This window comes from Apus apus, chromosome 4 (assembly GCF_020740795.1).
Source record: "Apus apus isolate bApuApu2 chromosome 4, bApuApu2.pri.cur, whole genome shotgun sequence".
Lineage (NCBI taxonomy): Eukaryota > Metazoa > Chordata > Aves > Apodiformes > Apodidae > Apus > Apus apus.
In genome coordinates, this window is record NC_067285.1 from 11,078,837 (window position 1) to 11,655,552 (window position 576,716).

Below are 576,716 nucleotides of genomic sequence, written 5' to 3' on the forward strand. Positions count from 1 at the left end.
TCCTAGCAGTGCAGTCTCTGTCACAGGCCAGCTGTGGTGTTGCTGGTGGCAGCGTGTGAGTCCCTCGGTAGGATTCCCATGAGTGAGGTAGAAATGTGCAGACAGGGATGGTGAGGAGGGTTTGGAGGGTTCAGTTATTGCTGTGAAGCACAAACACACACACCCATGGTTACTTGATGAAACAGCCCTTTAGCAGTAGTTCAGGTGAATTCCTCCCAGAGGATTTTTTGGAACATATGTATTTTTATTTGCAAATGTCCTGTTTCAAAGTTGTTATGTCAAAGTGAATTTCTGTTTGATGTTCTAGGTCAGGTATCACAAGCTCTAGCCTTTTGTGTAAGTTAAAATAGTCTGCGATATATTACAGATACTACAAAATTCTGATTTCTCAGAATTGAGTCTTTCTCTTGAATGTCTGATACACTGAAAAAACCAACAAGACACAAACAAAAAAACCCCAGCCTCTCAAGATTTTACTTTTTTTATCCTGATCTTGTACAGGAATTATATTTACAATCTTAAATTCTTTATGGCAAGAAGACTCATTGCTTATGGCTATACTTGGAGTGCTAGTAACCTCTGTTTCTACCTAAAATAGTTTTAATCTAAGCAGTATCAGTTGGGTCATGCATTGGTTCTTCTTTAAAAATAAGGTTAAATTATGAAAAAAAGAAGATACATAGTCAGAATCTAAGCAGAACTCTGAATACTAAGACAAAGATTACTTGTCTCCCACAAGAGTCCAGTACTTTAAAAATGTCCTACTAACAAATAGGAAACATTAAAAAAAACTTCCAAAGAAATCCTTACACATCAAGACAACTTTAAAATGTTCTTTTTCTTTCTTTCAACGTTTCTCACCTCAGTAGGAGAGTAAGCTTTCTTGTTGCAGTCTTAAGCAAATATTGTAAATGTTTGGAGGCTCAAATGACTAGAATAGCAGTGATACCATCATTAACAGTAATGACAGAAAAGTGTCAGAGTTGCAACTTCTTATGCTTTTTAATTGGCCCTGCAATTGTATTGTCAAAACATTTACCCAAGGGTGTGATTAATAATAATAGGCGACAGCTTCAAATATCCTCAAACATATTAGAAAATATCAGCACTCAGATACAATCTTTAAAAGCACATCTTAAGCTGCTTTCACAAGCTCACTATGACAAGAATAAACATGAGATAAAATTTGGAATTAAAACACTTGCTTATTTTCATCAGGGTTCATTTTTTTATCCTTTAAGCCGCACAGAGACAGAATGTTTATGTACACATTGATACTTATCTGAGGATCACCAAACATTTTGCTTGCAGTTTTCCTGAGTTCTTTAATTCAGTCCCCAACACAGGCATGACATTGAGAAGCAAAGTCATCTGATGGTGTGTTAATGATATACAGCCCATCAGAATTTTTGAAAAATAAAAATAAAACCTCCTAACCCCTAAGTAAAATTGAGTAAAAGCATGAGATATCTTGCACGTCTGAGCCACAAACTTCCTTTGCAACCAAACAGAAAGCAAGCTTTGTGTCTCCATGTGTTAATTTCTTTTATCTTTCACTTGTGTGGTGCATGGAGATTAATTTGTCTTTTATCTGTTTTTGGTTTGCAATCACTCTGTGGACCATCATCTCTTCTCCAAAGGAAGCAGAGTTGTTCACAGCCCTAGGAAGAGGCATATGAATTTAGTGACTGTGGGCTTGGCTTAAAAAAGGATTCAGGAAACTTTTTGTTGTGCCATTTGCAAATCCTGTAGTACCAGGCAAAGCAGGACACGTCGTACAGACACCCGTGGCCACAAGGTGCTTTTCAGTGCCTTCAACTTTATATGGTGGGACTAGGAGATAAAAAGAAAAGGGAAGAGGACATCCAGTGTCACATCAGCTCAAGGGAATAAAAAACAATTCCTGATCTTTATCCAGGATTTTTTTTACTGATTCCTTATGATCAAAATCTCTACCTGTTTCCCCTGGAGAATTTTTAAGGCTTTCATCTCTTATTATTAAAGTAAACTTATTATTGTCCAACTTTTGTAGAACCTTGATCTGCATCAGATTATTTAAACCAAGGAACAACATACTTTTGGAAGTGATAATGACTAAGTCAGGGGAAAAAAAAAACACCATGGTTTTTGGACTCAGTAAAGTTAAAACAGTTGGTTCTCAGACACCAGGAGTATTGCTGTGACAGCTGTGTTGCTGGCAAGAAGAAGGCCTGTGTTTGATCCAAAAATGACTGAAAGGATCCCAGATCCAAGCTCTCCATTTGTGTTATTTTTAATTGGGATGGCTCACAGGAATAAGGACCATGCAAAAGTCATGAGCTTCCTTGAAAAAAGACAACTGAAATCTCCTTCCTTATAGAGCCCTTGGGCAGCATTTCACTTAAGTTAACAATCAGTGAATAAGTAGTCATGCATAAAGTCAGGGCTTCTCTGATCACAAAGCAGTAAGAAATTACAAGAAATGAGTTACTAATTATACCATCTGGAATATTCTCTTAGACCTCAATGCAAATTTTTTAATGTTTCATTGGTGAGGGTTCTCCTCCCACCCTGCCCCTTCCCAATTATATTCCAAGGTGCAAAATGTCTGAGACCTCAGGAAAAAGTCTTACATGTTTCAAAATAAGTATCTGGGGACAGTTTCCTGTTGACACAAATTTCCCCTTTTTTCTGCCTCTTTACTCAGAGTCTTTAATTGCAACAAAGTATTGCTCACTTCAGCCCATCTAGAAAGAAAGAGAGAGAAAGAGAGAAAGAGAGAAAGACAGATAGAAAGCGAGAAAGCGAGAAATCGAGAAAGCGAGAAAGAAAGCAAGAAAGCAAGAAAGCAAGAAAGCAAGAAAGCAAGCAAGCAAGCAAGCAAGCAAGCAAGAAAGAAAGAAAGAAAGAGGAAGAAATGAAGGAAGGAAGGGGAGTGTATGGTGGTGGTGAAGGGGCTGAAATGATGCTGAGCCATAAAATGCTGCATCTAACATCCTCCTCCTGCTTATTCTGCAGTTTGATTATGTGAACATCCTGTTCCTCTTTCTAATCTCACTAAACTGTGTCTCTCATTGATTTCCCATGGCAGCAAAGTCAACACATGCTGTGGAAAAGACTTATTCCCTTTTATATATTGTTTTAATTTTGCTGCCAGTCATTTTCATTGACCGTTGCTTTTGGATTGCAAGGCTAAAAGAGGCAGAGCATGCAATATTCTGGGTTGTAAATCACTTGTGTATTTACTACTCACCCCCCCCCTCCCTTTTTCTGCCTCTCTATTTTTTTTCTCTAGGAAAAGTTGGTGGGACATTGAGTATGCGGATGACACCATCCCCCTCTGTTGGAATGACACTGCAGCGGCACCGCGGCTCACAGAGCCCTTCACGGAAAGGTCCTTGCTTGTTCCACCAAAGCACCCATGGCTGGGAAGAAGCTACCTGGCTGCAGCAGTGTACGCAGCATGCTGAGCCCCAGCCATATAAATCCACTGGGTGAATGTTGTTACCTTGAACACATTATTTCAGGAGATGGATATCTGAGAGATGAAAAACAGCATCAAGATGCAAGAGGTGAAAATGAACTTTTGGATATTACAGAAATTAGGGAGGAAGAATAAACATCTCTCTAGCTGAGAGGCCTGGATGAGAATCTATCAGGCAGCTGCATTATCAATCTTATTATATTAAGCATAAGTGTAAACACTGAAAAATTCATGAAGCAGAATGAAACAGTAAAGCCTAGTTAAAACCCAGAGCTCCAGTTTGATATATGCACTGCTGACAGGATAAAGTGAAAGGAGAGAAGGAGAAAGAACAAGGGCAGTTTTACATGCTCTTTCCTTTACAGGTTTTTTTAAGATGATTTGCATTCATGAAGTTCAAATGCTTGAAAGTGGATCAGTGCGTGTTGCATAGGGCACATCTCAGTGATTTACCCCTGGAGGTTCCTGTCCCTCCCCTCTCGGTCCCAAGGAGCGTTCCCTTCAGTCAGACTGTTCAAAGGTACAGATGAGGGCTAGAGTTGCCAAAAGCTAAGAATATGAGGAGTTTAGAACTTAAAAAAGGGAGTCACACTTTAACATCTGGCTGGGAATCCTTTTGGGAATGAGTTTCATGTTTCATACCATCGTGCATATATCCTGTCTACATGTAATGGGCATCATATGGATGTTAGAACATGAGGGCTATTGTATTGGTGATACATTGATCATACTGCCAGTGGGCTGCTGTAGGTAGGTCTAGCCACTTGTGTGTGTGGGAACATATGTGTGCACAAAGTTTCAATTTCTCTTCAGTTTCATTCAGCACATTTGCTATTGAGGTTTGATAACAAAATCAGATAAAACATCCCACTCTGAGGATGTGCAGGCAACACCAATAAAAGGGAGAAGGATCTGAGCTTTGAGTCCATAAGTACAAAGAAAGTAGGCAAATGCTCATAGGGCCTTTTCATACTGAGACTTCAAAGAAGGCTTCTGCACACAAAAAGGTAGGTGGGAAAGAAGGGAAAAGTAAAAAGAGAGAACCAACAAAAGAAGTTAATTGTGGAAGAAGACAACTCACTGATTAAAATTTATGGAAACACCAATTAATAAACCAGTTAGATATTATGTATACAGAGAACGAGGACAAATGGAACTTGTATTGGAAGTTATTTGTGCCAAAGAAGCACTAGATGCTTTGCTTATTCCTTTTATTTATGAAATAAAAGGAATAAGTACTTGTACACATACAAGGATTATTTCCTTGGGTTTGGAGGGTGGTCTTCCTTCAAAGAACCAGACCTTTCCTTTTCTCATTTTCCTTCCTCCAGTCTTGCTTTATCTTTGCTATCTCCCTCAAGGCCCAGGTGGACACAGCATGGCAACCTGTCCCCCTTGTTTTAGGTGGAGAGAAGGAAACCTCCGGAGGACTCTTCTCTGCCTCTTCTGTTCCATCAAACAGAGCTTGATCTGGGCTGTATGAATGAGCAGGGAGATGTCCTCCTGCCAGGGCTTTGTTTAGGCTCCCAAATGTTGGAGTGAAGAGAATTGGGGAAATCTAGTCCTCAGAAATCTACTTGAGTCATTCCATCCTTGTTCTCTAAATCCTCTGTAAATACATAGTACTGAGAACTATAATCCTCCTGAAGCACTACAATGTTCACTTGTCTTCCGTATCTGTGCTGGCCAAAGAGGGCATTCTACACTCAAATAAAAATGCCTTCCTTCTCCCTTGAATGCAAGAGTAGGAGATGAGGCAAAGAAGATATTGCTGCATGTAGGGAAACACAACAGGCTTTTTTGCCTGGAGACAAAGAATAATTTTTACCTTTTTGCCCAATAAAACTGTAATGCAAGAGTTTGAAGTCTATATTTAAGGCATTTAGTGACGTGGGTGTTGTGCTTTCCCATTAACTGACATAGGATTTGTGGCATTTGGTTTAAAATTACTAGGTTTGAAGCATGATGTGAGATACTGAGGCTTTACACTTATCTTTCTCACCTATCCTAAACTGAAAATTTTGGCTATATTTAATGTTTTGCCCTTGCGCAGTGGAAGGGACTTGTGAGACAGCCAATCAATCAGTCTCAGAGAACCTGTTGGGCAAGGATGTCTCGATATATACAAAACTAAAGTTTAATCCAAAACTGGAGGTAATCAGAGGTCAAGCCTTGAGAACAAAGTCAACAACAAAAGCTCTAAAACCAAACCAAAGAAGAAAACCAGTAGCTAGTTTCTGATGATAGCCTAGTAAGTCTTAACAAGTATGTACATGTGAATAAATGCAGACATACATGGATATGAACACACATGCACAGACAAGCACACTTGGTTTGAATAAACTGATTTAGTCCCCTCACAAAATAACTTGCCTCAAAGCCACAGTTTACAACTACCCAAAGCTGACTAAGTCCCTGACAGAAATACCATTACTTTAAGACCAATACTGATGCCAATTGATATTTTGTCTTTATATGTGGCATCATGAAGACACGAAACCATTCAGGGGATTCATCTGAGTTTTCCATCAGGTGTGCTTGTGTTGCATGACTAAGCCCTAAATTCATCTACATGGTGAGAAGTAGCTATAATCTGTAGTGACTAAATAAGCAGGAGGTAAGCTTCATGATCTGAACTTAATCTAGTCTAAAGAGTCAGCAATACTGGTACCCTTTAATGTTATTTAATAACATGAGGACTTCTGCTGTATATGGGGCTCACCTTAAAGCTCTATACTGGCTCTGAAAATACCGTGCATGTTTTCCACGTAAGACATGAAATCTATTTGTACGTTATGATATCTTTATTTGCAACTCACCGAGAAACCCACTGATTTCAAGGCTGCAAATCTGAAGTAATTGTCTCCTTAATACAGTTGACATTTGCAGACCTTTCTCAGCTCTCATTTGGCTGAGGGATAATGTTATTTTAAAGGGTTAAAAACTTAATTTAATCTCTTTTTAAATTGTTCCAAGTAATAGGACCTTCTCTGCTGATTATTTTTAGTTATTGCTTTGACTACATGGTGTACATCCAGCCTCCAACTGCATTATAGACAGGAGCATCTCTGTTGTTCTCAGCCTTCTTTCTATCCTTTATTTGGTATTGTGCACCTCCAGTAAATCATTCGGGTTGTTCAAAGGGACAGCCAGTGACTTCATATCAAGGCACTTTGCTAGATTCAACATGGGAGCTTTCATTTTTACCTACATTATTTAAAAACAGCTTGTCATTGCGAAAGCCCCATGATGAGAATAATATGTTATTTTATGCTTAAGGATTGTTACACAGTTTTCTGTCCACATTTTTACACCCTGATCTAGTCCTTGCACACACACATGCACTCACAGATATGCACATTTAATTGGTGTTTACAGGCATCAGAACAAATAAGTCAAAGGGAAGGTTTCAGGCTCCTTGAGAGTCATGATTCACAATGGCAATGTGCTCAGCTGGGGTCAGCCATCCCTCAGGCTGCAAAGGCTGGTGAATCAAGAACTCGCTGACCCAGACCCTATCCAGCTATAGGGAGAAGGGGCACATCCCTGAACTGATTCAAGGAACAAGAATATATTCCAATGAATTATGCTTTTTGTGAGAGATTTGAAAATCTTATACTGTCTCCAAGCTGAGATTTAGAAAAGGGAGAACTTACCGGTTTGGTCATCTCCCAGTTTCTTTTTTTTTCAATCTGATAGTCCTCTGGGATGCTTTCATTTTTGCTAATATGAATACTTTTTAGCTAACCGTTCTCTAAGAAATTTCCTTACTCTTCCAAAATCCTTGAGAAGGTGTATGTTCTGGAAATAATGTCACACTCTGTCTCCAGGCTCAGTTTTACAGCATGCAGAGTCATATACAGAATAATTGATGTTTTTCCCAAGTAACATGATAAGAGTCATGACCCTCCCAGTGACTTCTGCCTCCAGACTTGTCATGGTAAGCAACTTAAATTGAAGTCACCAACAGCAAAATTGACTGCAGGATTTTGTTGTTCTTGCTTATTTCTATAAAATGTTGAGGAAAAAAAAATATTTTATTTGCCCCCTTGTGAGTTACTAAATGTTTTTACAGTTCTGAACTCCTCTTCTCTTCCCCCACAAAATAAATAGGAACATGACTGATACATTGCAAAAAGTTTGGAAAAACAAGGTTTTACGCCATTTTGAACAGTAACAAAGCAAATCCTTCAGTCCTGCCAAATTCCGAATCATCCAATCGGTTCTGGTTTTGCTTGGGCTAGATCACCAATTATAGGGAGATAATGTGAGAGAAATTACCTAGCTACTGGGCCTGGTTTTCCATTAGCCTTCAAATTACAAACATTCTGATTTAGTAGCAGTTTATATTCACTTTTTGGGGGTGTAAAATTGCAGTCCTGCTGGCTCAAAGGAAGATTAATTCATATCAGCCAAGAATCTAGCTCTTAATGTACTTAGTTCAATGAGATGATCTTTTAGTAATGAGTGAATTGATTCTGATAATAACAGAGTCAACGCAAATCGCAAAGGAAGCTCTTAAAGCCAAGCTTAGTAAGATTCTGAAAAAGGATTGGACATTTATGTGGATAATAAGTTTATCTGTAGTCAGTCTTTCTGTTAACCTCCACCATGCCAAACGTACCCTTCTGTAGATATTGAGAGTTTGACCCTACTCTGATTTTCAGTAAAAGGAGCTTCTGGTGTGAGATCTTGAGTATGATTCGGGCTCCTATAGTTTCACCACCATTCCAAGGGGATGTCTACAGTGTCTGTGAGCATGATGAAGTCACCAAGCATAGCTGACCTTTTAGAAATGACCAGCTCAGGTAGTGAGAAGTCACCTCTGTGCTCTAGACCCCTTTGAATTTGGGTAATTGCACTTTTCTCACTAGACCCCACGGATGTGTATGAAAGGAATCATGTTTTTCACTCTAGCTAGGACTTTGTTACAAGTTGCTGATGTTTCAAGAGGAGCTCAGGGACTCCCACTGTGTTCCTGGAGACACCTGTATCTGCCACAGGACTGGGTTTAAAGTCATTTAGGCATGAATGCACTGAGCCTAAGCTCTGTGGGAGAAAGCCAGAAAGGGTAGAATGTAGAATGCATGTAGAATGCAGATGGTACAAGGTGTGTTGTGACAGAGGTTAACACACATTCTGTGAAGTCCCTGTGGAGGCTGGTTTGGTTATTGAATTTATATGCTGGGCTACATCCCAGTCTGTTATTATCTTCTTGTTTGAGCAGGCATAAATTCCTCAAAAAGTAATTGTGATTTTTTGCATTTGACAAATAACTCCTGTGTACCTGCTATTTTTCTCTCCTTCTGTTCATATTTTTCTTACAGTGATGCCCATCCTTTTCTTCCCAACATTACCATGTTGACAAGTACTAATGTTTAAGTTCAGACAGAAATCACTATGGAACTGCAGCAGTCCACCCTTTCATTTTAACAATGATCTGGGAGAACAAGATTGCAGGAGGACCTTAATTTCCCTTGTTAGAGCTGTAGCATTTGGAGCCGATGAAGTTCACAGTAAACTTGGCATAAATCAACCTTACCTGATATATTATCTATCAAGGCAATATAATGAACATCTGGCAGGAATTGCAATCTGTATGCAGTGTTAAACTGCTGAGGTGCTGTGCATTGTGCTTGCTGAGCTCATCCACAAAAAAGTAGAGTCAGGCTTTCATTGAACTTGTCTTCACACACATCAAGTACGGAGACACAGGCTGCTCGTGGGCCCAAAGGACTGTGCAGAGCATACAGTGAAACACAGTACTTCAGCCTGCCATGTTGCAAGGCAGCTCATACCTTTTGCTGAGTCTTTTGGAAAAGGAAGGTCTATGCTGAAGTGAGGTCACAAAGAGGATCCACCTTTACAATCTGCCAGTGAGCTACTGTGACAACTGATGACACTTGGGAAGATATTTCCTTCTGACTCCAAAACATGTAACATGATTGACAGGTGAGCCTGGATTCATGACCCTGGGTTAGGGTGCTGAGACACTGAAACAAATTGCCCAGGGAAGTTGTGGATGCCCTGTACCTGAAAGTGTTCAAGGCTAGGTTGGATGGAGCTTCAAGGAACCTGGTCTAGTGGTTGGTGACCCTGCCTATGGCAGGGGGCTTGAAACAAGATGGTCTCTAAGGTCCCTTCCAACCCAAACCATTCTGTAACTCTATGATACATAGTGTTTTGACACCCAATGCTACACTGTCCATGATAGAGGATTTGCAAGGTAGATAAAGTCTTCAGTAAAAAATGTACAGCCACTCTAGCTTCCTGTTGGCTTGCAAACAGATGGATGAATTTTGTATGAACAATTTAAGATTGTGAAAATTTACTGTACCAGATGAAAACAAAGGAAGTACTTTCAGGGTAAAAAGTGGTAAGAGTAATGGACCCACTGCTTAAGAGATGGGTAACTGTCACCTCTTTCTGAAGGATCCTGAAGAGAAGAGGAAAGTGAATGTTAGTCAAAGCAGACACTTAGAATAATTAGATTCTCTCTTAGGTGACTGTTGGAACAGAAAGCAATCAGTGACCAGCAGCCCACAGCAGCAATCTGTAACAGATTAAGGCACTGGGAGGAAATGTTTCCTGCCAAAATGAATAGGGCATGTGAACAGACAGGACAACTACTCTGAATTCAGGTAGACAACAAGACTCTGTCTTACAAATGTGTGTGAGGTTTCTGGCTTTGTTTTCAATTCCTGATTAAAATGACCTAGACCTGAACAGTACCCAGACATCATGTTAGCAAGCAGTGTTGTAATCTGGATAGACAGGGTGTCTTGGCTTTTTATTTCATTGCCTGTAAAGCACCTGAGTAGCAGCATGAGCAACTCAACTGAAAATGTCCTAGTGAAGGAAAAGTTCCTACACTTAATGAACCAGTTCATGAGATATCCCTCTCTCCTCTTGCCAGGGATCAGGTTTCTCTTTAGTATTCAGTCTAATCTTACACAGATTCCAGCCTTTCCTTTCCAAGACACACTCATATATCTGTTCTGTCAAATATGAGATGCGTGGAGCTTTAAAGCATGGATTTTAAGGACTTTGTTTTCTTGGACCGAATAGGCTTAAGGATTTTCATGAGAACTGGAGAACTGAAACTGCCTTTGTCATGGAAGTATCCAATATTATCTGCTCTTGATTAACAGCAGGGTGGAAGGAGTTTATTTCTTCTTCTTCAAGTGTTTCTCCCTTGTAATGCATCTTACTCATGTCATTTTAGGGTGTGAGGCACATTGCCAGATTTCTGGAGTTTGAAAGAAAGAAGTCTGAGGTTTGCTTTCATTTGCCAAAGGCTGCCTACCACTGATCTAATAGAAATCAGATATGTGATGGGGTTTATACAGCTCCAATTTGTCTCGTTTGAAGACAAATCAGGATACAGCTGGGAAGAAAATGAGATGCAGGGAATTGTGATTTCCTTGGGGGAGGTGCCTGGAGAAGAGTTCAGCTTCAGGTGAAGGCACCTTGCCAAAAAGAGACTTTGGCTTCCAAGATGGGGCAGAAAAGGGTCCCCTTCCCACCTCAGAGCTTGGGGAATAGTTTGTAGACCAGAAACCAACCTCTGGTTTAAGAAAGGCTGAATGTGCTTGTTGGACCATTTCACAGACACACAGAAAAGAGGACCATTGCCAGGCTGTGTTGCCCATGGGCAGCCCTCCTCCAAATGACCTTCTCATCACACAGTTTGCACTGCTGAAAAGCCATTTTCCCCGCAGTTGCTGAATCACCAGCTCAGTTTAGCAGAAGAGCTCTCTTCCTTAGCATAAAGGGCCCCGTGGCAATTTAAGTTCATGTCCTGAATGGAATTTTTATCCCTCTTGTTTGTCAGTTTTTAAATAGATAATGTTGTGTCTCACATTTAAATTTTGGTAAACTGAGAGGTGGAATGTGTGTAAGCGTGGGTTTATACACAAGACTATAGGAGGCAGAACAATGTGCTCTATTATGCCAAGCATGTGTGACCAAATTGTATCTCTTCCAAAGACATTTCTTAGATGCAGGGAATTCCAGAGACTGACTCACAACAGCCTTTCACAAGACAGATTTCTCCCCCCACCATGCCTTATTCAACCCACAGCTACATAAACTCACATCCTATTCTCAGAGCAGCCTCTATTTCCTTATGACACAAAGGAATTTATCCTCTTTAGAGCTAGGTGATTAAAGGGGAAAATAAAACGTAATTGTTCTGAAGTGTTCTCAGCCTCTGATATTCAGTTGCAAGATCAGGGAAAATACAATTACTTTAGGTAATGGATGGATATGGAAAACAGGCAGATCTACAGACTCATTTTGTTGGTGGTCACTAATCAGTTTTGTAAGCTGATTTGTCCCCAAAGTCCCTCAATGAATGGCTCACTGAGGACCACTCTTCACTACAAAGGTCTGGTTAGTATATTTATAGTGAAAAAGATCTGGTAGTAGAGATACAACTTGTATAGCCAAAATAGTTCTTTTTTTCTGGTAGTAAAACCACTTCCCCACGCAACATAAGCTCTTCTGACAAAAGGGCTCTTTTGCTAAAATGAGTTGCATGTGCACAGGGAATTCTGACACTCAAACTGCACAAAGTTGAATCATCCTGTTTTGACTATGAATGAATGGGGCATCTTTCGGTGTCAGTGCAGGGGAATCCCAGTGGTATTTGTTATGCAGGAAAGTTCACCTGTGAAGTTAAAGCATAATTTAAAAAAAAACTCCTTGATTTGAGTGGAATGTAATGACTCCTGCTTCCAGTTTCAGAAAAAATATTTTCTTATTCCTTTAAGGTATGTTTGGCAACCAGAGTGAAATCAGTTTCATAATCTCAATATTTTACTTCTCTTTTGTTTGAACCAGTAGATCTCACACTGATGGCAGTGTCCTGTTGTCCAAGAGTGGTGTCACTAACTAGTTGCCTCTGGTCTCCTCTATGCTGCCTGTGCAAATTTCCCCATGAGTGTCCTAAGGGAATTCTGCTCCTGAATTTGAGGGAATTATGGAACCATACTATGGGTGAATCACATTGCCTCCATCAAACCACTTGCTTACATTTTCACAGAATCACAGAATTATAGAACATTCAAAGAATTCTGCCCTCAGAATTTTTCCAGCCAAATAGAAATTCAAGCAAGTTCCACCTAATTTAAATCTTCCTCTATGGAGCATTCACCAGTGAATGGTGGCAGAAAGGCTGAAGTAGATCCATTTCTGGGTCCAAAGAGGAGTCCATGCCTTGACCTTGACTTGGACCAAAGCCCAATCCAGTTGGCAAGTTCTGTGAGGGGATCTGGTCTTTTGGGTGGGTGAGACAAAAGGTGACCAGCAGGATGCTTCTGTCACTGGGTACAGAAGAAGCTGTTTCTTAACCACAGTGGATAAACAAAAGTCATGTAAACCTTAGGTCATGGGCTCTGAGGCTGCCAAGGAGACAGCTCTTACCGACCTGGTGAGACTGCCAGGATACTGAAGCAGCTGGGAACAGAGCCAAGCTCTTCGGAGTCATAGCCCAAAACATGCTTCTTCCCTCTGCCAATTGTAACACTCATAAACATCAAACAGCTGCTGAACGAGGCACCTTGTACAGAAAAAAAACAAGGTAGATACTTAGCCAATGCAGAGCTGTTACTGGTGAAGTCAGTCCTTCGTGTTTTATAATGTTCACATCACAGTTATTCTGCGATATTATGTCTGTATTAAAACCTTATTTAGTGTCATAGCTGTGTAGCACCAACGCTGGGTTTCTGCAGGTTGTAGCACGAGGACTCTAGGATATTTATACCTGCAGTATGTTGAGGCAATGGAGTACATTAAATTCCAACTCAGTGGAGATATATTATGCTAGAATGAACACTGCCTACAGTACAGTAACTCACAGAGATAAGAGGAAAGATGCTACTGGTACAGAAATTTGGATTTTGTAGTTCAGGATTGTAACTGATACAGCAGGTGGCTTAATCAGAAGGCTTAGTTGTGTGACTGCTGAAGGTCATTTTTGCTTAGGATAGATATGGTTTCTTGGGTTGTGGAATAGCCGATCCAAGCTGGTGATGTTTGACTCAAGATGTGTAAACAATTCAGCTGTTTTCATGGTAAATATTTGCTAGAATATAGAAAACAATATTTGTTTTGTTCATGCTTATTTGTGTTTGCTTTCTAGTAAATGACTGGGAGGTGAGAACATGTATAAAATCAATGAATTTTAAACAAACATCAAATAATACATGTCCCTTAGCTTCTTAATTCTGGAATATAAGAAACTGAAACCTAGGAGGGATTTTTCTAGACCCAGGGAGCAGTGAAAATTCCATGCAATTTGTTACAAAACATACAGAGCTAATCTTTGTGTGTCAAATGATGCAGTTTGATAACATTAAGAAAGCAAATATTTATTCCTCTTCAGTCACAGGCCGCATAAAGACAACCTCCTTCTTAGTGTTTTGCCATTACTTTCCTTTAGTTTAGGAAAAAACAGAGCAAGGAAAGAAAGGCTTCTTTGAAAGCCGAAAGAATGTCCATGACTTCTAGATAAATATCGAATGAATTTTCATTTCCTTTCCAGAAACAAGAGTCACCCACCATTTCTGTACCACGGTCACCTCTGTCTGTATCTCCAGCATCAGACATGAGTTATGCTTCATTTGTCTATTGCTACTGTCAATGGAGAGGCTCTCATGGACTTCAAAGGAGCTTTGTAAATGACTAGAATACAGGTTTAGAAGGACCTGTGCTACATTCTAACTACTTACACTTATTTGCGTTTATATATATTTGCTATACTGAGAGATCTCATTCAAAATAGCTCATTGGCAAGTGCTCATCTCATAGCAAGGTCCCCTGTGACTACTACCCTGACAGAAACTTGCAGCAAATAGCACCAGTTTCTTTAAAAGTCCTCATCTCCCACCTCCTTGCCAGCCTCTGCTGCTATGAACAGAAAAACACAAAGTAACAGGCTTTGAGTAAGATTGAAAAAGAGGAAAAAATATGCTGCCAGCAGGCAAAATACTGTTGACATTTTTAATAATAATGAAACATAAGACCACAGTAGGGCAAAACTGAAATCCATTTTGCATGTCAAAGAATTGGTAGCTTTTAATTTGTTTGGGATATTTTATTAGGTTTCTATTTCTATGGAGTAAGTTCAAGGTTATGAAAAGTCTTGGTAGGAGTAAGTGTTCATCAGGCTTTGAGACAAAAGAGAAGAAAGCAGATCAATGTCTTCCAACTCAGTTTTAGTTGATGAAGTATTTTGTGAAAAATATTTTTCTTCCCCTTCAATTTGGCTTTCAATTCATATTTCAGAAAATAAGATGGGACAGTATAACAAGCAACATTGCTACAGTTTGTTTTTTTAGGGATTTATATCTCACTTTTATTCCAAACTTGTTGAATTTGTGTAAACAGTTCCCAGAGGCCATGCTTAACCCATGAGGGTTAAATGTTTGCAGTTGTTTCTTGTTTTCCTTTGAACAACCTGATTTCAGTCAAATCTGTACAAAAGCAGCTTCATTTGGACTCTTGATATGAAAATGAGTGATGATGGAACTTCAAAAGCTTCTGAAAAGCCATGATAATCCTCTGAATTATGAGAGGTTTATGAAGGGATTTCATGTGGTTTCTCATGATGCACCCATGGATTGGAAGGATAGGAATAAATGAGCCCTGGGGAAGTGGAGATGAGGCAGTCTCCAGGCATAGCACTTGCTTTCCCTGTATGGACAAACCTCTTGATGAGGCTCAAGCTGGGCCTCAGTCCAATGGCAGAGAGGGCATGGGGTATTTCTGGGGAACCACATCGGGCCACTCAGTGTGAACAGGGTGCAAGAAGTGTCCCAGTTTTGGCCCGCTGGACCTCTTGCCTCTGCAGTGTTTATCCACTAGAGGTCTGTGTGTGCCCTTGAGAGGCTCTATATACAGCTGAGCAAGTCTTGCCAAACAACCCTTTCCCATCATTTTTGGAGGGAAAAATCAGTTCAGCAACAATGCACAGGTTTTTTGGGTGCAATTCCACACCAGTATTCATGAGCAGTTCAGTTCAAAACATCTCCCCATCTTCTGTAATTATTTCTTTTGATATTTTTAAAGGAAAAGAAACGAGATTTTTTTTTTTTTTTTCTCTGAACCTCCAGGATCACTGAATGACAATGGATTTGCTTTTACTTGAGAAAAAAACCCACAAATTGTTTCAATTTTTCAGAGTATAAAGAGAACATTTAATAGTGGGAGCTTTCAAACAAAATGGTTTGTAACCCCCAGATTTCCTCCATTTCAATTTTGTTTCAGTTTCACTTGAATATTAAAATGAAACAAAACAATCAATCTCCTGCCTTCCCCAAGATAAAAATAAATAAGTACAAAAATCCAAGTAGTTTGGGTGTGAGGAAACATTTTTTGTCTGCTTTATTTTCACTTGTGATCTGAAAAGGCTTTATTTGCTCAGATCCAATCTTGACAACATGTAGTGCCTTGCTAAACAAAAGAGATCAAATCAGAGCTCAAGCTGTGTTGAAATGCACGTTTCTCTTCACGTTTGATTTATAGGACTACCTGCCATTAAATACAGCCTTTTCTGTGTAGGGCAAGTTGGTGCAGCCCAAAGATTAACTATGCCTTAACCCACACTGGATACTTTGCTCCTCTGTATCTGGTGCCCATTGGTCCATGGAAAACTAAAGGTTAATCACAGCTTGTAGAAGTGAGAGCATCCTCAGGCAGCTCCAGATTTGTATGGCTGGTCCTGTGCAACAGCCTCACAGACCAAGGAAATTTAAATGACAAATTTAGACTGTTTTCACCCTTTGAACTCATGCTGTGTCAGTGTGCATTCAGCAGAAATTTATGAAGTTTTTACTTTAAAATGAGATAAGAGTGCAAAATTTACACTGATGTAACTCCAGAAACATTCGTCAAGGAACAAATTAATCTTCTGGCTGTTTTTGTATGTCTAATCTAGGAAGAAAATTGACTGCAGCTAGGCTTGATGTTTTGGAAACATCTGTCTGTTCATTTAAATAGCATCCACACCAAAAGACACAGAAATGCTGTGTTTATTTCTTTATGTATTTATTTAGTTATTTAAAAAAAAAAATCTGTTTGTGTGTTTTTTAAAGGAGAAATACCTGATCTCAGGAGAATGATAAGCATGAGACAACAGCTAATTGCAAAGTGCAATAAATCTTCCAAAGAAATTCCCATTCTCAGTTCTGCTCTCTGTTAGGCTGGCTTCAATGAAGAGTGTAACTACTGAGTAACAGAGTCACTTCATTAGCCCTATTAGAAATCAGAACGGAATATGACCCAGTAGCTAAACAGAGAAATATTGACATTTCCTTTATGATCCAAGGGAAATAATTTGAAAAGTAAGGCTTTGTGATAGAGATAATTTTTATATAAAGGTCAAAAATGCTACTACTGAAATTCTTGACCACTGAAGCTTCTGAAGTAACGCAACTGTAATATTTTGTGTTTAAGAATAGAACCTATGATTAATAAGGAAGTATCTTGAAAAATTAATTCTCAAAGTGTGAGTGATGGTGGTAGAGATTTTCTGGTTTCCCTGAAGAGCTGAGTGATCAATGAAACAAAATTAATCTCTTGTTACCCAGCGTAAATCCTAAAATGGACTAGCCCAGAATAACTCACCCATCTTAAGTGTTGGAAAGCTGAAGAGATGCTAGTCTGAGAGCAGGTAATCAGAGCAGAGATTTAATCTCTGTTCAAATCACTGAAAGTTTTGTTATATCAAAGGCAGGAACAACATTTTAATGTTCCTACAACCTCCAGAGATGGAATTATTTGCAGAAAATAAGCAAGTGGTTTTGAATAATGAATACATTCAAGAAACTAATGATACTTAGTGGAACTAAGGTTTCATCCATAGCATTCTTGGGCAGATTTGTGGCATCAGTATGTGAAGATCAGTTGATGTTATTCTGAATTTATTAGACACAATGGTCTTCACATCTTTTCTTTTAGTAAAGAAGTTTTAAAAACAGCAATTAAAGATTTTAATAAAAAAAAGAAAAAAACATCCCCCAAAACCTGTGTAATTCTCACTTAAGGAGTTTGATTTTATTGGGATTTTATCACACTGGGTTGTAATTAAAGAGGTAAAAGCAAATAAATTTAAATAAAGAAAATGGAGCAGATAACAAGGTGCAGCTTGGTTTTAGTCTGTTCATTGGAAATTACAGGGAAAGATTAATATCAAACAGCCCTGTGTGTAGCAGAGTAGAGCAGGCATGTATCTTTTGATGTTCCCATATTATTTTTTTAAAACATAGGGTTGTTTTTTTTACAGAAAAAAATGGCAATCACCTCTTCGTACAGCTTGAAGACACAAATGAATGCTTCCCACTTGCTTTCTTTCCACACATCCAAAAATAGATACAAGGAGATCTTAGGTTTTCCACAGTGCAAGTCAAGTCTGGGGAAGCCACTCAGCAGATGGACATGATTTTGTGTTTGGGTAGAAAGAAACATCGTGGCTACACCTTGGAGTCACACAGGGGAACCCTCACTCCCCCCTGACATGACATCACTTGAAAAAAGTCAGAACCAGTTTCTGATATCAGAACTGTTGGAAGAAACAAAATTATTTTAATCTGGGCTTCCCTGCCCAGGGAAATAAAAGTGATAAAAAAAAGTGATAAAAGTGATAAAAGTGAAATACTCATAGGTCTGGATGCTGGTGATGGACTATAGAGCAGTACTCATGACGACTTTACACCTACATGAGCAAACAGAAGGTAAAAGCAATGATTACACTTGCAGAAAGACACACAGATACACAGTGCTGCAAAAGAAAGCACAGCTTCACTGTGCAAAAGGAAAATCATTAGCTGAACTATTTGAAGGAGAAGGAATAGAAAGAAGAATGAGAAAGAAAACTGAGAGTTTTTTTAATGTTAGGAATTGACAAATCAGGAAAAACAATGACTCTAGCTAAAACCTGATCCTAGTTTAATGTGAAGGGAAGCAGTTAATTTTTTTCAAAGCAATTTATAGTTAACATTGAAAAAGGGAAACAGATGGCAATCAATAACCCCAGGAAATTGTGATGTGCAGAAAAAGTAACAGGAGGCTACAAATATTAGAGAAAAATCCATGCTTGTAAGTCATACAGACTTCTTCTCTTTCAGTTATATTAGGAACTAAAATCCCTTCAAAATATATTCTCATTGGTAAAGAGAAATAATGATACCCTTTTTGGTGCAGAGAAAGCAGAATATTTTCAAGGACTACTTTTGTCCTGTAGCTGGAAAAATGCAGGTGATGAACTTATCACACAAAGATGAAGAACTTTCTAATACATGAATAAAATGCGGATGTCAGGCAATTTGTGGGAATATTTTCTGTATGATAACAGACTCTTAAGAAGTTACACATATATATATGTCCACCTGATCTTAGTGTGTAATTAACTTCAGCTGACTGGATGAACTTCAGAAGGCAAAGCCAGTGCTAATGTTGGACTGATATTAAAAAAAGGAAAAAAAAGACAAATAAGATTAACTGGTAGCGACTGTTAGATGAAATAGCAGGAACAGTTGCTAGTCTGCTTAGCTAACCTGGTATGGCTCTGAGGTACACTGGTGGAAGGGCAATAAACACCAAAAAGACTGGGATAAAATTAGCCACAATTAAAGAAGTTAATTGATAATTTTTAGGGAATTATATGGTTTTATTATAGGAAATAATTATGTAGCGAAACAATCAGGGAATAAAATCTAACATTCTCCTGTGTAAGCGAGAGGAACAGAAGTACTTGCAAGAGGTAACATGGTCTGATAAGAGAAAAGCCCCTTCATTACCACAGTCAAAGGTTGAGCAACAACCAAAGTTGACAGATTTGCAGAAAAATTTAGAGAAGGAGGCAAAGCATGTTTTATTTAGACAGGGATACTAATGCTTACAAATAATGAAGGCTGTGATGAGTGCACCAGCGGCTACATCTGTAAATCTGCAGTAATTTTTTTTCTAAAAAAAATATCAGAAAAGCTTCAGGTTTGGGTGCTGCAAGAATTCAGGCAAGATGCAGCTGATGAAAAACTCTCTCTGCTCGTTGGTGTGTGTGTGTGAGCAGCTGGAAATTTGGTTGTGCTTTTTATAAACTGCTTTCAGAAAGAGAAAAAAAACGGGAGGTATTAAGAACCTCTTCTGCCTGGAGGAGAGATGCACCACATGCCATGGTAATGGTTGTTAACCACTGGAACCGAGTACAAGGAAAGGGATAGAGACAAAGTCTCTTCAGATTTTATCATACAGGCTGAAAGCTTTTTTAGGAGACAAGCTTTAATCTCAGACAAAGAATGCTTAATCAAATACAAGTTATTTGACTCAGGGCTGGATAATTGGGTGGCCTGAGATATTTCAGTAAGAAAGCAGAGCGATTGCTTTTGATCTTACCCTTGTGAATCTGTAAGTTAAATTCTGTGTCACTCTTGTTACAGTTTCAGCCACTTAAACTAAAACCAGCAACACACATTTTATTCCAAATTAATTTCCAGTAAAGGCTCATCTTGTTTTGAAAACTTCACAAAATAAAACTAGCCGGGAACTTCTTCCTTTTCCCAGAAGCTAGCAGATCTCCACTTCATGTCCAGCTTTTAGCTTCAACCAATCTGATTGTAAACTTCTTGTCACTAGCCCTTGTTATGCTATCCTTCAACTAGAAAAAAAATTCTTGTTTATCCAGAATTATTCCCTGTGCTTCTCTGAAAGTATTTTGCCACATTTTATACTCCCCTTTTTCACAAATTAGTGCATATTAATGGCCATTTAAATTAAAAAATAAGACTTCTAAATGGGAGGAAGCATTTTGATTGAATAGGGGTAATAAAAATAATTTAAGTGGATGCATACCAGGATTGAAGATAAGGTGAAGTAAGCAGATTTATTGATGTATCGAAAGCTTTGCACTGTGGGAAAATCTATTGTTTAGCAAAAAGCAAGAACAGGACTTTGAAATGGGCTAATTTCATCCCCACTGGAGTAAGCAGCAGAACTCCCACATAAATGAAAGGAGCAGCGCTGGGGCAGCATCCATCACAGCTTTATATTTCAGCCTAAAATGCTGTTTTCAATTTTGCACTTGCTTGGTGTCTTGTGTTTTCATTTATAGCAATGCAAACAGAGTGCAGTATAGGTATAAAACAACATTAGGTCAGGTTTTTCCACTCATTTATATTAGCTGTAGCATCTGATAGCCTATTTGTATTAGTTTTACATAGCATAAATGAGCATGTTTATGCAGTAGAAACTGCAGAGGTGCTCCCATTACACTTTTATTTCCTCTTCAGGAGAGTCTTAGCTTTATTCTTAATATCATCCAGGTATGCTGAATTTTTCCCTTCTTGTGCTTTGCTATAGAAACTATACAGTGTAATGGTTTCTACACTCTGTTGGTATAAAACAAAGTAATTGACTATGCATCCCAGACTCTTCATGTCTCATGACATTACATCACCTCTGCTCCCCTTGTTGGGTCCAGAAGAATCATGATTTAGTCACATTATTGGAATTAGCTTCTTTGTGGCCTCCAATATTTAGTGTATTTCTACATTTAGTGTGAGGGTGCTAAGACACTGGAACAGGTTGGCCATGGAAGTTGTGGATGACCCTCCCTTGAAGTGTTCAAGGCCAGGCTGGACGGGTCTTTGAGAAACCTGGTCTGGTGGGAGGTGCAGGGGGTTTGGAACAACATGATCTTTAAGGTCCTTTCCTACCCAAACCGTTCTCTGATTCCTTCCAGATACTTAGTATATATTTAAAAGATAATGAGTGAAAACAGTTGTGTGCAATGTGTTACCCTGAAATAACTCCCCCGCTCTCATGGCCCACCCATCAGCTTGCTAGAAGCTTGAACAGTTCCTTAAGAATGATGAATAGTGTGAAAATTTGCCATATTCCTTTCTGCCAGATGCTCTGAAAAGCCTGTTAAAGGTCTATAAAACAAGCAAACCAAGTTCAGTTACGCTCCGCACTTTTCTGGCACTACTGCTAGCACAAAAATTGATGGATTGTGCTTTGTGCTGGTTTAAATCTAGGCTGCTCACCTGCAAAACACTGCTTTCTTGTACTTTTTTGTTGTCCTTAGCAACATACTGGTGAGAGTTTTTCCTGGTACAGGGATTTCTCTGTAGTCCTTGCAGTTGCTTGCCTCTTCTCTCCTGTGTGAGGAGAAAAACTCATTACAAGATACACTCATTGCCTTAGAGGCATGTCCCCCAGCTGCTGACCAGAGTCCTGCTGCTCCTCTGTCATCTCCCTTCAGAAAACTGAAACATGGCTCCTCCTTCACAGCACGGCGCTGTACATGTAGGAAGAAGGGGTTCTGATAGCCCCCTCAATATTCACCTGGAACCCTTGTTTGCTGCAGTAATGTACAGCATTTGTGGCAATAATGCTGAGGAATGCAAGTGAATAGCTTGGAGCAAAGGTTCAACCTGATCTTGGTATAAAGTTAAGTCTTGCTGTGGTGGTTTGTAGAAAAAAGAAGCAAATATGGTAATTTTTTGTCAGGGAGGAATGTAAAGTATGCATTTGTCTTAGCTATAATTACTATAAGAAGAAAGGCTTGTAACCATGTTGAAAATTTTGAAGACAAATTATTTTCAGGAAGGATATAATATAGAATCATTAAACCTAAAAATGGTTTGGGCTAGTGCGAAGTAAATGGGAAAGCAAAGGTGAATCCTGCCACAGAGGGGCAGACATTAAGGAGACAAAATCTTTACATCACCGCTGAAGGATGAGCGAGCATTCCAGAGAGATGATGGCATAGTGGGGGTCTAGCCACCAGCAAATGTGAGAAAGCCAAGGCAGAGGGGAACCAAATAACTTCTGGTGAATGAAAGGAGTGAAAGCTGGCAGACAAAGAAAGGAAGAATCCAGTAAATTAATCATAGACAAACAAGCAAAGTAAAGAGAGAGAAGAGGATTGAATAAGGGTAAGAAATATGAGGGAGTAGAAGAGCACAAAAATAAATGTGATGCAGGTGTCATTTTAGTCTGTAAGAGAGCTAGCTGGGGTGTTCAAGTTTCAGATATTGATGGTGTAATATAAGGCAGGCAAATGGCTGAGTCTCAGGAAGCAAAGCTGCAGGTTTGGTGACAGAAAAGATATTAAGAGCTTGTGAGGGCCTCAGCAGTCCCGAGGAAGCACAGGAGAGCAGTGACCCAGGTCTAAGAGAAAGGAAACTTCAAAATTTAAAAGGTAATAAACAGCCTTTGGGAAAGAGAAAAGATGCTGGAGATTACAAAGAGCCACAGTGCTTCTGCAAGCAAAATGTGAGCATATGGTGAAGGCGTAAACAAGATATTGAGCAAGATTAACCAACATGAGCAAGTGTCGCTTCCAAGAGACATGCCATGTTCCTCAGAGCAGAAAACCCTAGAGGCATTTTGCATGTCTGGGAAAATGTCTTGCATGTGCTTGGCTGTACAAATAGTCCTCCAGAAAAATATGCAGCTCTTCCCCAGGGAAGTGTTCCTACTGTAAGGTAAAAGACAGTTTTGCCCTGCTCCCTGTTTTGGCTGTGAACGGCTGCATGCAGCTCTAATACAGCTACAGATGGATTAATTGATATCTCCACCTTAGTTACCACAGCCAGACGCTTTTCTCTTTGTGATTCTGCTGCTGCAGGCTGCTGGTTGCGGTTGTTTTCTTCACAGCCTCTTCCCAGGTGGTCAGCAAACTGCTGGTGGTGGCTGACGGATGGAGCCTTCACTGGGGAAAACACTAATGGCTCCAGAAGAGAAGTGTATCTGATGTGGAAGAGGTGCCTTTGGTTTAGGGATAAGACTGATGGCTGGCCTCAAGCAGAGAGTTTAACTCATCCTTAATGGGGTGTCCAGCCAGCCTGTGCAGATTCCTTCAAAGTCTTTGAAAGAAAGTAAAACAAAAAGTGAAAGGACATGGCCAATGATCAAAATGCCAAACACAAAACCCACTGTTGAGAGCAGTCACTGTCACTCCCAGTCCTCACAAAATTATGCCTCTGCCCATATACAGGCATGCCAGGATTGTCATAGTCCATGGAAAGATAGTACTTCAAATAAGGGAGTGTTCCAGCACTGTTTCATTTCCCTTCCATAGCCTGAGGGAGCCTAAAGGATGGTGAAATGCTTCCCAAGGGGGTCAGCAGCTTTTTGAAGATAGGAAGTAAAATGATGCAACTTCAGCAGGTGTTTTAAAAATGGAAGACCATTATGTTAGTTGTGTTGGTACATGGACCTATTGGCTGCCCAAGTATATTAGGTCATCTGTTGGAAAATAAACATTTCAACAGCAGAGTTCAGTCAACTGTCTCTCTGGTTTACTTGGTCTTTGTCACTTGCACAGGAATGTAAAAATCAGAAAATTATGAAGAGTTTTGGTTGATACAAATCTGATTGTATGTCTCTAATTTCCATTAACTTTCCCAAGAATTCAGGGTTTTTCAGGAAGTTACCTGCAGTGACTAGGGATATCTTCATGCTGTTAGTTAAGCAGAAGATTGAGTTCTGTCAAGACCAATCCATACTTTAAGCCTCTGGCACAATTTCTGCTTGAAATGGGAAATGCTATTACAGTCTAGGGTTTAAGGTAAAAAATACTCCTGCTCTACCTGTTCTAGTTCTTCCAGTGCTTTTGTCCTGTTGAGAAATGGAGGATGAGAAAAGCAGCGTGAGTTCTTTGGGGCTCCTACAAGACATTTCATAATGCCATCTCCTGAGGAAGCAGCTTGATGGACATTGGTTCTGGGGGCTTTGCTAGGTCATTTGTTCCCAGCTCTTCCACGTCACTCTGCTAAGATCAGTTTTATGGGAAAGCCTTATTCGAGGTAGCCAGTGGGACTAAACAGTCCTTCTCTCTGGGAGTTTGTGTATGAAGTTGAGCTTAACATGTACTAAATTCAGTAACAAAAATAACTATACCTATTCTATAGAGAAAAGCATAATAAATATATAATTATGCACATAACATATAGATAAAATAAAAAATAACTGTAAGAAATAGTGACAACATTCCCTGTTACCCCCTCAGACACTCCAGTCACCACTGAGCTGCATTCTGCTCCCAAAAAATAGAGCTGGCTCTCAGCAATGGGTACTTGCTGATTGGTAAAAGGAGATTTTGTTTTTCTCTAGATACTCTGAGGAGTACACCAAAGAAATTAGATATTGATATCTGAACAAAAACTTTGTAAAAAAAAAAAGCAAAAAGAAAAAAGCAGGGCAATTATCCAGGATAAATATGCAAATATGCCATACACTCGTGCAAAAGTAGGAGAAGACCCATCTCATCAGAACTTCACACTCTCAATTACGGCAGAAGCTAAAAGTACTTGAAGTATGAATCAAATGGATAAGGGATTGGGTCATTGGTGCTTGTGATGAGAGACTGGTGTTACAGAAATCCTCCATCTAGATCAAAATGACATTATGATTTGTGCTTTCTTTCTGGTGGTCTATTCAGTAAATTTTAACTAAATACAGAAAAAATACCCCACACTTCCAGCTGTCTCATGCTTTGGACTTGTCCCCATGCCTGTGAAGACATCAAAGACAGAATTATTTAAATGCAGCTTTTTTCTGGGCATGGATTGGGAGAGGGCAGTTTCTTTATGTATTTTTGTAGTTAGGGATTCCTGAACTGGGGAGGATTGCATTGATTTTCTCAGAAACTTGAACATAAGGTTAGTGCCTCATCCTGCTTAGTAAATTTGATTCTCCTCAGTGGTCAGTCTCCTGGTAACTGATGAAGACCCAGTTCATCACTCATTTTAGATAATTTCACATTCACAGTTAAAGATAAAATTTAGAATAGTTATCACCTAGTAAAAGACATTTCTCAGCATCACAAGAAGACTTCTATCTAATAAAATACTAGGCCATTGTAACTTCTAGATTATTATTATTATTTTTTGCAATATATAGCTGATATCAAATTCTGGACATGTTCATGTCTTACATCTCTCTTTTTTTCAAAGCCCAGATGATGAGACAGACCAAGCTGTAAAGTTAGAGATTGGATCAGAATACTTTGGAGGAATAGTACAGCAGATACTCTGCTTCCAGCCTTAATCAACATCCTCAGAGGTTCAGCAGATAGTATGAAACTAGGGCTTATATCTGCATCTTTCAGGAGGCTGTCCTAGTTCTGGCCTCTCTCTGCTGTGAGCATCCTTAAAAGATACATCAAACAGAACAACATCAGTTCAAACAACTTTGCTTGTAACTGCAACGAATCTGAAATGTAATGATAAAAGATTTATTAATGTCGTGCAAGGCAGAATGTCCTCGTGTTAGCAGAGACAGTGAATCACTGAGTGAGCAGGTTGTCAAAAAGAAATCAGCATAGTAATTGGGATAGCATTCTTAACCTAGTTGCAAAGGAGGTTAAATCATCATCTAAGCAGGACTTTGGATCATGACAAGGACACAAATAAAGCAGTAGTAATCTATACCACACTTCCCTTTCTGCCACTGCAATGGATTAAGATGTGTGGCTCAGGCTGAGACAGTCATTGGTACCTCCCTTGTATCTTCAGCTACAGTGAGTCCAATGGACTCTAGCCAATAAGTGCTGACAAAACAATTTTCCATGGGGAGAGACAAGCCTTGTTGTTTATTCTTGTGGAGATGCTGGTACAGGAACAGTGAAAATTATGACTGAGAAAATGTATTGTCATGCTTTTATAGTGTGCATAAACACACAGACTGTATTTGGTTTGCGTGGCAAGGTTTTGGTAGCAGGGGAACGACAGTGGTGGCTTCTGGAGAAGCTGCTAGAAGCTTCTTCCCCCATATTCGATAGAGCCAATGCCAAGCTGGACCTACTGCTGGACAAGTCTGAGCCCATCAGCCACAGTGGTAGTGTCTCTGTGATAATGAATTTTAAGGGGGACAAGTTACTGCACAACAGCAATAGTAGCCAAAGGGAGGAGTGAGAATATGTGAGAGAAGCAACTGCAGACAGCAAGGATTGTGAAGGAGAAGGGCGGGGAGGAGGTGCTCCAGGTGCTGGAGCAGAAATATCTCTGCTGCTGTGGTGAAGACTGTGGTGAAGCAGGTCTACTGGCAGGACTTGTGACCCCATGGGGGACCCACGCTGGAGCAGTTCATGAAGAACTGCAGCCCATGGGAAGGACTCACATTGGAGAAGTTCATGAAGGACTTTAATGGGAGCAACCTGCTGGAACAGGGGAACAGTGTGAGGAGTCCTCCCCCTGAGGAGGAAAGGAGCAGCAGAAAATAACGTGATGAGCTGACTGCAGCCCCATTTCACTGTTTTAGACTTGAGTAATTTCCATGGTCTGGCATTTGACCTTTTTCTGCCTGATGCTGCCTCCACTCTGATGTATTGTTAGACTTCAAGAACACATCTTCTCACTATCTCCCAAGTTCTCACTTTCTTCTAGATTCCCCTGAGATTTTCCTCCCAATTTGGAAGATCATTATTGTTGTTCACCAGGCTCATTTAGGAACTGGTGGTGAAGTGATTTTGTTGGACTTCAAAATTTATCCCAAAACTCTTTTGTCTCAATGGCCAAAATACACAGTATTAGGCCACTGATGAACTGAATTTACTATTTTTGAAGCTGACCTTACTTGTGCTTTCTTTGCCTTTACTACACTCAACTCTGATAGGCCAATACTCAGACACTTCTGCCTGCTAGTGTGAACCATTGAAAATGCTTCATTTATTTGTACAGCACAGACTTTTGGGTCTGAATAAAAGCTTCTACTGACATTGTCTCTGCAGCTATAGTGCCATTGGGCTATAAATGAAAGCTCCTCACATGCTGATGTTCAGCCTTCTCTGAATGTCAGATGGCATGGTAACACAGCAGGTGTTCTGGTTTTGGATTCAAAGAGATCTAAGAAACACAACAGCAAAAATTAAGAAACTACCCACCACAACAAAAAGCAGCAGCAAATATAAGTATTTCAGGGTGCTCTTTGGTTAAGTCCAATTTAACAAAAAGGAAACATTTCCTCAGTTATTATTTTTACATGACAGAAAAATATGTACAAAAATTCCCAGTGATGAATATCTACTGAAGAAGTTTGCAGACACTAACTTTCCAAAGTCAGGCTCCCAACCTGTTACTCAAATACGTTCCATTTATAGTGAAGTAACATACAATAGGTTGCTTCTTACAATAGGCAAGAATAAATAAATTCATCCTTTATCACTAATGGCATGGAGTGTTAGATGGCCAGCTCAAAGATCATCTGTGCACATGCCATGGATAAGGATGGTCCACAAAAGTGTAGCTCAACCTTACTCTAGAAAGGCTGTTGCCAATATAGCTGAGACAGGTCCTGGTATAAAACGTTTGCATGGTCCTTGTTTAATTCCTTATTAACACCTTATCCTGGTATTGTTCCAGATTTGCATCTGAGTACTTTGTAGTCCATCTGACTGGTGGCCCAGACACTTGCATGTACAGGTGTGCCATTCCATGGATTAAACAAGGAATGGATGAGATGGCTGGAGAATGGCTATGCAGAAGCATATAATGTGATAGTGTATGAGTGTACCTGTACCTATTGACTGCAATGGAGAAGAATGGGCCTAACACCTGTGCCCACCACCTGGGAAAATGCTGATTAAGTTCAGTGATCCTTTCTGGGCCTTGGCTTTCTCACTTAGCCTGCCCTCATATATGTTATTATAAAGACATAGCTTCCAGTCCATGCAGAAAGCAAAACTGTTGGAAATCAACAATGGTTGTTTTGTTGTTTGGGTTTTTTTAAATTTCACATCTGGAATAAAATAAAATGTGTATTTTCCCCCCTGAGGAAATGTCCTCACCCCTTTTAGTCCCTGCTGGTTCCTCCTCCTTCTTGTCTTTGCCTGTGTGTGGCAGATTTGTTGATAACGTATTGATTAGGGAGAAAAAGTGGTTTCAGACTTTTCCTGAAGATGCCCTCCCTAATGTTCTCCTCCACACTTTTACCAGTCAAACAGTAGGACTTTTCCCAATGGCAGTCAGATGTTATCCAAGATGGGTGATTTATACAGCTGGCAAAACTCTTCATATCTTAATCAATATCTTAAAGTGTGAGCATCTATCATTCAGAAGACAGATGAAATATTGTCCTGAATTCTTGCAGATATTTAAGACTCAAAAATATCTATGTGCAGAAGTTAGTGCTGTGCATTAATTCTTGCTCTGACTGTGAAGAAGATTCAGAATATGATATGCTGTTCTCTCAGGTTCTTCCTCCAGGGTCAATTATGTACAACAACATTCTTCTTCCTGTCCTAAAATGTTGCTGCATCTGCTCTGAACAATTAAAACCACCATCATGTCACTGCTCCTAGATATAGATGCATTTCATTAGTGGAGGGATAATACTGCATATGGCCATTGTTTTATAGGGGGTTTGAGATCTAGATTGCTCAGTAGAGATTATAAAGAGTGGCAACACAAAGGTTTATTACTCTCTAAGACTTTTTGGGGAAAAAAACAAGTCCACTGTTCCTCTAGCTGGGAACCCAGGGAAATGATGGATGCCTCAGTACCACCACTACTGGAGTAAATCGTAGCTTAGAGAACCCATCTTGCTTTTTCTTTTTTGAAAAATAGGATAATGCCTATTATTCAAATTTCCTGTCTCATCCTGAGTTGTGCTTTGCTATTGAACCCTTTGGAATAATAATAGAAAATGGACTAAAATAGAAAATAATGTAGAATCCCATAATGGCACTAACTAGCAATAACCTCTATAACCAGCCGTCACAGGCGCTGAAACCTTTTTAATTGCTAACAAGAAGAAATAGCTTTGTCCTTGTGAATCAATGAAATACTCATGCAGGGTGTCTGCTGTAGGTTATTTCATGTACTCGAGAAGAAAAGGATGAGAGAAGAATGAAAATTGAATGCAGATGGAAAATGTGTTTTCTGATTTTGAAATATAATTGCCTGACCATCTTCTTTTATTTAGACAAAACCACTTATAAGCAGAATTCCCATCACTGAGATGTTGTTTTTGCCAGCTGGACAACTGCTCATTGCAGAGGCACCTTCTTCACATTGCGTTTCAAACCCTTTCAGTGAAGGCTGAAGTGTTTTGCTCTCTTGTTTGGGAGTTTTTCTGAAAGATTTTCTGATAAAAAAGCACCCAAATAGCCCACCAAAGGAAAAAGCCCTAACCCCCAAATACCCCATGCATCCCAATCTTTAACTTTCAGCTCTATAGACAAATACAGCCTGTCAGAAGATATAAAGGTTTGATGAAGAGCAGCAATGGAGAGCACATTTTTAAAGGGTTCATTAAACCTAATAGGCAACATTAATTTTTACCTACAGATGGTGTGAGCTGGAGGTATTTGTGAGTTGGAGGAAAAAGATGTGAGTGGTTCAAAAGAAGCTGAATTTATGTTAGTGAGTATCTGTGCAATCCTAACTGCAAGTCCTTAATGACTCTTGGGTATTGTAAAAATTAACCTTAGAGCTAATCTCAAGAGGGGCAGAGTTGATCAGATTCTAAATAAATTACAGGCAATTTGCTTGTCTAAAAAATGTCTGGCAGAAGTTTTAGTTGTAAACTTATTCATGCATTAATTTAATTAATTTTATGGCATTGAATTATTTCTATACTATTATATTGAATTATTATAATTACAGTAAATATTTAAATTTTCTGAATGTCTTCAGTGATGACAGAAGGATTGAAGTGCTAATGAAATTTTCAATATTATTAGGCTGAAATACCTTAAAAATGTTGGTTAGGGGAGAAAGTTTGGGCCCAATTCAGTATCCAGACCAGTTAGACTCCAGTTTCCAGTTACTGGCCAGACAAGTGGAAAAACCCAGGGCCCAGTTAAAATATTCTCTGCTACTAATCAACAACTTCTACAGATCATTAAGAAATCTTTACATCTGGATTTCCCAGAACAAAGAATCTAAAGTTTCAAGTCTTTTCAAATAATAATGATATTAATAATCATCATCATCCAGTCACACAGATTAGGTTGTGAAAAAAGGAACTTTTGCACCAGATGTAACATCTTTACACTTAGGATGCAAATAGAAAGGCATTTCGAAAACATAGCTTTTTACATAGAATCATAGAATCATGTTATAGAATCATTGAATTGTTTGGATTGGAAGGGACCTCAAGGATCATCTAGATCCAATATAATTTTACCTCTTTTTCTTAGTGAACTCCTTATGTGTGGATTTGATGTATAATCTAAAGAGTGAAGAGATTTAATAGGGCAGCAGTTATTTAGCTTGTTACTGATCAATTAATACCCTCCAAAGCAACAGTACTGTGCCCTGAGGCATCCAACATTGGGCAAGAACATGGGAGAAATTTGGGGTCTCTTTGTGTCCGAGTCCATAGCCTGCTGTGTATCAATTTTTCTCTCCTGTCTTGTTTATATAAATGCCAGTATTTACTTATATAAACTTACACACAATTGAGAAAGGAAATATTTCTCAGGATCTGCTTGTGTAATGTCTGTAATCCCAAACACCTTACCTTTTCTTGGGGTCTTTAGGTGATAATATTCCAATTTTAGGACTGTCAGAATGGTCAGACTGTATTCCTGAAGTTGCTGCTCTCGGAAAGGGGCTGAAGCTTTCTTTCCCAGCTTAATGGATTGAACTGTCTCTCAACCTTTTATATGATGTATCATTGCTAGCACTGTCTCCAAGACACTAATAAAAAGAAGACTCAATAGTATTGGCATGAAAAAGTGAAAACTATTAATAAAGAAAAGCAAGTCCATCATACTCATCAGATTTAAGTATAAGGGGAAGAATATAGCATATGTGTGTGATGTGGCTTGGGAATTATATTACAAGGCCAATCAATTTTCTTGCAGAGTTTTTGTTGTTGCTGTTGTTAGTGAGTAATTAATATAAATAATGCTGACTGTATTTAAATATTGAGGATACCAGGCAAAATAGGGTAGAAGATGGCAAGCAGATGGATCATTTAATTTATTCCCCAATTACAGCTGACATGTTTGGTATAGAAATCAGTGAGTCATCTATTATTTTTATGGTCCATTTTACAGCTGTGTTTATTGTTATAATAAATAAATACATTATCTCATTAGGCTGGTATTGTAAAAAGCTTGTAAAATAACAAACAACCACCTCTTTCAGCTCTTCCCCCTCCCCCTCCATATCAAAATATTACAGCCAAAGAGGAAGGCTGTGTTTATACCTTATTAAGATCAAGGTAGATCTCACTTAGCTTGTAAAGGTACAGATTATCCTGTGAAACCAGCTCTCTCAAGTCAAGGTAAATAAATCTGATTCTTTTTAGCTGAGGTAATTGGGAGAGTCCTGCTCTATCTTTTAGCTGTTTGACAGAGAAGAAAACATACCACTTGCCCTTGCTCTTTAGGCAGTAAATGTACTTTTCAAATAAATGTCAGATTGGCAATAAAGTTCGTTGTGTTTAAGTTTCAGACTATCCCATAAAATGGCAATTTGATGGCAAAAAACAGCTACAGTATTCAAAATTCAGAAGTTGTTTTTCTGAGACTGGCAATGGGAAGGACTTGTCCCATTCAGTGAGATCCAGGTGGGAGTGGGCACAGCCCACCCTGGCACAGCTGGCTTTGGGGTGCTACAGCAGCAGGGACCTCCTTGCTCTTCTCTATGCCAGAAACAAGGAATGTGCACACAGTAAGTCTGACTCTCCAAGCCTAGTGACAAGAACCTATCTCAACTCAAACTGTTCCCAAATCCGCAATCCTGTGGCAGAATAAATGGCTGGTGTTAAGCACTTCTTTCCCAAGGGGCCAGAATGAATTCTTTTGTGTCCTGTTGAGAGGCATTTTGCAGACCAGCATTCAGAGGGGTCTGGGGCTTTTGTGGACCTTCTCCATACTCCTGTTACTGGGTGGTGACCTCCTCCCACATTATAAATCTTTGGACAGGTTGCACCCAGGTGGACTGACATCTTCTACAGATGAGATCCTCAGTGTTAACCAGGGAGGTGGCACAGGGAATGTGCCAGCTGATGCCCAGAACCAGAATCAATAGTTCTCAGGGAGGTGTCAGTTGTCCCCGATCCAACGCAACAACAGACCTTGCTATGGCAACTTTACTAACTGTTTCACTGATCCTAAGCTCTGCAATCATGTAATCTGCCCAAGAAATACTGGCATCTCAAATGGGCTGGGCTTGTTTTCTGGGTGGAGTAAGATTACAGGTAAAAATTATCTACAGACATAATTTCTCACTGTTTATGTCCATTTACTTGGCCCTTTTTATTCTCTGTTGCGTTCCTTATGACAACAACAATAATAAAATAAACATTTCTTAGCTTTCATTATTTAAAAAGAAGATCATTCAGTCTCTGATCTTCCTTCTAGAAGATAGATATCCAGGCAGTGATTATTTTCAAATAAAGTTGGGGTGACTCTTTCTTAATTCTAATCTCCTTTTATTATAGAAACATAAATATACCAAATGTTGTACACAGACATTAACAAGGGTGGGGAACTTTTCTGCTGCATGAGAAACAGTTGTTCCAGAACAAGATTTTTTTGTTTAGGAGCTCATGAAATTTCAGCATTACAAGTTTCAAAAGCAACTGTGCCCTTCTGGTTACACAGCAGAAGAGTTAAGGCCGAGCTCTACTTTTTGTGGCTATCGTGAATATCCAGCCTTTGTGTTGGTGATTTTATGTGGGTTAACAAATCAAAAGCTATATTATCAATTGTTATGTTGGGAATGTTCATCTGAGGACAGCGGTTTAGTCACTTGAAGAAAATCAATGGCAGCACTATTCTTCAAAAGGCTTTTTTTTTTTTTTTTCCATGGTGTGCTTAACTGAGACTGGGGGAAGATGTCTCTGAGCTGTCCCAACAGGAACCACAGGTTAAATGACCTGCCCAAGGCCACCAAAAGAGCCAATCCCTGGGTTTGAGACCCAGGTCACAGCTCCTGCTCTGCTCAGACATCCCCTCCAGGGATAATGAAAAGCAGTTGAGAAGAGAAGGGGTTTGTCAGCTGTTGTATTTCAGCCTAGAAACAAGATACCCCCTCATCACCTCTCCCATTCCCTACAGACATGACTCTTCAGGATGAAGCAGGCTGATATATATGCTATTTGTGTTTTCACATTACATTTAAAGAGGCAACAAGAACTTGAACTTTGGCAGAGAGGTCACTTACCTGGGGAAAAAAAGAAGAAAAAAAATGGTTAAGAAAGGCTGTTTTAAGCAGTATTAGTTCCTGGTTGCATAGCACACTCATCAGCTTAATCCCCTGAAGTGTCACAAGAACAGATTTTTTCCAGCAAGTAGAGGAACAGCATGTACAAGCAATTTCACATTATGTTCCTTCCTGATGGATCCATGGTCTCGGCCTCTTAGGTCTGCTGCTCATATACATCAAGCTTCTCATCTGATGTATTATGTCTATCACTGAACTCTAGTCCAAGGGGGATTTCTTGTGGAAGAAGGAATACATTTTTAGGAGATATAAAGGAGCTGGGTTATAATTTTAAAAATACTTTTCTAGAGCTCAGTCAGAAGAATATTGAGGGAAGTAACACAGGACAAATTTTGAGCCACTGGTCTTTGACATCAACATGTTTGTAGTGCATATAAAACTTCATCACTCCAGATGAGAGCCTTATCAAAAGAAGGGTAGGAATGTTTCTCCATGAAAAAAAAAAATATAAAAAATGTCATGTTGCTGTAATGATGTTATATCCACACCATGCTTATTCAAAGGGAGGATGCAGGTATACTGAATTATACCCACCTGGTGTGGTTTGGGTAAAGAAAACAGACCTGTGACTCACGAAGTAAATAAAATCTGAATTTGTTACTGTATGAGCAAATATCTCAACTTTACTATGTTACCCTGCACTCTGCTGGAGGGTTATTACCCATTCTGTTATCTGTGGCTACCTCCTGCTTGGCCCTATTGCTACTCACAGCTTAACATTTCTCCACATAGTTGTTTTCCCTCTGTTGTTTCTAGCTATAATTAGAACACAGATTTATGAAAGCACTTTTCCCTATTTGATTGTAAGATGTGGATGAGGACTTGATGCTTCTCTTAATCAATACCCCTATCTGAAGCTGCTTCCACAAGCTTTTAAGGAATTGCTGGCTCAGGACAATGTGGTTGTCCCCAGAGATGTGCAAACAGGCGGAGGAGCAACTAGAGAGCTGCTGCAGCTGTGCAGGTGCTTCTCCGCTACGCAGCAAGAATGTGGAGTGAGCAGCCTGGCTTTGAGAGGACTCAAGCACAATGAGGCAACTCTTCAGCCTATGCTATAATTTTTGAGGCAGCAGGAATGTGCATCCAGACACCTTGCTGTTGTCCATGCTGCACTGGATATCAGGATACCTGGGCCAACATGCTACTTCCCAGTACTAAAAGAGGCCAGAAATAATTTGGGTTTTATTTTAAATTATGTTAAATGCTGTGAGTCAGAGTAGCAAAATAAAATCTGTTTTTCCTGTGCAGTCAAAAGTTTTCAGGCAGTTTTGGAAAAATATGAAAGTAATGCACTTGTAGAGCTACACTGTGGAGTTGTGTATTACTCAGTCTTCCATCTGAGAGCCTTTGTCCTCTCTCCTTTAAAATATTATTTTATTCAATCAAGTCACATATCTGTGGGTGGGAAAAATTAGCTTATTGAGCATGGGGTAATGAAAAGGTTAGCATATAATTTGCAAGGATTCAAGAGGGTGTTTTAATAGTGACTCCTTTATATTTGATTCTGGTGCTCACTAGATCTGCTGAGGCTCCAGAAGAAAGCTTACGTGAAAGACAGATTCAAGTTCTCAGGGCTGGAAACCAAATAAGCTAAGAAGCCATGAACAGTGGACTCTGAGTCCACTATTTCTTGGATCTACTCTTCACCGAGCATTGGCAAGGGGAAGATTCCTGGGTGCGTAGACCAGCAAGGGCTGCAGGTTTTGCTAAGATTTTGCATACAAGGAGAGAGCTGGCGAAACTTCTTGCAACTATGCAACTTTGTTTTATTATCAGTGACACTTAATTCCCTCAACTCCATGTCATTCAGTGAAAGGCTGATGGCTGGACCTTGTTTTGTCTCAAAAAGCTGGGGAGCTGAGTAAGAGCTGGCTTTCCATTCCATTGAGATGAATGCAACAAAATTAGATAGATAAAAAGATGTGTGCATCAGTCTGTCTTATTCTTATCTCCCATGAGAGGGATTAGATTCAAAAGCCTAGTCTTTCTAGTGCTACACCTTCATTTAGAAAGAGCAGACCTTTGTCCCTTCCCTCCTGGGAGCTGCCACTTGGTATTTCATATCTGTTGCCTGTCATTACACAGGGCATCTCTGCGTTCAGGCAAATTGTTCTCCTGCTCATCTGCCAGAATCCAGAGGCAAAGGCCACACAGGGCAGAGAGATGCTGAGCTCCGTTACTAGTCTAAGGAGGGAGCAGATCTGCTCTGCTCAGCCATGCTGTGCAATGTTTTGTTGTCAGTCTCAAGCCCTGTGAACCTTTCAGGGATTAAAATGGATGAGATTCTCTGCTGCCACCAGGCTCTTCAGAGTACACGATTTTCCTGAGCTGCAGTCACTCAGAGCGGGAATTACAGTTAGAAGGTCAGAAGGCTGTTAAGAAAAGAAAGTCTGTATTGCTGCTTTCCATTATTTGAAGTCTAAAACTGATACTGAGCACCTATAGGTTTGATGAGGCTTTCCTGAACCCCAGCAACAATACAGATCATTGAATTAATCCGATGAATATTTTTTTATTGATGTATATGAGAAGAAAGGGATCTTCCAGTGCTTTTTGACATAGTTGTTGTGGGGAACTATTTATTTAAGAGGCTTATGGTAAGAGCCAGTGTGATGTTATTCACAGGCTCACTCTGCACCATGCTGATCAGTCAAGATAAAAACAAACTTGTCTGATTAATTTTCCTACTGGTATTAATAAACCAGCTGCACTATCTCTGTTTGAGATTCATTTGCATCACAAAGAAATTATTTTATCTCAGCCTATATAATTTCAAGTGATGTTGGTGGCTCTTAGACACTCACTGTCCAAATTATTGTCCAGGACTTAAATTTTGCAGAAGAATGAGCTCCAGCCTCATTCACGTCAGTGTTATCTGCCTTAGTATCACTGTTTGTGTTGTTTTTTTTTGTTTTTTTTCTTTTAGTTCATGCAGTCTAGATTTGCTTCAAATGAAAGAAATGGTGGACACCATGCTAATTTTTAGCCTGCTGAACTTACATTGAAGAAGAGAAGTGAGGTCCTCTAATAGACACTATAATTATGGATGGAAAGGGGCTATAAGACTTGCCTGCAGAGCCATCTCAACCCCTGCTTTAAAAACCCCGTGATGAGGCAACTGAAAAATATGCAGAAAAATCATAAAACCATAGAAGAACTTTTAACAGTGAATTTATGAGCAATTGTTGCCTTGCACCTGGAAGCCCCAAAGGTTCAATTTTTCCTTTTCTTTGATGTATTCAATGTGTACATCTTGTCCTTTTCTGGTCTGTGGCCTCAGGAGTAATTTTGTACAAGTGATTTACGCTTTAAGTGAAGGAGGATTTCTCTTCAGAAATTTTGAACCCAGCTTCCTTTCAGTTTATTGTGTTCCCTGTGTACTGATTCAGGGAGAGAAATGAGGAAAAGGTGACGGAGAGGAGAAGCTCAGGTACCGACAGCTCTGCTGAAAGAGAAAGCTAGAGAGTGGCATCTCAGGTGGGAAAGAAATTTATAGCTGAGAAAATGGTGAGCAGGAAAAAAAAAAAAAAGGCAGCCTGCTCTGCATTATTTGAATGAGTGTTCCTCGCTCCTTCTTTCTATATGCTTCGGAAACCGACAAAATGGGAGCATTTTTCCAATCTGAAATCAGTCTGGTTGCCCTCACTCTGGTCCTTTCAACATTTTTTTTCCTAGATGTGAGGTTACCCAAAGTGAATGATGGATTTCCAAAAAGACACGCATAGAACATCCATTGCATGTTTGATTTCTACAGAAATTAGTCATGTGAGCAAAAGCTCATGTAATGTCTCTCTCCTAATTTATTTCAGACAGCCAGATACATCTGCATTCTTTCATCTCGTCCTCTTTTCTGGCCTTCAGGCCTGTTGAGACAGCAACTATTTTCTTTGTCAGCATTCACCAGACCCTGACTCCAGGCAATTTCTGTAAATAGTTTTCCAGTACTACTGCACTAATTTTGTATGCTTCAGAGCCTATTTGTAAGTAATTTAATGATATATATGTAATTTTTCTAACCAGGGATTATGATGTTCTCTTCCTGGTTAAATGATGGTCAGAACTTGCTGCCATCTTGACATATTTGAGATATGTTTGTTTCCACTAGCTTGTAATTTCTATGCTTTTGAGAGAGAGTCTTTTGTTTAAGAGCATCAGCAAAGCGAGAGAGATTATGCAGGAGAAAGCACTTTTCTCATAATATGGGTCAGCGAGCTTTAGGTCTTTGGAAAAAAACAGGTATTATTCTCTATTCAACCAGTGGGATTTGTGCCAAGATGCCCAAGTGCCAGCTGAGCTAACAAGGATGAGAGCTAACAAACTCATTTCACACAAGCAGAGAGTAAAAATAAACATTACACCAATACCAGGTCAACAGGAACTGATGACCAACATCTCTGAGCACGTCTTTGGGCAGAGAAACCTGGGCCATGGCAGACAGGGAGTCTGAGCTTTGCCACCACAGCAGAAAAGCAGTTCCTATTTCTGCTTGCAATTTCATACCTATCTCTGCTCTAAATAAACTCCGTTCCTTTAGATTGTTTTTAGTGTTTTCATACAAGTAGCACTAAACAGATGCACCCTTTTGTTCATGGTTGTAGGTGGTTTATAAATGTTACAATGTTTTTATCTGTTCATTAATGTGGGGTGAAATGTCAGCATTTTCCACCAGCAGTCTTTTATGCTGAAAATAGCATAAAGTGTATTCCCCCAACCTCCACATGTAAAATACAAAACCTGCCATCTTTTATTGCCTATCAGAGAAAATACTGGGGGGTGGGGTGGTGCTTTTGGGTTTTTTTGGGTTGTACATTTTTCACTGCTAAATAATTTTCTGGTTTCAGAACTCCATTTTTTGTATGCAAATGGAAAGGGTTTTCTTCCTTTGACACCTTGATATCACATAACTCAGCACTTCAAGATCAGAACTCTTAGTCAGAAGTGTAATTAAAATGAGAATCACAGTACAACGGTCATAAGGACATCAGGGGATAGCTGCCTAGCATTACAGCAAGCGTTATGATTAACTTCAGACATTTGGCCCAATTCAATACTTACATACTGCAAGCTACTAAGATTCCAGCGAATTTTGAGAGATGTTTTCTTCTCTTCTGCTCTAAAGCCTATAGTGAGAAGCTGCTTTGTTTTATTTGCATTTTCATCTAGACTGGAAGAGTGCCTGTTGGATAGCATAGAAACTGCAGTGATTAAAAAGACCCAGTGACTGAACCAAAATCCAAGCCCTGACAGGCATAAGTCTCCCTTCAAAGACTTCCAATGACCCAGAACTAAAGTATTGTCTGAAAAACTTGTGCTCAGAACATTAAAGAATCTAATCTTAGCCTACATTTTGTAGAAAGAAACCAAGCACTAAAGAAAGAAAGAAACTTCTAAATTTGAAGCTCACACAAACAAAATAACAAAAGGAGATTCTGCAAGCAATTTTTTCTTTGTGGAACCAGAAGAATTTCTCACAGTCTAGACAGTGCCTAATAGAAATACCCCAGGGTTCCCACCCAGCCTTCCTGAGTGTTCTGAAACACACCTTCACCCCTAGCTCAACCTGCACTAGAAAACAAACTGGCTCCACTTGCTTCTTATTTATAGGTTTTCTGGCTGTATTAACTCTCTTCAGCTGGCCCCAATGAGTAAATAATTTCTTCTTCCCAGGCTGGCTTTTGTAATAAAAGGAGCAGCTGCTCAGTCTTACAAGCCTAGTAACTTCATTCTTACCAAGCTGCTGTATGCTATGTCTATCCAAAACAGTATGTATCATTTGGGCTGTTTCTTGTGTTTATGTTTTATTGTTATTTTCTGGCTCTTGGTATAGAAAACTTGTGGGTGCTTCTGGGCAAGGAGCTTATGGTGGAATTAGAGGTAACTTGGAGCTTTGTGAGAAGATGGGACAGTGTTTGGAGGAGATATCTGGGTTGTGGTCGTGCTTGGGAGCTGTGAGGAGAGAACAGGTTTGAAAATGCCTTGTATGTGAGTATGGTAGCAGGAATGTGGATGTAAAGTGGACTTCAGACCTTATCCTATTTTTGAGGAGAAAAATTTGGTTTCATGGAGCAATCTTGGTCCAACTGGTTTGATTTTCCCTCTGGTCCCTGCAGCCACCTTTGCTATTCTAATAGCAGCAGGGACCTGTAACACACATGATTAGAAGGAGCATTTGTTGTGTATGAGTCTGCCAACTGCTTTCTCAGCCTGAGCTCAGAACATTGCACACCAAGCTGGGGCTGCTGCTGGCTGAATATATAAAAGTTGAGCTTCTAGCCACTGTAACCTTTGTGATTGTCTATTGTGTTAGCTCAGATAGTACCACGGATCATGCTGTGTATTACTCTGATTTTATTAAAAAAATAAATAATGAAATGCTAAATGAAAGAAAAATGAGGGGGATTATCATGACTCCAGGTTAAACATGAACAGTAGCATCCAGAGACCTCCTTTTTAAAGAAAATCTCTCCTTTTTTGAAACATTTACAAGAAAAGGGGGAAATGCCCTACCAGGAAAATTGTCTTTAAATGCTTTGTACCTATCGGGCATTAGGAGCTCTCCAAGCAACAGAGGCCTTGTTCTTATGCTAATGGTAACTGAAATAAAGGCAGAGGGAGGGAATACGCTACATGGTCTGCTAAATAGTCTGGGTTGGTTTGGAATAAATATCTATTATTTATTGAAAGATTTCTGCTGGCTAGTAGCAACTCTTTAAAGGAAATATTTGTTTTTCTTTGTTATAATGATAATCATTACTAAATGCAGGAGTGCTGTGTAAGGTGAAAGATTTTGTTTATTTCATTTTCCTGCCTTGCTTTTTGTTGCTTCCATCCCTCTCCAGGAACATAAATAATGATAATAACAAATACAGGAAAACCCTCAGGTAACTAATAAATGAAATGCAGGAGATGTATTCTTATAAATTAGAGTACAAATGGCACACTGGTAAAATTAAGAAAAAATGTGTGCATCCTGGGCTCCTGTGAGCTGGAGGGGAAGGCTTAGGAGGGGAAGGCTTAGGAGATTTGATTTCAGAGCACTGCCCAGAGAAAGAACTGCAAAGGAAAGCTCTGTTTTCATCAAGAACATAAGAAAAAAAAAATTCTAAACCTGATTACAAGACTGTAACTTTGACCCCTGTTTTAGTTTCAATACTCTTAGAAACAGAATAAATACAGTGTGTTTCAACTTGAAATCTCTAGCATGGCTAAGAAGGGGTGTAATCTAGGTGCAAAAGTCATAAAATATTTTGGTGGGAGCCAACACCATCCTCTACAGCACCAGAATGAGAGAACAAGAGAAATGGAGAGAAAGAAAATATTTTTTTTCCTAAATATAGACAAAAACCTGGGGACTTGCTCAATGTTTAAACTTGTGTGCAACAAAGAACTTTAGCCAACACTGAAGAGACTATGGACCTCTTGAACTAGTGCCATGGTGCAAGCAACTTCATTTGGGGCCTGCAGGGAAGGATGAGATGTTAGCTTTTTGCCTTCTGACTTTTTATCTAGGATGTTTTGGGGGTTGGACTAGATGATCTTTCGAGGTCCCTTTCAACCCCTAAGATTCTATGATTCAGATTCTATGAAGATTCTATGTTTTATCAAAGGAGTTGTTTTTTTTTTAATGTAAGGGAGAGTCACAGTGCTCACTGGACTGGATTTTGCAGCTTGTTACAATAACCTGTGTGTTCTGTGCTGCACCAGCTCTAAGCATGGGTACATAGACAGCAGCCTTGTGCAGCACATTGCTATGGGTAGCAAAATAGCCAGACTCATACACTGAAGAAGAGTACAAAATAACAGAGTATTGGTCATTTGTGTTTGTTTGAGGGGGGGAAAAAAGGTGCATTTTGTTTGGTCCTATGCTCAAAACCTAGGGGAACATGATGACCAGTGTCCTTGGAAAAGTGTGGTGTTGGGAGACTGAGGTATAGAAGAGAAGTCCATCTTCACTTGTATTTTTAACCACTGCAGTGCCCAAAAATGCACCTTAGTATCTATTACTAAAGTTAATGAAGCGTTTCTATGGATTCTTTAATATTTGTCATAAGATCATTGCCAGGAGTGGTTACAGCTGCAAATTTAATGGTCTGCTTCTGTATCCTAATGCAAATGCTGAAAGCCTGTGGAGCAGGTGAGCTCATCATTTATCTGCAGAAAAGTTCACTTGCAGCTGGTGTACTTTTATCCCCTGAACAGTTTTACAAGTGTTCCTGAAATACTCAAAACATTTTCTATCCAGTATGCTTTTCTGTTGTGTTATTTAGATACCAGATTCATGCCAGTGGACTTCTCTTAGGTGACTATTTGCTTTTTGTTCTCTGTACCTGGTGTGAGACATTCAAGGAGTTCATTAGAGGAAAATGCCAGGTAATTTTCTTAAGCTTAAATACTCCTGGGCCCAGTAATATTTTATCTGGATATGAACTGAGGAGTCAGAATATGAGATGGACTTGGATAGGTAAACAGGATTTTGAAAGCTTTCCTGAGCCATCTGAATTTTTAAGGCTCATCTATTCACTGGAGTAAGGTCCTTAAATCCCTTCTGAGAATATCAGATCAAGCAGTGCATTTTAGAAGCACAAGAGCATACAACAGGCAGGACTGTCAGCCTGTCCCAGTGAGTGCCTCAGCTCTTTCCTCCCTACTCTGTAAGAAGAGCTGTAAATGAGCAGTGCTTGTTTGAAAAGGGATAGGAAATATGCAGAGAAAGGAAGGCTCTTTTCTGAAACATGCTGTGAATGGGAAGGACACTTGTATAAGCCTTTGGAAAGGAATGGGTTATGTTGAACAACCAGAGTCAATATGTCTGTTGCTTGCTTTGCTGTTCCCACATCTAGCTCTCAAGATGTAAATTCTTTGTGTCTGTTGTCAGCAGAACCCAGTTTGAACCCAGTTTGTTTGAACCCGGCTGAAATATTGTAAAGTTTTCAAAACAAGTTCTGTATTTTATCTTGATAAAAGACATTTTCCCAGCCTCACAAGTTCAGAAATAGCCTTTTCCTGCTTAAAGCCATATGCTGCTGACAGCCCTACCTGATTATGGGATTCTCTTTCTACCACCACTTTTTTGGAAACAAAAGGCAATTTCCCTGACTGAAGTGAAAAAATAGGTTATTTTCCCCATTAACAAAGAGAATACTTTGGCTGTAAAGCTAAAATAAATGAAAACCAATGTCTGATCTACACTCAGCATGGGTTTCTACTTCAGGCATGGGTAAGATGGCTTTGCATTGAATTCTGATGAAGTTGACAATAGAATAATTTAAACATTTGTACTTTTTCCAGTGCTTTTAAATGTGTAAGCAGTAGAGTGAACTTCCTGGGAGCTGATCTTTTCCTGTAAGTGAGCTGAAATGCAGTCAGCTCCTGTCCTTTCAGCAAAGTGAAGAGAAAATCCTGGTATCTGGATATGGATCACAGCCTTTATATTGACAGTGCTGGCTACATATCTATTTAGGGAGAGGTTTACTTCCCCTCTGTCTTCTGCCTACACAATGCAAACTGTGGATGCCTGTTCAGAATGGCGGTAATTCTCTTCTGTCTCTTGTTGTCTCTATTACTTTGCTCTTCTAGGGTCTAAAGAGGAAATAAAACAATGAAAAAGCCTTTTCTCAGTATTTCTGAATTAGGGGAAATAGGGAAACATCTGCAGTTCTTGCAGTAAAGCCTGGCCCTCTTCATTTTTCAGATCACCAGAACCTTGACTGTGTCAAATTTCCAGATCGATTGCTACTAGGTTTCATCCAAACAAATCAGGCAAGTCCATCTAGTAGGGCATCATGAGAGCTAAAGATTTGGTTTCTCTCTGCATTTGGGGAAAGCAGAAACACTTCATTTTTGTGAAATGGAAGCATTTCTCCAAGTGTTTTGTTTTGATCTGATGGGAAATGTAATTTGCCTATATTATATTGCATTTGAAAAGAAGCAATTTGTCTTACTGATGCAAAATATTTTGACTGCCTCAGAATGAAATGCTTCAGTAATTTTTCACTGAAAGCTTCAACAAAAGGAATGTGCTCCTGCCAGCTCCTCACACTGAGCAGGTGTTTTGTCCAGGGAAACTCTGTCAGGACAATTTCTCAGTGTGAACTTCCAGGGCAGATCTCTCGAGTGCTCACAAAACAACTGTATCTTCTCCAGATCAGAGGCTGCTTCCTCTTGATGCTTAAAAATGCTTTTGTATGCAGTGTAAATCTTGACCTTCATCCTTCCAGGGTGGGAGGAAGAAGTAAGAGTTGAAGAAAATTTATTTTGTCAATACTTCATTTGGAATTTTGGACTAGGAATAATCTCACTTGAAAATCAGTGAGTTTTGGGTCACTATCCATGCTTCTGGAGGTGCTCCACCAAATCATCAGCTACCTTGCCTGCAACGTTTGTGTTACAAAACTATTGCATGAAAGATCTACTTTCTCACTACTGTGAGTGAGAAATAACTCCTTTGTGAAAAGAGGTGGGGGGGGAGACAATGTCTAAACCTCTCCAGGTGGAAAATAATTCTAAATTGAATTTTACAAGTCACTGTGGTTTTATTAACACTGATAAAATAAAGAGAGGGAGAGAAGAATTTCAAAATCAATCTTACTTTAGTGGAGACTGCTCAGTGACTTGCATAAAACCAAATTAATCTTGTTTGGGAATAACAGGAAGTACATAATAGAAAATAAGGGTAAGATTGATCCTGAAGTTAGACAGCTTTGTTGCCAGGCTGCTTATACACAAAAGAGGGAAAAAATATTCAGCTCATCTCTGATAAATTATTAATCTATTTTTTTTACAATATTGTTACTGTTTGTGGCTATAAGAAAAAGATCAAAGTGAGTACTCAGCAGCACAGGCTTGGTGCAAAAATCTTCTACAGTAGGAATAAATGTGATTATTTTCATTAGTGTGTTATCTGTGTGGCAAAAAGTTGGATTTCTGGTTTCCAAACCAAGATTTGTCCACAAAATGTCCTTGGCACAATTGGAAATCATCCGTTTGTTTTCAGTTGATTGGAAAGAAGCTGGGGTCTGGCTTTTTATAATCAAGAATTACAGCCTGCAACACAATGATGATTGTCTTGGCACCAAGTGAGCATCTACATCTCTGGAGTCAGACACACGCAACCTATGGGTCCCTTGTGCCTTTCAGAGGAGTCTGGTGGTGCCGGTGTCTGCACTGCTCTCTCCCAAGGGCTAGGCAAAGAACTGGTGTGCCAAGACATAAATTAAACCCTTGCAAATTTCATTAGAAAAATGGTGCCGATTGGGTATGAAACAGGTTTTTGTGAGCAGTGGGCTACAGTCTCCTCTGGATTTCAGCCTCTCAGGTGGGTTCTCTTATGCCTGTGAAAGGGATATACTTTTCCCCAGAGGAGGCATTTTTCCACATCTCAACTCTGTCTGTGCTACTGGTGGGGATGCAACATTTTGCTGAGTTCTCCTGGCTTAGTTGGGTTGAGAAAGATCCCTGTTCCAATAAGATGTTAAGAAGGCAGACCAGTCCATGCCTACAGCACAAGTCAGTGTAATTGTATAAAATTAATCTTGACAGCAAACTGAGGAAATGTGAGAACTTCTGCTTGTTTAAGAGTGGAAATATAAAATTTAGGCAGTGGATGGACATATGTAATTATTAATGTTTGAAGAACATGTTTTAGTTTAACTTAGAGATGAATGGTCTTAAATATTTTTCATCTCTCTGCTTCTTCCTCTCTCTGCTCCCCTGAAAAGCTTCTAGAAAAAGATTATATTTTCTGATTTCCCTCTGGATTCTTATCTGCATTTCTGTCCTTGCCCCCTTTCAGAGACCTAATAAAAGTTATTCTCTTCTGTAAAAAAAAAAAAAGGCAAAAAGCTGTATTATTCATTTTAATGCAAGCACTGATAGTATTTTTCATGTTTGAGGCAACTGAATCCTGTGTCATTGCAAAGCTCTGTTTCTCTTTTGGCATGGGAAGTTGTTCTGTGAAGTTGTTTTGCTGCCTGGGAGCTCTGTTGACAGCTACTCTTCTCAGGTACTGACTCTGATGAAGAGTTAATCTTTCTCCTTCTCTCCTGTTCAATATTTCCCCCTGCTTGATGGACAGATTGGCTCTTGAGATTTGTAATGAACAGTGGCACCTTTCAGCTCTAGGTGACCAGTATTGGATCTGGCTTGCATTGGGAATAACTCCAGAGAGACTACACATAGTCTTTACCCTGTGACAGTTCTTGGGTGACATCTGGGATACGACTCCAATTTTTAATAACCACATCTTGAAACTTGACCTTGCAGCTGATAGTAATCTCCATTGACATACTCAGCCAAGAAGCTGGGAATCAGAGATGGAGATGGAATTACCCTTTGCCTTGGGAGGAGGTGGCTCCAAAGCCTCCATGAAATGCAGTGACACATAAAGTGACACAGTGGAACTTCACAGACTGCCAGGTGGACAGTGGGCAGCTGTCACCAGTGTGTGCCTTTGAACTGCCATGTGCTAGAGGGGCCATGAGGTGCCAGGCTTGTAAGGCATCAACCACAGGAAGGTGGCTCTGTCTCTGCAGTGTTCTGGCATGCAAGAAGCAAACTTACATAGTTTCAGTAAAGCAATGGGTTGGATTTACAGAAAAAACTATTATTATAGGCCATCAGAAGTACCTAGTCTCAAATATATATATATTTGTCATGCACTTCACCCCTCTTACAAACCAGTGTATATGATTTCTTTGAAACCTTTGAAAGGTTTCAACCAATTCTGGCTCAAAGAGGCATCAGGCTTTCAGATGTCTGTAACTTCTGAGTGTTCTTTTGTTTAGCTGTCAGAGAAACCATGTAACTGTTTGAAACAATGTGAGAAATCCCTTTGCCTAGGAGTGACAATGGCATCATATTCCATCTCTTATCTTGCAGTTCTCTGAAAGGTTGCAGTGTAGTGATTTACAAAAATTGTCATTTTGTCATTTTTCATATTAATTGTTCTACTGTGTATTTCAGTCTTGAATTATGTGACTTCTGGCTTTTGATTGATTTTCTTCTCTTTTTGCACCAAGTCAGTTGTGGGGATTTAATTACCACTGACTTGTAATTGCTGTTTCTTTAACTTGAAGAGTTTAATTGTTATATCAACAGTTAATTTAGTTATAAAGTGTAAGACACAACATATCAGATGCTGATCTGGCTTTACTCAAAATATTTTTGTTCTTTTGAAAGTGACTACACTTTTTTCCTGCCTGATTTCCTTTTAGTTCCTTCTTGATACAACTTATCAAGTTGTATCTCTTTTATTTACCTATGTCTTCCACCAGACTCAGAGTTTGTAAGTCTCTTTCTTGTCCCATAACCAGACCACTTGGGAATCTTTTTTTGCTACTCCATTGCTTGTGTCAAACAAAGCTGATTTCTTGTTCTTGCCTACTAAATTGTACTGATATATATTAACATTTCAAAGAGAACACTAAAAATTCTTAGAGCTAAAGCTCTTAACTAAGATTTCCGAGGCAGCCATGATTGTTTGGTTTCTTTTATTAAAAAATCTGAACAACCGTAAACCAAATATCCTGTGTTTAGCTTCTGAAAAATTGGTCTCTTTTTATGTACTTTTTCTGGTTCAGTGTGTGAAAACCTTGTTCTTACAATCACCAGCTACTTTTAAATCCTCAAGAGTGTTTTCTTAGCTTTTCTGTGATGCTTAAACTATTCCTCCAGTATACCAAAAGGTCTGCCATTCTTATTATGGCTATGAAATACTTTTTGTGCCTGCAGACAGGCCATTAATAGAACTGTGGCTAGTCTCTGATCCTGAATGATATATTTTGTGCAGTCTTTCAGCAACTGCAATATTGCTTGTACACCCCTGTCATTTAAGAGAAGACACATTGGTGCAGAAGTGATGCATGAGCAAAAGTTACTTAAAAAGACAAAATAGAAGCTTGCTCATTAGCAAATGCCATGTGGTGTGGTTATGGTTCAATGAAAAAGCCCTTTTAAATCAATCTCTGATTCTTTTTTGCCAATTTCTGATCTCAAAACCGCTGCTGGATTGCAACTTTATCATGTTGGAAGGACATAGCGTTGTGCCATAAACTATGTCTAAATATGCATTAAAGAGTTACACATTCCCAAGTGCCTGAGCCAAATGAGAGTTGTTATTGATTCTGGTTTACATTCTAAATAGATTTGAATCATCATTCCTTTCAAATGTAGGACTGGGGAAAGCCTGTCGCAATTACGAAGTGAAATGCAGTTGTTGAGCCTTGCTCATGTGCTGAGATGGATGCATCTGGCAGAGCAGAGGGAGGGGGATTTGGGAATGAGGGGTGTGGGGGTGAGCCTGGGCAATGACCCCTGGTGTGGCTGTTGGGAGGAACTGGAGGGTGCTGGAGGTGGTAAACCAAACAGTGGGTGACACAGGGAAGCAGGTGAGGTGCTGGGACTGGTGAGTCAGATAGAGGTGCCTGCTGAGCCTCAGATCTTTCTCCATGACAAATAGTTTAATCTCTCTGGGTGGGATTTGTCTCATCTAACTTTAATGATCAAAAGTAACTGCTGAGCTACCCATGGATTTTTTGTTATGCATGTATTGAAGGGAGATGTACACCAAAAGAAAGCCAGGACAAGTAGCAGAAAGTTGTCCTGTCAGGTTATAGTGCTGGAGATAAAAGCAATAGCTGAGCTGAGACTCTCTGACATCTGTGGGTGGCTCCACATTTATTTTCATAGATTTTTGGGGGTGGGACTGAAGGTCTTCAGCTCTAGGCACTCTCCTGTGCTTAGGAAATGGATATTTATCCATGAGACAAACCTGTCCAGGCAGAGCTTTCTTTAGCCACCTTAAATTAACTCTTTAGGTCCATTTCTGTAATATCTCTTCTATCCCCTGCATTGCCTTGGTGGCTCAAAGGGTAGAGGGTGGTACCTGGAGGTTAGTTTCTCAGCAGTATTTGTGGCAGTTAGCAAAGAATGTCTTGGGCTGTCATTTTGGAAAAAAGCCTTATTTGCTTCTTGTCTAGCCTAGCTGGAGCGATTAGATGAGCTGCCCTCCGAGACCACACTAAATGCCAAGCCAGACCTGAGAGCTAGCCTGAAGCACCTCTCTGGACAATGAAGCCTCGGGCTTGTTGACTGGTAGGGCAGCAAACTGCCAAGGTTGGAAGCAAGCTGCCAAGCTTGGACACACTTTGAAGTGTGATAATGAGTGCCATGATATACCTGTCAAATCTTGAGGTATAAACCCCAGTATTTACATAAAAAATGAACCACACATGAAAGCTAGTGGCAAGTTATTCCTCTGTGGTACTGAGCATATAGGAGTGTGTGTGCATATATGCCTCTATGGGTGTTCTTACATAATTTATATATGTGTGTTTCTGTCTGGAAAGTGAGCTTTCACTCAGGTAGACCAAGTTCTGGCTCAGAGAACTAGGACAAATTTTCCAAGTAAATTTGAATTACTAAGCCTTTTCTCTGGCAAATTTTTATATTTCTAAAGGTGAGTGAAACATTCTGCACTAAGTCTCATTTTATGGAGAAAAAAAGGTGACAACGCAAAACCCTGTATTTGTCAAGGCTGAAAATTGCTTGGAAACATTTTATCCACAAGGGGTTTTGCACATTGGAGAAGTGTGGGAACAGTAAGAGGGAGAAACAAAACAGATGCATTTCTAATTTGAAGAGAATGTTTTGGCAAAGACTTCTGAAAGGTTTTACCTTCAGTGCAGAACTAGAAGACTCTTAAACATAAAAAAAGTCCCTTTGACATAGACTGGTTATCCTGCAATGATACAGAGGTTTTAGCCTACTGGTGCATTTTCAGGTAACACATTGTATTTCCAAATACTCTGATCAATCTTGCTTGCTATTCAGTAGTTGAAGATTGCTGCAGATTAAGTTTATATGCTGTGATATGGTGCTAGAAAGAGATGTGTTCTTCACAACAAGTACTGGAAGGATTGTTGCCATGTTCAGCAACACCAGATAACGTAGAAGCAGCTTGAGATTAACACAACTATATTCTAGCATGGTCTGCAATTTCTCAGCTATCTTTAGTTCATGGAATGATGTTTTGGGATCCTGATATACTTTCAAACCTGAAGCAAACACATTATGATTTTTTGTTTGGCCTTTGTTTGTGAACCAATATAAAGCAGAGTTGCTGCAGTACCCAGGGGGTCTTGTTGTTCTGAGTTCATGAGAAGCCAAGGCAAAATTTCCCCATTGAGACCTCTGGGGGTTAAGGACCCACTACTGGTTTGCAGGGTCATTTGTTGTGAATGTGGACTGGATGTGAGGGTGGGACACTTGGGAGAGACCTGCAGGGATGGACCATTAGAAAAGCAAACAAGACAAGCGCGAAGCTGGCAAAGTGCCTTCCTGAATGCATGTGGCTGCTTGTTTCTGTTTCTGCCTTTAGCATTTCAACAAAATCTAAATTGGAAACATTTATCTCTTGTGTTTATGGCTTTCACCAAGGTTTCCTAAATATCTGTGTGGGAGGTAGAGGAGATAATTTTTCAACAATATTTTGTAATGATAGTTATTCCCTCCAGTTCTTCTAAGCGGAGAAATAATTTTTCATCTCTATGCTCTTCTCTGTATTATACCAGGGATGAGTATTAAAAAAACCCAAACAAACACCCAAACACCTCTCTTATTGAGGAAAAACAAATAAGACCTTTGCTAGTTCAACATTTAAAGTGTTGCAGTGTACTGAAATAAAAAATGAGTAATATATCAGTAGGGGAAGACTGTTTGTCAAAAAGTACTGTATTTATGACTATGGTGGTGGATTTGTCTCACTTATAATCCAGCTGACATACTGATTAGACCTTTTAAAAAAGGAATAACATTGGCTGCCACTGAAAAGTTCTTTGAACTTATTTGGAAGAGAAATGGGGAAGGCACTGAGAGGCTTTCTAATGGCATATGAAAAGGATATGACCCCTTTCTACCTTTGCTTGCAATTCCATCAAAGTGTTGAAAGTCAGGGTGAAGCTGAAGTTAGGCAGAGTGAAGCTGGTTCTCTACTCAGCTGGAGATCCTGTCCCATTACAGTTACTCTATAATTAATAATACGGAGACCCCAATAATGTGTGATAAAGTCAACAAGCTGGATACTTTCACAAGGTTTTTTTTGGAGTGGTTGGTGTTTCCAAAGGATGCTTTCCATTGAATATGAATGACTTATAAACATTTAGCACAGATTTATGTACCCCCAATTAGACTCTTGTTTGACATTGGATCTCTTTCTATGTGCTTGGGAACAACTCACTGTACTACTTAATTCTTTGGAATTGGTAGCAAAACAGGTAGGGGGTGTGAGGTGAGACAAAGTCATCTGCCTAAGATACTAAATCCATCTAAATAGCATTAATTTTATCTATGTGAAATGGAAAACCTTGTACTTAAGGGCAATAGCTCCCTAACTGCCCAAGCCAGAGAATATCTGCACAGGAATGTTCAGCCCCAGGGGACTTAAAAGCTGAGAAGGAAGGTCAGCTCTGTGGCACCTAAGTTGAGAAAAGTGATCCAGAAATCCTCATCTCTTAGTGTATGTAGTGCTATGGCTTGTGTTTGTGGAAGAGATGAAGGGAAATAGCCTTGTCCCTCATTCCCTTTTCTCATCAGCCTTTCTCATTCCCTCCAAGACATTGCCAAAATGTAACCGAGCCAGACTGCAGGAGAAGACTGTAATGAGCTGCCTGTGCCACTTAACCTGTCCTCATGTGCTGTGAAAGTAATATTGACTTCACTGTGCCTCATTGTAAGCAAAATATTCCATGATTATGGGCCTAATTCCAACCTGATACCAGTCATAATAAGAACAGCCAAGGTCAGGTCTTAATTTAGGCTAAGACCTGCAGCCTGCTGGGAGAAACAATGTCAATGATCTTCATAGTCATCTGCAGAGTGCAGCAAAAGGAGGGCTGACCAGCCCTGAGGGAGAGGCCAATGTGTGGGATAGTATCTGCTGTTGGGGACAACATTGTTCCCTGCAGGCTTTATACTCCTTTTTCCCTAAGATGTCAAGAAATGCATGCAAGTCCAGCTTTGAGTTTCTTCTTTGCACACTTCATGGAAGCCCTGTCCTTCTCATGGCAAGTACAGCTCATTCATAGAGTGGCAAATTGAATTTTCAAGTTTCTGAGAATCTTTGAGCCAGCTCTGGGTGCAGTAAGAAAGCTAGTCAAAATCCTATTGACATTACTTTGGATGTTTGATAACTTGTGCTGTGGTAAGTGCTTAAACCTTGATGCTCTATAGATCTAGGCTTAAACTGATACCTTGTGTGACATTAATAGCAAGGTTCTATCTGTTAAATTGTTGACCAGTTGTGGGGCTGTCAAAGCCCACAGTATGGGAAAATTGCTGCCTGACAAATAGAAAAAGCTAAAGAAAGTAGAAGCTAAACAACTCAAGAGCTCTTGAAATCATCAGATTTGCTTGGTAGATATCTGGTGAAGATAAGGCTTTTTTATGGACAAGAAATTACTTTGTCAAAAATCCATAATTTGGGTAGAGACTAATGGAGTGGCTGGATGGAAAATAAAACCCTAATACTAATATAAGAAAGCCCTCTTTGGCAACATAATTATTGCTTATTCCCTTGATTACATCTGGAAATGTACGGCTCTAAGCCCATACCAACCATCTTTTCAGGTAGCTGGACGTTGATTGTCCCCAGCCACTCCCTAGTTCTATCAATGTGTTTTGGAAATGATTTTTCATGTTTTGCTTGGGTGAGGACATTGCAACTAGAGACAAAGACACAGGTATTGGCAAGAGGGTGACCTGTTCTGGTGGCTAACATGATCACTGTTACTCTAACCAGTGTCCCTTCTGGCTTCCATCAAGAAAGGCCACATGCTCCTTTGCAAGTGAAACAGCAGCCTCCCCTAGATCTCAAATTTGTCCATTAAAGACAGAGCAGAGATGGCACCTGTTCTGTCTTCCTTTAAATCTTTGCCTTCACAACTGGCCTGTTGTGAAGATACTGGCCTCAAGTTTAAGTTCAGAATCAGCAGAAAATGGCCATTTTCCATTTGCAGGGAGGCACAATGAATGATTGGAATAGGTATAAAAATCACTTTCTGCTTTATGATGTGTGGATTAATGAAAGTATTAAACATTCTAGATGATAGATAGGGAAATTATTTCCACTGTATCTTGAAATAAATAAAACCATGCTGTCTTAAATTTAAGAGGCTTAAAACTTTGCAAGCTCATCGTAAGTGCATGGGCAACAAAAAGGGGCAAGTTCATAACCATTTCTGTGTCACCCTAATTTTTTAACATTAATCATTTTTCTGCTCCATTACTATTAGTGCTTCCCATAAGCTTTGAGAAACTAATTTATTCAGAAAAGAAGAGTAAATATGGGTCAGGCTAATATGCTTTTATGGGCTGTGCTGGGATTTTCCCTTTTTATTGCCATTTTGTGCTATTAATTTTATATCCTTGACATTGTTGTCATCATTGCTCATGTCTCATGGCATGAAAAGGATTATTGTGCTTGGAGGTTCAAGCTGGAAGTGAAACAGGATGAAATTCAAATGTAGTTCAGTTGGACAGTATAGGTGCTACGATGGGACTGTTTCTGGCTTCACCAATGGAGCAGTGTAGCTTTTTGCTGTTTGTGTATGTGGCTGTGATTGTGTTTGTAGCTTTGTGTGAATGTGTTTGCACCAGAATATGTGCAACCAAGTGGATACCCATAGATGAGTGTGTGGTCTCTTGTGTAGTTGTATGTTTGCTTGTAAACATTGTTGTCCTGTGAATGTATGATCCTCACTGTCTCTATATACTTTGCTAGTGTTTGCATGGAGGTACAGTTTTATGTATTTTGATACAAAAAATATGTGAATGCAAATGAGAGAATGATGTTCTGTGTGGAGTGACCCATGCATACTCTGTGCAAAAAAGTTTGCTTGAGCATGGTAATTGCCATTAGAAGTTCACACAATACTGAGTAGAACCAGATCATAAACCATTTCATCTTGAGGAACATCTGGAAAATGAAAGTCAATGGTCGGTTTATTATATGGTGTCTGTCTTGCAGTCTTGAAAACTCAGTTGGAAATAGGTTGTTCTTAGCCTGATGTTCTGGATAATGACTGGTAGATTGTTCCCATTAATGGCATTTTTGTAGAAAATAGCAGGTGGTTAAAAAAGTTAGTAATGTGGGAATGTCATGGTTCCAGTGGACAGCAGTAGAGTAGGACAGCAGGACAAAGGGAGAGGAACAAGAAACCAAGGTTTCTCCAGTGAAAGTGATAACTGCATTTGATTTTCCATGAAACTGTTCCTTCTCTGGCTCCTTCCTGCCTTGCACAAAACTTGTGTAATTTTCTGATGCTCTAACAAATCAGCCTGTCTATCCTTCTAGAAAACAAGAAGCCTCTTCACCTCACATAAACCCAGACTCAGAATCATAACTTTATTATTCAAAGTACTAGTTATGAAAAACTGCAGAATCATCTTCTGGACTATGTGTTCTCCTTGTGCTGCTGGCTCTTGTGACTTGATAACACAAGAAACAACTGCAGTCAAAGTAGAAAACTAGCTTTAGCTCTCAAGTCCCATATTCTTAACATGTACCACAGAATTTCACCTAACAAATCTTGTCATGCCTGCATAATTAGCAATGAAATGATGAAGTGGAACTACAGTGGTGCCTTTAAGATACCTAGAATGACAAAAGGACTTTAAGCTGTGCCAAATCTGCCATCTCTCTGGGTGTCCTGCATACAGAAGGTTATCAAGGAGAAAACTCTTCAGCTCTGTCTTCTCCCTCCTAAAATATAATTTCCTGCTGAAGTTCACTACCTGGCAGCGGTGTAACATGACTGTGCTTTGAAATTCAGATCCATCAGAACCACATCAGTAATGTCAAAGTTAATGCACTCGAATGAGATGATTTTTCAGGTGATGAACATCCCATTTCTGATCAAACTTCAGCTATTGTTTTAGCAGAATTGGTTAATGTTTCTTGTTCTTTGCTATATGCATTTTATTGCACTGGGCAAAACCATTAGGATATTACATAGTAGTGATGCCTGAAAAATGCTAAAGTAAACATTACAGTAGTGTGCCAAATCTTATGCTCTCTTGCCCCTCATTAACAGTAACTTTCCAGTTGACCTGACTTCCCCATGTGCTGGATCCTGTCCTGTAGCTGTTACTCCTCATAGTGGAGATTTTGGTTGATTTTTCTTAAGTTATTTTTGTCTAATGCTTTTCAGAGTCTTACCAGTAATTAATATAGGTTCTCTGCTCAGCTTGTCTATCACAGGGCAAGCAGATTCTCAGTCTGGCCCTGCTTACCCAGTTACATTAGCCTTCATTACTTTAGTGATGAGAGATCTCTTGAAGAAGCCACATGAAGTTTAAGCAGATTATAGCATCCAAGGCTGCAGTACCTATTGAATGCCATGGGAATAACTGAAGGTGTTGGCTTGATTAAATAATTATACATGACATACTACTCGAGTGTTCTAAAAAATGTTTATTTTCTTTTTACTACTTTAGATTTTCAAATAAAGTGAGGCTCTATCCTTCAAACTTGGTATATCTAAAACTTTTCACAGGCAGAGTTGGTATTAATTTAGGTGATCATCCACTTAAAAGAAACATGAGCTGCAGTGGTAAGTGAGTACAGTGTGAATTTATATGGAGAAATCTGTGTAATAGCACCTCTGAGAAGGCACAGCAGTGGGAGAGCAGCAAAGCAGGGCTAGAAGCTGTCATGCTAACCTGTGAAGTACCAGTCATCAAGGAAGGGTGATGAGGCTGCAAATTATTTGGTGAAGAGGCAATACCTTCACAAAACCTCCTGCAAGAAAGAAAATGTCAGTGAGCTTATGGTAAAGTTTGTGTTATAAAAAGACCTCTATATAAAACCCATTCTACTCCATGCCAAATTCAAAATTAGGAAAATATTTTTTCAGTTAAATCAAAATTTGATTAATATAAGTCATGTATAACCAAACAACTCAGTTCTAACAGAACTGAAATTCTCCAGTTATCTGTTCAGGATTTAGAAACAAAATGAAAGGATATTTAGAAGAATGACATTCAAAACAAGAGAAAGATATGGTGTTTAAAAACCAAAACACAAAAAATGAGCATTTGGAATAATTCAGCATGTACTTAAAGCATAAAATTATCATACACTTGTAACATGCTTCAGTTGTGTTGCATCTGACATTTTGACCAAAAATGGTTTCAGAGTGATGTTTGAGCCATCTCCAGGTATCAACACAGCAAGTATTTTTCAGAAAGGTCAGTTAAATTGACTTTGATGCAGGAGACATCCTGTTGTTGTTTCGCCTCAACTTAATTTGTAACTGAAACTGAGAGCAGCAGCCACTGACTTGAGGTGTGTTCTTGTACTGCCAAGTTGAGCCCAAATAAGCAGAAGTTTGTTCCCTGCTCATATCACATCAGAGGATCACAAGAAACTTTTTAAGTGCTGCAACAATCCCTTCTCTCTTTACTTATGCAGAAAGCAATTTTATTTCCCTTTATATGACACCATGTGCTCAGAATCAGCCCAACCTAGCTATATTTTATGAAGATGCTCTCTTCTGCACATTGGTCAGTAATTTTTTTCCCCTTGGCTGTCATTTCTGACTGGCCATTTGTTATGGGTCTTGAGCAAAATTTCTTCTGCCCAGTACATGTGTGAGCTATATATCTGCAATCTTGCTGGAGAATGACTTAGAGTGAAAATGAACCTTTTATATACTGTGCTTTGAGCCCAGGCTAAAATTATTTATGAGGCTATGCTACTTTCTTCTGAGTACATTTGTTCTCAGACAGGGATGTCCATACTTTCCCAACTGTGGGTCACATTTACAGTTTTCCAGGCACCTTCAGGCTATATATGATATTGAGAAATGAGATCAGATAACAGACAGCTTGTTTTCTGAACCCAGGAGATGCCACATAGACAATGCTAGCTCTTGATCTGTTTAGGAGCACAAGGGATGGCATGGGAGGGCATGTGTTGTACAGACTACGCTCTCAGTTCCTCAGTGGAGCTGATCCTAATCAACTGCTTCAATGGATTTTTGGATCCCAGTGCCTTCTCATGGAGATTAGGGGAAACTAGAAGGAAGCTAATAACTTGTATCTAAGGTAACCAGGCTCTAAGTTTCCAAGAGTGGGAACTTGAGTTCAAATTCTACTGAGTCTTATAGTTTGTGTTGGGACTAACATCTGAAAGTACTGGATAAGACCTCTTAAGCCTCTAACCATTTCTTATGTTTATCCTCTATAATGTGGACCTCCTCTTCATTACTTACTTTCTCCTTTGTTTTCCATTTTTTTTAACAGAACTCAGGTGCAACAAAGGGGAAATTCCCATTTGGGATTCACCAGTGACTGTCACAGATCACTGACATTTACCCAGGGAGATGTCAAGTGGTGTAATTGAGGTGGAAGAATTAACTATAAATTTATTGAGGTTAACTTGTAAAATTAGCCCGATTTGCAATTTATGGCCCTTGACCACCATGAATTGGCCTGTGTAGAAAAAAATCTTGCTGCCAGCATAAGTGTAACTTTGCACTAATGTGAAAGGCTTCTTCTTTTCACCTTGCTCCAGCATGTTCATGCACTGCCTTCTTCCTGTTCCAGGTGAAATCCAACCCTCTTTGGATCATTCTTTATTTACCTGGCTTTGCTCAAATCTTCCAAGGATGTTAAGCTTGGATTTAATATCATCATGCCTAGGACTTGATTTTGAACATTTAGGATAGACACCTTTGTAACTAAACACCAGGGACATTGCTTAACTGCAAGCCTAGACAATTTCTCTACAGTTAAAATGAAAATAGAAGTACAGGTGTTGACATAGGCTGTTATGAGCAACTAAATTCTTTGACACTTTGACAGGTCACTTAGTCACAGATGCAGATGAATGTAATTACACCCAGGAAGAGATTGCTGAAGTTGTCCTATTGATATGCATGCTGGAGTACTGCTAAGATGGGTTCCTTTTTCATTTCCCCTTGAAAAAAATATTCCCCTAGGGATTTATATACCTTGAGTCAACTTGTCAGCCATTATAAAAGGGATGCCATGGAATATCTAATGTGAATGAGGCTTAGTTAAGTGTAGGAAGAAGGGGAGAATGTTTTGCTTTTGAAAATAAATTAGAAAATGTTTTCTCTCTCCTCCATTCACAACTGTGCTGTCCCATAGCTACAAGCAGGAGGCCAAGGTCCTGAAATGAGGTGCTGATGGGGTCTGGCAGTAAATGTTGGACAGAATTCTCATGTACAGCTCCTCCTATGCTAGACCTACATGTGTACAGCACAGGCACAGCTAGAGATCTGTGTGTGACTAAATACAGCAGCTCATCCCTTTTTGCTCTGGGAGCCTTGCTTTAGTATCATAGCCAAAACAGAGGTCATATGAGCCTTGCTGAAACAGAGCACTGCTTCTTATTTTATAAACACTGCTGAAGGTGTAGGAAGAAGAATGTGCTAGAAGCAAGAGACTGGTGACCTGTAGGTCCACAGTGGGTGAGTGGCAGCTCAGAGGGGCAATGAAGGGGCTGGGAAAAGCACAGCTGAAATAGGAGACAATGAGCTGGGCCTGGGGGCAACATTTGGTATGAAAATGAATTGCTACATTTGTGCTCATTGGTGTCTTTCAAGGTGTTGTCCCATTGTTGAATACAGCCTCCCTTTATTAATCCCATTAGGGTTTAGCTGGATAACATCAACTGCCCATTCCCTATCCTCCAAAATCACTGAATTTAATACATATGACACTTGTAAAGAAGGAAATTAAAATAGTCCATCTCATTTCTGGATTTCTGTAATTCTATTAGTCATTACCAAAGGTAATATACTGGAGTGAATAGTCCACCAACCAAGGGCAATGGAATAAAAATCATGCTGATCCTGACTGGAGTAGCCTTTGACTGGCCTGATATGAAGAAGACTGATTCTTCTAAAGTGCTAAAATAGGTTAATAATATCTATTTTTCAGCAATGGGAATTGAATTCACTGAATTTGGTCTTAAGATGATGTGATTGCAGGTAAAAATAATAATTAAAAAGAAAATGTCTTTCCTTTTTCTAACTTTGGGCTCTGTTAAAGTACTGTAAGATCCAATCCTGCAGGGTGCTTGGTAGTTCTCATTAACGGTGCTTGTTACTCTTTACTAAATCAGAAGTCCCATTGGGCTTTTTCAGTTGAGCCTGTTCTGTGATTCTCTGCTTGTAATTGCTGTTATAAAGAAGAATCAGCATATTGAAATGCGCTCAAGCCCACTTGTCAGCCTCTGAAGCAAAATGAAAAGGCAATAAATTCTGATTAAAACTCTGACTTGATGCTCAGACCTGAACTCTTTAATGCTGATGAAAACATTGATTGGCATGATGGGGTGTGATGTTCACTCTGGAAGTGTGAGCACTGCAGGGTGACCTGGTAACACTCAGGCCAAGCCCTGCTCTGGGATGCAAGATGGTCTGATGCTCTTAACTGAGGCTGTTTAATTTTTCATGGGTTTAGAACCAAAATGTGGCAGCTGGAGAACTACTGTGGAGATGGTGGCAGACCTGCAGCAATGCTGAGGGTGGAGGAACACAGAACTTCTTCCCTCCTCCTCTTTCACAAATTATTCTGGTGCAAAGCAATCCAAACAAAACCTTCCCAAACAACAACAACAACAAAACCCACCAAAACCCACAACAAACCCAAAATTCCCCATCTTGCAACAATAACAGGCTGTTAAGTGGGACCAGTCTGTGAGTGGTTAGTTTTTGATGGTTTGCTTTCTAGCACCCTTCTTGAGAGATCAGGATTTTAAAGGTCTGTGAAAGCTTGGGCTTTTGCAGGTGAAGATTAAGGGCAGAAAAATAATGCAGTGGGTTTTTTGTATGTGTTTCCAGATGCAGTGACTTGTCATTTGGGAATTTCCTGAACCAGAGATGACAACTGTGCTCATCATCCTGTATAGATTTTTCTTCTCTGAATTTAAAGCTGTGTAACACTTTGGCATGTTCAGTAGCCTGCAGAAAGGAGTTCCCCAGTTTAACTATGAACTACACAACAAAGTCTTGGCTGTTCTGAACCCATTCCCTGGAAATTTCATGTGATGCCCTCTAATTCTTGTATTAGGAGAGACAGAAACAAATCATTCTTTATTTTGCTCTGTGTGCTTATGAAAATTTCCTTCACTCTGGTAATTCTAAAGCATTCATTTTTGAGCACTATTTGAGGCTGATAAGAAATCACTAGAGGAATAATATTTAAAATATATATTTACCATATCAACCAAGTAAAACTTTTTCCTTGAAGTTTTCTATCTTGGAATCAATGAATTATAGCTAGATTGTGGTAACAAAGGTAAAAATAAATACAGAGATAAATAGATCAATAGTAATAAATCCTCCTCCACCACCATCACCCTCCCCTTCTGTGCTGCATGTCTAGTTTTCAGCAGCTGTTATTATCTTTTCTTGCTCTCTAGAATAAATTTGATAAATTCTGCTGTAATTTTGTGCAGTTGCAGCTCTGGGTTTTTTGTCTATTAGTTATTGATGAACTCGTGTTTAAAAATTCTATGTGAACCAATTTTTCTGCTTTTAAAATACTAGATCTTATTAAACAAAAGAGAGCTATTAAGTAAATCAGAACAGCAGACTTATCTTGGTGTTGAGTGAGGTACTGGTCATTCCCTTTTGAAAAGGATATGACTGACTTAGAGGGGATTCAGAAAAGGCCGAGCAAAATATCAAGCATTGGAGAAGACCTTGAAGAGTCATGAGAAAAATCTAATCATTTAAAAAATAAAGAGAAGCCAAGATGAAAGATGAGTAATCCAGAAAAGATAGATAGGATTCTCTTATGGCATGGCCATTCAATTCAGTTAGGAGGCGGAAAATTAAAAACTTATTGAAAGAAATACTTTTTTTCATGGCATGTAATTAGACTTTTAAACTCATTGCCACAGGAAATTATTGAAGTCTAGATAATATGAAGCCTCAAGAAATGGGTTGGCCACCTGTATGAAAAATAATGGTGCTGAATGCTAAAAACATTAGTAAAGAGATATGACTCTGGGTGATTCATATCTTAAACCAGTCTTTCATGCCATATTTGTCTGCATGAAAGATTGGGATGAGCTCTAGCTTAGATAAAGAGGGGAAGATCGTATTTATTTGCTGTGGGCTCTTACATGTTCTCATCAGCTGAGCTAGTGGAGCTATGCTGGTGTTGTGCCACCAGATTAAGGGTGTCTTGCCTCTTTCTTCTTGAAGATGCTGAGTTCACCCATGTGTGACCAGCCTTCCAATAGCCTCTTGCTTATCAGGTCTGCAAATCCCCCTTTCCTTCTTGTATATCCAGGAAGCCTTTCAAGATCCTCTTGAGTCCTGAATGTTTATTAATTCATGGCTATTCACATGGGAGACATAGGATCTCTGATCTAACTAACCAGTCTATCATTACAGACACATTTCTGTTGCAATACTTTGGTTTCCAGTACAGCAGAGCTCCCAAATACATTTAATAATAATCTTGTGAGAAGTCTATGCAAATCAGGAAAATATTAAAGGACCAGCTACATTTTAGTGTATTTAAATCTAGTCCACTTCAGCTTTGACAAATTTCTATTAAGCAAGCACTGATAAGTCTCCAACGTTAAGTACATGTTTATAATCTACTGAAGTGGATTGAGATCAATAGGTTTGAGGAATGTGCTTAAAATGAAGAGTATACTTAAGTGTTTGTAGAGTCAAGACCCTGGTAAAGAGCTCATCAAAGGTTTTCCTAGATGCAAAGTTTCACTGATATAAATTCGAAAGAGTTGAAATTGATTGGATCAAACTCCTCTGGAAGTTTGGTTAAATGCATTTGATAAAAAGGTAGGTTTGCAAGTAGAGACGCAAATTTTGCTAAAGTTAGTCAGAATTAGAGAGACTGCCATTCTTCCAGGTCTCCTTGTCCCTATGCTGAAGGTTGCTGCTCTCAGTCAGAGAGGTAAAACATACATGTCCCTGTCCCTCTACTGCTGTGCTTTAAATGCTCCTTGATTAAATTGTCTAGCAAAGTAATTTTGTTCTAAAATCTCAAATTAGGAACAGAAGCAAGTGAGAGACGTCTAAGTTCCCTTTTGATCTTCCTGAATTAGTGGACAGTAACCTCTGGCATTGAGACAGGAAAACAGCCAGGGAGTCAGAATATCTTTGTCTGCTCCTGTTGTTTGTGTCAATATATGTGCTAGAAGTGGTAAATAAATGGAAATAAATCACTCAGTTGAGAGTGTCTTCCTGCAGAAGTGTTTAAGGAAGGGTTACATCAGTGTAACAGGGTCAGCAGTCTACAAGTCCCCCAAGTCTCCCAAACTTTCACCTGCAAGACTGGGCTGGGGAAAGAAAATCACTAGTTTAATATGCCTTATTGAGTGCAGGTTTGTTAGACAAACTGTAAAACTGTGTACATGCTCTCAGCTCACAGCATCCATGGTGCAAATTGTGTTAAACTCAGGATCCACTGGAGAGCCATGTAATGGAAACACTCTCAAGGTTTAATAAAAAAACCATAAAGCCTTTAAACCCCTGCTTGCCTGCACACAGAGCACAAGTGTCTTTAACATTCTTCTGAATAGGCACCACATTTACAATATGTTGCTCATGTCAAAAGACTTCAGAAATTAGACTGCCATTCTACAAATCTGTACCTTGGATATTTGTGACTGCCATGGCTTTCTATTCTAAGTAAAGTTGTAGTGTCTATTATTCACTGTATTTCAGTCCTCATTCCCATTCTCATGCCTTTTCTCCTCCTTTTGAAACTTTTATGTACATGAAAATAGATCCTTAAAAATACCTTGGTATGCTTTCTTTCCACTGTAGCTTGTGGCAACACAATCTAGTTCAAGTTGACTGACTTTTTTTAGGTCTTTGATTCTGGGGGAAAATAAGAACTTTTTTTCATTATTGCCAGTATGGGATCATCACATGTTTGAGTTCAATCCATTGCCTAGGAAACTCATACACAGATGGTCAATAGTTCATGCAAGGAAGCAGCAGACCATGTAAACAAGCCTTTGGATTCAGGCATTATTATTACCACAGTAGCTTAGTAATAAAGCTAAACCCTTGGAGAAATTTCTCATTGCTGTTGCTGGCATTCAAGCCTAGTTTAATCTAGGATTTTTTAAAAAATCTAGAATAAATTAAATTGCTGGAAGTTTTCTATTTAATTTTATGTACATATATATGAATGCATGTTTGTGAGTGCATACATTCAATTGTAGAAGACAATCAGCATTTGTCTGATCAGACTATCTCAGTCATTTTCTAAATCTTTGTCACTGTCATTTTCTATAAATTCTAAGACTATATGAAATTTGGTCCTAAAAAGCATGCATGCTATAAAGTGCAAGCAAGAGGAGATCAATGTAGTATGTAGGAGAGGAGGTAAGACCAGACATAGGTAATAGTACTGCTGCAGTGGTGGAGTGGGACTTGATCTCCAGAGGTCCCTTCCAATCCCTGTGATTCAGTTAATCAGAATGAAACTGTCCTTTCAGGAGACAGATTGTTTTATTTTTATTTTGTGTTTAGTTTTGTCCACTGCTGATCTAGCACAAGTTTCACTACTGGATTTTAAATCTCTGGATGCTGTGCACTACTGTTTGGCCCAGCAGTGACTGCTTCATGGGTTTGCAGTCTCTTTTTTTATTTTACAAAAAAATTCCTTTAGAAAGATCCCCTCAAAGTCCCAAAGAACAGCAGCATTGCTCTTACTCTTACTGGTATCTGGCAGTCAAAGACTGTATCTGATAAGAATTCATCAAGTTGCCCCCTCATTTTTCACCCAAATAAAGAAATGCAGCCACACTGCCTGCACAAGCTGTCAGGATTCGGAAAGGAGAACATCAAACTTGATAGGAAGGCAAGACAGAAAAATGCACTGGTATTGGATAGCAACTTCATTCACTGTAAGCAGATCTTGGCCATGGTCTTTGAGGAAGGAAGGAGTCAGCTGGGTCCTGGTGAGTTGAGTGGAAATCCTCTTGAGGCAGGTGTTTCTGCTCAGGCCTGTGAGAGGAGGTGGAGGGGTGAAGGGCTGCTCCTGCAGGTCAGACTTTGTACTGGACTCACTTTGGAGGGATAGAAGGTAGGAAGAATAGTGACTTCAGTGCAGCTGCATTTCTGCTCCCTTTCTGCTTCCCAGCTTGAGTTAGCAAGCGAACAAAATAAGCAGTGCTAATAGTACTCTGCAAAGAGCAATAGGTTGTTCTGCTCTGCAGTCTGCCTAAAATTCTCCATGTCAGTGACAAACTTGAGATGCCCTGCTACTTACCTCTCACTTTTTAAGTTGTAACGTGGAGAAATGAGAAAATGCATAACCACAAACACTCTTGGACTCTCTGATGGCTCAGGAACTACATTAGAAACTGCTGAGTTCCCTGAAAATCATGCTTTCACACTACCTCAGGAGACTACCCATCTCGCTGCACACATGCATCTCTTATCAGACCTCAGTGTATGCACTGCCCATTGCAAGATCAGTGGAGGCAGGATGTGGGTATGTGAAGTTGCTAGCTGGCATGTTCTCAGCAATTCAGAGGTGGTGCTTCTATAAATGGTATGATATCAAACCTCATTTCAGGAGTCTGTGGATATTAAGATCTTCCAAGAGATCAAAAAATGGTCTGGATGCATTGATAAAGCAGAAATCCACTGTGGGAAATAAATCAAAGACCTCAATTCTCATTCTGGAAAGCCCTGATCCACAGATTTCTGGATCTGGAAGAGTGTTTCTTAGGGGCTATACTTTCTGCTTGCCTTCTCAGTTATCTGCTGTTGGCTGGAGCTGGGCACAGGACTCCAAACTAAAAAGTCTTTTTTTGCTGTTCTAGTGTGATTTTCTTAAACACTGAAGAGAACCAGGAGGGCTGACTCTGCTCCTAGTGAACTGTAGTTAGCATTGAATAAACACTGATCAACCCCAGCTGAGAGCAAGTGCTGGTATGGATTAAATGTACTCTGCCTATAGAACAAGTTGGCAGTTTTATATCTCTCACACAACCAAGGTCATCCTGTATCTTAAAACACTTTGTGTTTGCTGTGGCATTTCAGCTACAGACTACTTGTGTGCATCGTGTTTCTGAAAGGTGATGGGCTCTAGGGCAGTGGGTGGAACGTGACAAGTTGCATCTTCATCCTTGAAGCGATGAATAAATCAATAGTTATGGCTGTGTGTGAAAACACCATTATCTCATTAAAAGTTGAGTTGTAGCTTGTGTGTTTTGCTGCAGCTGTTCCTTCACTGGTTTGGAAGTCATATTCTCAAACTGGGTGCAGTGGGTCAGTCCTTTTGTCTGAGCAACACATGATTTCTTTTCCTATTTTCCTCCTGCAATGTCCCCTTCAACACAAGGATTTGTATCTGAACATGCTAACGGCAGCTTTAAAAATCCATATTTGCCAAGAAAAGAGAGAGTGCTAACACTTAGAAAAGTGAGAGGGTGAATCTTCAGTGAAGATACAGTCAATAAGGAGACTCACAGTGACCTGAGCATAGGTCAAGCTGACCTATGTGAGAATAGAGAGAAAAGAATGAAAGGAAAACAAGTTAGAGGAAAAGACAGCACTAAAAAGTATGAGCTTCAGTCATTAGTTGTAGTACTGTCAGTTTCTAAAGTGCCTAAGCAATACTTTGCCTTTCCCTGCCTCCTTTGCTAGGATGTAAAAGCACAGGAGATAATTAGCCTGCATGCTAGTCTTGCAGTAAACAGATTGTTTTCCTGAACAAGGAAACTTAGTCAAGGATCAGGAAAATGTGCTGTCATGGGACAAGTGGTAAAGCATGCCTGGAGAACAAAGGTCATGTGGACCTGTGGCTGTGTTTGGTTCATTACTGTTACAATGCCTTTTATCTCTCTGAGCACAACACTTTGGATGGAGGTCACGATTCACTGCTTTATGTCATAATAGGAGCTCTGCATACAGATATGTAGAGCAATAGACATGGTTAAGAGATAATTCAACAATTTCTGTCCTTCACTACCCAGTAGCCTTTGTCACTCTTGGCTTTATGTATTTCAGGCTGGTGCACTTCTTATTGTGGATCCTGAAAGAATTTGGATGAACTGTAGTGTAGATGCAAGAATATGATACTTAATTTTTACATTTGCCATGTTAAAGGTGGGAACTGTACAAAGCATAGAGTGGGGGAAGGAGTTTCTCATGATTTAGGGATATTAATGGGGATAATTCATGAGGATTTTCCTTGCTCTGGAGAGAGATGGCAAGGTATCAACAGTTAGGATACATAGGAATGTCATACTCAATTTCCTGAAATTACACTTTGAAGTTGTGTTTAGAAAATGAATTAATACTAGAAAAGCACTGATATCCTTGGACAAAGGGCAACAGAACACCACAGTGTTATTATTAAACTGTTGTAGAAATTCTCTCTTTGGCTTTGACTGAATTATTGCAGTGAGTTTCCTTGGTGATGTGATGTAGAATTTACTGGAGTGTTTGTGCTGTATATTTGAAAATGACACTATCTTTATTAAACAATTTGTGATTCTTGACTCTTCTGTGCTGCAAACCAGCTTTGCCCATGATTCTTATCAAGGGTCCTGAGCCAGTAAAACAGAGACTGGTCAGATATCCACTATGAGACATCTAAGCTAAGGGAAGGCTGAGGGCAAAAAATACATGCCTTGCTTGAGGGAAGTGCAATAATAACAGAAGGATAACAAATGGGGCTGAAGTCTCAACTGCTCATTAAATTGTTGCCTATTGATAATAAAGGAAAGAGTGAAGCTTCTTGTCATCTTGTCATTTTCTCCCTCAAACTAAGAATATAAAGTTCAGGGTAAAGAGACCTCTACATCAGTCATCAGCGTAGAGCTGGCTTTGTTGCAACTACATGAAAGCTGTCACCAATGACTGTTCATTTATCTGAGTCAAATGAGTTAATGGTTCTAGTCTAGTTTTTCGTAGGTTTCTGCATCATAATGAAACTCAATGCTAATTGCTGTTCCTGACAGCAGTCTCCCAAGAGAGTCTTTAGGAAGTAAGCAGGCCATGGAGGTCAGATCTGATGGGTTTGCACACCTACAGATCAGTAACAGGGCTTGCTGCTCAAAAGCTGCCAGTCTGGCATTGAATACAATGAGTACTAGGGATGAATATTGTGGTTTGAATTTCTCTCATGCCTGAAATGTTAGAGTGCTCAGATTAAAGGTACCTTGCTTGTGAAGCATTAGGGCTCTGTTCTGATGTAGCAGGATGGTAACATGCTTCACAACTCAACTCTGGCCTGCAGCAACATTGATTTTTATCACCTAGGGTGTAGGAAGACCCTTATATCTGGAGTGACTGAAATGCAGCAGCTTTGCTCTCCAATAGTGAGTTTTACTGGTGTTGCGTTTTTGGTAACCTGTGAGGTCTGATGAAGGAGCTACATGACTGAAAGCTTGTGTGTGTTCTCCAAGTACATGCTCATCTCAAAAAAGAAATTACATCTTCGTAAGAATATAATCACTCCCTTGTCAAATTAAATTGAGTAAATTTTCTTCCCCTAAATTGAGTTTGATTTTTGTAATGACTGTTTAGTCCTACAAATATTGGTATAATGAGAATATAGATACACTTTAATTGAATGTGGATCCTCTCCTTGGTATCCCAACTTTATTATATATCCCAGTGGATCCTAAATAGGAAGCTCTGGTTTCCTTAAATCAAAATGGTTTCTTGTTTGTCACCTCATCAAGAAAAAGCCAGGAGCCTGATTAATCACTGTGCTCTAGGCCTCTTTCACAAAGACAAGAGAAACTCTGATAAGACATCAACAGGTGTGTTAAATATTAATATTTGTGCATCACTGATAATTTGTAGGGTCTCATTCAGGGTTAGGGGGAATAGAACAATATGTAATGGAAAGTAAAAGTATTATACAGTATAAATCTATATTTAATGATGAAACTTAAATTATTCCCGTATTTAAGTAAGCCAATTCTGTCTTACCAATCAGACAATCTCTAATCTTGGGTACTGAAAATCTTCAATATTCAACTAAAGAAGAAACAAATTTACTCTGGAAATGCTGGGAGGTCTTAAAATGTAACAGTATGTTACTTTGTTTCTCCCTAAGCCTCCCTTTACCACCTGAAAATTAATGTTATAATACAGTGCTTAAATTCACACTGGTACCCAGCAGGCCAGACCATAGCAATTGGTTGAACCTTACGTCTGTAAAACCAACAGTATTGATTTAACAGCCTTTCCATGATGGGCTGGACCCTCTCCCTTCGATCCTCAGTCTGTGAAATTACTGAGGTGTTAGAGGCAGACTGGCACAATCCATATAAGTGCAGGTAAGGGCAGAGTGTGAGCTGAAACATGATAGTTTGCTAGTGATTTGCTTATTATCTACATCTTCCTAGCCTTTCAAGAAATGTAAGCCTTGAAGGAAGGAAAGAAAACAGCTGGATGAGTTGAGGACAAGGAAAAACCCAAGGCATGTTAGATGAAGTTGAAAACTAGGTCAGAAGAGACAGAAATTTATTTCTTTTTACTTTCCTATACATGTTATCATAATAGATCAATTATTTCTAACCCACTTATTGTGACTTTAGGAATAAATACTTGATACTGAGACTTGCTCAGTACTTTGCCTCTGGTCTGAGATCTGCTGAATCCCATTAAAAAGCCCTGCTCTGGATCAGGCTTTGCAGCAGGAGCTGAGGCTGCTCCCAGCCCAAAGCCCAGTTTCTTACTTTCTCCAAGAAAGTAAACTGGACCAGTTCTGTGTCCTCCAACAGAGAGAATTGGTATGAAAGAGCAATAGGAAAAGCAACTGATTCAACTTCAAATAAGTGTGGGGTTTTTTTTTCCCTGTTGAGTTCTCCCTGTGGATTATTTGAGGTTTTTTCCTTGTAATGAGCACTTGTGAAGATTACAAATGCCAAGATCTGCAATGTACCCTGTGCATCTACTCCATCTAATCACAAGCCATGTACAGTTAGAGAGCAAAGCTACAGCTGCTAATCCCTTCAGACTTCCAGATGAATTGAAATGCTTGGCTGGTACATACCCAGGTCACGGGTTCATCTCATTCACAGGAAAAGGGGAGTGCTGTCTGCAGACAAACCACGAGTTGCACATTTGAGCCAGGCCAGATCTATTAATCCTTTTCTTCCAGGTAATTAAGTCATGGTGAATTGTTTCAGAGCCTAGTGAACTCCATGCAAAACGTACTTTCAGTTTCAGAGGTCCAGAGCCATGATGGGCCTTGCCCATGTTTATACCCAGGAGACAGCAAAATATCTTCTAGGAGCTAAATAAAAAGCAGACCAAGAATTACTGAAAATATTTTGGTTTAATTTGTATTAATTCTCAGTTCTAATTAAGTTTTCAGATCAGGCTCTGCCTCTTGTTATCTCATGAAATTGGCTCTTTTAACACCAATGTTGTATGAGACATGACATCAGTTAAATATGGCTGGATTGCACTGACTTGATCTTGCACATCTATGTATTCTGTGCATAATCCTGAGACATTTGTTAATTTTTTTCTTGTAGAGATATCTACTTATACATTCTGTCACTTAATACGTATGGATGTGTACAGTCTGCTTATGATAACTTAAAACTGCTGATTTCATATCCAACCATAAAGTGCATTTAAATGATGAACAAGTTGAGGAAGCTGTATTCCTTTTTTTTTTTTCTTCCTACTCCTTATCCCCAGAAGAAAGTATGAAAGGAAAAATATGTGCATTTTTGAGTAGGAGAAAAAAGGACTGATCTCAGGAGACTTTCTCCTCAGATTCTGTGATGAGTAATGCTCCTGTCAGTTATTGGGTTATCCAGAACAAGCTGGAAAAAAATGCTTAATTTTAGCTTCATTTGCTTTTTGGATTGATGTCGTTTCTACTCCTGTGAAAATAGGTATTCCCTGTGGAAATGAAGAGCTCTCAACTGGATGGCAAATCAATGCCAATTAAGATCACAGTAATGATTAAAGACTTCGCACCCTGGGTCTTCATTTGAGATTTTATTCATACTTTTGAAGTGATATATTCAAGCAGTTGTGAAGTTTCCCCACATTATTAGCTATGGAATGTTTAGTGTAAGTCACGATGTGCTAAAATAAGTAATTTTCTTTCTTATGTTTGTGGTTTCATAGCATAGTAGTGTAGGACTGTAGTGACTTGGTTGATTGATATCCCAACCTTACAAATGTTCCTGAAGAAGGTAGAATGTACCACCCTTGTTAAGTGTTGTTTTTCTAATTTTATTTTTTATTAATTACTTGATAGTTATATGGCTCTTTCTTCAGTAAAATCCCTCTCACAGGATTAGAGGTCTGTGAGATGTAAAACCTAAATTGATGGGCAGTGTGGATTTATGTCTTGTATTTAAACAACAACAAAGTCTTTAAAGCAGGTTAATTAGCTATGATCCTTCTCTGCCCTATGAGAATCACATGCCAATTCAGTCCACTTCTTTTAGGTATCAGTTATAGAAGGTATTGCCCTTTGGAAATCAGTTGTCTCTCCTTTGCAGAGAAAGGAAACTTGGATGCCAGGCTAAGAAGTTGGATGCATAATTTTTATGTGGCTTTATACAGTGTGTGAATCCTACCTTTGGTGTGTTTAAGAATCTTGTATCTCTTCTCTAAAGAGCTGTAAGAGTGGCTACCTTAGTTTAAATAATTGTGTGTCTTTTTCTGCTGAATTCCACTGCTTTGGCCAATACTGTTGGGTGGATTTTCCAGTGATTTACCACAGAAGCCATTGTACTCCAGGTGTCGAATAACTAGATTAGGTCTGAAAATTCTAAATCTAACAGACAGGTAGTCACAGGACAAGAGACTATTCCTTGGAATAGTATGGACTGATTTGAGTCTGCAAAAATTATTGTGTAGGTATTATTTCCTTCTTTATTTGATTCCAAATTGCTTCAACGTGCTTAGTGAAAAGGCTCTGCTGTTGCTGGTGTACCTGGATACAGCAGGATGTTTTTCTTGGGAGCTGGTGAGTGTCACAATAGACAGATAAGGGCCTAATTTCCTTTCACAGTTGGTGGGGTTTTATGCCCTTACATGCCCACTGTCTTAAAATGGTTTCTCTTGTTGCTAGGAAGCTCTACAGTCAAGCACAAACATTGCATTAAAAGTGCTTCCTTTTTGTAGTGGCTGAAAAACATCTTATGTGAGGATATTATACAGATAACTAAAAAAAAAAAAAATACTGAAAAATAAAATGCTTCAGAGGGATACTCTGGAAAGGCTTTTTCAACATCTTTTTACAACTCTGTCTCAAGCCCTTTGTAAAACTCAGCCACAATGCAAATAGAATTACATGGGTGAGATTTAAGAAAAAAGAAACTGAAAAAAGTTGTTACCTGTTAGAGGTATAATAGGAAAGAAAAAAACAAGCAACCAACCCAGTAAGTTAATTTTGCCCTCTGTTAGGGGGCTTGGTATTTGCATTATTCAGTTCAATCTGGAATGTAGACTATGTTGTAAATTTATTTAAAATCAATGAGCCTGTGAGCTCACATTCCTCTACGAATATCTTATGTGCCTAAATTTATGGGTTGATCCCATACATGTATTGGATTATTTGGTCAAAGTGTCATTCTGATTTCAAAAGGAAGGAAAGAAACCTAAGTGTTTACCTTCGGAAAGGTAAGGAGATGTCAGCTGAACCCTTCTGGCTTGGTGTTCTCTGCACTTTCACTCTCCCGTTACATCATTTCCAAATCCGTGCTTTCTTTCTGCTAATGTAGCTGGGGAATGGCTGACCAAGAGATGTGGGAGCTGAGACCTTCATGTCTAGGTTAAGGATTTCTGTGACCCGAATATGAAAAATTGTGTCACAAGAAGAATATTGAGCTATGTAAAACTGAGCAAGTGGTTTCAGCCCTTGCCTACATTGCAGATGTCTGTCGGAAACAGCCACCATTTCTGACACTTACTGTAGAAACCTCCAAGAGAGCCCAGCATGGGGAAAGAGAATAAATTGCTTCCTCACTTGTAGAAGTGTTCCCTAAATTTCAGCATTAAGAAGTGGATGGGGAGGCATCATAGGAGAGTCTTTCCTGCTCCTCTCTATGTTAAGGTTAAAAGGTAACTTGATCGCATTCTCTTAAGTATCTCCATTGGGGAAATCTAGTATATAAGGCAGAGGTGGGAGAGGGCTCATTAATTTTAGGCAAAGTAATAATGGTAGCTGGAAATAGAAATTAATTAAAAATGAAAGCAAGGTCTTTTCTTATTTCTGATTTATTTATTTTCTTAACAACATAGATAATTAACAACCTCAGCTGACTGCTCGGAGGAAAAGGAAGGTTTTCCATTGCTTTCAGTCTTTAAAATGCAGTGAGATTTCTTTCTAAGATGGGAATTTTAACCACTCCAGAAGTTATTGAGCTGTGTAGAGGAACTTGTAGGTGAAGTGTTGTCATTATATATTATCAAGACTTTGAGGCTGCAGAATCACCATGGGTCTTTTTGGTCTTAAAAATGTTTATGAACAGCTGTGTACACTGTAACCTTTCAAAGACATTTTGTTGAATGGTCAGGCTTTTATGATATTTTACCTGCATGTTTCTGCATACATGTACACTTCTTTCAGGCTATTTGTGCAGTGTTTTTAAGCTTAGTTTTAACTGTACCATAAACTACACCCTCCTTAACACCGCTGCTGGAAATGAGCAAGATAGCGGGAAAAACACAGACTGTGGCTCTCATCGTATTTCATCCTCAGGCCTCTCTCTGAGACTGTTTGAATTTCTTCCTAACAGACAGCAGTGTGTCTTAAATCCATATATTTTCAGGAATAAAGTATTCAAGTCTCTGGGGCTTTTCATAGCCTATTTTTATTTTCCTTGTAATTGCTATACTTTCCCGGTGTTGTCCTCTCCCAGTATGTCTACAAGCTCTTTCGATGTCTTTGTCTCTAATTCATGGGCTCTTATCACCAGCCTTAATCTAAGGCAGACCTAATTGATGTCGTTCCGCACTAATCACCTACCTTTGCCTGATATCTGTAGGTGAAGGACCTGCCCTGGTGCAGAGGATGAGCAGAGCAAGGAGCTTGCTAGGGCTGGAAAAGGGAGATGAGACAAAACAAGGGATATGTTTGGTACCCATATTAGGAATCAACACAGTTTCATAATGAATTTTCCTGTGTTTGTCATCCCTGCAGCCTTTCATTAGGAGGATGACAGTTGAGATTTTTGCATCTGCTCTTTCCATGCTACCCCTTGCAGTAGGTTGCTCGAGGAAAGATCTCTGACTTTAATCACTGAAGCACTGAGTTATGAGTGGGATGGACTGTTTCTGGCAAGGCAAGGAAGGGAAGAGAATTAAAGAAAAGCTTTCTGTGTCTACAGCTTGTCAGCTTAGCACTAATACAGGTGCTCCTGAACTCTTCTTCACTTTATTGATTTATTTGTATATATGGTACTTTATGATGAAGGAATACTGTCCACCTTTTTCTCCTGAAATATGGCTGCTTCTGCATTGGAACATGATGGATGCTTAGCACCAACCAGATAACATGATATTTCAGAAGCAGAGGAAAGTAAAAACAGCAGATTTGGCTGAGGTATATGGAAAACTAAGGAAGCAGAAACATTGTGACACTATTTGTGGAGCCTATCTAAACATCACATAGACAGGGTAACATCATGTGGCCCAAGAGATTTGTATATGCCTAGCTTGGAGGAGTACCAATCTAGGCTTTTTAGTCACACTCTTCAAGATTTTGATATTCTGAATTTAGATGGAAAAATTCTTCTTTCAGAAAGGTTGATGGGAGAACCCACCAGGCTGTGCTGACAACCAGCTTGCCTGCCAGTGCTGTCCCTTAGCAGCTGCTGGGGAACTATAATAAATGTGAAGGAACAATAGGATTTTTTCTTGCTGGACAGGACTTATTGATGAGTCTTCTGTCATCTGCTTTGTCCCAAAGAATTAAGAGTTGAAAAAAGTGATGGCTCTATGTAGATAGAAGCTTCTATCTTTCATCAGAGAAGATAGTGATAAGACAAGGGGTAATGGTTTTAAACTGAGAGAGGGGGGATTTAGGTTAGATATTGGGAAGAAATTCTTCACTATAAGGGTGGTGAGGAACTAGAATGTGTTGTCCAGGGAGGTTTTTGATGCCCCATCCCTGGAGGTTTTTAAGGCCAGGTGGGATGAGGTTTTGTGCAACCTGGTCTAGTGGTGAGGTTCCCTGCTCGTGGCAGGGGGGTTGGAACTTGATCTTTGAGATCCCTTCCAACCTTAATGATTCTATGATTGTAGTTGACACTTACACACATGCAGGCACACAGCGTGGCTTCACTCAGGATAAAGAAGCACTGAGAGTCTGCTTTGTACACTTCAATTTTCCCTGCCTTTGCAAGCATTAAGTACCAAGGGAGGTCTCATGTAAACTGGAGACAGAGAAATTATTATCTGTTTATCTTGCTTTCTTTTCAGAGGGGTACAATGAAATCAGCAGAACTCTCCGCACTGCCTCCTCCTTCCTTCCTTGCAAATAAACCTTGTTTTAGAAAAATTAGAAGGCATTGTAGAAAAAAGAAGGTGACCCTAAGTCTTGGATCTGTTTCCTTCATTAGCAGCAAATTGGCATATAGTGATTACTACTTCTAGTGTCAGTGCTGGAGCATTTAACTAGTCAGAAGGGTTTACAGATGCCAAAAGAGAAAGCCAGTAATGCATATAATATATTTCTGGAATCATAAATAGCTGAGACAAGGGCTGGTTATTGCTTAGTTCAATATTGTTGTTTAATAGCAACTCTAAATACACTCTGCTGGGTTAAATATTGTACTATTAACTCTGGAGATAATGATCTTCCTAGATTGAATGAGGGACAATCATATTATAGTGTGATGCATTTCTTGGAGCTCCCCATATGTGAGCAGGGTAATTGAGGGGACTAGCAATTCTGTAAGCCATCCTGAGGGTCAAATTCTCTCATTGTGCAAAGCTGCCCATTCCTAGAGAGGGCAGAAGGACCTACTATATGAATACAAAAGCATTAGATCACCCTCCTTTGTATATTTGCAAAGCACCCATTGACACAGCATCCCAGTCTGTGGATATTATCAGTCTCTAACCAATTATAAGGTATCTGTTCCCCAGCAGCAACTTCAAAAGTAAGAATTTGTCCAGGCTTTTCCCTCATAATTTCTTGTAAGTAACTGAACAAAGAAATGAGTTGTCTTCACGTTGATCTTTTTCTCTCTCTCTTGTCTGAACTAAAAGAAGTATGAAAAAAAAAAAAAGCAAGCCTCAGCAGGGAAAGGAGCCCTATTTCTAAAAGAGCAGAAACATGCCTAGGAAGTGTTCTATCCTTAAACCCAGCTGAATAGTTCAATGACAGTACAGATCACATAGGCAGTTTTTATGATATTTCAGGAATACATCTTTAGCTGGCCAAACAAAGAGGAATCCAGAGGATGAAAGAAATGTCCAGTTTACCTTTGCTTGCAACAGCCTATTTGCTTTACTTATATGGTACATTTGATATTAGACAGTCCCTCCTTTTCTGTTTCTCATGTTTTCGTTCCTGTCTTGTTCAGTGCTGTATTCAAATACTTAATGTAAAGGATTCTAAGTTATTGAAGGAAGTAAATGTATTCATATATGAGTGTGTATGTGTACACATATAAAGTTCTAGTAACAGGGCCAAAGGTTATGTAGACCTTTCTGTTCCCTGCTGAAATTTAACCCTTTTCTCTCATTACCCTGCTGCTTTAAATTCAGAACCTTTGGAGAGCAGCCTGATGTTGCCTAAACCCAGGCTAAAATATAGGCTACCAAAGGCTGGCATCAGCAGTCAGGAGTTACACCTCAGTTCTGTTCTTTCTCCTCAAAACGACCATTTTAATTTGCATGATGGAACAATCCAAAAAGGACTATACACTGTTGTTTAAACCTTAATTTATACTAATTTATCTGCAGAATGACCTCTGCAAGATTCATGGTCCAAAATGAGTTGTTTCTTTGCTATCTTTGCAATGATTTATGAATTCTTATGGAACTTCTATTGTTCCTATAATACAATTTTTCAATTTTATAGTTTTTAGATTTGTCTTGATTTCTGAATTGAAGAATGTCTCTTGGTCTGGGATTTTAGTTTCTTCTACTGAAGTACTAATATACAGTAATAGAAAGCAAAATAATAATAGAAATAAAGCACAATCTTTCACTATCCCTTGATTGTGACTTTTTGAGGAAAAAGTGAAACTAGCCAGATCATTGGAGATTATATTAGTTTGCTCTAATTCAAGAACTGAGTCATCTTTGTGTCTTCTTTGCTTCGAAATGTTTTCCCTCAGAAAAATCTATCCTTTTCCCCCAAAAGCAGCAAGGGACAAAAATTCCTTCCATGTGTTAATGTAGTCCATAGGAGACCAGCTAGATATACTCTAAACCACTTACATACCTTTTTTCTTTGCATAAAAAAGAATTGTTCTTTCTTGAATGACTAATGTAACATAATATACAAGATCATAACATGAAATGGCATCAACCATCCTCATAACACATAAAAAAGAAATTGTGGCAAGCTACTGAAATTGCCATAGAATGAATGCTCCTTTTTATTAATCACATAACCATTTATGCTGAAAGAAGTGTCTTCCTACCAAAACTGACATCATAAGGTAACATGCCAGACTGTTTTCTTAAGTTTTTGACCAGAAATAAAACATCACTTTTTTTTTTTTGTTAATGTCTTAGCTGCAGGATTCTTTAATTATCATGCTTGAGGAAACCTTAGCCTGCCTGTCTCTATAAAGTGACAAGTGGGAAACTGGAAAAAACTGAGCTGTGAGGAAGCATAAGTGAAAAGTTCCCAATAACTGGGTTAAAATAAATGTGCATGGAAAGAGGAGGGCACAACTATGAATCAGGTGTTCATATGCTATGAGCTGATGCAGTGTCACCAAGAGCAAATACCAACAGTAGCACAAACTGGCAGGTTTACCTTCAGACCAGGATGCATCTGCAACATGTAATATGGAAAACCAATGATACGTTCTCAAGCCATTTGAAGACAAAAATAGAGTAAATGGAGTCAGAGCTGTGTCTATTTGTTGGTGGAGTAGTCAGTTGACTAATAAGGCCAAAAATTCCAGTAAGGGCAATTAAAGATATGTCTTTTCATGTGGAGAAGAGCATTTGTTCTAATGTATTTAGTACTAGAAGAAAAAAAGATATTCTGAGCAGCTGTACTTCCATTGGTCTGATTCCAAAGGTTTAGAGCATATTTGGAGGGAAAGAACGAGTAAAGGCCCAAATTTAAATTGAAATAAATTTAAATAGAAACATACAACCTAAGCTTGCTGAAAGTTGGTCATACTAAGCAAACTTCATTTTTTTTTCCTGTAAAATAAACATTCCTCCATACTGGGAAAAAGCATATCCTCTAGTTTTCTTTCTTTAGTAAAGCATTTGATTTAAGATTACAAGAAAATTTGAGTTAAAAAGAAGATAGGGTTGAAAAATGAGGGAAGAACTAGATAAAAGAGCATATTAAATGGGAAAGGGTTGGACTTTTGAAGTAGGCTCCTAGCCAAGTTATCTAAGGACTGTTCTTAGACTTGGTTTTATGTAATATTTTCATTAGGGACCTTGGTGATGTAGGAATTTGCTGATGAAATCTGCTGATGATACAAAATCTGAAGATAGCAGCACAGAGGAGCATTGGGATATTATTCAAATGAACTCAATGACCTTCAAGAGGGAGCAATGGAAACAGAATTAAATTCAAGCTAACAAAGGGCAAGTTCATATACTTTGGGACTAATAAAAACATTTTTCTCATTTAGGCTGGGAAATCTGCAGTGGAAGTGACAGAGAGGAAGAGAACGAAATGGATTAGTTGAGCATAGGATGACTATGAGTGCTCATCTTGCAGTACATCAGAAAAGACAAATAGGACCCTTCAGCCAATCAAGGTAAGTAATCTGCATTCATCTTTTAAGGTTGAAAATAATAGGAGAGCATGTAGTGAGGTGTAAAGCATTGCAAAGTATGAGAAATTCAGCTGCACAAACACAAAATGGAGACTATCAGCTTCCTCAACAGTACTTCTAGGAAGAATACGATATGGGGTTATAGAACAGGGCTCTACAATAGAAGCTCTGGGGAAAAAAAACAAACACCAACATATTCTCATCATGAACAGCAGCTTGATGCAGAAACATGTAGGATAGCCACACATTTTCCTCTGGCTCTTTGAGGGCTTCAGATTATACAAAAAACATTGTAGAATAGTTGAAATGGAAGTAGACCTCTGGAGGTGATGTCCTGTATTAAGTTTTCAGTACCAGATACTAAGAATCATGCAGTGGGAGCAAGTTCTGGAGGAGACCTGCCCAACAGATGAAGTGAGAAAAGACTGTGAAAAAAAGGTTCAAAATTTAGATTTGTTTTGTCTGGAAATGAAGAAACTGAAGGAGAAGAGTTATTAAAGATTTTAAAAATGAATTGGTTGTTATAAAACTGATTATTGCTCTGTTGATGTATATATATTGATTGTTGTCCACAGACTATTTGACAAGAAGTAGTTGGCTGAAATACGAGGGCAGATTAGAGATGTATATTAAGCTACAAATTAAGAATATATTGTTAGACAAATATATTTCCAAGGTACTCAAGGTAAACCACATCCTGCTTCAAAGTAGGAAAGAAGGGCTTCTACCCAGAGAACTTGAGGATTCAGAGTAATTTACAAAAATGAAGGATATGACCAAAAAAGTAATGAGACTGACAAATATACTGAAAATGTTATATGACCTTGGGAAATTGGGATGTTTTCAGTGCTTTCAAGTGCAATGGGATTTGCAAAGCCTGGCAGGGACTCTCTGATCGTGAATAATTTCATTGTTTTTGTTGTTGGTTTTTTTTTCTCTCCTGGAAAACAGTGTGTCCTTTCTGTTGTTCATTAGGTAGGCACCTCAGTGGTCTAATGCATGAAACAAACATGCAGAGAGAGATGAAGTGTAAAAATCTATTTCCAAAGCCAGGGAGTATCTCATTGATTATCAAGTACTGTGTGTTTGGTAAATTAGGATGAAATACAGCTGCCAAGAGTTCAGGAAGGATAATAGTCTGATGAGATCAACAGAAATTCCCACCTTAAGTGACTCTGTTTCTAATAACTTGGTCTTCCAGTCTGCTGTAAATCTTGGGGATGATGCTGCATCCTTGGCAAAAGCCAAGGAAATGAAAACACCATGCACAAGCAATATATGCCTTCCTAGTTCACTGAAGTCTTACACTATTACAAAAGACTCCATAACTTAAAGAAAATGCCCCTGTTTTGATTGCTTGCTTTGTTCTTGGAGGACCAGTCTTCCCTAGAAATCTGTTACAAATTCATCACATCTAACTGCATAGGGAAAAAGACATTTAAAAAAGCACTTTTTCCACCAGGGGAAATTCCTTTTTAACTTAGGAGAGACAAGTTAACAGGTATGACAGCCAACTGTGGATGAGGAATTCTATTTGTGGCATCTTTCTTGTGGCAGACTTTTTTTCTGATGTGTCTAGAAGCTGTTTGATGATTAACTTGGGGCAGATGACTAACTCCCACAGGCTGCTTCCAACACCTCCATCTGCTTTTGCAGGTGATGGTGCGAAGGACTATTTTTTTCCCTGCTCTTTCATGTTTCTCCTGTGAGGATCTATATTTGATATGTACAGTGCTTAATTCACTTGGGAAATTTGTACAGTAACTCAAATCACCCCTGAGCTTACAACAGCTGGTGTTGCTCTGGCAGTGCCTGCTCCTCTGGTGACTGCAGCACTGTGGCACACACAGCCAGAGAGAGGAGATCTGGCCGCATACAGATTAGGTTTTCTTCCATTTTTTCTGCAAGCTTCTGAGGGGAAAGTGCATGTCAGTGTTCACACAAATATTTAAAGTTGGTTGGTTCAGATCCCCCTCTAGGAATATGTCAGGACATACGGAGCAGGGAGGGATGGTGAATGCGATGCCTTGTGGAGTGACTCCCAAACAACACAACTGGGCTTCCAGACCAGCCAGCACGTGCTGATGACTCCAGAAGGTGACCTAATGGTTGTTGTTTGGGAAGGAGCTGGTGAATGATGGATTTGAAAGTGGATCTCCCATCTGTTCTCGATTCATCTTCCACTGGAGCTAAAGAATGAGAATGAGCAGCCAGGCAAAAGCTGCATCCAGCTGTCTGGGGATCGTGTCACCAAGCCAGAAGGCAGTCATTTAACTTTCCTCTCTCGTAAGACCAGTATACACTGGCAGAAATTTATTGTTTCTTCATTACTAAGGATTTACTGGATGCTTTTTTGGAGGGAAGGCAATATTTCCTGCTTTGTAACTGTGACCTTTCCTTTCTGCGTATTTTTTAGCCAGCTATATTTTTCTTGTATGAAATAAATGTGTGGAGCATTATAGAGAAGTCCCAATGGAGGATTAATAAGGGTTGTCCTGCATGGTGAGGAATACTTAGTTGTGTCAAAATCTTCATATGGAATAATTTCTTAGGGCTGTGATACAGCACTGAATGTCTACAGAAAATCACCAGATTGAATTGAGGGTGAGGGAGGGTTAGAAATTTTAGGGAAAAAATAGACCAGTTCCTTAATGATTAAATCAGTGATACTTGCTTAGAGATAATGGCACTTTATCCACAGAAGTTCTGACCCCAGCAACAGCAGCCAGGGACCGAGTCCTGTGGGAACACGGACTCCAGGATGACATAGAGCAGGTACCAAAGACCAGCCTGTTTCAAGCAATTTGAGCACTTCTTATTTTGCCAAGGGGCAAATCTGCTCTAGAATAGTTCTAATTACTCTCCTGTCTCTCTGGTTGCAACTGAATGATGTGAGGGTTTTATCCTGTAAATCTCTTTTTAGTCTGTAAAAGTCAGGCATTTATTTTCAAAACAGCTGTGTCTTTTTCTGATAGAGAGACATCTGTTCTTGTTATTGTATCAGTCTAACACATTCATGATTACTTTTTCCACCACCTCCTATGCTATGTTATCTTCTTTCCTCATGAGAGGAGCAGGAGGGAAGGCTTCTTTGATCTTTGGAACCTATGAAGTTAAGGATGCTACATGCATGTTGGCTGCCTGAATTAGGTGAAAATACAAAATACCATTTTATGAAACTCTTTAAAATAATAACTTTATTCCCTGGAAGCAAACAGGCTCCCTACAACATTTAGAGAAGTAGGCCAGGAAAAAAAGTCTAAACGAAACACAAAAAGTGAACTACTTACTTATTGGAAAATTGTGCTCACAAAATACCTGATATGGTTCCCAATCAAATTGGAAGGCTGTGGTACATCGGGTGCACAGGGAGCTGCCTTAGGACTGATGCTAATAATTATTATTAAAATTAATAATTATTCTATTAGCATCTTGTGTGATGTAGGCAGCATTGTTTACTGATGGGATGGAACCTGAAAAGTCTGCAGATGCCACAGACACTGAGAAGAATTCAAAATGAACTTTACAAACCAAAGGAACCCTGTGCAAGAAAAAAATCTGATTCAGTGAGAGCAAATACAAAGTATCACAGAGCAGTCCAGGATTACTTGGCTCAGCAGACCTTCTGCAGAAGTGGATCTAAAGCTTCTACAAGGTTACAAAATAGCAAGCACCAGGAATACCAACCCAGTGCAGAAACCCCAGAGAGCTTTTACCTAAATGTTAAGGAAGGAGTGTTGTGAGTGAGATGCAGTAAGAATCCTCAGCTGCAATGCTTCCTTTCCTTATGGGTTCCACACTTTGAGAAAAATGAGGGAGAACTGAAAACAGTTTTGTGCATAGTCATAGACATGACCCCAGCATCTTAAAAGGCCAGAGATATGGATTATGGAAACTTCACTGAGGTTTGTAAAGAAGAGGTTAGAAAACAATGTCAGAACAGGTTTAAATAGAGTCATTTTCCAATACGGTTGAGGAACAGACCAACTGATATCTCAAAGTCACATTGCAGCCCTGCTGCCTCCCGGTGAACGATTTTCTAGTGTTTGGGTATTTTTTGTATTGTAACTTGAATTTTTGCTACCTTAAAAAAAAAAATCAGGATTAACTTTTTTGTACCTGAATTTAGAGTTACAAAATGGTGACTTTCTGTGAATGAAAATTAGCTAACAATCCTAAAACTTATTTTGAGCTGAAAACTGGAAGAAAACTACACAGTGTATTAGAAAGTATCTGTACCATTGATGGAATTACACAGCATGGGAGTGCCCCGTACCCTAACTTCAGGAATTAATATGTCAAACCTCATCCAATGTGTATCATGTTACTTATAGAACAGTAATACCAAGAAAATGAAGAAAAATCATGGCACTAAACCACAAGGAATTGTAGAAACCAGTTTTGAATGAAACCTCTTGGCCACAGAGTAAGGGAAGTCCAGTAGGATACACCATGACCCTTAGATGAACAAACTCAGCCGTGCACTAAAAGGTGTGAAGTGGCCTGTCTCTCTGCTTGCCTTCATGGAGGCATCCATTCAGGCTTTGCATTTAGAGCAGTACTTGCAAGTGGAACTGCTGTAGTGCAGACTACCAGCCACACCCCAAAGCTGCTTCAAATATTCAGCATAGTCTTAGCTTTTGGAGCTTCCTAATGTCTTACTGTGCCGTTGAAGACGAGAAATTATTTTCCAACCTGTTGCTTGAACCTCCATTTTTTATTTAATAACCTTTTTACTGTCTATAGCTGTTCTTCCTGCCTTCATCTGTTGAAGCTCAGTAGAGTTGTGATGCTGAGACAATTTTGTGCCAGCCAATGCAGGAATCACTTCATTCCTTTCATTACCAACACAGCAGTCTCTGTTTTTCAGACGTGGTGCCAAAAGAGAAATGTACTCCACTACTTAGGTATCCTGCAGCACCAAGATAAATTATTCAAAATCCATGTTCTTGGGCTTTAAAGACTGCAGATAGTGGGGATTTTGGAAATTAGATTGAGATAGTTAAGTGTTGCAAATTTCCTCTTGAGTGGCTGTGGCTAGATATGGCTGCTTAAAGGATTCTTTGGCAAATTGATTGCATTTCCTAGTGGGATTTGTGCTGGGAATAAGTAAATTTCTATAATAAACTACTGATTCTTCATACTGCAGTCTTCATAGCCTGCCTTTCAACTAAATGCACATGTGTATAAAGATTTCTGTGCATTTAAAACCAAGTAAGGCATCAAACTGGAATGAAAACCCTACACCTGAAAAAAAAAATTCCTTCAATATATTTTTACTTCACTTTGTAAATTTGTGAATTTTGTTAGTGCTGTGGCCTATTTAATGCTAACTATGTGTCAATCAAATGCAGAGCTGACTTGTTGGTCGGTGGGAGTGCTCTGGAAATAAGAGGTAGCACCTTGGAACATCTTGCATTTAAAGAGTGATGTTCCCTCAGCCTTCCAAAAGTGTCTAATTTCCTTTTAAACTGATTCTGTCACAAATCCAAACAGCTCTCTTGTTTCAAACAGAAGCGGAATTGGGAAAACCAGCCTGAAGGGAAGGGAAGAAACTCCCCAGTCTAGACAATGAAAGATCTTGAGGCATTATATTTATGTTTAAGTTGATAGACAAACTTCCAGAATACTGATGGATTTGGCTGCAGTTTTGGTGTGCATTTCAGGATGGGTTGGTTTTTTTTGGTTTGTTTTGTGTTTTTTTTGCTTTGTGTCGCCTTTGGAAGACTTTGACAGTTTATATGCACCCTAATAAAAAGAAATTGAAAATCTGGTTGGTTTTTTTTTTTCCTGAAATGATTGTTTTTATAGAAGGAGATGGTATCAGGCATAGGGCTGGGGAATCTCCACAGTTACAGCTTTGAGTCTTAATAACTTCTGACATAAATAGAACTGACTGTGAGAAACACTTCCAGAGTTTGCATGTTGTACACAATTGATGATGCACAACATTGTGACTGCACCACTGTTCTTTCTAAAATAACTTTCTTTACAGCTCTTTGAGTTTTAGCCGAGTGATGCCAGCACTCGGGGTGTTCAGTGCTTGCCAATGTAAGAATTATCTGTGAGCTCATTAGTGCTAGCTCTTTTAACATCTTGCTCTTGAACTGTCAGCTGCTACAGGATCTGATCTTTTTTTCTTGACAAAGTTGTAATAAATAAATACCTCCTACCCCCAGCAAATATGTACTTAAACTTGATAACTGCAATATTCCATAGAAATGTTTGGTCTTTCACTTGTTTGCTTTTCTTGTTCTCCATTGTCTCAAAATATTAATTTAACCTAGAAATTTAACTTATAGAAACACTTTCCTAGGTGCATTTCCACTTTGGAGAAGTGAATGTTACTTTCTTCTCCTTTCAGAAAATGAAGCATCGGTTTTCAGTTACAACACTGCTCTGGTCACATGCACCAGCTGGTGCGGAAACTTTCAAGCTTAAACCAAAATAAAGCAAGGAACAGGGACTGCTCTGACAGCTCAGAGCCCAGGAACAAGGTTGGGATTAAGTCCTGATCTTGGTAAACAAAGTTGCCATTTCTGATGGGAGCAGGATCAAGATGGAAAATAAAGTTTTTTTGATCCCATTGGAAAGGGATATAACTTACAAAGATGGGAACTTAATTCTCCTCTGTCTTATCTCCACTGACTTTGGGTGGAGAGGCAGGCTTTGTCTTGCTTTTGCCTCTGAGTGCTTTTGGCTCATTCTAAGCCCCTCCATGTAACCACAATACTTCTGTTTCACCAAATGGTCTATTACATTAGTAGAAGAAACTACTCCTTTCTCATTAACTTAATACTGCACTCAATTAAGCACAAAGTGCTTGGAGCTTACACACACATATATATATAATCGGCCTGAGAAACCTGATCACACAACATTTTCTATTTGGTTTTCATTGGCTGAGGCATTTTGAAAGGCAGGGAATTGTGAGTTGCTACTATTCTCTCATGGTGATGATTTAGGACCCAGGTAGCAGAGCTCAGGATTCTGTCTGCAGTGAAATAAATTTCCAATTCTTCTGGTAAACTTTTATTTGGGAAATTGTAGGAGAACAGCCTCCTCTGCACAGAGGTTGCAGCCAAGAGAGAAGAATTTAAGCAAGCAAAGGAATATCTCAGTTCACTGTCTGAGCCGCCTGGCAAGGTGACACTTCAGGCCTTGTGCAAAGTCCACTGTGCAAAGACCACATTGCATTACAGGCTCAACCAACCTGGAAATGTTCAGGCTTCATGTAATTTCTTTGAAAGACGGGAATAACGTAGCTCGATGATGGCAAGTTCAAAAGCAGATGGCTGTTCTTATTCAGAGGATCAACTGATTTCTATGGAGTGTGATGGAACCTTCTTCTGTCCTGTGTATGGTTATGAGGATATTGAAGCAGATGAATGGTACTGCCTAGTAAGCAGAAATGGACTGAAAGCTGAGGTTCAAATACCTGAGACAACCTATGACCTGTTGTATACCCAGGTGAGTCACCAGCCCATCTTCCTTTTGCACAAGATGGTTTGAGGTGGGTGCATCTTTGTCCAGTTAATGCTGTTTGAAAATGAATTCCTGAACTTCATGTTGCAAGCAAGGTGTCATTAGAAGGTAGAATTTGTGTTGACACATCGAGCTGGCAACCCAGTGTGCTCTGGGAACAGTACTCCAGCTTCTAGTGCCAAAGAGGTGGTGAAAGAATTCTTGAAACTCAGATGACCAGTGGTGGAAGAGGAGCAGCAGGTGCCAGAAAAAAAGAAGAAAGAAACAATAGCATCAACAATTTTTTAATGGCAGTACTTTTTGTTCAGCAATTAATGCTGCAAGTACTGCCCAACTGGCATGGACAGTCAGAAAGTCACAAATAAAATTCTTTACAAATTAAACTCAATTTAGCCCAAGTTTCTGCACCCACTTACAGCCACAGGAATTGCTCCAATGTGCAAATAGCTTCCTTCTATTTTTAATGGGGCAGATTTGATCAGCATGTCTGCTCTTGAAGGACAGTTATTAAGGCTGGCCTCCCCATCCCAGTGAACCTGTAATTTCACAAATAACACCTATTGCAGCTTTATCTTAGGGAAGAAAAAAAAAAAAGAGAAAGATAAAGGAGCTGGAAGAGGTCAGGGAAGTGTTTCTTATGAAACAAAGATTTTGGGACAAATTTTCAGCAACTGAAGAACAATGAAGCAGTCAAGGAATGGCACCCTTCCTGATTGTGCCTTTTTCCTTCACTGAGAAAATTGGTGCTATGGTTTGTCCAGACTGTAGACAATTACTCCAAAAATGGTGCTCAAGCGTTGGTGAGGAGCACTTGAATTTGTCAGAAGAGATGATTCTCCATCCTTGGATAATTTTGGGTTATCTAGTTGTTTCTTCAGATGGGAAATCAAACTAAGTTGGCTTTACTGAAATGCTTGTTAATGCAAAGCTCTGTCTTGATGGCCTAAGGTGGAAAAAATGAATGTCTAGCAAATTAATTTCTCCCACCTTCGTCCAGCTGGAAGGGAGAACTGCTCAAACAGACCTTTGAGTGGAAGGTTTTTCCTTTCTTTTGTTCTTTTACCATGTCTTCTCCCTATCACCACTCTCTTGGAGGACTAAGAGAATACAGCTGCTGGAGACACAGGAGAAGCATCTCTGAACCTGATCTTGCCTGTCTAAGCAAGGTGAGAGATAAGAGTTTGGACACTCTGCATTGATATCTTTGCTCTTCACATCTGTGTTCACAATAGTTTTTGATGAAAATAACGTCATGCCCCTTCAGTAGTGATATTATATCTTGAAGTAACTGGGATTAAATTATGCAACAGCTTGGATGTTTTTCTTTCCTTAGTTCCCCCTCTTTTTCCCTGCTGTTTGGACTGCCTTAACCCCCCAAACCTGCATGGCTTCTATTCTGAAGCTGTCTTGAACTCAGACAACTCGGCTCTTACGTGGAGCTTGCTTGTGGTCATGCAAACCTATTTTTGCTTCCCTTGTGATCTTGCATACATTATACACTCCATTTCATGGTTATAATTTGTGCCCGTGTGTTGTTGTCACACTGCCTAGGTGACTAAGGCTCATTAGAGTTGTGTTATGTGTTTGAAATCACCCTAACTGGCTAAAAAAGATCTCAAAACACGTCTAGTTGCCAGTGCTACTATAACATGGCCTGTTCCTCTGGTGTCTCACTCAGCCTGATGGACATATCCTAACCTCCAAGGCAATTTTTGCTGAAACTCACAAAGTATCTGTAAAGTAAGGCATTGCCCCAGAAAAGTATAAAATCAGGACCAGAAGAGACTTCTACGTCTCTTAATGCTGTCCCCTGGTTTCACAGGCAGCCATAAAATTTAATTTCTTTCATCAACTTACCACTGTTTTTCATCCTGAAAGTAGTCTGGCCTTTCTGGGAGACTCAAAAGGGATTTGCAACAGCAAAGTGTATCCAGAACATTTGATGATAGTGACCACAAAAGCTTTAGAAATCCTCAGCCTGTGTGCTGTTTGGCTTTGCTCCTGTTTGAATGCAGCTGGAAATCTTGCCATTCAAATAAATAATATTACAGCTTTAGGGGGAAAAATCCCCAATTTTTCAAAAACTTTCCATCATTACTCTCTTCTCCCAAACATACAATATCAATAGTTGGTCTGTTGTTTGTTTTTTTTTTTCCAGTGGATGCTTGCACCCTTTGACTTCTATGGAAAGACCTCCAAAATACAAAACTCAGCTTTTGCTTGGAGCAACTTTTTTGGGTTGAGAAATAAAATGGAACATGGAGATGTTGACAAAATAACAACATGGTTATTAACAGTGTTGCCATCACAAATTCTCTGCATGAGCAAGCTGCTGTAGTCTGCTGTTTACAGGATATTCAGTGAACAAAACCCTGAGGTTATTCCCAATGTGCATTTTTAAAAAAACATCACCAGAATCTGGAGTAGCCACTAGCTGGAGGCAGTGCCATGACATACAGTTTCATTCTCCATGATGTTTCTTTTTCTTTTTGAGTTGTTCCATCCTTGTTTTATATCTTAGCATAGATGATTACTCCTGATTTTGTGCTGCTCCCCCTTTTGGTCTAGTTTTACTTGAAAGAAGAATGTTTTGTTTTTGAAAGTGTAGATTTAGTTTTGAATATCTTGGAAGCTTGTTTCATGCCTATGATGCTGGGAAGGGACCGGGAAGTTATATGTGCTACATGAGAGTTAAGGAATGCATAGACATCATTTAACCATCAGCATCCATCTTCCAGGCAGTTGATCCAGCCACAGTTTTAGATGTACACAACATTTGTGCTGAGTCAGGCCTGAACACAAGAGAGATCCCATAGCTTGTTCTGTGAATATGAAAGTTACAGATGGGTTAAAGGGATGCTTTTAGCTATTCCCTCATCTCTCCATGCCTAAAGGAAGTAGCATATGGAAGAATCTGCTGTGTCAGTGTCAAGCTGTTAGTGGAGTTATGAATTTTGGGTGCTTTTTGCCTTTTTAACTCATAAGATGATTGTATTGCCTAATTATTTAATTTTGATAAGGAATCAAATCCCAGGAACCTTACAGCCCGAGACAATAGGCAAAAGGAAATTGGTCCTTTAATTTGCTGCCCTTCAATTTTCAGATAGAAGAAGGGGAAAATTCAGCTCTGAGTTACCTGAGGGGAGCCCTTGAACTAGTCTGCATGAAAATTTCCTGCTTTGCTCAGAAATGCTCAGAAGAAATACTAGAACAGCCCAAAAATGTAGGTGTTTGTATGAATACTTAGTTCCAGTTTGGTCACATCCACTCCCTTGGCGGACCTCAGAGATACCCTCTAGCCAGGAAGCTTTACTATTCAGATCTCCCTTTGGCAATGTGTGGCCTTATCAGTGAGAAAGGCAACTCTGAAGAAGCTGAGGCTATTCAGGACACTGCTGTGACTGAGGATGTTTGACAAACCTGCTTTTGATATATGGTTGCTCATAACACGAAGGCTTATAAAGATGCCCCTTTCCTCCCTCTCTCCTTTTCTACCCACACACTGAGGGCTGCTGCCAAGCCTCAGATGGTATACCCCATAAATACATTTAAGGCTTTCCTTCTTTAGGTTTGGAGGGGGGGGTGTTGTTGCAGTTTTTTGTTGTTATTTTTCTTCATTTTTTTTTTCCAAGTGGAAAGACAACAAGCACTGGAATCTCTTCTGATAATTAGATCTTGGGAGCCAGCCCATCTGTTTCTGTTTATATGCTACCCAAAAAAGGTCTGGTTTAGCAGCACTAACCGCCAGCAAGGTCCAGAAGTCCTTTTCAGTAATTACGTATTTTTGGTCTTTAGAAAACACATTAAGTAGCCAGCTGACCCTAGTGGAATACCATTTTACAGAGGAGATCTGTGCTAGCAGTAATTGGCCAGCTGGAAATTTCCCTTGGGCAAGTTTAAAACACATCTTCTTTATCTACAATGGAAAAGAAGTTTGTCCTATTAGCCTCCCAGACATAACGATGTTCTTTAGCTTCACAGAGAACTTTGAAAACATTCCCATTAGAGAAAGCTCTGCTTTTTAATATGGGAGGGCTCAATATGTTTAGTAATTATTACACAGAGCCCATTTGCAGAAAGACAGGAATTCTGTGGCTTGAGAGTTTGTGTATTTCTCAGCCAGATCTGCCATTTGCTGTCACATCTCTAGACTCTTTGCAGCATTTTACTAATTAAAATACTGGGTCTGACTCTCCACTCCATTACCAGCCTTTATAGAGGTGAAACTTCATTTAGCATTACAAATAGGTATATCTGTTGCCTCCTGGAGGAGGGGGTGAAGCACAGGGGGGTTGTGGCTGAGAAGTCAAACATTGCTAAGGAAAATTTTGGATGGGAATAATATTTAAAAAAAAAAAAATTAAACAGAAGATGAAGTAAAAATAATTTCCTCATCAGCTACAAGTCACCTCAAAGATAAATTATAATACCAGAAGTGAAACCACGTTACTCTAATTTTCAGCATCAGATTTTAATGAAGAGTTTTCTTTTCCTTTAGTATTGTCACTATTATTTTCTAGGGGGATATATGGAATCAAACGTGATTGATTTCAGGTAGGAAAGCAAGCAGATGGGCAGATGAACTTCTGAGTGACAAAGGTATTTTTTATTTTTCTTTCTATTGTTATTAAGAACAATAATTACAAGAAGGCATAATTCAGCCTCCTTTATGATATGATATTTCAGCAGACTTGTCCCTAAAGTGAGTATTATGTAAGTTTTCCACTGAGTGTCCGCAGCTATTTACCTTTTGATCCCTCTTTTTTGTGCCAACAATGAAACTCACGTTTCCTCCACTATCAATAAGTCCATGTATGAGATAGACTGTCCACTGCCACTGGCAGACAGATGTAGGGAAGCCTGCTAGGACAGGGGGTGCTCCTGCTGATCTGCAACTTCACTCACATCACTGATCTGAATGCAGGCTGGGGTCTGCCCTGGTGGAGGGGAAGGATGGAGGTGCAGGTCTGAATGCTGAGAACCTGCCCTGTTTGATTTTCTTACACTGGCTGGCAGACGAACAAAACCTTTCAGTCCTGATGCTGTTGACTCTTCAAATGCCTGTGGGATGAGGGCTGCTCTGGCACTGCCTCAAGAACTAGTTTTTGTTGGTCGTTGTCATCTCATCAATTTCATATAGACTAATACCTCTAACAAACCTAGCCCATTAAAACTTACGAGGCACTCATGAACTCATCTTCCTGGTGGCAACAGCACACATTTTCCCTAAGCATCTCTGAAAGAACTGACCCATCTATGGGGTATTTCCAAAAAACTTCCTGCTGCTATTTGATGACTGACCCTCTATTGTTTATGCTCCTTGGTAGGATGAAGACAAGACAAAATAATTATTTGCTGGTGAGATATTAGTTTGGAAAAGTCATTTGAAAGAGGACAGACAAACGTTTTGTTTGGGTGGGGTGGTTTTTTTTATGACTTAAGGTGGTAGAAATCTTTTACTGGAGAAACGTGCCTGTGATTTGTTGTAACAGAACATCTTGCTCTGAATTTTTATTTTTTTTTTCTGATGCATTTTTCCTTGCTCAAATCTTATCCTGACCTGTCATCACCTATGTGTTGACAACATGGTCAACAAATTTTTCATGCAATATTAAATGTTTCATCTATCTGCCTCTTTTTTATTTTTGCTTTTGAAATAAAACTTTTTGCTTTTAATTTTTCAGAAAAAAACCTTTCTTCTGCTATATTTCTCCACTTAATAAAAAATATTGAAATATTTTTATCATGCTTTGCTTCAGGACTGAAATTATCCTGGACTAAAAAGATTCAGGATTTGCCCACACACTTAGAGAGACAAACACTTATGACAAGATCGGAATTTTCAAGAGAACATGTTGGAGAAGCTGTTCACTGGCATATAGTGTGCTGCTAGAAGGGTGGGTCTGTAGAGGCAAACGGTGTGTAGATCTCTCAGGTATTTCAGGGAGTTGATACTTCGGATCAACTTTAATGTTGTCCCATGAGCTGGAAGCCTATGAGCAGCTGGACTAAATGCTAAAGGAGTCTAATCACATGCTCCAAGGCATGTGGTGGTGTAATCTGAAATTCTATAAATGGGGCTGATCAGGGCATTAGATCTGTTTTAACAGGATCCTGCAGATGCAGTCTGAGATGTAGCTTCTAGTGACAGACCACTGCTGTGGACAGTCTTCCCTTATATTTTACTGCCTTAAAATGTTCTCCATTGCCGACTTTGATCTTTCAGTTATGCAGAGCTTGGCAATAAAGGATGCCCTGTCATACTTTCATGATGATCTTACATTGTCACACAGAAAAGAAAAAAAATACCATTTATTTGTATTAATAGCAACTATTGACTGTGCAATGGTAACTGCAATGTGAACTACTATGAAAGAAGGGATATCCATTATGGTAATTATTTAGAAAACTCCAGTATGATGGAAGCTGTTGTCAAATAAGTGTAAAGGCAAGTTGAGAGTGTTTTAACTTGCTATTTTTAATCTAAATATGTGTAATTTCAAGATCTTAGAGACCAAAAATCATACCATTAAATTCCAGAAACATAAATTGTTTTGTCAAGTGATTAGTGGAACTGACAATTTGACAGTTTTTTGTAAATGCTGACATGACGTGTACATGCTTAAGTGGTTTTACTCTGCAGGAAGTACATTAACTCAGGCTCTTTTTAGCCCCACAAATTGTCATTCTAGGGAGATGGTTTATTAAATTTACCTGAACATGAAATTAAAATGTGATTGATGTCTTCTTATTTGATGTATGTGTAATCTTGTGATACTAGTGAGAGCTGTGTGTTTTGAACGTTATGTATAATGAGAATTCGGTCGCAATTAAATTAAATAGAGGATGAGGAAGCAGTCTATACAGTAGGTATTTCATGACTAGTTAGCTCTTGTAGCCTCAGAAATTAACTTCGGAGATTGATCTGAGATATCTCTAGCTATTAAAATTGAACTGTCTTTAGGGAGAATTAAAGAAAGCTTATCCTTGGAGAGTGGTTTCTGAAGACATTGACTTTCTGCCATTTCTTCAGTGAAGTCTCTTACATCTGCAGTACAGCCTTATGCTTTTATGACTCCAAATGTCTACTAGAAAAAAATTTTGATTAGAGCTTACCAGATCCTTCTAATTTTATGGAGATATTAGCAATACTAGCCTGATGATATCCAGGATCAAGGCTAAAGATGGGCAGTAAAGTTTAGCTCTAATGAAGTAAAACTACAGGTTCATCTCAGAATGAATCCTTATTTCAGTACTTAAACACATGTCCCTTTCATTTCATTGATGGCTGAGAAGAGTCACGACTCAGTTCTGTTGCAGACATTTACAGATCAAAGTCTTACAGATAAATCTTCTAGAAAAAGGGTTTAAGTTTCAATGTAAGGGACAGAAATTAAGGAATCAATGATTTGCACAACTTCTTAAAATATTTAACGCAAAAAACTTTGTGTAATGCAGTGTTCTGGCTGAAAACATGAAGAAATCCAAGACAATTTAAAATCATAGTTCCCATAGTTACTGTAACTCACCTAGCAGTCCAGTTAGGCAGTCCTTGATAAAGGTGCATCTGCCTGTGTCTAATTTGGGGTTTTGGAGTTAGGCATGCTGACTCCTCAGTAGGAGAAAGGTAGATAGATAACTTTGGATTTTAGTTGTCCATACACTTCTAAAAAAAGCAGAAAGTGACCTAGCAAAATTGTATTATAAATGTAAAATTCCATCATCACCTGGACACATTTTTGCCAGAAAAAAAAAAAAAGCTTCTAATTTCAATTGAAGGAATTTCATCATTTGCAAGAGTTTGGAAAGGAACCCAGGGACGCCGTGGTGATTTGCATGCTGCGAGCGAGCTCATGCTGTGGGCATCTTCTTCTAGTCTGTCTTTGCAAAGCACAAACATCGTTTCTCTGGGGCAAGCTGATAACACAAGAATGAATGAACACCAGTTAACATTTCCCTGCCTGAGATCAGAGAAAGCTATCATTCAAAACCTAACTAACTGCAGCAGTACTGGAAGAAAAGAATTAACTGTTAGATGTGTGTGTCTTCGGCAAGAGAGTCTTCTGGGCCTCCGGAGGCAAAATAAATCTTTCTATCCTGATGTCAGTCTCTGAAAGTCTCTGAAATGTGGTGGTCTAGGTGGTTCAGGGAAAATGGAATCTTGTATATTTGACAGCATAATTATTATGCTCTGTCAGATTTATACAGCTCTTTCATAAGAAACACTTAATACTTCATACGGATATTACTTTTCGCATCAAATATCACTCTGGAAAAAGTTAATAATTTAGGAACTGTTATATTAAAAAAAAAGCTAATTCAACAGATGCATCCGATACCATCATCAGATGTTGCATGAAGGGCACTAAAACTTTTCCCTTTTCCCTTGAAGTAAACCTGGTGTTTATGCCAAACTCTCCCAAGCTTGATAAACCTGGTTTTCAAACAGTAGTTTAAAGCTGCACTACAGAGGATAGATGGTTGTCCCCCTTCTGTATCATTCTGTCCCAAGATTCATGGCCAATTTACTCTCTTTATACTTCCTTTGCCCTGCTGTATCTCTGACCTCATTAGAAAAAAAACCTATTCCATTTATCCTTCTCTTCAAGGTTTGATTTTCAGGTTTATCTCCATTTCATTGGCACCAAAAATCACCTATAATGTGTATCACACTTTTGATATAAATAAACCTGTGATCTAGTTCTTAAAAACAGAAGTGTGGGCTTCACTGTGAACATGACAAAGTTTCACTGGTTTGAAGAGAGTATTTTCCTGATTTAGTAACAACAAATAATTCAGGATACATAGTAATAAAGAAAGACTTGAGTGGAAAATAATTAAAATCCTTACAGATACAATTAATTTGGATGTTTTTTTTCATGCTTAAATAAATGCTGGGTGGAAGCCTTGATGGGACTCCTTCCTTAGAGGCAAATATAAATTAAGATGCATATGCTTTACTATGCATATACACGTGCACATGTATTGACTTAAGCAGAAACGTATATACATGTAACATGCATGTACATGAGCTTCTTTTTGCCTCGTTTACCAGTCATCCTGAAGAAAACAAAGTGCTGTGAAGCCTTGCAGATTTGGAGGGAATAAATATCCAATGAGTAGTGGTGTAGGACATCACTTAGGCTCAAATCTCAGTCTGTGAAGTCATCTGGATAAGACTGAGTTAACAGAAGATAGTTTCTGAAATGCCTTCCATGGGAGCTTAAATACTTCATCCTTGCCGTAGCAAATGTTCTTACTCCATCAGGGACATCATTGCCAACTTAGCCTCATTGATTGTCAAGGGAAAGAACCGTAACACCATTTCATTTTTCAATAGTCTATGGAAGAGTACAACAGAGCCACTGCAGCACATTAAATGGAATTAAGGGATGCATGTAACATTGTTCTACAGTGGTTCCTGAGACATTCTGTGTCTTCTGACTTCTGAGTCTTCTGTGTCTGTGTCTTCTGCTTTGCACAGGAGATGAAAGATTAATGCAATACAGAAGCTGTGCTGTTGTCTAGCTCAGGCTGAATGCCACCAATAGACAAATGGACAAATTGAATAAGCTTGGGGTTGGGACTTGTTTTTAATTGTTGCTGCTTTTGAAAATCTAAGTGCTTTGTGTAACAGGCTTGTTTTTCTGCATATTTGTCTCTTTGAATCTCAGGAGGAAGTAATGTAAATTGCACATCACAAAAGATTAGGACAGATAGCGGTGGGAAGTAGGAGGTTTTGATAGACAAGGCTTCCTTAGAGGCACATATGAAAGTGTTTCTCCCCATTTACCAGGTAGGGTGTTTAGACACTGTCATAGTATTACCTTACTTGCTTCTTGAAGTTATGTATGACTCAAATTTTGTTGTTGTTGCTTTTTTTTTTTTTTTGTTTTGTTTTCCAGGTTTCCTCAGTTGGTAAAATAATCGAATAAAATACCTAAAACTTGTAGGGGTATGAAGAACCTCTCTGGAAACAGCTCGCTTAATTTAGAAGTAGGAAATAACTTAGAAGAAGGATCTTACCTGTCTGTGGTAAGTGAGGTGACGTTCACGCTTCTGTTTGCAGTTAGCACAGAAAACAGCAAGGAAAGCTGAACTTTGGTAGCTGCTGATCTGTAAGCACAGTTCTATGTTCTTTGGGAACTCTCGTTTCAGGTGAACTGAAACTGAAGGAAAGAGGCATGTTGTCAGCTCGTACAGGCAGTATCTGCCATTACAGCTGTGTGCAAACATACTAGTCCTTAATGATGAATGACAAGCCTGCCTTTAAACTACACTGACCTCCCGTCCACACCACGGTGGCCTCTGCTGGTTTAGGCCCTTCCAGTGACACACTGGATCTTTCAGCATGTTGCACTGCATTTCTCATTGCATTGCACCACTCCAATTACAAAAAAGCCAGTAGAATCTGGCTCTGTACAATCAGAAGCATCTGGGAAGACCCAAAATGCAACTCCCTAGAGAAAATTGCTTGCCTGAGTTGGAGTTGAGGGAGACAACACTGACCTTGGTGCATATCCCTCCAAAGATATGGGGTCATCAAATATATAGATTTGCATCAAATATAAGCAGTAAGAAGTAGATGATCTTCCAGAGCTATGAGACACGTTTACCAAGCGACTAAGCAGTGTATCACCTCTTGAAATATGTGGTCTAGTGAGCTTCTTGAGGATATTTGGCCCACACAGAAAACATTCAGTCACCCTAATCTTCAGGAATCGATGAAAATGCCTGTCAACATGTTGAGGAAAACTGCAGAGTGAATGGAGCCCATCCTTCTGCCTTGGTTGGACAGAATAATGCTATTAAGAAGAGTCAGAGAGGCAAGTGCTGATGCCAATAAAGGGTCTTTGCCTTTGAATCCTAAGGTGAGGTACATCTTTACTAAGTGATGTTTTGCTTTATCAGGCCACGGGTTAAATACAAGTCACTGGTAATTAAGATATTTTTATAAATACACAATATTTATTGCTATGCGGACAACTCTATTAATATCCTGTTATGACAAACTGAAATGCTTGTCTAACACTTGCTGTGTATATCTGGTCTAAACATGTAATTAGTTTGCTTCTGTTTCTTGATCATGCAATTCACAAATGAGACAAAGGATTAAGAAAATGCTGTTATTCTGGGAATCAAAGCTTTCACCTCTTCTTTCATCCTCTCTCCTAAACCAGAAGCAGGTATATAAAGGTTTAATGTTGCTTCATAGACACAGTTTCTAACACAAAGAAAGCACATGTTGTGCTGATTAAAAAAAATAATAAAAAATGAGATCTGGAGCACAGTTGAACCATCAATGTATTTCAAGTAAAGAAACACCAGTTTCTACAGCTGGTGGTACCCATACATGTCACAGAGACAATACACTGCTGGAGTGTCTCTGTTGTCACGAATGACTGCCTGGGGTTGCTCTTTCAGGGAGGAAGAAAGAATAGAAGTAATAGGCAGCAGTCAAAGTGGGGACTCCTTATTAAAGGATGGGCATTTCTGGACATGAAGTGCATCTTTTTGCTGTGAAAATCCCCCTTTTAATTGGATGGCAAAGCAAATACTTAGCTGGCATCCAGCTACACTGGTAGAAATAGAAAATAAATAATTTACAACATCTGGAAGACACGGAATAAGTGAGCTTTTGGAATATTGTAGAAAAATCCTTTTTTCTCTCTCTTCTTTGGCATAACAGTTTGAGTTTATACTACAACCTTACATATTTTCATATATTTATTATGATTGTCTGTATTATAAACCTGCAAGGGGACTCAAGGATTTGGCTGTATTTGAACTGGATTCATACTAATAGAGAAGGTGAGATAGCACTTTTTGTTGTCTGCTTCTAACATCTGAGCATACAAAAACACTGTTGTATTTCAGCCCACTGCATTCTTACCTTGTTGTAACACAGATTTGGGTTGTGGTGGTCTGCTTACACATTACCTTCAAGTGATGAAGCAAATTCAGGTTGTATTTCTCTGGAAAACCAAAATGGGTGGTTGCACTTAGACTAATACCACAAAGCTGAAGCTGGGAACTTAAGATGCAATAGTTTCTTGGCTTGCAAAAGTGTGAGCAGCTTCTGTGGTTCCTTAAATACAGCTTGCTGAGAGCTGGTGCAGTAGCACAGACAGGCATAGCTATTGATTTTAGCTTTTTGATTTTCCTCTTTTGTTTTCCCCCTTGGGTTCAATAGCTTCTTTGAATCTACTCAGGGACAATGTGACTTCATGGAGAAAGGGAACAAGCCAAACCAAAAGAAAACATGAAGTACTCTGGAGATCAGTGCAGAGCTCCCTAGGGTTTCATTAACTAAGTAAATGACTTGCATGCCAGCAGCCAAAAGGTACATTCTCAAGTCAGAGATTATGCCAAAAAAGAAGAAAAAAAAAAAAAAAGAAGAAGAAAAAAAGAAGAAAACAAAAACCAAAACCACACAGGAATTAATAACTGAAACAGGCAGATGAAAAACCGAATTCTAGGCTAACTCCATTGGCTGCAAGTTTGGAAAGCAGATTAATATAGATAACAGCAGAATAAAAAGATGCAGCTATGTAGAAAAGAAGGTGTATTTCAGAAGAGAAGATGTTGGAAACTGCATACTGAAAAGGGAAGAGACTTGGGAGTTTAAATGAAGGTAAAAAATAAAGTACAAAAATAAAAAGCCACACTGTGCTCAGGTGCATTTCAGGATAGCATAAGTATTCTAAGTAGTCCTGCAAGAGAAATGCGGTATAAATCAAAGGAGATAGTGTTATTGCTAGAAGGCTTGGGGATTGAAGACCTTGCTCACAGCAGAGTGTTAAGATTTGGTGACTAAAATTGAGAAAATATGTAATCGCTGTTGAAGGGAAAGCAGTACTGAGCAATCACAGATTAGTCCTGATTTCCAAGATTCAACCACACTAGAAAGAGTAAGAAAAGTCACAGACTTATTTCTCCCTGCTAAAGATAAAAAAGACCTCCATGGGGACCTACAGATTTCTGATATAATCACCAAAGAAGCCTGAGAAAGTGTGATCCAATTACATTATTTAAATAACCTGCAAGTGGGAACATTTGGTCAGATGTGTGCAGGAAGGGAAATTAGAGAGAAAGCCTTGGATTTCAAAATTAAATTGGCAAAATCAGGAAATTAAGTTTTGATGATGTGTTGGGTCTGTCTGGTAGGGCTTTGTTAGTAGGGGAGGGCCCACAGGGATGGCATCTGTGAGAAGCTGCTGAAAGCTCCTCTGGCTCCAAAGACAGACCCACCTCTGGCCAAGGCAGAGCCCACCAGTGAAGGTGATAACCCCTTTGCAATGAACATATTTAAGAAGAGGAAAAGGAAACTGTTAAAAGACCTTCAGGGGAGAGGAGAGGGAGAGGTGAGAGTAATACCTGAGTAGAGATGCCAAGATCAGTGAGGAAGAAGGGGGAGGAGGTGCTGGAGCAGAGATGCAGCCCATGAAGAAGCATGGTGGAAAAGATGTGGACCTGCAGCCCATGAAGGATCATGATGGAGCAGATGTGGATCTGCTGTCCATGGAAGACTCTGTTCCAGGGGAGGTGTCTGTGTCCGCAGCACGCTGTGACTCTGTGGGAAGCCAGCGCTGGAGCAGGGTGTTCCTGAGGGACTGCACCTCATAGGAGGGACTCACGTTGAAGGAGTTTGTGAAGAACTCCATCCCCATGGGGGGGACCCCATGCTGAAGCAGGGGAAGGGTGTGAGGAGTCCTCTCCCCTGAGGAGGGAGGAGCAGCAGAAAACAATGTGTGACAAACTGACCGCAGCCCCCACTCCCTGTGCCCCTGTGCCGCTGCAGGGGAGAAGGGAGAGAAATGGGAGGCAAAGTAACTTGGATCTGGGAAGAAGGAAGGGATTAAGACAGGCATTTTTTAGGATCTGGTTTTGTTTCTCATTGTCCTGCTCTGATCTGGTTGGTGACAAATAAAATGTCTTTCTTTTTCTCAAGTTGAGTCTGTGTTGCCCATGAACACAACTGGTGAGGGAACCCTCCCTGTCCTTGTCTCCACCCATGAGGTTGGTGGTTTTGATTTTTTTCTTCTCCCCATCAACATTGTAAAACAGCCATTAAATGCAAAGACATCATGTCTGTCATTCTACCTGAAAATTGTTAAAAGCTGGGAGCTTATAAAACCAGAATATTGTTCTTATATTATTTTCTTATACCCTGTTACAACGACCAGGTTGTTATTGGAAACACAACACTGTGCAAGAGGATCTTCTGATGCAATACAGATGCTCTTGTGCTATACGTGTTGTATACAGAGAATATTCCTGATGATTTTTAAGTCCAAGGTGGTGAGTTTTTAGTTTTTTCCACAGCTCTAATCATGCCCTAAAATGCCAGCTGGTGCTAAGTATAATGACACTTTTAGCATCTTTCTATTTTGCACAGTTAAAGAAACAGCTATGCTGTAGGAGATCTTTTTGTATGCTGCTTTAACATAAAATGTATGAGCTTTGTAAACACTTGGGTGGAAATAAATATGCAAAAGGGAATTTGTTATAAGATTCTGTGTAGTTCTGCAGAAGTTAATGACAACTTACCTGCTTTAAGCTGATGTGGATTGCATTTGTGGTGGTTTTGGTGCAAAAGGAAAAGGTATTCTGATAAGGAAGGAATGGTGGGAGGGATCCAATAATACATGTGAGGAGGCTAAATTTCATTAAGCTAATTTTAACTTAGGAGGCTGGTTAATGGACAAAAGCTTATCCTTAATGGTATTCTGGGCTGATTTGCCTTTTTTAATTCATGAGTGACTGAGGGAGAGTAAGGAGCTATGTTCCTAGGCTACAATGGGCTTACGGCTGTCTTCAACCCCATGACATGGACTTGTCTTCGGCGTACATGCAGCGGCCATAGAGACGCTGATGCTGGTGGGCCTCTCAGGTCCATGTGAAATACCTGACCCCTTAAAAGCCAGTATCTTTGATGATTTCTCTTGGGGAGTGGCTAGGAAAGCACCAATGAGGGGAACTGATCCAGATCTACCACTTTTGCTGGTGCCAATCTCTTTTCCAGCTCAGGTTGCTTTGAAACCAGCCCTCACACACTCTAAATGTGACCTGAATGAACCCGCTCATCACTTGCTGTATTATTCTGCATTTGGAATGCGTTGTCATGAATTTGGCACTACTTTTTACTTCATGTGACAAGTTTCCCCTTCAGTAGTCTTTACAAGTAACTTTAAAGAAGTAGGTTCTAGTGAATATTTACTATCAGCAGTCAGAACATGAAACTTCTCCAAGCTTTGCAGTGTGTTTCTTGGTGCATCCAAATTCCCCACCTACCTAAATGCTCCTTGAAAATCAGGACATGCTTTAAGGTGAAAATGTAAGGAAAGCAATATTTTATTTTGCACATAACTGTTCATATCCATGTGCAAGTAATTTCATTGTTAACCAGTCCTGGTGATTCTTTCCCCAAGGATACAGCACCTCTAATTTTTGAAATTTTAATATATTTTCTCTCTCTCTTTGCATGTGGGTGTGTGTGTGTGTATGGACATCTATAGCTTGGTACAAGTGCAGAGGGAGTGGAAGATGGAAAAGTAATCTAGAAGAAGCTGTGAGGTCATGAAGGACCTGGTGAGAAGTGACTGGTGTCATCTGTTGTTGTTGTTCCAAGCAGCCACAGCATAAGTGACTTCTGCTTCTTTCAAAAAAATTCCTCTTATCCCATCTGTTGGCCATATGGGTGAAAAACATGGTTTTCAGCATGCCCACACCTACTCACTGGCCAACAATCTGTCCTGGCCTAAACACTGTTGCTTACTGTGCCATAGCAAATTGTTCTTCTTAGGAACAACCAAAGGATTCTCTGCCTGTGAAGTGGGTTTTAGGAAAAATCTGAGAAAAATGAACATATGCATCAATCTATTTTGAGCCAGTGGGATTCTTCAGCTTGCCTTGCTGCTCTTTCAGGGGACAGAGAAAGGAATTGTGTTGGATTTTCAGCCAACTGGATCAATTGACAGAGTTTTCTGAAAAGTGTCTCTGCAAATACTTAGCATAAACTAGACTGCCCGTATTCCAAGTTAGAAGAAACAAAAAAATGGGTCATAGCTTAGAATCCATCTCATATTTTACATTGGAGCCATATACATTGATGTAGTGCACTGGAGAGGTTGCTTTTAAGTGGGAATTGCCTTTGTGTTTACTTGAAGTCTTTTGATACACACTGATACAGTACTGATGCCCTCAGAGTGGTTTTCTTCCTGATTGAGCCAAAGTTAAAGCCCACGTTTGAGCACTCTCAGAAGCCCCCTGAATGCCAGGTGGATCCATGCCCTCCATCAGTCAGCTCTCTACATATGTACACTGCACACCTGGGAAAAGCAACTGGCAGAAACCTCACTGCAATAAGCACAATACAGACAATTACCCCTAATTGTAATGGATTTCAGCAAATTAAACTCTGGTCTTTCTTTCCATTTCAGCAGGCAGAACACATACCCACTGAGACTGGGGCTTTCTGGAAACATGTGTGGCAATTCACATGGCACTGAGACAACAACCAAAATCCCTAACTGTGTGCCTAATGAAGGAATCTGAAGATCTGCTCCAAATGGTACTGAAGTACTAGGGGAAAAGCATTTTAAAAACTTCTCACTGTCTTGGTTGTGTTTTGCTTTTGAGGTTTGGATCTTGACCTAATTTAGTAGTGGCACACTTCTTTCCTGAATATCAACTAAAGCTTTTCACAGCTAATATTCTTTACTTGTTCCCTTCAATCCAGAGAAAGAGTGTATTCCCATTTACAGGGGAAAAGTTTGCACTCTCCTCATAGTGACTTTCTATAGTCATCTATGGGTATAATGTTTTTAAGTAAGTTGTTCACACAATATGACAATGTTGTGGTGGCCTTCAGAAACATAATTTTTAGTTTAGGACTCAGTAAATAATTCTATTCTTTATATTGTGTAAATCAGTGGGAGAATGATTTCTAATGTCCCGTGCATTCAAAAGAAACAAGGACTGAGAGAAGAGTCTAAAATCTAAAAATTTGATTATTCTTGGAACATGAACAACACAGCTTAAATGTGAGTTTTGGAGCCCAGAAAAAGCATGACTGTAATGCTGTTAGCTTGCTTCAAAAGCTGTGGGAATCAAGAAAGACTTCCAAGATGAAAAGCGGTTAACGAGGAACAAGCTTCTTCAGCTGATGCCCATTTTGAGAGTCTGAGTCTACTAATTCTCTCCCTTTCTTCAGCTGTTTCTAGCTGTGTTTTGGAGTGTGTTTTCTTGCTGCATCCATTAGGTAAGCTGCTGCTTTTTTTAAGAGAAAGAAAAGCAAAGTATGTATCACCTTAGATTTTGCAGTATGCTCCTTATGTCAAAAATTAAATATGGAGGCAAGATCTGGAAGGCCCTGGATAGTAAGTAGTCTGAATCATTCATTAATCTCTTAAGCAGAGATGCAAACTGCAGGTGCCTGAATCCAGCAAGAGTTGCACTCATGTATACTCTAAAGACAACTTTAAGTGCCTATAAAATGTTAATGTTCCATACCAAGGAAGTATGGTATAATATATGAAATGGAATAACACTTTGGTGACTGTAGTTATCTCTGGGTTTCAAGTGATAGTTTTTACAGTGTTGCATGAAAATTCTTGTGTGATTAGGAGTAAATCTTGCTGTTGGAAGCAATTATTTGCCTGTGTGCATGAAGCTCTTTTTCTTGCTCCTTTTCAGGATGTGCAGAAGTCTGTCTTGCCACGACAAAGAGAATGCTGCTTATCTGCAGTATTTCCCATAAAACCAGAGTCCCTGTTTGCTTCCAGTCATCTTCCAGCACTGTGGAGGTAGGTCAATACTTTGGATATGCCTGAGGCTTTCTCTTAGGCAGCAAGGTACCTTGAAAATCGTAGCTATGAAAAGTGGGTGAATGAAAAATGTTCTCGGGTAGCAGAGCAAACCTGCATAATATTTCCTTTCTAATGACTTTCTGGGAGCTGTATCTTGGGAGAGTTCCTCTGGCATTTCTTTGTCTACCCATAGCAGAGCAGATTGTCCTGAAAGCTCAATTTACAACCAAGCAAGAGAAGGAGGAACATGGGCAACACCACACCCTGGTGTTGTCACTTAGTCTGGATTTTTGTATCAAAAATCACCAGGCTACTTTTTCTAAGAAAAAAGTTCTACTTGTTGGAGTCCTAATGAGAGTCTGTAGGCTGCCATGACTGCATTGAGAGGTCATAGTAAAATCTGGGATGTGATTGTTGGTTTCAAAAGGAGATGAACCCAAAATCCATTTCATGAGGTACAGGAGCTCTGCCCAAAAGTAATTTTTAGTGCTCTGGTTGTGCTGCAGACTGGTGTCCTCTTCACAAAAGAGAAAATGTTTTTATGTTGTTAACTAACATGAAGAACATATTTCCTTTAGGTAGGACATAAGTTTTTATTGCTGTTACTCCCTTATGCACAAACAATATTGGGAAGGAAAAAAAAATCCCATCATAATACAGAAGATTTATTAAACCGGGGCTATTTGCTTACAGACTGATGCTGAAAATAGAAAAGGCCTTGTTCCCTCAGATAAACTGGTTCTGAGACATATCTTTTATTAAAACTTAACACCCACACAATCTCCTCTTGCAGTGGTGTAAGGAAAAAAGAAAAAAAACAAAACAAACAAAAATAAGAATTTATTTGAAGTGAAAGTAACCCTGAGTTGCACACTAGTTTATCATATTGAGAGGAGGACTTTCATGGTAGAAGAATCAATTTGTTAATCTTTGATTAACAGCCCTTAGGTTTTCTTTGCAGTCATGTGTCCTAGGATGTTCTAATGTGGCTGAGATGCTCTTTGTGGGTATACTGAGATATTTCCATTAATCATATATAATCCCCAACTAAGAAAACATGAAAAGTCTGTGAGTGTCCTGCTGAAGCACCTGGAAGCAGGAGTCTTGGCATTGCTACCTCTGAGAGTTGTGGCTCTTAATAGGAAGAATAAGTGGCTTAGTGATCTGAACAGTGGGAGATCTTCTCAGTTCTCTTCTTAATCCTGCCACTTCTGCATGACCCTGAGCAAACCTGGGTTTTTTTGGTTGTTGTTTGTTTTTTTTTCCTTCCCCTCCATTGCATCTCTTGTGTGTCTGGTTTCTTCTGCCTCCCAAATTCTCTGGAGACTAAAAATGGAGTGTTTTGTAAAGCACTTCTCTTACTTTATTCAGCTGCTCTTTTCTGCCAATTTTTTGTCTGATGATTAGTTAAAAAGCATTTGTTCTTTGTTTAGAAAGTCTTCGCATGATGGAAGCTGTGGGCCAGCAGCAGAGATACCCTATGGCTGTTTTTGGAGAAAGATTTGGAATTTTTGAGTCCACTTTCACTCTTTATAGCTGAACTGGTTAGCATCTAGAATGGGTTGTACAGGTGGCAGTTGATGTGATCCAGGTCTGTAGGTGACCTTATGCCTTTCTGCCCCTAAAAGCTTATCAAAGTTGGAGGCAACTGTTCTATACACTTCAGGGGCTTTCCAAATCTGTACCCAAGCTACCTAATGGAAACCTAACGTAAGTTACTACATGATCTTGTCTTCCCAAATTCTGGATGGTTTCTGCTCAGGTTGCACGGGGCTAACTATTAGAGTTACCTTTCTAGTGAACCAGATTCTGCAGGGTCCTGCAGGATGGCAGAGGTGTCACCCAGAAATGTGTGTCAGAGTGGCATCTACAGAGTGCAGAGGGTGAGGCTAAGAGCTGTCCACCTGTTTGGGGAATGCCTGGGACACACTGTGCCTTTGCTTAGGAGATGAGAAGGACCACAGCATTTGCAAAGGGAGAAGGTCAGCAATGAGAGTCAGCTCATATTTGTCCTCTTTGTGTTTGAAGAATGCCCTGCAACAATGCCACTGTATTGCTATTTCATGGATGAACAGAAATTCAGTCTGTAGTTTCCCTTTGCCCTCCCTTTCCTCAAAAGCTGCGTCCTCACCCTCCAATTTCAGCTTTTCTGTTTCCCCAGCTCACTAAGTGCTTTGGGAATTGTATGTGAGTCAATGAAGGTTAACAGGATCATATTCTCAGTTGGTGTCAAGCAGTATTGCTGCATCATCACTGAAGAAGTGGTACCAATGTAGGCATATTCCATTGTATTTCTCCTGAGAACTAGCATCAGTAACGGTTTGTGCTCATTAAACAGTGTCTTTCTGACTTTGCTTTTCACTGCTCCTGTAGAAATACATGAGTTTAAAAGTTCAGTCACTGTAAAACAGTATGTGTAGGGCAGTGGTTCACTGAATGGTAAATTATCTGGCTTGTTGCAGGAATGCACATGTAAATCACTGATGAGAAACACCATTTTAAAACTGTTACCAAGTCTTCCACATTCTGGATTGGAAACATTGTTAACTGAGGAAGTATTTTTCCTTGGCATTTTGTAAGCTGGCCCTAAAGACGTCAAGAGAGGGAGGCAAGCGGGTGTTGATGACTTTCATAACAATGAGGCATTTTAGCTCTGGGACAATTTTTGATGAACGTGGCTGGTTCTTTGCCATTCCAGGCTTCATATGAATAGGTTTTGCTAATGGGTAGGACAGACAGTTCCTTGCTTGGAGACCTCAGCTGCTAAGTCATTGTGGTGGGAGGCAACGGTATCCAGTTTGCTACAGACTGAAGGCAGGGGATGAGAGTTCAGCAAAGAAAAATGAAGGAAGGGCCAGACTGATTTTCTGTTATTATCTCACTCTGAGTAGCCAAGTGATCTTTTCTTCTGGCTCAGCCATTATAGGAGCATTTGTTTTCTCTTAAAGCCTCTTACAGAGAGTCCCACACTGTTCTATACAACTTGATCTCCCCACGGTACAAGCCAGTCAGGTAGAGCTGTCCTCTCACATGTGCCCTATCTAGTTCCTTGGTAGATCTAGTGTGCGAACCGATGTTCGTACTTTTGCTTCCTTCTTGCCATGGAGAAGTGTCAGTTTCTCCTAAGAGTTCTGTTAAAATTCAAGAGTCCTTGGCTAAGAGCAGTTAGTGGGATAACCCTCAGTTCAACCAGTGCCTCTATGTGATCGAAGTGGCATTTGAACGGGATGACAGAGGTAGGCAAAGTTCAATGTACAGGGTATTGTGAATTCTGGGTAGAAATCACATTTGCTTTTCTTGTCCTTCCCCCACCCCTGGCATTTCTGAGCACACCTTTTCCAGACCTCGAAACAGAAAGGTATCTGACCAGAAGATGGATGAAAGCTTTCTCTAGGAGTCAGTCTGAATTGTGCCCTGCAGCCCTCTTGCATGAGGATGTCACACTGTACCTCTCCCATGCATAACAGGACAATTCTGAGCTTTTAATTAGGTGAACTATTTTTGTTTTGCCATTTCAAGTATTGGATGATGTAATGTTGCTTATCCATTTGTATCCTTTGCATTGCTGGGTTTCTGTTGCACCCAGGTTTCCAGGTTTAGTTTTTAGTTTCCTGAGTTGATTTTTGGTTTGTTTTTTTGTAGTATGACTCTCTCTCTCTCTCTGCCTGTCATGATATTTCAGTTATTCATAATCACTACTATAACACATGACATCTTGTCTACCTGGATTCTTTTGCCATTCCTCATGCTATATGTGCCTAAATCTTTCTAGATGTTGATGTGGCACAAGATCTGACAGCATCACTAACCTTTCAGAGCGACAGAGCCTTCCTTGTTCCCATGATCCTTTCTAAATTCAGACAAACTTAGGAAATTATCTTCCACCTATCTTCACAACTAATTGCTGTGAATGCCTAATGGTTATTTTGACTCAGCTGCAGATTAAAAGCTAAACATAATCATGATATTTGAGGTGCAATTGTTTACTTGCCTTGAAGCAAAACCTTACCAGCCTTTCTTTTGAGATGGGGACTGAGTGTCTTGTAGTGTTCATGGCAGGTATATGCTTTCCAACTAAGAAAATAGGCGACAGGCTCCTTCTTATAGTCACGTGCTTCCCAGTTCTAGTGGCACCTATCTGAAAACAGTGTCCAGGAAGCCTAGAAACAGATGATGACAGGAAAAAAAAAAAAAGTCACAACTGATTTTTAGATACCACTCTACTATCAGGATAGCATGGCAATGGTGAGTCTTTATGTGCTTAAGTGTGTTGTGCTGTAGCCACCAGGTCTCTTGCAGGCAGAGATTCACAGGAGAAGTGCCCTGAAGTTGAAAGAATTGTGCTTGAGCTAAACAGCTCTGAGTGAAAGCCCTGGGGTGATGTGGGAATGTGACAGCAAACACCAAATATACTGTATTGAAGGTCTAACCCCAGCACTTCTCCTTTTGCCTGGCTCACCCTTTTTAAGGTGCCTGACTGAATACTTTTGGTTTGTGTAGTAGACAGTACTTATTTTATTTATTTCTTCTTCACTTATGGCACTTAAAAAAAAAAAAAAAAAAGTGACTGGGTAAGGTGGAAGTGCCTCAGGGGAAGGAAACATCCATCCCTTGAGGAGCTGAAAGGTGTTCAAAGACTGTGTGACAGGGTAGGAAGAGAGTCCTTCCCCCCCCCTCAAGCAGCTGCAGACCCAGAAAAGCTTCATGGCAGCAAGAAGAAAAGGGCACAGACACACAGACAAGTGTCTGTGGTTACAGAAAGAGAAACCTCCCAGGGAGCAGACAGGGCTTCTACAAGTTTATTGCAACCCAGAGAGCTAATGAGCAGGCAGCCACCACACCAGCTTTGACCTGCCCTCCAGTGTGTGAAACCTTCCAAGCTGTAAAACTTTGTAACACTCCTTTCTTATCAAATCACTTTGAATTGCCACTTCTTTATAACATTAATTGCTCCCATAAAACCTGATTTCTTCGTTTAAAAGCATTAAGGAGAACTTGTGAGGAAAAGAATGAGGTACATTGGCTGGTTGATAGGATGCTCCATGGCTCCACGCAGTACTGAAAGAGTCTTGGATAGGGGCAGTGAAAGGGAAGAGGAGCTAAACGTTTCACAGGAGGGCTGCAGAAGGCACCTGTGAGCTGTGGCTGTGTGGGCAAACCATGGGTTCCTGCTGCAGTCATGGGGAATCAGAGAAGTTGTTCAGAAACTTTCTCACATGGTTGACTTCTGGTTGTTTTTCTTAAAATATGAATCATAACATCACTTTTGAGATAGGTATCAGTCCCTGCAAATAACATCAAGAGGGTCTAAATCATACACAGTCCTGTCTGTCTTCAGATTCAGGTGATTTTTATTCAGTTAGAGATAGTAGGGAGGAAGTGGAGGGACAGAGTATTAAGATTTTGGCATGAATTTGGATCGTCTGTCTCTAGTTGCCAACAGTGTGTTGTCATAGATGCTACTTTATCACTTCTATAAGACAAAACAAGGACAGGTCTACTTTCCTCCGCCTCCTCTTCCCTTAATTTTCAGCAACAGTTGTTTTGCTTGAATCCTGCTCCCATTTTTATCACAGTGAAGTGTCCTACCTCCTTCTGGCTAATTGGTGCTCTAGCAGCAAGAGATCATGTGCAGAGGCAGCAGAATTCTCTGCCTGTTCAGCATCTGTAGTCTGCTCACACATGTAATTTCAAGATGAAGTTTAAATGTTCTGAAGTTGAGTCTAGTTAGTAATTGGTTGAAATATGCACAGGGATATTAAAGTTTCTGTAGTTTCAAGGTTTAACTTAAAGTTGCAGGCCTCTTAGAAACAATCATGAGGAATATGCTTAAAGTCCCTTAAAAAGGTATGTTAAAATTTCAAGGTTGATAACTGTTGATACATTACTGAGACAAACACAATCCTCTTTGAGAGGCTGTTTTCTAAATGAAGTGTTATATAGTGCCAGCTTAAAAAATACATGTATTCACACTGTCCAGAAACATTCCCTTTTACTGTAGGCTCAATAATTGCTTTTTATCAATTTTACTGTGTAATGTGCTCTTAGTACCCTGCAGATATAGAGGACTAATCAGGGATGCCACCACAGCAATTTCCTTCTTTTCTTTGTGAAACTGCTTCTTCCTGGGCCCCCAGGCTGGATATTGTATGCAAGAAAAACTGGGGAATCCAGGATTTCTGTCTGAAATACTATTTCACTTCTGATCTGTAACTCCCTTACCTACACCCATAGTGTACTGAGATCTCCCAGGAACATCCTTTCAACCCCCTGTCACCTTTTCTCCTGTTAATGGGGAAGGAGCCATGACAGGGGACAAAGCAGATTTGAAAGCTATGCTTGTGGGAATGGTTTATAGACAAGAAGATGGATGTAATCTAATCACCCCACAATGAATTCCTGCCTGCTTCATGCTGTATTGTTCTAATGCTGTCCTCTCTCATTCATTCCCACTATCACCCAGGGCATCCCTTTCCCCTTCTCCTGCTCTCCCTGTTTCTGAAACCCCTATCTGCATTTAGTAAATAAAGAGTGAAATGAGTTCTCATCCACGTGACTGATGCTTCAGGTCTGAGATGAGAAAGTCTCTGTTGACAATGCAGTGCCCAATTTAAAGCAATATCACCTGTCAGTTTGATAAAAGGCATGGAGAAAATATCCCGTCTCGGCCAAAGCGGCAAAAAAGTGACATCTAAAATAAATGCTAACTTCAGAAAAAAAAATATACAGAAACAAATGGCTAGGAATTGTTTTTATGGTTCTATTCACGGGGGGCTAGTCCTCAAAACATAAATTACTGCTTATTTGTGACTCTAACATAACAGCCAGGAACGGAGCTTGCAGACCAGCAAAGATGCAATCCTGTTTGTGGTGCTTTTTTATCAAAGCCATTGAAATGTGAGTGTGAAAGGTGCCTTTGCAGACCCCTGGACTCAGCTGCCTCAACCCTCTCATCTCTCTGCAAGGAAAAGAGTCAGTGTATTCACCTTTCGTCCTTGCCCTCCTGAACTTTTCCTCATCTTTCAGGCTATAGAAACATAAGGAGTATCCTGCTTGTTTGTTTTTTAAATAAGCATTGTGCTTGATTTTTCAGTTTTTGCTTCACTGCATGTCAAGCTGCAGCAGAGCTGCTTCAAAGAGAGCAGATATGGCTCTGGAGTTGCTGCTGTTGGTTTATGAACACCCTTATCACCTTCGGTGGTAGATTATGATACAAAAGACTTTACTACACGAAGGCAGTTCGTTACTGCATTTGAAGAGGATCTGGTCACCACTATCCATAAATGATTGATATCTCATTCCTACAGTTTGGAGGGTTTTCCATCCAGATGGTCTGCAGCCCTTCCCCAGGCAGCAAAGCTGCAAGAATCTTGTTTGTGGATGGCAAAATGGGGGTAAATGCTGGTGAAGATTATGTTGCATAGCAGGATGCCCATTGTGGAGGTGACTCTCCTGGTCTGGGCCCATCTGACCTGTCCGTTTAGCTAGAGTATCTGGCCAGAACAAAATAAGAACAAACCCACAAAAAGATTCTGGGAGTTGACAGCTCCAGCAGGTCACCACTACTTGGCCTTGTCTTGCCCAGACTGCTGCAATGGAAGACAAAATATCTGAGATACCGAAAAAAGTATGTGGTGTTTTGCAGTATTTGAAATCATCAAGGGAGATTGTCATCTCCCTTGAGCTGATTAAGAAAAAATATTGCAACAGCTATGTGGAAGAGGTACTAATTGGAAAATGAGTCAGTGAATTTCATCCTACCAGATGACCAAGAAGTTTCTAACTGAGAATGGTAAAGGATTGAATGGGCAAGAAATCCCATGTATGTACCCTCTAAAGAGGGGATAATTAAACTTAGAGCAAGCCCAAACTTATTGGCAAGGCTGTGTTTTGGTTTCAGGCATCAAAATAATTCTTATTACTATTTTGTTAGATATTGGACTAAGGGACATCTAGAAGCTTTTAACAATATGAAATAGTTTGGAAACTGGACAGAAAACCTAATTATTTTTTTGATAACGTCTTCAGCAGTATTTTGTAGTCTGGAAATAGTCAAGTTCTGTACAAACATTTGAGTATCTGTAAAATAAAATTACTACCAAACCCTGTGGGAATTTTTCCAAGAATATGGACATGTAAAGTTAAGTATATTTTGCCCTCACAGAGTGGAAAAATTAATATATTTCCTCTTCAGTAAGGATGTTGTAATGGAACAATTCCCCTGTGGTTTTGAGGTGGACTTTGGAGTCATCGGTGAAGAATCTTTCCCCAAAATATTTAGCATAGGATTTGCATTTGGCCCAGGTTATTTTAAGAACAGCAGCAATATTCAGCTTATTAACTTTATGGACACTATCAAAAGCTTATATTTTGCTGTCTTTCTGTATTCAAAAACCTGGTTTTCCGTCATCCTTTTGCCTGAGTGTAAAGGTTATCAGTTTATAGTGGTAGTTTGATCCTTCAGGTAGTTCAGTGCAGAATTATCTAAAAGTTCAGACATGGTGCTAGGTGTAAACCGCCAAACCCTGGTTTGTGACTTCCAGTAATTCTTAATCTGGATTTGCTGATGTTGCAAGCCGGTACTGGGGGGCTCCTGGCTGTCAGGATACTTTTGTGACTCCCCCTCCTGATGTGGAGGGGTTTGTGAATAAGACTGAGGGTCACATGTGGCGCTGCCTCTCACGAGGAACGGCCACTGGGGGACCGTATTTCAGGGTGGTAGTTAGAAAGCACCCCCACCCCACCACGCTCAGAAATTGCCTCTAAAGCCAAGGTTTACTCCACAAACTAATTGGTTTATTAAGGGTTAACACAAACCGAGGGAAGATATTTAGGAACGAGCCTCGGGGAGGAGGGAAGGGCCCACCTGACTGCCAGGGGCACAGGATGGCTTGTCGCCCGTCCTTTCTGTCCCGTACCACATCTGTTGTTTTGGGTTCAGTTGTCCTTGAGAAGCAAGTCTGTTTTAGTTCGTTAGCTGGGGATAATCAGGAGAGGCCTTTGCTGGCTTAAAAGGCATTTTCTTTAGACTGATGTGGGGAAGAAAAGAACAGTTTCCCACAGCCGTCAGTTGTGCTGTGCTAATTGCCATTGCAGAACCTGTTCTAGATTTCACTGAAATCAGCAGAAGTCTTCTGAAGGCAAAGAGCTTTGAATCAGATCCTTGCTGTAGATTAATTTACATCAAACATTTTAGTTCAGCTTTAGTGCCTAACCTGTTTTCACATTTGCCTCCAAATGGATCATGTGCTTTCTGTTTTCATTCCCCAAAAGTCAGGATTTATCCAGCAAGCAAGGACAAATTTTTGCTGTTCAGAAAGTGTGGCAGCCTGAGGTTGTGGCAACCTGAGGAGCTGAAAATCTCATGCTGGAGAACACTGTTAAGACATCTGTGACATGCTGGACATCGTATCAAGGAGCAGTAAAGCCCATATTAAGGTAAATAACCCCTGTGAAGACAAAATGAAAGTCATGTAGCTCGTGGTAATGCCTCACAAAGTGAGTTCCCTGGTTTGGGGAGGGATGTGTGGATCCTGTGAATCACGGGGAAGTGTTAAATACATTCATGGCTGTGTCACCCTCAGGGTTTAAGGTTTGCTCCAAAACCAGTTTGAATCTGATTTCAGAGGAAGACTTTACTTAGTCTGTAATGCACTGTGATATCCAGCAGGTAGAAGTCATTGAGGAAAATTGCTTCCTGTGATGATATATGATTCATTCAGTCACATCTCTGAGCTATTTAGGGGAAATTATCCATGGAATTGTATCATTAGTTTAAAAGCTGCCTCAATTGTTTTTCTATCAGGATAGTTTTAAGCTATGCAAGAGTATTAGTTGGAAAAACATACTTGAAAAGTAGTCTAACTCATTCCATATTGCTCAAATCTGGTTTCCAGGTAATATTTTCCTCTTCATTTATAACCAACCTATGAGGGGTGTAGAGCAGAGTTCTATCTGAGATGGCCAGTGACTTTCTCTGTGAGTACAGCTGCCCTCTGTTAATCAGGTACTCAACTTTCATGGGCTTAAACTTCAGCCACTGGTCTTGTCTGCCCTTCTACATCAAAAGAAACACAGCTTTGAAAACTTCCAACCACAGTCCTAACAGCAAAATCCATGAAATAACAAAGTGCTAACAAAGGAAAGACCCTGTTCACATGAATCACTAATGTGAGCTGTTTCCAGGGGAGTTTGTTTAATCAGAATTCTCTAGAGAGATTGAGAAAGGAAATTTAGACTAAAATGATGAAATTACTAAAACTAGAGATACCGAACAACAGATATGATTGTTGGAGCATTGATGAGTTGGGAGTTGGTAGAAATACTGAGTTAGAAAACAAATGAAACTTTATCCTAGAGAAAATTTCTGTACATCAAAGAGAAAAACTGAATAATAATGGTAAATAGCAATGTGACCTGAAGACTGAAGGAAAGACAATGCAGGCAGACATGAAGGCATGAGGGGAATTCCCAGGTGACCTTTGGTGAGTCACTTTAGCTTCTAGCAATAAAAGCATGGCCATTGTTGCTTAGCTGGGGTATAAAGCAAAAAAATTAATGGGCTTGAAGGGTATGAGACAGTACGTGTACTTACACAGAAAGTAACTTCTGTTTTTAGCTCCAGCCTATTCACTGAACCTTTCATGACTGTCATTCTTCCCTTGAAATTTGGATGCATGTTAAAATAACATAGCCAAGGTTTGTGCCCTGGGATGGATGACCTGGACTGACAGCTGCAATCAGAGCAGGCAGACTGAGGTGGCAGAATTTGCATGCTTGGTTAATAAGAGTGATCTTGAGGCCTGTGGCAGGACCTGTAGCCTTAGCATTGCAAAAATGTTGTGTAATAACTGCTGTAAGGGCAGATATTAAGAGAGATCCAGATATTTCATCCATAGTAAAGCAGGATTTAACTGTTCTTGGGATAGGCCAGCTGCGCTTGCTTGCTTCTTTATGTACAATCCTTCTTGACAAGCCTCAGTGGTTTCAGGTAAACAGAAATAATTCCAGCATTTCTAGTCCTAAAATTACTTTCACTTTGAATTGTAAATTAGATTTTTCCAACCAAATTGATAAGGGTAATCCAAAGTGGTGTGATGTACACCCAGCAGAAAGATGTAGTTACATGTACCATAAGCCACGTTTATCAGCAAGCAAGAAACAGAACTTTTGAGGTTTGCTTGGCCTCGCTTGCTTTCCGGCAGAGGCAAGATAAGACACTGTCATGCACTACTGGCAAGATGAATGCTGCTTGAATGAAGTCTGTGATAGAACAGCAGCACTGATGTATGGAGTTTGAAACACACTATGAGCAAGTTGCTCTGCTCCAAGAAGCATTTTCTTGTGCCTTTTTAATTTTTCAGCAAAAGATACTCAGTAATAGAAATGTGTTCTTCTCACCCTTAAAGAATTGTATGCCATTAGACCACGAAAGACAGACTCTCTTAAAAATTTATGCAGGCTCAGGGGAAGGACTTGCAAGACAGTGGTTTATTTTCTGTGAGGAATCTGGAAATGGACCATTAGCATTTTCCTTCTTTCTGCCCTCTAATGTGATCCCTCAGCGTTTAGGAGGAGGATCTAAAAAAGCATTGATCTTATAGGAAATGTCTTTCTGAAATTGGTGCCATCAATCAGAGAAATATCCAATGACAAAACATTTGAAAACATTAAATTTATATGACCCAAAGGGCACATTTCTAGACTTGTACACAGAGTCAGATCTCCAGAGCTAACTCCAAGGTGTGCCTCAAACCACTGTAAGGTGCCAAGAAAATATTTCCATGTAAATAGTACCAAGAATTTGTTGGAATCTAGACAGACCCTGAGACTAGAAAATGTAGAATATATTTTACTAAAGAGCTTCTCCAAATCTCTGGATTTGTTTGTGTTTGAGTTAAATCCGGTGTTTTTAACTTAGGATCTTTTCTGAATGCATGGATGGGACACTAATGCTGTCTGTTCAAAGTTTGGATTTTGCGCAGCTGGGAAGGAAATACATCCAGGATATCTCCTTCCCTAGGCTTCCTTCTCTCCTGTTGCCAATTAGCATTCCAGTAACCTTATGTGGCACTCAGTGCCCTAAGCAAGTACATTGTATCATTTTAGATGTCCTAGCACATCCTACCTGACTTCCAACTGCCAGAACACATGTCTAGCAGGTGAGAAAAATCATACCTGGCAGCTCTGTTCATGCTCGGCACGTGGTGTTTGTGCCACTGACTCCCAACTGCTTTCTCAGTGCTGTTGGAATTAAATCCTCTCCCCCCCCACATATACAAGACTTAGACATCCCAATAAAAGCTCAGTTCCCTCTCCCCATAGCTGGTGGTGTTGGTCCATAAATAGCAAGCTGTTACAAGGAAAGGAGTCCTGCCTATGGACAGAAAGATATTACAAACACTAAATCAGAATGTCCCTGAAATAGATGCTCTGAATAAAACCAGCAAAAAATGTCAAGATATACTCAGATCTCTATAACCTGACTGTTACCAATCGCATCAGAACTCAGTTCCATTCATTCAGGCTTTTTGGCAGCCTTGGGAAATTTCAGCAGAATAGGAAAGCCCAGAGAGAAAGCACCAAAGCATAAAGCATATTTTAGTGGAGCACATCTCAAAGAGAAGGAGATGAAATTTCTGCGTAGCTAAAGTGGGGGGGGGGGGGTTAGTCTTTGCAACCATAAAATGTTATCAGAGGACAAACAATCATGCACTATATTAATGCTCTTTGTTGTGTTCCCTGCAAATCAAACTTATATGTGTTTTGTGCTCCATCCTGGTCACTGATGTAAAAAAAATCAATGGAAAACAATCTGTAGAAAGAACAGTCTGCAAGACAGCCATTCTTCAAGCTTCTTGTTGGGAGAGGCTTTGGGGAAGGCTGACTATTCCCCATGGGCTGCTTGTAAGCTCACTGAAAAATAAAGTACTGTGAGCCTAATTAATATAAATTTTATGTACTAGTAATAATTATCCATTGTAGATTTTACCTCTAAAACACACAATACATTATTTCTGTGTTAAAATAAAAAAGCTCTTTTTCTGCCTTAGTACCATTAAGTAGTGATGTGCCTGGTGATCTTGAATACAAGGACATTTGGCACCTGGTATTGATGGAGAACAAATCCCATCATCTGTCCATGGTTTGTAATTATCTCTTTTCAATTATTTTCCTGACTGCATGACTTTGTGAAAAATTATCCACCTGCAGCTCAAAAATAAAATTTCCATTTCATCCTCCTTAAGTAAAATACTCCACAAGAGATTAGGACTTAACCTCAGCTGGGGTACCTTGGCATTAAGAAGTGTGTGCTTTGCACATCTGCATACTTTGCTGCATCTCAAAAGACCCAAATGTAAACCATAATTATACCTATTCAGAGAGAAAAAATATCCAGCATGAACATTACTGTTTATTAGAAAAGATGGATGTCTGATTCAGAAATAAGCATAATATGAGCCTGAAATTGAAGCCAATGTATTTCTAATAGTCATACCTTTCCATGTTGTGAAATCGGCATAGGAGTCTTTCATACTTATTGTAAATCTTAATTGGGTTATTTTAAATAACTACAGAGTTCATGCTATACTTTCTAAGTGACACTTACTCAATGTTCAGTCATGGTGGCAGTTTGGGATAAGAGAATGGCTTCTGAAAAATGGGGTAGCTCACATGAAAGACATTACCATAGGAAAAGTAACTCTGAGAAGTGCTTGACAGAGTGTGGATGACTTATACATTTGGAAGATGCAAGATATATAGTGACAGACTTGGCAGGACCCAAGGAAAAACGTGATAAGTGAACACCAAATACCCAGAGATGCTACAAGTGTTGAGTGATAGCAACATTTCAGCATAATCCTTCTCAGGAATGGTGTCATATCTTCTGATATATACTGAGCTGGTGTCTGGCTTTGCTCTATACCACAGAAAATATGCAGACAATAAGAGAAAATATTAGTTTGTTTGCATGCATGTGTGACACAGAGAGAGCAAGAAAGGGAATACAAACCAGTGACCCTTAATAGATGGAGTCAGAAGCAATCAACTTCACATCACAATATTAACTGAACGTCAGAAGCTTTTCAGAGTGGAAACACTGTTGGAAGTGCCCCTTTAGCTCAAATTTTTGAGCTTCATAAATAGGATAATTTCAGCATCACACCAATATCTTCTCAAAGTTCCTGTGAATCATGATATGAAACACAAAGGAAAAGTTCCTAGACAATGGTGGCTTTGTTCCAGGATGTCTCTATCTGGAGAATTTACAAATATCAACCTCATTTAATAGAGATAGAATCACATTATGTATTGGGTTGGAAGGGACCTATACGTTTCATCTACTGCAACCCCCTGACAGTAAGTAGGACATCTTCAACTAGATCAGATTGCTAGAGATACTGGGGTTTTTATGTTTGGGTTTTTTTTAGTTTTTGCTTATTCTTTTCTTTTTTTGGTATCACTGCAATTCAGAGATTTCACCCCCAAACCTTGAGGAAACAAGTTGTCTATGGGCCACATTTACTTACCCAGTATTACAACTATTTTGGAGTAAAAGTGAAATGTTTAATATTTCTTATACACTATATAAGTCTGTAAATGTATAAATGTTTGTGCAGTCCTTCTAGTTCCATTTCAGTTTCTCCCTTTCCTAGGATCTGACACTCTTGCATTTCCAAACCTGCCAATATGTTTGGTTTTAGACTTTTTTTTTTTTTTTTTTAACCATAGATGTTGTTGTGTAAACTATTTGAAATCCTGGGATAGGCAAAGCAGAACAAAATGGCATCACTAGCTCTTCTCACTCTGAGTTTTGCAGAGCTAAATGGGCCTCTCTAGCCCTTTCTCATCAGAACCACCTTCAATTCTGGAAAAGTGCTGCTGTGGGACCAACTGGGTACCACTGAAGTATTTTTCTAATGGAAAAGTTTTCTGTGAGTAAATGGGGATCTGATTAAGCTGTTATATTTCACAGGCAAGTCTTGATTGCACACAACTTCTGTGCTTCATTTCCAAGAGGTTCAGGAGTAGTGCTGCAGCTTCACAACACAATAACATACTATTCAGCACAGTCCAATCCAAACGCAAACACTTTAACAGAGGTATTGTGATATTACCTAGAAGTTTGAAAATTCTGCTTTCTGGAAAAGCTGAAAACTTCAACCTTTTGGTCAACTTTAGGAATAACCCAAAGAATTGAAATTCTGAGTTTTAATAAATTGTAACATGGGTGGATAAATAGCATGCTGAGATTAAGTGACGTTCCAGTGCCTTTTGAGTTTATCTAAAATCTGTTACTAATTCAACACTGAATTTTAGAATAATAGAAATTGCCATTTGGACTGCAGGGAGCTACAGCTAGGTTTATGATGCTTGTCTTTAAAAAAATGTAAAAGAAAAAAATTGATATATGATTTACCACAGGTCAGACTGACACCTATTATGGTTGTCAGTTTATTAGATCATTTGGAACTGCAAGAACCTGGGAGCCATATCAAAATCTGATGAATATTTAAGGAATCCCAGCAGCACTCTTAGCTCTCTTGCTACTCTTGTGTTTGGCTCAGTTACTGCTTACAATTATTACTAGTGATTGCTCCATGGGGGGAAGAGGAATCAATGCAAAAAGAGGTCGGAGAACTGAGAAAAGAGCTTATGATCTTGCTTTGTTGTATGTGATGGTGTTTTGATCCTGCACACCAGTTAATTTTTGGCTGGATTTTTGGCAGAGCTGTGGATTCTCTGGGCTGGTTTTGATGATGTTAGAGAGCTCCTTTTTCCCTTGCTTCAGTGTATTTTCTGTGCTTGAAGCTGAACGGATTCAGAGAGAGGCAAAGGGCTTTTCCCTGTGTTAGTGTCTGTTCAGTGAGGATCTTCTGGAGGTGTCTGGAAGGCTTTTTCTCCTTACTTGGACTGCAGACTCAAGACAGATAAAACTTTTGCATTGAAGACATTCTGTGCTTCTTCCAAGGCCAAGGTCCTGAGCTCCCAATATACCTCATTTTTGGACCCAAGAATGCTTTTGATTTCAGTGACTCCTATCCAAATTGAGATCTGCCCTGAATATACATTGTCTCTCCATACATGACATGCATGGTGTCCATGGGAAGGAAGTTCACATATGGATATCAGAAAGGAGCCAGAACTATCTTCCACCAGCCCCCCTGCCTGGAGCATCAGGGGGCTACACTCTCAGTGTGTGTCCAAGTTTACTTTTTTTATTTAGACAGAGCTATGATTTCTCAAAATTAATCCTTGGAAATTTTTTAATAAACCTACTTTCAATAATCCTTCTATTAATTTTAAATGGAATCAAGTCATGATCACATGCATCACAGTTTTGTTATTCAATGGCTGCATCTGTAATCTACAAACACCTCAGCTTTCTGTAAGCTATAAAGATCTCAAAGTTTAGCAGTATTTACATTATAGAACCTGTTCTTCCTCCACATTGGAGCTGGACTACTCTCTCCAGAGACTTGCTAAATGCTCTGTGCAATATCAAGAAGCTTCTGGCCAGAGGGTGTTCTTTTTAACACTCAGATCATAAAGTGCCTATTAAAATGATATTAAAGCTAAAGAAAATCTATCCAAAGCCTCAAATAAGCATTGGATAAGGCCCATACTAGAGAATATGCTATATAAGCATGCTCATAAATCATTAGTATTAAGATAGGATCTATCACTAATAAGTAAAGTTCAAGGACAGCTTTTATCTTGTTAAATTATCCAAATATCGTTGTCTATTAGCATAGCATTTACAATGTAAGAATGGCTGTTTTTTTCACTCTTCTTGGTAATGACACATTATGCAGAATAAAAAGCCTTAGCAACTGTTGTAAGATGCTATAACAATACTGGAATTATTCTTCGGGGGAGGCTGTTGTATTAAGCAGCAAGTAATTAATGGTAAATTGCACTGGAAATTCTTGGAAAAAAGACAAATTACATAGGCACTTGTACTCATACCCAGCAAGTCCCATGTAATTAACAATATTAAGATAAATATGAGAGGAATTATTAATGATGAGATTAACTTCACATTGTGGTGCTTAAAGATGTATTTCATTTCTGCATGTGGTAGGAATTGAGAGTTAGTTGTAATTGCTAAAAATATCTGACATTATTTCTTAATGGAAATTCTCTGCAGAACTATTGATTATTATGCAATCCCTGACACTTGTGTTGTGACACTGAACTAGAGTCACGAGATCAGTTTTGCTGGGTGAAATGAGGGGTATTTTGTTGAAGCTGCGGCTGCTTGAGAATATGAAACACTCATTCTAGATAATGTGGGTCAGCAGCTCAGTGAGCATCAAGCTGCAGTGGCCAGGTAATGTATTATAAATTGCTAGCAGAGAAGGGGGCTGACCCACTTAGCTCTATATTCAGTACAAGTTCATGAGTTAACTCACCATTAAAAAACAGGACTAAACAGGGAATTTCCAGAAAAGAAAAGGCAGGATGTAACAACAAAGGACAAGTATTTCAAAGGGGAAATGAAGAAGGGTAGCATACCGAGATGAAATTTCAAGGGCAAGAGATGGAAGCAGCAGAACAATTTCCTCATTTGAATTTGTCTTCAGCAGTGGTAGTACTTGCTCTGGTGCATTTTGTTCTGTGTGTCTGGGAACTTTTAGACATAGGAGGAAATCTGCAGATTATTCTTGAGTATAGAAAACCCATTTCCAATTTCTAGCTCTTGTTCAGTTTCTTTGTGCCTCAGTTTTCCCACCTACACCAATTAATAGCTTGTCTTTTTTCAGACATTTCTAAGTATGTTGACAATAAGGTACATGGTTTTATTCCTGTTTCCAAGCAGAATCATATCTGCTGATATTAGCTGAAGGGCTGTTGCCTCAAGGGAAATTTCATGTCTCTCAAGTCACTAAGACCATTTCTTTTGTGACCTTTCTGACCCCTGATTTTTCTGCCTCCCTAAGGATCTGCTGGAACCCCGTTTAATTCTGGGATCTGACCATCTATTACAGTAGACCTCACCTAGAAGCATTTTTTTTTTTTTCAGCTTTTAATTTGAAGATGAATGGGACATCACTTTGATGCCAACTGAGAGCATTTTGCTTGGTAAAACTGTCATCACGAAGAAGGGGAATTGTGCCTGCTTTAGCACAAGGGCATAGAGGGAGTGTTTATAAATCATGTCTCATTTGACCTCAATGGCATGGACATAGGAACAATCACCAGAGCTGCTAGGTTAATTAGTCAACGCCCTCAGAAATGCAAAGTCTTAATGGCATCAGGTGCCTTTCACCTTTCCTGTAGGTCCTAGTTTGAATCCAGTTCAAATCAGGAGAGACGGAAGGATGCAAGTGTCTTCTGTTTGCTTTGTTCAGTAGTGGCAAGAACTGGTGACCTCAGCTGAGCTTTCGTTAGACACCTACAGGTTTGATATCTGAGTAGTAATTAGCCATCTCAGTGACCAGTCTTGGGCTGAATGTGTGTAGAAACACAGATACTAGAGGTAGTCCCTTCAGGTCATGCTGGAGGGACACTGGTCCATGATTGACTGGACACTTCAGGTGTCACAGTGGGCTCTGTACCTGCTTTCATTTTCCATTGCTTGATCTCGTGCGTGTTCCCTCTCTGAGGGAAAGGGGTGTCAAGTAGACTGGCATCTCTCATGAGAACCCGACTGCACTCTAAGCCATTCAGCTTATTTTCGAGACATAAGAATAATAGAAAATTGTTCATCTTTTGTATTAAATTTTCCTTTGATTATATATTTTTCCAGTAAATATAAAGACACTTTGGTGCCTTTTTCAAGGTAAAATAATTGCCTCCTGAATGTAGAGGTGCCAGCCTGTGTGTGTATCCGTGGATTTTTAAAACTTTGCTCTGGGTTCTGTATTTTTCTGATATATCTGTGCAGTGCCTGGCACAAAAGAATGCTGCTCTTGGTTAGGGTTCCCAAATTGGTCCTTGAAGGGAACGTGAAAGTACTTATCATCATTTAATGCAATGTTATGTATTTTCATGTGTGTACACTGCACATCTGACAAACTACACTGCTTTATTAGGATCTGAAAAGTCTTCATGGAACCTGAGCCAAGGCAGACACAGAGTTAGGGAACTATTAGAAGGAAGTGTGAAGACCATGGGAGACAAGAGGAAGCAAAATTATTAGACAAGAGGAGGCATAATTATTAGACAAGAGAGGACCTTTGGGATACATTCCCCCTTATTATTCCCTTATAGTACTGAATTACATTGTTTAAACCTATAACTCGAAGGTTATAGGGAGGCATGCATGCTCCTTGACACTGTATAATACCATGTTTCACCTGTTTAATACGGTAACAGGATGATTTTTCAGCTCTCTCTGGTGGTTCTATCTCACCTTTCTTTGCTGCCCAAGTTGGTGCTCTGTTTTCTGTTAGACTGGGGGATTTCCATGGATATTTTTAGTTTGTAATGTGCCCGACTACACAAAAAAAATGGAAGAATTTGGAAACCCACATATAAATGACCCCTAAATTCTTTTGGGATCTCAAAAGGTTTTAAGGGTTAAAAGCCTTAAGGAAATGCAGAATTATTTATGTATGACCAACACAGTATGCTGAGCTCCTGAATGCTTACATCCCTCAAGCCTGTCTCGATGTCCTCATCGGTAATAATGACTGAGAAGACACAGAGAATAATGATTTTTTTACAGTGTCCAGAAAAGTGCTGCTTTAGCAACTGTAACTTCTGCTTTAAAAAACGATGTCATCAATGCAAAGGGCAGCTCTATATTTTTCTGTGACTACAGCAGTACCATTACTGTCCCAAAAAATGACAGAGGAATGGATTTACTGTTTTAAGGGCTCCTCAATAAGTCATTGGTTTCAGTGCAGAAGTGTTTGCCTAATTTATTGAGGAAGCAATCAGTCACCAGAAAATACATCCCATACATTAAATAAGCCTTTGGGTCTCTGCTCAACTCAAGCAAATGACCCGACAGGTCTCCGTAAGGGTAGCCCAGAATGTCAGTCTCTGACATTAGGTGGGGTTTTTTTTGGTTAGTGGCTTCAGAAGCAGCATGGAAATGTTAGTGTGAGGAAGATATAAGCCTTGAGAGACATCTGAGGGCACCTTTCACAGAGAAACGGGTATGATTGGTGTGTCTGTTGTGGAGAGGACAAGGAGTTTTGGGTTTACATTGCAGAGAGATCCAGATTGGGCTTTTCCTAACAGGAAGGATCACTATGTTTTGGAAATATATTATATGAGTATAGCAAGTATAGTTTAGTCACTCACTGGAAGTTTTAAGAGCAGGCAGAGTGTGGTATACCTGAAGGTCATTGTTGTATCCTGAGACATGTATCACTATGCCAAACTTCTTACTCACCTTAAAAGAAACATCCAGAGAGGAGGAGGTTGTTGAGATTTAGAAAGATGAAGCTGAAGTCTCACAGTGGAGTCATCCCAGCCTTTGTGGCCCCAGGCCACTTGTTCAGATGACGAAGTGAGGGCAGTCAGCCCCATACCCCTTTTCTCTATGAGATGGCACCTCCCACTGTAGTGAATCCACAGTTAAGGCCTCACGGTGTATCCTATGATCCCTGTAAAACTTGTTACCAAAGTTTGTCCTAACTGGCATTCAGGCCTTCTTTGCAGATCAATCTCCTCACTGTCAGCATTTCTCCATCCTTTCACTTACCATAGGTGGCAGTGCCAGGAATCAGAATTGGTCTGCATCCTTTCAAACATTTTCTGAAGGGCAGGATTTGGGTATAAATACTAGACAGTGAATTTAACCACAGGAGAGGAAGGAAAGTTAATGCACACTGACCTTATCCTGCTCTGTTGTTCTTTCCAAGTGATATATCAGACCATCAGACACATGCAATCCTTGCCTCTGGTTTGAGGGGAGTAAACACAACAGCTTTTAGCAAGTCACTGGTGCAGAGAGCTTGCTGCCAATCCCACAGCATGGTCAAGAACAAACATATTTTACTGTAAACAAAACAGGTCTACACTGATAATTTTGTAGGTGACCTCTGCTCTTAAAAGAGCTGTTTACTTCTCATTCAAAAAAAACCTAACTGCAGCAGAATAAATAAATGGTTAAATAGCTTTATAAGCTATAATAACAGTCTAATGAAAACATTTCCAAAGTTGAGCACTACTGGTTCATATGTGTCTTTTTGATTGGGTGTCCTGAATTTGTGATCTAAAGGATAATAGTAGAAGAGGAAAGAATGGAGTAATAGATATTCATTATTGCCAACTTAACTTACTTCACTTCACTGATTTTGGTATTTTTTCAACAGCCATCCTTGAAATATTGTTATGACTAACATCAACTTTCATTTAAAAGAAAAGTTGAGTTTGACCCCTCACAGTCACAATGAAAAGTGAATGTGTGATGTGTGAGCTGTGAGTAAAGAGATACAAAGCATGGTTTTGTTTTTTTTTATTTAAAAAAAAAAAGAACCACAACAAGCTACTAAACTGCAAAATGTATTTTTCTTTAACTTTCCTTCTTTTAAATTTGTGTCATGATTTTGAGACACATGATCCCTTATTGCTGAAATCATTAGATTAAAAATACTGTGTATGTCAGCAGGTGAAGAGGTATCACTTCTAATGGTCAGGTCAGTTCTGCAGGGGTGTTGTCATACTATTGATTTCTTTTGAAGTCTGCATCTTTACTACTGACTTTCCTAGCAGTGGAGATATTTCCTGTATTTTTTTTGTACCAGTCCTGCTGGGATTTAGAGCTGAAGCAGGAGCCCTTGCTCTTTCTATTTGTATTGCAATTGCTGTATAGCAGCTATATAACTGGTTGAACAGTCTCTGTAAAAAAAATGGAAAACAGGACACTTTTAAACTGAAAATTCCATTTTCAATTAAATGCTACATTCATGTCAGAAAATTTGTCTGCTAAATTGGGAGAGAAATGTAGCCTCTTGGTCGAAACATTTAAAGTTCAAAGTTTTAAACAGCTAAACCAAGAAACTGTTGCTGTGAGAGCAGAGCCTGAAACCCATCTTTGTCTTCTCTGCAGTGCATCTTCACCACTTGCAGCATCTCCAGTAAATGCTCCTGCTCTCATGAGCACTTGATAGATCATTTCCCTTCCAGAGAAGCACTAATAGTGCATCATAGAAAATGTATTATCCTCAAAATGCTTAATTTATGAAGGCATTTGAGACATTTCAGCTACGAGTCCCATGAGGTACCATGAAAGAGCTCTATGTCCTTCCTAGTAGTTTTTGTAATGGTTCCACTGTGTACACTAATCCTTCCAAGGAGCTGTCTTCAGTCCTGGGATTTTCTTTCTCATTCTGTTGATCTGACAAAGTTATTTTTTAAACTTCCTTGACATATTGTAAACCTTATCTACTCATTCAAGCTTTAGCTGGAGGCCAAGAGTTTAAGAAGATTGAATTTAGTTTTGCAGGTGTGCAGGGATTTATTTGGGCTGATTCTTAGTCACTTTTGTGTCCTGTTAATTGAAGTTTTATCATTCTTGTACATGAATCTGGAGGAGATCTGCATTGGATCCATTTTTATGGCATGAAAAATAAATAAATCGACATAAACAGACCCTGAGGGACAGTTCATCCCTTTCAGCACTCGAGACTTCTGCTAAAAATGGCGAGGGTTCTTCAGGGGTCACTAGTTGTTCCAGAGGTCTGGTGGAGATCCAGGGAGAGACTTCACCTTGCCAGATACATCAGGTGTTAGTTTGCCCCTGGGAACGTCTCTTTTGTATATGAAGCTACTTGCACTATTTGACATTTTCAAGTGCCTTATCTGGGTGTGCAGAAGCAGATCTGTGAGGTGGAGTCTCTGAACATTTTTGTTGGAAATACCAAGGTGTCATTTCATGGCTTCTCATGATGGACTCTTCTTTGTGGGACTACTTTAGAGGAACTGGTATTTACTTTCCCTTTTTTTAATAAAGAAATTTAGGTGATACAAGAGTACAAAGTTGGTTAGAGAGCACATGCTCTGCAGTATTATAATTTTCTCCTTCATGGTAGCAATGGCAGAAATGGTGTTACAAAACTATGAGTTTGCCATAGCCAGACAGTTTAATTAGCAAGACTTTGATCTCAATCTACTAACTATAAAAGATTCAGGTATCTATAAATATGGTTTTAAAAAAAATTCAACAACTGATGCTGATAGAAGCAAGTGTCTGCTAGACAAAGTCCCTGTCCTCCTAAATGATATTCAGTTCATGTCATGCATCTAAGTAAGAGTTAAGATACCTCTCAAGTATTTTAAGTCCAACGAGATCATTGCAATTGATTATTTATGCTCTCAGTAAGCATATGTATTTCAGTAAGCTCACCACATCCTTTTCAGAAATATTTTAGACAGTTCCTGCTTATTATGACTTATTTTTACTATTAATAAACTGTTTATAGTGTGGGGGGTCAGTAGGATCTTAGCATGGACCTTTTCCCCAAAAGCTTTTCTTAAGGGATCATTCATTGTGTGTATGTACTGTTACTTAGGTTTGGTTTAAGTTAATATTAAACTCTACATCTCTTTAACTTTTTAACATTCAGCTGAGAAAGGTATTCCTCACAGATTTTGCAGGTGAGTGGGGATTATATTTCCACTGCATATTTTCTCAATTTTCAACTCTATTTTTTCTGTTTTATTTACTGGAACGTATTTGTCTAGTCAAATTCTAGACTGGGTATGGAAATCTCTTGCTGAATCCCCAGAGAGCTGATTGGTGTGAAGATGCTTTCATTTGAATAAATACCATGTGTAAAAAAAAAAAAAAAAAAAAAAGATTTCAGTAGAAATTTCCCTGTTGTGATTCTAGTTCGTATGACCCACATAGCCTCATATTGTACATATTGTGAATATCTGTGAGAATTTTTACAAAAATACCCTTCATTTGAATGGATGGGGGGCTCCCACCCATTGTGTTGAGGGCTCATCATTTTTTGATCTATGTCTCTTTTTCTTTTAACTTGTTTTTGTCTCCTGTTTTCACTCCTTAAGTTAATTCCTTTTTTTTTTCCCCATGTAGATTGAGCCTCTTTATGAATTTCTATTTCTTTAACATTCCTTCCTTCCCCTCTGAGTTACTTGTTTCCTTTTTAGTTTTTTATTGCTGCTGGGGGCTAAAGTTATAAATTAGTCAGCTTGTTCTGCTGTTCTGCCTAAAAAAACCAAAACCTCTCACTTCCTGGACAACATGCAATTCTTGAGCTTGCCTGCCTATCTTTTAGCTTAGTCTTTTTTTATTATTATTTTTTCATTATTATAGTCCTGGAGTCTTGTTCTGTTACTACAGTGTCCTCTCCTTGTTCAGTGGCAATGCCTGCCTTCCTCTGACCTCCCCAATTTCCCTGCTTCCTTTCACATCTGGGCTGCACGAGACATAAAAGAGCAGGATGTCTATTGTTAGGGATTGCAAAGAGATGATCAACCCCAGGGCCATCTCTTCAACAGCCATACAGACAGCAATATCTTCTCCACATTTCCAGGGTCGCTAGCTATAATTTGGAAGTCTGGTTTCTCATTTAAAACCCCAAGCCCCTGCAGAATGGTACCTGTAGTAAATCAGATGCTCACTTGCTTTAATGAAGCATAAATAAGAGCAGACAGTCAGTTAAAAACAACACGGGACATGGAATGGGTATGAACAACGAGGGACCATCTGAGCAGGAGGTCAGACCACCTGAAAGTTTATTGCAGCTGTAGATTGACTGAGCCCTTGATCATGTCCTTAATGGACATTTTCCTGGTGAATCACCACACAGTAAGTTTGTTTTCACAATGGCTATTAGTGAGACTTTTATAAATGCTTTTGCAATTAGGGGCAACAGGTCAGTGCTCAGCTCCTGAGTCTTACATAGATACCTCATAGGGTGCTCAGAAATAATTTAAAAAGTTGTATGCCTTAATTCTGTAAAATGCAATGGCAATAACTTTTTTGCTGACCTTGATCATTTTGATTGTGAAGCTTAGGACCTGTCTGATTGAACAGCACCTCTTGGGACAGAAGCTGAACAAAACCTTGAAGCCAAAACCCCAAAGCCTCTTATGGTTTCTGACTTCATAGTGAGATGAATCAAAACCTCTAGTTCTACACTAGAGGTTTTCATGTTCTGCAGCTTAAATGTAACTCAAATGGAGATACTAACCTTGTAATTGAGACTCACTTGGAGTCCTCGTGCCATAAGTAACTTCACAGATGTACATAAGAAAATACTGGGGAATGAGGACTTGAGAGCAAATGTGAAAAATTTAAGCCCAGGATGCAATAGCCATCAAGCAATTTTGTACACTTACAATTCAAAGATACATCTCTATCCCTGTTTCTTATGAAGAAACATAATTGTCCACATGTACTTCTATACCTCTGCTTGCCTCCTAAGGACAGACACTGGCGATACATTAATAAAAATACCCTCAGTCCAGAAGCAATAAGGAAACTGAAACTGAAAGAAGAGATCATTGCACATCACAAGAACGTGTTGAAATTCATCAACCCAGAAGTTATACAACTTGCAAAAGGAATGGATATGAATTACAAGGGGTCAGCCTCTCCCTAATATAAACAGGTTTGAGAGTGTCAGGAGCACTTCTAATATCAAGAGACGCTTGTTTCCAAAACTGTACCTAGCACTAGGTAGCTGTCTGGTTGTCACAACTGTAAGAGCGAACTGAAGAACAAAAGTGTGAAGTGCAATTTTAGGTGCAGCCTGGGAAACTGATGGAGCTGCTGAATGTAGGCAGTCTGGTGTTCTTTCATATTCCACTTTATCTGACCTAGCTTCTTCTCCAGAATCACAGCTGCATTTCATTCATCAAAGTGCAGCAGAGGTACAGGGTGGAGATTGTTTCAACCAAGCCTTCAGCAAAAGATCTCTATTCTCTCCAACATCAGGGAATAAAAAAATATTTTAGAATTCCCAATTTTTATTGAGGATAAGTATATATCTACCCATGACTCCTCATTTTATATGCAGAAAAAAAAGGTATCCATTCACTGTAGTTGTCCCAGCCAGTAGTTATTAGGACATCAGCCTGCCTCTTTGTCTACTGGTTTTTAGAAAATCAATCTTTTTCTTGCCAATATCTAGGACAAAATTTTAGTATTTCTGAAATAATCACCAAGCCTTTGTATGAGAAGATCTGAACTCATGCAGAAATACATTCTCTTTCACACATGTATGTAACCTACTGACAGTGTGTGTAAGACCTACTCTGGTATTACCAGTTCTTTTAATACCAGGCTCAATATCTGGCTTTGACTGTTGTGCTTCTAGATTTTGAGGTTGTTAGTTCCAATTTTTTTTCATGCTATACAAGATTTGTGCACACACATTTCTCTTTGCATACATGTAGGTAACTTTTTCTTTGGTATATAGCATCCAAGAGAATAAAGAATATGTTGTATATAGGCATATGCCCTCCTTTTACATATATGCATAGACAAGCACAGCCCCAGACACATACACTCTCCTATAGTTCATGTGTTTCAGAAAAAAATCTTTGTGCCATTCACTACTCTCTGGTACCTCTTGATATTTTTTTAGCCTTCTGAAAAATATGAGATCCTCAAAAGCCTAAAGTCTCAGGTAAAAAGGGTAGAGATATAAGTTTTTCTTTTAAGATAATAATAAACAGCAGAAGGGATTGGAGCAACGTAGAATGAGTATTTCTTATTTCTTTATCTCTTGTTTTCTTTGCAAGACTCATTCGAAATGGAACCACTGATGAGTAAATTAACATGGGTAGAAATGGATTTTAAAATAGATAAAATATAAATTTGAAGTTAACAACCTAAGGATTGGCCAAATCCACAGAGGTTACTGAAATAAACATCAAAAGACACATTTCAGGACAGCTAGTGCTAGGAATTAAAGACGGAATTTGCTATTGATTCTGGGCTGCCTTTTGTGGCAGTCCCATTATGGCTCATCTGAGAAAACAGAAGGGAGGAGGTTTTGGAAAGGGATTGCTGGCTGAGTAGGGAATCCTGTAAAAGTTGCACTGTGCTTTTTTGGTAGCAGCCTTTAATCTCACCTCATCCCCTTCTATCTCAGTAAATGGAGAAACAATCTTCTAAAGGTCGTCATGCTGGCCAGGCTGATCAAGAACAGACTGAAGAAACAACATATGAAGGAGGGAAAAGATCAAAGGTGCATTGTTTTGGCACAAAATGAAGATATTAAGAAAAAAACCCTAATTAAACACAAAGAGAATAAAAAAGGCTGGACTGTGTAATTATCCATACTCCAGTACTGAGAACTTCGGTCACAAATGTAAAATTTCATTTATGAACCCAGCTCTGGTTTGATGGGTATTACACAAGTCTAGTAAGAGTGTTTACAAGCTGAAATTATGAAAATCACTAATTATAATCAGTTTAGGAAGGCTCAAATTGGCAACATTGACTTTGTCAAGAATATCATCTTCTGTGCCGTTGACAGCTTTGAGAACAATTCTTCTGCATTTAGTGATTGTGTTAAAATACTCAAATAACAAGATGGACATCGTTGCTGCTATCAGCTAACAATCACCAAAACACAAGAGAACAATGTAAACGCTTCTTTGAAGACAGCCCTCTGTAAAGCATATAGGGTGGAAATTGCTGTGAGGAACTGGCATATTCAAAGTTTCTTACTGATAGTACTAAACTATCCTTTGTAGTGCAAAGCAATTATGTTACATCCAACACTGGAGGATTCTGTGATATACTTTATACTCACAGTCAAAGCTAAACTGATCCAAGTGAGATGTGCATGATTATGTTTTCACTGCAAACAGAATAATTCAAAATAATTTATATTTATAGCTCATGCTTTAAAAAGGTCAGATTCTCAGACACAGAAACAATTATGAGCTAAGTGTGCAGGGAGACAGCATTAAAATGGAAAAAATGGAAAAAATAATTGGGACTTGTTTATGAACATTTTAGTAAATGCCAAAAAGTCCCAATTGCACTTTGAGGAAAACATTATGTTCCTTAAAAAAACCCACTCAACTCTTCTTCGAATAAAGAGGGAAACAGCCAAATCTCAATGTGTATAAATATATATACATACATACATACATATATATAAGGAACAAATGGAATGAAAAAGACACCTGTAGAAATTTTTAGTCAATAGATGTAAAGGTAAAACTAATGTTGTTATATTTTTCTTAAGTATGTAAAAAAACATGAGGAACCTAACAATAGCATTGTTATCTTACTGCTACTTCCCAATAATACTGAAAAAAGTTCATTAAGGTATTCTGTTCCAGGTCTCAGAGTTAATGAATATTAACATCAGATACCACAATGAAGAAATAATTTCAAGTAAAAAATAAAAAATCAAGGGTAGTGGGAAACAGAACTTTTAAAATCAGCAGATGCAGATAGCTTGCAAATAAGAAAAGCAATGGCCAGTGACCATCAATATTGAGGTAGAGCATATCCCAGAGAACTTGAATATAATCACCACAATACCAATATTTGAAAAAGAAAATAGGATAATTTAGATAATTACAAGATTTTTGTCCCACCATGAGTTCTGGACAAAATAAAGGTATGTCTGAGACATGACTAGTAGTAAAAGAAGTAACAAGGGGGAAATAAAAAATGCCAATCAACTTGTTTTTAAAAAGAGTCTTGTTCAACTGCATTGATACTATTTTCCAAAATGAAATTTTCTATCTGCTTTATCATTGTAATATTGTTGACATAATAGACTTCTCTGAGACATTTAGAGTGATACTCACATGTTCTATTGATTTATAAGCTGTAGTGATACAAAATCAATGGGGCACACGTTGAATGCATCAAAAACTTGTTAAACCATGGATTTCAAAATCTAATTACAAAAGGAGAATTTTGGTCAAATGTCTGTGTTTCCCAGAAGTATCTGCTCAGACCTGCACTAATTGACAAATATATCAACAACTTGGAAATAGAAATTAGAACATAATTATGGATTAAGTCTATAAATAACATAGAGCTTGAGGGAGAATGGAAAAGAGCAGATTGCTGAGTGATCTGGCAGTTTGAAGCTATCAAGCAAATAGTATGTGCTTCAGCTGAGCCAAATTTAAGTTTATATGTCTGAAAAATAAAAATACAGAGTATGCACATAGCATGGAAGACTTTTGAAGGCCGTGGCAGAAAAGAAGTCATGGGGTTCATAACCTTTATGCTCACTGACCGTGGTTCAAAAACCTAGTGTAATCTTTGAATGTTTACATGTGAGAGAACTCAGTAGGTTAAATTATCTCTGTATTTGGCACTGGTGAGATTGCTGCTGGAATACTACTTGGTTCTGGTGTCTAAACTTCAGATGGATATTGATGAATTGGAATGAATTCAGAGAAGAGCCACATGAATGCTTACAGGCTTGGGAAAGATGTCTTGTTGTGAAAGGCTCAAGCAACTCTATTTAGTTATTAAAGAAGGCTTAGAAGGTGACCTGATTACAGTCTAGCTATATCTGCAGGGAAAAGAGAAAGGGCAGAGGAATATATTTGATAAAGCTCTGTGGTGTAGCAAACAAAGGTGAAACTATGACTGATAGTCCAAACAAGACAAATTCCAACTGAAATTGAAGTGCAAGTTTGGATAGTGGGCAAACTAACCACTGGAACAACTTGCTAAGGATTGCAGTAGGTTTCCTTCATGAGAAGTTTTAAATGCAATGTTAGACTTGTCAAAACTAAAAAAAAAAATAAATTAAAAAAAGCACTCTGGGTCATGGATTTGGAATCAAAATGAATATCATGAAGACCTGTGCCTTTTGTAACATGTCATGCTAGACACACACTGGGGTCCTTTCTGCCCTTAAAAAAAAAAAAAAAAAAGAAAAGATAAATCTCTTTCTCCATACTGACTTCAAGGGATGAAAATGAGCCAGAATATAAAGTAAAACCCTCTAGCAGAGACTTCCATTAATTTCTGGAATGGTCTCCTAAGGGGAGAGGTGGGAGTGAGATTTACTAGTTTATTTGAAAAGACGGTGGTAAATAAAAAGGAAGAAATATCTCAATATTGAGACAGCAACCAGGGTAATAAACTCAGGTATCTTTTCTTACTCTGTTTTTTATACTGTTGAGCATTAACTGAGCTACAGCTGGAAGTAAACCAGAGTGTCTTCAAAATCTGCTTCATTCCCCAAAGCTATCAGTCCTAAATGTTGTCTGTCCTGTTGGGAGAAAGGAAGCCCATGGGTGGAGTTGGCTTAGAGCAGCCATGGAAGATGTGAGGACACTGAGGATGTTTTTCTGTCCTATGTGGTCTGGGAGTTTCAAATCTCCATCTTGTTATCCTTCTGGTAATTCTTCACCTCCCAACCTGTTCCTTTTATCCTCTTTTCCATGTGCTGCCTCTCTTCCTTTCTGAGGACAATCTTTTAGGGGAACATTAAAGCAAGATATCTGGTTTAGCCTGGTAGAACAATGTCTGAAGCATTGCTCTCAGTATGTATCTCAATAGGTAAACATTATGGAGGAAGAGAGGAAATTTCAGTTAAAAGTAAATATTCATGCAAAAAGAAATTGATATAAATTTTCTACAGTCAGCTTTCTGCAGAATCTAGAAGAGGGAAAAGCCTGAATAGAATCATAGTTTGAAGATAGATCTTCATATTTTTATTAAGTGATTACCTGCAGTATCAAAGAACTGGTGTGGCTGAGATTCTTTCAGGTTGCTCATTTCTGGGAAACATACTTTCACTTCTAACTTTTTGCTATATATTTCTCTACTTTGGGAGGTCTCTAGTGTCAGTGTATTTCCTACACAGTATAAATCCAGAAGTCTAATGCTGTCTGTTGTGTTTAGAAACTCACTGCTCTCACATTCATGACATGCAAGCATCTGTCGCTCAAGCCCACTCATAAATCTAAAGTCACTAATAGGACTTCTGCATGTTCCTATTTATCATGGAGCAGAATGGTGACCCTGGACATAGAAGCAAATGGCAACAGTTATGAGGTTGCAGCCTATAAAGTAATATTCTAGTGTTCCAGAAAGCTGAAATTTCAAAATGTACCTTCCTGTACCCTACATGTTAAAGACAGTCCTTTGCAGTGAGAGGAAAATTAATTTCTCTGAAAAATGAATAAGAAACAAACATGTCGCTTTTCCCAAACCCAGTTTATAACCACAAAACCTGAAAACATGTTCAGTTTTTATGATCTCTGCAATATAAGTTGCCAGACCTTTAGTTTTCTGACTGCTTGTTTTTCTATTGGAGAATGAAAAAAAAGAGCAAAATTATTTGTTAGACTAAAAGGCCACTTTTTCTTAAAAAAAAAAAAAAAAGTTCTTATAATTCATGTTCAGGCTGTGACAGTTGTTGTCTGAATTTTTAGAGTTTCCAAGTGTTCTTGGCTCCCTCCAAAAACAATGGGACATATGTAAGTAGGATCTTTGGATTTTACCTGGCACTGAGATTTCCTGAATGAAAGTTACTAAGGAAGTGCCAAGCAGTATTTGCTGTAAGTCACAGAGTGGTGTTCTTTAACCCTGATCTGAGCTTGCTGAGCTCTGCTGGCTTGTGCTCTAGGGGAAGCTACAGTGTTTTTAGTTCTGCAGCTATTTGACTGATGCTACAATATTAGTTTGCTATTGACAAGGTTTAATTGTAAGCTCAGGGCTTGCTGCATTAACATCATTCTGAGCACAAGAAAAGTGCTCACCATAGCTGTCTACATCATGGGCTAATGCCAGCTCTCCTATCCCCAGCTAAAAACCCATGGTCTTTGTGAACAGCAAGCAAACATAAATAACACTGAGTAATACCTTGAGGGGAGAAAAAAAAGGGAAGCCTTATGGTCTTTACATGTGTGAATGTTGTTTTGTTTTGTTTTTCCTTTCAAAGCATGTTTAAGTCACTTCATTGTGGCAGATCACTAGGTCACCTTGTTCAGTAGACCCCAGCATTAGGATTGGATTTGGCTCCAGCTGGGAATTAGTATAACTCAATACCCATCAGACAGTGGTGACACTTAGGTGTGGTCTTGAATATTTTTCAATCTGCTTCCTGGTGAGAAGTGAGGATTTAGATATCAACAAGCCTGCCATGGCCTGGGAACATGTCTGGTTTCAGACTCCCTGTCCAGGAGCTCTGTTCTGTTGGAATGTACTGGCTTTGCTGTGCAGCAACTCAGAAGCTTCTACCCTGTGAAGTTAAAATTTAGATCATTTTGGTGAGGGTGAATCTCCTCAGGGAGTAGGATATTGCAATGTGCAGAGCAGCAATGCCAAAATATTTTAAAATTCTGAGCTTTAGCCAATTACTTTTCAAGGTCAGGGTGTTCTCAACTTGCTCTACGTATCTCTGCAGCAAGCGCATCTCTGACTCATCAAAATCTTCCCAAAGCCAAATTGATTTATTTTTTCTCACTTTCTTTCACTGTGACCATGGACTCAAAGAGAAAATATTATTTCCCCTCCCAGCAGGCAGCTTATGATGGCTGCATGGCAGCACCATGGTTTGCAAGGTGACTTTCCTCTAAGATGGCTTTTCTCCACAACACCAGGGACCAGCTTTGCAGAACTTCCTCAGGGCACCCAGGACAGTTAGAGCAGAGCCAGGAAGGATTTCCTCTGATCACCCACCTCAGGTCTCATGCTGCTAAGCATTTTGTGTAATGCACATCTATCCTGAATCTTGCCCTTCATGTCCTGGCACTTCTGATGTTTTGGGGATAGATCTAAATGTAGCCCTCTCAGCCTTAAATCCTCATAATTTCTGGAGTTATACAGTGAAAATCTGACAGCTTCTGGTAAGGCATATCATATTTTACCACCCTTCTTACTGCAAAGAAAAGGAAATTAAGGCATTGATGATATCAGAGTTCACCAAAGTGTGCACCCTTCTCTTCATTCTTTTTCACAGGCTATCCCACCAGTCTCCTCGGTAATAGAGGTCCATCTCTGAAGATTAGTTGTGCTTCCAAAAATAAATAAAATTATGTCTTTTTGGTATTACGTTTGACTTTTCAGAAGTTATTCTGTGGTTCAGTGCCCTAAACATGCTTAGGGGCAGGTTCCTACCACAAAGCTTAGAGTCACATACATAAGAAATATGTCTCAGTATGAGCCTGGTTCCAAGGATGTGAGACACTTTCAAAGCTTGCATTACATTTACATTCATATTTTAAATACCCCAAAGTGTTGGTTTGCTAAATGTCCATGCACTATAAATAATATAAAGGACTATCTGCTTAATCATGCACAATTCTATTTTTAGTTCAGGAAACCTTATGTTTCTATTTTTCTGATTATGCCAGCACTGATCACAAATCCGTTTCACAATACACTAAAAATGGTACTGTGCTCCAGTTTCTGGACAGTTAGAAAAAACTCACAACATTAATGACTCAGAGACTAAAGTATGGGAAAGATTATAGAGGTAAGGATGGGAAGATAAGGATAATAACGATGGGAACAATCATGGAGATAAAATTTTGCTGGTAGACCTAAAAATCAAGTCCCTTCCAAACAAAAGTGAAGAGCACTTGGTGAGAGAAATATGTCCTTTTCCATCTGTTTTCCAGGTGGCAGATTGATAGATATTTTCACCCGTCAGCTGTAAATCTAAAGTCATATACTAGGGCATACTCATAAAAAAAAAATCACTTAAAAAGAAAATAATAATAATCCTATTTGCTGGATAATTAACAGTGAGCAATATAATTCTGTGCTTTATAGTTGCATTGAAATCCTTTATCTCATAGCAGTATGGACAGAAAATATATTTTAATTAAACAACTATGCATGTCTTTTGTATTAGGTGGAAATGTTTTAATAGATGTTTCAGTTATCCATTTATTGATCTTAATGTATTTTTAATATGCAGGCACGAGTCTCTGCTAACTGAGATATATCTGCTTTCCCTAGTTGAGTTCTAGAAATTAAAAATAATTCTTTCTCCCTTCCAGTAAGTAGTGTATGGTGGGCTTCTGTCTTGTGAGCAGTATCTGCCATGAGCTGCCTTTCAATTTATGAGATTAATCTGGGCTCACAAAGGGAGATCTGAATGTGAGTAGCAGAAAATTTAGCTGTAGACTGCAGGAGAAACAAGATCAGAGAGAAATGTTGACCTAGGTTTTTTTGCGCTTTCATGCGCTATTTGAGCCCTACTTTTGGCAGAGAGAAGTCCAAAGTGGAAAACAGTCTGTTTTGAAGAAAGGGTTTTTCTCTACTTCTGTTCCCAAAGGAGATTTCCCAAAGATTTTTAAAGAAAAGGGAAAAAATAATTCATTAACCTTTGAGAATTTGGGTTGCACCTCCTTTATTGTGGTCTCTATAATAGGCTATAATCCTCTGTAGGATCTCTAAAGATTTGTCTGATGATCCTTACTTGGGAAAGGTGACATGTTATGTTTGGGCTGTTTTGAATAACATAACACTTTTCAGTGTTTGTGATTACACATACCTAATTTAGATAGTCAGATGTGGGAGGATTTGATTCTCAGCCATTCCACCTGTACTTTGTCTGTCTGTAGGGCCTCACTGATTCCTGATTGTAAATGCTTTGTGCCCCAGAAATTCCACAGGGATGATGGCCTCTGGTCCAAAATACAGTGTCTGTGAAACACTGACCATCTACTTGCTACAAGCATCTCTCGTCACTTACAAAAGCATCACAAAATAATTAATGAGTTTTCTCCTAGCCTTCTGATCTAGATGGGAGTGATATGCACTGAATTCTTCATTCTTTTTCAATGTGGATGTTTTGGTCGTTTGAGCACTGGGATAAAAAGGCAATTTCATTCTGCCATGATCTGGCTTGCTCCTGAAGTTATCTTTACATTTTACGTCTTGTTCTCTTTGTTGATCTCTGGAAACTACAGTCCTTGGTTTGTAGTGTCTTCAGATAACGGGCTCTGTGAAAGGGTAGTGGGTTGATTGTGGCTATTTCCCATGCTTGAGTTCTCAAAGGAAGTATCCTTTCTCCTGGTGAAACTGCAACCTGATGGTGTTGAAATATCTTTTAAAAATCATCTTTGACAGTAAGGGTAAGGATGTATTTCCAAGCGTCCCAAAATGGGACACTAACAATGAAAACAAAAATGTGATGACATTTGATGCACAAAGGCAAATCACAATAGGAAAACCATCCAAAGAAGGTATTGACTTATTCACACAGGAGACAGGAATCACAAGGAACAGTGACAGCAGAGAAGCTAGTGACAGGAGGATAGCTGTGTGTCTTCCACTTTCACCTTGGCAGACAGTGAGCAGTGAGTGGAGCCAATGAGGAAATGAAGGCAGTTGTAGGTGCAAATGACAAACTCAATATCAGATAATATATTGGAGATGTTAGAAGTGTTTGAGCATGAAGCTGGAGGGTGGTGAAAGACATGAAATGTCCTTTGAACAGCAAAACAATCAACACAGTAGTAACTATGACAGATTTTTAAGTGTAGTGTGTTTACTTAAGTAGATCAAGATATTGTTTCTTGTTTTTATTTTTGCCCCCTTCTCTTCCTGTTCCAGAATAATGAGGACAAAAAATTGGTGGGAAAATACTTTTCATTAAAGAGAAAAGAGATGTCCCTTGTGTAATATCTTTCACCTGCTCATTTCCAGCCTGGTGGTTGCTGTCAAGTATTTTTGGTCTCCAGTCATGCATCTTTAAACACGGAGTGATTCATCAGGAGAGCAGTGTATCTGCAACCACCCTCTGTCCTGAATTAATCCTCAGGGTAACCATCATGCCACTGGGAACCTTGAGTCCACTGTTAGAGGGTATCACCACCCCTAGAGGGGCTCCAAGGAAATAAGAGAGATCTTCCATTTGCAACCCAGAGTACTTCCACTCAGGAAGTTGAGGAAAACAATGTATTTTTCACTGCCATCAACTCCATACTGTTAAGTTGATGCACCTGTCATCTATCCTAGCAGTAGTATGCTGCTGCTGGTTTTCTTTCCTAAGCCTGACATCTCCTAGTTCATATCAGTTTCAGTTGCATGATGATTATTATTACAGGGCAGAGTTTATCCTTCCCCATGCTGGTATTTTATGAAGCATTGACACGCTTTGCTACCTCAGCGCAGGACTGGCTCGTGAGGCAGAGAGGTAATATCCTCATTTATACTTACATGAAGCTGGGGATCCATTTCTCTTCACAGAAATATGCCAGCGGGGTGTAAAAAGCATAATTTTCCTACCCAGTATAAAAATGACCTTTCATTCTTCTCTGAACTTGGGGTTCTGGATGCAGAATACAAGAGTATGTTCTGGCAAACTGAAAAAAAAACGAAACAACTAAGAACTTGCCCTCAGCTCATACTAGGGAGAATAAGAGCTAGTGCCCCTTACATAATTAGTTGACCCACAGGTGCAAGGCACAAGGTGGGAGCACCAATACATGCCTCTATAAAATAGACTGTTTTATTAGCCAGCTGTCATAGTAGTGGTCATAAAGATGCTTACAGAAGAGAAACAGCATGTTGCACTTGGTAATACACTAAATTAAGAACTGAGAAATATGCAGCTCATTCCTAGCTCTCCCAATTTGTGTGGCTTTGGCAATTTTGCTTCCTTTCTTGTAACCTTTGTCTGTCCATCTCAGCAAGTTCCTTTGTAATCTTCAAGTCACCAAGCACAAGACAAACAATATGAAATTGCATTGATGAACTCCACATTCTGCTATGATATACTTAATAATGCAATTGAAAGAGTAATCATGTCTTTGTGTTAATCCTGTTGTAAGAAAAACCTGTAGTCTTCCACAACAGAATGTATGGGCTATTAACTTCTTACTATACCAGTATTTTGACAGCAGGCTGTGCAGCAGTAACAAATAGATATATTTATCATCATTTTGTGATTAGTTTTCCCAAACTTAATAAAAACAAAGTATTTGCATAAGCAGAGGTGTAAGTTTTAAAACTATAAAACTTCCAGATCTATAAAAATGTCCTGTTTATAACAGAATACTTCCAGGGCACTTACTCCTTTATTATGTAAGTATTATAAAGATGGCATGATACAATGTCTGTATATAGTGGTGGAAGCATTTGTGTGTATATTGTGCATACACAGAGCACCCCAGTACATTTCTAAGGATGCCAACATTGCTGTCAGCTCTCCAGCAGTTAGCTAGAGAGGGGACCCTCAAAACTGGGGCAGTGATTCACACAGAGAAGGCAGCAGGAGCAGCAAAATTCCAAGATTCAGCTTGTTATTAAAAAATAAAATAAAAAAAATGCAGACTGAGGAAAGACGAGAAAGATTCAGAAAGAGCTCAAGAGTACAGAGACACCAGTCAGAGAGATCCAGCCTGTTGCTGCATCATCATTCATAGAGGGAGCTGGTGGGTGTCTTCAGCTGAAGCTGTATCCAGATGAAGGGGTGGGTGTCAATAAGGGAAACACCTTTGCTGTGCTGTGTGGATTTAGGCATGTTAGCTGGTGCTGGAGTAAACCTCTGAAGAAGGACACTCCAGGTAGAGAAGAAGAGCTTTTCTGTGAGGAGGTCTAAAATGGAGATAGGAACTCACTTGTTGTGGAGAATAATCTTAAAGTAAGACTAGGAGGAGTAGGAGGTAACCAATGAGGGACAAGAAGTGTCTTCTTCCAGTGACAGGCACCTTACTGCTTTCAGAAGAATCTCTTCGGGGAGGGCTTTATGGCATCCTGGAATACTCACTAGGTCATTAAAGAATAGGCAGGAATTACAGTATGTATGATTTTGGGAAATGGATGTGTACAGACAGGCTGAGACTGAAGGTGGCAAAGATTTATTAACAGAGTTCTGCATCAGTACAAGTGTTGATTACTGGGAATGAGAGTGGTACTTTGGAAAGGATTTATACTTTGGTGACACACATACTTGGTTTTCTTTGGTGACACAAGTAGCTTCCATCCTCTGTCCCTTAGGGCCCCTGCCAATCTGGTTGTTTTTCAATTGAACTAGTTTTCCATTCTGGTTCTCCACCTGGCCTCACGAGTTCTCATGCTGGCACCATGGAAAGTGCACAGCAAGTGTAAGGGCAAGCAGACAGGCATGGAGAAGGAATACCAAAAGGTGCTGAAGCATTGCTGACACCAGCTTCCAGCCACTGTCCGATGAGAGATTTAAATGATCTCTTTTAGTACAGTCAGAACCTGCCAGAAGGGTTCTCTGTTTCTGTACGACTTAAAAAGCTGCCCTTGCCCAGGATAGGAAGGAATCTTTATGAGCTCTCCAGAGTTAAAACAAATAATTAGAACTGAGGACCCTTTGCCTTGTGAAGAGTTATGGACTTGTTTTTTATTTTGACAATACTAGGAATGTCATCCTCTGTATTTTGAATATCAGTTGTTCATTCTGAGTTCATCCTAACATCATTGTCACTTTTGCCAGCACCTCCTTACCTTTGAGAGAGTGCTAGAAACCAAACTGCCTACTGCTAGCACTTCTTCCAGACCAGTCTCCTTCTCCTGAATAGGAAATTAATGTCTGTATTTTTCTTTCCAAGACAAATGTGTGTCAAACTGCCAACCTAAGAAAGAAGTCCATCAAATTCTCACTGAAATCCATGCCTCTGCAGTTAATGATGTTTGAAAGAATGTCACCTTGCTAGAACTGGCACTGTGTTGACATTTTCCTTTCTAATGGGAATGGGTGGCATTCTAATCTAAGAACCTCTATAATTTCCTTAGCTGTCATCCCAAATAGTCTTTTTCAAACGCTATGATCAATGTGAACCTCCTGTCTGCAATAAAGGAAGTTCTGAACTCAGGACTGGCAACTAGAGTGGATGAGCAAGAAATCACAAAGCACTGAAACAAACATAAAGGAAAAGCCTGTCTACTGTGCTGCAGTAATCTATGGCATGGGTGGTCTTTTCTAATTACTAACTAACACAGAAGCTTGTTTATGGATGGACTGGAGATAGCAAATGCTTGCTGCCAATGCCTTAGCAATTGTAAAACTAATTATACCCCTCCCTAAATGCATATAATTAACAGGAAGTATCTTCTCAGCCTTTTATTCATCTGTTTATCATTTTGGAAACAACTGGTTTATCTGGGCATGGGCACATCTGAGCAGGAAAAACAGGCAATAATTACAGAAATCACAGATGTTCCAAACAGTCTGCACCAGGGGAATTTCTCCCTGGAAGTCTGCAGAGGTTTTGCCCCTATTTTTTACAGCATCTGTTAGAACAGTTGGGTTTCCCAGGCATAATGCCCATTGTAATGTCTCTGAAAGCGTTATGAACCTGGAACAGGATTCAGTTCCATATTAAGAGACATTAATTTAGATGTCTGCATATCTAGATGTTCACTGGGTGCCTCTGCAGTAGGTGGAGATGTAGTCACTGCGGCGAACGGAGTCAAGAGAGCTGTTCAGACGACTGAACGTAGGTACAAACTTCAGAGGGAGCTGAGCACCTTTCCATACTCAACAGATGTTATTGAATAGATCCTCATCAACTCTAATGGAAATATAAGCTCTTGGCTCATGTGCCAACCCAGTTCTGCTGGAAGCAGAGCCGTATGGGATGTTAGGGTATTCAAGACAGCCATATGCAGCTGGTACAAATCCAGACCTGCACCATCCTGCAGCAAGTAGCAGCAGCAGTCCAGGCAGGATAGCACAGTGCAGCTAAAAGGACTCTACTTGGTACCAAATTCCACCTCTAATCTGAAACTAAATATCCCATCTAGGGCTTTAGCATCATGCCTTTGTAATGGTACTTGGCTAAAAACACTTGAAATTACATTGATCTAAATATCTACACTCTATATGTCTGCATCTTAAGATGGACATCCTCTGCTCCCTCTAGAGTCCATGCACAGAAGGGGCACTTTGAGAATATGTTTTATACATCCTACTCTGAAGGAGTATTATTTTAAAATGAAATAAATCATGATCTGGAGAACCTGTTTCTCTCCAGGGTTTAGAAACAGATTCAGTTTGAAACCCAAGTAGATTTTCATCACACCAATTTAATGAAGCATTTATAACTATACCCAGTGCCTAAATTCCCATTAAATCACTAGTGCTCTTCTAAATGCAGTCAGTCTGGCATGATCCAACAGCTCATCCACAAATTAGGAGAGTTATCCACTCAGGGTGCAGCAAATAATTTCCCAGACTCCAGGGGTGATCCTGAGCAGGTCTCATTGGTTATAAAGAAAGGAAGAAGTCTCTCACATTGTACAAACTGTGCTGAGCTATGAATTTTTTTACACATCTTCTTGAGCAACTAATTTCCACTCACATCACAGGAAGTTTTAATGCTCTTAAGCAGGTAATGCTTTCTACTATGCAGAGCTGAAGGTTTCCTCTCCAATCTCTGTCATTAACCACCAAATTGCAGTGGCTTAGAAAATGAATCCCTTAACTTTAAGAAGACACTATGGTTTACATCCAGCATGAGGAAAACCTTCAGGTCCCTGCCTATCCAGTGAAATATGGATGCTTTTCTTTTCTGGTTTGTGTTCTGTTTATGTTTTGTTTGTTTGTTATTTGTTTTGTTTGGGTTTTGGGCATTTTTTAGGATCCAAACAGTCCTTGGAATCAGAGGCTTCAAACAGGCATCAAATAGAAAAATAACAGTTCTTCAAAATTCCAGTCAAAACACTCAGATTGCAAGAGATTTCTACTGTACATTTTCTTGTGGAGAAAAACAAACATTTGTTGCAACATTTCTTGTTGTTAATCAGGGCTGAGCAGGTTAAACGATTATGTTTGCATTCCAAAGAGTAATGCATGTTTGAGTAGGTCATTACAAGACACTCATATTGAAGCATAGGTAGGATATTGTTGCAGAGGGAGGGATATCAGTGCCACTTGTGAACCTACAGAAATATGCTGCTGGATTTCTCATGTAGTTTTTGGATTGCATGGAGGGTTTCCCAGCTTGTTGGGCAGGCCACTTGCACCCAACTGGGTTCAACAAACATAAAACCTTGAAGTGAGAAACTGCATAGGATAGCTTCAGGAGTGGCTCTAATGTGCTTGCAGTTGCAAGAGTCTGTGGAGAATGCTCTGAGGTCAGAGAGTTAATAAAGAAGTAGTCTGTCCCCCCACTGCTTTTGCCTCTGGGGAACAAAGGTCTAAACCAGCCCAGATGTATGGCCATGGAGGAGCAGAAGATGCTTGATCACTGTTTGCCATGTAGAAGCTCTGAGAAAGGAGCAAGACTTGTTTGGAAAGTTGTCCAACAGTACACTGGGGACAAAGACAGCACATTAAAAACCACTGGCATTCTTGGAAAGGAAAAAAATAACTGGGTTTGTTTTGTTATGTTTTGTTTTTTTTAAAAGCTTACTACTTGCCCTAAGAAAAGATCTGATGCTTTCAGCTGACACCTTCATCTCTAAAAATGCATTCTGATTGGTGACATGTACCTGGACAGTTTGCTCTGAAAAGCAGGAAGTATTATGAGCAATAGTAAATTGCAATCATGATCCCTGCAAATTGACAGTGACTCAGAATGCATTGGGTGGCCTTCAGTGAGAGGTACCAATTCCATCCAACCCTGGAGAGACTGTTGTGTCATCTTTTCCTATGCTGCTAATTTAGATTAAATGCTTTTTATTGTTGGTTGTCAGCTTTGACTGATTGAACAGTAAAGTTACATTTCATTTCCCCTCTTTCATTATGACACTTGGTGAGGAAAAAATACAAATGAAATCACATGTTTAATTGGAACATAGAAATATTTTTTTTTTGGCTCTGGTTTCAAGAACAAGCATAGAGGGCTGTTGAAAAGCACGGCTTAGGTTAGAGATTGTGTCAGTGTAAATTCTCTAATTGCTTGTTCTTTCTGTCTGTGGTGACTGGTTCAGACAGAAGTTGTTATTCATTGCCAGTTTATCACTTTCTAAGATTCTCTAAATATCTGCAGAAAAAAAACCCAGTCCTATTCCTGCAAACAGACTTTTCCCCACTGCCTCAACTTCAGTTCTCTCTCTGGAATAATTTCCCTCTTCTGTATAATCTTAATCTCACTCTGAGTGACCTACCCACAGAGAAGGGAAGAAAGCCTGAGAAAGAGAGCAGGTTTAAGAAGTCAGTACACGTGCAGATTTAATTGGATACAAGGAAGAATGTCAGTCCTGGAAGCTGATCAATCCATCAGCACTGACAATACCCTCATGGTCTTTTATAAAGGATGAAAAATGGACAGCACAGGAATGTCCTTTCTAGGCTTTTTCTATCTGAGCAGGGGAACAGTTTCACTCTTCTCTCCTGGACTTCAAAATGTAATTTTGGTAGACGTTGTAATGCTGAAGGACACCAGTGGAGTTTGATCTGGTCAGTCACAGACTCCTGGATGCTTCAGGGAGCTGAGTTCATTGGAAAAGTCAGTTTCTTGAAGTAATAAAGGAGCTTCAGACTCTGGAACCACTGTCCATAGCACTGGACTTTAGGTGAGTCAGAATAAATGAATTGCAGTGAGGTGTGTCTTCTGCAGAAAGTGCAGAAAATATTTCAGGTCTGCAGGCTGTAGAGCTTGGGAAAACAGGAAAGATAAGGAGAAGACTAGCAAAGGGATAATAAGAGGAAATCTGGGGGAGATGTTGGTGGTGTAAAAACCATAAACTGGCAGGTTTTCTGATTTCTGGCAGTGATTTTTTTTTTTTACCAAGAACACTACTTACTTTATTTTATTGCTATACTGCTCAGGAAAAATAGAGCCTGGGTACATGTTTTTTAAAATAAAAGAGTCTACACTGAAGAGAATACCAATCTCGTATCATTTTTGCTTTTATTTTTCTCTCAGTGCAAATGAACCTCCAGCACACCAGATAATGGATAATAGTTCAGAACATAAGGAAAATAGATCTTCAGTATTGAGCAGATTCATTCACAATAAAGCTGTTTTTTCAAGATGCCAGATGCCTTCAAAAGGAGCCCATCCCCTGATCTTCTTGAAGTACTTGAGGCCAGGATTAATATCTATGCTGATCTAACCCAAGTGTTCCTAAATCCCATATTTAATTGTACTTTTTTTTTAAAGAAGAAGGTATTGTTATCTCATTTTCAAAAAAACACCAAACATTGTGTGCCTGACAACAGTGCCTGACTAGATTTGGACAGTCCTGCAATGGAGACACTGCTAATCATTGCCTACTCTGCAGTCTTTGAGAGGCCTTGCTTTAGCAGCCACTAGATATACCTGAAATGCTAATTTAGCAGATTTCCTCATTTCACGGTAACCTACTTTCTGTTAACTGTTTCCATTTGTTTCCTGTTTCCCTGAAATAAATTTAGTGCTGGTAAACATTGCTGTAAGAGACAACATGGCAAAATGTAGATGTCTTTTGTGTCTAAGCACATGAGAGGCTCTGCTAATCATACAGGGTTGTGCAGTAATTGTATAAATGGTTGAAAGGGCAGGCTTAGGGTTAGTGAGTATTGAAACAAAAAGTGAAGTATTGAGCCTGGGAGTGCTGTTCAATAATGGACAGGCAATGAGACACAGCATGGTGTGGGATATACTCCCTCCTCTCCTATGATATGAAGAAGTAAGTGTGATTTCAGTTAAATTGTCTTCTTTCCTTGCTCTAGAAGTGCAGAAAAATCTATTGCAGCACTTGAAGGAAAAGCAGCTTATTCCCATCTGCTTCCATGAATGGGTGAGGTATCTGCAGGGCAGGGAAGAATATGTCCAGGAGGAGTTCAAAGTCCCATTTATTTTCTCCAGAGCATTTTTCAAATCTCCTTAAAAGGCAGTTTCCTAGTCACTTCGGCACTTTTCTCTGAAATCAGGTTAATTTTTGTCTCTGGTCAAGGAGTTTTGTTGTTGCTGAAATGCAAACCATCAAGCCTTTCTGGTCTCTTTTCTCCATAAAATGCCCGTCTGTGGCTTTCAAAGTGCAAACTGTCATCCTTAAATCAGTACTTTGCTAAAAGTCCACTGCCAAGAGCATTTAGAGGTGAAAATGGCAGCTACCTATGAAGTTATTTTGTGAACTTGAGCTGATATAAGGCAAATAGTTCAGGAAAGGATTAAGTACTTACAAGAATATGAATAAAACCAGCACTTGCACTGGCAAATAGAAAATTTACAGGGGTTATCAATCCTTATGCTTCAGAGCATGGGGACATTTCTAGAAAGAAATATTTCGCTCTCTATACAGCCCTTAGTCCTCAGAGGTCTCCATGTACAACACCTTTAAAGCATCTCTAAGTGCTTAAACTAATGAAAGGGGCGCAACAAAACTCAGTGTGAGATGGGATGTGTTTCTTTAGGAGGTTAGAAAGGCAGAAAAGCTCATGATTCCCACTGATCTCCACTAGTCCTGAAGCAGGGACTTACCAGTTTGGCTGTTTTTCTAACACACACTGAAATGTGGATTGTTGTTGCCAACTGAAGGGCAACAACTCTTTTCCCAATGTGAGAATCTCTGCCAGGTTTCCCTCCGAGTTAAATACAGGAAACCTTTACACTTCCCACCTTTGGCCTGGTGAACATTTTACTGAGTCACCACTAAATCATGAATCTTTGGGAAGAAAGTCCTCCCTTGCTCCAGCTGTACACCCAGCCAACTGAATTACGAGTTCTACATGCAGATGCTGGCTCTTTCTGTCCTCCCCTTTTCCCTGTGAGGTTATACTCCCTGAGGAAACAGAGTCACTAACAGCTTGCTCAACTGTGATGTTAAATCAGTACAGCAAAATTTATGGAAAGACTGAGAGAGAGAAGTCTGTACTGTAATGACATTCTAAATTGTCATTTTCTGTTGCCTTTCTTGGAAGGCAGAGAAGAGGGATTTATCTTTGGTGTAACTCTGCTAAACTATGTAGACCTGCTTTAGGAGTTTGTACCTTGTGATCTTGTCTCTACCTGACTGAGGGGGTCTCATCTTGAAGTTGTTTAAAATATTTGTTCCCCAGCCTAAATGATAAAGTAGAGCTTTAGGCTCTGGATATCCTCCAGGTTTTCCAGTAGGAGAATGTCCTTGCCAAAAATACAGTTTGACCTCATGCTTGCCAACCATCATTTGCCTTGATGTCTCAAATGCAGTATCCTAGATTTCATAAGGAGATTCCTATCCCATATGGGAGACAGTGAAGCCAAGGCAATTGTTTCGAATTCAAACCGTCTTAAGCACAGCATCATATCATGGTGAAACCACCAATTGAAATGAAGACTGACAGTTTAATTTCTTGAAGTAGTGGGGAAGAAAAGACATCTGCCATGATGGCTACTGGCTTCTGTAAGCAGATGGTAATAGACTGTAAGGCCCTTTACAGCTAAAGAAATTAATCCATTTTTTTTTCTGATAATATATCACTCATTTTCTGTATGAGAAAAAATATTTTTCAGTCTAGAGGTTGGCTACTTTGTCTCCCTGTTCCTTCTCTAATCTCTGCTTTCCATGGATTTTACAGGTTTGCCAGTCTAGGTTACCTTGTGATGAGGCAGAATTGGATTTGGCCAATATCAAAAACAAAAACCTGAAAATATTTTCTCAAAACTCTGTTATGTTTTTTTCTAAATAATCACATCTTAGTTGAATATGAACATGAGACTTCTAAATAGTAATTTAATAATAGTAATAATAATAATTGTTGTTATTATTATTATTAACAACAACAGTAATAATCCTTCCCTACATGACGTTGCATTTAATTAATGGCTGTCTTCTTCCTTGATTCAATTAAAACTTCTGGTATCTTGACTCCGTGACAGAAAATGACCTGAAAAGCAAAAAAATGAGGATGAAATTTGGGATTGGAAAAATTGACTGGGAATTTCATAAGCATCAGAGCCATAGCAATCAGGTTATGTATACATTTGCAGTTGCTGTCTCTTCCTGCAGAACAGCAGCAGCTGCTTTTACCCATCCCAATCCTCTGAGTGCCTGTGGCTTCCTTGGACCTCTGGCCACACTGACCTGCTGGCCCTCCTTCCCAGCCAGAGTCTGCAGCAGCTGAGGGCTCCCTGTTCTCTCTGGATGGAGCCAGTCCTTCCCTGTCACTTCCCTACTCAGGCAGTTCAGTGAGACCTGTAAAACATCTGCCACTTATCTCCCTCTTTCAAATGTGGTTGAAATTGGCAAGTGTGTTTAAAAGTAATTAAGGGAGGAATGACAGACAGTTTCACAAGGTACTTCGTTTCCTTAGGAAATCAGGCTTAAAAAAAAAAAAATAATCGTTTTTCCAAAACAAAAACTTTCTTTGTTCCCTTGAGCATCAAAGATTAGTGAAAGCTGGAGGAATTTTAAACTCCAATTTAAGCTTCAAGAACGGTTTATTGTTGAATTGTCAATTTTCTTGGTTCTTTTTAATTAACTCTGCTGGTACAATATTTATTTATTCTGTTTTTAAGGAAGAAGAAATGGAACATTTGCTGCTTAAAGGTTTGAATGCAGGACAGAAGACCTCAGCACCATAGTATATGAAATGCATCAAACTCATGAATTCTCATACTCCCTGTCCATAGAAACGCAGAATTAAGGAGGTCACAAGTTGGTCATGAAGTGCAAGAGAGACAGTGTAAAGGAGCTCTCCTTTCCTTTGGCTTCAGCCGCAGAGTTTGCAGGATCATCTTTCCAGCAACGCTCTTGTAACACAGTGCTTGTGGATACTTGATTTACATGCTGGGATTTGGATTGGAGAGCTGCAGCTGTATATTGGGGCTCTAACCTTTCATATTCTCCACAGATTGAGGGAATGGGATTTTCATGCATGCCATACACTGGGTTACATGCAGAACACTGAAACAGAGACAGACTGACACCAGCATTGCATGAAATGATACACACATAAGGTTAGATTTTATGCTAGAATGTATCTGCCTGAGATTTTCTTACCCCATATAAAAACAGTTGCATGTTTGCCTGCAGTATCAGGGAAGTGGAATCTCTCTCAGGAATTCCTCATGAGGTTTTCTGAAGTCTCCTAAAATCTAGTGTTGCAATGAAATTTTGCAGAATCAGGACCAACAAAAACAACATTTTTGCTGCAGCAGAGGAACTCTGAGCTATTTTATTTAACAATTTCTGTGAAATGGAATTTCCAAAGGTTTATTTATTTTTTTTTCTCTCTCTGTATGAGTTGCAACAGTATTTTAAAACGTTCTGTCATGAAAAAACAATATTAGGAAAATATTCTGCTAACACTAAGTTTCATAACTTGAGACTACTTCTTCATTTTATGACTGTTTTTTAGATACTGTTATTTTTAAAGTTCCTAGGGACTAAAAAATAGCAAACAATAACTTGAGCTATTTTAATAATGTATGACTGATGACTAGACACATAGAGTTTTTGTAGCTTTTTAATTGAATTTTTTTAATTAGATCATGTCTTCAAACAATATCCCAAATCACAGTTTTAATCTTTCCCAAAAGACAGTTTTCTCTCCTTGCACTGTATTGGTGTCATTCTGTCACCAGCAGTCCATAAATAAAACCAGTAACCTAACTTTTTATCATCTTGCAGTGGTACACTGAAAAAAGAACATCCAGAGCCATGAAGCTGAGCTCATGAATGAACATTTGCACAAGGCAGTCAGGTTCCAGCATTTTCTTCTGCGTTTCTTCCAAGCTGCTTTACAAGTTTTGTAAGGAAACAGGTGAGTCAAACCCCTGCCTGTAGGGTTCTTGACAGAAATTATGATGTGTCTGCTGGGATTCCTGTCACAAAGATGGAGGAAGGAGAAATTCTTATCTTATCCTTTCATAGTGGGTCCTTATTGGATCATAAGCAAAACTGAATTCAAGATCTTCAACTACAGAATTAGAGGTGTATTTATTAAGGTGCAAATAGATGTAAACTCATGCATATGTCTTATATAGACTAACATTTGGGAATGTGGAATGCCTAATATTTAAAAATACCCATTTTCACAGCTCTTAACTGCTGGTATTAGGGTAAATAATAACATTTTAAAAAAACATTAAAAAAAACAGAGGAGTCATTAACATGCATATACTTTATATATTAAATATATATTAACACACACAGTGTGTGTTTATTTACATCTTTATGTATCATATATGTGTGGACTTTATATGTACATACCTGCATGTGTAATGCTCAGAAAAATAATGTAGATGTTCTGCTATGGAAATTTAGGAGTCTGGGTATGAAGTTTATCACTTCAGATGGACCAATGAGATTTTCCTGTTCATTTTTATCTCTATACATCAATATAGCTGGGCTCCTTCTAGACTGCATCAATATGTGTCGCCTTATGAGCTGGTGAAAAATTATGACCTCTATGGAGATGCTAATGGCACACAAGCAGTGTACAGCACTGCAGATAAAATCTGGACAGAGGGGACCTTCAAACGGCGGGGTGGACTGGAGTGGGGAAGAAGAAACAACTGCTATTCATTTGCACTGTGTTTCAGAGTTGAAACATCAAGCTGGGAGAAAGGACAGGGTCACCAAAATGAACAGTGAAATGATCTTTGTGACTGTGCTTTTAATTGCATCCATGGATTGGTCCTCTAAACATGGTCCTTCAGTTTGTTTCTTCACCCACTCAGTTCAGAATTGTAAAGCAAACAGTTAATTGCTCAAGTATCCTTGTAAAGCTGTAAAAAGGGTGGCAGTGTTTCTGTCCTCAGGACGTAGATGTGAAGAGTAGAAATGTCTTAAAGTAAGAATTACTTGCAGTCAGGATAGTTTGATGTTGAGGCTTTCTCAGGAGCAGCTGAGTCTGAAGTGTTCATCTGTGCTGCCATTCCAGGCTCTTTTGACCATTTTTTTGGATCTAAGTGCCTAGATGTCTGTACTGGGTTTGAGTTGCATTAGTAGCAATATGGGACTGGATTCAGCTACCCTGCCTCAGGGTAACCAAACTAATCTTTTAGAAAGACCTTCTATTACAGTGACTTTCAACATTTTCCTTGAGAAAACTATTTTCTTGTCCATACTCTCACCTAGAATTGCTGAACTTCCAGGTCTGCACATCTCTTTCCCATCAAGCTGGGATCAATATGAGATGGCTTCTGCTGGTTCTGCCCACTGTCAGTGAACCAGAAAACTAGCAGACTTCTTCCTTCCTCTCAGTTATTTTTATTGTCTCCTTTTTCAGATAAATAGCAGTGAAGGGAAAGTTCTGTGGTGGCAGGAGAAGGATTGTTTTGAGAAGCAGCTGGCTAAGGGTTTAAATATTTGTCTGTTCCATGTCCCTGGATACTACCTGTGTATTTTCTCCCTGTCCTTACTCAGATTTGCAATGTTCTTGTAGCAGGTGAAGTGCTGCTTTGTGGGTTGCCAGTCCCTGAAACGGCTAAATCAAAATTCTCTTGTGCATTGGATTTTTGGCATTATTCTTCAGTAAATCGTAGATCTTCCCCTCATTTGTTCCCACTTGATACATCTTGTTATTAAACAGCCGTTGCCTCTGACACCAGATGACTGCAGCCTGGATATCCAAGCAGAGTGAAACACACCCAGAGACACAGGTTGCTCCAGAGGCAATTCTCACCAAGCACGTGTCTCCAGACACATTGACAATTTTGCATCCAAAGTTGTTTATCAAAGTGCCAAATGTGGCTCCTGAAACGCTACTGGATATGCCTCTAAGTCTGTTGGACTGTAAAGCAGAGAGAGAACTAAATCCTGGCAGCTGTAGGAGGTGGGTGGGAGAGAAAAGACAACACAGGCTAAAGATTAAATCGAATAGCTACATGCAAATGTAAATACCCCTTAGCTTGTCAGTGAATAATTCTCTGGTCTGCAATATTAACTCACCAGTTTGAAGATATTTCTCCAGCCAACAAGGTTAATTCAATCTACTTATGTGTTTCACCAAAGCTTGCATCTGGTGTTGCCTTGGGGCATTGTTAACTTCCTATAACAAGTATTTGCAGAGCTATTCTATTTCAGTTGGGTCAACCCATGCCATGCCCAGGGAGATCCCCTCACCTGGGTAGAAAAAATACTTCATCCTTTATTTAATATTTTTCAGGAAAGAAGGATGTCCTGTAAACCTAAAGGTTGTTCATTCAGTTCAGGCTCTTTTATTCCATTTCTTTTGATGGTTAACTCAGCTCTGCAATGTTTTTTCCTGCTGCACCCTAAAACCTGCTTTGCTTGAGAACCATGGCTGCATTACCCTTTTGGAGCAAGTTACTTGTCAAAGTTTGTCAATTATGCTCCTAAGTCCCTTGAGACAGGTAACTTTTGTTTATTAAGCACTTTTCTGGTAATTACTTCCTTCTTAGATCTCTGTGCCTAAGATCCCACCTTAATGGGCTTGATGTTGGAATTAGAAGGGAAAGGCCTATACTTGGAGACTGTATTCAGTGCTTATATGACAACACAGCTCCTTGATATCCATTAATACTCTGCCCGTTTCTTTGACATTGCAGCCCTGCTGGCTGCCTTCACTTTTTGCATGGTCTGTCATCAGACACTGAGCTGAGGTGGGGTCACAGCTGGACATCCCTTCCCTCAGACAGAAGCAATCTGAAAAGAGAGAAGGGGAGAAAGTTGCAGACAAAAATGGCCAAATACATTATTTGAACTCAAGATTTCACAATTATCTACTTATTTTCCATCTTGGGACTCTGTGCAATAAATTTTTAGGAATACCTACAGGCATACTCCTGTGGAGGGCTGTTGTTTCAATGTCTACAAGGCCTGTTTTAGTTCAGAGAAAAGCCTTTGCAGAAGCTCCCACTGAGTTTTTTTTTAGCTTAGAACCAGGTCTCCCCCAGGATAGCTGTGTTACAGAAATTTGCCTTTTGACACTTAGGGAAGGTGGAGCCCATACTGTTTGGCCCATTTAAAAAATTAGAATTGCTGTCCTTCATAAAAAGCTTGTTTGTTGCTTTGCAGTTGCTTCTGACAAACACTGACAAGTTGATGAGAACAGTAGGATGGTTCTGGCACAGTAGGTTTCTTCTTCAGGTTCTCCCACCCCTCATCTGTCCCATTTAATCAGTTTTGCTAAATTGACAGCATTTAAAATAATTAGGGGGGGAAATCTAGTATTCAGTTTCAGTGGAGAAGAAAGCTGAAATGCAGCAGCTTTTGCTTTTTTGACAAATTTAGTATCTATTATCAAGGGTAAAAAAACAATAATGACTGAGCAAAGAAGAGCAAGAAAAATAATAAAAAAACCCTCCTCATCTCAAATGTACCTGTGTCAGTCTTCCAACATGCAAAACTAGGGGTTGAACTGTGAATTGAGAATAGCAAAACAGACCAGCAAAAGAGAAAATCTTTGTTAAAAATCTTCAGTAAGATCTACATGACACTGGAGAGATACAGGGAGATGCTGTTTTAAGACTTATGGACAATTTCCTGGTGAGAGAATGTCCCCAGGTACTGCAAGGCCAAATGACCCAGGTGTCTATTACCTCTCCTTTGTTTCTCCAGTTTGTCTTAGAATTAATGGAGGCAGGTTTTGCTCAAAAGATTCACACTGCTGAATTAATGTGCAGCCCTAGAAAGCATCACTGCCTTGTTTCTTGTCCCATCCTGATAACTGGCATATGTGCTGTTTATCTACAATAATAGACCATTTCTTCCTCCTTTGCCCTTTTGGTGTGTGACAGCTATAAACCACTGGTTACAAAGCCTGAGCACTTCAGAATCCCGTGACATTTAAGGAAAAAGATTGCCAAGCCCTTGAAAGAGCCACACCACTGAAAATACACAAAGAAGCAGGCGCACCTTCCTGGCTGTTAAGGCGATAAAGAAATTAACGACACCCCACGTTCCAAAGTCCCACTGCTGTTTGGAGAGATTACTGGTTTTCTCTGGTTGTGGTTTTTGTTTTGTTTTGTGTTGTTTTTTTTTTTTTAACTCTTCTCCCCCTCCACAATATATAAAGGTAGCTGCAGTTAAAGGAATGGCAAGACGTAGAAAAGATATTGCTGCCCCTGAGTTTTATGAAGCTGATATCAATCTTTTATTTCATAAACTTCAGGCCTGTTATTACCCTAAAAGCGTGTTCCGTGGCATTTAATGTGACACTGATGAGAATACAAATAAGGGGAAGTGAGGGAGACGGAGGACAGGGAGAGAAGAATCAAATGATGTTAAATGCAAGGACCTGAACAGCACTTCCATATCCGCTGCATTGAGGAGAGTTTAAAAGGGCCATGAAACCACAGAGCATCTGAATTGTGTTTGGGGGCAGTAAATCAATTTAAGCTTCAGCAGTGAGGGAAAAAATACTATCTGAGGAAGGTGAGAAAAGAAATTTGGTTTATGGAGGCATGAAGGCTTGTATGTGAGCTAATGAGGCATGCTTTAGCTGAGTGTTGTGTGGAAAGTCAGGTTATAAATGCCCTTGAAGTTAGGATGATTTGGAGTGAAAAGAAATGCTTTGTATTTTCTAAACTTTCACCTGGAAGTGTATGAAATGCTGATTAGTTTATGTCATGTTTATTCAGTGCTTGGCTAGAATCTAGCAGACATGCATAACTTCAGGTGGATAAATGTTCTTGCTCCTGAGTAGTGAGAAAAGGTGGGATCAATTGTTTTGTTTTTTTCACTGATATGTTAATAAAAAACAATTGGCACATTCAGAAGAAACCAAAAGAAGTGGTTCTTTATACAGGGTGTAGCTGTGGAATTCCTTGCTGCAGGACATTTGGGATGTGTAGAGTTTGCACAGATTCAAACAGAGACTGGACAAGTTCATTAAAGGAAATTCTCTGAGAATTACTGCACATAGCATTTTTGGTTTGGGAAGTTCCTGAGTGGCAAACTGCAGGAGGTTGGAGAGTATTCTGAAGAAGCATTACTACACAACTGTGCCAGGCTTATATTCCTTCCTTGTCATCTGCTTTATCTGCTTTCAGGCATGTGATCCCAGGTGACCTTTACTCACTACATTCACTGTGAAGTTTATCAGTCTCAGGACTGGAAACACTATGATTTTAGGCATGATTAGAGATTATTCTTTCAGACACCCCATCAGTTTACCCTGCTACATGCACACCCCGAGATGATTTTTGCATATTACTTTGAAGCAGTCAGCCTTCCTCCTTAGCCCACAGGAGATACCACCACAGGCAAAAGCCAGAATGGGAGAGCAGGGCCAGCCAACATCACGGTCTTTCTGAGGACCATTCCCTCATTGCAGTAGTTGTTTACATGAGACATTGCACAGTGCTTGGCTGAGCCAAGACAAGTATGTTTTTTTGCAGTACTAGAGCTGAGGTCATGTCCCAGGAGAAAACCAGGGTGGCCCTGCTGGAGGTCACCTTGAGCTATCTCAGCTCATCTCAGCTCATACCTATGGTGCTCTTGGCACAGATGGGCTCACCACACTGCTGCAGTCACCATGCAGGATACAGGATCCAGCTGCAGCACCACAGGGTAACAAGCTGAGCATTCACCCAGCTCATTAAGTCACTCCTTTCCCAAGGCACATCTTCAGACATTATTGCTGTGAGGAAGTTTACAGGACCATAGAGACATAAGACAGTAACCATCTCTGAACCTGGAGGAGAAGTGTTGGGGTGCGAGCTGGAACCAGACTTGAATGCAGTCAGAGCAACATGTCTTTCTGTTCATCATATTTTTCCGATGTGATGTAGCATCAGCTCTTGGAAAAGCAGTTGAGAAATCAGAGAAGTCAGTTCAACAGTCTTTTGAGAAGTCCATTTTAGCACTCAAGAAATGTTGCTGTGAACAGGATATAGCTGAAATGGTGATGAATTCCCTGATACTACCATAGAAAACAACGCTGCAGGCATCCTCTTGACAGCCCTTCCAGACTCTCTAAATGCTCCATAAATGTATTAACTTCTTGCACTAATTGTACCATATGTGATATATATTATCAGATCTCAGTTCATAATTTTGGCTAAGGTACCCTGTGCCAAATTTGCATACATGAACATATGAAGGAAAATAGTCTCATTTTCAGATTATTATTAAAAACAGGAATTCAGAATGTGCCCATGAAGATAGTATGTAATTTTCCACAGGCATGAAACTTTTGATATAACTCAATATATATTTTGATATGAAACAAACTATTAACTCAACTTCTGTAAAATATATATATATATATAATACTCTTCAGACTCGAGAAAGTAGTGATAAAAATTGCAGCATTCAGAGTATCTGTGTTTTGAGTGTTGATGAGATGTTAAATTGGCTGAAGTTATTTCAGATTTTGGCAAAAGATGACTGTCTTGAAATGTCAGTATTTAATGAGGGTTTTCAATAGCTCTTCAAGTGACATAAAGTACTCTCACGTCAACCTTAGAAACTCCAACCCATGCAGCTGTTCCTATGCAAGGAATTTCCTCCACAAATATAAGTCATAGTTGAGGACCAAAACAGTTCTTCAGGGTGGCTAGAAAGAGAAAACAAGTTTCAGGTGATATCTGAAGTCTGCAAAGCAATGCTTTTCTCAGTTTTTTTCCTGACTGAATGCTCACTGGAGGAGAAGTGGAAATCTGTTGCCATGTTTTGAAAGCAACCAACACGAACAACGTAATCTGAAGGCTTAACTGAGCAACTTCTTGGGTGAAGTTTTACCCCAGCCATGTAATTTACACTGATCTAATGTGAGACAACCATTAAATCCTCTGTGTTTAGGCTGCATCTCTTAATACTTGGATAATATGGATTGTAACTTTTTATGGGAAGCAACTGTGGTCATTGTTCAGTGCTCAGTTTCATGCTTCTTAAGGATTTCAAAAAGCAAAAAATAACAAATTGGGGAAAAAAATGGTACTTCAAGATGTTCAGACACACTGTTTCTTATAAGACTTGGCAAAAACTGTTTTAGAGGTATCTGTCGCAACTTTTAAGCATTTATACTGTCAGCAGGGATCCACATCCAAAATGAGTTCTCAGCTTCCTATGGCCATGAATTCTGAGGTGCCATTTGGCAAGAAAAGGAGTGACCTGTATGCTGGGTGTGACTTTGGGTGCCTGTGATTGATAGTGTGCTTGTGAGAGTAGGAATGGGGACCCACTTGCGTACTTGCTTGTGGGATGCTTCTGCCAGCACCCAACAGGTAGCAGAAAAATTTTCACCTAACTGAAACAGTATCTTAAAAAAGTCATTCTTTGGGAAATAGAAACAAGTTTATTTTATTACTTTAAACTTGTTTCTGCTGAATACTAAAAGACCTATCTGATAGCAATACATTTTTAAAGTAATGAAATATTTACAGCTGGAGCCTTCAGCAGAGGAACAGTAGAGTATGTTTACTTTGCAGCTCAGTAAATTATATATATACCAAGAATCAAATTGATGCTTTCAGTTGATCATGCTAATCCAAACAAGCCTTTTTTATGCTTTTTAATCTGGAGAATTTGTTTTCCATTCCCATGCACATAATTATCAAAGCATCTATTAGATACTATAAATAAATCTAGGCCCTAAAATTTGTCTCCAGAATCTAAATACATAGTATGACTGCAGTGCATATCATTTCTCAGCAGAAGCTGGTGGTTTTGTCACTCTCCCAGGGCCCTTTCTAGACCCTTAAAGGAAAACTGCATTGATAGCTAAATGAATATTTGCTAAATAAGAAAAAAATATATTTAAATGTATGGAAAACTGTTGATAAATATCTGCCAAAGTTTCCACCTCTGTACAGTAGTAAAGGGTGCTTGAATCTTTCCATAAGCTTTGCCAAGTCCAGGCTGGACAGGAGCAGGATTCAGTTTCGACATTTGCTTCCATAGCTTGAATACAGGGGAAAGTCCCAATGTGGACTTTCTACAGCCAGATTCCCCAGAGCATTTGGGAGGAGAGGGACAAATTATGTGGAAATACAGTGCATGCTGTTGGCCAGACAAGCATGGCTGTTGCTTGAGTGCAGCAGAATTCACTCCAGCGTAACTTTAATATTTTCAAAAGGGCAACTTGCAACAGAGAAAAATAAAAAATTCAGAAAGCTTAGAAAACTTGAAAACTCAGATAAAACCTCAGAAACCTATTAAAAAAAATAAGAATTTCAGTTTACGTGGATGTATGTTTACTTGTGTGTGCACGTTATTACTCAGAAATGTGGTAAATCCTCTGCCTCCCATCAGCTTTCCTGTTATCAGTGCTCATTGCTGTGGGTACTTAACATAAGCTGCAGGATCTAACATTTTCTGGGTCTGACAGGAGAGCCAGTCACACGACCCAGAGGTGCCTGTTGGATCTGTGCTGAAGACTACTCCTGGTCACGTCCTCTCGATACAGCCAGGCAGCCAGTGCTAACTAAGAGGGATGAAAAGGTGGCTGGATGTGGTGGTATCATTGTCACTCATTTGCTGTCAAATCTGCTGAACCTCAAGTATGCTAAGCCATAAGAAGGAAGAGGTGTGGACATTATGACAGGCAGAATAAAAAAGAGAAATACAAAGAAAAAGGTGATTCAGCCAGAATTAGAGTACAGGTGGCCACCAATCCCACCAGAATCCCAGATCTGCTCTAGGTTTTGTAGAGAATCATCCTTATCACCAGCCCTGAATTCAGGTGTTTGCCTCTCTCACACTTTGTTCCAGCACTGGAGCAGGGGCAGCCTTTGTTGGATGAACATGCCTTCTGCTTCAGCATGAACTGTTAGATATTTCATAGTCAACCCAGTGGAGTCCATGACACGTTAATTCCCATTAGGCCTAAGTTCTTATTAGGGCCTTTTTTAAGAAGTTAAATGAGAAAAAATATCACTAGAAAAAAGTGAAGAAAGCAAAAAGCTTGGTATTGCTTAGCTGGTTCTTTCCAGCTGGATTGTTCTCTAATGCTGAACGTTAATTGGAAAATAACAGCATTCCTGCCTGCTTTTAGAAAATCAATATGAGTTTTTCTGTTCCCTCTCCCCCTCTTCAGGTTAATTCATTACCGGAATATTTTTAGACAACTAAAAAAAGAAAAACAACTCTTTTCCAGTCAAAAATTAGTAACTATAAACAGGCAGAAAGAGCTCCCCAGTGCAGTCCTTTCCCTGCCTGCGCTGCTGCTCACAGTTGTCCCTGCCAATCACCCGCCCCAAGTCCCTTGTCGTCCTTTCCGCAAAACTGGATACGCATCCTACGTTCCTTTGAGCTGGCACCAGCTGGAGGATCAGTGGCTCTGTTTGGCAGGGGCTGAGCTGCTGGACGTTTTGCAGCAGCAACAGCTTGGCAGCAGTGCTTCAGTGCATGGATGTTAGGGCCAGTTCACCACTCCCTGTCCACCAAGAGAAAGAGCAAAGCAGGAGGAGAGGGTAGAACTGGAAATACAAAGAGGCGACGTCTTATTTGATAGAAGATGCCTCACAACATAAAAAATTAAAAATTCTAGCAACATTATTTTGCCTTTTTTTAATACGTAGTCCTGCTCAAATCCCACTGGATCTAATTAAAACTTTCTCGGCCACCCACCAATCAAGATAATTACTTTGTCTGGCAAAAACAACAGCAACAAACACAAAATAAGATTGTGCAGAGAGATGCACCTATGTGGCAAAACAACACGAAACAAAAACCAGGAAAACAGTCCAGGGCCCATGTCTTGTTTATTTGTTTTTGCCTCTTTGGGAAACTGCAGAAAGAACCAAACTGTATAAAAGATGTTGGCTTAGCACCTCAAAGAGTCCTTCACAGATGTTCAAGGTAGCAAAATGCCCAGAGTGTGTCCATAAGGATTTGAAATAATGATAAGGGATTCTTGCAGAAGACCAAGGCACCATGTTAAATATTAAAATGAGCTGACTGCTGGGAGAGACTGAATCAGAAAAGAAGCTCTCACTGCAGTGAAAGGGCAGACACTCAAGATGTGTTATGTAGAGCCGTTGCCACTAATAAACCAGGACTTCCTTAAGTTTCTCCCAAACAAGATCTGAAATCCTGAATTTATTTATTGTTCTCTCAAGTTCCCTGGATGATAACTGACTTGTTCCATGGCAGTAAACATATTTAAATTATGCTGCAAATGAAGCTGGTTCAAATTCTATTGAAATCTATGAAATTACTCCCACTGATTGCAATCAGACATAAATGAACCAAAATGTTCATGGAGATTTGGCAAGACTGGAAAACTGAAACCATTTTAAAACAGGGTATCAAGGAATCTTGATAAGTGAAGCACATAATATATTTTTAACAAACACTGTTTCAAACTGAGGAGAAAATCTGGCCGATTCAGTCTTGCACTAACATATGAACTGGAGGGCTCCAGACATTGTCAAGCACAGTTTTGACATAAGGAAAGAACAAATCCTGAATTATTATTAATTGCATAAACATGCATCCAAATGGAGTTTTCCACCTATGCTTCCTTGATATGAGAATAGATATTAAAAAGATAGAGCCATCCACATGCAAACACTTCAGAAAAATATGTGGAATCCCAGGGAATGCTTGCAATGAAATCAGCAGGTGAGTCACTATCCCTGGATGTGTTTAAAAGTCATATAGATGGTGGTGCTTGCGAATATGGCTTAGTGCTAGACCTGGTAGAGTAGGGTTAATGGTTGGACTCGATGATCTGGAAAGTCTTTTCCAACCTAAGTGAGTCCATGATTAAATAGTCAGATTTATTGTTTTTCCATCACCCTTAGTTATAAATCTGATTCTTGTAGAAAAAAAGAATTTTGACTGAAGATAAGAGGATTTATTTTTTTCCTAAGAGATAAATTGAAAATTAAAATAACTTCAATTAATTTTGAAATTATTTCATAGAGTCCCTTTATACATAATACCAACTTTAATCTTAAGTGATCATTGTCAGGGTCTTGTTTACCAGAAACAAGTATCTATAGAAAACCTTTATATAGCTTAACCCATTAGATCAGGAGTTTGAAATTCACTACATGAACACAATGAAAAGACTGGCAACACAAAAATACATATTTCCTTTTTCTCATTATTTTCCACTACCCACTCTAAACTCTTCCATCTGATACTTTAGTCAGAAGACAGGAGTTTCTCACCAAACATGGGACTGACATGTTATCTCTCATGACTACTTCTGCTCTTACTAGAGGGTGTATTTCTTTCTGTCCAAGTGGATCCTATGAAGCCATTAACCTTCCAAAGAGCTGCCCCAACAGAAAAGGTATCTCTGAGGATGCATCATTGTGTTCAGATGTGGATGTCTGTGGAAAAGTATCACACTGGTTATCAGCTAGCAGAAAAGTTCACATGAGTTTCCTCTAGCTTGTTATAGGCAGAAATGAGTTGGGTTAGTAAAAATAGCTTTAAGTCATGGCCAGATCTATTTCTGCTGATTTTGTAGTATGGGAATGTGTGTATGAAAAGCTCTGCTGGTTGATCTGTGAGTGATGCAGCTGTGTCCAGAAAAGGATTTCTGACCATGACATAAGAAACGATGCATCAGTGAAGCAGGACAGAGTTGCCTCTCAGAAATTTTTGCCTGGTCATTTTATCAGTTCTGAAATAAAATACTGTCAATGAGCAAGCTCATATCTTCAATCAGCCTCAAAGGTTCTTGTGTTTTGGGAGTTTCATTTTGGTTTGGTTTTGTTGGGTTTTTTTATTAAAAAGGTAGGATAGAAGAACAATATTTTTTCCTCTTTCTTCTAGTAGAATTTTTATCTTTAACTGTACCTGGAGCATCTACTTTGTCAACAGCTCTGGCTAAGAGAAATCAAGCAAGGTGCACAAGCAAGAAAACATCATTTGTAATGATGACAAACTACAAACAGCATTCACAGGCCATTAAGTTTGTAATCTTTTTCTCTTTGTCATCATTCTCTTACCTCCATTTAATTCTTCCACAACCAAGTGAAAAAGCCAAAGGTGACAGCGGTAGAATGAGAGACAACGATTTTTATTGTGCTGTTGATACAGATAAACCCAGAGCTGATTGAACATCAGGTGGACTTCCCCAGTGATGACTAAAGTTCAGTAATCCCTGAAAAAAGGAGAAAATACTGATTATTTTTATGCCTGGTACGCTTTTAAGATTTATGTTACGGAAGTATCCTGACTCTAGGGAACATGCTTTGAGTGATATTTATTGTTCACAGGAAACTTTTACCTGCACTTAATTGGTCTGCTTCAAATTGTAGATTTTCATGGTTGCAGGATAACCAGGGGCATCCCACAGCCATGATTCTCTTGAGGAACTGGAAAGGCCTAGTAGAAGAGGGAATAAAAACAACTCAATGGACACAGTTAAGCAACTTGCAACTGATTTTGAACATCTGCAAAGACTCTGTATTGGTCATGGAAAGGAAGGTCTGCATCTCCACCCAAGGAAAACAAAAACAAAGAAAGGAACATGCTGAGAGCCAGATATAGAGCAGATACATGCCCGGGGGAAAAAAAGAGAGAGTAAGGTAAAGCTCAGGTTTTTTAGTATGGCCGAATCTAGGATGGTGTAGTGCAACAATCCCTGATTGTTGTTTGCCAATGGATACCACCACCAGGGGTAGTACTACATCAGACCTAGAATTCCAGTTTAATTCAGGGTGGTAGTCCTGTAGAACTCTGCAAAGGTTTGGCAACAATACTTAAGGTAAGCAGGATGAGACCTAAGAGGATGAAATTGTCAAAAGAGCTCCCACTGGTTTGTTGAACTAATGCTGGAGATACAGGTACCTAATGAAAGGAGAACTGGACTGGTCTCTAGAGAAATCTGAATTTCACTGTAGGATGATACCTAAACTCATGCTGAACCTGGGGATCATTCATCATTGGAATAGGTTACTGGCTTTATCCTGGGGAAAGAAGGGATTCAGTCCTGCCTTTAGCTGTAGGCATGTCTTCCTTTTGAGCTTTTTACCTCCCATCAATTCCAATACTCAAAGAACTGTTGGCTGGGAGAGACCAACCTCCCACTTGAAGCAAGGCTGCCATCATTACTAGATCAGGTCAGCCATACCTTTGTCTCCTTGGGGGAGAGATATTCTACAATCTGAACAACTTACACTGGAGTGGCACTATTTTCCTGGGTGAGCTTTCCCTCATTTTCATTCTGAATGTTTTAAACACCAATTTTGTTTTTAAAGCAAAATTGTAATCCTTCACTTGGTAACCTTCCTCAGTTTCTCTGTGTCCCCCTTTAACTGGGGGCCCACACCAGAAACATTATTCAATGTTCAGCTTCCCCAGTGCCAATAAGAAGATTATAATTTCATCTGATCTCCTGATGATGCTTTGCCAAAAGCTGATGGGTATGCAGTTTGCCTCATTTGCAAAGAGAGACCCCAGTGCAATCCCAAGAACTTTTCCAGTTGATTCTCAACTTTTGAGGCTAGTCGTCCAGTCAACTTTAATACCTCTGTCATTTGCTTTGACCAGTCCATACATCCTCAGTTTACTGTGAGGCTGCTGTGGGACCCAGTGTTACCAGAGTCAGCGATTTAGTAAAATAACACAATCAGTTTGGTCCAGCATTATTTGCTTTGCTAAAGCCATTTTCATTTTTTCCTGGTTACATTCTTGCTTTTCATGTGGTTGGAAATGTCCACCACATGCATTTCAGTTATTGATGCCAAAAACCTCCTGGGTATTATGGGGCTGCTTTAAAACAGTCACGATGAAATGTAGCAATTGCTGTGTCATTCCCTGTGGTTATCATTCATATTGGTGGTGGTGAATGACTTGACTAGGAGATACACCCCAGGCCTCCTCCTTCCACCAATGTTTACTAGTTTAAAAGTTGTTATAATAAAACTCATTCTAGCTCTGAGCTCCAGCTCAGTTTTTTCCTTAGCTGCAAGCTCAGAGCACTAGCTGAGTATGTGCAGTTCTGATATAAATGCAGTACTTGCAATTCTATTTTACACTCAACTAAGCTATGAAACCCAGCAGAATCTAAGACCAGCTCTTCAGGGCAGCTTTCCAGGCTTCTTAGGCTGCAAAAGCTGATCAAGAGAGAATGCCAGCTGGGAATTTCAAGCAGAAGTTTTTTATCATCGACTGTCTTCTGTGGCCTGGGGTGTTTTGGGTTCCTAAATCCAGTGGTCATCCCTGACAAGGGAGCAGTACTCAGGCGCACAAGGTGGGAGTAAGTTGATGTCTCCAGATGACAAGGAGAGAGGACAACTGGACCAGTGAAATGGAAAGCCACCACAGAGGAGCTGATGTCACTAGAGAAGAAAAGGCATAGGTAGGATTAAATCCTAGGACCTATAGGCATAGTAGCAAAGCCTACCATCTGTGTGGATGTGGTAGCTGTGCAGGCACATGAGTATTGCTTCAGCACCTGCCTGGGAGTAAAAGTTTATTTGGGGGTAGGGGGGGTTCACATGGTCCCGTCCTCTCATGGCAAATCCACCCTTGGTTTATCACTGAAATTATTGTACAAAACTGGCCCAGGAAACCTCTGCAGCTGGAAGAGTGGGAAGGAGCTCTGGACCCAAAGAGCAAAATGCAGAGTCTGTGCCATGGGTAGGAACTCTGCGTCTGTGCTGGGAGGGTGTGAAAACTCTTTGGATTCAGAAATTGAAGCCAAACGACGATGCCTACATGAGAGATTTTCCAGAGGAAAAAAATCCAGACAACTCCTATTGTCCCCAGACAGCTGCTGGCTGATAAGCATCACTAGGTATTTAAGTATAAACAGTGATTTAAGGAAATCTGGCAGCAGGTGTGGGTGCCGAGTACCTTCCTGCACTTACAGGCAATCACGCTGATCCAATCTGCTCTCCACCCAGCTCTCCTTGCCAGATAAATTGCTATCTGAAATCTCCATTTGAGGATTTAGCAAAGTGAAATGGCTCTTTAAATTATAAAGTGGCAAAGTCTTGCACTTTTTGTAAGATTACTTTAAACCTCGGTCTTTGCAACAGGCTGCAGCAAGAGGGAGTAAAAGAACAAAAAGCTCTTGCTGTTAATATTTATGGCAACTAACGCAACATCGCATCACATTTGCAGATGAATGGGAGCCCCTGTTAAAAGCTGCAGCAGCTTAATTTTGGGATGGCACTGGTTTGGGGCTTGATTGTCTGGAATAACAAAGGAGACCTTTCATGTTAATTAATTTAGAGAAATTATTAGTGTTAAAAATAAATAGTTCAATCACCTTTCCAAAAATAATCTGAGTGAGGGAAATGAAAATCAGTGGAAAGAAGATACACATTTTTTTTTCTGTTCCAAATTTTTTTCAAATAATTTTTGTGTGCCAAATGCATTGTCCTTGTGTGAGGTCCTAGGATTTATTTCTGATAGTGTCTATGTAACAATTATCTAAATATTGCTATGAAACAATCCACATAGTAAATGATTTTTATTTGTTCAGTGAAATAAGAAGCACTTGGAAACTGTATGGATGTATATAATTACTCTGTTTTATTCAAAGCATGAAGCACCCATAACTTATTTAGAAAAAAAAGATCTTGACATGATTTTTACAGTTGAGAGCCATTTTTATTTTTTTTTTCCTAAGGGAAACTGCAACAAGCCCTGTTGTATCCTGATTTGTAATTATTTTTTTTCAATCAGAGATTCCTTTTGGAGGAATTATGTGTAATGTCAAACTACAGTATTCATCACTCACTGTGGCTTGATAGGAATCAATAGAGCAGTGTTCTTGGGCTCCCTTCATTACACAGTCTTTACAGAGAAAACTGATGATTTAAAATGAGTGTAGATTCACAAAATCCTGAGGATACAAATATTTAGTAGGGAAAGATTATACTGCATAGCCTAAAAGACATCTGAGTGCAAGACAGCTGAGGCTGTGTTATGCCTCTGCCCTATATTGAAAACAGCTGATTAAGCCCACCCAATTCTGTTTCTTCCTCTCCACCCTCTTTTATTCCTCTTTCTCCCTTCCTACTCCATCAAAGTGCAGGCAATGTTGGTATAGTCCCTGGGGTGCTTCCATCATGCAGGCTGCATTGTCTAGCATGTTTCAGAAGACAGGAATCCTATAGAGCCAGGAATATCTTGGGACCATATTTGCACAAGTAATCTCTGATTGCAAGTGTGAAACACTCTGAAAGAAAGGATTTCTGCAGATGCAAGATTTTTGCAATAATTGTAAGGATTTATGTCCCTGACCAAGTCCATATTTCCACCTGGCTCCAAGTGAAGGCTTGTGTACTCAGTCAGGTTCCTGCTTCTCTTCTCAAGGCTATATACATCCCTAGGAAGATGCTTACTCCAATGCATCAGCTGCCCAGAACTGCTATCTACTGCCTTCACTAGATTCCTCCTTGTGTTTTCTGACCCAAAAGTAAAAACCTCCTCAAACCCCCTGCTTTGGCAGTAGTTTCTCCCTGGTGAACAGGAACACCCTCTGCCACCCTGCTATTGCTTATCCTCATAAAGGCAGAGACTGAAGAGCCAACTGAGACCTGCATTTTTCATTTGCTCTCCTACCATCATGTTTCACAGTGCTAAAAATCATCTCCTGTTCCACAGCACCCAGGGCTCACTTCCTTCCCCTCTCTCAAGGCAATATTGGTCATGTGAAACAGAAAAACACTCTCCTAATTAGGTTGTATGACAGCAGTGTTGGAAACCACATTCTCATCAGGGGTTGGAGCTGGACATGTGCTGTGTAGCCTGTGCCATTGGAATGTCAGAGTAATCTGAGGTCAGGATACCCACGAGTGCAGCCTTTCCTTTCTCCTGAGCATGGCCATGAAGGTCAGTCACTACACACCACTGCTTCTTTTTGATGGAGTATATGAATTCAAAGCCTGTCCAATGGCAGCATAAGGACTTACTGTAGCTCAGAAAGCTATCCCTTACATCAAAAGACAGGGAATAATTCTTTTGTGCCAAAGACTCTGGCTTCTTATCTCTGATGGCTCAATCATCACATTGTCTGGCAGAAAGATGGCTGGCAACAAGATTAGATTATGGCAATTTAAAATATCTCTCTCATATAAGTGCAGACTATGAGTATTCCAAAGCATTCATAATCAGATTGTAAAATTGACTACCACAGCATGCCTCAGACACCAGGAGTATAAATAAGGATTAGGCAAATTTAGGGAAGACAGTCCATCCTTAGCTATCAAACATAAGGGATCAGGTGTAGTTTCTGCTGCTGCAATCTCCTAAACCGATGATTCCTGGAAGGAGGGATCAGGAAAAGGCTCCTACTCTTTGTCTTATATCCATCCACAGCAAAGGAAATGTTGGAAAAAGTGGCTGTGGTGATCAGGTTGGATCCAGTATTTTCTCTCCATGACTGACTTGTGTGCATTTGCCAAACAGCTCTGCAGGTGAGGTGTTCACTGAGTATAATGTGTGCTCTACCAGGCACATCCATGCCACTCACTGGTAACTCATCACAATCAAGAAACAATCATCTGCCTAAATGAGACAGCTAGATTGTTTCTCTCATTAGCCTTAGCCACTCATTGGCATGCAAATCTCTGTTACAGTCCCAGGAGAAATTTCCTCTGACCTCTTATTAATTTCCTTCTTCCAAGTTATTTTTCTGTCTCGCCCACTCATCTCTCTGAATTTCATCACTTTAGATTAAAGCCTCTTTAAGAGACATGTCCTAAGAGGGAGTAATTCTTTAGTGCATCCTCTGGGGTAGATCCATCTGGTCAATCTATTGTATAGAAGCCAAAGAATTGGGTTGATAATAGGGTAGTTCCACCTCTGATCCTTGCTGTTTGCTGATCAAGCTGTAACTCAGTTTTCCCCCATTTATACAACAACTCACTGGCCTTTGTGAAGTGCTTTGGGTTTAGCAAAGGAAAGGAGTTGTTTAAGTACATAGTGTTAATTATTATTACCAACAGGCTGTAACTAATAGTAACCATTTAGCTGGGAGATACAGAAACAGGTTCGCAGTTAATTGGTTTACAGTAGATTTAGCTGAGGTCTGGTGGTTACATTGCAGACAATCCATCATTGTTGTAAACAGCATGAAGTTATGCCCAGCCTCAAGTACTGTAAGTCTCCCTTTGCCTGGGATCTTGTGTTAGTATTCCAAGACGTGTCACCAGTGAGCATTTGAGTGAAATCTCTAGAAGAATGTGGAACAAATCTGCAAGTCTCTTTCTGAAATGCCCTGCCAAAAATACTATAAAGTCTTCCATGTCAGGAAGGAAATGCTAAAAACATTAATGAAAAAATAAACTCTCCTGGAAATCAAATGGGAATGAGTGAGAGCAGGCAGATGGGGATGGAATAAAATTCCAATGGAAGAGCCTTTAATTTCCTCCAGTCTCAAAGCGTGTGGGCATTTGCAAGTACTTGTTAAAGCTCAGGCCCCTGTCCTGCTGCACGGGCACCCACCAACCCTGCTGTTTGCAGTAAGGGACCAGCAGCTTCCACGGACAGCAGACCAACCTCTGCAATCAGGTTTTGGTGATCTCCTCGGGACAGCAGTAGTGTCCACTCTGTGGGGAAGAGATCTAGTGAGAGAGGAGCACAGCACCTGGGGGAGTAATTGCTGTTCCTGGAAACATGAGGCAGCTAGAGCAGAACAGGTGATAAAAGAGTGGTGAAGAATCTCTAAATCCCCCCTCCCACCAACTGCTGTCATTTCATTTCCAAAAGCTTGTCGCTGTCTCGATCAGCATTTATGTGACTACATCTCTGCCATGCCTGAGTGATTTATCTAAATATCAGCAGCTACTGTAAATGACTGTACAGCAAAGGTGGAGGAGGAGGAGAAACGCGACTTTCCCTCTGTGAAATCAGGCACAGGTGCCTCTTCCCAGCAACTCCAATACATTTACATCAGTCACGGGGGGAGCAAAAGAGCCTGCTCAGACATTTAAGGCCGCTTAACTAATTGAATTAAAATGTTTCCTCTGGAAAGACTACACACATGTATGTATGCATTTATGTATGTATTGCACCTTCACTTTGCACCTTTGCTTCCGGTCCCCGTGCGGTGCTTGGGTACGTTGGGGCTCAGAAGCAGGTTTTAGGGGTTTGAGCCGGTGGGAATGCACAGGGGAGGAAGGGATCAGATGGTGTGAGTTTAAAAGTTGGGGTGAGTCCTTCTTGGAGTGCGTGTGTGTGAGAAAGAGAGGGGGAGTGAGGAACCAACCACTCACGAAACCCGCGGGGCGGCTGCGGGAGGAGTGTGATGCAGAAGTGATGCGAAGTGAGAGGGAGCAGAGAGAGAGCGAGAGGGAGAGGAGCGAGCTGTGACTCCACACAGGCAGCCGGCAGGAATCACCAGCCAGGATCACCAGCCAGGATTTGCTCCTCTCTTTCTCCCTCTCTCTTTCTGATTTCAATTCAGCTCCTCCCCCGTGTGGTTGTGGCTTTGCCTTCCATCAAAAGCCTGATCAGCAACGCCAGTCTTGGGGGGTGAAAAAAAAGAAAAAAAAAAAAAAATCGGCGCAGGGGGGAGAGGAAAAAAAAAAGAAAAAGTGCAAAAGAAGGAAAAGAAAACAAGCGTGGGAAAAAAAAAAAAAAAAAGAGGGGGAAGAAAGCAATCTCCCCTACCCCCCAGCGGCATCTAACACAGCAGAGTCTGAAACTTTACGGAGTTGTCGCTGTGTTTACCCAGCGGCGGGTAAACCAGCAGCACCTTGCTCTCTCGCTCCTGCTCTTTCTTCCTCGCACTCATCAGCAGTCAGCAGCGATGGAAAAAGTTGCTGGCTGGTACCCAGCCTGGCACGTTGCTCTCCTGTACTGGACATGGCTTTTCCTCTTCACTTTTGGCTTTACCGGCGCAGAAATAACTTGCAGATCCTGCCATTCCCAGGTGAAGCCGCAGCAGCAGCATCCGCAGCAGGGATTGTTAATGCATTTGAGGACCGACCGAGGAGAAAAGGAGCAGAGGAAGTTCCCAGGGGAGAAGGGAGGTGAGAGAGGGCAAGGGGCCGGGATGGAGGCAGAAGATGCCGGGCTGCAAGAGCCCCTCGCCCCTTCCCTCGCGGAGCAGAAATCCAGCGGCTGGAAGACTCGGCGGTTGAGGAGGGAGCCCGACAAAGTGGCCGGGGAGAGCCGGCACCGAGCGGCGGCGGCTCCAGCCGAAGAGCATCCCCGCCTGGGCCACGCATCCCCCGCGGCGGGCGGGCGGCCGGGGCCGGGGCGGCGGGGCCGCAGCCCGCGGGGCACGGCGGGGCGGGAGCCGGGGGACGGCGCCGCCCGCTCCGGAGCGGAGGAGCTGCGGCTGGGCAGCACCACCTTCGCCCTGGCCGGAGACTCGGCGCACAACCAAGCCATGGTGCACTGGTCCGGGCACAACAGCAGCGTGAGTGCCGCCGCGGGGGCGGGCGGGGGGCTTGCTTTTTGTCCTTGCTTTCCTTCTTTTTATTCCTTTTACGTGGGCGGGGGGAAGGGGGGGGGGGTGTTGGGTTTTTCTTCTTCGATGAGGGGATTTTGCGCCTCCGGGGGCCGTGGATTGGCTTCGCTTAGCAGTGTGCAGTGGGGCAGAAGTGCCTCAAAAGGATCATTCTTCTGCAGCAAAAAAACTTTCCGCCGCCCGCCCGCTGAGCACAGCCCCCTTCCCCGTCACGCTGGAGGCAGGGAGGGATAAGCCAGTGCTGCCGCTCGCACTGGAGAGCGGAAAGATCGGTCTCGGGGGGATCCGTCTTTACACTCTGCCTTCCCCCCCAGGGTAACAGCCCCCGCCGGGAGCTCAGCTGCAAGCACGGCCTGGGAAAACTCCTCTGGTCCTGCTGCTCCTTCTCCTCCTCCCAGCCCTGGGGGGCCTATCAGCCCAAGGGCTCATCCCCAGGCCGTGCTGATGTAGAGATGGAGGGTGTCAGGACTTCATCTCCGAGGTGACTCTGTACAGGGGTTAAAGCTGCTTTTTTTGCCTCTTGTCACCAGGGTATTAAAATGAGACAGTTCTTCTCTCTTTCATGTAATCTGGACCTTTCCCATGAATAGCAGCAGCACAGCCCTCACATTAGCCAAGCAGAAGTAAGCCATCCAGAGAAGTAGGTGACTGGCTTCCAGGCTGGAGCAGTAGTCATGACATCAAAGTTACCAAGTTAACTTGAGCCCTGTCAAGTTGATTTGAGTCCTGTATTCCTGCAGCTTCTGCTGCAGAGGTTACCTGGAGCCAGAGGGCTGATGCCTGGGAAACGCAGAGTTGCCTGGAGTGCTTTCTGCCTGCCATTAACTCTCCTTGTGGACTAGCTTAAGTGGGGGGGATCTCTATGTCTGAATGCTCCAACTTTGGTCACTTTACCTCTTCCAGATAATAAGCAGAATTTGGGTAAGAGAAAGGGACACCAGCACAACATGGTCGTTGCCAATGCAACTTCCCAGGAGAAAGAGGGACTTGGGATCCTCGCTAAGGTATCTGCAGCTATATAATGTCAAAAGATTTCTAGCTGCTTGGCAGAAATCCTTGCTCTCTGTTTCAGCTTTTAGTACTAGGAGCCTGATAAAATAAAATAATAGTATAATTATTAATTCCTTTTGGTACAGATTGCATTGAGGTGTATCACAGCCACCTAATTTAGCATTACAGTGGAAGTCATAAGCTTCTCACTGTGGGTTTCAGCCCTAGTTAATTGGGACATAGTCTCATGAGGAACTTTTTAATCAATTAATAGACAGAAGAATACTTGTAATTTCTGTTTTGAAGGACTTTCCCCCTTCAACTCAGCTAGCCTGTCTCTTATGTAGTTGTGCTAACGGAAGCTGCCTTGTAGGAACTTGGGTCTGCTCATAGGAATTGAATTGAGGCTGACACTGATTTAAGTGACCCATTTGCTATGAAAAAGCTTCTGATATAACAAGTCACCCAGCAGGTATCAGTCTTCCTGGTCTATCATGGCAATTAGGTTTCATCTGTACACTTAGCAAGATACGTGTGTTGTTGCTATATATATGTATTATTATACATGTGCTTAGGTATACATGTGTGTGTTTCTGCCCACTGTGGTGGTAGGGACTATGCTAGGGACTGATTACTTTCCGAGTGTTTTGGTGTACAAATGTTTTCAGGGAGCTGTGGGGAAATAATTTGCTGCTGTCCTTCCTGAAGTGCTGCCAGTTGTGTGGCATACAGGGAGCTTATGCTCCCACTTCGCTGCTGGGGGGGTCTGGCAGTTCTATCTTGTGCTGTGATTGCATCCCCTTTACAGCACTAAATGAAGCTGGGCCCCAGCAGGATTTGGGTGCACAACAGGCTTTCTGGGCTCAGTTGAAGCCACAGTGTGTGTTCAGTAGGTAGCCCAAATCAGCACTGACCTGATGTGGTTGTGTGGAGGTTTTGGGCACTCATCTGAAAAAGCTGGGAGTGGGAGAGGGTTGTGGTGAAATGCTTCCTTTAGGGTCCAATGTATGTAGTTCTGGCTGCACAGGAGTTGCAGGGGATCCCAAGTCCACCCATAGGATGCTGGGTAACCCAATGCCCTGACTGCTCTCCAGCAGCAGTAGCTGCAGGCTGCCTGCCTGCATTTCTTTGCCTTGGCAGGGGGATGCAACACACCTCTTCACATTTCCATTCTTATGTGCTTGGTAAGGGCTGCTCTTAAACAGCTTTTCCCTTTCATCCAGGCACAGGGGCTTTATGAAGCTGGTTGTAGTTTGCAGCATCTGTGTGAGTACAGGAAAAATCCAAAACAAAGCTCAAAATACCCTAGATCCCTTTAGATAGAAAGTCTGAAAACACTGTCACCAACAAGGTTTTCTATTGCAGTGTACGTGATTCTGCTACACTCAGTGTGGTCCCCTGTATCCATATTTTGGAAGTGATTTGGATATAATTGCAATGCTTCTGATGGAGGAGAAGGGACCCTTGAACAGACTTCTGATTTCTGTAAGGGATTGTTGTCAGTGTTTGCAGCTTCTTTCAGGCTTGCCTGCAATTTGTTGTTGAGTGTGTGCACCATCTAACTGATGAGATTCTGCTCTGAGAATGAACTTGCTGTATGCTTGGTAAGTGGTACAATAAGAATAATAAATAGTAGTACAAGTCATCCAGGTATAACTACCAAGATAAATTGTCTTACATCAGGGATCATTTTGGCCCATCAGTGACTTTAGGTACTCCCTGGACAGCTTACCCTCCAGCGCAGTACCTGTAGTAGGGCATTTGGAGGGTGACCAGCTCACATCTGTAGGGACACAGTTCACATGTGTACTAATCCCTCCTGTCCACCTTGGATTTTTCACTGATGGAGTCAGCAGGAACTCCCCAGAGGAAAGCATAGGTGTGTAGAGTCTGGACTGTCAGATAACTGATGAGGATGAAACCAGGAGTGTATCCAGTGTTGTACTAAAATGCAGGAAGGCCCCAGGTTTTTTGACTCCACTGGAGGTAAGCGAGGCCATACAAGGCCATCTGCTATTTCCACAATCCTGAGCTCTTTCAGTCTGTAAAACAGAGAACAGCATCTGCAGCTAAATTGGGTGCTGGAAATGGTCTTTGGCTTGTACTAAGTCCCAGACTGTCTGGGAATTATCCAGGAAGTTGTTAACTAGTCCGTGCCAGCACCCTGCCTAGAAATATTTTGACATTATAATGCAAGTACAGACTATTGAGTCTGTGAATGGGTCCTGGTATTGCTTAATTTACCTGCACTGATACATTCTGAGAGTCTCTCCTCTGGCCTCTGTAGAAACTGGAGTAAAAGTTCCTGTGAGATAAAATCTTCAAATCTCTGCTACGAGACAGACAAGTGAGATCATAGAATCATAGAACTATTCAGGTTGGAAAAGATCCTTGGGATAACCAAGTCCAACCATCATCCCTACTCTACAAAGTTCTCCCCTAAACCATATCCACCAACACCTCATCCAAATGACCCTTAAACACATCCAGGGAGGGTTACTCAACCACCTCCCTGGGCAGCCTATTCCAGTGTCTAACCACTCTTTCTGTGAATTTTTTTTTCCTAAAGTCCAGGCTAAACCTCCCCTGTTCTTAATAAGATTTTTTCTCTAGGCCCTTCACCAGCTTCGTTGGCTTCCTCTGTACTCGCTCCAGCACCTTGATATCTCTCTTGAACTGAGGTGCCCAAAACTGGACACAGTACTCCAGGTGTGGCCTTACCAGTGCTGAGTACAGGGGGACAATCACCTCTCTACTTCTGCTGGTCACACTATTTCTAATACAAAGCCATTGGCTTTCTTGGCCACCTGGGCACACTGCTGGCTCATATTCAGCTGCTTGTCACTTAGAATCCCCAGGTCCTTTCCTGCCAGACAGCTTTCCAGCCACACTTCCCCAAGCCTGTAGTGTTGCACGGGGTTGTTGTGGCCCAGAACATTAACATTAGCCCAATGATCCAATCTATCCAAGTCTCTCTGTAGAGCCTCCCTATCCTGATGCAGATCAACACTCCCGCCTTGCTTGGTGTCATCTGCAAACTCACTTATAATACACTCTATGTCCTTATCAAGATCATCAATAAAGATATTAAAAAGAAACGGTCCCAACACTGAGCCCTGAGGAACACCACTTGTGACTGGCTGCCAGCTGGTTTTGACTCCATTGACTACCACTCTTTGGGCCTGACTGTCCAGCCAGTGCTTGATCCAACAGATCATGTGCTCATCCAGGCCATGAGCAGCCAGGTTTTTTATGAGAGTTCTCTCTCTCTGAGAGATCACTTACCTTTTTTGTGCCACTGAGAAATTTCATCATTGGCGTGGGAGTTGGCATGTTGCCTAGCTTGCAGAGATATCAAACATGCTTCCTGATGTGGTGTATCCAAACACTGTAGATGTGGAGTCCTGATAGCTCCCTTAATGGTCTGCTATAGACTAGGAGAAAACAGCTAGCAGAGATTTGTGTGTGGAGCTAAAAGAGAGACTTTGTTTTAGTGGAGAGAAGCAAATCTCTAGGAAATGTCCGTTATGAGCTTTTGGGATATGGATGGCTCTCAGAGCTTACAAGAAACCGAGACTGATTCTGTACTAGGCTGTCTTGAAGTGAGATTAATGTTTTACCTGTTCCTTTGAAAGCACCCTGGAGAAACTGCAAAAAAGTTTGAGGAGTTCAGAAGGTAAGGGAGTCCGAGCAAGAGCCCTGATGCTAGAGCTTGTGCTATAATGTGGTGCTGTTAAGGAAAGCAGGAGGGGTTTCATATTCACTTACTAAGACAGTTTTCTTTTTCATTGTCTGGATAGAGTGCCCTCCTGGGCTGGGTGTTGGTGTAGATCTCAAGGTGTCTGGCAAATAATTTGAGCCTGTACCCTGCTGTACACCTGGGCATTGGCTTTTACATGGCCACAATACCCCTAAACAGCTGGTTCAAGCTTCTATGATTTACATTACTGGAAAGGAAAAGTTGAACTTCTAGGTTCTGTGCAACAGAAGATCCTCAACAGATTAATGGAGATGGAGTCTGGACCAGATGTGAAACAGCCATGGTCAGACAGGTTTTACATTCCACCTGCAGTAGAAAATCAATACAACTGATGGGTCCAGTGCAGGATGAAGCCTGCAATATTATCATTGCTGTTGTCATATGATCACACTAGAGGACAGACAAAGAGTTAGGTCTCTTATAGGAGAGCTTTTAGGTAAGATGAGAGCTTACAGGTATTACTTGCAAGATTTTACATGGTGTTGCTGACAGGACAAGCTGACCATAGGTAAGGCAAAATAACAGTGCACCTATATATTTCCCATATGTTTGTATTTCCTCCTGGACAAAGTAATTGTGATTAGCCTCTTGTTGGATTTTCAGTTGAAGCATTCAAACCTACTTTATAAATTAGGAACCTCAAGAAGGGTACAGGGCTGCAGCAGGTCCTGCATCCTACAGCCATAAACTGCCTCTTAAATACGTTTTGGTTTCCTTCAAGCCACCCTCTTATTGCCGTCTTGCTTTGTGAATAGCTGTTCCAAGCCTTAGCATTTTGGTTGTTGGAAACTTCTGTCTGATTTCTGTTCTAACATTGCCATTGGGCAATTTAGATTAATTTTCTTCTTTTCATTTGTGCATGTGCTTTTTAATTAAAGTTATTTTCCCTCCCTGGCACTTACGCCCCCTGGAATTACTTTACAGGCAGTGATCATGTTCCCTTTCAGCCTCTGGTTTGCTAAATGAAGCAAGCACTGTTCTTTCTGTATCTGCTTGTAAGACAGATTGTGGAAAGTGAACTGTGAATTTCTAGGAGTCAGGTTCCCAAGAGCTTGAATTTGAATGAGATTTTTTCCTTTTGATGAACACAATTCCATGCAGATGATAACGAATGTATTCCCTTTTACAAGTGAGACAGTAAAGGCATGGCAGATGTATCATAAATTGCCAGTGTTGCTCTGTTCAGACCAGAATGGGACATCAAAATCAGACTGTCACTCTTCACATCTTTTCTCTCTGAGGCCTCTTTGCTCAGATGCTATGTTCATACATCTGTCTGTAGTTGGTACCCTCTGTCCTCCCCTTGCTGGCAGAGCTGTGGCTCCAGTGTAAAACTTCTGGGATGGATGAAGAACCTGACAGCATCATCCTGTGAGTGACCAACGTTACTTTGTAGAACACTGAACCCATCGCTCCCGTTCTCCCATGGCAAGTACATTATTATAAAGAAGATGTTTTAAGGAAATGAATATGGCTGCGGAGCCTGGAGCCAGCTGCGTGGTGAGGAATGACCCCACTGCCAGTTGTTTTGCATTTAGATTGGTTCCTAGAGTGCAGGAAACGGGTCCCAGAAAAAGATTCATCTGAGGAGGATGCCTGTGTTAAAATGCTTCAGTGAGATGTAGTATGCATGCATTGCTTAAATATTGCAATATATAGTAGTATTAATAGTATAATGCACCAGATGCTGGGGCTGTTTCAGGCTAATCTTTTGCTAGAGGTGATGAAAATATATTTAGGAAGGTCTGAGGAAAAAGTGTGTAAACAAAAATTGGGATTTAATCCAGAAAAAAATAAATCAAGTAAAGTTAAAATATTTCTAAAAGTGTTTCAGATTTTGTTCTTCTGAAGTAGATATAGAATCATAGAATCTTAGGGGTTGGAAGGGACCTCGAAAGATCATCTAGTCCAACCCCCCCTGCTAGAGCAGGGTCACCTAGAGCACATCACACAAGAACGCATCCAGGTGGGTTTTGAATGTCTCCAGTGAAGGAGACTCCACAACCTCCCTGGGCAGCCTGTTCCAGTGCTCTAATTTATGCTACTGTGTAGATCGTAAAAGACTTTACATCCATTCTAGTTATGCAGCCTCCTTTAAAAACAAGCCTTCAGTGAAAGAAAACACTAGGAAATTTCCTGTGACTTTCAATAGAACTTAATTTATTTAAGCAGAAAGTTTTGAGCTTTTTTTGGTGTGTAGGTTTTTTTTTGTTGTGCGTGTGTATGATTTGGCAAAAATGAGTCAATAGCTGTAGAATTTCTGCTGTGCTGCAATCCATCTCTAGATATATTTCTTGACTGGTTAAAATGTAGGCTTTTCATAAACAGAATGTGAAATAGGATACGTAGGAAATTGTTGATAGGAACAGCTGTGCACTGAGAGAAAGCAGTGGGTGAAAGAGAATCCGTGAGGAGCAGAAGAAAGGCTTGTCGTTGTTTGAATCTGGTCTCTGTGAAAGTGTTTGGGAGATGGTGAGGAGCTTCCACCTAGACTGACAAGTGGGATTTGCAAATTCCATCATGAGGGGAGATTAAGGAGAATAATGGAAGAGCTCTGACAGTTGCAACTGGTATTTGTGAAATATCAAGAGGCTATAAACTGTATAAAGCAATATGATTATAGTTTTCAGTCTTAATAAAGTGTCTTACAATAGAAAAGGGTTTTCTCCCTTTCCTCCTTTCTTCAGATAAGGCTTTTGTGTTTCTCTGACCTGGCAATTGTGATGAGGTCTGTCCAGAGGTGGAAGCAAGGAGGTCAGAAGTCCTCAACTCATTCTGAAGAGGTTAGAGACCATTCTGACCCTTTCTGTTGTGATGTGGCTTTACACATGAAGGGCTGCAAGATTAGCATTGGCCTTGGACACTCCTGCATCGTCTGGGCCTTTCTTTCTACGCCAGACTGAATTCAGCCCTCTCCTCATGCAGAGCTCCAGCGAGGCGAGTGAAACTGCCCTGCCAGAGACCACTTCCCTGGAAAATGCTGTTGTAGCTTGGCCAGACCATTTCATAGGTTCACACTGATTTCCTTTTGATCCCAAGACTCCTGAGAAACTGTTCCAAACAAATAAAAATCTTGAAATGAAGCTTTTTTTTTATTGATTTGTTTCAAGGCAGCATTTTTAAATGGATTTCCAGTTCTTTTATTCAATAATTAAAAATGATTCAGTGACACAAAAGCCTTGATTCAGTGTCCCACTGAGAGGTGTCTAGTGACATATGAGGTGGTCTGGCCTCTAGTTTCACAGGGCAAGGGTGTCATGTGGATCCTGTGTCCTACCTAACTCCCAGGCCTGGGAATGGTAGATTCAGGTTTTAATTTCATAGCAGAAGAAAAAAAGAAAAATCAGACTGACACAAGGCACTTATTTTATCTGTTTTGGTTTTTTTTTCCTATCTGGCCAGGAAACCAGAAACCAAATGATTCCCACAGCTCTAATTGACATTTCTATGTTAAATTAAAATGGGCCTTGATTCCAATTCAAATGGCAGCATTGGGTGATAGACTAATTATTTTTGAATTTTAAATGCATATAAAAGTTAATGCAGTAAAATTATTTTTGTGCCACTTTCAATCTTTCTGGCTGTCTCTTAAGTCAAACAGCAGTTAACATGAGAGCCCTTAATCCCTAATTATCAGTGCTGCTAACACAATAACACTTTCACTTGGTACCACTTTCTCTCCTTGGGGATCATAAAAGGAAAGTACTTTGAGGAAGAACAGGATATTTTAGGGTATGTCCAAAAGAGTAATTCCTTTCTTTTAGAGGGTCTCCAAGTACTTAATTTAATGTCACATCACAACCCTAAATAGGGGAGGGATGTTCTCCTGTGACAGCACACTGGGACAAGCTGTCTCTGAACTTCTCCCCTGGGTGTTGCCATGCCAGTGACATGCTCAGAGCAGGCTGTCCTGAGGTGCCCTGGCATGTGCCAGTGGGGAGGATAAGGCTGAGTAGAGAGGTGGAGATTCAAGTAGTGTGTGGGAAGAAGGTGAGAAGTTGGACCTATTTTTGCTGCTACAGAGGGATGTCAGTGCCAAGTATCCCCACCACAAGCTGGGGCAGGACCCTCGGTGCTCTCCCCCTGTGCTGAGGTTAGGGGTAGAACTGCTTCTACAGGGGCAGGAAGGTGAAGGCAGTCACAGGTCTTGTGATTTCTCTTTTCCTGAAGGGCAAACTCAGAGATAGCCCAGACGAGAAAAAGCCCATCTCAAGTGAGTGGCTCAGGCCAGATGAAGGGTTTGACCCACACTGTGCTTCTGGGAAGTGTGGCTGAGGAACTTCAGGGTAGGATGAGAAGACCATAAGGCAGCAAATTTCGTGATAGCAGCAACCACCACCTACATTCACCCCCTGAGAGGTTACCCTCATTAAAAAAAAACAACAAACAAACAAAAAAAACCCCAATAAACAAACACAAAACCCAAACAAACCCTTCCCCCCCCCCCCCATAGTTTTGCATTCCCTAATGCAGAAGCAGCAAGGTAGGGAAGATACTCTTGGAAGGTCGGGGCTGGCAAAAACAGTGGAGCACCTCTAGTACATCAAGATATGGCTGGTGTTTATAGGGTGTCTGAAATTAATTCATCAAGACAATTTTCAGACTGCCACCATGAAAACATCACCCATGCCCTGTGTATTGCTTCTTGCTGCCCCTTGGAATCTAACAGTCCATTTGCAGTCTTCCATGTTTTGCTATGTTAAATCAAGAGATGCTTGATCATAGCTTATGCTATGTTAAATGAAGAGATGAAGGAGAAGAGATGGAAGGGGATGATTTGCAGCTGGCATTTCCAGGCAAATGTGCTCCCAAGGCATGGAATGGCAGGAGTTTTTTGGTTGAAGAGTGTTCAGCTACATGTGGGAAGCTCTTGATCCCTTACAGCACCGGGTCCCAGCACAGTGTCACATCCTGTTAGTGTTATATCACCTTTGCTGGTGATTGTTAAGGACAGCAGTGCCATGAGTTCTTGCAGATCATTTTCATGCAGTGCTTCAGGAGGAAGTGAAGGGATTTTTACAGAAACTCAGGCTACTTAGATAACCCAGTGAAGATGGCTCACGTCTTTCCCCAAATATTTCCGTTCCCTCCTCATTCTCACCTCCCCCACTACATTGAAGGTTAAGAAAATAACTCAAGGGAAATATTTTATATAACAAATGTAAACTTGTTTTTCTCTTCAGAAATTGTCCCTGCTCAATATGTGATTTTCTCAAGTGCACCTTTTTTGGGCTGGGGTGAAATAATCATAAAGTTCCGGATTCAGAAATCAATGGGAAATTCCCCACTACTGTGGGAGTGGACCCCATTTCATCATATGGGATAGACTTTGCATGGAAGATTTTTTATTTTAAATCCAAGATGTATTTTCAGTAGATGAGAGAGGTCATGTGCTCCCTTTTTGTGTGTGTGACTGGATCAGTGTAAAACCTTAGAAACAGCTTAATATTCCTTGCCTTGGCCAAGAATGTTGTTAGTACCATTCACTGAATATTCTCTGAAAACAGGCCTAGGAGAACTAATTTCACTGAATATTCAAATGAATATTCAAGGACCTTATTGTTTGAAATATTTACCTATGTATAAGTGTATATGTATTTTTCTGGGTTAAAAATCATAGTTGTGGTGAAAAGCAAGCTCTGTATGCCAAAGAATATATATGGAAATTTAATTTACTTTCTGTTGAGTTTTAGTTCAGGCTTTCAAGAAATAAATATTTTTCTGTAGACAAAAGATAAAAAGCTTTAAATTGATCGTTGTTGGAAATGAAATAAAAATTTGAGAATAGTTGTCTGTAAATCAAAGTCAGTTCTGACTCTGATTACATGTAATATTTTTTTTTTAATTGGAGGGTGTAAACAAGTAAATAAAAGATACAGTAGCAAAACAGCAGATGCATTAAACTTGATACCAAAATGCATGGGTCAGTGGGAAAATGTCACAAGTTAGAGGAGTTGTGAGGATATTAATTCCCTGAGATGTTATTCTGGCTGAGGATCACACCATAGGAGGGACTGCACTTCCCCTCCTCCACTTCATTTGAGCATGTTTCCACACTCCCCTAAAGACATGAAGCAGGACAGCACCTGGGCTGGAGCTGTGAAGGGTAAAGATCTGGGCTTAGCCTGGATCCAGTGACTGTGTATCCTCTCCAGAAGAGCAGCTTAAGTTTAGTAGTAAATATTTAGGTTATTGTGACCCAAAGATTTGATGCAGACCTGCAGTCTTTGGGCAGGTGCAGCTGTTTCTGCTTTTATGTATGTTTAAATGACAAATGACTGTTTTGAAACAAATCAAATGAAAACATTCTCCAGCTTGCCTTTTGAATGAAAAGCTCCAAGTTCAGTGTTGTATTCCATTCTACTTTCAGCTTTTAAAAGTTGTCATTTGGTCCTTTTTTTCTTTTTTTTTTTTTTTTCTTCTTTTTTTTCCATCAGAAGCTCCTCATCCGCTCCTAAGCAACTATTTTTAAAGTTGTTGAAGTTGTCCCTAACTGCAGGCTGTGGCTGTGAGCTGGGCAGGACAGGACAGCAGAGCCCTGCTATCCCACCTGTGATGGAGGGAGCTAGACCATGGACACCTATGGGCCTGGAGCAAGGAACCTAGCTCTGCATTACTATGCTGTTGGATAGGATCCATTGGCCAAGGTCCTGTTACCTTCTCCTCCACCCAAAGACTGTGTTCTGCAGTCACCGAAATCTCTGTTATTTTCATTGTGCTGCAGGCTGGGAACCCATCAGATAGACTCAGCAGCTCCCGTGCCTCCCTCTCACATGGGAACGTGAGTAGTTCTTCCTCCCTGCAAACTCTGGTGTGCTCCATCCTCCTCCTCCTCACCAGCCACCCACCGTGCTGTCTGTTGATGCTGTTGCCTGGCAACCACCCTGTGACAGGCAGCTTGGAGGGAAGCGATGACAACCTGAACTGGCTTCTGAAAGCAGGGATCGTTATTGTAATGTGACAAGCAGTGACAGCTGAGGCACCAACACACTGGGAGTGTGATTCCCCAAAAAATTAAACCAATAAGCACAGGAGGAAGGTGCTGCACACACCTGTGTGTGTAGGTGTGTGAGTGTGGATGCTTTCCCTTGCTGCAGAAGGGCCACGGAAGGCACCTCTTTGTTAACGAAAGATGAACATAAACCTAAAAACTGCCCTGATGAACAGGCCAGCCCTTGAGCAGATGCAGCTGGCGTTGACACTCCAGTATCTCAGCTACTCTGGTGGCCAAGACAGCAGTTCAATGGGAGGCTGCAGCTGCAGGTGTTGGCCAGGGTTAGAGCCAGCAGCCCCTGGTGACTGCTGACACGAATACCCTCTGCACAGAGAGGAAAGTGTTGAGGCTTCAGAATGAAGGTCCTGCTGGGTCAACCTGCCATTTTTCCTCCTGCCTTCCAGATGGACAAGATTATCATAGGCACAAGGATGCAGAGTGGATTCAGCCCTGACAGGAAATTAATGTGGCTGTACAACAACAGTGCCTGTATTTACAGCCCAAAGAACAATAGGGTTAAGGTACAGCTTCACTGCAGGTGAACGTCTTTAATGTAAAGATATTCTGATGCTTCTTTGAACTTTTAAGATGGTGTTAACTGTAGCAAGTATTTCCAGAAAATGTGCTCACGGTTATCCACCTATGCTTTGATGGCCGCTGGTGGCCTTCTGAAATAGCTGTCAATGTGTGTGCTTAGAACAGCAGCACCAATTTTCTTCAGTGCTATTCAAGTTCTTAAGCAGGCTTATCAGTGAGGCACCTGAGTGATGGCTTGAAAGGGAAACAAAACAAACCCCAAACTGCTTTACAAAGATCTTTTCAAAAAGAGTTAAGAAATCACCAGCGCTCCTGTCAGACTGCAAGAGAAAGGAACCCTCACACATAAAGAGAAGAAAGTTCCATTGCCTTAGTTGCTCTATCCTTTCCATCACTCCATTGCATAACTCCATGGCACCACCTCAGAATAAAACAGTTGAGGAGGAATGTTGAGTCCATGTCTGCGCTCCTTTTCTGCTCATGTACATCAGGATTCAGATGAAGTCAAGAGCTGCTTTGTAGCAAGCAGATGGAGAACCCATCTCTTTTCTAATGCTGAGGTACTGAAAGACCAGACAGAAAAAATAATTTCTGAGAAATGTTTTGTTTGACATGGTGGATTTTGGTGAGAAACAAACCTTTACAAGCAAGTAGGGGAAACTGATACCTTGAGAAATTTTAAGAAGAGCAGAGAATATAGTACAAGGGAATCAATATCTCAATATAAAGTGTTACTCAGAAAACCTGTACTTAATCCTCTCTATAGAGAGCATTTTGTTTAAATAAGGACATACTGTATCATAAAACAGATGGAGATCTTTGCTGGAGAGAGTTCAGAGAAAAGGAATGATGTCTGTAATTTGGTGCTCCTGATTAAATATATGGAATTGCATGGTTGACGTCTGAACTTGGATGATAAGATATGAATTATACTTCAACCAATTAGTAAATTTGTCTTTCTAACAAGCTACTCAGATGATCCAGAAATATATTGTGCGGCAGCAACTGATAGAATATTAAAATATTTCATTGTAGAAGTACATGGTATAATAAAGTATGGGAAATGAATACAGTATTGCAATAAAGACAAAACAAGATAGATGACATACAATTTTAAATATTCACCTTCTGCATTGAGTTTACAAAGTACAGATGATGTCACTAAATTGAAAACACCACTGAGATGCATAAATCATTAAACATGAGTATTAGAGCCACTTGGGGAAAGAGAGTTGTCAGAAGAATTTTTCATTAGAAAGTATAATTTAGGCAAAATCAGAAAATTTCTTGGGGGTATGTAATTTTCAGTGACATTTGCTACACTAAAATATCAACCATAATTATCTGCATTCTGATAGTGTCAAAAACTGTAGTGAAAAACATTCCCAGTTGGCTTTTGCTTTGGCACCAATAATATGACAAGATACTAATGCTATATCATGGACACATTTTTTTATACTGAATATATCAGAATATGTGGACCATATGGGACACTACATGATACATTTAGCTCAGTGATCTTAGAGATCTTTTCCAACTTTGATGATTGTGTGATTCTGATTCTCAGAATGTATGGTGGATGCCACTGAAGAATTTTTGCTGAAGGTAACAAGTTGTTTGGGCAGTGAAGCCACTGTAGGGAGGTAAGTCAGTGGGTAGTCTCAAAGGCAAGACAGTATTTTCCTTTCTGAGACAGTACTTTCGAGGATTTTATCACTGGCACCTCTGGAGTGGCAGGAACCCCTCTATATAAGTTTCAATTAGTGTTTAATGTTCTGACATTGTCGAAAGGAAATGCTTTGAAGCTATAGGTTATCAGCTGAAAAATGTTTACTGATACTAATTTTCATGGGAAATGTCATGATCTTGCCATTCCTTCTTGGGACAGAGAGCACACATCAGCCTGTGTGAAACCCTCACAGAACAGAAATTGTGACTTCTGTAACGTTCAAATAGAGAATGCAGCTTGGAAGGTGATATTTAAACAAATCTCACCAATTTATGCTTTCTATAAAATAATCCTTACTGGCTGCTATAAAGTCAAGATGAAGGTAACTTGAATATCAAATACTCCTTTTTGTTCCTGGAACAGTCTCAGCTTTACTGAGGGATAGATCTATGGGAAGTCAGAAGTGTGGCAGCTGGGCTGCCTCTTAACTAGCCAGAAACTCAAGGGGAGAATAGATTGCAAGAGAAACATGTGAAATCCCAGAGCTATTTTTGCTGTTCTGACCCCTTTGGCTGCTGAGTCTGTTGACAGCTGGGATCCTAAGGCATTTCCACCCAAGTAAGAGGCCCCTAAAGATGTTGATCACTAACATTGTTTTAGCAGAGAACAAAGTGATGTCTCGTTGTGATAACTGCAAATCCTGTGCAAGGTTCTTTTTACAGCAGTGAAATGCTCTAAAGATAAATATTTCATTCCTGGCTCCAAGAACTGACAGTCTGTTAGCCATGATCTGGGAGGGAGATACAGCCACTCACACAATGCAGCAGCAGTTAGAAGGAGTGTCCTGGATTCCCTTACTTAGGAGTCAGATAACTTGATTGCAATGGTCTCTTTCTTAGGCAGAGGTAGACTAGAGAATTGGTTCTTCCTTACATGTGTGAACAGGCAACAAGAAGCAGCAGAAAAATGAGTTTACAAATGCATTAAGTGATTGCTAAGTTCACCCTAGTAAAGTTTTTTTTGATGTGATTTAGATAATTAACTTTTAAAAGAAAATAATAATAATAAAGAAATTACAGACAGGCAGAAACAAATGAGATGGGTATTGTTTTTAGGGTGTGGTGAGAGGCAGCAGAGGTAATTTGAAGAAATCCCTAGTATAAATTTGCCTTTGAAAAGCACCCAGCTGACTGTACTTCCCTGTCTTCCCAGGAGGAAGGAATAAGTGATCAAGGAGGAGGAAGAGATATGATGGGCAGGAAGTAGGGTGACTGAATGTTTTGTAGGACTGCATGAAGTTGTAAGTAGTCTGTTGACGAACAGCTTTTCTAGTGGATTAGCTGACTAGTGGTTGCTAAGCTTTGGAGAAAGCTCTTGTTGGGTGACCTCAACAGCTGAAGAAGAATGCTGTGGCTTGAAGTGTTTTTTAGCAGTGAAGAGGTGCCAAGGAAGAAGTGTGTCTTAAGCAGGTAGGAAGCCTCTCTGTTGTGTGTGTGCATGCTAATGGCACAATGAGAAGACTTGGCACAGTAAAGAGGGTAAGGCTGCAAAGCAGTGTGCTAAGTAAGATGTTGCCTGCAAAATGTAGGGAATGGAGCTGCAAAGTGAAGTTGCTGATAGAGCAGAAGAACTTGATGCTGTTAGAAAGCTAGGTTTGTGGGACATGGCTTTGGAAGTGAAAGAGCAGTCAAGGGAAAAGCTGGAGTCAAGGAAAGTATTGTGGACTAGAGTAATGCAATAAGAGCAGTTGGTTTTAGGAGTGGTTTAGCTCCAGAATTGGCCAAAAAAGTGCTTTAGAAGGGACTGAACATTTCTCTAGTCAAGATGTAGGCAGCTGGATTAGTTTCATTCAAAAAGAAAGAGCATGAACTTTTTGAGGGATGTGGATTTTGGACTTAAGTGATGTAGAAGCTCTGGCTGGTAGCAAAGAGTGAGATACAGGAATAGAGCAAGGATACAACTGAAGAAGCCTGACTATCCACTGGTGAATGTTGTGGTGTTGAAACAGCTTGGAGGAGGAAATAAAGAGATAAATTGGCAGATATTAATACTGCTAGCAAAAATTTAATGCTCAGTGAGCAGTGACAGTTGCTGGAGGATGGGACATAAATGGAAGAGTTTACCTAAATAGTAGCTTTCCATGCTGTGACTTTCTCTGCATACACTGTGCTGCTTGTTCTCAGCATTTGTGAATGAAAGACATCCCTCTCTGCCACCACCTGCGGAGGTTTGACATGAGCCAGCCAGCAAGTTGTCTGATGCATCTGGTTTAATTGTATTTCAATGCTTGGAGTCAGAGCTATAATATGTGAACAAGACCCTCTTAAGGGATGTAGGTAATTACACAAATTGGTGTGGAGACATCTTGCCAGAAGAGATGTATTTTGTTTACCTTCTTGAATTTGGCAGGGAATGGCCTTGCTATTTGTAGAGGTACAAGTTGTTATAGCTGGGGAGCTGCTGTCTGGGCTCAGAAAGGAGTGAAGTAATTGGGGACTACAAAAGCCGGTATCCTAGCAGCTTCTGTTTTTAGAAGGGTGATGTAAGCAAAAGGCCTTTATACCCTCCTGTATCGCTGTGACAAAAGCTCGTGCAGACAAGGGATTGCTCTGGTCTCGGTGGGGAGTTCTGGTGCTGCATTTTTGCCTTCTCTGCACACAGCCTTAGAAACAAGCTCTCCCTCAGCTGTCGCGCAGTGGCAGCAGCTTGTCTGCAGCCTGGCTGGGGTGTGAGGCTGAGACCTGTGGTGCAGCAGCCTGTCAGTGTGGAGCTGAGGAGGGGCGATCTCATTTGCTTGGCTTACAGTGAGTTACCTGAAGTGTAGCTGTAATTTACCTTAGCTCATGCTGAGAGGCATTTAAACCGAATTTTCTGTCAAAAGGAGGAGACCTCATGTGGACAGTTACCACAGATGGGCTAATGTGGGGTAACTCTTTAAGTTGTACTAGCGTGAGATACCTCATGTAAATCCTCAGACTTTTCCAGTTGAAGCTTTTGCATGTCTGCCCACAGAAGCTTGCACTTGAGCATTGCTCCTTGGGTTTTTTCTTAAGGTGCTGTTGCCAGTCTGTGGCAAAGGGTTGTTTGGCTCTGATCATGTTGGAGTAAAGGGACCATCTTTATGGAGGTCTGGGATGATATCTTGTGCTGCATTTCTGTTGAGGTGCCAGGCTTTCCCTGTCATCCTCCGGCTTAGGAGCTGACTTGTTCAAGACAGGATTTAGCACTTGGCCAGCCTTTTAATCCACTTCATCATACCCCTGACTTTTAAAAGAGATCTGAATTGTTCACTTTAGAATAGAAAAACAGTATTTAAAGGTGTGTGGGATGAGTGTTTATTCCTGGGCCAGTCCTATTATCTATTAATGTTAAATGTTCCAGCAATCCCATCTGTTATGGAAAGATAATACATCACAAGAACCATGTAAAGGTCTTGACAAGACTCTTTCAGCTGATGGTGTCTATTGCTACTGAACAGCATTTCCCCTGCACATAAGCAGAATGCAGGTCTGTCCACATAGCTCAGCTAGCTGCAACCTGCCACTGACATCACTTCTGTTCCCTCACAGAGGGTAAATTGCAGCCAGGTTGGAAGATTTTGCTAATTAAAAAATATTATATGGTCTCCTTCCCCCCAATGAACAATGCAATTGAATTATCATTAGAGCTTGTACAGAACCTTTGATAACAATGGAGTCATTTGTATGAAATTCAGCCTTAGTTTTCTTATTCCTCCAAGTCCCATCATTGTGTTCATTGTACTTTGAAGTCATAGCTAAGCTTCTCTCTCTTGCTATTCACCTGATTTATTTCAGCCCCAGCACACAGCTTCTAAATACTTGTTAAATTTGTTTCTGAACAAAAGGACTAAAATCCAAGTCTGTTTTAAATGAAAGACATGTGACAGTTGTGGTTCCATTCATTTGCTTGTATCTCTGCTGTATCAAGAGAGCTATTGTTATGCATGCAGTACTGGAAAATAATCATACTAATAAAAAATAATAAAACTCTCGGGGTTTGCTGTCAATAGCAACAATCTAAAGAGAACTCAAGCCTAGAGCGTGAGTGATGATATTTTGGTTTTGCTGCTAAAATGTAATACTTTCCAGAAGACAGGAGCTAGAGGGATCTACTCAGTTTCTGAAGCCAGCTCCTTGTGTGGTATGACGGGTCATCCAGCTCCACTCTGGACCCTTTTAGTGGGCATATATTAGTTTCTCAATGATGTGTGACTTAGGGTGCTGCTCTGGAGGATTGGTAACTTTATGTGGGAGCTCTGCCTCATGGCCCTTCTGTATTTCTTCTCTTTCCACAGCAAACCCTTTTCTGACTTGGGAATATGCTCTTTCTTGAGCAGGGCTGGAGCAGGTGTTCAAGAGCTTAGAGAGAAGTTCGAGTGAACTCGCGTGTGAGAAGGTTTATAAAGTTGCGGGAGGGTTGCTTTTGACTCCGGTGACTCTGTGGATGATACTGTGTGTACAGGAGGATGTTCCTGCTGCCTTTATTCCTTCTGGATATCACAGCTTTGACTGGCTTCCAAGAACTGGCCTTCCTCAAAGGAGAAATTAAAAGTGTTGTTGGCACCCACTTTGAGTGGGATCAGTGTCAGCACTGGTGGTGAACTTGGCCTTGTAGGAGTTGTGCTTGTCTAGGCTAGGTGGTTGGCTTCACTCAGGAAGATTATTTTTTTCAATTGAGATGAGTAAAAACCTACGGAATCCCAGGTTCAATGAAAATCCTGGTTATTTAAAACCTACTGCCTCTATGTTAGTCTGCTGTTAAAACAGAGCAGAAGGGCTGGGCAGGTGGGATTAGTTTTCTCTCTCTGATAAAAACAGATTAATTTTAACATTGGCTAAAATTGCATCCATTTTTTCTTGGTAAATGAACCATAAGACACATTGTCAGAAGTGAGCCTTCCATAATGACTGCAGTTAATATTTTAGAGCCATTTTCTCTGTGGATCAGAGCTTAGACTCAAGCATATGAGAATCAGCAATATACGCTGTACATTAGCTTGATTTCTATTCATTTGCAGCTCAAGAGTATTCTTCCCTTCCCCCATGCTAATTTTGGAATACTTCAGAGTTCTGTTCTGTAGAGCAAGGGATTTGCATCTGATTTCATACCCAGGTATATGCATATTTATTTTGAGGTGTCTCAAAGGCAGAAGGGAGGTAGCACAGCTCATGTGCTTGTGGATCTAAGCTGAGGCTTTGGAAATCTCAGTTCAGCTGCCTGCTCTGCTGCAGAGCTCCTTTGTGTTTTCCAGAAAATCCTCGTGCTTATAGTGACTCAGTTTCCTGCAGGTATATTAATCCTTGCCCTGCTTCCCATGGGACACATGAATCCAAATCACTTCAAATGCTGTGGTGAACTAGAATACTCAGCATCATCCAAAGGTATAGGGAGAAGATTTCCTAGTGCTCATTGGCAAAGCACCTATTCAAGTCAGGTGTAGTTCTTTTCAAAGGCTCATTTTGGATGTTGCATTTACTCCGCTGATTTTTGCTCTCAGAGCATGACAGTCTGCTTGGACAGAGCTCAGCAAGAAGCATTAGTTTTAATTTATGGAACTGTCCACTGCATTAGGTAAGGACCATTTCTGCGGTAGTTAGTTCTGTGGAGCTCATCTAAGCAATTGTTCCTACTATCCTGACCTGGTCTTGTTCCTTCGTGGTGCAAGGAAGGGATGAGTATTGTGTTTTGAGAGCAAGAAGAAAAGTTGGACCTCAGCAGGGAATGAGTGGCTGAGGCTGCCATGGGACCATGCCTGTGGGTTGGTGTGGTTGGTTGTTTCACATTGTGAGCATTGTCTGTGGGAGTGGGAAGAGATTAGTGAGTGGAGGTTATTGTGCATGACAGTTCTGGCAGTGTATTTCTCCTTAGATAAAGAAGTAGCCTTAATTGCCAAGGGACAAAAACAGGGACATTTGGAAAATATTTTTAACTCCAAGAGGTTGCTAGTGAAACATACTGTTTTAGTGATTGATAACCACTTACGCTAAGCAACTGTTTCTACAACTTGGGTGTTGTTTTTATCCCAAAGGAGTAACAGAAGATGGAAGCTGTTATTCTTGCTGTTTTCCCGTAATAAGCTGTACATTTTCCCCAAAAAGCCTTTACCAGTTTAATGCTTTTCATCCTTGCTCACATAAGAAAAAGGGTGCTGCAAAGGCTCAGGAAAGGTTTCAGGAACATAACACTTAATTAAAAGAAATTGGAAAGCACCAGCAGCACAGCTGGGGAGAGTCAGAATTCTCATGTCATGTCTTTATTATGGGAATCCTCAGGGCTCCTGCTAGCACTCTCTGCTCTTTGCTGTCTCCGTCCCATCTCACAGCTCTCCCTGCAGCATTGCCACTAAAGAAACTCACTTTTTTGTTTACAAATATCTCATAAAAAAATTATCAGCACCATCTATTGGGGAAACAAAGGAATTGGTTTCTTCACTGATTTGAATATGCAAAATCCTGTGGTGTTTTTGCTTCTTTTTTGATTTCTAGCTATAGCTTAAAGTGAAAATGTGCCTAGGCAACCTGCTTGTTTTTTGACTTAGAGCAGCCTGGAGTTTATGCATGGGGGATTGTGCCTTGTTTCAAAAGGTACCTTCAAGAAATGCAGTGAACCATTTAAAAGGGGGCAAGCAGACAAAGATTCAAATGTCAAAATGGTGCCTTGGCCATGGTGGCTTCTGTCACATCAATAGGACAAGGGCAACAGCTAAGAAACAATTTGCCACTGAGGAGATGGGCATGTCTAGTGCCTTGAGTCAATCCTGACTAGTGTGTCTGAGAAATCTGGGTGAAGAATGGGATATTTGACCTTCCTGATCTTTTAGGACAAAGAAAACTCTATAGCTTGAAGAAAAGGCAGAGGAATTATAGTTAGCAGAAGACTGACTTCAAGGCACATTTCAGGGTTAGAGAGTAGTCACGATCTGAAGTAATTTCAGGACAAGCAGTCTGATCAGCACTGACTCTTCCTGATCAGATTAGTGGCCTCCTTAGCATGTTTCCGGGAATTTACATGTGTAGAGCCTATTGAGACATCTAGTGTGAAATTACCTCCTAAGGCTTACTTTTTCTGCTATGTTATGGGCTTCTCCCTGTTTCTCCAGTACTCTCATCCATTGCATTTCTGTGCTGTTTATGTAGTATTATATCACCAGTGTGTCTGTCTTCCTTCCACTCCTCCTTTAATAACAAGTAATTTCTTGCTAGGAGGACTGTGCCTGCAGGCTAAGGTTTGAATCCCACTATTGATAAGCAATGATACTGCAAGGATACAGTAAGTAATGGTCTCTTAAGTCAACAAGATCTGATCCCTGCTGCTGTTGCAAACACATAACTCCTGCACGGATGGACCAAGACCTGTTTTACTGCTGGCTTTAATAGTTTGCCCTACAGTATTTGTTGGAGAGCATTTAAATCTTTCTGATCTCTCAACTGAAAAAAAAAATAAAATCTTTCCTTACTGCCCAGTATAATTGTATTTAGATTTTGTTTATGCATTACTGCCAAGACAGTCTTAATTTTCACTCTGCAGTATTTACACAGCATTTTTTTATTTAGAAACAAGAATCCTATCCTTTTTTAGTCTGTTTCACTTGGTAAGCAAGCAAGGGTTTTCTATGGCATGGCCATGTGATTACAGCAACTGAATTAGTATATTAAAAAGGTAAGGTCCCAAAGGTAACTCGATCAGTAAAAGTTTAGCTTTTTAAAAAGCTGGACAGTTATTATTCTGGACTCTCTGGATGGATATTGAAGAGACCCAAGTACTTACTATCATAAATGCCTATTTCAGTAGCTTGCTCTGTCAGTGATAGCTGATAAGATTGCTAGATTGCAGATAATTAACACCCTAATACTTAATGACTGTTAGCTAGATGAATGCTATTCTGACAGTATGGGAGGATTAAACATGAGATGAGGGAAAACAGAGCTCTATCACCTTTGGGAATGTGGACTTGTTATAGATATGAAAGGGTTATTAAGACCTCTGCAAGTGGAGTAATCTGGACAGCTTCGGCTTTGATCCCATGGGCTAGAGGAAACTGCAGCACTCCTGGAATGCGAAGTGTAGAATTACTTATGCAGTGACAACCTCTGGAGCTCCTTCACTCCAGTTTAAAGTGATGCCAGTGACAGGTTTCCCTGCATGCTTCCCTTGAGAGGTGTGTTCTTGGTCTAATTGACCCATTAGCACAGCAAATTTCTCTTGCTATTCAGCCAAAATTTTCCTTCTGCTTAATTTCAGCCCATCACTCCTAGTTATGCCCCCTGTGAGCCTGCCTGAGCTGCCTTTGCCATAATCTAGCTTTATTGATCTTGGCTCTGTAAAGTGATTCTTAACCGACTGACCTTACTATTGGCACTGCCAGGGCGGCGCTGGCACTGGAAAGAGCTTGTTTCTTGGCTGTCTTTGATCCATGGAGCTGGAAGAGAGGAATGCAGTGAAGGATTTGGTGTTGCTCAGTAAAATGTCTGGGTGGCAATATGGAGTGATGAAAAGTGATTTGAGTTTCCCCAAGCCTTCAGATGTTGGAGTTTGCACAGCTGTGTTGGGGGGTGGGTGGGATGTGGGCAAATATCCAAGCCACTGGATGTCAAAGCAGGTGTCCTGGTATCAGAAGCTACCTCTGAAGTATTTGGCCTCTGGAGGACCTCTCAAGGGTAATTTTTAGCTTCCTCTAAGTCAGTGTGTGGATGTGTTTTGTGTGAACAAATGGAAGATAATGTTTGGGAAAAGTGTTTTTCTGCAAGTGTTCAACAGAGGAAACTCATCACCATGTGGAAGAGAGGCATCATGAGAACTGACACTCAAACTTCATACCCTATGAACTTTTCATTTCAATGTCTGGTCTAGGTTACCTATTCCAGAAGCACAGAGCATGCTCAAGTCCCCATGAACTGGGGGGAGCCATCACCCCTGGACTTGCTCACACTCTGTTTAGATCCACCTTCTACTGGGTAGATCTGTCTCACCATAATGTTTGTGCTGGTGAGTTTATTCTGATTTTGTGGATGCTGCTCAGCTGAGTGGCCGAGCAGGAAAAGGATCAGTGGTGCTGCTGGATTCCCAGGTTTACTCCTGAATGCAACATGATCTAATTCCCAAAGGTGCTTGAATGGCAAAGGGGAGAGTAGTATTTCTTTTGGTGGTATTTAATTTGCAAGACATTTTGGGCAGCCCACTCATGCTAGTGTGAAAACTGGTTGTGCATACTTCTCTGAGCTCACAGGAAAGCAGATCAAACAGAACATTTAGAGGGGCAGTATTAATAAGTATTTTAAAACCAAAACCACTGCTATGTTGTTTCCCATATAGGAGAAAGTAGGGAGCATGTGTGGGTTTGTGTGCACTGGGAAATACACTCTGTGGAAAATCAGCATAACTTGTCTGTGCTGTTACTTCTCCTATCAAGTCTGTTGAAAATCTAATACAAAACTGTAGTTCTCAAGCCCATGGCACTACACAGCATTTAATAGCTGAGGTATCAAACACCCTGTTTTAGGGTACAAAGTCTCTGTCAGTGTAAGGGATAAGCCCAGAACATTGCAGCAGCCTGCTGCTGAAATTCTAGTGGACACTAAGCCACCCACATGCTGCTGTGTCTGTTCCCAGGGCTGGCTGTGCAAGTACATTAATAAATGTGAGCTGTGCACCTTTCTGCTGTGACTGCAGAAGCAAAGCTGAACCAATTATTTGCCCATCAGAGCGAGGTTATGGTGGTCCTCCTCCTCTCTCCTCTATCCATTCTTTGTTTTTTCTATTGTTTTGCTGAGAGTGTAAATGCAGAGATGATTAATTGCCTTGCTGACCTGATTCTGTCTCTACGTGGGATCTGCTTATATCAAAGTGTGCGGGCCCAAATGACTAAAGTGTGTCAAAGCATGGTGATTAAAGAATTATAAAATACTTTCTGAATGTCCTATTCTCAATTCATTGTGACTTTGGACAGAAGCCCAGAAAAAAGGGGGGAGAGGGAAGGGTGAAAAATAAAAATAAAAAAAAGAATAAACTCTGAGAGGGACTTCTGCAATATTTTGCTTCCATTTTATTGAGAAGAGAAGATTGATAACAAACATTAGTGAGACAAAATTACAGTGATTTGTATGGATTCCCAGGTGGACAAGTTTAACACGAATAAAATATTACAGCCTGCTCTATCACAGAACTATTGTACTGATCATAAAATAAAAGGGCTTTATATATAGGCAGGGGAGTGTGTGTGCTCTTATAATATAGGTGGAGGCATCTAATTTTCCACTAAGATTAAAATCCTGTATTGGGCTGGAATAGCAAAGTACTTAACTTTCTGAAAATGCTTTGGTTGAATACTCAGGAAGAGGATACACTTGGCAGATTCTTTTTCCAGATGCCAAAGCAAACCCATTGAATCTTGCTGAAATGACCCCTATGGTACTGGTGCCTACACCTGGCAGCTCAGGTGCCCTGTTTGTTTCTGTTGAGGTTGTCAGAAAGCTGTGCACCCCCGTGGCTCTCGTAGGTGTAGCTGTGGTGCCGCACATCAGAGTTGGCAGTTTAAGTGCTCTCTCCCTGCTGCTCTAGTGTTTGTGGTGGGAACCAAGCAAAAATGAAAAACAACTAGTAGAAATAAACATTTTGGGATGAGAATCTTTTATGTGGTGTTTTTAAAGTCAGTTCCTTTGGGGTTTCTGTAGTGTTTGGTTTGATTTTTATTGCAGAGGATGCTGAGTGATAGGCTGGGTAACACTGCCTTGTGCTGGCTTCTTACCAGCAGACATGTGTCACTGCTATGGTGGGAGAGAAGATGATGCTCCCTCCTGATCCTGGGACATTTTTTTGTTGATTGCTGTAGTTTACAGCAAATACCAACTGGTTTTGTGGCACTAAAATGGTAGAGGAAAAGCCGAGATTAATTTTGTCATGATGCAAAGTGTTGTCCTGATGCATCTCTGACTTTGGCCGAATTGCCTGTCAGGGGCAGTGAATCTATTTCGAGGCTTAGCCCTCCCATGTACTTCAATGCACTCATTATTCTCCTCAACTTCATATATTAAACTTCTCACCAATATAAAAGGGGAGGCAAATTTGTGATGATGGTATTTAGCCAATAAATTTCTATTGACTTCATGTTTCATTACCCAGTGTTATAAACATATGTGGCATATTGGACATCTGCTTTCCTTTAAGCCATGTAGAACTGATGAATTGCTGTTTTAATTTTGCCTGGGGATTTAAAAAAAGATTTTATTATTTTTTTCTTCCAATATTAAATATTTCAAAAGCTAATGCTTACTTTTTGGAAGTGAAGATACCACTACAGAATCATGTTTGTTTTGACAGTATTGTATGTTGTAGTTATGTGAAATGAAGAAAACAGTTAACCACTTTTTTCCTTCATTTTGTTTTGGCTGAAACTCCTGTATCTGGTTTCAATTTAAAAGCTGTATCATCCTAACCTAATTTTTCTTTTTTGAATTTTCACCTGTACCCTTTTCCAGTTTTTCTACTGTAAATATTTAAGAAATAGAAACTGCAAAGTGGTGCCTACTCCCCTTTCTTCTCTGTGCTCTCCACATATATTCTAAATGCTGTTTTGAAATGAAATGTAAAGAAACCTCCTTTTTTCAAAGAAGGTCAAAGGAAAACTCAGTCTAGATATCAAATAAATCAAAATTCAATCAAGAAATTTCAATAAACATTTTCAGAGAAGGATTATTTTTCTTTATGATGTGTTTTCCTGGGAAATAAAGCTATAGGTTTTCTGACCAACTCTCATTATTAATAACAAAGCAGACTATCAGAAGGGAAAGTGATATTGATACTTCACTTAATTTCCACTTTTTTGTTTGTCCTTTGAGTCAGATGATTGTTTAAAGACTGATGCTTCCTGGGGCTGGAACTCAGGATGCTTCAGTTCAATTTCCTGTCCCATCATAGTGTTTGTGTTTGGGATCAAACAACCTAATTTCTTAAGCTGAGATATATTTTTAACCCAGACTTAACCTGCAGCCAGCACACTGGAATTCCTTACTGTGCTTCAGGTTTTTGAATCCTATGGAGAGCAGTGCAGCATCTGGCACTGGCAGACTATATTTATCTTTTTTTGGTCCTTTCTCATAAACCAGTCTTTATTGCTTGCTGTGTGTTCTCATATGCTTTGAGTTCACTTTAATATATAGGTGTCTTTTGTCATGTGTTGTGGACCAAAGAAAGTCAACTGAGACAGGACATTGATGGACTATGTGTATGTGCACACTTGCAGCTTTTCCTAAGCATGAGCTAGGAGTTGCAGTACTGTGAGGGTGGGGAGGGAGGGCTCAGTCCTGCCCATGCCCAGAATTGAGTCTTTTGAAGAGAACTATTGGAGAGAACCTCAGTAGCAGGGGAAAATGTACACAAGCACTCAGATGTGAAACAGTAGCTCTCATTACATCCTTTGTGTTTTTTTTTTCTCTGCCAGGTGATTTCTATTCTAGCAGACCAAGTGATTATGTATTTTGAATGCCTGTATGCTGGGGGAACAGTGCTCTCTTGGATGGAAACCACGACTGGAATTAGGGCATCTGGTTTGGTTCATAGCTTGCTGACCCTGCTGGGCAACCTCTAGCAAGCTGGTGTCTCTGTACTGCCAGTTCTGTGAGGCAGCGGCTTTCCAGAGGATGGTTGTGTTTCTTTTGGAGTCTCTGGGCCAGTGCTCTGCATGCCTGGCTGGTCAGTAGGTAAAAATACAGAGCATGTAATAGTTCGGACTGGATGAATCTTCTCCTGCTGACACTGATTCATGTGGCATCAGTCTGGGATACCAGTCTCCAGGAGCCAGAAGTTGGGTCCTGATACTTTAGATGCTGCTGTTAGGCATCTATCATCCCCAATGTTAAGAGTCTTATCCATGCACTTGGCTTTATACAGAAGCTGGGCTGTGTGTGGGGGGGGATGAGCCCTGAAAAGCTGTTGTTTCCCCCAAGAAGTAAAGATTAATGTTTCTGCTGTGGCATCTATTGTTATTCAGGCAGCTTTAGAAAAGCTGTGCTAAAAGAGAAACAATGGATTGTCACTCCTAAAATGCTGGTGCTGTAGAGACAAGCGAGGAAAGGCATGGCTGATGTTTATCTCCATGTTTATACCAAGTTTTAGTGCATCAATCATTTGGTGTTATCAAGACTTGTGGAGGAAAGATAATAAGATTTATTGGAGGCTGTTGGGATAACCCACTCAGGGCATAAATATGCTAGTAAGACTGCAGGGAGTCTTGGCCTATCAAAATGAAATAGGCAGAAAGGAGTGCAGGCCTCCCAGCTATGGAGCAGCTGAGCTCTGTGGGAGGTCAGTTCTTCAGTATGAATTGAACAAAGCTCCTACTGGTTTATGTCCTTTATCCAACATTCAGTGAAGGACTGAGATGCAGAAATTAAGAAACCAGAGACTTGCAGTGGAGGAAGGTGTTAAGTCATCAATGTGACCGTGGCAACTGGACTTGTAGCAAGCTGGTTGGATGATGCTGGAGAGGGGAAGCAGGGGTTGTGACAGGGAGAAGACCCAGCTGAAGAACTGAGGTAACGTAACCTATGAGCAGTTGAATGATCAGGAAAAAGTTAGACTTGTGATTATTTACTATTCTTTAATGATCAGCAGAAGCAAAACATGTAGAGCATGTAGGGCAAAGGACAGCTGTTTTTTCCCTTGCTTCACTCCAGAGAAAGAGGAGTGCTGTCTCTTAACTTACTTAGTTTTGTTTCTGTTGCACTGATCGGCCACTTCTGATGGTGTCATTTGGAAATGAAACAAAGCTGTGATCACAGCTTGTCTATGTAGTTTACTAGTGTACAGGTATTGATAGCCCAGAAAATTGGTTCTACTTCAGTTACCTGTCATTTTTGGCTACCATATTTGGAGTTTTGCATTTTGTATGATTCAGAGTTGAGTGATGAGTGATCATGTAATCCCAAAATTGCTTTGGAACCAAGTCCAGTTTTCATGATATGCAGCAGATATCCATGTTTGTTTGTTTGTTTTTTTAAAAAACAAATCCCAAAGAATGACTTGACCATCTGTGGACCAAGAGGATGACAGACAAGGTAGGCTAAGGCAGAGGCTGATCCTTGTTCCAAGCAGATACAAGTGTGGACTTCAGTGCTGCAGGCTTACTCCTGTGCTGTAGTAAGGAAAACATGCAACCGTTTCAGGTATGCCAAACTGAAACCCACATATGGAATGGTTTCCCCTTGTGCTGTGTGGGTACAAATGCATGCCTACCTGCCTGTACAGGCAAATAAAACTCTGGGCTCAAAAAATAGTCAGAGGTCCATGTATTAAGCCACCAGCCTACATATAAACTCAAGAGAGGCCCCTGAGATTTCAGTCTTATGCTCACATATTGGAACTTGGACTGCCTGCTTTACAGCAGTGTCCCCAAAAAACATAATTCAGAGTGAGAGGAACCTCAGGAAACCTCCAGTCTTATATCTTGTTCAAAGCAAGAGATGAGGTCTAGCCAGCTGGATCAGACCTATTCCCAGCTGGATTTTGAAAACCTCCCCAGATGGAGACTGCTTAACTTTTCTGGACAACGTGTCCCACTGCCTTGACTCTCCTCACAGGAGGAAATGCTTTTCCCTTGTGTCCTGGCTGAGCCTTTTGTGTTTTACCTTATGCTTGTTCTCTGGTTCTCCTGCTGTGCCCCAATGTGAAGAACCTGCCTCATCTTTTTGATGAGCTCCCTGTTGGCTCTGGGGGTGACTCTTGGGCCTGCTTTTGTAGCCTGTCTGCAGAGGTGCCCCAGCCCCACTGTCCAGGCAGCTTAGCCCTGAGCTGGTGCCAGACCCGAGTCTCTGTCAAGAATCTGGGCTGTTGTTACAGGAAGCAGATCATAAACACAGCCCAGCCCCTGGACTTGCCTATGTTATGTGTGTCCAGAAGATGACATGGTCACCTGATGCAGAAGATGAGTTGCTTTGAGCACTTAGAAACTTGTCAGTGTTTGAAGCACAAGCAGGATTTAACAAAAACCAAGAGACCCATATTAACAGCCCTGAGTGAAATGTTCTGTGCTCAGAGTCCCTTCCAGTCTAGAGAGTTTTATATTCACCTTTTTTCTCCTCTTGAACAGGACGTCTTTAAGAACACATTTGACAATCCAGGAGATGTCTCTGAGTCTTAAAACACCAGCTATTCAATGTGATTGTGTATTTGCCTCAACATAATAAGAAATTCTCCTTTGCATCCACTTGTTACTGACATAGCTGAGAAGTGACACTGCATGTGTTTCCTTCCTTTTCTCAAACATGCTGTAGAATTCTCTCTCTGATAAGTTAAAAACTAATCTTCCCCTTAACTTCTGAATGACTGAGCTAGGTGAGGATTGGCTGCAGAGAAACCATCATCCCTCATGCTTAATTGAACTGGTGTATTAGACTGAACAAATTTCACTTCAGTGATAAAGCTCCATGTGTATGTTAACTAGAGTTTATCTGAGTGGACTTTTCTTACTTTGTGATTAATTTTATTAATGTTTTAATAAAAAAAAAATACTGAGAATGAGCTTGATGTGTGGAGTGTTTTTTTGTTTTGTTTTTTTCATTTTTCAACACTGTCCTGCTACAGCATTAGCAATGGGCTCTTCCCATCAGGAGGCCCCCACATACTGTCATGGGACCATGTAATGAAGCTGCTGTGCTCTGCTTTGCCTTTGGGTGAGTGGACATGTCCCTAGCTACAGATCTGTGTGCATGATTGGAACCCAACCATTCATTTCTCTGATGGGCTACAAGAAGCTTTATAGCCTCAGAAAGCATGAATTTTAAGCAGCTCAACTTAAAGCCTGTTCTCTACTGTCAGTCATCCCATAGTTTGCTTAGTTCAGCTATAGCTGACTGCACTAGTAGTGACAAAATTATGAGGTCTGATAAAATCAAGTACTTATTTCTTTTTGTTTTCTGATGTTTCATCTTGTAATTTGTCACACTCATATATTTACTCATTACACAAATCCTTTTTTTTTAATTCATCCCTTAGTTATTTGTATACCATGCTCTTTTCTTTGCTAAAACTATTATTTAAGCATAATGATGTTACCTGTAGTACTATTTGAATGAACAATAGATTTAATGGCTGGAGATATGTCCTCCTATAATTCTGATTTCTAATGGGGACTGAGATTATTCCATGCAAGACATATCTGATGTCTTGTTTTAGTTATGCACAACCCAGCTTTCCAGCTGCTAGGAGAGGCAGATTGTGAGTAACATTTAACATCTTTCATAGCACTAGATGTAAAGTTAGGAACTGGAGGATCTGCTCTATTTTTTCATTCTCTTATATTTTCTTTTTTGGTCTCAAAAGTGCTATCCACCTACCTCTAATCAGCTGGGAAGGTCTGACTTCAGGTAAATTTCAGCTTTGAGTGTTTTGTAGCTCAAGAAAAATCATGGAGCTGGAAACAGAAAAGAAAAACACAATTTGGCAATAAATAGACCTGACATGATGGAATTATTTAAAAGGAAAATGAAGTCCTAATTATCAGGGACAGCTGATTGAAAGATGGTCAAGCTTTTGTTACCACTTCCCTGGACATCTGCAGGAGGAACTCCATCTGCTCTGAATTTTGGGACTTCATCCAAGGCTGGACTTGCTGCCCATATTCACACTGGCCCTGGAGGTGGCTTTCCAGAGCCTGTGCACTGAGGTGGCTGCAGCCAGCTGTCAGCTGCTGCCTTTGCAGTCAGAGGTGGGAGAGCAGGTTCCACCTGCACACAGCTTAAAGCCTAGCCTAGACATGGCTCTGTTTCTTCCCACAAACCCAGAGCTGAGGTACAGCTGAGCAAACTTGCTGAGACACACACAAGTCTTGTGATTGAGCCAAAGCAGGAGGAGGTTCAGGACCAGTCAGGACTTGGAATTTTATCCCAGCATGCCAACTGGCCTCCTGTGCAGGTGAGGGATATCTGGATTTTGTCCTGTGAGACATTTGGTGTAAAGACCTGCAAATGTCAATCAAATGGAGTGCCTTTATTAGAGATAAAAGACCAGAAAGGCAGGACTTGTGGGTTCCTGTGCTGATCCTCCTGTGTGGTTATAGGTAACACAATTAACTGGTCAGTGCTTCAGTAGAAACCATTTGTAACACAAACATCATGATACTTACCTGCCTCTCAGGGCCATTTACTTAATTAAATTGTTGAGATCTTCAGGTAAAAGAGTTTAAACAACTAGTTCTCTGTGCAGTAGAAGTAATGGAGCTTGGTTTCCAATGGCTTTGTCTTGTGGTTCATTGCCAGCTCTGATTGAAACTCTCTCGCTGGGCCAGGACTTCGTGAGGGTTTTCATTCTCTTTCTAATTCTCTCTCCAGGATTCACAGATGTTCAATAAGAGGTAAGCTTGGCCTTTCCTGTAGAAGGGGTACCCCCGGGGGATGTTTATTGGATGTCTCTTTTCTGCCCAGCTGCCTGGTTTTTTTTAGAGATTTTTCTATCTTATTGCAGCTGTAAAACTTGGTCGCAGTCATCCAGTAGGTTCAGGTGGTGCAGCAGGAGAGGCTTGCAGGCACATTCACATGGACACTCACAGGGCAAGCTTGCAGCTTGTTGGCTTTGGAAGGCATGTGGAAATCAGAGTGTTAGTGCAGGTCTATTGCTTACAAGTGGTGGAGGAGCTAAGACAGGCAGTGAGGTTCAAGGGTCTGTCACTGTTAGAATGAGGTGTTCTGATCAAGGCTCCTAAATCACTTGGACACTTTGATTATCTCTTTCAGTGTCATAACCCATATCCCTTTCTCCTTTTTTATTAATTCCTTTTGCATCTGGACATGTTCCTGTAGGGAATGTGTGGTTTATGGATTTCCTTTAATGCTTAAGGCCGAAGAGATCCTGTCAAAGCCAGTTAGCTGATCCCAAGTCTCTTGTGTTGATAGCTCTCCTGCAACTCTTCTTGCTGTAATTCCTTCCTGCTGCCAGGTTGCCCCACTGGGAAGAGATTTGTGGGGTCTTGCAGCTGTTCCAGCTTTTGTGAACGCTGCCTTCTGAGACTCCTACAAACAGGCTGGAGAGAACGAAGGTGCACCTTGGCACCCCACTTTGCTTTAGGCTGGTGAATGGATTGGAAGTTTAGGAGGGCAGACGGGGAATCGCTCACTGCAAAGGCTGGCTGAAGGGAGGGCTAGAGATGGGTGAGGATCAGGGAATGGGGGGCATCTCTGGTGGCTTCTATTTGAATGTGAATGTGTGTGAACACGCCTATCTCCATATCCTTCACCTTTGAGGTGCTGCTCCTGCTGTGGTTAAGCTTGTTATCAAGTCAACTCAGGAGTTCACACTTTCTCCTTGTTACAGTCATAATCTGGGTGGCACACAGTGAGGAACTCAGAGCTACATTTCTGTTCCCTTGGGTTCAGCTGAAGCTGGGAATAAACTGTCTGTATTGTGTTTAAATGCAGAGTAACATCACTTACTGGTGGAGGAATCCATGGGTGCAGGAATTACACTGCAGATGCAGAGTCTGGCTTCTGGGTTTGCAGCTGCAGAGAAAATGAGCAATGAATAGACAGTTAATTGAAAGCTAAAGTAGCTATTTACTGACAGTGTACTCTTGCCTTTTCTTCTGTGTGAGATCACTCTAAGTCAGCCTCTTTGACCCAACTTGTTTCCAATATTTGTTTGTTTTCCCTTTTCCAGCTGAATTTATATGCGCTTTTTTTTTTTTTTTTTTTTTTTTTTTGAATGCCAGCTCCTTGTATTGCTGATCCTCACTGTTAAACTGCTCCTATGCATCACTAGTGGAAAACTGATTCTTTCTCTGAGCCGGTTAAATTCTTTTTATCTTTGCTCAACAAATAATTGCAACTTTAGAGAACAGGACTGCAAAGGACTACTTGGATAAAGAAGGGTTTATTGCCCTAGGCTAAAGGAGTTTTAAAAATCTTTTGGGATACCCTGAGAAAAGATTCAGTCAGGAAAAGAGGTAAACATTTGTGGGATTGCATTGATTGAACAGGGCTACTTAAGTCTGCTTAAATTCTGTGCAGGGCTGAGGTTTTCATTCCTTGAAAGAATAAAGTGGTTAAAACTCAGCTCCTACTGGCTGAGTTGCTGCCTGGTAGTTTGTACCTGCTCAGCTTTTTCCTATTTAAATATACAGTCTTATGAATATGTAGTGTCAGTGTTTTCATTTAGAAAATCACATTGGTCAAAAGTGTAGAACAGGAAAGCATTTTACTGAGAAGATGAAGTTTTCTCATGCGGGAGATTATAGAAAACAGCTCATTAACACACTAGTATTCCTGTGATGTAGCTGCTGATGGCTTCTGACTCTGAAAGCTTCCTATAAGCTAATGCAGAACTTGATTACCAGAGCAGAAGCCCTGACAATTGGTTTGTGTGTGGGTGCAGTATTGACAATATCCTAAGCACAGCTAATATAGGAACTGTTTGGGATCAGTTGCCAGTAGAGCTGGCTGGCAATACTTTCATAAATATTAAAAGAATCAGTAGTATGGGAAAAGTTTGGGTTTTTTTCCAAAGGTTTAAAAAACTTTGGGAGAGAATTGAAATGAAATGCAGCTCCCTTGCTGCTTACTTAGAAGCCTCATGTCCCATTCCCAATCTCTCTACAGGTAGATTGTGGGGCCTCAGAGTGTCTTCTGAGTTGCCAGAGGTGGAGGCTGTCAGGGCCATCTCCACAGAAATGCATGAGTATCCTTAACAGAAAGGAGGTTGTATAGCTGAGGGGAAGAAATTGGGGCACTCTGCTTCTATCAGTCTGCTTGGATTATACTTGTCAGCTTCAACAGGCAGATATTGGTTTGATTTAAACATTTTTTTTTTCACCCCTGGTAGAAAATTCCATTTAGATGGAGAAGGGAGAGAAGGAAAAAGATCTGAAAATGATGTATGGAAAACTAATTTGACAAGTGTTTCACCTGCAAATTATTCTGACACAAAATTCCCAACCAGTTAGTAATTCTCTTCATATTAGAAAAGCAGTCAATCACAGAAAGTGTCTTAGGAAAGGATTTGCCTTAATGAGGTCCGAAGTACACAATGAGGAAGGACATTAACAGCTTTTTATTTAATTTAATTTCTTAATACCTAGACACCATGGGATGAGCACTTCAGAAATGCCAGAAGTACAGCATGGACTTGCATTGGTATTTACATTGGAGGAGTGTCCAGGACTTAAAATAAGAACCTGGTGTGGTAGATGCTAGACAGGAGTAGTTTATGCTTAGAAGTTTCTTATGGTTGCAAGTCAGGCCATGAAGGATGCAAAGGGAAGTGAGCTGGGAGCTGATGTTGTGCTGGAAACATGGCCCTGGCTGCTGAGCATGAGGAATCCCAAATGATGCTCCAGGTAAGGGGAGAGGTGAAACAAACTGTAAAGATACTCACAAAAATGCTGGAAACTTGACAGCTAAACAAGACAGAGATGGGCTATTAAGAGTAGTTCTCAAAATGGATCCAGGGATGTTTATGGCAGCAATTTCATTGCTTGGAAACCTGGACTTTTAATATTGAAGCTTTGTGTAATATATGCAGTTGCATCTCCAGGGAATTAAAGCAGCAAGAATTATTTGGATTGCCTGTATGTATTGGTGTTACTGTTCAGAAGCTGAATTTCCTTTTGTCTGTGGTGTTTTGATTAATTTCCTGGATTGAAGCTGCTCATGAAAAATGGTTCAAGCCTTTTAAGGGGCAGGCTTTTATTTGGTAGGAGCATTTTGCAATTGGTTATTAAATTCCTGTGCTGCCATAGAGCTGAGCCTCCTTTTGGCTCTGCAGGCTGGACAGCTGGATTGGAGAGTGCCAGATTGCCCACCGAGTCTGGAAAGATGAATGGGGAAAAAAGTTTTCATTGTAAATGAACCCAGTAACTTGGCACAAAACTTTCCCTTCTGACTTGCTTGCAATGTCTCTGCCTTGGAAGCAGCAGAAACTGCTTATTGTTAATTGAATTTGGTTATACTCAGAGCAGGAATAGCTGCATTTGGCAGTGTTATTTATGTTAGAGAAGTAACCAGAAGGCTCAGAAGAGGTCTCCCCTGTGCTCAGAGCTGTATGTTTACCTCAGAGTTTTTTCCTCTAAATTCAGTAGCCTTTTGATTGTCTGGTTGCCTTAAGATAACAGCTGAACTCTACTTCATGCAGGAATCCTGGCTTGGAAATGGACGTCTGAGCTGGTGGTGCTGGGGAGGAGTACCCCCAGTTTGCACTTCAGGGTGACAGTTTATCTGCAGATAATGTGATCACTGTGTTTAATCTAATTGCTCTGTGCTGGGAGTGAGATTCTTTGAGCCTTTGTCTCAGAATAACTGTGCATTTTTACTTTGCAGGGAAGGAAGCTAGAAGAGGTCAGGTCTCTGCCTGTGACAGTGGTTGACTTGTTTTTTCTAGAAAAAACAGTTTTTCCCACGTGGTAAATTCTTATCTGCCAGGTCACCTTAATCACTACAAAACAGTGTTCTAGGAGTGGGAAGCAGACATTGACTGCTATGACTCCACAAGGAATACCTTGTGGAGCAGAGATTGCCCAGGCTGGCTGTCTTGGTGAGGTTCAGGACAGGTTTTCCCACTTGGGTCTACTTGCTGGGATGAGCCCTGCACTGCATCCCAGAGAGAAAAACAGCACTGGGAAGCTGGTCTGGAGCTACACTGCTTCATACCTGTGTGTGCTGCTGTGCTGGGGGTCAGGGGGGAGCTTGGACTGTGCTTGGTGTTTCTCATATGCTGCTTGTGAGCTTGGTCTTGCACTTGGCAAAAGTCTGGCCAACTTTAATTTTCTTTATTGTGTCACCTTGAGAGAGAGACTAGGATGGCTCATTCTGCCCAAGACAGAGGAAATCAAGTGCTCTGTTCTGTTATTAAAATAAGTCCTCCTGCAAGACTGAAGTGATGCAGCATTTCCTAAAGAGAAGCACTTCTGGACATAGTATACAAAATAATTAAAAACTCAGCCTGTTAAATTAAAAAAACAATCACTAATTATTCACCAATATTCCAATAAAGAAATAAAGGTCAGTGTTGAAGAAGTTAAGACCACTTATGATAAAGCTTCTGTTGCACTGTGGTAGAAGAAATGCTCCATTCCTCAAAACCACTTTTTTGCTTTTTTTTTTTCTTTCTGGAGAATATACTTTCTTCTCAATGGCTCCAACTTGATGGAGATTTATTGTAGTGCTCAGAGGACCTGAGTTTCAGTTCTGAATGTCTGATGGCAGAAGACAAGCTGATTTGTCTTTGTGCCTCTGTTTTCTACCTATGGCAAAAGGCCATGACCCAGCCTGGAAGTATGTTGGGGTTCCCAGTGAAGAGCTGTGTGTCTATCTTCAAAAGAACTTAGTATTTGTAAAAGTGCTTAGCTTGGTTAGTCTGGTCCTCTTCAGGGGTTGAATTTTACCCTTGGGAGAGGACCACTGCTGGGCCAGTATTGGCCCCCATGGCCTGGCACATCAGGAGATATCTTTATAGGTACCACCACTGTGATATTATCAGTGGGGATGGAGGCTTACTGGAAGCTCTTGGAGGTGTGTGCTATCCAGAAGATTGTTTGAATATTCAGTGGCCCATCAGATGTCCATGCATAAAAATTATCCCTGCAAGTTGAGTGAGAAGGAGGGCACGTTAAGGAAGCAGCACATTGCATTGTCAGAGCAGCAGCCAGGCTGCTTCCCTAGCCTAAAGAACTAGGATTTAAGATTTTGCTTTGAAAATCTGCCACGTCCCCTTGTGTTCCAGTGCTTCCAAATCAAAACCTTGCTCATTCAAACTAAACCTTCAAACTGTTGATCCTAAGCTGCTACAAAGCCCACCTCTATTGATGGGGAGCTGGCTCTGCTCTGCTTTGGCAAATCTGCTCTGGCAGATTTGGCCTTAGTTTTGGATTCTGTTCATGCATGTGCAGTATTAGCAGCTTGGATCAATAGCATAGCCGAGGAGCATAGGTTGCCATTTCAGCTGTCTTGCAAATCTTATATCTAAAGCATGTAATGTGCTACAGCAGCATTTGTGCTTGTTTGGTTTTTTGTTGTTGTTTTTTTTTTTTACCTGGAAAGTGCAACCTGCTTCACAAAAATGTTACCAACAAAGCAACTCATAAGATTGGCCTGTAAATATCACCTACTGAATGTGACAAGGTATCTGCAGATGCTGTTTGTGATATGTACACCTTTCCTGTTTAAGATGGGACTTTGGCTTGCTGCAGTTGAGCTGCTGCAGACATTTAAAAGGAAGGTTGGCAATAAAACAGGTGTAGTCTGTACAGAGGAAGCACAATCTCCAGAAGCTGTGGCCTGGAGGTGGGCCTATGCTTTGATGTGGCGTTTGGCTTGTGAATAACACCACACAGAACCACCAGATTTTGGAACTGAAGGGATGTGTGGCCCAGGTGTGTGCAGAAAACAAGGGGATTATTAAGGGGACAAATGCAGGGGGCCAGTCTGCAGAAGGAAGGAGATGTTTGTGGGGGGAAGAGTCTGGAAGAATGAGCAGAGTTGGTGAAATTTCAAAGAAAAGAAGGGATACATACCCTGAGATTTATACCAATTAATAGAGATTATTTCCACTCAAGGATTGGCTGGTAGGGTTGTAAACTCCTTGAGAAGAGTCAGGTTAGACAACTAGAATAATTCTTTCAGGTGATGAAAATCAAAAAGACCAGGCCTCCAGCTGTCCTAGAAGGCATGCATTGAGATGAGATCAAGGAAAGCAGTCCAGTGGGGAGAAAGTGATGTACCCAGGTTATGGGCAGAGTCCTGAGCAGTTCCTTACTCCTTGGCTCTCCCATTCTGCACTCGGTCTGTCCTGCTTGTGAGGCAACTGTTTCAATTAATCACTGTAGCACTGCATGCTCAGACATTTGGTAAAAATTAAAATAAAATAGAAAAATATTTTGCTATTTGAAAAGAAAAATATCAGTCTTGCTTTTGAGAACCCCCCATTTTCTTCTGTTGATTTTTTTGTGTGGTGTTTTTTTGTTTGTTTGTGTGGTTGGTTTTTTGTGTGTTTTTTGTTTCTTTGTTTGTTTGGGTTTTTTAGTGTGTATGGAAACCAAATAGCACTGCAGTACAAATCCAGCAGCACTTTATGGTAAGAAAAGGCAGCTCAGTGTGAGGTGCTGAATAATGTTAAAGACAGAAAGTAAGTGAGCTGACAACAGTAAGCCCAGAGAATGCATCACATGTTGGATTTGTCTTCCTGGAGAAGGACTCGTTATGTGGGGAAAAGTGCAAAAAGGTGTTTGTGCACATTTTGGGAGTGCTCTCAGTAAGTGTTTTTTGAACCAGTTCTGTCTCATGATTGGAGCTGTAGGGAGCTCAGCACAGTGATGGAGGGACCCTGACTGTATGTTTGACAAAGCCATTTTTAGCTGCGTTTTGTTCTTTCAATGTATGTGAAAAGTGCTAACTTTCCAATGAAAAATACAGTGCTCATTTAAAAAAAAAAAAATACAGTGAAAAAAACCCAAACAACCAAATATAACTAGAAAGAAATGCCCTTGAAATTAAAATTTTTGGCAAAAGTGGTTCAATTTGAAAGAATACCAAAATGCCACTTGAGCTTTCTAGTTCTTGTGCCTCAGTGTCCCTTCTCATTAGGTCTGCAGTGCTCATCCCTGGAATGGGCTTGTAAACTGGATTGGGTCTGTGTTCCACTGTACATAATTTCCACCACTTTCCACCATTACCTGGGGCTGACGTTGCTGTGCCCCTTAGCTATTATACCTTATGAAGAGACCAGCATTTTTTAAGTCAGTTACCTCTTCTGTCACAGTGTTTATGTCAAGTATTGCAAGCAACTGTTTTTCCACAAATATACCTGAAGTTCAAATGAGCAACAAACATCCTTTGAAATCCAGTCCTCACTGAAGAATACATGCTTTACTGTTGATACTGATGGCAAGATGGCTTTGCCCTTGCTAGTCTGAAAGCATGACATCAAAATAAAGTATTGTTTTTTTCAAAGAGCCTGATCTAAAACTCACAAAGATTATTGGAATGATTCCAATAGTCCCTGAACGAGCTTTAGATCAGGCCTTCATTAGTGTTAACAGACTGAATGAAATATTGCTGAGTCTGCTTCTCACTTGAAACTCCTTATTGAAATACAATAGAAAGTTCTCCCCACTTCTATTTGTCAGGAAGATGGACCCAACCCAGGCTACTTTCTTAAATTTATCATTGGCTATATATGCTAAGTTCTTGGTTGAAGGTCTCAATTACTTTTGATTATGGTAAGATTTTTTTTTTTTCAGCTTTAATTAAATATAGATGGGAATTCTTCCTTAGCAGTTATTCCTTGGGAAAATTATTTTAAATTAAATATGTTTAATGAGAATTTTTTCTAAGGAATTCAGTCTTGGCAGAGACAGGAGTGATGTGAATAAAGTGGGACAAAAGGTTTATCACTTGATAATAAAAAGTTTTGTCTAATTTTCAGAGTTAAACTTACCATGTTCTTATCTGTGACTGATTAAAGTGTTGAATGAAATATTCACACTAAGCACTTGGGCTTCAAGGAGCTTCTATTTCAGTCCTGGTGCACAAAGGTCCCCTATTTTGAATTTTTCTTTGCATTGCAGTAGTAGTCTGGGCCTTTTCTGGGCAAGTGCAGCTTTGCTGTCCCGGGATCTGCAGATACCAGTGTTAAACCCTTTCTTCCAGGAGTGAGCAGTATTCAAAAGTAACAATGCACCTTAATAGTGGAGTTTTATGGCAAGAAGATGAGTTTCTGCAGAGTTCTGGGTAGCCATAGCTAGACGGCAATGAGTGGAAGTACAGGGAAGGTAGATGGACTAAGCTCTGACAGGAAAGCCTTGTAACCAAATAGAGAACTGAGGCAAGTTCTCCAGAGTATGTAGTCTTTCACTTAAAGCAGGACTGGCTTCTCTTCCTGTTGTTACTGTGTCTTCCATTTTTTTTTTTTTAATCTTTTTTCCCTGTCTTCTTTTCTTGCACCTATTTTAGTAATCCAACAGGAAGGGTTTGTTTTTTTTTTTTTTTTTCCTGGCTTTAAGTCTACTCTGATCAGTCACAGTTGTGTTAAATAAAGCTGCTTCTGCATTAGATTGTATTGTAATTTAGCACAAAACAGTGATCATCTTCATAGCAAAGAGCAAATAATGACTCCAAGCAGCTCCCTAAAAAGTATCAAGTAAATGTAATTCTCTATCCTCATAACATTGATCAAAAAGCTAAAGCTAGAGCATAACTTTTTCTAGTTGAGGTAATGAGTCTTTAATATCAGTCTGTGCAGCTAGGTGCTGAAGTAAGTGTTAACTTTGTAAGAGAAGTTTATTGCTAACATCAGTGGGAATTGGGAATTCTTCTCAAACTTAGCTTGTGTATGTTGACATTTCATTGACTCAACTCTTGCTGCAATGTTGATATTGCTGAATTGTCCAAGGCTCTGAGAAAGGCAAGTTGAGATTAAATCCTGAGGAGTCTGTTTCTTTGTCCTGTGCTGGGGTCTTGCTCTTTCTTGGCCTCAAAAAATTTTATTGATCTTCAAATACTGTTGTGGCTAGAACAAGATGTATCCTTAGGCTTCTGTCTTCTGCTGATGTGCAGCTGGTTTTGAGTTTCATATAGCATGGGCAATGCTGACTGAAGTAGTAATCCTGTGACAGGGAGACCTGTCATTTGTAACTGTCAGATATAAATATCTAATAATAGCTCTGTAATGCGAAAGTGCTAACTTTTTTTTTTAGTGTTTAATACCAGTCTGTATTCAACTGGGATATGCAAGACTGAGCTAGCTGCAGGTTAGACATGGAGTCTGTAACAGACACAATGCTGACAGATGAGTGAGAGAGCCCTTTGGAGCTGCTTGTGCCTCTGCATCGAAGGGAACGGGAGTCTGTGCTATGAGCTCCAATCAGACAACGAGCACTTAGAGAGCTGAAGTGATCTCAGGTGAATTCTGTCTTAGGTAACGCATAGCATTGACTTCTACACTCCAAACGACCCAAGATCTCCTAGAGATTGTATCCATGCAGATCTTCCCTGAACAGCAGACTGTTACCAGTGACTCTGTTATCTCTGAATTTTTGCATGCTCTTTCGTTTGTTTTCAAATTTCAAGGGTAGGTGAGACTTACTCCTTAAAATCTGCAGACATGATTTCCCTCATGTAGATAACATTTTTCTGTATGTCAGTTTGATCTGGAAACTGAGGATTATATTTCCATCCGTGCACAAAAAGCTCATGAACACTTAAAAGGCTGTACAGCCTGCAGACCTAGTCGTGCCACATCTCTCTTGACAGGTAAGATGTGCTTCCTTTTGGACCAGCTGTTTCAAAGGTTTTTATTCATGTAATGGATAAGTGAGGAAAATCCACTGCTTGAAAGGCAGAATTTGACTTGACTCTTTGATCAGGAAGAGAAAGGGCCATTCAGTCACCATCATATCTAGATCCCAGGAGATCTTTCTGTAACAGAGTCCAACTTAAATCACCCGTTTATGTGCGAGGTTGGAAGAGAGGCGTCATCAAAGATCTACTGCCTCCCTGATGTTTTCTGTTTCTACTCCCGTTATTGAGGCTTGCAGCAGTTCAGAAATAGGCTATACCTCTTCAGGCTAGGGAAAGTACTTTTCCAGGTTCCCATAACAGTGCCATGGAAAAGTAAATATTAAAGATATTTGAAATGGTGTTGGCGCTTCTTATGAATAATCAGTTCTGCTCGTTTTTTAGAAGCAAATCCATACTTGAGCTGACCTGTGATAGACTTCCTTGATATTGAAACAAAAACCCTCTCTGCTGAAAAAACTGGAGTTGTCATAAACCTTATCACAAGCATCAAAGATGGAAAAAAAAAAGCCACACACACAAAAAAACCCACACCCAAAATAACCTAAAGCTGTTTATTCTGTTTGTACATGGCTACCTAGGAAAAATGTGCACCAGGGAAGGTGACTTTTAATGACCTTGATGAATGTAATGGCTGTAATTAATGTAGCATTAATCACAGACCTAAAATATTCCATGTTTGTTTTTGGTTTTGTTTTTTTTTTTTTAAATGAGGATTATAACTGTATAGTTGTAAAAACAAACTTATCAATGGCATATTCTCTTTCTATGTATATATATTTATTTATTACAAAAACAACAACAAACAAACAGCCTTCAACACCTGAAAGAAAAACAGTCTGCTAATCAGAACTTACATAGAAAATGGCACTGGGTCAAAAACCATCATCTTGGACTGATATAAGTATTTCAAACTCAGATTCTTTTTTTCTAGAAACAGTAATCAGAAGGCATTTGTACTAGTGTAGCATAGTTTCATAGATGTATTGGAATGAAATGTACAAGTAAAATATACCCTTATGCTGAGCTTTAATGACTTCCACTGGGAATTTCTTACTTGAGGTATATTGATTTATAAAGGTAATTATAATGAGATATGATATGTGTAAAGGATACCTTGGAGTGGTGTTTATGTAGCCAAGGGTATGGGGACACATCTGTCCAATCAAAAAAACTCAGATGTTCATTATTTTCACATGGTAACAGTTTACAGGTGAAGGATGCACAGCCACTTGGTGAATGTGCTGTAATCTGAAGAAGCTGGTCTGCTCAAACTGTGGACAGTGTGGGTGGAAATCACCTTGTGGAAGGCAAATGACAAATATTTTGCCTAGAAATACTAAATGTGCCAAGCAGGTGGTCCAGTGTCCAGTGTTGCTCTGTCTGCTTAGTTCCAAAGCAGAGAGGTAAATACCATGGAAGAGCTTTCAGCAGTTGTAGAGGAACCATTTCAAGCAAAGCAATATATTTTTCCTTGCCTGTCAACCTCAGTTCATTTTGAGTTCTCGGAAGAGCAAATTACATTCCCTGTTGCTAAAATCTCCTTCTGTAGCAAGGGTAAAGAAAGGTTTGGAGAGTTCTTATTCATGTTTGTTTTAATTGCCAAAATGTCTTCTGTACAAATCTATTTGTGGAAGGTGAGGAAAAGATGAATGAGCTGGTGATGTCCATGTGAATTGAGGTTCACGTTGTTGTAGCTCTTACTGTCACAACCAAAAGGTTTGTGAAAAACCAGTCAGAACCGAGGGGCCATTTCAACTTAAAGAACTTCCTGAAACTTCTGATTTTTTTTCTTCCAGACTTACTGGAAGACTGGTACCTTTTCTCTGCTCATAGTAAAACACTTCTAAATTATTATCACAAGCATAAGTCTTTTCACCTGAGAACTGGAAACTGTCATTTTTCCATGCTCTTCTATGACCAGGAAAAGCACTATGAGGCCACCAATACTGATTTCAGTATAATTGCTTTTGTTAACATAGTCTCCTGAATGTGCACAAAATGTCTTGGAAAAGGGAGCATTGTTTTGGAAGTTGTAACTATTGTCTTCCAAGGTAGCATTAAAACCAGAAAGTCTGCTTTTGTCATTTCTTACTGAATTCAAGTTGCTACTGGGATTTGCTTTCAAGTATGTTTTACCAGACTTTTCTAAAACCTCTTATTCTGCCTTAAAAACTGGTCCAAAGCCTTGTGTGCTAGTGTGACAGAAAGGTGACAGGCCAACAGAAAATAAAGGGTTTATCTGGTGTGGATTATGGGAGGTGAATTTCTTCGTCTACGAGGAGGAACTGTATCCTGAACACACTTTCCTTTTTCATTGATAAGACTTGTTGGTTGCAGAGGCACAGGTAGCAACATAAAAGAGCTGCCGTATATTAAATGCCTGTAGCAGTATTGCACTTTTTTGCAGTACTGAGGCACAGCTTTAGCTTTGTAGGCTGGATTAGGGAGTCTGTTTTGCAAATTGAATTATGCCACCAAAATATTTACCAGGCAGAGAAATGCTGGGGGAGAGTGCTTTTTCATTTTGGTGTAGAAATTGGCAGTTGCAATTTAATTTTTTCAAAAGCAAAGACTGGAAGCACACAAAGAAATATCTCAGAGCTGTGTGGCTTGCAGGAGATACAAGTACCTGTTTTATGCAAGCCTAGTCCTTTTCAGGTCTTAATGAGGTGGGTAGAAGGATCACTGAAGGCTTCTGAATCTTGTAGTATGCAAACATGGGCTTTTGTGTTGCTGAAGGTTAAGGAGACCATTCCAGTGTTTGTTTTTTCAAGACAATAAACAACTGAAAACCAAACCAAACAGTCCTGCTCATCTCAAATGAGGCAACAATTCTAACTGCAGTTTGCAAAGTGTTCTTTTCTTGGAATATAGGGTCTGATTTCATACCAGTTAGCAGCAGTATCTTTTTGGTGACACTAATATAAAGCAGTACCATGACAGCTCTTGAGATTCCAAGAGTTTGATCAGCAGAGTTGAGGAAGGAAGGGATAATGTCTGATAGACAAGGAATGGAATAAAAATTCTTTATATTCAGATTTCTAGCCTGAAATGTACCTAGGTTTTCATAAAAGCATCAGATTCAGTGTATTTGTTATCAGAGGCAAACCAGCTACAATGTATCACGCTCTTAGTGAGATGCTGTTAGCCAGATATCAGGGTATCAGTGTTTTCTTTCCCATTGTCTTTGACTTTCTCTGTTGTATTTTATTCTCAGCTGACAGTTCTGTCCACCAGTTCTGTAATTACTGTCTATCATTTTAAGTGATGGGCTAAGGGCCAATATCTAAGGTCAGGGCCATGAACGTCTGACTCCCCTTGAGAGTTGAACTGGTTGGGAAGGAAGAATATTGATTCACTGAGTAGATCAACCAAAAAGAAGGTAATTTTTCAAATGCTTTTGACCTAATAACATTCAACCATCTCTACTTGAGGCAAGTTAATGAAAGGGTAAATCATATCTTGCATCAAAATACAAAATGAGATATTTTGAAAAGCAGCCCAGAGGCTAGCTGCAGACAGCTGAAAGCATGTCTTAGCTTAGGGGATAGACTAGATTTATAGAAAATTTCTAGATTTATAGAAAATCCAGAAATGACTTTGACTCCTAATTCAGAGTTGAAACTGATTCACCTCTGTGGCTACTTTACTGGATCTGCATATTAAATAGGAGCATGAAAGTGATAGCAGAATGATCTAATTCACATAAAGGGATAATCTACAATTTATCTTCCCTCATATGGCATATTTTAATTTAGGAAAAGATTGTTGTAGTCAATTTTGGGGTTTTTTTCTTCCTTTATTCCCCCACATATGAAACCCTGAGCAAGTTAGGCTATTGCCCAATTTTGAGAAGTGGGAGAATTTTTTAATTACCAAATATTAACAACTTCCCAAGCTACTCAAATAACATTAAAGGTGATGAAAAAAAGCACCTCTTCCCTCCCCCTAAAAAACAAAACCAAAGATAGTTCATCATGGCACTCATGATTGGCATTTTAAGAAGGTCGTAAGTAAGTTCAAGTGCCCATCTGGTGGAAATCCTAGTCTGGAGTCTGCTGGTGTTTAATTATCTGAAACCCTTGAGTTCTCTGTTTGTGTCCCTGTTCTGAATGAATGATGTGGAAATGTCAAAGCAGCTTTTTTGTGTGATGAACAGTAACAGGAGAGAAGCAAAACAGTGATCCAAAAAAGATCTTTAGATGTCTTGGCTTAGTTTAACTTTCTTGGCCAATCATAGTTACAAATAACAGAAACAGCCTGCCTTGCACAAGGAAGAAAGTTCCATGTTAAGAAGTGTCCTAATCATCTGGGTTATCCAGTCTGATACTTTTATCCTTGAACATGAATAATTTATGCTGAGGAAGTTGGTTTCATGGTGACAGACAAGCATTTGTTGAGAAAGCTCAGTATTGGTCCTTTCAGAGGTATCTGAGTGCTTCCTGTTGCCATTTTAGAGAAGAAATAGATGGAAAATGGAGAAAAGCTCAGGCTTTTGTAAGGGCAGTCTAACAGAAATGCTTCTACTTCCTTTTTTTTTTTTTTTTTTTCTGTTTTTAACTCTTTAGGAAGCTCATGAAATGCTGCTAACTAGCAGAATGCTATTGCTGCCCCCATTTAACCATTTCAAGATAGATGAGAATAAAAGTCTTAGAATGGAAGGGTTGGAAATAATCACTGATCTTGTTCGTTGCATACACTGAGTAGTTTTATAATTTCCAGTTTTGTAGCTCAGACAACAGGAGATAAAGAAGTACTGTTCCCTCTTCCTCGCATTCATAGCACACCAAATTTTTAATGAGCTAGTGTGGAGCAGATGAAGGGGTCTGAGGCCAAACCTTTGTCTTCAGCTTGGGTGGAAAATGGAATAATTAATGGTGAAAAGGTGATGCAGGCAGGTGCCCTGAAAATGAGGGCAGAAGGATAATGAACAAAGTAGGGACAGTTTTGATAAGCTTCTCTAGGAAAGGCTTCTGACAGCCAAAGTCACTTTTCCAATGTGGTATGGCATGGCTGTGCTGTCACACCACTGACTGAGGGGAATGCTCAAAAAATCTTGAGCAAGGCTGCATCCAGTTCTTTTTTCTGCTCAGGTTGGATGTTGCAATGGAGAGAAATTGAGCCTATACCTTAAAAAGCAATGTATAAAATGCTGTTTTTCTGACTCAGAGAGGCAGATGAATTAGAGGGTCTGGTGCTATATTTCACTTGTGCCCCTGGAGGATAAGTGCAACATAAATACTTTAGTACTTTGAATGGCTGCTGTTATATGGGAAGGCAGGTACAGGAGGAAGCTAGGCCATGATTATCGTGGGATTCTCAGCTGTGTGTGTAGGGGAAAACAGAAGTGGGCTGTGACACAAAAACTGTTGCAGGTAACATTTCCCTAATTATATTGAGTTTAGGGTACCAGTCAATAGCTCAAGGGCAGGGCTGCCATCCAGAGGGGGACCTAGGCAGGCTGGAAGAGTGGACCAGCAACAAACTGATGAAACTCAGCAAGGGTAAGTGTGAAGTCCTGAGCCTGGGATGGAATAAGCTCACTCCTCACAATGTCTTTGGGCAGCAAGAAGAATGTTTGGAAGAGAGGACAGACTTGTACATCTACTTCATTAGGCTTGTTTCCATATCTTTCTTTCTAAGGAGGTGAAGGGGCAAGGTTTAAGGGAGATGCCCAACTCCTGAAAAACTTGAAGGTTTAGACATGTTGAATTAAGACATCCTAGTGTTTATAACCAACCAAAGGACCAATGTAGCTAGCACTTACTAACCAATCATTTCTGACTTACTGGTATGAAAAAATATGAGGTTATAGGTTAATCTATAAGGTAGCTTTTGCATGACTACAATTAGGTAAAATTCATCTCCCTAGAGCCAAAGAGTCATGATGTAATAACCCAATTTGAATCATCATACGCTGTCAGTGTGAGTTAAAAATGAAACTAGCCAAAGCCCTTATGGCATAGGTCTTAAAATATTTAATCTATGACAATGGAAGCAAATGTAGGACTAGCAATAAGCAAAGAAATTAAATTTCTAAAAATGATCTAGCAGTTTGCTGGCATCAATATGTTACAGGCACAACTCGTAAGCGCACAGCTGTCCAGCTCTTGAGGTATGCAGTGCCAAGCAAAGGTACCTGGAGGTAATGTGTCCTTTGTAGCATGATACTGAAATTACACTAATTAACCCTGCTTCTCGAGAGGGCTAATTAGCTCAATAGTAGAGGCATGCAGAAGGGCTATCTACCTTCCAGGGTCCAGGTTACCTTCCTTTCACCTGAGGCCAATTTGGACATATTGGCTAATTCAGGCAGAGTGGGTTCAGATACCTCTGTATTGTTGCATATTGCCCTTAGCAATTGTCAGCTTTCAAGAAGGAAACAAGCAGTATTCAATTAGCTTCATTTTTTTACAGGCTCAGATTTCACTGTCTGTTGTTGTAAAGTAGCTAAACAGAGTGATCTCTTGGATCTTGCCTCTTTAAATTCAGGACAGAGAGCTAGCTGCATCTTTAGTGGTAGGTGTTTTGTCTCTACCAATTATTCCCGAGTTGGAAAGAGCATCCAGCAAGCAGTTACTTCTGTTCATATTGTGTAATATTTCGTATTCATTTTACTTTTTTTTTTTTTTTTTGGGGGGGTGGGGTGTGATAATGGCCTGTTTCTGCATACAGGTATGTGGTTTTCTGGGAAAAACGAAAATCATATTGGCCATTTAGGTAAATTAGAAACAAGCTTAACAGTATGACTAAGTAAGAATTAGAACAAGTTCTCTAAAGATGTGGTAGACTCACTATCTCAAAGAGCCTTCATCAAAATTGGTACTTCTCTACAAGAGATTTTCCAGCCCAAAGGAACTGTTTGGTTTAATTTAAGAGTCTGAAGGATGCTTTTTGATCTGCATTATAGAAAGAAGCAGATTCTGCCATTACAATAGCCTTAAAGGCTGTGGGTCTGATAAAATTGCAATGGTTCAGTAGACAGAATCTTTGCAGTCTCCTGTGTGTCCAGTGCTGGTACAGCTGAGAGTTTGGCTAAGGGACTATGGAGGTTTCTGAAACAAACAGCTCTTATCTATAAAAATGAAATCATGTTAGAGGAGAGCTTAGTTTTGCATGTGTCTTGGCAATTTATATTTCTCTCATGCTTCTCAAATGTAAACTCTAATGTTTTTCCATCTTTGCTATGTTGGTATGTTTCTTCTGGGCAACTCTTTCCTGAGTGGCTCTTGCTGTCTGCACCATTGCCATGACACAATGTTGCATTTTAACAACACCTGTGATTGTGGAAGGAAAAAGCTGAGACCTTGGGAAGCATGCAGTAGGCTAGAGAAAGAAACAGGCAGGGGAAACACTAAAGAAGTGTAATAGAATACAAAGCTTCACAATGATATGTTGTTTTCTGTCTTCATATTTTGCGTGTACTTGAACTAGATGATGATCAAGTAGATAAGTTGATGGCCTTTGAGCTCTAGGACTGATAAACAAGGAACATTTGCTTCATTCCCTGTTTTTATTAACTTTTTAATTCCTTAAAACCTTACCTCATGTTTTAAATGACAGCACAATTTTTTTTTTTTGTAAAAAATCAATTCTTTGGGGTGATGTTTTCCTTGAAGTTCATATTGGAAGCACTAACCAGAAGGCAAAAATGTTATGTTGCACAAAAAATTAAGAAATATGTTTTTCAGATGTTTTATGTATGGTATAATTAAGACAAGTATCGATATTTTTATGAATGGAAACAGTGAAGAGCTCAGTATTTTGGAAAATATATGACAATTACACACTTAAATTTTTCTTCTTAAATAATATGAAATTGTAGAAAAGTAGAGCTGGAAGAGATCACAAGAGATCATGTATCTCATCTCTGCCCTGTGGCAAGAACGACTCAACCTGCACTGTTTCTGACAGAAGTGCATCCAGCGTCTGCTTCAAGATGTCCAGGCTACTGAGAATAGATGTTCCACAGAAAGTCATAATAACCTATTCTCATGCTTCATTGCTATTGCTGTAAGGAAAGGTTATCTTCATATCTAGCTTGCTTTATTTTGGTAGGTATAGCTGGTTAAGATTCCTGTCATGCCCACCACAAACCTGGGGAACAGGTTGATCCCTCTTCGCAACAGCCTCACTCAAGCCTGTCCTAGACAGGATTGGGATAATGCATTGAGATAGTTCTAAGCATTGTAAACACTTTAAATGTGGGGTTTTTTTGGTTTTGTTGTTTGTGGGGGTTTTTTGTTTTGTGTTTGTTTGGTTTTTGTTTTTTTTTTCCCCCCGTGTGGTCTTAAATTCAGAATCTTAAAAGTACATAATATGGACAAAGAAAGACAAACCACCAAGAAGTGAACTGGCTCATGTAGCTTACAGTCAAAAGTAGAGATCATCTCTCCTGACTCAAAATTTGATTCCTTGCCTGTTGTACAGGTTTGTCTTCCTTACCTAAAAAGTACTAAGGCATGCATGAGGGATGCTTGTAATCTAAAGGAGCCTATTTTAGGGAGAGTCCAATGGCAAGTTTTGAATCCATGTGCTGGTGGTTCTATGCAAGCTAGATTGCATGATACCTAAGCAGGAGCTCTTTGCTGCAATAGCTGATAGATGAGATATGGAAGGGGGCACGTAACCTATATATGGTGAAGAGAAGCACTGAAAAGAGATGCTGCTAAAAACCTAAAAGCTCTCTCTGAAATCTCATCATTTTTTATTGCATAATTAAGCACTATTGCTGACACATCCTCCCTTAAGATTCCCTTTAAGTTGGAGCATCTGGCTGGGTGTTGCACAAGAGCTCCGTTTTCTTCTCCCTATACAACAGAGTTTTGATTAATTAATCATTGCTTCTGTTTGAATAATACATTAAAGATGCACTTGAATGTACTAGGGAAAAAGTAAAATAATATAAAAAAAATAACAGACAGAAAAGGAAATACTGCTCTGACTTGAGAAAGGATGTGCTCTTCAAATGGCAGGAAAGATAAATTTGTTACTGGTCAGCTCTGTATTTCTTTTCCTTTTGTTTAAGTTAATTTGACTTGGTGGCCATCACTTGCATCAGCAGGCTGCTAAGTCACAAAAAGTGAACTTCAATAAAATGATGAATGATTAATAGACTTTTTCTTGAGTCAGTGTTTTGCTCCATTAAAAAAAAGAAAAGGAATTCTGAAACTTGCACATGGTTGGCCACTGTATGTGATTATTGGTGGCTTCACAATACCTGCTTCATGCTGATATACCCAACAGGTTGGGTAGTTGTCCTCCTAAAAATCTCCCTATGGTTTCAAAAGTGCAGGGTTTCTATTTGCTGAGCACTGCATTTGCCACTTCACAGTAGCTATTTCTGGTCCCCTTCTTTGTGTAGGGACTTTAATTTTACTGCATGCAATCTTTAATGCTGTGGTTGCTCAGTTTTTGAAAATTTGGATATTAACTCTTCAGTTGGGATTTTTCAGAAATGCTCAGGGGTGGCCTAAGCTTGTCTTCAAATAATTTGATCTTTCTGGTGTTGGTGTTTTCTGTAGAAAGGGAAGGACTCTGGACATAATCAGGACCCAGTGCAAAACTAATGTCACTTTCCCTCTGTGTCTCATGAGTGGTGCCAGGAGAAAGATACAGCATATGGCTGTGGCCTGATTTGGATCTGCCTTCCTAAGTGACTGAGTGGGAGAGCTTTCCATCTTTGCATAGAGCCACTCCTGCTGTCAGATGTGACACTCTTCCAAAAGCCCCATCTCTGAAAGCCAACAAAGTTTAGCCTGAATGGCCACTGCAATCTCACTAAATGAAGTGGAGGCACTGCTGGGTTTTACCCACAGAGGCTCTTGGAAGAACTTCCCTCCCCTTCTACCTCTTTTAATCCATTTTCAAGCCTAGCAATGCCTCATGTTTACCCAGCAGGCCCACGTGAAAAGGTCAGTTTTATTTCTCTGACCTTTTTCAGCTCAGTAAACATTGGCAGCTGGAGGTCCTTGCTGTAGACATGTCAGCTGCAATGAAATGGTGTTGCAGGTAATGAAATGCATAGAGAGCATCTCTGACCCCTGATGTTGTTTGCCCATCAACACAGTAGTCTTCCCAAAATCTAAGCCACTGTGTAAGCATCAAGACTGATTTGCTTTCAAAATACTTGTTGATGGGTTTTCTTTCCCTTCCCCATCAGCAATAGTGTGTAGTCCTGGATTTTTATTTTATCCCTGAGGTGTTAGTGACAGTTTGTTAGGAGAGAAGGATTTTTTTTTTCTTGACAGTTGATGTTTTTCTTGCTTAATTTATTTCTAAACTTTCTCTGAACTAGGAGACCCTCTCTAGGACCTGCATGGACTAATGTTTTGGTGAGGGTGGCAGGGAAAGAGAAAAAGAACAAGATACCCACTGAAACTTGGATTGTGACCTTATAACCAGCATTAACCAGAACCAATTATTGAAATTAATGCCACCGCCATGGAAGTACAGAAGTAGTGTGAACAGCATCAGTAGCATAGTTTTGTCCCACTTCCTTTCAGAAGTTAAGCTCTAGCATCCCTGGTCCCTCTTCGGACCTTCCTACTAAGATGGAAATGGAACTGGTACCTGTTTCTCTGATGCTGAGCTTCACTTGTGCCCTTGTATTGCCATCAGCTGCTGCTGCAAATCCTGTAGCGACATCAGCACGAACACTCATGGGAACTGATGAAAAGTAAGTTGTCATGTTGTGTTCAAATTGCAAGTGCTTCCAGGTAAAGTGATAGCTACACAATTCCCATTAGACACGTGATGTTTTTCTACTCATCTTGTGCAAAGATGAACCTAATTTACCACCTTTGTTACTGATGAACATGAATATCTTTACTGACTGAATTATATCCAAAGTTCAATCTGCAGAGTATTTTTCATCTCCTGGAATGTAGCGAGGACTTTGTTTTGATAAATTTTGATAAAATTTTGAAAAATGTTATAGCTAGATTGATACCATAAAAATACAAGACCAGTGTGTCTCTGTGCTGTATCAAATTAATGATCTGATACTAAACTTTCAAAGAGCACAATAAGCTTAAAAATATTTTCTGGGCAATGATAGGAAAGCTCCTGGGTATTCCGGAAGTCCTTTTGTCCCTTGTTAATACCTCCTTTTGATTGTTGCATTTTTAATATTTGGATTAAGACAGTGACATGCTCTGATCATTTCTGTAGAATGTGTGAACATCTGTTTTTTGTTGTAGTTTAGTGTTGTCTGCTGTTGGCTGGGGATGAGAGGAGAGATCAAATGGTTTGAAGTGGGCTTTTTTTGTTGTTGTTTTTAAAAGTTTCCTTGGTTCATAAGCTACAACCCAGGAACTGAGCAGCAATTCTAATTGTGACTGACAAGCAATGATAGGAAGGAGGAAAACATGAGTGATGATATGTTAGCTGTGCTAGCTCAGCAGTGATAGGAAAAAAAAGTAAAAATCTTATGATTGCTCCTTAAAATTGTCCCTGTGTTGCCTAAGGGAGAGATGAGGTTGCAAAAAACAAGGTACTGCATTATGCAAAATTGGAATGTGCGATTGGAATATGTTGTGTGCATGTTAGAGACCTGCTGCTTGCCCAGAAGCTGGAAAGTATTTGGCATCTGCAGCCTTGTGACCTGAGGCCAAGGACATGTGTTCTCTGACCTGTGCCAGCTCAAAGTGGTAAAAAGTGAAACCCCTGTGCCTATGGATTATGGAAACGGGAACACCTGAAGCCGACATCCTTTGCACACGTTGCAGTTTGTTGGCTTCCTTCCTTGCTTCTCATCTCTTCTTTGAATATTTTGGGATTTCATATAGTAACTTAATGCTTATTACCTTGTGCTATTAAGCAATAAAGTCAAGGAAAGGCTGTTTCACCCTCTGTATTTAATGATATATGTTTGAAGATGAATAGCTGGCAAGCACCAGTATCTAGGGATACCTTGGAAAGCTCAGGGTACAGAAGTGGGTCATTAAATCATCTGAAAGTATGTACAATTGATTGCTTGCTCTCTGAGTGAAGTACTTTTGCAAGCCTGATGATTACTGTTTCATGCAACGTGCTCTATGCAGCTGGCTAAAGGTTTCTTTAAATAATTCCCACATATCTCCTCCTTGTTGGAGGGACTGTGCTGTCAGCTCTGGAGAATGGAGAGATCAGTCTCTGCTACAGTTGCTCTGAACAATACCCTTTTAAATGAAAACACCTCTTCTGTGTTTAAAGTTAGGCAAGAAAAATCTGTCCTTCTGTAAAAGCTAGTGCATGAGCTCCCACTGGGCAGAGAAGAGATGATACAGCTTCCAAAGGATGAACCAGAAGATGTCTTAAATGTATTTGGAAGAGTGGATGATTTTTCCCTCTGCGAGTGACTCTCTTACCATGGTCCAGAGAAGATGTCAGGATTACCAGCTTAAATTCCTGAAGTTTGTCTTAATTTCCAAGAGCCAAAGCCTACCCTTAGAAGAGGAGATGTTATACTATCTCCCTAAGTCTTGAAGCAAGGGGTTTGTTACCACAGTCCTGCCCACTGCAGAGTCTGAGTGCTCAATCTGCCAACCACTTCTCATCAAGGAGGTTGTTTCCTTGGTCTTTTTGCTAAAAGTCAGAATGGTCTTAAGTTTTTTTTTTTCCTTCTCATGCTTTGGAGTTTCTGACTTTATATTTTATAATGTGTATCTCAGCTTACTTAGGAAATTCTTAAGGCTAAGATGATATTTAATTTAGGTGTTTACAAAAAAACCCTCTTTCCACCCTGCACGTGTTGTTGCACCGTCCACTGCTGAAATGATTCGGAGCAATTTCTGCTGCTGAAGGAGGCATGGGCACTCTGCATCCTGGCACAAGAAGCACAGAACCCGCAGAAAGAATGGAATAAGCATGCTGGTGGTGTTACCTAGGGATGAATTTGGTCTGCTTAGGCCCTCTTAAAACAAAGGGAGGAATCTGCAGAGGCAAATAGCAGTTACCTCAGGGGTAATATAGCCACGGCACTGGGAATTCACATTAATGAGAAAAATGCAATAGGAAGGATCTTTAATGATTCTTGGCATTAGGACCTTGGATTTACATCTGACCTGAAAGGTAACAATTTCTGAAGCATGACACAAGATGGCTTTCCTTTGGTATTCTGTGAAAATTTACTATTCCTCTTACTTTGTAAACAGATAATTCTTCTAGCTGTCCCTCCACTGCTGAGAACTGGAAGGATGCATGATGTGAATTACTGCTGTACCACATCTGACATACTCTAGTCCTGACTGAGGGCAGGACATACGTGGTGTTTTTGCTCTGTCCTAGGCTCGTAGTTGCACTGTCCTTATGGCAATGTTCACTCATCTGTCCATACTCAGTGGATGTGGAGATGACTTTTACCACCATACCTTTAGTATGAAACTAAATTAAGTTCAACACTAGCCACAGGTTACAGAGATGTACCAGTTACATTGCATGGTGCTGGAATCCTGCTGTTGCAAATTTCCAATCCTCTGTGGGGAAAAACCAAACTTGCTAAGGAGCTTATTTTTCACACAGGGAAGTTTCCATTTTAATTACCTTAAGAAGGTAATGTGTAGAAAAGCCCCAGCTTCTCTAAGCATTGGACTGCAAAACGTCCTTATTGAAAGCTTCCTTGGACTTGATCAATTCATTTGTAACTTCTCTAAGTGTGAATATAAATGTTGCTCACCTGACTAGCTTGTTTTATAGCACTTCAAAAGCCTTGATAAAACTGGTCAATGCAATAAATACCTAATGAGCACTGAGCCTCCTTCCTTGGCAAATAAATAAAGCATAGCACAAGCTCTAGGTAATGCTCCCAATCAAGATAAATCTTTCTTTGGCTGCAAAAATGAAGCCTGAGATGATAAAATGCAGTGGCTTTGAATGTGCTACACTAATTATATTATTTCTTTTTCCCCCACAATAAAAAGGACAAATAAAAGTAACTTTCTTTCCTTATCCAGTTTAAATGCAGTCTGCTGGTAGGTTCACATCCTCTTCTAGTTTGTAGTACTTGCAGTGTTGCTATTTTAAAGGAATGGGCCTGCTGGTACTGAGTTTATTGGACTTTATCACTTTCACGAGGTACAGTCAGTGATAAATAAGTTGAGACCCCAAAAAGGAAGCCTTTTATTTGTTTGTGGTCCTGTTACTGTCCCTTACCTCTCACACCCCCACAGTTGCTTACACAAGTATAAATTTATAAACTTGTTTTTATATACATGTATAAATACTTAGAAAAATCTAGTAATTTGGCAGGTCAAGAGTCAAGCGTATCTGTCTCTAAGACAAGGAATACTGTGTAGGCTGGTTATTTTTTTTTAATTTATTCTTCTGATGGCACTGAAATTAGCAGTAGGAAAAATGTTTTTGTGTGTGTGCTTTGCCCTTTTCCTGGAAATTCATCCTGGTTAATAGCCTGCCCTCAGACAGGATGAAACATAAGTGAAAAAATGTTCTTTGGCTAACAGAGAAAGCAAAGGCAAAAGAAAATAACACAACTGTAACATAAGTTGTAGTCTAAGAAAGAAGCTGATTCTATTTATTGTACAACAGCATGTCTCTATTCAGATAAAAGTGTACCTCTAGGCAACCTTTCCTGCAGCTGAGGCAGTCTGCTTGTCTGGGTCAGTAGTGCAAAGTGTCGTTGCTTGTCCTGACTGTTCTGATGCCACTTTAAATGAGGTTTGAATTTCCCATCCCAACCCTTAAGGTTGCAGTTTGAAGAGAAAACTTAATTTAAAAGCATTTAATTTATGCATTGGTGTCTTCTTTCTTAGTTTTGTGCCAACTTTTGAAAAAACCCAACAAACCCACAAAAACCAGACCTGTATTTGAGTAGTTGTTTCCCTGTTGCATGACACATCTTTCTTGCTATTAGTATTATGACATCTATTATCTTTGTGATTAAAACTCATGACAAATTACAAAGCAGTGCATTGTGTAAAGAGAGTAACCTTTTTTCCATCACTAATGGATGTAAAAGTAGTGTCCAAATTCATTATGTGGGTAATGGCTTTTGGGCCAACGTGACTTGGCCAACGTTAGAAATATAAATCTTTCCCAACTTGGTTTTTCATATCAATGGTGCATTTAAAATTTACAAGAATTAATTTTCTGGATTCACATAAGCCCCTTCTGTTGAAGGCCACCATCTGCTAGTGGCTGGATGCTCAGGGCTGTTCTTCCTTGATAGGCAGACCTTTTAGTAAGGAAGACAATTCTATTCAGGGTTTACTGTAGATTTCCTCGAAAGAACATTATAGCTGTGTTGGGAGATTTTATCATAGAGTCATAACTGTGTGGTTGTTTGACCAGCTCTTGGAAGGCATGACAGAAGGAGGACAACAGGTACCTGTATCACACTCCTGGAGTGTTCTGGCAGAGGTGGAATCCTGCAACATGTGCATTGTTGTCTGAACTCTCTGTCATGTATGTTCAGAATAAACGTGTGTTTACTTCTAGTAAACAAGCAGGTCACCAGCAGATGTTATGGTCAGCACTATGATGCTGAAAGGCTTAATGTGGGGTAGAATTTCCTGCTGAAGGATGAGATGGAGATTTAAGGAATTGCATACCTTTAATGTTCTCACTAATAAATCAGCTTTGAGCTACAGTTCGTTTGGGATGCTGACCTTGGGAGATATTGTCACACAGTTGCTTAGGAGGGAGCATAACAATTTATGACTACAGCACCTGAAGTCCTCTCAGGGAACCAGTTCCCTGGAGATCCTAATCATACAAAGCTAGTATTGGTTAGCTAGTGATAATGTCATGCTGCCAAACTGAGTTACATGGATTGCTGCAGCCAACACCGGACTGATTAATTTTAATTCACTGTAAATGTAAATGGTGTCAAGAATCTGTTGTAAATAAGAAATGTCTCTGTGTTTGAAGGCATTAGTGAGGGACTGAGGAGCCAAGGTGGCATGACCACCCCATTGCTCAGTCTGACAGTATTGCTGAGGTAACGAGCAATTCACAGTTCAGCTATGAAATAGTACAGGAAGCTCTGAGAAGCCCTGAACAGAAGGGATTTCACTCTAGAGGTGAGGGTGTAAAAAAAATAGAGAGAAGCAGGGGTACAGGAATATGATGTTCCTGAGGCTGATGTAAAACTTTGGTGGCAGAGTCAGTGTCAGCACTGCAGGTTCTGCCTTCCTCTAGTGATTTCAGAGACCTCTCGGCAGTTTATATCCGGATACCACCCAGACCTAGAAAAGAGTTTAATGCCTTCAGATTTAACTGATGGGGGAGCTGAGACAGGTTAAAGGGAAACACCACCCTGAAGGAGTAGGGGGTGAAGCATAGTCTGGGCTGTTCCTGCTCTCATCCTTATAATTGAAGTGGTTCATAGTTTCTGGAGGTAGAGCCCAAGTGTGGTCTTCCTCTCCTGGGTGTACTTTTCTGTGGATACCTGACTTAGCTTTGTTTATGGGGGTTAATTCTCCTACTGAGTTAATCCATCAGCAACATTATTTTATAGAGAGAAACAACTAGCTGCAGGTTTATATTGCTGATGAAATCAACTATCCAACTGCTTCTATTCCTGTAGCAGAGAAGTTAGGCTTGTTTACAGTTTACACACCAAAAAAGAAAAAAAAAATCCAAATATATATGTAAATGAAGTGAATCACTTAAGCTTCTGTCAAGTTGCCAGTTCAAACCTACTTACTGTGGGCAGATCTCTCTTTATCATCAGAACCTGGTTGCTCACTTTGGACTCAGTCCACAGACTTTCCTTTTGGCATCTTAGTCTATACATAAGCAGTTAATCACATTACAGCCAATAAATGAATCCAAGTTGCAGTAGGTCATAACACTTTTTTTTTAGGAGGTTGGTTGTTTTTCTTTTTCTTTCTCCAGAGCATTCTGAGAGAAGCTCTGATGTGAATATTCATGAGAATACTGAAAGTAGGCAAGTGAGAAGATGGACCTGTTGTTTCTGTTTGAGGAAGAAACTGTAGCCTTGCGTTCATCTTACTGAGCTTTTGAAATTTGCATGATGGACTGGAATAATTTAATTACGTGGACAATGTGAAGAAAAGGATGGCTCTCTGGCTAGAGTGTTGGGTTGGAATTGTGAGTGCTCTCTACTGTGTTGTACACCTTGTTTGACCTGGGCAAGTCATTCTCCTTTAGTTTTTCCACTTCTGCTAAATGGGGATAGTAATTACCCACTTCCCAGAAGAGGGCATGTGGCTGAAATAAATTAATATTTATAATGTACTTGGTTTCCCTGATTAGGTTTGTAGCTCCATCGCTGTTTACAGTTATTTCTGGGTTTTGGCTTGTGTGTATGCATGTGACAGACAAAGGCTGGCTCCAACAAACAGGGTAGCAAGATGCAGTCTTAAGAATAAAATTCCTTGGCCCTTTTATAAATGCAATTAATCACTAAAGATTTTAAAGCATTAATGCAGCTGCTACTGGCTTTGCTACGGAAATGTAACTGTTCTGTGGAATGCAAGAAGGTAAATAACACAAGGCAGAAGGCTTATGGTGTTTTTTAATGTGGCTTTAAGTGGTATAAAAGTATTTGCCCTCGAGGGTAACCCTTAAAGGAAAGACATCTGTAGGACCCTGAACACAGCTCACCTGGAACCCTGTGTATATTAGTGGCTGAAAAATCCAGTCACTTGGTACACTCCAGTGCTAATTTGTCGGAAGATTGATCCTGATAAAGCCTCAAATGCATATTTTACAGTATGTTAGTAAGTGGTAGATGTTATAAAACATACAGATACGCTGTAAGTCATATCAATAGATATATAACAAATACTTAACACATCTTAGTGTAATGGCCAGAGGAATTTTTTTTCCAGCTGGATTTCTGTCCCACCCGCAATCTCTGCCAAACTATTTTCTACGAATTACACAAATCCAGTGAAACCTAATAAAATGTTCCAGCCCTTCAAAATGTTTGCTGGAAAGCAAATTTATGCAAATCTGCTCAAGAGTGAGGTCTTGGTAAAAACATATTGCAGTGAATGAGTTGCCTTACAAGGCTAAACAAGTTCTGGGTGTGAGGGGCCCGCTGATAACAAACCTGAATAAGCAGGTGTGCATTGCAACCAAAAATACTCTGTTTTAGCAACAGGTCAAGTTAAGAAGAGGTTTAAAGCTGGTCAGTGCCAGGGAAATTGCCCTCAGAATTAAGCATGTTTTTATGCAGTTTGCCGGATTGGGATGATATCAAGGAGATGTTAAATGTAAATAATGCCTTTAAGTGCTTTGCTGAATCCAGGCCATAATGGCCAAGATCTTCACCTTTCATTGATATGATGGGTAGCATCTACCAGGTGAATTCCTCCCCCTGTGCTTGAAACACTGAGATTTTGAGCCAGCCTTAACTGCAACAGAGATTTTCAGATGGATACTCTAGCATTTTCCATAGAGCCCCTTTGATGCTGTCAGTGAATCCTGCTTAATTTATCTACCCAAGCAGGGCTCCAGAGAACTCTTGCTTTCTCATCTTGGAGTGGGTTTTTATTTTCTAATAAACTTCTCCCTGAATTTTGACTCTGATTAGCAGTGTGCCTGCGTTTTAATAAGTAATCTTAAAGAGCTCCCTTCCGTCTTCCCCAGCACTTAATTACAATGTGTAAATATGCACACAACCCTATTACTGATGTTAATCCTAATGCTGATAAAGCTGTATAGGAGAGAATGGAAATGAATTGGTATAAGGATAAGCACAGGTCTTTCATTAGCCCAACTAAAAGTAATCACAGATCTCTTGCTGGTAATATACATCTTCCAGATAGAGTACTAATTACTTCTGGCAGTGAGGTGCTACATCACAGAGATAAGTTTATTATAATCCTGTGGTGATCTAATGCTTTCACATACCAGTTGCTGTTTTTCCCCATTTCTCTCCTTGATAATGTGACCTTATAGATTTCAAACCTTCCAGCTACACCTTGTACTGTCAAGCCTAAGGAAATCTGAAAAGGTCTTTTATTTTTTTTCCCCTCAAAATTTTCCTCCAATATTTGCCATAAAGTTGTACAGAATTCAGGGAAATAAACTTGTACGTTACACGTGTCAGGATAATGTTTTATGCAGCATCCAATATGGTTGCAAATTGTGTCATTGATAGATAAATCATCAGCTCCTTTCTACTTGAGAAACCTGAAGTACCTAAAATTAATCTCTTGTATCCAACGTTAGGACCAGATTTTCATCCCTCGAGTTCTTTTCAAGGGATACTAAACTCCAGAAATAAAACTGTTATGTACTTCTAATTAGTGTAGTCAAATTATGTTTGAAATTATTAAGAGAGTTGCTGTGATGTGGCCCATGGGAACCTCTGGAAATTGTCTGGGTTTTGTGCTGTGGGGTTTTTGTGTGGTTTTTTGTTTGTTTAGTTTTTGTGTTTTTTTAAAGCAGTGGGGGTTACACCTGGAGGTGTAGGTGTATGGGTGTCTGATATTTTTGTTTAGTCATCTTAAAGACAGACACCAGGGAGAAGGGTATTGTCTGTATTGATGGAGGAAGACAATTGGCAATATTAAAATGCTGAAGTGTCCTTGCTTCAAAATATTTGATATCCAGTTAAATTCCCTTGTTCAAGCTGGATCACCAGACTCAGCATCCAGTGATCATTATCATGTTAATTAGCAAAACTGAAGGAGCTTTCAAGCCAAAGAAGCAATTTTTGTTACCGTCAACATACATCATTTACATGGAACCCCTCCTATATTTTTCATGGTTGTTGAATAAAAAAAAGAGCAAACAATTCCACTGAAAATGGATCAATGAATTAAATTCTTGTCACTTCATGTTTGATCCAAAAACCATTGTCAGTGAAAAGTTTGCCAGCTTGCACTGTCAGTCCAGTTGAGTCCCTTAGAATACATCTCTCAGGCAGCACAAACTTAGAAATACCAGAGGTAGCCAGGTGAGCAAGTGTAGCTGTGTGAGCTGTAAGTCGTGTGGATGAGCTCATCCTGCTAACATGTTGTGTGTTTGCCTCATCTCCTCACCTCCAGCTCGTCACCTTCAAATTACACCCATTTCTGACTAATGAGATATTGTGGACTTTGAGAATGTGAATTGTCCTTTTGACTTTGAGGGTGTAGTATTGAGGGATGTGCCAAATCCAGTCTGAGCAGGAATTTGCCACTTTCTCCCTGAGGAATACTTGTGATCGTGTCATTTTTCCTTCTCGAGATGTTATTTCCGACCTCTGTGCTAAAGCAGTTGTTTACGCTGTTACTGAGAAACACTGTCATTTTGAGTAACATATTTTTGCCTGCAGATAAAAGCCCCTTCTGTGTGTTTGTGTGACTGATTTTTGTAAGTACTTGTGTGTGTACAGATGAAGGAAGTTGCTACAACAGCAGGCTGAAGAGCATGTGCTGAGATGTAGCATGTGAAAATCACCCAGAGGCCGACAAGGTCCAGAGATGAGGGGTCTGTTCACATTTACAGCTTAATAAAAGGTGTTAAAGTAAATACTGGTTGTGATTTGGTGTCTCAGCTTCATGCTGTATTGAGGAAAAAAAACATTTGTCTGTAACAGCTTGATAATTTTTTTTTTCCTATGTCTGTGACTTGTTTAGTCTTTCTTCCTGTGCAAATACGGTCTTGTGTGCTTGTATTAGACTCTCACCATTTTGTGGTCCTGTCTTTCTTCTCTGGCTGCAACAAAATACATACTTGTGGTTTCCTGAAAGCTCAGCAGGGCTTGGCTGTGTGACTACTCCTTGGTCATAGCATCACAATGAGTCTTGGCTGATTGCTTTAAAGAAAATGGTGCCTGGTATTTTATTCTTGTTCCAAATCAAATGAAAGAAATTGGAGGAATTTGTGTCAAGTCTGTAAGTAAGTTACTTTAATTAGTTTATCACAGTACACTGGGATTTATGAATTATTATTATTAAAGAATGAATTATTAAAGATGCCAGTCTTGTTCTATGATAAACATGAACTCATAAATATAAATAACTGAAAGAAAAATCATAAAAGCTGCCTTGTACTTTAACTAATACAAGTAATTTCAAATTTTGTCCATGCAGTTAATTTCTGTATAGTGGTTACAAAAACTCAGTTCAGAGGAAGTATGTGTAATTAATGCAATTTTGACTTATTTACATAGCACCATATTAAAATTTCAAGAAACTATTCCAACTCTTACTTAAAGCTTTAGGGCTTTTCACACAAGGCACTTACAAACTGCATTGCTTCTTTTCTGGTAAGGATGATGATAACATCAGTAGGTAAGGTCGGAGCTTGCAGAGAAACAGATTTGTAGAAAATAAGAAGCTGGTTACTAAGAGATACGTGTCCAACAGAGCTACATAACTACAGAAATGTCATTTTCTGATGTGAGACCCTGGAAAAATGTGGCTGTGAGGCTGGGGGTTGGAACACCTGACCTGAGGTTCCTCGTTCTCATTGGAGCTTCCGAGCTGCTTACCATTAGCAAGTCAATTATGCCCAGTAGCTAATGGTAGTTAGATAATGTGCTTCCTTGCACTATGGTGTCTAAAAGAAAACAGGGAGCAGATGGCAAACCTGCCTGTCATGCAAGCAGTGAGTTGAGTAGGCAGCTCTATGGTATTCCCTCCTGTTTCTTTTCATGCCAGGCAGCACCCCAAAACAGCTTCACTTCCACACATCTTTTATATGAAGTAGCCAAAGGTTATAGGAGACTTTCTCATGCTCCAGTGCATGTAAAACTATAGCTCATGAAGTAGAACCCAAGCTAAGGACTGCTAATGAGTACGTGGAAATATACTCAGCCATAAAGGTGATACAGACTATGTCTGTATGTCTTTCTCTGAGACTATGAAAGTTTAAAGCCTCTTCTGTGAACCACAGGCTTGCCTTTTAGCCACTACTGCATTTCAAACTAAGGATTCAGCAGAGTCTTCCACATGAGACTCATGATGCTTTGCTGGCTAATGGAAATAATTCATTTATCCATCTTAATGTGCATATGATGAGGCTTAGGTAATGACAGCATCCTGTTCCAAGAGGATGAAGGAAACTGGGGATCTGAAGTGCAAGTTTATGGTGGGATCATTGATTTTTTCTGGCTGATTCTTATTTCCTTTGTTTAGAGTTTAGACTATAGGCTGCTTTAAAATTACGTTCTTGTGTTATATTACTCTAGCAGCCCATGAATGATGCTACAGGTCTGAAGATAGTTTGTTTCCGACAGACAGTTACATTCTCAAAACTTGCTTTTGGAAGAAGAGGGGGCTCTGATACTGCTATGCAGATTCTGAGGTGATTCCAGTCTAAACTAGGAAGAAAAAATGCTTTTGATATCTGATTTTAGGACTTGTATCTGCTATAAAGTCCTAGAGCTAATAAATGTCAGTGTTACAGCCACTGAAAATACCATGAAAATGAAACACAAAGAAGCAGTCCACAAATACAGTTTAATATTCTGTTTGATGTTGCTGCCCCCTGTTTTCCTTCAACACCAGCAGTGAGAAGCTCTTCATCTCACCGAATCTTTTGCATGATGCCTGAAGAGCTCAAAGTCACCTAAGAGATATGATATGCAGATGTCCATTTTTACATGGACATCTCTATCCTGTTGTTTTCAGATATCTAAAGCTATATCCCTTCCAGAGGGAGAGAGGGAAGTGTGTTTGACTAGGTTTGATTTTTCTATTTTTTTTCCTTTGAGAAAAAAATTCTGGGACCTCTTTCCTTTGTTCCTGTAGAAAGACAACAGCTGGCAATAGAAGGTGACTCATAGTGTAAATGACAGGCTCGCAGGAGCTAGATTTAGACCAAAAAAATTGACACAGTCTTACAGTTGGAATGAAAGGTGAACCTATTTTTTTTTCTGTGCAGATTGCTTTATTTCCTTAGCACCTGTATAAAATGAGATGGTTTGTCCTATAAGTAGAAGACAAAGGATTTCTGATTGAACACACCAGGGCAAGGTGAAAAAACAGTTCTTCAGTCACAAATTTTTTAGTTGCCTAATTCACTGCTGAGAACGAGGGACTGAAAACCTATGGAAGTTCTGGGTCTCTGTTACTGTGCTGGCTGGAGTAACTAATGATACCTTGGAACAGATGACTCTTTGAAATTTTAAGAATTAGACAGCTTGTAGGAGAATCCCTTGCTGTAGGGGTTTTTGCTTTTTTCATGTTTTGTTGGTTTGGGGTTTTATCTGAGGGGAAGGAGGGAAGGATGGAACAGTACTAAAAAAAAAGGATAAGTGGAGCAAACAGCTGTTAGGAGATTTTTAAAGCTGTTGAATAATTCAATTTTATTTTCTTTGGGAATAGTGAATGAGACTGTGCCTTTTTAATGTAAAAATAGACAAGTTCAGTTGAGATTGAACAGTGCACTTGAAGGGAGTTTAGATTGCTTATTTCTATTCTAGCCAAATCATCAGCATTTAAAAGCAATTTAAGAACCTGCAGTCATAATAGTCTATTTACTTAAGGAAAAAATAAATAAATATGGCATTTTGTTTAGTAAGTAGAAAGCATTTTATTTAATTGCAGAGCAGTTGCCCTCAATCTAGAAACTGCTGATAGGGTACTAACATAACTGAGGTTGTAAGTCTATGCTAAAAGTCCTTTGCATATGTAGATAGATTTACATGTTGTACTGGTAAGGTACTGTTTAAAGATGTAGGGCTGTGTTGACAACATGAGGATTTGTGCTGCTGTCTCAGAGGTAGCGCTGCTGCCCCTTGACCAGCTTTGACCAGTACAAACCATAGAGCTGTTAAGTGCTTCCTTGGAGACCTCTGTCGATGTAAGGTCACATCGTTGGTCAGTGTAGGCAGGAAAACATAAACATGTCTGACACTCTGGAGTAGATCTTAAGCTATACTAAGCAAAATTTTTTTTCACTGCTATTTTTTCCATCAAAATTCAGAGGATATAAATGGCTTGATTTGCACCTAACCCCCCCAACAAGCTCTAAGTTTTGAATGGTGACACTTGAATTTTGAAAGCTTTTCCCCTGCCTTTTGTGTGTGGAGGTTTGGGGGTTTTTTTGTGTGTTTTTTTTTTTGTTTGTTTGTTTGTTTGTGTGTTTTCCTGTAGGGGCTTTCCTTCTTCATCCTACTCCACTTTTCTACATTTACTCTTTTCTACCATGTAATATAGGAAAGACTTTCAGAAGGGCAAAGCACAGTGAATATTTTTTTTTTTCTATTTCTTTTAAGTGTTGAGACTCATTCGCTAGGAGATAAAGATTTTTGTTTCACGCCATATTGACCTTCTGCCCCTCCCTTCAAAAAGAAAAAAAAAGCCCAACCAAAGATAACCCAAGCAGCCCCAAAACACCTGAAATCTCTATGTGAATGGTTGGTTGTACATATGGAAGGAGGTACTGTATTAATAAGCTTTGCTAGTCACCTAGAATCGAAGCTTCTATACTAATGGAAAGTGTTACCCCAAAGTTAGATCCCATCGCTATCCATACACTGCTTTTCTCAAAGTACTTGGAGGCAGAAATCAGAGCTTTGGTACTTGGGAACTGAAAAAGAAGAAAGTGGATTTATTACCTAGCAAAACCTATCTCTAGGAAATAAACCTGCATCCAGAAAACCCAGGGTCTCTGCCCTTCCCACCTACTAGTCTTTCAATATCAGCCACTAAAAGATTTAGGGCCAGATTAAAAATTGTTATTACTATTATTGCTATAATTGGAAATGCAGATCACTGCATAAACAGCGTGCTCATGCATTGCCATGTCTAATTTGTGCATTGAATTAGTGTAATTGCCAGTGCAAGCTGGGTAATTGGGTGTGGAAATTCTGACCATGATTTCCTCATCCATGCAAGCTGCGATGAAAACCAGTTGCAGTGGCCTTTACCACAACTGCCTTTCCTTCAGTGCAGATGAACACAGTGGGACCAGTCACTCTTTGCTGTGGAAACATGTGGCTTCAGAAGTCCAAGGACAGTGAGCACACTAGGTCTGGAAACAATTGTATATCGGAGAGGTTTTCCCCTGAACAGTCAGTGCTGTTCCATCAGGAGCCGTTCTTCTCCCTCCTAATTTTTAGCATGCATTCTCCCAATTAAGGAAGAGAAAGGTGTTTTCTTGAGTAACTCCAGCCTGCGTGACTTTTCACCTGTGAATGACGTTGGCATTTTAATACTTCCTGTTGAACAAGGATGAAGACAAACATCAGTGTTGCTGCTCTCTCACCTGGCAGTTCTCATAGGAACTAACCTTCTTAGGAGAAGGAAAGCTGGGGTTGGCAGAGGCACTGGGGTGACTGTGAGGGGATTTGTTGGGTGCAGTGGCATCAGGCTGTCATTTGTGCCATCCTGTGTCTCTGGCACTGCTGTGGCTGGATGGGCTGAGCTCTGCTTTGTGCAGCTGACAACAAGGACTGCATTCCATTTGTGCCCTTCTCTGGGCCAGGTGTGGAGTTCCTTGTCATTGTACTAGTTTCCCAGGAGCTATCATTTTGCTCTCTGCATGCAGAAGGTGGAAGGAATAGGGAAAACTGGGAGGAAGCAAACAACAAAAGACTTTAGTTCTGTGTTTGACTCTGGGGTGTCTGTCTTTTCCTAGTGAGATTGGTATGAGTGAACTGGAGTTATTGCCTCTTTGTTTCTTCTCAAGCAAGATGTTCTGGTTCACTTTGTGCTGGCATTTTCTGCACCTTTTTAAACTGTGCTAGAAATTTAACATGAAGCTAACACTAAATAGCATGTTTTCTCTATGAAGGAAACAAAGTCAAAGGACCCGAGTGTTTTGGGAACTAATGCAATGTTTTCTTTTTCAGCCTGTTTTTGCTTTAATCATCTTCTAAAATGCTTAACACTTTTTTTTTTTTTTTTCCTATTGAAGAAGAAAATTATTTAAAAAGAATAAGGATAAGGCAGTTTTTATGGAAAGATTCTACTAGTTTAATGACATGTCAGTCAGTTGCAGTTGAGTAGTCTTTAATCTTTAGATGCATTTGTGCAGTGATAATCTCTTTTAAAAGGATAGGGAGCTCATTACTTACAGCTGGGTTTTATTTTGGGTTGTCATGAGTAAATCGGTAGAGCTGATACCTTTTTACACTGGCTGTAACTTATCCCAGAAAAAGGAGGAGCCACTGTCTGGTAATGCTGTGTCTTGGTATAACATTTTCACTACTGAAAAAAATCATAATGACAGCTTTTACATTCATGAGACTTTTTCCAGATGAATGATGTTTATGTTTGCCTCTGCTTTGTGAGAATTTTTTTTTTTTTAAGTCATATTTTTCTATCGTTTTAACAAATGGGAAAGCAAACTATTTTTAATTCAAAAAATTGCACATAAGCCCCTACTGTGGTATCAAGCAACTTTCTCGAGTACAGCAGAAACTGTAAGATCCAGGATAAAACTGAGGGAAATCTTTCAGTGAAGGCACATGCAGTGTTGTTTCCTCAGTTCCCCCTCCACTATCAGGTACGTGTTTTCTGTGAGCATGATGCAAACAGCACTAGTGCTGTCTTCGCAAATAAGGATGTAGATTTCTTTAGGTGTTTTTTTTTTTAATAATCTGATTTTTACTAAGTTCAGTACTAAAAGAATTTTTCTTTTTTTTCAGATTGGGATGTAGCCTTCAAATGTATACTTTAAACTTTCTCTGCAGTGGAAAATAAATAAGGAAAAGCCCTTGGAGAGCTGAGCTTCCTGCAGCTTAAAAACTATTTCCAGATCTCCTGGGCTTAGTGCAGTTTGTGAGGTGGAACAGTGCAGCCCTTGGGTACATCATCTCTTGCATTTGGGCTTTCCCAGTTGTGTGTGCTTCTCAGTGAGACAAATCTTTCAGAGAAGGGAATTGAAAGCAATAATTTATGATGGTCTGCTGCTTTCCACTGGCTGAAGATCTGGTCCTCAGAGTGCATACCCTGGTTGTAGGAATTTCCCAGAATGTCTTGCCTTCCCTGAATGATATCCCCAACTGGTAGAAATTATCAGTGCTCCACTGGAAACCTACAGGGCGATACCAGTTTGTCTCCAACCTCTTTAATCTCTTTGGGGAATATACACTGTGCTTATGGTACAACACTGAGCTGCTTGATTAACAGCAAGCCAAGGATAAAGGCTAATAATCTACTTCCCTTACAGTGCTTTATGGCAGGCAGCTGAGGATAAAGGTGGTAGGTGACATGATGAGAATATTTTTCTTCCTTAAGACCTATTTATTCAGTTGCTTGGGTAGCTCAAAGGCAGAAATACAGAAATAACCATTCTCCCTGAGAACAGGTGTTAAGCAAGCAGAAGAGATGGTGGGAAAAAATTGTATGTGCTTCCCTTGGAGGCACATGTGTCAAATGTAAAACATAAGTCAAAAGGAGCGGAATATAAAGCTTTATTCCATACCTATGTCTTGATGAATAGCTGAGTGTAAGACAAATTAGTTTTATAGATGGGTCAGTGAACTGGTGGCAAAGCTGAAAGTTTCTGTTAGGAATAATTCAGGAGGGTTCTCTGCTATAACAAATTAATTAATGATATTTTTTCTAGTGTTTTGGGGAGTAAAGGTAATGCAATGCTGGAAAATCGGAAATGTGGTGTAAGCAGGAGAGAGATACTTGGCTATGGGTTTGCATTCAGAAATAAATTGTTTCCTTTGTGGGAAAGGAGTATATGAGGGTGGATTTCCTTAGAGCTTGGGACTTCAGTAGTTCTGCATTTGTAGGAAGGAACTTGGATGATGTCAACATACTGTGGAAAAACACCCAGTAATCCTGAACACCTGAAGTTTTCGGTTTTAAGATCTGTATTACAGAATCTGAACTTCTCAGAAGAGCTCAAAATGTTTTCGTGAGCTTTCACTGTTGCAGTGGTACAGCTGAAGAAACAGCACACTTTCTGCAGTGTGTTGAGAGGAATGCGTCATTTTTCTATGCTATACCCTTCAGGCAGGGTGGATAATCTTGTTGATAAAGAATAATATTTTTTTTTTTAATTTACAGGAAGTTAGCTTCCTGATAAAATGTGTGCTGGGGGAAAGAGGAGATGTGAGGTGCAAGTTACTATCCTGCCCTTTTATTTAAAGACATGAACCCCTCTGCAGGAGATAGGCATGTGATTTTATTTTTATTAGGCAGAAATCTAGCAAGCTCTCTTGCTGACAGATAGGAAGTACCCCAGGTCAGAATGTCTTGTAATTACAAAGTCTTGATTGTTTTGTCCTTTTATTCTTTTTTATCCTTGTTTTATATACCTCATCCTTCCTTGTCTTGTCTTGAAGTGGTGGGTGTATTTCCTATCCCTCATTGCTTGGTGGAAAACCTCCACCTGTTCCAGCAGATCTAATCTCTCCCTCTTTCCCCCTCAAGTATGGTTAAAAAATAAAGCAAAAGAATCATGAGACTAGAGTTTTCAATGAAGGGAAAGGTGTAGAGGGCAATGAGGGCCTCTTTAAACAGTAAAAACCTTGGGATTAATTAATTTATTTTTTTTTTAAACCTGAGGGGGCTGTCAGTTTGGCCACAGTTTGGCTGAAAGTATCTCAGACCTAATATGCTCCCTAAAGATATTTAGTGTTAATCTGTCTCGACTTCTATACTGGTTATAAATAGTATAACCCATTAAAAGATGCAATCATTCATTTCTGTCAGACTCCTTCCCAAATGCATGGGAGTGTGAGCTGAATGTACTTTGAGTCCTGTGGAGATATAAATATCTGATACACTCTGTATATGGAGGGTGTAGCTTAATACAAATGTTTGTCTTTGTACTTCAGTCAGTGGTGAGTCTGCAGCTGGTGCAGCTAAGTTGTGAACAACTGATATGGTTTGGAGGCTCAGTAACAGGTTTTGTGTCCTGCATGGTTCTGTCTGGTTTCTAGTCCTGTTACACTCTTCAGCTTTTTTTATGTGTTTGTGGCTGTGCTCTACATAAGATCAAGAAAATGAGGATGATCTAACAGTTTTGTCTGGAGGAATTGTCCCTAATCAGGTGGATATGTCTCCCCGCCACAAGACCAATTCTAGGCTTTTTAGGTGATGGAGTGTGAATCCTATCTTGAGATCAGTGACACGTTATTCTGACATAATAGACACAATTTAAATCTTCCTATGGGGATATGACAATACAGCTCCACTTGAAGGTTTGTGTGCTCTGCTCCTTGAGGAGGTTCACATCAGTGCTGCAGATCATCAGATGTTCTCAGTTTCCTTAAGTATTGTTTTGCCAACACTTATTTCCATTACCTGGAGGAGACCTGCAAGAAAGCCGGAGAGGGACTTTTTGCAAGGGCATGTAATGATAGGATGAGGGGTACAGTTTTAAGCTGAAAGAAGGTAGATTGCATTCTTAGAAAGATATTCTTGACTGTGAGGGTGGTGAGACACTAGAACAGGTTGCCCAGGGAAGTTTCTGTGTGTCCCATCCCTGGAAGTGTTCAAGGCCAGGTTGGATGGGGTTCTGAGGAACCTGATCTAGTGTGAGGTGTCCCTGCCTATGCAGGGTGGTTGGAATTAAGTGATCTTTAAGGTCCCTCCCAACCCTAACCATTGCATGATTCTATTTCTTGGGATTCCTAGGTGGGAATGCAGCAAGAGGTCCCACTCAGTGGGTGCATCTTTCCAAAGTGCAAAATTTATATATAGTTGTTACATCAATACTTGTGCTTTTTACTAGGATTGCCACAACTAGCTGTTAGAGTGGGAGCTGGTTGATCTTTAGTTGGTGGCTCTAAATAGGTTTGGGGGAAAAAAAGGAACAATCTGCAATTCATATTCTAATGACAGGGTGTTTGGTTTTTTCCCCCATAAGAACTGGGGAAAGGATGTTACTCTGAATATAGCTCATTTCCTTTAACAAGTTGTTTTTAACAAAGTCTGACTCTCTTTGCTAAAATACAACAGTTTTCATTCTGACAGCATCAACTTGTTCTATAGAATATAAAGCCCCCTTGAGAATAGACCTTTAACAGGAATTTATATCCCAAGTCTGAAATGTGCACTTTATATCTGTTATTACCCCTCGGTGCCTGTTAAGGGATTCCTTATATCTTACCATCCTAAGTTTCTTTCCATAAACAAATGAAACCTTTGAGTCTGAGGTTCAAGTAATATCCTCAGATGAAACATAGATTAAAAGCTCTTTGGGGAGAAAGGGATAAGGTGGAAAAGTGAAGAATTGATGACCTATTAACTGTTTCAATTTCCAACCTTGAATTATTGACAACATGTAACATTACAACCTTACAAATTACCATCTATAAACAGCTCCGAAAATATGACCTTTGCATTACAATTGGTCTCAAGATGCCTTCCAGCTTATTACAAACAGCTGCTGCTGGCATATTTTGTTGCAGCTGGAGTGAGTGAAGAATGCAAGAAATAGAATAACTTGTATAATCAGACAAATCTCAGAGTACAAAATGTACTGGGTGATGGCTGAAATATCTCTTTTTGAGACTGGGCTAACTCTTCTGGAATTTTCAGGTCATCTGATTTTCACTAATAAAGACAGCCATTTAGTTAAGGTCAGTTATCCTTATGTTCTGCCTTCTCTCTTTCTAGAGCAAGTGGTGATTCTGTTCATAGATGCTAGAAAGCCTTATGTTACTCTAATTCCTCCCACTTCCTTGACTGTGGTGACCAGCAAATGCAAGCTGAATGGATGGTTTGTCTCATTTGTTTATGGCAAAGCAAGTGCACTAAATTCTTGCTTTGTTTTGTTGTTCATGTGATTTAACACACAAACTAAAATAAGTGCTGTGCTGAATTTGGCCCTGAGATTTCTGCTGATTTGAGAGAAGCTGAGAACACAAGGTCTTGATCTTGCATCTTTTCTTCTTAGCATTATTGAGGAGTAACAAGTGACCAAATTAGTGTTGGCAGCCAGAGAGCTCGCAAGGCACTTTCTCAATCCTAGGCCCAAGCCAAATAAATTTCTAATTTAACTCCATAAACAAGGGATTGCCATAAGATGAGAGCTACCATCCATGTATGTCTCAGGAATTATGCTTTTTATTGTAATTTGTTAGAGTAAGATGTGTAGGAAGTGCTGGATGTGTTTTTAGGGGAACTGGTATTTGGAAGAATATATATCCCCAGCACAGTGTAACAAAAGACTGTGCTGAATGTAAATAATCTTTGCATGAAGCTTGTTTGTTTTCCTTACTTTCTGGGAAAACTACTTTGTGTTTGTTAGTACAGTATTGTTAATCACTGAAAATCAGCTGAAAAAATACATTCCCAACTGTGTTGATGCAAAAAGACTGTAGGGTTACAGGAAAGGGAATAGAAACCTTGAGTTTGACTCATGCCCTGTTAGAGCTAATCAGGGTGGAAGCTGTGATTTAAAATTAGAACAGGTGAGGACCTTATCATGTCCATCTCTCCATGCATTAGAAGACGGGGAAGAAAGACTTCCAAGAGTGAAGACCCATGAGTTCATTGGAATAAGTGTGCCCTCCCTGCCTTCTGTAACAAACTCTCTGAAACTCTGCATGCTTGATGTGTGTAATAAAACCAGCCTACATCACAGACCTGTTGTTAAAAGTGATAAGTTAGTGTTTTCAGGGCACTATTGGGACCTAAAGATGAACAGCACTTAAGGTCATAAGTTTCATTACCTCTGCTGCCCCAGGATGAAAGTTTTACTTTAAAGATTCAGTTTCTAGTGAAACAGTCAATTGTTCAAGAACATATCTGTATTGTAGCTGCTTTGTGGCTATGCAACATCACTCAATAATTCTGTCAAGTAGTATCTTTTTCTTGTGACAGAGTGCTAACCAGTGATTTATTGCTTGAATACACATTCTTTCATGAAAGTGCTTTGTTTAAACAACAGTAAAGTGCTATAATAAATTATTCATTGCATGTTAATTTTTAACTTTTATATTCTGTAGTCATCTCCAGAATACACAACGTGGGTATTGTCTGTACCTCATGAATTCCAGTTTTTTTGGTTGTGTAATCCCCCAGCCCCAGTCTTCTCTCAGCACACAGTTCCTGTCCCAAGCAAAGACCTCTAGTTTCAGCCTTTCTCAACTTTGTTGCCTATTCTGATATTTTCCTCTTCATTCTTTCTTCAGACAGAGTTAGGTGAATTAGGTTCAAGTGGAGGCTTGGATTACTGGTTTGTGAAATATTGTGTGTGTTTGGAGTTTGAGTATTTCTAAACCCTTCAGAAACTTCTGGATCTTAATCAGGAAGGCACTACCATAAATATAGCTTAAATATAGCTTACAAAGTAGGATCCTAAGGGCTGAGTGGCATGTTTTCATAAAGTTTTTTCTTGCATGTTCTCTGTTTTCCTGGGAGTGTTAGATGCTGCTCTCTTTTAGCTGCTACTGGCTATGCTTGGAGCGAGAGTTTGCATGTAAGATCAGGTGTTTGAGAAACTTCTCAGAAGCCAGATTTTACTTGTAGATATGCAAGCTTTCCAAATTTGCTTTAGAAATGCCTTCTCAGCACTTAAAAATCTTTGTCCCTTGGCAAAGCCCACAGCCTCCTGAATGTCTCTGAGTGTTTCAATAGCAAGCCTGAGAGCAGGCCAGGCACAGAACAGCTTAGTGCTTTTCTCCAGTTTACCCTTTCACCCTTTCTGGGTGTCCACTCTAAACCACTGGCAGTAGCTGTGTGTTTAATCAAGATTGATTGCTTGAGTGGATTGACAACGAATATAATGGGGCGTAAGAGATGAAATTTCCCTCCAAATAGTTTAGGGCTTCATCCTTCCCTGGTCTTAATTCTGAAATAATCCCCCAAAGGCCTGTGTGGGTATTCAGTAAAAAGAATAAACTCAAGACTGATTTTCCCTCTTGAGACATGCACAGAGCTCTCATGCTAATGGCTTTTAAGTGTCAATGCAATTATAGAGTATAATCGATTCTCTCTACACCAAGTTTTGAGTTTTGTCTTCTGATATAAAACCATGTCTGTTTCTTAAATATTTGCCTTTGTATTAAAACAGTTCACAATGATAGGCAGTTTTTCCCCTTGTCTTTGTCCTCCCAGTCCTCTTTTGTGGCTACTTCTGTCTCTCAAGAAAGTCTATTATTACACTTACTTTTGCAACCTGAATATCTCTGCTTCCTACCTACAGTAATTTACTTCCTCGAATTTCCTTTTACTCCTTTCAATTTATTGGGTGGTGGTGGTAATTTAGTTAATTAATCACATGTGAAGATGTTCAGAAATATTTTCATGGAACAGATTCTTATAGAATGAATTTGAGAACATAAATTTCAATGTTGGAAAATAGGACTCAAAGCAGGGAATTAATTCAGCATGTCAGTGGCTAAGGTGTTCTTCTGGAGTGTGGTGGTCTGGTTCCCTTTTGGTGCCAGGAAAAACAGTAACTCAGTGTCTTGACCTTTGGGCCTTAGCTATTACACAAACACAATTTCCTTCTCTCTGCTTTGGTGGTGATAGTATTTTAAATTCTTTTTAGACCATAACAAACTTCTGTTTCATTCTGATGACAAGCATGAAGAGTGGGGCCATCTTTAAAAGAGTTGAAGGAGAGAGATGCCTCGTTTTGCCTCTCTTTACAATAATTTGTATTGTTGTCTCCCTGAAAGTTGTCACTGTGCCAGAGACCCCTGTAAGCTGAGTATAATAGAAACTGCCATACATCTTGCTCTACTGATTGAATTATACATGACTAAGAAAGGCAATACTAGTATCCATGTTTGGCAAACAATTAATTTCTTGCCTACAGGTGTTTTTTTATAGATGCCAAAAATATGAATAGCTATAAATAGATTTAGATAAATTCACGAGGGCTAAATCTACCTATGTTAGCCAGAAGAACAAAATAATTGCAATACTTGGCCATATTCCCTCTCCAACAGTGGCTAAAATTGTGTGCCTGGAAAAACTTGCACAAATGTGTTTGATATATTTTTATTTAGTTTACTTCAGTATACATCTCATCCCTGAACTTCTCCTGCCTCCCCTTGAACTGACGTTAAATCTGAATTATCCACAAAATACAGTGAAAAGGAATTTCCCCAAATTATGTATATGTAGTATTTTGAACCTCCCAGTTTCACTTGCTGTCCTAGGTATTGTGTACTGAAAGAGTGAATAATCAATTCAGGACACTCATGACTTTACAGATGTCTTTCATATGTCCTTTGTTGTTTCTTTCTTGGATCTAGAGTTGGAGTAATTTCTCATTTTAAAAAAGGCCATTCCATATCTTAAATCATTCTTGCTTGCTTTCTCTGATCCTTTTATTATTAGGCATAGTAAATAGTTACAAGTTAATAAGAGGAATAATCACTGTCTGCATGGACCATTTTTAGTGCTTTCTTTCTAGAATTCTCCTATCACCTCCTGTCACTTATTGGGTAGTGAGCAATATCAGATAATTTTTCTGTCCATTGAAGGACTCAGAAAAATGAAGGGAATTTTTACTTTACAGCTTCTTCCCTAACAAAGGCTGTGTTGAAATGGGGAGTTTGTAGTCTGGCTGTGTAACCATGTGACTGTCCTCTGTCATCACACTTTTTCCCCTCTTCTTTTGACAGCCAATGGTTTTTTATAATGAAGCTTGTTGATCTGCAATCCAGGTGGAAAGCAAATAATAGTCTTCATGTCTTCATAGTTCTTGGTATTACATAGTTATTAGAGACCCTGAGCCTTGCTGACTAGTATGAAATTGCTAAATAATAGGACGGAGAACAAGATTTGTACCAGTAATTTGCCCCCAATAATGAGTTCTGTAGAGTTTATTTTTTTATTCATGAGGAGGCTGTAAAATTCTCAGTTGTGAATTATTCAGACTTATTTGTGAATTTATTTTTAAAAGCTTCCTCGTGTATTTGCCTCACCGAAGAGATCACTGAGAATATTACAGAATTGTCAAGGTTGGAATAGATGTTCCAGATCATCAAGTCCAACCATCTGCCCTACAAACCCTAACTGCTAAAACATCTTCTGAAATATCACATTCACCCATTTTTTTAACACCTCCAGTGACGGTGCCTCCACCACCTCCCTGGGCAGCCTGTTGCAATGCCTCACCACTCTTTCTATGAAGAAATTTTTCCTAATATCCAATCTGAATGTCCCCTGGCACTGTGTGCTGGTTGTGTTCCCCATTTTCTTTTTTTTCTAAGTCCTAAAGTTGTGTGCTGTATTAAGATGCTAGATCTGAAGAAGGGAACAGCTAGGAGTTGCTCAGTTATTTCCAGTCTTTGCTTGGATGGTGCACACCCTCAAACACTGCAGTCTAGCCTGAGAAACGTGGTTTATTAACACACAATGCATAAGAAAGCTTCAAATCCTTTAGCTTCCTGCTCAATTCTAGCAGACCAACAAGCTTGTGAAAACTTAATTTGGTGCTTCTTTGTAATTGACTTATGTTCCTCCTAGGAAGGCAGTGGAAAGGATCTTGAGAGTTTAATAAGGGATTCATGGATCGCTGCACATTGAGGTGTGCTTAAACTGTCTTGATTGTGGATGGATATTTGTTTATGTTCTGAATTAGAAGGCAGTGTAGCAGTTTAATCAGGAGAGTCTTGTAAAGGATAGTTACACCGCTATCATTTTTAGATAGCGGTATGTATTACAACACTTTATTAACAAAATATTGTTGTATTGAAGATTGTGTTCTGTGCCAGTGTGAGACAGTCCCTATGCCTAAACCTTTGCAGCTCAACAACAGAGCAACCCAACTGCACGTGGCATTCTGAGTCCCAAAAGCTCTGGATGTGTTGCATGCTCCTTGTATGGGTAGAGAGCACCACAGGGGAGAGAAAACTATTGGGACTCCTCTTTTCTTAAATTGGGGCACATCCTGAAGATCAGATCATAGTGTGTGGCGGTCACGTGACTGAAACTAGGAGCTTTCTATCAGTTTATTAGTTCTAATAAGGACTAATAGGACTAACATTTGAGTTCATTAAGACCTGTGTCAGTTATCCTAGGTTGGAAATTAGTATGTTCCTAAGGCTGTGGTGGTAGACAGAAAAATTAGTGGTGCTAGACAATAAGTCAGGGTAGAATAGTATGCTGAAGGCTTTCACTGAGTTGTGGGGGTGGCAGGGATGGCACATTCCTTTTCCCCTCCTTTTTTTTTCTGGGACTTTTCTCAAAAAGAGATGTCTGATCACTGCAGTAACAGTTTCCAGAAGAAACAGATTCTCAAACTGATTCACAAAGCTGCTTAAGTGGTTTGCGGCCAGGTATTACAAATGTTTGAAAGTGACGCCAGTGGTATATTTGATAAAATTATTTCAACAAGATGTTGAGTAAGGAGCAGTCTGTACACAAGTAATGCAGAGAGCTGATGGTGTGCAAGTCAGGAAAGTGGACAACTGACTAAATGTCTTTTAGTTCTGTGGCTTATCCTGGACAGCTGCAGTCTTCACTGAAACCAATGCAAATATTCATGCAAAACATGGTAGTCTGGAAACATTAGAGCAGATGTGCTGGTTTTGCCTTCAAAGTAAAGGACTGTTGTGTTTTTGAAAGCAGCACTTGACTTCTGTAGGTCCAATCTTTCTGGCACAGTTTCAGTTCAGTTTAGAGGTAACATTGTAAAAATTGGAGCCTGAGAAGTTATAGCGAGCACCTTTAAAAATTTGTGTTCTTCTCTTTGAAAAATTTCTGTCACTATGGAGCTATAAAAGTTGTTTGTTTGAATTCAGTACTTGTTGTGCTATATAAAGTGACAATCATTTGCAGAGAGGACCTGGGGGTAATCATGAGAATACATCTGATAAAATGTATCCAAGATGAGAGTGCTGTGTTATAAATGGGATTGAGTTGGAATATCCCAGGCCACATTGTGCAGTGGATCCTCAACAATAGTGATAAAACATTGAACACCACGATTGTTCCAGTCAATGTTCTTGTTTAGCCTAGCTTGACTAAGTATGGCCACATTTTAACCTAGTGCTCACGTAGCTTTCCCAGAAGTAAATGTGCAATTGTCAGCGAGTAGTATGAAGGTGACAGATCCCTGACCTAGTGTGCTGTTAGCTGGCTCACGTGTTGGTTTCTGTGTAGCTGTGCCAGAAGATAGCTCAGTATGGACTTGCTTGCTTTTTGGACACACACCATTAGCAGCAGATGAGTTACACAGCCACAGAGCGTAGCCTGTCTCTTCCCTTCCAATGTGTTATGAACCTGATCAGCAGCAGTGTGTGGACTTTCATTCAGTACCTTCCTGGTCAGCTAGCTCAGCACTGTTTGATGAAAGTAAGTATTTTTTGCCAGATGATAAAAGTTAGGTTAAAGAAGGTAGTCCTTGCATTACATTTTGAACTGGTGCTGCAGTAAAGGATGAGCTTTGGCCAGTACCCTGTGGGACCCTTGCTAGATGTATTTGTAGAGCAATTGAAAACAAGGCCAAGACAAAGATTTAAGCCAGTACTAAACCTGGGTCAGAAGTGCAAGGAAGGATGTGGTGAGACAGCATGGACCAGTTGAACATGAGCCAAGGTAGATCTGGGAAAAATTTAGCCATACTTACCCTAGAATTTCTCCCAAGATAGCAAAGAGCCCCCAAGGGCCTAAACTGGCAAGTTCACAAAGCTGTTGCTTCTGTCCAGCCACTGTTTTCTATCTTGAAACCTACAGATGGGCCTTCACATCCCAAATCTTAAAAAGCAATCACAGGTCAGGAATGATTAACAAAATGCGTTGGCCTTGAAAAGAGAAAAATATATGTCTGGGGTACAAATACCTCATCCTTCCTAGAATAGCTACTGGGAAATGGTTCCTTTTGGGAGACCAGTGAGCCAGGTTTAAGTGTATCTTTTGTCAGTCTGTCTTTTCCCAGATTAGTGTGCTAACCCAACAAGCCTTCTTTCTGTTTCCTGTCTACTGGGCCTTTTCCGTTGAGTATAAGTAACTCAAAAACATGTTTTAGGGCTATAACTCATGGTTAGTTCACTCACTGGGGATGTGGTAAACCCAGGATCAAGTATCTTTTGTTCTGAGCTATCAATGCAATGGCAGAATAACCCACTTCAACTGCCTATCCTAATGAAGAACAGATTTTCTGAAGCCTTGCATTTCTATGCAATAGGAAGAGTTATCTATATTCACTGCAGAGCTAGCATAAGACTGGATTTTCAGCTACTTTTCATTTTATCTCTAGTTTACTTGTTCTTTTCTTCTTGCTCTTGTTGTCTTGCATTTATTAGTGGTAAAGAAGGGCAAAAAACACTGTTCCAGAAAACAAAAACAAAGGAAGAAGTAAAAAAAAAAGGCAAGACTATTTTTCATTTCATTACTGTGCTTCACAGCCCCTATTCTGACATTTAGAACAGCATAATATGCATGTCTCTGTTCACTAACTTCCTCAGTACTACATAGTGACAGCCACCGAGAAAAAAAATAAAAGAAGTGAGAGAGAGAAAACGAAACAAACTTAAACCTGAAGTAACCTTTGCAGGCTAAATAAGAAAGAAATGAGAACAGCAAAGGAAAAATATGTTTTCTAAAAAAAGAAATAAATAACCAAAATCATGGCCTTGCATAGGTTATTTAAATATCATTATGAAGTGAAAAAGAGGATTGAGCTCTAAGGCAGAAAGAACTAATTTTCAGCCCAGTGACTTGTTTGTTTTACATATGTGTTTGAGCTAGTATTTGAACTGCAGTTAAGTGACACAAGGAGACTGCTGAGACTATATAGGCTTAAAGATATTCAGGAGCTGATACATGTCCATGAAAATGTAAAAGATTCATGTGGGAAAGCTTTCATGTATTTTGGAAATAGGATATCTGCACCAAGTAGAGATACCTAAACTGTTACCCAACAAACTGGTGCATATATATGCTGCAGTATGGTGTCAAATGGAAGTATTAGCTTGGAAATATTAAATGTTAAGATTTTATCCTAAATTTGTGAAGAAGCAGGATATGGCAATATTGTTTAGGGTTCTAGGCGTAGCTAGTCTGTAACTCACATACATATTTTGATGTGTCCTGGGATTCATCTGCAGAAGGATTTAGTGCTGTATCAAAAATGTATGACAGAATGCAAGATAAGTTTGTTTTTGTCCCATTAATTCTGAGAGATATTCAGCACTCTAAGAATGTGTGGGTTTTACTGAAACTTCTGGGGGAAGAAAAGAGAACAAAAGAGACATTACAGCTCTCAGGAAGTGAAACATTTTGATTTCTCATATTGGCACTTCTAATTTTTTGTCATTTCATATTCTTTTTGGGCTGTCATCTTCTCACCCCCTCCAGGTGAGGAGCTGAAAATTCTCAATGGAGTTTTCTTGCATGGAAGTTTTTAGATTTGTGAATTTGCCTCAGTTGGAAAAAAGTAAAATCTGAGTAATTTGTGAAAAATAATAATTGGTCTATTTAACACCAGTAATTATACACTGCTAATCACAGCATTCCACAAAAATTAGCTTGATTATAATTCTTGGGTTTTACAGGTGGGGAAGGTGTTTTCAGGTGGGAAGGTAACTTTGTTGATTCTTTTATGATATTCCTCAAGATTGCATCAACTAGTGGCAAAGAATTGTGGGGGGGAAACCACTATTTTTCCTATTTACTTTTCTCAGTTTCTTTGCCTGTTATCTTCAGGTCTGCTTCTAAAACTACTAGATGTCAAAATATTCATTAGGGGAAATATTAATCAGTCATTTACATCTCTGGTTTCTCTGGCAAGCAAAGAAAGAGAAGGCCAAGACGAGACAAGAAGGCTTGGAAAAAGATATAAGCGAGTGTCCAGCTGCTTTGCAGATACAAGAGAGGCTGGAAGCTGTGTACATGCACAACTCCCATGTCATATGGAAGGTCTCTCAATCAGGTGTCCATGCAGCCTAGTACTGAACCTCACTGAGTTCACTACTACCTTTCATCAGGAGAGCAGTTATTCAGGCTTTAAGTGCACACCTCCTCCTCTTCCCTTTTCTTTCCCCTTAATTTTTATTTATTTGTTAAGTGGGGGTTCACAGACCCGTTCAGAGGATGCTGTGAGGGATGGCAGCACCACACTTCTGTATCTGGAGCAGACGGCTGCCCTGCTGTCACTGATAAGCATTCCTGGGAGGGTGGGGATTGAAATTTAGCAGTTACTGAGCCCTAATTGGCACAAGTCTTCATGAATCATATGTGCCCACGGCAGCTCTGCCATCTGATGCCTCAGCAGGTGGCTGGTGCTTTACATGTTGGCTGCCTCTTCAAAGAGGAGCCCTCTGGGCTCAGAGTGAGACACCTCCTGGGTGGCAGTGGGGGTGGTGTGTTTTGGGGGGATGGAGGGAATAGCCATGCCAGGGTGCCCTGGGGAGCAGAGGAGGGGTCATGGTGGTTGTGTGAACTGTCCCAACAGTAGTGGAAGGTATGTATTGCTCTCTGGGCCAAAGCAGGAGTCACTGTGGGGCTATTTCAGGGGCACACGCCACTCAGTGAGTTGAAGTCAGCATGGATTGGTTCCCAGCTGATACAGTCTGGGTGTTGCTGGGGGACATGGTGAGGTCTGGGGTTGGTGGTCAGGACACTTGGAGAGACCTGGGGGTGGGTTGCTGCTGCGGGGCCATGGGGCACAGCTGGCAGGGGAAAATATGAGGGGGAAGCCACCGAGGAAATTGGGATCCGGGGACAGACTGGGGTGTCACGCAGAAGTTCAGGGCTGAGCTGGGCCTGGACCTGAGGGGAAGCTTGGAGCGGGGTCGGGGCACCTCAGGGCTGCCCTCTGCACCACCATGGCCATGTGCACCTCCGGGTGAGGAGCAGCACAGGCTGGTAGCTCCCCCATGGGCTGGCAGGGCCAGGCTTTGCAGCCAGAGCCTGTCCCACTCCCAGCTGGGGAGCAGGGCAGGCCGGGGGCAGCCCCGGACACCAGGCACCTCCCTCGGGATATGTTGCGGGCCAGTTCTCCACAGGATGCTTTTCCACAGTCTTCATATCTCTGTGGAGCCATTTGGGCAGTGTCACTGAGATACAACCACTGGGGTGTCTTCCCCCCACCTTGTCTTCTGTCTGATGGGGTTTGTATTTTAATGGTCTGAGTTTGTAGCCAGTTATTTATGGGTAGATAAGGGTTTTCTTCTGGAGGATGTTTGGTGGTAGTTGGGCCTGGTAACCCACTGTTTATTCACGTTCCTCTCCTGTCTCCCTCATCAGCTGCACATGACTTGCATTCATGCAGACAGGTCATTCTTTGTGCAGCCTCTCTCTATGCTATAGGGGATTTAACAGAGTTGTGCTGTAGAAACAGATGTTCGTCAGATGTCTCTGCTCTGTCCCCTATACCCTTCTCTACTGCAGTAACTCTGTGGTCACTTACCCCCTCAGCTCCCACGTTGCTGGTTTTTTTTCTAGCCTGTCACACGTTGAGTCTATTGGAAAGAGGCAGTTCTGGTGTGGCTGTTTCAAGGCTGTGGGTGTGTAAGAGGTAGGACAGCTTTTACGTTTGGAAATGGCAGTGGCGAGGTCTGTTCCCCTCCTCCAGTGCAGGTAGCCACATGGCTCTTCCTCTACCATGCAGTTACCAGGTGGCACAGAACTTAGGGGGAACTGCATTTCCTTCACTCCTTTGCTTCTCTGCCAAATTTGTTGAAGTTGGCAATGTTATCAAGGAAGCAGGGGGATGTGTACTTGTGAGCCTCATTTCTTAGGAACCTAGGCTGAAAATAATAATGTAGAAGTGTATAGATCAGAGTTTTAGTCAGATAGGAAGAGTTGTGCCTCTTTAATTTACTACAGCTTTAATGGGATAGAGAGGAGGATAAGATATACAACAGCCTGGCAGGGAGAAATACAAAATAAATTAGTAGCAAAAGTAATGGTCTAGTAGTTTGTATCACACATGTAGATATTTTTAAAGGAGCCCATAATCTTCAAATTTAGTAATTTGGGGGGGGGGTTGTGTGGTGGCTTGTTTGTTTGTTTGTTTTTGTTTGGTTTTTTTAAAGATACTATCAAAAGAGCAGGCTGAAATGTTTTGCTGGAAATTCTTTTGGATAAAATTGCTTTCCTCCCCCTGGTAAGATAATTTTATTCTAGAAGTGTCTGTTTTGACAGGAGGGAAAAAACTGTTTATCAAAAGAGCTAATAAAACTCCTAAACCTGGAAACACATCCATTCTGGCTAAATCTAAAGCTTTTCACTGAAGTAATAGAAAAGTTGGTTGTTAGAGACATTTGGAGGTCCATAGTTCAACCTCTTACTCAAAGCAGGGTTATCATCAGCTATAGATCACATCAGCCATTACTTTGTCTAGCCAGGTCTTTGAAAACTTAAAGGATGAAGGCTTTGCAGATGTTCTGCATAGCCTGTCCTGGTGTTGAGCTATTTTCCGTGTGGAGATTTCTTTCCTGATGTCCAGTCTGAGTCTCCCAGGGCAAAACTAGTGACCGTTTGCTTGTGTTATATCATGTGCTACAACCAAAACCAGTTTGACTGGTACCAGGCCAGTGGGTTATCTGTGCACCATAGGTGTGAAAAAGATGAGCAGTTTCAGTGGTAGTGAAACAGGGTGGAAAGTAATCACTATTTCTACTGCATACAGTAGATGTCATCTTGTACCCTGAAACATTATGTCTAGCATGTCAGCTCCTTCCCACTGCACTCTGCCTTCTGGGGTTAAGGGAAGAACCTGTTGGTGATATTATGCAGAGGAGCTGAGCGAGAATAGGTCTGATTGGCCCGACATACATCTCTGCAAATACTCCCCATGTCAGTTTAGGCAAATGCTTTTAACAATTCATTCAATTATGTTAAGCACCCATTAAAGGAATCCTAAGACATCCCTGGGGTCATTTCAGTTCTATGCAATTGTAGTTGTTGGAGGCTAACCATGATTTCTTCTTTTACCTTCAGGTGATTCTAATTCTGACAAAGCTGTATGACTACAACCTGGGAAGCATCACAGAGAGCTCTCTTTGGAGGTATGGAGATAAATGAAGTTAATAATTACTACCCTACTTAAATAGGAAGAGCCTGATACAGTTATTTTATTGAATGTAATTGGATTTTTTTTAATGTGCTGGAAGGTTTGTAGCTAAACCCTCTCTCTCTCTCCTTTCATACTCAAGGACAAAGAGGCTGAAGTCCGATTGTCTTGTTTCAGCTAGATAATATACTTCATGGATGTACTATCATTTGACCTCCCCTTTACCCTCTTATTCAGAATCAAATCAGAAAATTGGTTTGTTTTTTTAGGAGAACTCAGCAGCCTTAAATCCTTGTTTATAATGAAGGATGTCATGGCATTCTGCTGCCTAAGTGATGCTTATGAAAAGTCCATGCTACTGAGATGGGGGAATACCTGTGAGCAAGTATTCAATAACTGTTTATTCAGAACTGGTAGTATCAGTACTAGATAATTGATTTCCACTTGTGTGATGTTGACTACTAGACTGATTTATAGGAATGCCTTGATGCTTTCAGGATTTCAAAGCATCTCATACACTCTGTGAACCATAGCTGGACCATGGTCTTTTTCTTAAGGCTGTTCTTTGGATTCAATGAGAGCAGATGGTGCCTGGTTTCGTTTCTGAAAAATGGATCTAAAGGGTGTTTACTTCATGTGTCCCTAGTGGTACTTTCATGACCTACAAAGGATGAAAGAGGAGGGTTTTTTTGTGGTTCAGTCTGTGAAACTTTGGTGGGAAGTTTAGGGGTTTTGTATGCAGGTCATTGGTGGAGGTGGACAGGCTACTGGTTTTTTTCAAGAAAACTTTATGTATTTGAAACTAAAACTTTTTGTTAGAGTGAACTTGTTCTCATAAACTTGTTGATGAAACCTTTTTGTTTCCAAGGAAGAATTTTGGGTCAGAAGTAGAAAAAAATAACCTTTCTGTTCAAGGAACTGAGCAGGATTTTAAGAGAATGATGGAGAGATTTGACATGGAGTAAACAAAAAAATAAATAAACAAAAATAAAAAACCTGGGAAATGCTGAAGAACTGGGATAGCTAAAATCAACCCGCTTATCTTTACAGTGCGCCATCATTCTTGGTCAGCTCTTCAGTGCTCATGTCTGCTCTGAAAGTTGTCAGTGCACTTCATTGTCATTCCTCAGTCCTGTCGCCTTACATAAGCCTTGGTTGGTTATGTTATGCTCTGTCCTGAGTCTGTCTCTGCTGTTAGATCCCCAATCATCATGCAGGCATTCCTTCAGGTCACTAATAAATATCCCTGTGAAGATACAGCTTCTCTTTTCTTAGTGTGATGGAAAGAAATGACAAGATGGGCATATCTTATTATTTAATGCACCTGACAGAGAAGTTATTAGCTTTTGTTCCTTCTGGATGATGAAGTGACATGTTAATTTAAATCTCCCTGCTTGTGTAAAAAGGGTAGGGGAAAAAGAAAAAAAAAGAGAACTGGGAGAAGGGGAGACAGACTTTAATCCATTGCATGCCACTAAGTTGATACTAGGGAATGGAAGAAAGCATGATCTCAAGTCTGGTTTGATTTCTGATGTCAAGAGTTCTGTTTCTGAAGGACAGAGGTGAAAGATAGGTAGTTCTGCAGGTAACCACAACTGAAGAGGAATCTCTGCCTTGAATATGTGACAAAGAAATACCACTCTTGCCTCCTGTGCTGAGTACATTCTCAAAAGGTTGATGAATGATGAGGGGCTGTTTAGAAGCATGTCACAGACATGAGTCACTTATGCTGTAGCTGGTTACAAGCACATCTGTTGTTTGAAGGTGCAGTTGGGTGATTTAAGCAGTTTGTGACTGATGGGACTGTACCCATCTACAACACAACTATGCCATCACCTACAAGATGTGAATCTGTCTTCTTTATAAACATACTACTACTGGCTAGGGTGGCATTGCTGTGTAATTTTTCAGCCAGTTTAACTACAGTTGGCTGCAGCACTAATAGATTGAGATTTCCCTTCTAAAACTACTGATAAATTAAGAGACCACTGGTGACAGACATGAAGGGATGAACTACAGTAAGTGAAAAGAGATAGGGAACTTACAGAGTGCTAAGGCTCTATGCTCACTGGGCTTTGGATGGCATGTGAGCTGCTGCTTCTGTACACTGTTAATGAGATATTATATCAGGCTGGGCTTGACTTTGGTTATGCTGTTAGGCTCTCAGCAGACTTTTTCCACAGTTTTAGTTGAAGGTTTTTTATTTACTTTTCATTATTCTTTTTATAGAAGAGGCAGAAAATGGAGGAGAAAAGATTATCTGTCACTGAGCAATTAACGGAGTGTATTGGATTTATTTATCTTCTTCTCCTAGATATCTCTCAGATCACAAAGAGGATTAAGCTGTGAGAGTCAGGAGAAGATATTTTTTACCACTGGAGTAAAATAAGCTTATGTTTCCAATAAATAAAAATGTCAGAATAGTGAGTGTGGTATCCATGAACTGCAGAGGAGGACTGATTTTTAATTTTTTTTTTTTCTATTTGTGTAAATGTGATGCTCAGAGAAGATGTGCATGCAAGACACTGTGTCAGGGCCATGAGAAACTGATGACTAATGAGTGCTGCTATTCACCTCTTTGCCTGCTTGTAGCTCTGTGTTCGGTCAGAAATGAGTGATTTCATAAAACTTGCCGAAAAATAGCAGTAACTGAACTTTGATTTTTCAGCCAGAAAGTAGAAGTTGTAGGGTTTGCTTTTTTTGATAGCATTTGTGTTCCGAACAGAGACCTGTTGCTCTGATAGTTCCGGAGTTTATTTGTGATACTTCTATGCTCCAACACTGTACCTGAACTCTGAGCTTCCTAGTTCAGGAGTGCTTAGCACTTCCAACTTGTCCTCCACTGCTCCTGGTTTCTGCAGTATGTGTTCTTATTATCTTCTGCTCTCAGCCACTGCTGGAGATGACATATTGGGCTAAAGACCAAGGTACTTGGTACTAAGATCTAAGTGCCATTTGTTGGGTAGTCCCATGATCATCATTATCCATGGGACTGTTTTGATGAAAACACTTATTGTTGGAGATGGGTTTGCATTAGTGTGATAACGAAGAGGAGCAATGGAGCAAGAAGAATGTGTTCTGTTCTCTTGCAGTTGCTCTAGGAACAGAAGCTCCAGGGAGAGAGTAGTTGTAGATTGAAGTTTATATACAAATACAATCTTCCAGTATTAGCCAGATGATCTCTGTTAAGCATCTTTCTCTCCTTTGAATCCTGTTTTTTGAATTGTCTTGGCTGTGAGTTGACCCCAGCTATGTGGTTATAAATCCTAGATGTTTCTGCATGCAGTTTTCTGGCTCCTCCTATGTAAGAGTGGTCTTTCTACAGATAAGAGGTGTAGCCACCCATGTACTCTTCAGTACTGTTGATGTGTTTGCGGAGATTTTCTTCTCTAGCCTGGAGACTTCTTGCAACAGGAGACTTGAAATATTGTCAGTATTTGCTTGCTTCCTTTGGGGGGAATTTCCAGGATATGTCTGTTACTGTATTCATCATTCTCCTGCCCATTTAATGTTGGTTCTTCTGTTTTGCAGATGGGTTGTTCTCAACTCACATTTATTTTCTCCCTGCTGAGCCACATTAATAAAGCCATAACTTGTGGGTTAGTTGCCCACTGTGCTCTGCAACAGCTGATTAGGGTCTTTTAGCTGAAGTAGATAAGAGAAGCAAATCCAAATGAGAGGAACTGACAAAGTGAGAGGAAGGAAAGTCTCATTAAGCGCATTTTAACCAGCAGTTTTGTGGGAAAGGGGAACTTGAAAAGGCCTATTTGAAATGCTTTTATCTATAAATATGGTGGTTCAGTTGCTCACTGTGAGCGAATCACTTTTCTTAACTGAATATCAGAGCTTAATAAATGCTACTACATTATCTCCCATGGGCATTTAGTGAAAATGTAACAATGGCATTTCTTTTTCTTTTGTTTTTTTGGTGTTGTTTTTTTTTTTTCATTTTTGCTTTTGCAAGCATATGAACCCCTGGCTGCTCTGTGTGTAGATGCTGGAGGGCATCTGGGAGGTAGGGAAGAAGGAGTTTGCACACTCAGCTGTTTGTGAAGGAAGCAGTGTCTTTTTACGATTTGATGGCAGCAGAAGATCTGCTTGCACTGGAAGTAGGCTTAGAACATGTTTTTTGTTCACGGACTGAGTGTGGGGCTGAGTGCAGCCTTTTTCCTGTATCATGGGATTCAGCCATCAGGACCCCACGAGACCTAGCAGTTTCTATAGCTTTCAATATTTTTTATGTCAGAAGGCTCATTTTACCCTTCTGACTAAGAGTAATAAACTTCTAGTGCATTTAACTCTTCTGTTTGGTTGCCAAAGTGTCCTGGGATGTTTTGCCTATCAGAAAGAGCTCAAATAAAGCTGGAGAGAGGGAGGAAAAACAGCCAACTAATCAAACAAAAAACCCACCTCAAAACCAAATAAAGACCTACTTAGGAGACAACCCACAGCAAATGCTTAAATCAATCCTGGTTTAGCAGGAAACTTAAAACCTACTGAATTTTACCACAAACAAGGGCGCGTATAAGCTCTGCATTTTGTGAAAGAACGTGTATTAAATCTAGCTCAAGTAATTTCTGCCTTGACATAGTTTGAAGAATCATACCCTCATATTTTGAAGGATCAAATTTGGTTGAGAATTTAATGATGTCCTCCTCACTGCCTGGTCTGTGTGGATAAAATATTCAGTATTAATGACAATGCAAATTTATAAAGCATATTAAAAACATGTTCTCTGTTGCAGCCAGTAATGAAATGTAGGAGTGTTATCAAGTAAATAAAAAAGAGCCCCAATCTATTTTCTGCATGAAAAAATATGTAAATCAAGATAATAAATATTAATACTGACATATATTATCAATATACATATGTACAATGTTCATGCCACGTTATAGACATACAGTGTGTAAATTCACTATGTCATTCTTGATCTGTAAATTAGAAAATGTACTTGCAAATCTGTTTCCTAGACTGTACCTGTTTACACAAATCATATTGGTAAAACATAGAACTATATCTGGCTCCATTCCATGGGGTTCATCTATCTGTTGTGACTGTGGAATAACTGCAGACAAGCTAGACTGGAGCTGGTATGTAAGAGAAAAGACAACACAGTAATTACTAGTTCATAAACAGAAAACAAAACACCCTTTATGTTCTGATATTTCCATCCCTTTCATATGTATGCAGTCACTCTTTCTTTTGCAAAGCTGGGTAAAATTACACTTACTTTTCAGAGGGCTATATCCTCCACTAACCACAAAAAGGAAAGAGTATTTGGGGCTGAGCTTGGGTCAGCAAAAACAACTCCAGTGGAATGAGTTATACTACTTTGAGAGCTGAAGTCTAAGGTCTTCAGGTCCATGTCACAGATATTTCTGAATTTTGGGAAATATCCAGGCAAACATTTAAAGTTTATTTTTACTACAGAAGGAACCAGATGTGTGTTAGTAGGTTTCTCTTGAAGAACTCAGTGAAACACCTGGAAACGATGTGCTGTAAAAATGTGTATTTAGATATCTATCAGTGGTATGACAGTGCAGCATAAACTGACTACGGTTTACGCTGAAACATAGTGGCTTGCTTGGAAGTGTCTTTTTTTTTCTGATTTCTCTAACCTACCAAATAATAATTGGACAAAACAGAAAAAGAGAAGTCAAGCACCCAATTAGTCACTTTGTGTCTTCTATAGCGATAGCAAAGCCAGCTTTTGTGTGTGAACCTGCCAGCAGCTCCCATGCCTCTGAGCACACCTAGTTCTCAGCAGCAGTGGGCTTTTCTTTTGTGTGTTGAAAACTTAGTGTGGGGGGTAACTAGTAGAGTATCAATGCATGAGCTGTTTGTTAGGGAGGTCTAAACTCCTTAAGGAAAGCCCACGGCCACTAAGTGAGAACCCAGATCTGTATGCGTGCACTAGTATTTTTAATGAATACTGTGCTTTGCAGGGAGCTGAAGCAATTAGGGAAAGGGAAGGTTCATTTTTCCTCTTGTCATTAGGATGTACCTTTGAGGGCTCATGTGTACTCAGTGCTGAGAAGATTTGTGCTTGTATGACAGGGACAGCTTGAGGGAGACTCAAATCCTGGTGAGCAAGGAATTAGTTTGCAGCTTGACTTCCCCTTATGAAGACCTAAATGAAGCATGTGGGGATTCAGGAACTTTTCTATCCTGGCTTGCAGCCTTCCCTGCAATTGTACTGAGCCATTTCACTGCTGTATTAAGTGGTGGGTGAAGATGTGTCCTGACAGTTATGAATATCAATTGTAACACACTCTAAAGCAATACAGTGCTTTGCCAATGTAAGGGAAAAATCCTTCCTTCTCTTTTACCCATTATTTCCCCCTACCTGACCAAGTAAGTATCTTCTGTGTAAGGAAGTTACATGAATTTCCCTAGCATGCATTTTGCAGTGTGCTGTGTAGTTGGGTGTGAAGATAAAACATCTTTTCAATGATCTTGCAATCTAGATAGATGATTTATCTGTGAGAGACAGTGAGTTGAAAAGTAATAGAAGTTCAGAGACACCGTATGTACTGTACGTTAAATGACTTTATGAGGAGACATGGAGAGGCTGATATCCAGTCTTCCTTAAGGCAAAATTCTTGTTGTTCTTTCTACTAATTTGCTTTTACTGATGTATTTCCAGACTTTACATACATAGCCGTTTAAGTGTTTCCATTAATTTCCGTCTGTTTTACCTTCAAGCCTGAGCTCCTGGAGTCAGGTGACTGCTCACAATCTGAGCTTTTCTGTGGTGGGAGAAAGCCCCATGTCCTGGTTTTCAGACAATGAAGAGAAAATTGACTGGCTTCAACTGCTATCAATTTGAAAACCCAAAGATAGATTTTTCATAATCAGTTCCTGTGAACTTTTTTCTTCATTGCTCAATGTATCATGGCTGGAAAGACAAATCAGGATGGGATTGAAGGGGAATCAGAGTGGGGTGGATTCCTCCGTAAACTGTATGTGTAAATGCTGCTTTGTCGTACCAAAGGCTGAGTTTCAGATCACAGCTGAGCAGGTCAAGCAGAGCACTGAGTCTGGTTTTCCTGCAAACCAGCTGAATGTTGATTGTTGTCTTATGTGATTACACTGTCCAGCAATTAAAAATAAATTAATTAATAAATCTTTGTTCTGGTGAGGAAAAGCAAATTTTTTCACTTATGATAAAAGTGGACATTTTTGTTCTTTAACAGCAGTGATACTACAAAATTGCTCTCTCTCTCCTAAGGGAGAACAGAAGGAGAGGGAGACACCCTGTTAGGGTTATAGGGAGCTGGGTATTTCCCATACATAAGGGAGAGACACCGTTGGTTGGAAAGAACAGGGACCCTGGAAGGCAGTCTCAGGAGATGGCAGGTTCCTTGTCACTGATTAAAAGCTGCCAGTCTTCCCTGACAGACTGTGGCTGCTGGTCATGAGTCCCTGAGAGGTATTTATTAAGCTGTAGGACTGAGCTGGCAGTCTGATGAGCACTGTAACTTCTGGGGAAAATGGGACTCCAACCAAAATCAGCTCAGCATTGGCCTTTTATAATTGAATACAAAACCTTTGTAAAATAAGCTAAAAGGGAAACACGAGGCCAGAACTGTGTGGTAAATAACCCTTCTGTAAGACAGGAGGATAAAATGAAGCTGTAGGCAGGTCTAAGCTCCTATTGAGCTGTACCAACAAGTCATTGTGTTATTAGTGATAGTTTTGGTGTGTTTATGTTGTCCCAGGCTATCTCAGCGCCAAAGGATTAATGTAGGAGGCTGAAACCCCATATTTTTGATCTCCTCTATTTATTTCTGCTCTTACTTTTAGGAAGCAACATATCCTCTGTTTAAAGCTGTGGAATGAGAACCATAGCTGTGAATCCTAGCCTTCCAAAATACAGCTTTAGGCAAGATTCTTCACCATTGCATGTGTGGATAATGGAGTTATGCTACCTGTCCATCTGCAGTAAATGAGCTGAGAGTTTTGGATTAAACTGCCTAATAAAGGAAGAGTTAGAGCAGAAACACGGCTGCATAAGCCCACAGTCTCCATCCACAGCTAAAGGCTGTTAGAGATTTGGCCTGTGTTTTACCAAGCCAAACTTAAGGGTACTTTCTCATCCAATATCTAACACCTATCATTGTAGGTTAGGTGAACTGTCATGTTTGGGTCAGTTTATAACATCTTTAGTTTGAATTTTGCCTGAACAGAGGCTTATCCTTGCAAAAGAGTAAGAAATGAGATTGAAAACAATTATTATTATTTTTTTTAGTGGTTTTTTTTTTTTTTTTTTTAAATAGTCAGGTCTTTTTTCAGTGAAGGAAAATTGTCACGGAAGATGTTTTATGATCAGGGACTGTGTATTATTCCTGGGAAAAACTACTAAATGGGAGAAGCACTAGAGGTAGCAGCATAATGAAATCTTTATGAACTTCACTTGTAATAGTTACTTCTTTAGAAAGATATGAAACAACCTTTTTTTCCAGTTCTGTTTGTAACTTCTCAGCTCCTCTGTTGTTGTGTTTTTTGGGAGGTGAAACAGATTTACAGCCTTTTTTCCTTGTTACTCAATGGTAGCACTGCCTAAGTGGAAGCAACACCTTTCCATACTGTGGACTAGGTAAGAGTGTAAAGTTTTTGCACAGTACTTCCTCAAAATGAGTTTTGCTTGCTAGAGTCTTCAAGAGGTGGTCTACTTTTTATTCTATCTTGCCTTGAGAAGTGCCCAATAAATGACAGTTAGTATTAAACTCTCAACAAGAAACCTGCTAACTTTGGGATAATTTTTCTTTCTTGCCCTGCTGAAGAAATCAGCTGATGCCCTGAAACATAAGTTTTGATGGCTTGCCATATTAACATTAATACCTAGTTAAAAATGTAACTGATGTGTGTTATATACTATTAAATTTTGGCCCTTTCCAGCAAGCACATCCATGGCTTGCAAGTCTCTGACCTCCTTTTGCTGTCAGCAGCATGCACTGACTACAGGCATTGTGGAAATATAATTTCACTTCCCCTGCCAATGCTCTGGAGTGACGACGTGCTCTCTTCTTATGAGGCAGCATAAAATTTAGAGGCTAGTCACGATGAAGGTAGTAAGAAAGAAACTTGAAGACCTCAGTAAATTTCCCTTCTAAGTGTTCCTTTTTCAAAGGTAAATGGTCTTATTCTTTGTAATCTCTCTTTGTATGTTAACAGTTTTCACAATGCTAACTCTTTTGTAAGAAAAGCACATTACAATCCTGGTCTGCTTTATCTCTGGTACAGGAGCCAAAGGAGGAAGAAGCTAATAAATTTTTTTCTTTAAAGTCTGCCACATACTCAGCACACATGTACTTTAAATTCAAGATGTGGATGTTACTCAAAGAAGCAAGTGTGATGTCATGAGTGTTTTAATAGCCTTTGATTTATTTCCGTAAGTGCTTTATTAAGATGATGCACAGTAGTGTTTGGAAGCCAAATGCAGTCTTAGGAGAGACTTGGAGGAGTTATTTTCTATCTCCTGAGTTTTCTTCCTAAACACAGTAATTTGTTTGATTGGGGCAGAAGGGCCGTGTATTTGGAACAGGGATTCTCCTCCTTAATTAGTATTTCTTTGTAACTTAATCAGTCCAGTTTGTGATCTGAGGGAGTAGAAGTATGAATGCACCTACTGTGATATAAGAGCTGCATGATTCAGAGAACAGGATACTGTCTGGTGTTGGGAGATTTGTGTTCTGTCACTGTATGCGTGTGTGGCTATTAGATGGTGAAATATTTGGTTAGGCATAATCAAGAATCAGCAAATTCACGTGTATCAAAAGTCAGCTGCAAGGAATCCTCTCCTGGTAAGATATTGCAGATGACATTCTGCAAGGTTACTTCTAGGGTGCAGTGATATAGGGCATTTTTGCCATTAGTCTGGTAATAAATCTGGTGTAACTTCCAAGTTTTAAGACAAGCAGGGTCGTGAATCATAAAGAGACCTGAGGTAGTCACAGTGAACAAATGATTACTTAGTAAGCTGAGCTCCCTTGGAGAAATGTGTTTTAGTCCAACAAAACCTAATAGTAGGACAAGGGCTGAAGGTTGTACTTACAGGATTCTATACTGTTTGCGTACAGTGTGGTGGGAAGCTGTGATCAGACAATGTGTAGGAACTGGAACAAGCAGAGAACTGAACATTGTGTCCTGTTTTGAAGAGGCCAAAATGGACTGCTTTGATCAATGGCTATGTCAGCTAAGGAGCCAGGAACTGAATTTGTAAAGAAATTTAAACTGCAAACTGTCTATTTTAAGACACTGATTTGGTGTGAACTTTCTGTGACAATATACAATTTTCCACAAAACTCTGCATACAGGGTGGGATTTCTGGGCAGAACTGAAAGTGAAATGGAAAGGGCAGCAGTGCATCTGACTGTTTAGGATGCTTCTGTGCTTCAGAAACAGTATGCCTACAAACAATGTCATCTGTGGCCTAGAAAGTCACAGAATCCCAACTGTTGGAGACTGGGAGAATATTTAAAGGAAATAGGAATTCATGTTCCATGTCTTATGCAGGTATCTGTTGTTAACTAGCATCAGTGATAGGATACTGAGCTAACTGAAGTTCTGTGCTTACATGAGATGCCCACCCTGATGCTGCGATAGCACAGAACTCTGCAGAGGTACATTTGCTCAATGGAAGTGTTGCTATTGTGATGTAGATGCATCACGTAGCTAAAATGACTCACTTCCATTTTGCTAAGATAATTATTTTACATTAATTCAGTCCAAATTACCCAAATCAGCAGAAGGCTAATTTGGTGAAATGTTGATTGGAATTAAAGAAAAAACATAAAATTAATCTGAACTTAAACATCCCCCTATGGTCATGCATTTAGCAAATGCCTGAAGAGAAGTGGGGGAGGAGACCTAGTTTTTGGAGCAAAGAAGGTTAGAGATGGTTAAAGTTAGAGGGGTTGCATGAGGAATCAGCTCTCCTGCTTTGTAGAAACTGGTATGAATTCCCTGACCTGAGTCAAACTGCACAGCTTTCCCCTGGATGTTGATCTGCTCCAGAAATAACTTCTGGCCTCTGATATAAAAGCAGCATCACCATTCTTGTATGGCTTTTCTTCTTACTGTTGATATTATTTTTGATAGCTGTTATTACCACTTGGCTTTTTAGCATTATCAGAATGCAAAGTAAACAGAAAAGGCGGTTGCAAATACAGTAAGTGTAGCCATAAATTTTATTCTGTGTCCCATTAGAAAATAATGGTCGGTATTGTAGTAAGTATAAATTAATTGTTGAGCCCCTCTATTAATGTAATTAAAAAGGCATTGGGTTTGGTAGTTGGCTTCTCTTACTGTCAGTTGCTCTTTATTGTTTCAGAAGAAACCTGCTGAGTCAAATGGTTTAGCAGGAAGATGGAATAAACCTCTCAAAGTAAAAAAGGCTAGTTAATTTGCAGAATTTCTGTTGAAATTGCTTGAACAAAACTTGAATAGAGATATAATAGCCTAGTTTTTTGAATGTGGATTATCTCTGATGTGCAGTAACTCCTGGAAGGCTGGTTAATGCTGTGAAAAAAAGGTGACAAAAATGTTTTGATTTTTTTTTGTTAGTTTATATGGGAGAAAAGGAAAGTGCTAGAATTATTCATTAAATGGATTCCAGTTACAGAGGAGCTGCAAGTTGCAACTTTCTTCCAAGCCAAATACAAAATCCAAGTGTGTCTCATTTAGCTGAAGGAAGGTCTAAAGCTATTTACTCATGTTATTACAGCTACTACTCTATTATTTTTTAAGTAATCTCATGAAATCAGTAAGAATTGATCATTGAAAAAGGGAAGTCTGTTTCAGTTGTACAAAGGGCTAATTTGGATCAAATCAAAGATCTGCTTGACTCAGTACCTGGTCTTTAATGTAAACCTGCAGCAGATAAAGAAGAAAGGATATAAGAGCACAGCCAAACATGTGATATTTTCCTGATGTAGCTTTCCAGCTAATACTGACTTTTGGCTCTAAGATTTTATAAAACAGCAGAAGTATTTAATAGAAGTATTTATTAGCCCTTGGCAGGTGTTTTTGTGTGGCAATTAGTTTTCCTTCTCAGAATGTATCCATTAGCTGAACCAGTACAAACTTCTAGCATCTAGAACAGTGGAGAGCTGAAAAGCACCAGGTGGTTGTTGGCCTGTGTCAACTGCCGTGAGACCTGAATTAATGCTTCAGAAGTGAGAAGTTTTCTGTGCCTGTAGTCAGCCAGTTTCTCTTCTCTGCACCTCTTTATATATGTGAAGTCCTTCTGTGTGATGAAAGGAAATTCACCCAGCTGTAATTTATCTTATAAAATGAACCTGCCACTCCCCATGTTGGATGGAGTGCCCTTCAAAAATGAAAAAGAAGTAAATGACAGGAAATCCAACTTGTGTGTAACGTTTAGTGCAAGGAGCTCCATATGGCAGATCGAGAACAGAGGGTCTCTTCAGTTGTATTGGTTGCTCTCTAAGCATTGCTTTATCCTTTTAATGAATGGAGAAAGTAAAAGGGATGATTTTGGAAAGCTCCATTAAGCAGTAAGGAAAAATTCTGGTTCTTTAGTAAACTCGTGCTATATAGATTTGTACCATGCTGCTTACTAGAAAATGCAAGCATTGAAGAATAAAGTGGTGGTGGTTGTGATTGATCTTCAGCTCTGTATTGCTTCCAGGCTCTCTATTGTGCCTACCACCTCAGAAATATTTTTCACTTCAGGGAGGTGGCAAGGAATTTTGCTGTGAAGACCCAGCCTTGAGACATGTGACTCCACATATCAGTGATTTATATTTAATTCGTGTGCCTAAATCTACGGTGGTGACCTTACTGGTTGGTTGATTGCTTTAATTTTGTGCATGAACCTAGTGATGACTGCACTGCCCTCTTCTGGTTAAATGTGGTGTAGAGAATTGAATCTACCTCCTCTTAGTCCCTGTGTCATGGATCGACTTCCTATGAAACAGTGCTTGCAGAAATCTTGGTCAGAAAGGAAAAAGCAGAGCGAATTAAAATTCTAGAAAGCTAGAATGCTGCTTCTCTGGCTTCCCAGCTTCTTTTCATTCCTTTGTTAGTTTTGCAAAGTTTTGTCTTGCTCTGAAGGCTACGTAATACACTTATATTTTCTTCTGTAACATCACAGAAAAGCCCAGAATTTTGCTGAATGCAGATGTCATAAACATTTGTCTAACAGGATTTTATGTAATTATATAAGACAATTATACAGACTCTTCGGTAAATTTCAGTAAGTCTCTGGAAAGGCTTGTATGAATTTCAGTAAGCTTTGGATCAGGCTTATTACCAGTTTTTCCTATCCAAAGAGACAGAATGTTGTTTTCTGCTTTGATTTGCCTTTTCTGTGCCATCCATCCATACAAGAGGTTCTTATAAATTGAATTTATATTTGTAAAATAGTTTGCTTCTTTCTGTCTTTTGGGCACCTGCCAATAATGTGCTTCTTATGAAAGTAGCCCTTGCACTAGGATTGTTGTAGCTGAGTATCTGGCATGTCGGGTGGATACAGCAGACAGGTGAGTCCAATGCAGTGAAGGAGGAAGTGTTGCTGGCATATCAGGTGATGATTCACAGCTTGCTCCCCTGCTTCTTGGAGGAGTTCATGCCATCTTCTGTAGATATTTCTTTCCTAGAAGAGATTTGAAGTGTGTGAATAAGGGCTAAAGTTAATAACAGAATAGTTAACCCAGAGGGCTCTATGAAGAATCAAACTCAGTTGCCTCAACAGTATGAACAGGCTTATTATCCAAGGGATTGATGATGCTAAGGCAGAGGTGAATTCTAAGGAAGATTTTGAATGAGACTAAAGGACTCTTTTTCTTTATCTAATTGGTAGTTGCTGTGCTGTGTCAGGGAAATTAAGTGGGTGCAGGCTTGATCAGTGGCCAGCTAAGCCTGTTGTCCTTGCTGATGTGTTATTGGGATCACTGTGCCCTCTCTGGGAGACAAAAAGGAAAAAAAAAAATCATCAAGCATCCCACAGTAACTATTAGACTTTCCTGAACAAGCCTGGATCCTGTTCCTCTGTAACAGAGTGTCATGGCCTCTCTCTTGTTCTGTGGATCTGTGTAGTGGCTGCAGGTGGTTGCTCTGAATTTTAAGTCATCAGCTGTGCCTGGTACATGGCTGTAACATTGCTGTGCAGCTGTGGCAGAGACCTGTGGGAGATGAATCTCATCTGCTCACATCAGGAACTGGCAGTAGTCCTACTGAAAGGCCCTACTTTTCTGCTACTAATTCAATGAGCTCACAGAACAGTTTCTTCAGAAACTCAGCTTATCCAGTATCTTAAATATCACTTTGTAATGTGTGAATGAAAAAAAAATTAAAGATAGGATAAACTGCCAAGAAGCCAAGATTCTTTGTGGGAACAAGGCTGGCAGCATAATTTTACTACTGACAGAGTCCTTGCAAAAATGAGGTAGTTACACTCAGGGAGCTGAACTTGCTGGCCTCTGAATCAGGCAGGACTTGTCAACACTGTCAGCTCATCTAATGCCCAGTGGTACAGTAAGGAATCTGCACCATTAGTGTTGCCTTTCTGCCAGAGTCACAGAGTAGACAAATAATAATGCCTTCAGCATAAAAGGACTGTTCCATTAGTTGAAATAATAGACTAGGAGTGGATTTGTCTGGACTTAGAGAACAGAGAGGTAGTCCCAGTCCCCAGGCAGGGATGTATGTGATTTACTTACTGTTTGTATTCCAGTGCTGTCATTTGCTGCACTCTAGGCTGACTATTAATAATTTATTATGCTTAGTTACCAATGCTTCCCCTAAGGTAGACACTTTACTACTGAGTTGTTCACCAGCACTGCTGAGCAGATGGTCTATCAATTGCCACAAGAATCACTTCTTCCTGTCTTTACTCCTAATTTTCTAAAGAAAACTTTACTCTTAGCTGCTGCTTCATTTCCTCCATCTTTTTTGCACTTGCAGTCAAAGACTTATTCAAGCAGGTCCCAAAGGTGTGGTTTCTTAATTCCCTGGGTCATTTTGAAATAAACCCCCAGCTGGTACCAATCACTGGGATGAATGTAGGTATGCTGGTTAGCTGCTATGACAACTATGTCTAATTAGCTGAGCTGGTATCTCCCTTTCGGAAAACCCACAGGAGGTGTTTTGTTTGAAGGTTTTACTTAGATGAGCTGGGAGTTCATCATTATTCACAAGTCCAGTGGTTGAAGACAGTTGATCTAGCTCAATAGCTTTAATTCAGAGGCAAAAGACAGCTTGTGTTTCAGGGGTGACACTACAATACTAGAGTTTTCCATTTGTCCCCCTCTATTTCCCTACAAAATAGGATTCCCTTTCCTGCTCACCTTGCCACAGCCCTCAGAAGATACATTTGAGGTCCTTTGCTACGACTGTTCATTTCCTTTGGATAGTTAGGCCACATCATATTTGGAAATGGTGACATAAATTAAACATCTCCTTCCCTCTGAGAGGAAACTCAGTAAAGCAGAACCAGGGACCTCATCCATAGGAATTTCCTGAAGGACTGTAAACGTCTGGATTGTACAGGTGGGAACGTGAGAGTTTCATGGTGCCAAGACTAGTACCTTCCTGGCCAATACAGAGCTCCTGGCATTGATGGCTACATCTGTCCTGCAGAATTCAATTATCTTTCTGAGTCTTGGCCTAAATACAGTTTGTGTTCTTCCATGCTTATCAACGCAGCTGAAGAAGTTTTTCTTATGTATGCTCTTCTCTTGTCTGTAAATCACTGGTGAATATCAAGGTAAGCTTCCTCAAACTGAAGGTTTTCTGTTTAAATACTAAAAGAGAATGTTTAGAAAGAGTTTTGTGAATCTCAAAGTGATGATGTCTGGCATATTCAGTGATAAAGTAGTTCTGGGCAATTTTTTGTAGCAATGCTTTGTTTGTTTTTATCTGGTGTTGGAGTGAGAAATTTTGGATTGTGTAATTTCTCTCCCACCCTCAGGTTCCCTCTTATGCTCTGCTATGTCTGTGGCCAAGCCATAAAGCCAGTCTTGGGACAGTAGTGCCCTCTTTGGTTGTGGGTTTTTTTTTTTTTTACAGTGTTCGGGAATGTTTGTTCCACTTCCTGAGGGATTTTCAGGGTGATTTGAACGAGTTTGGATTGTAACACAGTCCTTCTCCTGCAGACGCAATTCTTCCTTCACCCTGGGGTCAAAGCCCTTCCTCTGTCTGCTTCTGTCCAATGTCCCTTAATTATCCATACGTGTCAATTACCAAGGTAGCTTTTCTCCTTATTTCCTCCATTCTCTTCACCAGCAGCTCCCCTCTTAAATACCACTAGTCTGTTCTTGTAGCAAGCACCCCATAAATAAGCCAGAATAAAATATTACAGAACAGCTCTACATCTATCACATCTCCTATACAAAATTTTGAAATGTCCTTTATAGAAATTATTAGCAGCTCAGGAATCCAATAAAACCTGTAGATTTTTAGCCATTAATAACTTTAGGATTTTTTCCATTAAGTCTTAACATGAAATAATAATAATAATAATAAAAAAAATTTACAGGAGTTTTATTTCATTTTCTCCAACAGTTATGTTCTTCTCTCATATATAAAACATTCTGACAAAAACACACTTAATTTAATATATTCTCACACTGCCACCCAGCATTAGTTTATTGACTCTGAGCAATCTCAAACACTGTTGATAACTTCATGGGACCACTGCTGTGTGTGGATGAGTCAGCTTTCAATTTTCAAAGTAGCTTTACTTTTTCCTTGAACCCACACATTGTTTATGCAAAGGATAGCTCACTTTCTGAGGTTCTGAGGTAGCACCATTGCTACAAGAAAACCTAGCATCTTCAGTTACTGTTTACAGCCACCTGACCTAAATGGTTCTACAGGTACAACAGCTTTCTTTGCAGAACTTCATTGCAGGTTTTATTTGCTGATCCTCTGCAGTGAAGCTAGAATAGCCAGTCCAGTCTGAACTGCACCCCAGAACTGATTTTTATTTTCTGTATCGTGCTGATACTTGAGATTATCCAAGCCATTCCCTTTCTTCCCTTTTTATGGACCAGTAAATCCTTTTTGTTACACTGGAAATGTGCAGAGTTTAATTTTTGTTTTAATTAACTGCTGCCGGGAGAGTCCTTCCCTTTTTGAACCCAATCACTTTGTCAGCTTGGTTAGTCAAATTGCTGGTGAATCTCCTCCATAATCATGACTGTAGTTGCTTTATTAAGCATCTCTTTCTATCCTACATGCAGGTAGGGTTCAAAGGGTAGAAGAAGTGTGTGACCTAACAGTAATAAGTGGCCAAGAGAGCTCTCTTCAGATGGAGGAAGCTCTTAAATTGAAGTTTTCTATCACTTGAAAACGACTGAATCTCAGCATTTGCCTTGCTGTAAAAGGAAGAATTGATTGAAACTGATTATTGGTGTTGCTGCAATAACAGCCCCAGCTGTTGTTTAATGCTTAGATAGCTACACATACATCAATACTTTCATTGACTATTTTGCTATAGGCTTTCCTCTGCTTCCACCAAGGCCTGGACCTTTCACATCTCAGGTGTGTGTCCTCCCAGAACTAGCTTATCTGTTCCTTCTGATGTTCTGTCAGGAAATTCCATTCAGGAACTTTTCTGAGAAGTTTTGCTTTGGCGAGTTAGCATTTTCTAAAGTGAAAAATGTATCTGAAACATTTCCAAGTGACCGTGCAGCTGACTGAAATGAATTTCAGCTTTATCTGTGAACTTTCAATGTGTGTGAGGTTTTCTGTTTTGTTTTGGTGTTTTTTTTTCCAACCACCCGTTCTAGGCAGAAGCAAAGCCTCTGAAATAATGAAGATTGTTCAGGCAGTAACAGTACAGATGTCAAAGACACCCTTTGAAACCTCTCGAGGACTTCTGAAGAATTTGTAGTTGAGATGGGAAATGCACACCATGATCAACCTATTTAGCTGGCTGGAAAAATAGAATTTCTGTTTTATAAGGAATTTGGTATTTCTGAAACTATAGTAAAAAAGACGGTGACACTTGTCACTAAAGGGATGATGTCATTCAGCCAGCCAGCTGACTAGAAAAGTTGGATACATGTCTGGAGGATGGTTTGATTCTATCCAGAAACTGTTACTTGATGTAAAACATCCTTATGGAAAATGTTATTTTCAATTTAAAAGTCTACTGGGACACACTGCATTTTTGTATGGGTGGGACAATAACAGAAGGTCTTAATCTCAGGGACTGTTAACAATGGAAAATTCATTAGCAGTGTGGAGATACTACAAGATAGCCAAACTGGACATCCGTAAGTCAGTTGGCTTGGATTTCTATGGCGTGGTCTAGCTGCATTCCAGACCCAATCCTGGAATAGTGGGGCAGGAACATTTCAGTTCTGCAGATGTGTCTGAGCAGCCTGTGGGCTGACTGTGTATAGAGGTGTCAGTGAACCTTCTCCCTTGGACACCTGACACTTTTCTCTTTTGATTGACATAGCTCCATTGAAGCCAGCTTGAAAAGTGTTTGCACTTGAAACAAGTGGAGCAAATTCTAATTTGTCTGGAATGGGCCCTCCTGTTAAATGTTAAACTGACCTTTTCAAGAGAAATTTACTTGATAGCTCTAAGTGAAGCTCTGCTTTTAAGCTAAACCTGTCACTACAACATGATTAAATTCACTTAAATGTACATCAGTTGCACATATTATTAATGGAAATTGAAATTGGCCTAAATGGTAACCATAAATTTTAAAACACAGGGAGAAGGATGGAGATAGAAGGAACCACACATGATATAAAGGTTAAAGTGCCTTATTCACCCAGAGATTAGGTGGGCTAAATAGTGAACTTTATTCTGAAGCAGTGAAAAATTACTGAATACTATTTTGCATATCTACAGAATTGCACCAATTTTAATCCACTGAAGAAGGGAGATTCAGTGCATTTTTTGCAGGGGCTTGGTCTGTGGAGACCTAGAAGAATTGGTCACAGTTGTCTGGTCTTATTTCATCTGCAATTTGACCTTTAAGCAACAAATAATCATATTTCTGGCAGCCTGTTTGATAGATGGTGGAGGCACATATGTGCACAGATAGTGCTGAAAGTGGGTTCCTGAGCATACCTCTGCTACAGGAATGGCTGCCCCCACAGTTGAACTGCACATTTAAAATCTTTCACCCGTTCCTGCCTCCTTCCCTTGCCCACTATACAGAACAACAGTTCCAGTGCTTGGCTATTGTGATGACTGTTACTTAAGGTGTCTGTTCTAATTGGGCCCTAATACATCAAAATTAAATTGAAAACATCCCACTTGTGGACATTTATAAGTGACTTTCCATCAAGCAGGAAGACGGGACTTGGCAAGCATCTCCCAGACAAATATCCAGGGACTCATGAAGGTTCTTTTTGAAGGTGTTACCTTTATGTAGCTGTGTGAACTTCGTGATTCAAAGTGGAAATTTGAATCTTTTATAATTAATGTCTTGTTCTATCAGACTTGGCTTCCACACAGATGAAGCTTTCCAGCTGTTTTGGGACATAGACTTTTTCCATGTGGCACTAAATAATACTTCATACATATAGCCAGATAAGCACTTCTTTTGGCTAGGAGTTAAGTAGGCTGCATTGCCCACAACCTGGAAGTAAATACTAAGATCTTGTCCTTTCCAGTTGTGCTCTGACAGAAATAGAAGTGGGCACGTATAATGTATAGCCCCACCTGCCCACTATCCTGAAGGGGATGCCTATTGCAGCCTGATTGAATCCCTTGCACTAGTAGTTACATGACTGAGTTACTACACAACAGTAATATACCTGAAAGTGATGGTCTATGTTGGAGGCAGGATGTGGCATTACACAAATTTGGAAATTTACGTAGCTCTTGAGGTCACATGTGTGATTTGTGTATCAGTGAAGCTGAAATTTTCTGACTTTCTGAGCACACTGGAAGACAACACATTTTTTAAAGCAAGTGGTAGTGGCTGAGAATGATAGTAAGACGGTAGAAGGACTTCTTAGATACTTGGCTGAGTTCCTGTTGGTAGCATTATTTTAATGACTGGGTTGTTTAACTAATGTCTTTACACAGTCACAGCTTTAGAAGGACCTTTCTTATAATTTTAATTAGAAATAAATTAAGAACAGATGGCCTGGGGAGAGAAATCTTCTTGTCAAATTTAGTGGTGTTTTGTTTTTGTTTTTTAAAGGCACTTCGTTACTGTTTTTGTGTGTAATGGATGAATATGGCCCATCAGTAAGGATTTTAGTATCAAGGGATCATTTCAAGATGTTTCAATCTGCAGTCCTTTTCTCACAAACAGGAAATATAATTAATACAAGAAGCTTTTTCTGAAGCAAAGCAAAATGGTAACTTGATCTTGTGCAAGGTATTTTTTATATGGAATTTACAGACTAGTGTTAACCTTTTTTTATCATCTACCAATAGCATAAAAGCAAGATTCCATTTTCTATGTAGCTTGTACTGGTTGAAAGATGGCTTTCAAAATTAAAGAACTTAAAGAGCTGAGCTTGTTTCTAGACTATGAGCCTACAGTTCCTCTGCACTCAAATGCCAGTGCATCACTTTGCTAACAGGCTGTTTGAACACCTCACCTTGACCGCATCTTGCTTTATTCTTAATATGTAGCAGATGCTCCTGACCATTTTTTTTCTGCAGAGTGATGGGAGCATGCATTCTCCTCAGGCCTAGGAAATGATATTAATCTTCTGCTGTGTACTTTCATTTCATATCCTGTAAAAATCCATCTTCTGCTAGGGGAGTTGACCTAAGGTTAGATGTCAAAGTAACAAATTACTGTCACTTGCTGGATACCCCAAGAATAGCTATAAATAGCAAGCCTTATAACCCCACTGATCCTTGAGAATACATAGTGATAAATACGCTTCTGTGAACCAAGAGGAAAAAATAAAAGCTGTGTGGCTCTGGTTGATGCATATTACTTGTAACTGACACAAATGGTACAGCTGCATCATCATTCAAATGGTTTTGAAAATAAAGTAACACTTGTATTTACCATAATCCAAGTAATCCACTAGTACAGCTTTTAAATCCAACAAAACCAAATTATTTTTTTAGAATTTTAGGTCATGTGATAGAGTAACAGTCCAGCTAACAATTTAGCTTGTTCACTACTAGGACTCAAGAGAACTAATTGCAATGTTTTCAGTGGAACAATTTTCTGCTGGGAAGTGCAGCGTTAGTCAGATAAATCTTTTGCAATCTTTTAAAAATGAAATCTTGACAGAAAATGTTGGAATTATTTGAAACTGAAAGTGGGTTTAGTTTTGGTTTACTCCTTGTTTCATTTGACCTTTTTTCCTGTGGAGTGACAGCCAGACTGTATTATAAAACATTCAGTTGAATGGATAATAATAATGCTGGTACTAGTGGGATAAAATACTCTGAAATTATTATTATTCTTTTATACTTAAGCTCTTCCCCCCCCCCCCTTGTATTTTAATTCTATTGAGATTTTGGAAATAATCATAGTTTAAAATGGGGCAAAATAATTTTGTTAGAATTGCCTAAGGGATGGGAATTCCATCTTCCAACTAATTTTAATATAGATTAGTGCATGAAGCACTTTTTTAGCAGGTTTTAAAATGCTACTGTTTGAGAGTTACTCCATTATAACAACTAAGAGGCTTGGACAACAATTTTGAAGAGAATATCTTGGGCAGCCTGGATCTTTTAAGCTTTCTAGCTGTTGATTTGCCCTGGCAGGATGGAATGAAGATTGCATATTGTGTTGCAAATGCTCGGATGGTGCCAGCTAGAAAGCCTCTTCTGCAGGGCACACACTAAAAGCCAGAAAAAAGCTGCAACATTTTTATGACACAATAAAACTCCTTCTTGCTCTTAATTAGAGATGGGCAAAAGCAGTTTTCTGGATGTATAAGGTGACTATGAATGCTAACACAGCTCTGCTGAGCTAGTGTATCAAACCTTGTCGCTGAGCTCAGCCTGCTGTAGTGATGTTTTGCATGGCAACACCCACCTTTTCAACAAAGCTAAAATGACCTCAGTGTTATGCTGGGGTGGGGAGTATAGGACGTGTATGGTTGTCTCATCTCACTGATTAATGGAAAAGCTTCCTATTGTGCTGCCCTCAAGCTACAAAATCCATTAACCACCCCTTGGGGTGCCTGAAATTTATTCTGGCCATTACCATCAATTAGAAAGTTAATAGCGTAATGATTACTGGGCTACCGTCCTAGATGTTTGCGTGATTTACACCAGACTGGGGTGGAAATGGGAAGATGCAACACTCAAAGAGCCACTTAATAAGTGAGAATTTGGCATTAAGGGTGCAGTGATGTCAGTGTGCCCCATGTAAACGTACATCAAGAAGAATCATTAGTCATTCTCAATTCTTCTAATTAGAAGGCATTTTAATTTAAATGTAAAGAAGAAAAACTTTAATATCCGTCACAGCTAAGATGAAATTTATTTTTTTGTTGCTGATGGATTGTTAAACACTAAAGTTTGATCAGAAGTATGCTGAGGAGGTATGAGGAGGATCTGAAGAGATACTATGCAACGTGATACGTGTGTCACTAGAGCTGGTTAAGTTAGATATATCCACATTACTGTTTTGACTTTACATGATTTTACTTTTTATTCTTGACTTTATTCCTTCTTTAAGTTAATCCCTGCTTAAAGCAAATGACTACAGATAAAAAGCAGCCAAGATTAATTAATAAAGTGAGGAAGAGGAGGCTAGGGAAAGCATAAAGTCACAAGCAGAAAGGCCTGTAGCAGATCGTAGTGTATCAGGGACATTGATCAGTTCAGTGTTGAAAGACCTGGGCTGCTCAGTGGGATACAGTAGTTTTAAATAAAAATTCTATGTTCTGTGTTATAAAAAGTCCACAGGAAAAATTCCCCAAGACTTTCCGATGTGATAACCTGTGAGAGTAAATGTGATACAGCAGCAGATAGGCACCTGGAAGTGCTTTAATACAAAGGAATGGTCACTCTGACCTCGGAGTCAGAGGGGAAGGGAGCACCTATAGCCATTCAGAGTGTCACTGCAGGAGAGACACATGTATGAATGAGGGCAAGGTCTGTCTCTTTGCTGCATGGAAAGGACACAGGATTCACTGTGATTATATGTTGCAATTGCTCTTCAAAATGGAGATGTAAAACTTCCCTCAAAATGTGTCAGTCTTTGTGAGCTAGCAAATAGTTCCTATGGCATGTCAAAAGTCAATGAGAAACTTTAGTACTTGGTTCTAAAACCATAAAAAAAAAAAAAAAAAAGTTTTCAGTTTAAGTGGTGAAAGCCTAGAAAGATCAGCAGAAAGAAAAAATGCAAAAATCAACAATTCCACAGCAGAGTTTACAAACTGGCTTAAAACGTTGCATACAGGAATACAAATGTGCTTCAGAACTACCAGGTCAGGTATTTTTCACATTCAGACATGGAAGATCATGTTTAATGTCTTAACTATTTCTTTATTCGAAAACTTGTTCATTGAAAGGCTTTTGTAAGAGCAGCCTGTGAGTTCACAATCTGTGTTCTGAAAGACTTCTATCCAAAGATCTGCTCATGTAGAGATTAGTATGATAACAACTGGCATGTCTTGTGCTCAACTGGCCAGTCCCTTTGGAGAAAAGCCAGGTGGCAAATACAGTTAGGCAGGAGGTTGGAACAGATGATCTAATAGTTGTTGCTGTTTCTTTCTTAAAATACCTGTCTTCTGCCAGGGATGAATTAATGTGCATAAGGAGAAACAGGCTAGAAGCCTCCTTCACATTGTTCCTGGTCAGGACAGGCTGCCCTGCCCTGCTCTGCTGCTCCCAAACTACATTACAGATGTCTCTGGTCCTGCCTCTCAGGGCTGGCTGCCACTTGGACAGCAGTTAGAGCAGCAAATTAAACCGAGGAGGAAGGAAATTGAGGACATGATACACAGATAATCTTCTCATGGTGGGGGAAGCAGTCGTATTAATATGTGAAAACCAGGAATAACTGGTGGAAAAAGAAAAAAATAGTGAATGGTGCCAATTAAAGTGATTGCTCCTTAATTTGTGTTATGACAAGGAACTTCATGTCTTTCCTATGTTAAGCTTATATCTTTCATGGGAAGAAAGCATCCCAATAGGCAGGATACACGGTGTAAGGGAACTTAGTCTGCATGTAATGCTTTTCTTTTTTTCTTATGGAGTTTTCCAGAAAGATCTTGTAGCAAAAAAAACCTTAACCAAACAAACAACTAGTTGATTCTATAAGTCTTCAGCAGTTTATGCAAAATAAGTACAGACAACCTTAAATTTGTAACATAGGAGAGTAAACAGCTACTTGCTAGGGAATTTATTCTATATATTCAAACTGACAGTCCTCTGAATTTCAGTCTGTGCTTCTTTAGAAAGAAGAAAATTTCCATAGGGTTCGTGTTAGTGGTTGATTCAGAATGCCTATTATAATTGTGAAATATTGGTAGGAATGGATTGTGATATATTCATGACAGTAGGTGGACTAATGGAATTCAGTGACTTTATTTAAAATGTGCAGGAGTTTATTACAGTACTGTAATAGAAATGTCATTTACCCTGACAGGAGGAGAGGGAAAAGCCCTGTCAATGAATAATAATGAAGTTATTTAAATGTCAGCTTTCTTGCAAATAGTTTGCAAAATATAAATTATTCTACGTGTTTCTAGTTTTGTTTTAATTTAGTACTCAGGGAAGTCAGAGCTTCAGTCCCACAGTTATGGTATTTTTTATGCAGTCAAATGAACTCATAATAATTAAAATGTTTATCTTCTTGGATGTTTGCAGAAATCATTCTGTTTTACTGAAAAACTAGGGAGTGTGATTCTGAACAGCGACATTTTCGGATGGATTTATTGGCAGCAATTACAATTAAAATGGTGGGACATGTTTGAAGTTCAGAATTTAGTCTAAATATTCTGTTTCTGTATTTTTATTTTTTTTTACTAAGTACCATCTGCATTTCAGTAACATAAATCCACAGTGTCCTAACATATTTATTTTTTCCACATTTAATTAGACTTGCACATACTTGAAATCTCTCTGCAGACCTTCATATTTCAGAGTGATCTGGACTTATTTTGACTTAACCTGTCACTGTAACTTTACCAAGTCAAATCAAGCCAAAATGAAACAATTTATTCAGAGATTTAAATTAATTTGATGGAACATGTATAAACACCCTCCCTCCCCAAAAGAATGTGAAAAACCATTGCAACATGCATGTCTACAGAAGAGCTAATAAAACAGAGCTTACTGTTCATATGGTTGTTTCCGTAGCTGTTGCTTTTCAGCAGATGGTTCAGAAGGTAGAGAGTTTAATTTTTGTGTTTTCAGTTCTGCAGGTCCTGGATTTAGCCCTTTCAGATGATCAACCCAGGTTTTTCTTGCTCTGCTCATGTTACACAGATGCACAGAGTTTTCTCTGCAGAGCTTCAGAAGCAGCCTACCACACAAAGTGTGGAAGATGTTGGTTGATACATCTATTTCCGTTCAGATAACAGGGATTGAATTGTACACTGTCATTGCTGCCTACACTCAGCTGAGGTGCATCTGGCTTTTGCAAAACTTCCAGTTTAGGCTGACTTCCTAGATTACCAAATGGCCGTTATATTTTCATGGCTTAGGAGTCTCATGCTGCTTTATACACCCGTTTAATAAGACACATTAAGAGCTTGTTATCGAGGCTGCTAATGAATGCCTGCTTGTATATACATATATTTATAAAAAGAATAAAATGACGGCAGGTTGGCAATACCCCTGGTTTAGATGCCATGTTTCATTCAATACAATTCTTTTGTCCCACTGCTCTGTGCGTGTCTCTCAGTTTCTTTGTGTCAAAGCACTTATAGGTGCCTATCTGTTGTTGTGTAACATTTACCTCCCTGTTAACACTAATTGTAAAATGGTGTAAGAAAAACAACTTGTAACTGGTCAGGTAGAAGAATTGGCTATTGCTAATTTAGCACATGATAATGAGTGTGAGGTCTTCTAGTAGCTCATTGTTCGCTTGTATATTTGTGCATCTGCAAAAAATGATGGGTTTTTTTAAGCTTCCAAATCTTTCAGTTGCTTTTATAGATGTTGCCAGAAGTGTATACTTCCATCTGTATGTGACTTTACCTGTAAATACAGCTATGAATGCAAAACAATTGGCTAGAGATTTGAAATAAGAAATGGCTGGCAATTCTGGTTAAGATTGCCATTTGCATGAGGCTTTCAACATCTGTTTGCCTGTGCTGTGGCAGGAGGACTGTCTGCTTTTCTTTAACGATTTCAAAGCCAGTTTTGTGTGTCAGGTTTTCTTCATTCCTATAACCTTTTGAAAGCTTGCATTTTGAACTAATTGTCACTGGTATAAAGAAGAGCTGCGTTACTTCATTAATATATATCTGCCTAATTCAGCAAGCCAGATTTAGTCCTTACATTCTTTACATGTCTTTTTAAACCCAAACTTCACAAAGGATAGATTTTTGGTTTTTTTTTAGACTACAACAGAAAAATTGTTTTCTGAGAAAGCTGGGTGGTGAGGTGGATGGGGTAGCTGAAGTAAACCAGCAATCCTTGGCAGGGCTGTGGTTCAGCATCCTGCTCCCGTCAACATCCAGGCTCCCATCACCTGAATGTTGGAACCTCTCTGAAATAGTCAGTAACATAAATAACCATAACAGTATCTTCCTTCTCTGAGGAAATAGCTCAGTTAGTTTATACGTGCTTCTGAGAGAGATGACCTTATAAAGGGAAAGATCAATCAGTAGATGAGAATTTGCCGTTCATGTTGTAGACAACAAAGGTCATATATGCTCACAGGAATGCCTATGTTCATTGGGGAGTGGGAGGGAAAGAAAATTCTATGGTCGTAGACCATAGGTCAGTTGTTATATGACCAGGACAGATACATGTAAATGTTTTAATGAAGTTCCTGAATAGAAAGGTTCAACTTTAATGCAAATCCTCATTTTAGTGCGAATACAAACCCAAGCTGCTACCTTCTTGTTTTATTAATGTACTGATTGCAAAATCTGAAATCCCACAAGCTGTAGTTTGAATGATCCAGAATGATCCAGAAGTCTCCACACCCTTAAAAAGAAAATACTAAAATAAAATAAAATTGAAAAGGTAGGCATTAAGTGAATAGCTTTGTCAATTTAGCCACTCTTTCCCAGACAGGAGAGAGCCTGGAAATAACAAGTGCCTAGGGTTTACTTTAGAAGGACTGGGTTTGGAATGATTAGCAGAAAGGAAAATGTATGTTATTGCTTGCAGGTGAAGTTCTGTATGGACCCATTTGTAAATCTGCATCTCATCTTTAAAATGTATTACCTGCAAGGATAGGTTATATTTTTAAATGTCTCTGTTACCTAGATACATGTAACTTTTCTACAATTTGTGGATACCAACTGAACTGGTTTGGGTCAATTATCTAAATCTCCAGGATATTAGGACATAATTCAGGAAAGCATGAGCTGCATAATGAACAAAACCTCTGCTGATAATTGTTCTTGGTTCCAGTCACATGTTAGATGTAGATGTCACAGGAACTCTGCATGATTTTGTTTGTTCACTTCTTTTGTTCTTCCCCAAGACATGTAGTCACTGTCTCTATGTGCAGCCCTCATATCAGAAATATATGATTTTCTCTACTAAATAGTGGCTCTTAAAGCAAGAGTAAAGCACATGTCCATACTCTCTGCTAGTCCATGTGAAAAAAAAAGACTGAACTGTGCACCTTGTAGGTGTAATGCTAAAGGTTTCCAGAAGGATATCAGCGGTTGTCACAGAAAACTGGACTCCAATTTCACTGAACAATCAATTGGAGCAGCTACATTGGCACATGCTAAGATTCTTATCTTAAAAAGTAGAGGAAGCTTGAAGTATACAATTAATTGATAACTTTAGTCTCTCGCTGTCTGCTATTTGGCATTTCTGAGAATCATTATCTTCTTTTATATTCAGAATTTACCATTTCTTATTACACATGTTTATTTTAAAATGCTTGGGAAGGTGCTGGTTTAATTTTTCTTAATCTAATTTAAATGCAAATTATAAGCACTCATGTGATGCTGTGTGTATATAATTAGGTGCCATTATATACTACATGAATCATTCAAAAACCTCTAGAGAGCCATTCTGCAATGTAAACGATGACTTATACTGAAAAGCTGCCAAGTCACTTGTGGTTGTGTGATTAAGTATTTGTACTTATGAAATCTCTCTTTGAATTGTAGGTCAACAGATTATGGGACAACGTATGAGAAACTGAATGATAAAGTTGGCCTGAAGACTATTTTGAGCTACTTGTATGTTTGTCCAACAAACAAACGTAAGGTAGGTGATAATGTGGTTGGCTCATTTCGACTCTATCATGCAATTTTTGCCTCGGTGATCTATCCCAGTTTTCTCCCTATCTGTTACTATTTAAATGGCTGGAAACTATCTCTTTCTGTTTCCCGCCTCTTGAAAAAACATGTAGCTTTAGCAAAATATAATCCATCTTGTGTCACTGTCATTACCTACCAGTGTACTTCAGGGAATATACATTACCAGAAGATAGTCATTAAATAGATAGGCATAATAGTTGTCTTGTGTTTAATTGTTTGCTTACCTTCTAGATGGTGATTTTGTTGTTTGAAAGTGAGAGAAACTCATTAAAATGACAGAAATGCATCTACAGTGGCCAGATTGTATGTAACATTATTTGTCTTTCAAGTGCTCCCAATAGTGAACCGAACAGAATTTGACAAATTCCTACAGAGAAAATGCCTTTCAAAGCCCAGAAGGCTTTAATCATGCAAGCACCCTACTGACTAACAATTTACTAAGAATTTATAACTCTGACATGTTCATAAAAAGAATCTGATGCTACCTGTGAGATACATATTTGACAAAATGTTTGTGAGTTGAACGTATGTAATAGGAAGTGACAAAGCACAGTTCTTAATGATGAAGGAAGACTTGAGGTATCACATATGTTAGCATATGGATATGCTAGTATACAATATCATGTTTAAAGACTGCCTTCGCATGCTGTTTAAAAAAAGGTCTAACTCCTGTATTTGGTGATAGGCAATTATTACTACTGATGTTTTAATGTGGAAACTAAAAAGTAGGTTAAACCATCTTGAAATTATTAGCAGTTTCATTTCAGATTGCCTCCTATGTTGGTCCAGAAAAAAAAAAAAAAAAAAAAAAAAAGGCAGTGGTGACACCATTGTCCTCTTGACTTACTAGCTGCGTGGCTGGAATGCCCAACTCCAGCTCTTTCTTCTACCAGAGGGAAATACGAACCTGCTGGAGTAGTTTTCTCTCCTTGCTTTCTGTCTTAGTGGATAATATGAGTTATTCCAGGCAAGACTGAATTGCATCAGCAGAAAGTGCTAGTGAAGTCTCCCCTCTGAAGGAGGCTTTGTATATTTAGGCAGCTGAGGTCACTCTAATGCTGTTTTCATTATATTGAATAATTTATGTATTCTTTAAGACAGTGTGGAAGGAAGAGGGAGCTGTCCTAACTAGAGAGGACAATGCTTAGCTTTGTTCTCTTGTAGTTCATGTTCAACTCTATGTTTGAAAGAAACAGGTACTTCTAGGCATGAGTCATTTGACCCATTGAGAAATTAGTCCTAGTATGATACAAATCATGCCCTAATGCCACCTGTTTTTTTTCTAGTTGACTGATAGCGAAAGTCTTTACCACCAGTTGAAGTGTAGGCATGTGTCAGGGTATACTTGATCCCACCCTCTTCTCCTCCACTTGAGACTGTGAACAATGTTCTGTTCATAATCAAGATATCTTTGACTGATATTGAAGGACTTTCTTGCTTCCACTGGTAAAACAGTGTTTGCAAGCACTGGAAGATACAGCTAGAGTGGAGGTTTAGGATCGTACATTCTACTTCCTTGCTACAGGCACCCATCTCATAGGGTCTAACAAGACAGCTATCAAGTCCTCTATTAATGACATTCAGATTAATGGATTGTAGCTGTGGAGTTCCAGTCCTTACCTATTCTGATAAATTTAGGTTTGCGGGAAGACTCAGAAAAAAAGAAGTTGGCTACCACTTATCTTTGTAATGCCACCTGATTGATTCTTTATACCTGCTTACATTGCTATGATTGTACAAGACAAAGAAAGGTGTAGGGATGGAGAGAAAAATGATCTTAAACCAAAAAAGTGTGTGTTGAAGTCTCCTGATAGAAGTCAGGACTGGGATTAAATGGTCTCAAATTAGGAGACAGATGTCATTTTATTGCAGCTGACCCCTGAAGAAGATATGAAGATTGTCACTAGAAGCTAAAGAATGAAATTATCAGATCATTCAAATGTCCTTCAGGTTTGAGGTTTGAAAGGTTTGTTTCCTGACACAGAAATTGTGGTGTGGAGGGTATATATATCATCATGCCTGATGTTTGTTGTAGTGTTCTCTAGAATTAAGAAGGATTTTAGCTGGGTAAAATCTGCATGATCTTTTAACTATTGTGCAGAGAAACCTAAGTAGAAACAAAGTGTTTTGCAAGCATGTTAAGCTAGTGTAAGTCCAGACTGGCTCTGAAAATCCTTCACCACCTCTGCTGCACCTTCCCACTCCATCCCTCACCCTGCCACCCTTGATTGTGTAGCCATCTGGTGAGCTGGATCAAGAACTAATCTGCCTCAAAGCTAATCCCCTTTCCAGCTCAAAAAAACAAATAGATGAAAGGAAAAAGCTTTCAGGTGGAATGGTGGAGCTGCCTATTCTGGCAGTAAACTGCACTGAAGTTGGCCTATAATCAATATGGGACGGTGCCAGAGGCTGCAACACCTGGGATGAAAGGACAGATATAAAGGTCTAAGATTGAATTTTCCAAAACTTATTTCAGCAGGAGCAGAATTAGGTCTGCAGGGAGAACTTTTGGAGACCCTATTATGCTATTTTTATAGAACATGAAGCTTTTCCTCCAATGAAAGTTCAACTTTAAGCACCTAGCTAGTCCCCCATGATTAAGAGGGCATGAGGACCAGAGTGGAGAGATATTATACTTCTACACTAAAAATATTTTTGCAGTGGAAGTGAAGATACTAGAGCTCAGAGTCTTTATCATACCTACTATAGAATGGAAGCAGAAGGAAACATTCACAAATTTTGCCTCCAAGAACATATTGAGCAAAAATCTATGGATCCCGAGGTCTGATTCCTGTGTCCCCCACCCCCCATTCTTCCCTCCCACACCTTCCCACCCCTCCACAAAATTCTTATGACACTAAGAGAAACTCTCGATACCATAAAAATTGCATCTAATGTAGGCTGAGTGGGTAGCTGCAGACATTTTATTTTAAATGTAGGACTCCATTACTCTAAAATCCATGAATTTGGATTGAATATGGTTTGTGTGAAGGGTTTATACACTGATGCAGTTGATACTGGGCAAACGTGAACAGTGTGTTTTCCCTAAATATTTGTTGTATGTGGTAAGTGATCTTTTTGACTGCTCCTGCAGCATTCAGTGTTCTTGGTTCTGCAAGGCATTCCTTGGCAGAGAGAAAAGTCTTCTTTAGTAGTGGAAAATGAATTATGCATTTTTTATCTTGAAGCTATTGGAGGAGAAACCTTGCTATGACAGTGATTCATTAGTGTGGCCAGCAGGTACTCAATATACTGAAGCTTATTTCATAAGAAATGAAAAAAACAAAACAAAACAAACACATCCTTTTAGCACATACTTAACTGTTAGGAATAGTCCCATTGAAATGGTGAATGTTGAACTTTACTGGCTTGAGACTGATTTCTTCTAATGAAAAAACTAAGTGCATCCTTTATGTTGTCTTGTCTGTTCCTTGCAAAGCAGAACAGTTGGAATAATGAGCTGTAGAATGCATATAATTGGATTTAGTAAAATAATTAATAGATTTGTTCATGAATTTGTGATGATTTTCACATTCTGGAAAAGAACAAACAGTAACACGTGTTGAATAAATTGTTATAATTTGTTTGCTCTTCTCCATCTAGAATAAAAATATATATCTATAAATAAACAGGATTTGCAGAGCTCCCCACAGTCTCTGAATGCCAGTTTCTTTCTAAGAGCCTTTGACTTCCAATTCTTGTCTCTTTATTGAACAAAATTAAATCCTTTAAGCAGACATTGCAGGCAGTGTCTTATTACAAAAAGGTGCTTTGAAAATAAAAATTAGAACAAATTCAACCATTATTTACAATTTAAACTGATGACTTCTTGCTGTTGCTTGGTATTTTTCTGAATTACAGTATTTTCTTAAATAAATTACAGAGAATGGTGAGTAACATAATGAAGTTTAAGCCCTGGCAATAAGAGAAGTGGAGGCCCTGGTTTTTCACTAATCTCTCTGTTCATGGAATTAGTGTACTACCTGGTCGTATGACTGATGACAATGATCAGAGGCGAAAAAAGTTATAACACATGGATCTTGCCAAACACACAGAGCCTGTCTGAGTATTTGTCAACAAGTGTTCAGAACAGAGAATCCCCAATGTGCAATAAATCCCCAAGCTTAGGAAAGTCAACATTGATTTATTTGTTAGGTGCATAAAGACTTTTGTTGGGGGAAAGTAAATTATTTAAATGCTTCTACATGAAGAAAAATGTTTGGGAATAATGCACTGGTGGTTTAAAAACTAAACTAAGATAGAAATCCAAGTCGATATCTTGAAAATACGTTTTTGCAAAAGTTTGTCATTCACTTTCCTAAACACCCACATACACTAAGTTTTATGGTCTTTCTTTATAAAAGCCTTTCAGATGGGTTGCTTTTAAGCATTTCACGGAAGATCATAACCTATATAAATAAAAAATGAACTAATGGTAGTGGTGACTCTACAATTGGTTTAACTAGAGGTTTTCGTTGACTCACAAAGTGCTGCTGCCTAATTTAGACACTGTATCGTTGTACACAACACAGTGTTCTTTGCAAAGCGCCTGTTTGTGCAGACCATTCCTTCTTTGTGCTTTCAAACCTCTCATATCTGTGTTTCTCCGGTTAATTAATACAATACTGCGTGATAATATCTGCCAGCAACTTTTATGTTACTTATAGGATTAGTGCATCTGTGGGTTTGAATTTTTTTAAGGTTTTTTGTTTTCTCTCCCACTGTCTTTCTGTAGGCTTGCCTTGAGTTTTACCTTTATCCCTCCAACTGTTCAGATTTAAATTGTTGTACAGTACAGTGTCCTCTATTCTTTCTCTCTAAAGGATTATAGATGCCTTTCTCTTTTATTTAGTGGTCACCATTACCAGCTTTCTCACAGTGTGTTAAGCATGATACTGTTGTGTGTGTTCCTCCAAGATAACAGATATTTATTGTAAATATAATTGTGTGGGTTTCAATGCTGGCTAGATCTCTAACTACTTCAAATTAATTTCTATTAATGAGTTTTAAATGAAAGGAAATGAAAGAAATGGTGGTCCAGCCTTGTCCTCTTTCTAGCATTGAGTAGTGGCGGTAGAGAGAGTATTTGAAATATATTTCCGTCAGTTCAGACTGAAGATTTACCCTTTCTAGCTGAAATAGGAATGATCGAGTGCTACTTTGTGTCCTGTGGTATTAGAGGAGCTCATTTGCTTCAGGAGTTTCTGGTTTTGGAATGTAAACTGCCCAGTTGTATTAAGGGTAAGACCCAGAACTGTGTACTTTGCAATGGCTTTTGCATCTGCTCTTCCTGAGAGGTGGGGAAAATGCCCATAGAGATGAACAATTTCACCTGAGATTGCAGTTTATCTTGAAGCTGCTACCCTTTGTCACTGAAATCAGATTGGGAAGACTTGTAAAAATCCTTTTTCTGACCTGTCTCACCATGGAAGGTTTCAAGAAGTTGGATGTGATGTCAGGTATCAGTTTTTTCACTCACAGAAAAAGTCATTTCCAATAGTGTCCTTGTAGGCATCTATAAATCTTAGTGTGAAGTGTATCAGTTTATATTAGAGATGTTAGAACTCAGCACAGCTCTAAGCACACCTCAGTGCAGACTGAGCCCAGATCCTGTGGCTGTCATGGGATGGCATTGTTAGCAAATTAGGCACAGTAGGACACCCAGGGTCTACGGTTGATCAGTCATGCCAATAGCCCAAAGTGGTATTGTAGTCTGTTCTTGCAGAGGTAAAATATATTATTCTGTTCCTGTTCTCTTTTCATTTGGGAGGAAAGTCCTTGTTAGCTGTAGGCTGTGAGTGCAGCCTTCAAAAAGACAGGCATATGGGACCAAAAAGGCATTTTTGTTGGTGCTGGTGTTGTGAGTTTTTCTGGAGAGGGGTTTGTTTGGTGGGGTTTTGGTGGGGTTTTGTTGTTTGTTTGCTTGGTTGGTTGTTTTTTTGTTGGGTTTGTTTATTTTTTTTAAACTAAGTAGTACCCAGCAGATTTCAAAAAGGTATTTAATGAAATTATTTTCTTACTTTTTGAAAGGGAGGAACCACCTTTAACTGAAGTGTTTTGCAGATAAAAATGTAGTGAAACAAATTAACTCGAAGGAAAACCTGTTTTAATTAAACCCTTTATAATTAGAAAGGTCTATGAAGAAGCCCCCAGATTTGTTTTAAATGTCTCCTATGCTGTGACCACAGGTAATGATTCTTCATAGTCTTATCTTTTACTTCAGATAGAATATTTTGGAGTGAGGAAGCCAAGAGAATGTGAGGTAGGATTCATCCACTGGTTTTGCTAATCAGATAGGTAGCTTGGGGTAGATACCACTGCACGTCTTTTCTGCAATGGTCTTTCAGTAAGACAATATAGGGCTTTGTCCTCACTTTTCTTTAAATTCAGTGGCCTACATCTGTTTCAGTGAGCAGTTTCGGCCTAAGATTTCACTTGATCAAAAAAGAATTGAAAAACTAAACCTACAAGGATCAGAATTATCTTGGACTGCAGGGGGCCTTCAGTGGACTGAAAGAGGAGGATGGAGCCAGGCTTTTTTCAGTGATGTCTAGTGATAGGACAAGGGGCAAATGGGTGCAAACGGGTGCAAACTGGAGCATAGGAGGTTCCATGTAAACATCAGAAAAAACTTCCTTACTGTGAGAGTGACAGAGCACTGGGACAGGCTGCCCAGAGAGGCTGTGGAGTCTCCTTCACTGGAGACATTCAAAACCCGCCTGGACGCCTTCCTGTGTGATGTGCTCTGGGTGACCCTGCTCTGGCAGGGGGGTTGAACTAGATGATCTTTTCGAGGTCACTTCCAATCCCTAAGATTCTGTGATTCTGATAAAACTATACACATGTAAACAGTTCACTACCCACAGGAAGGGGGATGTCTCACCCCTCAAATTAAGAAATTTTTAATTTTCTGCACTTCAGCAATAATGATGGAATAAGTCTACCCCATCCCTCATATACTGCTATTACAAGCAGTGGTGACTAGAATGTCTTATATCCTATATCCTCATATCCTGTAGTATTATGTATTCTTCTAGTTTTCACTTCTGCTTGTATTATCTTTAGATTCAAGACTAATGCTTCTACTTGTGCACCAGGTAATCAAATATAGACTCAATTTCCATTTCAGAAGGCTGCCTATTCTGCCTCCCACCACATATGAAAGCAAAGATAAAGCCTTTTTTTTTTTTTTTTTACTTAGTTTAGAAGGGTAAATCTTTCCTCCTACCTTTTGGATATGAACTAACACAGATGCAGTTCGGTAGAGTTTCACTCAAGTCAAGACCTGTAAAGTGGCAGTGATTGAAGAGCTGGTGCTGTGGTGTTAGTCTCTAATATTGAATTAACGGGAAACCAATAATTAACAAGCATTTAGTCCATGTTAACAAAGTGAAGGCAGAGCCTTATCTTTCAAAGTGAACATTTTGACTTTCGAGGTGTCAGCATTCACTACCAAACTTTTTGGTTCATGGCTATAGTATATGACAGCTCTCACAATAGCCATTACAGGCAAAGCCCTTGCCATTATTCAACATTCATATCTCTTCTTGGATGTGAAGTGAAATCAAAGAGCCTATTTATTCCACTGCTGCTCTCATAAGGCTATCAAAAATAGTGGCAGTTTTGACATCTTCCCACTCAAAGTAGTACTACAGTATGCTGTTGTGTGCCATCACAGAAGTCTCCAAGGGCACACTGAGGATTAAAACTAATGATAGGGAAGTATGAGCCATAGAATTAACCTTTAGAGCTGAGATTCCCTCAGGCTGAGGAGGGTTTCAAAGATGTTCTTTCCACTCTGACCGCTATTTTCTACAAACTGGACAGTTAAAATTTATGCAAGGTAATCTCTTGTTTAATGTCCTTTAATTTTTTTAATCACTTTTTAATTCGTCAATGATTTACCAAATATCCTGGAACACAGGATATCCCTTTTGGTAAGGGAGGAAATATGTCAGCAGCCTAGACACCAGAGGAATGATGTGTTTTTAGTTCCAGGCTAAATACAGATCGCTGGGATTGATGGTGGTGGAAGAATGTGTCTAGTGACACAGCAAACCTGTTTTACTGTCAAACTTGTAGCTTCAGCCATTTCCACAAGACAGGTTGTTTAAACTAGGAAAAAAGCCAGTTGCCATAATATTGATTTTTTTTTTTTTAATTATTTTAATTTTTCTGTCAAACTAGCCCCAAGCAGTTGAAAGTCAACTTGTTCAGTGTCCCAAAAAGTTGGACTAAAAATATTTTCAGCAGGGTTGTTTTCAGGTTTTGAGCCATTACAGGCACATACCTAAATCTCACTTTTATGTCATTTTACTTCTGTGTTGTGGTAGGAACATAATTCTTTGATAATGACATGTGGAAATTATCTGGTTACTATATGACTTGAGAAGTTGACTTTGAAGGGAAAAATAGCATGATACTGCAGCATAACCAAATGATAGCTGATTCGTTGGGCTTTGGAACTGATAACATAAACCAATAACAAATGTATGAATATTGACCACAGGAGCTCTGAACTCAACCCACCCCTGCCAGGCCTGCAAAAGTCATATGTAGTACTTGCTAATTAGCAGGTAGTGTAATCTGTAGGGTTCCGTCTAGCAGCAGATTGCAATTGCTCACTCCTTCTGTAGTCCTGATATGTTATTATGAAGAAATGAATGACTAAATGACAGGATATTTGAGTGTTATACCTTCTGTCTAGCTGTACTTGGAGTACAAGGAGAAGAAAGTGAAAGAAATAAGAAAAGTACTGTTAATTATGAAACTTCTGATTGGTAAATGCAGAGAAAGGGGAGTGATAGCAAAAATTAATGGGTATAGTGTAGTGCTAAGAAAATGCAGAATTTGACTTGTATGCAGATAGCATGAAAATTAGAGACCAACAGGTGTTGACTCATAACAGCTTATTGTGGAAGCAACCAAGCTTCTTGGAGAAAATGGAAATAATTCTATGTCTGGTATGGAAAAGATACTGCAAAAACTGCAGGTGAGCTTTCTCCTTTTAGTGCCTAAATAAAAGGTTTAGGTTTCTTGCTGCAGGGACAGAAAGAAGTTGACCAGACCGTGCTAAATATTTAGGACACACTAGAACCTTTATAATGTATTTATATACATTTGCTAAGAAGGATGTGTGAGGATTTGGTAGTAAATTTTGACTGTGGCCAACTGTTCCTGTATATTTGGGAGCTGATACATTGTTCTGTTGCTTTTTCTTAAACTGTCAGTGCAGTGAAAAGACTGGAGGTGGTGGAATATTCTCAAAAGATAAGAAATGTTTAAATTCAAATCTTATTTGACAAAAAAGACTCACATTTACAAGGTGTTCTATTGCATATGGAATGCTATGAATAATGAAATTTGCTATTTAGAGAAAAAAAATTATATTGTTTGAAAGCACTTATTCCTATTCAAGCCACCATGTATGTATGTATATATTTATTTATTTATTTTCTGCTGTGGTCATCCAAGGCTTTTCTGTCTTGAAGAGATTAAAGTTGAATTGACAACCTTTAGGGGGTGAAAACCTAAAATAATTTTGTTTTGAAAAGTTTCCACTTTTAAATTATTGAGATTTACCAAGATAAATCCTACTGAAAAAAATGGAACTTAATATTGATACTTAAATTACATTCTTAATCACTTTGCTGATTCTTGTTAGAAGTCTGCCCTTAACAATTTCAAAACAGAAAAACATTGAATTATCTTCTGCACATATGTATATAGGTCTCTGTAGACCTCTGTGTAAAAATAAAACCTCTTCACAGTCTCAATTTCCATGTACTTAATTCCTTTGTCAGAGAAAATAAGGAGGATTAGAAAGGAATTCAGCAGACAGCAAATGGCAGTGGAAAAAAAAAAAAAAAGAGGACAGAATTATTTTAGAAGTTTAAGTAATTTACAGTAGCTGAGCAATTTAGATGTAGCAAGAACTTTCAGACCTTAGTTCCTTGGGGGGACACTCTTCAGGAATATGCACAAAGAAACATGAGAATAACTGTGATCTGGCCCTTGCATCCCAAGTCCCCTATGTGCAGGAATTCTCAGGGTTTTGTCTCTCCTGCTGAATAATGAGATGCTTATGTACTTGTATGAATTTTTTTTTTCAGCACACACAGACGAAAGAAACAGATACATTTGCTGTGAATCTGAACAGTTAACAACAGAAACTGCCTCAGTTTTTCATGACTAATCTTGCTCCAAGGTTAGCAAGTGTATGTTCGGCAGACAAGATTAAAAAAAAAAATAAAAATCGCCTTTGCCTGTTCTAGGGCTCCTTTGCACAGCAAATTGCACAAAGTTGGAACTTTTTTTTTTTTTTTTTTTTTTTCAGCCAGAATAGGTTTTAGAGCATGGGAGGACTTAACCTTGAGGTTGCTGGTCTCTCTTTGTTTGCTCATAGGTTCAACACTTTCTGTGAACTCTCCTCACCTCTTGACCTTGTTGTCTACTCTGGATGTAGCTTTCTGGTGAACATGGTCCACTAGAAGTAGTTCCTTAATAATAGGCATGGCAATAGGTTTACAGCTGCTTCTGGACATTATGCAGGACTGAGAACTTAATCTCACATTACTGTGACTCATCTTTCTGCATAAAACCTAAGCTGCTTCTGTCCTATTTCTAAATTAAGAACTTTAGAAGTAGAGGGTTTTTTTGTCCATCTTTGAACAGGATTTGTTCTTTGGGTTCTGATGCACAACTTGTCTCTCATTTATTACTATTACTAATGGTAAATAATTAATACAATAGCATAACAAACCTGTGAGACAGCAATTGGTTCTTAGTTTTTGGCACTTAGGGAGGAAATACAAACATATTCATATGTGCCCCCTAATGTAATGGTTTTTAGCTCCCAGAAGGTAAAGAACAATTGCAGATGAACCAAAGACAAGCAGACAGTATCAAGTGGGGGAAGAGAATGTAACAGTTTCTCTGCCTACATCTTAAGATCCTCAGTCATTTATAGATTCTCTGTTAATAGGTACTTGAGAAGAAATATTGTCAGTTCTAGTTTATGAATGAGATCAAATATACATTTTGCTGGTCAGAATATAATCAGCTGCAAAGACAGGAACACAGGATTTGGGGTGAAAGCCTAGCCACAAAATAATTTCTCCTAATTCATGTAAGTCTGGAAGATCTGATCTCTTTTATGCTGTTTCTTCCTGGCAGGAAATCCCAAACTGCATCCCATCCATGCAAGTTTGAACCCTTCATTTTTCTTGCTAAAAAAAAGAAAATCTTTTCACCACCAACAAAAAAAGAAAACAACAATAACAAGGAAAACCACAAAAAAACCCAGAACACAAAAAAACCAAAACAACAAAACTGCCTGGGAAAAGAGTAGCATGAGGCCATTGCAGAGGGATAGAGGGAGCTTCAGGCAGTCCAGCTTCAGCGGGCAAAGCTCACAAAGCATCTGCTGCCCCAGACCCCTGTGTTTCTAACACCAGCATGCACTGCAATATTCTTTTTTTTACCTTGAAATTAAATTTCTCCCACACCTTTTGAAATATGTCTGGTATTTCGAACCTTGGTGCTGAGAGCTGTCTTCCAGGTCATGTCCCTAGTTAAAGTGTTTCACCATTCTTTTTATAATACCTCTACCAGCAGAACTCTTCCATATGTTCCAGAATGCCAAACCTTTCCTTTTGCTAACATTTCAAGTGTGTTGCTGACATTTACAAGCTCTCACAGGAGCATTCAGTCACTTACCACCAGAGACTCTCATTGTTTCAAGGAGACTGACCTTTCCCCTTGGGCATCAATTAAAATCTATTACTTTTATTCCCATGGTGCTTGCTGTAATTGGAACTCTGGCTCTTTGCCAGGTAGAACTTGTTGAGTCTTCGTCTCCTTTCCTTCATTACTGAAACTTTTCTAAAGACGGCAAGAGTGAAAATTCCAAATATATGTAGATACTTTGAGAAAAACAACTTTATTTTAATGAATCTTTAAAATTAATTTATTTCACATGTCATCAGGAGTGCCAGGAAAAAAAAAATCTGCTTATTTTTGTTTTTCTTCCTTCAACCAGAGTGCTCAAATTATTTTACAGCAGAGATTTGCCAGCAGCTGGAAAACAAACATGCTGTGGGCTTTGCTAGTACTTAGCTACAGTGCTCTGAAAGTTGAGGCAAGTAAAGTGGAGAGCTCTGTACCTGTCAAGTGTCTTGAGCCTCAAGTCCTGTCCTTTCTTGTATTAAAAACCAATAGGGGAAAATAAACAAAAACAGTGTACATACTGCATGACTAGTAGCAAAGCTGCATATTGTGGTTGAAATTCTTGCTGTAAAATTATATTTCTGTGCTTATTAAGTCTTCCCACCAACTTTTGTTTCCTCTTTCAGTTGTAATTTGTGAAGGTAGAAGTGACTTCTGATCATGTATGAAAGGTTTTTTCCTCTATTGAACATATCCATCTAGAAAGATAGTTGGACATCTCTCAGAACATCTCTTTTTTTGGTGAAAAAATCAAGATTTTGAAAAATGTTTTCAGGTGCTTGCTTTTTGTCATCTTTACTAGTTTGAGATTTTTGAGGTTGCCTGAAAACTTTGTGTGTTCAACCTATTGCTAAACCCGCAGCACTTCTTAAGGAAATATTTGTTGTCTTGATATCTATAACAGAAGGTAATTCAGTTTTAAGACCACCATAGTATACAGGCTTACAGTATAGAAGGTTGAATATAAAACAGACATTGGTGAGTTGGCCAGAGGTTTTATTATGATGACAAAGAATTCTGGAAGGTCTAATGTCTATCAGTTTGCACAAGTCTAATAACAAGACAATTTCACTTGCTTAGAAAATAGCCATATTGTGTATCAGCCAGTATAATACCTGCTGGTGGCTCCTTGTCTGGTAACTATAGAGCAAAGTCTGGTTCCTTTTGCTTCTTGATCTTGGTCAATCTGTTTTATTGCTTATTCACTTGTTTGCCTCTAGTACTAATAGTGGATCATAGTTTGATATTTTTGTGCAGAATTATTTCCATGCCTTCATGTCCAAGTCAAATAATCATTAAGACCTGCCTTCATTTACCAGCTGGCACCAAATAATTTTACACTTAGTGCCTTAGATGAGTCACAGGTGATTCTAGAAATGTGAATGGGTAAGACCAGGAATTAATTTTGCTGTAAAGTTTTGTGTGGTACCTTGAATAACTAGAATTATGCACAATGTTTTTCCTGGATCTGTAGTCTTGCTTTAGTGGAATTTGGTGAAATATTAAATTTCTTTCTGCAGCGTGACTTGAAATTGTCCTTTTCCCCTCCCACACTGGATGGGACTTAAATGAACCAAACGTGAACAGCCACTGAGCATCTTCACTGTTAAGTAGGACTGTTGAGAGGGATAAAACTTTCTTCTCTAATCCAAGGAGTTGCTTGGGCATTTTGGTTTTATATCTACATTTTATCTTAAGTTTTCCAAGCTTATGCTGATTTAGAGAACCACTTTTCCACCATCTTGTCTAGAACAAGGAAATAGTGAGACAGTGCTTTATAACATTCCAGACTTCTAATGCTCTTTCTGTTCACTTGTTTGCTTTGTCGAGTTCCAGAAGATTGTTTTAAATGTGAATCAGGCTCAAGATTGATTTTTATGTCTCATAAACCTGGAGAAATAAAACTTTCTGAACTGGGGCAGAATTAACTACAGGAACAGATTTGTCAAGCCCTGCTAGATATTATTCCATATATTATGAGGAAAATAAAAATAGCAAAAAAAAAGAAGTAAAAAGTATTTTATAGAAGGGTTTGAAATTTCCCTAGGATAAGTGAAATCCCTAGTGCCTTTTTTTTTTTCTTCTTCCCTGTCCATCTTAACAGGTAAGTAAAAGATAATAACTTAGCAGGCAGCCCTCCAGGGATGAATGCAAACTTTCTATGATTTGAAGCCAGCAGGAGGCAACTATGTTTGCAGGATAAAGAGGCAGTTTATAATCTGTGCTGTTATGTGCTTTAGTATTATAAATCCAAAAGCAACACCAAATACTCATTAAGTCTTTTTATACTGACAATAAAAGCAACCTTGATTCAGGAGGTTTAGACTAGATATTAGGAAGAATTTCTTTACGGAAAGAGTAGTCAGGCACTGGAACAGGCTGCCCAGGGAGGTGGTGGAGTCACCACCCTGCAGGTATTAAAAAATCGTGTTAGACATGGCACTTCACAGCATGCTCTAGTGGGCGTGGTGGGTGGTGTTGTGTTGTTGTTTGGTAGTGCTGTGTGTGTTTGTTTACTAGGTGAACAGTTGGACTTGGTGATCCTAGAAGTCTTTTCCAAGCGTCATGATTTTGTGATTATAGCAAACATAAGGAGAAACACAAGTATTGAGACTTTCCTCATTTTCCTGAGAAAGCTAACAGGTAGAACTGACTTTAGCCTTTTTGCTTGCTAAATGTTTGCTTCATAGCTGAAGAGAACTGTTGAAGATGATGGTGGAAGGGGAAAAAAAAAGTTCAAGAACCTCTTTCTAATGAACAATTATAGAACAAATATGTAATAGGCTTTATGGAGTTGAATAGCACCTGACCTGAGATTATTGGTGTCTAAAGAATGTTTGACTTTGGTCTGAAGCTTGTAATTACATATTTGTTACATAAATTATCTTCGTCTTCTGTAAGACCTAGTTTAGTCTGCCTTTTGGGTTTTTGCTTAACTTCCACGTAGTTTTCTCTGACTCTAAGCTACTGCTCTGAAAGGTGTGAAGAAGCACTGGGTAACAGTTGTCTGGAAACAACTGTCTCACTCTGAGAAATCTCCCGCCCTGTCTTCACTCTGCAAGCTCTGACGGGAGGCTGCATTAGGAGGGAAGCAGCAGATACTGGAGATTAGGGCTTGGCATGTGGATTCATGCCATACTAAGACAGATATTTCCTTTAAAGCATTTTAAAATTCCTTAGGAGTGTATGTAACATTGTCCTGATTTTGCAGGCAATGAGTTTGGCTGGGTTTTTTGTACCTCTTGGACGATAGATGCAGTATGTTCTGTAGTGTAGCCTCATGGAGCTAAATCAGGAAAGTCAGACCGGAGGTTTAGATTCTTTCTTTAGCTCCCTGAAGACACTGTAGATATAGCCAAATCTCTCTATAGTTATAACTTTCCTAGGGCATCTCCATCGCAGAACCACCTGCAGACTGATGAGGAGGATTCCAACATGACTAAAGCTTAGGCTTGGAGTATGTCTCTCTTGCAGCTGACACCTACAAGCTGTAGGCTGACACAGCCCAAGGGAGCTTTCAGCTAATTCAGCCACCCTGCAAAGCTTCATGGTCTTCAATATAGGTTTACAACAGCCTGTCAGCAAGTTCAGTGCTTTCCTTCTGTAGTTAAAACCTGTATCACTGCATCTCAACTGATGTCACTATTCGAGTGATCTCTCACCAATACGAGTAAATATTCATATCTGTGGGAGTCTTACCTCCCTAAAGCAGCAGGGAGGTGACTTTAAGTGTAAGAATTTTTAATAATCTGGGTTTACTTCTTTACCTGCTTCCCAATTTGCTGCAAAACTTTGAAAAAGCTGTATTGATGCTTTGTACCTGACAGTGCTAGCTCTTGACCTTTGCTAAATAGAAATGTATTTCAGTGAGAAATGCTCAGTGTTTCGTAGGGTGAGGTGCTGTGTAAGTGCAAACAATTTCTATTAATAGTAAATTCATGTGCATAATAAAAAAAAAATTGGTTCCCACTTTAAAGAATGTTATATTATTCAATATATCTAAATTACAGCCATAATAAAACTGCATGTATAGGTTGTGTTTGGAATTACATGAATAGGTGCTATATTATACTGTATAATCTATATGATTGCTTTGTGAGAGATATACAGTTTGTACCACTTAATGGCAAAAATATGTCTTTCAGTGAAAAGACATTTCCTAGACGCACTAATATTTTATTAAAATGTGAATAAGTGAAGTAGATTCATCAGAAGGATAATGAGAAAACATTATTTTTTCTCGGTGGAAGATAGTTTTTAAAAAGATCCGAACCAACAACCCAGTCCCCTGAACAGCATCTCTCTAGGGTAGCTGCTTTTACATTCCAAGCAACAGAAGGGAAGGGCAGTTTTCTCCTTAAAATGCAAAACCTCAGAAAAAAAAACAAATGTCTCATCCTTTTGAAAAATCCATCCCTAAATGTCATAAAACATTACTCAGTTATCTGTCAAGTCATTCACACTGAGGGCTACTGTAGTCAGCTTGAATTTAGTCTAAAGTTAAATTAGCCCAAGTGTTTCTTTCTTCTGGGTCAGACTTTGATCCCATGTGGGCTCTTTTCCAGGGTATCTCCAGATACATGATCATGGTGGTCATGATCAGAGACAACATTAATGGTGCTGAATACATAATGGAAGAAAGTGATTTCAGAGGCACACAGGGTCAGGCAGGTACCCAGCTATTAGCAAGTGCCTTCAGTGAATGCTTTTGATATGCATCTCTCTTTTCTAATGTGTTTTAATCCGGATAAAAAGTTCCACCTTTCTGATTTGTGTAAAGCATCACTGAACTGCTGACTGAACATCTAAAAGAGCCCACTTCCCCTTCAGTCTGTGAATATTTGTGATTATCTTAGTCACTATAGGTGGATGTGGTATTTTTGTCTATCTTTGGTGCTTTGGCAACCCAGATGAGCAATGAATCTCTCTGAACTAGGTTGACAGTCTTATGCATGACTGCACAGAAACATGTCTTGCTTCCTTCTCTGGACCGTACTTCTGTAAATCAGCCTGGTAACTGGTAGTGTCTGAGGCCAAAAAAAATCAGTAGACCTGATGTTTAAACAGGTCACCATCACATTGCAGGGGAGTGAAAGGGTGAAAAGCTTTCTTTCAGTAGTCACCCAGTGAGAATACAATGGTAGGTGAGGTTCACCCTGGCTGGAGCTGCCTCTGTTCTTCTCAGACCACTGGAGGATCGAACACAGGGAAGGGATATCCAGGCCCACTCCTCTCATCCCTGTGAGGGCTGACAGGTAGGAAGACTGCAGACAGGCAATCCTTGACGTTTTAACAGTATGGTGATAGGGACAGACAGGGAAATCTCAGCCTCCATCTCTAACTTCATTTTTCACTTGCTGATATCCACCAGCGAATAGTTTGGCAGGGAAAGGTGCCACAATCTTAATTATCCATTTAGCTCTTTGCTCAGGCATCTTTCTTGGAAAGTGCTCATCCCACCACCTTGGTCCTAAACCTCATTTTCAGTACCACCGCTCTATTAAGGCATCACAGATCATAAGTCTAGTTTAAACTAACCAAGTGAAATGTGGAAGATATATCATTAGTTAGACTAATAACCTGTATGAGATTCTCCTTTTCTTCATTATTTCCTCCTTTTTTGCAACCTTCCTTTAGCATAAGAGCAAATAGAGCTTCAAACCTCCTATTTTTCAGACATGGATGACCACTGCCCTCCAGACCTTGCTTACCCAGTTGTGTGTCTTGTTCTGTTTTCCTTCTCAGTGGTCTTGGGTCTTTTCTTTTGAAAGTGATGTAGGAATCTTGGCATCATTCAGGGAACAGAGATAAGGAAAAAAAAAAAAAAAAAAGACCAGGGTTTTTTGTGCGTTTGACTTCTTTTGCTCTTAATGGCTAATTGCTCCTCTCTTCAAAGACTTGTCAAGGAAAAAAATAAAAGTAATGAACTGAGCTATAGCTCATCATTGCTACAACATCTAACTGACATTTTTGAAAATTTCCCCGAGTAGCAAAAGCATTTAAGGGGCTTGGCACTGAGCAGCTAGCAATGCTGGCATACAGCACATGGTGCTGCTGTTCAGACAAGAAAGCTGGGGTGATAGAATGCTCTGTGGGGTGAGAATGTGCATTTGAGAGGGTAGATGTGTTTGATGTGCTGTTATAGATTTATTTACATATGGACTGAAAATAAGACTCTAAACCTGCTAACAAGGAGAGTTTAGATTGAAAAGAGTTGTTCAAAGTATCCATAGCTTGGATTTTGCTGTAAGACTTTTCACTATGAATTAGTGTTTAATCAGTCGTTTGTGTACCCCAAAATGCACACAAATGCAAATTGTCTAAGTCTGTACGTTAAAAGATTACCTCATCTGCTTCTGGAATTAGATTGGATCAGTATTTTTCGAGGACTATTTTTTAGAAAATTAAACTCATGGAAGGTGAAAAAAATTGCTTTTTCAAGCGTGGCACAGTCTCTGGGAAAGATGACTTCAATGCAGAATAGAAATAATAATTAACAGTAGTAAAAAGGTAGGAATCTGAAGGATCTGTTAGGAAAGATAATCCTAAAGGAACAGAGAATGTCAAACATGGGTCTCTGAAGGGCATGTGTTATGTTATGTAGATGTGTTCAGCGATAACCAGAGTTGGTTTGTTTGGCTTTTCTAAAGCTGGGAAAAAAGTGCAGGACTTCAGAAATTTCCTTCTAATGAAGATAAGAGTTTTCTTTTTTAATCAGGAACATTTCTAAGATGCAGTGAAATAAAAATAAACAAAAAAAAAAAGTCTACATTTTCTTTTCCTGTTGTACCTGAAACATACGTTCTTCTAGGGCAGAGTGTCTTTGGGCCTATTCCACAGCATGTGGTGAAACCGCAAAAATGCTTGTGAAGAAATGAAGAAGGAAATAATCTGTTTCTGGAGCTTCAGGGGAAATATAGGCAGAGAAAAGGTAATTGGCTGAGCTAAAAAATGCCTGAGAGAACAGAAATTGCCAGCATTGTTCCTGCACAATGTTGACAACTTTAATGAATGCAAGTGGTCAGCACAGTAGTTTTAAGAACAGTCTGGAGCTCTGCAGTACAAGAAACCCAAACCAAGCCAATAACTTCAACAGAATTAGAAGTACTTTTTGGGAAGGGGACTTTATTTTACTATTTCTTCAAAGTATGTAATCCACAGCTAGGATGTCTGGGGAGGGTAAATATATTTTCAAGCCAATTCAAAGGAAAATGTGCTTATATTTTGGTGTTCAGTTAGTAAAAGCATTTAGTGAGTCTTAAAAGCTGCACTTAGATAGGACTTTGTGTATGTGCGAGAAACTACATTTGTATGCCCACCAATGTTTTTCCCAATTTAGGAACATAAATAGGAGAGGTTTGATCTCTGCTCCCCCACCACCTTGAGGTGATCTTGATTCTTGCAGTACTAAGAATATGCCTGTTTAAAAAGTGTTTGTTCTATGGCCCTGAAATGTCCCTACGTTATGTAGGGATGTCACGTAACAATATGGGTTATAGTAGCTGCAATAAAAGGTAGGATAGGAAAGCTGGAAAAGCAGAAAGGAATAAAAAAAGTTCCTTATACAAAAAAGATAAAATTATTAGACTATAGCCTTATTAAGTAATAAGCAGAGTAATTAACATGTGTTGCTCTGATTTTAATTGTGATTATAGCTGGAGTAATTAGAAAAATATAAATCAGGTGATTGTGTTAAACAAGATCCTTTTACCCTGCTTAAACTAGAGTTACTAATTTAGTAAAACTTTTTAAGATTTTTGGTGAAAATAAGGATGAGATCCATTATAAAATAAAAATAAGGGTGTACAGAGAACGCTAAGTGAATTGGAATGAAAAAAGAATATAACCAACCCTGTCTTGGAAATAATTTACAAGCTTTGAAATGCAAATACATCTAAGTTTTTTGTAAATCATGGATCCAATTTTTAATTGCTATTCTACTGTTTGAAAATCAGGCACATAGGCTCTCATTTCATTGACATTTATTTTACTAGGCTTAGATCTTGATCTGAAATCTGCTGAAGTCAATAAAAAGACTCAGATGCAGAATTAAATTATTCTTATTAGCATGTCAGTAGAGCTTCCTCTTACAGTATCCCACCATTGCAGTGATATCATCCCATACCTGTACCAAAGATTATATTTTTTTTTACTGCATGAAATACCATTATTTGGATGAGAGGTTAATCCACTGCTATAAAGTATCCCAGGATTTTTTCAATAAACAGTAAAGCAGAAAAATAATTATTAATTTTATTTTTTCACCAAAAAATTGAAGAGGTTATATATTCTACCTTAGGGATCTAATGGTTTCGTTTTAGAGGGCAAATGGAATGAAACTTGTCTTAGTCAAGTAAGCTGTGATGGTTTTTTAAATATCATGCATCAAGGCATTTTCTTTTAATTTGTTTTTATTCTATAAGAGTGAAGAATGCTTGTGGTCCTGGAATCCTCTGCAGAAGTGATGCTGGAGCATCAACATCCCTAACACCTACCTTTTGTCCAGAAGGCATGCCAAGGGGCTGGATTGGTGGATGTGAGCTAGCTAGCTAGATGGCAGAAGTTGCCTGCCAGTTTGCTAAACAGGAATGTTTACGATTTAGGCTTTTGTAGACTTCCTAAGAGAACTTGAGCAGGAGCACTTTTCTTAGTAAAGGTCTTGGGACTTCTAGACCTCTGGGTCAGCAGATGGCCTCGTGATTTTGCCAATACTCTTGATGCATGAGTGTAGCAGCTCCAAGGATGCCTGTTTTTTGTCATCATTTTCATCCTTTCTGTCCCTTGGGCCCTGATCAAGTTGTTCCCCAGACTGACCATTGATAAACTGTCATTTGACAATGGATCTTCTGTTGCTCTGTGATGTGCTGGATTTCACCTGCTGGGAAGGTCTGAAATCCACATAGCCACTGATTTTAGTAATAGAAAATGCCAGTTAAAACAGCTGCTGACAGTGCACAGTGCATTCCAGAGAGTGATGTCAGAAAAGCATGACTCTGAAGGAATACACATAAATACATACATGCGTGCAATCGTACATATACAGATATATATATGTGTACCAAAGGAGAAGGGGTGAACTTCTGTGTTCTAGTTACCAACTATCGCAGTCCTTTGAGTGGTATATTGAATTTTCATCACACAGATGTTACAGAGGAAAGGGAAGCTGGGATGGTTTTGCAGCTGTGAGTTTGGTAATGGCTCCCAGTCACTGCGACACAGAGCTGATATGCTTTGCAAGAGCATGGACATAGTTTTAGGGAAGTCCCCTCTTCATAATTTCAACCTAGTCAGGGTTTAGACTACCCACTGGACCATGGAACACTATAACATCATTTCTGACTGCATGCCATTGAATTTCTTGCAGTTGCATTGCTTGTTAATGTTCAGGCACCACAGGTCTATTTGGTGATATTCTAGCCTGCAGATGAAGAAACTCAAAGTATTATCCCACTTGCTACCATTTTGCTTTGGCATTGACTTAATTTGGGCCTTTCATGAAGTCACTGAAGTCAGGATTTATGAAGGTGCCTTGCTCCCTGGCTTCACAAGATTTAAGCAGCAGCTGGATTCCATCTTTCCTTTACAGTCTGTGCCAAAGTCTGATGCCAGTGTAAATTTTTTACAAGGGGGAGAACACAAATGGAAACTGCTCTGAAGGTCATCTCATTTCTTCTCACTTCACAGGGTTTGGGGACTGTAGGTTTTCTCATCAGAGAGTTGTGTAGCTAGATATTAATGGATAGTAGCTACTCAGATGCTGCTGTAATGAACAGGTATCTTCATAGATAGATGTAGCTGTATATCCTTACTATCAATTTAGTAGTGGTTTGTCTGCATTCACCCACACGGAGGTATGCGCTTAACCCTGCTCCCTTCTGGCTTCACTTTTGTTGCTGAGGAGTGAGCCACATGCCTGATGTTATGAACTGGGAAAACTCAGTGTCTGCCTTGCTGATATCTGAATAAGTCACTGCAAATGCCAGTCCATGGGGACACTGGGTCCTTTTCTGTGAATCAGGATTTATTTGCTTTTGAAGTATTAATAGTAGAGAGGAAATGTCTTCCTCAGCTGCTTTAAGGAAGTCATTTACTCTTTTAATATGTTGCTGTGGATTAAGAGGACTGCTGAAGGGCGGAATGGCAACCTCTTCTTTGATCCACTTGACTGGCTCTGTAGGTGGTGGTCATTAGAAAGCAGAAACAGCTCCATCCATCCTATAACTCCAGCTGTAGGGAGCCATTAAAGTTGGTTTATATCAGGCCAGGTTTTCTATGCAGGTTGTTTCAAAACATGGCCAGTTCTTTCAGCATTCTTTTTTCTATCATGCTATCTTTCCTAGTTGTCGATAGGGCTAATACTCTTATCCAGGCTTTCAACATCTCATGTCTCAGTTATTGCAATGTCCTTTCCCCTGCCCCTGACATATGTGGAATGGCCATCTCTGATTAATTCAGAATGCAGCTGCAGAAACCAGACACCTGGCTTTCTGCCTCAGCCATATGACACATCTTTTTGAAATGCTACCCTGTTTATTGGACTAAAATTAGGGCTGCTGGCCTTCACTTTCCAGATCTCACTACCTTTGCCACACCTCACTGCATATTAGTAGGTTTACTGCAGCCTCTGATTTACTTGTGGTGTTTCTGCTTGCAACCTTTTTGATTAAGTGGCTTCTGAGTGTGCCCTTCCTGCATGGGAGATGCTCTCTAGGGGATATCCACTACCCCATGCTAATACTCTCCTGAAACAAAAGAGGGATTCATGGTTTGTTGTGGTTTTTGTTTTTCTTCTTTTTTTTTTCTTTTGTCATTCACACAAAACCTTGATCATAGTTGGATTTGGGCTCGCTTTTGGCTGCCTTTATTTTGCATCTTTTGGGTCTTGTACTTTGTAGTTCTCTGTGGCAAAGATGACTGTTGATGTTTGCATGTTGGGGCAACAGAGCAGCAAACTTCTGGACTATGACTGGGCTGCTGAAATGCTGAGTTAACACAAGTAATAATTAATGAAGTAGCTGGAAAGAGCTATATGAAGTAATGCACCAGACAGGGAGCAGTCATCTGTCTGCTGGAACAAAAATGAGAGGAAAAAAACACAGTGAAAGTGAGGGAACCTAAGGAAGAAAGAAATGAAAGATGGAAGTGGGGGAGGGACTGAGAGGATTAACACGAGGGGATTTTCAAAACCACAGGTAGGGGGTTCTTATGAACCAAGTTGTTGTTTTGTTGTGGTTTTTTGATTGTTTGTTTGATGGGTGCACAATGCATCAAATAATTTGCATAACATTCCCAGGCCCTGCAGCTTAATCCTTACAGTTCTGAAAGGTTCTTTATTTGAGGGGGATTAAATTCTCTAAGGAATTTAGGTCCAGGTCTACAAGGAGTGTAAGCACCAATTCTTTTCTTCTTTTGACTATTATGAGAATTATACACCTAATTAGGACTTAAATATTTAGCCTTCTGTGGAGTTAGGACTTTGTTCCTTTTTTATTGTATTAATGGTAGGTTCATATTTCATTTGTCTGAAATAAGAGGTGGATGAAGCATAATTTAGGGTCAAAAAACTTTTCCTTCTGGGACTGACTTCTGGGGATAATTTTATTATTTATTTTATTAAAATGCTGAAATTTGCAAAATACTGTTTTGGGACACATTTTTTTAACAATTCATTTTTAAAGGCTTAAACTTAAACATATAGGCTTTCCTGATGTTTTTTCTTCTGAAAATGTTTCAGGTGAAGTTAGTTTCTGAGATTGCCAAGATGTGTCACTTCACAGTGGTCTTCCTGAAATTAGATTTTTGAAACGCACAAAGTATTTTCAGTGCAAACGTCTCTTTCTGCTTGTTGGAAACCAAAACCATGTGTAAGTCAGAATAGTTAAAAGACCTAGAATTTTCCTTGGGTATCTTGAATAAACTGTCCTGCATGTGGCTTTTTGAGAATCTGTCACTTCATCTTCTTTGATTCAGATACGTGGCATTATCCCTGTTTTGTGGGCAGTTTTTATATTAAGGAAGATAGGGATTTAAGCAAATGACTGTTAAGTGAAGGGGGCCAGCATGGATGAAATAATTCTTGCCACTGTAGTATTTGGTGATTTTTTTGTCTACCAGCTGCTATTATTGTCCTTTCATGTATACCTGTGTTTATCTGTGGGTGCAGACATAGCTCTGTTCTAAAGGGATTATGACACAGTATTGCTCTTGTCTTAGAAGGATTGTGCACTCTCAGCATCTTATCTTCTGTAAAACCATATGAGTTTTCATCCACATCCAACTATCCTTAGAGGTGAAAGGCCAGAAAAGCAAACAAAAAAAACCCCCTTGGAACTCCCACAGGTGTTCTTAAAACCAACTCAAGTGAAAACCCAATGAAATGCTAAATCAAAGCAGCTCTAAATTCTGTCAGAGAACTAATTATTACAGTGTCTTTCAAATCCTATCTGTGTAATCCTTGCTCTACTCCGGATTCTCTACTAATCTGATACCTGCTCTTCCTACTTCTGCTCTGTTTATGGATATAGGCAATGCATTCTGTTTACTGCTTTGTTAATATGTCTGGAAATGGGTTACCAAAACGATCCAGGTGTTTAGCATTTGTCTGAGGATACAGATAAAACCAGAATAAGTTGTAATGGAGGGGAAAAAAAAATAAAATTGACTTCTAAAATGCATCTCAATCATTCTAAGATCTATGTAGTGCTGGTCTGGCTCATTTTTAGGTAGTGTTGGAAGCATTTCTCAGAGGAATTATATTTAATGTGTCTGAATGTTGCTTATACACATAACTACTAACTGTTTCTTCTGTAGCTGAATGCTCAGGTGGGAATGTTTGAGTGCTGCAAATAGTGACTGCTTTTGGAGAGGTTCTTTTTATTAATATTGAAAGGTTATGTATTTTTCCCTTTATAAAAAGGCAAAATGAAAGAAAAGGAGAAAAAGCTCACATACCCTGAAGCTGCTTCTGCTTACTTAAAGTTAGAACTTCTTATATGATTAGATGTGGACCAGTCTGTGAAACAAACATTTTCTTCTTAAAATGATGTTTTCACAGGAATGTTTATATGTGTATTTGCACACACACATTCTACTAAATATAGGAATATATATTATTTTAAATATATTAACATTATTTTAACTGCTTGTTCTTTTTGGTTTTTTCCTTTGCATGAAAAAGGATTATATATAAAAAAATTGTCAGTATGGCTTCCTCAGAGCAATGTTTTCAGAAACTAAACCTCATAAAGCATACTCTGGAAAGAGAGATGGGGAGCCAGATCATCTGCTACCTGACTTCTAATATGTGATTACAGGTACTATGAAATTAATTTTCACAACGCCTGTAGCCTGAGCCTCTTCCTTACATACTGACTTCTTTACACCATTTTTATACTTGAGTGACAGTATGGATTTACAGTCTAGGGCTCAAAATTATTTAAAAATAATTTAGGAGGCTAACAGATGAACTAGTAATGAATTGATTGGCATCAATATAAATGTATGTGCTCTTAACCTTGGCAATGCAAAGTGGCAGAACTTAGTTTAAGTCCTAGCAAAACATGCTTAAACTAGGTCTAATTATTCTGCATGTATAAAAATCTGTATGTGCATAGGTAAATGTCTCAGGTAACATGCAGTAAATTGTTAAGCTTAGATGAATTGAATGCAAGTCTGAAGATTTACTCCTGAATTGTCCTAGTATAATCAAGATCAAAGTTGGGTGAGGATTCTTTAAAAAAAAACACAGTGAAATTTGTGACTAGGTTTTATGAAGTATTGATTTTTAGCATAACTAGTTATCCTTGAGAATGGACCACTAAAATGAGGCTGAGTATAAATTTTTCCTCTCCAGGGTAGCAGAATTTTAAGATCTCGTATCTCATGATTTGTAGGGGATGGGTTGGGAACTTAAGCCAGATGAGAAACAGCAATCAAAAAGCCTAAATATAATATCAAGAGTATCTAGCAGAATTTCTAACAATGTCTCACTTCTGTAATTCTGACTCTTGCATAACATTGTTGTTCTCTATGTTGTCATGTCTCGTTGTGGAAATAATTTAAGCTCTCTGGGACAAGGACTTCACATTTTATTTGTATTTAAGGGTCTCTGAGGCTGTATAAACAGTGCTATGATTGGAAAGCAGAGAAAATTACATATTTCCAAAGATATAAAACTTTTACTTCTAGGCTGGATTCCCTTTGACTACCCCTTCAATTAGCTCTGCTTTTTTGGCACTTGTCTAGAGCTTAATGTCTGAGGCCTTCTGATACTGAAGACTCATCTTTGGTGTATAGTCTAAGAGTTTTAGAGTGGACAGGAAACGAGGCTAGATTGAAACCCCCCTAATTCTGATCTGAAGAAGAGCTAATTCTTCTGGGTATAAAAAAGAATTTGAGGAGATCAATCAGTATTGATGCCACCTGACAAAACAACTTGCTTCCAAAGAAAACCTTTGTCTGATATGAATCAAACTAGCTGTTAACCTTTGAAGTAAGGGACAAAAAAGTCTTACAAAGCATGTTTGCCTTCTATAGGCTCATTACGAGGATTGCAAAGCTATGAGTTTGTCATTCTCGACTCCCTTTTGTAATCCTGGCCATAGTCTCATCAGGAGAATGGTTCACCAATCAAAAGTGAAATTCCTTTGCAGCTTAAGCCAGTTTGTGTCAAGGTTGCTGCAGGTCCTCTGTGTCCCCCTTCACAGCTTACTCAGTAGTGATGCTTTCCATTTCCCTTGCATTGGACTTGGCTGCTCCTGCATTGAGCTGGTTCAGGTTGATAAAGCAGCAGGCAGGTTGAGTAGCACAAGGAGGGGCAAGAAAATAAGCAGAAGAGACAGGAGGATGCTAACACCTGTGATTTGTGTCAGACTATATTGCTGTGGCATAATGTTTTCTGAGGCAATATGCATATATATGTGTGTACATATATATATATAAAAATACTATATATATATAGGCTGTTTGTCTCTGCTGGTTCAGAGAATCCAGAGCTGTGTATATGAGATATGTGATGTGAAGCAATGTAACTACCCTTCTCCCATCATCTCCCATCAGAGAAACAAGTGATAAAGCCAAAATGAGCTTGAGATTCAAGTTTCTTTATTCTTCTTTCATGCCTGTTTTCTCTTGTTGGTTGATGTCACTGCTGTGAGGAGGCTTGAGAATAAAAATACCAATAAGGACAGGACAAACTGAGCTGCTGTCTCCTTAATAAGCTTTCTGCCAGCTCTCTGAAAGACTCTGGAAAGAGGAAGGCGTGTCTAGTGACTACACTCACAGACATCAGCATAGTTTTCCGGTGCCTCTTAAGCAAAGAACTGATACATGTGGAAGCTGGCACTGTTCTCATGCTTGGATTTTGCTCTGGCTCCTCTCAGAGCCTTAGTATAAGGTTGAAATTGTTGAGTTTTCTGGAGTTTGGCCATTTTACTCACTATCTGAATTGTCCCAGTGACTTTATTATGCAGGAGACATGGACAAGGTAGATCTGAGTAAAACAAAAGGGGGAAAGCTGTGCCAAATCAGCACATGACTCAAATAAGAATTTAATCATCTGACATATTTCACTTGTCAGATTAAAAAAATATGCACTTAGCTTGAATACATGCTTACAAGATAAAAATAATACAAATATGTTAGTAGGATAACAAAGTTGGAAAATTAAAAGGTTTACGTTTTTCTGTGCAAGTGCTCAGGAACTAGGGAAAAAATCCACGTGCTTGTAACAGTAGACAAAATGCTTATAACTTAAATAATGGTTTGAGAGAATGTAAACAATCAGCAAACTTCCTAGAGAGTTGTTTAGCTCACAAAGTAGACTTTGTTTTTAACGGTTTTCAAAATTCATTTTAATGAGAGCTAAAAGCTGGCTGATGTTTTAGAACTAACCAAGTGCTAATATAAAAGCTACCTCATCCATGGCCCATGGAAATGTTAAACAATCACTGGATTTTAAATCTGGTGAATCTTCTGCTGTAGCTATGGAGCAGCCTAATGTTCATGTCAGAACAGATTTGCAAATGACCCATAAACCTAAGAAGAAACTAAAGCTGAAAGGATGCTCTGGGCAATACTGTTCTCTTTAGTGTCTTTTTGTCTGAATCTGAATAATTGACAAAGTTTTCTGGATGCAACTTATATTCAAGCTTAATAAAGAGAAGAGGATATGTGGAGGAGTGAACACTGACTTATTAAGAAAAGCAGTTAATTGTTACCATATAATAATGAGACTTTATTGGCTTCTGTGGTATTTGGTCCAGGCTGTGGAGACAGTATATTTTTCAGAATCTCTCTAAAGTGGGGTATCCAGAAGACAAAGAATAGGACATACTATTCATTGTGCCTTGGCTATGCAGAGTAAGTCAGCCAGCTCTAGGATGACAAATGTCATTATTGATAAGATTTTACATGTATTGTTCAGTGATCTTAGAAAACTTCCTCAGGTTATGCTGGCTAAAAACTATGTGCATGTTTCAAATTAATAGCCTGTTTGCAGTTATACTTGAGGCACTCAGAGGTGAGGAGATAGCCCATTTATTGTTTTGTGTGTTCTTTGAATGCAAGCCTCTGGAGAGATTTCTCTTGACTCCGGGGAGCTTTGGATCAAACATGAGAAAAGGCACAGGATTCTTTGGCAGTTTATTGCAAAGCTGTTCAGAAAAGCTCTGTGCAAGTCAGTTTGACAGCACTATCTAACAATGACAGTGTGTGAAAAGAAACAGTAAACAACCCAGTTACTCAGGAAACTTTGAAACTTCACAAAAAGACAAAGTATATCAAGAAAATTAAATATTATTAAAAAAAAATATAGCTAGGGAGCTGGTGACCTCAAGGAACTATTTCATCTCCAACTTCTATTAATGTGTAATCTCTACCTCAGATTTTTTCTCAGACTAGTAAATTCAGCTGGAAGAATTTTGACTTTATTTTTAAAAGGAGAGAACCACTGTATTCAAAGCTATTCAGAGATGGGAATTGAAATGACACAAAGTTCATTATTTGTCAACAACTACTTACTCTTTGTTGACAGTATGTCTATAGGTTGATTTCCCCCCAGATAAGATAAATATGTGATAGGAAAGATAGTCTTCTATTAAAGATAGTGCACTCAAGAATTTGAGGTTTGGCACAGGCTTTCTTAAGTCTTTTAATGAATATGCTGTTTAATTGCTTTGTGTCTTATCTTTCCACGATTAAAAGTGAAGGTGAGAACGCTTGCTGTACTTACGATAGTCAAAGGATAACAAAATGAATGCATGTGAGGTAATTAAATTTTCTGAATATCACTGGCCCCATAGAAATCCAAGGTAGATAAATGTAATTATCATTGAGATTGATGTAAATTTGATGCCAATTATTTCTAAAGTAAAAATAATTTAAACTTCACAAGTTACTTATTGAAATGTTAATAGTTTCTCTGCTTTTAAATGTGAACAATTGGGCATGTTATTTTCTATTGGCATTTGGGGAAATGGGGGAAAAGACATCTCTGACACTTTCTTGATGGATCAGGTACAACAGAATAGTGTCATGAAAGCTCATTAAGGAAATACTTTTCAAATAATATAGACAATAAAAAGCCTTGGCCAAATCTGCTGTTTATCATGTTCCTAGCTTCATTTCAGTGAATTCTGTTTTTCAGTTCAACTGTTGAGGGTGGCAAATATCTTGTTGGAGAATCAGGAAGATTAAGCAATTATGTGAAAAAGAATGTCTTCACCAGATTCAATAATTATTACAAAATCACACCACTATTTGATGACCCACTGTAGTCAGGAAGAACATCTTTTAATTTACTGATGTGACAATATAAATATATCATAACTTAGATTTCAGGGACCTGAACGTTCAGTGTATACTTGTGGCTCTTTTGGGCAGTTCTTTTGTTCCCCTGGGACATAATGTAACCTCAAGAGGTTTCTCCTCCTAGTAGACGAAGGAAAGCAGAAAACTCAGCATTGACTCTGTCTTTCTGTGTGCTTTATTTTTATTTGTAACCATAGTATTCCTTTGGCTGGATTAGTGCATCATCTAGAGAAGGACACATTTATTTATTTTTTAAATGCTCCTTTTATCTGTAACTGTTTGGTTTAATAACATATTTATGAGCAGGGGCTGTGGTTAGAGTTGGTTGCCAAGACCACTAACATTCTTTACTTTTCTGCCTCTGTCCTCAAATGTTTCTACTGATGATTGTCTCTGTGAACAAATTAATGTCTCTTGCATTGGGTTCTGAGTTCTAGCATGTGAACTACTGCACAGTATCTATCCATATGCTCACTCTTACAGTATGGTAAATTTGATGGTTCTTACTACCCATACACATGGGCAACTAATGTACAAGAAATAAAGGACAGTTATCTTTCCTTTTGGGAACTGACTTACACAGCCATAGGTTTTACTTCTTTTCTAGCCTTCTTAGCACTTGTAATTTTTTCATTCACCCCCCCACACACATGGAGTGATATTAGACTGGTGAGTTTCATTAGTGACCTCTCTTTTATGAGGATCTTGGAACCTGCAGTGCATGAACAAAATGTAACTGACACTTTTATGTCTTGAGCTGACAATGACAGCAAACGATCCAGTGAAGGAGGGACTTCCCAATGTTGTTTGTCTTCACCTCTGTTCTCCCTGTATTTCACACCAACTGTATTTGTTGTGAGAGGCTTTCAACTGCATGTAATTCTGGTACCTTTGTCTTAACTGAGTCTAAGTCACTTGAAAATGCAATCCTGTCTGACCTCTAGACTTACCTAAGCCCTCCATAAGGTAAAGTTATTAGATCCTATTTCCTCATCTCTCCACTTTTCACAGCGCTTGTATGATTTCTCTGCTATGTGGATGGAAAATGTTCTTTCCATCACTGGCTTATCAGATCTTGTTTATTTTATGTATAGAATGTACTGCCATCTGAAATGCCATGTTTGTGGCACTTTTAAAGCTTATGCACAGAAGGAAGATGCAAGTAAATTCTTATGAAGAAATCAGTTGCCCTGTGTTATGCTATTGCCCCTATGACAGCAGGAATAATATTCCCAGTGGCCAGAATGGCTTATTTATTTATTTATTTATTTATTTAGCTTTTGAGTTGATCATGGTCAGAGAAAGGTTAAGAAAAGGCAACCCTACATGTTGAAGTCAAATGCAGAGCTACTGCTGGGAGCATCCAAATAACTAATCTTGTCTGCATCACTGAGCAACTGACAGACCTGGACATTATTAAGTGTCTGTATCTGGAATATATTCTCCAGGAAGTAGTGTACGAAAATGCTGATAATACATGATCCTATGTTGAGGCTGAGTACTAAAAAGTGGTAGCTTTGCTCTCAGCTAGTACCCATTAAGCAGTATAGGAATAACAAATGATGGTAGGCAACTCAGTAGTTGTATGGCATATTAGCTGTGGTCCTCTGTCTTTAATGCAGGAGTTGGAAGGGGTAGAGACAACTGAAGAAACACATATTGGATATTAAGCAGTAGTGGCAATAACAAGAAATGGGCAGCACTGATATTTGCTGTGGCTGATGATATACTCATTCCTAACTTATTTTGCCTATCACCAGAAGCAGCCCTATTACAGTCTGAATTGTGTCATTAGAAATACTATTGATCAATTTCTCATTAGGAGTCATTGGCACTTAACAGCCATTGTTGCATGGGTTATCTATGCTGCTGAAACTGATCCTGATTATTGGCTTCTGATGACAAAAATGCATCTCCATCTTTGAAGCCAGCTAGTTGACTGAGTTAAATTTGTTCCATACTCTCCAAAGTCAAGAATGAGCTGTCACATGGTTTAACATCCCCAGATGTCTGAAACCATTAAAGCATTACAGGCTAAGTTTCCTTTATCATCTCATGCATAATAGCACTGCTGGAAGTCATTAGTGCCTCAGACTTTCAAACATTAATTGGAGTTTGGTGAACAGGTACCAAAATACGTGATGTGAAGTATGTTACAACAGGACAATTCATCCTCTCAAAGAACTTTGCTAAGAGTAGAAGCAGAAAGTGATTTTTGCATTTGACTCCAGAATGCCATCCAGTCACTAAAGCAAAAATACCATAAATTCTTGTGTCCTCTTCAAACAGTCAATTTTGAAATCTCTGCTAAGTTTGATTTCTCTCTTTCTTCTCTATTGCAAGATTACTTATGTATGGTTTTGGCAATCAGTTAATAAGTAGGATTGTAATTTAGCAAGATGAGCTGCACAGAGGGGAGGGTTGCTTTAAAATATCCACTGTCTTTTATTCCTTTTAAGAAGTCTTGAAATAAGAGTAGGTTTTTATGCCCCTCCTAATATGCTATATTTTAAGTAGAAAGGCAGTTTCTAATATAGCAACATTCATACAAAAAAACAGCAGTTCTTTGCTCTGGCTTGGTTCTAGTGACTGTCAAAGAAGGGAAATTAACTGAAATGTCTATTGTGCAAGAAATCTTTGCAAGCTCCACAGCTGTGTGACTGCTAAAAGCTTTAGTCACACTATTAAATAGTCATGGAGGGCAGTAGATTGAACTTTCTATCAGAATGTCTCTGGAGACTCAGACAGGTGACATTCAGTCTTACAGAGGGCTGTATTTAGAGGTGATAACGTTAAAACATATAACTTGCTGTAGTACTTCTGCAAAATCAGTGCTGTTAAAAAAAAGGGAGCCTCCTTTTGCTCTCATTGATGAAACTATGCTCTGAGTGATGAAGATGGAAAAGTAAAGGCTCAGTTGATTCAACCTCTAATAATGCTGTTAGCTTCTACTCATGCTCTGTTAGCCTGAGTAGGCTTTTGCACCAGCTGAGGTTCCCTTTTAAAAATTGGCTTTCTGTCTGCATTGGGCTAATTGATAATGGTGGTAGGTGGAGAAAAACCAAGAATGCCAATCTTTTGCTTTAGACATTGTAAATGTAGACTAGAACATGAATTGAAGATGGGGTACTAACAAAATCCCAGCAGATTGTTGTATCATACTTATTTAGTCATTTTTATTTATAAGCTTTGAGGTAATTAATTGTTTTAGAAGAGGGAAAATTGCATGGAAAGAAAAGGAAAAGGCAAGAGGTTTGAGGCACTCTGGAATGGAGGAATAGTAGTATAAGACCATCTTACTTTATACGTTGTCATCTGTCTTGGATGTCATATGGTATGTGCAAGGACAGAAATGAAGCATGGAGCATCATTTCCTCATGAATATTGTATCCCTCACACTCTTTCCACATCTTGGTATGACCCCGAGCACCTTTCAGCTACGTGTCTCTGAATGGACTCAGAAAGTAATCTCTGTGAAAAACAGCAATACTGAGTCTTTGTCAGCAGAACACCAGTGTGCTTGCTTAATGTGAGCTTAGCACTCACACTGGAGTTGTTTAGATACCACAGGTGATCTGTGACACTGTAGTTCCATTTGAGGCCTGGCATTATGGTAACCAGAGGGTAATAGTAGAACCAAAACATTTAACACAGTAGCTACCTAGTTGCGTAGGTGAAAGACCATGTAAGAGTGTTATAGAGTGACTCTGCATAGTAATTCAACAATTCAATTATATCAGAACTGGTAATGAAAAAAGTTGACAAGCTGCACTGAATTCCTTTAACAAAAACCAATACAGAAAATAAAGAGAATTATTTATCATTGCAGGTGGAATTCTTTTCAGGCACAGTAGTTATGGATAATTTGAGTTCATCAACTGCAGCAACAAAAATAAAAAGCCAAGATAACAACTTGCAAGCAGATGTTAATTCCCAAATTGTTCATGCAACATGGAACATAATTTGAAGTGATTATGAAATTAATGCATTAATACAAGAAATGCTTTGGAGAGAAGCAAATCAGATAAATGTGCACAAAAACTAGCTGAAGACATAATTTGTGAAGCTGTGCTTTATTCTTAGTCAGAGGGAAAAAATAAAACAACTAAGGAGAACTATTTCAGAATTACCATGTAAGAAACCAAAATGAAACAAAACGTGGAGCTTCAGCAAAGCCATGGTATACTGATTTGAATTAAATGGTACAGAAAGTACTATGTCATATATTTGGGAAAGGAGCACTTGCTTGTGTGACTAAGGAAGAATTTCCAGCTGTATGAGCACATGAACCGGCTAAAGATGACCGTGAGAAGGGCAGGATACTCAAAGCATGGAAGCAGGCTTCTGTGTTGTCTTCATTGTTTTCTCCTCCAAGTGCATGTTTGTCTCTTTTACTGTAGTTATCAGAGAGAGAACCTACCCTCTACTGTCCTTGTTCAAGTTTACCTTTCCACGTTGCACCAACTTTATTTCTAAAATCTTTTATTTATTCTATAACAGTCATTTGAAATTAACTTCAGTGGCACAGGAGGAAATGCTCAATGTGCTACTAGAAATGTTTGGTCTGGTTTAGTGAGAATCTATTTGTTAAAATTACAGATTTCATTGCTCACTCTTACCACAGCCAAAGAACTCACTTGTTTTTTTTTTTGTTTTTTTATCTGGTTTTCCTCCTCACCTTGTTTTATGACTATCATAAGGTAGAAAAATTATCCTGATTCACACTCTCAAGTAGTTTGTTTTTTTTTCTGGTTTTCCTCCTCACCTTGTTTTATGACTATCATAAGGTAGAAAAATTATCCTGATTCACACTCAAGAAAGATACTTCATTCATGCTGAATTCTTCTCCCTGCACTTTTTTTTTTTCCCCCCCCCCTATCTCCACACCTAAAAATCAAGAAGTAGAAGAACCAGCTGTACCATGCCAAAGTAATGTATGCTCAGCTGGTATCATCATCTGTTGCATAGATATGTGTTGAAAGATAGGTAATTACTTGAAAGTAATTCCACTTAAATCTAGTCAGAAAATATTATTAAGAACCATTAGATTGTATAGCCATCTCCCAAGAGAAAAAAGGTGTAACTCTTAGTGTGGGAATTATGGTGCCAGCTCTTACAGTTTTGTCAGGAGTCTTATGGTATGTGTCATTTCTAAAGTTACCAACTGGTAGAATACTTTTTAATTCTGAAATAATTTAATTTTTTGATCCAATAAAGTTTCTAGACTTCAGAGTTCACAGATAAGCTTTAAGAACTAATGTAAGTATCATCTAATGAAACCTCCTTTCCTCACCCCAGAGCCAGCCAAAAGATAAAAAAATCAAAATCCTAAATTAAATGAGATTTTTATTAATGACTCTTTGGAGCTAGGTTCTTGTTTTTCAGGTACATTTGAAAATACTGAGTCTTAATAAAATATATGAGCAAAATAAATGAAAAAAATTCTTCCACTAGCTGAAGAAAACTTATTTTTGCAGACAATATAGTAAACTCTGCTTTTTTACTGTATATAAAGTTTTCATTTCCATTCACATAGTTTCCCTACATTTTCCTGGAAAAACAAAAGTCTGAAATGTTAAATCCTTTTTGTCAAAATATTGATAACTATTGTGAAAAATTGCATTTTTACTTCCCCTCTCCTTTCTGCCAACCAGAACATATATCTTGGGGAGAAACCTGAACACTCCAAGTTCTATCTTGCTTTGCTTTCTTACTTTCAGAACACAAAAGCAGCAGATGCTAAAGAATCTGATACTTACTTCAGATAGGTATGATGTCACCAGCTGAAATTAAGTCAGTCCCAAGAATTTTGCAATTTAGGGCAAAACAGATGAAGAAAAAATAGTAGTTTCTTACTCACTCTACCTGCTTCAAAAAGCTACTATTCAAGTTATTACTGAGTTCCAGTGGTTCATTAGCACTCTTCTTGCTGGAGGCAGCAGCCCCCACCTGAGAACTGATGGACCGGTTAAAAAGCTTTGGGTAAAATCAGCCATGTTTATTGAATAGTTTCAGGTGGTGGATTTTATGTGAAGTAACTTGAGAGCATTTGTAAGGAATGAAGGGATAAGCACATTGTGCAGAGAGGTGGAGATGAGTAGGTACGGATAGTCATGCCTTGGGACCCGCGCGGCACTTCTGCCTACAGTCTGAGGTGCATGTAGCTTTGTGATGACCCCTTGTCTGGTTTCTTCACTTTGGGTATGTTGTCAAAAACAGGCAAGAGTGAGTAAGTAAGTAAGCCTCTGAAATATTAAAAATACAGTGGTGTACAGTGTCAGTCAGGTGCCAGGGCTGGCCAGAGGCAAGTGGCATGGCTTGAAATAGTTGGCTATGAAAGTGTTTAGCGAATTGACCATCTGTCCAAGCTTGGCATAACTGTGGCATAGCAGAGACAATCAGCAGACCATCAACATTGCTATTTAAAATTGTTTACTACGTTAACATTTTTTTTAAATTCATGGCTGCATCTAATCACCATTGCCATCTCTTCCCTTGCTTTTCTGAAATACCTCTGACGTGAGGGAGTGGATTCCACACTGTAATGGAGTTGCGTGTGGGTAGAGGCAGGGTGAATGGCAGGTAGATCTCAAACAGATCTTTGAGCAACCTGTCCCTGCCTGTGTGTCTAGTTCAGCCTGAGTCTTTCTTGCAGTGGTGTAATAATCTTTATTACAGCATTTTTATGAGAGCTTGTATAGAGCATGTATGTATGTCTTGGGATAGAGACTGACTGAAGGCAATGAAATGTCTGAGAACGTCTCTCCAAAGAAGAAAACCTAACTGTAGGTGCATGTGAAAGAGGCATAAATAGGGGAAATGGAAAACTAGGCATCATGTAGGAAATAGGGACATAGAAGATGAATATCATGAGACATTTCCTTTACAGTGAGCTTTATTTGCCTTGGACTAGTCTCCCTGTAGGCTTGATAAAAGATTCATATAAAGATCTGCGTGTTCATGAGGCCTAATAAAAATAAACAGACCAGAAACTCCTGAAGTGATAGATCTCTCAGGCCATGTACATTTCTGATTTCCTGTAGCCAGGGGTTGAAACCTGTTGAGCAGCTGCCTGGCCATCAGCTTGTATATCTTCATAATGTATGAGAGACTTTTTTTGCCCCAGCTTGTCCTTGTCTATACACCAGTAGTGGGGTACACCCCACTGGCTCTATGCAGTGAACATGTGTACACAAACGTTACAAGTCAGGATTTATCAGTCACCCATGCTGTTAGGCTGATTTCAAGACTGAGTTCAAAGCTCTCGGAGGTCAGGTACCTTTTAGGGGAGATGGTGGGAAACAGGAGGATCACATGCATTGTGAGTTTATCACTGTCTCTCTCTTTGGGGCAAAATTACTCCCTTAGTATCCTTCTTTTCCCTGTCCCTTTTGTAGCTCTGCTTAGGTTGACATACTTTTAGGCCAAGAGTCTCCTCTTGCTTTGATTAGGATTAATGACCTTTAGGCCCCAGTATTTGGGGCTGGAAGATGCTGTTGTTTGTAATACGCTTACAGCGCAAGTGGCTTCTTTCTTGTTGTGCCATTGATTGATTAATGGAGTTTGTCCAAGTAATTTTGCCTCTTGATGTGTGCACTTTCTTTTTCTACCACAAAGCTGGAGTGAAGATTAATTAATCTCATGAGATTCTTTAATGAAAGGAATGCCTTACTGAGCAACAGAACAAAGTGTAGGCAATATGTATGAACACGTCTCATTCCAGATCTCTAGAAAGCTGAGGTTTGTTTTTTCCTCTGAGGAAGTAAAACTGTAAGACTGTCTCAGCTTAAAACAAAACAAAAACATTCCCTGATCGGTACAAGATAGAACATCTGTCGCAAAAGAGCAAATGTTTAATAATTGAAACTAGATTGCACTGTCCAAAATAAAGTGCTCACAGTACTGCAGCTTTTCTGAGATTTTCGGTTTTGTTTCTTTCTTCTCAAAATATGATAGTAAAATATAATCAATGTATGTATAAGAAGAGATAGAACTCTGTAAATATAATAAAACAGGAATGGTAACATTTGATTCCATGTCAGGCTACTAAATTAGACTTAAATGGGCTGTGGAATGAAGAAATAACAATCTAGATTTTGATTTCAGGGAGATTTGAAAAAAAATGAGAAGCTTAATATATTGATGTTCTTTCCGCTAGAACTGATTTCTCTAGAGCTAATGTTTATGCATGTGATTAGGAGCTGAACCTGATTAATTCTATTTTCAGCACTGCAGGATCATAGCAGGTGGAAATAACCTTGGTACTTTGGGCTCATACAGCACTTCTAGCTTCTAAAGCTCTTCTAAATTATGGTGGACCTTTAAGTTATAAGGAATGTACAGTTGAAGATGTTCTTGTTTGCTCCAAAACTGACATTATAGCTCCAGATATCTAAAATTAAGATTAACACTGAATGAACACTAAACATTTTAAGGTTGGATAAGCCCAAAGTGCTGTGAAATCTCCAATCTTGAAGGTATTAGAAAACTGACAGGACAGAGTCCTGAGCATTTATTTGTACCTTTGCAGCTGGCTTAGTATGGAGCAGGAGTTTGGAGTGAAAGACCTCCAGAGGTCTTGACCTAACTAGATGAGACAATTTAATTTAGAAATCACTTTACAAATCTATATAAAGCAAAAGCAGCTCTGAAATATCATGAAGGTATCTATTAAGTAATTTTAATGAAATGTTTTCTTTATTGTGTGAAAATTAAATTTCTATTTTTGTATAAGGATGACACCACTAAGAGTTTGTTTTGTTTTTCACAGTCCTCTTTGAGACACTAGGTGCATTAGCTCAAGTGAGGACAAAATGTAGAATCTTTATTTTTAATTCAATTCTTGAATAATCAAAATGGAGCCTGCACTTTAAAAAGCTGAAATTCAAAAAGCGATGCTAATCTTCAGGGACTCCTGTCTCCCCATCTCATTTTTTTCCTCCTTTAGTTAAAAGTGAGTACCTTAAAGGAAGTGCATATATTTTGGGAATTCACCATATCTGCTGGGATTGCAGCTTACTTTGGGAAAGTGAAGGTCAGTATTTCTCTCTGTTCACAGTCCAGCCCAGAAGCAGTGACTCAGCAGCACACAGAAAACCTGAAGATGAGGGAACTTGTTCATCTTTAATGGAAAAGTAGTAGCTGAATTTTTTCAGATCTGGTCCAAGGTGGGGAGGCACTTTTGAGAATGGGGGTTCTGCCAAAGCTCAGCCACAGAGAAAAGGCTATAGGTAGCAAACTGTCCACTTGATGAATGTCCCCACGCTCATAAACTGAGTAATAAGCCAGGAGTGTGTGTGGGTGCACTGCCCTCTTTTGGATTTTGATAGAAACAGGATCTGTCCCACCCCACCTGGTGCTTCAGATGTTTTCTGAATTCGAGTTCAGAGTAGGGCGGGGTAGTTATTGCACACTACTGTCTTAGGAAAAATCTTCTTCCCCATCATACCTCTGGACTTTCTTTGCAACTCCGTTAGAATCAAGTGGGATTAGCAGAGAAAACAACTGAATCACATCTGCACAGGTGTCTCAGCCTCATGTTTGCTTTTCTGAGTCTGTATCACATTGACCCAATGCTATACCTGGGACTCTGGAGGTATGAAAATCAAGATAATGTGGAGAAACGGCATTGAACTAGGATTAGTCAAAGTAGAGGAAGCTGAGCAACAATAATAGCAATTGTTCAGTAATACAGATAATACATTAATACTGAATTTGGTTTGCTATGTTCAAGATAGAGAAGGTCACTAGTACTTATTCACTGGCAATCAGACAGTAGTCACATATTAATGGTCTTATTCAGTGCATAGGGTAACAGGACTGCTTTAGTTTCTAGGAGTATAATTTTAAAATGTATGCTTGCTAAGGCTGCTGGTGGTGTTTTTCATTCAATGCATAGAGGAATATTCTTTTAAAAAAAGAGGAAAATTCTTTTTTTTGTTTATTTGTTTATTTCCTTTCCTGTGTGTGTTGAGTTTCAGTAGCTTTTTAATGTTCTTTGCTTAGCCACTTATAAGTATATGCTGTAAAAATGAGTAAAATTGCTTGTACTTTAAGTATTCTAAAACCTTTAAACAGGACACTGTGCAGAAGAGCTACTGACATCTCATGTATTTTGTGATAACTTCCATGTGTAGATGACTGCTGTTTTCTAGCTAGATGCAAAACAGTAAGGCAGGGATATTCCTAAGGAAAAGTTTATTCCAAAAATACTTCCTCTTCCTTTTGTGGTTGTTTTAGAGTTTCACTAAACAATTGTGCTATTCTGTGGTTCTAAAGAAGCAATCAGCAGTTTTTTGAAATTACTATTTCGGTCCCTTTCTGAAGCTTGGCTAAGGCGAAGGTTATACAGTGTTTCTTTTATATTTGTGAGTTCTTGTTGTTGTTGTACATTCACTTTTTCTGTCTGGTAAAACAACCCCAGAGGATTCCCACAGATAATAAAAAATGGAACTTTCATTGGCTGCTTTCCTTTGCGGTCACTTTTGGCCTATCGTGAACTTCTTCACTAATGCAGAAAAAGTAAATGGATTTTTTTTTTTTCCCAGCCACTAGACAGCTTTTTATTTTAAACCACATTCATCAAGATGCCAAATAAAATTCTCAATAATTCTTCTATTAGGAACACTGTACAATCCCAGCTTTCAAAAATATTGGCAGGTGATAATTTTTCTCTCTTTAAAGATAGTCCTTTGCCATCTACTGTTCTGTTGACAAGAGACTGTCTTACCACTCAGTGAGCACTAAATCTTTCATGTGTGCAAACAAGATGAATTCACCATCTGAACCTTTCACCATGTAATTTCTCCTACCTTTAAACAACCAAGACTTGAATAAGATGGTATCCTGCCAGTTACAGACCTCCTGTGGGTGCCTGGGGGAAATGATGCTGGAGTTTCCACTGCTCAGATCTGGATTGAAGTTGAATCTGAATTATACTGCCTAGTAAACATGAGTATAGTTTCATTTGAGAGAGACTTGGAGTATGTTCCCCTTCATATCAGCAAAGTACAGACTGATGTAAGAAGTTTGGGTTGTGCGTCTGTATGAAAAAGTTACTGGGTTATAGCTGCAAAATAACTTGTCCACAAATCTTTTCCTTGTATTAAAGTTGAAATTTATGCTGATTCCTGAGACCATTCCACACCAGGTTATCATTCAAATCAATTCAATCATATTACTATATGATGTTTTTGTGAGTGTTGAAAGTGTTATTCTGTCCCTGAAGTCTTTTCCTTCCCTACAAAATTACAGCATTTTCCAAGTTAACATGAACTTCTGGCAGTAAAACACTTCACAGTGCCTTGATTAAATTATTGTTGTATTATTTTAATAGTGTGTTAATGAAATTGCTCAGCAACTAACCTTGTCTTTTAGCTGGCGTTAGAGACATCTTCAGAACTGCCAGCTCTAGCTCATAGGTGCTAGTACTGTTAGCCAATCTCTTTAAAGCAGAGACGGACCAAAATTTGGTGGAATTCCTCATGAATGTGGTTCTACAGGAGTTGATGATTGCCCATGATTAAAGCTTGTTAAACTTTTTCAAGCTTCAATCTCTTCTTTGTCAATACCCAAATAAATGCTTGAGGGTTGCTTGGTAGTTTTGGTTTTCTTGTTTTTTGTTATAATTTTTTCCTTAATACATTGCCTCTTGCAACCACTTACTGCTTCCAGCAACTCAGTCCTGTAAAAGAAGTTGGTGTAATTTGTGTTACAGTAGAGTTGCATTTATTTCAGAAAGTCATAGCCAAAGCAGATCCTTTCTTTGTCTTGTTTAATTTTATTTCTTATTCTAGGTCATGGGAAAGCTTAAGCAATGACCTAGTTCAATTAGTTAAAAGCAGGGCTTTGAAATACGTGTGTGAATTGCTGAATCTGAACAATCAGGATCTCTCTTTACACAGTTGTGTTGCCTTGTAAATGGCAATCCAAATTCAGAAGTGGTATGGAAAGTGGTAGAAATTACATTTCATTTTGCTGGGAATACATAGCATTGATTCTCTTGAAATCACTTGTCATAAAAAAAATGTAACTGGCATGCAAAGAAGCTGGAAAAAAAATGCAAATGCATAAAGAATTTAAGTGAGAAATGCCCTGCTTTTGTTGAGTAGGATTTTCTGTTCTTCCTTGCTTGTTTCCTCTTTTGCTATACTCAGCTCTTACGTTTTTCTCTGAGAAATGTTACTTGTTCCATGTGGTTCACTAGTGTTGGGTGTATGTGTGAAGCATGTAATAGGTGAAGAAGGTGAAGGTTCTTTTAGTAGATCTGACTCAACTTGCATTTCATCCCTCTTTGTGGTCAGATGATATAATTCAGATCTGTTTGTATATCAGAAGTGCATGAAAGAACATGTGAATTTATGAATCATATTTGTATGTTTTTCATGCTGGTCTCTTTCACTGATACTATGCTCTTGGTCCAACTGGAGGTATGAGATGCTAAAGTAAACAATTGGGAGCAGCTCTGGCCTTGTTTTGACTTAACCATTGATGTAGCATTCAGGACAGTTTATAAGGATCATGATTCCACATGTAGAAGCAAAATGAGAATCCTCTTGTGAAGCGTTCCTGGGTTCCTTTGTGAGGCCAACAAAAATCCACATAATTGTCAAAGCAATCTATCATCAGAAGAGTCAGCACCCCAAAGGGGGGGGAGGGGGGGAATGTGGATTGTTTAAGATCTATAAATTATGTTTTGTGTTTGTCACTTCTAGGAAAAACAAAGTTTCTCTCTTTTCAGGGGACAGATGATTAAAAGATGCCTTGCATTTGGTTTGCTAAAGCCCATTGGCTTTATTGACTTTTTTTACAGAGAGAAATCTCAATCTAGCTGAAGTGCAACGTGTGCTTGCTGTGCATGGTACGAGTAAGCAGATTCGGCTCATTCGTGAGCACTGATCTAAACGGAGAGCAACTACCATTGCTGCAGACAAGTAGTCTTGGCTTACCCTCACTCTTCATTTTTGTTTAATCATAAGACAACAATAAACCAAACAAAAGGCACTCTGATGTTGGTCTGTATTTACTAAGCCCTTTTGCTGGAAGTGAAATGCAGATATGTATGCCTCTTTTTACTCCTCTTGTTAATAGCTTTATTTTGGAATCAGGGAATCAGAAGTAGTTTAAAAACTGTCAGGATAAAGTGATGGGCCCATGTCTTCACAAAAGAGATTGCTAGATTGGCCCACCCAAGCTGATAATGTTATCATTTATCATTTTCATTCACTCTCCAGTGACATATATAAGAACAGCCACACTGAACCAGGCTGAATCTTTACCAACCCCACTCTCTCTTGGGAAGTGTCAGATTAGGGCAAGTATATAATGATATTTTCCTATATATTTTGTCAGAATTCAGCAATCTGTGGTTCAGATTCCTGAACCAACTGATATTTTTTAATTTATGGGGTTTTTTTTGTGTTTGTTTTTTTTTCCTTCCAGAAATGTTATCTGTTAATTTTTTCCTATTCATATAAACTTTTGACATCTACAACAAACTAGCAAGGAGTTCCACATTTTAACTGAGATGAAAATCATTACCTCACCTGTGTTTTGTATTTCTGTCATGGTTTAAGGCTGGGCCCGCAATCAAATGAATGACAGGTGCTATTAACCCCTCTTACTTCCCCAACAAGGAAAGGAAAGACAATAAGGGAGTGAGAGTTACACAATGGAAACTAAAATACACAGCTTTAATGAAACAGGAATGATAAAAAGAAAATAAAAAATACATATACAAAACCACTGTTGCTTTCCCCCCGATAATGCTCATATCGCCTCCCAAGGCTGGAGGGCAGGCCCTGGGAAAAGTCCCAGCTGGGTTCCTGGAGTCAGTGGCAGATGGGAGCTGGATGCAGGGAATTAGGAAATCAGAAATCAGGATCAAACACAGATGAAGGGACAGAGTCCTCCCAGAATGCAAGCCATGGACCCTTGTGATCCTTCAGATTCATACTGAGTGTGATGGAATATTTAGTTTGGTCAGTTTCAGTCACTTGTCTGGTCTGCTTCTCCCTGCAGGAGGGTCACAAGTGTGGTCCCTTTCCTCCCTTTTGTTTCTGTACAATAAGATGTTTTGGAGAACCAAGCAATGGCCATGGTTCTGCATATTATTTTCTAGCAGTAACTAGAAACATCAAGTGTTATCAGTCCTAGGGGCAGACACTTACTGAAAAACATGCAGTTAATTTCAGCAAGTGTAGTTGCTTAGAAGAGACTTAACTGAAAAGCAAAATTGCTAAAAAAAACATAAACTGGTTCCATCCTGGCTCAAACCAGTACAGTCTCAGTCTTGATAATTTCGTTTGATGCTCATGAATTTTGTGTTAATACAGACTAATTGTTCTCTAAGTATTTCCAGGCCATTCGTAGTTTTGTAGACTTTGGTCAAATTACATCTCATCAGTTTTTGGAAGTTGGACAGTTTATTTGCTGTTTGCATGAAAAATGTTTTATAGTTTTCTTCAAGCACTCTTACAACTACTCTAGGTTTTCTACTATAGCCTTTTTTTGTTTTAAGATGGAGGATGTGAGTAGCACTCAGTGTTAAAGATGTAGAGACATTTTTTTGGCAGCCTAATAGCTTTGTTTATTATGCTGTTAATTCTTTCCTAATAATTCCTATTGCCATAACTTTGAGGTTTTTTGATAGGATCTGAGGACTGAGATTCTATTTTCACAGACCTCTTAACTGAAACCTCCAGACTCCATGTAAATATCACTTCTTTACTGTGAGAGTGACAGAGCACTGGAACAGGCTGCCCAGAGAGGCTGTGGAGTCTCCCTCGCTGGAGACATTCAAAAGCTGCCTGGACAAGTTCCTGTGTGATGTGCTCTAGGTGAACCTGCTCTGGTAGGGGGGTTAGACTAAATGATCTTTTGAGGTCCCTTCCAACCCCTAAGATTCTGTGACTCCTTTCCTGAATGGAAATCTTTACAGAGCTTCTTGTTCTGTCTTTTTACACTGGAATTGCTTTTTTACATGTGTTTTGTGAGGTTTTTTCCATACATCATTACTGAATGTCACCTGTCATCTTACTGCTCAGGTACTCAGTATTGCAAAATCTTTTTACAGATCTTCATAGCTGTTGTTTGTTTGTTGTTGTGTTTTTTTTTCCCCATACATGACGGCTATCAGCAAATTTTGTCACCTATCTTTCCTTTCTTCCTTCCTTCTTTCCAAATAATGAATAAATCGAACCTCACAAAGCACTGGAGGAATTCCAAAAGAGCTCTTCTCCCCATTGTGGAAACTGAAAGATTTTTCCCTAATCTTTGATACTGATATTCTAACAGAATCCGAGGGGTTGAAAGGGACCTTGAAAGATCATCTAGTCCAACCCCCCTGCCAGAGCAGGGTCACCTAGAGTACCTCACACAGGACCGTAAATTAATGTATGGAAAGACTGTTTATCCCATTACAATTTCAGATCCTTTGGTAAGGGAGACCCTCAAAAATCCTATTAAACATCATCAGCTAGGTTGTCTTTCCCTGCAGGCTCTAAAAATCTGGATAGATTTAAGGTGTGATTTTCATGTGCAAAAGCCATATTGATTCCTCAATGTGTCTAGAATATACTTGTCCAGAAATAAGTGTTAGCTGGGAAAGCAGTGATATGTTGTATTAGGTACTATATAGAAACAGTGCAAGAAGATAGCTCCTTTGAGGAGCTCACATTTAAGGAAATCCAGCATGTTTTCTACAATGAAATCAGAAAATATAAAAATAGTTTCCTTCTAATATTTTATCTTAGATATTCTTAGAAATAAAATTTATGACTTCTGAACTTAGACTCACATTGCTGTTGTTACTGTTTTTATTTTCCATGCTTTCCTGCCCAACAAAACTGTGTCCACTTTGATTTTCTGTATGAGCAATCACATCAAGTCAATAGGTAATAGACTACTTCAAATAAAAAATTGGCTTCATTTATTTCAAAGAAAATTCTAAAATGCCATTACTCTGTATTTTAAATGCTGCAACATCAAAAACATGAACATTAATTTTACTTTCCTTCCTTTTTCATTTATGTTCCAGGCAATGTAGGCAATAAAACTAAGCTAATGTGGCTGCAACTACATTAGCATGTAGTGCAGCTCAGTGGGTTTGTAGAATGAAATGGTTGATGCTGAGGTTACATCTTATCTGCAGTGTGGGCATTTTGGAGGCAGAGGCTCTGACTTTAGAGCAGTGCTAACCTGATACTCTGAGCTAAATGTCCTGTACTGGTTGGAGCACATTAGGTGTACTCCTGATTTTCTATTCTGGTTTTCATTTTCATCTTGTAAGAAACTTAGTGCTTTGACTGTGATGTAAGCAGTGACTACTTAATCAGCTCTAGTTTGTTTTGGCTTATGGTGTCTGGGCAAACGCATGGTACTACAGTGGAGCAGACGATGCTGTCCCAGCACTGAAAGTTGGTGTTTCATAGTTAAAAATCAGACCAATGGCTAGAGAGTCATCCATCAACTTCCTCCCCTGTGTCTGACTCTGCATGCCCTCTGCACAGCTCCACCACATCTAGAGCACTATTGTGGTTGGCATATGTAGCAAAACCAAAGTCTCTTGAGATACTTCATATGTACGGAATGGCTGGTTATCACAATGCAACAGCTAAGGTGTCTGGAGACCTGAAAACACAGTAGTAATAGCCCAGGGGGGTAGTTAGCAGATAATAGCCAAACTCAGCAGTGCTGGCAAGTCTGTTTAGGCACTTTATTTTTATTGATTGAATGAGGAATTAGATTCTTCAGTGCCTCAACAGTTTGTCCCTCAATTCCCTGTCTAAGAAATGGAGATAAGAACACTTCAGAGGAGTGGCCTGACATAGATGTGTTAGGGCCTTGATGTGCTTGGATGTGACAGTGATGAGGTCAGATGAGTTCATTGTGCAGGTAGAGTAGATCTTGATTAACAATTTGCCTTAGAGGCATAATCCAAAGTCAGTGACAAGACTCTTAATAACTTAAGGGAGATCGGATCAAGCCCATTGATTTGTGCTTATTTCTGCTCTAGTTACGATAGTCCAAATTAACACTGTGCTGTGATATTTTCAAATACCAACATAAAAAAAAACCTGCTCAAGAAGAAATTAATAAAAAATAAGAAAATTGTAATGCCTGAATCATAGTGCTGAATTGGTAAATGTTAACCATAAGAATGATATCCTAGAAATTAGTCTGGTAAGAAAAAAGTGCTGACTGATGAATATCACAATTAATTTTTAGCTTCAGAAGCTGGATAGGCTACTTAGTTACAGTAGATGATCTATATATTGACTTTTTGATTATTAGTGCTTTCTATCATGCAGTTTTCAGTTTAGAAGTCACATCAATGGTATGTTTATTATATTTGAAAGTGTTAAATGAAAATAAGATTGTTTGATTCTAATAATTACAAGATTTCAAAAGTATATCAGAGAAACAAAAGGAGACTATATCTCTGTGATAGAATGGGAACATCACCCTATTTTACATTAGAGGAGTGTGATAATGTGACCAGTCTAAGATAACTCAGGATATTAAAGTTGAGGGATTTTGAAGAACCTTAAACTTTCAAATCACAGGCAGATTGTTTTGCTACCAGTGAGTTTTCTAGAGATAAAAACCTCTACCTCTACCCAATAACAAAGGGCATTTTCTGTGTGGATTATATTTGTATTTATACCTTCACATACTTATAGTTCTTTAGCATCTGGTGTCTATCATAAAGGCTTATGAGGCCCTATAATTCATAGATAGTAAATTAAGTAATATCTAACTCTGACTGTCTAAATTAAAGGTGGAGAAGGAAATTGAGTGTGTGCGACTTTTGGGGTGCCCAAAGCCAGATAGAAATTTGCTCTGAGAAATGCCGAGGATGGATCCTTTCATTTCAGGCTTGTCTGATAACAAATCAGTGTTTGCCATTTGCAAAGCAACAGCAGAACCAGCACTTAAAAAAATTAAAGAAATTAAAAACCCAAAAGCTTTAATACCTTCCCAGGCAAATATTCTTCAGAACTTTTCATATCTGTCATTCATGGTACCTCATTCCTATTCCTTAGGGGTGTTACTTTTGAAATACGTGCTGAAATACTGGAATTATCTTCTGCTGCTGCTAAAACCTATATATTCTCTCATGCAGAGACACATGAAAGGAGTATCTCATCATTCTCTCTGATTCATCAGCAATGCAGACCAATTAATACCACAGTTAACTGGGAGAAGTAGCTACTACAACCACAAGCTGTGTATCTTCTGTCACGCCTGAACTAACACTCTTGGACAAAGCTAGAAAGCAACTTTGTTATGCAAAGATTATTTTTGATACACTACTGAATCTATAATTCACAGCACCATAGAAACTGGAGACGGAAAGAACCCAGCACATTATCAAATGCTTTCTCCTGCCAAAGCAAGATTGCTTTTGCAGACAGCCAGGTTATAACATTTCAGGCAATGGAACTGTCATCTCTGAAAATTCTGCCAGATTCTAGCAAAGCTCTGAGCCATTAGAGATCATTCTGTGTCTGTCTTTTTGAAATTTTTTTTTCTTAATACATAACTTTTTGTCTGCCACTCCAATAGGTCATTCATGAAGACCCTAGCAGTCCACAGTGGCTGTCTGTTAACTGGATAAATTTGCACTCCAGTGTTACAAATTTAAGGTTTGATTTTTTCTAAGAACCTAAGCATAACTTCGTTTAGGTCTGTTTTTACTAGTGGTAAAGTCATTCTGCCTACTTGATCATATGTTATGTTCATATACATAGCTGAAATACAGTGTTTTCCTTACTGAAAGATTGGCTATGTTTAGTTTTGATGTTATATTGAAACATTTTGAAATGCATGTATTTAATAAGCTTATCTGAAGTTCTTAGTTGCTTATTTTTCCTTCTGACTCCACCACTATATTTTCACCTTTCCCTTCCATATAGATTATGCTGCTGACTGATCCAGAAGTTGAGAGCAGTTTACTAATCAGTTCTGATGAAGGGGCCACCTATCAAAAATACCGTCTGAACTTTTACATCCACAGTCTGCTCTTCCATCCCAAACAGGAAGACTGGATCTTAGCATACAGCCAAGATCAGAAGGTAAGAAATGTTGGCAGCAAATCACTTGGTTTGCTTAGGAACAACCTAGGATTTCATCGGTCTATGTAACTGCTGCAGAGCATTCAGGACAGTCTTTGGAGTAATACCAGGACATTATTTGGAAATACCAAGCTGGTATTCACAACGGAAATTTGGAAATATCAAACTTGATTTCACATCCTGACATTCTGATGTTTTTGAATAAAACTGGAAAATAGTCCAAAACAAATACCAAATTGGTATTTCCAAGCAAGAAATATTGAGTAAGCCACAATGTAAAGGGCAAAGTAAAGGACATGGGCACCTACTGTGTTCTTGGGGCCTAGCCCTCGGTGGCTGACCTGGAAGTCTGCTTTTATTCATCACTCCTTTTTGCAATACCATGTGATGGGCAACAGGCAGAGAAGACAGCTAGGATCTTTCATGATAGAAATAGCAACCTCTAATGAGGTTTTTTTTGTCCTCTTATTTAACAGTTCTCTTACTCCATCCCAGCATCATCTCCAAGAACAGGATATTTCTTGTTGCTATATGGCTGGCATATTTTCAAGTAACCTTTGATTTTCTAGGAGAAAAATAGGGGTGAATCAATTTCCTTTGAGGTCCAGTTCCTTCAATATGGGTAATCCATCAGTCAAATAAATATACTTCAAGATTTATCTTGGTTTTTTGCTGTCCAACTTAACAGAACAGTACTTGATTGTAAGAGACCTCATTGTTTGAACTTTTTGAAAATCAGGCACATCAATACTCAAAATCCAGTCATCGAGTGACAGACTTTATAGAGTTCAATCTGTCTAGTTTACCAAAAAAGCAGGTTGAAGAGAAACTGAATTGTTGTGCGTAAATATTTCCATGGAGGAAGAGAAAATCTTAGTGAACATTTTGATCTAGCAAAAAAACTTTCTAACAGAATTGATGGCCGGGAGTCAAGAGAAGATAGATTTAACTGTGAAGTAATTAGTAATTGGAGCAAACTGCTGTGAGAAAAGGAAGACTTTGCACCCTGACATTTTGATGTTTTTGAATAAAACTGATAAATAGACAAAAAGAATTTGCTGAGCTCCAAGCCAAGTGTAAAAGAATGAAATATCTTGGCATCTAATATATAAGACTTTATGCAAAGTAGTTTAGTGGTCTCTTGTTTCACACATGATGAATCTATGAGAATGTGAACCTAATCAATAATCAAAATATTGGCTGAATTGTTCAGGTTATGCATGAATGAAAATATCAACATAAAAGTTCTAATTCTATGATGTTTTCCATCCGTGTTTTTGAATTAAACAACCAATTTTCCATTGTTGTTACTATTACAATAAGCCTGAAAAAATAAAGGCATAAAGAAGATAAGTAGCTAAGGTCACAAAATTATAGGAATTTTGGAACAGAAAGTCAGTCCTGTGGTTTAAGCTCAACACTAGTATCCTTCTAGGCCAGTAGCTTGATTACCTTCCCAGCTATGGGAAATGCCTAAATCTTCCTGTGGAGTCAATTGTGTGCAATGTTTTTCACTCACTCCTGTTACAGCATTTTGTAGAGTGTATGATATAACTGTGGTTATATTCTGTCCGAGAGGGAGGTGCAAATTAAATTATTTTTTGGATGCTCAATATGTAGTTAGACAGGGTCAAAATATTCCCTTTCCCTTTTGGCTGTTGAATTCTCTGGACTGATATGAAACTGGACAGAATCTTGTCTCTGCTGACTTTTAGAACCCTTTGGAATGAAAGTTACTGTGTGTTGGTAAGAGGAAATTTGTTACATGAGGCTCAGTGAAACTTTCAGTGGCAAATTTGTCAAATAAAACTAGGATACAGTAGAAAATGAATTTAAGTTGTTGTGGTAGTCATCCTGCTCAGGAAACAATTCTGAATTAGACTCCATACAGCTAATGCTCATCTAATTTATGGTAGATGGCTACCAGCAAGTATATTGTCACTATTCTGTAGGAAACTCCCACTCCTCTATAGAATCCTAAACAAAAACCCAGATATAAGAACAAAAGGCCCTTTTGTGTGTTACAATGAATTTATGACATTAGTTTTGGTGTGGTATGTATAGGGTATTTTGGGTGAGAGGGTACAGGCTGTACAACAAAAATTTATTTGTGTTATGGCATTGATTAACAAATTGGATAACTGTTGGTAATTCAATACTTTAGTTGCAAGAAAAAAAATCATGTAGATCAAGGTCTGTAGATCTGTATCAATTAACTCTAAAATAAAATTTTAAAAGTACTCTGCATGGATATCAGCCACAGGCCTGATTTCTACTTTGAAGCCTAATGGATACATTTTCTGACTTCAACAAGCTTTGGCTGAGAACCATAGAGGGTAACCAACAGGCAGAGAGTATTAATCAGCTTGGACTAAATGAAATGTAACTCAAACTAAGGGTGAAGTTCAGCCTGTGGCTAAGTGTAAATGACTCCCATTGCTTTCATGCTTGTGTATCCAAAGGCAGAATTTTTTCAGAGTAATTATGAGGTCCTGCAGGTATTTAGATAATTGGAATGGGAGCTGTGGGGTAGTTTGGAACAAATGACACTGCAGTTTCCTATTTCATGATCTTGTGCTAAGGCTGTATTTAAGGAAAGAGAACTTATTACTCCTTGGATTCCAAGCACTGTGTGCAAACTAAGAGTTACCTGAGTAAGCAAGGGAAACATATCTGTATGGTAAGGAATTTACCTTTTGATATCAGATATGGGTTCTGACCAGTTAGGATTGTTGCAGCCATTTAAAATCAATTAGAAGGCACGTCTACATCCTTCTAGCAAGATGGAGAGTCAGGTGTTGAATAAGCAAGAGCTGCAGAGAGAGGAATCACATTGGGTTAGGACTGTTCTGATTCTTGGAACTTTTCCATCCAATTCAGGACTGATGGGGGCAAAGCCAACAGTTAGTGTGTGCCTCTCATTGCTCAGCTGTAATGAATGGGAAATGGGTCACATAGCATCATCCCGCAATCTGTTCACAGCCCACTGAGTCTATCAGTTTGATAAGTACTACACTTTTGGCTTGTTCGGTGTTTTGTGGGGGGTCTTTGGGGTTTGTTTGTTTGTTTGTTGTTGTTTTATTTGGTTGGTTGAATAGAGATTTACTCAATAATAGGGAAATTGTGTAAACTGAAGTAATTTTATGTCCCAGTTTCTTGGGTGTTGTGTGTGGGTGAATGTGGTTAATTAATGGGGTTCAGCTGATGAGCTATAACTCATTAAACTTCAGTGACTTGGTCGTTTTTGTTCACGTGTCTCTCTCACGTGTATCTGCCTTGGGCAGCAGACTTGAATCACCATTGCTGACAGACCAGTCCCTTATTCAGTCATGACTTTTTCCTGCCAGTCCTGAGAAAAAAAGAGCTGCAAACCATCTGCTGCCTGTGCTAATTGCTTCATGATTGCATTCATTGTTCTGTCTGAAAGTACAGTTGTTAAAAGGCTGATTTTTACCACGTAATTGCAGACCTACTGCGTGCTTCTCCATTTTCTGTGTAAGAGGTGCACAAATCAGGAGGAAACAGTAAAGAGTTGCTTGTGAGGAAAAAGCTTGTTGGGGTCTTCTGTGTGAGCTCTCATGGGTTTAATCAGCTTCCTTGTAGGCTTAGTGACTCTATTTTATGGGAGTACTGTTTATGTGTAACTTTCAAAAGTGGTTTGGTGTGTAATCATAGGGTGGGATGTAAGAGCCTCTACTTCACATGGAGACATAAGATGGGGCAGACACTCAGAGAAATGGTTAGTTATCAGCCATGAATAACAGAGTTATTTGAAGAGATGAAATACAGGTGAAATTGGAAAACACAAGACAGATGGGCAAAATGCAGAGTTGTAATTGACCAGTCCAAGAACAAATGTGCAAAGCCACTCTAGCACTGAAAGTTGAAACAGAGGCTGAAAAAGCGGGTTTTAAATGGAGTTATTGTTGTTCCTTCTCCTCTTTTATTTTAAATGAACTCTTGAAAAGCAAGGCACCCCAGAATAAAGTAGCTCTGTCAAGAGAGCACTAGTAAATGAAGAGGTTTATATTTGCTTTTTTTTCCTTAAGTTTTTCATTTTGGCCTTTTCCAAATATCTGATTCCATCTGTCTACCTTTATTTACTGTGTGTATGTCATGCTGGAGGGCAATCAATTAGGGACAGATAATGGGCTGTATAGCTGAAGTGCTGAAGTTTAGCAAATCAGGATTCTTTTGCTTGTGGGACAACATGTATTATGTCATCAAACCATCTAATCTTCCGTTTTCTGCAGTAAAGGAGATCTACTACATGTGCATTCAAGTGTGAGAGAAAGATGTTCACGTATCATGGATGATAGAGAATAGAGATAAGGATACATATGGCCCCAAAATGTCTGTGTGAGAGAGAGGCCAATTCCTAAAAGTACTTTCATCCCTGTCTGACCATGTGTTTGGTCTAATGCTTGTGTCTGACAGTAGAGTAACTGCACGGATGTAGCCAGTGTTCACTCTTCAAGGTGTGATGGACTATTTTGGACATAATTCATGATTTAAAACCTTGCATTTCACTGCATGGGGGTCTAACTTTGAGGGTGGTCCTGCTTATGTCAGACTAGGGACCTCAAGAGTTTCCTTTCAACCTAAATTATTCTGTTTCTATTTATACCCTCTTAATTTCAGTAGCAACATCACTGCCTACCTAGACTAGAGAAAGCAGAATAAATTTGAGATTTATTTTATCAGAAATTGAATCATAGTTCTTTTAAAAAAATCGCCGTTAACATCAAGCGACATAATTTTGTTTTTTTTGTTATTTTTTTTCCCCCACACTGCTGACAATATTTAGAGGACTATTCACTTGGGCTAATGTTAGCTGAAGGAGGCTAATTCCATCTAAAATTAATGGAGAAGAAAAGAGCTTCTCTAGAGTAGTAAGCATTAGTCACTTTGAATCATCCTCTGGAAAAGCCTATTTCTTTTGACAGACTACAGACAAAAACAGGGAGCTAGTTTGCATAAAGCTAACATTAGACTATGTGAATAACTCTCCCTTTCTCTATGACATGACTCCTGCAGCAATCTACACTGTTTGTGTTAATATTTAAGGCACCACTAATCAGCCAAGCCAGTTTTCCAGGAGAGTTGATTCTCTTTAATGCATATTGTTGGAGATAAAATGTGATAAGGAGATTTGCATGTTAGAAGGTATTTGTCCCAGGCTTTGCAATGTCTCACTTTCTGCACGATCTTAGATACCCTTTCTGGGTTACCAGCACCAGTCCCAGGGATGGAAAGGGCCTTCCACACAAAGGCTTTGTGAATGCTAACCTTTATTTTTAAGCCTTTCCATGTGGTTTTGTTTCTAAGTAAGTGATCAGCTGTACACAGAAACATCCACACTTACAGGTTGGGCGGTGCATGCTGTTAGCGTAAAGACCCTAAGCACAGAAACCTGTCAGGCATCCTGATTAACACATCTTGCACACAACTCTGCAAATATGCCTCGTTGTCTCTAGGCAAACTGATTAGCATTTAGTGGTAACCAGCACACTGAAAATGAACAAGGAAGGGACATGAAAATAATTCATCTGGCTGTTCTTTTATTAGGAGTTTTTCTTCTTTTTTCTCATGCATGCAGCTCTATCTCAGCAGGAAGAATAATGTTGTCAGTTTGTATCTTTATTTTATTTTTTTTTTTCAATTGGCCATAAGCCAGCATAAAAACTATGTTGCACAATATGCTTTTGTAGTATAGTCATCAGTCTTTTACACACTTCACTAAGCACAATGTGCTGGAGTAACAATTTAAAATAAAGAATGGAATTAAAAGTGGGAGGAATCTCTACCATTGTTTCCTCCTCTAATAAATAACAACAACAACAACAAAAAAGTTCAACTAGCAAAGCTCAGTGGCAGCCTGGCAGTCCAGAGAGGAAGGTATATTTCTGGGCCAGGACTGTGATCAATGAAACAGAAGGAAAGACTCTTGAGCAATAATCACTTGCTTTTTACCACTGACTCACTCTTCTTTAGGCAAATCGCTATGTCCTTGCTTATCCATCTGTACAAATATCATCCCCTTAGAGAGGTTACTCTTTTGATGGTTTGGGATCCTTGGATGCATACTTATAAGTATGAGTAGATCTGTGGTTTCTCTGCAAGTTTTGCTGTGCTCTATGTAACTCCAGTTTTCCTACTTCCAAGAAAAAAAATAATACTTTTTTTCCTTTCTGTCGGAGTTGGACAGCTCACTGGATTAGGAGTAAATAAATGTACTTGATGTCACCAGGTTTGCCACTGATGTCTGCAGTGTTGAGCAACTCCCTTCTCTTTACTACAGGTGACTCACCTCTCCCTTCTCTGTCATTTGTTTTGATTGTACTCTCTAACATGTCTCCGGTTTCTTATTATACAAAATGCCTGTCAACACTAAATTCACTTGGAGCCATAGGTAAGGAGCCATAATGTAATGAGAATGATAAGCAATAACAATTTGTTTTTAAATTTAAAGCTATGCATGTGTGCCTAAAAAGTCTGACACTTCCCCTAAATTCTGCTGTAATAAGCCTTTTCTGTTCTGTTGTCCTTTTAATATGATACACTTTTAAAACAAAAATGTATTGATTTAATGCAGATATCTAAACAGTTATGAACCTACCTAGTAAATTTACAACACAACAAAAAGCAAGGGCAGGATACCCTGCTACCTGGTACAGAGATAGTGTTTTTTAACAGAGAAGAAAATTAACCTTGAGGACAACATAGCAAGGAGTGGTAGATTCATCATCCCTCAGAACTGAGGTTGGATGTCTTTCCAAAAGATGCAATCTAGTTCAGCCATCAGTTGTTAGGTTGAACAATTCTCTCTACTTGTTAGTTAGTGGCAAAGATTCTGCAGAATTTATTAGGAGGAGAACAAACTGATGATACTAGTTGTTTCTTCTGGCTTTAAAATATATATGCCAGGCAGATTCCTTTAAACATTTGCTGGCAAAAATGTGTTTCCTGCCACTTTTTCTAGCATAGGAGTTGAATACGCTGGAGGCACCATGCTAATACAGTTGCTTGCAAACTGCCAGAAAACCTGAATACCAGCTGACGAGGCTCACATCTGAGAACATGTTCAGAGTTGTTGAGGGATAGGCAGGAAGAAAGCTGATGGTCATCTCAAGGATGCTTTGATCTGATGCAAATGAAGTAAAGAAACCAATACTTTACAACCACACTGAACAAGTCTACATGACAGCAACGTGTGGTTCATCAACAAAAGCAGCTACAGAGACCTCCATGGTATTTGACTGGGCTGTGAAGCAGGTACACAAAAGCTTTATTACTCTGATGCATTTCCATCACCATTCAGTAGACACTAATGATTGGGTACCCTTATTGATGGCTTCTATATGGCATGATTAATACATTGCTGGAACTTGAAATGTTCAGTCTGTGCAGTGTCCTCTGAACTTTATTGCTTCAAGGATATTTAAGCATCTTAACACTGGAACCTACAATTAGATCGGGGACCAGGGAAATAAATTAATATCATCCTTGTATCCTATTTTTGGGTCCTGGATCATAAGACTTTTTATCTTGGATCATGTGGTATTCTAGGAAGGAACTACCATGCACAATTTCAGATTCCATTTATACAGAACATACTGTCCTATTAAATTCAGTGTTGGAAGAGACAAGACTAGTCCATGGCTGTTCCAAATGAAGAATGGTGTGATTCAGGGAACAGCAGCATACCTCCCATCCTTTGACTGCTTTGAAGAAGAAAAGCCCTGTGCAGTATTTTCTTTAAAATTAATGTACTTTACTTGATACCCAGGTAAGCTGCACTGAAAGCATGTTGGGAATGTGCACATCTAGGTCCCTGTTCATTCTGTCTCACTCACATGCAGCAGATAGATCCAAGGGCATAATGGTCTAAAAGATCGTAAAGTACTACTGTAGATACTGATATAAACATGTTAAAACTTAGGTCCTTACTTGATGCACTAACCCCATCCATTTCTGCAGACTGCATAGAAGCAAAAGAAATGCAAGAGAGACTCAAATTAAGTTAGTGCAAACCTTGTGATGTCTATCCTATTGCTTATTGCTTTCCTGAGGGTTTTAGGTTAGTTCTAAATATGGTCTTTCACAATTGAGTAACATTTGAATAATGCCCCTATGAACACTGAGTAGAATGACTGAAACTTTGTAGAAGACTAGAAATTTCTTCAAATACACCTGTGGTGGTAGTGAAGTACAATTATTCAGTATAAAAGAGCAGAGATAAGAAGAAAGACTTTCCTGCATTTATTTAAAATTATATTGTTGCATCTTCAGAAAGTGTTGTCTTCATCTAGTTTGACTCATGTTTATAGTTAAAGATAAACTGTGCTTTTGGAATGTTGTATTCTTTGGTGAAAGAATGATAATTTGTTTTTTTAAAAAAATATTATATATATACTGAAAATGAGGAAAAAGTAATCTCTAAAAATCTGTATATCAGTACAAAATCTGTGGTTTAGGAGTGCTGGTGTTTTGGAGATTTTCATGTGTGAATAAATTCTCTTTGAAAGGGTGAGGTTGCAACATCACAAACGGGGTTAGTTCTAATCATCTCAGAAACATGAGGAAGTATAAGAGGCCAGAAGTCAGCATATGTGAAGAAATTATCAGGAGGATTGACCAGTAGGAACTCTCTCAGAGAGGTGAAGGTGTTGAATTTGAATTAAACCCGGTTCCTTCAAAGGTGTTCTGAGAGAGTTTCCCAGTTGCATAAGTTTTTTTTTTAAGTCAATACTGTAGTGAAAGTTGAATTCCCTTGGTCAGATCTGTGTCTAGGAAGAATGAGGGGAGCTTTCATGGAAACTAGAGGTGAGAGAAAGAGACATTTTTCTTTTATGAAAGAATACCAAAGTTTGTAAATACAATCAACAAACAAACTTGGACCTCATGCCATGTTCCATTATAATTTTTTTAGGGGAAATTTCTTAAGCAGAAGAAAAATAATGGGAACTACTAGCTTGCTCTGAGTATTACACTCACATCACTTCCAGCATGCAATTTAAGTCACCTTATCTTTAGCCACGTTCTGGATTTCCATGTGCATAATGCTTTTTGTATGAGATTAAATCAGTGCATAGCATTGGATGTCCTCATCAGCATAGGCAGTGCATGGAACTACCACATGATTCAAGATCAGTATGTGAAGAAGCATCAGAGCCAAATATTTAATCAGAATATCCAATTAGTTGAAACACTGAATGATGAAACACCATGTGTACTCTGGGTCAGTCATACCTGCAGGAATTTGTAGAGGCATTAAAATGAAACTGAAGCTGTGAGGGACAGCACATGTAGGAAAAAGCTTTGGCTCAGAAAGTTAATCTCTTGAGAATAGAAGGGGTGGTGGTAGGTCTTGACTAGCATAGTAACCCTTCAAATGGCCTTCTGTCAGAATTGGTGGGTCATTCAGATTCTTGGTAGACAGTATGTGTAACATTGCTTCCAAAGTCAGATGTTTAATGAGGAAATGTTTGTCTGTCTTCCTGGATGACATATATATATATAGCCTACTGTGAGCTTAAGTTTTTGGTATGGTGAGTTTGATGAGTAATCAGGTAGCAGTTACCCACTGGCTTTGGGGAGCACTGAACTTGCTGGAACTGGGTAAGAATGGGGACTGCTCTTTAGTTGCTACTCGCAAGACTTGATTGATTCCATGCTTTCTTACCTGTCAGGTTCAAAGGCCAAATAAACAATTCAGCTGCCTCATAAGAGCCAGATTTTTGGCTGGAAAAATCTGGCAAAATCCGATGATTGTAAGGGAAACAAGTGGTGCACAGTACAGTTTTATTGCAGTGCATGTCTATGTGCAATACTTTATGAAACTATTAATAGCTCATTTTGTTTGTCCTGAAGATGTGAGTTTATGTCAGAAGATCTCAAGTTTGTGATGCAGCTGAACCCTGGCAGGCAAGCAGGATCCTCTAAGTCATAATCTCATACCATCACTGATAACAGATATATCAGAATGAATCAAATTTGTCTGATGCCTAGAGAACATTAGGCCCTCAAAGGTCATAATTTAGCTACTTGTTTTGGAGATTTTAAAATGCATCTAGACTAATAAGAAAATACAAGGCCAAATAAGACTGTTGGCAAATTAAAGAGAGATGAATTCTCAGTTAGTGTAATTTGTTTTAGCTCCATAAAAGTGAGTGAAGGCCTGATGTTTTATAGCACTTGGGACTCCCATGCATTCCCTTTAGGAGAGTTATTTTAATGATGAGGCTTTATATAACATATTACAGTTTCTCTGTGGTTTTTCAGGGGAAACATGCAACCTTTATCTGTAAAATAGTGAGACAATTCTGTTATTTACAGTATTTGTTTATTAGAGATATTACTCACTAAGACGTGTCCATTGGAAGAACTATTGAAAGCGCTGATCACCTTCTGAATCCTTCATTGATATTCCAGTGATATAAGCTATATATAAGACATTTATACATGTTTTATACATATAACATACAAGTTAATATCAATTTGATTGATACTAATGCTGGTGTTCAAGAGTGATAGTATTTCAGTTCAGAGACTTATAAAGCCTAAGACATTGATGGATGATAAGAAGAAAGAAATCCCTGTTATCTAAATATTTTCTGAGTCTGTGAATTATTGAAAGCTGTTTTTGAAGCCAGTGTAATGTGGAAATCTTCTGGCAGAGCCATTGTTTTGTCTTATCCAACGTTTCCAACAGTAGCTACTGTGTTCTGAAGGGAAGTACAAAACTCCTGGATTGCTGTGCTGCTTTGTGGCTGAAAACCAAAGTATTAGAAATATGGGAAAATCATGTAATTTCCACCATTCTGAACAGTGGAACCTTTTACTGAAGTATCTATTGTGAGGAAAACTTTGCCTCACACTTAGGTACACTTACAATTTCTCTGTATTTATAATAGCTACTGATAGCCCCAGCACAGCCTAATAATGAAAAATTGTCATCAGACAGCAATGCTTGCCAAAGAAAATAAAATGTCACCTCTGAAGGGACTGCATGCATGAGTCTGTCACAAGAAGTCCCGAGAGAGAGAGAGCTTTTATAACAACAACAAAATATGATGCTGAGTTTAAAAAAATATCCGTACAAGCACTGTAATTGCCAAATGGGGAAAAATAATCCCAGCTGTATCATAACTGATACTTGACAAAAGCCTGGCCTCCAAATATTCCTTTCATTTTGGTCCAACTAGATAAACTCAGTCTAAAATGAATGATACATAGAATAAAATACCTGAAAAGATCCTCACTGCAAAGGCACTTTTTCTTTTTTTGTGGGAGGTGACACACAAGGTGGGGAATTCCCCCTTTGCTAAAGATACATTATTGCTCTTTGTGCTGCTGAGTCTGTAAATGCTGAGATTGGTGCTGAGATAATTGCAAAAGAGGAAACACCTTCAAAAGGCTGGTTATTACAGTGTCTCATCAAAGACAATGAGACATTTGGGCATGCATTCCCAGGGAGCTGGAATTTCCCTTTGAGAGCTATTGCCGTTTCTCACATGCTATCTTCCAGCTCTCTGGGCACTGGCTTCTAATTTGAGAGGCTAGCCCTGACAGTACAATTGCTATATCCTTTTCCTCTCTTTGAAACAAGTTTAGGAAGCCTTGTATTTCTCCACTTTGTGCTAGAATCACGTCTCATTCAGGACACACTAAGGAAAAAAAGAAAGTGTGGCTCCCTGAGTGCAGTGCAGCATCATGGGTTCTGCTCTGCTGGGGGAGCTGTCAGATGCACCAGGTGAGCAGCCCCTCTGAATTCTCCTGCTGAAAGACCCAGAAGGAAGCTGTGGCTTTGCAGTGGGACTGCAGGCTGTGTTTAATTAATTCAGAATACCAGGAAATTCAGAGTTGAGCTCAGGGAAACTAGAGAGAGAGTAGGGTGAGACATAGAAAAGGGGGAAAATAAAATTTACTATGGTGATTTCAGCCATCTAAATATCAGTGTCCCTGGAAAGCTTACATCCTATATGTCTCTGGTCTGGAAACAGGTGTTGGCTGAGTTGTTTGGATTGTTCCCTGTTCTTAAGTGAAGGATCATAGAATCATAGAATAGTTGGTTGGAAGGGACCTTTAAAGGTCATCTAATCCAACTGTCCTGCGATGAGCTGGGATATCAACTAGATCAGGTTGCTCAGAGCCCTGCCCATGCTGATCCTAAATGTTTCTAGGGATGGGATATCTACCACTTTTCTGGGCAACTTGTTCCAGTGTTTCAACACCATAATTATAAATAAGTTCTTCCTTATATCTGGACTAAAACTACGCTCTTCTAGTTGAAAACCATTTTCCTTTCTTCTATTGCAAAAGGTCCTCCTAAAAAGTTTGCCCCCTGAACTTGATTAAAACTGAAATTACTGGTATATCAAAGACCTATTACTTTGCACAGAACAAATGACTTAGCTATGAAAGGGAAAGCATTGGCTTCGGAGAGATAGATTGAGAGTAGCTTATTTTAATTATGTTTTTAGTTTTACTGTAATTACAAAAACAGGTCTAAATTGCATTTTGAATCTGAAGGGAGAAAAATACCTCCTGTCATGGTAAAGATCTTGATTAGGTGACCTCAAAGTACTTTACAAAAGTCACTGTTAAATGTCTCAAAATATTTTATTTAATTTTCAAAAATGGAAGTTTTACTTAGTTATAGTTAGGGTCTTTTAAACTTTCAAATAAAAATGTATCTAGAATCTTCTGCTTAAGACAAAATGGCAAACCACTGAAGTTTAAAAAATGGATGCATTTCTATCCACAAAGCCAAACTGTTTTTTCTCTCTTTACCCTTGTTGTCCTTCTAACCCTTCCACCATCTTCCCTAGGTGAAAAGGGAGATGAGAAAAAGAGATGAATTTTCAGGTTTCCTATTTTAAAGTAGATTTCAACTTGTACATAGTCTACTGTTTACCAAAAAGCTGTTGTAATTAGTTTCTCCATATCCTTCCAAGGTTTTACAGTAGGGAAACTGAAGGATATAGATTTCAAGGTTTCTAACATCCCAGTTTCATAATTCATAAAATACATTCAAATAATCTTTCTAATCAATTCAAAGCTTTCAATCTTTCTCTCCTTTTCAGTCATTCTCTCAGGCATCCATCTTTCTCTTCCCCAATGATCCAGTTCCACTACTTGTTAAAAAAAACAAACAGCTAGATTTTGCACACAGAAATTCAGATTGTTTGTATTTTTTGTAGGTTCTCTAAAGTGGTGTCCTGAAAAGGCACATCACAGTTCAAAAAAGGGGTCTAACATCTTTCTTGACACAAAAGGGGACTGAATAAGTTTATCAAGCAAGAGTAAGAGAGGAAATTGAATGAATCTGAAAAAAAAAAAAAAAAAAGTACAGGGCTGACTGCCTGTCACTGCTTCCACTTGAGAAATTTGAAGTTAAATAAAGCAAAAGAAAGACAAAACCCAAGTGATCCTCCCCTCTACTATGCTTCCAAGAACTACTTGATGGCAGCATTTATGGAGAGCAGCTGTTTGTAAGTGCTCTGTAACAACATTTGTGTATCTTTCCACAAATATGTGTCAAAGTATTTATAATACCTGTAACATGCTTTTTTTGCTAACCTTTCTCAGGCTGGTTTGGTATTTATCGTGGAAAGATTTTCTGAAATGATTGATGTATTTGGATATTGTTTTTTAACCAGACTGGGAGAAGGTGTCGTGTTGATTGCAAGAGAAGGACAGGAGCAAAGTGAAAATTGCAGATTTCCATGGTGCAAGTAACTTGTACTATTTAAATTCATTCAGTCCTTCAAGAAGAATTTGGACATGTTAAAGCACTTTTTTTTGGTGCCAGATTGAAAACTATAGGGATGACTTCTGGTAACCAGAAGGAGAATAACTGGCCAGCATAATATCAAGGCAGGCAAGTCTGTTTATCTGTTGTCAGAGCTGGGCCAGGGTATCAAATTGCTGTGTTATACTATACATTGGGTGTCCACCATAAGCTTATGAAAGTAAAAGATAGCTTTCCCATACTGAGTGATTTTATTACCTGAAGGTGCCACAAATAGCTAGATGATCAGTTATCAGTCATGACAGGTTGTTGGATTTACCTATACCTTGATCCCTCAGGTAATACCAGTTGTGTCCCATGTCACACTTCACTGTTGCTTCTGCCAATAAAAGGTACTGTAGACACTTTTCAACTGCACCAGATGTGTCCCTTTGAGACTGGAGGAAGCAGAAGTCCAAGTCACTATCTCAGAAGTGATTCAGACTGCTTCAAATTAATTTATCTCTTATCTTTGTGTTTTACTGTGATTTATGACTGTTTGTTTTTGTCCCTAGTTATTCAGTTCAGTGGAGTTTGGCAGAAGATGGCTGCTTCTTCATGAGGGAGTTACACCAAACAGGTTCTACTGGTAAGAGCAAATTCCTTTTCCTCATTTGTTAAGAGACAGCTTTCCCATACATACAGAGATGTTGAAATAGGGTCTTGAAGGCAATGTGGCTGAAAGCAGTCTGCACTGTTGATTTGTTAAGATTAACTTTGACCTGGTATAAAAGGGGCTTTATTCCTCCTGCAATTTGTTTATGCAGCATTGAAAGTGAGTCTTTGATCTAAGGACGATGCACCACTGAAATATACCGAATAGTCTAAAATAATTGATTTGGGAGCCATTTTCTGTGAACGTGTTGAGTTTGGATGCAAGTCTGTTCAGCATAAGCTTGTTTGCTTTTGCATCAGATACTAAGAAGAGTACAATCTGGTTCTGCTACCAGCGAGAGCCAAAGACTGAAGTCTTGGAGTCTTTGAGGATACTAGCATTTCTGCCATGGGTAACAGTGGACATCCTCCAGTGACTGGTGCTGTGTTTTTAGCTGCTGTTAGACCTACTTTGGTCCTTGAAAATGGGCAAGTTAATGACTAGTCACACACAGATCTTCATTATGAGCTTAAATCACTGTGCAATATTGCTTCTAAGCAGCCATGCAAGGTTTCCAGTCAGATTTCAAGCTGTATGGATCAGCCATGTGTAAGTTCCTTTTGCTGAATCTTTGAATGTCAGTTGGTTACAGCAATGGCAAATTGTTTGCTAGTTTGATGCTAAAGTTTCTTGAGGAAGTATCATAACTTTTTGTCTCTGATGCAAGCTTAATTCTTTGCTGTGTTAACTTACATCATACAGCTTGTATCTAAATTCATTTAGGGCCATAGCCTACATGGTTGTGATAGAATCTGAGCATCTCAAAATTTTTTAGTATATGGGCTGTCTGTAATGGATTCTTTGACTTCAGTTTAAATGCTCATAGTGGCCACAGGCTCTGTAAATAACCACTGGATGTAGGTCTGAACTTAATTCTGCAGTTCTTCGCTACCAGCACAATTCTGTGTATATTGGCTCACCTTCACTTTTATTCATCACACAATTGCCCAGTGATTCTGGTGTACTGATTATCTCCTCAGGATTCTGATTGCAGGCAGATGGCTTTGCATTTGCTTTCCATAGCAGTGATTTGCCTACGCAGTGTAAATCTCTGTAACCACACTTGCAGTAAAATACTTACCCGAAACACCTCCATGTTTTCACGCAATAGCAATTAGTGCAACTTCTACTTCTGTGGAAAAGAAAGCTGAGAAATGAAAGAGACACTGAATTGTTTTATTGCAAGTATGGGTGCTGTAGTCTAAATTAAAGACTTTTTATTTTTTACTATTTCCAGTTACTCCTCTTTTTGCTTACACTGGTGTAAATTTGTGGCCGACTTCTCATCGGCTCTTTATCGAGGCAGTAGTCCACCTGTGAGTAGAAGTTGGCTTATGTGCTGTGAATCTGACTTTTAAAAGAGAATCTTTCAATAAAACAGTCATCTTGAAATCAGGAAGAGCTGAACTAGATGATTAAAATGAGACCCCCACAGTAGCTTTTAAGCTGCAACTTTTTGCCGAAACCATGAGTCTTGAACATATCAAGATTTAGGAGTGGTTCAGTTAAATATTTTGTTTTAATTTATAAAAGAAGTAAGAGCCCTAGGTCAAATTTACTTCCAAAGTTGAATTAATATTTGGTCTGCAAAGGACATAGCAGAGATTTCATTTGCTGCACCTGCATTTTAATCCTTTCTCAGAACCTGTGTTAGCTGGAGCTTTTGCAAACTCAATTCCTTTTTTAACTTAAACTTGTTTTCATGTGTTTGTCTCTATAGGCAGACAGGTTTGTGTTTATATAACTCCTATGTCTTTTCTACAGGACTCCTAATAGGGTTTCAAAGTGTCAGATGCAAACACACAGCCCCACACAACTCAGCTAATAAAAGCAGAATGTCCTAGAAATCTGGAGACCCAGTCTTCGAGACATTCAGCAAAATTGAGCTCACTGAGAGAGTTGGAAAGCTGGAAAAAATGTCCCTGTTCTTGGGTCTGTGTGTCCTGCACTACACTTCTGAAGTTTCCCATCATTATTTGCAGTAGTGGTTGAATGTGAATTGAGCTGATGGATGCCTGCAATAAAAATAATAATGAAAATTATAGTTTTCCCTTCCATGGAGATCAAACTTTGAAGGCCTCTTAGAACCAAACAAATAAGGGAAGTCAGGCTTGGTGCTTCAAAGGCAAAGAGTAAGATGAAAAGATGTTCCAACCACCCATTTAATTCCCTACAGCCATAAACAAAACATGAAATTACAAGCCTGTATTTTCACCTTGAACAAAATGTCCCTTGTATAACACACCTCAGTGTAAGCTAGACCGTACTTCTACTATCAAAAGGAAAAATAATACAGCTTGTGGAGACAGTGTTGCAAATAATTCTGGCTTATTTCTGTTGATCGTTGTCACAGGACAATACTGTTGGCTGCAATTATATAGACGCTCTCTGTCCTCAAAAGCAGCCATAGTAGAAAACAAAGCTTTGCATGTGTAATTGAGAACATGTACACCACAGAGAATAATATTGGGCTTTTCCCTGAATTTCCATTTCTGTGCAGCCAAGTACTCAAGGACAAAATAAGCACTGAAGTGCTGAATCTGAAAGGCAGCCCTTTGCACCCCGTGTAGCCACTGAGTCCCCATGCAAGAAAAGCAGAAGGGAGCTGGGACATAAGAGGGTGCAGATGTACAGTTGAAGTCCAACTTTTACAACAATGTCTCTCCTAGCTAGTGCTGATGCACAAGCTCCATAAAGCCTTGCTCAGTGACCTCTGGTTTGTTGAGTTTTGGGTTTGGTTTTTTTGGGAGTGGTTGGGGTTTTTGTTTTATTATTATAATCAATTATTATATATTTAGTCTTGGAAATATGCAGGGTCTAACCAACCTGAAAAGTCATACTTACTTCCAGTTATGCTTAAGAGCATAAATTAGTACCTGATTAACTGTCCTAAAGGCACGATTTTTCAAGGAAAGCAAACTGTGGGATAGTCTTCCCTGCTACTGGTGCCTTCTCTAGATCACATGATTTTGAAGGGACCAAGACACATTGTGTGGAGAATGAGGGCTATAATATCTGTGTAGTGTGAGGGCTATTATTTCCATATGTAAAGAAGGCTGAGGAGTTGCTTTAATACAGACTGCTTCTTTTAGATAGGACTATCTAAACTGGGACTTATGTAAGATAGGGAAGACACAAAGCAAAGCCTTTGGCATCAGGCCCTCTTGAGACTGCATTAACTTAATGCCACTTTTTTGACAGGAAAGGGACATCTGGAGGATGTTAAATACTTTTAAAGGGATTTGAATGTTTGATGAAAGCAAAAGTGCTGATTGCTCACTGATATTTTAATTGCCATTTTACTATGTCATGATGGTCTTATAAATAGTTTATGGGTCACTCTTGAGTCTGAGCTTCCTGGTTTTAGTCTTGAGAAGGCTCTGCCTGCAAATGCTGTCAGAGAATCTGTAGTGGCTTTTACAGCTGCATTTCTTACATCTGTTTCCAAGATAACTTTTTATTTCCTTATTTTAGTCTGCTCTGTGAAACCCCCCTCTCTCACTACCACCCTAGAGAAATTTAAACCCCTCAAAAGCAACATTAAAGCAATCTGCTGATGCCTACTGCATAACTCTGAGAAAACACTATGTAGAGACAACTCAGCTCCTTGTAGCTCATATGTATTTTGTATTCTTGCATCCTGTTATTTCATTAAGAGGAGCCATTAACATGAAAATAGAATCTTTGTTTATTTAGAGCTTCTCTGTTCCCCCTTTTCATTCTTCCACCTGCAGTTTAAGTGATGTCCATGCTTGTGATGAAAGAGACTGTGATGTCATGCTGTGGAGGAGGACATCAGCTGAGGCCTGAGCAGTTAAACTGAACGCTTTAAAATGAGTTATGACTGTAGTTTTCTCATCTCAGGGAACAAAAAAAAAAAAGGAAGAAAAAGGAATCTGTAATTTCTTACCTCATTAAAAGCTTGTAAGGACATATTGGTGATGGGCAGGCTTTAGTGATGGGCTACTGTAAAACTGGTATCTCTAATACTTGTAATTTTTATTTCTTATCACGTATCTGTTTTCATAATTAAGTATGTGATAGTGGCATACTGGAGAAAGTGTAATCTACTCAGAGAGTCAACCATATATGTCTGATGGAAACATAAAAGAACCCACACTGCATACAACCCCAAGGCACTGCAGTTCTGCACTGTATCACATTTTTCATGTTCTTTATTATTTCTCTGTCAGGTTCTTGAGATTTTGCTGTTGAATGTGTTGTGACAGGGAAATGCATGAAAGTTATCAAGGTGCTTAGTAATTCTGGAACTGTACTCTGGGAAAATACCCTAATTACTTGGAAAGAAGTATTCTAAGCAATATTAGTCCAAAATAATAAAGATACAGCAAGTTAGTATACATGGCTTATTGCTGATAGCACGGTGTTTACTAGTGTGGTTGGCATTCAGGGAAGAGAATGAAGTAAGTGCTAGTTAGGAGAGTTGGATAAATGCTTTATCTAAATACTTCTGGGTTTATTTTTGTGTTATTTGCTTATTTTCATCATACATTCCTATGGTGGAATTTTGCTGGCAAAAAAGCTGATTTGTAGTGAATATAAATGTGAATAACAGGTGGTGAATCAGTCGTACGGGGAATTACTTTTCTTTTTTTTTCTTGCTTTTTAAAAGTGGTCCAGTCATCCAGTCAAGGTTCAGTAGTGATACTTTGTTACTTGCAAATGACCAAACATTCATGACCACTAGTTACAAAAAAAATAGTCAAACTGCACCTAGTTCAGTGTAGCCAAAATGTATGTGCCCAAATTGCTTGTTAAAAGCTAGATTTTTATTCTTGTCCTCAGATCAAGTCATGCCTTCAACCAGGAATATTTTTTTTCTGAAAGTCAGTAAGTCAAGGTATCACAATTAGAGCTGACCCTAAAAAAATAAAAATAAAAGGTTGAAAAGGTCATTAAAATGTCTGCAAAATGTAATTTTTTTTTTTGTTTTTAAATCAAAATGAAACATTTCTGGAAAAGATTCACATCTAATTCTAATCATAAACTGACCTGAAAAATATGGAGTGGGGGGTAGCAATAAAGCCAAATAATATAAGTATCTGAAAAACCAGCATAAAATGAACTACAGAAAAATCCAGCTAGTAAATTATAATGTCAAGTTACAATCCTCAACTGTATGAGTGCTATTTACTTTGTTGTTTTTTACTTGGTATCTCATCTGGACAAGCAATTAGGAGAAATTAAAAAGAAACACCACTCTATACTTCAAGATGATCAGAGAGCTTTAATGATGATAGGGCTGGAATACCTTTCCTGTTGAGAAAGGCTGAGAGAGTTGGGGTTGTTTAACCTGGGGACGAGAAGGCTCCAGGGAGACCTTAATACAGCCTTTCAATACTTTAGTGGGCTTACAAGAAAAAAAGAGACTCTACTGGTGCAGGGACTGTGGTCACAGGGCAAGAGGTAACAGTTTTAAACCTGAAGAGGGCAGATTATGTTAGATTTAAGGAATAAATTATTTACTATCACATTTACAGGTAAACTGTGATTGAACCATCCCTGGAGGGATTCAAGGTCAGGATGAATGGGGCTTTGAACAATTAGATGTAGTGAAAGCTGTCCCTACCCGTGGCAGGGGCTTGGACTAGATTATCTTTAAAGGTTCATTCCAACGAAAACCATTCTAAGATGATTGTCTTACTTAGACAAAAAGTACAGCTCAAGTCTTTCATGCACTGCCTAGGTATAAGAGGCTGATTAGGAATAAAAACATATCATGGTGTATCTCACTTCCAGTAGTGTCATGTGTCTGTGATCTTAATGGTTCCATGAAAAAATGACAGGAGATACGGCAGTTTGGTAAGAGATGTTGCTATGTCTCCAGTCTGTCTTGGGTTTTTTTGAGTATGAGAAGGGGAAGAAAATGGATGCCAACATTGTAAAAAAGCAGCCAACCAGCCTTTTCCCTCAAACAATTAAGAGATATGCACACACACTGAATGGGAGAACAAGAGAAACTGCTAAGCAGCTGGGAGGACAGATGAGTTGATAGGGCTATATTTGTGTTTCTGTTATGAGCAATGACAAAGAAAGTTAATCTTCAGAGTAGAATTATAAGGTATATGTCTATTATTTTCCAGAGAGGTTAGAGACTGTATTTTAAAAGCTCTGACTGTGTTCATTGGAGCAGCTGAAAGAGCTGAAAATCAAGGAGAAAAAAAATGTCAAAGCCCTGTTTAAAACTTCATTATTTTCAAGCAGTTGAAGCAAGCTGGGTGAACTGTCCCTGTGTTCTTGTCAGATCTTGGCTTGGTGAAATATGCACACCCATCCAGGTGGGCTGAGGCAATTTAAATGGCATGGTATCTGGGCTGTATACAAATGATGCTGTGTATTGCTGAACAAGACCTTTTAATCACTGCAGAGCAAGTGCTGGAGGCTGATGGGGAAGATGCCAATCAAAGGGCACGGTGACAGCCTGTCAAGAAAATCATCCGCTTGATCTAACACCCAAGTCATACCTGATGAGTTGAATTGTACTAGACATTTAATTTAAAATATATGTATTTCGTAGCTTAAATATAGTGGAGATGGGCACATGCCAGAGGGAACCAGGAGTTCTGAATTAAGCAACTAACTGATGGGGAATAGCAAGATTGTAGTAAATGTTGCTTGATTTCCATCTTTTTCTTGGTTGTTTTTTTGTTGTTGTTTTGGGGATTTTGGGGGTGTGGGTTTTTTTGGTTGGTGTTTGTTTGTTTTTTTTGTTTTTTTGTGTTGTGGGTTTGTTTGTTTTTTTGTTGTTGTGGTTGTCTTTTTTTTTTTTTTTTTTTTTTTTTTTTAATGGGGGATATTATTTCCTGAATTGAACACTATACATTTACTTCTAGTTGAAGTTTTGCTTTGGGAGAAAGTCAGACTGAAGGTCTGAGCCTCTATAACATAGGCTGCTATTAACTGGCTAATATTTTAAGGCAGCTTCATGGCTGCCAGCCTAAAAATGCAGATGAGCTGCAGGGAAGCAACACTTCTTGGGACCAGAGTGAAGAGCATGTCTGCAGCTGTGCCTATCCTTGGCCCTTACCATACTGCTGCTGCTAGCATTACTGATGGTGAGTAACACACATTAGAGCACTTTGGCACCATTCGGTGACCCTGACATTTACTGTTTCATCACCAGAAAGGTCAACGTTACATCTTGCCCAGCCAGAGTGCAAGGAAGCATATTCTTGTTGGCAGTGTTCACTAAAGGTCCCACTGGCATTTTAAAGGATTTAGTGAAAACCTCTGATTACAGTTCTCAGACAGTTCAACCTTGATGTAGCTCTATCTTTTTGCTACAAATGAAGGCTGAAATCTCTCAGATTTGTTTTGGGATTAGGATTTTATTCCTGTCTGGCTTCCGGAGATATCAATTTGCCAGTCTCATGTGGGTCAGCATGGACAGAAAAAAGACAAGCATCGTCCTCGTCCTGTTACTGTTAAAACTCATTTAGAGACTTCGGTTTTATGATAAGTTTTAGTTCTTAAGAAACTGAGATCCAAAATACATATCTTTCTTCCCTGGATAAGGCCGAAAAAATTGCGCAGTCACAGAGCAGCTGTTGTTATCACTCTGGTCCTCTGAGTCTATAATAAACAGATCCTCTGATCCCAGTAGTCCCTTAAGAGAACTTGTTACTCATAATCAAATTGAGGTTTGTCAGAGCGAAGTATAACTCCTCGGTCCCCAATCCTTAGTTTGGCATAGTTCCACCATGTGAGAGAAAAAGTATTCTCAACTCTGTTTAATTATCATGGGGACCCTAAAAATGAGTGTAAAATCATAACCTGAATGTTATCCTAAAATCAACCAAATAGAATCTTACCTAACTTTGCTCCCTTCCTCCCCTTAGAGTCTTGTCCTCCAGCTATGAATAGAGAGAAGTAGTATATTCACCTGAATGAGACTTTTGGGACTGAGAGGCCCTATTCTGATTGATACCTAGTTTGGTGTGTTTTGGGATTCCCAATTCAACTGATTTATCTTTAAAAAGTCTACCAAAGATACTTTATAAATCAGTACAGACTCCCATGAGCTCAAATTTTTCTTCCATTTTCCACTTCCTGTGTTAAAGATCTGCAGAAGTAGGGAGGTGTCCATATACCAGGTTCAAAACCTTGATTTGAGGGTTACTCAGTAACAAAAGCCTGCAGTTCTGCATGGGACGCCGGATCATGTCTTCAATGGGCATTGGACTAGGAAGCTGATTTCTCTGTAGGTACCTTTGAAAGGCAGCCCTTGAGAGGGTGAGGCAGTTAGTTGTGGATTTCTCTAGATCTATTTCAGAAAGGTTTCACTGCTACTTTCTGTTGTATGTTTAATGAGCAACATACTGTGTTACCAGAGCTGACTTTGCACTCTTGCTGTAAATGACTTCCTGGCCTCCTCTGGAGCATTCTGACTGGGCCACAGCACTACAAGATGACAGAGACATGCATCTTAACACAGTGGGAAACTGTAATCCTATTAGACTGTATCAGCAGAGAAACAGTAAATCAGGTAGGTTTGGTCCATTATACCAGAGATCTCAGTTCACAGTCTGTAACTAGAGGGTACCTTCCTCCTTTCCCCCTTTCAAGCCAGTATGATGTCTCAAGTTTCCTGCAATATAAGAAAAAGAGCTGTAGAACAGCAGGACTATCTTAAAATCAGGATCTCATGCTGGAAACTGAATTTTATCCATATAGTTCAGATTCTCGTTTTGAGACATTCCTCCCACCCAGCAACAGATACCTGCCTCCCTGAGAATGCACATCCATCTATTTCAGTTTTAGCCAAGTTTCCTCTCTGGAGCTCCCCACAGAGAGATGTGGTGTTACTGCAGTGGGGAGGACAGCTTGGTTTGCTACTGTCCTCGAAGCTGTGGGATATGTGAACATCATGGGGTGGAAGTCTGTGGATAATCTCACTCTAAGGTTGCAGAAAAGTGAGTCTAAGTGACTCCTTATGGCCTGGAAATCACAAGACCACCCTCATTTGCCTACTCATCTGTTCAGTGTTAGAAACAGCCATCTGTTTTTCTGGGTCAGTGTTGAGGTGGTAAAACTAGGAGGAGCTGGGCTTTACTCACTGCACTGCTGTTTTCAGTCAGTTCTAGAGAAAAGGTGACAAACTGAGTAAAGCATATCATAATACAGAGATGTAGCAGAGAATCTCTAACTAGATGATTGTCATGGGAACTTTATGGCCAGGTAAAAAGAAAGGAATGCTGATTTATGCCTGTCTGGAATCTAGCCCTTTGTTTCCAAAACATGTCAGGAGAGTAAGATGGTTGAGAGGTGTTAAAGCTAGATAACAATCTTAAAAGTATGTTAAAGGAATAGTAAAATCTGTAAAACTTCACAGCACAGGGACTGAACTAAATACAACAATTCCCTTCTACAATAAGCTCCCTGGGGCAGATTTTCTAACCTCTGCAAGCAAAAAAGAAACAGAGTATCTCCAAGGTCCTCATGGAGTCAATGTAGTAGTAAAAAGAAAAAGGAGCCTGGAGGACTATCAGGCTCTATTTTTGTCTCTTCCACACAACAGCTGTGTGATCTTGGTCATTTGAGGTCCTTGTACTTTTGACTGATCAGTGGAGTTTTTCTATAAAGCTCAGAACAAAAATTTTCCTTAACTGCTATTTCTAACTTGGTCTGATGGTCTTGTACTTTTCCATAGGTCTTGAACAAATCAGTAGCATGCAGGGAAGGTTACTTAGAGGTTGATTGCCAAGTACTTTTGTGTCTTTGGACAAAAAAGCTCCCGGTTCAGTGCTACATGCTACTATTTTTATGAATGACAATTAAAATTTAGAGTGTTACAGAAACATCAGTGGAACCAAGAAATTGATGCAATCAATGCCTCCATGAATGTCATCCAGTGTTATTTTCATTCTGTCCTTTAAAACAAAACCAAAACCCTGCCATTCACTAAGATGGAATAAGCTGTCAATTTTTTAACATGAAGTGGCAGGATATGTCCCAGAGGCAGTGGGGGAGCTGATCTTGCATTGGCAAGATTTACGATAAGGGATTCGCATGAGTGCTGAGGCTAAAAGAAGATAAATCCCCAAGGGCAAATTCTACCAATAATTGAATTACAAAGCCATTATCCTGTGCCCAACAGAGAAATTTTATAGCTCTATTGTGACAGGATAAAGCTTGTTAGAATATTTATGTTCACAGGACAACTTTGGCATAAGGATCTCTCCTAGTATGTTCTCTCTTTCACCTGGCTGTTGCAGCTAATTAGTCTTTCTGTGTAACACAGTATATGTGGAGATGGAGGTGTGCTCAGGTGGGGGCCAGGAAGAAGGAATGCTGAAGGTCAGGAGGTATCTCAAAATAAATAACCCATGAAGCACAAAACCATCTGTGGAATGCAACTAGAGTCTAATGTCTAGATAAAGAATTGGGACAAGTTGCAGGAAGGACAAGAGAGGGCACATAGGCAAATGGTAATTCTTAGTGAGGAGGGGTGAAACTGGATTTTCCAAGTGATATGTCACTTTTCTTTTTGGTATTGCATTGCAGGCAGTTCTAACCTACTGTGTCAGTGTCAATAAGCTCAAAAAGGCCAGAACTGTGGGGATCTCATTCCACCCACCTTAGAATGGTTGTGCCCTTACCTGTCAGTTATCTGTCATCCATTGCAGAATTAAGAAATTATACATCTTTCCCCCAAAGTGGAGGAGAGAAATGGTCATAGGAATCCTAGCTCTGCACTTGTTAATTTCCTCTGAAACATGGGAAAGCTGCATAGCATCTCTGTCTGCATAAAACAAACAAACAAACAAAAAAGACAACAAAATTGAAAAAAACCCCACATAACAAACCACATTTGCATTGGTTTTGTTTGTGAGAAGGCCATAGTAAAAATTCTGCTCTTCCAGCCTTTCATTCTAGGACATTTGCATTGAAGATTCTCTGAAGTGAAGTTGCCTTTTATTGCCTAGCTTAAAATACCTTTGATCATGGCTGTTGTAAGCATGTATGATACAAGAAATACTTATGAAAAGTTTACCATTAAGTCTCTTGTGCATGTAGTCCCAGATAATGATACGACTGTCTGAAGTCAAGTCTCCAAAATCCAAGGCACCTAAAGCTATGTTCCAGAATGCACAGGCACCTGGGATGGAGCCCTTATTGTCAGGTGCTTTGTGAAAAATGGTAGTTTGAAATTAAGTACACCAAATGGAAGCATTTGATATTTTCACAATTATGCCTTTTTGCACTTCTGACTGCTCTAACTGCCTTGCAAAACCCATCTGTTCCCAGCATCCATAAACAATTACTTTTGTCCCTAGAAGTGAAAAAATAGAGAAGAGGTAGAAACCCGAGGATAACAGGGTCTCTATTGAATTTCCTTGCCTCAGAAGAGCTAACAGGCCAAGGAAACCAAGGTTTTAGAAATGTTTCAGACAGAGAGATGGCAAGGGGTTGGTCCCAACAGAAATATACCAACTAGCATTTGCTGTGAAATGGACAGTGCCAGGCTCCTTTTGTTTATTTCAGCCTAGTTCTAAACCCAAGGAAGATTTGGGGTCTTTTCGTGTGCTGCTTCTCACAGTGGGTGTAGAATCTGCATTCAGAGCAATTACTGTGCTGCAGCCACTGATATTGATTTGTGAAGCTCTCAAGTAGAGATGACTGCTTAGCAGCCTTGATGGTGATTAAAATTTTAGGAAGCAAATTTGCAGTAGGACTGTGGGAGTCCTACATTTTTCATAATGTGAGCATCTTCTGTGTAAATGCAGTGGGGTCATTGCTTTGCACTCTCCTTGGCTTTTTTAAATCCTCATTTTCCAAAAAAGGTGTTGTTGTTTTTTTTGTCTTTTGGTTTTCCTTTTTCTTTCTTTCAAAATATCCAGACAATTATACCAACCAAACACAAAAAAGGTAATTGCAAAAATACAATAGGCATTGTTCAGCAGAAAGTGCTGCAAACATATCCCTGGAGTTCTGAAGTTTCAGGGAGTATTACAGAAAGCCTGAGATTAAAGGAATGGACAAAGAACATGCTGCATTTTACCATAAAATAAAACATAGACTGCAGCTAGAAGAAAAGTTTGTGGATGCGTGAGATTGGTCTTTGAGAAAAGATACTGAAAGGGAAGAATAGAATTGAGAAAGTGTTGCTGCTATAGCTAACAATGGTGATGGATTAGGGCTTAGAATAGGGCATGGCAAAGTTCTGGACTGCTTGTTGATTTTTTTTGAGAAATTTCTGAGAGAAATCAGTAACTGTGCATGTCACAGAGTGTTGATCACCTGTACCCCTGTTCTTTGCAAGGTGCTTGGTTTATAAGCTATCAAATGCCCAACACTTTAGCTTGTGAAGTGTACATTGACTGTGTGCACAAAAGGTAATGAAGCAGAGTGGGCTGTTGTATCAAGTTATAAACATTGAGTTTGAGGCTTTGGTGTTATCTCTGGCAAATCCAGCATGTAATTTCCTTCTTCTGTCTGTGAAGCTTGTATTTATTGATCACTCTAGTTTTCTCATAAGAACCTTCCAATAGTGTATAGCTGGGTAAGATGAAGATTATTTTATGTGTTTTTTCAGGTAGTATGGATGTATGGAGAAATATCATGGGGCAACTGTGGAACAAAACAGCATGATACAAGAAAATGTAACATGAAAAAAAATTCTGGTTAGTAAGCTCTCAGCAGAATGCAGATGGGAGTGATACATTTCTGGATGTCAGCAGTGCACAGCTGATATTGATTTGAGCAGATTTGTGTTTATATTTTGCTTGTCCTTTGCAACTGATTGTTCATGGTATCAGTGTTATGGACCTGACTGTGACCTTGTGCTTTCACAAGTAGATGAAGTCTACTATATACAAAAAAAATGGAATGTGTATTTTCTAAGATAGGTAGAAAGATCTAGCTGATAGGAAGAACTGAATATGATTCTTGCCCCTACCTCACATGTCCCGTTTGACTTTAGGAATGCTCTGAGATTCTCTGGGCTTAGTTTTCATCTTCATTTGTCATCACATTTCTAATTGGCAGGGGTTAGGATATATCAAAAGAAGGAAAGCCCTTGAGTAGATTAATATTTATCACTGGTCATGTTTCAGCCATCCTTGTTCTGTACATTCTTGGGACAACTAATGACTTAATTCTACCTTGTGTTCTGCAAGTCTCAATATTGGCTGTTGTACTGTGAGACTAAGTAATATGTGGGTCATTACACCTGCAGCCTTCTGGCTTTCAGGGCTTGGTGGGTCCAGATATTTATATGCTACTCTGAAGACATTTAAGACTTTAGTGTAAATTATGGCTCATATCACAAGTGAAAACAGTGACAATCATGTCCCATCCATCAGTGAGACATCTCATTCTGAATTAACTGTCTTTATGTGCAATGCTGTAGAGATGTTTCTTGGGGTCAGAATATCACCGTGAGGAGTAAACTCAAAAAGCATCTGACTGTAGACCCACAGGCTTTAACTAAAGCAACAAGTTTGTTGCTGGATGAATACCATTGTTATGTGCCTCTGAAAAGTGTTCAAATCCGTGGAACATAATCCTTGTTTCTTTGGAGACTTGACATCCCTGTGCGGCTGCATGAGGTCAGGAGGCAGAATGCACTGACAAAGTTTTACCATGTCTTCTGCAGGTTCCAGGTGTGTTTAAAGCCCACTTGAACAAATAAGAATAAAAAGAGTGTATGCCAAATTAAAATCTTAGTCTTCTGCAGATTTTTGAAGCTGTTTGTCATTGACATCTATTTATCTTGAACTGAATTGTAACTAGCAGGCCCAGCATTTTATTCCTAGATATGCTAAATGTAGTAGATACAGGAAAAATGCCCTAGGAAGGTACTCCTTTCCCTTCCACTTGATGTCAGTTATCAGGAGGTAGAGATTTTAAATGGAAATTAAATGTTTAGGAGAAAAAGGCTTTCCATAAACTTTCTTAAAAATGGACAAGATGTGAAAGCAGTGCTGGCTCACAGTCTTTTTTGAAACTTTCCAGTCCCCAACAGAGGAGAATAAAAAATTCCTAAACCTTTTCTAGCTAGAGAATTGCTACAGACTTCATCAAGCAAAGCTAAAGATTAATCAGGGCACAAATAGTCTTGTTATTGTTAACATTTTTATAATGGTTATTAGTTAACGAGCATGATGATTAAGGGCTGTAGCTGCTGCTGATTGCAGTCAGTGGGAACTGAATTAAGGTCTAAATCACTGTTTGAGCCTCACTTTTGATTTCCTGAAAAATGAGACTTTGAACAGAACAGCATTTCATTTGTCTATCACTGGAAATTAATGTTTCTCTTTCCTCATGCATCTAGTATCTTGAAGGTCAGGCAGCTAACAAGAAACTGGTTGTTTAACCCTTAGCCTTAGTCTAGGATTATGACTTGGATGATGGGACCAAGACCAGGAACAAGATAGCTGTGCAGTGGGATTGGTAGGTACTTACAGTCAGTACTGCCATAATGCAGACTGTCCATCAAACCACTGGCCATTTGAACTGTCCCAGGGAGCTGTCAAGGCCCGCAGTGTCAGTCCAGGGGAACCTCAACAATGGAAGCAAAGCTTGAGGCCATAAACCGCTTATTTGCAGTGCTCAATGTCTTTATGTTGCTGCTTGTTAATTCAGAGTGAACAAATAGTAATTTTCTGAGTCAATCTGACATTTCTTTTATTAATGGAACACTGTTTTTATTAGATCAGAAGTGATAAAATGTCTCAGGATGAAATGGGTTTTTAAAATTTCTTAATTAATGAGGGAATATTGATCATTAAGAGTGTCAATTAAGCAAATGTGCATAAAATGTCCAATAAAAAGGGATAGCTATAATTAGTATGCTCACGAACACTATTATCCCATCAATTAAAGTCTTCTGTATCCCACCCAGAACTGAAATGCATCCTTCTGATCAAACCAGGAGACACATTAAAATGTTAGAATCCAACAAGAACAGAAACAAGTCTCCAGGTGGAAAGAAGTGAAGGGGTTAGGAATAAAGAACTCATAAGTATGATAGCTTTGATAAAATAACATTGTAGAATTTCTTTCAAATTTTCAAGTTTATTTTAGTGAAGGCTCCAAAATGCTTTCAAAATTATCAGCTCTTGTGAGTATGAGTTTAGGTTCAGCTGAACATGATTTCCTGTGGAATAATACCTCAGACATTCATGCTATCTGTTGGTTTTAATGCCTTTGTCTCAATCTTTCTTTTACAGGTCTATGATGGGGTCTGGTAGAGACCCTGATCTTGTGCACCTGGAGGCAAAGACAGTGGATGGTCGTAAGTACATCAGCTTCCAAATATTGTTGTGTTCTGGACTGTCCTTTTATTCTTGTAATGAGTGATTCACTCATTTAAAATGAAGGGTTTGACTGTTCCAAAGGAAGTCTGTCAGAAAAATAGTCTTTCCAGCAAGGCAAAAAAGTTGGGATTAACAGGCTGTGGAAGGAATCAAAAACATGGTAAGGAAGAACAGGTGAATTGGGATTAGTATATAAAGCGCTTTTCTTTCTCCCTGCATGATTTATCTTTGTGGGAACATGACATTGGAGGGAAGTTCCTGGGTCACAGAGTCTAGCTGCTGTTGTTTCACACAGTACATAATATCACCTTGTTCAAAGGTTTACAGTTTTAACAGACCAGACATACTTTGCCTTAGGTACTACCTTTGAAAATACCTCATTTGTCTCACATTAGAAACCGTTTAATGACCAGCCTAAGCATATTCTTTACTGTCATTGCTCATCTTGACATTGTCCTTCACTTTCATCATCTCCTCTCCCACCCTGCTTTGCCTCTTGAGGTGCTTTTCTTCATTCTAGGACCCTCCTTTACCTGCACCTCCAAAATATTCTCCTAATTGGCTACATATTCTCTTTGGCACCCTCAGCCACATGCTGGCCTTTTGTCCTCCCACCTGTGCTTTCTCACAGTTTATCTTTGAGCTCCATTGCCTTAGCAGATCTTCCTCCATGGATTTGTTTTCCACAACACTGGATTGCCTTGGGCAGGCATCACACTGAAAGTCTGGCTGTCATAGTTCTAGTCATTGTAATTGCAAATTGTTTCCTATATAAACAGCAGATTTGCTGCAACATAACAAGTAGATTTTTTTTACCATTTGCAATAATAAGTATATGTTAATTAATCCCTTTAAAAATTGATAAAATTCTTCCTTGAATTGAACCCCACATGCACTCGTGTTACTTAAAATGTGTATTTTTTCATTGCAAATTTTAAAACTGTCTGAAAAGATAACTGTAAGATAATCAGTTTTTTAACTCACTGAAATTTAGCATGAAAGAGAATTTTTTGGAACACAGATTTTGAAAAAAAACCCCACAGTTACGATAGAAATAATGAAGTTTTAAAAGGCTTTCCTTTCTTTCGAGATATGCAAGATTAGTAAAAGTGAAAGAATGTATTATCTCTATTATAATTTGTGATCTCTGATTATTTCTTTCTCTCAATTTCACTTACCTGACTGTGGTGGCAAGGCTGAGAACATGAGGCTTTCCATTTCTCAGGACATGCTAAATCAGAACAAAATATTCCAACAGGACAGTGTCTGTTTCAGCACAACATATTACTGTTATAACGCATTAAGAATCTGAGGTCATTGTGATGAAGCACTAGAATTGATGTTTAAGGAAGAAAAAAAAAATCAGTAAAAGGAAAAGTGGCTTCATTCTGGATCAAACCAGGACAGAGCCTTTTGGTGATGCTTTTGAGGGATGTTCAGCTTGTAGGGGGCAGAGAGAGTGCCATACTCCAAATGCCTTGGATGGTCTTGTTTGAGTTCTTAGGCTGTAGTAAGAACATTTTGCACAGCTATAGCACATTTCTGCAAAAGACTTCTTGAGTGCATAACAAATTGGTAAGCTTTATTACAGCTCTTAAAGTGGAAACCAGAAAACAGGTAGGTGAAACTGGCCTCACTAAGGAGTCAGTAAAGTCATGTGGAATAACAAATTGTTGCTCATCACCTGTGGTGTCAGGTGATACAACAGTGGTGTCAAACCTTCAGCCAGGAGTGACCTCTCTTGCAAACCAGTTATTTGGATGAATCTTCTGCTCATGAGTCAGGAGGTCCTCAGCTCCTTGGCTCTATAAGAAAATGTGTTGGATTCAATGGATTCAATTCAAAGTCTCTGGCAGAGGACTATGGTAGGTAGCTGGAGACAGTAACCTGGGAACATATGACAGTGTTTTTTTGCCAGGAAATATTTGGTAGCACTATAGGTCACAGGATTTTGACACTGAGGAAGGCTAGGAGTGTGCATATGGTCCATTATTCTAGTTATCATGACCATCTTGGTATATTCAGGTCTCTTAGCTACTAGAGCTGCCTTCTAAGTACTAAATCAGTCTCTTTTCTTGAATGAAGTACTTTGTTTGGAATACCTCTTAAGAGTTAACCAAGTGTAAAAAATCAATAAAAAGATTAAATTTGAAAAGGTAATCTTACCAAAACAAGGCAGGGGGAAAACAGAAAAGAGAGGGGAATGGTTTGGAAAGAACCACACAATCTGTAGAATAAAATGAAAGATCCTGAAATGGAAATAAAAGCACTAAGCAAAAACCTGCTGAACTCAGTACAAATAAGAAAAATCACTTCATTCTTGTGCTGTATCTTTTCCAGCAGAAGCTGAGTAGTACAACTGCAGCTTTAGGTGAAAAGAAGTAGAAATGTCAGCAGAGTCTGGTGTTAGCCCGTCTCCCTGGCTGGGGTTGTTTGAGAACATCTATCAGCAACATCCTTAGTATTGGGCTTTCCCTGCTAGAACACCAATAACTCTCTTGTCTCTGCTCCCTGATTATGGTCTGTCTGTGCATGTTATTTATTGTGTTTATATACATAATGAAAAAGGTTTACAAGGACCAAAATAGGAGTCTCTTAGTAGACATAAATCAGTATAACTTCAGTGGCATGTTGATTTACACCTGCTAAGGATCTGTCTAGCAGTGTTGTACTTGAGCACATATTCTCCCTACTGTTTTTTTGTTGTTGTTTTTTTTTTTTTCCTTGGGATCCAGAAAAATCTGGACTTCTGAAGACACTGTGTCTCATCAAACTAGGGTACAGGTAGTGATGAACAAAATAAGTACAGAATGCAATTTAGTTGTATTGATGGAGGTAGATTTTTTAATCCTGTTGTGTAAATTTTGGAGAGCACCAGGCAAATTTGTTTATTTTTTAATGGCTTGAGCCCCAATCCAAGCCAAGCTGGGACTGAGAGCACAGTGGTAAGACTTATTTTTCTGGGTGGAAGAAGTTCATATGAACCTTATCTCACATTCCCATTTGTACACTTGGGAGTCCCTGGTGTTTCACTTTGATATTGGAACAGGATCAAAGGAGAGCCAGCAAAGTTAGCAGGAATTGTGGAATTTTTTTTTGCCTGGTTTTAGGTCAACATCCCAGTATGACAATTAATCCCCTGCAGTTCTTAACCGCATGATAAGCTTTTCTTTGTAACTTTCACCACTGTAGCCAGCAGGCAGAGAAACTAGTGGAAGTTAAATCTAGGTTTGCTCGAATGCAGCTTGAAATGCTTTTTGCAGATGTATAAACTTAATGACATGTGGATTTTAGGTTTGTAAAGAATATACAAGTCATGAAATACCTTTATTAATGGGCTTATATAATGTGAGTTAGGGAGGGTTATCCCAGTAAGGCCTGATTTAAGCTAATGGACATGGGTGGTAGTTTTTAATCAGGTGATACCTTCTAAGGAATCCAGACTTTTAGTGAGAATTATAAAGATGGATTCCTGCAAGGCATTTAGAATCTAACTGGGTACCTACTGACCCTCCAGAGAATGGTAGAGTTGACTCAGAGGATGTTTATGAGGTATGCATTTGTTTATGTAGATAGATGCCAACTGATTTTGAGTAAAGTCTTTATGTAATTTTTTTTAAGTGTGAATGAAAGAAGTTAAGGGGTTTTCTAATGTGTTGGCAAAAATTTAGAGAGTTCTTGATATTTAGAAAGTACTTTTGTTTCCTTTGCTTTTCTTCTGTTCTCCTGTTTTACACAGCAGCTTATTGAAAGGTAATTTAGGTACTGCTGTGACTGTAGATAAGACCAAAGCCTCACCTGGGGTGAGCAGGTGTGTTCTACTTGCTGATCAACAGGGACTGAGCATCTGGCCAATAGTATCTGAATCACGAAGTTGTGCCAGGACCTTAATTTCTGTTTTCACAGAACATTGCTAGGAAGAATAAAATAATCACTGTTGTGGAAAAAACAAGTAAGCAACTTAGTGTGACAGTCTTTTGCTAACATAGCTTGAGTGGTGAATTCATTCCCATAGTGTCCTAAACCTGTGCAGTGATTTTTTCTTTCTTTTTTTTTTTCTTTTTTTTTTTTTTTCCTGATTATAGGTAGTATTTTTTCCTGATCATGATTAGTGTTTGTCCTGGAGAATGATATCTGTTAAGTTTCTCTAATTACAGCCTTATGCCAGAAATGGCAGAGGATATACTTCCCCATATAAAGAAAGATTCCCGACTGGCTTGCAATGAAGAAAAAGTACCAGCAGGATAAAAACAGATTTGTGAGTAGTTAGTAAATGAAATGGCTTCATGTCACTGATCTTCATTACTGGTTAATTGCTTTGCAGTTGCTGCATCCCGGGGAGTTGAGAATATATTCCCATATGATAAATGTTTCACAGATCAACATTCAGACCAGATGGAAATGTATAAAGAGCAGTAATTTTGTGTGTTTCTCAAAAAAAGGAGTAGAAAGATTGAAGTATGAGAGAACATTTAATTACATTATGGAGCTTATTGCCACGGGAGGTTGTGGATTCTGAAGGAGAACCTTGGAATATCAAGGCACTCTGGTAAATTCTTAAAACTTTTTCTAGGCTTCTATTATTAGTCATTGGAGAGGAGTTGCAGGTCTGGGTCTTTCAGTAATGCATGTTACTACCATATTCTTACTGTTCATTAGTTACAGGATGCTGATCATCCTTCAAAAGCAGAAACTATTCCTAATGTCTAAGTTGCTCAGTAATGAACTGGGATACTCTGTAGTAAACATGGAAGGCAAACAAGTAATAGACTATGTGGATACTTCTTTTGCATAAACTGCTGATTTGTTCTTATGGAATTCATTTGCAGAGAAAAGGACACATTCCTCAATGAAATAAAGACCATAAAAATTGATGTATTTGCAGTGAGTACAGTGAATGTTTTCTCTGACTCTCGTTGTGATCAGATAAAGCTTAGACTAGAAAGCAGTGGATATTAGGGTTTGATATGTCATCCAAATTAACACTTAGCAACAAAGTATCCTGAAGAAAGTCCTACTCTGCTTTAGGAAGGGATTTCAGACTTTCCTGTGTACCTTGGCAGAGGCTCACCATCCATCCAATAACCACCAACATCCTTCCATCTCCATCAACTGAGCCAAGAAATGTCTCTGGGACAGGCTGGATGCGTTTCCCTTGAGATCATACTACCATGGAGCTCAAGCTAAACAGAAAAGAGTAAAAGATTTCATGGCACAGGGTCCCCCTGGCTCTTTTGCTACGTGTTGGCATTTGCAAATCTCTTTCACCACTAAAACAGATTAATTTTGTCAGAGGCTTCCCATACAAGATAACTCCTCCATTCTTGTGTTCTGTGACTTTTGTTGCTTCCTCTTTAAAAGCAGTTGCCATTCCCTGAGAAGAATCCTACTCTACATGTCTGAACCTGTCAAAATCATTGTGTCGTGGGGTGTAAGAGCTGGGAGTTGCTATGTTCTTCTCTCCAGGCACAGCATGACTTAGTTGTTGTATATTAAAAACAGCAGCTGTTGTTGGAGGTAAGGGTTCTGGAAGTGAAAAGCATAATGTCCTAATTACGTATGGCAGGGAAAACATCTGTGCAGGAAAACTAATGAAATTAATTCCACAGCTTAGCAACTGAATACATTAATTGACATTAATTAATGCTAAATTGCAAAGTTCTGCCAATGGAATCACATAAAATGTCCATGAGAATCAAATGCCAAAACAAAATCCTTGTGTTTATGTGAGCACAGCAAAACTTCCTTTAGGAAAAAAGAGAGATCAAGGCACCACAAGAAGTCTGCTTTTCCTTCCTTCTATCTTCTGTAGCAGAGAGTGCTTTTTTAGAGTACACATCTCAGATTTTGGCTGCTGGGGAGATTAGCTTAGGCAATTTCAGTGCTCTGCCCTTTAGTAGTTTTTACTGGCATTTTAGAATTGAAGCTGTGGAGAATGGCACTGTAAAAGTTCACAGGAATTGCCTTAGTAAATCTTCATCAGTGGTACAATCACTGCTGCACAGACTCCTGCAATCACAGCAGAAACCGACATAGTTCCCATTCCTTGCTTAAAACAGGATCAAAAAAATGTCAATCACCTCTAATGAATGTCAACTTGGCCTTTTCTTTAAACTCTCCTGTGGAGGAGATTTCTTAATCTTGTTTGCTGGCTGGTCCCAGCAACACCGGCCTGTTACCTCCTCCTGCTCTCAGGACAGATTTCCATGGGAGGTAAGGCAGCACTGTAGACTTGTCTTAGTGTCTCCCAGACAGCTGGTGTGTCTGTGGAAGTAAAAAGAGACAAAGGTGATGAGGGAAGAAATGAGGAAAAAAGATGGTAAACAGAGGTCTGACCTAAGTAGCTCTACACTGGGTGATTCAATCCCATTTGTAAAAAGCCACCTAGTCTTGCCAACAGCTCATGGGGTGGTGGGGCCAGCCATTTCAACTGATGCTGCTTTGTTTAAGTTCAAGATTGCCAGGAATTTCACTCAGGAACCTTCACAAGACAGAATGAGAGACCCCACCTGGACCACTGCATCTAGCTCTGGAGATGTCAGCATAGGAAAGACATGGACCTGTTGGAGCAGGTCCTGAGGAGGGCCACAAAAATGTTTGTGGCCTTTGAGAGAGGGTCTCTCCTATGAAGAAAGGCTAAGAGAGCTGGGGTTGTGCAGCCTGGAGAAGAGAAGGCTTCAGGGAGACCTTATAGCAGCCTTTATGAACTTTAAGGGGCCTTATGAAAAAGAAAGGGAGAGAGACCTTTTATCAGGGCCTGTTGCAGGAGGACACAATGGGTAATGTTTTTAAACTAAAAGACGATAGATTTAGACTAGATGTAGGGAAGACATTTTTTTACATTGTGGGTGTCAAAACACTGGAACAAGTTGCCCAGAGATGGTAGATGCCCCATCCCTGGAAACATTCAAGATCAGGTTGGACAGGGCCATGAGCAACCTGAAGATGACTCTGCTTATTGCAGGAGGTTTGGACTAGATGACCTTTAAAGGTCCATTCCAACCTGTTCTAAGATTCTGTGAATGTGGAAGCAGGTGTTGAGGTGCTGCTTTTCCTGATACAATGGATCAAACTGAACAGGAGAAGTGAGAATTAGTTGTGTTGCAGGTGAATAAATGCATGCCTGTTCTCTTTATGACAAGGAGGGGACATACTGCACCACACAGTACTACTGGGTGCTAGAATAGCCCCTGGCCCTCTTGTCCCCTCCTTCCTGGGAGCGGAGGGATAGAGGGCAGAACAGCTCTGAAAGGGAACTCCCCTAAATTCACTGAAATGAGCAGCCTGGGAGATATGTCATTCCCTGCCCTCTGGTGGCTAATGTGGAAAAAATCATGTCCCTCTGCAGGGAAATGTATTTCGATCATGCTGTCCAGGCTGTATAAATTAAAGTTTTGCAGTGAGCTGCAAAAGCATAAAATGTTATAAAATGCAGGGACTAAAAATACATAGCACTTTATGTATTTCAAGAACTGCAAATGCTGGGGTAAAATCATCCCTCATCAAACTTTCCTGAAGGTTCGTTACCCCTCATGTCTGTTTCAAGCAGAAGTTAATGGCCCTTAGAAGCAAGGAAAGAAATGTCAAAGGATATATTTTAATTAAAACCAAGATTAAATATGAGATGGGGAAAATCCAGCCATTTCTATTTCAGTCTAAAATGCTACTTCTCTGATCAGGAGGTTGTAATTATATCAAACAAGGGGCTGTGCTTCTCCAACAAGAAGAAAGATTAGAAGTAGTTCTAACATTAAATGCCATGTAGTGTTTCTGTCATGTAAGTGCTAACGCTAAAACACAAGAATTCTTCCTGAAAATCAGTGTAGTCATTAAACAAAGTGCAATCTCTTAATTGATCTGAAAGAGCCTGAATTGAATGCTAAAAATCTTGTCCTGTAATCTAGGATAAATTGCCACCACGAAGAAATTGAAATTGTTTTTCTTTACGTGGTGGCTTATGAGATGAGCACACTGCAGTGCTTTGGAATAGGAGATGAGGACATCCCATACAGTGACAGTGGATGTGATGGCTTTAGTGGGCTGCATTTAGGGCATTTACTTTGAAACATATGACTGATGGAAACTGCTAAGGCCTCTAGTTTCAACAGAGTATGGAATGATTGCTCAGGTCTGCCAGAGTGCATCTTCCTACACTGTCAACAGACAAGTTGGTTAAAACCCTGAATTCCTGTGGTCTGAATTACTTTCTAAGGTGATCTGAATTATTCTACAGAGTGTAAGTGCTGTAGGAAATACAGAGGTACATCACGGAAGGGGTTCTCAGTGGTGACCCTATGGGCAGGTGTTCTCATACCTGTGCGTGCTCTGGACCTAGGCCATGTTCTAAACAAACTCAGTATGTGACCAAAAAGAAGCTGTCACGCTCTACAGCAGATTCCACACCATGAGGATGACAGAGAAAATGTAGAGGCTCAGCACAGAGAGTATCTGTCCTGCAGCATAGAGACAACTATTCAGACACGTGATTACTTTGGAAGTCACAGGTTTTGGGCCATTCATTACCTCTCTAAAGGGTCCTTCACAGTTCTGTTGTTCCATCACTCAAGTCCTTGCTTTCAGCTTTTAATCCTGGGTAGCATCCAAGTGAACTCAGCAGGGCAGATAACTGCTGAATGATACACCCTTGACTAGGTTTCTGTCAGACCTGAGCCACAAGCAATATATTGTGCTACCTTCAAATGCTGCCTCTGGTCTACTTCCAGCATAGAACCCCAAGAGTGGCATGGAGTAATCAGATCAGCTATGTTGGGCTCTCTCTGGGTATAAAGGAGCAATGTATAGCTCTGATGTAGGGTGGAATGAAAGCAATAATGGGAGGATGAGGTAGGTGAAGAAGGAAGGAACTTAAAGGAAGAAAGTAATCAAGGGTAGATTTACAAGGAGTATAAGGGAGAGAAGCGTTGCATCAAATGAATGGTGTGACTCCATGTCATGTGATGCTGGAAAACAGAAATGCTGTCTCAGCAAATATGTTTGTGACAGTAGGAAAAATCTGTGCTCAGGAGCTCAAGTGTCTTGGTTTTGGTCTTTTCCTTTCAGATGCGCAGTACGTCACCTGCAAGATGCAGAACTGCAGTGAAGCCACTCGCAGCAAACCCTTTCCAGGCTATATTGACCATAACTCCCTGATCGTCCAGGATGACTATGTCTTTGTTCAGGTGCCGAACACCTTTCTCTTCTCTTCTCTTCTCTTCTCTTCTCTTCTCTTCTCTTCTCTTCTCTTCTCTTCTCTTCTCTTCTCTTCTCTTCTCTTCTCTTCTCTTCTCTTCTCTTCTCTTCTCTTCTCTTCTCTTCTCTTCTCTTCTCTTCTCTTCTCTTCTCTTCTCTTCTCTCTGCTCCATTAATTTGTTTGTGTGGGCATGTGTGTTAGCTCCCAATTAAACAGACAACACTGGATCCAAACAACAAAGACAGTGAGTGGATTGAAGCAGTTCATTACAACGCTAATAGTGTTCCTTTTACCTTTAGTGTCTTCTCACTGTAGAGTCATGGAGCTCCTGCCTGGGGCACCCACCATATGTACTGGAGTGCCTTGTGCCACTCCTTGCAATCTCATCAGCATTCTAGGATTACTGCTTTAACTCCCCAGCTTGAAGTGATGTGTCAGTCATCTGCTATTACAAGGAAGTAGACTAAAGTTTTTTTGAGCATGAGAGGGAAATAGAAAAGGAAGGAGGGAATCAGGGAAAGAACCAAAGAAGGAGTAATCAGGCATTATTGTTATGCCTCAGTTGTGATTATAGTGAAAAGATGAGATGCACTCAGTCAAGCTGTGTTACAGCTGAGAGCTGGTGAATAGACCTGAACTACTGTGAGTTTCATTCGGCTGCTGCCAGTGTCCATTTAGTAATAGCTGAAGAGGACAAAAATAACAACAGAATTGCAGGGAACATGGAGGTGAACTGGAAATTATTAGGACTAAACTGGTCTTCCAGACAGTTTATATTCTCCCATGATTGGGGGTGAAAGGAAGAGAGGAATCATATTTTAAATTGGGTGAGTTGATTGTTAATTACCTTCAGTTAATGAACTCAGTCATAAACACCAGTATAAAGCATCCACAAATAAATATGGGACATACATTCCAGAATAGTTTTTGTGCCTAGAGTGTCTGAGGCATAAATTAAATGTTTGTGTGGTAAGGAAATCAGAGGCACATACCACTGTTCAGCCATGCTCTCTCATTTCAGAATGACTGTGTGTTTGTGGATCCAGGAGCTGCCGAGTTTCTCTGCATATGTGAATTGATTCATCACTGATGCCTTGGTTTTGTGCTCTGACACCAGCTCCTTTGCCTCATCTGAAGACAATGCTGGGGAACAATGTCTGCCTTTCTGGATAGTCCTTGTATTTTGAAGTATATATGAATATGTTGTATAGTGTTCCCAGCACTGTAAAATGTTGGCTTTATTCCACTTCTGTGCTAGCTGCACAGTGCAACGAGCATTTGAGGAGAGGCAGCCTCTTAGGAAGTTCCTTTTAATGCCCAGTTGGATTTTGAACAGCTTTAAATGTACATGTTCATAATGTAATTTGAGAAGGTATAATAATATTTGGATTTGGAAATCTCCCATTTATACCTTAAACTTCTTAGGATTTTTTGAGCAGAAATAAGTATAACATGTTGAAGAGATAATACTTGATAATCATTAATAATGGACAATTACAGGTATAAAATAATATTATTGTAATCACTAGAAACAACCTCTGCTTTGTTTGAAGTAGCCAGTGAATTCACTGTTGGCTGGTAATTTAAAATGAGACTCTTCAGGTGGTTACATAGGTATCCACCTGGCAAGGAACAGCTAAGTAACAAGGCATTACTGATGCTGCACTCTGCCTTATCCCAGGCACTGCTCTTCAGTGGATGAATAGCCCTATACCAGACAGTAAAGGCTTGGAAGAACAGATGAACACCCTGAGCACCCTCCCCTAGCCTTCCCTACCTTCCCTGAATCCCCATCTAGCTTTTCTGCAGCTAAGGCATTTGAAACAAGACTTAGTGGGCTCTAAAGCAGGAGGATAAGGAAACATGGGTTTATTTCATCCACTACACTGTTTTCTATTTACAAAATCACACTGTCTTATAAACAATGCTTCTGGCCTTCCTTCCCCTAAGTTTTGCCCAGTCCCCTTAAAAAAATTGTTGAAGAGCTTTAGAATAAGAAATAGTACTTATTTTACTTAATCTGGTATGATCCTTGCCCCATGTATCTTACATTTTAAATTACTTCAGTGCATTTTAAAACACTTATTACTGAAGAAAAGTCCTGATAAGCCCAGATATCAGGCAATTAAAGCAAAGTTCTGCATGGAGAATCCCTTGGAATATTTGTTCTTCAGTATCTTTCATCCAAAGATTTCAAAGGACTTTACAAACATTGATTACATTTCAGCAGCACTGGAAGCCAGATAACATTGACAGCTTTTTTTTCTTTCTATTTTTCTCTCCCTTTAATAAGTGGTAGGAAATGAAGCCTCTCATTGTTCTAACCCAACCTAGCAATTTCAAGGTCTTGCCATCTGTATTTAGATACTCAAATAACTGGCCAGATTCACAGAAATATCAAATCATCTGAGCTGCTTCTGTCTTCAGGAGCTGTAAATGCTTAGGTATCTTGTAACAGATATATATGTCACAGACATATCTGAACAGAGACCTATGTGGCACAGGGCTACACAGGAACCAAAGCTGTAGGGAGAAATAGAAATCCAAAGTCATGTCTGGCAGCTTGCTGACCTAACCAATAGCCTACAAAGCAGCTCTGCAGAGAGAACAGAACAGACTGTTTTGTGGTAAAGCAGAGGAGAGCTGTGGTATTAACTGGGGACATAATGACCAGGGTTTCACTTTCCCTAGACTTTGACCTGAAATTCTGGCCTTTGTCTCTCTTTGCAGAAAATGTGATTCCTTCTGCTTTCTTTTGCAGCCACTGTCTGTTGGACTAATGTTTATTCATCAACTACAGTAGTGCTGCATTTTTAAGGCATTGCCACCAACACTGTGGTATTTCCCGTGGCAGCTTTTGCTTGGTGTTTTCCCTGGTAATGAAAAAAATAATTTTAAAAATCCTGAAGATAACTTTCCTGCTTCTCTTGTAGTTGACATCAGGAGGAAGACCACATTATTACGTTTCTTATAGGAGGAATGCATTTGCTCAGATGAAGCTTCCAAAGTACACCTTGCCCAAGGTAGGTTGCTGTTGCTGGAATGGAACCTACAGATAGTTGTACAGAAATTCTTGAATTGAACACAAGTAACTGCAAAATTACATGCAATGAGTGAAAACATCATTCTTCTTTAACAGAACATTTGCAAGCAAGAAAGGACTGAACACAGAATCAGCACATTGCCTAGTCAAGGACATCAGCATGAAATGTAGACAGATACCACAGCCCATGTCAATTACCATTTCCTTATAGTTTGTTAATTACATTTTGGAGGGGACTCTATTCTTTTTTTCTTTGGGTCTTAAAATTCCCTTTTCCTGTCCCTATGCTCTGTGGATTACTTTTTGTGCTTTGCCTCATTAGCAGATTTTAATGGGAACCAAGTAAAGAGATGTCTTTGTATGTCTGCTCCATATCTTCCCTAATTAAGAACAATGGTGAATTAGCATTGGAGCTTGAAAGGCTATTGCTGCCTTCTGGAGCTGAATATTTAAAAACACCTATATAAAATGATAGCTCCATTTTGAAGAAATCACCATTTTGTATTCTAATGACTTCTTAACAGAGACAGATGTGGGGTTTTTTGAGGCCTTCTTCATTCTTGATATAATCTGACTTTAATAAAATTTAAGCTCAAAGGTAGCAAAATTCTATTTGAGGTCTAATGTCTGGAGACAAATGCATTCCCAGAAATTAAGGATTGTCAAAAGAAAAAAAAGACAGTGCAAGGTCAGCCTGTTCCTAGAAGTTCAAAGTGAAACAGATTTCGTATATGGAAGTATTCAAAGGAATAATTTGGCTAATATCACAACTGTCTGTCTTTGATTCGTCAACCCAACTGACCTGTTTATAGTGAATTGACTGGCTGACCTTCATAAAACCAGACTGCAGCTCATACTCAAGCTGTACCCTTTGCTACTATTTACATCACCTGAAAATCCAGCTTACAGGACATTGAGGACCCTACCAGAAGCCATGATATCTTCTTGGCTCTGTCACAGGAGACCTGTGGTTTGCTCTGAAATCCTCAGTCATGTTTAAAAATAAGTTGGTTTGAAACTTCCTGTCCAAGAAGGAGGGAACTACTCTGTCAATTCAGATCAAATTTAAACAAGTGTCATATTAAGTAACCCTTACCAAAGTAGCTGCATTTTTAGCATGGTTATTGCAACATGCAAATAAAAATAATAATTTACAGCTGATTCACACTCTCTGTAGAGAGACTTCTTGCTTTGAATTGGTTGTGTCCTTTAGCTCATACTTGTTTTTCCAATGATCCACCTTCTCAAAGAGATCTCTGGAGAGCCAGGGAAAATGTACTACAATTAAATTGCAGTGTCTTCTTAGATACTAGGAATTGGAGCAATACATTTGTGTTATTTGACCCAAAGAAAAAGGCAGATATTTTGGGAGGTAAGATGCTTTGTCACAATCTCAGAATATCTTCAAAGACCAAAGAGCTACATGTGGCTTGGAAGGACCCACAGTGGAGCTGTGGCTGTCTAGGAGGCTGCTATGAAAGCAGGATTGCTACTTTTATTAAAAATGCATAAAGCATTATATTATTCAAGGAATTGAAACAAACAGCTTATTTTATGCCTAAATTCTCTTTTATCTCCTTCAGCTAAGAAAGAGAGGCCAAATATGGTAAACAGTACTAAATGACTTCTGGAATTGAAGTCGGAAATATTAAGATTTTTTTTCTCTTCCTGAACTGGAGGGCTGTGACAGCAGGCAGCTTTGGCATGTGATGCTGCTGCTTGCGTAGGAATAGCCTACAGCAAATCAAAACTAAAATATCCTTCTTGTTGGCATTGATAGCCTGGTAGCCAGTTTGATTAAAAGCCTAAATGAACTTGAAGCTCTGTCTCATACAAAGTGTCTGCAAATATGCATAAAGATTGTGTTAACCCTGTAGATGGTCTTTATTGAGACCTGTTCATTTCTGTGGTGATGTTGATGTGTGGGTTGGTACTGCGTGTTCTGTACCACAGCACCAGGGTGGGCTCTGCACAGATGCTGTAGTGTCGCTCGTGATAATTGCCTTAAATGCACACACAGGGTACCTTCACTCCATTTGAGACCAATGCACTGAGCAGATGTTTGCGAATACTGAAACAAGCCAAGCAATTTCTCTTTTAAAAAGACCTGTCCTTAACTGGCGTTGGGCTGAATACAGATGGGGTGGGTACATGTGGTACCTCTGTTTTAAATTCATCACTTTCTTTCAACCTCAGGATGCACATCCAGATGGAAGAAGCAATGAACACAAAAAAATCCTTAAATACAGACCTTAGAAAGAGCTGACAGTCCCAGTAATTGACAGGATAAAACTGACATTACACAGTCCTGCTATTTAACTTACTAGAAAGAATGGTTCCCTGACCAAGTGCAAAAAGGGCAATTGAAGCATGTTTGGTAATTCAGAAAGCCTTGGCCTTTAGTCTTGAATAGATACTTGATCAAACCGCTGCACAGCACCATGATTTTACTTTTGTCTTTGGAAAGGCAAGAAGGACAGATAGTAGAACTACATATTTAGGTTGTTCTGCTATGTGCTGGAACACAGAGGGAGTTCAGGCTTTCAGTAGGCAGATGTATGGGGAGCCCCTGAGGATGACAACTGTTGGAGACAGGTGCCTTACTTCACTTTCCTGTTCCCTCCCTGTTCTGTACGTAGGTGAATTCTTTAGTGTAACGATGGTGAAACACTGGCACAGGTTTCCCAGGGAGGTTGTGGATGCCCCTTCCTGGAAATGTCCAAGGCCAGGTTGGATGGGGCTTTGAGTAACCTGGTTTAGTGGATGGTGTCCCTGCCCATGTACAGGGGGGTTGGAACTAGATGATCTTAAAGGTCCCTTCCAGCCCTAGCCATTCTGATTCTATTAAATGAACATGTGTTGTTGTAATGGAAGATGCAGTGAAGCTCTTCTCCATATCAAGATGAAGGCTGTCATTTTGGATTATTCCTCCTCCCAAAAGGCAAACCACACCCTGAAAAAATTACATATTTGGATATGATATGCTGATTAATTTTCCCAGTGTGGAAACAAAAAAAGAACTACTGATGTTGGTCAAAAATGGATTTGATGCCCATATACTGATGTCTTTCTGTCAAAAGTTCTGCACTGTGAATGCAGCTACTGGACAATGCCTCATTAAGAGGAAATGTTAACTGATCCCACAGAGGCAAATGGTTTGAACACTGTCTTTTTTTACTTTTTGCACTGTGTTTATTATGCCAATTCTGTCTCTACCTGGTTTTCCAGGATTAAATTCATTCAACGTTACTGGGATCTTCTTTAGTCTTGCAGCTTACAGCATGATCTGATCAAGACCCAGAAAGCATCTAATGAATGAACTAACTTACTTGCTTCTTAAGCATTCATAAAATTGCTGTTAGTTTCCCCTGGTGTTGATGAAATTATGTTTTTTACCTCTCTCCCCTGGTTATTACCAAACTATTGATTAAAATGGTAAGTAGGTGTAACTGCACATTCACCAGACAGAACAAGTTTTACTTGTCATCTCTGTGTTTAAATAGAGAGGTCTGCCCATGCGTTTATGCACGTGCCCTCGAGATTCTGTGATTCCGTGAGATTAGAGCTGTGCTAGTTGGTGTTGCCTGAACTAGCAATGACAACACATTGAGAACACCTACTCATGTAGATCTACCAGTAGATCTGACAACAGATTGACTAAGGTGACAGTCTGAAATAAGGAGCCTCTGACAAACAGCTGCAGCAGTAACTTCAACTAGCACAGCTGGAGCTAAGAGAGGATATCTGTTCACAACCATAATTAGAAGAAAACCGTGGGTCTTACATTGTTTTTCTTATTGCCTCAGGATTTAAGCCAATCTGTTCTTCCACAAAACCAGGCCATCTTCTGGGATAAATTTTTCTCCAGCACAAAGAAGCAAGTAAATAAAGTGACTGTTCCTCCACTCCATATTCAGATCTGGATGAACAAACAACTGTTTTGAATCTTAAAGTCATGGTGAATCCACTTTCAAACTTACATATCAGATTTCTTTGTTATATTATTTTTCATCTTTATATTACAAGGCTCCATCTGGAAGTATTAATTCCCCCTACAAAACCATGAGAAAGTGAATTGTCAAAGATTATTATTAACAGAAGGAAGAAGCAGCTTCAGCTTTCAAGGAGTATATTTTCTGATGAAGTTCTCAGGATTGCATATAGAAAGCCCTGGCTGAGACGCAAGGAAGCAAAATAATTTTGGTATATCTGCCCATTACAGACAGAGCATCTGAATCTTCCAGGAATCAACTGGTGCTAAGAAATCTGCATTTTTTTTCTACCTCCATGGATTTTTATGGCACCAAAGAACTCCATGTTCCTGTGCTGTGCAGTTAGAGCCTGGGAATTTCATTATATCAATCTCTCTCTTGATGTTTTTTTTCACTAGGTAATATTTTCTTCAGGCATTGAAAAAGGGAATCGGGTTTAATAGTTTCTGTTTTTTCTTTAATTATGCAATGTTTTCATTGCTTTCTCTTTGCTATAACACACAGAACAAAAAGAGTTAAACAAACCCTCAGTCATAACAGTAGTAATCTAACTACAATTCTGCTCTTTACATCTAGTGAGGATTAGGGTTGTCTTTTGGTTATATTTTTTGGGGAACTGCTTAGCTCAGTGGTTCAGGGCCTTGGACTCTAATCAGTGCTGCCATTAGAAATAATAAATAACAGCAGTGCTGGCTGCAGACATTAACCCATTAGATCCTTCTTGTATCAGTTCCCAAGCATGCTTTCTTGACAAGAAGCTGGTATTTCAGATGCTGCTTCTTTCTTCTTTAAAAAAACAGGACATATTTTTGGTATCTGTGATTCCACAATTGCAAGTGGAATCACACACGTGCCAAAAAGAACCCCAAACCCAAACCAAATACACACCAGCCCACTAGTCTCAAACACAATACTCATTAAAATGAAAGTGTTGGGAGGGTAGGGGTGAATGGGAGGGAAGTGCTGCTGTGTAACACTGTACTGCTAGTGTAAATGTTCAATTAACACCTCATCAGTTAATTAACACTGAAAATTGGCAGAAGAGAGCTGGTGTGAAAAATGACTGGGTGGAATTATCTGCTTACAGGAGTGTTGTCTACAGTTTCCAATTAAACTCCAGCCTCAATATATCCCTTGCTTCTCCAGAATTACTTTGGTGATCTTGGAAATGACAGAGTTCTCCCTAGTAACCTTCATCTCTTTTCTCTCCCCAGGACATGCATGTTATCAGCACAGATGAGAATCAGGTGTTTGCAGCTGTACAAGAGTGGAACCAGAATGACACATACAACCTGTATATCTCTGACACCCGAGGGGTGTACTTCACCTTGGCCTTGGAAAATGTCAAGAGTAGTCAAGGGCTGGAGGGGAATGTGATGATTGACCTCTATGAGGTATGTTATGACTCCAAACATCTCACTCCTATCTTGGCAGCTCACGTCATGTCAGTACCATTTCCTTCTTACACATCAATCTTGTAACATATATGTGAACAGTAGAGCCAAAAAGTAACTAGAGACATCATTTTATCCTCCTTTTACTTAAGGGCCTCAGTGCAATCAGCTGGGTTTCAAGGCCAGGTTTTACCCAGGAACTGAATTTAGGCCCAGCCTAATGTTATGAGCATATTCACTGCTGTAGGTTCTTAGGTGAGGAAGTGTTCATGACTCTCTCATGCATCAAAAAATTGAGTGGAATAGTTAATTCAGTCCCTAAAAGGAACTCTTTGAAGTTTCTCAGCCAAAATCCTGCTCACCCACATTGGTTCAGCCTATCTCTCTGAAAGCTCCCAACACTTTGAATAGGATCATTCTCCATTTTGTATTGAGTTTGACAGCCTCATCTCTGACAGCACTTTTCAGCTATCTGTGTCACTTTCCACAGCTTGGATTTTATTCTGGAACTGATGTTATATTAGGTATGCCCTCTTGGGCTATCCCATGAGAATGGAAACTCTCCATCATTTTGATGTCCCTTTTACCCCTGAACATTTTTCTGACAAGTACATACTGCGTAAACTCACTTGTAAAAAAGCTAATTGACATAGTCTTTTGTGACAACTGATCCTAAGAATAGGACTTTTAATATGCCCTTGTACTTCTCTTGCTTTGCTGCCTGTTTCACTTCTGGAGACAGCACTCAGCTAAGTAGAAATTCAGTCCTCAGCTGCTGTTTGAGATCAGCTTCTCCTTTCAGGACTTCTCCAGGGAATTTTCTGACTTTTTAGAATGAAGGCCATGAACAAGATCTGAGTTCCTTTAAAAGTGAAGATGCTTCCCTTATTTCTCCATCACTGTGTGGATATTAGCTCTACCTTATAGTTTGCCTTCAACTGCCTTTTACATGGAAACCACCTTGAATTGTGCAGAGTCCAAATGCTGTACGTAAATGCAGCTGAACTATAGGAGGATGGGGATTGGCATTTCAGTCATTTGGAGATATTTGCTATTAATCTCTCTGCAGTGCTGGCAGCCCATGTTAAAACCGTTGCCTCTTATTAATGTCAGCTTGAGAAGCAGTTTCACTGCATTATGTAAAGGTGTCCTACATCCCAGGGGAAAGAAAAGCCTTCGTTTTGCTTTGTTTTATTAGGCTGACACCACGCAGTAACCTGGATTGAAATTGATGGAATCAGATTTGTGGTGTCATATCTGCTGATTATCTAGAAAGAATATTGGCTGAATCTGAATCTGGCACAAACCTTCCCTTCAATTTGGTGTTCTAGCTGGAAGGGAACAGGAAGCCATCCAGTGTGATTGTCCCAGTGGGGTTGCTGCAAATGATTAATGCTCTAGGGGTAATGGGAGATGAAGACAAGAGAAGAAAAAGTCCATAGAGAAATAAAAGGGAGTAGAGAGATGGCAAAATCAGTCCTCCTGCGGTGACTGATGTATTTAGAAAAGCAAGACTATTTGAGAAGATGCCAGAGATAGACCTGTTTAATGGGCATGTGTCTGTATGTATGTCAGGTGTTAGAAGCAAGTTCTTGTTGCACTTCTTGCACTTCTGGCTGCAATGTTTGTAGCTTCCTAAACTGATTCTACATCAAAGATGGATCTGCTCAGTGCTGCTCAACAGGGAATTGCATTGGACATGAGGAGAAAATAGAAGTTGTTTCATGGTGCTTCGTCATGTTCTACCTTCTCTTCTCCTGTAAATCATCAGGAGCCTTTCACTTGGCAGTTGTTATTTCAGTGTGTAGGCTTTTCTGCTGCTGGAGCACATAGAGAATGAAGAAACCACTCTCAGAGGGACATTATTCCCCCTTCTGCATGTTGCACAGAGAAGGGTATGAGAATAGCTCTTCTCTCCACCACCTTCCACTGCCACTTCATCTGAGTGGGTCTTCAGTCCTAAACATCATCTCCTAGAGCAAAGGAGAGCAAGAATTACTGGTCATTGTGTCTGAGTGCCCTCTCTAGTCCCTTCAGCACTCCAATGCCGTTGTATGGCTCTTCTTGGCTGTGTAGTTGGACTGGTCCACAACAAGACTATAATTTTGGTGGGAATCCCTGCCAGACTGTGAGGAGTTGCGTCTATAACTATGGTATATATGCCTGCCACTCTGGTACTAATTTTTTCTAACAGTATGCATCTTGGGTGGGAAGTATGTATTTGATGTGTGAAGTTGGTGATGGGGAGTGAAGAGTGTGTTTAAAGTTGTGTGTTTTAATGTCTTGTATGAATCTTTCTAAAACTGTGGGCGGCATTTGTATCTGCACATGATGTATTTGGAGCGGTGAGGGTTTCTTTGATCACTTGAAGACTTGCATGAGTCTTTCCCTCTTAGAACAGCAAGTATGAACAGATTATTGTGTGTATCATGGTTGTGTATGTGCCATAGGTGTATCTCTTCCTACTGAGAGCACACAAACATTTATAGTGTGTGCTGTCTTTTTTTAAGATAAAGCTGTCCAAGACTGACAGTATAACTTACACTTCACTCTCTCAGGAAAAGATTCTGAGTCCCAGCCCATGACTAGAATCATAAAAAGCAAAATTCACAGGATTTCAGAACACATTTATCACCTGATATATAAAATAGTCTTTAATAATTTATGGCCAGCATTTCACAGGGACTATATAATACAACTATTTCAGGACAACAACAAAGAAAAGTACAAATGGAGCTGTAGGCTCTGGCCTCTGGTAGTAAAGGCATAACGATGTTATTTTTTCAGCCCTGTCTATTCATCCAGTTTGATTGGGACACAAGAGCATCCTTATCTTTTCAGGGCGCCTTTCTACTACAACAAAAAAATCCTGAATACTTAGTTGGGAGGGACCAAACAATCCAGCTAAGAAATTAAAAATCTTTTTTATGCTTAGATCAACAATAAATTAGTTAACTGCTTAATTTAAAGATTATTGTCCATTATAACAAGTCACGTCTATGTCTTTACGTAACTTCAAATGAAATTCACTCCTCACTGTGAGCTGTACCATCCAAATCCAGGGACATAATTAAATCAGCTGAACTGGAACAAGCTCTGAGTCTGCTGTGTAACCATTTGCCACATTATGCCATTTAAGTAATAATTTCTATGAATTAAGTCTTGATGAATGATTCTGAATACTAGTTCTATATCATAAGAAGAGATGGGGTGGATCACTGAACAGACTTGGTGGAAAACAAAAAGTTTCTCACTTTCCCCCACCTTCTCCCAGTTTAGCTTCCCTTTTTATTGCAGCACTCAGGTTGCAGAATGACAATCTAACAAATTCATTCGCAAGCTGCAGCAGCTATTGGGCTATTGATTTTCAGTGTGCTGAGAAGATGGGAACATTCTGCAGTGTGAGTTGTGGTTTAAGGTTGAGTTTTTTTCTCCCCACTAAGACGCTTTTGGGCTTGGTTCCAATGTGTGTCTGTTAGCAATAGCACATCTTTACAAAATCCTCCTGTGGTAAAGCTGTTGGATAAAACACCAGGAAAAACAAAAGGGTGAGAATCTCATTGCTAGCTCTATAAGAAGCATTCTGGGTGGCCTTGCTTGAGTCACCAGTACTTTTGTTTCCTCAAAATACAAAACTAATAAAAATACCTCTGTGCCCCAAGCTATTCTGTTGAAACACTTATAATTGTGAAACACATTGGGCTCCTTAGCTACATTGGCTTAAGCAGGCTGTCTGAGAATAGAATTGAAAGTTTATGTGTGTGTTGCCATTCTCTTTGCAAGGCCAAAGTTGGTGCTGTTTCCTGCTATTGCAGTGCAAGAGACAAATAATTGCTCTATATTTATTTAGTCTTTCAGGGCTAAGAATGCCTACACAGTTGAGAGATTGTCACTTATGAGATAATGCTATTGACATCTTACCATGTTCCCATGGTGATTCTGAAATGTAAGATTGCCTTTTCCATTTGTCACCTTTCCACCCGTGATGGTCTTACCTTGTCCCCAGCACCTGAGTTTGCCTTCGATGCTCTCAATTGCCCTGACATCTACCACACTGACACAGCCACCAGATCCCTGTTGGGTTTGACAGGGCAAGAGAGACACATGCACAGAACCTGTGTCGGCTTGATCTATTTTTCAGCCATGTCCATTTTTCCTAGGTAGCAGGGATAAAGGGAATGTTCTTGGTTAACAAGAAGATTGACAACCAAGTGAAAACTTTCATCACCTACAATAAAGGGAGAGACTGGAGTTTGTTGCGGGCTCCGGATACTGATCTGAGAGGAAACCCTGTTCACTGTCTCCTAGTAAGTATCTGGGGGGAAACTTGGTGGCTGGTAACATCTCAGAACAATCTATTTCTACCAGGTAGCACAAGAAGGAGAGGGCAGCTTTTCTTTCCATGCAGCGTGTCTCATGGAGGGAATACTGAGTATGAAAAGTGAAATTAATCAGGCTTGGGCTGTCGGGTGGTATATCAAGAGCTGGCATTGTAATTTAGTTTAATTTAATTTTTGGAACAAAAGGAAGCATCGTAGATCAGCTTCCTTTCTGCACGACTGATGGCCTCCTCCACTTAAACTCTAGGTGAAGCTGGATGCCATTTCTGCGCAGTTGATTCTCTGGACACTAGATGGGAGGAGTGAGCTATTGTAGCTCAGGAGCTTTCAGGGAACCTAATAACTTGAGACGTGCTCAAACGACAGGACAGCTTTGTTTCTTTGAGGCCACTCTGTTGGCAGTATTAATATTTATCATTTTCTCTTTGAGCTCAGGAGTGAGAATCAACACATTCTTCCAAATATAGGTATAGCTCTGTGTTGAGTATAATTTACCTCTCTCTGTACTTACGGATATAGTTTGACATGTAAATAAATAAGTCTTTAATTATCATTATATGCAAACTGTTTCCAGGACTGGCAAGAAAATATAAGCAGTGTGAATAGAATTGGAGATCTCTGCCAGATTAGAAAGCTTAGACTGGAATTTTTCAGCCAATCAATACACAGTAGTGGGATCATCTTCAGAACCCCACTTGGCCTTTGGGATTATCAATAGCGTTTATATGACACAAATTCTAACATGGTTCCAGGCAGAATTAGGAGTATTACTTACACTGCTCTTCCCTCTCTTGTCCTGTATCTGCATGTTATTTTCAATCAGAAAAAAAAAAAAGAAGTGATGTTTCTTATTTTGAGGCTGGATCAACCTTGTATTTTGTGCACTATGGCATGCAGCTGAATGCTGCACTAATCTCTACTGAACCCTATGCATTATTGCAAGAGCAAAGAATAAGTAGATTGATATTTGAAACTGTTCAATTTTTATTTTTTATTTTTTTTTTTTTTTAATTGAGGCAAAATGCAAGCCTTTTATTTTCTCTCCAGTTTGGAAAAAATAAATAGGAGGGGGCTGGGGGTCAAACAGAAAAGTTACTTCAGAACATCACTAAATGTGTTTGGGTTTGTTTTCTTATTCCAAGTTTTTAAAAGTTGTAACTGAGGGCATTTTTAAATTACATATTTCTATAAGATGAAAACCAAGAAGTTAACATTACGAAAACTTGGCAGACATAATGCAATTTAATTTTTTGAAAGGGGCTATGTGTATAAGCCTTTGTGTTTCAAATAGGTTGTTGATTGAGTTTTAACTCAAGACAATATATTTGATTAAAAAAGTATACCTTTACTTTTTCTATTATACGATAAGATATTGCAATTTTTGGGGGGTACTGGCAAGGCAGAAGAAATAAAAGACAAGTAGAAGGAAGTAATCTCTAATCTTTTTTTCAATAAATTTGAGGTTTGACTCCTGAGAAAATATCTTTCTTGGTATTGTTGTGAACTGATCAAGAGACATCTGACTGTGCTGTTGTGGTTATAAAGGATACAGAAGTACTGTGGGGACCTTGTGGAACAGTTCTATGCAGGAACTGTGCGTTTTATATACAAGAGTACACTGTCACTGCAGTTATCCACTGTAGTGGAAGTGGTCGTATGACAGTGTATAAACCAGAACTGGCTTCTTCTTATGGAGAGAGGGGATTATGGCTCCCCTAAGTTTTCCCATCCGTAGTCCTGCCATTGTCCTCATGGGCATCTGAGAACACAATTTCATTTAAAATTAGACTAGATATGCCTGAACAAGCTGAAATTCCCTTGGGGATGGTAAAGTTCACCAAGTCAGGCAAGGGGCCATGGGCAAGGGCAGAAGTGTGTGTACTTGTAGGGACACAGGGAAGCTCTTGTTTCTCAGTGGATTGTGTTTACATCCTTGTAGCTCCACTATGCACAAACCAGTATTTAAACACTGTTTTGTTTTTATTTTGTTCTCTGTGCAACAATGTAGTTGCCCTAAGAATTGCTTCCTCCTGTGCAAGCTCAATGGAGGTTTTCCACTGGAAAGCAACCCCTTTCTTAAATGCTCTGTGACTTGGGCTGGGGTAGGCATCTCAGGTCCATGGGTGTCTGTTGGAATTGCATGATTTCAGGGTGGTAAGGGACCAGTCCTCAATGGACTTAAACTGTATAGCTCAGTCTTTGTCCTTCCAGAAGAAGAGTGGCAAATTTAGCCAGCCCTTCCCTGTGATAAGGACAGATAAATGTTTATCCATGTTTATTTTTCCTCTTAACATCGAGTAAAACAGGCAAAAAGTCACTTTCATTGTCTGAGCCTGTCTGGGTGCTCCTACATGCTTTGGTTCTCTCAAGTTAGTGGAACAGTAGCAGAGCTGGGATCATCAGCTGAACATACAAGGTCTCAGGTGCTGAATTTGCAAATTCGCAAAAAAGCAGACAGATGAAATACAAACTAAACTGATTTGTCAGGTCTTCTACAGGAACAAGCAGTCTGTTTGCAAAAGAAATGGAGATAAGGAAAATGCACCAAACCCACAAAGAACTATCCTACAAGAGCAAAGCTATTTAAAAATCTGTTTTCAGCTTCACAGTAAATGATGGGGGAAGATGAAGGCAGAATATGGAATACAAGAATTCAAGGAGTAATAAACACCTCAGAATATGGTCATGGTAGGGGAAATTTTGAAAGCAAAAGTACTAAAAGTGTTATATGGTCCTGGAAATAAGTCAGGGATCCATAATGACATTCTGCTGAGGAAAAGTGCAAAGAAAAGGAAATGTCGCCTGCTCTGAGGAAATTCTCTTGCTTGTCAACATGACATAGCTATAGTTTTTAAACAGTTCACAAACTCCACTCACCTCTTTAGCCACACTGTGACTACTGCATCACCAGCAGTTTCATACCCTTATGTCAGTTGGTCCTTTTCCTCCTATGTATTATGGTTCTTGGCATGATTCTCCTTCTTATGGCACAGCTAAGTGAATTCTTAACAGCTGTACATGTAGCTTAGTTCCTGTCCTTACTCCACAGCAGATGCTAATGCTCTCACAGTGCTGGATTTCAACATAATTGTCTCTACCAATAGCTTAGGACACAGCAGTGATGTATGTTCCAGCTTGCTGGCAGAATTAGATGTGCCCTTTCCCAGAATGACATGATGATCCCCAGCCTGCGAGTGCAATGTTGTTTTCTGTGTGCATCTGGAGATAAACATAAGCTAAGGGAGAGTTTATGCAGAAATAAGTACATAGCAGCTAAGTTGGCAGTTAAGGAGGTTAAGAGAGAGTCTGTTTGAAACACAAAGCAAGCCAGACAGAACCATCCCTCTACTGACAGTACGCTCGAGGTGTTTTTTTTCAAAGCAACTCAAAAGAATTTCTTAGCATTTTTTGTGAGATTTCTCTGAATAATAAGGATGGAAGGAAGCAATTCCATCTGATCCCAAGGTTTTATTTTCTCTTGTTTATACTCCTTTTTTTCTAGGCTGAATACACCTAATCTCCATAAAATAGCTGCCAAGGTATCATATCCCAAAGATGCTGGTTTTGTTTGATACTTACTTTGTGCTGTGAAGTGGTTAACTGAGGAGTAATTCTATCTTGCAAGTTATGCAAGATAGAATCCGTCTCAGAGAGTTAATCAATTAGCTTTCAAGGATGGTTCTGTGGTTTAAACACAGAGCTGAATCTCGGGAGAATCTATTCAATTTTTAGGCCTGTCTCCAATTTCCTGTGTGACCTTGGGCAAGTAATTTATTTTCTTTGTGCCTTCTTTGCCCAGACATCTGTTTATTCCCTCTCAGATTTTGCTTGTCTTGTCTGTATGGATTATAAGGATTTCAGGACAAAGACCCATTTCTTGTAAGGGGGGGCATTTGTGCCATCTGCTACAGAATAATTTAAACATCTAAGTGAGTTTGAATATCTCTCCTGGAAGTGTTTATCTCCCATCATTGCTCCTTGCTATTGCAGGCAGGCAAATACTGTGACTACCTCTAGGTTTGTGAATGGTGTCTAACATCAGCCTTGTGTTGTAATACTCCGCCTGACTTCTGATCAGGGACAGTCACTAATAGCTGATGTGTATGTGTTATGCCACTGGAGATGGTTCAACTGGGCTTTGCAGACTGTCCAAGAAGTGAGCTTGTGGGTGTTTATGAGAAATTTTGTTAAGGACTGGTTAGCCTCCTGAGAAGGGAGCGTAAAAGGGCTGGCTTGAAAATATTAAAAAGCAAGTAAAGAACTCCAGCATGATTGTAAGAGCTATGGAAATGAGCAGAGCAAAGGGCTATGTTACGCATTCTTTATCTTCAACCTAGGTTGTAGATGGTCCATTACAGTGCTTGTGTTTCTCTTGGTGTCAGTGCAGCAACTAGCACAGCTGGTTACTAGGCAATGACAGGGAAACCCAAAATTGGTGTGTCTGATGATGATTATTTCAGTAGCTTGTTGATAAAGAACAAGGATAGACACAATTGATACAAATTCTAAAACACAAAGCTGAGGTGTCTGTATATGAGTTAAGCTGTGAGAGCTAGAGAAGGAACACAAAGGCACCAACACTATTATAGAAGACAAACTAGTCTGGAAAAATATTCATCAATGAACAGATACAGATGAAGGATACAGGTGGAGAAAGGTGTACCTCAGGGATGGAGAAGAGAATGCTGCCACAGTAAGGATATGAGGTGGCCACGGGTAATAACTAGGTGTTTGGCTAGAGTGGTGAAGCTGGTTTTTACACCACACCCAGTTGTCACTGCAGACTGTAAGCATAACTGTACTCCAACCCATAAGAAGTCATATCACTAAAAAATAGCATCTCTCTGCTTAGACAGGTGACTTGGCTTTTAGTATTTGAGATATATGTTCTATTTCTGTGTACTAAATCTGTGAAATGAAACAAGTTTGAAGGGAAACCTCTGGTAGCACAAAGATTTGAGTCTGATGAGGTCTAATCTCTGTCAGAGTGGGCAATTGGCTGAGTTGCTGCCATTAGCTGTTGTCTTCAAAATGCTGAAGTAGGCTTGGTGCATGTTAGTTTTAAAAGATATGTTCTGTATTTTGTCTCTTCACAACATATGAAAATGTAAAAGGGAAGAATTCATGCTCTTGCAACGCTTTTCCACTTCCTGCATGCATGTCAGCTCAATTTGGTTTCCACTCCCTCCTCGCACCCCGGGCTGCTCCAGCAGCTGCCCTTGTCAGGCTGTCAGTTAGAGTCAAGCTGCTCTGTACATTCCCCTTGGCAGGTTGAGTTCCCTTTCTGCACCACACTGTGTCCCCATTTCCTGTCTCACATAAGTGAGAGCTCCCATCCCTCCTCACCACCCTCATTTGCCAAAAAAAACTCTGCCGTTCTCCACAAGGAGATTTTAATTTCAGAGTTATAGACACCTACCTGGAGATGGGATGGATCAGTGTTCTTCCTCCAGGGACCTAAAGGGCTAGGTCTTCTGCAGAGGAGGTCTACAAAATTTTTGGGGCTGCAGACCTTAGGCAACTGATATTAGTCAGAAAGACCTGCCTTCTTAGAGCCTGAAGGTCTTTCTGCGTAGCCTTTCCTGCTCATTTTACAGAGCCATGCAAGCTGACACATGGGCTTTACTGTATTTATATTCCTGTGTGATATCCACCTCAACTGGGTGAGTTTGCTTCAAGTTTCTTTGCCAGTATTTTTCCATCTCCCTTCACTTAGCGTGTTTCATGAAAGACCCTTCGTGAGCTTTGGAAGAAAAAATACTGAAAATAAAAACCAAAAGAAGGCAAAAATTATCAGAAATTTTCAGAAATTATTATATTCAGAAATTATCGTAGAATGTCTTGGGTTGGAAGGAACCTCTAAAGGTCATCTAGTCCAACCCCCCTACAATAAGAAGGGACATCTCACACTAGAACAGATCGCCCAGAGCCCCATCAAGCCTGACCTTGAATGTCTCCAGGGCGGGGTCCCCACCTCCTCTCTGGGCAACCTGTTCCAGTGATCCATCACCTTCATATTAAATACATTTTTCGTAATGTCCTACCTAAATCTACACTTCTCTAGCCTGAAACCATTACCTCTTGTCCTATTGTCACATGCCTTAGTGAACAGCTCTTCCCCAACCTTCTTATAGGCCCTTTTCAGATACTGGAAGATCCTTATAAGGTCCCCTTGGAGTCTTCTCTTCTTCAGGCTGAACAACCCCAACTCCTTCTGGGCTGCAATTGCACATTGGTGGCTCATGTCCAGCTTTACATTCACTAGTACCCCCAGGTCTTTTTCCACAGGGCTGCTCTCTAGCATGTTTTCCCCCCAGCCTGTATTCATACCTCTGGTTTCCCTGGCCCAGGTGTAGGGTCCCTGCGGTTGGCCTTGTTAAACCTCATAAGGTTCAGCTGGGCCCACTTCTAGACTACACATTTGGAGGGAATTACAATGGCAATGTTGGAAGTCTGCCTGTCTGACTTACCTTCTTGCTCAGCTGATTCATTCTGTACCATTTCTGTCCTATCTTAGTACCTGACATGTGAAATTGGTGAAGTTTCCATGGACGTATTTGTATGGAAATCTCAAAGGTCACATGCAGATGGGGTGGTGAAGCATTGAACAACTTTTGTTGTTTGTATTAAACAATTTTAAACTAGCACTTTCCAGTGCTGGTATATATGCAGTGCGGAACAGAATCATGTGTCAAAAATATGATCAAGAAATGGCTTGACACTGTGAATTAAATGGTTTCTGATGGCTAATTACTGATGACTCAGCACCACATGGTTAGGGTTATATTGCTACTTGTTGCAGAGGTAGTTTAAGTACTGCTGCTTTGAGAGTCACCTGATCATATCTCCAGCCTTGATTGCTTCTCAAGAGAGCTAGGAGTGAGGGGTGCTACTTAGTCCTTGCCATTACCTGCTCTTGCAAGCCTGGTTGCCTCCTTTGTGAGTACAGCCCCAAAGATCTTGTCCTTGGGAGAGTTTCAGCTTAGTGAATCAGGTTTCCAGTGGGTTGTGTTAGAAAATGATAGCAAAGCTCTGGCACCAGAACCGGGATGCTGGCTGTGTGTTTCTCAGGTTGGCTGTGATTAAGTATTAATACAGAAAGACACTGTTTATTTCTAAGCCTGTAGGGATAGGAGCATGCACTTCATGCTGTGTCTGCTTTTTACTTTTATTTCCCCTTTCTCCATAGCCCTATTGCTCCCTTCATCTTCACCTGAAGGTCTCAGAGAATCCCTATACCTCAGGAAACATCGCCAGCCGAGATACTGCCCCCAGTATTATTGTAGCTTCAGGTATGGAACATTTCAAGATTGCATGCATATGATGTGCAAACACTGACAAAATCTTGAGTTTGTGATGGGTGTTGAGTGGTTTGTGGGGTGTCACACCACTAGTAGTGGGGAGAAAGGCTGTCAAGTAGAAGTACTTACAGACCTTCAACTTGTCATATGTTTTCTATGGCAAATGGCCTTCAAGACTGAGGACATCACTTCTAGTCCTCTATTCCCATGAACATTAGATTCCAACCAGGGCATTTCCTTTGCCTGTGGAGGCGTGCAGTGCCTTATGCATTGGATCTTTTATATATATTTTCTTCAAGCTGTGAGCCTCTCCCTTTGCTTCTCTTTCCAAAGTTGAATCTTCTATAATTGTAAAAGGTGAATAAATGCATATACTCCCTGATTTGCTAATTTTGCTGTTTCTTAGACTGTCGCATCACTAATCAATTCTCATCTTACAGGTAATATAGGCACCGAACTATCAGACAATGACATCAGCATGTTTGTTTCTTCTGATGCTGGGAACACTTGGAGACAGGTAAATGACACAGAATCACATATTTAAATAGTAATCATTGGAAATTGTCATAGAAGTAGATTCACAAGGTTCCTTATTTTTTTTTTGTTTCTTTTAGTTTAGAGTAGCTTTTTGCAAATCTATACAAAAAGAAAAACTTCTATTCCCTTTGAGAGGTGCAGAGATGCCCAAAGGAAACGACTGAATATGTAATTAGACATCATATAACAGGACATTATTTTCGTAATTCTACTCAGAGTTTGACTTCTGTTTAATGCTGTAGCAAAGTGTAAACCAGATAAAAATATTAATATATATGAAGAGACCACATATGGGTTTCCCTTTTCTGTTACGCAGCCCTTGAACCACTCAAACAATTTTTCTCTTCATCCATTATTATAATTCCCAGAGAATTCACAGTTGTGCTGGTCTACTTCTCCCTCACTACAGGTGGAACTCATTTCACCTCAGTTGAGTTGTCCGAAGTTCACTTTTGTCTTGCTCTTAAGTTAATGGAGAAAAAGACAGAATTTAGTTCATCCTGTTCTGAAGCTATGTTTCTCTCCATTAATTGCAGAAAGTGACTGGATAATGCAGTTAAATCAAGTGCCTGATATTTAGTGAAATCCCACCTGTTAACAAAACATCACTACCCTTTAATGTGCTTATCCTCAGAACAGGAAGTTCTATTTTTCCTAGTTTCTGGGTAGGTTATCCAGTTGTGGAGAGAAAGAGTGACTTTCCCAGACTGACAAGTGCTGCTATATAAACTTGAGAGCAAATGTTTGTAAAAAGTCAATACAAAAAAGACACAGGAAAAGAAAATCTTTTAAAAATATTTGATAGTCTAAGAATCTCATTATTTTACAATGTTTGACCAGCCCTCATTTTTCTGTCAACATTACTTATGTGAGATAGGGGCAGATATGTGCAAACATATAAAGTTCTTCTTTAAACGAAAATCTGACACTGAAAGGAGGGAAACTGTTGATCCTTGTAAAAATTCTTGTTTCGAACTTTTTACCCAGCAGAGGCAGAATGCCTTTTTCAAGGATCTGGGAAAAGTTGAAAAAAGAAAAAAAAAAAAACCCTCCAAACTAATAAAAACCAAAACCCAATAATTGTGTCTATAGAAAAGGCCTTCCCCTATTCAATAACTTCCTTAGCACATACCTGTCTTCTGTCATGATTGTACTCGGAGAAATATGATGTTTTCTTCATACTAAGGAAATAGATCTTCATTTATTTATTTATTTTCCCCAGATCTTTGAGGAAGAGCACAGTGTTCTGTACCTGGATCAAGGTGGAGTACTAGTCGCCATGAAACACACATCTCTGCCTATCAGACATCTCTGGTAATGACTGTCTGTGCTACATGTTCAGCTGTCTGTCTTCTCAGAATCCAGGAAGCAGGCAGTTAGGCTGCATCCAGAGTTTTCTGTAGCTATAGTCTAGAAAATACCAATTAAGATGCTGGCAAGCATTGACTTGGATAAATCTGAGAAATCCTGGCAATTTTGGCTTACATAGTTTCAGTTTCGCCGGATCTGAGAAACTGTCAATGTAATTTCACAACTTTCCTGGTTTACCACAATTTGGTTTCTTGGGTTTCGTTATTTATGCAATATGAATCTGGTTTATGGCTTTGTCTCTTATTAAGTTGCCAGAGTACTCTTAATTTTCAAAATTATTGCTGAACTTGTCTTCCATGTGTCAGGCAGCACTTACGAAGCAGAATTTTGTTGACTAGATTCAGGGTTATTATATAGCAAATAAGGCGAAAGTGCCCCCAGTAATTAGCACTCTTGAGTTTTTGTGGTAGATAGAAAATAGCTTTGTGATGTTTAGCATTATTTACTTTCCTTATAGTCAGTGTCATATCAATATCTGAAACACACAGACCCAAGTCTTAGGAAGTGATGAGTGGTTCCAAACTTTCACTTAGACTCACCACAGGGAAGACTGCTGGTTAGAAGAGGCAAAGCTCTTGTGCTCCAGAAATCTAACCTCCTTAAAATGTCTCATGTTGGGGACCCAAAAATGAAATACTATAAACTACTTGTTTTTGTTTTGTTTTGTTTTAAAAAAATCCTAGCCCTATGCTATAATTTGCCCTTAAAGCATCAATCTCTAGCATAACTTCATTAGTTTCCAAAGCTTAAGCATTGGCCATGGGTTAGCAGTGTGATACCATACAAGTTTCATCAGTGCTCTGATTTATGATGCTTCAGAAAAAACCACCTAAAAATGCAATATCCAAGAACAGAAGCTTGTCCATATTTCTCCAAAGCAGTTATAGTGGACTAGAGAGTCACTTAAGGAAAACAGGAAGCAAATAAGGAAAGAAGACACTAATTCTGCTTTCTCCACTAGGTTAAGTTTTGATGAAGGGACATCTTGGAGCAAGTATAGTTTTACATCCATTCCACTGTTTGTAGATGGAGTATTAGGGGAACCTGGAGAAGAAACTCTCATCATGACGTAAGTGAGCATGTCACCATGGTAATGTAGGTGGGAAGTACATCAAAAATAGCTCATGAGGCTTGGTCATAATGTAGTAGCATTTCTGGTTAGGGACCAAATCAAGTGCTATCTGAAGCCAGGAATATGCAGTCTTCTGTTGCTAAATCATCTATGTTTATTTGTGATATGATTGAGAGAATTACAACAGGGTTCCTTGCAAGCTGCAAAAACACTGTCACTTAGCTTATCAGCATGAAACCTGACTGCTTATATTGAATGCGATTTAAAGCAGAGATGGATGAATATTTGAAAGAAAAACGGTGGAGTATTTTTATAGCTGTGTTTTGCAGCTACTTCCTCTTTTTTTAACTGAGAGAAAAAAAAAATGAAGACATTCTTTTGTAAAAATGAATGACAAAATGTTGCCTGGAGACTGAATCATGAAAAATTATTATTAGTTTCAATGTGATAAGCTGAGCTATGCATGCTGTATAAACCTGGATTCACCTTGCCAGAAATTTTGACATTTTACCTCAGATCAGTTTGCAAAAACAGGAGGAAAATTCAGTTTCTCTCTGTAAAAAAATGGACCAACCAGTAATAAACAGAATATGTGAATTGGAAACTAACCTGAGTTAACAAAGCTGTATGAAGAGCGATCCCTTCAGGTTCTCATTTTAATTTGTGTGGAAGGAATTTCCAAAGCTCATAAGAGAGATCTCAAACTCCTGTAGGCGTAACTGTCTCCAGCCCTATGTCAAGTCATTTTGGCTATTGGCATAGGTGGGAGGATCTGGATCAGCAGAATAAAAGCTATATCCAATGTTTAAGTGGGTTGTAGGTTTTCAGGAGCCTAAGTCTGACTTCCACTATGTCAGTCAAGTGGAAATCATTAGGACTGGCAATTAATCTCTGTTGGAAATTTGCAAGTAACTGAAGCTCTGTAACTACCAGACTCCACCTAGCACTGCCTTTTACTGTTATGCTCTTTCTGCTGTATTCTTTAGAGTGTTTGGACATTTCAGCCACCGCTCAGATTGGCAGCTGGTGAAAGTTGACTACAAGTCCATTTTTGATCGGAGGTGTGCAGAAGAAGACTACAGGCCTTGGCAACTTCACAGCCAGGTGAGAGGCAGTGAGGCTGGGATATGACCTGAACTACCTAGTGCTCCTACAGTTAAAAATCAGCATAATCCAACGTCTCTTCCTGTTAGGTTGATGTATCAGATTGTCTTTTACTGGATGGGTCCGTTTCATTACATAGGCATATTGGCCTCAGATTGCACACTGTGAGCCCCAAAACATGAACAGCTGCCTTTTGGGTTTCATTCTCCTTGCAGGCAGTTAGCTCAGACTTAAGCAGAGTGGAGGAATGCAACAACATCTGAAGCACTGCTGCTCAAAGAGGCCTCAACTCTTACATCTCCCATCCATTTTCCCTTATCTTCTTTATCTTCCTCCATCCTTTCTGTGGAAAGTATTTACATATTACTAGTTTGCTATCACTGGTAATAGCTTCCTACAATTACTAGTTTCCACTGAGAAAAATTGTTGCCAAAGATATCAGACCAGAGAAACTGACCTGCTCTCTGTCTCAGATTGCAGATGGATCAGACTGTTTTCAGTTGCTGTGAAACCTGAGCTGTAAATGAGAAATAGGCCTGAATCAAATATTCATTGGCTTTGGAGCAAATTCAGAACTGAATCAAATACATAAGTAACCTCAGCTGATTTCTTAGTGTGTATTGGAAAAGCCATTTTAGTTTCACTTAAAGCTTCAGTAGCTTTAATTAGCTTCAGTGTACTGACATGGCATTTGACTTCCCATCCTCTTCTCTTGAGTCACAGCTCCCATTGCACAGGCTTGGAAAAATTGGACTATGCAAATAGCCTGGTGGGTGTCAGAGAAAAATATATTTGGGTTTGTTTCCAGGGCCAAGCTTGCATCATGGGAGCAAAAAGAATCTACAGGAAGCGCAAGTCAGAGAAGAAGTGCATGCAAGGGAAGTATGCTGGGGCTATGACCTCGGAGCCGTGCGTGTGCACGGAGGCAGACTTTGACTGGTAAGCACTGGGCACAAGAACTGTGTGCTTTCTACTACACCAATGCAGAGCTCACTAGGAAGGCTGAAGGCTTAGAGAAAATAGATACTAATAAACATGTCAGTGGATAAATAGGTTGCTCCCTGATAATGCAGGTATGTCAAAAGAAAGAAGGGTGGAATATATACCTGTAATCTGCGAAGCCTTCCACAAAATTGATGCTGGACAGAATATTTTCCAGGTGACCTCTGAACAGCATTAAGATAAAAGGACCAATTAGCACATCTAACCTCAACAATTACCAGGAGTGGCTATGAGAATAGTATGTAATACATATATAGTGTGCCTTAAAAAAAAATAAATTCTTTATACATACACACACATATATACATGTGTGTATAAAAGTAAGGATATGCATATGCAATGTATTTCATGTTTGATGGTATCTAACAGACACTACCTTCATGATTTGGGTTAATCTCTTTCTGAAGCCTTTTCTCCTCTGCCTTGTGCTATAGGAAATAGAGTCCATTGGTGAGTTATGAATGGCATGACAAAATGTTCAGCTTCAAGTTTCATTTCAAGATTCCTGCTGACTCACAGCAATTTGCAGAAACAAGGCAGGGAACCACATTATTGAAATCTCTCTATCACCCATTTTTTCCCAGTCTGAGACAGTCCTGAATATCCCAGAAAGAGAAATAGTGGCTCTTTGGTAGTGCTGATAACCCCGTTTATGCCTCTCCCAGCTAGATCTATGTCATGTTATTAATTAAAGCCAGAAGCTGTAACATGTACCCTGAAGATGTTCAACTCATAAATATTTTGTTTCTTGCTATACGAGTTCACTCCAGAATCATGGAAATTTACAGCATTTCCCTTCCCAGCCTCCCATGACTGTAGTTATATTGATTTTTCTATATAAGATCACAGAATCACAGGAGGCCTTTCCATGTGTCAAAAAAAGTAAATCTTCTTGCAGCAAATAATAAAAATAATGAGCATACTTGGGCACAGATTCTCTGAATATGCTTTCCTGATGATTTCCCCATCTTCCAGGGAGTTCTTTGTTAGGGAGAAAATATCTCTGTTCTGTGTGTAGTTCATCCTGTAGGTGGCCAAAGATTTTCAGCTATTTAACATATCTCTGGTAATGTGATAAAAAAACAGCAGCCAACCAGAAAATAAAGTAACAGGAAGAAAATTTCCTGAAGATTTTGACCTTCCTGTAGAGTGTGCAGTACAAAGCTGTGCCAAGCTCATGCCCAGGCTCCAGAAAATAACTGATGGGGTCAATCCATTAGTGGTTAAACCCCTTATACCTGTAAGGGACACACCTACGAAACACTTCTGATAAAAATTTGCTTTCCTTCCAGAACTTTTCTGTCTATGAGAATGTACATTTTTCATTAAAATTGATTGTGTAGTTTGCTACTACAGATCTTTGTTGCTAGGTACAGAACAAAAGTACCATGGTGACATTTGCTGGGGGAAACATGCTTTTATTTACTTTACATTCACTTTGAGGAAACTTTCTCCGAAAGATCTGCTGGGTTGTAAGAGAATATCTAAGAGACAGCTTGGATGGCTGAGGATGTTTGACAAATGTTCACAGTTCACATGCACCAACAAGACCCCTCAAATCTGTTGGAAGAGACAGAATTAGGTCTTTGTGAAAGTCATCTTGTTAAAAGTAGCCTGAGAAAAATAACCTTAAAAATACTGCAGATCTATGTGCTCAGCTGACTGATAGAAAGCCTTCCTGACCTAGGAGGACCTTCATCCTTCTGATGGAATCAGTTTTGGTTTAGAGCAGACTGTCATGATCCCATCCAATTCCCTCTGTGCTTTTGTTATTCCTACTGTCCTCAGACCTGGATTTTTACTTTATCCATTTCAGCTTCCTTTCCCACTGCCTCTGAGGAAGAAAGACTGAAATACTGCTTTAAGCATTCAGTTCAGAAATATTCACCAGCAATATTCATAACTTATTAATTAATATACTTGATACAGTCAGGAGCATAGTTTTACACAGATTTGTCTGAGAAGGACAGAAAAACCACAGGAAACAGAGGATGAGAAAACAAGAGATGGCAAGAGAAAAGTAGCTCTACTGGCTCTATTGTATTTCTCAGCCCAGTTTTATCGTGCTAAGAAAAGCAAAGCTGCTGTGATGTAGCATTCACTGTCTTGTCTGCCTGTCTGCCTTGTTGAACTCTGCACCAGATTTCACTGCCAGTGCACCTTGGAGAAAAATCACTGAATTCTTGCTGTGGAAGAATGTCTTCTGTGCAGTCCTTCCTGCAAAAGGAAGAAGCACTTTCATTATCCTCATTCATGACATTTCAGCAGTTCTTTTGAATTCTCTATTACTCTTTTTTTTTGCTGGGCAGGGCTTTTAATTGAAGGAGATTAAAGGGAACATGTATCCCCACGCAGGGAGAAGCCCCTTAGCTGACTACACTTGATTTTGCAATCTTGAAATAAACTGGGCAGCCTTTTATATTAACATCAATAGTTACAAGACCCAGACTTACATAGAGAATTAAAGAAGACAGCAATACCTGCTTCACTCAGAGTAGAACTTTATTTGCTGTTTAAACACTGAATTTCTATGGAGTAATTTTATTATCTAAGCTTGTCAGAACTTGGAGTAAAAAAGTAAATCTGTGTGGTCAGGTAAAGTGGGGGAAAAATTAAAAAAAAGTGTTTTTGCTGTTAATCCTGAGAGTGATTTTTTATCAGTTCAGGAGAAAAAATTCCAGTTATAAAAGACAAAAAGAATTTATAATATTTTTTTCTCCTGGTAGTATTTTATTATAGAACTCCAGATTCATTTCAAATCTGTATTCAGGCCATGGTAGTTCTTTCTAAGAGGGAAGGACACATTTGTTTATCGTTTTACACAGCACCAAAACTGAGTGACATTAGAAATTAGTAGCTTTTGCGGCCTTGGGAACCTGAACTCTTGTGACAGTAGGCATCTCTCATCGTGGGCTGCAACCAAAACTAGCTGGGGACAGGGCTGAAGCGGCAGGTCTTTGTGCTCCGTGCAGGGACTGAGGCTCACAGCCAGAGGGCAATAGCGCTTCAGGAATAGAGGGGTATGGAACTGCAGAAGCCCTCGGCAAATCTGTCCTAGTAAACGGCCTAGAAACGAGATTGTCCTTCTTCATTTAATTGATTTGGGTAAATGGATGACACGGTTACTTGTGCGTTATTAAAGCATTAATTTGCCCAGTTTCCTTACACTGTGTTCCTTCCTGCCATTTGAGCATTATTGTGGCAATATCTCTTCAGCAGAAACACGTCCTAGATGCCGATGGAAATCTTTGATGGTGTTCATCCTTCAGCTACCTGTCTCCCAGGCCCTTTCATAGAAACTTTGAGCTAAGTGTGACACTGTCAGTCCTCCCTCTGAACCCACTGTCATTAAGGGGGGTTGGACTAGATGATCTTTCGAGGTCCCTTCCAACCCCTAGGATTCTATGATTCTATGATTAATACTGAGAGCTTCTCCTATCAGTATTCCCATATCTCACACCTTCATGGGAAGTGTGAACCTGTTGATGCTTGTGCTGGTGACTTTGTATGGCCAGAGATGTGAAAAGGAGCCTTAATGCAATTGAGAATCAGGCCTATTTGTTTCATTGATGATATCAGCAAGGATCTGCCTAGTTCTTTTTTATTGTGTTTCACTTAAATAACAAACCTGCCTGCTAGGTTTAGGTCTTATGCTAAAACATCAGTCCTGTGTCATGAGAAACTGTCCTGACAGCCGTGGGGAGGCAGAAGGCAGATACTGAATGTGATTAGACTCTCTTGGCTTCACACTTTAGCACCCCGTAGTTCAGACAATTATGCAAGTGCCAGTTCTGAAATACACAAACATTTGCACCCTTAGGTTAACTAACTTTGCTTTATCATTGAAATAGTCTTGGTTAGCTGATGAACAGTACTTTTGAATGCTATTTCATTTCCTTCTGAATGCTTGTGGAAAATACAGATGCACTATGCAATGCCTGCAGTGCATCTCTCTTTAGGGGCCTAGATATCTACCTGGCATGGTTTTACTGGAAAGATTCTCGGGTGTTTTTTGTTCCATATGAACATAAACTGGTACGGCTTGTACTCCAAATACTGTGCTGCAATTGTACACCATCACAGATCCATAATTCAATCTACAGCTGAATCCATCCTGTGCTGAGGATGAATGTCAGAGGATCTGACATCCTCAGATGTCTGTAGCACTGGGATGCAAGCACACTTCCTCTTTAACAGAAATCTATGTTTGTACCATACATCAGTATTAGACAATGATATTGGCTAGGGGGGAGGAGGGGAGAGGAAGGTGATGAGATTTTACCATGGCTGGGGCCACAGTTAATTTTTTTACACAAGAGCTTTTGGAAACTGTAGAACAAAGGTAACTATAATCAGAGATACTTCAGTTGCACCCCATGTAATGTCTGAAAAGCTTGCAAAGCACAGCATATAAAACCACAAGTAACATTTTCAGTTTCTGGTATAGCTGACCTTATCGTGAAACTGTTAGTATTAAGAATGTCCTGTGGTTACATGTTAAATCATGTCTTGACTTTTAGAAGGTATGAACATGGCAATCACACATCTGGCTTAACTAGTTATTTCTGTATCTTAAAACAGTGGGATTTTAACAATTCCTGATCGATTTACAGTTCTTCCATGACAGTATGTCTGTAATCCATAACAGTATGTATGGTACTCAAATTCTAAACTTTCTTAAGGGGTTTGCTTTCCTTTGATTATTACCTGTGCTGCAAATCATCATAGATAGAGGTATTAGCCATGAGCTTTAAGAAGGGATACAGAACTTCTGGAATTAATTAATATCTGTCTCTAATTACAGTGAAGGACTTGCAATCCTGCTTGACTAAGGCAAATAAGATTCCAGTTTAAACCAGTAAAGGTTGCTAGGGTAAAACCATCATCAGTGAAAGCCAGATGATAGACTGCTTCATACCGATAAAACAATTCCTGCTGACAAATGCTTCACTCTTTTTTTGATAGGTACATTATCTATTTCACCTGAGTTCTTTCCAAGCAGGCACAAAATGTCATCAATATATGCAAATTCCAATTCCCAGTTACCAGACTGTGGCCTGGGTAGCTGATTGCAGTCTAAAACTGATGCCTCCGCTGTCTCCAGATTTTGCTATACTGGCTCATGCTATGGCAATCCAATTGATGCTAATGCTTGTTGATTGCTACACAGCCTGTTGTGCCAAATTGTAGGCAGCAATTTGTTGTCAGCATCAGTGTTCTGCATGCACCAGCCTGTAGCCAAGGAATTTATTACATTCCAAGACTGCGGAGGTGAACGGGTGGCTGGTGCATCTGGAAAGAGATATGGAACAGCAATTCATGTCACTTACTAGGATGATTTTTTTTGTAGGGCCTTAATGAGCCAGATGATTTGCAGGCCTGAAAATGGCACTGTGAAACTTCTGTGCTTAGAACTGTTTCTGCTGTGGAAAATCGTATATTTTCATTCTCTTGACTTTGAGAAATATGATCTGAGTATAGTCAAACATAGTTAAGTCAAGCTTGGCTTGGCCAAGTGTGCAGGTACTAATAGGAACCAAAACTATGGCATGAGTCTAGACACATGTATAGTAAGAAATCCCTAACTGATACTAATGCACCAAATTGGACTGTGGGTACTGATCCTCTCTGAGGCAGATTTCACTGCATTGTTTGGTTTTGTTTTCACCTAACCGATTACAGAACAGTGTGTGTGTGTAGTATTATAGCTTTTTAATTAGAGAGGCACATGATAACTTAGGAATACAGTGCATCAGAGTGTTAACAAATGAATTACAAAAATACAGGAGTCCCACTTGTATGTAAGTATTTGTTTTCTCTAAGCAGATCAGAATGGTGTTATTCTTCATTATAAAGTGTATTCTGCAGCTATAGTGTTCTTACTACAACAAGGATGATTAAAGAAGCACATGGCAGTGGGAAAATAGGCTGGCTGTTGCTTCCAAAGCAATTAAGCAACATTCAGTCACTAGTGTTTGAGTAAATAGATTTGTGAAAATTCAATCAAAAAACTAAGGAAAACCCATTTAGGTCATCTACTTCATTGCTGTTTCCTGGAGTATGTTCTCCATTACTTGTAGATATCCCAAGCACCACAGCTGCCAAAATGTTCCTTTGGAACATTCATGCAATCTAATGGATGTTTAGGAGTTTTCCCAAGTGATATGCAGCTTAATTTTTCTTTTGATTAGTGTAATCTTCTTTATTTCTGCTTTTAAGGTTACATCAAAACAGGTTTTTTCTTGATCCAGAAGAAGAAGTTACAGGCAAAAGTAAAAAGCTGTGACAAAATTCTTCTTGGTGTCCTGCTTTTGATAGCAAGTATAAAAAAAAATAACAAAAGTAAATGGTACAATTTTATCTCATTTTTTTTTTAATTTGTCGCGTATCTTAGATTAGCACCAGAGTTCTTAAAATTGTTTAATAGTGATGCATTAAATTTTTGTTTTAAAGCTTCATGCTGTGGTTGAGAAAGAAAAATGAGGGTTGAAAATAGTCTTCATAATGTTAAACATTCTTCTTCTTGTTAATAATATTTTACAAATATAATTATTGCACTGCTGCCTAGTAGGAGATGCTGACTCAAGTAGCCTGACAGAGGTGAGGCTGCTGCAGCTCCATGTCCCCTGACCCAGAGAATAGCAAAGTTTTGTGTTTGTTCCTGGTAGATACACCTGTACATGTATGCACCGTACATACATGCAGATGTACATGGATGGTGACAAAGATTAACAGGAACAGAAAACACAGCACACACACAAACAGCAGTTGCCTCATCCTGCTCCACTCTCTAATTGATCAAGATGAAATCGTTTTTATGAAAAATATGTGCACTATAAACATACATACAATATTGAACTCACCAGTGCCTGGTCTTTTACACCCAAGTCTGTCTGGTGTCTGGGCCCTGAATGCCATGTCAGCTGCTGACAACTGGACATCCTCAGTTGCCTCATGCATAGATGTCTAAATACATAACAGGTCTCCTTGTGAGCAGATCCAGACCTACACAGCTTTTCTCCAGTAGCCATTTCTCCAGGCCTTTTGAGCTCTCCAATAACTAATTCACAGACCTGGACTCATGACTACATCATCATCTGGCATCCAAGTCTCTTTTCCTGCTCACTGGCTTGTTTGGCTTGGTGATTATCTGCTCAGTATGCACACACTCCAGTCACTCCAGTTGCTGGCAGTGCAGACACATGGACTTCTGAGATCTATGGTTGAAGTCCAGTTGCTGAGACTCAGACTGCCACACACACACAGAACAGATAACAGGAAAATAGAGATGGAGATGCCAGATGCTTTTCCCTGACATGGCATATTGAGCCCAGTGACCCTGTCTCCAGTAACCTTACTAAGTGATGTGCAAAGTGATGTAGGGAGATCCTCTCTCATTGATGATCTGGTGTGTCTCACCCAGCCATGAGCTGATGACTGTGCTGTGACAGCCCTCGGAGGAGCTGGAGCAGGGGTTCCACTGGCTCTGACCAAGTCATTCCTCTGCCTCCTGTTTTTCCTCTCTGCTTCTTAACATAAACAGAGATGAGCCTTTAATCATGTAATCTAATTTTATTAAATCCTAATCATCTTTTCTTAGAATATGAGGCTACTTGATATCAAAATATTAAAGGAATGCTATTTTAAGATCAAGGATCATGTTGCAGCTGGAGCATTGGAATTGAGTTGCTGGACTTGGTGTAGCAGTTCTCAGAAGTGGCAACCCATTAACTTTCCTGTTATGGGCTATGGAGAAAGCTTAGTAAAGGAATAAGAATGATTTTCCAACCAAATAGTCCTCTTTACTCAGTATCTGGAGAGGAAAAACACATGTGAACTGAATGCTGATGTAAAAGATTTTTTTTGTTCATTTATTTTTTCCACAATAACAATTTTTTAAGAAGTCTTTGTTTACCTGGAATCAAAACCAATTTGAACTGTTGTTTATTTTTAATAGAGGCAAATTTAGCCACACCTAAACCCAAATTGAGACAAAAGGTTACAGTTTGACTCATTTTTTCTAACATGATTTTTGGTAGTGTTTTCTCTTCCAAACAAAAACAGAATTGAAGACCATAGCCTTCTTTTCCATTACCAAATAGGCTGTCGATGCCTTCAGCTGAGTGCCTTCTCAGGGCTGTAAATTTTCTTCTACAGCTCATGTGATATAGTTTCCAAATACAATTAACTGTTTAGCACTTCAGTTTTCTAAGATATGAGTGAGACAGCAGTGATTGAACTTAGCTTAGATCTCTGGCTTTTATTATATTTGAGTCTAGGGTTGAACCTGAGAAACATTATTAGACTGTGGAGAGAAAACAGATAATGCAATAGCTCATGAGCTACCTGGTCTGATTCTGCTTGTTTATACTAGGATGTAGGTAAGGGAACTTTACCCTCAAAAAAAAAAGGCTAATAGAGGATGAATAATCATTTAGTATATCAATGAAAATCATAAATCCTAGTTAGCAGATTGAGGAAACCTCGTATCAATATTGGAGAGCATGAGCTAATACCTGTATTGGATTTTTTTGTTGTTTTGTTGTTTTGGGGTTTTTTTATGTGATTGTTTCTTTTACTGTTAAAACAGTGATTATGGATATGAACGTCACAGCAATGGGCAGTGTTTACCAGCATTTTGGTATAACCCATCTTCTTTGTCAAAAGACTGTAGCCTTGGACAGAGTTATCTCAACAGTACTGGGTAAGTGCCACACCCCACTTTATTTAGCTAGAGCACCTGTATGAACTTTAACCTAATGATAACTACAGATTGCATTTACTGTAGGTGTCTCAAAGCTAGCTGAAGCCCTTTGGGACCTTTTCTTCACTCAGTTTGTTAGGGTTCATAGTCTTGTCCTGCAGATCTCCAGATCCTTTCCCATCAAAATGATTTCTTAATGAAACTTGGGGTGTGGGTGCGTAGAAACTGTAAGACGAAGGCCAAATCATTAAAGTCTCTGAGAAGACTTTTTTTTTTTTTTAACTCATGTGGGATCAGCTGAGGCAGAAATGGTAAAAAACAAATTAGAGAAAAGAGATGAAACTAATGTACATGGGAAATGAAGTAATAGATGAACAGCTAGCCTGAATGCTGATTATTCTTTGGTGCTCTTGAAAGTCAATAGAAGATGTAGTGTAAGTTAAGATACTGACCTTAAGCTCCATTTCTGATGCAAGTGATTAAAGCAGACAAACCCAAGGTGTGATTTGGCATTTTGTACATACAAATATATGCAGAATTTGCTTTTTTTTCTTCATCTTCCTTATTTCTGTAGCTCTTGTGGGTGGCATCTTTAGGGTGAGTTGCCTCACAACTGATGAGAAGTGGAGAGTGAGAAAAGCTCTTAAACTAAGCCTAATAGTTTAATAATTTAATGCAATCCCATACTGTATGTATGTGTGATTTATTTATTATATTACAGTTTTTTAACATATAACATAGATCATAATATAATTTTATGTGGTCAACAGGTGTGCTATACAGGAAAATATTACAAGCCATTACCAACTTGTATATTAGACACTTGAATGCTTGGTTGAGACAAATGCCAAAATATATTTGAGAATCTGCTTTCTTCCAGTCTCCATATTCTAAAGAAACCTCAAAAATACCTTGGGGTTCCCATTTAACTCTGTTTTGTTCCCTGTCAACATCTTCCACAGATTTCTCTTTTCCTTTGCAGATACCGGAAGGTTGTTTCTAATAACTGCACAGATGGTGTGAGGGAACAGTACACAGCAAAACCACAGCAGTGTCCTGGAAAAGCCCCCCAGGGCCTTCGCATAATCACATCTGATGGCAAACTGACAGCTGAGCAAGGACACAATGTCACTTTCCTGGTGCAGCTGGAAGAGGTAGGCTCTATTTTCATGTTGCATCCCAGGCCCCATGAGTGTGTTTGCATCGGATTCATGTCAGACAGAGTTTGCAAAGTGGTGAAGAGGCGAACCAAGAGTGTCTGGGATAAAGTCAGTCAGCTCCATGATGTAGCTGTGGTCGAGTTTACTCTAAAATATGATGGATGATGTTATGGAGATGATGAGACAGGAAGAGTGTTGTGGTGTGTAGGCTAATAGCTGGGAGAAGTCGATAAACTGGAAACTGGTTTGGTTTGGGAATTTCACAGTAGAAATGGAGAGTGCAGGTTTGAATCCCGATCCCCACCTCTAACTGTGCATTTGACTTCTTAACTTGTTTGAAGCTGAATTCCCATTTTTGCTTTCCACTGACTTTCAACCAAATGTATGTAAAAGTAGATGTGCAGATCTGTCCCCATCACACAAGTTGGTATGTATTGTTTAGGTGGTTGTAGAAGAAATCTTAAGATTTCATCATCAGCATTAAGTCTGAAATTGATTGCTAATGTGAAGCTGTTGCAGACTCTGTTCAGAGCCTCCGTATTTGTTTCATCTTAACTTGATCTTTCACTGTTCTGCTCCTCAATTTCTGTGTCCTTAGAAAAGAATGGTTAAAAATTTTTCACCTGTTATTTCTTCTCAGCAATTCTTTGTCTATTTTTAACCATAGGCTCCCAAATAATAAAATTCACAATCTATTTTCTCTTTTTCTCTAATCAATTTGTTTTCTTTACACTTCCACCCTTTCTCCTGTGTAGTTGGCCAATAAATCCTTGAACATCTATACTTTTCACTAGGACACAAGGTACCTTGCTTTACAGCTTAGAGCATTCATGGAAATCACTTCTGATCCTCTCCATAGTAAATGTCATCCGTAGTAAGGAAAGAGAAATGAGAATGACCTCTGGAGCTGAATTTTGTAGGGGTTGTGTTGGGTTTTTTTACCTCTCTATTATTGATGCTTTCCCCAGCATACAGGTGTCCTGATTTGTAAAGGCAATAACACATAATAAATCATATCTAACCTGAAGCAGTTGTTTGACTTGAATGTTCATTTTCTGAAAAATGTGGTCACTTTATTCCAGTAGTGACAGTCATACGACTTTGCTACTGTAGATGCTGTCACAACAGTATAAGCATATAACTTCATCTGGATAAATTATTGATTTCTGTGTTTAGAGATGGAGAGTAAAAAGTCCAAAACAAAACTCAAAGTCTACAGGCTTTAAATAAAAATATTATGAAAGAAAAAAATCAAGAAAGGTGTTGTTATATACTCCCAACAAAAAAGTGTTCATTGTGTTGCCTTTCTATTCTCAGCAAAGTTTTGAAACAGACTGAGAGAAGGAGGTGGGTAATCTAAAAAGTCAGTCACAAAGCAATCAAAGAATTATGCCAACAGCCAGAGGGAGAGACAATTGCCCACAGTTTGGAAAACTCAAGACAAATGTCCTACTCTTTCTTCTCTGAGCATTTGAATTCACATAACCTATAAGAATGCCCTAACCACTCAGTTATACAGGGAACTCCTGTGAATAGTTTTGTCTTTTCTGTTGATTCTGATCTTTTTTGATAACCCTGCTTCAGTATTCACTAGAGTCTGAGAGCAACACCTTCTCTCTTAGGAGATGGAGTCTTTCTCGTGCTGTGTATCAAGGAATACGCAAAGTATGTTTTGATGAGCGAGTACTCTTTTGAGGAGATCTAAAGAGGGGCTTCTTTCAGTATATCTGATAAAGAAGAGGTTAGAAATTTCTCTTAGGGCTTGAAACACTATTGATCAACCTCCAGTCTTTCTGATCATTCTCCCTGTGTCCTCGTTTGAGCCAGGATGAGGCCAGTTTTCCTCCTACTGATTTTTTTTCCCTTCACCTTGCTAGATTAATCTTGACCTCCTGCTCCTAGATTTGTCAATATAGAGAGCTTACAGAACAACCAACATAATCTGTGAGTGAATGTGACCCAATCTCACAATGACTTTTGGCTGATGTTGCAATAAAAGGAATATTAAACAAAGAAGAAAATTTACCCAGCTATGAGCAAGCTATAGGGAGAAAAAATTGTGGTTGTAGCAGCATAACAGTATATACACTAAAGCATTTACTAAATTAACTGTTTCTGTAACAAAAATCATGCCATTCGCTAGAAAAGTTAAACAGCTCAGCAAAAGAACATCCACCCTTTTATAAAGTAGGTATTGATCTCACAAAATCACAAAATAATTGAGGTTGGAAGGGATTTCTAGAGATTGTTTTGCCTAATCTGACTTTGAAAGGGGTGTTTCTTTCCCTTGCAAACAGGGCAGAGGTATCACAAAACAAGAACTTGCCATTTTCTGTTTAGTTCTGCCTGGCACAGGCCAACAGCATGGTACAATCCAGGATTTTCAGCATCCACTAAATCTATGCTATTCCATTTTTGCTGAAGAGAAAGTGTAAGGCAAATTTAAAAAGGCTTGCTATCTTTGCGTATGCATGTGTGGTTTTTCCCAACAGCACATGAAGAAAGTATATCCTGTTCAGCCTTTGGTGGTCAATGTTTTTAAGTGCTTCCCACTGGTGGGGACTCCTCCTTTAGCTTGTGTCACATTTAGTATCTTTTAAGTTGTAAAAAAAGTAGCGACCTTTGCATACATTGAAGTCCCTTTGCATCTCTTGTATCCCTCTGAGACTGTTTCAAGCCTTCAGATCTGCAGAGCTGTTCCATACACCACAGCCTCCCAGCTCTCTTTTTTTCATAACTATATTCCACTTGACCTGCAAGAAAAAATGTAAGCAGCTGGTGAGCTGAGGTACAAGAGTTTGTTTGAGATTTGTACTCCTATTATCTTTCTAGGGCTTTCTGCTACTTCTGAGGACCCACTAGGGTCTGAAAAGAAGAACTGCAGAGGCAGGCTCTCTAAAAAACTGTTTTCACTCAGGTGGGGGATTCAGGGGCAGGAACCACAGCACAGGAGTTTCTTGTAGAGCCTGCTTGTCCCTGTAGTGATGCTGAGGGCCAGGACTGTGTCATTCTGACCATGACACAATGTCGATAAAAGATGTCTGAAGAAAGAAACAAGGACAAGGCATTTAGAAGTGTTCTGTTATTGAAGATGACACAAAAGGAAAATAATCATTGAAGTCTGTGCGAGTGAAGAGGGCACAGGCACTAAAACCAGCAGTGCATAGAGCACTGCTGATTTCTGAGAGCTGTGATTCTGGCCCAGTTTCTCTAACTGGCTCACATGAAATTTTCCTGTGAAGGATTTATATCTCACAACATATAATATCATTAAAAGCAAAAACAACCAACAAATCATATTTAAATTATGAATTATGAATGTAAGGATGCTTTCCAAAGTGCTTGAACTTCTCTGTCACCTTTTAGGATTTCTAGATAACTTCTTAAAAACTGCTTGCAAAGTCACCCTGCAATTTATATCTTTGATTCTATTACTGGAAAGGTTTGTTCAGGTTCATTCTCCTATTAATCTGGATATAATCATAATTACATTCTTACTGGGTGACAACAGCCTAGAAGCATCAATATTTCCTTTTATAATTAGCGTGTGTCTCATTGTACAAAGCTTTATGGCAGTGGTTAATAAGCAGAGCACCATACTTAGGCTGGTAATTTTGCTCTTAAATTTCCATTGAACTAAGCAGAATAGCAACAGCATCTCTGTCACTAAATAGCAGCACAGGAGAAAACTCGTTATTCTTAAAAGCAAGTTTTCCCAATGACTCAAACTGCTGCCAGTTTAAAGGTTAGTGCTTTGTCCTGGCCTGTATGTACAGACCCATGGCTGGGATTTCTCATCCTGCAGCATTCAACGGCAGAGTTGTTTCTCAACCTGAACAAACTGCATCCTTACTTTATTTTTACACAACAACAAAAGAAACACAAATAAAAAAATTACAGAGACTTTTTTCCTACTGAAGTTCTTCAATCCAATGTCCATGTCTTATTTTGCTGCTCTGTTATAGAAAACAGAGGAATTGTATTAAGTCAGTGTTGTTTCTTTGTGCCTTCTTCATCACATGGTTTTCCTGTCTTGCCTGTCACAAACCCAATTGTGTTTGCATTATTTGTATGAACACCAGACACTTGTGCTTGCTGTGGTGCTCCAGCAGAGAGACCAAAACCTGCACCCTCCAGAACAACAATATTCAACCCAATGGCATTCAGACTTGTTTCATCTGATTGCTCATGCATCTTTGCTGAGAAAACAGACAGTAAAGACACTCAGGGCAGAAAATTTCAGGGCTTTGGCTGGTTCATTACAGATAATTCACAGAGAAACTGTCTCCTCTAATTTATTTTTTTATCTTGAGAAAATGACAGCCAAAAGTCTGACATTCCAGGTCTGCCTTACTTCTCACTTGACAAGGCCATTCCACTTGCAGTAGATTTTAGCTTACTTTTAACTACTTGGTGCTGCTGCATGATGTTAGGATTAGCCTAATGTGTAGGGAAAGCTCATTTGTTCCTACAGTTCTAGCCATGGGCTAGAATTCTGGCATTCTGAACTCATTCCTGAACTGCACTCTTCTCTCTTTCTGTGTAACTTTGAGTAAGAAATGTAACCTTTCTGCTTTTTTGTTGCTTCATTTGAAAGGAAAACTTTGCTTTCTACTTCATTCCCTCCATACCATTATTTAGGTGCTGAATGCTCATAAAGCCAAAGGACTTTCTCTTACCATGTGAATATTCAAATTGAGCCCTGAATTCCCTAAAGACCACTATGGTTTTCTGTAGTGACAATGTTAATAAATGGCTGTAGAAGGTATGTTGTATGTCAGGTACATTTAACGAGCTTGGGGACCTTGCTGAGAGGGATGATAGATACCATTAGCATTTCCCACCTCAGCATTGTTGTTTGATGCAATTCAAAATTGAACTTGGCTGAAGTCTCTGGAGATGTGCTTAGCATTTTAATTGTTTTGATTGTTGAGGTAACTAAATTAAAGATGCAAAGCTAGTAGTACTTAAAAGCATAGTCTGTAATTTTTTTTAGTATCCTACTGTTTTTTTCTCTTTTGATATCACAAGTTAGTAGTGATCACAGAAATATGAAACCTTCCTCAAAACTTTAAACGTGGATGTTGAATCATGGCTGTTTGTCTTACTAACACCACCACATCCCTGATAATAACAGACAGATGAGAAAGATCAGTATATCCCCTCCCCCATACCACTGTTGTCTGAGTTATAGTTGCATTTTTTGTGTTACTGAGGATGGCAAGCTGGTTGAGAGAAATCAGAGCCTTTAATGCATTTTTAAATTCAATGCTGAAATTCCATGAAAATGTATGAAAGCTGACCTCACCTTCAGGATGACACACCAGTCTTCTAATGCACCTCCAGTCACAGAAGTTGAATTATTCTCCATAATCCTGAAAGGCTGTACTTATTGATTCCCATAGAGTACAGATGATTTTCTATAGAAAAGCCTCATAGGTGAGTCTAGCTAGCAAAACTGGTAGTAAAACTGAATTATTTTATGAGTACAATTAACTGATTTGGTGTAGAAAACAAAGCACATGCAAAAAGTATCAAGTTAATTGTTCTGATAAAAGACACATTTCGTATGTAAAAAAAAATCCTCTGAAAATTTCCTCTGAAAGTAGGAATTTACACACAAAAGCATCTTTTTCAGTACTTGATCAAGTTGGATTTGAGTATCGGTTTACATTTAAGCATGTGCTTTAAACAGACCTAGACAAAAGGTACCCCATGTTAGATACTCTCTTGCAACTGAAATATCTTTGATGGATGTTTTCTGATGGTGACAGGAAAATACCAAGGAAGGAAAAGGGTTAATTTAAAGCACAAAACATTAATCCATGAAGACAATCCAACAGCAGCAGTGTCTGTCCCTTGCAAAGGGTAATTATATCCCTTATCAATATTTGTAAGGCAGAGACACAAGGCTGTGCATAATTGAAGACTTAAAATGAAATCTGAAATAAGGGAATCAAAATGAAAAGCTTTGAATGGTGTTTCTTGGTTTTAATACTTCCATTTAGATACAAATGCTGGAAGACGATAGGAAAAATTCCTTACTGCAGGCTTCTGGACAAGATTCAGATGGAGTGTTTGAGAAAGAATCTTGCTAGGTGGGCTCTCACATCTCATACACCAAAATACTGAAAGCTGCATAAAAGTAATAAAAATGTAAAAATATTGTTGCAAACTGTGTAAGCTGTTTTTTAATATACTCTGAGGCAAGAAGGTTCACAGAACTTTTTGGAAGCATCCAGGTCTTTTGTAAGCTCTAAACTTTTATTCTTTTGGCAAGACACAGGAAAAAATATGCATTTTGCTTGGAGTAGAGGAGAGGGGTAAGATGAAGGGGAATCTTTTCTTTGTACTTGGGAACACCATGGATATTTAATGAGAAAATCCTGTAGAAAACAGTAAAGTTTTGATTTACATTTTAGTAACATATGTTTTAGAGATAAAGGGCATAATATGAGGCTTTGTGAAATTTGTTTTTAATTCCCAGGGCTTCTTTTCAGGCTAAAAGTTCAGCATACACTAAAGTCTTTGGCTGGATATAAGCCTTTATCAAGACTGCAATGTAATTCAGGTTGTATCCAGGCTTGTGCATATTGCATAACCGAGAACGAGGTAAAAAAATCCACTAAAAGTACTTTCATTTTTTCAGCTGTTGGAACTGGTTGCTGACTAGCTCAGGGTGATTAAAACACAGGAGCTGAATGCAGAGATACCACCACAGGCAGCCAACTTGGCAAATTTCTCCTTTGATGCCTAAGAGCACTGGCATTAAAGGCCTCTTATGATGAAGGCCAGAGAGGTGCGCCCAAAGATAACTCTGTGCTGATTGCATCCAAGTGCTTTGCTATGGCTGCAGAAGGCAGGGAGTTTTATGTCTGCCGTAACTGAGCTAAAAGCTTCAGAAAATACATATCATGTAGTATTGGGCTTGTCAAAATGACAAGGGGCAGCTGGGAAAAGCAACTGGAGAGATTTTTGTGAGATGTATGTATATTCATCAAAAACTTCACAAAAAATTCACAAAACTTCTCTTGGTGAACCAGTAACTTGCAAATGGCTCTGGAGAGCTTCCAGAAACACAGGCAGCTGGGGCTGGTGTAGATCAGGAGTGGGCTGCATGGGTAGTGTTTTGATTTTGGCTCACCTGCCTTCTCTTCCTTTCTTATTCTGCCCATGCTCTTACCTGGCGTAGATAAAACATTAGAACAAGTCAAACCACATTATCTTTGATTCCTTACTTTTTTCTCCTCTTTCCTAAGCTAGAATTTTAAATGTCAGCTTTTCAAAATGTGGCATTTTCAGAGAGGTGCTATAGCCTGGATCTTACTGAATGTAAAATGTATTTCCAGTTCAAAGGGTTTTAAAACAAAAGAGGAAAGGCCAAGACAAATGAAAAAGACTGGAGAAACAGCAGCTGAAGCTCTTCTACAATTAGATTTTCAGATGTCCCTGTCAGCATCTTTTCCCCTAGGGAATTTGGGAGAAAAATTGAAATCACCATGGGTTTCAAGGCTACGGAGAAAATGAAGCGAAAAAACACTCACTAGAGCATAAATTTTCACACTTGCAGAAACAGGGCTGCTCCAAAATGCTTTCACTATTTTCATCTTCCTCTGCTACCTCAAATATACAGTGGGATATACCTTGACCTGATACATACTTCAACTGGATGGTCTCACATATACTCAGAGATTATAAAGTCAGCAGGGTCACTATAGTGGTGCAGTTTTAACCACACCAATAGCTTTTGTCCCAGCAGTGTGGCTCTACTGAAAAATGTTCAAAGACATCACGTCTTTTTTAGGAATGAAAGATGATGAAAACTCTAGTGATGATGGGCCTAGAGGAATGGGAAAAGCATCCAAGGGTACTTGAGAGGTCGCTGTCTTTGGTCCAAGTCCAACACCATGTATGAGAGAAATATATTCTCCCTATGAAAGGGATTCAGAGCTGAGGAGCTTATGTGTATGTTCACCTCTGTCTATGGAAGAATATCCCATTGGCTTGGTCAGTCAAGAATGCATCATGTTTGAAACTGCACATCTTCTTTCAAATAACTGAGCTTAATGAAGGACATAACTCTGTACTTTTAAGACCATCTCTTATGGTTCCTAATGGCTCTTCATGAGGCACAATCCCCCTTGTTTGGCCCTCTTTATAACACAGGTAGAAGCCCTTGCCTCAGTGATTTGTGTCCAAAGAATATAAGTAGCTGCTTCTAGTAAAGCATCCAATGAAGAATTTGCTAAGACCTTTCCTCAGTGTAGCTTAATAGTTTGAATTGCTCAAGCAATATGTCATTGTCAATTCCAGATGTTGCCGAGTTAATTACTAAGAGAAACTTAGTTAAGAACTACCCAAGAGCAACCTGGAGCTGGGTTAAGATGCAAGATCCTCGTGTTTCTTTCTGAAAGGATATTCAAGTTGGTCTTCTCATTAAATTCTCAGCACCCGAGGGTTCTTTTGCCCTTGCTAATGCTCTTGAGAACAAGGAGTTGCCATCTGTGCCTTCAGGACATCAGTAGGGAAGTGGCATGGGATATCTGGAAGAATCCCCAGGCTTGTGCCTCTGTCAAGGATGTCCTTCCCCCCACTCCTTCAGTCTGGGATCCTCCAGAACAGAGCAACATGGTTATTTTTTGTGTTATCCCTTTGGAGGAAACTGAGCTTCCAGCAGGGTTCCTTGACAGTGAAATGACTACAACTTCAGCCTATAAAAAGTGAGCATCAGGGAAAATCTGTCTCTCTTGCAATCTCCAGGTGTAGCTCTGCTCCTCCCACCTTCCATTCAGGCAAGCTGCCACTATATCTGCCTTCACAACAAGTTATAAAAAGACTGAGCCAGCATGAAGCAAGCTTATGTTACAATTTACTCCCACACACACACACACACACACACATTTCCCTATCTGATGTTGAAACCTGCCTGATGCCAACCATTTACACGGGTACCTTTTGTTCCAGTTGGGCATCCGGAGGACTGTTTGTCTTTCAGGGGGAAAGAAGAAAAAACAACAACAAGGAAAAGGTAATAAAACCAAAGTAAACAAAATGTCCTTTCAGCCAATTTCTTGAACTGCCCTCAGCTATTAATTTACCAGCATTATTCCAGACGTGGCAGCTGCTTCATGGCTCCAACCTGTGGAGTGAGCTACTCCACAGCAACAGCCACCAAGCATGAACGTAGCCAGCATAAACATCATGCAGAGCCACTGAGGGAGGCTTTCCAAAGGAGCAAGAATGCTTAAAGTTAAGACAAGGTATTGCATCTTACCTGGAAGGGAGACTGCCCGTAGCAGCCACAGGTCAGTGTAGGCTGTATAACTACTAGGCTGCCAGAAACTGGTTTGCCTTAGGCATGTCACTGCCTAACATCTGACAAGTATTTCTAGTGTATGAGACAGAGGTTACCTGGATTTTTTGTATACAAATGTGACATACCTCCCTGCTATACAGGCTAGCAAAAAAAAATTAAAAAAAATGGTTTTTGTCTGTAAATCAGAATAAGGAAATTACATCACTCCCCTCTTTTGAGTTTTAAAAGACTTTTAGGGCTTGAGTTTGATGAAGTTGCATGCACCAGGCTGGAATTCAGCTTCAGGAATGGAAAATTCAAACCTGTTTTAGGATTGTTTCACATTAGCAGATCCCAAATATCCTTGACTTTTGGTTTGTGGTGGGGTTTGTTTGTTTGTTTCCCAACTGTGATTTTTATTTATTTATTGTAATTTATTGTAACAATTTTGAAACATGCTAGTTTAGCATCTCAGGAGACTAATATCATACAATGGCAGTCTGAGTTATACCACAAGCCCTCTCTGCTGGGTTTATCTCTAGGTAAGAGTAGAAGAGTTTAATCAGCTCTGTCAATTCATTAGCCCTTCCCTTCTGAGGCAGGCACAAAGGCTCCCACTTAGTGTCAGCAGTGCAGGTAGCTGTTCGGAAAGAAATACAAATCCAGCTCTTTTTAAATTGAGCAACTGAGCAAGTCATAAGCTGCTGTAAGCTTTCGTTATCATGTGTGGCTGAAGCGGTTCTTTTGACACCCCACCACTTTGATGTAGTTGACACTTCCCTGAGGACTTCTCAGTTTTATCTTTCCACTTTTTATGGTTTTAAATACCAAAGCTCACAATGTAGGTTGTTCCAAAGTCTCCTGAGGCAATTTCAGTAGTGCTTACTAAGATGAGCACCATTCCCCACTAAAACTCTGCTCTTTGCTAAAAGGAAACCCAGGGGAAGGAGCCAGTATATTTTCTAGAAGATCCCCTACTCCCCTGGTGATTAGAAAGCAGGGCTATAGCACACACTTTGGAGAACACCTGCTTCTCAATGCAGCTAGGTCAACCTCAGGAGGGAGTCACTTTCTTTCCACTGACTATGAAGCAAATTGGTGAGGTGAGCATCGTGCCTCTGGTAACATCAGACCTTGTTACTATACTCTGGTTGGTCTAGGTCACCTCACAAATCCAATCTCTCAGAAGAAAGGCAGTCTATTCCAACTGTTCCTCTTTTCTGTCATCACAGGGAGACCTCCAGAGATCCCTCATTCAGGTGGATTTTGGAGATGGCATCGCAGTGTCATATGCCAATCTCAGCTCAACAGAAGATGGGATCAAGCACATCTACCAGAACGTGGGCATATTCCGAGTGACCGTGCTGGTGGAAAACAGTCTGGGATCTGATCATGCTGTCCTCTACCTGCATGTTACATGTATGTTCATACTCATTGTTCACTTCTGTTATATTTAAAAAAATATTACTTAGCCTTAGAGATGATGTGGGGCTTTGCAGCTGGGAGTGGAGTGATGGGATGTGATGAGTGTTTGTCCCCCAGCAGAGGACTTCAGACTACATGGAGCCACAGGCAATAGCAACATTTGCTTTTTAAAACACGTTCAGCCTCTCATTTTCGGTGGTTTGATTTGGGACACCTCAAAGGAGTGTCCAGCCCTTTGTGAAATGCACCTTTATTAGCATGTTTACACTTTCAGAAAAACAAAGACATCCAGTACCTGTAATCACTTTTAAAAGCCTTGACTTTTACATTGTACCTGTGTTTTGCCCTCTAATGAAATACAACCACATCTGGAATGGAAACCAGTACATTTCAGTCTTTCTGTTGTCATAGGAACCAAAATCTTGGTGCTAAGGAGTATTACAAGAAAAAATATTATCTTCACTTTGCTCCTCTGCTGTTCTTTTTAACCTTTTCGTATTTCAGCTGTATCTGATTTACAGCTGAACCGTATCTCGAGCCCTTGCATAAAACCAGCCATGTGTTCTTTCATATTTATTCTTCCACATGGTTATGAACCCAAAGGGTCAACCTATTATTGAAATTCTGTAACATCCCTAATGGATTTTGTTTGGGGCCATGATTTTCTTTATATACTGGGGCTTTTTTGTTGATTATTTGTATTTTCAACTGCATGCTTCTGTGCCAGATTTTCTGGAAGAAAAAAGGAAATTCCAAGACTTAAAGTTATGCCTACAGAAATACTACTTATTCTCTACCAAATCAACTCCACGTATTGTCTAGATAATTTAGCACATTCCATATACTTTAACTCTAGTTTTGGAGTTACTTCATACAGCATGAAAGCAGCTGCCTCTTCAGGAGAAGAGGATGGTAGCTCCATGATGATACACCATCATATACCAGATGGGAGAAGTGGGAGATAGGGGGTTTAAGAGGGAGCACTAGAGAAGCAGGAGCAAGTATCTCCCTGACCGCCTTTCTTCAAAAAGACCTTTGGTTCACAATCATAGTGTACTATTTCTGATTCCCTAACTCTTTAGATTCCAGTCTGTGGCAAACTTTCCTGTCACATAATCCTTCAGAAGCACCACCACGTGTTAGAAAGAGTTATAATACCTTGCAAAAATAACTGTACTTATAAATTAGCTTATTGTGAAGCTTGGGGTTTTGGTTTCAGGGCTTAGCCTATATCACTTCAGCACTGAGGCACTGGTGAAACAAGGTTCATTCTTATCTTTTGTACAGCTACTGATTTTTTACTTCCCCCCCCTTTTTTTTTTTTAGTAAAGTATCATCCTAAGTAGAGTAGAAAAAAGGACCTCTGCTCAGAATAGACATTTATACACTTACGTGTAATTTCTTTGGTTCTGGAGTCATATTCTAGTTTGCCTCCCAGCGTGTGCTTGGATCATTATCATGGGAGCTGCTGCAAGCTCTGAATGCAGAAATCCCCCTCCCACTGCTGCTGATTATGAAAGTCAATTCAATAGGAGCCATGGTCTGTTTCTTTGTTGTTTTTTTTTTACTGTTTGTAAAGGTCACTGGAAACAAATGGAGAGGTGTTCTGGTGATTGGTATTTTGCAGGAGGTTCTGACAGCCTCGTGCAAGCAGGGTTTGTAATCAGCTGTTGTTTGACAAGAGATGATTCCATGGAGACCGTTGCACACCCTTGGTCTATCTACAAAGTAATGAGGCTATGTGAAGCAACAACTGCTTTCTCATGCAACAACCACAAAATGGAAGGAGAAGGCAGGTATCCAGCCTTCACTCTCACTCAGTGGCTTTCTGGTTTATAGCTTTCTTAATCCATTTTCTGGAGACATTGAAAGCTTAAGAAGCAGTTTGATTGTTTAAGCAGTACAAGAAGTAACCAATATTCAGGTGCTTGTGTGACTTAGCGGTTGATAGTGTATGTTTCTGTGTGTGCAGGTAATGCCACCATGGGACTTAAATACTGTGTGATCATTGCAGCTAGGCCAAGGTTGTACATGCCTGATCCTCTGGAGAAGTGACAGCTCTAAGGGATATTTCTCGTATTTCTCTGCATGACAAGAATTAGGGACTTCAAAACAAGTTGCAGACTGAGCATGGTGCCACTCAGACTAGCAATAGATTTGCTGAGGATGTACAGTAAATCCAGTCCCTTCCAGGACCTAACACACAGATCCACAAAAGCTTCTAAATCCTTTAAATGCTTGCATTGACATTCAGCCCTCTGCTGAGTGTTCTGCTTGAGGTATGTGAGTTTGGCCTTTGGGGAATTTTGTACAAATATCTGTCCTTACCATAGGCACACACACTGTATTACTAAGATCCACAGAAAGGCAGTGTGTCCCTGAACTCCAGAGAGTTTTAGGAAGCGCTACTAACTGGGAGACCCAGACTGATACATGAGTGTGTGCAGTCAGACCGGGGCCTTTCAACACCCTTCCCTGCCTGTGGCAAGCAGCCTTGCTGAGGGGAAAACTGCATGCACTGAACCAGGGTGCTTATGATCTCAAAGATCAGAGTAAGGTCTCCATCCTTTGTCTTCTTCCTGCTGTACCCATGGGGCCAGTGCACAGTAGCAGTGCCTTTGCTGCAGTTGGTCGAGGGATCTAAAAATGCAGGCTATTGTGAGGCAGGAGCATTTTCAGATGGATGGAAAGTAAATTGTATATAAACAGTTTCTCCAGCCAACAAACTCTTCTGAGAGGTCAAAATTTTCCCTCAGAAAGTTAGTTATGCATTTAGTTGAATGCTTCAGAATAACACCCTTGGCCCAAGTGAATTTTTTGAAAAGCTTCTCCCTTTCTGTTGTCTGGGACTTTTACACAGATTTTTTTCCTGGGGTAGGTGGAGGTCTGTAGTCTCCATGGCCCTGCATGAAGCTCAGAAATTAATCCTCTTAAGTTCTCTTCAAGCTTACCTTGGAGAAAGCTGCCTCCTACCAAGCTAAGGGCCTATCCAGAGTGAGCTATCCCCATCTGCTGGCCAGATAATAGTTCAGCATTTCAGCCACTTAGACCCATTTGCACAGAAAGACTAAGACAAGACTGACTTGCTTGAACCATTCTTTCACATTTTTCCCTAGCCACCATGTGGTGGAGATCCAAGGAGGTGCAGGGCACTCTCTGCAGCGCAGGATCATTTGGGATGTATTCAGAGCAGCTGTACAGTTATGTTGGAGTGTATTGGGCTTTATATGGGCTCCATTGTCACTGCTGTCACCACATTCAATGTTAGGTGATGTATTCCTTTAGAGGGTGGTGCTGACATTGGGTATTTGGCCAACTTCCAAAAGGATACCAGAGCTGCAAAATATTTAACCTGGAAGCTGCTGGTCTTCAGGTGTCAGGGTTTTGCTGAGAGCAGGCATGGCCCAGTCACAGAAATCTGTCTGAGAAGGAGAACACCATTAAAATCTTACGGCATCTTATTTTGGCTTCTCATGAATTTTCAAGAAGAGTGTTGACTGCTGATTATAAAAGGAAAACTTAGTCAAGGTCTGGTCTGTAGCAGATTTTGGTTAATCTGATCATGGATAATTCTTAATTGGAATGTGTCATGTTAAGCAGTGTTCATGTCTACAACCCAAAGAAAGCTGGATTTTAGTAATAAATCAGGAACACTGGTCCTTGTTTATGCCACCATCTGATTTGGGAGTTTTCTACTTACATCTGTCTCAGCCTATCTATGCTGTATAGGGGTGAGGGTCCTTGCTCCAAAATGTGCAATGTTTCTTTATGTTGAAAAGCAAGGTCTAAGTAGTGATAAGATCATGGGACTAAGAGCATATCCTGAAAAATCCTTTCCTGAAATATATGATACTCTAACAATGTATCTCAACTCCATATGGACAATGCAATCCATCCTCCTGGGCTGTGGTCTCTGCTTCTCATTGCTGGGAAGCTTGCAGATGTAGGACATGTAGATGTGGCCTTAATTTGTTTAAGAAAATCATGTCCCCATGTCACCTGGCATTTCTTTTTCTTTCTCTGTCACTCTCAGGACAATTGTTTTGTTTTCTAAGTGAACAGTCAGAACACATTTTAAACAATGATCTGTAGGACAAGATGTAACAACAAACATCCATCTGTCTCCAGAAGATGAAAATGTGTAACCCTGGGCATAATGTCACTTGTCGAATGAATTATCTTCTGTTTATACTAAGGAAATAAGAGAGTTTATTGAGGAAAAGAAGGGGGAGTATAAGGTAACATTAAAATGAAGTCACTCAGTGAATAGCTGCCTTTGGACAGAATTTCAGCTGGTATAAATAGATGCATCACTGCCAAAGTTCACCAAATCATAGCAATTTGCATCAGCAGAGATGCTTTATATCCACTAAAGCCATTTTTCCTTCACATTCTTCTGTCTTCCTGATGAGGGTCCTATTCACATAACAGAGCTCTGCCCCTATTGTTTAAGTTGTGTATCATGTCCCTGAGTACATGATGTTCAATCAGGAAAGAGTGCAAGATTTTCAGCTCCAGGTGCAGGGGCAGCTGCTGTTCCATGAGAAACAGACTTAAGCTTGCATCTCTAGAAATGGCACCGAGCTGAAACTTGTAACTGTCACGCCCCACAGTGATTCAGAGGACTTATGTATTCTAAACCAATGGATATTTCCTCAGTTCCCTTTCCCCCAGGTTCACATTTCATGGTAGGGAAAACTCACTTGCTGCTTCTGTCTCTGCAGGCCCCTTGGAACATGTTCATTTATCTCTACCATTCGTCACCACAAAAAACAAGGAAGTCAACGCCACGGCAGTACTGTGGCCAAGCCTAGTAGGAACACTTACTTACATCTGGTGGTTTGGGAACAACACAGAGGTTTGTATTCCCCATGGAACGATATCAAAATAATACTGGAGGAGCTCTCTGACTGAGGAGGGAGGGAGAAAGGGATCTGGGAATGCTTCTAAGTAGTCACACACACAAGAAAATTATAAACCAGAGACTGAGAGACTAATAGTTCTTTGATGTACCAACACTGAAATGTATGAAATGCTTTGTTTTTCATGCTGTGACTTACCTGTAGGGTTTATTGCCATTACATGCAAATTGCCAATAGCTTTCTCACTGCATTTTACATCCATGATGACTGTAGTGAACCAAAATCTTGAAGAGTTTCTACTGTGTTTCCCCCTCTGCTCTCTTCAACAGCAACAACAAGCCTGGGTTTTTTTTTGTATTTTTTAGAAAAATAATTTTTCAAACCAAAGCTGTTTTTATATCTGAAACTGGCTTGACATAGAGGAAAGACATAGAGTTTAAGCCTCTAGGTTTAAACCACCTCATTCCTCTGGTGGTGAACAAGGGAAAAGACTGCCATCCCTTCTGTGTTTCCTCTTAAATATGCTGAGGGCAATTCTGAGCCCCCCACACTCTATGCTAAACCACATATACAGGAAGACCTTATTATCATGTGCTATCAGTGGTTAAAATGGTTCCCAACACACCTCCCTGCCTGTGGGCTCTGCTCAGATATGAGAACAGCATGTACCATGCTCTGTTGCCTCTCTGCTTGCAGTGTTGGTAAATATGCACAGGCATTATAACTATTATTTTATGTATCTTTGTGGCTGAAGTACCAAGAGACCCTAATTAGTCTCTGAGGAGAAAGATTCTCATTGAATTTTCAGAGCCAAGAGGGACTTTCAACCACGCATGGTTATCTTCTGTATAATGCAGGTCAGAGGGTTTCATCAGTACTTTCTGCTTTATTTAACTCTTTGTGATTAAGGCAGAACCTGACTTGTTGTTGTTGTTTTGCATTAATAACTTCCCTCAGATGAAGGAGAATTCATGGCTTCTCTTTCTCACCTCTCCCTCAACTCTTTCCCCACAGTTAATTATCCTGAGCATTAAACACATGCACCGTGTTTGTAATCTGAATTTTTCTAGCTTCTGTTTCAAGCTGTAAGATCTTGTTGTGCCTTTGTGTGTAGATTAAAGAACTCTGTACTATCAGAAATCATCTCTCCCCAGAGGTACTTACATGCTGTGATTGTCACCTTTTAACCTTCCCTCTGATCTCCTAAGCTCGTAAGTGATCAGAGTTGGTCTAACTGTTCTCATTGAAGTGAGAGTTTTACTACAGACATTGTAATGGGAACAGAGTTTGACTTCATACCGAGTGCTTTGGAGATCTCACCTAGAATTCATTAATAAGCAAAACCACAAGTTAGGGCAGAGACTGCTGAAAGGGACAGAACTCACTGATAAACTGGTTTGCACAGTGAAGCAAGCTGAGGTGATTGTGTCCTCTCTCAACACCATCGCTTTCCAAAAATGACTTCTCCATGTCTAAGGATAACATGGGAGAACAACTGAGAAATCTTAATTTGCCTTCTTGTTCTGTCACAACCTCCTTGAGCGACCTTAAATCACTTACAGTTAGATATGGGAAAGAAGTCTGAGCAGTGAGTCTTGCAGGCCCTCATACTAGGATCTGAGCCTCTCAGGGGAGTGCAGCGAAGATGGAGACTTTAACATGGGACCCAGAACAGCCAGCATGCTAAGTGGGAAAGAAGTACCGGGATCTTAAAAGTTAAGCTTCTTTGAAAAAATATACCTTGCTTTGAGCTTCAGGAGGACATCCCCATCTGGATCTCTGGGCACTCTCCAGAAAATGCTTCCATGCCACAGGATGGCTTCTATGTCTTAAGTTTTCAAGCTGGAAAAGGTTAGAGAACCAAACTCATTTTTGCTTTTCACTTATTGCCAAATTAATTAATTTCTCCTTTTCTGATATATTTACAGCCACTGATCACATTGGAAGGGAGCATCACTGTAACATTTTCTGTGGAAGGGATGAACAGCATCACTGTGCAGGTCTCAGCAGGAAACACCATTCTTCAGGATACGAAGACTATTGCTGTGTATGGTGAGCTCTTCCTTCTTCATTTCACATAGGATTCTCCATAGTCATAGAGCTGGAGAGCCAGGTTAGCTGGGAGCAATGTGAGGTCTTTAGTCCAGGATGCTTTGAGTGAGATTATACATGTGGATTCAGTGTTATCAGTTCATCAAAATATATCTGAAGGTCACAGGCTGACATTAATCTAGACTGAGATGATTGCAAAATATTGACTCTCCTTCCCAGAGCCCTCTGCATCTGCCCTATCACTGTTTGGTCATCCTACATGATTTTTTAAATATTACATTGTTTTGTGAGCTGGTTTTCCCCCTTCTTGGCCAGTAGAGGCCTCTTAACTCATGGAAAAGCTGCTTAGCTTGAAAGATAAGTCATTGCCACATGCTGCAGTTCAGTACAGAAATCTGTACTGATTTGGTATTGTACTCAGGCTTCAAAAGTAGTTAAAGCACACAAATATTGTATAGTGTAGATGTAGTTTAAGAACCACTGGGAATCTCAGTTTCCAGCTTTTATACTAAGCACACGGGCACAGTGATCAGTGTGGGCATCTTCATTAACAACAGCAGATTAACAAGTACATTTTCCAAGGCTAGTCTTCTCACCTTTATCCTTGTCTCCTTGTGGTTAAGATTCAGTATCTGGGGCATTTCTATGAGAGTACAATCAGACCTTCTTTCACAGGACTTGTCTGCTTCAGAAGTCAAGATTAAGGTAGCATGTCAATTACATTCCCAACACGCTGCCCATTCCAGTGCTGATCAGCCACTGAAGTAGGGACTGATCACCCTTTTCAGTTCTGTGACACTCAAGCGGTGAATCTCTCAGTTTCTCTGAATTGCTCAGTGAATCTCTCAGACACTGCTGGATTCTCTGTCAGTCTGTGCATCACCTGCAGATAGATGAAGCAAAACAGGACCTGCAGCAGGTTCTGCTAGGTTCTGCCTGCTTGTTTGGCACTAATGCATTTCACAGCCTTCACTTACCACCGTGTCATTGTATCTGCAGAGCAATTTCAGTCCTTGCGGTTATTGTTCTCTCCAAACCTGGATGACTACAATCCAGATATCCCAGAGTGGAGAAGGGACATCAGCAGAGTAGTCAAGAGAGCTCTGGTGGAGGTAAGCAATCTGCATAACCTGTGTTACAATGGTTCTAATTTCGGGTTTGTGCCTATGTTAGGACTGGATCCACTATTCTCTGAAGGTGTGTCTGTTTCTACCAGCTAGAAAAGGAGGCTAGACTAATGTTTGAGGCCAGAATCACGAATTTTAGACAGATTAAATTACCCCATCCTATGACAATCTGGTGCTCAGATTCACCTTTCAATTTATTCAGTGGATTATATAGCATATTTCTGAGAAAACGACATATGGAAAAAAAAAATGTCTTTACTGCTGCATAGCAATTCTTACTTCTTTTACTGCTATTCTTATACAACAATGGAAAGTAGACCTATTCTATGGAATTACAAATATGCTGTAGGAAACTTAGAAGACCAAAGAGAAAACAATTTTACTACAGAGAAAAGCACCACAGTAAGTGCTTTATGCTTTTCGCATAGCATGAGATTCATGGGTCAGGACTGGATACTGTTTTTCCTATCAACACTGTGGAGAAGCTCTGAAGTTCCTTCTTTACCTGTGGAACAGAATGTCATAAAAATTTTCTTGTGTGAGTGAAGATTTGGATTTCAAACTGAGAGGCTAAGAAAAGTTAGAAAAGACAGCAGAAGTTTCTCAGCTCAGCAGAAAAGTAGTGAAAGGAACTATTTGAAACAGGGTTTCTGGTTTTTAAATAAAGATACTCAGATTTTGAAAGGATAGAAGGCTTTTTGATTATATTAGCAAGCTTAGATGTTCATTTGTGGCATCATCTCTAGAAACAGACTGAAAGGACACTTTGCACTAACCAGGTGCACACAAACTTGTCTGGATTATTTCTAAGATTTTTTTCCTTCAATTTCCTCGAAAGACAGGAGGAGAGGAGGAAAGTAAAAAAAAAAAAACAAACACATTTTTCTGGAGCTTATTCTTCTGTCTTATTTATGTCTGTATCAAGTACTCAAGGATCCATTTGTCTTCAGGATGAATTTTCAGCATATAAATAACTCAATAAAACAAAATCAAGCCATTAAAAAAGGATTATAAAATTACAGTACAAAGCACCAAGTTCCAAAAGCAGAGCAGTGAAAACACAGAGGTTTTTTGTTACTTCAGTTTAAAAAATATAAGAATTGATAGCTATTAACCCTCTTTATATAACTAAATGATTCACCTTAAACAAGCCTTTGTGAGAAGTTCCTGTAAAAATTAAAGATAAACCCAATACATTTCTACAGCAATTAAGTAAACTGTATAAAAAGGAGTTGAATAAGTGAATAATTCAATAGGAAATTATAGCTGTGCTATAGAATTTTTATGAACTTTTATTAAAGTATTACATTCTTATTACAGAGTACCCTAGACTGGGATAAAAATTCTTCATGAGAAATTATAATTATCTCCTAAAATCTGATCTTCTCTATAAGTAGTGATAATTTCAGATTATCACAAAATATCCAGTTTTGTATTATGATCATAATTATTTGTTCACATCATTGATTTTCCAAGTCGTGTCTCCCGCTTTTGATAAAGCAAGCAAGAATTAACTGATAGATCAGCCAAAAGCTTCCAGAAAAAAAATTAAAAAAAAAATAATTCCCAGTCTCAGAAAATGAAGACTTTCTATTAACCAGTAATACTCTGTCTTTTTCTTGACATCTTAAAATGACCTGTTAGGCAAGCACAAATAAAGCAAGCCCTGGCTACAAAGAATATTTGGAAAGAAAATATGAGACCTGTACATTGTTATAGTGTTGTTTTTTTCCTAAGTCCACATTTAAACCAAAAACAAGAGCAACAAAACCACATGCTTTTCCTTGGTGTGGAGAGGGGAGAAGGATTCCCTTTACATAGCTCCAGATGTTATTCTCTGGGCTGTCAGCAGTCACGCATGGGATAACCTCAGAATGAGCTCAGGTAATGGTGATGTGTAATCAGTTTCTCTGATTCCTTGTCTTCTGTCCATGATTTCCTTCAATGAACAGTCTTTCCAAGTCTTCGCTCTTGAACTACAAGGGAGAAAAAATTCTGAGTTTTAGGTCCAATTACTGTCTGAGAAGGTTGAAAGTCCTGACTGCAGGGGAATCTCTGGCTGCGTCTGAGGTCTTTTTCCTTTGAAAGTGACCTACTAAATTCAGCACTTAGAAACTTAAGATTTAAATCAAACCCTTGAGATTAAATTGCATTTGCTGGTTAACCAATAACACAAAGAGGCAATGGAGTAAAATTCAACAAAATATGTTTCTACTTGTTTTGGCTCACAAAGCTTCCTGAAGGCCAAACTAGCTGCTTTTAGAACTCCACAATCTGATTGTGTAATGATGTCCTGGTAACAGCAGCTGAAACCCATGACAAGGGATGACCCTGGTAGTGATGCCTGCAGGGTGTTTTTTTCTAACTTTTGGCTAATTTGTGTTGAAGAGGGATTTGGGTTTGACCTAATGGCTCAAGATGCTCAGCCAACAAGATGAAAAAAAGTAAAACATTGCAGATTAATACAATCTTTAAGAGCTAGGGGGGCTAGGGGGGGGAAGAAAAAAAAAAAAAGTCCTCATTAACTTGTGGAATTAACTCAGATGTGAACTATAAGAATTTGTTTGATTTTTGGGATTCAAACATGATTCATCATCCTCTGTCCCTGTGTCTCCACAAGGCTTTTAAGATGTTTCTGCTAATCACACCTCAAGAGTGCAATTCTGCCCACAGCCTTGCCCTTTAACATGTGGCTTCTTACCACTGACTAAATGAAGAACCCCAGGGAATAACTTGGAATAGTCAGATAACTTTAAAATAGCTAAATTTACACAAAGCAAATCACACTATATGCAACACTTATTTAGGAGCTCATTTTAGCATACCTGATTATCACTGTTGCCTTAAGACCCTGCATATTTTAACGTAGAACATGATAAATTAGCTTAGATCAGGTAATTATTAATCCCTGCCTTTTTACTTCCAGTGAATTTTAACAAGATTCTCCTTCTCCTACCAGATATACCGTACATCATTTGTATAAGTACTTTGATGTCTTAGCAAAGAAGCTGTCAGAATTCAGTGCCACCCCTATTGTTTATCTGTCCATTAATTGTCTATATATCAGGCAACAGGTATTTCAAGCAAGCGTGTTCTGGTCGCAGTGCTCCCAGGTCTGCCCACATCTGCTGAACTCTTCATTTTACCCTATCAAGATGCCACAGGAGAAAAGAAAAGAACAGCAGCAGACCTAGAGCAGGTATGGTGTCCATTACTCGGAGAAGTGTATGCTTATGCATTTGTGTGTATATATATGGGATTTCCAAAACAGATTAGAACAAATAACTGTGGAATAAATGTATCTGATTGATCAGAGTCTAAACAATGCCCATGGTATAGGCTACCTCCTTTTTTTTTATTATTTTTGGTGTGTTTTGTTGTTGTTGTTGTTGTTGTACTTAGTAGTACACTTTCCCATTTGTGATCCCTCGGTAATGTTAAATTGGCATAAATTCATGTGATCTCATGTCTCTCCCTTAGAAGTTCTGTTCCACTTCATGAAAGCAGGAAAAAAAGCAGGGAGGATTTAGGGGATGATTCCTGTCCACATGAATGAGAGCAGCCGCATAAAGCAAAGTTCATGAGGCTATCAAGAGCCTAGAAAGCACTGAAGGGCAGAGCTAGGTGGTATACCTGGGCAGATCAGAACTTCTTTAGTTTAAGGCACAGGAATGGGGTTGGATTATCTGCCTGCCCTCTTCATGATGCTGACAGTAGGGTTCAGCCACTATGGATTATTTCCTCTATGCAAAGCTGAAGGAGGTTTTTAACTGGAGGTCTGTATCTCCCTGAAGATCCAAAAGGTCCTGTACACCAAGAGGGCCTAGTATGATTGTGACTCACTGTGCTGGTCAAAAATCCTGAAACGTCTCTCTACTTATTACCTCAGATTCCAGAGACACAGGTGATTAGCCCTGCTTGAAACATCAGTGTACCTGTGCATCTCCATACAGCATGTCTGTGGCCCAGGCAGACATACTCCATCTTGGTATGGGCTGTATGAGCATTGCCGTAGAGGCTGTCATCAGCTCATAAGTATCAGCCTCAGGGCTATGGTGAAATCCTCAGCATTACTGTATGGCACAAGGGTATTAGCATTTCTCTTTGGATTTGTCCCTCAGTTTGTGAATGAGTGAAGTCTTCCCATCAGTCCAGGTACCAACAGTATTTCCCCTTCTTGTATTCTTGCTTTCTAATAGATTTTACATTTGCCTTACCTATTACGGGCTGTTGCAATTGCCTCTGGCAGTGGTTTAAAGCCTTAGCTGTGAGCTTCAAACTACTAGGTCACCCATATTCTTAAGCATTCCCTTGGTCAGTATCCCTAGCCATCATTTTTTTTTTGACAAATTAATTTCTTCTACAATTTTCACCATGCATGTAATAAACAAAAAATATTGAGATTTACTGCTCTGCAAAACCTCTCCTCCCTTTTCTCCCTCATCCTCCTCCTTTCCTCCATCAAAAATTGGCAAGGAAGCCAGTCTATAAACTTTCAAATTTACATCTGACCCAAGCTACCCTCCAGCACTCAGCAGCTTATTGTACTTTGCCAGTATCTCCCTCTCTTTGTCCCTTTCTTTTTTCCCTTCTGTAAATAGGAAGTCTCTGTGGCTGTGCAAAAAGAAAGCCCTGACAGTGCCCTTTTTATGGACAAGAAGAAATGTCATTTTCAGTGGGGCTCCAACAACTTCTCTGGAATTCTGCAGGGTCCAAGTGGTAACCTTTGCAGAGAGAGAAACTATTTGCCATGTGCAGCCAGCTGTTTCTTGTGAAGGAGCATCCCCCCTTCTCCCATCAGGATGATCAGAATGCTTTTCTTACTAGTCTGTGGGTACTGCATTCTCCTTCCTAATTACTCCACTAGAATATGGTAACGTTTTCGGTGGGAACTGCCTGAAAAGGGCTCCAAAATGTGTCACTGCCCTCATCATCTCTTAAGTATATTCTGAGATTGTTCCTGTTTTGTTACCAATTTCAGAGCCCATTAAACAGCTTCTTCCTGTGCCTTAAGTCACTGGGATGAGTACTGGGAGCAGATGTTTTTGCTGATGACAGCTTCAGTTGCTTCTTAGGTACTTTATGATGTATAGTGTTATTTTCTGTTAGGAACAGAAATCTGTTTTGGGTTCATAAGCAAGCAACAAGCTATTCAAAGGCATGTGAGTTTGTGTGTTTGCAGGTGTACACCCAAATGAGTTACAGTTCTGGATGATTTTTTTCTCATTTGGAAGAGAAACTTCAAAGTATACATGAACAAAATGGAAACAGTTTCTATAAACACTGCAATGGAATAAGGGTTTTTTAAGGAAGCACTGAATTATATAGGTTCGATTTTTCATGCTGTCGTATCACACATGGTAGCTACTCTACAACCTGAGACTCATAGTTAGCCTGTCCAGAGACACAGTGACAAATAGTTTCAGTCCCTGGAAAACTTACAGTTAGAATTGCTCAGATAGAGAGGAATTACAGAAATTAATGTTTCTATTCTGCAAAAGCCCTTTCTTCAGTACCAAAGGGAGGGAAAACCTAATTCATTCTCAAAATCAGAAGTTGGTGAAACTGAGTGAAACACCACACACACTGTAGGCACAGATTTATCAGGAGAAAGAAGATGCTGTAGCCCCCTCCTTCTCTTCACCTCCTGTTAGAGCCTCCTGAAGTCACCATTTTTAGCTGCAGTCACATGACATGGATGTGGTGATACAGCCCCAAACCCACCACGTTCACATGCCTGGTACCAGAACCAGAGGCAAGAGTCTGTTCTGCTCATCCAACCTGGGTTTGAAAGGGAGAAGCCAGGTAAAGCATGCAGGTGTTTCAAAGATTTTGGACTTCAGTTAGCTAGAACAAGCAAAGCAGAGGGTAGCTAATGGACTGGGAAGAAGGGAAAAGTGATAGAAACAGTAACTGAAGAAGGGCTTCAAGCTACATCTCCCCACATGAAACTTCTGAGCTTGCTGCAGATGATGTCTATCACATAGCACCTGTAAGGTTTTGGGCAGCTTGCTTAGCCAAGCAGTATTTCATCACCTGAGCTAGACAAATATTCTGCCGTGGGTAACAATTAAGGATACATGTGGGTTCATGGACTTTGGACCAGTAAATCTGATATGTACCTAATGACCACATGGTGGGGGCAGGCTGGGCTTGCTTTCTTGCTGTTTCCCCCTGTGGCAGTTTAAGCTGATCTGTTCTTATCTGGTACCTGCTCCTTTGGCTTTTTAAGAATACCTTTGGGTACAGTAATAGTGGGTCTGGGGAAGTGTGTAAGTTGTCCAATGCACTGCACAACACTTAAAATAATATATTTCCATGCAGATTTTCATGACAAGAAAGCATTTGTGTCTCACGCTCTTTGATGAGACTGTGGTTAGATGGTAGATGCAATTTTCTCCTTCAGCTGATCTACCCTTCTCTTTCAAGTGCCCCAAATTATTTTTTTGTGTGCACACAGTGTCAATTATTGTTATATCTGTTTGCAGATTACATTTAAAATGTGAGCTCTGCATTCCTGATACTTCTCATGAGAGACTGAAGTGACTTCAAAAAAGTTTATCTGCTCTTGACAGCTGAAAAAATCTGCAATGTATGAGGCTGGGGAAGGTTTTTCAATGTGCAGCATGGGACAATTAATAATTCTAATACAGAAATACAAATTTTTTTAGGATCTCAGATTACTTGGTCCACTCCAGTTTTTGTAGTAAGTGTAAATTATTCTTCATAGTTACATAAAAATCAAGAGGCCTTTCTGTCCTGCAGAATTCAAAACACTCTGGTCACGTGTTCATGACCAGAATGCTGCAACTTTGCTTTTTTCTTTTTTTTTTTTCTTTTTTAATTGGGTCACTTGTCTCCCCTGCTTCATTTTACACTGAGGACAGACTACCAACCTGCTTAAAATTGTAGAAATAATTGGCAGTTGTAAAATGCTGCTGTTTGATTTATGTGTTGTCACTGCAACTTCGCTAAAATATCCCAATCTTGCAAGACCAGCCACCCAAAATTACCACTGGCCACTTGGGCTAACTGGCAATTGCTGCACCATTTTCACAGATGGGCTTGGGGAATATGACAATTACAGAATTCAGATCTGCTGCTTCAAAAGCACCAAATTTGTTCTCTTCAGTGAAGGGCAAACCTCTAATTAGTAGCATTTGAAGTAATTTTTGAGTTATTTTTAGCACTAATCCAATTCCAAATGAATGTGCATTAGGAAGACACGCTGCTTACAGTTCAGTAGAGGGCAGTGATACAAATACAGATAGGATCACTCAGGGTTTCTTCAGTCTAAAGTTTTTTTTTTCTATAGGCAGATTCTGAAGGGTTATCTTTTTATTCATGCATTTCACAAATGTCCTTCTCTCCATATTGTTTGCTAGCAGACGCTTTTTGTCATGCAGGAAATGTCTCCTGTTAATCAAATGAGATACATAAGAATGCTGAAGTAATGTTTCTATATAAAGTAAAGTTTTCAGTGTTTTCATGCATTTCTCTTTAGTTCTCCGTTTGCATTCTTTTCCCTGGCCTATTCAAAACAACCATAAAAGCAGAATGCAAAATAGATGCAAGAGCAACTAGTTAATGACATTTGAAGCCATTAATCTTGTCTCTGAAATGAGCTATCAGCAATGCAGCAGGTGTGATGGAGTCTTTGGCAAATGGCAACATCAGCTGGTTGGTAGCCAACTGTGCTCAACGTGTTGCAGCTGTGGCCAGTATCTGTATCCAGCCAAAGAGATGGGAAATGACATGGATGACTGAATATCAATTGGCAGTGATTAACTGAGGAGATTAAATAACTCTGGTGAATTTAATGCTATGGACAATGACATTCAGGAAGACTGTATGTGTGCATATCTTAGAATTCTTTCCTTAAAGCTGCGTTAGTTTTACTTCTGCTTCATTGTAGCTGATGGAACTTCTTTATTTTTAATAGTTTTTTTCAAGCACCCTCCTAAGCTGTTTTCATTAGTTTCTCTTGATCAGCTGCTTGTGTGCTCTACAAGAGGCTGTCTGTGTATCTTGCCTTAATATCTTTGAGTTAACTCCTGCCATGTGACTATCAGCCCTCTCCCCTTCTCATATTTTGCTCAGTGTACAGAGCAGTCCTTGATTCTCAAGACTCCTTCTGGTCACCTTTGTTCATCTAAAGTGACCCTGGCTTTTATGTTCACGTTTTCTCTGGGTTCATACCTGCTGGTCAGTTTTTGTCCTGAGTAACCACAGGAATGTCCTCTGCCTTGTGCTTTCATAGGGTCTTTGAATACTTAACAACTTATCTTCCAGTAAAGATCTCAATAAATTCCTGCTGGACCCTGCAAGTCAGTGATTTTACTTTTTTCAGTGCTAAGCTAAGCAAGGTTTAGAGACCTCATGTGAAGTACTCACAGTTATGCAGGGTGAGTTTAAAGTTGTCCACATTTGCCCTGACTCCTGATTCACTTTTGTAATGCTGGTTCAAGTTGCTTCCTACTAATCAATATGCATAATTCTTTCCTTAGTTGTTTATTGATTTACTCAATGAATTCAAGTGTAGCTCTCATTAGTTGAGACCGTTACAGATAATCTATGCAATTATCTAGATTTTTAGCTAGAAGATACTGGCACAGTTGAATCACATTCAGTTAGTCTAAACTAATTTACACCAGAAGTTTCAAAATTCCAAAAAGTGAGGGAAAACGCCCTTTCAGAGTGATAATTCTGTTTCTTGGTGCACACGATTCTTTCACAGTCCTAATTCTGACAAAATGCTAAGAGAAGCCAAATTAATTTTTGTTTTGTTCCATTTTTAAATTGGAATATCTTTTCTTCCTTCACAAATTGTCTGCTATTATTATTCATTATGTGTCCTTTGATGAAAAATGATACATGAAGAATGGTTTCTATTACTGAATTATTTTTACACATCATGCTTAATTCTGCAAATGAAGCAGATAAAGTCAATGAGGCTCAGTTAAGGACCAAAACTAATTCTGAAAGCTAATTATTTTCACAAGGGAGACTCTTGAAGACTATAAATTAGGACATTGCTATTCCAAGAAGTTTTGTCTTCAGCTGAGTTAGGTACATCTCCAGCAATGAGAGTACAGGGAGAGGCCTGAAGACAACCTGTTCCCCAGATGAAGGTCTAGTTGTTCAACAGGAGTTGCATTGCTATTTTTGAAACAGGGCCAAGTACTTTGATGTTTCCTTACCTGTTTTTTGAACAAAAATGCATCCATGGTGCCACTTTGAATGCAGAAATAAAATGAGATGCAAGATCCAAAATGCTTCCCGTTTAAATCTTTTAATTACCTCAGTGACTGAGATCAGCCTTTGTGTAGAAATTTATTTCAAAGACTCTATTGATGTTGTAAACAAAATATGAGTCAGAACCACTCCTAGGTTAAAGTCTGATAACCTGTGATTCACTGAGCTAGAAATAGACTGGATAGGAAGAGAAAGGCAGAAGAGCCACTTCTCCAATCTGAAAATGAGTGTCCTGAGTGATCTGCATTTCACAGATCCCTTCAGGACCATGTGAGGACCAGAAGCAATATCAGGTGCAACTTTGGAGAGCAGTGTCCAATTCCAATGGGAATTTGGCAGTTTAGTTGTGTGTAACCTGCTCATTGACTTCAAATACTGACCTTTGTAAACCACTGTGTATGGTTTCTATTTCAGATAATTTTTAAAACTACAGAAATGCATTTTTCTCCCTTTCTGGACTTTATATATATATATATATTTCTAAGATAATCTGACTTTCCACATAAAGGGAAATGAAAATATTGTACCAAGCAAGCAAACATTATAAAAAGTGTCTGAATGCATTTGTTCTTCCCTCAAAAGTGTGTGTCAGGAATCTCCAGAGCTGCCTGAGGAAGGCAGATGTCTGATCTCACAAGAACTTCTGGTGCTTTTGAAAGTCTCAGGCTGTTACTCATTTTTTTACTTGTTCAGATTCCACAAAGACCCAGGCAAAAAAGCTGCAACCAAAAAGCCACTGGGAGAGCATATAATTAATAGAGCCAAGGAAATACACTGTATAATCTGCTCAGCATGAAGAGTTGCTGCCTGCTTTGGTACTTAGTATATAGTCCTGGAACAGTAATGGCTATTTCAAAGTTTTGCTGAGATACTGATGGTTTTGGGCAGAAATCATTTTATCCTCAATTGCGTTTGTACAGAAGGTAGTACAGTGAGGTCCTCATTCATTATCAGGTAACAATGCAGTACAATAATAATAAACTTCAGTTGTCACTGTTTCTCTCTTTCTTCATTTTTTCTTTCTACTTCACTCTTACTGCCTCTCCCCTTCCTATTATTCCTTTTCATTGTCCTGCCAGGCAATAATACTGGTTGAGTTTGCTCTCACACATGCAGCTTGCCTGCTGGGAGCTGCCACAGCACCTCTCAGCTGTAATGTCCCTGCCAGTGCTGCTGTTTTTCCCTCATTCTGCACAGCAGGATTCCTCAGGCAGACAGGTGAGACATCAGTGGCACCAAACAAAGTCTCTGGTCCCTTCTCATGCTGACTTTCTTGCAGTTCTCCTATTTTTCTATTTCTTCCCCAAGTCCTGGATGACGCAATTTTCTAATACTAGATAGTAGCATTAGCTGGCTGCATTGTCACCTATACATCACATTAAGCCTCTTTTTGTATAGAGGGCATCACGTATGTTTTTTACCTCTGCAGTTTCCCTGCCTATTTTGTGCAGCAATCTCAATGGGTTGAAGAGGAATGATATAACGTGGTTGGCTCTTTTCTTTGGTTTACTCTCTCATGGTTGCATTTTCTCATAGGCTCAGCTTCTCCAGCAGCATCAGAATCTCAGAGCACAAAGAAAGATCATTCCTGCAGGGTTATGGAGGAGAGTTGTTAGGTCATGCTTGGGACTAGAATGGCCTGGATTATATTTTCCCCGTTAGTTCCATGGGCCATTAATGTACCTGGTTTACAGCATATCAATCTGCATCTGTTGCTCCAGTTTTAGAGATTAAGCACTCTTTATAGTTGTCAATCTTGGTTATTAATAGGTTCAGATTCTTAAAGAGTGATAAAATTTGCTTCCCAGGCTTTCTTCATGTACTGCGTATCTTTGTGTCACCATTCCTGCTGGTCTGAGATCAGCAGATGGCTCTTTGTAAGCAGGTGTTATTTTTTCTTGCTATTGGAAGAAATATATTTACTGCTCATTCTGGCACTCACGAAAAAAAAAAGTAAACTTTAAAGAGATATATTAAAAAATAGAAATAAAATGCCTGTAAAAGTTATTGCCAAATTGATATTGGACCAAAGGCATCTATTCAAGTGATCAGCAGCCAGAAATGAAGTGTACAAGCCAAGAGTATTGAAAGAACTATTAAGAATGTTACAAAAATAAAAGAGGCAGATAAGTCTCATACTGTAATGAATGATAGCCAAGGAACATCTAATCATATCTGGGTAGCATTTACTGAAATAACTCAACCAGACAAAAATGAAGAACATAAAAAAGATGGTGCAAAAATTATTGGAATGTTCTTTTTTTCTGACAATTTTTCATTAATCTTCAAGAAGGAATAAGGATTTATTTAAAACAAATTAAATTAAGTGGTGAGCACTAGAAAATGGTTCCTCTTGATCTTGGTATGGCTATAAAAACACGTTCGCAGTGACTGTATAGTAAGGCTTGTAGGGTGGGGATTTTTTTAACTCTTTTTTTCAGTTTTCCAACCACCTCTCCCTAATAAACCCACATGCAGAACAGTGGCTATCTTCAGGTTCAAAATTGCTCACTGCTGTAAGAAAATGTGAAATAAATGAAATATCTAGCAAATCAACATACAAAACACACAACAAACTATCAACACCGTATCTGTAAGCTTCTGTTCCTTGATTAATCTACCTGGATTTTTTGCTTTTAATAGCAAGATGCCTGGAACTTCTTGGATGTAATTAAGAGTGATATGGAGAAAGTGGGTCTGTGCATATTGTGACAAACTGACAAAACCAGGAATGTTTACCAACAGGTTGGACCAAAGCTTGGTTTCTTCAGTGTACTAATACAGATTTAATGGGGTTTTATCTCAGCAAATGCTCATCTTTTTTGTTGTGTCCTTTTAAAGAAGAAATAGCCTGCTTAATTTCTACTAGAGGTATTGTTGTTGTCAGAGTTCTGGCAAAAAAATCTAGTGATCTAAAAGCTCTGTAGGATGTCTCTGCCATGAAAGATAATATAAGAGTGTGTTCTGTCTGTCTGTAACTCATAAGAATAGATGGAACATGCATTTTGTTTGAGCCACACTCTGTAGTCAGTAAACACTTTCAGATTCGAGCTGATTCTGGTAAGTACTAAGGATCAGGGAGCAGCCAGCTTGAAACTCACAGCTGGATGTAATGAAATTTGTTTTTACCATTTGGAATTTCAGCACAAGCTGGGCAACTATTCATTTTTATTCAGGTATATTACGTTCAGAACATGCTTTAAGATCAAAGAGCTGGCCACTGAATGAGCAAAAAGTTATTTGTTATGAATGAATGATCATTAAGAATATAAATGCTTCTCTTTGCTTTCATAGTAAGTGGACTTCACTGCTGTGCTGTTGCCAGCTGGTCCTGCACACACCCATGTGGGTATAATGTTCCTCTGGGCCTCAATTCTCTTTTGTTGCTGGGGTGCTACAGAGGTGTGACAGGGCATCTTGTTGCTATCACTCCTTGCTAACCATACACAAACCACTCTGTAGTACTGGCAGATGTGTTTAGCTTTCACAAACTTCCTCTTTGTAGGGTGATAAAAAATTGTGCTCATAAAGTCTGTTGCCTCTGCAAAATCTGTGCTTTGTGTGCAGGTCCATTTCCTAGCCATCTATTGGCAACCTAAACCAATGATCATGAAATAAATGCATTTCTTGCTTTCTCCTTTTTTTCCCAGATTTCAGAAACACTGATCCAGAAACTGAACCAAAACCTGGTCCATTTTGATTTGAAGCCAGGGGTCCGAATCCTTGTCCATGCTGCCCATTTAACAGCAGGTCAGTGTCCTCTTTCTGTGTCATCTCTGTTGCTCTGTAGCACAGCAAGCAATATATTCCTTGATGCTAGTAGTGTGCTGTCAGCTGTATTTTAAACACTTCTCATTTTTATGTCACAATAACAACTCAGTGTATGGGCAGACATTAAAATGACTGCTCCACCTCCCCTTTCTTCATCATGCCGAAAAAGATATAGTGGCTTTTGCATTTACAGCTAATCCTTTTGTTTATTTATGTGCAAGAATTTGCTGTTGATGGAAATGCAGTAGCAATAGAAATGTGGGCTTCTTGGCTGTCTCTGAAGTATTCAACAGCTAAGCTGCACCATGGTGTATTCAACCTGGATAACACAGTGCAAAGGTCACCACCTCACCTTAGATATATTCAGATATTCTAGAATCAACAAACATGCAAAGCAATTAAGCACAGTTCAGCAGCTGTTCAGCAGTCTGAAAAACTAGAAGCAATTTACATATGCACACACATAAGATTAGGCAGTTTGAACTTTAACTTATCCTAGCTCAAAATGAGCCATCTCCAAAGTCCCATCGTTTAATTACATGCATTGCTGTATATTCTGTATGCTAAATCCTCATTTCACAGCACAGGCCCCATGTTCAGGATTCTTAAGACTTCCTTTTCTCCAGGAGCTACTGATAATTCTGATCAGCTGGTATCAGCTTCTTTTGCTAACTTGCAAACTAAAAGCCTTAGTTCACTTGTACCAACAAAATGATCTACAAAAAGCTTTTTATGCTGTGAGCAGGTCTGCCCAAGCTGGTGTCAGTCCACATGCTGCTTTGCCCATAAAGGAAAGGGAAAAGAGACTGTTAAGAAAGGGTGCAATGCAACTGCATTTAATTCACCCCAGAAAAAAGCCTTGGTATTTGCATAATTTCATTTTTCCTAAGCAGAACTTGCTAATATCTGTGCTAGGAATGTTGCTGCATGTTTCTGCTTTCCAGTAGCTGTGGGACAGATGATTAGATGCTTACTTTTAGACATTTTAGAACCAAAAGCACAAAAAAGGCAGGAGGTGCAGCGTAGCTGAGTAATCTCTCAAGAAAAAAGAAAACACAGAACTGCTTGAGAAGTCAGTTTGTTTGCTTTTTTTCTCTCCTGTAGATTGTAAAAAAAACCCCTGTAATAGGTATATGACACAGAAGAATTGTGTGAGTCTACATTTAGATTTAAATTCATTTACATTTTACATAATAGTTACCAGAGAAGCAATCCTTGGCCTGAATTTTCAATGATGAAATATAGTGATACTACATGTAGTTTCAGAACATACTCAATGCCCACCTCTTAAAGAAACCTATCTGAAAGCATCTTAATCTGAGCTTCAAACATGGAGTTACCTGCTATTGCTCATAATTTGTTAAATTTGTGTTTGGGCATTTACTCTGCCAATGCACATTGCTGTTTTCCATTTTGGTCAATGTTCATTAAAGTCAAGATCAATCCTGAATATCCTGTAGGCCTTGTCTAAAAAAGTGTAGTTAGAAAGAATAACATTATGTATTCCTGGGAAGGGCTCATCTTTACTTCTTGCTACTGAAGGGACATTCCTGGTATCATGTAGTGGAAACAGATGACACTTAGCATCGCAGCTCCAGCCCTGCATTTAATACAGAATTAATCTGGATCCAAGCTTCATGATGTATGTAGGAGCCTCCTGCAGCTTCTTGGAGAGGAATTCTGGGCACCTCTACATGAGGAAGCACACAAGGTCCCTGGATGCTCCATCCCTGCTCAGAGCTGGCTAAATACTGGGTAGCTCCAGACCTGAAGCCAGATAGTGAAGGTAGTGTAGCACTTTTCTGAGATACTGAACCTTGTCTGCTGCCCTGAATGAACCAAAAGGCAGGGTCTCTCAGAGGGACACACTGCCATGCTAAATATCAGTATGGGCTTCAGGCACACGCTGGCCTGTTTCTTGCTAGGTCAGGCTGAAGCAGAGGATGCTTGGCTCAGACATGCTGTGTAAATACATGATCGTGTGCTCACTGAAAATGCACATTTTTTATCTGTATTTACACACACACTCATGAGGAATGAGTTGTACTTTTTGTACACAATAGCTGCAAACACTCATTTTTCCTGCAAGGTAGGCTTTGTTGTACTTCTATTCAAAGCTGCCGGTGAGATGTGAGTGATTGCTGTAACTGGCTTCACAATGTCCTATAGGGACACTACAGGATTTTGTCTCTAAGAGAAATACGATTGAGTAAGAATGCAAAATGAGCCCGGACTGCCAACCTAGATATTAAAATGCCCAGAGAGCAGCCACTGTGGGGTCTTTAGGGAATATTGCTCCTTATCAAGCTGCAGAGGTCATGACTCAGTTCCCTGTCTAAATAAAAGGCCTGATTTCATGACATCAAAACTTGGGTGTAGTTTAGAATTTGACAAAGTGCCAAAAGAGAGATTTACTTCACTGCTGAAAACTGTTGTTTTGGTTCTCAAGGAAGAAGAAGAAGTGTGCTTATGCAACCCAAGCTTTTATAAAAAATTAAGTAAAATAAAACAGGGAAACCTGGAACACAAGCCAGCATCAGAAGCAGTCCCTAGAAAACACAGTCCAGGAGGATGCACATGGTCCAGATGTGTTGCTCCAGTCTATAGTATCCCTTCTTTCCCAGCCTTTTCACTATGAATCTGTGTTGGACCCTGGGCAGCCATAGTTGACTGAACCACAAAGCTCAGTATGTGTTTTTGTCAGTGCACATGTATGTAAAGGCATGGCTACATTTATGTTCCTGTGCCTCAATGCACATGTGTGTTTCTCCCTGTGTGTGTGCCTGGTCGTGCACAGCAGCATTTTCTGTAACAGAGGAGCTGCAGAGAAAAAAATACAGTGATCTAAACTATCTTGGTGTGGATATTTAAGCAGAACCTGTACAAATGAGCCTCTGTGTGTGTGTTGTATGTGAGTGTGTGCATTCCCTGAAGCAGAGAAGAATGACAGATGTTGGCCTCAGCTCATATCATGCCTCTGTCATCTTTGTTCAAGCTACACTGAAGGAAGGATTAATTTATGGCAATTATGAACAGCAGATTGCAATCCATTCATCATGTTCATTCCTTCTTGTCGTGAAAAAAAAACAACAAACCAAAGTCCAACCCAACAGACAACAACCTCAACTCTAAGGCAGAGTAAAATATGGTGGTATTCCTCACAAAGCAGTTAAATAGCTGTTTGCTACCAGACTCTCAGCACAGCCTTATAACAAGAATATTGAGTGATGCTGAGCCTGAATCAGTCGGAGAGCCACTTTGTCATCCTGAAGAACTGCAGAGACCCACAAAACACACATGCAGAGGGGCAGAGTGAAGTCATGTGAGGAATTCATAATAACAGATCATTTCAGCCTGCTACCTCATCTTCCAGAGGGCAGCCTGCTTGATGTGGGAAGAAGTTTTTTCACTTCTCTTTGCAAATTTTGGCTTTCTCAGGCTGGGTGTGACAGCTGAGAGTGTGCATGTGTGTGTGTGAGGTGTGCGTATGAGTAAGTGTTTCCTTGACATGCATGTTTTCTTGTGTCTTCTGGTTCTGGTTTGGGATGAGGCTGTTCAGTGCATGTGAAGAGGGGCAAGAGACAGAGGGTGTGTGTGACAGGGGTTCAAGTTAACTTCCATTGTTTGCAGAAGAAGGCACCAACTATGCCTTGTTCCATGTGTAACACCAGACAGAGACAGGCAGTGTGGATGTGTCAGCTGTATGGGTTAGCTCTGTGTAATGACACAGCTACAGCTGCATGTCTGTCTACAGTTTGCTTTAGGGGAGTCTGCACAAACAACTGAGACCGCTAGATCTGTGTGTGTCCCTTTGTGGTTGCTAGGTGTCTTTCTCTTTGTGTGTGTGTGAGTTACGGAAACTCTCTGTTTAGTACTCTTTGTATTTCTGGGAAAACGATGCTTCTGGCTGTTTTGCGTGGCCTTATTTTGCAAGGGGCTATGAAAATGTGGAGACCAAAACTAAGGAGAAGCACAAAGGGACTTGTTGTTTAATTAGTGTTGCTTTTGTGTTGTTTTTCTTAAACCTCTGCATGGAAGACTTGTGGGAAAGAGAGCAGAGCACCAGGGGAAAGAGGGTGGAACATGTTCAGAAGAGTAGGAAAAGGAGAAAAAAAAAATTGAAATGTCAGAGGTGTGAGAAGAGCTTGCCAGGGTAAGGCATGGCTGCTGAGCCAGTGTCTGTGAAGGGCAGTGATCTTCTGGCTGGAATGGGGACTGAGGAGAGATCAATGCATTTGGTGAGCATTCTTGCTTAAGAAAAACTGAGGAGCCAGTTTCTCATCATTCACTGTGCATTGGGAGCTATCCAAAATAGCTCTAAGCAAAATGGAGAGCCAACATGACAAGCTAGCCTGTGGGTAGCTCCAGGATTGTTTAGAAAATGCCAGTTTTGGTACCCATGTGATCTCATCTGCAGTGACCTTAGGTAATTGTCTGCAATATGACAGAGTAGGTTTCAGGCACTCCTCTAATAGACCACAGTGAAGAGCCCTCTAAGAAGAAAGTTATGGGACTTCACATCAAAGGGTAGGTTGAGCATCACAACTGGTCTGAACCCCGGTTTCTTCTCAGGTGGATTTGAAAGGGAGAGAAGCCTTGGAGATGTGTGGACAGATGAGGCCTGCTATAAGTGCAATAAGGGGAGATTGACATACGGCTTTGGAGGGAGCAACTTTCACTCTAGGCTGAGGGTGGCTCTAACCTTCTGCCCCTCTCTTGCAGCTCCCCTGGTGGACCTCACTCCCAGTCACAGTGGTTCAGCTATGCTGATGCTCCTCTCGGTCGTTTTTGTGGGACTAGCTGTGTTTGTAATCTACAAGTTCAAAAGGTATGATTCTCCCTGTGCCATTTCCTTCTCCCCATTGCTGCCTTCCACTGAGGTGTTTGGGGTTTGTTTTGCTGGGTTTTCTTTTTGGCAGTGATTTGTTTCTTAGTTTGTAAAATCTGATGCTACATAGTATGCCAGAGTACCCCACAATGATGGTTTCTGTTAATGTTTTAGGAAGATTCCTGGCCTTAATATATATGCACAGATGCAGAATGAAAAAGATCAAGAGATGGTCAGTCCAGTCAGTCAGAGGGAAAGCATACCTAATGTCCCTCAAAGTGAGCTGATGAGCCCTGAGCAACTAGTAGGTGAGAAGTTGGAAGTCCAGCCCATAGGTAAATAACTTGCAGCCTCCTGCAGCTGGTCAGACTCTGACTATAATTGGCTAACCCTTTTCTCAGCCTCCTCTCTTCCCATATTCCTGCACACTCCTCCTCCCATCTTCTTCTGCTGCAGCACTAGTTTTGCTACAGGAAACCTTGCTAACTCTCCCCTCTCCCTCACTGTGATGTGATGAAAAGGAGGGGAACAACTCCAGGTTTTTTTCTCTCTCCTAGTTGCTCTTTGTAGATCCCCTTCCCTTCTCAAAAATCCTGCCAACTCTTAACTTGCGCTATAAGACAATTTATTTTGCTGGGGCTGATGTAGTTTCGGGGCTAAACCCCACACCTGAGGAATACCCAGGAGAACTTCACCCACCCTCACCTGGAACATGGAGGTGAGAGGTGATTCGGTAAGTCAGATCTAAAAGCTAAATATTTCTTGATGTTCTGATTGCTGTGGCCTTTGTGCTGTGCCAGACTTATTGCCAGCAGCAATGCTACTCTGGCTGTTTCCTGGGGAAATTGAGCAAAACGTGGGATCTCAGCACCGGACAGCTAGGTTTGCTCTCAGGCTGATTTCTCCCACAGGCCTCTCTGGTCAAAAGTTTGCAAAGCAGGCTTTCATAGGCACTAAAGTGAGTTGACCTGAAGAGGGCATACTGTGTTCCGTCACACATTTGCTCATGTTTATATATTTTCCATTACTCTGACTACAGTAAAAGTGTTGGGACCAAGCAGGGAGGTTTCAGCCTGGGAACACGTTCTGCTAAAGCCAGCATTGCTTGGGCATTGCTTAGGTCCACTTGTGAGGTGACAATTCTGCAGTCCCAGACCAGAGATATGGTACAGGATCCTTGCAAATAAGGACATGGACCTGTTTTAGAGTAATTAAAGTTTACAGCTGTTTTGACTTAGACAGGAATGAACCATAGTCATAACTGAGATCCCTTATTTGCACAACTTCATCAGCTTAACCAAAGCTTAGATCCGGCTTGAGGACATCCCTAAAAGGTATGGGAGTGTTTGCTAAAGCAGGTTTGGAGTCATAGTTACTGCAGAGATGGAGCAAGCAGAAGGGCAATTAAAGGAAGGAATGTGATGTGTTAAAATTGTGGCCTGTGAAAAAGAAGAAGGTCTCTCGTTGAAACTGATGTCTAAGCTGCAATCCCCACTGCCATCAATACTGATCTCTCCTCACCCATTCACTAAGGAGAGATCTGGTAGCTATTAAAAGCTTTTAAGCAGCTATTCATCAGCAGAGATGGACATCCCTGCTTAGCATAACACAGGATGGAGTCAGGGGACCAACCTTCCCATGTGGTGTTCCCCATACAGAGCAACCCCAGGCCACAGTCCAGAACCCAAGGAAAGGAAATGCAACCAAGGTAGTCTGGACAGAGGACTTCCAAAAGGCTTGTGGATCACCAAGAGGTTTCAAGCCAAGACCCGGAGCGGTGGGTCCTAAACTTTAACAATTCTGTTTCTCATTTGTTTTTCTTTCTTTTTGCCCTAGAAGCCTCTGAGGCAAAATTGTTGTAAGACACCAAGGGAGAAACACCCAATTTTAGGCCAGGAAGTTTCTAGAGTTAGATGGGTTTTGAGTTTCCTTCTTCTAAAATAATGTAATGACCATGGTTCACACTGTTCCAGAAGTAGGGAAACACCCATTTTCACAGGTCGCTCAGGCTGAAGTGGCAAGTGTCAGTCACCCACTAGCTCTATTCAAGGTAGCTTCAAAACTGCTCTTGCTGGTGTCAGAAACTAATCCATTGATGCCTTTAGCATAAGAGCTGTCAAAAGCCAGTTTTGGGGATAGCTTTTCATTTGGTTCAGCTATAGCATTTCTGGCTTCCTACAATAGCCAGTGTTTTGTGTGTTTCTCAGCTGTGCTACTGCACGCTGTATTAAACCAGAAATTGGCCGTTTCTAACTCCTTAGTTTGTACCTGTAACTGCACTAGTGAGCACAAAAGGTAAATGTGTGGGATACATAGACTCAATTCTCTATCAAAAGTAATCAGTCCAACAAACTTCCTAAGAGTGTTTTTCTATCCTGTCAGTAAGATGAATGAGGAAACTGAATCAGAGCTTATTGAGAAAATGAAAAGGTCTGGATCTAGGTGTGAACAGAATAGAAAGTGCAAAGACCCTTCACTCTCCTATACAACCACCTCATCTGTTTCTGGAAATCAGCAATTTCTTTTTTAATGAGTTTTCTCTCTTTTGGGAAAACAAAGCAAGACTGTAATTGGGTGTTTCTCTTTTGTATGCTTGTTCAGAAGCCAGCTTTTTTCAACCCCTTTGACTAACATTTAGGGATCCTTCCTTGGAGGAATCAATGAATATCCCTGGATCATTTAAGTTTCCTTCCAAACTCTGGCAGCAGAAAAACACAGTTCCTATTTTCTGGGTGTGAATGGTTTAGGCTCTTTTGCAAATGCAAGGCTTAAGGTTATTCATTAAACACCTTATAATTGCTAATGAGTTTCACTTTTCCTGTGAGGACCTCAACCCCTCCTTCCCTCCTCCACCCCTCTCCCTCTTCTGTTCAACACGGGAGAATCACCTTTATTAGCAAAAGAACAGGACATCACCTTCAGTGTTTGGAATGACAAGAAAACATTTCTGAGAAGAACATGTCAGTCTGAAACATTTGAATCTCCAGGGCCAGCAAGGCAATATTTTCAAACAGCTTCCTTGGCTAAATGTACTTGTTATTTACTGACTTTCTTGTTCTCTTCTTTCTTTGCCACAGGAAGTATTTCCACAGCTGCTGAGCCCCAGAGCACAAAAGAAATCCCTACCTATGTAAATGGTTGAATTGCAGACACCGATATGTATCTATATCTAAAAAAGAGGAGATCTCACTGCATTTGGACTTAATTCTTCAGATGACAAAGGGTTTTTAGCTTTAAGCCTGTGCATGTGGACATTATACTGAGACCATAGTGGAACTGCATTGTACAGGTGTTCAGTTTTAGTGGGGGGTGGGGGGAGAGGAACTGGTACCACTATTCACTCCTGCGGCCCTTCCCCTCACCTCTCCACTCTCTTTTTTTCTGATCTGTCTCTAATTTGTAGAAAATTCATAATGATATAGGCCAAGAATATGCATGGGGGTCTCTTCTTTAGGGAGAGGGGTGGGCTGGGATGTGTGGGGAGAAGGTCTAGGGGAGGTGGGAGGGGGCATTTAGGGTTCTTGGCTTTAGATTTAACTGCTCTTTTAGCACTTTGGGCTGCGGGAGGGCTAGCTGCCCCAGCAGACTTTCATAGGACACACAAAAAAATCACACTGGAGTTTAAAGGCACTTAAAAGATTCTTGGTGAGTCTGGTTTATGTCTTTGTTTGGCCTCTGCCCTTCATTCCTCTTGCTGCAGCTGCTGCTCATGCCCCATGGCTGCAAAGAGTCTGAGTGCAGGTGTGGGCGATCCCAACTGAAGGGTTAGGCTCTTTCTTAAGCAGCTTCTTTAGCCTACTCACACGAAGGCATCCCACTGATAGCACTGCTGAAAGGTCACTTCAGCCTCCTAACCTTGAATGGAACAGAGCTAGTGTGCTTTATGGGCAGGGAGGTCTGTCCATACTGCACTTGTAGGAGGTTATTGCCAGCATGAACTTATGTTGTACCCTCTACCAGCCTTACAATTTCAATTTTGGCTAAGGAAAACCCTAGTAACACTCTCAGCTGCATTTAGTGCTAATGATTGGATTTGTCTGGGGAAGTCCCAGGAGATCTCTGCCTTTTGGGAGTCACCCCAAAGCCTGTCAATTTTTTGGAGCAGGAACAAGGAGCAGGGAAAGGCTTATGTGCAGTTTCCTATTACATTCTTGGCAAGCCCCCCTTGGTTGCAGGTCTGCAAACTCCTGCCACTCCAGGCATATGAGGGAGAAGGATTTGACCTGGGATCATTGCCACGCATTTTGAGCCTCAGCACCACAAGATCTGATTTCTTACCAAAAACATAAGCTTGTATCTTACGCTGCAAGTAGAAATGAGGCTGCAGGACATATTCACATAGACTATGCAAGGAAACAAGCAGGAAAGCAGGCTTAGCACAACTCAAACAAGTCCTACCAAGACACTGGTTATCTGGCTGAAGCTTATCCTGTGGTTATGACAGCTGTTGATTTCCAACCCAACTCAGGTAAATGTAGCACCACGATTTTGATTTCAAGTGCAGCAGGAGAAAGACAGTAACCAAGGTACACATACTTAACAGTGTCAGGTGAAGGCCAGTAGAGGCTGGTTCATAATTAGTGTAACACACATAGCAGGCACCCTGATTCCTGACGTGTGTTTTATTCCATAGACATTGCACAAGGAAACATGAGTCAACAAGAGGAGAAAATGTTGTTGGCATTGCCTGGAGTCCTGGGTCCGGGGGAGTGTTGGTGGTGGTGGGTTTGAATCCCTCTGTCACAAATTGGGCACGAACCCAAATCAACCTTCTTGCTGGTAAAGAAAAAAAGTGATACCAAGTGTAAGAACATTAGACTCGTAATAGTTAAAGGATAACCACAATATAAAGTCCTCTGCATCTTTCTGTAGTTTCTCTGAAGACAGGTAGGAACACAGCCATTTGTATGGCTTTGCTATTGTCTTTGCAACTGCAGCTTTAAGAAAGATGGGAAAGCTTTGGCAGCAACTGTATAACATTCCCCACTGAAGTCCAACATTAGCCAACTTATTTTTATAGTAAGCCAATCGAAAAGTTTTCTTATAGTGTTGGAACTATTTCTAATTTTAAAATCACTTTTTTTGATGTACTTTTTCATCTTCTTTTTCCCTTCTGTTAAATACGATGTAGCGTAATGTATAATTGCTATTGTTTATTGCTTTTACAGTCATATTTATTAAACAGATTATGTCTCTAAGTGAAGGCCAGTGTTTTTGTTGTTCATTTTAGCTTTCTGTCCTTGACTGGGATCACTAGCAACATCAAAACAGTAGGAAATTTCAAAAAGAAAGGAGCATTCAGTAGAAGTAGGAGAGAGTGGTGATACTGTGCTTCTGAAAATATGATTCCTAGAATCTCTGGGCATCTATTACTGGTACCAGCATCATACTGAAATTGATCGGCAAGGGATGAACGGAGGTGCCAATATGAAGGTAACTATCTCCATCCTCGGTCAAAGTGCCTTATAAAGTGAAGCTGGGCAAAGTTATCTCTGTTCTTTGGGTGGGGAAGCAGAGGGAAGCAGAGATGCAATGCTGTTTTTCTGGTTTCCAAACAGGCAATGGTAGAGCTCTGAGCAGATCCTTGGAACTCCAGCGCTGTTCCCTGTCCTTGGTTATCCTTCCCTACTTGCTGTCTCTGTTGAAGATTCCTTTGAAATACCTTTTTTTTACTACTTTTGTCAACACTGATGAAGGAAAGTTTAAATTATACACATTACTAATTAATTGGGTTTTACATGTGAAGAAATTGAAGCATAGGAAGTTTCTGTCAGCTTGCCAGATGACAGTGGATGCACGTTACTGAGAAGAAGAAAACAGTGTCTCTGCTTTTCCAGTCAGGATGCCACAACCTGATCATTCTAGCCCTCATAACTAGCTCCTGGTTCAGTTCCCTAGCCTTTTTTGTACCCCTGGCATAAGAACTTATCCACACATGTAAATAGTCAAAGATCTGGGGTTCAGGCATCATCAACAACCAAGGCTGTGGTACTGCATGTTGAGTCCAGTAATGATGAGTTTGCTTATTGGAGGAGTGTGCATTTTTCACATCCTGGGCAAATCCTAGCATAATTACAATTCCCAGTCTAAAATGTTAAAGCTGACATGGCAGCATTTCTGCACCTTTCATTCAGGCTGGACGAGCAGCTGGTGCAGCCATTGTGCAGGTGGTTGAGAGATGAGTGTGTAGATGTAATCTGCTGTTATGGTTTAAGTGTCCACCTGAATTAGCAGGCATCTGTTCTGGCCAAAACCAAAAGTCCAGTTTTAGCCATCATCTCTAAAGTTGTTTCGGATAATTCTTTTCAGCTTATTGTGTGTCCTGAGGCAGAGAATGTAGCTGTTGTGTTCTGGTTTGTATAACAGCACAGTGATTCACTGCTAATGGCTGAACACTGAGACAATAAGCAAAGAATATATCAAATACTTATAAAATCCAATATACATTTTCTCTGAGGTTATTATCATACCTTTAGAAAAGAAAAAAAAAAAAAAGAGATATCATTCTCCTTTGTCAGAAAGAGTGGGGAGTTAAAATATGGTTAAAAATGGTTAAAAATATGGTTTAAAAGTATTTTCCTAATTTGATGTTGATTCTGTACTATATCTTAACTGCCATAAAACAGACATCTGGATGGTACAGACATATTGGCTTCAGAGAAATTTGTATTTCTCCACCTAACAGGACATTTGGGCTACAATGCTGGATTGCCTTTCCTGGAAATCCCAACATGTTTGTGTTTATGTTCTGTAGAGGATCTGGGTCTCAAACAACCGATTGCTGTTACAATGTGGCTATGTTTAATTGCTTAAACTTTTGTTGGAAAGAAGACTCTTAAAGCAGGTGCTGAAATGCAAATGAAGCAGGAATTTCCAGTGATCCTAAATGAACCCTGTCTTGGTCCTGTCAACTTCTGCTGAGAATTTCTGACAGTTGCGCTTAGTCTGGTACCTAGAGCTGGTAACAAAGGATTAGTATTTTATCTGTGTGCTGTCATCTCTCATTGAATGCATGGAAAGTTTCCTTGCCACATGTCTCTACTTACATTCAGTGTTTCAAACTGAGACTGCAGAGCTACCATGTTTATGACACTAAAAAAATAAGCTTCCTTTTCCTTCAGTGAGATGCTATCCTTACATTTCTCCGTGAAACAGAATAATAAAGCATTATAGATTAGAGTGCTGGTATGACCCTGGCCATAATACCCAGAGGAAAAAACTGAAGTAAATTTGTCTTCTGATTGATAAGATGGAAGTGCCATCATGTATCAAGTCCTCTGCCTAAGAGGTGTGTTTCATCTGTAGTTTTAACTTTAGCTTTTCCTTTTCCCTTATGTCCTACTGGGAAAATGGGTATCATCTCTTACTATTCACAGGGCTGGAAGTGGGACCTAGAGGAAATCTGTTACGTATTTCTCAGTGTGAGCATTTAAAAATGTCTTCCTTGTCATTGGCATTGAGGTACAGCCACCCCAGTGCTGGATGTTCTATGCATATGGGCAGTAGGGGTGACATTGTAACTGGATCAAATGAACAGAATAAGGGAACAAGTTTTCTCATCTTTCTAGTTTTGGGTTATTTTGACAAGTGGACCTTAACCAAACTTTCTTTACATGTAAAAAAACTTAGCACTGTGTATGAGAGCTTTGAATGGGCTGGGCAGCCCAACATCTAGATAGCTCAACTCAATATGGGAATAATGACTTGAGTCCTAGGAGGTACAGAGACGCATGAGAGACCAGCCAGCCTTCCAGGGCAGTAGCTCGACATTGTTCTGTCTGTGCACAGGCTTGCTTTCTGCTGGCATAATTTAGAAAGATTTGAAGTTTGTGGTAATTTATGTTTGCTGTTTTGGTTTTTTTTCTCTAGGAATTTTATGAGCTTTTGTTAGCAGAACAACTTAAAATTCATCTAGTCAAATATCTAACCTTGACTCAGGGCTTAGAGAGTAGGGCCATGCTTGGATTTGTATAATGATCTCCCACCAAGCTGTAACAGCCCAGCCATGTGTAAGCAGAATAGGAGCCAGACAACTGTTGGATTTCTTCAGCTTCTCTGAGGCTGTAGCACATCCAGCTATTGTGGACACAAGTATGGCCAAGAGCAGCCTGGACATTGTTTATGTTGTGCTTCATATTAAAATTAACTGCATAGAAGGATCTCAACCAGAATCATTAGTCTGACTTGCAGGGTGCTGTATCCACCAAACTACAGAGAAAATAAGCTACAGTCCCAAAGTTTTGCAGTTTTAATAATTTTTATAGAGAAGTCCTGAGACACAAAAGTGCAAGAGAAGGAATGTAGAAAGCTGTTGAGAGGCTTGCTTGCCTGCAGTACGACACAGATGCAAGAAAAAACCCTCCCTTCTTGTAATAAAATCCTCCTCCAGCCTTCCCTAGACAAAGTTGGATGTGGTGCTGTTTCTGGGACTGCAGCTACCCTGGCAAATAATTGCTCCTCAGCCCGAAAGTGTGGGTGGCTCAGCCCATGGACCATGGCATTCCTTACCGGGCCCCTCAGAGGCAGCTAGAGGGTAGAGCTCTGAAACAGGAATTGGACTGACAGCTGCCTCTGCTCTTGCTGCAAGAAGATGAATAATGCATGCAGCACATTTAAATGGAGTGTTACAGCATGCTTTTTAAGGGATAAATCCTTCTATTATTAACCCTGCCTGTATGGGAGGAGCTTGCTTATTCTGTCACTGTACAGAAGAGCCAAACTGAGGGACTGAATCCTTATCTCCACACCAGAAAGGACGCATGTCTTCATCTCTCTGCAGACTGAGGGTCCGTCCTGGGGCTAAGGCAGTCTCAGGGCAGCATCCTGCTCTTGGCCTTTTGGCTGAAGCTGGAAACCTTCCTCAGTCTCTGTAGTACATGCAGATATTACATGGACTGCCCATTTTAAGTAATTTCTGCCTAATGTCACCTCAGGTGAGTGGATGAGACAGCACCAGAGAGAAGTGGATGCTGGGAAACCATGTGGAATATTTACACCAGATATTTCACAATAACTCTCTTCTCCACTTTCCATGCCTATGTAGTCCCATCCAGGGAGTGCGAGATTCAAACTGCTGTAATCCTTCTTCATGGTCCCCTCAAGCTGCAACATAGCAGAGATCTGAGGTTTCTTCCCTTCCTTCTGTGGCCTTATGTGCCACGTGAAGCTGTTTGGTCTGAGCTTTGATCCCCAAACCAGCTGCAACTGTGTGTGCCTCTGGAAAGTGCTTGCTCAAAAGATCAAGAAATCCTAATAAATGCACAACCAAAATCCTTCTTCAGACCCTGCTGCAGAGCCACAGGACTGGTGAGATCAACCTCTGAGACACTGATTTCTTAAGAAAAATCTTGGACTCTGCTGTTCGTGGAGTAGGTTTTCCCCTGCTGCTGCTTTGGCTTGTGTAGATAAGTGTGTTTTCCACTACAGATGAACTTGCAGGAGTATTTTTTTTGTTAATTATTTATGTTCCATTAGTGACTAGAGGGCCTGGTGCTACTAACTGTCACAGGATGAAAGACAGCTTGTACCCAAAATAATTTGCAGCTCAGGGAGGAAATTTTCAAAGCCACAGAAAGCAGTTCATTTCCCAGCCAATATTTACACTTTGGAAAGCATTTCCTTAATGGACAAGAGCGAGGCCCTTCCTGAGTCCAGAGGTTTTTCTTCCTCACTTGGGGTCCTGAAACACTGCAGCTGGGTTACTAATCTCACCGGACATCACATTTAGCTAAGCCTGAACCAGGGTCAGAGCCAGAGTGTCCATCTGAGCTTGGATGTGGCTGCAGAGGAAAGCTCCACAGTTAGCTTGCCCACAGTGTCCCCTCAGAAAGGCTGACCTGCCCATCCACATTGACTTACTAGTCATTACTGGATTACTGCTTCTGGGGACCTTCCTCTCATTTTGTGAGGGTACCCAAAGACTTAACCCACAGCCTTCAGCTGCCCTCTGTGTTATCTGTAAAACAGAAGCACTTATTTCCTCTACAGTGGTTTTTAAGGTTTCCCAGCCCTTTGATACAGTTACAAAAAGAGCTCATTTATTCTAAAGCACAATCAGGGTTATTTGCTTCAGGGGAAAATAAACATTAGTTTATTTCCAGCAACATTTTGTTGCTGAAACTCTAAGTGCTCAGTGTGTTATGATATAGGATGATTACATTTACTGGGTCTTAACAAAAATGAAATTATGACCCATCCCTAGCAATCTATATTGAGTTCCTGTTAATCTAAACATTTTTATTAATTAGAAGCAATTATTCTTTTCCCTGTAATTATTGCTCCTTTTTTTTTTTTTTTTTTTTTTTTTTCCAATTTCAAAGAATGTTCTGGTTTCAGGCAGAGGACATTTACTTTCAAACCTTTTACTTGAACTTTCTCTTCATCTAGATAAAAATTCTCCTAATTATCCTTTTTAATTGAGAAGATAATGCAGCCAACATTGTTTTGTTGACTTGTTTGAACTAGATTTAAAAACAGATGATTACATGGGTTCCTTTTTGAAATTCTGATTTCCACATTGTGCATGGCAAGATATTAATGTGCATTTTTCCCACAACTTGCAGAAAACAAAAGCCCCAAGACTTGAAAACCAAATAAATAGCAAGGAGAAATTAGGAGTATTTATAGGTGTAGTGTTGGGTCCCATTTTCAGATCTTACTGTCTTTTCACTAGTATTTATAAAAAATTATGAACAAATTGAATTATAGAGAAGTTGAGACGAGCACCTGGGGAAATAATAATAAAACCCTCTCTTTTTTCTCCTTTTCCTTTTTTATTAGATGATGCCTGAAAGAGCATTAAAATCATGTCTACAGAAAATCTCCACCAGCAATCTACAGATGCCTGCTGGTTGGATTAACTGGACACTGGCTAGCCTTTGATTTTGCCATCTTTTAGTATTTTAGTGCTTTTCCAATGGACTGTAATGTGTGCAGTTAAAAGAAGACTTTTAGAAGCATACAGAGGACCTCTTGAGTGAATTCCAGTTGTATTTTTCCAAGAACTAAAAAGGCTTTCTTTTTCTTAAAGAGCAGATGAATTTAAAAGATTTCTTATAAACCCAGCCTTGAGAGACCATTAGAGCTGTCAAGGCCCATTGTCAGAGAGAATTTGGCAGCAGATCTGAAAGATGAAAGGATTTACATTGTGACCATTTCTACTTGCATAGATGTATTACCTTCTTTACAGCCTGATCCTGAGTGCTTGAACCTGGGATGGAAAAGGTGTAGGACTACACTCCACTACTCAGGTGCTGCACGGTCCTGGCATACAGGCATCTGAGGAAAGAAAGGAAGGAAGGAGAGAAGGAGGGGTCTGGAGGGAAAGAGATTTCCCTGGAACTGCCTTTCCCTCCTGTAATCCAGAGGAATGCTTTTCCTCATTGTCTTGCTGGGTCTTGCTCTGATAGCCTGAGATGGCGGGGAAAACCAATGTGGTGATTTGTGTGGTCCCTTCCCTTTCTATAGCCCTCTGGAATGTTCTTCAGTCTCCTTTGTCATGTGCATCGTGGCTGAACAATTCTCAGCTGGGAGAGGGGCAAGAAAGGGAATGGAGAGATGTGATGAGGGTAGAGAGTTTGGTAGCAGTTCTATTTCTGTGGGAAGCTTTTCAGCATTCCTTCAGCCTTTGGGAAGACAGCTGCATTGATAGGTAGCTTTGGGAAGCACTGATGCCATTTTAAATAGCCACTGCAATGAAGCAAACCCTCACCTAAGGTAAAATGGTAAAGGCAGTAAATTGTATGGAAAACAGCATGAGATCCAGCTGGGGAAGCTCAGCTGAAACAATTCTCAGAAAATCTCCTTCAAGTGGGAGGACTCAGAGGTGCTCTCCCTGGTAGAAGTACTGCCTGGAGTTCAGCATCCCTTGTTCACCACCATAAGCCCTATCAGCTAATAAATTGTGTCACTAATTTCTCACACTGCTAGGAGTACTCCTCCACAAAGCTGTTCCCAAAGGCTCCCGCTGAGAAGACTTCACCCCTGTCTTTCCAAGCTGACCCTTATTTATTGCTGATGAATTTGCTAAGACAGCAATACTGAGGCATGCAATGCAAAATCCTCTCCACATACATTGAAAATACCACACTGCTGTGTTTTTAACACCAGATATCTTGTTTTTTTCAAAAAAAATTAGGTGGCACTGGAGAAAACTAAATAAACTCCCAAACAATCTGTCCCATTCTTTTCATTAAAAAATATTATTACCTTATTAAGAAATAAGAAACTGTATTTTTTCTTTTAGTAAGTTCCCATTTTCATTTTTTTTCTAAGACAGCATCTTAAAGACTTTTCCAAGGCACAACAAAGAGGAAAAATAAAATCCCAGTTCACTTTATCCGAAAGTATTACTGAGAAAGATGGCAGACTGCCTTCCCTTCTGTCCAAGCCTAAAACACCAGCACACTAACAGTTTGTAGATTTTGATATACCAAATATCAATATGTATAAATTCAGCCAGAAGGTTCCTCCAAGAAAAAAGTCTCCTTGAACATTGAGGATTATTATTAGCATTTTTTTTTGTTTGATTGGAGTTCTCAGTTGTTGCAAATGTGGTCATGATTATCATATTAACCAGCAGATATGTTAATTACCAGAAGACAAACCTTTAGGTTACTACTGGATTGAAGTTAGTAAAGAATCCCACTCTTAATTAAATTCACTAGAATATTTCCTTAGCCTGAAGACTCATAAGCAGTTCTTGTTTTCAGAATCCCTTTCAGCCAAATAACCACTTAACTAATTTCAAATTAAATATCTTAGTCAGGATTTTAAATTATTCAGTCTTCCCAGGGAATTGCATTTGAATATTATAATATCATAATATCATCTAGGGAAATTTTTTCTTCCCAAGTATGAAAAGAAAAAAAAAACAACAAACCAAACCATTATTTTAAAATGGGATTTTAATTTATTTTTCTAAAAGTGAATTCAGCACTTGGCCATCTTGGGAACAAGCATCCTTCATTTACCCACAAACTGTAAGCACTATGCCCTGTTCACATCATTACATCAATGCACCTAAGTCATAGTTTAGCAACATGTCTATCTTTTCTTTTTTCAAATGCTCCATTCCTGCTGAGAACTAAACCATCGGATAGTAGCTTTTTCAAAGAATTAGGGTTTGGGGATAGGAGAAACCACACTCTACACTCATTTGAAGGAAATTCTGCCAGTTTTTTTCCCAGTTTTTATTTTAGCTTTTAATATGTTAGAAAGATGTTCCATTCTGGTGAAGCTTTCTCCTCACTGAGATTTTTTATTCACCAGAGCAGATCAACAGTGAAAAATCTGTCTATCTCTACTGCACTTCTAAATAGCAGGGAACAGTCTGGACAGACTCACATGAGCTCAGCAAGGCCCTCTGTGGCAAACGCTGCTGGCTGCTATGAACACCTCAGCAACAAAGACAGTTCAGCACTTAAGTTCCCACAGCTTTGTTTTTCTCATCTATGGATGCTCTGTTTTCCCCAGCTCTTCCATCTCCTATCTTGGTTATACCACAGGACAATCAGTTAGGAAGAACGGTCCAGGATTGTTTCAAGAAAGGCCTTTTTTGCAAAGATGTTCCTACAGCAGGTGGACTTTGAGGCAGCCCAGGTTCATGCTGATTCAGATTTAGCCACCAGGACAGTCAGGGCATGAGGTACCAGCTCTTGCTAGTATCCCTGTTCTCAGCCTGCTCCTGCTTCCAGCCAACAAAGAGAGAGTGAAGATGGAGTGATTAAGTCTTGAGCACTTAAAAAATAGAAAGCCCAAATATTTCAGTCCAGTTCCTGCTTTGAGCATAGTGATGTCCAGCTGAGTGGGGAAATTTCCTTGAAAAAGACATCTATGCTTAATTAAAGCATTCATGTTTTTTTGGTATAAAGTTTCACTTTCAGAAGAAAGTAAATTATGCAAGAAAACAAAAAGTAATCTGTGGGGTTCTGTGGAGCTTTCTAATGACAGAAACCCCATCCAATAACCTGAAAATGAACAAGAGCACACTGCTCACCTTTACCACTGCAGCTACGCAGGAACAATGAGTCCCTGCAGGAGGTCTGGAAGCCACCAGGACCTGTCTGAGTTTGAATACAAATGGAAGTGGTGTAACATTTTCTTCCATTTAGTGTAATATCAGGGTAGGGAAAAAAAGAAAAAATCACCACCAGAAAACAGCGTAAGATCAGTTTGGAAGATAAAAGTTTAGATATTCACAGCCAGAAGGTATTTGTCAGCGTGAATGAACCCGCTTCTAGGGTTGGGCTTTTTGTAAAAAATAATAATAACAAAAAGAAGATATAGGCTGGAAAAAAATGTTGTATGCTTGTGAAGGCCATTTGCCTGCTGTTTGAGCAATGTCATGTAATCTCTTGTGAGCAGGCTATTGGGAAGGAAAAGGCTACAATAATCACTACAAATTCTGCATCCTCAGGCAGGCTGCTTGCTGATAAGTCATTCCACAAATTACCCATAGAAATCCTTCCTCCTGGGAAGTGATGGTGCACTAGTCAGTATGAGAAAAGCACTGCTTAAGTAACAGGATCTGAGCACTGGTGGCCCTCCTGGTAATTCTGCAGTGGCTTTTCAACCCATTTCCATGCCTGTATGTCATAGCAAATATCTGCTCATCAGCTCCCAGCCCAAACTTTTTCACAGAAACATCATGGGTGGAAAGGACCTCTTGAGATCACTGAGTCCAACCATCAACAAGCAAAAACTCCCACAACAAACACAAACTAGGGGCTTGTTCTGCTTTCCGTGCTAATTGTCCAGCTCAGGAGGCTGAACACCCTGGGGGAAGCTGGTCTGACTATTAAAGACAGAGGCAAAGAAGGCAGTAAGTATCTCAGCCTTTTCCTCATCCTTGGTTGCACTGTTCCCACCTGCATCCAGTAAGGGATGGAGATTCTCCCTGGCTCTTTTTCTATTGTTGATGTATTTGTAAAAACTTTTTTTGTTCTCCCTTATGTCAGTGGCCAAGTTGAGCTCCAGCTGGGCTTTACTTTCCTAATTTTCTCTCTGTATGACCTAACAAGGTCTCTGTGCTCCTCCTGAGTTGCCTGTCCCTTCTTCCAAAGGTGGTAAACTGTCCTTTTATTCCTGTCCTAGCAGAAGTTCCCTGCTCAAGCAGGTCCACTATCTTCCCCACCCTTTGACCTTGCAAAACATGGGGATAGCTGCTCCTGGGCCTTTAAGATGTCTTTATTGAAGAGCATCCAGCCTTCTTGGACCCCTTTGCCCTTCAAGACTGTCACCCAAGGAGCTTTCAACCAATGTCCTGAACAGGCCAAAGTCTTCCCTCCAGAAGTCCAAGATGTAAGTTTTGCTATTCCCCCTCCTGACATCACTAAGAATTGAAAATTTCACCATTTAGTTTGTGATGGCCAAGCCCAAGATGGCCTCCGACCACCACATCTCCCACTAGTCCTTCTCTGTTTGTGAACAGGAAGTCCGGCGAGGCACCTCCCCTGGTAGGCTCACTTACCAGTTATGTCAGGATATTTACCTAATCTCTGAACCACTCTCAGGGTCAAGCACTGCTTTATAGCACTTTTCATGGTATATGTTGTGCTCTTCTAGGTCAGAATTACCATGCTGCTTTTTTTTTTTTTTAAACAAAAGCAAAAATAAATCCCACCCTTTAATCAAGTAATCAGGAAGAAATTCCAGCAAGCCAAAGAGACAGAGAGAAAACAGAATGGTTCCATTATGAAATGAGAGCAGATTTCATCTTGCCAAATTTCCAGCATGTCAGGCCTCTGTCCTTTCTTTGGAGGAAGCTGAAAGGGCTGTGGTGACATGTGCAGGCACACAAGAAGTCTCCAGGGTGACATTACTTTAATCACATCAGTGAGTAGGAAAATCAGGCTGCAGTAAGTTGTCATGTAACAAGCTCATGAATAAAAAGCACTGAAGCAAAACCTGCTACAATGTGGAGATGCTGTTCCACTCTAGAAATAATTTCCAACCTAATTCTTGGGGGGGTGGCATTTAGCTGAGTTTGTATATAATTATACTATTTAGTCATGATGACAGAAAGAAAGACAAAAGTCTCATTGGGCCCAGACTCGCAGAGTCCCATAGGAGAGAGATGTTTAGCTATGACTGGATGTATCTTGCCAGCTGGGAAAGACCAAGCCATCTCGAGTCTTCCAGATAAAGAAACTTTTTTGTAAGGCCTCAGTTCAAAAAGGTCTTTTCAGTAGGAAAGCGACTGCTTGTCACACTAATGGTGGTTACTAATTGCTTCTGCTCCAACAGACAGACCATGGCTAAGCCTCCTCCCTCAGAAAAGTGAAAGGATGGGCTAATTATAGCCTGGGTGTTAATGTAACCTTTGGCCTAACTCAGGAGTGCTCTAATTAGGTTGCTGTCAGATCTTAAGCACTTGTATTTTCAGTACAAACTGCTGATCCTTCTCTCTTGCTGTCTAAAGTGACAGGTGCAGTGGTGCAGCCATAGGGCCTGGTGATGTACGGCTATAAGCAAGCGTGTTAATAAGCAAGTGTGACATCCATAGGAATGGGACCAAGGGCTGGGGAAAAGTGAGGAACATGCAAAATCCTGCCTCTGTGGCTGTCATTGGGAGATTGCCAGGATTTTGTTCCCATTCATCATCCATGTAATCTTTTAGAGGGCACCTAATGACTGTGCAGACAGGATATTTTAACTGTCCACACATTGCAATTGACCTAGAAAAGGTCAATTGATGTCCTACTGAAATCAGCAGGAACTGATTGAACATGCAGCAATCGTGGTAAATGGTATTGGATGGGAGAAACCAATGTCATACCACTGACGACTTCAGTAGAAATCTGATGCTTTTTCACCAGAAATCATCCAGATGTTCTTCAAGTGAGCTGGAGTTATGCCAGTACCTTCAGCAAGCTCCTAATCAGAGCACACATCTGGATAAGACATAAAACTAGTGTATTATTCTTTAAACATGAAAAAAAAAAAAAAACAACATTAGGAATTATTGTTGTTTCACTTGGGCAGATGGGATTCCTCTCTACCGCTACCCTTCCCTTCATTTGTCCTCATGCCTTTCATTATCAGAATGCCAAAGTAATTAAGTTAACTCTCTTTGTTGTGGTACAAAAATTATAACTGAATGCTTGGAAGCTTAACAAGGAGATTAAAATAAAACACAAACTAAAATCCAGAAAAGTAAGACAAAGGACTTAGATTAAGCACATAAAACATATCGCTAAAAGACCTTTAAACATTACCTTAATAATTGCAAATGACAATTTCAGTGGCAGCATCAGAAAAAAAATAAAATAAATGGTGTCTTACTTTGTGTTTGCAAGGCTGGATGTGAAGTGAAAGGGAAAATAAGACTATTAAATGTCCTAATATTCTTGTTTTAGATGAATATGCCTGGAATACTTGGAGTGATAAATATAACCAAGAGATGGCAGCAGTTCATGCACTATTCATTTCCTTTATTTAGTTTGGAACATTATTTTCTTCCCATAAGGTACAAGAAAATTAAGTTGTGTTTATCTCATAATGTGAACTGTTTTCATTATTATTAAAGGGAAAGGAGGGGCAGAGACAAAGGAGAGAGTGATGAAGAGTCTGATGAAGGGATCTGGAAGTTTGTTTTAGGCATGCATCCAAGGACTCTTTTTGGAAATAAATGATAACCCATTACTCTATGAAAGAGCTAAAAACCAACTCCAGTTCAAAAAATCTCTTATGAGTGCACATACGCTACAGTTACACTTCTAACTGCTGAAACACATTTACTGTGATCTGCTATAGTTCTGGGACCATGATTCCACATCCCATTTTCACAGGATAAATGCTACCATCTGGAGAACCTTACATTTGTTTTGAAGAGGGGATGCTCTAAATGATGCTCCGGTGAGTAGCTTCAACCCTGCTTCTTCAAGAAGGGAAACTGCTTCAAGTAGTGTTCATGTTTACTTACAAATGAGCTTTGAGAAATAAACCATCCTGTACACTGATTTTGACTCAGTCATGCATACTCAAAGACATCTTTCTTCAGGACCACAACTTGTAGGGGCTAGACACTTTCCACTGGCTTCTATCTTTTTTATCGATGAAAGTGGGACACCTATAGAATCTAGCAACTTTTTTAGGTAGTTTTGAAAATGGAAAAAGCTGAAATGAGCTCATTTGTGAAGGCAGATTACTTCAAAGAGAATGTGCAGTGGAGGTGTTGCTACAATAGTCAAAGGAAAATACTGCAATTACTAGTCACATCTTATAAAGGACTGAACAGAGGGTAAAAAACACACTCCAACTCCCTGTTTCCTGGAGGAAAATTTTGCATTAAGAAAATGTTCAGTGAGTTAAGAAAAGAGGATTGCATCAATGGAAAACTTAGATCATAGCTCAGCAGTTCAAATAAATACAGATATAGATAATAATAGACTTGCTTATCTGACAGGTAGATAGCTAGATAAATATACAAAACACTCCCTCCTCCCCTGAGTTAACCTAAAATTGTGGTCAACCTATTATGCTTTGCTGCCTCCACTGCATCACAAAGGAACAGTCATGACAAAATCCACAATGCAGATATTCCATCTCCAGTCTGCAGTCCAGATGGGTGACTGCTGAGTATTGCCCAAACACATCAGAGCTTACAGGCTTCTCCCCGGGACAACTTGGAAAAAAAGTCCTTTGTGTGTGCATGTGTTTAAGCACTGCATTTAAACAGAGCATGTTCATTTATCCCATAGAACTTGCCAGCATTGTCTGGACTGAAGCAGAGTGGCTTAGTGCTGCCTAAATACTGCTGAAGTCCTTGAGACTGATGCCCATCCAAGGGCTGCCTGAGAAAGTCTTGCAAATGCTGATAACATAAAACCAAGTTCTCCAGCACAGTCTACTATTTGATGATTGGTGCATGCATGAAGAATGTGCCCTCAGCTTCCCCCCTCTTCTGATTCCATTGGATAAGGATGAAAATACCCAAATTCCTCATGTCCTAGCTGTGTGTGTTACACACTGGCCTCCATAGTCAGGCTTCCTTTTATTCGCTCCCACTACAAATTTTGCATTTCAGGGTGCAGAGTACTTTGGTTTCAAAAGGAGGAGAGTACTGCATACCCCACTTCCAGAGTACTCCGGGATCAAGATTTTGAATCTTTCTAGGCTAGAGCCCAGGCCATTTTCAGAGTAATGGCTTTAATATCAGAGGTAATTAAAAAAAAAGGACACAATTATACTAGATTTCTTTCTTAAAGTCTTTAGTAGTACCTTATCACTGGCTAACTCTAAGTGGCTATTCTTTCAGTCTAGAGGACATTACTGACTATTTTTTAGAAATGACTATTTTTTCTACTCAGGCCATTCACTGTCAAGGTAAGCTAATGGAAACAGGATGGATTTTTGCCCTAAATCTAGGGCCTAGAGATGCTAAAGTTAAGTAGCTTCAAGGACTTCATTCACATGCTCTTATAAAATGACACAGCGTGATGTGAAACTCTCATCTCTTCACTTGCATCTAAAGAAAGCAGTAAAGTATGGTGCTTCTAATTTCATTATATTTATACAGAGTACGTTTTTCAAATAAATTCCAATGCCATTTAAACTTTTTTTTAAAATCTGAAGATGTCAAAATTTATATCACAAATTAATGTGCATTTAAAAAATGGTGCCAAATTAGCACTTCAAAATTAATTTAATGAGTAAGGCTCTGCCAGATCTTTTGAGAAACTTTTGTATCCTCATGAATTTGCTTCATAAGTAATGTGGTATCCATGGATGCTCATTTACAGGCAGTTTGTCAAGCTACAGTTATTTTCAAAAATGATCATGGAGCATAAATTCTTAACTTATTATAGAGATACTATTAACTTTTTTTTTCAGTCTTTCACTGCTTTGATTTTATGCTAATGTAATGCCATCGATTCTGTTTGGGTCAAAATGCTGTAGAACTGTAGTAAATTCTTGTTGGAGGGAGACTGAAAAGGAATTGATTGTGCAGACTGAACATTCCACCACTGGAATAAGACTCCTAAATGAAGATGTGGCAGCTTTGCATGCTGTACTCCAAAGTCTCTCCGGGGATCCAGGCCTGGAGCCATCAACTCCTCAAGCCAAGGATGGCTTCTTACTGAGTCAGTAGCACCAGGTAGAAGAAAGGCTACTGATCCTATCTGTAGCTTTTACTGATATCTCTGGAGCCACAAAGATCTAGAAAAGACTTAGGACCTTGTGACTGACAACACTTTCTCTCTACAGTTCTGGCTTCAGCTCGGGGAGAGACTGGCAATAAAATTTCATGCCTGTACAAAGTCCTTACAAAGCTCTTAGTACATATGCAAGGAGTGTCTCATAGCAGCCTTATTTGCTTTTTTTGCTTTTCCCTCCACCTGGTTTTCATATACAAAAGCTTCCCTTTCTCAGACCATTGGCAGCCTGGAATACAAACAATGAATTTTGTCTTCAGCTTAAGTTCAGTATGTGTTTCTGAACTACTTGGCGGGATGTGGGGGGAATCCCTTTGTAATGGCTTCTTAATAAATTCAGTAGCAATTTAAACTATTAGAGGAATTTAAATCAAAATAATTAGGATATTAAAATACTTTGTGCATTCCCAATCACTGGTTTATTGCAAATCTGGATCTTTTCCAAGGAACAATAATAGAATGAATACATTAGAATGTTTCCTTCCCCTTAATATGAAGCCATTTGCTCATGAAAAGATGAGTGATAACTTACATTAAACACAAAACCAGACTGATTTGCAGACATGCTTGAGGAGGGGATGGAAGGAAAATAAATGTCACTTTAACAAAACATTACCCAGACGTACATTCACACACACACTAAGTGTACACGAATAAAAAAGAGAACAACATAAAAGCTTTCACAGCACCTCTTCCCATTAAAAATTATATACTAACCCTGTCCAATGTAACTGCTAAATACACCTTAGCATGGAAAAAGAGAGAGGGATTTGGAGATTCTGATTGCAAGCACTCTGAAGAGCAGGAACCAGGCGGAGAGAAATGATAGCAGTGTCAACCAGGTTATTGGCCCTTTCTTGTTTCTCATCCCTCTACCATCCAGCTTCACAAAGTGAAGAATTATGTCTTCCAAACTGTGTAGCCTACTGGGACTAGGGAGCATAAACAAGCTTGCACCGTGCAAGGCCTTGGTCTGTGGCAGCTGCCATGCTCTTCTCTGTGCCATAGAAAGTGTCTGTCTCTGATATTTGCCACATTTAGTTCTAACAGACTCAAGGATTGAGCATTATAGGTCTTTGTTTCAAGTCCTGGTGTAGTGTCCAGGATGGCAAGAGTTATGCACAGATATGTGTGCGTCCATGGGCAAGCTTCTGCCAGCAGGAGGGAGCAGGGCTGCAAACAAAGCCAAATGGGCAAAAGGCAGGAGGGTGAGCAGTATCACTTGAACTGATCTCTGTGTATTTCTGTGACATCTTTCTCGGTGGTAGGTTTGTGGGTTTTTTTGTTGTACTTAAGTCTGGAACAAGATTGTAATTTACCGTATCATCCTATTAGCTTTCCTCCTTTTTCTTTTCCTCCCTGCTGAAGAAGATAAGAATTTCTGTGCTGGATTAGATTAAATATCTATCTCACATGGTATCCATTTACAGATTCTTAGGGAGAAGTATCAGAAAGAAAATAAATATTCAGTCTTCTGTGGTACTTTCCTCTCCCTTTCTGACAAGAAAGAGAACAAATAGTATACCCCTCTTCAGCTCACTTAAAGGTACTTAAGAGTCACTTCTTGGACCATCAGGCATTTGCAAAGTTGCAGAGTCACACGATCTGTCTGATGCTTGTGCTACCATAGGGGGCTACTTTCTGCTGCAAGGGTCCTTGCACCTTCACCTCCTAAGGAAATCAGTCTGTATGTAACTAATGTATTCCAGCAGAGCCAGAAGGGAAATGAAGAGTGCTAGACATAGCCACAGCCCACATCATGGGGAAGAGAAGAATTCTGCTGTAGTGAATTTGAAACAAGGATAAACGTTCTTGAACCAAGTGAACAGGATGCTGCCAACAAAAAAATCTCTGGTGAAAAATGCATATTACAGTGTAAAAAAAGAGAATTTGGAATAGCCCTCAAGATGCTGTATTTCCTCAGCATTTGATAATGCAATCACTGCAGGTAAATTATGTCCAGTGCTGGTGTCTGCAATTCAGGAAGGATATTGCCAATTGCTCTGAAAAGAGGAATGAAAAACACACCCAAAAGACAAATATTTACATAATTCAATCTATTAGTTTATAAAAGAGAGGGAGTAGCTTCTTCACATTTCATAGGGATTCAGTGGGGACGAGGAGTTTACTACTAAAACTTAAGCTAATAAAGCTACAGTAAAACCAGGGATTAGAATCCCAGGTTGAACAAATTATCTGTGTGATAAGATAGACACTTTTTAATAGGGAAGATGTTAGTCATTAGAATAATGCAGAGCTTTCACCGCATCACTGGGCAATTTTAGATTACCACCAAATGCTTGTAGATTTTACTTGATTTTGTTTTCTTTCCTAAAATATATATATATTTTTAAAAGGCTTAAACGGAATGCAGTGAATTCAAGTATGTTGGAATGTTCATGTTATAGAGGTAATCTCTTAGAAGTTCACTTTGGGTCCCTTCTGGATTTTATAATGTAGAATCAGATGACTCCTGAACTACCTAAGGGTGTTCAGCTCTATCTCTGCAAACATAATTGCAAGTGCCAAGGCAAAGCAAAACCATACCTGATGCATTGGGACACTGAAATTTGAAAGTAAACCCCTTGCTTTTTAAATTATATGTAGTAAGAGCCCTGTTTAAAATGTGTTTCCTTTCTCATAAGTCACTGCATAACTTCCTGCTAATCCCCCTCATTTACATTGAATATGAGCCTGATGGAGAATGTTACTAATTAAACCTGCATAACTATGAATTAGTAGCTGGGCTGCACAACAGCCTAAGAATTAGCATGGCACGGGGCACCAGGTTATCAGGTTCATTTTCTGCGTAAGTCCTATTATGTTCAGCCCTAAAGTAGAATAAAACATCTTTTGGAAGTTCTTCTCCAGGTTAGAGAGTAAGCAGTCGTCTAGTTTTTATGATTTAGTTAAGTGCTTCCACTTCATTAAAAGATCCTGGCTTACACATGTTTATTTCTTTTCTCTGTCACCTAAGAAAAAGTGAATGACAGAGTAAGGGAGACTTTTAGTCCCTCCCTCTTACTGATAAAATGCTTGGATTATAGAGATGCATTACTATATTTAACCAAAAAAGGAAAAAGCAAGTCCAACAAAGTGAAGACATTCAGAAGAGAGAAAAGCAGCACAGGACTACAAAGGCATTGTTGGAGGTTCTCCTTGTTTCATTATTTATATTTCCCTACAGTGGCAAAAAAACACATTCCTATATTCCATATAAAATATAATGCACTTAATTGATCTAAGTAATTTCAAGGATGCTGAATAGCAGAAACCTCTAGAGCGGAATATTCTGACTTAATGATCACATAAAATTGCTTGAAGTGTTTTTAATGTCATTGTAATTTCTGAGTTTATTTAATAATTGAGGGGGAGAGAGGGTAACATTAACAGTCATCTGTGTGGCTTGCATGACTGTATATAAAAAATGAGATTTGTGTGCCACAAAAGCCATCATTTTAAAATGGCTGCAGTAAAAATTGCAGTTATACTGAGCAGTTGCTTTAGGCCATGACACAGTTTAATGGATATGATATTAGATTAGGATTCAGGACAACTCAGGTTTGTTTCCAAGCGTTTGACCTTTTAAGGACTCAGATGACTTGATTCCACTGATTCCTTCCTCTTTCATTCTCAGCCTCAGTAAAAACTTTAGCCAAAACCTGCCCAACTCAGATGTTCACCCCAGCATGGTTGTAATCCGTATTACACCTGCAGATTATATGCTGCAGATATTTCCCTATTTATTTTTTCTGTGGTATGTTGTAAACAGCTGCCTTTCTTTCCTAATCATCACCACCTTGTTTAATTTCAGATTTCTTTGTTTTTCTCACTGGCCTAGGCCCAGACACACTAGCAGATGAGGGTCAACACATTCACAAGCCAAAAGTGCAAAGCCAATCTGGGCCTGTGTTGAAGCACAAGTGGGTATTACACATGCAATCTGCATGGATGCTTTCTTCAGTGAGCATGACCTCACTGATTTCCAAACAGCTATAGGTGGAGAAGAAGCATGTGTTGCTCTGTTACTCTCCCCAGCCCAGTGTTGGTCTGCTATTGAAGTCTTTTCCTCAATTTCTTCCAACACTGTTCAGAATTATTTTGCAATATTAAAATAATAATTAAGATTTTAGAGCTAATTCCATATTCTTCTCTGCTTCTTCTACCCCTCTGCTCTGTTTGAAGTTATTTTAATCTCCTCTCAACATTGCAATTTTTTTTTCCTATTGGACTTGTCTAATTTGCCTCATTTCTAAGTCATGATGATATCCTCAAGACACCAATTCATAACTTCCTCGTGTTGAAATTGTTCATTAAAATCTAATTTTTTACCATCTAATTCTGGCTAATGAAATCAGAGTAATTATAAATATCCATCTTACAACACTGCATATTGACATTTGAATATAAAGACTTAGAATGGAAGAAAAGCAGCATTGGAAAACTTATTTTCTTTCCTCTAGCTGCAAAGGAGATCAGCTCAATCATAAATATATAGATTAAAATATTCTCATCTAACTTAATTTCAATATTAACTTTATACTGCCATTAAGGTTTGCCTGAAGATGAACCATAAGGGATCATAACTAATTTCAACATACTCTCATGAGATATGTTTGGTTTCCTCAGATCCATTATTTAACAAAGAGAACCGAAATGCTCAGAATGAAAGGTAGAGCTCATGCTGTATTTGATCCAAATTTCACCAAGAGCTTTAACATCTTCCAAAAATATTAGAATATATTGAAGGAAAGAATCACTCTGGAGAACTTTTAGTACTTTTTTCTGTTCTTATTTTAGTTGATGACTCTATACTAGATTCATGGCTGAACTTTACAGGATCATTTCACAGTATTAAGACTCCCTGTGACACCAAATAGCGACCCCATGATCTTATAAGGTTATAAGAATAACTTTAAAATAAAAATTAGGTTTTTGGCAACCCTGACTAGAAGTTACAGACACCAATGGATATTAATATACTGATGCAACAGCCTGCAAAATGTATGGATAGGGGAAAGACAATCAGAACGGTAATAGGTTAATATATTATCACCATAGGATGGGGAATCTGATCCTGTGTGTAATTCTGCAGTTGCAGATCCTTTTGAAGTAGTGTGGTTTGGAGAGCTGGATGGCAGCTCTGCAGTTGCACTGCTTTAAAAAAGGCTTCAGAAAACCGTGGGCAAGGTGGTGTAAGGCTGATCAGGTAGGTATGTTGTTATCAGAAAGAAATTATTTACCTAGTGGGATCCATTTTATAAACTTCCTGCAGATCCCTGCCCAGTTTCTTGCCAAACTACTTAATGAAATGTGGGGATATTCACTTACTGTCTGACTCCAGTGAGGCAGCCAAACATCTGATTGCTTTACCAATGAGCCCTGCTGGGCTTCCAGGTCCTGCACCACAGAGACAAGGGTCTGGATGAGCTGAAGGCCCCAGTTTGAGGCAAAGTTCATGTACTGACTGTAAACTGCAATCTGAGAAGAAAGGACATTTCAAGTCCACTGTCACTGGGAACTGACTTAGAGATGATGAAAAGTGAAGAAGTTTAATGGCTTTTTTTTTGGGATCTAAGAACTTAGATCCTAGATTCATCCTCTATCTAATTTTTCAACTGTATTCAAAGAAATACTTGGATGTTCTGTACTATTATTATTTTTTTTTAGGTGAAGCAGTAGATGTAGTCACTGAGGAGAAAACTGCTGAGAAGAGCGAAGACACTAGACAGGAATTCTTCACTCAGAGGTTCTCAGCCACAAAAGAGATGTTCTCTCACTCCATATTTTACACAACAGCTCAGGAGAGAAGTTTGTCTAGTGAAGGCAGCTGAAGTTGCCATTGCCAGTCTCCACAATGTACAATTACTTTGATTCATGCAATCTGACTCTGTGATGAAATGTCTCACAGTAAATACATAATAAACATTAAAATAATTATTTAGTTATTATGGCTAGATTATACTGAGTTCATTTTAATAAAAAGCTTCATTATCAGCTGGTTTCATAACTATTGGCGGAAATAATTTTCTTGGCAATGGACCAATGAATTCACAGAACAAGCACAAAAGAGGTTCATTTCAGGCCCAACATCATCCCTGGAAGTGTTCAAGGCCAGTTTGGATGGGACTCTGAGCAACCTGGTCTAGTGGGAGGTGTCCCTGCCCATGCAGGGGGGTTGGAACTCAGTGATCTGTAAGGTCCCTTCCAACCCAAACCATCCTGTTATTCTATGATCAGTTAAAGGAGAGTATTCTTCATGGACATTGTGTCACTGCAGAGAGAATGGCAAACAGTGTCATTCAGTGGCAAAGATGGGAGAATCTTGCATGTAAGAGCATGTTCAGGCAGGTGTTCCCTGGGAATGAGCATAAACTGATCTCTAAAAATTTGCAGCTGCAGCTTTTCATGCTGGAATTGTGATCATCATTCTGCAGCTTTTGAGTAACATTCTGATGAGCTAACTGGTAGGCTGCTGAATTGGTTGGAACCCAGGAACACAATGACTCTGAGGTTACAAGCCATTAGCTCTTGTGAAAACAATGTCAGAATCTAATCTTGTGGCAGTCAAAAAAGAAAGACCCTAACACCTCATACCATGCAAATGTTTGTTCTGTTTCAAAGCAAGGAATGTTGAATCTCTGTGGCAGCCTGCTGGCTCTGATATTACATGGAATAATGCAGAAGAGATGTTCTAGAAGTCAGCTTTCTTTTGGAAATAAAAAGGATCTGGCAATTACTGCAATTGAATATTAACAAGAACAGAAAAAGGATCAAACAAAGCAGTCTTACAACAGCTATAATTTACTTCTGTTGCCAGTTTAGTGCCATTAATGTGCAGCATACACGCATTCTAGAGAGGCTAGTGGTGGGTGGCACAAAACTTTTTCAAAAGATGTAAAGAACAGAATAAATATTTTGAAAGCATTGACCTTAGACAATAGCAGTTGCAGTATCATAGGCATAAAGCTAATGAAGAGAGGATATGAAAGATAACCTAGATGTTGGAACATCTTTGATTTCAACCCAGTACTCAGTCAAGAGGCTTTTGTACCAGAGAGGCACAGGTGTAAGGATTGCCAAGGCAGTTCAGCCAAATCAGCCCCACACTGCAGCCTGGAGATAAACAAGAGCTCATGTAATTGCCTGTCATCTTCCTCTGGGCACCGAGATCCACAACTAGAATGAGCAGATACCAGTATGTTGGCTGATCTGTCCCATTGCAAAACCTTAAAGAAGGATAAATATTATTCTTGACAGAATAAAAAAAGGCAGCAGAACTAAGGATAACTGATTCTTTAGGGCACTCAGACCTATTTTCTAGTTTTCCTTTTTATGATTATCTGAGCCACTGTTTTTCAGTATCATTGTTGCAGGGCCCAGATATCCATGCCAATGGCCTGAGTGCTATTGCCAGCAAATTGCATAATTCATCAAGAAACCATAAGGGGTTTTATTTAATTTATCCTTTTCTTCCATGACATATGATGCAACTCTTTGTATATAACACTATACATAAACCATCCCAGCTCACCAGCCTTTCCCCCAGGCTTAGATACCAGACGTGTGAGGAAAAGACCATGAAACAAGAGAATATAAATACACTTTTTAAAAGGTCTTGGCCGGTTTCATCCCACCTAACTGTAGGCACCTAAACAGAAAGTCTGACTAGGAAGTCTGGTCACCTTTGGCACCTTATGCCTTCGGTGAAGAAACATGCTTTCATCTGAAGAGATATTTTGATCTCGGGTGCAGCACCTCCTGTCAAGGCTTTTTTCCCCCGTTTCTTGCAGTGGAAGTGCATGATGTGTCGGCACCCAATTTACAAACCTCAAGTCTTGCCTACAACTGGTGGGAATTGGTAATCTATATTTTTTTGCATTATTCCCATTCTCTAGCATATTATCCCTGTTTCTCTCCCTGTGAATCTTCAGATTCTTCCTCTATTTTTAACTTATTTCAGTCCCTCATTTTCTTTGTATACAGTAATCCTTCCATTTGATTTTTCCCTTTCTTAGTCATTGCACCTTCAGCCATTCAGATCCTTCCTCTCTGATTGTGCATTATTTAAGTGGACATTGAATTAACAGTCAGTTTTCCCAAAATTTGTCTTGAATAAAAAAAACCCCACAAAACTGGCCTGAAACTTGACTTCTAATATCAGATTTGGTAATGAAATTATCAGAAAAGAAGAAGGAATTTTTAAAATAGATACAAAAAAAATATTACAAATGTGAATGGTACTTTGAAGTGCCATTTTTGTTGAAGAATGAAAACAAAGGAGTTTTAAAGAAAAAAAAAAAACCCTCCCTTGAAAAGAGATTTAGAAATTATTACATGACAGTAAAAGAACACAAATTTTTAAAAGTCTCAGGACTTTTAGTTTCAAGTTAAACAAAATACTTTAGTGAAATTAAAAGTCAGTATTTTATAGTTTTTAGATTTTGTGTTTGTGTTTTTACAAGTTTGTTGCTGTGAGCAATTTTTTTATTTTTTAATTTTTTTATTTTTTTACCTGGCACAGAAATCAAAGATCTATTATTCAACCAAACTCTGTCTCCTGGTTCTTCTTTCCCTTCTATTTTTGAATCAGTTTTCTCTTTGTCTGGCTGCCATCAATATCATAGTGTCTCTACACGGTTTAGTCCAGCCTCACACAATAGCATTCACTGGTCTATAAACACTAACAAAGTCAATGGGATGAAGCAGTAGTGTTGAAAGAGATCTAGGGCTAAGAACAGAGAAATCATAGATTAATTTGCAATGTGATAAAGCAGCAAAGGGAAGGGCAATGCAATCTTAGGCTATGGGCAGAGAGACATTCCACTCTGAAGGAATAACTAAAAATAAATAAATAATAGAGGCAGTAATTTTTCTCTGTACAGTTTGGTTGACTGCACCTGGAATATTATACTCAGTCTGGGGCACCAGAGAAGTATTGACAAAGACACATTCTGAGAGAAGTGGCAGTTGATTTGCTGGGGAATGTTTAAACGAGCTCAATGAGACAGCTCTGCTCCTCTGGGGCACAGGAGAGAAGCAGAGTAGCTGGGGGTAAAGCACATGCTTTCCGTGGGGATCTGGATGTGAAGCTGTTTTCTAAGGAAGGTCAGATCACCACAGGTCTGCTTCTACACCCTTCTTTTCATAGAATCACAGAATCATAGAATGGTTTGGGTTGGAGGAGACCTTAAATATCATCTAGTTCCAATCACCCTGCATGGGCAGGGATACCTTCCACTAGACCAGGTTGCTCAAAACCCCATCCAATCTGGCCTTGAACATTTTCAAGGAGGGTCATTCACAACTTCTCTGGGCAACCTGTTCCAGTGTCTCATCACCCTCACACTAAAAGTTTTCTTCCTAACCTCTAACCTAAACCTATTCTTTTCCAGCTTAAAACCATTATCCCTTGTCTTATCACTACACACCCAACTAAAAAGCCCCACTCCAGCTTTCCTGCAGCCCCTTCAGGTACTGGAAGGCCACTGTGAGGTCTCCCCAGAGCCTTCCCTTCTCCAGGCTGAACAGCCCCAACTCTCTCAGCCTTGTCTTCCTTCCTGAAACTAAATTTTCTGCCAACCAAGCCACATAAGCAAATTCTTCCTTGTCTGGAAGCAGAACATTTCCCCTCAGACCAACAAGGCTCCAGACCATCTGCCAAAATATAATAATCTCTGCCCAGCTGCATGGGATGGACCTCTGGGGGCAGCTCAGTCCACTCCTTTGCCTGCCACAGGTGGGAGAGGCAAATGCCTCAAATGGGCTAGGTAAAAGTGCTATATTATTTCCATTTCCCACATCAGAATTTGGCACAAGATATTCAAAGAATGTCCTACTGCAAACAAGATTAATAATGGAATTAAATCAACTGTGCAAGACCCAGCCAAGCTCAGGGTCCAGATATGGTCATGCAAATATGTACTGTGGAGAGCCTTGAAATATCAAGAATTTAAGCAAACATCCTGCAAGAATGTGTGATGTGTTTGTATCAGACTAGGCAGAACATTTGCCTTCCATGTTTTGAGAACATCTGCACTGCTCCTGCCCAAGCTATATATTGTACTTCTGCAAGTGACCAGTCCCCAAAAAAGACAGATGACACCTCACCAGGAAAACAGCAGGCTAATGGCCTAGCCCCAGGGAGTCTCACTCCTTGTTCCTGTGACCCATCTAGGGAAGAGCAACTTTTTTGCAGGTGGCTGTAAGGATATGTGAATTCAGAGTAGGTATGAGATTTCCAAGCTGGTTGTATGATGTGGAAGGAGGTTTGCTATTGTGTTGTGTTTTTTTTTTTAACAGCTGAGTACTTCTGGTGCAGGAAGTAGTGCACTTCTGGTGCACTTCATATGAGGAGTGGCATGCAGACAGTAAATGACATCCATCTAAGGAGGTGCAAAAAAGGACATGACCAGGCACTTAGCACTCAGCATCTTTAAGGAAGTTTCCACTCTTCAGTGTTTTCAATACTGCATTTTTTTTAGCTCTGGTAAGACTTCATTTTCTATCTTAATTTACTTTGCTGTGCGTGGAGTCCCTGGAGACACACTTGAGAAGCCATAGCTATCTGGTGAAGCTAGAGAAGTGTGGTGCAGTGGAAGGCAAGCTCTGGAGGCCAAAGGCTACAACATCTGTACCACATCTCCCCAGATTGCCCATCTGAGAGGTCTGAGCATGTTGCTGTGATCTGCAGGCCCACAGAAGAAACTAGCATCAAGGATTTAAGCAGACCTCACTGACCAGAAGATAGCCCACACTCATCTGAATCCCCCTAAAGTGGTGTGTGATGACAACAAGAGCAACAAAGGAAAAAAACCAAAACAAAACCAAAAACCTGTTGTCATTTTTAGGGAGGAAATGTATGCAAGACATTTTATTAGGAGAAAGAAGAAAAATCCACATCTAACAGATACACCCGGGAGTTAATTGATGGTAAGAATTAGTTGTGCAGTAAGAAGTAGAACTAGCTAACTGGCTCAACCATAATTTAGGAATCTACAGTGAAACATCTAATTTATTATATAAATTAGGGCAAGACAGAATAAGGCATTCTGTTTAATCGTAAAAATCTGGGGGATGGAAGTCTTGTTTTTCTGAGCAAGACTGACTACTCTACAAAGTCAAATCTCCTCACTTACAGAAAGGTATTAAAATAAAGGGAAGAAAGTGATAGAGGTCACACTGTTTCCTCAGGATTACTTTAAAACTCTAACTCATTTGGTGTCTGATGAGAAAAATGGCTCATGTTCCTCTTGCAGCTAACTCAGCTCCTATATGGTGTGAGAAGGGGCTAGTTAAATGACTTATGTAAACCAAAAAAGGTCAGGATTTCTTGACAATATTTCTGTCTGGGGTATGAGTATGTTTCCCTTTTCTCTGCTGCCAGAATGTAATAAATATATATGCTCTTAGTGACATTAGCAGTAAGCTGAATTAGTGTTTGATTCACCAATTGGTTCCCAAGTGGAGATAATTCTTATCTTCACATGCAGGAAAAGTGTCTGCCACGATGCGAAGCTGCAGTTTATTTCAAGTGTTAATCACAAGAGGCCTGAAGCACGTGCAACTATTTCCCTCAAGGAACCTTGTTTTAATTACTGTCAGTGGCCAAATTTGTGAAGATTGTTACAACTGTAGTCCTCTAGTCAGCAAGATGCCCACATTTCTCTACATCCTAAGCCCCCTCCTGCCCCACCCCCCCTTTATTTTTTGTGATTGTTTTCTCAACTCAATTAACCTGTGGGAAGGATACCAAGATAATGACACTCCTTTAACTTCTTGGGTCATCCTGACCTCCACTGCTTCACTAGAAATAGATGGAGCAAGAGAAATACCAGCCGCTTCTTTTCTTCCAATTCCAAGTAGTTTGAGAGAAAAAATTGTAGAGCAGATTAAACCAGAAAGAGGAACACCGCTTTGTCACTGGCAAGGCAGCCAGTGAAGCTGGATTCAGACCCTTTCATTTTCTTTGTTGGTGCTGAAGTTCAGTGAGTGTGGTACCACACAAGACCTGGGCACGCTTCGTCTTTTAAAGGTCTGATCCAAACTTGCATGAAGTGAAGGAAGACTCTCAATTGAGCTTGCAGGCTTGGGATTAGGCTTTAAAACTTCTGTCTTAAAGCCATTATTTTCAAGATTCAGACTCTTCATGCCAAAGTTCCTGAATTTTAGAGATGCTTCTGTGAAGAGTTCCTTGGGGAAGTGTCATTATTTTTAATCAATTTTTTGGGATTCACAAAGTAAGCTGTTGTTGATTATATGATTTGTACATGCTCTCCATAGACTTGGAAGGGCTCCATGCATTATTTTACAGTGTTTATTGCTTATTTTGGAAACTACACAGTAATAGGGGTTTCAATTATAAGCCTATTAGACAGGTAATTGACAATACAAGTATGCTATAAAGGTACACTTTGCTTGCTTCAATACAAGTGCTGTGATGTGTTTTTAGGCAGGCAGTGCTGGTAATCAGTGCATAAATGATTTCCTAATTAACCACTTCTGTCAGAATCCCAATATCACTCAACAAGCAAGTTGGCCAAGAGTTTGTCTGTCTCTTCCCTTTCCTCTTCAGCTGTATCATCTCCCGTGATGAGAAACTGTTCATCTCAACAGGAGTCTTGCCCAGACCATGGCAGCAAATACATGCTGTCAGCTGTACTGTCAGAAATTACATCCCTTTCAAGTTCAAAGATGCAGAAGATTGCTGAGAACAACAGAGAGACAGTCCTTGAAAGTGGATTCCAACTCTCACCCTTAAAGATGCTTCTAAGAAGGTCATGGGTATTCAGTTCAGCCCAATGGCTTTCAGCAACTTCTCAGCACAGATACAAAGTCTGCCTGGTATCTCAAATACCTTACAAATTTTAACTCATATTACTAATCCATCAGAAAAGTCAATACTTTATGGGATTATAGGAAGGAGCAATCAAATCCCCCCGAAAGTGCACAAAAACCCAAAGCAAACAACAATAAAATACCCACCACAAACAAAAAACAACCCCCCCAAAAAAAACAGGAACAGAATCCAGATGTTCTGGATGCTTGTTCTTCTCTTTGAAAGGAGAGAGGTGATAGTTCAAAAAATACTGATCTGGCAGATTTTGCAGGTAGTTATCAAAGGTCTGATGTATGCACCAAAAACTGAGTTTAAAAGCTGACTAGCAAGAAGTGACACATTCCTCCCTCTTGCTGACTGCGGTGCCAAGGTATCTGAATGTGGGTCCCTCATATCAATCAGAAGGATGTCCAAGGTTTACAAATGCTTTCCTCTGTATGAAAGGCTGAACACAAAAGAAAAGCATGACTTTTTTCTTTCAAAATATTTAACCAGGCATCTGACTACAGCTTATTAAAAAAATGCTCTATTTATGCTATCTCTGACACTTTCATTATACTCCAGCTATGGTGGAGACAATAAACAAGATTCTAATCTTTTAAATTTATTCTTAAACCTTTAAGCTTTATTAGACAGCTACATGGGATAGAAGCTGAACTTCTCAAATAAATCCTTACAGGTGCTTTCCAGCAAGTCTTAGCCTAGTTTACTCATGATGAACTCAGCATGAACTTCTGAGCTCTTATTTAGAGTTAAATTTCCCATCCTGAGATAGCACAGATACATTTTGCATTCATATGTCTGAATTATCTGCTGTGGAGTTGGAAATACTGTCATGCCAGTTCAGAGAAACAGTAAATCATCATTCTTGTCTGGCTGCCACTGATCTTGTTGCTTTCATCATCACAGATCACTGCAAGTCTCCAACATGCAGCATGTTCTGTGTCATATGACTCCATTTTACACATTTTGGTGTGCCCTCTGGCTTTTCCAGAACAGGGAGATGCACGAAAAGTCTCCTTTCACACTAACAATTTCTCTTTAATCTCTGATTGCAAGCTGACTTATAATTAGTCACTTGATCCATTCTGTTCAGAGAGGATCTAATAAGACAAATGAGAAAATGAAATGTTTCATCTTTGCCTTTAAAATGTTGCTTCTCTTGAAACAGCTCAAAGGGAGAAGAAGGAAAGAAGGAAAGAAATAGTACTTTGATATTGTCAGGGTCTAAAAAGTATGAGAATTACAACATTTGTTGGGTAACAAGCACAGCAAGTTCCTTGTCCACCTATGAAAGAACTAAATGGCATCACTGATGGGAAACATCTTTCCTGACTATTTGCAATTGAATGACATTGCTTATTCTCCTACATGGAAAGAGCTTCCAACACCACCCTTTTTGGCCTGGAGGAGGCAGGTGCTCACCCAGCATCTGCTTCTCTGTATGGGCCTGCCAAGAGGTGGAAGGGTAAAAGGAATGAATACACTAGTTCATAGCTAGTCAAGAGATCTCCTTTTAGTGGCCAAGAAAAAAGTGCTAACTCACAGGAGGTATTTCTGACAGGCAGATGATTTTCTGCATTAGCCCTATTTTAAAGCTGTTTTCAGTATTGGAGGTTTCTAGATGTAGTCTTCATTGCTAATAAAGCAAAATAATGTGGCACCATAAAATACAAGTTTACCTGCAATCCCAATTACCCTGCTGATCCTAACCTCACCAATCCTGTTATGGCATTTGATTGACAACAAGAAATCAGCTGAATATTGGATTTACTACACTTCACTAAGCTGTCAAGAGACTGGTTTCAGCTTTCTCATGAAACACCACCACCCCCTCCACCCCCCCAATTCCAGTTATGAAGTCCTCCTCAAGATTCCAGTCTTTCAAGAGGTAGGTATGCAACAATCTGCCTGAAAGGGTTTGACTGAAAAAGTCCTTGAAGAAGGAATTAATTTTCTCAGGTATTTTGAACATTCCCAGTCCACCAGGGATCTTATTGTAAATGATTTTATTATTTATTGTTTCCTCTTACTCTATGCAGGTGATGGAGTGACAGAATATGCCTGCTTTCCCCAAGTTGTTTATTTAAGCTAACATTTCAAGCTTGCAGCTTCAGGTTTATAATTCAGTTTAATATTTTATTCTTAGATACTGAAATAATATTTTTTTACATGACTACACAAGATAGGCCCACAGTCCATTTCTGATTTTTCATTCCTCCATTTTTGGAGGAAAAAAAATAGGCACCAGTGAGTGAGGGGAGATGGTACTCAGTGCTAGACCAAGAAATATATATTGTAAAATGGGAGGTCCAGTCAAAAACTCTTAGAAAATGAAAACTGGCAATTTCATGCCATCTACTTCAAAGGGCAGTAATAATTTCCATTCTCATATAAATAGTAAGATTTCACTTGCTTCTAAATAAGGAAGCACACATGCACATACACGCACACACGCACAAAAATTATTAAACCCCAGCAACAGAGAGGACAACAACAATGGGATTTAGAAGGGTTTGATTGTTTCAGCATGTGGCCTAAAATGCAGCAGATTCAGCAAGATACAGATTTGCATAATGTAATGAGAACAGAATAAAAGTATCAAGAAGACAGACCGAGTGCTAATTAACTCAACACTGCAGCATAAACACTAGGATGGCAGGACAGTACAATGCAGGAAAACATTCCAGGGACAAATGGACAGCAGTGTTAGTTGTATTTAAAAACAAACAAACAAACAAAAACCCACAAAAAAAACCCCACAAAAAACAAACCAAACCAAAAAAAACCCCAACAAAACAACCAACAAAACCACCACCACCAAACAAAATCCAAACAAACTCTTGGATAGAATACTCTTAAGCCAGTGATGCAAACTTTAGTAGACCCCTCAAAAAGATCAATGTCAGCCTGAAGTTGTTCAGAGCTACAGGTTCCTGACAGTTGCTAGACTGCCAGAGAAAACAATCAGTCCTTCTCTGAATGGGACCAGCCCAAATCTATAGCTTAGTGCCACAGCACTACAATGAAGAGCAAGAAATAAGCCTTTCACGTGCTCTAGAAATCTGGCATCTGTAGCATGCCTTATTTTTATTCTGTGTGTGCAGGCCACTGAAGAGCCTCTGTAATGGACTCTGTGGCCATTTTGTTTGGTGTTCTTCTGTCAAGGAAGAGTTTGGGCCTCTTCCCTTATTCTGAGGACTAAGATTTGGGACTAGGATTCTTGTTTCTTGCATACAGCATCACCGGTCACCCAGAAAAAAACTAATAGTTTTGTACTCCTTTTTCCTGCCTTCAGGATTGACTAACAAGAGCTAAATTGAGAAAGAAACATTTTTAATAATAATTAAAAAATAATTAATATTTAACAGCTGGAATAAAATTTAAAAACTTAAAAATATCTATTTTACATAAACATCTGCAATCCCCTATCAATGATTGAGGCTCACAAGTCTCTTTAGACACCTGCCTTAGCTATATTAAGCTGGTCCTTTCTTTCTTTGTAAGGTCTGAGTGGACAAGTGTGGGTGTGAGGATAGCTGTGCAAGAGGAGAGTAAATTGTGGAGGCTCAGTGTGCTCCCATGTAGCACGCTGATAAGAAGAGGAACAGAACACTTCCCAAGCCTGAGGCCAGCTGAAGAAGCTTCTCTTGAACTCAAGCAGCAGTAGTTTGTAGTTTTAGCTCTACAGCATGGGGGCTAAAGCATAAGCTGTCACAGTGGTGTAGGCATCTTTTCTCAAGGGGAAACCTAGTTCTCCCCACAACGGCCTGTTCAAAAGGAGCAAAGGTCACCTAGAAGCCTCAAGATGAGGCCATTTTCTTGGAAGAGCTCAAAGAAAACTTTAAGACACTTATTTTTTTTTTTGCTTTCATTAGATAAGCGTTCTTCAATGAGTGTATTAGGTGAGCAGAAGTGGCTTCTGAATCCTGCTTAGCAGCTAGAAAGAATGATGAGTTAATTTGATGCATTACACTGTTGCCCCAGCTACTGCCACCTGACTGCAGAATTGTTCAAACAGTGAACAAAGGTTATTGGCAAATGAAATTCTGAAATCTGAAAAGAGAAATAACAGGTAATAGATGTGATGAAAACATTTTGACCATCATATTGGATAAAAGGAAAAAATAAGTTCCAAATAATGTATGCAGTAGGTGATAGGCATGTTAGTGGAGCAGCCTAGCCAGAATCTTTTGGCAGCTGTTGTGAATGACCACAGTCCACATATCTAACTCTGTATGAGGATGTATTGCCTTATTGCCACTGGCTCTTACACATGGAGTTTACAAAGCATTTGAAGATCAAGGCCAGGTTGGATGGGGCTTTGAGCAACCTGGTCTAGTAGGAGGTGTTCCTGCCTCTGCAGTGGGGGTTGGAACTAAATGATCTTTAAGGTCCCTTCCACCCCTAAAAATTCTATGATTCTGTGATCATTTGGAGGAGAACTAGAACAGATATTTCTCAGTTGGAGAAGAGAAGAAATTAATCCCATTCTGAAAGTTTCAACTAAGTCAAAACGGAGAGTGAAAAGGATTGTTGTTTGATTACTAAAAGATCCCCAAAACTCAGAAATGAAAAAAACAAAAACAAAACAGATGCTTACGTTTCACAAGTTTCTGAGAAGTGAAAACTGAAGTTGTCTTTTCTATCCTTTAGCTGTGGACTGGTGAGGCAACCAGAACCATGGGGAATAACGTATATTAAAGCTATCGACTCCCTCCTGGAATGCTATTTGTTAGAGCTCAAGCTTCATTTCTGGGCAGACAAATGGGGACACTGAGGTGAAAAAGCCATAAAAGGAAATCATATTGAGCTTGGAAGAAGTAGGGTGAGGGGACCTCTTTTTCTTTCCTCTTGCTACCCTTCCTTTCAAGCTTTATTATATTTATTTATATTTATTAATATACCTTGATACATAGAGCCTTCTCACAAAACAAATTAAAGCAGTTACCTTTGTGTAATGGGATCTACCACCTCTCTAGTCACTGCCTCCAAGGAAATAGGGATGGTCAGAGGTTGCTTGATAAACATCAAAGCTGAGAAAGCCCTCAGCTCTATTTGTATTTGATATCAGTGATGAGTTGGATCTGGTGTTTCTTCTTCCTCTTCTAATTTCACATCTGTGTTTGCCATCAGAAGATATAAATCCTTTCCTGTTCCCATTCCTCCTGAGTACTGACACATTCCAGGCACATCCTCATTCTGAAAGCTGCCAATATTTTTTTCAGAGTTGAAGGCTGGTGTGTAGGGAGTTTCTACTCATAAACATTATCCACCTCCTTTGAGATGGGTTCACCTACTTAGCCAGAAAGAACTGTGTCCCCAAACTATAGCAGCAGGCATGGGGGAAAAATAAATGTCTTGTGAGTACACGGATGAATGCATGCAATGCTCTCAAATTATTTTGGAAGTTTCCACTGCTATGGCATTCTACTTCAACTTACCAGGCCCTTCACTAGGCTAGTAGATATCCTTCAGGTAATAAAGTATTGCCCATGGCCATACATTATCTACAGTATTTATCATATATACTTGAATTCAACCCTGTAAATCTCAGGACTAATGCAACTCAATCACGCAGGCAACACATACAGAAAATAGGAAACAGTATGAGGCTGCCTCCTTAGGGAAAATCTTGGTATATCAGCACATAGTTATTAACTCCATTTGTTAAGGAATATGTCATGATCACAGGCACGCTGTAGGGCTTGCAGCATCCACTGATTTCCCAAGGAAATTCAGCAAATAATTTAACTATCAGATGCAAAAAAAAAAAAGCCTATATATTTGGATTTGGTCCACAATTATTTTAATGTTATGCAGTGAAAGAAAAAGAACATGAAAAGCATCAGTCAACTGACAGCTATAACCACTTGTAGTGAAAAAGGATTTTGTCCTCTGTTTCAGGAGGTGAGTGGGTGTGTATCTTTAACCCTTTTCTTATTCATCCTTTGAATTATGCTCCTGGCAATTTTCAACATGGGATATAAATTTTTGAAAACATACTTGTTTGAAAAGGTCTGACTAGATTGTTTTGATTTTTCAAGTTTTATTATTTTTCCTTTAGTTTTATTATCTGCCAGATTGTTAATTATTACTCAGTGTCAGCAATTCAACCAGCCTAAACCTACAATTTATAAAGAAATATTCTTTGGAAAAAATAAAATTCCACCTCAATGTAATACATTCTCTCTCAGTCAAATAAATTACAGTGTCAGTTTGGTCCCATATTTGTACAAAACTTGTTAAAAATCTTCCTCTGACACTGTCCAAATGTATTCTGCATTCACATGGAAACAAACTTAGATTATACAGTATATTGGACTAACATCCTAAAAAAGGTACAAATCCCAGCAGGGAACTAGCCCTTACTGCTAAAAGATTGTTCCAGTTTGCTTCGAGGCTTTTCTCACCCAGCAAGAAATTCAAGCAAAATGTCAGTAAAGTTTGATATTTTGAGATGTAGCTGACAGGAGAATTCTGGCCTTTTGGTTCGTGGTGAGTCTTAAAATATTTTGTGTTGCAATTCATTGGGTTTTTGTGTGTGTGTGTTTTTTTTTTTAAAAAAAAAAAAAGGTAAAAAATATAAATGGATAAGTGCCATCAGTCAAAGTTTTAATGTGGTAAATGTGGTAAGAAGAATTGTGTTCCCAACCCATTAAACCTGTGACACATACTCTATAAATGCTTCGGGGAATAAGATGCAATATTGTGATCGTAAAGCCTGTATCTGCTTAAGGGAAGAGTTCCACTAATATACAGGGAAACACTCTAAAGAAATGGAGTTTTTATGAGGTAAGGTATGGCAGGTAAGCATGATGAAATGCTAATTTATGTCCTTCACAGTACAGTCCTTGCTGCTGCAGCAGGAACTAATCTTGCATCTGTAGAGAACAAATGTTGGATACATGATGGTACAGCATCAAGTACCACATCAGTGACTAATGTACCTCTTTTGGAAGTGACCTCATCAACCCAGTGCCTCTGCATCAAGAGGTCCATGGCTTCTCACTCTCAAAGGACACGATGGAATGTTTTCCCCAGAGTTGAAATTTCTTCCTACTTCCCTGCAAGATCAGACCCACAGTGAGAGAGTAACAGTGGGAAAGCAGATTCCTGTTTGGGAGATGTTGGGAAATGGACACAAGGAGCTTTCAGAAGTTCTGGGTCACTGAGGCAGGCCAGGCAATCCAGAAGGGACAGGGACAGATTCCCTGCAAGGTGAAGGGGACTGTGGAGTCCCTTCCTCCAGCTCTCCATCAGCACTATGGTTGCACTCTGCTGAAGCTCGGTGATGGGTTTATTCTAATTTTTTAGGCAAATGGTTGATTCATTACTGTGATTTTGCATTGAGGAGCAGGCCCATATACTTTGTGTATTTTCACATTCAGACATTCAGATTTACTAAAGCTAGGACATCTCATACCACTGCTTTCTAAATGAAGCATTCAGGCTCTTTTTTTTCAAAATGGCATGCTTAATTTCAGAAAATGTCTCCTTTGAGAAAGGAGGCTTTTCCTTCACAGCAGTAGTTTTTCAGTCTGGCAATGAACCAACTCCCCTCATTACTCACCTGACTCCAAGCCTTTTGCAAACACTCTGGACTCACATAGAGCAAGATATATGACATATTCTTTCTACCCACACAGATATGGGTTTTGGGCATGTTCAATCATCTTTTTGATTTCTTCTTCACTCTAGTAATAACTTTTCCACTTTTATAGCCTTTACACTTGAGCAAAAAGAGAGGGCAGTTTCTTCCAATGTGTGGTTAACAAGAAGAATATGATGGGAGGTTGGCTGCATTGTGGAACAAATGGATTCTGTCTTTCCACACTTCCATCTTTTTATTAATTTTGTTGGTGACTTAAAACCCGTGAGGTACAAAACTTGAGCATTTTGGAACAAGATAAGAATGACAAGATCAAAAATAGAGCCTTAAATGCTGTTCAGTAGTTTGGGATCATGCTTCATTACAATCTGTGGAGGAATTCAAATAGAAAAGCACAACTGCTTTGGATTCCTGTCCAAAGAAACCACACAAGCACAGCTTGCATGAAAATAAATGCTTTGCATATTATGGAAGTGTTCTGTTTACCACAGAAACATTCTAGTTTTATTCTCCCTTTTTCAAATTAATCTATTATAAAGCCTCAGTTGCTCATTCACATTCTTGTTGGAATGGTTTTGATACATTTGACCAAAGAAAGACAATATCAACCACATGGGTTATTGCTTCTGATCATCTTATAACTAATCACAGAGGGCTAAACCCCCATTGGTTTGTCATCTCACAAGCCCAGCACAATCTCTGAAACCTCCTTTTTCAAATGCCATAAAATTATAGATTGCTAGTATCAAAAAAAAAAAAAAAAAAAGACCTCCACCAATACTGTGCATCAGAGATCTCAAAGGCACAACCAATGCTTTAAGGCCTGCAGTATGAAGACATTTTTCAGGAGCAAATACCCAGCTGCTAATGTAAAATGAAGCACTTTCCATACTAAAAAGACAAGGAAAATACTCCAATGGCCACTGCTAATCTGCCTGAGGAATTAATTTCTTTCTGAGTCTAGTTCTGGAGATTGTTTTCATCATGCCCATTTAAGCAAGTCACAACAGTCTGACCAGGAAAAGCTTTTTCTTTCCATAAGTGGTTATGAGACCATTTTCCCTCCTGTGTTCATGTCAGAGAAAGGATAGTCCAGCCAGAAATGAAATATTGAGCAAATTTTCTGGCATAAGCAGGTGCACAGTCATGTTTTATCTCTAAAAGTGCACAAGAGGTGTAAAAAGTATGTTAGCAAACACGTAACTGACCCCAAGTGGATACTACAGTGAAGAAAGAGAAACGATCAACATGAACAACATACTCCACCCTGCAAAAGTCCTCAGATGCTGACAAGTTGCTGCAACATCCCACCAGCACCAATGCCAGCATGAAACCACAAATCTCAGCACCCTGAGGATCAGGGAGAGGGGAAGCTTAACACCGGTGTCACTGTTTTAGCCAATAACCATGAGATAGATGCTGTCTGTCATCCTCCCCCTACTCTCCCAGGGGAAGATAAAAGGGAAATAAGGGAGAAAAACTTCAAGCTTTGGAAAAAAAAACAACAAACCACAACTAGAATAGGTTCAATGAAGTAGTAATAATAACAATAATGGTGAATTACAAAAATATACCAATATGTAAATACAGAACCCACACTCCTCAATTGGTAATTATTTTCCTACCAGAGAAGTCCCAAATTGGGATGAAGGCATCCAAGTCCAGGGTCCCAGTGTTCACAGCAGCCTTGGAGCAGCCATACTGGTCCTACTCTTGGAGACAGGAGAAGGTGACTTCTCTTGGTGAGCGATGTCCTTCTCCAACCACCACAACCAACCACCACCACCACAACCAACCACCACCACCACAACCAACCACCACCACCACAACCAACCACCACCACCACAACCAACCACCACCACAACCAACCACCACCACAACCAACCACCACCACAACAAACACAACAACAAACACAACAACAAACACAACAACAACAACAACAACCAGGATGGAGGAGCAGAGGGAGCAATGATACAGAGACAGACAAACAACCCCCACTCAACCAGGAAAAGGCTGAGAAGCCATTTTATACTGAGCCCCAAGGCCAGGAGTGCTGTGATTGGTCCATTGGGATCACCTGACCCACCCACTGCATACCAGTGGCTTGCTGATTTCTTGAGGACTTTCCTCTCAAACCAGCCTCTACCTGAGAGACAAAAGAATCCTCTGCAAGGACAGTGATTGCCCCTTGTGGGAAGGAACATGTTTTCATAGGTCTTCAGACTTTGCCTTTATCTTAGTCACAGTTATAGACTCAAAAATTATTCTGGTTTTAAAGTACCATTGGAGAAACTGTAACATCTCCTACCAGTTGCTTGGTTGTATTTTGTCCACCTGAACTTTTACTTTTCAGGCTGAGAAATTCTTCTTACTCAACACCCCAGAATTTTCAAGTGCTGGAGCATCCATATGGTGGAGGACCTTGGCATAACCAAAAAAAACATAGTCAAGGACAATGTCCCCTCCTTGTTGGATGTAGGGAGGAACATTGCTACCAAGGATGAGGAAAAGGCTGAACGCCTTCTTTTCCTTAGCCTTTAACAGTCAGACCCATTATCCTTGGAGTATTCAACCTCCCAATAAGGATGGAGAGCAACGGCAACTTCCCATAATCCAGGAGGAAGCAGTTAACAACCTGTTAGACCACCTGGTCAGAAGTCTATGGGGCTGGATGGGATTCACCCGAGAGTGCTGAGGGAGCTGGCAGAGGAGCTTGCCAAGCCAAGGCTTCCTTCAAGGAGGAAGTCTTGAAGGTGCAGGAGGAGGCCATCCCCATGTGCTGTAAGGCAATCTGGCGGCATAAAAGACCAGCCTGACTGAACAGGGAGCTTAGGCTGGAACTCAGGGAGAAAAATAGAATCTATGGCCTTTGGAGAAAGGGGCCTTTGACAAGGTTTCCCCATAGCATTCTCCTAGATAAGGTGGGTCTTCATGGCTTGGATCTGCACACGCTTTGCTGAATAAAAAACTGGTTGGATGGCTGGGTCCAAAGAGTTGTGTTCAATGGAATTAAACCCAGTTGGTGGTCGGTCAGGAGTGGTGTTCCCCAAGGTTCAGTGCTGGGGCTGCTCCTGTTTAACATCTTTATTGATGACTTGGATGAGGCAAACTTATCCTCAGTAAGTTTGCAGATGACACTAAGTTGGGTGGGAGTATTGATCTATCTGCTTGAGGGTAGGGTGGCTCTGCAGAGGGACTGAAAAACTGTTTAGCATCTGACAAGAACTCATAAAGAAAACCAAAAGCAACCCCAAAACATTTCTATAAAAGGGAAAAGCAGGTCTGAGAATTTTGAGGAGGAAACAGTGTAGTAATCTCTAAAATGTTATTAGAAGAAAAAAAAAAAAAAAGAAAGAGTATATGGTCAGTGATGAAGGTTAACATGAAGTGAGTGAGATTCAGGTCACCTTTAGAGAGGAACTTTCTAAGAGAAAGGGTAATGAAGGATTGGGATGGACATCCTGGGAAGGTGACAGTGGTTAGTCTTTTAGGGCAGATTGCACAACTCTTCATTAGTATTAACACTAGCACTGATGAATTAATTAAATGACCACCTGAAATTCTTTCCAACCATGTGACTTTATGAAATAAAATGTATTTATTGGAAGTGAGCATTTCATTTTGGCATATGCCTGACTGATAGTGAATATAAGATGAATTAAAGGCTGATATTTTGATGAAGGAAAGAGAGAAATGTATAATTCTTAGCTTCCTGGAGAACTACTTATTCACCTTTCAAACCTGAGTAATTTAGGCAGACCCGAGATGTATGGTACAATGATCTGTAACAGGTAATTGGCAGAAGAATTAAAACATATTTATTTCTGAGTCATGTATTCAGCACTTCCTAAAGGAACAGACAGTGTGCAGATCAATCTTTTAGCAATCATTGATGTGAGCAACATTTTCTTACCTTCACAAAACTGCAGCTGAGAGTAGCTCAACAGAAGACATTAATATTTTTCTGTGTATCTGCCTCCTCCACAAGATCTGTTGGTGACACCCATCTCCCTGGCATATCAATGTGTGTAGTACTGATGCCTCAAAAAAGATGCATCTCTAGCAGTGGGTCACAACAGAACACAGCAGATGTAGTTGGGCTGAAACTGCTCCAAGGGTGGTTTTGGCTTGGGCGATCATGGGGAAACAGCCTGCCCTGTGTTGACAGTACCCAGCACCCTTTCTTACTTCTCTAATTAAGCAATCATGTTAACTGAAACAATCAAAACTTAAAATTCTGTCTATTTACCTAAAGGACCTTCATAATTTCCTAAATGTCTTCCAAACAATCACGCCTCAGAAAAAGGACCTAGCACACTCAGTATTTTCTGCACTTTGTTGGCCTTGCTCCAGAGAGTTTAACATCTCATTATGGCAACAGGGGCCTCTGAAGACCTCGTGGACATTTACAATGGTATGTGATGTGCAAATGCTAGAGCTAGAAATAACCCCCAGAGAACAACTGCCTAACATTCTTCAGAGATACAGACTTGGTCCCAAAGTAGTACAGTGGCACTTGCATGATACTGTCTCTTGAAATACACTGTTCTGTTTCTGTAGAAGGCTAATTAGTCCCTTTCCTAACCTATGATCTCTTGTGCCACTGTTATCCCTAGATCATCACTCATTGCCTGGAATATACATGGCCTAAATCAGGTAAGATAATGTTATTCAAAGGAGAAAGGGCTAATGCAAAGCCTCTTAATGTCTGTTCACTTCAATGAACCTTATGCCCAGAAATCCATCTGAGAAGAGATCTGAAAATGGAGGGATTCAAACAGGAAAGATGTGCTTTTCATAAGAATCACTTGGAATATATATGTGAGTACTACTTTAAGCCTGTAGGAAAAGATTTGTGAAATGTATGTGAAAGTAGAATATCTCTGAAAACATCTCGATGAGATTGGCAGAGGCAGGGATTTATTAGATGGGATTTCATTGCAGGAAAAGTGAAACCTGAAAAAGTGAAGCAGGAAGTCTGGCAGTGCATCTATAACTTCTTCCCACTCAACCATAAGCTGAGCATGGAGCTTCTTAATTTACTGGAGAGATTTTTCAAAGGAGAAAGTACTGTTGCATGATTTGGGGCAGCAAGGTTGAAGAGTGTGACAGACACGGTGTTGTGCAAATTTGATGGTGCAGTCTTATCTCAGCTTAAATGCAGTCTTTATAGACTTTTAAAGAATATCATAGCACATTTAAATATACTGTATCTACCCAGTAAAATGTGTGAAAAACACACAGTTGTTTGTTTAAACACTATATTATTAAAGCCTGTGAACTACCATAGCCACCCTGCATTGCAGACAGAGTCTGATGGAAGCAATTGATCAAGAGCATTAAAAATATGTTGAATGCCTGTAGTTATCCAATTTATCATATCTACCCCCATGATCTTTTTTGTAGTGAAATGAATGATGAAGCTATTCCAAATCATCAGTTCCCATAAAATGGATACCTCCAGGTAGGAACTTGCTAAAGGATTTATGAAGAGTGCAGTGGGCCTGGATACATTGTCTTGTTTGACATTGCTTATACAAGAAACCTTAAAAAGCCAAATTGATTGATTTGTATATTTAATTAAAACTTGATTTAATTTATCAAGGAGAGAATGCCAATTTGCATTCATCAATAGAAAAGTCAGGTTAGAGGTAAGCTGCTGGCTCAAGCCATGTTTTCATATTGCCTTTATTACCTTCCCCATTCTCTTTGGTTAGTTTTAAAGTCACAGGTATGACACCCTTCTCTTGATTTTTAAATGTTTTCTTAAATGTTTGGGTGAACAGGACAGTAATGCCTGTTACCCTCTGTCAGTGCAGAACTGGCACCATTGATGAAGTTGCAGGTTGGTTTGTTTTTAGACCTCACTACTGTAACAATAATCTTTCCACAGCCCTGAAAAAGTGCTTCATCTCTCTGCAAGCTGAATTAAGGTGGTGTTTGAGGATTTTTACAGCAGATTTAAGACTTGATTCCTGTGCCATCTCCCAGTTGTTCATATAGCTGGAGATATGCAACCCAGGACACAAACAGGAGTTGTGCCTCTAAATTCCATAACAAGCTTTAGAAGTTCATACTCTTTTTATTCCTGTCCCTTCTTTCATCTGTAATTCCTCTCCTCCAAATCCTTCTGTTTTTTAGGGCAGTAACTCTTGCTACCAGTAGCCATGAAATCCTTCCTGATTCCTTACTAAGGAAAGGGACCCAGTCCTTACTCATCTCCCTGACTGTCAGATATGGGTGATATTCCTACAGACATCTCTCAGATGAAAGTCTCACACAGCCCATGAGGCTTATTCTCTGTTCTGGCTTTCATTAACTGCATAGAGACATGTTAGTAGTCATCTCACTTGTACACCTGCAAAATAAAATGTCCAAACTCAAAGACAGGTTTCCAAGTCAGCCTAGTTTTTAGCACCTGCATTTTCCACTGATTTTAATGAAATTTCAGAATAGCTCTGCTATTAGGAATCTCATTCCACTTTTCTTGAAGTGTTTCCGTAAGTGACAAGTTGCGTAATTCTGAGCCTAATTTCAAGAGAGATTTAAAAGTGCAGTTCTGCTCTTGCTGCAGCTTTATTGGCAAAATATCTTTCTAGCCTGTGTTTTCTTGCCTTTTCATATAAAACTAATTATATAAGAGGCTTGTTATTTAGAGGATAAGATACTCAAATGTAAAGATGTCACATCTGTTAGATAAGGGGACAGTGAAATCTGAACTGTTACCTGTGAGCAGAATACCAATGTTCAGTGGCTCTGATGTAATTAAGCAGCACAGTGCTCAATCTAGTCAGGAACACAGGAATAGAAAAATACTATTTAGAAGAAGCAGGATTGTAATTACACAGCCTGATTCAACAAAGCACTTCAGCATAAGTTTAAGATTAAGCACACATTTAATTCTTCCTTCTGCTGCAAAATATGTTAAAGTGAGCATATGCAGATTTGCCTTGAAGAATACATTAATTATATTCAGAGAAGAAACCTGCAGGGCACACTTCACTGAGACCATCTCACAATCTTTGATCTATCTACCTTCACAATCCTCCTGTGACAGAAAAACTCACTAATATCTTAATTTTTTAAAAATCATAACAGGGAGTTGAGGAACAGGAGAAAAAAGAATAAGCTCATTGAATTATTTAGGCCCTCAGTGCCCAACTGATTTTGATAATGTGAAGGCACCTAATATGCTTGCGTAATTTTGTGATTGTCATTAGGAGCAAAGTACACTGAGTTATTTTAGCAAAGATAGACCAAAAGTCCTAATCCTGAAAGGTGCTTTGTGATGGATCGGGATCCCAGTGATCCCTGTAAGTAGTGGCATGGCAGAGCAGCAGAGCTTTCCTCTTCAAACTACTCTAAAGTGAAACTTAAATTTCCATTTCCTGATGCAGAACAGAACACCTTAACTATGCAACTAACATATTCATGTTTCCCAAGGCTATGGTAAATAAAACACTGCAAAGATCTGCCAGGTGCTTAGACATCAGTCTCAGCTTGGGCCAGAAAAATACAGCAAGTCAATTTACACACAGATTAAGTTATCACATCGCCTAAGTATTTCAAACTCCACTTAAACATGGTACCATAAGATCCAGTTGGCTTGTTTCATAAAAAGAAAAAGACTTTTAAAAAAATCTGGAAGCTCTTTGGAGAAAAATGTGTACCATTTTTTGGAAAGGCAGTATCATAACTAACAGTGCAACCATTTTTTCCTAGAGCTGAAGAAATTTAGCAAGATAATAAATCAGGGAAAGTTTAAAAAGTGCTCTGATACCACAGTAGAAATGGTTAGGAAAAAAACCTGAGGAAAAATGTTGAGTTGATTAATATGATAAACTCCTAAATTAGAGGAGTTCTGTTAGTGAACTAATTGTAAAACTCCTGTTGCCTAAATCTTAGTTAAAATTATTTATATGAATCACTCTTCCACAGTAGTTGAAATCAATCAAAGTTTCAGAGATGAGAGTACAGTCCTTTGGCTGAAAATTCTTAGGAATTTACTTCAAATGTCCAGCATCACAAGACAGAGCACTTTGGAATTTTGTTCTTGGTTCCAAGAAACCTGCCAGAGGGCAGGAAAATGCATCCGACTTTCATTAGCCTTTTCAGTAGGACTGTCATAAATTTCTTCCCTATCCTCAGGATACATCAAGAGGAAGACAGACAACTGTATGCACAAAGTAAAGCTAATCTGTTACGCAGAAGAAAGGTAATTTTGTTCCAGTTCATTTGTCTGTGTGTATAATTTATATTACAGCCCAATGAGTTTGGCATAGAAGAAAAATGAGAGTTGACTAAAAATAATATAAACTGCATTCCAAAAGCAGCTAAAAGTTTTAATTTCCTAATGAGCTAATTTAATCCAGGTATGACTGTGCTCTTGGTAAACCAATTGAAAAATAAATTGCATTTGCAAAAGCTGGCTTGCACAAATCCACATAGAAGAGAACTATATGCCAAAGAAAATATGTGAAACATATTGGAATAAGTACTGCAGTGACAAGAAAACAATAACGCAAAATAATATTATGGGTAAATAAGAAAACCTTTGTGATAAAACATTAAGTCCTGAAGAATGGCTTGAATGGCTGTCTCTAGGGTTACTGTTTCATTCCATGAAGTTTATTTTAGGGCTGAGAAATATTTAGTTGCAGATGCTGCCTTCTAGCACTATTAAGAATTGAGACAGCAGTAAAAATATTAAAATATGTTACAAGAATTGCATGGCTAAACAAGCAGAGACACTTGATGCAGTTCTTCTAGTTACTATTATTATTATTATAATACTTACAGAACCTGTCAATCTAATGACTGTGATTAGATTTGTTCTACTCAGGAAAAATGTAGGTGAAACAAAGTAGTAATTGCAAAATGTGGGTTTGTGGGAATAGAATTTCTGTCCACACAGAAACACCTCATACCTTTTTCAGCTGAGATTTCACTGGGGAAGAAGGTCTGAGGAAGGTTTGGTAATACATAATGGAAACGTGTAATGAAGATGTGATTTTTCATTTCTAGCTGAATTCTAGGCATATATTCTGCAGATTTTAAATGTAACATCGAATGCTGAAATAGTTTGGGTTTTTCAGCATTTTTAAATCCATCCAAGCATAACATCATTTCCCCCCCTTTCTCCCCAGGGTTTTCTGGTATTCATTTTGATCAGAAGAAAAGTAAATGTCACTACCTCAAAACCCTTCCCCCTGACATGTTTGTTGTAGTGCTGCTCAGTCCTTTCCTTTGGAAGGTTAGGAAGATTAGACAGGAAGGACGTGAGTGAGGCTGGGTTACACTTACACGGCATTGGTTCACCACAGAAACTGGACCAGAACTCAAAAACCTGAATCCAGGTTTGTTTTACACTACTGTGCCAAAGCTGATGTGAACAGGGAAATAACTTACTCTCATCAGGGGATAGATTAAAAATGCTTGTCATGTTTGGGAACAGCTTTGTGATACTTGATGCCTATGGTCCACATCTTTCTGCTATTCCATCTCCTGTGCTTCAACTGCAGCCTGCTCAGAAGAGGGATGGCCCTCTTTCAAACCTCCTCTTGGAGCAGGTCTCACAGTGAGTTCCATCAAATGTTTCCAAACTATTCAATTGTTTTGAGTCCAGACTCATGACATTTTTAAACACACAGGGACACACTCTTAATGTAAATACATGGTGAAAACAATGCTTTATCTTGCATCTAACCAAAAGAAAGCATCTGTCTTTTATGGATATACCTTCATATACATGACACAAAGTAGAGCAATACCTATTTTTTAATGTCAGCTTAAGTATCAATCTTGGCTATTTAAAGCACCTAAGCCCCCATAAAAAATATTCCCAGTTTAAAAAAAAATAAAAGAGCATCCAAAAATTCAGTATTAAACAACGGCCTCATATTGTTTATTGCAGTTGCTTAATGATCTTCCACTAAAAATAAATAAATAAGCCCCAACAAACCAACCCACAACAGAACCCCATTCAAACTAAAAATTAACTCAAATTTATTAGAATAGCTCAAAAAAGTAAATTCTTGCCAGTTAAGAGATGGTCAGAGGGGTAGAACAGAACCTCATTTTAAGGGTAGGCTCTTGATCTGATTCTTAACATATCAACATTTCTGATGGTTGCTCTGGACATCATAGCACTAAGAAGCACTGATGTGACTCTGCTTCTATGTGAATCCATGCGAAAAAGCCATCAGCTTCAGTAAGACAGACTGCAGCTGGAGATGGGTAATAGAGTGAAAGGCTCTTTGCAGGCAGGCACAAGCTCTCCCTGTGTGCGCGCTGAACTTGGATACTGAGTAGTTGCTCTGTGCTCAAGCTAATAAGCCTTTGCAAAAGGCAAGAGATGTTCATTCAGGCTCGCCTTTGTGATATTTCCAAAAGCTGGTTTGCACTGCTTCTTCAGGTATTTAGAGTGTAGACAAAGAACTGAGCATCTTCTGCTAAGAAGCAGCCATAACCTCAGTCACTTGGGTGGGAGCCACTGAAATGGCAAAAGAACCTGTCTCTGTCTTGTTCCATGGATCAGTAGATGACCAGAGCTGTTTTGCATTTGCTACAGTTCAAACAAAGAAATTAAATCATATTCAGGCTAAAACCTAACTGATGTCAGCAGGGGAAGCTAAACAAAGGCAAGGCAACATTGTTTGTTTAAAGGCTGTAGGGAAGCAAAACAAAATCCATTTGTCCCAAGGTAGGTCAAGAATGTTCAAATAATATTTGCAATTTTCCTTTCTGGGTGGGGTTTGGCATGATTTGTATAATTACTGCAGTGTGCAGAAGAAAGAAACTTTCAAAGAACTCTTTGTATCAACCTTTTTGAACTGGTTCAAAGTACTAAAGCTGGCATTTATTATACAGATACACACTAGCTACATTTTCCACAGCTTAGTGGGCTGAGCAGCAGAGACAGATGCTTTCCATTTCTGTGCCTGGCTTGGACAGTAGTGATGGTTTTGTAGCACAGGGCTACCCAGTCTTGTGCTGGGGCTGACAAGTTCCACCTGCAACATAGCAATTTGGCCATGGATCTCAGGGTGTGGCAGGAGGTCCAGCATCTCAGGCATGTTGCTGGGATCTGTGCAATTGCAAGTAGTTTGTTGGTGTTTTGTGACAATTTGATAAGAGGAACAGCACCTATGTACTACAGGCAGAGAGTAACACTCTGACTGGGCCACAAGCAATTCCACTTTTCCCATTCAGGGAACAGGCAATTTACAGTTAGAAAGTGATGAAATTTGGTGGTCTTTCCTGTCATAAAAGAATCGATCTTTAATGGCTAGATAAAATCAACAGGTTGACTTGGGCACCACAGTTACAAACACACAAATAACACTGAATGTCTCAAGTTTTGGATATCTAAGATGAGATAGGTCATTAAGATAACAAAACACAGGGTAAATGCTTCTCCTGAAAAGGGGTCTCCACCTTATATTTTCAGAGTTGTAAACAGAAAAAACTAGAAAGTTCTTTGATGCCGAAGTTTTGTACAAATATGAATTGCTTATCTACATTTAATTCTGTTCTTTCATAAAGTCATACTGTACTTGTGAGATTCTGTTAAAATATTCAGTGCCTTCCACTCCAGAGATGTTCTGTCCAGAGACAGTTGTTTTTCACAGCTGAGAGAAACAAGCATGGCATCTAATGTGTGTAGAGCATTTGCTGAACTTTTGTAAGCTTTATTATTATGGATTCAGTCTGTGTAAGAGGAAAAAGGGCATCCAAATGGCACTTAACATGGAATAAGGAGCCCTTCATAAAGCTATTAAGAAATTAATAATTACAGGAAGACAGATGTAATTACATCCAGAAGATCAATGCAGTTTTTAAAGAAGAAGAATTTCAAGACCCTAAATACAAATTGAGGTAAGAAACTTCTGAGGCTTTCCCACATACTCCCTGATAGATGAGTGCATTCAGGGAACAAGGAATTCCAGTGTTGATACAAAAAAAAAAGTGGTTCTGGGATCCTGATGAAAATATTTAGAAAGCTGGTTTGAGCTTAAAAACTTAAAATCTTCTTTCATATATGATTGTGCCTTAGGTTTACAAATGGTCCCAGTAAGAAAACCTTGAGTGTATTTTTGCCCTGCAAATGAGGCATATTATATTAAAAGTTGCCTCTTCTTCAAAACAGTTTATTTTTTTTTAGCAGAATTGAAAAAACCCTGAAGTCTTCTCAAGGCCTAAGGAGTTGTAAAAAAAAAAAAAAAAAAAATCTTCCCACCCTTCAGAAACCTCTATATACTGGCATGATAGAGAAGGCAAGTTATCATTATCACTTACCTGCAGCTGAAGCTAGGAGGCAAGGAAGGACACTTGCATGTTGAGTGTCTGCGTTAGGGTTGTAGCTTGGTCAAGGAAGAGGGGGGAGAACATCCTTGCTCTTTTGCTCTCCTTCATTCAAATCCCCTCCGTTTAGCATAGGCAAGCAATGCAGGATCAAGAGAGCAATTCCATTGGGAAGGAATTTTCCTTACCTCCTGCCTGCTGTGGGTAAAGTTTCCAAAGGGGAACAATAAAAGCTGACTCCTGCATATGGTGGGGAATTATATGGCAACATAAACACAGAGGAAACCAAACTGAATTAGCAAGTCCACACAAGGCAGTGATGTAATTTTAAATAAGCCTAAGAAACCAAATCACTCCACTTGTGTCCAGTGATGAAGAAGATGCCCTTCACACAGGCAAATACACACTACTGTGAACTGAGTCCTTTTCAAAATAACAAAGAAAAAAATAAGCCCTTGAACAAACCCAGAGCGTCATAAGAACAGAGCAAGGAGGAATAAGCTATTGCAAAAAACCTAGGGCCTTAAGAAACAGCAGAAGATAGTGATACATGGAAGGAATGTAAACACCAGCTAGAGAAAATGGAAAACAAAAGGAAAATCTTTTTTGCTAATGAACTCTGGAAAGGAAATTCTTTCTTGACCTTCTCTCTTTTTGCTCCTTCAGCATTCCAATACACTGTCCTTTCCACATGATTGTCTCTAAATCCCCTATGTTTGCACCTCATCAGGAAAAATAACAGATAATGCTGTGCTTGCAAAGTAACTCTAGTAGGTACAAAACATAATTAAAAGCAATGCTTTGACTGATCAATGGGCGTGTTAGAGAAAAAAAAATAATAATCAAACTGGTCTTACCACACAACAGACAATGAGAAATAGCTGCAGCTAAAACCTTGCAGAATGCACTGTGGAGAACAATTCTTCACTAAATAAGAAGGGCAGGAGCCAGCTCTGCTCCAGATTTGCAGCTGTTACAGCTCTGCAAGCTTTGCAAACAGCATGTCAATTTGTACAAGCCAGAGATGTAGCTTACAGTGGAGCATATGTGAAGGAATTTCCTGGTCAATATCTGTCTGAAGTTTGTTTCCAGCACTTATCAGAGAAGTTCATTTGTCATAATGACAAAAATAAAACTCTCCTCCAAAGAGAAAGAAAATCCTCAATTATCAAATTACTGGCTTCAGCAGTACTTCTTGAGAGAGCAGGAGAAAGGACAACCTCTCAAGAGATTTTGAGGATTAGTGAGGATTTAATAGGAAAGGCACTGTAGACAGCAACTTGTGTCAGTAATTTGAAGACCTGGATGGTCTGATTCAAGAGGACAGAAGAGACAAGAATCAGACACTGAAAAAGAGATTTAACAGCAACAGACTAGAATCATAGAATCATCTTTGTTGGAAAAGATAATTAAGATCATTGAATCCAGCTGTAAACCTAACACTGCCAAGTCCACCACTAAACCATGTCCCTAAGTGTCACACCTACACACCTTTTAAGTTCTGAAACAGAAAGCCCCAACTCATTTTCATGAGGTCAATACGCATTATCTTTTCTGATCTGCTCCAAATCGCTGTTATCATGTTTCTTCTGGGTGTACATCTGTCAGTTGCTAGACATGACAGCCAATATCTTGACTTAGCTGTCATACACTGTGTATGGGCTATGGGGTTCAGCTTGAAAAAAACTCCCTGTTCAGTAAGTTAAAATACCCTTGAAAATAGAAAACTTTCACTTAAAAAGCGTAGGAGGATTGCTTAGCACTGTAACACGTGCAGCCTCAGGGTGTGTAGAGAGAGGTGCAGATTGCCTAGCCGGGAAAAAGGATGTCTGGGTCCTCATCTGGTCCCACAGATGATCTTACATATTATAAGTCTAGCCCTCAATAGCTAAGATATGCAAGATGATTATTGATAATTTGAAATCTAAAGCTGCAAAGACATAGAAGATGTAGAAGACAGTGATTTGAGGACAACCCACCACATTAGTTTCCTTCTAGTGGGGAGTTCTCCCCTGTCTTGGGATAAACCTTTGTCTCGCTGTAGCTTTTCAAACAGGACTCAGAAGTAGGTTGTCTACCATAAATAAAAAATTATCAGATTTTATAGCTTCCTGTCCTCAGAAGGGAATGGGGAGGGATTACACCCAGTAACAGAGTTACAATGTGGCTGTACTGTCCACTGGGTTACCAGGTCAGAGATCTCCAATGGATTCTTAATATACTCTATAATTTTCTTTGCTTTCCATGTGAGCATAGAATAAGAAAAAATATTTCAGATTGAACAGAACATTTTGTGTGATACAGAAGAAATGCTTTTCTGTTTGTCTCAGCAATAAGCACCCTCCTCAATTAAATGTTATCACAACTAATTTTTCCTTTACTTTTTGGTGCGGATATTGGATGAGAAATCAATTATTCACTTCAGCACACAAATAAGTCTCTTTAGCACTTCTTTATAGGGTAATGATTGTACTTAGCAGGATATGAACTTCAATGACAAGATCTCTTGGAGGAGGGGAGGTTGGGTTTTTTTGTTTGTTTGGGTTTTTTAAACATGTATGGAGCATGAGTCTTAAGAGAAATGTGTGCATCTCAGACTGCTGCTACACTTTGCTATCAGAAACTTGCCTGATGTTTCTGAGGAGTGGATGGAAAAACATGCTCCTTTTTTAGGCCCTCCTCAAAATTAATAATTAAAAACAAAGGACTGGTGCTGTTTCGGCATCACTTATGCAAAACTTGGAAGGCTGTTCACTAGCAGTGAAACACACGGTGTTTGGGCAGCATTGCCCATACGAACTTCTCAGTGACAGCTGCTATGTCATAGTTTTCCTGCTGCATGATGGCTTCCAGTTGCCCATGTTTGTTGCCCATGCTGCGTGTGGTGGTATAGATGCACTGAAGGTGGGTTAATGATCTTGACATCTTTTTGTGGGCACAGGCCCTGATTCCTGCCTGACCCTTCTCAGGTATTTCTATGGCTTCTAAACCATCAATAACCCTTGCCTTTTTGCTTCCCGTTATATCTCTATCCCCTATCTCAACTGAGGTGGCGGAGTCAGAGTCTTCTCTAGCACACCATCCTACAAATTCCAGCGTGCGTTCTCCAGGCTTATTTACAGCAGGCTCAGTTTTATCCCCATTCCCCTTTGAATTTAGTTTAAAGCTCTGTCAATTCGCCCTACTAACTCCTACCCCAGAATCCTTTCCCCCCTCTTGGACAGGTGCATTCCATTTGTTGCAAGGCCTGGTGTCTCTTCCTGTTAGTTCCCTCATCCGTCGCTGCCATTAGAGGGATGGAGGAGAGCAAAACTCATGCTTCTGATCCCCTAACCAGTTTCCCCAGAGCCCTGAAATCTCTCTTGATTCCTTTTGATATTCTCATTGCTACTTCATCACTACCCACATGAAAGACCAAAAGTGGGTAATAATCTGCAGGCCTCACCAGGGTGGGAAGTTTACTTACAACATCCTTTATCTGGGCCCCAGGGAGGCAGCAACTTCCCTATGAAGTGAGTCTGGTCTGCATGTTGGGCCCTCTGCACCCCTCAGGGGGGAGTCACATAGTCAGTCTCCAACAAAATCCATTACAATTGCAAAAGATAGGGTCCTAAAGAGTATCTAGATTTTCTCTGTGTGTGGTCTGGCAGCATTCCTACTGTATGAGACTTCACAGGAGCCCCATATGAATCCCTGGGCTCTTGGCCAGGACAGCTGAGCAAAGGGCTTTGGGAGGCTACCATCTTTTTTATGTTTCATTCATATCAGAAACCAATATCAATATCTCTTTGCCTTTTTCCTCCAAACTGTTCAGGACCTCTTAAGATTTTTCTTACCTCATTTGTAAAGCAGCAATATATTAGTTCACACAACATAGCATAAACATGCTCATCTTATGGATGTTAAAACAATTTTGATTCCTCATCACCCAAAACATCATTTTCCCTACCCACTTCCTTTCTCTCTGTTCCTCTAACACCTCTCTTCCACTCTACATCTGAAGGAGCACTTTGACAACAACAGAATTAATTAGTCAAACCACCTTCTATGGCTTCATAACTCATTCCCCTTGTTAGTCACTACTGAGTGATGGAGCAGAAGGTTGGTGTTTTGATCTTGAACGTAGGACAACGCTACAATATATTTCCATCAGGTGCTGGAAGAAAGGTTACAACCTGCTTCATACAGAATTCGATTAGGAATCACAGAGAGGGGAAGCAAGTTTCTATTAATTCCTACAGATGCCAGAATGTTTTCAATCTATTTTCTGTTTCCTCTGAAAGATTTTTAACTAATCACAACATTAGATTAGTTCTATTACAACAGTAGGCAATCAATTCCATTTCAATGCCTCGAGAAAGAAATATAAAGACTCCCAGAAGTTTTGAGGAAATGGCCAAAAAAGATTCAACTAAGAAGTAATTCTGACAGTACCTAAATTATCTACCCAAGTATTTCTATTACACTGCTATCTGGGCATTTTTATATCATGAGGCATTCCTTATTTGTTCAGTAGGAACTGTGGATTGACTCAAGCAGACAAATTTTCACCTGTTTATGCCTTTAAAGGCAGGGCTGTATCAAAGTTATTGTTTGGTATACTCCATTTGTCTTTTACTTCTGGAGAAAAGATCTTACCACAAATTTAATTTAACATCTCTGATTTTAATGCCAGAGAATGCCAGGAGGGCATATGGGTTCTTCTTCTGTTGGACATTATCAGCTGCCTCCATAGAGAAGGGGCAGATGCTGATCTAATGCTATAGTAAAGTAGAAGGGAAACTTTTGTTGCTTAAAACATTCTGAACCATCACCATTTTATCTCCTCTAATACTTGGAACAAGTAGAAGTAAGCCTTTCTTTTCTTATTTGTGTGTATGCATATGTGTGAGGGAATAAAAATTAAAGTACAAAGCTGATAAATGCATATGTAAAAAAGATACATTTGGAAATGACAAAACTGTTTTACCAAATAAACATCCTGATATTCCCAAATCTAGACATGTCATTTAAACTTGCTGTTCCAATGAAATGACCTTTTGAGGCAGTTTGACATTTAACTGCCTTCCTTTTTTGAAAACTATCAGCTTGGAGTGATAGCTTGAATTTTGTGATGCTACCATTTTTCCTGATGAGTCAGGAACCATCTGCAAGAAAATTCAGGGTTTGATACTTGATGGGAACAATTTCTTCTGAATAAATTTGTGTCACATATTTATACTAACATTATCAGAGCTATCACTTACTTTCCTTAAAGATCAGTTTCCAGACGTTCATAGGGGGCATTGTCGAATAATTGAACCCATAGCCTCCTTGTGTCAGTCAACAATGTTTTTTCTCTAGTTTTATACTCATTGTTTCTGTATAAAGAGTTCATGAGCAGATAAAGTTGAAGCTGCATCCTTTGTGCAGGTGGTACATATTTGATGGTCAGATCCTCTCACATGAGGTGCTTATTGCTTTACCAATTACATCTACTGTCTGTGTCATGTGATTCATCTACAGTGCAGAAACTTAATTTTAGCAGTTATTTGAACTGCTTGGAAAAGGCTGGTCTCATGGTAAAGGTACTGAACAAGGCAGATATTTATTTCAAACCTCCATTTCACAGATTCTTGATGGAATAGCAATGAATTCAAACACCCTCGTAGGTGGATGTCTCTGAGAGCTGTGTTGTAGACTGTAGACTGAGAAGAGGCTTTTCAGCCAGCAGATTTGATGAAATGAGTGGTCAGGCTGCCTCCAGGGGACCACTTCATAAACTTGGGGTCAAGACCTTGAGAATGTATTAGATGTAAGAAAGCAGTGAGAGAAATTCCATGCAGTAACTTGACCCAAAGTTTTTTGCAAAGTAGCTGATGCACAGTTGAATTTAGACTTGCAACTTCTAGCAATTGGCACTAAAACAATGTGAGAGAGAAGTGCTGCCTGCTGCCTGCTCTGCCTTTCTCCCAGGCTTCATCACCCTCGACTGAGGCAGCAGGAAGAACAGTGTGTTCACCTGAGTCACCACAATTCAAAGCTTGATGTATTCACTTCAGGGTACACCTGGCAAGGTGCCCAAATCTGTGGAGGATACATCCATCCCTCCAATGGACAGCCCAAGATTCACAGGCCCAGCTCAAGTTTTCTCAACACTGGAAGAGAAAGGAAATGTTTTAGCCCCTCTAGGCTAAACACTAATGCCAGCCCCCTCCTGTCCCAGGAAGCAGAGGGTAAGGAGGAGAAAGAAGGGCTGAGATGAAGGCCTGGGGTTAGAGACACAGAGAGTTGTGTTGCCTGTTTTTGCAGCTCTCCTGAGAGTGGGATGAGCAAGATGGTGAGAAGCTACATTCAGCATAACCACAGGTCTGCACACCCAGTCCCTCTCAGCAGTGAACGGGAATTTCTAGAGCTGTTTCTCAGCAGTGGAGCCACGACCTTCTCAACAGCCCATCCTGATGCCTGAGGAGCCTCTGCCTGCTGTGCCACCACTGGTCCTGCATTCTATGTTTTCAGGGGATGCCACACCAGAGCAAGCTTTAAAGTAGATACCAAATACTGCAAGCGATAGCTGAGACAGCAAGAGCCCAGCAGAGACCAGCTAGCAAAATCTTTGCCTTTCTCCTGAGTTCCTCTGAGCTGTGTGGGTTGCAGCTCAGCATGACAGGACTCTACTGCTGGGGCTGCAGAGCAGGCAGAGGGAGAGAAGAAATTGAGCCCCTTTGGTTAAAAGGTGTAAATGAATATAATCCTTTCACTTGTTCAAGGTGGAAGAAGATGTGTTCCTAGGCAACCATGGCTTTGGGGGGAATTTTCACACTTTTTTGATTCTTTCTCCTGAGGCATAGACTGTGACTTGACCATTTAATTTTCCTACTGAATATTTATTACTATTTTCTATATAAGTGCTGTCTAGTGCTTGGTTCAGTGAAGTGTTTTATGCACCACCACTAATACAAAATATTTATTACCAATGCTGATGATGAATTCACAGTGCTAGAAAGCAGATATTTACAGCTAAATTTTAATAAATTCAATAAAACAAAACCTGGATAATCTACCGTGCATTCACTTACAATGCTTGCCTGCCACGAAAAGCAAATACAAAAACCTGCTTATTGAAAACACCCACCCACCCTCCAAAGAAAGAAATCAAGCTGTCTTTCCAAGGAGATGGCTCCTCTTTCCTGCCTCCACCACCCACCACTGTTACCTTAACAGCAGAGAGAATGCATAAGAATTCAAACTAGGTCTTCCTTGGAGGGATGCAAAGGACAATCCAATGAATAATGCTGTGGGAGTGATTGGTAGTTTCCCCCAAAGCGTGAGCTGATTTGTTATGAATAGAACTCAGCCTGCTGCTCTGTTGAAAGTCAAATCTATGTGACTGATTTTCTCTTAATGCATTTATGGTAAAGAATGATCCTGCATTTGATTGTGTGACCGATCACCCTGACTCATGCAACTGATATTCTACCTGTGCAATCATAATTCTACATGTACTGACACAAGAAAAGCAAAAATAAGGCAGTCAGCTAAGACAAGGCTTTACTTTCTCATTTTTCTAGTGCAAAGACCATGGGATTCAAATTCTTTAAAGACACACCAGCTGAAAAGAAGCATTTTGGGTAATCATTTTAAGATTGTATTTGTAGTGTAATTTAAAAGGATAGCATATGTGGATGCTGACTAGAGAGACCACTTATTGGAAAATTAAAACTTGGTAAAAATATCTGGGATTACATAATTGATTGTTTTTTTAAAATGTTCTTGTTAATTAATGAAGTTTCAAGGAGCTTGTAATTTTCCTTGATTAACTAGATATAAATAAGATCAACTTTTGTGTTACAGGGCAGAAACTTGCTGGTCCCTGTAGGACTGAGGGAATTAAAACCTGATATATGAAGTCATCTCTATTCAGAGTGCTTAAATACAGTTTTATGTCTTGTGATCTGAACGGAAATTATTTGGCACAACATAGTAAAAATGAGCCTATTATTGCCCCTACCTCTGTTGGCCTGCTTCTGTAGATGACTTTATTACAACTGAAAGACCCCTTCTATAGAGCTACCTCAGTAGTCCAGGAGAAGACTCAGAAGAAGGTACTTATAATGTATCCACTAAAACTGGCTAGAATTGACCAGTGACCAAATCTTACCAGTGTTAGGTCCACACAGGATTCAGATACTCATGCTCAAAGAAAAGTCAGTCACCATTTTATCTCAAGAAGCACTTCCTTGTACCTCTGATTTGGTCCTGTTTGATGCAACACTATTACCTGAATGAACTACCCAGCACATTCAAAAGGTACTCCTCCCCACTCTTGATCATATGTATGAACTGCTCTGACAGAGCTATTTTAACTAGGCTGTTTCTAATTTGTTAAGGAGGGTTGACGACATCATTGTCATGGAGATCACCTGAGCATCACATAGAAAAAGCCAGTGACGGCTTAACTGCTTTTGCAACAATTCTAGGAGGAGTAGCATGAAGTTATACTGACCTGAGAACTAATTGTAATTTTCTAGACCTACGTTTATATTGACAAAAAAGTGTGAGTAAAGCATTTAAATTACATCCAAGTTAGCTAATTGCAAATAACCACTGCTACAACTACTGCTAACAATAGTGTTGGGAGATGTTTTTATGCAGCACATTGCACTGCCTCTGGCTAGAAATTCAAATTGTTCACCCACACCCAAGTCTACTACCACATTCTTAGTTTAGGCATCTATTAATTCCAAATTCATTTAGTTATCCAAATAATTTTTGAGGTTCTGTCCTACAGACAATTTTGTAGGAGATGAGGCTAGAATTAGATGTGGCTGTATCTCACGCACCATCACTCAGCCATTTGTTTGTCAAGCAGTGAAATGGTTAATCAGTGATAAGTGGGTCAGATGTAAACAAGAAAGATGCAATCAACACTTGTTAATTTTTTTAAATAAGTAAAATCCATTGGCATTAATCCCCATGATTCATAAGAAATCGAGGCAGGCTGGTAAAGTTTAAATGATTGAAAATGATGCTCATGGCCTTCTGCAAAATCTGATTACAGCTGCAATGATCGATGGGTTGCCATTAGCAGAAGGAAGAAAAAAAGTTCAGAAATCGAGCCAAGTAAATCAAGAAAGACCTTCTGAGTTTACAACAAACACTTCAACATGATTCAAAAAGTGTTTTTACCAAGATTTTATTTTTTGTAAATATATGTTGCCTTCAGAATATGAACTATTCATTTCCATGAGTCCCTTTTTCAGCCAGGCTTTGAATTAGCCTGAAAAGATGCCCAACTTTCCCTGCCAGCTTTTCAAGGCTTCCTTTGATTTACTTTCAATGACACTGGGGGACTTCAGCTTCTGCATCTAAAGTCTGGCAGAAACTCCTGTTTTTCAGCTATAGGTAGGTCAGATGCATGAACCTTTGAAGCTTTCCTTGTGCATTTACTGAATTATTTTTCTAATACCTGAAGCCATTCTCTGTTTTTTAAACAGAGAAACTAGTTTCAGGTTCATGAAAGTATGCTATGAATTTCTGTCATGACTGGCAAACCCAGCCTGCTGCAAAATAAAGAGCAAAGTGATAAATAACTGAAAATCTGAAAAAAAAAAAAAAGTTCCAAAATTATAAGCAGTGAGTGGTTCACTAACTCGAGAGAGGAAACTGCTTTCATGTTAGGGCAATGTTTAACATTTTCTTTTAAATCAGAAAATTAAAAAATAGGGGTTTCATTTTATCCCAAGTGAAATGTTTCCTTTTCATTTTGAGCTTTCAAAGTAAAGTTTTTTATTTTTTTTTTAGAATGGAACATGCCTCAAAAAATCCAGAGTCTCTTGATTCAAAATGTACTCATTTTGTTTGACAAGAAAAACATTATTTTTGTTTACTGAGAGAAGAAGGACATCCTGCCAGTCACACTACCCAAGATAGAAATCCTCTCAGGAAAAATTGCAGCTCATCTATGAATGTTTGTCCTAGCCTCAAATGAAGACCCAGCTGCACCATTTTGCAATTTCCCTATGACATCTGTCTCATACCTTTTCTCTCCCGAACTCTAACCTGCCTCTGCAAACCAGGACCAACCCTTGTCTCTATTTCAATTCTGAAGACATTACCTGTAATTTGTAAATAGTATCTTCAGAGATACACTGAATGTTACTTCTTTGGAGTTTTTAATCAGAAAACTTTCTACAATGTCAGCTTTTTCCTTATGACCAGAACTCTTCTGAGGTGTCACAGAAGATATTAGAACAGTTCTAAAGTGAATTTTTAGCATACTTGAGTCTACAGCCAAAGCCTAGACAATGTTGTTACCATTTTTACCCCAGAACATGCTGGCCATACATGAAGAATCTTGAAAGCACGGTATCATTAAGGTAGCATCTTTTTAAATTAAACCAAACCATGTAAAGCAAACAGAAGAGCAACAGACAACCTCTTCATTCACTAGGCCTCCTAGAGAGCTTTGTGACATAAATAAATGAATTATGGGTAAATTGATTTCAGTTTGGTTTTAGTCATACAGGGTAACGTAGTTTTTAAATTAAGAAATAGAGCATAACTTAACACTATTTGGGAAACAGGATTATAAAGATGTGATTTTGTTAGACTGCTGTGTAAATAGACTCATTCCCAGATTGTAAGAGCAGTGAGAATTTTGATAAGATACCTGGAAAATAGTATAAACTTCTGAATCATATTGTTGTTGAAAAGATGGCAACATAAAGGAATACACAATAGATGAGAAGGGGTGGCAGTACGTGCAAGTGCACATAAGTGTAAAGGTTTAAAACTGATGGAGAAAATAGATGAATAAAATTTGTCACTGAAGTAGTGTTCTTTGGAACTCCATATGCAAATCCTTGTGATATTCTTGTCCAGAAAAAAAACATGGACAAAAAAAGAATGGCCCAGTTCAGAGAGTCAAAGGGCTGTGGTGAGCCCCCTTTTCTTTGCATGTTCACAGCACATGGTAAGTCCCTTTCTCTTTCCCAAGTGTGTCATCCCAATGCTTTTAAACAGCTCCTCCCCATGCTGATAAAGCCCAGGTCTGATAAGGAACCAAAACAAATTCCAAGTGAGATCCTTTTCTCTCTCTTCCTCCCTGTACTTCATGGCTGGACCATCCTTTGCTGCATTTCTGGTGGGGATTCAATGTGGTGAAGCTATTTGATCCCCTGCTCTTGCAGAACGGCCTCTGGGAACAGAAACTATCCTCACCGTGAGATGCTAGATGGCCTCTCCTGGAAGAAAGCCACCAGAGGGAGCAATGCCATCGGGAGCTGTCCTTTAAATAAACCTATTTAGGATTGCTGGAGCAGCTTGGTTTCAGCTCACTGGAAGATAAGTACTGCTCGTTGAGTGCTATTTTTAATTAAGAAAAGATAGCACTCCAGCAATCACGGGACTGATGATGCAGCAACTTGCCAGCTTCATTATAACTGAAAACATATTCCTAGGTCTGTCCTGGATTGCTCTTCAGGCAGCTGTGTGACAGCATCTTTCCCCCTCATTTCCGAGGAGATTGAGATTCAGTTTGGTTTGGAACCACAGAAGCACTTAGGCAAGAAGTTGCTGCAGAGTCAGGACCATTAGCTAAATGTGCAGTACTCTGGCTTATGACCATAGCCTTTTGTGACAATTTACAGGCCATAATAACATGCCCCAAAGTGGCTAATTGAGGCTTGACTGTTCCTGCTATGTTCACATAGTGCAGCACACAAAGATTGGACCGAAAATGCTAACTAGTAATTGTCTATGAAATTCCTAAGTCAAGATGACACCATTGCCAGGACATCATTTCCCTGTCTCTGAAGGATTTGACTGGAAAAGCCCACAGTCTTGAAATGCTGGATCCATACAGTTCCTTTCAGTTTTATCCACACTGGCTCACAAAGACAGACCCAGAAGTGCACACTGGATCAGTCAGCCAGCCTAAAAATCCAGGCTTCAGTGCACATGCTTAGAGCAGCAGCTGGGCCACAGTTCCCCCCACCCCACCTGGTGCTTCTTAGAAACTTCTTTCCAGAGGGACTATATTAGCTGGGCAGCCATGGGAGTAGAGAAGAAGCATGTCACCCTCATGGATGGTTTGGACATGTCTTCTTCAACACCATATATATGTTCAGAGAAAAGATCACCTTGTGGCACACCTAGCCTGCAGTTGCAGATAACAGCCATGAAACCTACTCTACCCTTAAGTTAAAGATGTATTTTTCACCATTATGGAATGTATACTCCAGAACAGCCCTGGTCCAATGTTTAGAAAAAAAAAAAATATATGGCTCTTTTAGACTTGTTCATGGGCCAATATGTTGTTTTCAAAATGTTTCTCCTCCCTGTAAAACCTACCCAGTGTTAAGACATCACCATCCCTCGAAGTAGCCATTTTTCTTGGATTAAAAAAAATGCTGTTTTTTCAGTCTCTCAGTAAGATTGGATCAAAGTATCCTTTATTGCTTACAAAGTTGTTTGATTTTAGCTCTTTGGACCTGCACATACTGTGCAATGCTAGCCACAACCACCTCCCTGGCAGGAAAGGGCCCAAAGCAGAGTATGCAACAGGCAGAGGAGCTGGCACTTTACAGCAGGAAGAGCTGAGAACTGTTCCTGGTGCTGCTACTAAACTCCAACATAAGCTTTGCAGATCCCTGCAGCTCCCCTTTTCCCTCAGCAAACAGGTGTAGCAGCTACATTTGTCTCTTTAATGGATTATTTTGGAAGTTGCTGGAAAAATTGTACTACAGCCCAGTACGACATTTTTCCATACTATCTGCTTAAACTTGCCTTCTGTATACTACATGTAAATGCACCTACAATTTGTATTTAATGCAAATGTTCTCTCCTCTGCTGGCAGAATGGATCCCATCAATTGTAGAAAAATTCAGGGCATTTGGGATTAAGGCTATAAAGAACCTCCACACTTGAAATAACCCATCCCCCCATCTGTTTTAATTTAAAGCCTGCTTAAAGCCCATTTTCAAGTTTCCAGAGCAGTTATAAGGTGCTTTAACACACAAGAAGCAAATGAAATTATTTTGTAATGAAAGTCTTGTCATACATCATTAGGATCTTCCTCCTACCTATAGGGCCATTTAGGAAGCTGAATAAATCTATCCAGCTTTATAGCTGTAAGAGATGGTACATTAAGTTTGCTGGTCCCTGAGTGCCTGGAGAAATCCAAACACCAGTACTCTTTAAGTCCAGGAGATTTTATTTTCTAAATTCCAAATGTTGATGGGCAGACATCTTCAACAGCAAATCCTCAGTTGGCAACTGTAAGCAGAGGTCTACAAGCTTTAAAGAGACATATTTATCACAAAGGACACTGAAAGATGTGAACACTGAATTTATTGTGAACTCGGATCTATTGCTTCCTTGTATCTGCGTGGTTGGTGTTTTCAAGGCACAAAAACCTGGCACTGCGAACCCCTATTTGGAGATAAATAAACTATAAAGCCATGAATTCAGGCAGATCTCACGGCCTTGGATACTGGACCTCCCATCACCCTGACCATCAGGGTGACACTCCCCGCATGTACCGTCCTGTCAGCTGTGAGAGCACATCTACTTCAGAAGCCGCAGCACCAACTGGGACACAGAACTGCTTGGTATTAAGAAGCTGGAGATGGTATCCATGGAAGCAAATATAAAGTGCCTTTAGGCACTTAGAATTTAAATGAAAAATCATGGAAAATAGACACTTTTATTAAAAATATGCATGAGCAAAATTCCTTTCTTTTCCTGAAGACACACCTCTTGGTTTTCCTTTCTAGCATCCCCAGCTGTATCTGTCTTTGAATCAGACCTAAATTATTTTCACTCCTGTTACACTAAGATCATTTTCTATTATCCCAGCAGAAAGGATGTAATCAGACTAATGCATTTATCAGGTTTGATGCTGGTTGTGTGGCATTTTCATTTTTGCTTTGCTGCAAAACTGACAGTTGCTTGGTTTCATTTGTGTTTCTACTGCAGCTAGTTGAATAATACATTTTCCCAAATAATCTGATACCTGTGTAAGAGGGGGGGAAAAGACAGGAGATTTCAAATGGAAATTTCCTTTTTGATGTTGTTTTTTGCAGTTGAGCAAAAAACCCCAAACAATCAACCCACTCTTTGCAGTTAATTGAATTTCATGGGTTGCCTGCCTAGGTATGTGGGATCTGCTTGAGGGCCAAATATATAAGCTGGCTCAGTTTAAAAATACAGCGAGACATGGATGAAAGAACACCACCTTTATGGAGATCAGTAACAGAAACTTTGCTAACCAGCTTTTCATTTGTTTTCCATCTAGACTTTGTTGTACCTTTTGCCCACACTTGTATTTAATGTCTGCTGAGTTGCATGAATGCAGGCTGAGGAAAACATCATGACAGAACCCAAAATGCTGCCTTTCACTTCTTTCAGAAAGTCACTGGTGCACATCAAAGCTAGATGTTATTATTAGCTTCTTACACGGTTCGCATTTTGTTACAGACACCACTGCCCTTCCAAACCAGGGTATGAGGCACAGCCAGATTTGCAACTCACAAAGTCAGGGCAGAAATAGCACAGAAACCTTTGCAGAGCTCACTCAGAGGATGGTTCTGGACCATTCTGGCAGCTTGTCTCCTGGTTTAAAAAATCTCCTTCGACTTCAAATTGTCAAATAGCAATTCCCCCTGCATCTGAAATAAACTTCCAGAGCCCCCTACAAATTAAAGCAGCTGGTATAACTACCAAGACAAATAGATTAAAATCCAGGGAAAGCATAAGTTTTGAAAGTGTAGTGGAACATGAACAACAAGCTTTTGTTATGTCCTTCTCCTTGCTGCCTTGAGCCTCACAGATATGCTGAGCAGTTTGTATGATGCAGTGCCAACTGACAGCAATAGACAAAGCAGCAGAAATAAGCAATGGAAGAAACACAGGATGAGTATTAAGAAGCATTTTACCATAATCAATACCTGAATTTCTAGGAGATCTAAAGACATGCCTGTACACTCAAATGTTTGCCTGTTTTTTCAAAGACACCAATTATTCTAACAACAGAATTCTTTCTGCTGAGAGACTTTGTTTGCCTGTACCGTCACATGATCTTTGCTACATTAACACTATTAATTAAACTCCTAGAATATTTATATTTACCTAAATTTTATGCTAAGTTAAACAAGTCTTAAGGAAAAGACTCTTAAGAGGAAAAAGACACAGATCATCTCAACACAGTCACAGCACAGATAGTCTCTGAGCCAGGTATTATTAGTACACTATTCTTACTAGCTTGGTAATCCGGTAAAGCAAGGACTAAGAACAGGGGAAAGCTCATTTAAAAGTGACATTGAAAATTTATACAGGTATTTCTTAGTCTTTGTATTTCAATAGCTGAAAGCAAGGCAACTATCATCACCTGCTCTCCAGAAAAGCAACGTGCTTGAGAGATGCTTTTGAAATCTTGTGATTTAATGTGGTAACAAAAGCCCAACATTTTAAATGCTAAACCTTAAAAGAAAACATTTCACAGATTTGTAAGAACTACACAAAGCAAGAGGCATATTTTACAGGATAGCCTTAAAGTGATGCAACAAAGGGAAGATGAGAACGTACCTTTCTTGTCATGTCTGGGTAAAGCAATTGAAGTTCTCACCTGAAAAAAAAATAAATGCAACAAAACAAAACCAACCACCACCTCTAACTACCAGAATATAGCATGGTAACCAGGAGAGGAATAAAGCAAAGAAAAACATTTATGTCCCATAAGGACCAGCAGTATAACAGAAACAGTCACAGAGCATCAAGGGAAACCAGGGCAGAGAGTGCTGCTTTTCCCAGACTTTAGAGATCCCTCTCACAACAGGTGTGTCTAGTCAAGCTCATAAAATGAGAGGAAAAGAGAGAAGCAGAAGGAGCAGGTGGAGAGGGATAAATGTTGCTATTCTAGCCCAAATGGTTTATTACAGTTCTGGCAATGAACATTACATGTAAATCAAGATTCACGTGAGGTGCTAAAACAGGCTGCTTATGAAAATTTAGGAAATAAATCTTTTATATTGTAGTTGTCTAAAGCCCAAGAAAAAAGGGTTAGGGAATAGCCTGAGGAAGGTTAACAAGACAGCTTTACAAATATTTATAAGTAACTCCTCCTGAGCAAGATGACAGGTTGACTGTGTCTGATTATCAAACAAATTACAGCCTCCAGCTGCAGCACTACATCGTTTTAGCCAGGCTGGTCCACAGTAACAGATAAAAAACATCCTTCCAAAATGAGGAATACACAATAGCTTACTGCTTACTTAGTGATTTAAAATGTCCCTCTTTTCTAAAACACTTGCTACATTTACATTTTCTGTAAGTGTCCACCCTTACCAAGCCCCTTGCTACTGGCTGAGGCTCCCTCTTAAATATCAGTCTGCAACTAAAGAGTGTTTCTCCTAAGACTTTCACTTCTCTTATAAAAATCACTTATGGAATTTGTTAAAGTAGCTGCAAAAGAGTTAACGTCTGGTCAGTTTGTAGTCCACTCTTACAATGATGTTGTCATGGTCAGCATTTAAAACAAAAAGTTGATGTGACATATACACGAAAACTGATCATAACTAAGGTTTCTTTCCCATGGTACCAAACAAATTACTCAGAAAAGCAAACCACAGTGTTCCAGGGAATTCCAAGCCTAAAAAAAAGGCTATTGGCTAGCAGTCATATCAGCAACAAAATGCTGGAAATGAATCTACAGTTACTTAACTCCTCTCACTGTGTTTGAACCTGTGTGAAGCCTGCCTCCTCTGAGCTATCTAAAGGCTTCAGGATTACATGAAAATGTTCTGGTACTGTGCAAGACTCCTTGGGGCTGTGTTAACAAAAGAGTGTATAGACAAACCAGCTGGTACTATATCTACTCAATGCTACTTTATGATGTCAGTCAACACAGGGAATGTAAGAGTCTCAGCCATCACCCTGATCACAGGGACCTTCTGATTGTCCTTTCTGCAGGGCTGCAGGGAATGACCAGACAGAACCTTGCTGAGTAAATCACAGGAAGCTTAGAACCACTGGCAGGTGCATGAAAGAAAAATGTGCCTAATAAACTACTAAGAGAATTAGTGCTAGACTGTTAAGCCCAGGTCTCTGGTGGTATCTAGGTATTTAAAATCAGAGGGAATTAGGAGTCTAAATAAACGTGCAGCTTTGGTCCTACAGATTAGATTGTTGTCCTAGAAGTTTCAGAGCCATCACATGACCTCTGGATTCTCCTTAGAAAATCAAACAAGAAAATAAAACCTGAGGCTCAGAGCTTTTCTCAATGCAGAAACTTCCCTTGCTTTGGCAATATAGCTTTCACAACAATTAGCTTTCATGTCTAAGATTCCAGTTATTCCATATACTCTCCCCACAAATTCCAGGCTGTATCTTTTTCTGGAAGAAATGTACTCATTTTTCTGGCCTGATATTTTCTAGCCAGAGTTTGGTTATTTAGAGGAACAGTAAGAAAAATATTGCTATCTCAAGAAGAATTTAGAATTTCAGCTATGCAGATCAACAAATGTTCCAGAAAATAAATACGGACATTTGTGAGGTCTTACCAGAGGAATAGCTGGGGAAAATATTATGTAAATATAAAAAAATAATAATAAAAAAAACTAAGTTAGGATTCTGAGGTCAAGTCTATTTCCTTATTTATTTCCCTGCATTGTTCTAGTGTTTATTCCAAGAGGGATAATAATAAAGGGAGAAGGGGAGGAAAAGAATAAACAGAGGTAGTTTATAAAAATGTTGTAAGAATAATGCTCTTCCCATTATCACAGAGCACATCTGTCAACTTTATCCATTTCTTCTAGATGAGGTGGAGAGACCTCTGACATTTCAAATGCATCACCCTAATCAAATCCCTATCCTCCTGAAATGCTTTCTGAGACTGCATTATAGGCCTGTAGAAAACCATGAATGAATAATAGTTTGGAGAACAATAAGTAAAGTAGCAGGAACAGAGCTGAAATAACTGGGTTCACCAGCATTAAAAAGTGAGGAAACCATTAATCCCTCAAGATAAAATATTTGCAGCTCCATACCATGGGGACCTGCAGGGCTGTATGGAAAAGTCACTCAGTGTGTTCCCGTTTAGCACTGCAAAGCAGTGAAATTATCAGCACTTTTCACTCTGCTGCTCTGCCTGGCTGGAGGGTCAAACACTGAGTTCCATAAAAGGCTGAAGGGTCTTTAAAGGCAGTTGTCATTTTCAGTTTTTTAGCCAGAGGATTTATCTGCCTTCCTTCTCTCACAGCCCTCAGTAGTCACTTTCAACCTCTCTCTTAATCACAAAATTTCCCTTGTCCTTAAAGTCAGCATTGCAGAAAAAAGGTGTGAGGTGATGTAAGTCATGGTCCAGTTCCTAAAACCACTTAAGAGTTACATCTGTTGGTTCAATTACAAGCACTGTAATTGGCTTGTTGTGGGATTTTGCATCTCTCTTCAGACAAAATCCACCTCATTTGAGCTCAGCCACCAAAACAGGGAGTAGGAGTATCTAGTCTGAAACAGAGACCTGAGCTTCTGCAGTCCATCAGGAGAGACAAGCACATGCAGAAAGCAATTCCTCCTGTTTCAGGACTCATTTAAGTCTAAGTCATTTGACATATATTCCTTTCATTTCCCCCCTCAATTAACTACAGAGAAAGTACAGAGGAGAAGTTTAGGTGAGGATTAGTTTCATTTAACCATGAGGGTCTAGAATATACTCCCTAAACAGTCAGTGACAGTAATAGGAATCCCTACAGGGTAATTTGTTCCTTATATCTTTAGTAAGGACCTTAGGGTGGAATGAGGCACCCTGTGGAAGTCCTTTTTTCTGTCTGTTGGCTGTTGAAGATGTCTAAGGATGGGTTTCATAACACCTCTTTTTGGCTGTTTTTAGCACACAGGCAACACAAAAAATATTTAGATTTCTGTTACAGAATAGGGCCAAGAAATGAAAGAAATATTGTAGCAAGGGGGAGAAAAGGAAGAATATAAAAAGGAAGCAGAAAGTAGTGTAACATCACAAAAGGCCACCACCAACAGGACTCTGAGAGGTTATCTAGTCCACCCTTCATTCTCAAGTCTTGATCAGCAAGAAGAAGCCAAGTAGCAATGACGAGTTTGCTTTGACTGGGTAGAAATCTTGCAATGCTGTTATTCCAGCTGATAAGATTCTCAGCACACATTTTTCTTCTGCATCTGGGAGCAGAGTACTCCAGATTTCACACAGAAGCAAAAGCGGTAAGAGGGAGGAGCCCAGCAAATGCTCTTTGGACACATTGTTTTCATATGTAGTACTATCAGGAGGCAAAGGATTTAGGATAAATGCACTAAAATGTTTTGGTCTAAGCACCTAGTTGAAGCTATTGTTTCTGCAAAAGAGCTCTGCAAAGAATTTAAAGAAAGAAGTATAGTGTGTGACAGCAGGACCAAGTTCATGTGGTTCAGCTGAATTCATTAGCAGGATCCCAACTGGAGTGATACTGATTTATGCCACTTAGGATTCTACTTCAAAATACCTTCCTATCAAAGTAGTGTCAAACTTGTAATGGGACCTTCCCCAAGAGGAACTCAGCCAATTTGTGAAATTACAACTGCTGAGCAATGCGTACATAGAAGTCTAAAACATGAGCTTGAGCAATCGAACTTGCTGGAAAATCTGAGACAACATAAATTTTGAAGCAAAAGTCCTATAAGTAAGTATTTTCCTACAGAAAAGTGTTTGCTTTGGTTTGGTTTATATTATTTTAAAACTCAATGTACTATAATAAAAAATTATTGTATCTTCAGATATCTCAGAGGGTAATATTTTTATTAGCTGAACTGTACTGGCACATTTAGTACATTTTCCAGTTAGGCAAAGCTCGTATAGAATGCATCAAAATCCCACAAGGGTCCTAGTGGATCTGTCTCAAATTCTTTCCAAGAGGTAAGTTTCACTGTCTAGGCTATATCTACCATGGTGTAATGCAACTTGGGAGTCACATGATTACAACTCTATGTTAAGAGCAGTTTAAATTGGTTGGTGCACCACTGTAGTTATTGTTCTTTTCAAGGCAAATTTCATTATAGCAAGCAGAGTTAGGTGGACATAACCTCAAAATCAGAGCCCCTGTATTCCTGAAAAGAGTGTTCACTCCCTGCACTCACCTTAACATGGTGAGTTAACTTTAACATAATTCCATAACATGGTTTATGTAGGAAAACATGAGGCTGAAGTTTTCCTTCCTCTTAGGAGATCAAATAACTCATCCTCCTCTCATACTGTGGGATAAGAACAAAATGACCTACAGAGCTGTGGGAGGTGCTGCTTTCTCTTTCTCTTCTTCTGAATATTTGATCAAGACAGATGAAAAGAATGAGATCAGGATATTTATCAGTAGGTATTGCCATTGACTAATGCCCCAAACAGCTAAACATATAATCCCAGCCACTGTCATCGGGCCAGCTCATGAAAGAGGAGTCTTCCAGGGGTCTGAGCAGAAGGTAGGGTGAAGACTTTTCCTTGTTAATTTCCTTCTATGACCAGGAGCAGCAAGAGGTCAGTTGGGATGTTTTAAACAGGGATTATAGAAATATTTGCAATTACTGGCTTTAGCTGCTGTGATTTAGGAAATTCCATTTAGTTAGGGGTATAATTGAGTAAAGAAACTCATATATCAATTGTGGGAGTGGTGTTTGGTCCTAAACATTACTTTAATCACAGCTTCAATCTCTGGAAGGACAGAAGTGTAAGGAAAAAATGGTTATAATGCAAGACACTTCTTGCATCAGGCAAATGTGGCTTAGTAAAGGGAGATTGTCACAGGACTTCCATCATCATCACTTATGAATATGTTCTTCCTCAGCACTGTGATATACAAGTACGAAACAGTGATCTTCTACCCTTGAGTTGGATCTAGTCCCACACAAAAGTCATCACTGCCAGTTTTAAACAGATTTTCATTCTGGTTCCCCCTGGTTATCATAATAATATAATTCTGGAAGTCTTTTGACTTCTCTGTTTATAAAGAAAGGAAATAATTTAGTCATATGTTACCTCAGCTCTTGACAGATGAGGGAAAATACTGTTTGATCTCAGCTCAGTGGCTGGAAGCCCAGCACATAACTGGTAGCAGAACTGGAATATCAGAAAAATTGGAAGGTTAAAAAAAAAAAGTAAAATAAGAAAACTTGAGGAAAAGATAAGGAATTCAGAACTTCTCCAGTTTTTTTCCTGAATCCCTGAGATACAGAGATCAGCAGGATTCGTCTACCTTTTCTGAGGGATGATGTTGACTGTTCTCTGTGAGTCTCATAATTCTAAAACAGGGTATGGAAGACCTGGTGGGATCACAATTAAATAACAACATGCAATAATAACAAAACTAGCAAAGTGTCCACCTTACTCTTTTGGTCCATAGTAAAATGAGCCACCAACCCACTAAGGAAAATATAGCCACAAATGTTAAAGTCTTGGATGTACAGCATATTTTCATCTCTGTCACTGGCGCAAGAAATCTCTATAGTCTGGGCTTCCTAGATGGCCTAAAGATCATCCAGCAAGTGGCACAGCCACCTGAATAAATGCAAAACATCGTGTTCCTGTTGATCAAAAATAGTTCACCCCTGAGATCAAATGTACAGAGTCGTCCTGTGGTTACAGTGACTGAGAGGCAGCCCAGGTTCACTTCAAACCCTTCAGCCCCCTTGGGTGGTATAGGCAGGCCATAACTTCTTCAGCTCTCTGTTAGACAGGCACGGTAGTCCTTATATCCTGTCTGCTTAGACAGGACATATTCTGCTAGTTTCTTAGTTATGACCTAACGCGAGGTTGGAAGCTGAGGATAAAGGGGTGTCTGATCTCTCTACTCTCAGCCATTTAACCTCTAGATCCACCTTCACATCCTCATGGAAGAAAGGAGTTGCTTTCTGGAAGAAAAGACAGAGGCCTGAATGGTTACTGGAACATTTTATTTCATTATTTGAAGGATCCTAGTAAGATGACTAACTAGATTCTCTTTACAAACTTCTGCCTTGAGTTGGTCCACTGAAAAAATAATGCTGGTAGGAAGAGGGAAATATGGACCAATCTTGCCTAGTCTTTTTCATTTCATTGTGCTAGATGTATCCAAGAATAATTTTTGTTTTCATTAAACTTTTATTATTTAAAAAGATAATAATCTGGAGAAGGAATTATAAGGGAAGAGATTTTTATTTGTAGCTGTGACATTTCTTTTTCTAATTCTCTGGAAGAAAACCCTGCATCTCCTGACAATAATTAAAGAAAACCCTGCACAAATTCCTGCTATGAATACAGGATCAGATTCTACTCTTCAAAATGCTAACAAGAGTTTCACAAGCTCTTGTCTTTATTTTTTAGATGCATTTGTTTAAAGCTTGCCAGTAAGCTATATGAATTTTGTCTCCCATTAATTTCATGAGGAAAGAACAGAATGGTGTCTGTCCTAATTATACCATATTATTTTGCATACAGAAAAGTGTTAGTTTTAAAACTGGCCCAATCCCTCACCTTTTTTTTTTTTTTTTTGCTGGCAAAAATTGCTCTTGGCTTTTCTGCTTTCTTTGAACCAAGAGGGAGACAGAGGAAAGCAGGCAGCCAGTTCACAGAGCTTAGTCTGTGGGAGTTGTGCTCTGCAAAAGCACTTGGTCTTCGGCTTCCAGGGCTCCTGCTCCAGTGGTCCAGGCCAGGGAAAGTTTACATTAGAGAGAGCTGAAGACTGGGGGAAGTTCTGAGCCATGAATACCCACATCTTCACACGACTCTCTGCCAAACTCTCCCACTCTCGGTCCTGTGAGAAAGCACAAGATAAACTCCATCTCCTGGAAGGCCCATTTTGTTCCAGATCTGGCTGTTGAATTTTACCTTATGCACAGCCTGCTGGCTCTCCTGCCACATCATATCCTCATTTGAAAACTCTTTGCAGGGATGAAAAGCCTTGCTTTCATTTTTTCTTATAGTCAGTACCACCAGAAGAGGAAAAAAATGCTGTCAGAATATAAGTTTTTTCATGTTTCAAATGTTTTTGACTCAGAGAGAAAAAAGCAAACCAAAAATCTACCAGTAGCAAAGCAGAAATCATTAAACTTCAGAAGTAAGAAAAAGAACAAGAAACATCATGGTGAGAAATGTTCCAGCAGCATAGTTGAGCTGGAGGACTCCAGTGCTCTTGGGTTACCAACCTCTGTCACAGTATGTCAGATTTCTTCACAATCAAAATTCAGGTTTCTGAGGATGAGTGGGTTTGCTTCTACCAGAAAGAGCCTGCAAGCTAAGTACTGTGTGACCTGAAGAGGTGTAATGAAAGAGGAACATTGCCTTTGCCATCCCTTTCTGACATATTTGAATGGAGAATTCAGCATTGCCATCATCTTTTATGGTGTTATTTTTACTGCAGGAGCCTGGAGTTCATTTGACATTTTATGCTGCAGTGCTGCTGTCTTCTGTTGGTCAAGAGGAAAACAGAAGTGTTTCCACAGCAATTCAAATATTTCCCAGTGAAGCAGTGAGGTGATATTTTGTAACAGGATAAATCACGTCACTCTCAGTAAAAAATAACCTGAGATCTCCGGTTCACATTCAGACCAAAGCTGAACCTCTCTTAGACACTGTGGACAGTAATTATTTAACTTGATTAGTGATTGCTAAATTCAGTACTGGACAGTTGAACTGAGACCACAGTCTTTCCTCATAATACTCCTGGCCAGGCTGAAATCCCAGGGATAGGAAGAGAAACAGATTTCCCAAAACCTAGAGCCCAGTTTGAAAATTAAGAGGTCATGTGTGGCTTCCAGGAACTTTTATGAAAGTACCCAAATGAGTTTTGTAATATAGAGAAGGGAACAAATACCTCCTTCCAATCCCAATGTAAAGATCTTACTTGCATACAACTGCCGACCACCCTCATCCTCTAACACAGCACGATTTGGCTGCCTAGAGAGGAACCATGTCATAGTTGCTTGTGCCATGGGACATATTGCTGAGATGTGCAACAGCTGGTAACATGTGTTCACCTGGGAGGCATGTCATATCCTTTAAGATTAGTAAGGATGTCTCCCATGCTCTCCCACCAGCCCTCAAGATATCCTGCAACTGTAGTCTATTCCTGTCTTTCTCCTACCCACAAGACTAAACTTGCTTTTCCAACTACTCTAATAAGTATCTAGCAGTATCTTTTCATAGATAGCAAATAGTGCACAGTCTATAGGACAGATCCATAAATACCCCTTACCATGTCTAGGTTTGCCCTTTGTACATTTCACCCAGTTAATCTGTGTATTCAGTTAATTTCAACACTGCCTTCATGAGCAGCTCCACTCTTGTCAACTGCTTGACCATGCTATTTCTCCCTAAGCTCAAAAGCAGATTCTAATTTGTGTTCCGTGCTTTAACAGCACACAGTAAATCCTTTGATGCTTTGGTCTTAATTTTTCTGGCCTGCATGGGGCATACCAGTCATCGGTGTATCCAGGATTCAGTGTCATATAGTGTAAAGCAGTGCAGGAAAGGGATGTCACCAGGCTTCAAGTGCCCTAGCACGGGTAAGGTGGAGAGAAAGGAAGGGATTAAACCCATTTCACAAACCTTTAATGAAAGGTTTTGGTACATTGCAAGAACACAGAAAACCAGTAGGACAGAGAGGATCCTCAGCACCTGAGATATTTATTTAAGTAGCATTCCTTGGTTTCCCTCCTTAAAGTGGGTATAAACTGACACAAGAATTCATTCAGGGCCTGAACAGGGCAGAGAAACCTGAAGAAAAATGAGACTGAAGGAATGAAGGCACTTCCACTTTTAGGCTGAAGCTGTGATTTCATTTTCTGCCTTTGCTCCTAGAAATTTTTATTAAAAATTTAAGGAAAGATTATACTGTAATAAAGAGGTTATTCAGTGGAATTAATGGCTGGGAAATTTAGAAGAGATTAACAGGAGAGACTTGCTGTGCTGTGTGGCATTGGCTCATGTACTAATTCGCTTTTGTCTCACAGGAGGCCAACTAGTCAAACACAGCAGCTCAAATCTGGGAAGGGACTAATAATATATGACCCTACCATAGCTTATAGTTATGCAGGTTTTAAGCATGAGCAATCAATTTTCATACTTGCGATTAAAAAGCTACTATTTTATAGAAAAGTCATTTGAAACTGCCTCCTCCATCCCATGGATGCTGAGGGCTGAATGGAGTCACCCTCTAATTTGGTGAGCAGAACCACAGTCATGACGCAGTCCTTCATGAAAGCACTAAAGGTTTTATTTTTACCTTCTTAAAGCAGAAAGTCTTCTCACACATGCACATATTTCTTTTAAGCTCTTGAAGGGTGATGGTGGTGCTGGATAGGAGGACAGAGAAAGAGAAGAAAAGGGCAATCTTTATTGTTTTGCCACCTTAGGCAAAGGCATAAATGTGTAAATACACTTCTGTAAATGGCAAGAAATTAAATAAGCAGTTATTGATGGTCCAATTTCCATAATTTCCAAGGAACCCTGACTAATTGCCAAACTGTCATGCCAGTGTACAGTGTATGGGAAAAGGATATTGGAGCAACCTGTTTTTCTCTGGTCTTCAGGGGCTTGCAAGCCCTCTTACTAGACACTGATACTTTCATCCTAATTACACTCCCATCCAGTCATCTAATGAAAATGAAAGGTGGACAGAGATAAAGACTGCAGAAAAACCATAGGATGTAGAACTACTTATAAGTTATTTGTAAGGAGTGCTACATTAAATGCATCTGGGGCTCTTCGAGCACTGCATGCCATACAAACACATTTCTGTGAACTGAGACACCTCCTTTTGCTCAAGTGAGAGAACAAAAAGGTCAGATTTGTGAATTTCTAAGCTGAAAGGTTGCATACTGATGGTTTAATAGCCAATTTTAAAATTGAAAACCTTTGTGTACAAGTTTTGTACATTGAAACATAGTGAAAGGATGAATGTAACTTACACAGGGAATTATTAATATTAATTTTTAAGAGAACTTAATTTAAAAGGAGTTTCTACATTTTGGCTCACTTACAGAAGCAAAAAAAAAAACCCTAAACCAAAACAACAACCAACACCACCAAAAAGATACAAAAAACCCCCAATAATACAAGGAATAACAGTTATTGGAACTGAGCAGCTCAAACCTGGTAAGGAAAATCAGCTGGTTTGCAAGGCTGGCAGCTACTCAAGCCAATGAATGGGCTCAAGTGGCAACAAATCCCAAGCAGTGATTGAATTCAGCACAGGATTTCTTTCTCACTTTCAAGTCCTAGTTTATAGACCTCAGGACAAGGTTTGTTAAATTAGGCTATAATTCCTCCATTATAAAATGACATCTTAATGGTTCTGATCTTTTGGAAGACTTTTAGCAGATTAGGAGGTGATGGGATAGGAGAAAAGATTTATTGCATGCTCAGAGCCATGTGGTAATCCAAAGGGATTTATAGACAGAACTCTTCACTATTTGTGCAGAACAAGGATATGAATTATTTGATTCTGATAACATGAGAATCCTCTTACAATGCAGTATGAGCTTGACAAAATGTGAATATTGCTAAAAAAAACCCCAAAACATTCACAAGTAGATTTTTCTCCTTTTCCTGTTAGTTACCTTTAAAGAAGCAGAAACTTGTTTTTCTATCATTTTAAAATCCCTTTAGATAGTTTTCATTCAGAGCTTCCCTCTGAATTGAGTTTCTATAAATACAGCTAGTTGAGAGTTTCCACTAGAAACATTTTTCTAGCCTTTGGAGTGTGCAAAACCACTGAAGTTAAAACCTGGTGGAAGGATAGTAATTTCAGTTTGAACAGGAAGTTTTCTAGGGTTTAGGAGAGAATTTTAGGTCAGAGTAGGGAAAACCCTTGTTGTGCCTAGTTCAGACAAAACACTGGACTTTAAGGGCTAGTTCTGCTGTATCTGAACTACATTTATTTCACAGAATCATAGAATGGCTTGGGTTGGAATGGACCTTGTCCTCTCACTACAAGTCCTTGTAAAAAGCCCCTTTCCATCTTTCTTTTAGGCCCCCTTCAGATGTTGGATAGACACTATAATGTCCCTCGGGAGCCTTCTCTTCTCCAGGCTGAACAGCCCCAACTCTCTCAGCCTGTCTTCATAGCAGAGGAGCTCCAGCCCTTGTATCATCTTTGTGGCCCTTCTCTGGACTTTCTCCACGACCTCCATGTCTTTCTTATGTTGGGGACCCCAGAATAGGACACAGAGCTCCAGGTGGAGTCTCATGAGAGCCAAGTAAATGTGGAGAATCACCTCTCTGACCTGCTGGCCACACTTCTTTTGATGCAGCCCAGGACACAATTGACTTTCTGGGCTGCAAGTACATATTGCCAGCTCATGTTGAGCTTCTCGTCCACCATCATTCCCAAGTCCTTCTTCTCTGGACTTTTTCCCGTTTTGTACCTCTACCATTGCTTTCCACTGCTAATGTATTGTAAGGAGAAAAACCCTCTCCAAGGCTTGCCAGTGAAACTGACTGTAACTAATAGTTAATCCATTTTCATCAGAGTTATCTAGGCTATGAATGAACTACAGTTTAAATAGTTTGTACACAATAATGTATGCAATAATAACTACTTTTCATTTGAGTCTGAATTATTCCTTAATGCATCTCTGATTAGATGCTTTTATGTGCCTCATTAGTATATATGTTAATAACTCTGGATTAATTATAGAAATGTTTTCATAACAACTTTAGGAGGTAGTGAAAAATGGTTGTCTTCATACAGCAGAGGAGAAGAATAGTGTATATTCTATCCAAGGTTATAGAAGATATTTGTGGGAGACACAGTAGCAGAAGAGCAAAACCCTAATGTTTCATCTTTGCTTCACTCTCTACCCTCTGGAAATTTGTTTTCAAGAATTTTAAAAGAATTGATGAAATAATTTACTTTCTTGACTGAAATGATTGATATTCTTGTCTGGAACAGTAGGGAAATACTAAAGTAGAATACAAGCACAAAGGGAAGTTGATTTGGGAAAGAAACCATTATTATTTTTTCAATAATACTTTAATAGTAGGAACTAAAACCCAGTTAAATAAGCTTGACATACTTTCTTTTTGTTAAATAAAATCACAAGTTTAGTTTCAAAGAGATCTGCTCTTTAGACTGATCTGAACTGCTAGGCAAGCTAGACTCCTATAAGAGTCTGTGTGGTTTTGGTACATCTGAGTGTCACATATTAAGTACCCAAGAATCTGGGCCACATAGAGATTATATTTCTCATACCTGAGAGAATTCTAAGATATACTGGAAAGTGCAGAGCAAAGCTGGAGATCAGCAGTGGAAGCCAGACAAATTCAGTCTCATAACCAACCTTGATTTTTTTTTTTTTTTTTAACAGTCATGATAAGTAATCATTTGTACAATTTACCATGGAACAAAGCAGATACTCAATCACTTTAAAATTTCAAATCAAGCCTTAATGTTTTTTCAATGAGATGTATTTAATAAGCTGACAGCACCATGCTTCAGCAGGGTGGGAGAGGGGAGGTATTACCAGATGAAATTTGTTACTCTGCATCATGAGGGAAAATCACATGGGAGATTCCTTCTGCTTGCCAGACTCAACATCTTTCTTCAGTGATATGTAGTGACAGGATTTGTTAAAATCTGCTTTAACCCATTATGTGTTTCTGAACAGAGGCAGGAAAGGACTCCTGAGAACTGTGGAAACTCTGGTGTAACATTAAATGTTAACATTTTTGCTACCCACAGACAGAGAAGTGCCTGTGTATGCTGTTTTCTGCCTTTGCTCAGAGCCAAATCTCTGTGAAAATTTATATGTCTATGTCACAACCAGCAGTGGCTGCATCTTTTGTGGTTTTGCCCATTCTATACCAAAGGACCCAATTTGATTTCTTTATTTGATTTTGCTTTGCCCCTCTATGTTCTTCCTGTTGGAATCTGATTTGTAATGCTACTTAAAATCTCATGCCATTTCAACTGGGGAAGTTCCTGACTTTCCAAAATATATGTATTTATTTCCTTTAGATGTGGAATTACTGTTTGCACACAATAGTTTCCATAGAGCATAAAATTCCTTCAATGCTAAGTTAGCAATTGGAATTACACACTTGTCATGATGCTTTTAATTAGTCATTACTCATTGGAATAGGATCTCTTTAACAGATCTTTCATCTTGTGAAACTGATTTTCACTGGGAAAAAAAACCAGCTGTCCCTGGCCATGCTAAATTTGAGATTATGACAAGCTGTGGAGTGGTATCAAGGCTGTACAGCATGTTTTATCTTATTCTGCTTGGCAATAGCTCAGTGCTACAGTCAGGGAGATTTAGGTTAGACATGAGGAGGAAATTCTTTAGTGTGAGGGTGGTGAGATACTGTGACAGGTTGCCCAGGGAAGCTGTGGAAGCCACACCCCTGAAAGCATTCAAGACCAAGTTGGATGTGGCTCTGAGCAACCTGATCTAGTGGGAGATGTCCTTGCCTATGCAGGAGGAGTTTGAACTAAATGATTTTTAAAGTCCCTTCCATCCCAAACCATTCTATGATGCTATAATTCTGTGATTCTATGATATGTGCACACACAACATTGGGCTACTTGTTGGCTCCCTGAGATATGATGTTTCTACCTGGTGATGGATAATAAACAACTCTAACTCTATAAAATAAGATTGGCCCTTATCTCTCTCTGACACAAAGCACTTTACAAAAGCAATGCATTAGGCAGTGGTAGTTCAACAACTGTCTAGTTAAATAAAATGACCATCAGTCTCTCTGCAGTTGGAGCTCATTCAGTTTCCAGCCCATTCTGCTGAGGAAGGAATCCTGTCTAAGACAATGATTATGAAATTCTTTTGAGTTACAGTGCTGCTGTTCACGTCAGTATTTCCTGAAGAGTAATGTGCACATTCTGCACAGCAGTGGATAACCATGGATAATCCTGTCTTGTTGGATTAGGAGTTTTTCACCAAAATCTGTTTTTTACTTCAGTTCCCCAAACCTGGTGTTATGGGATTAGGAAGACTATATGACAGAGTGTCTGCTTCTGCTGTTCCTACCTAGGTTTTGATCAGCTGGCCAACTCCAACTTAATTTGTTGAGACACAGGACTCCTGTACTCAGCACTCCTACAAGGTGCCAGGCAAGAACACTCTTCAGGGACAATTATGTGGTCCCTGAACATCCATACAAATCTGTTTGGTATAAGTAGGTTTTCTCATATCCAGCAGGGAAACAAGGGACATTAAAGTAGTCTAAAGGGAGATAAAAGTTCTTGGCTTGCAAAGGATTTGGGGTTGTAGAAATTGTAGTAGGAAATCTAATGTAATACAATCAAACATAAAGCTCATAGAAAAACAAACCTTGTTAGATCTATTGCTTATAGGAACAACTAGTTCATTACAAATGCTGGCTTCTGCAAAATTGCTGTTTCATTTTGGACAATGCTATTAGTTATAACTATTTTCTATTTTCCCCTTGGGTAGGTAAGCCAAATGGAAACAAAACATTTTTTTTAATTTGGGTTAAATTTCCCTAAGCAAATGAAAAGTGTATTTCACATAAATACTCCTCACATTGTCCTCCATGGAACTGATTTTATGGCCATGCTACCTGTCTCATGAACAGTCACAGCTGCTGAGATTTCCCCACATATTACACTGCTGTAGCAAAGACAATTTAATTTTGGACCTACCCCAAACAAAAATGAAACATTTCTAAATGGAATTATGTTCAGAAATTTTGTTCCAAGAAGGAGGTTCTGTGCTTTGCCATTTCTTCCCAATTAGGATTAAAAATATGAATGAAAATACTAGCATTTTATACTGGAGGAAAATTCCAATTTCTGAATTAGTCTAGCTGTGATTATACAGTTACTTAAAAAATCACATCTTTGTATCTGCTTATTTATAATTTCATAACCTACATCATCCTCTTCAAATAAATCTTTTGATAGCAATTAATGAATGATGCCGTATTACAAGTCAGGAAATATCACAAAATGTACTTCTGATGCAAATTTATTGAAATATTTGGAAATTCTATTTGACTTCAGTGGCCTTTGGATCAGGTCCCTGGTGCGTTTTCCTAGCTTGAAAATGTTCCCAAGGTTGTGCTGCCCTGAATGAGAAATAAAGTAATTCAATTCCAGATATTATGTAGCTTAGCAGAAGGGGGAGGGGAGTAGGAGGGAGAGGGGAAGAATTGAGGTCATGGTGTAGTTATGAATTTTTTGTTCTTTTTTGCTGCTTTTTCTCAGTGTGGAAGTAGGTAAAGCTTTCATCACTTCTGGGCTAGCAGTTATGTGGATTAGATAATAGGAAAAAAATTGTTTAATCAGTTCAATGAATTTTACCTCATTAGAAATTCATACAAATTGTCAAGTTCTAAGTCCTCCCATGATTGCCCTGTTTTTTTGAGAAGCATAGAGAAAGGTTTTATCCATAGACTGTTGGGTTCAGCTAATTACATTAAGAGCTAATACGATTTCCTTGTTTATGCTGTTTGTACAGGAAGATGATTGTCTAATCCTTTAAGCAGTGCATTTAATTTTGGTTTCTATTCCAGGTCTTTAAATTGTGTTAACTACTTCTAGTTCTCAAAGTAAACGTAGTTTAAATCTTAAATGTTTATTTCTGAGTAGCTTTAAGGATGAAGCTGCTCTGGTTGCATTTTAGACAAGGTACATAACTTCATGCCCATTGGTTCTAAGCCGGAGGGCAACGGTGGAAGCAGGGGAGAGGGAACAAGAACTCTACATTTCTAAAAGCAAATTCAGGACTTTATCTACAAAACCATCACACAGTGGCTGTCCAAATTGTTCACTGCTACACTGCAGTCATTGTCACTAACTATCTGTACGTCTGTCACAAGTGTCTGATCTGGCTATCTCTAGCTAAGCATTTAATAATTTACATTTGGAAGTACATAATGAAATTATAGCTGGCATAACATAGCTGTGTACATTGATTACTTTTTCTTTCTTTGGAAGTTATGTTTCTGTTGAATCTTTGAAACAATACTGGAGGAAACAAAGAATGAAAAAAATCTTGAGAAGCAGATAAATAAATTTCACTGCCTTACAATGCATGCAAATCACACTGTCAGGCTAGACTTCCTTATTTTTTCCTAGTTTTTATGAAAAATTAAAAATTACTTAAAATTAGGGATGCTGACAATTTTCAATATTGAAGCCCTGAAGCTTGGATGGGAGTTAGAGACCCCTTTTTGTTCTCAACCTCTTGTATTTCACTGTTGACCCTTATTGAGTATCTATGAACACATTATAATTTGTGCTGCAGTGCAGTAAAGAATGGTGTCTCAAGGTGTTATCACCCAAAGGGCAGTAATCATAGAATGCCAGGTTGGAAGGGACCTCAAGGACGTTAATCCTTTAACTTAGTTACACCTAGAATCATAGAATAGCTTGAGTTAGGAGGGATTCATAAGGATCATTGACTCCATGATCCACAGAGTCCATTGAGTCCACCTACATACTCTTTCTTCTTTATGGCTACAGGAAGCACTCTGAAGGTCACATCTTTGGTGGCTTAAATCAAGATTTTCAGTTCTCTGCAAACTATTAAATTCTCATGGGATAAGACAGGAAATCCTCAGGTATTAGTCAAAAGAAATTTCAAATTAATAACTATGATGCTATTTTTTTTGCAGGAGAGTGCAGAAGTTACTATGGGATTCCCATCAGAATCTGCATTTGGACTTCCACTATTTAACAATTTCATAAGTGATCTGGAAAAGTGAGTAAATAATGTTGGAGCGAAGTTTGCTGACAATGAAAAAATTGGACAGACAAAACTAAGGTAGCTATAACTGGAGCAGAACAGGAGGAACTACAGAGTACCTCCTGATACTGAGTGAGACAAAAAACAACCAGTGAAAGGCAATGCACCTGGGAACGCTAATTCTACCTGTATATATTTAGTGATGCACTCATCAGGAAGCTTCTGACAAATTAACTTCGCTGTGGCAAATCTGAGTACCTTAAGACTGCCCCAACTAATCATATCACCTCCTCATTTCTGTCAGTCTAAACAATCCCTATGTTTTCTTTTTTAATGGCTGTTTTTGTGATTATTTTTTTTAACTTGTATCATAAACCTGTGTTGAGTACAGGAAGAAGAATAATTAAGGTTGCAAAATCCAACAAGAGGTAACTTCTAATAGGGGTGAATGAAAGCACATGGAAGGGGTCATGAAGGGAGGAACAAATCAGAATTGCTGAAATCAAAATTGTTCATAACTCAGCAGAAAGATTATTGAGTACTTGAGGACATTTCCCTGAAAACATCAGATCAATGATGAAAACAATGGAGTTATTATGAAGAAAACTGTGGAGAACTAAACAGAAAACTGTATTAAGCTATGTCATGCCAACTGAGAGGAATGCTTCCCATTCTATGCCAAAAAAGGGCCACACTCAAAGGGGCACAAACAACAATGACAATCAGGAAGGTTGGAATGACAACCTTGCAAGGATTCAGTAGAGAGCCTGGAAATTTTCAGCTTAATACCAGAGGCAATATAGGCCCACTGCTGAATGAGGTGGGTGCCCTGGTGACAGAGGATATGAAGAAGGCAGAGGTGCTGAATGCCTTCTTTGCCTCTGTCTTTACTTCTGCAGGCTTTTCCCATGAGCCCCAGATTCATATAACCCCAGAAGTAGTCAAGATAGGTGAGGACATAGTAGATGAGGATTGGGTTAGGGATCAGTTGCATAATCTGGACATCCATAAATCGATGGGTCCGGATGAAATGCATCCAAGGGTGCTGAGGGAGCTGGCGGAGGTCATTGCTAGTCCACTCTCCATCATCTTCGGTAAGTCATGGGTAACTGGAGAGGTGCCTGAGGACTGGAGGATAGCAAATGTCACTCCAGTCTACAAGAAGGGCAAGAAGGAGGACCCGGGTAACTATAGACCGGTCAGCCTCACCTCCATCCCTGGAAAGGTAATGGAACAACTTGTCCTTGGCACTATCTCTAGGCATATCAAGGAGATGGGGGTCATCAAGAGCAGTCAACATGGTTTTACCAAGGGTAAGTCATGTTTGACTAACCTCATAGCCTTCTATGAGGAAATTACTAGGTGGATAGATGATGGTAGAGCGGTAGATGTGGTCTATCTTGATTTCAGTAAAGCATTTGACACCGTCTCCCACAGCATCCTTGTAGATAAGTTGATCAAGTATGGGTTTGATGATCAGGCAGTGAGGTGGATCAAGAGCTGGTTGAAAGGAAGAAGTCAGAGAGTTGTAGTCAATGGGGCAGAATCTAGTTGGAGGCCTGTGACTAGCGGAGTCCCTCAGGGGTCGGTACTGGGACCGGTGTTGTTCAATATCTTCATCAACGACCTGGATGAGGGCACAGAATGTACCCTCAGCAAGTTTGCTGATGACACCAAGCTGGGAGGAGTGGCTGACACACCAGAAGGCTGTGCTGCCATTCAGAGAGACTTAGACAGGCTGGAGACTTGGGCGGGGAAAAACCTGATGAAGTTTAACAAGAGCAAGTGTAGAGTTTTGCATTTGGGGAAGAAAAACGCCATGCACCAGTACAGGTTGGGGGCTGACCTGCTGGAGAGCAGTGTAGGTGAAAGGGACCTGGGGGTCATGGTAGACAGGAGGATGACCATGAGTCAGCAGTGTGCCCTTGTGGCTAAGAAGGCCAATGGCATCCTGGGGTGTATTAGAAAGGGTGTGGTTAGTAGGTCAAGAGAGGTTCTCCTCCCCCTCTATTCTGCATTGGTGAGGCCACATCTGGAATATTGTGTCCAGTTCTGGGCCCCTCAGTTCAGGAAGGACAGGGAAGTGCTTGAAAGAGTCCAGCGCAGAGCCACAAGGATGATTAAGGGAGTGGAACATCTCCCTTATGAGGAAAGGCTGAGGGAGCTGGGTCTCTTTAGTTTGGAGAAAAGGAGACTGAGGGGGGACCTCATCAATGTTTACAAATATGTAAAGGGTGAGTGTCAAGACGATGGAGTTAAGCTTTTTTCAGTGAAGACGAGTGATAGGACAAGGAGTAATGGATACAAGTTGGAGCATAGGAGGTTTAAGATGAATATCAGGAAAAATTTTTTTACTGTAAGAGTGACAGAGCACTGGAACAGGCTGCCCAGAGAGGTTGTGGAGTCTCCTTCGCTGGAGACATTCAAAACCCGCCTGGACGCCTTCCTGTGTGATGTACTCTAGGTGACCCTGCTCTGGCAGGGGGGTTGGACTAGATGATCTTTCGAGGTCCCTTCCAACCCCTATGATTCTATGATTCTATGATTTTATGATTATTTGGTGTCACAGCCTATAAAACTCAGAACAAAAGAGCATTTCCCAACAACACATAACTAACATGCACCTTGTAGACACATTATTTTGTAAAGGGTCAAAATATTAACAAGTTACAATAGAGGTTAAATAAGATATAGCCTCACTGGTGCCCGTTAAATTCTTTACTCAGGATATAATATCTAGTTCAGTGTTGGTAGAAACTAGAGGGGTGTATCACAAATGTTTTCAAGAGCACCCAGCATCATCTGCTGTTAGCAACCAAGAAAGAGACTGGTTGGGATTCTGTCTGACCTAAAGCAGTTATTCTTATGTTGTGCTTTTTCTTACACCAGTACTGGAGTTATCTTAGTTATTACTGCACTGTATTTGCAGAACACTGAGCCATATATCTGGGTCACAGTGGTAAGACAAGTTATTATTTACCCATTACCATGTCACATAAACTAAAGACACTGCGTTACCATTATTGACAAGTGTTTTATAGAATTGATGCATTTTTATGTCAATCTTAATTTTTTAGCTGAAAAATATGATGCCTAGTTCACAAATTCAGCTCAATAACTGTTCAAATTCAGGTTGTACTTTGACTGCTTTCTCCTTACTACCTACAGCACTAATGTGAATATTGATGCAGAAAGTATTGGGATTTTTCATAATTGAAATTATTTCCAAAGATAGTTTTCATTATCAACAACTTCTGAAAACACTTCCTTTCACGTGAAGTTTGGCTTGGGGATGAAGGAAAGAAGAGGAATTGCTGTAAAGTTTTTGATTGAAACTAGTAACTTTTTAGCTAAAAAGTTGATTTACTGGAAAAACAATAATCTGTTTTGTTAAAAATATATTTTTCTTCAAAATAATTTTTATATTGATTTGCTTCAGTGAATATATACTGGATTTCAATCCAGGGAAATAGACTCTGTAACACATCTTTACTTCAGATGTATGATATCTCTTCTGATCACAGGAAACACATTGATAAGGTTAATTCCTCACATTCAAATGATTAACAAAGCTTTTGGCAACTCTTTCTCAGTAGCTGAAGGGCCAAATAAATAAATAAATGAAAAATTAAGAGGTAGGCAGAATTAATGTATGGACTGAAGATTGCTAATGAGAAAAGACTTGTGCTTCATTTGAACACATTTTCCTTGCAGACTTGTCCCTCAGTAGCAGTCCTGTCTTAGTGTAAAGGCAGCAGGTTATAATTTTCAAGTGAAATTAGACTGAATGTGAACTCTAAATGTTTCTGAAACGTGCTTAGATAAAATAGATTATATGTGTTAACTATGAAAAGCTGTAGAACTGTAACAGTCAAAAAGCTAACATATGAATTGCTAACAAAAATTAAAATTAATCTGGTCACAGAATATCATTGGTATCTCAACAGGTTGCACTAAAACCAAAAGTCATTATTTGCAGGAACATTCCTGTGATTTCAAAAGGACTCACTGCCACATCTAGTAACTACTACATACATGTTCTGATTATGGCTTCATGCTCCAAGCAAAGTGTTGCCCAGAACCAGATACACGGATGCTCTTAAGACTAAAAGTTCTATACCTTGTATCGACGGCCCCCATGTCAGAATCAAGACTAGCGGACTGATTGTGATTTAAACATCCACAGACAGCAGCTTTTTGCAACACCAGGAAGAATTTCTCTTCTGCAGAACTCAGCTGAAAAGTAAATTTACCCTTGTCAAATTTGATGCCTATATGGAAGCCCAATTATTTGCAAATGTCTGTGTTTGCTGGTGGATGATGCTCAGGCAGAGAGGACCATGGGAATGTGCACTCTACAGCTGGGACAAACATCTCATCTCTGGCCTTGATCTTCAGGACTCAGAAAACCTGCATGGTCTCACCCAGTAAGGACACTAAGAAGTGGCAAGGCCTAAAGTTTTCTCTCAAAGAAGTAAATGACCTGCTAAAAGCAAAGTTAAACTCAAGTCTTACTTGCCCTGTCAGAGCTCTGATCTCCATAACTTATTCACTCCCAGAAAGACTCATCACTGAACTCAGCACATTAGTGCTTCTCTGACTACAGAGATCATAACAGTGCCACGACCCTACTTAAGGGAAGAGCAGCTGTATAAAAGGGGGATCAGTTAGCATGAATTCTGGCTCAGACCTGGGCTGGCCATGCAGGAGAGATGTACCTTTTCCATAAAACTATTCAGGCAGACGCTGGCCTCAGTCTCAGGTATGAGTGACTATTCATCCTGATAAAACTGGATGAACACAATCTCAGACAAAGTTAAGATCTGGGTAATCAGTCTCCAGATGCTATCACAATTGCATCAAAAGTTACATATTGAACAGTGCTGGAGACTCAGGTCCTTCACTGGGCTTACCATGTGCAGACACTGTTGCTACCAGACTCAACTTGACACAGCATATTCAAGCACCAGTTTTACTGAAGCCATCTCAAACAGTCATTCGTGTTTCAGAAGAGCATGAAAAGTCACACAGACTTTCAAAGGACCTTGCAGGACACTTTTTAATATAATGTTTTCTGTATTGGTGATGCCTCTACAAGCCTACGTATTATGGTAGATTCATAGTAGGCAGCAGTTTCTATCCTAGAATTTTAAATAAAGATGGGTATACACATGTATATGTGTAGACACACACATATACATGGATTTATATATACACACAAAAATACGAATAGGCAAATGCACAGCTGTACAAACATTACTTCTTCTTGATACTTGAGAAACCAGCAAGCTGATGTTTAACCAAATCCAAATCAGCTGAGACAGATAAGGAACCATGCTTTTCTCCTGGGTCCCGAGTCAGTGCACCATAAAATGTTTCAGAGAGGTCGCTCTCCCAGGTGTGTTCTCTCACCAGGGATCTGATACTAAATGGGCTACAATTCCAGGATAGAGCTCATCATACACTTATCCAGCCTGACGCCCTACCCCTTTGGGAAGAACCATCCCACACAGCAGCTGAACAGCCTCCACTGCCTGTCACTTTTGTTCCATCAATCACAGATATCTAGGCATTTCTTTTCTTTTTCTACTCATCACAGCAGATATGACATTAAATCAGCATCAGCTGTAGTGTTTCATGGTCTGGCACATCCTGGTCTGCCAATAGTTACAATCTGAGCCCCCTGACACAGTGTGTCTTGCAGTAAGACTAAATAATTCCTGACAGATAGATGCCTGCAGTAGCTGAAGAAAAATGGATGGGCTTGCCTGACATAAGCCAGGTTTCAGAGGAGGAACTTGTTGACTGGCTTGTAGAATTTCTCTCCTTGTTGAGTATTCTGGGATACAGTCCATTAGTGCTGAGTGCTTCACTCATCACCCCGCTAGTTTTCTTATTCAACTTTATTAATTTTCCCCGATCTTTCCTTCCTCCTCCTTGTTCTCCCTACCCCCAGTTTCTGGTATCAGAATTTCTGAGAGTGAAAACAGCTTTTTCTTCCATCTCTCAAGACTTTAAGAGGCTAAGACCTGTTCAGCCAGAATAATTTCAAAATACACTGGTGCTGACAAGTCTCAGCCAAGTGCATTCCTCCCTGGTCATGCTGCAAGTAACTCCCCCTGTTTTGAGTGATTTTCATGACAGTCCTCTGCAGGAGCTATTTGAGAAGGTCATTTGCCACATTAAATTAGGAAAATACGAAGTGACAGAAGAGAAGCAAGGTAATGCTTCATGAATGCAGACTTCCCCTTCTGTCTGAAATTGACACCTCTGAAATATTCATACTAGAATCTCCACTATTTACCTCTCCTTGTGAAGGCATCATGATGTTTCTTGATTTGCTTGGAATGCCAGTGAAATAAACCATCATGTATCCTACAGAGCTCAAATGAAAAAAACAAAACAAAACAAAACAAAACACCTCCTTCTCTAAAAAAAAAGCAACCCAAAAAAACAACAAACAAAACACACCAGCAAAGCCTGACATGATGTGAGGTTAAATTCTTTGTTCTGTAATTGCTCTGACTTCCTAGTTTCCACAGGACATGTCATTATCACATCCTGCCCATTGAAAAACATGTTGGAAGCTGTGACCATGAGGAAAATGTTTCTTTTAGGAAAGGTAGTGCCCAGTTTGGTTATTCTACACCTGCAGAAAAAAGAATTCTCTATGTATTGCCTTTGTAATGATACAGATGACAAGAGAAAATGCTGATTTTAAGTAGTGCTTGCAGCAGCCAATACTAGTGATGAAGCCTTTGAAAATCAGGTTCACTGCTTGTACCACTCAGTTAAGGTCCATGGGGAAATTATCACCCTTTCTACACTCTTAAATCTGAATAAACCAGGAGTCCATTTCTGCCCTCTGTGAACAAGCAAACAAACAAACAAGGAGAGAGAAATCAAACTCAATCACAAAAACATATTTTTTGTAGAAAAGGAGATTCATAAAAGGAAGAACAGTCCTGTGGTTTGAGCAGTAGTCTGGGATTGGGAGACAAGCACTAGCTCTCCAACTGAGCCTATGATCTTTGGTGAATGGGACTGTCAGACATATTTAGATACTTTAAAGAACTTGTTTAAGGACACCGAAGCATCTGGTGTCATTGGACATGACCCTTCAGGTACATTTACATATCAAATTAGAGTACTCTTGATTCAGTCCCAGGTTCTCTTCCCCCACACGCTCACCATGCAGACGGGCTGAAGCATATCTTTCCCGACAGTACCCAAAGCACTATGTGGTTCTCAGCCTACTTGCTGCTCAGAAGAGTTACAGCAGTGGGGCAATAACCCCAAAAAGATTATCCTACAGCAAATGCTTGTTGAAGCCTCCCCAAGCTGCCCAAAACAGACACACTTTGTCCCAGCCAGAATCATCCATCAAAGAGTCTTCCTGCAAGAGGGCCTTCAAAAGAATTTGTCATGCTAAAGCACCAATGTACAAAAGTCATAAAGTTTGAGCTGAACATACATCAAGGGGACAACACCATCATACAGGCTGTATCTTTGTGAGGGAAACTTTCCTACCAAACATGCTTAACTCCTGGTCTTGGAGGGTCATGTTCCCCACCCTGCAGTATTTTACAGTCACTACAGACTGGGAAAGGAAGGACAGCAGATGTGTTTTCATCAGGCATAAAACATGAAGGGGTTTAAGAGTGCAAAAGAAGGAACAGCTGCTGGGGTCCATGGGAAGGGTATGGTGGTCTCAATTCCACTGAGGAAGTTTGTAGCAGGAAATGTCAGCACGGCTTGCAGTTTGGCAAAGAAAGGCAGAAAGATGCCACAGATTCAAAATGGCAATCAAAATCACAGTACCCTCTGACTTGACAAGCACACAACCAAGGCCTCACACAATGCCTTGGATGTGCTGCTTCTGTCTATCTCAAAGGACTCATGTGAAAATACATGCATTTTAAGGGTGCCAAGATACACTCACAGAGGACAACACACCCAAGTTGTTTCCTTATTCAAAAGGAGTTAGTGTGTAACTCTTGAGAGTGGAGCATTTTTTAGAGTTTTTTCTAAGTGGTAAGGGAGAAGAAGCTGTTACCGCATGATAAGGAAGTTTCTGAATGATCATTTAAAGATAATCTTTCAAGATACGTAGTAACCTCATTATGCACACTTCTAAATGACTTAGCTACAAGTTTTAATTATTTCTATCTCTATCTTGCAGTTTCCTCAAGAAGCCTTTCAAAAAAAAAACCATGCAGCTCATAGCTGAACTGGGGCCTTGCAACTCATAAACTGTACTTCCACTGTGGCTGACTGGAAATAGGTCTAATCCAATTGCTTGCCAGCCTTCACTGGAATAATAATACTGCACAAATAACCCCACAGGTGGTGTCATATTGTTTTTGCTGCCAATCTCAACTTTAACTTGATTGTTTCTTAATGCCATAGGCAATGTCAGAGAGACTCAGGACAATATGTTGCTGAGACACATGAGTCGAAGAAGAATAGTCTGAACTATTACTCTTAATCCTAGTTTATGTGTATCTATAAATATTAGTCATAAAACACAGCCATATACCTGTGGGGATATTGAATTAGATTCTTATACCCCTACTCCAAGCGGTTACTATGTAATGTAGCAGAAAGACAGAGAGGCAAACTGAAAAAGACAAAAAGAGAGAAAGATGGTGAAAAATTACATGTTTCTAATGTTTTGAGCCTTTTTCACCTCTGTTCTTATTAACTGAATCAATCGATTTTGCCTGATATTTATCTTATGGCCTTGGTTCTTTCTTGATCTCGAGAAACACTTGGCACACTTAAAAGGGCCTTATGAAGCATTTGTCAAACCAAACCCGAAGACCAATAGGGCACTATAGCCAGAGGACAAATTATGATAGCTGAGACCTTCTTTCTCCTCATTCTCCAGGAATTTCTCACTTGTATATTAGTGAAGTATATTGCACAAGGAGGAAAAATTTAGTTTAATACCAAAAACCTCACACAACCCCTTCCCTTCATGGGATCAGCAGTTGTGAATTCAGCTGCGAAGAAGCCTCAGTGAACAGCTTGTTTCACTTGTTGAGTCCAAAATGAAAGAAGCAAAAAAACCAAAACCAGTCTTTTTTATTATTGCACAAGCAAAAAAGGAAAACTCTCTAAACTGCTCTTATACCCTGGACCAGATAGCAATCTATGCAACAACATCAATACGTAGCTCAGTTCTTCCTAGAATTGTGTTTGATTTTAATGTGCAGCACTGCCTTGGCTAACAGTCATACTGAACTCTTGAGCATATTCATATCCTCCCGGGGTTGTTTCCAGCTGCCAAAATCAATGTTTGGTTTTTTTCCCCATTCTTAGTTTCTAAACATGTATGTTACATATATTTTTATATGTTACATGTCTTTTAAAATATACTTCATATTCTGCATTCCATCCCGACATTAAGATTCTAGTCCTTGAATTCTTTCTGTAGGATAACCCGACCATCTGTGTTAACAATACTGTCCATCTTAATTTCATCAGAGTATTTGCCTAAGAAGTGGGAGTGTGTTAATACCGGATTATTGAAAATATTAGGTATAATCAATTCCAAAATGTGTCCTTTATGAAATGTATTAGTTATCTTTTACAGGCTTCAAATACCTCCTTTCAACACTGCTTGTTATGCTTTTTTAATCTTCTGTTTTTCTTTCTCTTCTCTATTTTTTTTTAACTCTTTGGAACCTATAAAATCTTTTTTTTTAGAGACAAAACCACATTTTATTTTTTTTTCTAGAAGGGAAATTCCCTTATCAAATACAGTTATTCACTTTGTCTTCTGTGATTTACCTTTAGGAAATCTCTATTTTATTTGATCTCATTTTTCAGCTACTTAGACAAATTACTCTTTCTACCAAAGTATTTTAAACATTTGTAGGCTACAAAGAACTGACAAATGGGCCTGCATCATCATTTTCCACTTCTTAAATGAATATGCACTATTTGTTCTCCAATCTTACACAACAACTTCCAAACACAACAGACTAAAGAAAACAACGTCCTATAAATTAAACTTCCTTGGAACAACTAGTATCATTTGTGGTCACTCCCATGTGGAATGACACAGTGATGTTTCCCTGTCTTAAACCCAACCAAGTGGGACTTATCCCAAGAAAGAATGATCAAACCTATCAACACAAGAAACTTTGCATATAAATTACTCAATTTTTATATATTGTTTTTCACTGATTGATTAGACAGTTCAAATAAATCCTCTTTAAAGCACTGGAGAGCTTGAGGGTTTATTAGATTAATCTGAGAAAAGGAACAAGTATGATGTGCACTATGCAATGTCTTTCAACCTCATTGCCTGCCTATTAGGCTTCAAGAGAAGAATATTTAAGTGTCTGTTTATTAACTGATTGTCAAAAAGGCTTGATTATTTCAAGGAGATAGCTTGGCACAAGAAAGAATAAGATGAACTGAAGAGTAACAAAATGATTGATTCATTTCCTTTGGGGGAGGGGAGGGAATAAAATAGAATAATGAAACATAAATGTGTCAGATCCATTTAGACAGGATTGATATTTAATGTAGCTCCTTTTGAAGTTGAAATTAAATTTTCTTAAGAGGTATTATTAAGAGGGAGATGGGATGTAACCTTCCATCAAGATACCATTATTTTAACACATATTTTTTAAAAATGAACTTTTCTCCTGAAGTGGGCTAGTACATTGATTTATGCAGATCTAAGCAGTAATTATGAAATGTGCTTATCTAGACACCTTCTGTTTCTATTGATCCTACATGTTATTCTGATGAAAAGCTCATAGTTCATAACATTCTTGATGTTTAGAATTGTTGGAATTATTTATAACTTGCAGTTCAAGGGTTCTGCTAATGAAATGGAGTTTGAAACTGATTTGCAATGCACCAAATTGTCTGTTTTCAGGCCCTGAGCAGAGGTAGTTGCAGAACTCTGCTTTGCAACCCACAAAAAAAGGAGAATGCAGCACCACTCTGGAAAAAACAAAACTGATTTGGGAAAGGGAGGTGCCAGTCTTTCTAGAGATTTCAGATTAGGAAGATGGATAAAGCCAGGAGATTAAGAAACTTCTAGAACTGTTGCAATAGACAAAGTAAGTGTTTTTACAGGTGCTAGGAAAATAAACTTGATTAAATCTAATACTCATCTGCTAGTGGCTGTTACCTCATTCAACAGCCTGTGATGTTTTAATTTCTTCAGAGATTTTCTATGAGCCAAACCATCTGCTGAAGTTGTAACTGCTGCTACAATTAGAAATTACTGGGAGAAGAACAAATAGCCATTCCTTCTCTGAGCAGTGAGGACTGAACTGAAGGCTTCTAGTCCTTATCACAGTACCTGCTCCAAAAATACCTTCTCAAGGGGTCATTGCAGGGGAAGATGCAGTGTGTGGGTCCTGAGAGCTCTTTCCTGCTGCTTTGCTGTCACCTGAAACCTACACATGAGGCTGCACAGAGGAGGCAGGATCCCCTGCATAGGATGGCTGGGAGGGAAGAGTGTGGGGACAGGGGAAAAACAGACAAAAAGTGAGAAGGCAGGTGATTTAGTGAACAGCTGATATCAGTCCAACCGCAGCCTGGTCTGGGGATATGTAAAACATGTGAAGTGTCTCAGCATTTGTCTGATCCTTGAGGCACTACAGGGATTTGACTCTTCCTCCATGTGCTTTTCATGGGGATAAACACTAGTATTTGTAACCCTGCACTCCCAGGACTGACGTCAGGAACTAATGGACATTTCTTTATCCTTTCACCTCAACAGTGACAAGATTTATTGTAGATTCTTTGGGTACTTTTTATATCTACAGGAAGTTCATGTGCTATGACAGTTTGGAGTGACATTTATGCTAAACACATTGGTCCCTTACCAGATAGCAGTGACAGCAGATCTAGTCCACAGGAGGAATGTTCCCAGGGACACAACTATGGCAACACAACCTGACAGGCATCAGACTCATTATCATTTATCATTATGATACCAGCTAATAGCTTCAAGGACATCTCAAAGGTCCCTTTAACGGCAGGTTTCTAGTCCCAGAGCAGAAAGAAAGCTGGTCTAAATTACGATGGAGATTACACTTGCATATTCCCAGTCCACATCTAAACACGGTGATGCACCTAGCAAAATTTTTACTTTACTGCCATTATTACTCCTTCGGCTGCTACCTTGGATTAGGATGAGGACATGTTTCCTTATCCAGATGTACCAAATGTCTTTGGTAGACCTTCAATGAATATGCATCTTCACATCATCCAGAATAAAATTATCATCTGCCACAGGCTATGTGAAACAAATTTGTAAGCCACAGATGACCCAGAGGCTGTAAATCACCCACCTCTCAATTAAGTAGGACAAAACAGGGCATATCCAGGGAGCTGTCAGAAACACATGATGCCACAATGAACTACACTGCACTGTCTGTAACCAGATACAGCACAAGGATATTATAAAACAATTCCATAAATAAGTGCTTGAACAGGAGCACAACTGATTATAAATATTAAATAGATTTACAGCACTTTTAAAAATCCAGTAGAACTTCTCAAACTGAAGCCAAATTATATTCCTATTGGCACTGATCTTTACATTTCAAGATTATGCTAGATATTAATAGACATGGGAAATTGCAACTGCTCAGCAAAAACAAAAGGAATGAAGTCCACTAACAGGCATGAATCCCAAAAGTCACTCACATTTCTGTTCAGTGTGTTGTTCCACACTCCATCCAAATAGGTGTTGGGCATGGCATTTACAACAGGAAATTAAATTCTAAAGTACTCATAATTGCCTTTATTTAAATTAAGTTATTCTTTGTTGGAAAGAACTGACCATCAACATTAGAATTTTCCTTAGATGTGACTATGTATCTGCAGTTTCATGTAGAAAAAAAAAATTGGAACAAAAGGGATTATACCGTTCTTTGTCTCATAATGACTTCTTATTTCTAACTCTATTTTCAGAAAACAGACATTCAAATAAAGAGAACAAAAGAATCAAAATATGTTCAAATAATTCTAAGAACTTAGGCTGAGGCTGCCTTTCACTGTCAGTCTCCTGGGGCTTTCAGATTCATTTTACAGAATAATTCAATGCTACACTGACTTCATCCCTGAAATTGTTTTTTGGAGCTACTGCTTCTTACAGTGACCAGTTATTTCTAATACTGAGTTTGATCTGCCTGTTTTGCAAGTCCCAATGTACAAAACTACTCTTGACCAATATTAATCCCAAAATAATACACTCAACCACCCAAATTAATACATCCAAGTCTGACTTCCAGTAGTGGAGCCAGACATCAACCTGGAACACAGCTTGATCCCAGAAGGAGTTAAACATGATGGTCTTGAGCTGTGAAAAGCCTATATTTTACCATTAATACATTTTGTGCATCTGTCTCTTATTTCTAGTCAGATGTAAAAGCAGAATGCTTTTCTCCTGAATTTGGTTGGTTTGTCCAAATACAACTTCATTCTGTAAGAAGGCGGCTGGAAGTGAGAATACAAATAATAGTCATCAGACCTTGACCTCAGAGACCAAGAGACTCAAGGTGTTAGGTGGGCAAGAAATATTGACTATGTTTATAAAGTTAACTATGTTAGTAAGGGGAGGATGAAGGAAGGGGAGGAGGGGATGTTTATGAGCTAATGATCCTACAAAAACTCACCCTAGAACATGGCAATGACAAGATTCACTCTGATAGCAAGGGAGCAAATTAAAGGGCCAGCACTGCAGACTGAGCTGGAGGCTGGGAAAGACAATGACAATTGCTCTTCCATTGCCTACTTCTTCTTGCATTTGTATTAGGTCATTAATGGTCTTCAGTTGACATCAGTTGAATGGCAAAACAAAATATCCAGTGAGGTTTAGAGCCAAACTGCATGAAATTGATAACTTAATGGATTCTGTACCTTATGTGTTATGGGGAACCGACAAAGAAAGAATAGAAATCCCTAACTTAGTGAAAGGAAACCCCTGACTTAGTGAAGTGCAGGAAACCTCTCTCACAAGGACAGCTTGTAAACAGGCTTGTGGTTGCAGATCTGTGGCCAGTGTGGCCCTACAATCTTCAGCATAACACTCTAAAGTGTTTTGTAAGATGTCTTCTAAGGAGAGGAAAACTTCTCATAGAGCTAAGAAAGTCTTTAGAACTTAGCCCCTAGGACAATTAGAACTCAGAGCACCTCAGGGGGATGCTGCCAATAGAGGCATGATTTGCTGTCCGTCATCAGCTTGCTGTATTTTCTTGGAAACTATTAGTTTCAGGCTAATTCATTAGTTCATGATAAACCCTGAGTTAACATGTCAACTGTGAGAGCAACTAGGAATATTGTGACTGTGGAGACTTGGTACAGAGTTTTGGTAAAGTATCTTACTGAGTTTCAGGATAAATCGCTTGCATTTCAGAAGCAGAATCTGGCTGGGTTTAGACCATCCGTCCTCCTGTTTAATTTTGTTCGCCAGAGGGAAATGGCCAGTTTTGAGGGATCTGTTTTAATTCAGCCACTACAACCTGGCTACTGAATAGGCACCAACACAGCTGTGTATAAGGACATAGAATCACAGAAGGGTTTGGGTTGGAAGGGATCTTAAACATCATCTAGTTCCAACTCCCCTGCCATAGGCAGGAACACCTCCCACTAGACCAGGTTGCTCAAAGGGCTGGCTTTGGACACTTCCAGGGATGGGGCACCCACAACTTCCCTGGGCAACTTGTGCCAGTGTCTCACCACCTTCACAGTAAAGAATTTCTTCCTAATGTCTAACCTAAATCTACCCTACTTCAGTTTGAAGCTGTTTCCCATCATCCTATCATTAGTTCCTTGTTATGACCATGGTGTTTTCCATCCCTGTCTTCTCCTCCTCTCTCATCTTTCTTTATGTCTTCCACCTCCTGTTTTTGTTTCTGTTGTTCTTGCCTTTGCTCTCTCCCTCTTATGATACCTGTGTTGTAAACAGCACCTGGAAAATCACATCAAAACACCACAGGAGATAAGGAAGAGAATGCTTTCAGTGTAGGCAAACTGGTTTTGCCTTCTCTATAATAGGCAGAAATACACACAATACTTCTTATAAAATAAGCAATATGACTTGCTAAATATGTGTTTAATTCCCACTCCACTAAAATATAAATGCATAAATATCCTGGATTGAGCCAGGATGAAGCCACTTTTCCTTTTACTGATTTTCTTTTCCTTCAGTAACCAGGACAATAACAATGAGAGAATCCTGTGTTCTACTGTCTATATCTACATGTTTTAAATTAATTTAATTCAAGCATATTTAAAAGGTTGTGGGCTTTTTCTGTTGGTTAGTTGGCTGGCTGGATTTTTGTTTGGCAAAGGCTTTACTGGAAAAAGCCTCTTAGAACATTTAAGCTGGAGTTGCAGAAAGATCTGACAGAAAATAAACAGTATTCTGGCAAACACAAGATTTCTCATGGACGTTGTCAAAAAATCCCCTTAGGACAATTTTACTGGGGTGCTGTTAGATTAAGAACAAACGTTGTTGGACAATGTTATTGGCTGAATAGAATGACTAAGTTAATACTATCTGTTTGAGGCATTTTTCATGCCATGAAATCTTCTAGTAAACCAGAAAGAGAGGGAGATTACAAATTATTCTATACAAGTTTTTATTCAGTTCTATAATAGCCTTACACTTTGTGCTACCGTAAGAGACAATGCCCCTTGTGAGATATCTCTGCAGCTTCCCTGTCCCATGCTAGCCTCTGATTTTGAAAGTTAGCATCAGTTCTTGGTTTCTTACTTCTACATTTCAGCATCTTCAGTTTAATTTAATTTAATTTGAGCACGCGGCAGCGGTGAGAGCGCAGAGCGGCAGCGGTGAGAGCTGCTCCTTTAATTACTGAGGATTAGAGAAGAGACCGGGCTTCCCGGAGACGGCGAAGCCGGAGCAGAGCGAGGAGACCCGAGTCTGAGCGGGAATCCTGAGAGGAGCAGGAAGGCTGACGTGGCAGGGGGTGTGGCTGAGAACCGCGGCAAGGTTTAAAAGCGGCCATCTCGGCAGCTCCCTCAGAGCACGCGGCAGCGGTGAGAGCGCAGAGCGGCAGCGGCCGTCACAGGAAGTGAAGTGGCGCGAGGGCAGGGGGAGAGCGGCGTGAGTGGAGGCAGGAAGCAGAGAACACCAGTAAATTTCTCTAGCATGGTGGCAACACGCCCTAAAACTGTATTGAAGAAGGATATGGGAACTCAGACGGAGGTTCTGAGCAGGCACGCAGCCGTGCAGGTCTCTGGCTGCAGCGAGTGCCTGAGCCTGGCACTGGTGCCAGAGGGAGCCAGTGGCACCGCGTGTGTGCGGTGCGAGCAAATCGATGATCTCCTCAGGCAGGTGGTTAGACTGACAGAGGAGGTTGAAAGACTGAGAATTATCAGAGAATGTGAGAACTAAATAGATTGGTGGAGTCAAACCCAGAGGCAAGGGCAGGAGGAAGAGATGCTAGAACAAGTGATGGATCCCCTCCCCTCCTGTTCTCAGACAGAAGGAGAGAACTTTAGGAACATGGAGGAATGGAGGGAGGTCCGTCCTCGGAGAGGCAAGAAAAAACCCTCCCAACTCCGTCCATCCTCCGAATTGCCCTTGAAGAATAGGTACGAGGCCTTGGAACTTCAGGGAAAGGAAAATGAAGCTGGAGTGACAGATTTGTCTAGTGAACCGCCTATGACTTGTCGCTCAGCTCCACGACTTAGGACTTCTTCAACTAAGAAGGAAAGGAGGGTAGTTGTGGTGGGTGACTCCCTTCTGAGGGGAACAGAGGGGCCCATCTGTAGACCTGACCCATCCCACAGGGAGGTCTGCTGCCTCCCTGGGGCTCGCATTAGAGATGTTAAAAGGAAACTCTCTAGTATGGTAAATCCATCTGATTACTACCCACTGCTGATTTTTCAGGTTGGCAGTGACGAAATTACTACAAGAAATGTAAGGGCAATGAAGAGAGACTTCAGGGCCCTGGGACGGCTAGTTAGGGGGTCTGGAGCACAAGTCGTGTTTGCCTCCATACCTCCTGCAAGAATGGGTGGAGAGATAAGCAGGAAGAGTTTAATGATGAACGAATGGCTAAGAGACTGGTGCCAAAGGCAGGGCTTTGGCTTTTTTGATCATGGGCTGCTCTATGAGACACCTGGCCTGATGGTGGCGGGTGGGATGCACCTGTCCCAGAGGGGGAAAAGGCTTTTGGGGCAGGACTTAGCAGGGCTCATTGAGAGAGCTTTAAACTAGATGTGAAGGGGGAAGGGGAGAAAACTGGGTCTGTTAGGGACAAGCCCAAGAGGAACATACCAGGGCCTGTAGGAGGATGGGCTAAGGAGGATTTAGTCCCACCGATGTGCTCTACTTGCTTCCTGAAATGCCTGTACACCAATGCATGCAGCATGGGGAATAAACAGGAAGAGTTAGAGGTCTGTGTGCGGTCTAAGGGTTATGATCTGGTAGCAATAACAGAGACATGGTGGGACAGCTCACACGACTGGAATGTGGCCATGGATGGCTATGTGCTTTTTAGGAAAGATCGGTCGGTGAAGCGAGGTGGTGGAGTTGCTCTTTATGTGAGAGAGCAACTAGAATGTATTGAGTTTTGTACAGGGGCTGATGAGGGGCGAGTTGAAATTCTGTGGGTAAGAATTAAAGGACAGGGTAGTATGGGTGACACAGTTGTGGGGGTCTACTACAGACCTCCTGATCAAGATGAGGAAGTTGATGAGGCTTTCTACAGGCAGCTGAAAGCAGCCTCACAACTGCAGTCCTTGGTCCTCATGGGAGATTTTAACTATCCCGATATCTGCTGGAAGACTTATACAGCCAGCCTTTCACAGTCTAGGAGGTTCCTCCAATGCATTGATGACAACTTCTTAATGCAAATGGTGGATGAGCCGACTAGAAGAGGAGCGCTGCTGGATCTTGTGCTCACCAACAAGGAGGGCCTTGTTGAAGCAGTGGTGGTCAATGGCAACCTTGGCTGCAGTGACCATGAGATGGTGGAGTTCAGGATCCTGTGTGGGAGGAACAGAATTTCCAGCAGGACCAGAACCCTGGACTTCTACAGAGCAAACTTCGGCCTCCTCAACCAATTGTTAAGGGAAGTCCCATGGGACAGAGTGCTGGAAGGTAAAGGGGCTCAAGATAGCTGGACAATATTCAAGGACCACTTCTTGCAAGCACAGCATCAGTGTGTCCCAATGGGTAGAAAATCTAGTAAGGGAGCTAGGAGACCAGCATGGTTAAAAAAGGAACTGCTGGGGAAACTCAAGTGGAAGAGGAAAATCTATAGATCATGGAAGGAGGGACTGGTCACTTGGGAGGAATATAGAAATGTTGTCAGGGAATGTAGGGAGGCAACTAGGAAAGCTAAGGCCTCCTTGGAACTTAACCTTGCAAGTCGAGTTAAGGACAGTAGAAAGGGCTTTTTCAAATACATAGCCAACAAAGCTAATACCAGAGGCAATATAGGCCCACTGCTGAATGAGGTGGGTGCCCTGGTGACAGAGGATATGAAGAAGGCAGAGGTGCTGAATGCCTTCTTTGCCTCTGTCTTTACTCCTGCAGGCTTCTCCCATGAGCCCCAGATTCATATAACCCCAGAAGTAGTCAAGATAGGTGAGGACATAGTAGATGAGGATTGGGTTAGGGATCAGTTGCATAATCTGGACATCCATAAATCGATGGGTCCGGATGAAATGCATCCAAGGGTGCTGAGGGAGCTGGCGGAGGTCATTGCTAGTCCACTCTCCATCATCTTCGGTAAGTCATGGGTAACTGGAGAGGTGCCTGAGGACTGGAGGATAGCAAAGGTCACTCCAGTCTACAAGAAGGGCAAGAAGGAGGACCCGGGTAACTATAGACCAGTCAGCCTCACCTCCATCCCTGGAAAGGTAATGGAACAACTTGTCCTTGGCACTATCTCTAGACATATCAAGGAGATGGGGGTCATCAAGAGCTGTCAACATGGTTTTACCAAGGGTAAGTCATGTTTGACTAACCTCATAGCCTTCTATGAGGAAATTACTAGGTGGATAGATGATGGTAGAGCGGTAGATGTGGTCTATCTTGATTTCAGTAAAGCATTTGACACCGTCTCCCACAGCATCCTTGTAGATAAGTTGATCAAGTATGGGTTTGATGATCAGGCAGTGAGGTGGATCAAGAACTGGTTGAAAGGAAGAAGTCAGAGAGTTGTAGTCAATGGGGCAGAATCTAGTTGGAGGCCTGTGACTAGCGGAGTCCCTCAGGGGTCGGTACTGGGACCGGTGTTGTTCAATATCTTCATCAACGACCTGGATGAGGGCACAGAATGTACCCTCAGCAAGTTTGCTGATGACACCAAGCTGGGAGGAGTGGCTGACACACCAGAAGGCTGTGCTGCCATTCAGAGAGACTTAGACAGGCTGGAGACTTGGGCGGGGAAAAACCTGATGAAGTTTAACAAGAGCAAGTGTAGAGTTTTGCATTTGGGGAAGAAAAACGCCATGCACCAGTACAGGTTGGGGGCTGACCTGCTGGAGAGCAGTGTACGTGAAAGGGACCTGGGGGTCATGGTAGACAGGAGGATGACCATGAGTCAGCAGTGTGCCCTTGTGGCTAAGAAGGCCAATGGCATCCTGGGGTGTATTAGAAAGGGTGTGGTTAGTAGGTCAAGAGAGGTTCTCCTCCCCCTCTATTCTGCATTGGTGAGGCCACATCTGGAATATTGTGTCCAGTTCTGGGCCCCTCAGTTCAAGAAGGACAGGGAAGTGCTTGAAAGAGTCCAGCGCAGAGCCACAAGGATGATGAAGGGAGTGGAACATCTCCCTTATGAGGAAAGGCTGAGGGAGCTGGGTCTCTTTAGTTTGGAGAAAAGGAGACTGAGGGGGGACCTCATCAATGTTTACAAATATGTAAAGGGTGAGTGTCAAGACGATGGAGTTAAGCTTTTTTCAGTGAAGACGAGTGATAGGACAAGGAGTAATGGATACAAGTTGGAGCATAGGAGGTTTAAGATGAATATCAGGAAAAATTTTTTTACTGTAAGAGTGACAGAGCACTGGAACAGGCTGCCCAGAGAGGTTGTGGAGTCTCCTTCGCTGGAGACATTCAAAACCCGCCTGGATGCGTTCCTGTGTGATGTACTCTAGGTGACCCTGCTCTGGCAGGGGGGTTGGACTAGATGATCTTTCGAGGTCCCTTCCAACCCCTAGGATTCTATGATTCTATGATTCTATGAATTTAATCCCATTATAATGATGCTGGAGTAATGGATCTCTTCTAGCCAGTTGATTACCTTAAGGTGTCTCTGCTTGAAGTTGATCCTTATGAAAGAAGAAGGATGCAAAAGAGGTGCATCCATAGCTTCTATCTACACTGAAGCACACCAGGATAATTTCCATTTTACAAACCATAATTTAGAAATGATTTCTAGTGAGATGCTACTGTATTTCAATTAAATTGAAGTGTTCAAACTGAAGTAGAACAATTTCTGAGTTTAAAATCTGAAGAGCCATTTTGATTTAGTATTATCTTTCTATATTTTCCAGTGAAAAACACAAATCATAAAGTTTTCCTTGTTTAATCTGTCTATACTCATCTCCAGATGAAGTCAACAAGAATGTAGGTTTTCAAAGAATAAGTATAGATTATATCCCTGTTCAGAAAGATGATATGAAACACACTACAGGTGTACAATTTGCTAAATAAGATAGTTCAATAGCATAGCACACAAAGGGAAGAATATTTCTTTTTCAGTTATGCAAAAAAGGAAAAAGTTAGCATTGAATTTCTTTGCCAGCTTCCTTACATTCCAATTAAATCTGTCATGCTAAGAAGAAATTAGTATTAAAAACATTTATCCTTTTTAGCATGCACAATGTGACTCCACATCAAAAAGCAGGAGAATCTAGCAGTCAGCAGCACATTCCAATGGGAAAATATCACACATAGTTGTTTTCTACAGTGAAACACAGGCTGGAGGGACTCAATTGTCATACCGGTTGTTACCACCTATAATTACTTTTAAAGATTCATGTCCTGTAATGATCCAAGACACTCCTGTTATCTCTTTCCAGTGATTGATTTGAAACATCTGTCATCAACACCCGCATGACTAAGAGAGAGCTATTTTGCTCAGGAGTGATACTGGGTGCAGATATTGTCATTGAGTTACAGTATGTTATGCATGTAAAATCTAAACTGTCACACAGCAGTCTCCAGCTGAAGAGTTAATGGCATCTAAATTGAAGCCAGTGGCATTTTGTTTTGCAAGGTGGCAACATAAACATATTTGTTTACAAGCCTGCTGCTCTGCAGTTCTGAGGTGGCAAAGCATCAGCAGAGGATGACAAGGTGGTACCAGCTTCTGATAGCTCCAGCCTTTGCCAGATCACTCCTGGCCTGATAGAGAAGAACGTGCCCCTCTTTTGCTACTTTAGATAACCTGTTAATTATTCTTCCTGCTTACTGCTTCACAGAGTCCAAGCTCAAGAAATTTGATTGCATGGAGAAACCTCTTATTGACCTCGAAGGTAGGACAAGCTTTTGAACAGATCCAAAAGTCATTAACCTATATGTATTGAACTTCTTACTTTGCTTTAATGAACCAAGCATGGCAAGGTATTTGTTATGTGTCATTAGTAAGGACAAGCTGGCTTCTCCAGATTAAATAATAACTGAAGGCCAGATTGTAAACTGAACTCATTAAAGTTATTTGGATTTGCATTACTTTAGAAGCTAGATCTGGTACAAATTTTGGCTTTGGATTCAGGCCAGACTGACACAGCTCAAGGGAAACTGGCATTTGTTTCTTCGTTTCCCCATTCACCATTTTGTATTACAGAGGGAAAAAGACAGAAAAATTTGGACCTGATTGTTTCTGGCCTGACGGAAATGCTGGAGCAGGAAAACTTTGCCTCACATGTGATTCACTACCCAGTTTTCCAATGAAGAGGTATGAAACTGAGGAGCTTTTCAGTTACATAAAACTACTCAGAAATTGCTAACTACTTGCTGCTGAGAATCCAGATTATTTTTAAATTTGATTGATAAAAAAGTAGGAAATAAAAAAATGAACTCCAGAAATGTGCCATTTTTGTACTTATGTGTTTGTTAATGTGTCTGTGTGCTCATGTGTGCATGCATTTCAAGTCTTTCAGAAAGCAAGAAATCATGAAATGATGAACAATAAATATTCTGGTTCTGTTTTTTCCTGTTAGCATGTAGAGAAAACCAAAACAAACCCACAGATAGTTAAAAGATGTGGGTTAGAAGTGGAAATACTTTGTATTTTATTCTTTTTGTTGTTGTAAGATATCAGTTTTACTGGGGGCAAGGCAGGGGGGAAAATCAACACAATTTCCCTGGCACTGTTTCTCCATCTCTGCTTTAAATACATCAAGTAACATTCTTCAGAATTCTGCACAGCTGAAGACATGGGGAAATACTAGCTTTGATTTTTGAGGCTCCTCATTGGTGCCCTGAATGACAGGCCACGTTGAAATCCACACTTGCTTTATCCATTACCCACCCTAGACTGATGGAAGGAAAGAAATCTAGTTCATATAAAACTTATGTAAATTAACACTACAAGACATTTTCCATCAAAATTAAAATATTGGGAAAATATAGGACTTTAAGATAAGGAACTCCTACATAATTCCTACACTAAGAAAATACACATTTTATATAGGAATAAAAATATTGTGTATTAGAAAGAAAGTAAATATCAATAAAACAGATTTCTGAAACATATCTGCTTTATCAAAATCCAAGGAGTCCTGCTGCAGTGATGTTTCCATTTTAAACAAGTCTTCCCCAAAGCCTTGCTGGGAATGCATGGCCTCCCTCCAAGTGCCCTGCTCTCCCTGCCATTCCAGATCATTAGCGTGATCCCTGCTGACACACCGTATGGTGGTGAACGGCTCCACTCCCAGCCACGAGCAGCACCAAGCTGTTAATGATGCCCTCAGCCCAAAACATGTATTTTAATGAATGCAGTGGGAACTTTCAGTTCTCAGCACGCAGACATCACTGGCAAACAAACACTCAAGGTTGTGGTTTGCTGCTGTACCCCAGAGAGACACATACACATTCACACACACATATTCAAAGACTAACCCGTGTTGAAGTGGGAATATGTTTTGTTTTATTCTGCAAACTCCAAGTGGCTGTGGAAAGCCACCTGAAGAGGTCAGGATAGTTTAGGAGAGAGACTACAAACAGATCTGGCAACACGTAGTGGGGAGAGAGAGACAACTCCTTTTTTGCTGTATTCTGGCTTTGATGTTTTAATATTTAATATTATTGTAAGGAAGCTTGAAATGCAAGGGCAGAATTTTGTAAATGGTTTTAGGCCATTAGTCATCTCAGTTCCCTACAGCTAGGTCAAATGGTGTGGAAACCCTGCAGCAGCACAAACTTCCAGCACGTTAAGCAAGAGCAGTATAAGCACAACATTTTTTTTCTCCCCCCCTTTTTAATTTCAGTTCCAACTATGAAGGGACCACAGATCGATAGCCAGCAATTAAACAGCTAATGAAGGAACATAAACAGATCATATGAACTGTTAATGGGCAAATGTGGAGATGGTTGGCCTCTGAAAACTTGAGGGTCAGCTTTCCATGTCATGAAATCCCACTGTTGAGGCCAGATATTCAAACTACATGTGACTTCATTGACGTCATCAGATACACAGCAAATTTTCAAGAGCGTTCGTCACCCAAAAGAGACAGAAAAAGAACAACCACAATTTCACCTTACTATGCATTTCACCCCATGGACACTTTTTTCCCCACTTCTAGCAAGGGCCAGGAACCAGCCCAAAGAAACACTCTGGATCATCAGTAGAAGTGAGGAGACTTTAATAAAGTATAAATTACTCTTCTCTACCATCTTTCCCATGTCTGCTATATGTATGAGGGAAAAATTCTCCCTCCAAAGCAGTGATCATGAACAATTTTTGCAGCATGGGGAACCTGGCTTTGTATTCTCCACTGCCATATTCTCCTGCAACCAGGAGGAGCAAATAATTCTGGGGATTAAAATGTTCACAAAGCTGGTACTCCTTCAAAGCAAACAAGTCCAGTAAAATGGATGCATCTTGTGGTATCTGAGCTGTTGTGCCCTATAGCCAGAAGTTTCTGTTCAAGTCAACTGTATGAAAATAATACAGACAGCTCTTTTCACTTCACTGATACCGAGATATGAGACACACATGAGAAGACAGAACTTCAGAGGAATCAGATTGCTTATGGGCAGTGTTGACTGTTTTTAAAACAGGAGATTAGGAGATTTCTTATCAACTGCTGAAAGCAACTCAGGAAACAAAAGCAGTTAAAAGAGTTTATCCTCCAAGCAGGCAAAAGCAAATGAAAACCAGTTTTCAGACAAGATGAGCATGTAGATGGGTCCTGTCCTCCCTGACTGAGCTGAGCAGGAGAAGGAAAAAAGCTATTTTATGTGTGTCAGGCAAGTATAATATGTTGCTGAAATACACATTGCTCTCTTCAATAGGAACAATATCAGTAACTATTTGGTTTTGATTTTCCTGTTTCTCATGGTATAAACCTCAGGGACCACAATATTTTTCAGGATGCAGACCCACAGAAAATCTTATACTTTTAACAGACACAAAGACTTTGGCTTTTGCCTGACTCCTTCATACAATATTCTCACAGCAACTCTTCATCAGACACAATAGAAATCCCATGTTTTATGGCTATATCCACACTGACCAAAACTGACATGCAAGAAAAGCTGCTCTCTAGTTGTGAAATTATCATGCAAAGCCTGACAAGAAAGCTTAGTTTTCAAAAGCATGTGATGTTAGTAGGGAACACAGCTTATCTTTGCCAATAAATGCTTTGTTTGTTAAGCAAAATGCAGTTGGAACTTCTGGTGAGAACGTGCTAATAGTTGTTTTAGGACTGCTTTACTTTTTAATGCTTTTCAGGTTACCTAAGATGCTAAAGAAAGATGCAATCAGGGGCTACTCTTCACATGAATGTTCAACTCACTAAAAGTCAAAGATTCCAAAGATTTCTCAACCAAGATAAAAAACTGGAATGTCCTGATAGGGCAAAGACAGATTGCCGTGTCTTCCTGCCATTTGGGGTCAAACTGTGTTGTCAATGTCCTTAAGGGTAAATGTTTGTCATTTATTTATATGATCTTCTTTAAAGATTCTCTGAGCTCAGTCTCTGAACAAAAGCCAGCCTGTCAGACATTAAGTTTATTTCATGATTAATAAATACATCAGGCTGTTACAGGAACCATGTATCCTTGTATAGTGGGTCTACAAACATCAAGAGAACAAACAGAAGGAAGAGCCAAATGTTGAAAAAGTTATCATGTATTTACTTATAAATGCAAGTTTCTAGGGATGTGTTTCACAAGACCTCATTTCTCTCTACAACTACCTGAAAGGAGGTTGTAGTGAGGCAGTGTTGGCCTCTTCTCCCTAGGGACTAGCTATAGGAAAAAAGAAAATGGGGTCAAGTTGTGCCAGGGGAGGTTCAGATTGGATATTATAAAAAAAATGTCTTCACAGAAAGAGTGGAGAGGCATTGGAACAGGTTGCCCAGGGAAGTGGTGTAGACATCATCCCTGGAGGTGTTAAAAAAAACAAGTAGACATGGTGTTTCATAAGATGGTTTAGTGGTTAGTGGTTGTAGGGTGGACGGTCAGACTTGATGATCTTGAAGGCCTTTGCCAACCTTGATGATTCTATAACTCAGTGTTTCTAAGATGCTCCTTGTATAATGACTATTGTTTAACAGGAAAGGTTTAGGTGGTCACCAGGTTAAAAATAGTAAGAGTAATAGAGATAGTGGGGTTCAGGAAACTGTGGACACATGTTTTCATTGAGATAGTGGATTTGTGATGAGAACCTGCCCTGATTCTATTCACTACTCATTTCTTGCCAGAGGCACATCAGCCTTACAGTTTGACTCACCTTGAATTTTTCTCCCCCTCTCATGCCCTCCAACTCCGGACTCAAGCACTCCCATTTCTCAGCTGTCTCTCTCCCTCCTCTTGGTCGCCTTTCCCATACCCTGCTTTGCAGTAGTCACCACCAGGGTATGCTCTGCTCTCTTGGACAAACCAAGAGGACACAACTTGTCCAAGGTCACTCAACAAACCTCAGCATTATAGGGCTCATCACAACAGCCTCCAAATCTCCACACACAGCTGCCAGGGAAGGTAAGGTCAGGCTGCAGCTAACAGCCATCCAGCAGGATCCCACTTACTCATTCAGCAATAGTCCTGGCCCTAGGAGAAACCACATGCTGCTTTTCTTAGTCTTCTCAAACACCAGGGAACTTTTTCAGCAGGGGAGAAGCTGCTGATCTGTGTTGGTAATTGAGTCAGGCTTATAAACAATGTGGAAAAGAAGGCTTACTGGGATTTCTGCACAGCAGTCACAAAAATCAGTGAAAGATAGGTTGGTTTTGTTCAGTGTACCTCATGTTAGGGTCTCATTGGAAGTAGGGAATAACCTTCAAAATCCTGGTAAGCAGAAGGGGATTAAAATAGCCCAGCACCAGAGGTGGACACGTAGACGTTTGTCTGAGTGTTTCCAAGATCCATTTATAGTTACTTGGCAAATGAATCTCCTAAGGCACAGGTTTGGGAAACAAACAAACAAACCCCAAAACAAACAAACAAACCAGAGACGTTTCTAAGAGGGCAGATGAAGCCATGCAAGAGTCCAGAGAAGCCATTATTTAATTTCATTGACTACCAGTGAGTCTTAGAAGACTGGCTTAGATTCAGATATCTGTACTGTGAACACACGCAACCAGGAGAGGTAACTCATGCCTTTTTAAAAATCAGATCCAGGGATCACACCTTGAACTTCTGATTTTCAGAATTTTCAACCACCTGAACCTAAAAAGCAAACTACATCTACATCATCAATTTCTCCCCCCAAAGCCAGCTCTGGATGGTAGAGTAATGTGGCACTTTGACTTCTTCCTCTGGTCCAGTCACAGAAAGTGAGCAGGGACTTCTATGCTTTTTATGTTGCGACCCTCCAAAAATTATGTGTGTATGTGGAAATAAACAGCTATGGACTTTATTTTTTTACAGCTTTCCCTTTAATAGTCTACTAACATTTGGCCATATTTCTCACACAATCATGTATTGCTTGCATCCTTCACACACACAAACACATACATATATATATACATGCATTCACATCCACACACACAAAACCTTTTCTACAGAGCAAGGAAGTTAAAATTTTACTCTATTTAGAGTTAAACTGAGTGTATCTTCAAGTCCTACAAATCAAAGCTGTGACAGCTTGCAACCATTGTTCCATTTAATGAGTTAATATCTGTACAGGATTTTGAACATCTCAGACATTGTATAAATTGTGTGTATTATTACGAATTTATCTGATTTCATGACAAGCTGTACATTTCACAGTTTTCAGTTTTGATGCATCTCCAAGGTCTTATCTGAATTTAAAAGGTTTCCAAAGAAAGTGATACTAAAAAACTCTCTCAACGTGGGTAAAATTTATCCTAGGAAAGAAAACAAGAAGATAAATCTAACAGTAGCTCTCTGAGCTGTACTAGTAAAAAGATTTTCCTGCTATGACGTGCAATATATATGCCATTTTCTTTCATATATAATTGCAAGAAATCTAGGATATTTAGCAGTGTAGATCTAATCAAGTATTTCAAGTATATTCCTTTCCAGAATGCCACAGAGTCCCTCAAAGAAACTTCCAGATCCTGCAGCAAACCTGGAGCTGTAACGTCAGGTAACATGATGACAGCTGGACTGACCTTTGCAGGTGATCTTTTGATCAGATGGACACTCCAGAGGACTCACCATCAGTCTTATCTTTACTTTCCCTCATCAGAGCTGGTCACCAGTTCACAGGTCAGACTGACCAGTTGTGTTTCTTGCTCCCAGAGAAACAAACTGGACCACAACACACACAGTAGTAGGAGGTGAGAGTTCATTATGGAAGTCCCAGTCTGAAGTGAATAAAATGTGACTGGTCAGCGTGCTGTGAAAAATAGTATTCATATCCCTAATGAAAAAAAGAACTTGAGGCAGCAAATACTGAAGTATTGAGGACTACAGCTTTCATCTTGCTCTACAATTATTGCCGTTTCTCATTGTGGCACTCTCTTACACATAGAGAAGAAATGTTTTGCTACAGAGATAAAATATTTTTGCATTGGACATTCCTCATGTCTTCAGATTCCTGCATTAGCATTTCATAATGGGGTACCCAAACTGAAAACACCAACCAAAAAAAGTATACTCAAATTACTTTTACAGCTATTTTTAAAGCAACCTTTCGTTTTCTGCTGATCTCTATGAATAAATCAATGAACTAACTGTTGACCGTCCTTGCTAATCTGGCAGTATAGCCCAGCCTTTGATCTCCATGGAGGAAAGATGATCAGGAAAGCATATAATGTATGTCAAAGTTTGGTACTGATCGTCTTTGCCTTGGCTCCTTCATTTACAAGATTATGCTCATGTGGCAACCTTGATGGAGCAGCATTAAATAAAATAAGCCACTAGAGACTCTTAGAATGCTATGACAGTACATTTTTGAGAAGATGTGACTCAGAATATAAAGAAGAAAAAAATTTATTGAAACTAATTCAAAAAAATGTGTTCTGGAGTTATTTACTTCCTATTTAAGGCTAAGGTTGGAGGGAAAGATAGGGGAAGGTTTTTTTAATCTTCCAATCTTGAAATGCAGTTTGTTAAATATTCATCAATGGCTCTAAATTCATTTTGCATCACCTCACTCAGCCAGGGGATTCTGTTTCTAAAGAAGGGGCAGAGCTCATAGATGTTCTTAGCCCGAGGCTAATTTTGAGGAGACAGGAATATGAACTAGTTCCATGCTTCAGGAATCCCACCTCAATCCACCCTGTCCCAAGAACAGGACAGCATCAGCAAGAAACAAAATTCATTATTTTCCTTTTCACTCTTCCCCACTCTTTTGAAGAAAAAACAGATCTAACAGAAGGGCCAAGATCTCCATAGATTCTGAGAGCTCTAGCACTTTAAAATCTAGAAACTGAACAAGATGCATTTTCTCAAAGATTAAATGAGGCCATGGCTCTGTTTTAGCAGAAAGGAAGCTGCCACAGAATTTTTTGTCTCTCCTATGATAGGGACCCCCAGCTCCAATCTTATCCAGCTCATAGAAGTCTCCAATTCAGACCTCCTCCCCAGGTACAGCACCATCAGTCTTCCTCCTCATTTCCCTGAGCAATATCAATGGAATATACCTGAATCATTAAGACCACCTTTTTCCAGGTCAGGAACCTGCAGAGATAAACTATTTACAGATTTCCCACTCATTACTCTGACCACAGAATCATAGAATGTTTTGAATTTGAAGCAATGTTAAAGATCATAGGTTACTGAAGCTTTGCTTCCACGTCCTACTTTATTCTTTGACACTCCAAGTGTAATTTATGCTAGGGACACAATGATATTGCAACTCCAAATAAATATCTCACCAACTCAACTTTCTCTCAGCACCTGTTAAATCAAGTGGCTGTTCCTATATTTTGGTCCTTTGAAGTCACAATTCAGTCCATCACTTCAGCTCCAAGACACAGACACAGCTAACACTTGTCACACATGAACAGCTACAGTGGCATTCCCTTTAATGCAACAATTCTTTCAAAGAGGTAAAGGTTGTTGTTGCACAGAACTTTATTTTAGGTCCTGTCCTAAGACTGCATAACGAATTATACACAGGATGGCCAGAAATAAGCCCCTCTTCTACAGTTCCACACATTCTATATCACCTTTTATTTCTCTAACACAAACTGACAGCCACACAGATGGTTTTAATTAAAAAAAAAAACAACAACAAAAACCCAAACAAACAACCAAAACCACACACACCCAAAACAAAACCAAAAAAATAACCAAAACTAATTAAAAACAATTTTGTAAAAAAAGTTTCCTTTTTCCTTCAAATCACTATCAGAATAAGACATACACCAAGTAGGAGACTGAAAAAAACTACACAAAACCAATAAGTCACATTATTCACTGGGATATTAATATATATTAATATATATTAATATATGTACAGCTGCTGCCAGGAAAAAAACATGATACAAAGCTCTAAATGAACAAAAAATGCATCTGTTGCTGGGGTGGAACTAAGTAGCAAATCATATGTAAAGAATAACAGGAATTAAGACGTATCTCTGAAACTGAAGAGGAAAGAAAAACTAAGTTCCACCATCACCTCAAATGGAAAAGTCTAGTTTTGGAAGAAGGTAGTGGAGGAAGATTATCATAGTTGGGGGTAGGCAGGGATGCAGTATTACATCTGTCTATCAGATAAACACCATTTCCTACAGACGTCTCAATTTCTGCAGGCTAATATCTTAGTTCAGCAATCAGCTTGAGAGAAGAGAAACGACCTCTGAATCACCTAGATTTCCCCTTCAGTTCCTCCGTTACGAGGAACAAACTCTTTCTGACTCTACTTAAACATGTGAGATGGGTTGAGAACACAGCATGAGCAATTAGAGCTAAACTTTTATGGTCTGCATCTTTGCTATAGCAAAGATAAGATTTAAAGGCTCAGAGGGTAACTTAGTCTTTTTTGTTGAGGAAGAAAATAATTTTCTTGCCTGACATAATTCTTCACACAAGGCCAATCTAAATATACAGTTTTATTACCATGCCATTTGCAGTTCTAAAGGAATCAGAAAGCTTACCTACCTGGAAATGATTGATATCTCCCAGTTTCAGAGTTTGAACTGATAAAACTTAAAGAGGGGGGGGAAAAAGCACAAAAAAACAACCAAACAAGAAGCTCTGAGTAGAATCTCATGATTTTGCCACCAGCTGCTGTATTTATTTACCCCCCACTATCCTATCTGCAATGCACAGGCCTCTAAGACAGGCACAGGAGTCACAAATTGCAGATTACTCTTTGACCCCTGTTGACTTCAATCAATAGAATCCCATGTGATTTGAAAAATTAAATCTCCCAGGTTTTTATGCATGGGAATGAGAGTGCAAATTCCAGTACTATTGACAAGGCTATTATCCTGTTGCACAACTGTATCACTTCAGCTGAAACAATATTAATATTGACATTTGACAATGCATGCAGCACTGGAAGAGGGAATAAGACATAGGTTAAAATGGAGCAAATCTAATAATCAAACCAATAATGCAATAGCACAGTGTTTCATTCTATTATAAGCTCTGGAGATTACACTTTGTTTTTCATGCTACTGAAATATTTTAAAGCATTTTTCTTGCAACACTGAAATGTACAGAAATTTTAAATAGCGTGAAAGGATACAAACCTAATCAAACATTGTGTAAGCTGTAAATCCACCTGATCATTCTCTTAGGGTAGCGCTGAGCATCAGTCGAACTTATATTATTCATTTATGACTTGCTGTATCCAGTTCTTGAAGGCATGTTGTTTCTCTGTTCCAAAGAGCAACTTTCACATAGAAATAACAGTTTGTAACATTGACTAGGTTCATCTAAGAACAAACTTTGCCTATGGCTCTCAGGGGTCTACATGGGAGTCTCAACTTCACTAGAGTATGAAGACAGGAAAAGTTTCTTGGCTGTCCTATAAGGATAATTTCTGAAGCCCAGTAACAAGTGGAAAAAGAATCAAGCTGAAGTAGCCCAGTCTGAGAGCAGAGCTAGATGATGTTGAGAAAGTGCAAAATATCTTCTGCTGTTACTGATATCATTATGATACATAAACTTCAGAGAAAAAAGATCCACACTCTTGGCTGAGCAGTTTTAAGAGGCTCTGAAAGCAAGAGATAACATTTGAATCAATCTTCATCTTTCTCTGGCTGCTACGGACACCTCTGACAAGCCTGGATTGATCTTTTAACTTCATCCTCATCACATACAACTAGTGGCACCTGAGTGACAAAAAAACCCAGGTCAGAAGCTCATGTAACCAGGCCTGCAAGATACAGGGCTGGAGACAGGGAATAGCAAACAGGAGCTTTACATTATGAGGGTAACCTGTAACTTCCACCATTCAGATTCAGCCCTGTGAAAAGGGTCCAGCAACATGAAAGTTGAAGTGATATGATGACCAAGCAGATCTAGCCAACTCATTAGGCAATGCTCCACAAAAACTTTTTTATAAAAATACCCCACCTTTAATTTTCCACATTAAAAATAAATTAACACATCACAGGAGCACATCCTCTAAAGCCCTGACATTACTATGCATTTTAATAGCTAATTAAACCACTTTCACTTCTTACAATTGCCAGTAAATCCCAGACAGGACCTTCTTCTTGAGTTCCAAGCCAAGACAGAAGAGAAAAGAAGGAAATGAAAATGCTCTGCAATTGCAACTGTGGATGAGAGGCAAAAATAAAAATGTTCATGTTACCTTATTCCAAGGACTCACTGGGAGAATCTGACATTAATTTCAGTCCAGCAGTCTTTCAGAAGAGCTACTTCTCTTTCTATTCTGGATTTTGGGGTGTCCCAGTCACACTAACTTTTTATTCTATTATTATTTTCAGAAGCACAAAGGCAGAAATTTAGATGTATTCAACATCCACATCTCCCATTGTTTCTAACTGCACTGCAACCAGAGTATTCAGAATAAGATTAGAAAAAAAATAAATAAAAGCCATTTGTGCTTCTTCTCACAGCATGGTCTGACAGATTTTATGATGCTGTTGGGTGATGTTGACAGTTAACCATATTCCAAGAAGACCTGAAGATCTCCACAGGTGTCCATCGGCATCAGCTTTACAGAAATTCCTCTGGAAAGTCAGTATGCAAATATTTAAAATCCTGAGAGGGAAGAAAAGAATATGATGTTTACAGAGTTAACAGTGAAAGTTTATTTTTACTTGTATCACTAAAACTCTGTAGTTAGGACAAAGTCTATATTATCGATGCAAAGGAACATCGAGCAAATATAACACCAAAGGGTTTGCAGATGGGTTCTTATGATTTGGCAGAGCTATTGCATTTGAATTGCATTCACTTCTTGAATGGAATTTCCTGTATTCTTTAGGCCTGCTTGCACTATCTAAAAAGGTAAAAAATCAATGTATTTAAAATAACCCCTCTTCCATCACCATCTGATCAAAATTGGCCCATGGGTTCAAAGGTACACAGCACATGCATGCTGTGCTAACAAGTCTAGTTTCCTTAGCTGGAAAGAAGCTGATGCTCTTCCAAAGGCTGTATTTAGGGTACTGATATGTTCTGGAGTTTTCACATGTGAACCTTAGCCAAAGGCACCTGCATACATCAGGCCTGGAACTGCTGCACTGAGTGGATTTTTTAATTTTTATTTTCTCTTTGGAAGCAAATGGGTTCACCTGACAATATCTGCAGCAAAGAAAGCCGAATTTCCTAAGAATCAGGGAGGTACACACCCATGCAGAGAAAGCATAGGACACAACAAATAGTGAGGGAAAAGCAAATGGCTAGCACTGGTCCATAGCTGGCAAAAGGCAGCAATAAGCTGACACCGTTTAGTATTATATCGGGCTCAGATAAAACCAGATTTCAGGTGGGAAAGGCAGAGTTTGATTTTTTCATCAAACCAATTAGCCTTGCCTGCCTTTCCCTTAGAATCAGACAAACACTCTTTTCAAGAGTGATTAAATTGAAAAAGGAGCCAGTAGTAGAATCTGTCCAAGCCTTACACTGCAGAGAAAATTTAGTCTGTGAATCAGTGCTGTAGTGCTGCAGGAAAAGATATAGTAGAGGGAGGAGAAGATGGAGAACTTCAGAACTTTGGGCAAGAGTTTGGAGAGAGATCCTGAAGTCCTGGTACAGATTTTTTATTACTGTCTGGAGCCAGTGCTTAGCTTTCTGCAGCTTCTGTTTCCAGCCAGGTAAAAGACTGAAGAAGGCATCAAACCTCTCACGAATTGGAGAACTCTGCAATTTGTGTCCTGCTTCCAAACTGGCAGGATTAAGGACACAATCTTGAGGCAGGTACAGTGATGGGAAATGCTGGAAATTCTGCCTGTATTGTAAATGAAAAACCACTTGCCTTGACGTGCTTTCTTCGAAATTTCATTGTCACCAGAAACTAATAAAACAAACAAAAATCTCTCGCATCAGGGAGAGAGATCAAACATTAAATTCCCCTTCATGACACACTTCTGCCTGGGTGTATTTAAGATGAATCTTGCAAAAAACAGCAATGCCCCTGCCACAGTGTCACAACATTGCAGAATTCCCAGGAAACTGCTTTCTCACCAAGGAGGAGGGTTTTTCCGTTTCACTAAGGACATGGAAGGTTTAATACGGACCAACATGAAACCTTTAAAAGCAGCTCCTTCTCCTGGCATGTGCGGCATCTCCACGAGGGGTCTCCACAGACGCGGCTACGGCAGCGCGGTGCGAGCCCCGAGCAAGGGTGGGCGATGCGGTGGAGGCTTTGCAGACACACCGGGCTTGAGGGAGGCAAACTAAGGAAGAGGCCAGAGGCACAAGGACCTGTTATATCCTCTTGCACCCAACCCGTGAGAGTGCCACGTAGGACCTGCTCCTTCCCGGTGCCGGTGCAGTGCCGGGCTGAGCAACGCACCGCACCTGCTGGTGAGGCGGCTGCGGTGGTGGCACAGCCCGAGCTCTGCCCTGCTCCGAAAGCTGCTTCCTTGGCCCGGCACCAAGACAGAAGCACACACTCTCAGCCCCCCGAGGCCAGCAGAACGCAGCTCTGGGCGTTGGCACTCGCAAATAACTGCAAATAGCCGTGGCAGATATTTTTTTTTCTGCCCGTTTCCTCTCTGCGTTCATGTTCAATACAGGCAGAGAGAAAGCAGGAGCTTTCCATGGCTTTCTACCCTTCCGACTAGCCCTGGTGTTCCTTTATTAATGCTTCCTCCTAGCAGCAGTTTGCCAGCGCAGGACACCAAGCTGCTTTTTTGATGAGACAGCTGGATTTGATCTTCATCTGGAAGGATGTTTTATATTTTTCTTCCATTCTAAATGTCAAACAATCAGCATTTACAGGCATTGTGTTCACAGTCTCCCTGTTTCTCTGCCTGTGCACCTGAACATGGCAGAAGCACTCACCTTCAGCTGTCAGAAAATGAGTAATTTTCTGTAACATAACTATGAAAAATATAGAAAACAGAGTCAAAGGAGACCTTAGGATGACTTCACCCACCAAGCTTCAGGAAGAATAAACTCTATGTAATGCATTTTTATAATTATCAGTGCAAGCAGTTCTTTAATACTTGGTAAGATGGACACTTTCATCTTACTTGTGGCTGCCCTGATTCCTTTTAAACCCATGTGTCCTCAGACATTTGACCACAACCACCAAAAAAAGCTCAGTCCTTTCCTTGGCCACGTGGCTCAGGACATGTTTTGCTTAAGACCACTGAACTACTCTCACACTGCAAAGACTTCTGTTGTACCAAAGTCCAGTCTATACTGTGCCTGTTTACTCACTGGAATGGCCAGCTTCTCACTTTAAAAGCTGAGATATTTTGTGTATATGTATAAATTTTTAGCGTATTCACTTTAATAAAAAGTTTGTGGCTTCAGAAAAAAAAAAAAAGCTGGCATATAAGCAGCACAGGCACTTAAACCTCTCTTGGATCACTAAGTTTTCCAATTAATATCAGCTTATTTCACGCCTTGAAAAACTGCACTGAAACATGTAAACCAGAGAAGCATTTTTCATTATTTTGGTTTAAACCTTACTGACTTTAGAGAAAAATTGGAGTCTTTCTCCTCATCTGAATCAGAAAATCAGATCTCTGTATACCAAGAGGCCAAAAAATCTGTGTCCTGGATTCAAATATTCCCAAATGATGCCTAATCAACACAAGCAAGCTGTACTGAGCAGGGAAAGGCTCAGGGAAGACTGAGTTTAATGCTCTTATTTTCATGTTCACATTTTGATACAGAAAGCTGATCAGATAGAGGTGAAAAGGTTACTGGATGCTTTCTTAATCCAATCAATATTACAGGGCTCCTTATCTCCTTAGTGAGCCGCTTGGCATTTATTTAGTGAGTAAAAGGCATTGCAAACCCTGGCAGCACTGAACCTGAATGCTCAAGGTCTGAAAGAGGTTCTAGTTCAGCAAAGTCCAGAGCCTCACAGGGGGAAAAGGGAAAACAAAACAAACAAAAAAACCCCACAAAACAAACAGGAAACCACAAATCCAAAAAAACCTAGTAAAAGTAATCAAACAGGCACTTTCCTGCTTCACTAAATCTCTATCCTATGAAACATTAACCATTTATAATATACACAGCCTTCTCCCTGAAGACTGCCAGAGTCTTCTGCAAGCACTTTATGCAAGACTCAGATGAACAGTGCTGACTTCCTTGTTTATAAAGCTTGACAAGAATTTGCTCCAGATTTTACAATAAATCCCGTGTGCGTGTGAGGCTGAGGAGTTAGTTACATATTTTCCCATGTTGTCTTCTAGTGGCTTTTTCCTACAGTGCAAGAGGGGCAATGTATTCATATTGACTGGGAAAAGGTCAGTGTGAGCTTTTATACCAGGCAAGGCATCCACCTCCTGCCTCTTTATTTGAACATGGCATTCTAGGTATTATTTCTTGGCCTTTGTAAGCAAAGAAGATAAAAACCAACTGGGGAACAGGACATGGACATCAAGCTCTAAAAATATCCAAAGAAAAAAATAAAAGCTGACATGTCCTTGTTGTCTTTTTCCACCAGATTTTGTATTTCTTGTGCACATCATAGTAGTGTGCATTCAATTTGTTTTGGTTGATAGGGCTGCACCCCAATGCTGCTCCAGCACACTGCATGAGTAAGTAGGAGTCACCTTTCTCGGAAGACTTAGCGTAGCTTCTTGGGTATTGTCAAACTGCAGTTTCCTAAAGCAAGGAGTGGAAGCAGGGAAATGATCACCAAGAGAAACCTGATCTGTAATGGGTATCTCATAGCACCACTGAAGGTCTGGCATGCAGTGAGGTATGGTCAAGTTGATCTCCATAACAAACAACTACCTAAGATAACTTGTATTATTTATATTCTTTACTTCTGAGGATAAAAGCCTGCCCAACAACTCAGTTTAAAACCAACTTTTTAGAAACTTGCAGCCACTTCTGATTGCTGGATCTATATTAGACCCCTTTGGGCCTTTATGGAAAGAAATGTTTTCTGGTTTGTTTCTATCCTTTAAAGAAGGCTGCAGGAAGATTTGTAGAAGATAACATCAGAAAGAAAGTACATAAACTAAATCAAAGCACCCAGACCCATCAATTCAATTAGATAGCCAGTGAAACATTTTCCTGGGCCAAGTATGGCTCACTGGGGACCTTTAGGGCTCTTTCTCTTCAAGTTTGCAGGTGAGAAAATGCCACTGAACTAGTCCGCATGGCATTTAGTTCTATCTGTACAATCCAAGGGGTTGAGAATTAGTAGTGACAGGAGCTAATTACGGCACTTGAGCAGAGGAATCTTAATTGAAAAAAATCAATAGCAGTAAGGATGGTAGGAAGAAAGAACTGATGGAAGAGTTTTAAAACGGAAAAGAGACTGAATTACCCTTTTAAAGTTTCCAGAGTCTGTGACTGCTTGAGAGCAGAATGTTCTTTCACAGGGAAAAAACCAAACCAAACAAAAAAACAAACAAAAACCTCAGCACCACATACAACTGCTCTGCTTTATCTCACTCATTGCCATAAGCCCTTTGCAGACATGAAACAGAGGTGTGTTGCAGTTGATATGGCTGCCTGGCTCAGAAATTCAAGGAGATATCTTAACCCTGAGAGAACTAGAATACAGAAGACAAAGACTAATTAAGACTACGATGGGCTGTATTGCAGCTCTGTTCTCCCTTGGAAGTGTGATCTCCGAACAGGTGGTCATTAGAGCTGATTTGAGTCTCTAATGTTCTGGGATTTAGAAATGTTTCAGTAAAAAATTATTTTCAATTATTTTTTTCCTTTTCACTTTCAATGAGTTCAGTAGAACTGGTCAAAATATTTCCAACTCAGTTATTGCTCATCAAAACTGAAATGTGGTCATAAGAACAGCTTGATCTTAATTTCTTTCTGAGCTCATAGAAGTTTGGGTGGAAAAGCTCTGAAACAGACCTGATAGCATAACATTTTCTGAAGTTTCATCCTTGTTTCTGCTGCACCAAAACAGATACAGTGTGGTTGCCAGTACTTTCACTGGCCAGCTTTGTCACTCACTGCTACACAGGTACAGTCTCTTGGATAAGTGACTCTACAAGGATTTATGATGGCTTCATGTGGACAGCAATGATAGGTAGTAAATAAACACTGTCATTTGTTGTTGCCATATAACGGTCAGAGCTGGAAACCAGAGCAACTCAGGTACCAGAAACTAATAATCATCCATCCATCCATCCTTCCACCCTGGAAATTCATTCATCCTTCAGAACTGGAAATGACCAAATCAAATTAGGGAAGATCAGCTGGCAACACAAAATTTGTCTCTCCTGCTTAGACTCCATTTAATCTCAGTCTGTGGTTGCCTTGTTTTCTTTCCTGTTTTATTTCTTTCCCTCCCTTCTTGTCTATCTCTCTCTGAAACAACACTGCAAGTTACTTTGACAGATGTTTTTACTGTCACATATCCTCCTTGTTTATTGACACATGGTTAGACAGCTATTAGAAAGGAATTAGAGGATTAATTACACGAAGTCTGCCCTTGCACACAGCATTAAAAACTATTGCCAGAGCTGAAGTCAGAAAATCAGCAGAAGAAAATTGAAGAGGGTTTCGTCTTTCTCCACAACATTAGGATTAGCCACATGAATCAGTATATTCCCTCAAGGAAGGCATCAATGAGTTTCATCATCAGACTTCCCAGGCAGGGCCTCACCCTTCCACTCACAGTTATTGGGTTTGTTATATGTAGTCAGCTGGCCATGGAGGACAGAGATCTTTCCCAGCCTTGCCTCTATGTTAATTTTCCATTTGTATTTTTCAGGATTGCTTTTTCCTTGAGGGATTGTCCAAACCCAGAAGTAACAACTAGAATCACCTGACAGTCAGGAAGTCTTCTGGGAAAGCAAATTCAGAACTGCACCACTACTGGCATGCAAAGCTAAAAAACCTGATCTGGGAAGCAACAATACTGAATTCATTCTTTTTTTCTTTTTTTTTCATCTTCTTCTACCACATTGGATGTTCTTTTAGTGCAAGAATGTTTCTGCCATTAAACTCTCACCAGCCAGCACACAGTTATTTAGAAAAACATGAGTTATCAGTATGTTAGCAGCTAAACTGAGGTTTTATTTTGCATGACCCAAATTTGACCATGACTTTTTTCCCATATATATCTGCATAATATAGCCCCACAAAAATAACTTGATTATCTTTCACTTCTAATACCACTTCTTGGAAATACAGAGGTCAACAATTAATAAGCTCATTAAAACTTACAAGCTGCTCTGATTAATATTCCTTGTCTAGTTCCTTGAGAAGTGTACTGTATCTCCCAGGCTAATGAAGACAAGGCTGAGTTATTTAGGTGTTTGTTAACAGAGCTTATTTGCATATAATTAACTGAAAAGTTCTCTGTATTTACAACACAAATGCTGCCAATCTCTTTTGCTAGAGTGTTTTATGTAAACAGACTAACTCCATGCTGAATTAACAAAACAAGTTAGTTTTTTTCGAAACTAAATTAACTCAAAGGGATAAAATTTCAGAGCCACACTGATAGAAACAAAAGTGCACATTAGAAAAAAACAACTGTGTCTTCTTTTAAACACTGTTTATTCAGTCATGTGGGTTTTTTCTTCTATGCTCTCATTCTTCTAATTAGTCGGGTTTTTTAGACATTTAAACAAAAAAACTTTGTCACATTGGATTGCTCTTTTCTCTGACCTACTTATGGAAATAGTGAGTATCATTTGAGTAAAGCCATGCTTTTGCACAGCTGTCTTCCATAAAATTACCTATCTGTCACACACCCTGAAGCTCTGAATATGAAAGGTTATATAGAATAACTAGTACCTGCAGACTGCAGGGTGACCAGACCTTCATTTAAAATGTATACCTATTCAGACAAAAATAAAGGCATGGACCTTTTGCCATTCACTTTCCATTTTGCAAGCACCTGGGCCATCATGATTCAGAGGGACACTAAAGTAGCATTTTAAGACTCAAATGATCCAAACGAAATCACCCTAAAGTAAAAATGAACTATCCAAAGACATCTCAAAATTAGGACCATAAAGGGGTTGCATAATCACACAACACAGTTGAAGGTGGGTGAATTTTTAGAACAAATGTTGGAGAGGGACCCAGGAACTCCTAGTTCATGACCTGGCTATGCTACAGGATCCTTTGTGACCATGGTCATGTCATTTTTCTAAGGCTGAGTCAGAATCCCTGAATCATCAAGCTTGGAAAAGGCCTTCAAGATCATCAAGTCCAACTATCCACCATACAACCCCTAACCACTAAACCCTCTCCTGAAATACCACATCTACTTGTTTTTTGAACACATCCAGGGGTGGTGCCTCCACCCCCTCCCTGGGCAGCCTGTTCCAATGCCTCACCACTCTTCCTGTGAAGAAGTGTTTCTTAAAATCCAATCTGATCCTCCCCTGGTGCAACTTGACCCCATTTCCTCTTGTCCTATCGCTCAGTCCCCAGGGACAAGAGGCCAACACCCACCTCACCACAACCTCCCTTCAGGTAGTTGTAGAGAGCAATGAGGTCTCCCCTCAGCCTTCTCTCCTCCAGGATGAACAGCCCCAGCTCCCTCAGCCTCTCCTCACAAGACCTGTTCTCCAGGCCCCTAATCAGCCTAGTTGCCCTTCTCTGCACCCTCTCCAGCACCTCAATGTCCTTCCCATGCTGCAGTGCCCAAAACTGCACACAGTGCTCAAGGTGCAGCCTCACCAAGGCCAAGTTAACAGACTAAAAAAAATAAAAATAAACAACTATAACCCTATTGTTACCTTACTTACATCAGTTTATGTAAAAAAAAAAAATCTGATCTTGATGATTACATTCAACTTCCAATCTGCCTTTTCCACAATTTCTCCAACTATTACTTCACTTTCCTACTTCATAGCCATTTCTCCCATTTATTTATTAGTAAAACAATACAAGAAAACAAAAGACAGCACATTGCAAGCCAATTCCTGCAGGGAACAGGATGTTTTAGAAAACTTTCCTGAAAAACTTCATTTACAACACGGAAAACTCAAGGAACTAGACAAAGCATTTAGGTCCTTAAAAAAAAATAAAACTCCTTATTAAAGCAGAGACAGAGAGCAGTGAGCAACAAAGCTTCCAGATTTTCAAACTTTTCTCTGCTTCAGTTGCTACTGTAGCAGCAGTTTGTAGCATGAAGAAGAAAAAGAACATATTAAAGAAAAGCTCATGGACAGACCAGCACTTCCAGTTATGTGAGATGTTAACTTTTTAACAAAGTCTGCCTTCTGCAGGGAAAAAACAAACAACAACAAACAAACTAAAACCCTCAGATCAACAGTAACAACAGAAATAGTGCACCCAATATTGTTTGATCAGAACTGAACACACACACAGACACACACACAAAAAAAGCAAGCCACAGAGGAGCTGGAGGGGACCAAAGAGGGGAGTGGAAGCAAGGTAGAAACAGTACCCGAGTTTAAGGACCTGCTGTGCTCATTTCATCTCTTCATTTCTCTGTTCATTTCATTAGTTTTCTCAACAGTCTTCACACTTTATAGGTGAGAAGCTAAGCACAACCCTTTGGTACTGCTGACAGTCAACTGGTGCATGACTGAGAAGTGACCCATTTGAAAAGCAAGAAGAGACCAGTAACCTGCAAACTGGCAATTGCTGGAGAAGCTGCCATGGTCTCTCTCTGCTACTGGTCTAAATCATACTCATTTACTAAATGCAGATGCCAGAGAAAGGCAAACTATCCAACAAAAATCCAGATTCAATTCAAGTGACTTTGGAATGCCGTAAGTAAAAACCCTCCTAGGCTATAAAGCCAGCTCAAAAACAGGGTAACCCTTCCAATAATTTACTATTGTTTTATTTGAAGTGTATTACAGCTGAAACACTGCTGATCAGGATAATTCTAAGGTAGTTTGTAAGAAAGCAACTTGGTGATTAGGCTTACTGAGTTAGGTACAGAAGCTGATGGTGTAAAAGGGACTGACCAATATATGAAGCAGTCTTCAATTAAAATTAGCAGCCAAAACATTGATTATTCAATGGTGCTAAGCACAGAGAATATCAAACTATAATTCGCCACTTTCTCCTGGTCTAGATAATTTTTCTTTTCCCTCTTACAACTTTTTGTACAACTTTATAAATAAAATTTTTAAAAAGATGGCACTAAAAGTATTTCCCCCACTACTACTACATAACTCAAGTCACACACAGATGAATGGACATATATGAGTTTTATGCCAACTCTCCTTTTGCTGCTTCATTATTAAAAGTAGGATACTTACTCTAATCACAATCACTACTCTCTTGATGTAGTCTACAAAATACAATAAATATGAATCAAGCCATTTGCAAGAATTTACTGCTGGAGGTGGATGAATATTCTGAGAGAAAAAGCTGTCTGGCACAGTAAAGCATAGACAAGTGAGACTGATTTCAGCCTCAATTTCTTGAGTCTGAAAGAGCAAGACTGCATTCACCAGACCTGTCCAAGGTAAAACTACGATAAATATCCATTCTCCAGAATTCTTCCACACACAGTTTGTTTCTAAACCAAGCTTTATTATAGGAAGATCTGTACAACCTTAAAAAACTGCAGTAGTTAATTCAATGCTGTAAGAACAGAGCCATGGAAAAGGGCCTAGATGGGGAAGGATCAGTTCACAGGAACCTATCTCACAAGGTCTTTTGCATCAATGTTTGTGTGTTTACTGGCGTGGGTAGGGGCTGCACACGAAATCTAATTAAACTGAACAAAAGCAGCCTGAGGTGTGCAGAACTATGAATGAAGCCTGCCTTTTAGGCCATTCTCTCTGCAGGATTGTGTTTTTCCAAGGCTTTCAGAGAGTTTGTCTTTGGAAACAATGAAAGAGTAAAAAAAGGAATTTTCTTCCTACTGCAAGGTGAGAGAGTTAGATAATGCACCTCATTAATTACAGAGAAGTCATCACCACAGCACATGAAGCCAAAAAAAAGAGGCTAAACTGACTTTTTTTTTTTTTATATTATTGTTCAGCCACATTCACAGAAAAATAAGTAATAAATCAGAATCAGAGCACACTTGATGGTTTTATTTTGCAACTCATCTTGCTTTTGTGACAGGCTGATGCTAATTAGCACTCAAAGCACAGGGGATGGATTGCTGTGGCAAATAGATCTCATTAACCACTGTGAAATTTTCACACCAAGACCAAGCATGACAAAGAAGAGAGACCCCAGCAAATCACCTGACAGCAGCTGTAAGCATCACCTCAGAGCCACAGGTACAGACATAAAAGGGCACAAAGAGAGTCCCCCATCACCAGCTTCTAGATCTTGAATGAGCTGTTGATTTTTCTCGTGAAGAGAGAGAACTTGCAAAAGAGAAAACTCTGTCTGGGGTTTCTCACCACTGTTTGAGTTGAGCCTGCCCCTGGAGAGGGAAGGGTACACCAAAGCCTGTGGCACTGCACTTTCACAAAGCCATGTATTGGAAGATGTGCCATCCCAGGGATGACCCAGATTCTGGTCACAATGTGGGAAGGAGTTGGAAAGGCATGTTGTGGACTTTCTTCTTTACCCAGCTGCCAATTTGTATTATGATTCTAGGATTGATTCTTTGAGACTTGTCAAACCTGGTTGAAACTGATCAGAAGCTTCATTAATAAAAACTGAAGGGCAAGAAGGCAGAATAGTCAAGAAAGACATAAAAAGAACCATACCCACAAGCACTGAGTTACTGCATGAGTCTCCATTTAAGGAAATGGGGCTATGGGTCTCCTCTGTCTGGTGAATACCTTCAGCTGAGCCCAGCTCCTGTCCTCATATGCTCACTTCCCACAGGCACTGTCAGAAAGGTTCTGGGCACACAGAGGGCAGAGAACTCTATTTCATGGCCAAGCCCCTAAAGGTCAAGTAGATGGCTACAATAGCAGGGACTGCTTTGATCTAGATCTTTAATAGATCAACTGAGACCCAGAAGCCACAGAGTTTCCCCTAGAAGCTTGGGCTTTATCTGAAACATCAAACAGCAAAAGAGCCAACAGCACAGGCTCTCAGGTGGTCTCATGTGGATGGTGGGGTGTGATTGACTCCCACATGTGAATTAACAGGGCCATGGAGTTTCCTCACTAAGTTTTACTGCCTCTTGGATGCAGGCAGAGTGGGCAACTACATCACAGCTATTTAGGTGACAATTTTTTCCACTGCTAACTGCAATGGGTATGTATCCCCAAGATGTAGTGTCAGCGGGAGCAGCAAGGCCCTGCTGCCTGTCCCAGATGTCCTCCAAGCCCCTCGCTATGGCAGGGGTTTCCCAGCCCAGGGATTATGTGCTTGGCAAAACATCTCACTTCACCTACAAACCTTCTAAGCAGCAAGGGGCTAGCTCTGCTTAAAAAACATGTTTCAGGGAGAAGGGAAAATAGTCAGGTTTGTTACCCTGCATCATGAGCTGGTGCAGAGGTTGGCAGGTCCTTTGGTTTATGGCAGCTTGCAGGAGGTAAAAATTCAACCAAACAGTAAAACACCAGGGCTATGACTGGATCCACTTTCTTAACATGCCTTAAAGGAATAGAGCACTTCTTGGCCTAAATGTTTGTGCTGAGTGCATAATTAGGCTTTTTTTCAAAGAGTGTATTCTGACTTGAAAACAGGAATAAACCTTTTTTCTTAAAAGAGGGTAAATTCCATGTAAAAAGACTGTATGTGAAAGGGTTGGTTTTTAGGGAGGATTTTTATTTGCTGTTTCAAAAAGTAATAGCAGATCAGAACTGGGTGTTCAAGTAGCCCCAGTGATGTAATTGCTATTTTACCAAAGATGAGAGTCCAGACACAGCATTTAGACTGCAGGCAGTAAGAAAAGGTCATGAGTACTTTTATTTTTCTTTTTGAGATGAAAACCAGGTATGTTTATTCATATTGCCTTTCAGATATTCCTTGGATTATTTTAAACAAGAAGCAAAAGGAAATATCATCTAAAGTTTTTGGTACAGCAGCCAAGAAGTCACAAGTCTGCTGGCTACCCAAAACTTTCTAGGCTCAGCTGAATACTTCATCAAATAGAAGACAGTTTCTGGTGTACAGAATTGAGGTATCTTGGACCGTGCTGTTTCTGGTCAGGCCCATGTACATAGCTTATTTATTTATAGCATTTTTAATAGATGGAACATAAATATTGGATGATGTCCTATGAATGATTGAAAATCAAGAACATGAAATACAAACATCTACTTTTAAGTGGCAACGGGATTGTGATATCCATAAATAAATCATTCGGTGGCCAATTCTGGCTTTCTGAGATTGAGTTAAACAAACAGGTATTTTAGTGGATTTACAACATGTTTACAGCCATGTCTGTGGGAGCAGAATCTGACCAAGGGATTTCAAAGTGGAGTCTAATGAAGTTATCCTAGAACAGTGTGTGAATTTTTAGGTCCTTAGAAGATAACATTATTTAAATAAATATATATATATAATCTTTGGTTAGAAAGGGACAAGCAAATTAAATTTAAATAGATGTAGCTCTATTTTTGCTTTTTGGCTTCTTTGTGATAACCAACAAAGGTCTAGGTTTATCTCAAAGAAATTTGCTCTAAAAACAGAAAACAAGCTTTGAAAACATGTGAAATAGTATACCTGAAAATAATTTTCTGCAGCTGAAGACTTCTTCATGGTTTATGCTCTTCTGCTGTCATTGACAGGCAATTTTCATTAGATGTTTTGCTGTTGTTTAGCTGTTTATTAAAAGAAACCAACGGTTAGCCAGTAGGAAACACTGATTTTCTTTGCCACAGTGAACTGAAATAAAGACCACAATAGCTGAGAATCTTATGTATATATAATAATAACATAGTTTATTGCCTAAAACAACAAACAATAAAAATATGGAGGTAAGTCTAATATCATAGTTTTGCTTGTGTGGACTGATTCCCAGATAAATAAAGTGATTGAGTCTTGTAGTGCAATGATTGACTGAATATACTTCTCAACTTTCCTGTTTCTAGCAATAAGACAATTCCTTTTGTTTCAGCAGTTTGAAGAGTATGGAATTCTGAAAGAACCCACCTTCTTTTCTTTATTAATAATTGGACACCAAGGAGATAAAAATATGAGAACATAAAGACAGCAGACAATGAACTAGGTTTTAGAACAGCTGAAGGAAAATCTTTTAGGAGATTCTACATCAAACCCCACCAAACTGCTAAGGACAACGGAAGGGAGACTGCAGTCACCTCTGAAGGATGATGCCATGAGACAAAATTCAGATTTTGCCTGATGTGATTTGAATCACCAGTCATATTAACAAATTGAGTGTTTTCTTTCTAAATCCCAAATAATTTTCCAAATGATTTTATGTCTGTGTTTGTAGTTTAAGAAATAAAAATAACTCCATTAGTGCAAGGAGGTCTATATCTATGTGCATGACAGAGAATTTAAGAAGTTAATTTTGTCATTTAGCTGTTTTTCGGCACTAAGTAGAAGACATCTCTGTCTTGCTTGGTTACACGTGGTTGCTGCTTTGTGAATATCTTTCTAAAAAGCACCTTAGTAATCTCTGACTTTTCTAGACCCTGTAAGTTATTCATGAACTATTTGTTTATGCAGTGAATCTACCTGATTACCTCAGACTTTGCAGGGGTGTGTGTATGTGCCAGTAAGACATTGCAGAGTTGCCAGTTTTACCAATATGTTAGTTTTGTGTGTAGATCTCCACACCACTATAAGGCTGTATGGATCGTTATTTCACAGTAGATAATAGAGGGATGTGGATAAGAGAGATGATCAAGAGTTGACAGGTAATTAACAGATCAATCATGGGAAAGTTGAGGTCTCTTGACTCCTGGATCACTGCCAAAAGTTTTACAATAGCTCTACAAGTATCAGCATCACAGAAAAGTGCAAACCAAAACACCAGTACTTAAATGAAGGGAGATGAAGCTTGGTTACCTAGCAGCATCCCTTTTGTGCCATCTATAGATTGTACATTCCTAAGATACAGCCAGGTACAGTATCATTATTCTTCCCTGCTTTATCACCCTCAGTGAGGGGTGGGGACCTCACATGACAGATCCAGCAAATACCCTGGCAGAAGAATGTCCCCTGACACACAGATTTCTATTAAGGACATGAAGCCACTGAAGAATCCTGCTGGCAATGTTGCAAGAGTGACAGCAATTAACCAGGATCCATCAGACACAGGGCTATCTTAAAGAACTGTAATTTTAATTAAAAGCTGGAGCGCTTTACAGGTTTGCACAATAGTCTCCTATCTAGTACCTCTCTGTGGTAGTTGCAAATTACAGCTACCCCCTTCCCTCCATTTTAATTAAATGTTGTTAACCTGACATAATCAACTCCTCTTATTTTTGTTTTTTTAGCAGTAATTAAAGAAACAAAACTCAAGAGCTATTTAGTATTTGCCAGATTCACTAACAGTTAAATACAATAATGCTGGTTTGACCTCTCAGGGTTAACTTGATTCATTAATTTGTCTCCTTTAGAAAATTTCCCTCCATGCTGACACAAGATCAAATCACAACAGAAAGGGTCTGTGCTCAAGAGGGACCAGCACATTGTCATTGTGTCAAGTGCAGCTGGTGGTGGCTTCATCTAAAACATAGCAGCAGCTGGATGAGCAGCTTGTTGAAGGGATACAGGACCCGTGGCATTGCTCTCTATTCTGCCGAGTTGCTGTAAATTACATGGCTTCATTCACAGCAATGTTGGAGATCTAGGGGTCTGCAGCAGATTTCTTCTCTCCTGTGCAATTGTTCATCCCCTTCCCTTCCCAGGGCATGTCCAGAAGGGCGACTTTCCTCCAGAGACGTGGCTTTAGCAGAGTTTAGCTCATGCTTTTGCTAAACCTGATGCCTCTGCTGAAAGATCTTTCACTTTCCAGAGCATTATCTCCTACTAATGTACAGAACAGACACAGCCCATTCTTGAAAAATAAATATGATTTTCTTTGATAAATTCAGTGCAGTATTTTGGGATGAGCTCTAAGGCTAGAACAAGAAAGAGGAAAGAGCAGCCCTGAGTCACACCAGTGGTCCATGATCTCCTGTCTCTGACACTGGCCAGAAACCTAGAGCAGAACAAAATAGCAAGGAAAGTATACAGAGTGCTTTCCAAAAATAATCTCCAGCCTCTAATCATTGGCAGGCTGTAGTCCTCTTGAGCCAAACACAGTTTTTGTGTATTTAATAATAATCAGTGGATTTATTTTTTGTGAACTTGACCAGCACAGTATGAACCTGTGTAATCCTTTTTCTCTCGTAGTCTCTCCTGTCTTCAACCAGTAGAGGCACATTTCCAAAAGCCTCATTGGCCTGAGGGATGTTAGACAAAAAGATGGACTGCCAGCAATGGTCTGACTATGCCTTTTCTCCTACAATGTACAACTGAGACTTTAATGCCTCAAATTCAAAGACTGCTTCATTTTGGTATTGCTGAACTTCAAGCATATAGTTTGGGGAGGTTGATTAGGAGACCGGCTTCAAGCAAACTAGAAGAGAGAGACAGAAGCTGCTGCAGAAAGCCATACAAAGAATTTAAACTATTATTTAAACTAAAAGATCTTCTTTATTTTTCCAAATTAAATTTAACCATCAGGAAGAGTGGCAAGTTTGACAGTGGCTCAAGGAGGCGCTCAGCGTCCCTAACAGGAACCTTGTGAATTCATCCCTCTGC

At 39.7% G+C, this 576,716-nt stretch overlaps 1 protein-coding gene across 3 annotated transcripts; it reads left to right on the plus strand.

Moving 5' to 3' along the window:
- Positions 1-170,044: 170,044 nt before the first annotated feature.
- SORCS1 (sortilin related VPS10 domain containing receptor 1) lies at positions 170,045-445,863 on the plus strand. Of its 3 annotated transcripts, none has more exons than XM_051619103.1 (28): positions 170,045-170,816; positions 254,779-254,846; positions 283,033-283,132; positions 331,638-331,796; positions 346,107-346,180; positions 361,441-361,505; positions 370,588-370,706; positions 373,651-373,740; positions 378,967-379,146; positions 383,307-383,453; positions 390,676-390,778; positions 391,228-391,304; positions 392,547-392,638; positions 393,657-393,764; positions 394,754-394,871; positions 395,680-395,810; positions 404,464-404,577; positions 405,560-405,731; positions 416,265-416,451; positions 421,182-421,315; positions 423,248-423,371; positions 424,371-424,483; positions 427,566-427,697; positions 437,404-437,503; positions 442,247-442,352; positions 442,527-442,687; positions 444,011-444,129; positions 445,430-445,863. In XM_051619103.1, the coding sequence occupies exons 1-28, from the start codon at positions 170,202-170,204 to the stop codon at positions 445,484-445,486; spliced, it is 3,765 nt and encodes a 1,254-aa protein (XP_051475063.1). In that variant the 5' UTR covers positions 170,045-170,201; the 3' UTR covers positions 445,487-445,863. The 3 variants fall into 3 exon arrangements, with proteins under 3 accessions (XP_051475063.1, XP_051475064.1, XP_051475065.1); XM_051619104.1 differs by having other exon boundaries at positions 170,717-170,816; positions 442,527-442,660; XM_051619105.1 differs by lacking the exon at positions 442,527-442,687 and having other exon boundaries at positions 170,717-170,816.
- Positions 445,864-576,716: the final 130,853 nt, after the last annotated feature.

Bases quoted from the DNA above. Each gene is read 5' to 3' on its own strand.
- SORCS1 (XM_051619103.1), top strand. From the start codon at position 170,202: ATGGAAAAAGTTGCTGGCTGGTACCCAGCCTGGCACGTTGCTCTCCTG. The intron at 395,811-404,463 runs GTAAGCACTGGG...CTGTTAAAACAG, and splicing joins ACGGAGGCAGACTTTGACTG to TGATTATGGATATGAACGTC. The intron at 405,732-416,264 runs GTAGGCTCTATT...CTGTCATCACAG, and splicing joins TCCTGGTGCAGCTGGAAGAG to GGAGACCTCCAGAGATCCCT.